This window comes from Gouania willdenowi, chromosome 4 (genome assembly GCF_900634775.1).
Source record: "Gouania willdenowi chromosome 4, fGouWil2.1, whole genome shotgun sequence".
In the NCBI taxonomy this organism is placed as follows: Eukaryota; Metazoa; Chordata; class Actinopteri; order Blenniiformes; family Gobiesocidae; genus Gouania; species Gouania willdenowi.
The window spans coordinates 11,701,438-12,183,829 of NC_041047.1; the positions used below are offsets into that span (position 1 = coordinate 11,701,438).

The following is a 482,392-nucleotide window of genomic DNA, read 5'->3' on the forward strand; positions in this document are numbered from 1 at the left end:
AGCCTACAGGAATGCAGGCAAACAAGAGAAATAATGGCTGAGTTTTTAATAATAAGTTATTTCTCTGTGTGAACTGTTTGTATTATCAGGACCTTAAACCAAACAGCAGGAGGCTAATTATCAAAGATCATGTTCAACACTTTATTATTATCCTTATACGCACGATGAGAAATTAATCACTAGCATGAAAACCATTAAAAATTTGAAAAAAACCCCAAAACAAAACACTGAATTAAACCCTCCTGTCCATTTGGGTGCTCTTCATGTTAACTTTATATATATATCGATTTTAAAAATAAATATTAATATAAATGATAAACGATAAAATTTAATAAAATAAGAACGCATTAATTTGTGACCTATGCTGTATTATCTCATACAAAAATAAACCAAAATGAAAAAAACAATAGCATTTTCCAAAATGTGAATAAGGTTTTGGAAACTGTCAGATTTTGAACAATGAGAATTCATGAAATCAAACAGTGTTAAAGTACATTTGGCTGCATATTTGTTACCATACTAGAAGGAGGTCATCCAGAAAAAAGTGAGTCTTTTGTGTGTGTGTGTGTGTGTGTGTGTGGAACGACTGATTTCAATTGACAACAAGTGAATATAAAAAAACACAGAGCAAGTGGAGCAAAGGATGGCAGTTAATTACACCTCTGTAGTGGCTGCATAAATGATCCTGTGCCACACTGCTAACAGTCATTTTGCTTTTGCTCCTCCAGCCTGGGTTGACATCACAGTGTATCTCATTAATAATGCAGCTACGCTGAGATTCATTCCACTGTTGTATCACAACACCAGCGTCATCCTCCGAGCGATGATACCCAGGCAGCCATGCACTGCAGCTGCGTGGCTGCTTGGCTCAATGGCACCTAGTGGGACACTGGGCCCCTCTCTGCTGTAGGGCACTGCTGTTAGGTTACCACCCATCTAGGGCTTCCTCTGGAGCTATCATTTCTGGGTCACCTCAAGTGACACCCACAGGGGGGATCTGAACCAGAAAAATATACCCCTCCCCATGGTAGAACAAAAAACAGCTGCATTTTTTTTTTTAAAGTTTAGTATGATATATAAGAAGTGAGAAAATGGTTCTTCTGAGTAGGCTGACAGTAGAGTACTGTTTAAAGCAGGGGCGTCACACTCTCTTCCAATCAGGGGCCATTTACAGCCCAGTTTGATCTTATTTGGGCCAAACCAGAAAAATGCAGATTTCTTTGAGAAAAAAAGTACAATCTGTTTATTATTGTGCCCCGAGTCGCTCTTCACTTTGAACAATGTATGTGATTGACTTCTTATAACATCCTTAAGCATAACGCAATAACATTCATGTGATTTGATTGTTGAATTTGCATCATTAAAAAAAAATAAATGTTGGGATTTTGAGGAAAAACCTATATACCATATACCAAACAATTTCAAATGAAATCCTTAAATAATGAGCATAGAAAGATTGCACGCGTCCATAGATAAAATAATTTAATTTTTGAATGAATGCAGAATAACAGAAATATTTGCAAATGAACAATTTTCTTTCCTTTTTGAACAAATTCCTCCTGCGGGCCTTGAGTTTGACACCCTTGGTTCTTAAAATTTGGTTAATTGTCGTTTTTTCGACGTTGTCGGAAAATTAGCGGTAACATTAGGGGCCTATATCACAATTCTTCTTGCCAAAAGTAATATTCTATAAACTTGGGGAATGGACTGGGAAGATTTTAAGTCCTTAAATAATACTTTGCCGTGTATATTGACGATGTTATGGACAATCTTGTGCAACATTATTCCCCAAAATGTTTTTGACCTTTTGTCAACTGATGGACAAAATAGATACAGAAGCGACCCACATTGTTTTGTTGAAGATGCGTCTCGTCATTGTCGACATTATTCTGAATTAAAGTGTTCTGCTTCGTGCTTATACGAAAATAAAAATTCCGAATTGTGGTTTACATGGAAAACAGGTTTATCCGGCTTTATTCAATTCCACTTTAAGTCTTAGGGTTGGGAAGGGTTCTGATTGGACGGGGGGTGAACGTGACGTATCACATTTATCGGAATAAAACACGCAACAAACCTTTTCTTTTCGGCTACAACGTAGGACAACCGGAATTAACTTGAAGTGGAATTGAGTGTTTACAAGATAGAGGAATTATTTAATTCAGAATTAAAATCGGAATAAACCAGCCACCTAATTCGAATTGATTGTTTAATTCGTAAGTACATTTGCATTTAGAATTAAGTGTTCACAAGGTCAGTTTAAAGAGGATTTACCTTTAATCCTGAATTAAAGCTCCTATGTAAACGTGGCCAATTATATGTTTTCACTTAATTGCAAAAATCTTCCACAGGGTATATCATTAAAATGTGCTAAAAAAACACCCCTGCCACCAATTCTGGAGACGACATGAATCATTCTCTGACTTCTTATATCATATTTTTCTTTTAAAAATACAGTTGTGTTTTGTTCTACCATGGGGAGTGGTATCTCTCCATATAAAATATGGCCGTTAACCTACTGGAAGCATGGCCACAAAGGAATGCAAGGAAAGTAAAGGTGGAGGCATGGCGGGGCGGTAGAGGAGGTGATGGTGGGAAGGCTCTCCCAGGATCTGCTGTGGTGGAGGAAACCACGAGCTACACACTGACAGGAGGAGGGAAAGCTGAGGGGGAGGAGGAGAAGGAAAGAAGGGAGGAGTGAAGCTCTGTGAAGCTGTATCCCAGTCACATGAGCCTATGGGTGGGTGTGCGAGAGGACGGAGACTCACGGTGGAAATATTTACAAACACAGCCACAGACGGGACTTCATCAGTTTTAATAGAAAGGACTTTATTAACAGGCACGAGCGTGGACATTTTACAGCTATGTCACACCAACTGAAATGTTTAACACAGATTGACACGAATAGGCCTGGAAATAGACTTTCAGACCAATGCTGAATCCCTGCTGTCATTTCAATCCAATTTTTTTCCCTCTCCATTTACTGTTTCCACATTTCCTACTCCAACTCCTTCACTTTCTGCCCCCCACCCCCCTTTTCCATCCTCCTTTTTCTCTTGCCTTCCCCACCAGCATCCCCTCCCTCCCTCCTCTCCTTCCATCTCCTCCCTGCTCTGCTCTGCTGGAGCTCAAATCACAACCCTGGTCCCTGGCAGATGGAGGATAGGAGAGAGAAGCTCTTAACTAGCCAGCCTGAGTCTCTGCGCCCTGCACACCAACTGCTGCCTGCCTCCCCTCCTGCCACTGACACAGCTCAAACAGCACACTGCCACCGTCCCACAAACCACCACCACCACCACCTCCTCCTCCTCTGGGGACCTGGTATCCTCCTGGGGAAGGGAGCGGGTATTAGTCCATATCTCGCCACACTAGAAAGGACATGGAAACATAATAGATCAATGTTCTTTATGGCTTTAAAAACCGATGGGGCAAAGCAGCTTTTCTTGCAGAAACGCTAAAGTTAAGGGGGGTGGTGAGGTGGGGGTAGGGGGCTTGTAAATGGTAACACTGTCAAATTGACTTTGCGTTTGGATGGAAAAGTCAGGAAACTACATGAAGTGCAGGACCAAAAAAAAAACACTTCACTGCTACAAGACCCTAATTAGGCTTTTTACTCCCACATCATGTAAATATGAAAAAAATACATTTAGAGTCAACAAGACAATTTTTAAACAAAATGGGTTTTTTTTTTCTCGAAAAATCTTTAAAAATGACTTAAGTCAAAACCTTATTTGTGCTACAACTGGTGTGTCTCCCTGTGTTCAGTTTAAGGTTTACATGGATTTTTTTTTTTTGACAGAAATTAAGAAGACATAGAACAACTAAGAAGGATCACAGGACACATTTACACAAAGAACTCAAGGTTCCCCAAGCAAGACACAGGGAACGAGAAATATATATAAACAATTAGCAGCTATAGAAAGAAAAAAAAGTCATACTAACTTGATTCACATATGGAACAGGGACGTCCAAACCCTATTCCGGAGATACAAATTCATCAAGTTCTAGATGTCTTCTGGCTCCATTAAAGATAAGAGTATTTCTACAGAGTTGCATGATGACACTTGATAAGATTAAGGAGTGTTGGAGCAGGGAGACATCTGAAACCCGCAGGATTTGTCACCCTTCAGGACCAGCTTTGGAGACCCCTGAGGTATATTAGAATCAAAGGGTCCCCAGCTTCTTTTTTCTGCTATTCCCAAGGGACCCTAATGTCCTTTGATTTGAGGCAGTTGGCTGTACCTGGTACTGTGCACCCTATGGGCTACCTGCAGGGGGCATCCAAATTAAATGACCAAAACCTGATATCCTTTCTCCTGGATGGCCAAACAAGGTTCAGCACATGCATAAGAAAATGAGCCTTCTTCCATTTGAATACTGGGGTCACACAAGTCTTGTCCATTGGTTGACACAGGGGAATGTTTCTGCCAATCAATTTGCAATATTTTGTCGATAGCACTTTATTTTAGTTTTTCTCATCATACAATTTACAACACAACAAAAGTGATACTGGCTTTTTCCAATCTGTCTCATGGCAAGGTTAAGGTTCACCCTGAGTGCACAATAATTTGGTCCAGGTTCAAGTTGTTTCTCGGAGCCCAGAAACAATGTTGATGTGGGTTCACCCATAAACCTCCATGGACAAGGATAGGCTCCACCAACCTTCTGACCTTCACATGGATTATGATAAGCCATGCTAGGTTGAAAAGAACCTTAAGAGCAATTAGAGATATTTAAAAATGTAAAAACCAACAAGGTTTGAAAAAGCAGACCAAAGTGCTGCTTGGCCATAGGTGCCTTTGACTGCCCTCCACTCCTTTTATCTGGGCATATCTGGCAATTATCAACTGGCCTGGCATGAGACTGGCCACCAGTTGCGATTCGAGGGAGAAACCGCTTCTCTGCGCTATTTGCAGCCCTGTCTGTCCAAAAGGATCTGGTGCACTGACTGTCACTCAGAGGCCATGTGTGTTTTTATCACTAATTCCACCACAGGGATATGGCTGTCCATATGACCACTGTGGAGGCTGCTGCCCCCAGGCTAGCTGACATCGTCTGTGTAGAACGACCAGACGTTGATGTTGGAGCTGCTCAAACACTGCTTGAGTATCAAGACACACGTGCACAAACACGCGCACACAAAACACGCACACACAAGCAGTGCTCGGCCAATTGCTGAGACTGATGTTCCTTTCAGCCATCATGTGGCTGACACTAAGGTTGTTTTCAATCCCCTGCCAACCCAAGTGTCAGTTCCTGGCTGTTCTGGCCAGCAGTGATGGAGATGCTGTAACTGGCTGCGGTGAGGGCCATTGGCCGCAGGGCTGCTGTGGCTGTTTGAGATGGTGCACAAGGAGGGGTGCTTGGCCTGTTAACGGGTTATGACGAGAGTCTGTCTAGTCTTTGATCCAAACTGGACAGCTCTGCTTTTCTCTACAGCTATAGCCAGCGCCCTGCCACGGTGCATAGCTGCCAATGGGCTCCAGCAGAGCATATGCTCCAGCTGAGGGTCAGAGACGCTCTGTCCAAAACGCCTGAAATAAACACCTCACATATCGAGCTGAGTGTTCTAATGGAGTACCACATGGGCCTAAATATGGTGAATGCCATCATTACCTGAAACAAATATAACATACATCACAAAGGTTGAATATGTAATTTCACTTTTTGGGGATCCAATGTTCAATCAATGAGGATCTGAAAAATGGTTAAATACAACTTATGGTATAGGTCACTAGACAGAGAAATGTCAATGCTGCTGGAGACATTTTATTTTATCAGATAAAGAGAGCATAGGCTTCATGAATCCATATATCAAAGATCATTTGCACAAAAAAAGAAAAAGGTTGTAATTGCCGTTTGAAAGATTGTTTTGATTCACCCAAAATTTCCAACCTGTGAAAACACCAGTGATGGGGAGTAATGTGATGGGCAGTCTCTTTGGCAGAGTTTTTGGGGGCAACACAAGAAATCACAGTAAGAAAGAAGTAAAAACACTTCTATGCGTCCTTCTACGGAACTTAATATCTCACAATGCAATGTGCAAACATTTTCCAACAATGTCAATTGTTGCAAATGTGTGTGTCGAGGTAATGAAACAGTCATTCATTTTTTTTTTCAAGGAATAATATTGTTCGTTAATTTCAGGGCAGGGTGAATATTTTATCCAAGTACAGTGGTGTTCTTCTGCTAGGTCCATTCTAAAGTAATTTTAGACCAAGTTATCATCTATTTCCACTGATTACCATACTGGTTCCTGTACTGGGTTTTGCTGTACTCCCAGCTGAGATTAGGGACCAGGGCAAACCCTGAACAGGATTATTGGGCAGGACAGTTTTAGAGCTCTTTGTACACACGGATTGAATTTAAAATGGACTAAAAGCACTACATAATTTGACATGACCTCTTACACTGTTTGCACTACTGGTTTAGAAGTAACCAAACAAACACTTTTTTTTTTACATAAATGCACCAAAGCTAGGTATTTCCTTTTTTCTTGTAACGATAGCCCTGGCCTAAAGTTACACATTCTTGTTTCTATCCAAAAGCTATTTTAAAAAACACCATTGTGAAGGTGGAGGAGTGAATTAGAGAAATGTCTCCCAAATTCTGCTGTTTGTGTCTCAGTCCCTATACTGCAAGGTTATAAAATGACAGAAGGAAAAAAAAATCTAACTGTGCCATCAGTGAATGGGGGAAGACGTGGAGGGATGAAGCAGACATGAAAGTTGGCCTATTTCATGGTCAGACTCCGGGAATGCTGAGGCCCTGAATGGCAATGCATCTACTTTAATGTGACAGACAAGTCCCTAGGCAAAACCAGCAGAGCCGCAGCAGGCGAGCCAGCCCAGGTACTTGATGAGTGTGACACCTTCACTGTCCCGCTGTAGAAATGTTGCTTCTGCACGCTCCGCTGACTCGGTTTAGAATAACACCAAATAAATTCGCCTCTCATCCCGCCTGATGACGCATCCCCAGAACCTGTCCTCCCCAGCACTGTTGGGATCATGAATCTCCTTGTAGCCGCTCACAGGGCTTTGCTCTGACCACTAAGCACTTGCCTTTGGGACCAACCTGCCGAGGAAAATTGTGGCTGTGCCAGTAGGCGGTGGCTGCGACAGGATCCCGCAGCAGACACATCCTCTCATCATGACGGTGTTTGCCCAATCAGGCGGAGATGGACCAGTGTGTGTGGCAGGTTCTGAGTGTGTGCCTGAAGGCATCTCGCTGCCTACACACATGCACCATCAAATCAAGCAGCACATCTCTCTCCAAGATCTCTTGCACACACAGGTAGTGCTGTTTGAGCTCTTGACCCCACCTAGCACAATTACTGTATAGCTGCACAGTGTTAAGTGCAACCTTTGTTCTATATTGGCCTATTAGGAGCCATTGGGTGTTCTGGTGAATTGAGTCTGCGTCAAAGCGCGCAGGCAAACATGAGTTGATCTGCAGCAGTCCTGGGATAAGAAGGCCCAGGAGTTCATTAGGCTGCAGCTCAGGAGAGCAGCCGCAGGGAGCTCGGTGGTAGCCAAGTGTTGCCAGGAGGCTGAGAAGCAGGTCCGATGGGGAGGGATGCTGTTGATGTCCATGGCATGTTTGCTAACAGCCTGATTCCATCAAGTGGTGTAAAAGCAGCTCAGCCAAGTGTGAGGGCTGACCCTTGGCCCCCTGCCTATCTTTAACAACTCAGCATCTCAGCCAAAGGTAGACGGTTCAGTCGAGCAAACGTGGAGTGTAAATGATGCTAATATTTATGCAATTGTACATTTGGGAGGAAAAAATAACAAGAGATGCAAAATAAAAGAGCACCAAGGCTCCATCTGATGATCTCCAGTTACTTTCAGTTATATGCCCTTTATCTTAAGGGCACAGATGTAAAATGCACTCTTAGTTTCATCTCCATACTCCCACAACCCTTGCAAATGCATCAGGGAAGCAGAATACAACTAAATTGTTACAAGTGGAGAGAAACACAAAATCAAGCTAAAGGCATTCATTGGGTATTGGAGACATAATTTACAACTAAATATGATAATGGCGGTAATTTCAACAAAATCTCCATCCTCCTCTCCTGATTCAAAAAAAAAAAAAAGAGAATAATCCTGAGAATAGTTGTGATTCATGAGCGGTCGATGTTGCACAGACACTACTCATATTTCATCATTTATTACACAGCCAGGAAACGACTCTCAAGTTGTCCAAACAATGACAGGCGAAAAGGAAGACAAGCAGATTCTTCCGAAACAGCCGTCTTTACCTTGCAGTGTGCAGGGTCTACGTGTAAAAAAAGGAGTTAAACTTTTTCTTCATGGTGGGGTCCTTCACGTTGACTTGGCCATAGGGACACTAGAGAAGGAAAAAAGACACATGATTGATTTTGGAGCTGAATAAGAGTTCAAGCTTGACTCATCTTCACTACACACATTGCTTTTTATTCATTTGTTTATTTGTTTGACAGGGACAATGCAGTGATGTGATGCATACAGAGATTATTACAGCTGTTGCTAATTCTAAACTCCAGTCCCTGGTTGGGTTCTTCCACAACAATGCAGTACAATATAAAATATCAATCAATTAAAAAGACAATACCATACAATTCAATGATTTATTATTGCGTTTAAATGATATGAAACATTCACTCACTCTCATTCTCCCACACAATATACACACTATTTACAGATGAGTAAATCCCAACGACTGAGTTGTTGATAAGAATATTTTTTATTCTGTATACATTGTGTAGATCAGTGGCTCTCAAGTAGCAAGTACCCTATTTCTTTTATTTCTGAATCTAAGTACCCCCTTTGTCCGACTACTACATTTTGCCCAAAATACTATCATGACAGGTATAGACTGGGATCGAAGGCCCAACCTCTCGATCAGAAGACGACCCCTCTAAGGTGTGGGACCTTGTATTTTCAGTTCATAATCTAATTAAAATAATTTCCATCATCATTATTATTATTAGCATTTTTAACTAAAAGTAAACATTATAAAAACCCATGTTTTTAATTCTTCCATTTGTTAATTTTCCCCTCTCTCTCTCTCTACCCCCTGCGGTGCCAACGCGTACCCCTAGGTGTACACGTACCCCCATTTGAGGAACACTGGTATATTCCTTTTCTAAGTTATTATTTTTAACAGCAGACTATGTTGTATTTTTACAACAATTAAAAAGTGGAATCTTAAAGTTGTATGTGAATCATGTTTTGTACAGTAGTGGGTTCAAAACATGGTGATCTCACATATGGAGTTTGCCTGTTCTTCCATGCATATGTTAAAAAAAACTCTGTAGTTTATGTATTTACTTTATATTATTTACTAAGTGTAGCTCATTCCATTTGAAACCATGACATGACTTGCAACAGATGAGTTTTTTTGTACATAAATTAGGTAAATAAAACACATTTACACTGATCCAAAAAAAAATCCATTCATATTCTAATTTAATTCAATCCACCCACCTTCAGTTATAAGACTTTAATCACTTGTTAAACTATAAGCCTAAAAGCTTAAATTATTGGTTTCCCAAAACATTTATTTATTTATTTGAGGTTCTATACCTATGTTTTCCAGCCTGCTGTTTTTCTTTTCTATTTGTTCTTCTAACTAGACAGCTGTTGTACAAAGCGTGCTGTTTTGGTCATCAAATGCAGATGAAAATACCATCATTAGCGCTGATTGTAAATAAAGGTAATTATCACAAAGATTAAAACTCAAATGGAAGCTGTGGGATCAGAGCACAACAGGTGAAGACGCTGCCGTGCACATACAGCTGAGAGATGGAACGCACTGATGGAGACACAGACTGATGAAAGGAAAAAAACATGGAGCTCACATGTCTGCACGCGCTGCCACAGCATTTCCCTCTCTGAAGGTGGGCAAACTCCGTGAACACCTTACACCCACTGGAAGGGTCGACGTACATCTGCTTCTTCGCCTGAACATAATGAGGGTTATTATTTAATTAGGGTGACATACAAACACGCATCCTGATCTGTGACCAATGGACATGTAACCACACAGCCATCCATACACATTTAATATATAAGCACCGCGATGCAAATAAAAACACACCCAGGGACAGATTGCTTTAGGTCGAAGAAAAAAGGGAACGAATGACCTTTATGTATATAAACAGATGTGCAAATTCTTGCAATTCTTCTAATTAATTCCTGCTGCTGTTCTGCCTGTGATTCAGGTAGCGACGACCTGCAATGACTAATCAATAGCAGCTAGTTTGTTTTTTGGCTCTGAAATCTTTCAAGAGAAATGCATTTACATTTTTTACACACAGTGGTAGTACTTTATTTGAACTTGCACAGTCACCCAAAACACCTTCTGTAAAACCAAAGAGCCTGAACTCCTCTGCCTTCCTGCAGGAAGTTAGAAAATGTCATCTCTCAGTCTGTTTCAAACTGAGAGCCCACTAGTTGGTGAGCTCTGACAGTTCACAAAGGGAAAAAAGGCCCCGGGCCTTTTCGTGACATGGCCTGTCATTTCGCATGGAATTGCATTGCCACATAGTGAAGCTGGCATTGCTGGGTGCCCCCTCTGTATTGTGCTTTTCCCACCCGGGTCTTACCAGTCTCCTCAGGTCAAGGCCAACCTGCCTCAACATCACTCACAAACATAATATTTACAGCAGATCAGTTATGAGGCGAGCAGCTAAACCTGCACTGCACATCGTACTCACCAGAACAAGCATGGAGGTGCAGCTAAGGTAGCTAAATGTGATGCTGCTTATATATTGAGCCATTACCATCAAGTAGGAAATGAAGTGTCTGTTCACTGAGGTCATAAATATCACATTGAAATTGTTCAAAACTATATCAATAGGGCTAGTTTCTTGTGAAAAACATCCCTAAAAAATACCAGTTAAGTGGTCAGATAGGAGAAACCATAGCGAGTAAATCCAAGATTTTTGACCTGATCATGACATTGCAACTTGTATTTGCAAATCTATATTTTATTTGCAATTCTGTATTTATACAATATTTTTTCAGAACATGTGCAATATGAGTGCATATGTATTTTGAGGTAATAATTGTGCGATTGTGTAAATGGGGAAAGTATGCGGGTGTGTGCGCGTGTAGGGGTGTGCGTTGCCATGAATCTGACGATACGATTCATGATTTGCATGCTTCGATACGATATATCCCGATGCTAAATGATAATTATGATACACATTACAATATATTGCAATATCAATAATTACAAATTTCACCTTTACAAGTAAAGTGCGATGAAATACAATTTATGTCATTTTTTTATACTTGAGAGATCAAGTAAATGGGAACTAATTGTAATTCAAGTACCAACATCAAAAACTAGAGGTATATATAACTTTTTCTTCTACAACAGATTGTGATTTTGTTTTGTTCTTAAATTCTTTAAAAAAAATATATAAATCACATACATTGATAAAAGTTCCCAGTATGTTTTATGAAAATAAAGATCAATCGACTTCCAAACTAAAATGCATTGAGGAGTGATGTAGTTTAATAAGGTCTGATGTGGTTCACTGACACCTAGTGATTGGAGTTTTCGTGCTATGCATATGTTTTGTCGCTTTGGACATTTTTTGGATGGATACAATAATCGTTCAGTGAAATATAGCAATTTATCGCCAAATCGATGTTTTCTTCCACCCTTATGTACCTGTCTTTTTTTGGTGTTGCACACGCACATTTCGTTAAACTTGACACAATAACAATAAAGCTTTCTGATTCTGAAGAGGAATCTAAATGTACAGATGTCAGTGAAAGGTACAGTAAACCTGTGATTTGTCACAGGTTGCTGGCCAACAGACTGAGGAAACCAGAGGAGTACAGTTTACTCAGAGTGGTTATGACTGAAATAATAGAAAAAAAACTACGACCTTTGTTGAATAGTATTACCCAACACGAGGGATCGACCGATGTGGATTTTTTTTAGGGCCGATACCGATTTCTTTTCCATCAGCCTTAGCCGATGAGTGATACGTACTGCTGATTTTCTTGAGCCGATATTTGGAGCCGACACTACCTTTGCTCCCTCGATTTGCATCATAACAATTACACAATGATGATAAATGGTACGAGTCTCAATTTTTAAAAAAAGAACATTTATTGAAATTAACAAAGGCGAGGTAGAACAACACCAAGTAAAAAATGATTGAACAAATATTAAAAACAGGTGATGTAGAACAAGAACAAGTAAAAAATATTTCTGCTCTCTGTAAATAATGCGGATCAGCGAACGCAGCAGCCCACATCGGCCGATGCCGATACACGTAAAAAATGCAAAAATCGGCCGATAATATTGGCCGGCGTATCGGTCGATCACTACCCAACACCATTTAATCACACAGTTGGTAACGCAGTTAAAATTGAAATTAATTCAAACTTTCACATTTGAATTAAACATAAGGCTGGATTGTGCCTGTGCACATGGGACATGAGGTTGGTCAGGTCAACAACAATGTAATGTAATTTTAAACACTCATCAACACTCCAACATCAAAGTACAGCTTCAACAATTTACAGAAGAGATTAAAGTTTATATGGGAGAACAGCTAAAAGGTATTTATCAGATGTAAGAAGAATAACCTGTTAAATAAAAATGTATGATTTCAAAAATATGAATAATTGTTTAAAGTCATTAATCAGCAATAACAGACTAAATGGTTCGTTAATTCCATCTGCCTGAACCTTTTAACATTTTCACCATCGTGTTTAGTTAAAAGGCAAATTGACAATCATAATAAAGGACTGTTATTCAGTCAAACACTAACAGGATAAATCCTGAGGTGATCATTTTGATTGATTATGTTGATCGTGATTAATCACAGCAGCTCGTTTTTAGCTGACTGTTAACATGACACATTGGAGTGGATTGAAGTGCAGCAGGTGGAGCATCTTACCTCACAGGCCTGTCTATGGATTGTGTGGATGCTGATGTCTTCCTCTGTGAGCTCAGCACTTTGCAGGTCTTCGCCGTTAGCATTAAACATTTTATTATTATTCAGTGGCTTCCTGTCCTCACAGAGTCTCTGTGCACACAGACACAAGTGTTTTTTACTGAGCTGGACACGGAGGATCAGCAGTCTGCACACCATCCACGTCCTGGGCTGGTGTTGGTAGAACATTGTGTTTCAAACTTCTGTTAAAATGATTAAAAACTCCTTCACATCCATTTCGTTTTGTTTTAGTCGCTCTAACAATCCAACCTCTTTCTGTTTTCAGTGATCACTGTATTCCTGTTGTTATGAGTTCGCCGTGAGCACGCGACCTGCAGAGAACGTTCTACTTCCTCATGGAGCGACACGTGACCATTGGAGTAACGAGCGCCCCTGCTGGCTGTGGGCTGCTACTGACGGAACAAGAGCCAACAACAATACAATCAATAATATGAAACATTTCAGATCAAATGTACTGGAGAAAAAATATCACCATATTGTAAAGGCTCTTCCACTGTCACTTAAGAATATTATTAAACAAAGATATAGTAACGTTCTAAAGTTATCCCTAATTTAAGACAGCTTTATCAATGATATAGAATTTTGTAACCTTAAGTGTCACAACAAAATTATAAGAAATCAAATAATGCCGTTAAAAGCAGATATTTGCTAATAGACCTAAACACGTACAGTATATGCTTCAACAATGGTTTACAATTCCAACAAACAGCATGCTTTAAAATAATAGCACAGAGATTGGTAACTTTTATTAAAGCAAGGGCCACAAAATGTGACTGAACAATTATCAACATAATAACTTCAATGTCAGCATGTAGAACAAGGATCGATACAAGCATGGTCTTACATGTAAGAACAAAGGGTCTATTTCTGTTATTTTCTGTGTTTTTGGAGTCATTTTGTATATATTTTTTGCACATTTGTGTATTTTTATTTCTTTTGGAAGTGGGTTTGTATCTTTTAATTTGTTTTGGGGGTCATTTTGTGTATTTTTATTTGTTTTGGGGGTCGTTTTGTATATTTTAATTTGTTTTGGGGGTCATTCTGTCTGTTTTCATTTTTATGGGGGTCATTTTGTGTATTTTTGTTGCTGTTATATTTCAAGTATATTTGTACGGTGGCCGACAGGGGCAAATGCGCAGCAAACAGTCGGCCACTGTAATTTTGTATATTTTATACTTTTTTGAATTCTTGTTCCACTAACTCTTCAAAAACATATTACACACTCAAAGAATTTAAAATTGACGAAAGGAAGAAGATCACATGCAAAATACTTAGTTTATGATTATTAATTATATTAACCCTACAAAGGTATGATTGAGACAGAGATTTGATTTGGATGTTGGTTTCTGTGTGTTTTGTGAAGTCTGGACTGAACTTTTGGATCACCTTTTGTTTTGGTGTGACAGTAGAATTTTTGGAGTGATGTCCCGAATTGGTTTCAATCTGAAGGGATTCAACTAAATATGCTTGTATCAGATGTGAAATTTGGCTTGTTTGTCAATGATATATTATTATTATAGGTTTTCACTCATTATAAAAAATGTCTTGTTCCACAGAAAAAAAACACATAATTTCATCTTCATTATTAAAGTACAATGAAAAAGTAAAACCTTTTCATTGGAATGAAAACATCATCAACAGACGTAAAAGTTCTTATAGCCAATGACATGGTCGTTGTGTTTGATTAAAGGAATTTGAAATGGTTTTGCTGGTTTAATGGTTGATTACATGGAGCAATGCAGTCAAGCTTCAGCATCTTTTTTATGCTTGGACTGCAGTTGTTGAGTAGAGTTGCTTTAAGTGGCCGATACACACATTAAACACACTTTCAATATTTGTAGGAGAAAAGCAAACTCTCATGCCAACTCTAAGCACACACTGTGCACCACTGTTGAGATTTGTTGGCTACAGAGTGGTTAATCTGCTGGGGGTCAAAGGGCCTCATTAAAGAACACTTCAGCTGCTAATGAGAGGAATACACTCTGCTCTTTGACTCACACTGGCTCAGATCGAGCTATTAACAATCGACTTTGCTTAATACAGCAACAAAATGTGCAGACTGAACAACTCAGAACTTCATTTTGTAAATGTGATTGTATTGACATCACATTACATCCATGTTTTATACCTGCTTAAACCTGGAGTGCATTTCAGTGTATATTAGGGGTGGGAACCTCTGGGTACCTCGCGATGCGATACGATACGCGATACAAAGCTCACGATAACGATTGTCTCACGATATGACGATACAGCGATTATTGATATATTGGTCAGAAATCAATCTACGATAATCTATGACATAACAAGAAAAAAAAAGATTAAGTGAAAAAATACAATTTTTATTTTATATCTCTGAAAGACAATAAATTGAAAAAGTGTCTTATATGAACAGTGACACTATTTTAGTGCAACATTTCTGTAAATAAGTGTCAACATACCAATGCAAATTCATAAGTATCTCCAATAGTGCTTTCTGTGAACAAAAAATAGGGTTTTTCTTACCAGTGACACCATTTTAGTGCAATATTCCAGTAAACAATGTATTGGATCCTTAAACAAACAGTGACAAAACTCTGTGAACACCTACCTGCACATTTTAGTGAAAAAGCAGAAAAAGTTTTGAAAAAAAATTAATATTAATAAGTAAAAAAAAATTGATACTTAGCGCAAGCATATCGATAATCGATCGTGCAAAAAATATCGTGATATATCGCCGTATCGAGATACCGTCACACTCCTAGTGTATATACACTTGGCTGAAGCATATGTATGCCATAAACATCCATCCATAGGATCATATAGATTAACATTGTGATGTTTCTAATGTAAAATTCCTACCTTCTCATTTGCTAAGCTTGATCTCCAGTTCTGCAACTCGTCTAATTTCATTACATTTTAACGGCACCGCCATTGTGTGTTTTTGCCACGTACCAGCTGTCCTGTGGTTTTCTGATTTTATCACATATTTAGATACAACATGTGGCTGTGGATTAACCTATTATTGTGCACTAAGTTCATATGACTTGATAACGAATGTAAATGTACGTACAATTGTCTTGTTATCCCTGCTGTTACAAGCTCTAGTGCCTTAGAAGAAATATAGAAAATAGATAGTCTCAGGCATTTCACTCCATTCATTAGTATCATGACGTTTAAGACCATAAAAGTGTAAATCTGTAGCACTTTGCCCACTTGAAATGAATTATGAGATCAAAGCAGACCATGTAAAATGCTTGAACACAGGACTCATCTTTACCTCTTGGTACAGAGACAAACAACCATTCATACAAACGTAGAAGAAAAATAATGGAAATCAAAATGTACAATAAACAGAATATTGTAATATATTCTGGTTTTCCAAAAAAAAAAAAAACATGAAAAAATTTAACTACACATCAAGGTCAAGTTCAAGGTAACTTTATTCAAACCTGTAGGTATTGGGTCAAGGTCAATGATCTTATAGAGGTAAGAAGAATTGATGTCCATCTCCTGTAGAAATAGTTCGAAATAGTAGTAAAAGCGCACATTTTTGTTCACTCGTTGCCCACTTAGAATAGAATACCTTTATTATTCATCAGAGGGGAAATTCACATTTGCAGCAACACGATAAGAGCAGAGTAAAAAAAAATAAAATACTAACATAGGATAATAGTGCAAAATGTAGGACATATACATAAATTAGAAAAACAACGTGACAATGTGACCTATAAGAATCAGTACGAAAAAAAAATCTTGATTTAATTTTTTTTGATAGAAAATTGTATAGAATAATAAAGACACAAATGTCCTATACCCATAATATGGCCCAAATACAAAAAAAATTATTTAACAAAAAATATCACTTCAATCAAAAAGTCTTTAAATGCTAATATGTGGGTGTCAGACTTATTTGCATTTAAACACTTTATTAAATTAGATTTCCACGTTTTATTTTTTTTTTAATTAAAATTAACTTTTTTTTGATTTGAAGCAGCCTTTTTTTTTTTTTTTTTTTTAAATTGGATAATAAAGAGACAAATCTACCTCCATACATGACCAGCTTGTGATGAAGATCCGCTGTCCTCATCCTCATCCTCAGCGCAGCAGCAGCAGCAAGGTGCGCATGGGACGTGCTGACGTCATCAGCTATCTGACAGCACTTCCTGGAGCGCTGTTTGTTGTGGGAAGCAGACGCGGTGGTGCTGGTCGGAGGAGCTTCTTCAGGCCACGCAAACAAGCGCCGAGGCCGGTTCACAGTACGACACCACCCCGGCTTTCGGCATGCTGTCACCGCAGTCTTCCGGAGGCTTTAGATAGAGACAGGGGAGACGGAGAAAGAGAGAGAGAGAGAGGCGAGCTGCAGACCGACTCCGAGCGGCCGACAGCACCAAGCTGTCGCGATGGTGTGACCAAACCATGGACTGCAGGATAAAGTGAGTACAGTAGTCCCTCCGTCTGCTTCTCTGTGTGCTTTATCACGTACACATGGAGCCGCATGCGTAGGAATGTTGGCGTAATTTGCGATTCTCCAGCCGCGGATTTAAGAGGTAGGCCAGCTGGCAGCATGTAGGTCAGTCTGTTACTGTGTTTTACTGACTGACTGACTGACTGACCACCGATTAGCTGCTCTGCTAACCGAGCAGGGGCTTACACTGCTGCTACCACACACTGATACCATGTACAGTCTGTCATTATAGGTTTATTTACTTAAACTTGTCCTGTTGGGAGGAAAACATGCTGAAATGGACCATGTGACAAGTCAACGTCTCACTTCAACTATCATGTTGTTAACCCAGAAATACAATCTTAGAATGAAAATAGGCTTTTAATACAAAATATATATGTACTTATTTATTATTTATTTATTTTGAGCAATTTAATTCAAACAGGGAAGCTTTTGTAGTATGTGTACATACATGTTCCCATTCGTAGCCTAAATGGCGTAATGTACATGATATGTATTTACTAAAATACTGTAGGTCAGGGGGTGTTAAACTAATTTTGGTTCAGGGTCCAAATATGGAGCACTTTGATCTCAAGTGGGCCACAGATTTTATGCTGGAAAATGAGTAATTTCAACATTATTTCGCCCTAGTTTTCACTTCTATGTATACATAAAATACGTAAGAAGACACTATCTAAGCAATAAGTGACAGATATGAGTTCCAGCAGGATCAACATAGATTGTTTGTACATTGATTACATCTAAATCATTCCTCACAAAATGTGTTTAAAATTGCTCTGAATGTGTTGAATGGACTACAGTGCTTCAAGTCGGCATTACTATTAGATATGGCAGCTAGGGGTGTCCCGATTCAATATTGATATCGGCCAGAAAACGAGTATCGGATTTTATCAGACTGCATTTAAAATCTCACATATAATATATTATATTATATTTATTCAATTGTAGAATACTCTAGATATTATGTTGAAGGTTAAAATGTATGTAAATAAATGGGTCTGTTTTTCTTATACCTACTGTTGCTGACTATTGTTCTCCGTTTGAGTAACATCACTGGATCAAACTTTTTCATACATTTCACACGACAAAATAAGTAATAAAAGTATGTATGATTTGTGCTGATATCGCATCAGATCGATATCGGCCAATACGCAAGGCTGCAATATTGGTATCGTATCGGAAGTGAAAAAGTTGTATCGCGAGTCGGGACATCCCTAATGGCAGAAAACTTGGTGATGATTTTATTAGTTTAAAGTTTACTTCTTTATGTCGGATTGGGTATAGGGGTGTGTAAAAAAAAAATCAATTTTAACGATATATCGCGATTTTTTGGGTGCCGATTTTAAATCATTTTTATTATTTAAAAAATCATTTTTTCTTTTTTTCTTTTTTAATATTTGGCAGTGTGTAATGCCTGCAATATTTATGTATGCACAGACATTTTATTTTCATATAGTGTTCAGATCACTGCTTAAACTGACACAAGGATAAATTATTTTCTCTTATTTTTGTGCATTGTCAGTAACTCAGGGTGATTTATCCTTAATGTTCTCACTTACAGTTGTTGCAAAGCTGTCATTATGTTGTCATGGTTACTTTGAGACTTCTACACAGTAGTTTCAGTGAAAAGAAACTTGTTGTACTTTATTTTATGATGGCAGTGTGTAACACTGCATTTTCTTTTTTTCAGTGAAAATGTGCAAAAACACTAATAATAAATAATAAATGTTTTGAAGCAAATAGTTTTGACTCACTTTGTCCTCTGAGTGATCAATATCTTGTGATGAACATATACAGCAACTTGATTTTTCATCTCTACGTTTAATTTTGATATTAACTGGGTAGAATATCGCCATATCGTATCGTGACCGACGTATCGCGATTTGTATCGTATTGCAACAGCCTTGCCAATACTCACCCCTAATTGGGTATGTGGAGTAAGCAGATGTATAAGAGCTCCCTTAAAGGTTAGGTAGACCATTACATCTGGATGTGTGGCACAAAGTGATGATTAACGGCTCTGTGATTGTGAGAACATGTAAACTATGAACCTATGATCTTCTATCTTCTGCACAGCTTTGCCCATAATTATCAATAACACCATTAAGATTGTATTAATGCACATAATTCAACTGACATTCAGTTATGTTGAGGTGCTTTCTTTGTTTTTGCTGAAAGATATTTTTGGATCATCACGTAATAATCGCCAGGTGTGTATTCAGATAGCAGTTTTGTCTCAGAGCTAGAAGGTTGTGGGTTTGTGTGGGTTTCATGTTCTCCCTGTGTGTTAGTGGGCTTTCTCTCCCTACTTTGGCTTCCATTTAACATTCGAAAATATTTATTGGCAAACTTGTGAAAGGGATATAATATACTGTATATTATCAAATATAAAATATATTTTAGAAACCAATATATTGAGTGAATTACTTCAGACATAGCACAGCATTTCGGCTCTTAATGAATAATTATTTACAATGTAGTGTTTCTAATTTAACTGAATCAAAGTTATTGTGCTTGCAAGTAAATTAATGAACGTTGCTGGTTTCAAATTTCCACCAAATAATCTTTTTTTTTAAATTCATTTCAGGGAAAATCCAGAGAGGACTTTCGATGTCATTGTACAAGTTGCATGCCCGAATTCCGAAAATGAAGGTAGGTGCTTTAATTGTTGTCATCCATCTGTTTAGAAGTTGTGAACAAGTTCTCAACTATTCCATGGCATTTATTAAAACTGGTGCATATTTGATTTTGTTGACGTGAATCATCTGTTTTTATTAAAGTGACATTAAAGTATTGCCTCTGGTTAGTATCAAACTTATACCGTCAGCAAAGGTTACAACTTCAGTGTTTTCTGGTTAAATGAATCTGATTAGATTAAATCACAATAATGAAGAGCTAGGATTTTTCCAGAAAGGGAAAAATAATGAATAAACATTCTTGGACCGGCTTTAAATTATCATTAAAAATGAGAATGTATTTTTCTACAAACATCCGCTGCATTGAAGATGTCTGCTTTCCTGTTCTTTTTCAAACTGACAATAATGGTTTACTGTCAGGAGATTATGTAATGGCTGTAGTAACTGATCATTACTGCTGCACAAAATTACAAGTTCCACACCCGGCGTCAGAGAGGTGTGATGTATGGCTGAGTTCAGTCACGTACAACACAAACACACAGGATGAGCTTGGTTTCATTCCACTTGCATGTCATTTAGAGTTTACTCTGTCAAGATCCACATAGTGTCAGAGATGGTGGCTGTCATTAGTTTTAAAAGTATCTGCTGCCCAGTCTGCATTCATTTGACCAGTGGACTGGACCTTTCACCACTAAAGGCATTTTTCTCCCACGCGTGACCCAGCAAAGACTGTTTTTGGAAAGATCATGCTTGGGTCAGCAAGCTGCATCAACTGCACTGCTGTTTTGCAGTGGTCCCACATTCCAGCAGCGGTGACCTCTGCTAGCCTGGGAAATGACTGTGGGCACCAAGGAACAGCACAGCACTCTACCTTTACATCAGCAGTGAAAATAAAACAACCAATATTTCACGTGAATGTCCAGTATCACTCAAAAGTCAAATATCATGTAAAAACATTCCCCCTATATTACACCAGCTGTCCTGTTCTGCCTGCTTCGTGTTGACTCGTAAAGAGGTGTTATTGGATGGTTTGCTATAGTAGACTTAGAGTTGTCCTTGCATGTAGAGCTCATATCTGATTTGAAACCAAGCTCGTAAAGCATCGGCCTTTACTATAATAACCCACTTCCTCCATTTCTGATCTGGGGTCAGACTCATATCCGGACTCCCGTTTCGCCAGGGGAGAAGCTGCAGAGCAGTTTTTGCACACCTCAGGTCAAATGTAAAGCATGCCATTACTTCACTCATTTCAACAAAGTGTTTTCTCCACGCTGAGTTCTAATCCAATGGGAATGGATGTAGCCAAAGTGTTTTTAATGAGGTGAAAAGCAGCATTTTGGTTGCTCTCAATGGGACAGGTTTCACCCTATCAATATAATTATTATTTTACATTTACAGTGTTTGACTGCTTTTACAAAAGCAAATCTAATCAATGGAAAGTGTTTACATCTACAATAAGTGGAAGACCTTTTTCTACTATATAAACTATAGGTGTCCCGATCGGATATTGGTGCTTTTTCAGCAAAAAACAAGTATCGGCTAAAATCTGAGATGCAAGCACTCTAATACATATATATTTATTGGATTTACTGAGGCTGTTTTTCAGGTTCTTCTAATTTATGATTGATTTTATTCTATTCAGTTGTAGAATATGCTTATGTGTAAGTTAAACTACTGGTTATTTTGCACTTCAACGTAATCTATTGGTTAATAATAAATAGGTCTGTTTTTCTCATACCTACTAATGCTGACTATTGTTCTCTGTTTGAGAAACATCACTCGATCAAGCCTTTTTTAACGTTCCACTCTACAAAAGAAGGAATGAAAGTGTGTATGATTCATGCTGATATCTTATTGGTCCGATATCGGCCAATAAGTGCTATTCTCCACTGTCTTACTTTTTTAGTGCCAACAGGTTATAACTTTCCCAACATTTGTTCCTTTGATTGAATATCTGAATTGCATGTCTGTTTTCTTTTGTAATTTTACATTTAAAAAAAAAAACGTGTATTTTTAACAGTGAGATGTCTCAACATTGCAGATTTCCAATGTCTGTGTATTGTGTGAAGTGAAGGCGATCGTCTATGTACTCTTCAAAGTAAAACTCACGCATTCCAGATACTAACACACCAGTTCATCTGTGTCACAGAAAATGTGGCTTTACCATCTGATAAATGTCTGGGGTTGATGTGAGATGAAGCTTTGCTGCTGAGGAAGTTAAAATGTTGAGTAGGCGGAGCCTCCGTGTGTGGTGGGCTGATTTCCAGCGAAGCAGTTTCAGATCACCGTTTGACGAAGGACCTACTTCCCTCTGAACTGGATCACTTTGGCTTTCTTTTTTTGACTCTTAAAGTGAAATGTCCTATTAATGGAAGTGGACGAGTGTGGGGCCACTGATAGACATTAACATGGCTGAATGGATATTGTGTAAAAGATCCATTATTACTCAATACAATTTTTTGACAACCCTATGCTTCTATAACTCTTCACTTTTGGGCAGAGCTGAATGAGTTAACGCTCTGAGTCATAGCAGACAAGCTGTGGCCATGATGTGAAACCTCCACTGATACTCACCACAAACAAAAGGTCTTTCTCCTGCAGCTGAACTTAAAGTTATTAGTCAGAAGCAACTTAATTCCATTTCATTTAAAAAAAAATTCTACCCATTGCTTTTAAGGTGCAAAGCCACAGAAGTGCAACGATGGGTGATGATTAAATCTTCACAACATTTGGAGAAGTGATGACATTTTCATGCTGGGCTGTGCTTTTTACCTCTCCCCTGTTCAGTAGGGAGTAGACGTTTCATTCACTGTTGATTATTTGTTGACTTGGATGATGGTATTTGTGTCTTAAAGGCTGACAGGAAGAATGTGACAAACGTTCTTCTCCTGTAGCATATCATCTGCTGTGTTTACTTTTTGCTGATGCTGCATCCTGGTGTGGCCGCTCTCATCACATGCTGGTCCGGCAAGTCTCAAAGCAGATCTGTTGACAGAAGCATAATTTGATGCATGATAGAACTGCGGATAGTTTCCACAGTTAACATCGGATTTGATCTCGATGTCTTTTTTAAAAAAAGGCGTCAAGATAAAGTAGCTAAGTCTTTCATAGGTGAGCGATCTGTGAACTTCCTGTAGGCTACTTAGTCATTTTCACACCTTCTGTAGTCAGTGGTACAAAACAAAAAACATCTAGGGTGACTATAGTTTCATTTCCTAAAGAAAAGGACGCTTGAGTTGACCTCGGCATACTCAAAGTACTCGACGTTTTCATAAATCTACATTGTAACGGCAAAATGGTAATACAATATATTAAATAAATAAGTTGTTGTTCATAAGGTTTCAATGTATTGCATGTTGTGTATTTATTTCTTTATAACAAACACTTAAAAACAATCTCAAATCAGTGGTGACTCACCTTTATTATGCATTATAATAAATAAACTGTACTTCAAAAATCTCATATAGACATTCTTAAAAACTCTCAATCAATGAAACTTTGAGAAACATCACCTCCTAGAAATTAAAACTATGATAAAAACTCAAACTTACATTATCTTCCTATAGGTTAAATTCCTAGGCTATAGCCTTCAGGCCTTCTCTTTCTCTCTCTGACTTTGCTCATGTTACTTTTTTCCTCGAGTGTGACGATTTCGTCAAAACAAAGTGGTATCTTTAATGATTCTGTCACGTGTGCATAAAATTATTTTGGCTGTAAAGAGTAATGCCTTAGCTTTCAGAAACTGATGGAATTTCTCAGATGGAGCAAATATTAGTTGGGTTACTATTTTTTAAATTAACATGTTCCCTGAGATGTGTTCATGGTCTCTGGGAAACCTGGACAAATTCATTAATCTGTAAAATATCTCCAGATACCTTGCTCAAGACGTGAACAGAGGCCATGTCTTGGTAAATCCGGACACTGAAACACCTGGCTTCCATGCAAGTGCCAATGGCCTCAAAGAAAGAGAAGTAAAGGATTAAAAAAGCTGGGGTACTAGTTTTTTTTTAATTTAATTAAAAAAAAAAAAAAAAAAAAAAGAATTTCTAAAAATTGTACATCTGCATGCTCTCTGTGCCTTATAATACATTATTTTAGTTAATAAAACCACGGAAGACAAAATGTTGGGGGTCACCCCCTCCAGCTCCAATCACAGGATTTAGAGAAAGGAGGGGTGAGCAGAGCATTAGTCTTGGACTAATTTTGGACACGCAAGTGGCTGTTTTCCATCTAGACAGGTAATCTAATGTCCCATTTTCCTATATTTTGTGTGCATCCTTTTACCGGTAGTGCACGTTCAGCTCTCGTGCGCGATGACGTGCACTTTCATGAGAGGAGGAGACTGGGAGAGATTATCAGAGTGGGGGACGGGATAATCAGGTAGTGCAACTTTAATAAACTTATTTCAAACAATGAAATAGTGAGATCAAAATATGACCTGTACATTGAGGGAGGGATCACTACAGCTCCTTCAGTCATATATACAAGGAATATAATTATGTGATATCTGTCTTTTTCATTTGATTATGGAAATTTTGAGGTCCTACATGTGCTATTTTTTGGTAATGTGTTTAAATTACTTGTACTTGTTGAAAACAAACCAACCCAACAATTTAAAACATTGTGATTTTGCTTGTAATTGAGTTTTGGATTTTGATTTTTTTAGTATAATTAAGCTTTAGTGGAATTATTCAACTAAAAGCAGTACGTGTCGCTATAGATTTGGATAGAGTTTTTCCATTTGCAATTTTACTTTCTCATTTCACTCCAGAAAAAAATGACTTAGTTTTATTTGGAAGTCAATGTGTGTGCAGATGGACGGAGAGTTCCAGTCCCAAAGTGTGGCTGGAATTTAGGAAGAATTTATTTTAGTTTTTTTATCCCATGTTGAAGCAAGTAGATTCAAATATTCATTTATTACACTCCCTGGATCATTAGTAGCTAAAGTATCGTGAGGAAAATGGGTATTGCAAGATGGTTGTTTTTGTTTGTTTTTTTAATATTTACACAGTACCTTGGACAAATAGAGTATGTCAGTTCATTCAATTTACGGCTATCAATGTTCAATTTATTAAAGTATTAGTTATATAGTTGTGTGCTTTGCATACTCCAAAAGATATAATGATGGAGTAAATAATTAATTACTGTTAATATAGTCCCAGAGTTCACTGTATGCCCTGTACAGAAACCACCGTCTCAAGGTATTTGTTGCCAACAGACAGTTGTAGATGTGGATAGGAATCCGTGCCTTGAATATTCACGGCTGTTTTCACATCATAAAATGGAGCTCAGCAATATTATTTGGTGTTATTAAAAAGCGGAAACCAAATGCAAATGCAGTGTATTGACATGTAAATGAGAGTTTAATGGGCCTAATAATAAATATTCCACTGATGATCTGTGGAGTTCAGCCAACATTGTCATTCATCTACTCTGTCTGACGTGTGCTCTATTGCGTTTTGTTAGCATGACCTTTCCTGATGATATAAAATCAGATTTAACCCACTAACATGCAGATCAAGTTGCTATCTTTCTGAGGTGAAGGAAAATAATGAGGATTTGTAAGTGTGGAGGTAAATGCAGGATAATTAACACTGTCAGGGCTCTGAGGGGTTTCCTGTTGGAAAAGCTCCCAAATGTTTCTCCCACCAGGAGGTTTGATTTGTCTTTCTTGGCAAACATCAGAGATGAAGTTACCTACATGAGGATTTTGATTTTATTATTTTATTAGTTGTGTGTAAGGAGGAAAAGAATGAACATTACATTTTCACACAATAAAAATTGAGGAAGCCTGAAAAGCATCAGTATTCCACTCTAAAAATGTAGCTTGAGGGGGGAAAACAAAAGCTAAAAAATAAAGCTTGCAGCTACAAAATGGCACATTTCATATCTGGACTTGGCCCTAAACTTCTAATCATGGATGTGTGGCTAGATGACAGACACTAGCCCTTTATTCCCCATGCTGGTCCACAGAGACCTGGCCTCCCTGTTCAGTCGGAGCTCAGCTTCGCTTAGCTCCTTTGGCTCAGTGCTCCGCGAATGCTCAGGCTGCGAACGTGTGTTGCCTGAGAGCGTGACTGGCATGCTAGCTACCAATGGCCCTGGCTATATAAAGCCATATTGATGTGCCTCCAAGATGCTGCCAAAGCAAGCAGATGAAGCTAATGCTGCCAAGGCAGTAGGTGGGGACAGATGCTACCTGTCCTCGCCCGCTTCCCCCAGCCAGACTGTTCCCAATAACAAAGCAATAAATGTAACGAATCAGCATATCAGTTTCACAACAACATTCATGCTGCAATCAGGGGAATGGTTTCTTATTGAAAAAAACAACAACCAACAAACAAACAGTCAGACAATGCTGTTGGTTTTTAAACATTTATGTTGACTGCAATGAATAAACATGTAAACACATACAGTATATGTGCACGTACTCACTTTTCAAGTGTCTGACAATTTAGCCTAAAAAGGATTGAATGGCAAACCGAATCAGAAACAGAAGAAGTACTTTATTTATACCAGTGGGAAATTACTTATATAAGCTTGACATGAAAAATTATAATATAATATTTTTTTTTGGATCTAAGCCATTTTTTTGTGAGACAGTCTTACCATGAGACTAATGGTCCCAAATGAATCATTCCTACATGGACAAACAGCGGTCTCATGGGTCAGCATGGTGCACTATGCAACTCAGACAGAAACTGATGGCGGAACTATTTGAAGACTGCATGAAGAAATGTAGATGAACCATATCCCTTTCTATTGTTGCTTATAAGAAATAACTTTCCTCCCTCTTTAAAGGTCCAGTATTATGCTATTTTTCACCCATCTCCATTTGTTCTAAGAACCCCAACAACACAGTATTTGAGGTTTATTTTCCCAAACTTGACTGTTTTGTGGAGTTTTAGCCCTCTGAAAAGTCATTTTAATGATGCTTCTAAAAACAGCCTGTTTTTGAGCCTTCGTGCATATGCATGGGTGGGCGTGTCTGTCGACGCTGACTTCATGTCTCGCTCTCTCAAGGGTGATCAGTGATCACCAAAGCGATTGTCTTTTGCTATCCACACACTCTTGTTACTGTTTTCAGCCAAAAAACTGCCCATTACAGTAAACACATGGCTGTTTAAGCGGCTATTGTGATTGTGAGTCTGTCTCGGCGCTGCTTCATGGTGTGTGTTTATCACATCAGCAGCAGTGGAGTCATCAGCTGCTTCAAACACTCACCAGAGTGTTAAGCTCTCACTTTCTTCTCCTCCTCATTTCTATTAACTCCAGTAATAGTGCATTTAAGGTGATAATCATTTGTTTTGTCCAATCTCTTCGTCACATTGGGTCACAAACACGTCAAATCATGTCAAAGGAGATACGAGGTGATATAACAGATACTAAAAATGGAACTGCTCCGGGTGCTACACCTTTGCTGGCCACTGCTCCTCAGTGAGGGGTTAAATGCAGAAAACACATGTATGTAGCTTTGCATATACAATATGACAATAAAGTATAATCTATATTAAACTGCGGTGTTTCTTTTACCTGTGAGGTAGTTTGAGAGGGAGGAGCTCATATTCTTATAGGGTAGGAGGAGCCAGGATTGTCAGGAGGAGGAGTTTCTGCGCTGTGATGTCACAGCGCAAGAAAAATCCAACTCGCCCATTTGAAGCTGACTTTTTACAAAATGTGGAATAACATGGGAGGGAGGAAACAGAACTTTTTCAACTTTGACCCTCTGAATGAGGCTAAAAGCATGTATATCACTGTAGCAAAACCATTATAAAGTGATTTTTTTTTTCATAATACTGCCCGTTTAATGGAAGCACATTGTGTTGTCTTGTGTATGAAATATACTATAGAAATAAAATGGCCTTGCCTTAACATCCCACCAATGTAAGGAATGAAGAATGTGAGCAATAACAAAAGTCTTTTATGATTTCCTAGTCATAGTTATATTTCCCTCTCCTTCCCCCCTGTAGCCTCCCTGAACAAGCAACACTGTGCTATAAGATTTTTACACTTCTGGCTTTACCTTTTTTTTTCTTCCTCCACCTTTTTCATTCATTGAGCAAAACTCCAGTTTAGTAGAACTTTTAGAAAAGGTTGCACGTTGACATTCAGCAAAATGTCAGAATTGCTCCTTGACCTGAGCATTGCAGACGCTGCAGCTTGATTGGGTACCGCCTGTGTGCTGATCTCACGTTGGGCTCACTCTCCGACTGGAGGCCATTGAAGCACTAGTGGATGCTGTGGCAACACGAAGGGTGTTGATTGGGTATTAGAGAGGCCACACTCTTCCACTCAGTCTGGAGTGCACCCCGGGATCTTGCACTTTGTTTATATTCAACCTCTCTGACTTTCTGTTCCATCTCAGCTGTGTAGCTTTGTTAAATTGGTATTTTTTTAACTGCACACTATTAGGGATTGTCCCAGTCTTTGTCATATTTAATTTGTTACAGTTGAGGAAGTCTGTCTTCCTGGCTACTGAATGGTAATGATCACCGTGTAAGTGAACTTCTTTTTACTCAACGTGTTCACACAGTGTCCATACTCTAATAGACCAGTTTTCTCATCTTCATTTATTAATTTTTTTCTCTATTCTTCATGCAGCTATACAGTTTTGAGGTCATAAGCTGTGATGAGCAGTGGTTGGGAGTGGCACATAATTTTTTGTAGGTTGATATCACAAGAGATAGCAGTTGTATAGAAAATATTCTTTCTGTATATGACCTCAACCCCAGGAAGTGACCCTAATATGACAAATAGTGCTCATGAGGGGCGCTTAACATACGACTAATTTGGATATAAATTTGTGGGTATGTGAGAGATGAAGCCAGCCCATTAGTATTACCTTGCTGTGTTTTTCATTCTCCTTCAGTGTTTGTCAGGACTCATTTGTAGCCGCACACTCTCAGTCACTCATGCATTCAGTTGCTGTGTGGTGCCCTGCTGCTTTCTGGGTCTCCCTCCAGCTCCCTTTTGAAAACGGCACTACATGCGTCTTACCCTCACTGCTTATGTTTGCAGTAAGATTAAACGGTAAAAATTGGGAATTTGTCAAATTCAACGTATCATAGCATCATTGTTATAATTGAAAATAGGGAAAAAGTCTCCCCCACCCCCATCAACCAAAATCTCAACATTTATACCATAAGCCTTGCACATTGCATATGAAAACTCTTCAACAACAAAGAGTCTTTTAAAAAATAAGAACTGTTCATGCTGTTTTAAGCTACAGAGCTCCACCAGATTTCAATAGTCTAACAGCTTCAGGAAAAAAGCTGTTCCTCATCCTGGTGTGATGCGCTCTGTATAGACATCTATCAGTCAGAACTAGCATTTTGCCATTGCTAAACTCGTTCAACCCTCATGCCTGTTCATTTCTTCTACTTTATGTGAGCATGATGTGCTGAACTGAAAACAAATTCCTTCAACTCTGTTGTGTTGCCATTAATACAGTAAATGATTCTGATTCTATCACGTTAACAAACGTTGACCACACATTATAATTTATTATCATATCCAAGCCAGCATCTGCTTCAAGAAGCTAAAGGGGTTATATATAGAATTTCGATCTGATTTGCGTCACCTAGAGGTGCAATTTCCACTTAACAGGAAGTCCACATATGGCCTATAACGTTATGGCTAATGCTGCGTTCAACACAACTCTGAAACCTCCATTTCCAAGTTCAAAATTCCTATCTCAGTCTTCAAAGCATTCCAGACACAGCACTTTGAAATATATCCGAAACATGGCTGACCGAGATGGTATTTACAACACTGTTATGTGATTTGTGGCCCAATGCACTTTTTCAGAGTTCCTAGTAGCCTTGAACGTACCATTAACTCAAGGTGGTGCGCCGTTTCCACACATTTGCATGCCCCACCCACTCCACGCCCCCACAGCCTTATGGCATTCTATACAGTGCCCATTGAATGGACTATAGATACTTTACCTGTTTCTTGCAATTTTAAATGTTACTGACAATCTGCTATTTTAGAATAGTGGACATCTTTCCTTAGAAACCTTCAATGTTGTTGAACTGGGAGAGTGCTACTGCTGGACCTTCTTACTCTAGGTTGATTTATTGAGAACTAATCTATGTGGTGATGTAATTTCCTTGGTGTACTTTGCTTTTTCCTGCTTTAAAGCCATATGTTTTGGGTTTTTAGAGAAAAACCCCAACATTAAATTGCTACTATGTATTTTTTTTGTTGCCTTTTTTTGTTTTAAAATAGGCTCTAAACTTCTGTTTTTTATAAATGTAATCCTATTAAAGTAGCCTTTTAAAGTGTTTCTCAATAGTTTCTCAGTGTGAGCCTTGCCTGATTTTGCTGTTGTTGTTTTTTCTTCTTTTAGAAGAATCTATCCACCCTTTTAAATAATGCATGTGTTTTTAAGACTTGTTTTTGGAATCATAATGGCAGGGATCGACAGGCCGTACAAGATGATGCACAGGAAGAAAACAACTGCGACTTTCCGGGTGGTGCAATGTGACCTGGCCATGCTTCGACACATGCACGATATGCATACAACATTAATTTGAACTACCTGTAATATTTGCCAAAGCATGTAAAACTGAGGTAAAAGGAGATGGTTTGAGGTTGGTAAAAATAAACCGGAGGAATTTGCTGATGGCAGTAATCTATAAACTGATGGGTGAGATACTGTGAGGGCTGTCGGCTGAGCTCTCCTGCTTACTGACGCAGCAATGAAACTCTGGGGGCAAACTGTCTTTGTGTGTGATGGCAGATCCCTGCATAAGTGTGCAGTGCGCGACGTGTGCGTATATAGGTGCACGGCGGCATGTATGTGTGGGGGTAGAGACGCAAGCTTTGAGAGCTACGGGAAGCTCATCTGAATTCACTAATGCTGCCAGAGCGAGAGAACATGGAAGGACTTCTCGGCACAGACTCTCACAGGCTATTTTTAGGCTTCCATCTTCCACAGCGAAAAAGTGGGCGAAAAGTAGGGACCCGATCAATAATTTAAAGTGAGATGATTTGTGATGAATGCAGAAGAGTTTCATCATGTTATCCTCACTTGAAGCCTCAAAGCAGTGTTTGTGACTTGTTTTGTCTCAATGTGATTGCTGTGCATCTTTATTTGATAGCACATGCATTTATTACCATATGACCATAGTTTAGGCTTTGCTTCCAACAAGAGGATACATTTACAGTATATGTTAAGAAACAAAAGCCGATCAAGCAAAGTTTAGAACATTGTCTAGCTAATCTTAGCTTTGCAAATCAACAATTGTTATTTTAATGCTAATCTCTTTTCCACATGAATCACCTCAGACAGTTGATAGCAAAGGGTGTATGGTTATCACAACAGATGGCACAAGCATGTCCAACCAAACATACCCACAAACACAGAAAACCAATTATTCAGAGTCAAAGAACAATGATTGGCTGGTTCCTATGCATGTAATATAAGTGTGGCCTAGTTTAGCCCACAAATGAACAGGATTAGTACAGCCTGGGCATTAATATTGCTTTGGTGATGCTAATCTTTGCAAGTCTGGCAGATTGGATTTGATGAAAATCGGAGCCGTGTCAGGAAATATGTTGACTTTAGTGTTCATCATGTTGAGCAGAGTTTATATGGGGTTTTTTAATTGACTTTGCATCTGTGGTAATAACAAACTTTATACTTGTGTTTCCTTTTGAGGTTTTGTTTAGGGTACCAATTGTTAAATAGTAACAAAACCCCTAGAACACTTTTTTCCTGCTGAAAACCAATGTGCTTGGGTATCAAGTAGTGTTGATTGTTTCTTGTACCACTCTTGACATTTTAGATGGAGTATTTCAATTTTGCATATTTTATTGTAAAAAATTAACAATGACTGCCCTCTGTGGCTGGAAACCCTGCGATTAAAATGGAATGTTGCTATTGGCTGAGAATGGTGTTTTGTGATGTTTTGGTGGCATCCAATGTCACGAACCACCACTGTTGGCCTTGCCCCTCCTTTAAAAACTACCACCTGTGGTGAGTAGGTTGGATAGAGAGCTATAGTGAGTATTGGGTATGTAGTTAGCTTAGAATAGATTGTTCTTTAGACATTTTATAGTATAGACGAGGGGTGTTGAAAAAAATTGATTCCGCGATATATCATGATATTACGTCGCGCAGTTCGTGGATCGATTCACAATACTTCCATATCATTTTTTTTTTTTTTATAACCTTTATTTAACCAGGAAAGTCTTTTCCACTGCAGGAGACATTGTAACTACACAAAGAAGTGCGCTGAAACCTGATTGTATGTTATTTTTTTATTTTAAGATGTTGGCACATGGGATGTTAAAGCCAATGTTTTGAGTGTAAAATATACCAATAAAATATATTACATACATAATGTTCTCATGAAGGTGTACACATTTCCAGATTAGTTGTTTCTTAAGTCATATATTAAAAAATTAAAAATCACAATAATCACCTCATACATACCCCAAGTATAGACAATTATTAAGCTAAAACCTCAGGGTTTAATTACTCTTTAAGTCTAGTGGTTTCTGACTGCATCCTTTAGCTGTTGAGTAGGGCTGCAACTATCGATTATTTTAGTGTTTAGTATTTTTTTTATTAAGTTTTCAGCTCCACTCAGGTATTTTTTATTAATTTATTTTAAATGACTGCTCAATATTGATGGATGTGCAATTCAAAATAAATGTTCTTGCAAGCATAAAATTGTGTTAATTTTTTTTTTATATCCATTTAAAATATTTAAAATCTGCTCTCAAGTCGTGATATTTAGTTTTTTAATATAAGCAAAATACTTATCCGATTAATCGATGTAAATGATCAATACATTTATTTGATTTTAATGCGCCACATTAATTAAATGATTCATCGAGGCAACAAAATGGTAATCAAAGCTTTTTTCTAATCGAATGAATCGATTTGATTTATGAATTATTGCAGCCTTACTGTTGAGTAATTGTAAAAACATGCATTAATCCTCAAAGAATCCTACTGGCCCTTAAAATGCAGTCAGAAGTGTTAAACTACTTAAGAGTTGTTGGTTTTCCCTAAATGAACCTTTGTGTAGATGGTATATGATGATACTGGAGCAGAAGACAGTAGACACACTTTCAGTTTGCATATCGGTCTAACTAGCTAGCTGCCAGACAGCCTGATGAAAAGTGATATAAAAGACGAATGATGTAAAAGACAGAAATGTGTTTTCCTCGGCAATTAGGGAAATCAACCTACTTATTGACATGATATACTGGTATCATGACATCCAGACTGCTGTCTTTTGTATTCTTGTGTTGTGTCCATGGCTGAATCCATATCAAGCCATGCTTCCAGTTCTAGCCTGCTGTCTGTGCTGTCATTTCGGCTTCTGTCCTCTCAATTTACATGTCAGCACTAATGCCCCCAGGCTGCATCTCTCCACCCAAAGCGGCTCCCGTGTTGCCTAACACCCCACAATTATTGTGAAGATGTTTGTAGTAGCCTTACTGTCCCTTAATTTGGTTTCTGGCCTATTTTTTTCAGGAAGGAAAATATAGGTCAATCTTGATGCCTTTTTGTTTGCCTGGGATCATTTATCATTGCAAATCATGCAATTTACCCACAAGGCCTTTGTTTTCTGACACAAACCTTTATGCAAGTTTTGCAAGTACATTAATTGTTTTAAGTGCACATTCAAAGATGTAAAGAACTGGTACTATAAACTAAAAAGTAAAGGTCAACACTTTATTATAGGGAGGACATAAAAAGAGAGGGCAGTGTTACACCTAAGTGAGGGGGAAGGGAACAGGGAGGAGAGACTCAAGGAAGGAAATGGAAAGGAAAGTGAGATGTGATGTTGTAGTTGTGCATATGGTGACAAGTGTGAAGCTTAGGTATAATGGTGGTGGCTGTGAACAGAGGATAGGAGTGAGTGGTTATACCTAAAACGGGCATTTAGTTTAATATATATATATACATTTATATCATATGAGTGTTTCAGTTGTCTTTCATAATCAATGTGCTTCAAAAAAAAAATGTATGTCTGCTTTAGAGATCGGTCATCAGCTGAAATTTTAAAAAAAATTTTTTTATCGCCATCAGCCTTTGAAAATCTCATATCGGTCGACCTCTTCTAAAAAGGAAGGATGTATGAAAAAATTGAATCGGCATTATATCATAGTAATTCACTGCGCGATTATTGTATCGATCCATATGTACAAATGTCTAAATACATTTTTTAGTAATGTTTTTTAACATTATTTGCGCTAACATGCATAGCATGTAAATGCCCGTTCACCAGGTGTCAGTGAACCACATCAGACCATAGACTGTAAAAAGAATGGACGGGACAAGCTGTGGTGGAGTGAAGCTTTTTTATTTTTTTTTAGAGCTCTCCCTGCTGACTGGCTACGGTATAGGTCATAAACCCCCGCCTCCTCAATGATAACAGATGGGATGTTGGTCAAACTGTAAAGTAAAAATACTCGTCACATAATTCTTTTCCAAAGCTAAACTCTGCTGTGATCATTAGTTATTATTAAGTGCTAATTTTTCTGTGAATTTTGTTTTAAACAAGTTATTTGAGGTTGAAAAACCGGATTTTACGTCATATATTACGATGATTGACAGCCGCGGGTCTTGCGTTGCTCTCTTTGTGAATAGCAGTTACATTATGAAGGAAAGCCGAGACGCCATTTAACTTGATCTTTGAGTTGAAAAAAATTGTGGTTTTGTACTAATCTCTACGATCTGAACAAGTCGTTGGTAGAATTTCCAGTGGGAAAGATACTTATGTTCTTGGAGTAGCTGGGCTACGTAACTCATCATGGCAGTACGATAAATGGGCGGGGCGTGTTACTAGGGCTATTCCCCCTGGACCCTACTGCACAGACTCTGGCTCCAAATGACGTCAAATTAGCAAGATGGAAGCGCCCCTAAGCGCCATATATTGGCTTCAAGAATGTTAAGTGGGAACCACTACAGTGCACGCCCACTGCATCAGACCATGTTAAACTACCTCACTCTTCAATGCATTTTAGCTTGGATGTTGATTGCATTTTATTTTCATAAAACATACTGGATACTTTTATAGATGTATGTGTTTACTTAAAAAGAAAAAAAAAAATGAATTTAAGAACTTAACAGAATCAGAATCTGTTGTAGAAGCAAGAGTTAGACTTTTTTAAAAAATGTGATTTGACGGTTTGATAAACATACCACTTATTTTTGTTATTGGTACTTGAATTACAGTTAGTTACCATTTATGGTACATATTCTTGCAAGTAAAAAAAGGAATAAATAAATAGTATTGTATGCAGTTTGGTACTTGTAAACGTGAAATTTGTAATCATTGATATTGCGATGTATATCGTATTGTTTAGTATTGGGATATATCGTATTGTGATGTGAATCGTATCGTATCATCTGATTCATGGCAATACACTTTTGCCAATAAGTAAAAGTGGTATCAAATGTGTGTGTAATCCCTTACAAAAACAATAACAACAATACTTGAAACTTTTTGGTGTCAAAGATAAGTTTTCATTTCATTGCTGACTTTGTTTTCACAGAAGATAGTAGTGGAGTGTGGATATGTAACATATTGGTGAAGTTTGTCTTTTTGTACTTGAGTAGCCGAGTTCCTGTCAGTACTTTGTCCATCAGTCCAGCAACGCCTAAAGACCCCTGTGACTGTGTTTGAGTTTAGGCACTGTTGTATGTTTTGTTTTTAAAAAAGAATGTCATCCCCGTGGAAAAATAGGCTGGCTGACTGACTCACCGTGTGTCTGACTGCCTGACTGAGAGCTGTCTGTCTGTCAGCCTTTACATATGAACTTCAAATCGCAGCTCGGCAACACCGAGCATGTAGCCGCCAAAGGCAAGGCTTTACACTGTCATCGGCACCACGCAGCTGCCTCTGGGTGCTGCGCCATGTGACATTAAGTGAGATCGATCCCCTCCACACCTCAAGGAGCTGCCTTGCTGCACACAGTGTTCTTTGTGATGCTATAACCACTGTCTCAGAAAGTAGAAAGGAACCTTTATCGCACCTGTAAGTCACTGACAATGGGCTGATCACCAGTTTTTCCTAAACTTTAATAACTGTCTACCCACAGTCACTGAAGTATCAAACTTTAACACCGTATCAGGCGAGGGATTCTTCCAAAGAGATGCACGTACATGGTACTTTGAAGCCTTATCTCCTCGCTTTTAACTCTTATATTACTGCTGGAATGTCACAATAAAGAAGGCATGCTGCACACCTAATTATTTTAGTAGTTTTCTTTTTAAATATACTGCCACAGTGTGTTAAATGTCTGTGAAATGTAATTATTTGTTTAAGTGGGATGAATTTTGATTGTTCTAAAGGTTCATTAATAAATAACAAAATTGCATAGACGCTCTTGTACATACAGTTTGCTTATTTTGAGAGTTATACATTCAAGGTGGAATTACATTACAATGATAATGTCAAAGTAAAATAGATAAAATACAAGCTAGACAAAACTTCATCAGAAAAGCCTCACATTATTTGTTTCAAAATTTTCCAAATTATGTATCAGGGTATACACATTTCTGCATCACGTTACACTTTTCCGTTTCATAATTTTTCCCTATTTAGATGATTACATCCTGAAATCATATACAACATGCTAAATAGGGTAATAGAGTCAACTATAGTGCTGTTAATTTAACATTTTGTATGCTTCAGATGATTTACAAAATCTTACTTTGCAAGAGGAATGTTAGCCACATAGCTAAACCCTCAGCCACCTGTTTAATGGGCAAAACACCATGAAAATATGGGATTTGGTCCCAAAACATTGTTTGTGAAACGTTTAATTCCTGCCAACTGGCTAATCATCCTTACGTTTTGGACAAAATCCCGCAGAGCCCTGTGATTGGAGCTACGTTTCTGTCATGATGTGTCACAAGGTAAACCTATCACCTGATGTGCTGATACAACATCCGCTCAATCATCGGTCTTTGTACCAGTGGGTTTTTTCTTAGATTTGAACCCAGTCATGATAATCTGAACCACTTCCTTATCACAACACATAACACACTTCAGATGAAACTCTGCATTAATTTAATACATTTTAATTCAAAGATAATTTGATCACTGCTTACAGAGGATATACAAAGTCTACACACCCCTGTTTAAATGCCAGGTTTTTGTAATATAAAGAATATATATAAAAAATGACACCAAATTAAATAATTGAGCAACGTTTTTCACCTTTAATGTGTCACATTTGTGATACAAATTTGACACATTTGTCCATTTATCACACATTCTAGACATTCAATCACCATTAGGTGTAATTGAGTGATATAATCCGAAAAGAAGCATGTGAGGCATTTTTGTGTCATGTTGGGGCCCATTTTTCAGTTTTTTCTGTCCGTTTCTCATGTTTAAGGAAAATCAACGCCCTAAATATTCAATGCGGGTCTATCCAAATATAGCTCAGGGTTGGAGCTTAGTCAGGGAGGAATGCTGGGTACACCTTAGCCTGTCTATCATTAGACTCAAAACTCCTCCAATCCCTTTAGAAAATAATCCAGAAAGATTTCAGGATGTGGGATGGACAAGCTACTGTATGTATTTGTATGTTTGTACTTGCTGAGCATTAGGCCTGAATGCATTGTGGAAAGCTCTTTGTCTGTTGTGAATGTCAGAGCTTTTTAAGTTGCACTTATCTTAACCATTTGTTAATCATCCTCCCCTTAAAGAAGAGCAAGGTAGCAGTATTATAACTAGTGCTGTCAAAAGATTAAAAAGATTAATTGATTATGCTTTTTGATTAATCTAGTTAATCACCTAAAAATTGCTGAGAAATGCCCTCAACTTGAAGTATTTTCATTAGAGGTCGACTGATATATGGACTTTTTTCAATATCGTTGAGATGTTAAGAGTTCTATTGGTGTATTTGATTTAATTCTAATATATACATTTATATCATGAGTGTTTCAATTGTCTTTCATAATCAATGTGTTTTAAAAAAAAAAGTATATTGGCTTTTTCTTTAATCGGTATCTGCATCGGCCTATGACAATCCCGTATTGGTCGACATCTAATTTTCATTTAAATTACATTATTGTGGTAGATGGAAAGATTGATGTATAACAAAGTGGCTTTATAAAGTCATTGATTGTTTTTAACAGACTTGTAGACATTTACATTCCTCAGTATGTGAATTTTTTCTTCTTTGTTCATTTGGATTTAAAATTCAGGTTTTTTTTCTTTATAATGGAGAATACAAAGCTCTCATTCATCTCAAGTTTTACTTTGTGTTCCTACACATCTATTTATGTTGAATAATGTATTGGAAATACTTTCCACCAAGTTTTTTAGTTCAAGGACAATAATGTTAAACAGAGATAAAAAGTAGTTTGTTTCTCTGTCTCTGATAAAGCCTTCTCTTAGACTACATCTCTGTTTCCTAATGCACATGAGAGTAATAATGACCATCATAATTAGCCTGCTTTTAAAGATGTTGGTTGTGACTTGGGCAGACGGTCGGACCATATGGAGAGAACTGTGTGAAGATATGTCAGTTGTTTTTCAACCAACTACAGAGAAATACTCTTTACTGCTAACCTGCTGGAATCAAATCTGTGTAAATCATTCTCAAATGCTTTTGTAAATAAAAAAAAATCTGGGTCACATTGTGGATTTCAACTTATCCTTAAGTTTTTACAGCCTATTTCTGTCTCAGCATATGCTCTTGTGTTATTGTGTTGCCACAGCTGAGCGGAACACAGTGAGGAGAAAGTTAGAGCCAAGCCTGTCTTGGGAGATGCTGGTTTGTTTTTTTTCCCATTGCTTTGGAGGCTAACACATCCCTACAAACATCCGGCGTGTGTGTTATGTTGAAGATGCAGTCATGCGAAGCTGGTGTTTGACATAATGTTGGACCAGTATGGAGTCTGACTGGGAATATCAACGCTGATATGTGGTGATACACAGAGGCTGTCACAAAGGTTGCATCCATATGCTGTGCCACTCATTCGTGAAGCTGTGAAATTGGGTTGCATCCCAACTAGCCTGGAGACGGCATCACTTTCACTTCTCTTTCTGTCTCTCTCGTCTCCCCCTCTCCTTCTTCCTCTCTCTCTCTCCCTCAGCCTCTCTCTTTTTCAGCTCATCCCACCAATGCGTTTTTCTCACATAGCTGGAAAGACAAAACAACTAATGTGGCAATAATAGGGTCACATCATCTCCTTGCTGCGCGCTCTTTCTTCTCATTCCAGCTGAGACTGTTGTTTATCTTCTTCAGATGTATCTGTAGGAATGGCTCCGAAATCCCCCAGGCCAACATCTCTCACATGTGAAGCCTGCCAGTTGGGTTTTTTGGCTCATATAGTAGATTCTACTTTTGTAGAGGTTGTTTTTCTTTTTGTTTATTCATGTTTCAATGCATTGGAATTTAATTTGATCACTTCTTCACCAATATCGACCTATTTATAACCTCAATCTACATGTGTCAAACTCAAGGCCCTTTAGGGCATCCAATTCAGCCCACAGCTATTGTTATTGTTTAAATTACCAAATAATTCACTTGTAGAAATCTCCAGTTCACAAAATCATTAAAACTCCACAATATTTTTTTAAGGTCTCGAAGTTTTCCCAGGCTTATATTACATGAATGCAGTCATTTTTGTTCACAAATTATAGAAAGAAATCTAAATTTTTCAAAAAGTCTTGCTATTTCTCACAAATCCACAAAATTCCACAAAAATTGATTACAAAATCAATAATTTTTTAAGTGAAGATCCTGCAGGGATTGACATTCAAGATCACACAATGGCAAAATTGCTCTTTTTTCCTCCACCTATTACCTGGGGCCCACTTAAGAACAAACCGGTCCGTATTTGGCCCCTAAACTAAAATGAGTTTGACACCACTGCCCTAAACAGTTTTTACAGGTTTGACAAGCTTCTATATGTACTTATTAGAAGATTTATGCTGAATGAAAAGTCTTATGTGGATTAATAATCCTTATATTGATTTTTAAAGATGAGGCTTATTTACATTTAAAGAACCAGGGGTCCCCATCTTGTAATAAGTATGATAAGTTGACGATGATGGTTTAGTTTTAACTGTGTTGACTTTTTACACGACTCAGCCAATGAACTCAGTTTGTTTAACACTGGGGGAAAAAACATTTGTCAATGTCCGCTTAACATTTCTTCCTTAAAAACTTTATTTGATGTAACCTTGGTGTGTATGCTCATAATCTGCATAATTTCAAAGCACTGGACAATTTTCACCCATGTCCGCTGCTGTATATGCACACGTTATAGAAATGAGGCACACAAACTGATTTATTCTCCCTTTAATTCACTCTTAAACATTTTTTCTGACTGTTGTGAATGAATTAATGCACTGCTGTACCACCAACAAATCTACTGAAGGTGGTTAGTTGTAGAAACAGGACTTCAAGAAAATGTTTAAGATAACTAAACTAAACTAAAACTAAATTTGTCTGTGTGTATTTGCTATAATGTGTGCATGCATACAGCAGCTAACACAGAGAACAGTTTAAAGTCGTGCTTAAAAAAAAAAAAAAAAAGGCAGAATATAAGCGTACACGTTGCGGTTACATAAAATAAAGTCTTTGATGTTTGATGATGGGAATGTTGATAATTCAGTGTTACATTTGAAATGTTTAAAGAAGCCGAGGATGAATTTTAAAATTAGCTTTTATCAGAGGAGGAAAAGGACGATGATTACCGACATAACCAAACCCATTAAAGCAAAACTGAATTATATCCTTGGAGATGATAAAACATGAGATAAACAATCTGCACGTTTGTGTCTTATTTTGACTTTGTCAATGCAAACCAAGCCACAAACATATTGAGTCAATAGGCTACGCAGTGTAAAGTTAAGACAGTTCAGCCTCAACCCATCATGCTTTGCGTGCCATTTAAGATGGTTACTCCCTGGATCGTTGAATGACCAATTTTAGCACAGATCTTTTAAGTACATTTTGAAGCTAATAGGTCAAACTTGTAAAAACAGTGCAGGGTCAGGTTTCTTGAAAAGACATTATTTACGCCTCTAAGTTTTAGTGTTCAGCATCTGTTATGAACTTGTACAAAGTTTAATCAACCATTAGCATGATTTACCTTGTCTAATTTAATCTCTGTAGTTTGATGGGCTGGTTTTAATTTCCCTCTAATGTATAATCCCCATTTGGAACAACGCACTGTGACCAATCCATATTGGTGGTTTTAAGGACCATATCGTGGTTTAAGAAGTTCTCCATTCTTCAAATCTCTGCTTACTAAATCAGCATGAAATGTAATGCTATTTGCGGGCTGCAGACTTAGACTTGATAGCAAAAAATGTTTTAACTGTCTGAGTGTTTTTTTTCTGCTGGCCTTTGAAAGATGCCAGTGAATCTACTTACTGCTTTGATTATAAGTGAAGGCCTGGGCCTCCTCCCGGCCAGAATAAGACTACTGATCCAGAAGTAAAACGATGACCACTGCAGTTATTCCTCTTTTAGGTGATTCAACCCCCTCCGCTAGTTTTGTGCAGCCCCCCTCAACTCCTCCATCTTTACCGTACCCTCCCTCGGAGAATAAAAAAGACTTCTTGTTCTGACAATAGACATTTTTGCCATATGTTGGCTTGACATCTTCATCAGGTTCACAGCAGGTTACCTTAGTTAACTTTCACTCCACTGCCTGATGGGATTTTCTCCAATCAGCCGGGGCTCAAAGTCTAGACGGCCTGCGAGGCAGGGTACTGCCAGCCCCGTGCCCACAATGGCTTTATTGTGGAGGCTCAGGAGCTGTAGCTTCCTCTAGTTACAGCGAACTGGTGAGTGCTAAAACAATGCTTTTGTCTAAGGGCGTGCGAGCGGGTCTTAATCCACTACAACTGTGAAATAAACCTCTCTGAGATGAGAGCGAGCAAGAGAAATGGAGTGAATGAAATCTTTGCCAAGGAGGTTAGAGTGCAGCAGTTTAACCCCTGGCCATGTGAGAGGGAGGAGAGGAGGTAAAAGGAGTGAGAGAATGGAGGAACAAGGAGATGTAGACGCTACATCTCTTCATCTTTGGAGCACGGATGGAGGCGAGGGGCTGCCGGTGGCTTTCTCATGCCTCTCTTCTCACCGGAGAAGCTGCTGTTCACCATATGGGATTTAGCCTCTCTTAACAAACAGGCCTCCTATTCACCATCAGCACACATTCAGTCATTCGTGGGATGAGGTGAAAAAAGAGCATTTCTTATGCCTTTAAAACATTGGAGAGCCTGAAGTGTTTGATTCACATTGTATAGAGAATTATAAGCCAGAGTCTTTTATCTAAACGTGTATTCACTCTGGATTTAGGGTCAGTTTTTTTCCCATTTTCCTGAAGTCTTACTCACTTTTAAGGCAGACCTATGCATTCAGGCTACTTGCATTGAGCTTCTATAGAAGCACTGGCCTGTCCTCTAAGTGAACTTCATGTTTATCATATACTTTCCACAGTTCGAAAAAGCTATTTTTGTACAGCTCGCTGTCATTTAAAAAGTGTAGAATTTTCCTTTTTTTTTTTTTTTTTTTTTAAGCTTGGTGACAAAATGTGTTGAAGTTGAATAAGTTATTGTGCTGCACTGGGCAGTGAGAGGTTTTTGACACGTTAGTGCAACGTGCCAAATTCCTCTTCCAGCCAGCAGCATTAAGAATGACTTCCTCTGCCAACAGCTTCTTTTTAGCCTACTTGAAAATCGGAAGAAGTTTGAAAAAGCACAGATTTATGCCAAGATGAACATGCCAGCATTTTTCATTTTTAGCCTACTTGGATGTGCCAATAGTTACAGATATGTGGGGAGAACTGAAGAATTGAGAGGTCAGGTGGTAGGCACACTTCTCTCATTTCTTAGGACATTTATATTCAAAGTTGCTGGTTTATTCTCTTTAATCTTATTGTGTTTGATGAGCCACCTGAGCTTGTAGGAGAGAAACGATGTCAGTTGAGGCAGCGGTTTTCCTCCCACTCAACAAGAGCGTCCATCTTTTCCCTCACCTACTCTTTCCTCCTTCTGCTCTTTTTTTTTTAAACCCTGGCTCTCACTTCCAAGCTCCCACAACTTATTAATATTCCTTTATTTAACAACTCCCAAAAATTAGCCACAGTATACACTTTTTAAAGCAACGATGGCCTCCTTCTTACCAGCATCTGTGTCGCAGCTCAGAGGCTGTCTTGGATGTCCCCGGTGTGACTGTTGGAGGGTAGCCATGCTTGAAGCCCTCAGGGATCAAAGGACAAGCTTCTGGATTGTAAATATTCCCTCCCGAGCCTGCTTCCTGTCTGTAAACATGGTTGCACATAGTACACATTTGCAAACGGTTGCACACAGAGGGCAGTGGTCACTCCTCGACTCATGTCCATTTTCTCAGGTGTGAATGGAGGAATCTAACTCATAATAGGTGATTCAATTCAATTCTCACCCTATGAATATGTTTACACAGCACCAGGGTGAAATATGCTGTTGGTTCTTGTCACCCTGTCACTGCAGATGGTGTCTCATTAAATGGACCATAATCATATCACTGGAGCAGCTCTTTATAGATTTGGTCAACTAAATGTAAAAAATAAAATAAAATTTGACTATTTTGAATTTTATACAGTACTTTGAGAGCCATGAACTAGGCGTAGATGCCCAACCAATGGATGGATGCAGATAGCTGATTGGCCAGTTTAAACACTACTTTACGCATGTCCAGTTAATTGCCTTAATGTATCTATTATAAATGACATGAATTGGATGACTGAGAACCTTCACAGATTCAAGTCAGTTTTTGAGAAAAAGCATAAAGTAAAACAATAAAGTACCCTTTTATCAGGGGGTTCAAATATATGGCACATTGGCCAGAACTCTCCATTATAGGATTTATTTTGGTCTGTGGTATAAGTTTGTTTTAAAAGAAAAAAGTAGCCCCTTTAATAATCGGAAACAAAATGGTTTATGGTTCAACAGTGTGATTTGCAATGTACAAATATTACAATGAGGCATATTTTTGTTAGAAAAGCACATACTTATGATTGAAAAATGTGTTTTTCGTCATGCACAGCAAATATTAATTTGGTCTGTGTGTAACCTTTGGTGTAAAATTAAAATGTGTTTGACAGTCCAGCCTAATATCTGTATTGCATATTTCCACTTTAATGAGTAATATGCAACCTTCAGATATAATCCTTGAATTGATTGATTTTGATATTATTCTAGACCAAAGTTGCATTTAAATATTCCAATTTCTTGTACTCAAGCAAATTCAGATGCATTAACTAAGCTACTATCTTGTTCTCGACCTGGATAAGTAAGAACTTTCTCTACCCATTAAACTGTTCTTACTCATTATTGGAGTCAAAGGTTTTCATACATTTATACAATCCATTTATTTGTGTTCTGTTGAAGTAATAACGGGCCTACTTGCATAAATATCAGGCTGCAGAACATAGTTTTAGTTTTGGCTGCTTGGAGGTTTTCCTTAGTGTCATATCGCCTCGAGGTATTGATACTGGCACTCTCTTTGTAAAATCTCAAAAACTTCTGACCATCTGTGCATGAAGCCTAAAAGGTAAAAAGCGCTTGACCTCTGGAGCATGAATGAAACACACACCCTGTATTTTTTCTCAAAAACTTCAAAACCTATGCCATTTCAATGCTTGATATTATGTGTGTATATGCTTAGTAGATATTTTTAGGAAAGAAAGAAAATTGTAGCATTAGATTTTACATGGTCACACAGTGTGCCAGTGCGCGTGCATGTGTGTTTTTGGAGGAGGGGAGGCTGAATTAACCAGTGCTGGATCTGTCATGGTGACATTTGTGTCCCCTGGCGGAGCAGCAGGGGTGCTCTTCACCTCTGTAACCTTCAACTTTCAGCCCTAACCCCCCTCAGGCCCCCTCTTGCGTCCACCACACGCCCTGTGCACCCAAAGGGATTTGTGTAGGATACAAGAAAGTGAAAAAATAAAAAAATGAAAGAGAGAGAAATGGAGAAAGAAAGGGTGGGGGTTGCAGAAATACCAAACGCAGTGGAGAGGAGAGGAAAGCTTTTGAATAAAGAACTGAAATAAGCATTAAAAAGTAAGAGGAACGACGGGCACCAAAGGCAGCAGAAATGTGAAGACACAATGAAGATTGGTGGAAAATACAAAACAATGGAAATGAGATGGAAAGTGTGAGGCAATGGAATATGAAATAAGAGAAGAGTAATGGATTAAGTGAGTGTAAGGAAAGACAGGATGGTGCAGCACCAAGAGTTGGAGTAGTTGGTATATGAGCTCTGAAGTTCTCACATGTCCTCAGCTACAGAAGACAAATGTCTTTCTGTCATGATGGCTGGCCTCAGGTGTTCTTTATTCATACAGCTTTACATCACTGACACTGACTCTACAACACCTTCTAATATTTCTAGTCACCATCCAATCTGTGGTTGGTCTAACTAAGCAGTTCATTGGTCATATAAAATGACTTATGTGTGCTAATATAGAAGCTTTCTTAGAAATGTGCAATAGAAGTTTCTATACAAGGATTATATTTGTCTTCAGATCTGATCTTGCCTTAAACGTCGAGTTAAAATTAGCTTAGTTTTCTGGTTTAAATGTGGGGGGAAAAAGGACTGAAAAGGTACATAACGGTTAGTATTGTGCCGATACTGATACTAGTATCGGTAGGGGCCCTCGATACGGCAGTAAAAGGCTGGCACTGGTATCGGCAAGTACTAACTTAACATGCCAATGTCATTTACAGCATCAAACTCTTCTTCAAATGCAGCAACTTTTGTTTTTCTCTCTCCCAACTCTCACTGCTGCCCTGACTCCTGATCACAGAAACTTATATTGTTACGTGTTCAGTGCATGGCGAGGCAAGCTATCGCTATTGGCTTAAGCTATGGCTATTTAACCAATCACGTTTTCTTGTTGCTGAAAAACAAACAAACGTTGCTACACACGAGAGAAAATGTCCTCGATTTCATGGACCAGTGAAAAACATATCTCGTTTTGGCATCGGGTAAAAAAAAATGGGTATTGAAACCACACTGACGATTGCAAAGAAATGTGTTGCACATTTCATCAATGGTAGTCCACCATTATCACAAGAATCCTTTTTCTCGTAATTTCTCTCCTTATCTTCCAAACCTAGTGTTGCTCTCTTGTGGGACCCTTCCCATCCTCTCACCCAGCAAACAAGCATAAAATGGCTCCAACAGTGGCAGATCATAGGCTAGAGAAAGGGAGGGGTTCATGGTCGGAATTGGACTGCAGCACTTTGAGCTTGAGCTGTGCTGCTCTTTTCAGGAAAGGGCCCATGAAATTATCCAACAGGATTATTTAAGGCATCATGGATTTTGCTGCGTCCTGTCACCCATGTGTCCATTGTATTCCCTGTCTGTCCCTGACAGCCTGGTGTGCATGAGCCATGAAGCTACTCCTCACATTGTGTGGCACTGCCAACCATTCTTAGTGATGTGGCAGTTTCCTCATCGGATTTCATGAAGATCTGAAGTGTTTGTATGTCGCCAGCTGAAGCCATAGTTCACCATTCCGGTAGTTGACATCATTCAGTGTGGTTTTTGTAGGATTTGTACTTGCACGCGCTTTTGGGCCTTTTTGGCTTGCGAAAAGCTGGTCTCCTCAAACACTTGCTGCTTCTGCCACCTTCACATATTGACCTTGGAGCTGTGGTAGCCATGTTTACCAGAGACCCTGTGTTCAGCTGGGTGACTACCTCCTTTCAACCACGTGGCAAAAGCTTAAGAGGAATTTGGCTCTTGATGTTGACTGGATGCCACCTCTAAGAGATGTGAAGACTATGTTGAGTTTATCTTTAGAAGTCATTTACATGTTTATTCAATGGTTTTCATTGACCCCAGTACTGTCAAAGTGGGCATCTTTTATTTGAACAATGCAAACTCACGTACTCAGACATATTTGGTTTTCTCTGCTTTTGGGTTGTATGTCCAAGGAAAAGAAAAGTGCTTTTTCTTTTTTAATCTTGTCAAAAACTCTTTTAAATTGAGTGCATAGAATGTTCATTTAGGAGATCTGTAAAAAAATGTCCTGAATCAACTATGATTAAAATAAGCCTTATTTCCAATATAGAACATTCTTGAAATAGAAATTAGCAACAGTGCTTCTCAGCTAGAAACATGTGGTTTCAAACCCTTCTTCCTACAGTCAGAAAACATCTAAATTGAGTAAATGTTGTATTTACTTGGAGTGTAAAGGTAAACTTGCATGTTTGTGTGATTAAGTTTTCTCAGGTCTTTCCCAGTACTTTCGGCAAAGTATGAGATTTTAACATATATATATATATATATATACAGCATATATATATATATGAACTACAGCAATTACATTTAAAATAATAATTATTTGTTTAGCTTTAATTGTTAAAACTGTTAATCATGAAAAATGCTTTTAGTTAAAGATTTACGTTTTGTCACCTAAACATTGCGTCTTGTATCATTGTAGGAATATTGAGACACAAAAACTAAAGTGGGTGTTATCGAGACTTCCATAAACGAGTATGATTTGGTGGAATATAGATTTGCATATACAGCAGATACTGCCTAGACACCCTCTCTCTTGTCTTTCACTATGCGCTGCTGTGTGTGTGTGTGTGTGTGTGTCTGTGTGCGTGCGTGCAGAGATTCTCAGCAGCCACCCTTGCCCCCACCCTTCTCATTAATATGTATGTGTTCTGAGGCAGCTAGCGAAGACGGTGTGTTTCTCACCCGCTGATTAATGCTGTCTGTCAATTACCTCTAGATCCAGCCGTGCTGTGGAGCTTCCCCCAGGACCACACAGACCAGGTTGGAACACACTCTACTTTTTCTCTCCTCGCTCTCTCCATCCAAATCCCTCACTCGTTCACTGTTACAGACAACCTTTACCACCTCCTCTTCTCCTATCTCCCATCCTCTCCTAATGCCCTCACTCACCCTGCCCTCCTCTGGTAACTTCCCCCAACACCTATCACCACCACCACCACCAGCAACACTTCTCCCGTGCTTCCTCCTCCTCCTCCTCCTTGTCTCTGTCTCTCCCTGTCTCACTGTACGTCTGTTGTTGGTAATGAAAAGCAGTGAGCAGGTCTTCAATAACCAACGAATCAGTAATTATCATGCAACCGTGACAGGAATACACACCTCCGTTTTCCCCCCTTTTCTTTTTCTCACTCCATTTTTATCCCTCATTCTCTTGCTCTGCCTGCCTCCTTTTGTTCACATTATACCATTAGTGTATTTGTTTTCAATCTGAAAGCCCAAAGGCGGCCTTTTGATTCACTTTGTTAATTCACCGCGTGGTAAATAATGCAGCAGGCCTCGAAAGTTGTTTCCTTCGTATTTCTCATTAGCCGTTTTTCTTTAAGAAAAAATGGGGAATATTTATATTAGCTTTGCAATCAACGTCTCCAATAAAAGCTGTCATCTGCATCTTTTTATTCCAGCAGTTATATTTATTGTCAGTCAATCCTGTGCATAGTTGGTTACAGATAGTTTCCAATGTTTAGTTTCACCCAGGTGTGTCTGGAAGATTGGTTGATGTACTGCCTTCTTACCCAGTCAAACAGATTGGTATTGGCTGTAAAAGACGACCTTGTAAAGTTAATTGGTTTGGAAGCATAAAGTGACAAGTCCATATTGAACACAGCTTGGTTAAAGGCAGCTTTGTTATTGAAGTAGTATTTGGTGCTGGTGGGGATTCTCAAACCATTTAAAGGGGCCGCTAAAGATCAAAAGTGTTGTTTTTTTGGTGCTTCTTACATAATTGTTTGCCTAAGGTGCAATGATTTTTGAATATTTGTGGTAACAGTCTCATGTGACTTCTTTCCTCTTCTGTTTACAAATAATCACTGCTTGTAAAAAATGGTTCAAAACAACACTAGATTGTTCACAAATGTGAATTATCCCTCATGCCAATCACAGATTTTTATCAGGTGTCCCTGGGGCACAATACACGCACTTGACATAACAGGCTTTCATTTAAAAGGCCTCGTCTTTACCCCCTTAAAATACTCCACCCCAGCAGGGCGTCTTTGTTTCTCTCTCTGGCTTTGCCTTCAAAGTATAATAGTTTAGTTCTAACTTGATCAAAATGATCACACATGCTTTAATAGAGGATGTGACTTCGCTTCGCTAGATGAGGTTGAATCGCAGTTTTGTTACTCTAGTTTTTGATGAGTCTTGCTCCCTGACGGTTTGTGTTCTTGTGCATTTCTGTGCAAACGTCTGACAGTTTGCCTAAGATCAGTAGAAGACAGAGATTTGACGGAAGACAAAATGAAGCGTGCAGGGTATTATTTGAGCGCCAAAAGTAACTGCAGCACAGGACAGATCCAGGAAGGAACCACTGGACTGATGACTGCATCAGCACATCAACCAAGATAGCAGAAAATAAATGGACTAGAGAGTAGAATAACTTTATGTGGGCTGGTTTGTATTTCCACATTGCGATATATGTTGTAATTTTAAGTAGCACTTCTTTCCTCTCTGATCCATGTTGAGGAATAAATGGACTTGTAGAAAGATGCTTTAGGCGATGTCTGCTCGCCCGACAGAAACCACAGCCTGCTTTCAGAATAAGAGTTAAAAAGCAGTGTGAGCAGCAGATAATATTACCAGACTCACAAAGATAGGAACAGGAAATGGTAGCTATAAAAACTATTGTTTTGGATTTGACATTAGCTTCATCCTTTTCTCTCCATTAGCCCCCTACAACCTCACTTTCCTTTGATTCTGTTGTTGACCAGATCGTTTGTGTAGATAAGATGGCCCTTAAGATGGCTAGTTAGTGTGCTGTGTACAGAGCCATTGGCCCTTTCCCCCATAAACATAAAGGCTGTATTCACAGGCCTCATTACCAGGATTAAGGTTTTGTTCCTCCATTGTGATGGCGAGAGCTGGAGTCCTCTCTAACCAAAGTCTCCTTCCCTGTCTGTGGGCCGAGCTGGCCAGCATATGGCAGCAGCAGCAGCAGCAAACAGTCTCTGCTGAGGGGCTCAGGGCTCAGAGCAAGGCCTCCTTTTGTTTAGGCTGTTATTGTTGCTCTGCGTAGTGACATTTGTAGGCCGTAGGATTGGGGTAGAGGGGTTAGTCTACCCCTGGGGAGAAGGGGAGTGAGAGAGGAGACAAGAACGAGAGAGAAAAGGATGGAGGAAGGAAGATGAGGGGGGGTGAATACATGCAGACAGACAGAAGTGTGGATTATGGAAATATGGATTGATTTTTTTTTTCTGTTCGGTGGTAGAATAGAAAGCTCAAAGGAGAACAGACTGCAGGCTGGCTTGCATGCAGGGGTGGTGCTCAGGAAATATGAAGTGAGGGGCGCTTGCTCCTCTCCTTCCTCTTTACTTTCCTTTTTTCCCCCCCTCACACTCCTCCTCTTCCTCCCTCAGCGCATGAGATTCATGATACCCTGGTCATCCACAGATGCCCCTTAGATGTAGAGAAAGAAAAGTGGAAAAAGAGGAAGAAATTGATGGCAGAAAGCATATATTAGAATTGTCGGAAGAGATTATTTTTTTCACTTTTTCTTTTTTTTTTTTTTTAAATGAAGCAGACAGATGGAAATGTGTCCATTTACTCTCTGATCTCATCCCAAAACGCTGCAGATGGAAAAACGCACACACAAACAGATACACAGAAATGGTTCTGCCAGTTAACTGTGGCCCCCCACACTGTGCTGTATAGAAGGCCCACTTCTCTCTCTGTAAAGAACAGACGGTCTTCTGATCAATACTCTGCAAGTAGCACAAACACTGGATCATTTGAAAACTTGGAGAGACTGTCAGCTGCCCCACAGTAGTAAGACATGTTTTGTTACTCGCACAGTTACAGCAGTAATTCCATGCTAAGAGTTATTATTTATCAGTTGAGCTATCTCAAACTTGTCGTTTAAGCAGAAAAATATTTGACTCAGATATTTACGACTATTATTTATCCCTATTTATGATGTAAGAGTACAAACCCTAAGAGTCCGCTATAGTTGGTTTCTGAGTCTTGGCGAGGAAACTTAGCCTCCCTTGTCTTATATGATAGGGAATGAATGTTTGGATTCACCATAGGTGGAGATTGGCAGCCATGGTTTTATCAGACTGCCGTAGAGTAGCTGTGGCTGTAGATGTAGCTTAATTCCACCTGTATGACTGCAATATGAATGAATGAATATGAATCAACATCAATAAGAGAACTTTATAAAAGCTATTAGTCAAGCTCATTTTAATATGCTTTGACACATTGTTTTGGTCTTTGTGTCTTTCTTTGGAATAATAGAGGTAAATAGTTCACTTTTAATCATTCTAAACAGTTAACTATGGCATTTTATTTTACACTGTTACAGTATATAGACAAAATCTACTGTCAAGACAGTCAAAGTCATGAATTAAATTACCTTGTTGATTTAAGAAGTTGTATGAAGGGGGTAATTATGCATTTAACTACCAAACTAAAACTTTTTTTTTTAAATTTGAGATTTTTTTATTTTAAATTTGAGATTGTTATTGTTTATAAATTATGTGTTATGTGATACTATAATGAAATGCTCACAATGTTCTTGCAGGTTTAGTCACAATTACCAAAAATAGTTGGCTATCACAGAAACGGACCTTTAAAAATCTGGCATACATTTTGCAGCAATAGAGTCGACACAACAGGGTAAAGTTACTAAATCAATCAATCAAGATTTTTTTCTAAAGTGCTTTACAACAACCATAGTTGACCAAAGTGCTGTACATAATAATAATACAATTTTAAAAAGGCATAATATATTTATTCTGCTGTCTATGTCTAAGAAAAGAAAGGAAAGGTGTGTGGATCTGACACCTGCTCAGTCAGTGGAAATGAGAAAGAGTGCAGGATGATGAGGGGGGCCTTTTAAAAGGCAAGACCACACCCACAGGTGTGGCCAAGGATATCAATCAATCAATCAATCTTTTATTTGTATAGCGCCAAATCATAACCAATGGTATCTCAAGACACTTTACAGTAGAGCAGTCTTAAGGACGGACTCTTCATTTTATGGATACACACATATGTATATATACGTATATACACATACATATGTATCCCACACCCAAAATGAATTCATCATGGATATGTGATGGTTCTGTCTCTCACAGCACATCAAGGAGATGGCTGCACACTAACATTCAACTTGGTAAGATTAGCATTAAGAAGAAGACATTTTAAATGTGTTTCATATTTTATTATATCTATTTTTCAAATCATTCCATTAGGGCTAGGGCTGGGCAATATGGACAAAAACTCATACCTCGATATTGTGTCCTCAAAATTGGTGATATCCAATTTCAATCAGTATTACTATAGTTTCTTACTGAAAAGACAATTCTGGGTTAAATTTGCTGATTCACAATGCCACGCGGGCGCATTTATTAACAAACAGCTGCACAATATGTGACACTCTTGGCTTTTTCTCCTATAAGGGACAGCATGTGTGAGTGAGTTCTGTAGTGTGGCTTGTTTTGGGGTATGTCTGGGTTATTAGGATGCATCATTAATCCATTCTAATGTGCTTTTCATCATGCTGTTCTGAGAAGTAGCAAAATCAGCGACTCTGTGAGTATTTTACTACAAAATAAGCTATAAAGTAATATAATGTTATCGGCGATGTTATTATTTTCTACAAATAGAAATCTCAATATATTGCCCGGGCCTAATTAAAGCTAAAGGTAAACAGAAATCATTTGTAGCCAATACATACAATAATCAGTAGGAGTTGTCTGAGTTGAGTCTATTTAATGTTTCTTTCTATGGGTATTCTGTTTATAGTCAATCTGTGTTTCTTTAAACATTGTGTTTATGTTTTATCATTCTATCCTATTCTACAGTTTTCTTTCAGCTGGTTCAACAACCTGCTTGTTTCTATGATGTTTATCCTCCTCTTCCTTCTGAAGTTGCAGCTGTAGAGAACTGCAAAACCACACGCCAACTTCCTTTTTTCATCTCATGAGCTCATTTTAGCTCAATATTAGTAGAAAAATAAATGAGATATTAAACCACGAATATATTTTCCTGGTGTGAACTAAGGTTGATGTAAAGTTTCTGTGACTATTCCACACATCCAGTACTATAATAAGGAACCTTTGATCTTGCTTCTGCACGCAACTGGAAGATGACCTTACAACTTGGCGCTTCTCTTTCTTATCAACACTGAAGAAAATGTGATTGTGACTTAATTATTACTACAGACTAGAGTAAAGCTGTGAAACTATTTAAGCATTTTCATTTCTGTTAATTGTGAGTAGGGTTTGTGATCTAGTTTTTTCAATTTTTGTTGAGACTCTATTGGATAATTTCTACTATGGTACATGGTGTTGTCATCAATATGTAAATGTTGTTCCAAGTACTGTTTTAACAGGTTGGTAACCTCATTAACATCTGCTTTCAGGACACCTGCAACATAGTCATCTTGATGTAAAATCAACAAATTCTACAAACATTTCTGGCCCATCTTATCCCAACTTTTCCATAGAATGGTAACAGGAATTCTGATTTCCACCCAATATGAATACAGTATCAATTTTTCTCCTCCTCTAACCTAATCAAAACCAACATAGACACAAATAGAGAAAAGAACAAAAAGAAAAAACATGTTCTGGAGGAGACTGAATGTAGCGCAAAGGCACCTGGAAAGTCAAGGGAATCACAATCCTGAGCTCAGGCAGAGCCAGGACTTCGGCTGCTTCCTGTGTGCTACAGCATCCTACATCACAGTTTGGCTTTTTTTGTCCTTGGAGCAGGTAATGAAGAAACCATTGTTTCTGGTACCTGATACTGTAGCCAAGTGGAACTGCACATAAATCGAGTACAGTGGAATAGAGCCGTGCCAGTACAACAAAATGTTGATAGTTCATTCATCCTTCTGACATCCTATCTACCCTCCATCAGTTAATTTTTAAATCAATTTATACGCTTTGTCTCTTCATCCGTACCTGCTTATCCTGTATAGGGATGCTTGGGACCACCAGTGAGACTCGAACACACTATCTCTGCACTCTGCACAGCAATGCTCGCCTGTGCAACCACACACATCAAGTTCTAAATACTGTACATCTGTCTCCAAATATATCTCTCTATCAAAGTGTGACTCAGTTTATCACACAGAGGTTAAATAGCCATATTCTACACCAAAAACAAGGCAAATAGAAGTTAAAACGATGTCTACTTTACAGTTGAGTTTTAAGTTCCAGTGAAGGCTATTGACTTTTCCCTTCTCATTGTGACGCTCCTGTCTTTGTGGTTGTTTAGTTTTACCACTGTCAAACTTTTTTTGAGATGCCATGACTTTACACAGTTTTTATATCTGTCTTTGCTCAGCATGTCATCAGCCAGACAGAAAGAAAGAGGGGGACAGACAAAGACAGAGAAGAGGAGAGTAAGGCGGTCTCTTGAGGTTTCATCCTCGGCAGCTCTTGAGTGTTTCTCTGACACCGTGCTCCATCAGGACTGGTTGACTGACGTGCTATGATTGGTGGCCTCAGCTCTGAGGACGGGCCCTTAGAGGGTGGAGGGATGCAGGCAGGAGAGGTCGATCGGGATGGCGAGGTAGCAGTGGTCTGAGGGATGAGGGTAAAGCAGAGGAGCTGGTATGCATGATCTGTGGCTTTAATCCTGAGGGAGCTTCATCTTGAATTTGGGTGTAGAGACCTTTGGTCACCCTAACCTGACCTGGCTACTGAGAGATGGTGATATGTAGCCCATAGATGATTTGTTACCCAGCACCCAACAGTAGGAGTGCCATATAAAAGTATTTAACATATATTGGGAAGAATGATGTTTTAAATGTAAGCGGGACAATGAATTGTTAGGCATTGGATAAGAATGTAGAATGGATGAAAGGGGAAAGTAAGAGAAGATCAAGAAGAGATGAAAGAGGATGGTTTTAAGGAGACGGTGTGGATAAACGGTGTCATTGCCAACTGGTAATGATGCAAAAATAATAAATGTGTTTGAGGTGTTGATCAAAATATAAAAGCTCACACTTGTTCCAACCCCAGAGACTAAATAGATTTACCAGCTTTTGAACAAAGAAGTTTATCAGTAGTATCAGTATTAAATGTTGTCCATCTATAAAATGGTAAATGGACTTGATTTTATGTAGCGCTTTATCACCACACTGAAGCAGTCTCAAAGCGCTTTACATATCAGCTCATTCACCCAATCACTCTCACATTCACACACCAGTGGGACAGGACTGTCATGCAAGGCGCTAGTCGACCACTGGGAGCAACTTAGGGTTCAGTGTTTTGCCCAAGGACACTTCGACACATAGTCAGGTACTGGGATCGAACCCCCAACCTCTTGATCAGAAGACGACCCACTACCACCTGAGCCACAGTCGCCCTAAAATCTATACATATATGCACTAATTATATCATTTGTTCCTAAAAGCTGAACTCGAGGCCAATATTTTCAACTGAATGTTTTTCATATCCCTCTCAGCACTTCAAATATCAAGAGTTAGTCTTCTGCTGGGGAAAATAGGACACTAACACATCTGTTATAGATATATTGGAGCTTGATCCTTAACGTCTTTGTACATTAGCAGAATAATTCTGAATTATATTATAAATTTTACATTAAGCCAATGAAGGGAAGCCAATACAAGAGAAATTTGCTTCAGCATATTGAATCCACTGGAGACATTTAACTAAGTAAGTTACTAGGACATTATGACAATAAAGAGTTACTATATTCTTGATGTTGATCTATGTTTTACATAGATGGAAGATTTTTGTCGCTTATAAGACTTAAAGGATAAATGACACTAATTAATTTCACTGTGGTACTTGAGCTCATCCAAGCTATTCTGACCTCAACCCAGACTTGGACTTTTAGTCGCTCGACACTACTCGGAGTACATCTTTGATGGGATGCCAGTCCACACCATGACTAACAAACCAGTTTGCGGGAACTCAGCCATAAACTTTTAGCTTCTGAGATACCTTTGCATATACACTGCAGCGTGTGTGCGCACGTGTGTGTATGTTGCGTGTTGCCTCTGTGTGTCATTGTTTCATCTTTCCCCTTCACTGCACCTTGACAGTGGTGTCAAACAAGGCCTGATATGATCTGTGTATGTCTTTGAGAATATATGTGTGTATGTGCTCGGGTTGATTCTGTTTTTATTCTTCTTTGAAAACCTCTTCACCTCGTATCCCTGGGGTGTTCCAGGGTCTTGCCTAATGGACAGTCTTGCCCCACTAAGCTGGCCTTTGGCTCGGGCGCTGAGCTGGATGCCTAACTAGGGCCCTTTGTTGCTCATGGGTCCTGATTGCGCTGACCTCTGGGCTGGCTTCATGGGAGGCGAAGTGTGGTAGAGAGGAAAAAAGAGAGCAGGGAAGTGTTTTTACGGCCCGCTGCTCACATCTCGCCAACATCAGCCAGAGTAAGGCCAAGAAGAAACGTGACATTAGTGCAGTGGACGAAAGGATAATTAGACATTTTTCAGAACAGTACTGCATACAGCTTCATTGAAAAGGTGTGTTTGGTGACTCTTTATATGTGCTTAAACCAATAATATATTGGCTTTGTAGTTTAAAAAAATATGAAATTGTAGTCTTAATGAATTCATTCCTCCTCCACCTTCTTCTGCAGGGGATCATACATTACCATTACCATACCACAAACTATAGGTGTTTTAGACTTGGAGAAAACTTCAAGCTCCACTTTGTTGTTGTCATGTCAGTTTTAGTTGAATAAGGCTTTTTGCTTACCATTTCTGTGCTAAGCATATATCAGATAACAACCACACTTCAGCTGCATTAGTAAATAAGAGTTGCCTGTTGACAAAAAATCCCTTCATTTAAAGTGCTTCTTGTCATGGTGTAGTGTCGTATACATATAGTTAAATTGTACCGTTCTAGTGTCATTGTCACGCTGTTATAAGGAGGGAACAGAGATTTAAGAAATCAAGAATCGAGATGCCACAAAAGAAAATTAAGGTGTGTCTGATGATGTGCTTTCATAATCAAATCTTTATTTTTCCTTTTGTTTTTGCTCAGAGCAAATTTTTTTTTTTTTATAGTAACATATGTTGATATTGCTCACTGCAGTAATCTCCTGAAAACACTTTCCAAATATATGCATTTGATTTGCCAAACTCGCAATATTATTACGATGAAGAAAGAGTGCTTCACGCTTGAAAACAGGTTGTTCCTGTCAGCCAGCAAACTCATATTTATGGTGAAGAGATGCCAGACGTATCTTAACCACACACAACTGATGCCAACAGCTATTTAACATGCAACCACATGGTTTAATTGGCAAGCACCCCATACAACGCGCCACCAGCAGTCACTAGCCAATGATGGCAGGAATAGAGGATAGAGGATGATGGGGAGTCATGGGGTGAGGAAGAGGACGACGCAGTGATGACCTGACCCTCTCTGCCAGATCTCATGTACATCTGTCAGCGAGACTATTAAAGCCAAATGTTTAGGAGCCAGTGATGCCTCGTCCACCCCTGCTGAGATCCAGTGTATACATTCTGTATGCGTGTGTGCGTGCATGAGAGATAGACTGTGCAATGCCATGTGTTTGAGGCAGGCCCACATCAGGGTTCATACAGTCAAACTAAGCCCAGTGGGAGCTGAAAGCCTAAAGAAGGAAATCCCCTCCCCTCCTGCTCAACACTCACACACTCACACTTTCTATCCCATACTTTCTCTTCCTGGCACTTCATTAATTAAATCCACGCTTGTATGTTTGCTGCTCTTAAGTCCAACATATAAGTGAGTTTGTGTGTGAGAAAAGACTGTTATGTGCTCGGAAGTGAGACATCTCCCCATCACATGGTAATCTATTGAGTTAAAGATCTTCGCTGAGGCATAATACTGCTGTGTGAATCCATCTGTGATGTGTAGAAAGGATATCAGCAAGACAGGGTATTAGCACAGGAATTATGTGCACGATTTTAGTTGACTCCACACTTATCCTCTAAGCAGTATGCCCTCTCACCCAATAACTTAAATACAGTCTATGTTGAATCTGCCATGAATGAATGGGTAACATACAATAGTGTGTCGTGTGTATACTGATGGAGTACAGTCTTGTTCGATAAGATTTAACATTTGGTTGACAGGTAATTGTGGATTGACAGTCGGATTATTTATTAAGATATAACCAGATTGGTAACTCAGTCATTCTTGCTACACTCAAAATTGACAAAAACTAGAGCACTTGGAGAGTGCAAATCTTTGCAAAATGACAAATATCTTTAGGTTATTTACATAACCCCGGTTCTATAAGTGAGATGTTTCACTATGGGATGCACTCCCATCTGCAGCTCTCAGAAGCATTTTTCTGATTGGCTGGTGAACCATGTCCGTCCGCCAGGGCTGCTCCCACCTCCTATAAGAGGAGGAGGCGGACGGGCACACCTCTTTCAAAATAAGCACCTCTTCTCACTCGCCCAAGCAAGAAGGGTTGTCTGTCTGGTAAGACAACTCACTCATATTACTCATAGAACCGGGGTTATGTAAATAACCTAAAGTTCTATTTCATAATATTTTGTGAGATGTCTCACTATGGGATGTGGTAGCTCCCGTATTGCAGTCATGCTTATCGAGCGAAGACCAGCACGCAGGACAGAGATATGTAAACATTAGGACAGTAAAACCGCGTGTGCCACACACGGAGTAGAGACGTCCAGCATGTAAAAGCAGACAAACGTGAGAGGCGAGGTCCAACTCGTCACTGCACAAATGTCCTGAACAAACTTCAGGCCCGTCTCTCCCAGTGGTTCGAAAGGAGGACGTTTAAGTCCCTCCAGAACCACAGCCCGATCCCATGGTGGTACCAGTGGTCTGGACACGGGCTGAAGCCTGCACTCTCCCTTCATAAACCAGTGGGTGCTGGCTCGCCGGTTTTTCCCCAAAGCCTACATGACAGGCCGCAATCGCCGCCAAATACACTTTCACAGTGGAAAAGGCTTTGCGCTTGTCAATCAGCTCCTACAGGAATGACACAATCACTCCCACTGAGCACTGGAAGGGGACGTGTCTCCACCGAAGCCACCATCCCCCAAAACCCCTCCACTTGTAATCATAAAGAGACCTAGTGGAGGGGGCTCGAGCACTCTGTATAGTGGAAATGGCACTCTGTGAGAGTCCCACGGCTGACAGATTGAGCCACTGGGGGGCCAAGCCCACAGCACCAGGCACTCTGGGTGCGGGTGGAAACCAAGCCCCCTGCCTGCGATAGCAGGTCCCTGCGCAGCGGGAGCTGCCAGGGACGATCACACAGCAACTGGTAAATCTTTGCCAGTCAGTGCATGGCAGGCCAATGAGGAGCCACCAGGATCAGAGCATGGCCGTGCTCCCTCACCCCTCCCACCGGGGCCAACAATGGGAATGCGTAAAGCAGCATGCGCGGCCAACTGTGTGCAAGTGCGTCTACGCCAAAGGGGAGCATCTGTGCTGCGCAGTAAGAAAAACATTGCGCACTGCGTGTTTTCCCCCGCGGCAAACAGGTCTTCTTCAGCTCGTCCGTAACGGACCCACAACTGTTGCACCACCTCTGGGTGTAGCATTCCCCGTATACCGGCGTACCACTGGACTACAGGTCCATGCCTGTTTTCAGGACCCCTGGGATGTGCGTCGCCCTCAGTGAGAGGAGACAACCACAGCTCCACAAGATCAGTTTGCTTGCCAGCAGATTCAACCGACGGAAGCGCAACCCGCCCTGGCGGTTGACATACACCACGGTCGTGGTATTGTCCATCCTCACCAGGACATCATGTCCAATAAGAGATGGAAGGAAGCGCTTCAGCGAGAGAAACGCCGCTGCAAGCTCAAAATAATTTGTGAGAGTGCCGGAGGTCCGCATTCCAGCGGCCCTTTCTGGACGTAACAAAGCCCATGGGTACACCGTGTGTCAGGAAACCTGAGGACCACCGGTGACGCGGAGCTGCGCCACAATCTGGCATAACCAACACTCTCTGTGCGCCATGACGAACAGGACTCAGCCAATGTGAGGCCACCCACAGCTGGAATTCCCTCATGTGGAGGCGTCCGAGGCGGATCACAAGGACGGCCGATGCCATCAACCCAAGTAATCAAAGACATAATCTGAACTGAATAGATTTGCCCCGTTGAAACAGCGCGAGGCATGCCCTGAATGTCTTCACCCGCTCCGCCGAGAGGTGAAAGGCACCGAGTGCAGGGACAGTCCCAGGAAAACAATTTCCTGTGATGAGGACAACATGTTCTTTTCCGCGTTTATCAGGAAACCTAGATCGGATAGGTGACGTAACAGGATACGCATGTGCGCTCTGGCCTCCGTCTCTGATTGTGCCAAAAGCAGCCAATCGTCCAGATACGTGGCCAGGCGAATGCCCCGCCGTCTCAGTGGGGCTATTGCCCTGCATTGCACAAACACCCTCGGGCTCAGAGAGAGGCCGAAAGGGAGCACAAGATATTTGTAGCATATCCCCCGGAAAGCAAACCTCAGATACTTTCTGTGGAGAGGATATATCAGAATGTGGAAATACACATCCTTGAGGTCGACAGATGTGAACCAATCGCCCTATCAGACCAGACGCAGTAGGGAGGCATGCTTGAGCATCCTGAAATTGTATTTCCTGAGATATCTGTTTAGCGCACGTAAATCCAGGATAGGGCGAATACCGCCCCCTCCCCATTTGGGGACCCATCCACGGAGCGGTGAGGCCCTCTCACAGTGGCAGGGTGCCCACCAGCAGAGGATCCATCCGCAGTGCTGTAAAGCCCTCTGTCGATGGGGCAGTGCCATACCCTGAGCATGTTTTACTGCTCGCCCCAGAGGACAGTGTGATGACGGGAGCCCCGTCGCCCCCGGCCCGGAGGGGGCCGAGGAGTCCCGCCAAGTGGAAACAGCAGGCACTGTCACCATGCTGCTTATTGTGGCAGATTTTGCTTTCACATGTTGCGCCCCCGGCCTTTGGCCTGGGTGCATGAGCGAGGCACACAACATAACACCCGCAAGGTGGTCCAACGTGCGCCGGAACCATCAGGGACCTCGAGGGCAGAGCCGTCGGCTGGTGTATCAATGCCTGGAGGTTTGAGACCATAGAGTGGCGTCGAACGGGGGCAGCCCTGACCAAGGAGTTAACCACAGTCTTCTTCTTGACCTGGTATGGTCCACAAATCAAGTGCGTTCGTTCAATCAGTGCCTGTCGACGGAGGCTAGAAAAAATCCTTTTGTAGACAGTGAAGATGGTAGAAAATGGGAGTTATGCTCAAGAGTTAGAAGAGGTGTTTGAATGAGTTGTGCCCGTCCGCCTCCTCTTATATGTGGGAGTGTCCCTGGCGGACGGGCACGTTTCACCAGCCAATCGGAATTGGCAGATTGAGAAAAATGCATCTGGTGGCTGCAGATGGGAGTGCATCCCATAGTGAAACATCTCAATAAATATTATAAAATAGAACCTCTTTGCCAGGTATTGGTAGTTATCCGGATCAGTGATTTTGATCGTGGTACCACAATCATTCACACTTTAAAGGTTTGGAAGAAACTCCTATGCCCATTCATAACAATACAATAGGTCCAAATGTATGCATAGACCATACATTTGGACCTATTGTATTGAAGAACCAAGCCATCCACCCATCCATCATTTTTTGACCTGCTTGCTCTTTTTCCAGGGTTGCGGGGGTCTGTTGGTGCCTATCTCCAGCTCTCATTGGGTGCTAGGCTGGGTAGCACACTAGACAGGGTGCCAGTCCATTGTAAAAGAACCAAGCCGACATAACTGATTAAAATTTCATAAAGAACGGATGAAAAGATCAGATAATTTTTTGTTGTGGAAATTTCTCCAATGGTTAGAGATATTTTTTGCTTTGTAAACTGATCCAGAATCAGTATATTAATCTGGATCACCTCCAATGAAACCTGGCTAAAAGATAGTTAAGTCAATGGAACATGGTGTTGGGTTGTGCTACATATCTTCACATGTAACTGGCTGATTTGGTTGCTATTAGGCACTAGAGTTGAATCATTTTATTACTTCAAAACATGGATACTAGAACTAATACCTGATCAATAAAGGATTATTAACATCTCTTTTGGTCCCCATGTCTATATAAGGAAACAATCAACTCCTGCGATGGAGGTGAGACATGCATATATACAAATATGAGCACATATACAGTCTACCTGTCAGGTGTTGGTAAGTGTTTGAGAAGGCCACAAGATCAATCTGCCACCTTCAACACCTCCTGAAAATCGGTGCTGATACAGAGCAGTTGTTAATCAAAATATATGTCATTCCCACAGACGCCCTCCCCTGAAAAGGGTCACTGGAAACACAGACTGAGAGAGGGAATGTAAAAAAAAAAAAAATCCTTGAAGACAAAACTCTCTCCTTACTGCATCTCCCTTTCCAATCAGCCAGGGCAGCATGAGCAAGAATGTGAAAATGCAACGCCCCCATGTCAATTTGAAAGTGAACCTCATAGGCTCATGTGCCCCTCCACCTCTCCCACCATTCCACCTCCCCACACCTCCTTTTCAAGCAGCTCTGTTGCTTTGGTCCAGCTCCGAAGGCCGTTCTTATTACCGGCGCAGAGCGCAGGTCAGAATGGCAAGCCGGCAGCATACTATTAAAGCCTAATGAAAGGAATCTCTGCAGGGTCTGAGGTCTGCAGCGGCCAGAGGAGACTGCCTGTGCCCATTGTTCTTCTGCTCCTCTCCTAGCGGCTCTGTAGGTTTCTTTCCTTCTATCTCTAAATGTGGTTTCTCCTGAATCTCCCCAGTTCCCGCCTGTCACTGCCTTTATTTGACTTTTCCACACCCATTTTGGTATTTTTCCTTTTTCTCTTTTGGGTTGAAAATGTATTTTCTCCTATAAATGTGTTCAGCTGGTGGTGATTTATTTTTTATCACACAAAAATTACATTATATACAGATGTAGACGCACAAGAAGAAAAACACACTTGTTGATGGATGAAAATCAGATGTTAAATTGGATTCATCTATTATATTACAAGGATAGAAAAATAAAGTGCCCTGGACAAAAAGATGGGATTCTTCATGGTATTTGTTCGAAAAACCTGAATGTGGAATGAGCTTAATGTCTTTGGAAGTAATCCTCAGTTGTTTGGTTACCTTTCTTTAATCAATTTACCGGTAGTTAGTTAGTCAATCAATCAATAAACACATCTCTATAGAGGGAAGAGACACTCAAACCAAATTACAAAGACTGAGGCTCAGCTAAAATGCCAATACATATAATCTTTACTAGTAGGAATGAGAGGCAATTTAGAAGATTCATATGCAATAAAAAGCTCTTTAAATGCTTGCTTGTGGAGGTGGACATGTTTGACCAACGTGACGTAGTGATTACTCAAGGAAGTGCTCCATTCAAAGAACTCCAACTGGTTTTTTTTGTGTTAAATGGTTCAGATGGTATCGTAGACCTACCAGCTTTAAGGTGTCTTCCTTAAAGTCATTCTTGGATCTTTAGTAAGATGTCTAATGGTTGCAGCCAAATTCTCCACAAGAATTGGATGATGCGTGATTACAAACTAAAACATTCCCCACACGCTTTATGTCTGAACAGAAATACAAAGACAAACCCTGACATGACGCGTACATTGTTTTGCAAACGCTGATAGGCTAAAATCTCTAAAATGGCGTTGGCCACTTATGCAGGAATTTTTTATATGTTTGAAGAATAAAAGGTAACAAATCTTTATCATTCAGCTTTAGAAACGATCATCATGCATCGTGGGTTGCGTATTGCTTTAATGGCTTTGCTATTGACGCTTGTCATTGTAGACTTGGATAAAGCTGTTCAACCATGAAAAACATTTTATGGATCTTTCTTCACACTGTTCTAGAGTTAACCTGAATGCTAGACAATGTTGGAGGTCTACAGCTGCTGGCTGGCATATTGTATTTTAGAATAAATTCAAAAATCTATTTACATAAATTAGCTTTACAGTGTTGTTGAATTGAACATGTCTGAGATCACATTTCACAGTCACTACCATCCTTGCATTTATTCCTTAAGGGTTTAATGCACTTTCCTCAAATGGGAAGAACCATTTGCTTGGTCAACAGTATTGGAAGAACTTGCTCTTATGGATTGTTTGACGCTTGCGTAGCATTGAGTAATAAGGTGCAGTCCATACTGTGACAGTAGATTTATCTTCTGTATCCTTTATCATATTAATTGATTAAACTATTGATTCCACATGGTGTTTATATGCTAAAAAAAGGAAACTTGATTCAGCCTGTGTTGATCTCCCTAAAACAATCCCTCCCTAGACACCCATCTTGAATGTATTACATAAGTGCCATTTATTTTTTTATTTTTTGGAAAGTAGTTAATAAACACTGGTATAAATGTACTAATGTTTTGTTTTAGCCATTAAATATATCATATATTTCACCCCTGTGTTTGCCTCTTTGTTCTTCAGTAAGTATCTCTTGAAGAAACCTCTGTTGATCAGATGTGGTTTGGGGACCTTTGAAGCTACAGGAAATAGTTTAGAAAGTGTGTTGTTTACACTACACTGAATCTGACTTGTTTTGGGGTTAAATGTGCTGGCATTAGTTGTCAGTCAATGTGTGGCTGAAGTCAATTTTCTCTGACTTTGTTTTTGGTGCACCAGTCTTCCCAATTGTCGCTTTATAGCATCATAGATTTTACTCTGCATTATTTATGTTTTTCTTTCTCTCGCTAAAACCAAGGCTCAGCTGTCCTTGTGCCTTTACACATTGCAAATGAATGCATATCCATGCAAATTTAGAAAAAAAAAAGAAAGGCTGTGAATTTGAATATTTTGCTTAAAGCTTCACCCAGGTCGACCCTGCCATTCGGCATTTGAAAGCACTGTGTCTGTTTGAATACTGAGGATCTCTCTTTGTCATGTTCGCCAGAGGGGCTGGATGAGCGAACCAGCACCGGCAGGATGGGCAGAGATCGGCTGGGTAGCTGCACACAGACAAACTAATTGGGAAAAGGGGGGCGAGGAAAGGGACGAGGGGTGTTAGTGAGGGTGAGGGGAAAAGGTGGGGTATGCAGGAGGTAAGTTGGGGGGTGTCAGATAACAACAGGGGTTTTGGAACAGAGGTAAAAAAAAGATGGAGTCTAGGGGAGATGGAGGGAAAGAAGGAATGAGAATAGAAAAGAAGAGGTGACGAAGAGGGCACGATAGCATGCGGCAGGAAGAGGTGAAGGCAGGGTGAGTTTAGACTTCGTGGTTTGCAGCGCTGATGTGTTGGTAGCCCTGCTGACTGTCATTATGCTGTACAGGGCGAGTTGTATAACCCGAGTCTTGGCTGCTGATAGGTACAGTTACCCTAAAGTGTTAGTTGAACACATGAAATAGCTTCGCGCAAAGTGATTTGCTTATTGTCATTAATTTAACATTTAGACGAGAGCTGGTTCATACAACTCGTCTCTGTCTGCTTTATACCCAGATATTTATCGAGATTTAAGTCTTGCACATGCCTGAAAAACAGTCAATTCAGTGATGCATATTACATTACCTGTAGAATTACCTAATAATGTAATTATTTATAAAATCTCCCTCCAAAGATGTTAACTGTAAACTAGAAAATTTACGAGCACGAGTTAAGACTCGGCTTTTAGCAAAACTGTTCATATTAAATGGATATGTGTATGTGTTTATGTAATGGAACAAATTCACGCATTTTTAGAGCAGACTGTTTTTTTCATATTTAAATACTGAAATTAGTATCATCTCAAATTATGATTTGTTATCTTTATGAAAATAAATTAGTGTAATTTTAATTTGTAAATTTACAAAAACAATGGAATTATGACATATACACAAAACCAAAGTTAAGACATTATATTCATTTTAAAGAGTTTCAAACTGAACCATTAGGGATGTAAAGATTAATCGTAAGGCAGTTAAAAATCGATTCATAGGTATCACGATTCACATTGATACTGTGAAAATTGAATCGCAGTACCTTTTTTTAACCAGAAGTGATGGCGGCGGGCAGAATCTGCTAATACTTTCTTTCTGGTCGCCTTATACTTTTAAACATGTTCATAAATGATTCCTTACCCCTTTAGCACTGAAAAAATATCTGTAATATTACGTGAATATCTGTAAAAGTCACGTTTTTCTATTAGCTCTGTCTGCTAGAAAAGCATCTCTTCTTCACTGCAACAATAACTGCATGCCAACCGACCACTGGGTTACTAGCGCCCTCTGCTGGTCCAAACAAATATCTGACTTAAATACAATGCAATGACTGTTTTTTTTTTTTTTAAGTCCAATTGTTAAGGCACAAAATACATTTTCAGTTGCATTTTTGAAAAGAACTATTATGCAGTTTTGCATTGTTTACTATAGAACCAGAATTTAAATTAATAGGCTTCTTCTTCATTTGTATTATTCCTTTATTTATTTCATTCAAGATTTATTTTTAGTTAAATTGCATTGTTTTGAATAGTTTATCAAGGGATTCTTTTGACAATGAAAAATAAAAGGAAAACAGTATAGTTTTTTATATATTTTTTTCCCCAAAAAATAAAGGAATATTTTTCAGTCATCATTTTTCTACAGTCCCATTTTGTAAAATGAATTGTGAGAGAATCGTATTGTGAACCCAGTATCGTGAATCGAATCGTATCGGGAGTTGAGTGAATCGTTACATCCCTATGAACCGTATATACTTTTAAATTTATCTAGAAAGCAGCGCCCCCTCTGTGCCCAGCTGAGAACTGGCACACTAGCCCTGGCAGTAGAGGTGGGCCGGTTCAAAGGCCTCCCCGAGGAGGAGTGACTCTCTACTGTGTGTGATTTGGAGGTGGTGGAGGGAAAGTCTCATTTTGTCCTGTATTGTCCGCTTTATTTTGATTTACGAAATGTTTTATTTGAACGTGTACATTTGTTTAACCCAGATGTTTTTTGGATGCCTGAGGGAACTATTATGAGTTGGCTTTATAGAAAAGAGACTTTTGCTTTTGTTTGTTTTATTTGTAAAGCATGGGAAAGGAGACAAACAATTTTGTATACAGTTTGAGAAGTTTTGTGCAGGATGTTTGTGAAACTGGCCTGTAACCATCTGTTTTATTGCTTATGTTGAGTCAGTGCCTTGTAAGCCCATGTGGGCTGGACACGCTTGTGCATGACACTTAAATAAAATCAATCAATCATCATATGTCTTTGCTCAGGATTTATTTTGCCTCCTTATATGGCTCTTAAGAATCACAATCACAAGTTTTTATTGTCGTGTGTTTGCACGTACAGGGAATTTGCTTTGGAGTTTTCATGGCATAAATAAAAGAAATAATTGTATAGAGTAAATGGAAGACCGTGACATGGAGAAAGTAGTTCAGGATGGGACAGTGGGTGATAAGGGTGCAATGGTTAGTCGACATTGTCGCCAAAAATTGATAACAGAATTAGTCGTCGACAATTGTCGGTTACGTCATCGTTGTCTTTTTTAAGTTGTGGATGGAGCTGAACATTATTGTTCATGAGGAGTGGCTCTTCTCACCTTCTATATATTTTTGCTCTGAGCTGTATGCACCTTGTTCCACGGGACAAAATTGCCTCAAAGTCTTTTGTCAACAACTTAATCTCTGGAGCAGGGCGCTGTTACCGGGAGCTCCGCGGTGCCCCCACCACTGACACACACACACAGGTGCTGATCATCACAGCCTGAAGCGGCCGTGCAGCATCACATTGCTACCAGACACCAGACCAGACACCCAACAACGTGCACCAGTCCAAACAAAGTGAACCACCCAAAGTCCCCACAAACAGGTTGACAGAGATGAACCTGCAACATTGATTATTAACTGGAAGCTGGACTAAAGCTATCTAAGCTAAGCTACCCCACAAACACACAGACTGGGCTAAGAGCTAAAGCTAATGACTTCATTAAAAAGTTTATATTAAAGAGTAAAAACATGATTGGAGTTATTTTTGCTTTTCATGTGCTTTTTTTTTTTAGAAAAGCATTTCATGAGAAATTTATGAAATAATAATAAAATAATGAATTGCATTTAGTAACACTAATAGTGACCCACATGTACATATATATAAAATATTCCAAAAATATCAGCCCTTGACCTTTGAGTCAGCAGCAATTGTAGCTTTTTTGATGTACATTCTATAGTGTTGATGTATTCAATTTAATTTGTGTTTGTAATGAACCTGTTTGCACTTTAAGTTGGGAATAGTTTTATTCATTTATTTATTGTTTTTATTTATTGTAAGTTTTATTGTTACCGTGAAAATTACTAGAAAATATTGGGGTACATTTTTAGTTTATATCACCCATCCCTAATCTGGGAGCATATCACCCTTGACACAATAAAAAAGAGCTTACCTGTCCCAAGCCAAATTTAAAAGATTGTAGCAACATTGAGCAAACAATTCTTTTTTATAATAATTTTTTATCCGATTAATCGATTTATCTTTTCAATAATCAGTGACTAGTCGACTAGTAAAATATTCATTAGTTGCAGCCCTTGTGCCTACTGTAGAGGGAAAGAAGCTGTTTTTGTGGCATGAGGCATTTTTGTCCTGATGGGTTGCAGCCTTTTGCCAGAAGGAAGCGGCACCATCACTGCGTGTCCAGGGTGGGAGGGGACCAGCTGCGATCTGACCTGCACACCTTAGTGTCCTGGAGGTGTGGGAGCTAGAGAGAGGGCAGATTGCAGCTGATCACCTTCTCTGCAGATTGGATGACACGCTGCATCTGCCTTTGTCTCACGCAGTAGCTGTAGTGTACCAAACAGTGAAGGATGTGGTGTGGATGCTCTTAATGATGCTAGTATAGAATTTCATCATCATCATCTTTGGGAGCTTGAACTTCTTCAGCTGTCTCAAGAAGAACATCCTCTGTTGACCCTTTTTCATGAAGAAGCGACATGATGCAGCTCAGGAAGCGGAGGGACTCCACATTGTGCACTGGGAGGTCCAGGGCAGAGCTTTAATTGGGCCGAACAAAGAAGACAGAACACGACCCAAACCCGTCCTACCTAAACGAAGACGATTTCTCTTTAAGCTCAAACTCGTTTAAACCTGATATATCCGTGCGTGCGCATGTTGCTCTGATGCGAGTTGCTTTATTATCAGCTTTATTTACTAGTCCCTTGTTCTGAATGCAACTATAAACATGACAAGCAGCTTCATGTGCCGCTACAGACAGTACGTGCATTTTTCAAAACTCATCACCTGACCTGGCAGTTCTGTCCCATCGGTGAGTAAATGTGGGTGAATGAGCTAATATTGTGTATCGCTTTGAGACTGCTTCAGTGGGGATAAAGGGTATATAAATCAAGTCCATTTACCTGTAGTCAAGCTCGTCTCCATCAGAGAAGAGTCAAATAAGGGTCCTGTCATCTCCAAACTGGTGAGTGGACGTACAGCTGTTGTTGAACAGGGAGAATAGAAAAACACAGGTCACTGTTATTTAATCAGTTATTCAACATGGAGACTTATTTACCCTCTACTACTGGGAGTGTATAGATATTGGAAGAACATTCAAATTCCACACCTCCCCACAAGTCAAATCCAGGGTCTTCTTAAGGCAGAAAGGCTAATAACGCATCCTATGTATTTGTTTGCCTCGGATCCTTAAAGAGTTTCTGAGAGGTAGTCTTGATGTCCCGCCCTCAACAGCTCCAATTCCTCCCCCTGCCTCTGCAATCTACCAGAAGCCACGCCTCTACTTTTCTGCACGCGCATCGCGGAACATAACAAGGTCACATCGGGTCACATTGATTGCTGTTGTGACGCGCAGCCTTGTTTCCGTGCACAGTTCCGCATTCACTTTGATTGACAGTCTCAAAAACAGGAAATCGAAACCTATTGGTTGTGCGCACTCGGCGATCGTTTCCATTTGTATAGGGGTTTATAGGACGAAGGAGGGACTTATATACATTAATGTATATGAATGACCACCGGCAGTAGACCATAGTCAAAGACTAGTTATGTATTTTTATGCATTTCAAAAGAATGATACATAAATATAGATGTTTCACCTATGAACAAAAAAACAATACAGGGAACTGTTGAATTAGGTAGTCCCTCACTTTGCACACATTAACTATTTTTTTGTTGGTTTTCAAATGGGTCAGAAACAAAGTTGTACCTCGAGAATATAATACTAATATATAATAAACAAACGCATGCCTATGGTGGTGCTCTCTGCTTTGAAAACTGCTTACTGTAATGTAAAATTTGATTAAATTGTATTAATTAGCTTTACTACAGTACATGTGCTAAGTCTGCTGCCTGTGTGCACAGCTCCAGGGGCCAGGCTACATTGAACTAGGCTGAGTTACACCAGGTTGCTGGCAAGATTGATCTGGCTGCAGTAGCCAGGGGAATATAAAGCAGGGCCGAGGCTTAAAGTCCTAAGCCCCCCCTGGGAGGAATCCATGCTACAGAGGGAGCAGGGCATGAACCGAGCTGCTTCTCATTCTGTCCGTTCTTTCCTCGCTCTCATGCTCATGCTGCTGTGTCCATCCGTTTCTATCTTTTCCTTTCCTGTGACATGTTTGCGTATCCATCTCTGGCCCTGCCACCTGTTTTTTCCTCGTACTCCGCATTTTTTTTTTTGCTTCACCTTTTTTTATTCGCATTACTCGACACTTATATCCTACTTACCGTTTGCAAGCATATGGGAAAGTAAATATGGCTTGTGAAGTTGACACTCATAATGAAACACCATGACTGATGCAGAGTATCATTTAATCTGTTTGTAAAGGACACCATTCTGTGGTCAAGTAAATCCTGCCTCTTTGCTAAGGAGGAGGTACATGGTTCTATGTGTTACACCCAGAGATGACAGTAACAGATTACTCACGTTACTCTAACCGAGTTGCTTTTATGGGTATTTCTAAATCAGTCATTTTACTTGTACCTAAGTATGTTTTAAAAGAACCAAAGTATTTAATTCTAGTAAGTTCATTTTGTCTTTTTTTTTTTTTAAATATATGTTAAGGTTTCATTTATTCAGACAAAGTTTTTCAGGAAATTTTATCTCCTGACATTTTTCGACTGTCAACTGCCAGCCTTCCTCAGAGGTGATATGACTTGATGTGTTCCTACGTGTTCTCTCATAAAAAAAGCGTCAAAACATTTTCTGATGGCTTTCATGTGTCCCTATGAGTCCCTATGAGGACACAGTATTTAGTTACATTTCTACACCCAACTCGATCAACGGACATTGTGAAACTACAAATAATGAAAAGACCAGACAACAATCAAATGCGTCACATCATTGCTGACAAGTCAGATTAAATGTTTACATGGCGCCAAAACAGCAGTGAATGGAGGTTATTTTCTCAGTTTTAGAGTTCATAAACATATACTTACTATACTTAGAGCCTGAGAATTTGTTTAGTACATTTTGGCAAACCTTTTTATTTATACAGATGCTTTTATGGAAAATAAATTGTTATAATTGTGTAAGATTTGGTCTTTTCCTTTTTAAGTTCATACATGAGATGTTTACTGTATGCAAGTGGCAAGATTTATTACCAAAAATAAACGTGGGGGGTGAAAGTAACCAGTTACTTTTACTTTGAGTACTATTTAATTGAGATACTTTTTACTTGTACTTGTATGACTTACAGTACTTCTACTTGAGTAGGATATATCAGTACCCTTTACACCTCTTTGTGTTAGACCGGGCCCACACAGTATGATCTGTCACGTGTCCCAGTCCCCCACATATAGCTATGGGTATCCCACCACAATTACTTCTCAATGAATTAGGGTGGTACAGAAATAAAAGTAGAAAATTAGGTCTATTTTTCTTGAAGAAGAGCTCAGAAGTTTGTTCCTCTTCCCTGCTGCACTGCACGGTGCTGTTGTGCAGAGCAGAGCAGTGCTGTGCTGCTGTTGGGAGTGTTGTGCTGCAGTGATAGCAGGATTGTCCGCTGGGGGAACCCAGAGCATTCTGTCTCACTGAATGATACCTCTGTCTCCACTCATGATAAACAGCACATATGCACACACACACACACAAACACACACGCACATGCATGCGCGTGCACACACACTAGCTTCTGCTGAGCCCAGCCTAGCAGCAGCAGATACCCCCACCCCCTTTTTTTTTCTCCTCACAAAGCTGCAAATTTATTAGCTGCCTCTTTTTCTTTTGTCTTGGGAAAATAGCGAGCCGGGGGAGTGTGTGGGCCTGTGTGTTTGTGTGTGTGTGTGTGTATATATATTTGTATCAGTGCGTTTGTGTGTACAAGCTTAGTGCACTAAGAAAAGAGGGAAAGAACACTCCCTTTGTGGCATGTGTATTTAGACATCCCTGTGGTATAGAGCCCAGTCATGGGAGGAGAGCTGCACAAGCCTGTGAGCTGCCACTTAATGCAGGTATGATGTAGGAAGGAGGAAACAGACGGAAAGATGAGGAAATGAAAGATTGGGAGTGGAAATCACATTCAAGATTATCTATTTAGAGCTATTTTTTTTTTTTTGGTTAAAGCAGAATAGGATATTGGATCAGCGTCAGTGTTGTGCATTGTATAAACATTTGATGCACCTGAATTTAGACAAAAGAAAGCAGATTTAAAGGAGAAGTTCAATGTGACAATCAATTGTATCCAATACAAATGATTGCAAGAAAAACCTTTGAGACTTTAAAACTGTTGTATCTGTTTATGAACATTACTATTATATATTTATATGACATTTACATTAAACCACTTGAACTACACTGAAGAATCTTAAAAACTGACATTTGACTACATTTATGTGGGCTAGGATTGTTGGCTTTGTGGTTAGTATGTCTGTTTACGATCTAGATGTTTCTGCCTTTTAATCAAAACCATGTTGTTTTTGAGTGAAGTTTGCTTTTAAACCCTGAAATTTGCATTCCCCTCCCCCCAAAAAATAGATTACAATTACACTAGAGGTCGGCTGTAAGTGTATTTAGGCACTGGATGTTGCAAATTAGTTTTTTTTTTGGTCAACTTTGTATTATCCTTAAAAAATTGTTAAACAATATACATGCTTACTTTTGCTATAACATTACTTCTTCCTGGCTGTGTTTCTTTTAAATCTGAAAAAAATGGACTTGGGGGGATTGTTGAAAAACATTTTTAAGTGTAAAGTTACGTTTTTCATTAAAAGAGTTTTTTAGCCACATCCTTAAAATATCTTGGAGATGGAAATACCAGTTTTTTCAAGAAGAATGACTGATGATTATTACACTGATGGGAAAATGCTTTTATCGTCTTCTTTTTTTTTTTACTTATCAACTGAAGTTGGCATTTATCACCAAATCTTGACCAAACAAACTTTACCGGTAAAGTTCAGAGAGTTTTGATTTTAATACCAGTTTGCACATTTATCAGTGTAAACACAAATCATTGGCATTTTTCTGTAAAAGCTTCAGAGGCCCATGTGTTGGATTTTAATAGGCTAAGACTTCATCTTGAAATATGGTGTCAATAAAGCCACAAGACACAAACGTATAATGCACATATAAATATATATATAGCACACGCTCTTCCTGTGTCACGTTATACTCATGCACAACATTTCCTGCTGATCCTGTGTGAGATCAGAGCATCTGCAACTCCCCCCGACTGTCACTCAAACTATGATACCTGATGTGGGCGGGGCTGTGACAACTCAGAAATCTGGCAAGTCAAATGTTTTTATTTGGTGTGTGTGTGTGTGCATGGTTTTGTATACCATATGCAGTGTATTGGGGACGGTTCTCAAGAACATATCGATGTGTGTGTGTGTGCTTGGTGGTTAATAATAGTAGCAAACGCATAAAGCGATGGCAGCGTTAATGTTTGTGACAGTTTCACAGAAGCACACACACACTCCCACAACTGACACAGACCTCCTTTGCCACCGAGCACTTCGCCTTTGAGGTTCTCAATTCTGTAACACATCTTGATCAGTAGAAAACATCCCACCCACCCCTGCCTTTCCTGCAACCTCTCCTCCGAGCTCCATATAAGGGCTCATGCACACATAAGAACATATAGCCAAGTCAAAGTCAGCCACCTACACACAAACACACACCCCTACATACAAACGTGCAGGCTTAACCAACCCTCGGAGTGAATGAACAAAGTCCTTGAAGCAAGCAGGCACTCGCCAACATCACACACTCAAATGCACAGCTACATAACACACACAAACGCACGCGGCGTCGCGTGTACACACACCTTCTGTCGTGTCTCATTGTTACTGTTGCTCGGCTGTCTGTGACGATGTTTGTGTTGCACTAGGGTGGCAGATTTAAGATTTGATAAGGCGGGGTGGGGGTGGGTGGCTTTAAGAGGGATCAGTGACTGCTCCCCGCCGTGAGGGTCTTCAATAGTAGACAGCAGCAGAAAACGCCTCAACCTGTCGTCCGGATCTGTCTAAGTGGGAAGACGGGAGGGTGACATTTACCCAAAGATGGATAGCTAGCGGAGCAACACTGTCATTCGTAACTATGGGATGTGTCCAGTCAGAAAGAGAGCCTGAACCTGGCAGGTAAACCAAAGAGAAAAAAGAGACACGAAGAGAGGCCAGGCTCAGACCCCAGGACTGGGCTCTGAGATTTGGCAACAGTCTGGACTGAAAGAGTGGGACAGTAAAGGAGCTGGCACCTGATGTCTGCTCTGGGACAGGTCAGCAGCCAGAGTGAGCTGAGAGGACGTGGTGCTCGGTGGCTCTAGTAGTTCACCCATATGGTGCTCTGCTCCCCGTCTAAATCCATATGCCGGTGGTGGAAAGGTGCCCCCCCCCGCCCCCACACACACACACCCTCCCAACGCAGACCCTCGCCCTTCTTACACTCCCGTCAATCCACAAGGGAGGTTTTTGGAGGTAAAGCCCTCAAGGCTTGTCCCTCCTCCTACCTCTTAGTTCATTGTCACTACAATCTGCCACCACAGCCTTGGTGTTGCGTGCCACCCCCCTCTTGCCTCTCCCCGATCTAACCTCCTTCTCTCTATCCCTCTTCCTTCATCCTTTCATCTCTCTTTGGCACCTGATAATCGATGAACTTATTAACTGCTAATTATTCAAGCTGTCGATTCAGGATACCTCCCCGTCCTTGTAAAAAAAAAAAAAAAAAACTGAGCTTTTCCACTCTCCTCTGCCAAATGAAGTGGTTTTACATTGCCCATTCATTTGGATTAAGTGCATTTAGGCTGCACTCTTTGGGATGTGAACACTGTGTCAGATTGCTATCAGTACGTTTAGCTTTAATCCCCATTTTGTTCAGCCAGTTGATAGCCTCCACTTTGAAAAAGCCCTGGAGATTTTTTGTGTTGAAATAGCAGTTATTGTATATTTAATCTGTGATCTGTGCACGCACCTAAAAGATCCGTTTTTCTCTGTTCTGATTCCTCAGGAGGTCCTTCAAACCATACCAAAGTTCTGCTTTCCCTTTGATGTGAAAAGGTACAACTTCTCTACCTCAATGCTTCCTTGTTTTTTTAAAAACTTAAACACACACACACACACACACACACACACACACACACACACACACACACACACACACACACACACACACACGATGTTTGTACCAAATTCAAACAAACAAAAATGGACTTGATGCTTCACGTAGGTGCTACAGTAGATTGTTACATGCTAAAATTCTTACTGTCACATTTAATATGTACTTTGTACTTAAGTCCTTATAGCTTTTAGTATTATACTGTACATAGTACTGTTAAACTATACCATAGTTATACTGTACAATAGATAGTATATTATACAATTTAATAAATTGCTGGAAGGAAATAAGTAACACAAAACAAGAGCTAACCTTTGCCACGTGCCAAATCTCCTCTTTACCAGATATTGGCAGTTATCTGGATCAGTGATCCTGATCATGGTACATTGATCATTCACACTTAAAAGGCTTGGAAGAAATGTATATGCCCATTAATAACGATACTGTAGATACAAAATGTTTTAGCAGCACCCCATTTATTTAAAAATGGTCAATCCAGATCCAATCCAGATGAATCTTTGTGATATAATTGAAGAACCAACCTGTCATGTTAACATGTTTTATGTCCAAACTGAGCGAAATACAGATAGATTAAGTTAATTCATTGTTTTTGGTCAGTTATTGGCTACATTATTAGATGGATAGGTAAATGAAGACTTGACAAGCGTGACAACCTTATTTCTATTTCAACATTTGGCTAAAATCTTCAAGCTTTACCAAGGCAAGGTGTTGCAGTTTGGTCTAGAACACCTAGTGATGTGCATGGCACACCCTGGACAGGTCGCCAGTCTGTCAAATGGCAACATGATTAAACACCCATTATATGCAAGAGGAGGGAGAGAGGGAGCGAGAGAGAGATTTGAAACTGAGAGAGAGAGAAATACTCAGTAATCCTTAACTGAAGCTGAGCTGCTGCCATCTAGTGGTAGATGTGAGTACTGAGCAGTGTTGGATAATGCTTGTTCATAAAAGATTCTGACAAGAAATTTTAAAAGATCATTTATCAACAACTTATGCTCTTTCCTCATGTAATTCATGCTTTCATTTTGCCACTATCCCTAGCTTCCTGATCAGCTGCATTCTATTGTGTAATGAGGATATTTTGTGCATTTGTAAAGTGTGTGTTTCACATTTGGTCCCGCAGGGTTTCCCAGAATCAATTTGGGCAGAATTTTACCTTCGTGCTGACCGACATCGACAGCAAGCAGAGATTTGGCTTCTGTCGACTGACGCAGGGATGTCGGGTCTGCATATGTCTTCTCAGGTAGATCGCACACACATCCCATGTTATAATACTAACAATTAACTTTTTACACAGGGAAAACAAGTTTTGCTTTTTTGTGCATTTTTCTTTGACTGGGTGAAATAACAGCTGCTTTTAGAATAATCTGTTTTTCAAAATAAACCAACGGACAGCAGATGGATCTACATGTCAGTGATACATTTCAGAATCAGAATCAAGAATCAACTTTATTTGTCATTGGACACAACAAAATTTAATTTCAGTTTCATCCCGTCCAAGATAAACACGAAAAGACATCATGTATGTGACACTTGTAACTTGGGGAGACTGGCGCGGTAGAACTGTGGGTCGCCACAAGAGTGGTGCTTCGTATTTAGATGAAAAATGGGATAACAACAGAAGGATAGGTGAGGGGAAAAAGGCAGGTTTTAAACTGAATTCCCTAATGTGGAGATCAGTGTAAAACTGGGAAAAAAAACCTCCTTATCGAACATGCACAAAGCAAAAAACACAGTCTTCCACAAAGCACATTTTCTTCCACATTTCATCCTTAATTCAATACGAAAACATGATCGAAGTTGACAGATGATAATCATCTTCACAGAGGGCAAGTAATGTGATCTTTTCTGGCCTTCTGTGGAATAGTTTGTGTCTCAGTCTCAGTGCAGATTATAATTTATTCATAATATATTATACCTTGCATTTGTATAGAAACCTTTGCCTCATTGTAGAAGTAAAACAACACTTTAATTCATTCTCAGGCAACGCACTCAGCTGCACCCTGCCAGAATACTAGATTTATATTCTTATCTGCCCACACAAATATGTTTCTGATGTGCCCATAATTATCCAAAAGTTGAGCAGTTTTTGATAAATCATAGGTGGTTTTTTCCTATCACAGCGCACACAAATGAGGACACTGAACCTCGGAAAATTGCATTTTTTTCGCATAATTACTCTCTAACAAAGGCTATTATCATTTAATTTCCATGTAATTGTGTGTTGACACAATGTTTTTACAGATGTAATTACTTCTGCTGTAACAAAGAAGGAGCCCTTCAGCGCTGGTCTCAGTGGACGGGGCCCGAGCTCTTAAATATAACACGCAGGAAAAAAAAAAAAGTAGAAAATAATTTGTTTTTTATTGAATGCATTAAACAACAAACTCTGTGTGTGTGTGTGTGTGTGTGTGTGTGTGTGTGTGTGTGTGTGTGTGTGTGTGTGTGTGTGTGTGTGTGTGTGTGTGTGTGTGTGTGTGTGTGTGTGTGTGTGTGTGTGTGTGTGTGTGTGTGTGTGTGTGTGTGTGTGTGTGGACAGTCATGGGGTTTGTCGTGAGGAACCTCATACCCCCCGTTACCCACCCTTTCCTGGCCTTTGTTTTTTCCTCCCTCTCTCCCTCTCTCTCTCTCTCTCTCTCTCTTTTCCACCTCGTTATTCGGCTACTGCCACAGTGCGACAGCAAAGACGCTTGCGCCATAATTATGCATGAAGCTTCGCTGCCAATTAGCAGAGGCCCCCTTGTCCCTCTCGCTGAGTTAGACATGCTAATTCATTTGACATATGATGTATAAAATTCATTATGCATTCTGAGTAGTTTGCATGGATCGCTTCGTATATAATTAAAATAACGTATAGAAAGTTTTTTCTTTTCTTTTTTTTTTGTCTTCGCTGATCTAAATTGTTTGTGTGCATCCTCTTATTGTCTTTTTTTATTTTATTTTTTTAAAGTTTTAAAACCTCATTGTGCAAAGCTTAAGATCACTGAGAAATGCTTGAAGTCGATAGGCCCACAGTTTTTAGTTCTTTGTATTCTTTGTTTATAATTCCAATGCAACATATATTACTAATAAAGATCAAACTCTAATTATAAAAACTACACATGATCAATTCCTAATAAAGCCAAGGGTAATAATAATCCAGGCTAGACAGTCTAAGAATGCTAGTTCATGACTATTGAAGGTACAATTGGCCAGGAGTGTAAAATAAAGGTAATTAAAAGTGTTTGCGTCTGTGCTCGTTGAAATGCTGGGACCGTAAAATTGTCACCTCTGCTTACAGGAGGAAGTGCCTTAATGAGTAGGACAGTTTTATGTGGGCTGTTCTTTGTAGTCGCCTCACTTAAGATGTGACCAAACTCACCAGGCTGCCTTCAGGCAAAAATATCCAAAAGAAACACAAAAACGAACTTCAGGTATCACAGACATAGGTTCATATCCCCGTTATCCGTCATTACCTCGGCATCTGAATAATTTTTTGCTTTTGAGAATTAAACGTTAGTGCAGGATTTGTGTGAGAGATGATTTTGTGGGATTGTGCAGCAGCTCTATCTTTGTGGACACTTATATAGTGTGATGAAGGCACTTCTTTTTGCTGCATTTCCCCTTTGACCTATGGGAAAGTAATGCTGTAACACAATATGTGTCTGAAGTGCCTACGCGTCACAAGCTGACTTGTGATTGTGGGTTTGAGTGCATTAAAGGAGATTTAAGACTCATCTGAGGAACAGGAATAAGTGTCAGGCTTAGCACCCAACAGGTACTTTATGGAAGCTGAAAAGTGCCCCAGGTATACATGTCTTAGAACTCTTTAGAAACAGAAGATTGAGCATTCATAGTTACAAAGATCAGCTGTTCTGAAGCTGCTTTTTCTCTCTCTCTCTGTGTGTGTGTGTGTGTGTGTGTGTGTGTGTGTGTGTGTGTGTGTGTGTGTGTGTGTGTGTGTGTGTGTCGGTGTGTGTGTGTGTGTGTTTGTGTGTGTGTGTGTGTGTGGGTGTGTGTGTGTGTGTGTGTGTGTGTGTGTGTGTGTGTGTGTGTGTGTGTGAACGCTGTGCTTCTAATGAGAATAAAACCTTAATAATCCTTCCAAACACATACAGCATGTTCTGTGGGATTTGGTCTGACTTTGAGGTGGTCTGAGGCTGCGAATGGGGAGCAGGACGGGCTGTGAGAAGGTCGCAGATTAGTCTCTTCATTCTCTAAGTACATGGCACTTTGAGGAGACGTGTGTTTAAAGAAGCAGGATAGATTGTGAGCCCTCACGCACTGAGCTCTGCAGTGATGGATGCCCTCCCCTCTCTCTCTCGCCCTCTCTCTCTCTTTCTCTTTATCGCTATCTGAAGATTTGTGAACCACAAACAAATTTGAAAGATGAACTGTGACGAGTTGGACTATCTAGTTTTGTCCAAACTTCTGAAAGTGAGGGGAGAAGAACACACTTCAGTTTCTTTGTCCAAGTCATTAGATTGGCTTTGAATAAAGGGTGAAACCTACTTGTATGAATATTTTTGCCATCTTGGAAGTATTTTTGATGATTTGTCGATGGCTGCCTTCACCAGTGATTGTATGTTTTTCAGAGAAATTACTGCACCGCGGTGTGGGCGAAACGACTGTGTTCTCTGACGATTGACGGCTGCTCTGACAGCAAGAGACTTATTTACATCCCCGTCAGCTGTGAAAAATGAAGGATTAGTGTCCAGAAGCTGTGTTTTTTTAAACACAAGACAAGAAAGAGATAAATTAAAGGCATAATGTTTGTATATAACAAGACAAACTAAAAGTAAACCAACCGCAGAGCTGATATGTTGTTCTGAACTCTGTTCGACATGGCAGAAATAGGTCTTCAGGTTGATATCTTGGCAGCATGTGAATTAACACATGCATGTTTGATTTAGTTGCCACTGCAAGTGTGACCTGATTGTGGGAAATCTTCATGCAGATGTCAAAATATCGGCACGTTAAGAGACTGATTGTTTCAGACTAATGGTCACTCAGCCCCTCTGATTGGCGCGCTTGGCTGCACTTCTCCGGGAACCCAGCCAGTTATCGGCCCCCTCACGGATTTAGAGATATGAAAATTTGCATTGGGTTCACTTTATTGTTTTCTTGTTGTATGTTAATTCCAGTCTACAGAGCAGCCAGTGACCCATACCATGGAAACGGTTCTGTGTCTTCAGCCAGCTGCAAAAGAAATACTTCACTGGGTTATAAACTTTAAACTTTATTAATAATTCTGTTCATATAAATTAACAACTACACTAAAACTTAATTTTGGATTTATTTTCTATGCTATAAATAAACCATTCACACTTCTAATGCATCGTTCAGTGGCAATAAAAATCAGCTTTACATTTAAAGTAGTTGTAAATCCCCAACTTCTCATTAACAAGTCCTCTGTAGTTTGATCATGTAATAAAAATCCACTTTTACTGGCTCATTTGATCACTTTTCAACCTCTCTGTCCAGGCAAGTTAATGAAGCGTTAATAGGAGACGAAAAGTCCATAACTTGATAATTAAACATGCAGTGTTCAAGCTTGCCCATTTAAATCCAAAATTAGGTACAAATTCATTAACTTGATAAGAACACTGTGTTTTTCCTTTAGTTTGATTGCATAATATTAAATAAATTAAATAAATTGAGCTGTCGCCGCTTTTATGCCAAAAGAAAATGCTGGCCATCTTCCACTGAGCCAGAGCGTGTTGTCTTGGCCAAGAATATGTCAGCCAAGTAAAGAAAGCCATGCTGCAGATGCTTTTAGCTTATGGTGAATGTACTCAGTGATTAGTTTTAACACAAACACTGCTGCATGTATTATTTTTGAGCTGGTTGATTTATTTATTTTACATTAATTACCCAAGGCAAAGTTATTTATTTATTTATTTTAACAAATATGTGAAGGACATAAAAAGCAGCAGTGAGCAGGGCTGGAGAAGGAGGTGGGGTACAGCGCGGGGACGGGAAGCATCCTGGGCTGCATTTTTTTAAGCCTGTGCATCTGGGATCTGCATACTTGTAAACCACAGAGAGCATCACATGAAAGCTATGCTGCTCTTTTTTCGTGATTTAAAATCTCTCTTTTTTTTGTATTTCCATTAATATTTCTTGGAAAAGACATGATGGGAATTTTTAGCACGTTGAAGGTCCTGAATACGAAGTGTGTGTGTGTGTGTGTGTGTGTGTGTGTGTGTGTGTGTGTGTGTGTGTGTGTGTGTGTGTGTGTGTGTGTGTGTGTGTGTGTGTGTGTGTGTGTGTGTGTGTGTGTGTGTGTGTGTGTGTGTGTGTGTGTGTGTGTGTGTGTGTGTGTGTGCGCGCGTGTGTGTGTGTGTTTCCTTAATACAGCGATGACTCTGTTATTGGTCTTCTTAACAGAGAAACCTGACGCAGTTTCTGTTTATCCTTTGGTTTTTTTGGGTTTTTTTTGCCACTAGTCAAATTCATATTAACATAAATCGCAAAAATCATGTGGATACAAATATTTAATAATTGTAGAGAGAGCCCAGTGTTCACCAGAGTTATGGTAAGTATACAAACTGCAACTTTAAGTTGAAAATTATAGTTGCAGTTTGCATCATTGCAATTTGAAACTGAGTAAAGGAACAAACTATGATAAATTAATTAAAATTAAATAATAAATTATTTAATAATACAAACTAAATTATATTTGGTTATTTACAAAAAATCTGAGGTTTGTTTATTTTTTATAATAAATGTGTAGTTATGTGCCAAAATCCTTCTCCAAAACCCATCATGACTAGAAAATGTACGTTTTGAAAATTAAAAGTTACTTCAATGGAAAGGCAATAATCACAACTATAAATAGGATAAAAAAGTTATACTGTATGAAGAATAAAGAATATATTTACTTGTTCCTTTTGTTCATCCTTTCACAGATGTGTGTTTGCCTCATTGGTTTAAAGCACACAGATTCCTTTCTGCCTGTTTGTGAGGTTTTCATGTGTGGAGCGTAATTCTCGTTTCTTCTGACTCTTTCAGTTACCTACCTTGGTTTGAAATCTACTACAAGCTGCTCAACACTCTGGCCGACTACCTAGTGAAACAACAGGTAACTTGTTTTGGTTTTCTACATCATATGAGTGATGATCACCTGTTTTCTATTAATGCGTAAAGTACACAGTGCACAATAAGAGAAAACAAGGTGGTAAAAATCCCAACTGTGAACCTACAGTTTGTTTTATAAGCTTTTGCTGTGGTGAGATGTTTTTCCCTCCACTCTGTCGCTGCACCCATTGTAACGTTGTCTTTTCTTTTTTTTTAGTGTAAGTTTTGTTTGGCATTGTGGACTCGGCTTGGTTTGTTAGCAGCAAGAATGTTGACATTTCACAGACCAAAAGCTGATCTGACACTGAAAGTTATTCTTGATGATTTACTGGGGAAACAAATATTTAGGAAAACACACACACACACACACACACACACACACACACACACACACACACACACACACACACACAAAATCTTGTACTTCACAAAAAAAAGTCTTTTCCCTTGACTATTCCCTGTATTGTTCTAGCAAAGGGAGGGGATTTAAAATATGCAACAAACTTAGGGGATTTGCACCGTCTAGTGTAGAGGGTGTAGGTGATGTTCGACTGTTTAGACTGAAGAGAGACAACGAGGAGGAGGAAGAGGAGGAGGAGGAGGAGGAGGAGGAAGAAGACGACGAGGGTGGAAAAAGAGCGAACAAGTCGAGGAGGGATGCATAGCTCTGGGACCACTTTCAGTTGTCATGTAGTCGCTGCTTCTTCCAAGATCCGTAGAGAGCTGTGATCAGGACAAAGTGTCTTGCTAAAGTGCAGCTGCAAACATGCCACACACACCCATTGAGCACAGGAAACTCTAGATAATCTAATATGGAACGAGAAAAGCAAAAGCAGGAAAAGGACAGTGTGTGTTTGTATGTTGAAGAGAAAGAGAGGGAAGGAGAAAAAGAGAGAGAGAGAGAGAGAGAGAGAAGGAGGGAATCCTGGGTGACTGAATTGTTAGTGTGCATGATTTGGTTTCTATTTACCCCGCTGTCCGTTCCAGGCGAGAGGGAGATGTTGACAGACGAGGGAAGACAGAAGAGCAATGAGGGTTTAAGGCGAGGGGTAAATGAACTGTTTCCCCAGGCAGTGTTGCTGACCATGCGTGTGAGCATTGAGCCTCTCATGACAGGAGGCTGTTCGATTGCACCCCACCCCCCCCACCCCTTCCCACCCTCGCCCAGCCCTCCTTCTCTTTACTGTATGTTTGTGCCTTTTGCTTCTCTTTCCCACTAACAAATACACACATTTACAGACACACACACACACTTCCTTACAAACAAGCAGTAGCTTGTTGGCGAAAACCAAAGCAAAAGTTCTTAGAAAGTAGAAGATAAAGTAAAAAACTTCTCAACCTGTTTTAGCTTCATTTGAACCACGTTGGTCAGACATGGACAACTAACGGCCCAGGGGCCGCATGTGGTCCTCAGTCTGTTTTTGCAGCCCCCAAAAGAAAGTCCCCAAAACTGTAATTCAAGAAGAAGAACATAAAACCCATATACAACCCAACATAATACAAAAATAACTTCCAAAACACACAAATTGACAGAATAATGCACAAAGAATTCCCAAAACACCCAAAACGACTCATAAAACACAAAATGACAATAACCATAGACACAGCAACTTCTTAAACAAACAAAATTACTACAAAAAGCACATTACAGAATATCTCTTAGGACACACAAACTGTATACAAAATTCCACAAAATGACAGGAAAATACCGAAAAGTAATGCCAAAAACACACAAATCGACAATAAAAATGCAGAAAATGACAACCATTTTTTCCCCTTTCTAATGCTCAGATTGGTCATTATTATGCTGACACCCTCAGATCAGATACAATCACATTTTTGTGGCCCTTGCTGTGATAGTTTCCCATCCCTGGTGTAGATCTTGAACTTCCAGCGTTTTATCCCGTCAAAGACAAAAATTAAAAATATCTGGAAAAAAGTATTAACCAAATGCTAAATGTTGTAAGTTATGTTTAATTTCAGACCTAATAGTGCTCATTTTGGTTAGTTATGTGTTTTAGAGAGTTCCAGAAAATCACTGTGGGGTTAAGTTCAACTTGCTTCCTCGGCTCATTTTTCATCCCTCTCAGCTGCTCAGAGTGTAAAAAGCAGTCTTGTAGGAGAGCTCATAAATGCTAAAAGATAATCTCGGGGCCCCGTCCTGTGGTCAAACCAGCTCTCTGGCTTCCTACAGCCCCCTCGTCTTTCGATTAGGGACCCCTGCTTTAATTACTGGCAGCCTGCTTTCGGCCATAAATCAACACTGCAGAATAATAAGGGTCTGCGGCCCCGGCACTCAGCCGTCTTTTAACCTCACCATTTTCTCGTTAAACATATGTCAGTCGGATGTTGCCGAGCCCTTCAGGCCTCGCTGCAGGATTGCCCTCTGGTCTGCAGCGGCGCCTCTTCATGGCACTCTTGTTAAGATTGACACATAACTAGTGACATCCACACGACAAGTAAAAAAACAACAACAAAAAACCATGTGTTCCATGTTTTTTTTATCTTTTGTTGTTTGTTTTTTTCCCCCTCAGGAAAATGACTTGAATGACATGCTGAATTCACTCTATGATCTGCCTGTGCCAAAGCCCTTCACTCCAGTCAACCTGAGTGTGGTATGTACAAATCTCATATTCCTTCTCATCAGAGGTAAGGCTGAGACGGAGTGAGGGACAGGAAGCTAATGGCATTCAGATAGGAAGAGGAGAAAACAGATGGTGAAAGTTTGGTAACACTTAGGTACACTTTGAAACACTTCAGTATTAAGATAGACATTTGCAACGCAAATGAGATGTTGTTTGTTCTCGTATAAATCTACTATTAAGTAGAAGTAAAGGACACATTAAAGCGATCAGCAGATGCCTCTGACGAAAACTGGCAGTAGAGAGTCAAATTACAGTATGTCAGGAGATCAAAGTAAATTTCCTGGAGAATTTGTCTGAATAAATGAAACCTTAACATATTATTCAAAAATCTGCCTTAATGATTTGTTGTAAATGTTCAGCAATAAACTCCGGTGGTAGAGGGGTCATCTTCTGATCGAGAGGTTGGGGGTTCGATCCCATTCGATCCCATTTCAACTGCACATGAAAATGCACTACACCACATGTTTTTTTTTTAAGATAAAATATAGATTCTGGGGACAAATATCGATTTATCTATATCATGACATTTTTATTTATTTTTTCCACCCTTAGTAACCATTTACCAGTTATAGGGAAGTGTTGACATGGCAAGAAGCATTAAGGAAAAATGTACAACATCTAAAATCTGGGTGAAAAAAGAAGATAAAATGTAAAGCAGTAAAAGAAGTGAGTGATTGGCACAATATAAAGGATGATCTGGAGGAGATGAAGGAGAGAAGAGTGAAGTTTGGGAAGGTGCGGTGAGGCCGAGAGGGCGGCAGGACGGACACCGTGTTTGGAAACACCAAGTGGCACCAACAGCTTTTTGTGTGATACGCTCAAACTGGTCGTGTTTAAACCTTGACTTGCTCCTTCACAACTCCTCCAGTTTCCCGCTCATCAAAAGCTGAGCCGACTTAACAAGCCCCAGTCGCTCCAAGTCAGCCTGTGTTTGAGTTTAGCTCCGACACTCTCTGTCTGCTCTGTGTGTTTCCTGTTCGTACATAAAACACTCGCCCAGGATCGGCTCCAAAATCCCGGCCAGTTTAAACACACTTAAAAGAGTGTCTGGAATTGTGTTGCTTTTACAAATATATGGTTTTCATCACTAATATATATATTTTTTTCTTAGCTGCCCAAGTTTTAAACCATAATGTGATCAAAAGCAGTAGAGTATTAGCCTTTGTATTCAGCATAACTGCTCTATTTGTTTTGTTTTTTGCATTAATTAGATGAACAACTGTAGCTCTCTTCTGCTGAAAAGGTCTCAATGGTATACATGCAGTTAAATTTACAGCATAACTAGTCTAATGTAGGGTAATCAATATATCTTAAGCAAGGTTAATAAGGTAAATTCGAAATCGTTATTTATTTTTATTCTCCTTTGTGTCAGTTTTTCTTATTTTTTGCACCACAAGTTGTAAATGTAAACTCTCCTTTCTCATCTGAATCCCAGTGCTTCACTGCGAAACCCTGGAAGAGCAGAGGTGATAGCTTCATCTCTTTCTCAAGAAGCCACTAGTTTGATATTTAATTGATGAAGCAGAATTATTCCCTTAAAGAGTGTTTTTTTTTTTGTTTTATCATGGCAGCCAAAAAGAAATATCATTGTCCCCTTTCATGTGTGAACCCTGTTTTGCTCTCTCTCCCTCTCCCTTTTTATTGTGCAAGAATGAGCAGTTGTATATTGCCACTGGGCAAGTACTGAGAGATCGGAGAAGCAAGGAGCCGGTGAGTGAGCGGCAGAGGGAGGAGGAAAGGAGGCTGCTGTGAAATCAGAAAATGCTTCTCTACTAATCGCATGGGAGCTGCGGATTTTCCAATTTGGCCAAATAAGCCGCACTTTCTTTCTTTTTTTTTTTACATACAACAAGAAACAAACTATCCTGGGCCTTGGTGTGGGTTTCTTCTCTTCTGGAAAACAATCAAACTTTGTAAATGATTAATGCCCTTCCACACTGCAATATTCTCTCTCTGAATATCTAAAGTCCCCCCCCTTTCTCTTTATGTTTAAAGCAAAGACAATTGTGCTCAGAAAATCTCCTTGATGCCTTTCCAGTTAACCCACTTTTAAATTTTTTTTTTTATATAAACAAGTCTTGGAAGGAACAAGAAAAAAACCAAACTGTAATAAGTGTGTAGACAACCATTGAAAGCTGGGCTTGAGTCACGGCTTGTGATTGTCACAATGTTATAGATTTGAAAGACCAACAGGGAAAGATTATTCAGCTCATTTAGAGGAGAAACAACTTCAGACTTCATGGGTGGTTTATGAATTTAATAAGTCTCCAATCTTGTATAACACTTTAATTTTAATCTTCTTATTAAATGTTAATCAAATGCTGACGACCTTAGAGAATAAAATCGTTTTCTTAATGAGAATAAATGGGACTGTTTGAGATGAGGCTAAGGCAGAAGGTCTTTGTTTTGATTTCAAAACAATAGCTATTTAGGTCAAATTACTTTGTATTGGGGTTCAAAGTGTAGTTGAAAATGGAAGCAGAAACAGGTAATAATCCACAAATAAGGAACTTCACAGATTTTAACACAAATATTTGCATCTGTCGATGTGCTATTTTTGCAATCTAAGCACATATGTTGAGTTTCACAGGAGGCATTGGTTGTACCTGTGATCCAACAGGAAATGTAAGGAATGTGTTTTTCCTGTTAAGTGGAGTGAATGTCAAGACACATTCACTTGTGATTTTGTTGAGGCGTGCTAAAAGGTGGGAAAAGAGAGATATTTTAATTGTTTACGTATAATGGCATGATGCTGTTAAATTTCAGCCTTCAATATATTTTTCTTTTCTTTACTAGCAACTTTAAAACTACATTTCAGTTAGTTTTTGTCCATTTTCTTTGTCGTCCTGTCATTTAGATGAAATTAGTGAGAAAATGTGAACCTTATTCCTTGTGTTTAAAGAAATGTGCTGCACTTTTGTTAGCTTACCAATTAGAGACATATGGTTTTTCTATCAGTGGGTTTGGAGGGAAATGCACCGTGGAGCTATACACTAATCTTTAATATTAACTAGCCAACCTCTTTCCTCTTCCTCCTTTAGCGCGCAGAGACATATTATAGACATATTTGTATTAAGGTCAGAATCCGGTGCTTTCTCTCTGGTTTTTCTTACATTTGTAGAAAAATAGTTCTCAATATTGTAAAAATAAAATAAATATTTTTTTAGTAGATGCTCTAAAGCAGTGGTTTTCAAAGACATCTGCTTAAGGCCCCACCTACACTCCTTAAAACCAATCCTTGTTTAATGAAAACATGATGTAGCTTGAACCTGAGATAATGAATGTTTTACTTTCGGCTGCTTTTTGAATGAAGTAAAAACAGTGTATCCAAGGAACACAAAATATGCAGCTTCAAAAACAAGTTTTTGTAGTTTTTTGTTGTAGTTTTCTACCATTTTTTCAAACCTATTGTAAATGCTCATAACCCACTTTTAGGTCAATACTTCCTACATTTGCGCTACTTTTGAAGTTCATGGCCAAGCTTATCATTATAGATATGTGTAACTGGTGGTGGTGGATGCAGAAATATCTCTTCATCTTTAATTTTTGACCATTTAAAAAAAAAATAAAAAAATTCTACTCAAATTAAGGTTATTTAGTGGTAGCAGCAAAAAGGACAAAAAAAAAGGACAACACAGTTGGCCTCCCCGTCATTACTAGTTTTAAAAAAAATACCATTAAATGTTTTTTTGTATGTTTAATTTTGATGGATTTCTTACATCACATTGGTCTCAGAAATCCAAATAAATCAAGACATGTAAAGTGTGATAACTTGGTGATTTAGGACATCTGCAACAGCTGGTTGAATGAAAGCCGAGAGAAGTAAGTGTGTGTGTGTGTGTGTGTGTGTGTGTGTGTGTGTGTGTGTGTGTGTGCGTGTGCGTGTGCGTGTGCGTGTGCGTGTGCGTGTGCGTGTGCGTGTGCGTGTGCGTGTGCGTGTGCGTGTGCGTGTGCGTGTGCGTGTGCGTGCGTGCGTGCGTGCGTGCGTGCGTGCGAGCGAGCGAGCGACACAATGATGGGTTCACTTGGTGGTTTGCCTACCTCCAAACAGCACCTCTCTCAGGCCCCTTTGATCCAAACACTGAACCTGCCCTGCTTTCCCAAAGTGAGACAGGCAGGCCTGTGATCCCCTAAACAATCACTGTGTGTATGTGTGTAGATGTGCACGTGTGCTCCAGTGTGTGTTCTGATTCTCTGCAAGCCTTTTAATGCTTAAATAAAGACTCAGTTTTCCACCGGAGACATCACCCCGGTCCGTGTCTATGGGGAGCTGAGCTCCTCTTGAGCTCTCTGTGTTCTGCAGGCCTGATAAAAGCATTGCCACAGTTCAGACACCGACTCAGCAATTCATATAGACAGAGCTGAAGATGAGCCATAAATCATAGAACAAAGTGAACAGTCCTTTTCTCCCCTCTTCCCCTCATTCTCTGCTTGGTGAGTGCTATGCTTCACTTCTGACCTCCTCTCTTCTTTTCTCTCTCCCCTGCATGTTTGTTATCCCGCAGCACTCCTACTTCATTGCCCCGGATATCAATGGACTGCCAACGATCCCGGAGAGTGTGAGTATTCACGGAAAAGAGAAAAAGGAAAAGAAAGTGCAGCTGAACAGAGAAGGGGGGGAAAATCCCTCTTCCCCTGAAACATCTCTGCCTCTAATTGTTTTTAATTAGATAAATTTGTGACTGACCGAAGTTCTTGCATCATTCTCTTGTTTAAGTCTTACCACCTGTGGTGCTATTACTTTAAAAATGTAAGTTTGAGAATTAGCAAAAGTATCAGGACTTGGATCGCACATTGTTTTTGCATATTCTGTTTTTAATACTTGACTTAATCCTTTATTAAAAATGGGGCACCTATCCAAGTCCAACAGTTTTTTTTAAATAATAGAGGGCTTCAAATATGTTTAAAACAAGTATTTATTCCATTCATTATTTTAAACCTAAGCAATATGCTCAGTGATGGAAGTCCAAGTGCTTTTCATGCAGTTACTGTGACACACTGTAGGCAAGTCGTGCAAAGACAGTTTGTTACCTTCCTGAATCTCCTCCTTTTCCCCGTCTGTCTCCAGAGGAATCTGACAGAGTACTTTGTGGCTGTGGACATCAACAACATGCTCCAACTCTACGGCAGCATGCTTCACGAACGGCGCATCATTATTACCTCAAGCAAGCTCAGCACTGTGAGTTCATCCCCAGCCGACTCCATTCTCCCACATGCAGTCACTTTTTTTGTGTGCTTTTGATCTACCAGTAAACAGTTGACGAGACTAAATCAGTGCCATCTTGGAGCTCTATGAAATGTAAAATTGAGTTTTTTTAATATGTGCCCAGCCTCTAACAGGTTTACAAGACAGCACAATAAAAAAACAAGTTAAAAACAACAGACCAGAGGTTAGCTTAACCATTGCTGGTTAAACAGTCTTCGAAACACTGCAAACCAAATACTCTCAACATATTTTGATGAGAAGAAGATTGATGGATGCATGTCCAATGGATCTGTTTCTTTTTCACATCACTGAGACAGAAAGTCCTGCTGGGTTTTTTTCCTTACCTTCTCAACTTCTAATGCAAGTCTATTTGTTGACAATTTCTGTTAGAACAGATTTTAAAACCAATGACCAAAGTCGAGAACAACATTTACGAAGCCGAATTTGAAATCCACACAAATGTTAGTTCTAGTTGTGCTTTAGTTGTTGTTTGTTGGTGGTTCTTAATAGTGTTGTGTTCATACCACATCATCCAAGATCAAGGCTTGCCCAAGACCAGAATGCACCGAGACCAAGGCAAGACCAAGACTTTTTGGAGTCTAGACCGAGTCAAGACCAAGACAAGACCATAAAATGTATTTAAAAAAACATGACAAGGTTGAATGTTCTCTTAAGTTTTCATTTCTTTAAAATCTATTTGATAGGCATGAATTGAAGATATTTTTCATTTACCAAGTTCTTCTCCTCATTAACAAATAAATAAAGTTGAAGAATAGAACAAATCAGTCCTGGTCTTAACTAAAAAAAATCCAAAGTTTGGACAGTCTGAGACCAAGACAAGACTGAGTAAGGATGCTTTTTAAGTCCAAGACCGGTATCAAGTACTACAACACTAGTTCTTGAGCTAACAGTCATTATCTCCTTGGCTGCTGATGGTTGGGACTGACATAACTGTTGGATGAAACGTCAAGATCTTGTGGTTGTTAAAATTTTCAACTAAGGAAAATTACTAATACAACACCACTCTTTATTCACTGCAACCCTAGAAACCTTTGACAAGCTGTAAAGTTCTCTTCAAAAACTGCAATGCATCTGACCTTTGGCCCCATACCTGCAACATATCTCCCATAAAAGCCTTATATTATCTGATATTACATGTTTTGCTTTTCTCACATGATTTAAAGTCACTTCTGTCCATCTTTATGAGGGAGGAGAGCTCTCCGTGTCTCTCTCTGTTCCTCATTCCATCCTCCTCCTGTTATCACGAGGCACGGCCAAATGTTTATGACGGATGAGATGGGAGAGGGAAGTGATGTCATCTATCTGTAGTGGAACTGCTCCTGCTGCGTCTATCTTGGAGTGTGTTGAACCTTTAACAACCCAAGGGGCCGGCAGTGTGAGGTGTGCAGGGAGCGTTTTCCCAAGCCCTCCCGTAGGACCTGTAATTAGGAGAAGCTGTAACAGTGGCCCCGCCTTCACAGAGTTCTACCTGTCTGCTTTCAGAGCAGCAGCACCTCCGCTCCTGCTCCAGACGGCCCGCTGGGCTGTGACACAAGTGATGCACAATGTAAATAATCCAACTCAAGGGTGAGAGTGTTTTTCTTCTGAGCAGGAAGAAGGGGGGGGAAGAGATGTTTTTTTTGCCTGTGATTTACAGTTTTGGAAGACAATTCTCAGCGTTTTTTTCCAACAATAGTATGCCAGCAGGATATTTTAAGAGCTGCCAAGTTAGACCTTTACCTTCCATAAGCCTTTGATCTCCTGCGATTCTTCATCCACTTATCTATCCATCCGTCTTCTTCGGAGAGAGAGGTGTTTTGTGTTTTTGGTTTGGTTACGATATATATCAGGCACAGTAGTACAAAGGTATTTTCAATCTCCTCTGGGATTAAAGGCAGGCCTGGTGCTATTACTGCTACTGTGAAGTGATATTTCTGCTATTGCAAAGACTGACCTCTGAGTTCATAGCATGTTTCTTTTAGTCAGCCATTTAAGTATATATACATACTTCACTGCAAACAGTGAACAACTCATTATGTGCCCCACTGTCTAAAGATCAAATGTCTTGAAAGATAAGAGATGCTCAATTCAAGTCAGAGTTTGTTGTCAAATTGTTTGTTAAAGCGAGCGTCAGCAGCCACTGGATGGACAGCTAGTGTTCATATAGTTTTGCTATCCAGATGGAAAATGTACGAGAGCAGGTATTGTTAGTAACATCATTAGTACCCTCCAGCTGCTTATCACCACCTCCGCCTGTCCAGGGCCTCAGCTTAGCAAAGAGAAACAGGGAGTGGAGACACACACAAACACACACCCTGCATTATTCCGCCTGCTCTCGGTGCTGCCTGTGTTAAAGCCTGGGTGAACTCTCTTTATAGTCTGTTGGTACATGGCGGCTGCCGTGTCTCACAGGCGGTCCAAAAGTAAAGGAATAAATCATGATGGTACAACAATGCATCTGTTGACTTTGTGCTACTTTGTGACTGAAGGTGAGCGGCATAGCTTTTAAAGAGTGGTTGGCAAGTGGCAGCAGCCAGCCATACGTGTCATAGGCCCGTATAATAGGGCTGCATCAGGCCTTCCTCTAACTAGTCATCTGGGAAGACACCCTCACTACCCCCCATGTCTTTCATCTGCTTAGCGCCCCCCACAAGCTCTCCAGTCTAGCCTCTGCCCTGCCTATCGCCAGAATCGCACAGGCTGGCCTCAGCACTGGCTGACAGCAGCGCTCTCATCAGGCTGTCAGGCCTATGCTAACAAGGAGCTATCCATCCAATGTGCCCCAGAGTGCCAGCTGTCTCTCTGTTTCCAGCCTTTTCCTCTGTTTTTTCCTCTTTCCCCATGAATTCTTCCTCCCTCTTAGTTATTCTTTTTCTCCCTGACATATTACTCTCTGTCCATCTGTCTCTAAAGCTCTCTGCCTACATTGGTCCTTCTCTGTGCTTTTGCTTCGCTCTTCCTGGGAGTCCTAATCTCGCTCTCTGTTGTTGGGCGACTGCAGAACATGTGGACACCCCCCCCCCCCCCTCCCCAACCCGCAAATCCTTCCTCTCCTGCTGCCCCCAGGCTCCCCTCCTTCATAATCCTTCCCACCTTGTCTTCGATATACACATCTTTGCCCCGTGCTGTATGTCTTAGCTGTGTTGTAACCACAACTGTACATATGTGCAGGTTGTAGGTGTCTTCCCCCCACCCCCCAACCCCCATGCACCTGTGTCATCTGTACTAACAGGTGTTTGGACCGTATGCTTCACGTCTCTCTGTGAGCGATTCAGTGACTGTGTGTAGGTGGCCTGAAGTTTGTGGACTTTCTGTCATCCCACAGTGCCAGCTATATCTGTTTGTGGTGCCGGGGGCTGACACCAGCTTTGTGTCAGCAGAGAAAAGCAGAGTGTGGGTAATTGGTGGGCAACTCTTGGAGGGACACAACGCAACATGGCAATGAAATTATATATAAAGTGAAGGAGAGAGAGAGCAACGAGTGGAGTGTAGGGGCAGCTTGAGGAGGGATAATGAAGATTTAAATGAGGTGGTATGTGAAGAGAAATGATTTTAATGTGAGGTGTTGGAGGGGACGCTGGTGTGAGGGGGTCTCGAGTGAATCTCTTGGTTCCTCTTATCAAATTGAATTACACGGTCTGCTCCAGCAATGGCTTATTTGCACATTTGGCAGGTTTTTAAAATGTTTGATAAAAAAAAAAAAAAATGTTTTAAAGGTCAAAAGTGTATAGAGTACTGATAATTCCTATAAGTAGAAGTACTGTTACGTGATTGAAATTGTACTCAAGTACAAGTAAGTTATACATAAAATACTCAAATACAAGTAAAAAGTAGCTCAATTAAGTACTTAAAGTAAATGTTACTAGTTATTTTCCACCTCACATTTATTGTAAATCAGATTGATCACTGTTTAGTGCCCTATAACAGTGATTCTCAACTGGTGGGTCGGGACCCAAAAGTGGGTCGCAGACCTGTACTGGGTGGGTCGTGGACAGCTGGTCAAAAATTAACAAATACTTAATGTCTCTCATGTTGGACTTCTCTTTTATTTTAAAAGACCCTTTTCTTTTGACGAGCAAGCTGTAAAATGCATGTTGCAAGGAAAAATAAATGGATTTATGTTTTAAAAATATTATATATATATATGTGTGTATGTTTTCAACAGCTATTTTTGAAAAACTAAATTTAATTGGTTGAATTCCAAAATAAATAAATAAATGAGTCGTGATTTAATGACCGTGGAAAAATGTGTGTCCCAGGGTGAGACCAGATGAGAACCCCTGCCCTATAATATATACACTCATCTCAAAATGGCAATTTATGAAGATAACGTTTTACAGTTTGCATCAGAGCGTGTGAAGGTTACAGTTGCTTAATAGTTAACCAAAGTCAGTCATTTGGACATACATGCGCTCTTTTTTGTTTAAATGTTTGGGGACACTCGGCAAGACCAAAGACAAAACCAACCATCCTCCATCTACCAAGCAGCTCTACAATCTCGACAGAATGAAATTAAATCAGTGGATTAGATTTTGGAGGGGATCCGGATCAATATCCTGATTCTGAATCGGTTTAAAAAAAAATCATTGATTCCCTATGTTCAGCTCTTCTCTTCAGCAGCACCTCCTGCTGGCGCCTTTGCACCTTTAAAGTGTGAAAGAACATTGTACAATGATCAGAATCACTGATCCAGATAACGGTGAATATCTGGCAAAGATAAGATTTAGCGCAGGTGGATGTGAGCCTGCTCTGAGTGCTCTTGTTTTCAGTATATTTTCTGTACAAAGCTTTATTATAAGATAACAACACGTATAGAAAGCTTCAAGATTAAGTTGAAGAATTGTACTAACAAGGGAAATTAATTTAAAGTCTTTTCAATGTACCGGTAAAGGCTTTTTCCAGTCAGTTTTAAACCAGTGAGTGTGAAAGCTGATAATAACAAGCGTGCGTGAACAGTTATCCCTACTAACCTCTCTTCCTTCCGATCTAACTTTTACTTCTATTTTCCATCTCTTTGTGTCCTTCTACGTCTGTTTTCTGTCCATCCTTTTGTATGATTGAATGGATGTGAGGAAACTGGTTTCAGCGTGGACACACTCTGTCTCTGCTACAGCAGCACACTAAAAAGCTCTCAGGGCAGAACCAAAGACCTTGACTGCTTTTTGAAGCCGGCTGTTCCGGTATAATCGGTTGGCTTCTCTCAGAGGAAAGGGGCAAGAAACACACACACACACGCACACACTCGGTGTAAGATGCAGGCAGCCCCTCATTACTGGGCAGAGCCCTGGTCCCCGAGGACCGGACCCAGCACCTAATCCTGTATTTGTTCTTGGGGACTGTATCTGTGATTCTCCATTGAATGGAATATTAAGCACCTAGGTCTTTTGTGGAGCGTGTAAGCCATTTGGCTCTACTCATATATTATTTATCAGCCTGGCAAATATTTTATCAGCCTTAGCCTCTCATGACCCGCTCTCATGTGAAGTTCCCCCCCAAATGAAGAAAAAAAGGGGGGTATGAATTATTTTTTATTTATTTATTTATTTTTATTCTTTTTAAATGTATCTTATTTTTACTTTTTTGCTTCATTTGTTCCAAAACCAGGACAAGGACACAGGGATTTGTATTGAGCTGAAGTAAAGAAGCTTGTGTGTGAGCTGTCCTCTGGAGTTCCCACAAAGTTCCCTTATCTATGGCTCGCTACCACCTTCATCGCTTTGGAGACGGCAAATTAAAAGAAAAGTGAAATCTGGATTTATAAATCACTATCTTGGTTTCAGACTCCCTCCTCAGCCAGCTCCCCCGAAGCCAGCCACCCACTCTGAGAAGAAGAGAAGCAGAGCGAGGGAGGCTCGTGTTTTCACTTTCAACCTGAGAGTAAATCATGCCAGTTGGGGGGCTCACCTTGAGGCCCGGTGGAGATAATTGGAGTTGGTTAGCGAGGTGTTCTGTGCCATTACCTCCTGGTACCAGTGAATGGCCGGGGCTTGTCTTGATCTCCCAGGGGAGGAACGCACCAGCCTGTTGGCTCTCCACTGTGCACTGTGCGTGCGCACACACACACACACGGTTGTGTGTGTGAGTTATTATCAATGACAAACGTACCCTTGTGTGTAGGCATATACACATCTAGATTAGTGACCAACCTTCATCACATTCTTTGGCCTTTACAGTCATGAAAAGAAGAAGGCTTTGAGATTTTTTTCTAATTTTTAATTTGAACCGCTTCTTTTCTACCAGTGTTTGACTTTCCAGCATTAATATTTATAGCATTGATTTATTTCAGAATTAACAAAAAACAAACGGTTTGCCGGGGAATTAATCCTGACAGGAGCGTGGCATTGTTATGTTTTATTTGAAGACAGCAGGTGGCAGAAGCCTGCATATGCAGATTTACAGAGCAAGACACCAATTAAATGTTGATTAAGTCCTAACTATTGTGGGACTTGGTGTGTGAGAGTCTACGTGGAAGCGATGAAGGAAAAAAAAAAATCATTCTTCTTTTTTCCTGGTCGGTATGAAAAATGAATGCAGTTAAAACAAACATGCATGGAGGGCGTTACATGCAGGACACACACACACACACAGAGAGAGAGTGAGTGAGAGAGACACATGCACTTTGTGTTGTAAGCCTTTCAGATGTCAAGGCTTGATCTTTGGCTGCATTCAGTAGCAGCAGCAGTGGTTTTCAGCTGCCAAGCTTCCACGCTTTTGGCCGGTCAATTGTGACATTGTGTGTGTGTTTTTGAGCAGGGGGTCTCGTGGCGGTTGTGTGTGTGTATGTGTGATGGTGTGCGTCCGCTTCACACATTGACTGTGAAGCTGCAGCAGTATAACAGCGGCTGCTGCTCCGGGGTCCCGGCGGTATTGGCCTCGCCCGCAGTCTCTCTTGGCTAACTCATGTTTCATTCTTTGGCAATTTGCCCTAATGAAGTCCCGTAGGAGCCCCTCAGACCTCTGTTCTCTTTCCATATTTAATCATGTTATTTTAATCTTGGAGATGAGCTAACGCCTCGTTCTCCTGCTGTGTGCGCGCGTGTGTGTGTGCTGCAGGTCATTACTATAGCTCTGTTTTCATGTGATGAGATGTCAAGAGGGGGATGCTGGCTTTAAGACAATGGAAGACAAGGACTTAAATTCTGTGTGTAATGTGGGCTTGACAATGTAAAAAGACGCTTTGAAAAGCAATGTCATTCTCACGTTATTGCGTCTCATTATTTGTTAAAAACGGGGTTAATTATTCCATATTTTTCCCTTTATGTTTCACTCGTGGTGGTTGGGGGGGATTTTGATTTTTATGGTTACTGTCAGCCCTGTTTTGGCCTTTTTTATTGCGTGTTTTGCAGGTCACAGAACAATCTCTCCATTCTGACACTGATTTAGTAAGAATTTAATTATGAGCATCATACTTCACATTCAGAACTGACTGGAAATTGTAATTGGAATACAATTTGTGATAAAAATTTGATAATTTCATGCACTGTAGTCGCATTGTTCTTTACAGCGATGACCTACGGCAAACAAATCAATACAGAGGACACCCCAGGGTGCATGTTTTCTCTTTGTGTTGTTTTTTTCTTCCTTTTTTTTAGGTCAATCTTTTAACTTGTTTTTCTTTGCACATCAGTCTTTTCCCTCCTCTGTAGTGCCTCTGTCATGAGGTTGAAGAGAGGCTTCTGTCAGCAGGTTAATCCGCAGTTTTCAGTCTTTTTCTTTCATTCCTCCAACAATAGCTCACAGGTCATGGATTCATCACAAATGCACAAGACGAGCGGTTGTAAAATGTTCTCCCTGAAGGTTTCTGTTTGTGAATACACGCTTCAGCATACAGGACAGCTACTCTTTATTAGGCTCTCATTTAAATACTCAGAAAACACAGAATTTATGAACACCCTTTTTTTCTCCAGTTTATTCTAGTTTAAGACATGGTTTAGTCGAAAAAGAAGCATATGAAATCATTATTGAATATATTTACATTTATTTCTTTAAATAAACCGATTAACTGTCCCAGATTTAGGTTTAGGCTTTAACTTATTATTGTGCATACATTTACAGATGATCTACTCATAAACACATAAAACAAACAAACCAGTTAATTCATCATTCAATAACTCCAGTGTTTGTAGTTCAAAGGTCAAACTTTACAGTTTTTCTTTATATCTGAAGACACATATCAGTATAAATTAAAAATGCTGCTTTAGGATTTAAATTCTTAACTTTGAAATAATGTGCAGCTTACTTTTATTTTAGACCAGCCTGAGCACTTTAAAAATGTCTTGGTTTAGATTGATTTATGTCTTTTCAACACACCTTTAGTTCATACTTGATTCGTAGCTTTCCATATCGCATTTCATATCTAACGTCAAGCTAAATAAATGTATTTAGATTTTTACAACAAAGTTAGTAAATATCAGAGCCTGGTATAATACATGAAAATACTAGTTGGTTGGTTCACAGACACACCACTTTGCTCATAGTTTTGTGACAATTTAGTATGGCATTATATATAAAATAAACCAGGCGTTGTCAACTGGTCTCACATTGGGACCCACATTTTGTCGCGGTCATTAAGTCTCAACGTATCTTTTTTTTTTAGAATTCAACTAACCAAATTTAGTTTTTCAAAAATATCTGTCGAAAACACATGTTTATAATCTGTTTAAAACATAAACCTAGATATTTTCCAGTGCAACATGCATTTCACAGCATGCCTGTCAAAAGAAAAGTGTATTTCAAAATAAAAGACAAGTCTAACATGAGAGACATTAAGTATTTATTTATTTACTATATTTTTGACCAGCTGTTTATGACCCACCCAATTCTGGTCCACTAGTTGAGAATAGCTGAAATAGACTATTTTTTAATATTACATATACTGTAACTATGATAAAATACATTGTATACCCCAATTGAGATATAAAAGCAGTTTTCTCTATTTTCTTATTGAAAAATGTCTTATTCATAAATTATGTACACAGCATGACCATTAAATGTCTGTTAGCATTGACGTTGTTGATGTTTGTATACTTCATGGTTAATAAAGGGTTAATGCACAGTAGTTTGCTTCTGAAGTTCTTCTTCTTTGGTGAATTTTTTTTTTTTCCTTTCTTTTTCCAACTTGTATTTTTTTTTCTTTTTAAAGTCTGTGGTGTGGAAATAGTTTTGTGTTATTGTGGTAACTTATTCTTCCCTCGCTCTCTCTTTACTGCAGTTAACCGCGTGTGTCCACGGTGCAGCTGCTTTGCTCTTTCCCATGTACTGGCAGCACATCTTCATCCCTGTGCTGCCCCCGCATCTTCTGGACTACTGCTGGTACGGACGACCACCCTACAATACACACACACACACACACACACACACAACCGCACATGCACAGTTTCATTGTAATGACGGTGCGAGCCATACCTCTTTTGTGCCATTTTTTCCTGCTACTTTCAAACAGATGCTGACCTGTGAACACCCATCATGTTCTGTTGTTTTCATGTCACTAATAACCAAAGTGCAGCCACACACACACACACACACACACACACACACACCGATGGCACTACAGGGGGTACTTGAGAGAGAGAAATTGGAAAATTAACAAATGACAGCATTGAAGATACGGGGTTTTTAAAAACTATAGAAATGAATCTATTCAAGAAGCACTAAATACAGTTTCATTCTATTATTGACAATGTGAATCTTTTTAATGTGTGTTATTCATTCAGTCTATCATTATGTTTTATAGTGGTTTTTTAATGGTATTCTGAGCAAAATATTGTAGTCGGAAAAAGGGGGAGTACTTGGGCCAAAAAAAAAAGTTTGAAAACCACTGCCCCAACCCATTCCTCTTGCTTTTACAAGTTTTTTTTGGTGCGACATCTTTTTTACCTTGGCTCCACAACATAAAGAACATCTTTGCTCTAGATTTGAAACCGTCATCATTCTCTTATCAAAGTCCCTGCTCTTATCACTAGGGTAAGTCGAGGAGCAGGAAATGGGTTTTCTGCTAAAGATACAAATGTGCCCTTTAATTTTTTGAGCCACAAACCATGGGCTTAAAGAGGCCACTCATCACTGACAGAAAAATGTGATTTTCCACACGCAGCAAAGAATTTTAATGATCTTAATCAATCCCAGTCGTGTCCATCACTGACTATTAGCTAACTAAATGATATTACGTGCGCGAATGTGCATCATATCAGATTTTTTTTGTCATGTTGTGTGGATGAAGTGAGTGCAGGATCTGGTTAGGCAGAGAGCAGATAGAGTGCAGTGCTGCTGGCCTGCTCCTTGTTATTCTGCTGCTTTAAAGTGATTATAAACCTGTGGCCTCTGAATCACTCTGAGCACCATTCCACTGATCTCCACAAATCTGATTGTCATTGCATCTCTAAATATGAACCCCCCCCACCCCAAACCATTTTTTTTCTTCTCATATTTTTCTGCATGTGGGTGAATTTATTCATCTTTTTTTTTTGATGCAAAATATTCATGATTTAAGTTCTTCTCACTGCTAGCTTTCAGTGAAGTGAAGATAAATGACCAAAAGTTGGACCTGCATTGGTAATAAGCCTGCCAACATGTTTTGTTTTCACAGTAAAAGTGAAACTTTTAATGCTAGTGCACTTTAGCTTTCTAGGAAACCTTCCAACTCTTTCTAATTTGTTGACTCTACCATCACTCATACATAGCACGGTTAGTTGCAAACACAAATCCCTTAATTGCACCACAAAAACCTGTACGGAGTTTACGTTCTTTATTGTCGGTTTGCTGAGTTTATGTCATTAGCCCTCTTTAGTATTTTATCATACAGTTTCATTGCAGTTGCCAAAGTTACCAGGCGAAATATTGACTTGGAATCCGAACTCTTTGGGCCATCAAAACTGTTTTTTAGGAGTTTAAAAATAATTTTACCCAAACATCTATCTATAAGTCTTTAATGTACAGCTTTATAAACCTGTTTAACTTCATGAACAGGTTTATAGAGCATGTCTTCAGAATTGTAGGATCCTTGGAAAATTATCTTTAATTATTTTATGTGGTAACAGAGCTAAACAATAGAAAAATGTACTCCAGTTTTCATTGACATTTTTCCAATGCGGTGTTATTTATATTTATTTTAAATTAGTTTTTTGCTAATGGGTTTATAATGTTATGATTTATAGTGGAATAAACACAGACAAACTCATCTTTTAGACTATTTATACTTTTTGAAACACTTCAATTAAAAAAATAAAAAAATATTTGAAAGCAGTAACTTTTTTAATTAATGTAGCATCTATAGATTCTTCCCTGTATTTAACAGTGTGATATTTATATTGCTTATAGCTATGTTGTACTCTTTCCATCTGCAGTGCCCCCATGCCATACTTTGTGGGAGTTCATCTCAGCCTGCTTGAGGTATGTGTGCAAATCTCTTGGCACGTTTATGCATATGAATGTATATATGTGTGTATGATTATGTATCATATGCATAATTTATTACTCGCTACTTGGTGGATAGATGGGCAAAAAGTTACAAGTTGAAGTGATCCAATTTGCAAGCCAGATGCAATCGAGTCGTTTTTTCATGCGAGTGTGTTGTGCATCCTTAACCGGGCAGTATTTAGTACAAAGCGTCTGCAAACAAAGAACTTTTGCAGCTAATTGATGAACCATGTGATTGGTTGGGTCAGAGGCAAACCATCACCAGGGACGTTTCTAAGATACGTGTGTGTGTGTGTGTGTGTGTGTGTGTGTGTGTGTGTGTGTGTGTGTGTGTGTGTGTGTGTGTGTGTGTGTGTGTGTGTGTGTGTGTGTGTGTGTGTGTGTGTGTGTGTGTGTGTGTGTGTGTGTGTGTGTGTGTGTGTGTGTGTGTGTGTGTGTGTGTGTATAGCTGTGCACACACTAACATTATAATGTGTGTGTCTGTGATTTTTGTCTGACAGTTGCGGCAGTGGCAGTATTTATCACAGTCTGGATCTATGACAGAATATTCCTTCCGCCACTACATAATTAGTCCAGATCAGCATGTGAGGCTCGGCTGTGCAGGCTGTCACAAGAGTGACAAACTAGAAATTCACAGACATTGCTTGCTAACCCCCTCCTTCTTCTCCCATGCACGCTCACACACCTGCCTGCACTGTCGCTAAATGCTTGTTCATGTGGATTTTGTTGGGGTTTTTTTTTTTCCCTTTATCATTATGAATTTTATATTTTGCTAGCGCTATGAGATGACCTTTGTTGTAATTTGCGCTACATAAATAAAGATTGATTGATTGATCCTGCAACACTGGAAAAATGATAGTTGGATTTGTTGGAATCAGGATGCATGCAGAGCCATTTACTATCAGGTCTTTAATGCAGTGGGAAATGTTTCTGCCACCCAAATATTACGTTGCGTTACACCTTTTCCAATTAAACAGTTTTAACCCTCGGAGAATCTTGGTGACATTTTAGGTGTTTTTATTTGTTCAGCTCTCAAGATTCCAGTCTGTTTGCCGCTTTGGTTTTTTCATTTTTATTTGCTTCATTTCAAAGTCCTGTGTATTAGTAGTGTATAGAAAATTAGATATGCATCATACTGATACTTTGTAACCTCATAACCAAATTTACACCATTGACTCCCAGTGTAACCACATATTTTTCATACAATGTAATCATGACATGCCATAATGCCACGGGCAACATAACTCATAAGGATACATCAGAGCGATCAGCAGACACCGCTGAGGAAGACTGACAGTTGGCAGTCGAAACATGTCAGGAGATTAAAATGAATTTCCTGAATAAAGTTGCCTGAATAAATTAAACCATAACATACTAAACATAAAAACAGTTTGAAAATGATAATCAATTATATATCTATGGATAGGTCTGAAGTAGTAGAAAAGATCTGATGTGTTGGGAGTGAAAAAATAAATAATTAATATCTTTTTATTACACTTTTATGAGATGGACCATTTTTGTAGATTTAAAGATGTTTTAAGATATTAAGTGTAATAATAGTGTGTCTTTTTCTAAATAATCCAGCCAAATTCCCCCTCTTGGATCCTTTGGACACAAACAATAATCTGAATTTAGAAAATGATGCTGAACATAAACCAAGAAAACTGTGTATCATTAAATTTTATTAAAGTATCTCAATTCAAAGAAAGTCATTTTTCACTTGTTGCAAATACTGAAATATTTCCAATATGCTCTTTCACATTATATCAAAGATGGCGCAAATAATGTTTAAAAAAAAATTGTAATTAATGAATTGCAAGTGATCATTGTTTTTCATGAGCCTGTTTTGCTGCATTTCTTGCAGAGGGTGCGCAGTCGATCGCTGGAAGACGTGGTGATTCTAAACGCAGACACAAACACCCTGGAGAGTCCCTTTGATGACCTGCACAACCTTCCCAGTGACGTGGTGAGAGACGCGCACACACACCCAGCACCATTCCCTGCCTTTGTTTTCTATTTTCAATGCTTTCATGTTGAAATTTAGCTGTCGTTGGTCCTCTAACATAATTGCAAATTCTTACTTGTGCACATCTAGAAATCCACACATACACACGCACACACACGCATCTCCAGAAACTTGTCAAAGTGTTGTGCTGTCCCTTCTCCACATCATTAATGACTGCCGCACTGGCTCTCAGATTGTGGCTATCTAAAGTAAGCTCCCGTCGCGTCGCAACAACGCTTGAAGGCAAACAGCATTCCCCGACCATCAGAGGCTTGTGGGAAAATGTGAAACTCCCTTACCTTCATCTCCATCCATTCTAATCATTATTTCACAAAGCTGTGCATTTCTGCCTGCCCACTGGCATGTTTCTGAGAAGATAGGAGGAGGGAGTGAGGCAGAGGAAAGGAGAGGAAAAGGCAGAGATGGGTGATTTTTTTTTTTTTTTTTTTTGTTGGGGGGAGAGAGTGGGAAGAAAGGGGCCAATTATCAGTGTGGGCAGTGAAGCCACCTGCCAGCACGCCGTCTCTTTAATTAATGGAGCGCCGACGCCGGTCAGTGCTACAGGAATCATCACCATAGTGTCAGGGTCATACACGCGTTCACACACAGACACACAAATAAGTGGCAGTGTCTTTGTGGAGGCAGGGATAGGTTTGTGTGGCTCTTCTTCAGCAGTGTGAGAGTCACATCTCCACTGTGAGGCCCCACAGAGGCTGTGGATGCACAATCATCCATCCATCCATACATCTAATGCTGTGCGATATAACAATATATACCGTAGTGCGATATAAAAACGTCTCTTGTTTATATCGCTAATTTAATGAGTGTTCTTGGTCCCACTCTGTTGCTAAAATATCATGAAGCAGGTTAATCTACTCGGCACGATAAAGGTATGCGGAGGTGAAACGCTGCTTGTTTCGGCCAGATTGTGTCCCCCGGAGCGACTGGAATCATCAATTAGTCTGGTTACAAACTGTGTCACTACAGCCAATATGATTCTTCCTAGAGAAATAGCTACAAACGTGTCTCACAAATGGAAGTGTTCATTTATTTATTTATTTATTTATTTAATTTTTTTTTAAAGGATTTTTTGGGCTCTAGTGGCCTTTATATGACAGTTGCTTGACAGGAAAGGGATCAGAGAGAGCAGGGAATGACATGCAGCAAAGGGTCCCAGGCCGGGAATCGAACCTGGACCGGCTGCAGGTGAGGAACTACAGCCTCTGTTCATGGGGCGGGCGCTCAACCCACTGAGCTAAACACCACCCCGGAAGTGTTCATTTATATGTAAAACCTATGTAGAGCCATTAACCAAATTACAAAAGAGATAATAAACATAAAGTGGAATTCATTATATCACTGTTTAAACAAAAAGAAGGAATACATGATTTAGCACTTTCAGGTAACTCATTGAGTGCCATTCACGTCCATAGACGTAAATTGTGTTATTCGGCTGGGGTTGCTAGGAGACAGTGTGACGAAGCTCTCTGAATATCTAACTTGTACAATGATGTAGTAACCAACTGGTGACATGTAGGTGGCAGCAGCACACCTTTGGATGAGAGATCACCTTAATGGGCAGAGCTCAGAGGGAGAGGAAAGGAGTTTACGAGACAGAAAATGGAGGTACGAAAGTTGATGCTAACGTTCTCACCAGCTCGCAGCAGCGCACACTCGACCAGCGCATGTGTGGAACTAAGTAGACTGTTGAGAGTGTTGTGATGGTGAGATAAAACAATCAAAAAAACAGGGCAAGCGCTGACACTCGGCATGTACGGGATGAGGAAGCAGTTGCGTGTGTGGAGATTGATGGGGGAGAGACTTGGAGGAACGGCAAAATACAGTAAGAAATCCATTCAACTCTGACCTAGATAGCATAATAATAATAATAATAATGTTGCCATCAAAAGCCCAGTCTCAGTGTTGTTTTTGTAGTATTATAGAAGGAAACCAATGTTGAGGTGTCCCTAAAGCTGACAGGTTTTTTCAGAAAAAGACATTTTTATCAGCTTTTTGTCACAAACTGACGATTTGTGTGAAACTACCTCTATTCAGCTGCAGATTACAGAAGAACGAAACAAGCTAGAAACAATTTTTTTTTTCTGATGAAATCAGAGACTTTAATCTTTCAGATTAATCTGGTGTCAGAATTCATTTCATGTAGATTTTAAGGAATAAATACTATATCGGGATATATATTGTTATCAGGATATGAATCTACTTATATTGTGATATAACATTTTCTTCATATTGCACAGCACGCCATCCATCCATCTATCTATCTCACTCTTCAGATTTAACTCTGCATGCGTGTAACATTGCCTTTTGTCATCTTTTCTGTACTCGTGACCATTTCCTGCTGACTGTTTACCTGTGCCTTGTTCCTGTATGTCCACCTGTATATCCACCTGTATGTACACCTGTATGTCCCCCTGTATGTACACCTGTATATCCACCTGTATGTCCACCTGTATGTCCAGCTGTATGTCCACCTGTATGTCCACCTGTATGTCCACCTGTATGTCCAGCTGTATGTCCAGCTGTATGTCCACCTGTATGTCCACCTGTATGTCCACCTGTATGTCCAGCTGTATGTCCACCTGTATGTGTCCACCTGTATGTCCACCTGTATCCCACTCAGCTCTTCCCACTGCCCTAGCTTCTTTCTTCTCGTACCTTATTGCGAGTTACCTTTTTCTCACTTTTTGCCTGCTGGCTTTTCCGCATTGAGGGACTAACGCCTAAATTAAATTGCAAACTGAGTTTGTCAGGGCTTTTTGAAATGTGACAGGAGCACAGAGAAAAGAGAGGAGTCTTTGTCTTTGCTGTGTGATAAATTAAGTGGCAGACTCAGAGCCTTTTTTTGCTTTGATCCTCCTCTCACAGGTTTTTCCTGACTAATGACAGAACATAGCCTGCATATCATGTTAAATTATGCCACCTGAAGCTAGAAGCTGCACTGGCATTAATATATGTATTGTAACAAATTGTTGTTGTTGTTTGCGATCCATTTCATTTTTTCCGTCCTGTCTCCTCTCATCGTCTCACGGAGCCAAGTAGATTAATAACAAAGCAAGCAGGTACTAATTGAGCGCAATTCCAGGTCTCCTGTTAGCTTGCTTGTTAGTGACGAGGACGCGCCACATGGCATTTGATGTTTGTGTTTACACACAAGGAGATGTTTGAGGCATTGTGCAGTTTGTCGTGAAATCTTGATTAATGTTGAGCTCTGCCCGAGCTGAGCTGCCACACTTTGTTCCCGAGCTATTAAAACCCACTCATCCTCTCTCTCTAATTCTCACCGTAACACCGGCTACTTAACACTCCGAACGAGCTTTATTCAGTGTGAAGTCAAAGCCCTGAGACCTATAAAGTCATGATTATTCTCACTTTAAAAGCCCAGCATCACTTTGTGTGCAGATATAAAGCATGACGTGGATTAAAGGTAAAGGCCAAGGGCAATTTTTTTAGTGCACTTTTCAAGTCTTAAACTGCAAGGGAAAACAAAGTGCTCTGATGTTGATTTAAGCAAACCTTTTGAGATCCATCTAATTACACCGATGCACACTGCGAGCACATGTGGACTTTATTACGAAGCCCGGCTGACCAGTGGCCGTTCTTTCAGCAGGTTCAGAGTTCACAGTTGTCACGAATTAGCTGCCTTCTTTCAGACAGTGTTTGTAGCCCCGGCTCCACCACAGGCCGTCCCTCAACCATCTTTCCTGAACATTTAACACGTCATTTTTAAGATTTAATGGCTATTGCAAATACTACTATGCTGGTAATGTTTCCGTTTGACAAAAGAAGTCAAGCCCCGAATAACAAAGTAATGATTTATGGATCAAATAAGGATGCTTTCGTGACTTCTGGGTTTTTTTTACAGTGATTTGATTGAAAATTTAACTTTGTTGAATTATTATTGATTTGTTATATTAAAAAAAAATATTTAAATGATTGCTTTGCTTTTGTTTGTCTTGTAACTTTTGTATTTGACCGTTAAAAAAAAGTTCATAGTAATTGATTTTGTTACTTTTTGTAGTAAAGTGAATTGGAAAATGTATTTTTTTTTTCTGTTTTCTCACTTTGTTTTGACGTTATTTTGAATAAATGATGAGATTTTATTGAAGATACAGATCACTGTGGATGTTTGTGAGATTTTGCATATTTTAAAGGTGCTCAAGTTTAAGTTTCAATAATTTCATGCCGGTGTTTTAATCTCAGAGAGGCAATGCTCGTATCAGTAAAATCACTGTGTTGACAAGCATACTGAGAAGAAATACTCAATAAAAAAACTTGTCGTTTCCCCGTGGAACATCAAGGTGTTTGTGTTTCTTTTTCCGAGCTGCACAGCTTCTCTTCCACGCAGCGATTGTGTTGATAAAGTTATAATTGGCTTTTGGCTGGTAGAGCTGTTTACCTCACTAGTTATTAAAAGTATCCAAGAATAGCAAATTAGAAGACGGTTAATTCTGAAAACAAACATGGTGCGAATGAATCGCGTTATTTGATCTCGGGCATTGATCTCCAACCAATGACGGAAGACTTTTTTTCATGTATTATTCTTTCTGTGGGTTATATTCAAGGTGAGGTGCTATGTTTGCAGCTTACATCTTTATTTTCAGATGCTCTCTCTAACATCACAGCCTAATTCCTTCTATTCTCCTCCTCTCTGCCTCGCGCTACTTTGCTGACACTGTGTACACGTACACATTCGGCTCTCATGCATTTGATCATTTGTATTCCCAATCAAGGGGGGAATTTACAGCATACACTCCTACTTTCTGTATTTCATGCCTGCATTTGGAGGTTTACAAATGAACGAGGGGGTTGAGGTTGTGTCTCGAACCTCTCCTGAGATCACCTGGCACACTTAATCAAACATTGCGGCTTTAATTTGGGGTTGCGCCTCCAGAAAACAACATCATCATCATCAGGCCACACACACACGCACGCACGCACGCACGCACGCACGCACGCACGCACGCACGCACGCACGCACGCACACACACACACACACACACACACACACACACACACAGATCCAGTTAAGGAGAACTCCTGTTTACTACATATAAATGACATTGATCCAGTAATACTCAACAATAGGTTGGCTTAGAGCACACAACATAAAACAAGAGCACTCAAGCGCAAAGCTCCAACAAGAACTAAGTTTCTTCCTTGCAAGATATTCACAGTTATCTGGATCAGTGATCTTGATCATGGTACCATGATTATTCACACTTTAAAGGCTTGGAATCAATTCCTATACACATTAATAACGATACAGTAAATCCAAATGTACGGGCACCCACATTTTTATTTTTTTTAAATCACGATTAAGTGTGCAATCCGGATTTGATCCGGATTAAACTTGTTGGGGTAATTGAGGAACCAACCTGAGGTAAGTGAGTCAAATTTCAAAAAGATCGGTCGATTATAAACAGAGATAAGAATTTTTTTACATTTGCCAAAGATTAGTTTACGTGTCAAACTCATGGGCTGGGGACCAAATCTGGCCCTTTGGAGCATCCAATTCGGCCTGCAGGAGGAAGAGAAAACATGAATCATTGTGTAAATGAAAATCAACACTCCTGGTGCTTATATTGCATGATTGAAAAAAACTCAAAAGTTCTTACAAAATCTTCACTACATAATATTTCCCTTATTAAATTGAAATTGGTCACAAAATCTAGGAAATTTAAAGTGAAGATCCTATTGGGACTGATAACTGTCACTTATTACTAGAATATTGTTGGTTTCTTACATATTTTGTATTGACTAGAAGTGCAAACTATGGTACAAAAATGTTGAAATGACTAGTTTTCCTGCATATAATCTGTGGCCCTCTTGAGATCAAACTGCTCCGTATTTGGCCTCTGAACTAAAACTAGTTTGACGCTGCTGGATTAGAGAGATATTTAGATTTTTTAAAACTCATCCATAATCAGAATATTCATCAGATTCCATGGCGTAAGACGTATATTTGGTTAAAATTTTGTCAAAATCCTTTTAGTGCTTTTTCACGTAATCCTGCTAACAGACAAACAAACAAATCAAAAATATCACCTCCTTCGTGGAGATAACATTCATGTAGGCTATGCTTATTTGAATCACTTGTTTAATCCTACAGTAGTTTCACTAAAGGCTGAGTTGAGCTTCAACTCAGTTCTTCATTCCACGCTCACGTAGAGTTTGAAAACTTCCTGTTTTTCCGCAGTCTCTCTGAGAGTGCTTGGTTTTGAATTGAGAGTCAAAAAGGGAGCGGTACCCACTGCGTCAGGTTTTGAAGTGAGGGATGACATTTAGCTGTAGTTAATTATGTATGCAAAACTCAGCCGCTCAGCTGCTGTAAGAGGTCAGCTTGACAAAGTAACCCCACACTGGGGAGTATCTCATGGCAACAAGATAGCCCTATTAAACACACGCACACATACTTTCACTCCCCTTTGCATCCTCACTTTTTTCACCTTTCCCCACTTATCTGATGTATTGCTTTGCATTGCATTTAATGGATGCACATTGTGCGTAGCTGAGGGATATCCACTCTGTGCCTTAAAAGCACATCTATTGTACATTTTACATATTTACATATATCTCTTTTCTGACTAATTTAATTTCTAATAAAGCTATTTTTACTGTCTTACCTTACGTTAGTAGTAAGTGATCCTATTTGGTTAGTTATATAAGATGTAATTGCCTCCGCCCTGTTAACTGAAGCAATAATCCTCATTACTGTGCTGTTTCTCTGTTAGAAATAGAGGTTAATTTTCCTTTTTTGAACACTAAGATATCCGATATTTATTTTTAATTGAACAACTGAATGCAGCTCAAACAATCCACCTCGCGAGCTCTTTGTGTGTATTCGAGTGAGAGTATACATCGGTCCTCAGTGCATCTTTGTTCAGCTGTGTGTTTGTGTGTGTGAGCGCGCGTATACAGCTCACACTGCAGCACATCAAACGAAAGAGGGAGATTTTCATAACAATTTTTTTTTTTCTTTGTAGTTCTTTAATTGCGTCCCCATGGCTTTCTTTCCCTGGACAGAATCTTAAACAAAACAGTCTCTTTTTGTGAGAAGAAAAACCCCAACTTTTATTCAGTTTTTTAACAACAGACAAGTGTCAGGGTTTTTATTTGGTAGAGGTTTCTGTTTTTAATGCACTTGTGAAAATTTTGAGTACAACTCTAATTTTACATTCAGGGTCTTTCGTAACTTTTCTTTCCTTTTTTGTTTTTGTTTTTTAACTACTAATTAAAAGTAAATAAAGGAAAAAGTACAATAAAAATGACAAGTTTGTTTATGAATGTGTTATTTTCTACTTTATTGAGTTTTGATAAACATACCAATAGAGCTGCTTTGAGGGTGAAAAAATTTACTTTTCTATTATTTCTTTTATTATTATTATTATTATTATTATTATTATTATTATTATTATTATTATTATTATATTGTTTCTGGTTTGTTTCCTCTCATTGTTTTAAACTCTACTTGGGCAAAAAAACTCTGATTCTGAGGAAATTTCAGTCCAAGCAATGGTTGTAAATATTAAACAAAACATACAGAAGTTAGGGGGTGAAAAGGGACGTCTTTTTATCTGTTATCCATTCGTCTCTGTCTTAAATAATTTTCTTTCATCTTTAGTTTGAATGCAAGTTCTTCCATTGCATACATTTGCTTCGGAATGGCAGTCGTACAACGTACATTTAGAATTTTGGTACTAAACATGCATTCACACTTTCAGATGTCCCACGTCTGGAACAACAATAAAAGTCCATTTGGAAAGAATGGACATTTTTGTATAACACAGTTTAAATAAAGTTGAGGTTTTTTTTGGCATGGATGTTTTTGAATCATTGGTTTCTTTGATTACTGTGAGCTCGTGTGCTCATGCACTGAGGCTCCGTGTGTGCGTAGACACGCGCGTGCGTCCACACAGATGCCTGGTGTCACCTACATGGGTGTCATCCCGTACAGTCAGGCAGGGATCATCATTGCACCTGCTAATTACCATCCCCAGCTGGAGAGTTAAATGGAGATCTGTTCTGCGTCTGACCTTTGACCCCATGCTCTTTATGTGACGCACTTCAAAAACCTGTTTGGGGCTGGCTGGGCCCAGCCTTAATGAGGCCCCATGTCTGCCCTCCGTGGGCTGAGCGCTTCGGATGCCCCGCTTTTTATCCCCGACCATCTTCCCTTGATGTAAATGGAAAAGATCACAGCTATGGGGAGAAGACCTGTACTGGAAAAGGCCTTTCTGCATAGATTATGAATATCGTAACTCAACAGTTTCATTTTTTCCACCTCCTGTATCTCTCGCCCCCCCCCCCCCAACCACCCACTCCCTTTTCTCTTCCTGCCACCCCTTCCCTGTACAATGCTATAGTTTTAATTGGACCCAATGGGGGACTCTGCCTTTGATCTCATCACCGCCACTGTGACTTTACACTAAAAAATGTCACTGCCAAATAGGGTTATCACCTGTAGAGCCTGGCCTTCCTCTGATGTCAGTACGCATCTCGTTAGCTTCACTCAAACTGTAGAAGTTAATTAGTTTGACAGAGCAATTACTGTGGAAGCATACCTGATGACTGTGGAGTATAGGCACCATATTCAAAACCCAGTTGCAAAACACACACTTACGATATGTATTTTTTTTGCTTTCCAGGTCTGTGAAGCTGTGTGCTTTGATTTCTATTAGCAAAAAAACACACACACACAAAAAAAAAAAAACACTTTTTCATTCTCTTGCCCTGGAAAATACATTTGATTTTTTATATGAGACAATTTGATTAATCAACTCTTTGTGACCGTGTAAAGAATTCTCATGAATAAACCTGAAACTTTGAGCTGTCGTTTTATCGCCCATTTATTGTTGCCTAGTGAAGCAAAGCTGAAGTGATTGGGATTGTGTCCCCACCTCATTAAAAAGTGTTTGCCGCTGGAGCACTATGCCTCCCGTTCAAAAGATGTGCGCGCAAGTATGTTTTGAGTGTGCGAGTAAACTCTATCGCTATCCCGTCTCCTCTGACAGTCTTTGGGGGTATGCCTCCCTCCCCCCCTTGTAGACTGACAGTGTTCGCTTTGATTCTCCCACCCCAAAAAAGACAGTTTAATCATTTGTGAGAATGAAGAAAAAATAATCAGTGAAATGCACATAAACATGAAATATTAATTACAGAAAGGGCTTTACATAAACATTAAAGTATTTAGCACAATGAGATGACACTTGTTAATTTAACAGTGGTAAACTTTCTGTTTGATGCCTGGGAGCCGTCGCAATGGCAGCACGGGGACGACGTGGTGAGAGAGAATGCCCACGGGAGAGGAATCGGCACTCTGCGTTTTGTCTTTTGTCCCAGTTTAAGACTGCCACTCTCTTCGTCTCGCTTTCCTTTTTTCTCTCTGTGTTTCTCTCCGGCTGTCCTCAGTGTGAGCTCCGCAAACTCTTTGCTTCTCCGCCCTGAAGTTTTCCAGGAAGGCTAATTGCAAATGCCAGATCGTGATATTGCTCTGGCACTGCGGCTGCACTGCATGTGGTCTCTGGCCACCTCTGATTAATATAGACCATGATCAAAATTTCATCACATTGCAGTAGATCTGAGGTCATTTTAATGGACACAACCTCTGTTATTTTCTCATACCTTCATCTCTTGATTTTTATCTTCCTGCCCACCTTTAAAGCAGTTGAAACTACTCGAGGCTGAACAAGGCAGATAATTAACGCGCAGGTCTGAGGCTGTAGACTCTGCCAAAGCAGCCGAGCACACGTCACATGTTACACTGAATTAAGAGTGATTAAACAAACCTGTGGAATATGCAGTACAATGTTTGGCTGAATAGTGAGCCTGTTAACCAAAAATTTTCATCTTCTCTGTGTGAGTGGGCAGTCGATTAACTTTAAATCAGATTATAGTCATATGGTGAATCGTTTTACTGTATAGAAATAGAATAAACAAAGATGTTTTATGTGTAATTAATAGAAATAGCATGGAATCCTTTGCTAGATGATCATGGTCCACCTGCTCTATACAAGTCACTGTCAAGGTGTCCTTGGGCAAGGCACTTGACCACATTGCCATTATGAATGGCTATGAATTGTGCATAAATGTTGGTGGTTGTCAGAGGGGCCGTAGGCACGAAATGGCAGCCACGCTTCTGTCAGTATGCCCCAGGGCAACTGTGGCTACATTGTCGCTTACCACCACTGGTATGACTGATGTGAGTGACTGGTGTGAATGAATAATGGTTTCTGTAACGTGCTTTGAGTCTCCTTGAGAAAAACGCTATATAAATCCAAGCCATTATTATTATTATTAAATCAGTGTGTGGGTGAGTTCTAGGTAAAGCAAAGGCAGTTTAGTAAATAGTTAATTAAGACTAAAAGAAAAAGAAACTTTTCATCTTTAATGATCTTTGTTACCTCTGCAAAGGAGGTCATATTTTCACCTGCTTTTTTATTTGTCTGTTAAATAAAATGTACTTTAATAAATACTTAAATTGTAGCCAAAGATACGCCTCATATCATGGAAGATTTCATTAAATTTTGAAAGGGATCCAGATGGATATATTGATTCTGAATCAGTTTCTAAAATTAAAAATTCTTATTTCTCATAATTGACACATTTTCCAAAAATTCATATTTTGGTTTGTGATTGACTGATGTTTATGAAATGTAACTCAGTTAAGTCAGGTTGGATCCTAAATTACCCCACCTAGTTTCAACCAGATTGGATCAGGATTGGCATTTGATTGATTTTTTTTTTTTGAGGGGGGGAAAGTGTGCCCATACATTTGGGCCTACTGTATCGTTATGGGGGTAGAAATTTCTTCCAAGCCTTTAAAATGTGAACGATTATGATACCATGATACGGATCACTGATCCATATAACTGTGAATATCTTGCAAAGAGGATATTTGGTTCTTGGCGGAGGTTTGCTCTCCTGTATAAAAATAGTTCTGTGAGGGTAAAACAAGATCCTGTGAGATTGGTGACATCTTTATTTGGAGAAAGTAAAATAACACCCAGATTTGGGACTAAAGGCTAAATCTATGGTCTGTTAAAGAGTTGGCTTTGTGTGTAGTGGAGCATTTACGAGAATTATTGTTTTTGTTGGATTTCTTCTTAATTGTCTTTTTTTTAATCGAATTATAGGCATGTGACACCTTCCTTCTGCATGCATAGCACCCTGATTGGGTTACAGTATATTGCATTAGTTTGTCTGATAAACGTTGAAAATATCAAAAAAGGAATCACAGTGACTCAGTAAATATTTGTTTTTTGAGGCACAAGGCCATTACCCAGACCTCCTGTGAGATCCACAAACTTACTTTAGTGCTAATCCAGTCCTGCCCACATGTAGCGCGAGAGTCCCTCAGTATCTCCTCCTCCTCCTCCTCTTCCTCACACTGTTACAGCACAGTCAGACGACTGCTGAGCAGGTGTGGAGAGCCTCTTGACAACTTCCTTCCCAGACTCCCCAGGGCCTGGTGGCCCGGGTGAAGCTTTTGTCATCCTAAAACAAGCTCGGGCCTGCTGCTCCTCCACTCTCGCCTGGAGTCCTAGAGACGGAGCCAGGAGAGGGAAAAATAATTAAAGACGTTTTATGTCAAGAACCTCTTTTTAGAGCGAGTAGGGTAGAGCCAAAAATGGGAGGGGGGGGTAGAGAACACGGCAAGTAGAAGGAACAAGCAAAAGTAAAGCAAGGAGAGAGAAAGGAAAAAGCATGAAGTTGATGAGGGGGGGGAGGAAAGGCGAGGATGCGAGTTTCCATTTCCTCTCTGCAGCCTCCTGCTATCCCAGAGCTCTGCTCAATTAGCAAAGCAGCAGGTGCTCCAAGCAGCACAAGAGATACGCTCAGAGGAAAGGCCCTCTCTCTCTTCTTCCCCTTTTTGAGATGACCTGCAAATGTGATACTTCACACCCAGAATGAGCTCGCTGTTTCCTCCACCAATTTCATAGGTGATAATTTAACTTTTACCCCTCAATCTCTCTCTTTTCACCCTGCCCCCCATCCTCGCACCCACCCTACACTTCTGTCCCATATATTCTCATTTTTATATCTATCCCGCTTTATGTTTTCCACTAGGTGTCCTCTCTGAAGAGCAAGCTGAAGAAGCAGTCGACCGCCACAGGGAGTGGCGTGGCGAGGGCCTTCCTCAGAGCGCAGGCGGCTCTGTTCGGCTCCTACCGAGACGCCCTCCGATATAAACCTGTAAGGAACTACAGACTCTTTTATTTTTAGCACTGAATACGCTTTGCTAGACTCCGGTGGGATCATAATTATAGAGTATTAGTTAATATTATCAATAAATCCAATATGATCTCAAAGACATACATTGACTGTACCCCTTCAGAGCGTTTCTCTACTTTATTTTTATTTTTAATTAAAAGATTTAGGGCTATTGTGTGAAAGATAATTCCTGCGTCTCATTATGAACATTTTTTATTGGCATAAATATGACAACACGATATGATTTATTACAATACGATATACATTGCGATATATTGTGATCAATCATTTACAAATTTCACCTTTACAAGTACAAAATGGTATGAAATACAATTTATTTATTTATTTATTTTTTAAACTTGCAAGAATAAGTACTGTAAATGGTAACTAAGTGTAATACAAGTACCGATGTAAAAAACAATTGGTATGTTTATCAAACTGTCAAATTACATTTTTCAAAAAGTTAAACTTTTGATTCTACAACAGATTCTGAAAGTTCTTAAATTTTTAAAAAAAAAATTCTGTCAACGTGCCCAGTATGTTTTCTGAAAAGAAAGTGCAATCAACAAGTTAAATGCATTTGAGGAGTGAGGTAGTTTAACAAGGTCTGATGTAGTTCACTGACACCTAGTGACCAGGCGTTTACGTGCTATGCATATGTTAGCACAACTAAATGGTTTCTTTGGTTAAAAAAACATGATTAAAAATAATGATTTGGACATTTTTTGGATCGATACGATAACGTGCGGTGAAATATCACGATATATCGCTGAATCAAATTTTTCTTACAGCCTTACCGAACGGCCTGTAAATATGAAGGAAGCTCATTTCCACATCCACAGATATCAATGCACGTCTCTACCATCAGGCACTTGTTGCTGAACTTAAAGGCTGTTTTTTTTTTTTCAGTCTGCATGTGGAGCGAAGTTGGTTTGTCGGAAGCAGTGAAATGTCAGAGGTGCTAAAAGGAGTTGGGACGTTCTCTTTGAAGATCCCTTTTAGCCACCTTTGGTTCTCGACTCGTTTTTGCTAAACTCTCTGAACATTTCTTCTGCAGATCTCTTCAACTTATCAGGCCTGAGTCAGAGCAGAGCAAACTACACCATGTCCTGTTTGTCAAATAGCGAAGCCTTTGTTCCCCCGGCTTTGAGATTAATTGGACTTTGTGGACTCCGAGAGTCGAGATGCTACATTATTGATGCTGTCTTTTATTTTCCTCTCTGTATACAGACAGTATACGAACAGACTACCTCCCCTCTGACACGAGCACTGAGACTCAGTGTGTTTATGAGCACAACACGCAAGCTTTTCTTCTCTTTATTCATTTTCTCGCTGTGATTTTGACACTATGAAATCTTTTCAGACTAAAACTTTGGAAGTAAGGTGAAAGCATTGCACTCACAACCCGAACTCTTGATTGATTGGTGTGGTCTTTATATCGGTGGAACGTCACTGTGCTCATCATTGCTCTAAACTGAGGCAATGAAGAGAAGACAGAGCCGAGCTCACTCTCACAGATCCATGTGTCTGTGACAGAAGGAGGGGTGTGGATTTTAGGTGGGAGTCTTGCTGAGTTGTAAATGAAACAAAAACTGGAGAATGGTAATGAGCTGAAGGGCAATCAGCTGATTTCACCGCTGTGCGTTTCTGAGGTCAAAAGCTTCTGCTTCTTGTCCCCCTCGGTGCTTCTCACCTGCTCTGAGGATCACATGAGCCTGAAATAGCGTAAATCTGTTTTACTCCTACTGATGAAGCCAAGTTGAGTAGTTTTCTGTGTGTATGTCAAAGTATTGTGCCTGTACTGTTGAGTGGCAGAAACAGCAGAGTTTAAACAGTTTAGATACACGTGTTCTAACAGGAGCACTTATCAGCAGTGAGCTCCATCTAAAATCTGATTTACTTGCCATCCCTTTACTCCATCCCTCCATTTTCAGATCCGCTTGCTCTTGTTCAGGGTAGCGGGGTGTTTTCCTCCAGCTTTCATTAGGTGCTAGCTGGGGGCACACCCTTGACAGGGCGGCAGTCCATCGCACGCTTCAAACACACAAAGATAAATACAGACGACATGTAGACTGGGCCTTAGGAGTTCAGTACTGCTGCACTTGACAATTCCCCCCCCCAAGAAAAAAAAACATCACACACAATATACCACCTACACACATAGACACTCTCAAAAAAAATGAAAAAACAAAATAAAAATATACACAAATAACAATAAATAAAGTAACAATATATATATTTTTAACTGTATACATATATATAAACACACACATATACGCAAAAAAAAATTATAATAGTAAAACAACAAAATTATATCGGACAAACCGGTACACTTGACAAATTTTTGAATGAAATGAAATCCTTTAAATGTGTATATTTACGGAAATATTGTGACCAATGTGTTTAAGCGTCGCAGGGAGAATTCGGCCCGGCCTCCTCCCACCCACTCCGTAGCAGAGCTCATGCTGCTTTATAAACACGAGACAGAGCGTGGGGGCGGGGCGTTCGCCAGTACATACATAGACTGTAGAAAATACATACATAGCACTGCGCAAAGGACACTGAAATGCTCACCTTCTTGGGTGTGTCTGTTTACATGTCAATCACGGAAGAGAGCTTCCTGGAGGCGCGGCTTATCCAGCTCAGTGCTGCGTCAAATTCGTCATCAAAGTGTGAACGTGTCATCAAATTGGAGCGAGGTGTTTGGGCTCACCCTGCAGTAAGAAAGGAGCAAATCACCCTCTAACTAATGATTGATGGAATCAATGAAAAAAACACTTTGGGCATGTGTATGAAGCCCAAATAGCACTTTATGATGTTTAAAGCACAGAAAAGTTGATTTAGCGCAACATGGGCCTTTTAATAATATCTGGACAAAGGGAAGAAGACGAAGTACAGATGATACACACACGTGCTGCTCCATGTCAGTAGCTGAGATCCACTGCAATCAAGTAAAAAACAAGGAAATCTACTTTCAACCCAACTTTTCTGGATTGAATAGTCCCTAAGAACTTTAAGCGTTGATGTACTGGCCTGCTGGTCCCATCCACCCTTCCCTAAAAATGCAGTTATTCTCCTGCGTGATGAGCCTGTTTTTATGTGCCACACTGTGCTCATGGCCCAGAACAGGCAACGCACATTGTTTTAGTTCAGAGGAATTTGGAGCATCACTGAAATCTGTGAGAATTATGTTAATTAGAAGCAAACACGAATTGGAAATGACTGTGGGGCAGTGTGCGATTGGCCCGCAGTGGTTCTGTTGTCATCTCTGTGACTGTAGCTCACAGGCCAACAGACGTGATGTAAGACACAGTAATAACCTTATCATCTGCTAGTGTGCAATACTGGCTAGTTTACTGGGACACAGTCTTCCAGTGCCCAGGAGATGGTATGTATACTGCCAGGGGAGCGCTTTGAACGGAGAATGGTGTTTTATTACAACTTGCACGTTTTTCCCCTTTTTTCTCTTCCTGCCTTTTCCTTTTCTTCATTTCTTCCTTGCCACACATTGAAACTACATTTTTCTTTTGTGTTTCTTAAATGTAATGAATAAATCAGATGAAATTTTTCTTTGATACAGTTGACAATTGCCTAATATATAGTTATAAAATAATACTTTGTTTTGTGTAAGTTTTTTAACCACCGCACACGTTATAATTTAAAAAGTCAAAGCAGATCACCTGCACACAATTTACTCCCCATGTTACCATTATTAGGCTACTTACTGCTACCTAGTAGCATGTAGGAATTAATTACTCTCTATCTACGAATGGTTTAAATTCTTCAAAGTATCCCAAAGTACACACACACACACACACAATCATTCCCACTGTAATTTTAGTGACTCAAAACAACCTTTTTTAAATATTGTTGTACAGGGTACTTAGTACATGTTAACTCTGAGAGGAGGTTGGAGTCCATAGAGAAAACAAAACCTCAGCCTGAGGGAACCTGCAATCTCTGCAAAGACGGACCGGATTGTAACCATTGGATATTAAATTTAACACATTCCTAACTAGAATTCCTGACATTGCTACACACTAATGCCATAGGCGGAGTTTGAGATTCTTGTTTATTTAATAGAATTAAATATATAGACCATCTCGAGACAATATTTTGGATCAACATGTAATTTTACGTTGTAAATTCACGATAAAATCAGGCCGGCGACCGCTTTCTGCTTTTTTTTTTTTTTTTGCTGCAGTACCATACATGAACTGCTGGGTGCAGTGTTACTTCACCATTTACATTGTGAAAAAGAATTGTGCAACAGAAGAACCAACCTAAAATCTAAAAAATTTGGACCATTTCAGTGAAAACTTATACTACTCACCTGAGGTAGATTATATTTTGTACAGTCACTGTGTTTTATGGCACTTAAAATATTTGTATATTATGTACATTATAATAAGAATTTTCAAGGGGTAAGGGGTAATTGATGAAAAACCTAAATAAATTAGGGCAAAAAGATGACAAAGAGAATGAAGCTTTATTGGTTAATGTACAACATGCTAATTTAGCATAATAACTATAGATAAGTAATGGTGAATAATGTTGTGTCTCTGCAGGGGGAGCCGATCAGTTTCTCTGAGGAGAGCTTTGTGAACCATCGCTCCAGCACCATGAAGAATTTCTTGTCCCTGGCTGTAAACCTGCAGCTCTTCAAACAGGTACACACACACACACACACACACACACACACACACACACACACACACACACACACACACACACACACACACACACGCACACATACACGGGTCTTTGATGCTTTCTGAACACAAGTGTTGCCCTCCTGATTCACACTTTTATTCTAAAAGGCAGCAAATTTACATAAAAAATCTATTTAAACGATTGTTTTAAACTTCCATCAGCTCCATTTCATTTTGGAACTACCGTTATTTTCCAAATGAATTTATATCCTGGAGGATTTGATATCTCAACTTCTCCATTCCACATTCACACAGCAGACTGTCGGCTGAGTGATCTCAACATTTAGCATCTGTTTGGACAGTTTAGCTGCTCAGTGTGAGCAGGAATGTGAACGAGAGAGGCCTTAGATTAGAAACGGTTACTGACCCCAACAAACAGTTTACTGCAGTTATCTCTGAGCGGTCATCCTAATGCTTCTCAGTTTCTTTTCTTTTTTTTTCAGGCTTAAGAATAAATCCAGGAGCAGTCTGGCCTGTTGAGTCATTACAACAGTAAAATGAAAAAAATATACAAACTTTGATAAATAAAGTGCAATTTGAATTCCAATGTAGTAATATGGGTTGTGGGGGTAGTTTTCCTATCAACAAAAAATGTCCTCATACAGTATGTTTATTGATTTCTCCCAATTCCTTTCAGTGAGAGCAAAGTGTAAAGTCATCTCAGGCTCTGTAAAAAAATTACCTTGCGCTCTATGACCCTCAGATAGCAGTGTGAGTTACCCTCATGAGTACAACACACCGGCCCTCAATCAGCCCTTTGTTTCCCCTGGACGGGGCCTTTCTAATTTTCCCAGGCAGAGCAGATAGTGAGCAGCAGTTCAAAGCCTCCTCCTCCTGCCTCAGCAGTAGCTTTGGGAAACAGTCTTATCTGCTGCTCTTCTTCCAACGCGGGGGACGGTTCCTGCTTATCTGCTCCACTCCCTATTGCTAAAGTGAGAGGGGCCAGTGGTTCGTCCGGGCGCTGCTCTAGCCATGACCTGCAGCCTCCACCACATGCAAACAACGTTGAACTATCACCGCCACACACAGAAAACACATGCACTTATTTAGCTTGATGTGTTCTTAATAATTTCACTATTTGTACCTACAATTGTTTTATTTGATGACTCATTAATAGAATTCGGACTTTTTGGCATCTGTGTAACATTGAGTTTCAAAAACTAGGGGCTAATGTTGCATTTGTGAAATTTAATGTTTATATATAAAAAAAAAATGTTAGGGTTTATTTTATTCAGACAACTGTTCCTCAGGAAGTCTTGTAGTTGAAAGTTGCTTCAGAAAAATATTGTTTCTGTTGTTAAAAATTCTTTATTCCGTTAGGGCTATATAATAATAAAAAAAAACAAGGTCCAAAGTTTTAGAACATCACACTTTTTCCAGTTTTTTCCTGAAAATTATTGAGTTTATTGTGTCATTGCACTCTGACATGAAAGCATAGAACAAATAAACAATTTGAGTTGAAAAAGAAATGATGGAATCCATGAACAATACTGTTCACCTGATGCTCATGAGGGTCTGGTACCACAGTGTGTTCCGACACTGCTTTTATACAGACAGAGCGGGTTGGAAATAACCAAGAACAGTTGGAACACCTGTAGGAATCAGTAGCACCAGCTTTCAAGGCTGATTCAACCTTCATTGCTGCAGAACAGCTTTACATTTTTAACCCACTTTGGGTTCCCTGAAAAAAGCCTATTTGTATAATTCTGAAATGTACATTATTTTTCAGTTTGTGGGTAACCAAACCTTTTTTTTTTTACCTCTGACTGTTCAGTACTTACCTTTGTTTTAGTTCAAGCTATTCATTGGACTTGCACGACTTGAATCCCAATAGTAGTAGTGTTTATATGTAATATGATATTCAAAAAGAAGACTTCTTTCTTCAATTATTACAAAAATAATAAATAAAGCACTTGTGACGATAAATGACTTTAGCTTTTACGTCTCTCTGTTATAAACGTTGTTTTCAATAACTTGCCAGACAATAAAAATTACACGCTTTTCAATAGGGTCATCATCACATTAACGAAGAGCCATTAATTTATTTATAATATCAAATGTAAAGTTTGTCCACACATTTGTCCATTTTCCTGTTCCATGGTTTGACATTTTTACCGTACAGTTTCAGACAAATATCAGTTCAATTCAGTCTTTTAAAGTGATCAGTGCTCTAAACCTAATGAGCCGTCTTTAACTTCCTCAAAAAAACAGAATCTGCTTACTTGCTATTGAATCACTTACTGGCTTCCACACAGTGAAAGTCATTTTCATTGAATACTTCCCAACTCGTCTCTAGATTCCCCAAAAAAATCCACATTATAGTTTCATTTTTATTCCTTAATGCAAGCATCAGTTTTTTCGTTCACGTTTTTATTAATTAATTCAGTCATGGTCTCGTTTTCACCAAGTGAAAAAATATAATCTACGATAACTATGATGACAATTTTTGCAAAAACTACACTGCTGCTATATGGAAAGCCGATTAAAAGCTTTAATTGCAGCAAGACATGAACCAAAAACACTGACTTAGTAGTAGCAGGACCTCTTAAACAATCTAAACCACATGATTGCTCTCAGTACTTCACAACACACACACATACACACACACACTGAAACACATGCGCATGATGCTGAGGTGTTTCCAGGAAATTGCCTTCTTGTAGGTGCTTTATTTGTACGTTTAGGTGTTTCACTCACTGCAAAGCACGTCTTTTGTTCCATAATGAGGTTCATAATTTGAGCAACATACAGACCATCAATGCAGCGCCCTGATATTCCTGACAGATCCAAACCATTGACACATTACATTGGAGGCTAAAAAAGAGCTTTAGATATAACATTTTACAAACTTAGTTTGATATTTAAATGGGAAAAAAGCAACTTTTTTAAAATATTTGTGAGATGGATTCACCATTTATGGTTATTTTTTTTGATTAATACCAAAACTAAAGTTATTAAAAATGCATTGTCCATGCACGTCTTAAATGTTGGCGGTTTCACCTCCGGACGTACTCACTGTTCTCAAACGTTTTCCTCCTCCCTTCTCTGCCCGCTCCACCAGCTCATCTCTGCTCAGGGCAAGTGGGAGAAATCTCTTCAAAATATGCGGGGGAACATCTGTCAACATTAACCTGCTTCCTATCAACCGTCCTCAGCTCACACACACACACACACACACACACACACACACACACACACACACACACACACACACACACACACACACACACACACACACACAGAGACGATGTCCTGTGTGTATATTATAGCAACAGAGAGTGAGTCAATGAACTCTTTTATTGACAAAATGAAGCCACACACTGTCTCATTCAGCCTGCATAGCATCTTGTGCGGCAATGATTTACTGCCACATCCTCATACGATTTACACCAGATGGATCAATATTCATTTTTCATTTTTATGGCCTTTGCAGAGGTAATCTTTGCAAACAAAGCCGAGCGAACATGTTTAATATCTTTCAGTTCTGGCTGCTGCATATTTGCTTTTGGAGATTCAAAAACAAAAGTAATACTTTCTTTTCAGTAATGAAGCACAAGTCTGATTCTCTTATATTTTGGTTATTAACCTTTTTACAAAATCTGTGTCAAGGATTTATGCTTCAGGCAAACAAATATGGTACCCCAAACCAAATATTTCTCGGAAAAAAACTAAAGTATATGTGCAGATCTAGCAAAAGAGAAAAAAATGTCAATTGATTCCCATTTGCTGTGCATGGGTAAAAGAAATTGGGATTAGGGCTATGCATTGATCAGTTTATAAGTCTCTAAATCTAGTACCTAGAGATATTTATCCTGCAGTGGTTAATAGCTGAAAGTGTCAGTGTGTTAGTTCCCAGATGGAAAAGCTCTACCACTCCACGCTGTCATCAGCACGCAACAGGAAATAAGATTACATGCAGACATAAGGACACCGTGCTGGATTTTTCTCAAATCTGTTTTTTTGACACTTGCACATCTGGTTTGGCTTGAGTTTAAGTAATCAACACGTTGAAGCAAGATGCTCACGATGTTAATCACTGGTCCTGTCTTGATTTTGTCCAAACGTCAGTGTTTTTTTTTTTTTTCTGAAGTAGCATTTTCTTATTTATTTATTTTAAGGCATAAATGTTCAATGTTAAATATTCACAGGTGGCCATATGGCGATGCCAGTCATGTGAAATAGGCATCACATTTAGAACCCCTGTGGTTCAAAACCTAAGTGTTTTTAATTATAAGACATTTGGTTGGTTAGTGTCAGTGCCCAATCCTTTCGCAGACGTTGAAACCCATTTAAAAAGAATTAAAAATGTATGTTTTGAGTGAATTCAAATTTGTTTTGTTTTTTTAATTTAATTTTGTGTTTGGCTTTGATTGTCAATGTTGTGATTTGTGTTTTGATATGTTTTTGTACATATTGTCTTGCAGTGGATTTTTCTTTTTGTCTTTTTTTTTCTTATTAATTAACAATTAAAAACACATATTTACATGTGAAGTATTAAAATATTTAACAAATTATGTATGGTCGGTTTACAGTCAAATATCCCTTCAAAGGAGCTCTGTCGTAAATATTGCGAGTGATGGAAGTTACGTAGTCTGTGTACCAAGGATCCCAAATGATCAGGCCTATGACAGGATCGGGCACTGACAGTAGCCGCCATTTTGAACTGTCTAATATGCCGTCCCCGTTTAGAATTGGCTCCCAGCAGGTGAAAAACTATGACTGTGCCAAATGTCATGCTTGTAGACAATTTTAAAATCCCCCTAAAAAACCAAACTATCAGAAAAAGAGGAAAATGTGTAGCTTTACCCCTTGGCCTTGGCCAGGTGACATAAAATACTTTAGAATAAGCAATACAATTTACAGAAAACAAAGAATATAAACATCACAAAAAGTAAGAGAAAAAAGAGAAAACAAAAGGAGATAAAAACTGACATTCCCTTAGTGCTCACAACTTTCTTACTGCCGTCTTCCTTGTATATTGAACTGCTTTAAAACGGTCTGGGATTCAATTTGTGGTGGGAGAAAGTTCCAGAAAGGTGTTCCTTTAACTGATATGGTATATGCATGATTGACCAAATACAGTTTGACACATTGGAACTCTCCCCTAGTGGTTCAACTGTTTTCTCTTTAGTTTTTTTTAATTCTAGTGACAGTGTCTGGGGTCAGGCTATTCCAACATTTAAAAACTTTTAGAAATGACAGCGTTATGAAGTTAAAAAAAATCATTAAATTATTTCTATTAAAAGAAAGACATGAACTGACTGATGAGTCGAAAACAGTTTACGTTCATCTTTAGAGTTTTAGACAATTTCTTAATATGAACATCACATTTTAATTGAGGGTCTAGGATAATAAGGTATTTAATGTGATCGAGCACCTCATTTTCTTTTTTGTCAATTTTGATGTGAAAATTTCACTCATTCTTTTGTTTTTGTTTGAAATTCAATAGGTTAGGCATTTTGTGCAATTGACAAATTAAATAACTATATATGTTTTTGTTGTATGTAGCTACAGAGGGGCAGAAAATATCTAAAATTGCAATATCAGATTGGTCAATAATAGTGATTTATTTAGTGTTCACCCATGTATGTTTTGTCTCTTTGGTTAAATGGATTGTCTTTCTGTTGTGGTTGTTTCACGTGTGCTCATGTTTCTAATTGAGTGTGTTATTAAAGTGTTGGTTTACATGTGTGTGAGTGTGTGATGATCACAGCCCACTATTGTTGAGTGCTGTCTAATTAAGGCCCACAGTGAGGCAGGTAATTTGGCCCGAGTTGTGGTTGGGTGGGGAGTATAAGTGGCGTTTTTGGCTGTGAGATGATTTGGGTTGATTATCTGCACTAATTGGGCCAGCCGTGTTGCGGAGTGGCGGTTGGGGCCCACAGTCTCACCTCTCATTAAAATGATCTAATGATGAGTTTCCAGCTCTTCTGACCAGAGGAGCGGATGGCCGCGTCGGTCGCTAGTTAGCAAGCTCGTCCCCTGAGGATGCACACCTAAGGATGACCTGTGCTGTTGTTGGGGTTTGTGGCGCGTCTGCGGCAGCGTGAGCGGGATTGTCTGAGTAGAAATAAATGAGGCTTTTCTGGTTTGTGGCATTTAACACATTATTTTGTTTGTTTTTAGATTTCAAAGAGTGCTCAGAGTTTGTTTGTTAAATCTGAATAATGGAAAGGCCGTTGATGACTAATTGCTCTTTAGTTGGGGATTAAGTATAGTTCACATGCAGAAGGTAAATTATGTATGCTTTGAATACAATGTATTGAAGTAAGGCTACGATTTTAGCTCAAAACAAAATCCCGATTTTTTACTTTGAAAACTAGATTTTTATTTCCAATTTAGATTTTTTTTTAGGGTGTACCAACACTTTAAACTTACACAAAACCATTGTGGACAACTGTTTCTTGTGAGTCAACGGTTAAATAAGTTTTACTAGAAATGAAAAGTTTCTTGTTTAAAAGCTTTATTTTGTGCTTTTTTAAAATTTTGTTTAGTTTTCAGTTTGACTTTCAGTTTGATGTCTGTTGATTAGAGAAATCAGCTGAAACTTCACTGTTATTTATGGATATGAGGATTGACAGGCAAATAGAGCACTAAAGGGGTTACTTCCGTGCATCAAAGATGATTTAATTACCAAAACTTTTACTGCTGGATATTTTCAAAACATCTACGTGAACATGTGATTGCCAAACTGCTTTTTCTTCCTTTTTTTAAAAGGGTTTAACTGTCAATATCCAACTTTTTGATGTCAAACTTTGCTAATTGCAGCGTTAAGACACTTAACCAATTCTAGCCACCTCTGATCCCTGTGATGGGATAAAATTACTTAAAAGTTGTATGAATCATTTGCTTCTTTATTCGTTTTGCTGCTAATACCAAATGCTGAGTTATGTTTGCGTTTGCTTACGGCTGCGTAGCTAATTTATGTACATTTGTGACTGAGCCCATGAACTGTGTAGCTGTCTTGCCTGCTAAATCCATATTTATGAGAGGGAGTTTTTATGCGCTGCATGTTACAAACAGAGGAAATGAAACTTCCTCATGTCTCAGACAGTGTGCGGCGTGTAGTCTGCTGCTCTAATCCCTCACCTGCTCCACATTACCAAATCCCTATTACCTGCTGCCCACCTAATCTTAGGGATGTAGTTTCCGTCAGGTAGGATTAATAACCCCTCTGCCTTTGGAGTGTTTAAATCAATGTGTGTGTCTGTGTTTAAATGTGTATCCACGCACACACATCCTTTTCTTTAATAACCACTTTGTAATTTATTGTTGCAGTTCATCGACGGACGCCTGGCCAAATTGAACGCAGGCCGCGGCTTCACCGACGTGTTTGAAGAAGAGATCACAGAGGGGGGCTTCTGTGGAAGTGAGTAGTGCTTGACTTGTCCATTAATCAGATGCATTTTATTGGCCCTCCATATTTAATGCGAAACACACAAAAGCTGTTGTGGCGTAACCAAAGATAAAAAGTGAACACAAACCAAGGAGATATTCACTGTACCTGTAAATCTGTCATGTGAGGAGTTCCTCAAGGTTTTTTGTATCCAACCACTTGTTGTTTAGTGTTTTAAAGTGCAATTACACCTTTTGCAAAGGTTCTTCAAGGGAAAGTTAGTTTCCTTCTTCAATCTCAGACAAAAAACACAGATGTGAAGGTGAAAATACAAATCGTATTAAATGCAACCAAAAAACTGTTCAGCAATAAGTATTAAATACAGTTTATCACGAATGAGAAAAATGGATCAGGGTAATCTCTGGAGAGCGGTAAAGGTTGTTTTTTTTTAATGACATCTTTAGCTGGTTTTTATTTTTAGTAGTTTTGGTTTTATTACAGTCAGATTAAGCCACCACTAGGTTGGACGGTTCTTTATTGCAGTGTTTTAAATTTGGGTTTAGTAAGTCTTAGATAATCAATATCTGTGCCAAGTTCAGATATCAATGGAGCATGTGATGAAAAAAAACTATAGGTTTATTAAGGGTTTAAGGAAGCCTGCTACTGCTGATGTCTCCTGGTTTTTTAATATAAACCATATTAACATCTTTATGTACTCGGACACAGTCGCACCCAATAACTTGGCTGAACAACCACTATTATTATAGTTTTCATCTATACCAGGGGTGTCAGACTCATTGTAGTTCAATGGCCAAATACGCAGCGGTTTTATCTCAAGTGGGCCACAGATTTTATGTGGGAAATTTTGTAATTTCAACATTATTGTGCTCGAGTTTACACTTCTACCTATACATAAAATACAAAATATGTAATAAACCGACAATATCCAAGCAATAAGTGACAGATATCAGATCTTCACTTTAAATTTCCTAGATTTTGTGACCAATTCTTATTTCATTTAGGGAAATATTTTTGTCATAATTTAAGGAAAATTAAAGGATTTTGTAAGAATTGTTTTTGTTTTTTTCAACTGTTCAACATTGAAAATGACTGCAATCGTGCAATATAAGCACAGAGAAAACTGGGAGCCCCTGCAAATATTGTTGAGTTTCATTTACACAATGAGTCATGTTTTCTCTGTCATTTTAACTTTCTTCTGCAGGCCAAATTGGATGCCCTAAGGGCCGGATTTGGCCCCCGGGCCATGAATTTTACTCGTGGTCTATACCCATCTGTACCCTCTTTAGAAAAACATTAAACCACTGTTCCAGTGGGTGGAAAATGAGTCTGAAATAGACTGAAGTCTATTCAGTGAAGGGTTTTATACTTTTGGGTGTGTCTGAATATGAAACTGTGTTCCAGTGAAATGTTGTATTTCTCTACATCACAGTTTAGGCACTGGGCTATTGAGTGCAAAATGATTAATTCATATTTCCTTTCTTTTATTCCTCCTTTCAGGTAACTCAAAGTCCTACCAGCAGTGGATGCACACAGTAAAGGTACTCACTGGCTGTCCTGGCCAGGCTTTTATCAGTGGCGTTTGCTTATATGTATCGCTGGTTTTCCTCCTGAGTTGAGTTTAATTGAAAGTGTGATTGACACGGCTCAGCGTTTGAAGTCCTGGTGTTGCCTTTGGAATGAAGGAGGCCCCCCCAAGATATACAACCAAGCTTGAGTAGTGCGAAGCAGCGCGTGCAGCAGGACAGGGGAGACAGAAGTGATTTGACGTGACAAGACGTTCTCCGACATGACATGTTGATCTGGCAGCAAACACAGGCGTTACTCTGCCAAACCAGCCCAAAGAACATAGATCTCTCTCTTTCTCTCTCTCTTGCCTCCTCTTCTCTTCTCTATCTGTCTTTATCTCTCTCCTTTTATGTCTTTCACCACACCCCCTCTAATTCTCTCTCTTTCTCTCTCTGTCTCACCCCCACCCCCTCCGTCACGCCATCAGCTGAGGCTGAATTACAGTAGTTCTCTAGAGTGCTCTTCAAAGGTTTGTTAAAGTTCACATTTCCTGATTGACAGGGATCTATACGAGGGGCCTTCACCTCGGCCCCTCTCCTCCCTCTCTCTCTCTCACTCCTTCTGCCAACTTCTGAAACGCCGTCTGCCATTTAGTCTTTTCAGCCGTTTAGCCAACACTTTGTGCAAACACTAAAGACCAAAACGGGAGGAAGGAGAGTGAAAACGCCAAAGGAGGCAAAGCAACAACTCTGAGAGATGGAGGAAGAAGAAAGGCACCGAGAGATTTTGACTACCATAATGTCAGTCTGCGGCGCTCAAAGTGTAAATCAATCACGCACCGTCCTCTCCATCGCTGTTTCAGGCTGCTTCTAAATAAAGACCTCCATGTTGCTATGAATGATTCTGCTTCTCAGGGCTCAGCGATATGACACGTCTGGCGACACCACTTTCTCTGTTGAGCTTTGGGTGTGTTTTTTAGGCTATTGTTCTCCCATCTGTGGTTGGTGGGAGTCGGATGTTTCAATAGATGCTCTGTCTGAAATGTTACAGAAGGTACTTGATGTTCTACAGAAACATCTCAAAAGTTGCTGGACCTTTAGGGTGATAGCTTAATAGATCCAAATTGGGATTTTGACTTTTTTCTTAAGAGGGATTGGGATTTTTTTCGATGTTTGGGACTCACACGGCACATACTAAGCAAATATATTTATATATTATTTGGTTGCTTCTTTCTTGATGATCATGATATAAAAGGTTTGCGTTTTGAACAATCAGAACATTCAATATAAACCCAGAGTCAGGGTTGTCATGGCCTACCAATTCCACTGGATTAAATCAGATCTGCCTCTGTGGGATGTATGTGCTGGAGACAGAATTCAGATTTATGAAGTCCTTTGCTAGAAATATGTAGTTTCAAAAAAAAAAAAAAAACACTAACTATTGTGCTGCCTTTAATTTTACACTTACTCAATTTTCTGCCTTGTTTAGATGGTTCTTAATGCAAGGGGAAAACCCCCACAGCCCCATAGAATCCTAAAAGTAGGAAAAAGGAGACGATATGTTAATAGAATCTGAAATTGTGATGAAAAATACAGTCGCTCTCATTTTGATACTGGTTTGGAAGCTTCCACTGAACGGTCCCCCATGGGTGTCGGCTCTGTTTTGAGGGACATGTGAGGGCATGTGATCATATTGCCATGGCTGAAGGTGTGTGTAATACAGTTAAATATTGTTATTGCTGGCAGGAAGGTTTGCTAGAAAGGCTCCCGACTGCATCGTCACAGGAAATGGTCCTGAGTTTAGTTCAAGGGTAAAATGTGGAGTTTTATTAACATCTTAAACAGAGAGATTTTTAGGGCAGGGCTTGTAAAGCTTGCTATAGGAGAATATTTCTGTTTGGGGAAGGAAAAAAAAAATGAGATTTTCCCAAAATTTGCAAAGAAACAATATTTTAAACGATTCTTATGTGATTATGCTGATATGTGTGCATGTGCAGAATCACTGTCTGTAATAAACTGACACTTGTCCATGTGTGTTTGTTACAGAGAGGAGGAGCCTTCTTCAACACTGCTGTGGTAAAGGTACGTCCCTCTCCAGAACTGCCTCATGGGTAACCCCAGCAAAGCTTAAATACCCAGTGTTTTAATGAGCTAAAAAAAAAAAGATGTAGCTCCACTGATGTTTTTTTTTAACTTCTTGAAAAGAATAAATAAACCAGCTCGCTTGAATAAGGTAAATGTCAAAATAAATCATCTCCTCAAACCTCGTAATTGGCTGTTTAGCCACTGGGTGCATTGTCTAGTTTTTTTTGACGGGTGTTTGAGTCGTTATGTGGTGTACAATAGGTGGTCAGGGTGCCCTTTCATGTTAACGCCTCCTGTTGGCGTGCGAGACACTTTCATCCAGCCTTTTGTCTCTGTGTTTTTGCCACTGGGATCAAAGCGCGTCTTGATGTTACATGAAACCAGAGCAGAATGTTAATGCAACATGTTTGGATTTGTAATTTCTCTGCATGAGTCTGTGTTTTTCTTACCTCCTATAGGCCAAGGTTCACGCTAAGAGGGGTATCCGGGACATAAAGGGCAGACTAAAATCAAGGGTGAGTTGGAGGGATGTTCACACCTTGTAACACACACATGCACAAACACTCTGAAGCAAACACACACGCGCACAGATATCTCTGTACGAAGGCTCAAAGACAGACGCACGCCTCCCTCATGGAAACAGACAGAAAAGCTGCTTTACATGGAGAGTGTGGTTCTAACGGAGCGGCCTATTAATGACTGTTGAAGCCTGCTTAGAGCTTTGTTCAGGGCTGTACATTTTTAACCAGCGCCCCTCTGGCTATGGCCTGTCATGTCATGCGAGCCGCGGCCTCTCTTTCTCTTTTATTGTCTGCATATTTCATCAGTGAGCCTGTGATTTCCTCAAAGCTAATGTAACGAGCTGTATGTTTCCATAAGCCTGATGGATTTGATAAGGCAATAGCAGTTTGATCTGTCAGTGGGAAGCTGAGGGGAAGAGAGCGCTGATGAGGAACAAGAGGCGTTCATGCTCCTCTGCACAGCGTTGGCACATGTAAACATACACACGATAGATAGAGGAAAACACAGGTGCTAAGGCTTTTTTTTGTCTTTAAATTTGACTTTTTTTTGTCTTTTCTTTTTTCTTTTCCAAATCGCATATTTACCACTTTAAAGAAAGAATGATGGTCTTATACGACCACTTATGTGAAATCAGTTACTCAATTTAAAATGATTTGTGATGTCATACTTGGTTAAAAATCAGTGGGCTACTGTACAGGGTTGGTTTATCTGCAGGTTTTGTGGGCTGTCCTGGGACCGCAGTAGGAAATATCAAAGCAGAGGAACAGTGATGTGGGTAATAATGGTCACAACTCTCTAGCAGCCTGTATTTGTGGACTGATGCTTTTCTACATGATCGGCGTTCAAGACCCTTTCAAAAGTAGCACAAATGGAAAGATCTGGAAGAGTTTGTAACAAGTGTGGCTTGTTTAGTCATGAAATTGCTCTATTGCATTTGCTGTCATATGAAAAATGTTGATTAATATAACATGATTTAATTCAGTAAAAGAGGCAGATGGTTGTAATCCTATGGTACACATGTTATGGTTTTAAATGTTAAGGTATCACAGAATTATTTTCTTTTTGTCAGGAAAGTAAATCATTTTTGCTGCTAATTGATAATATTTCCAAAAATAGGCTTAAACTATGAACATTGTCTGTCAAATTACACAATACTAGAAATATTGCCAATTCCCGAAGAGGTCGTATTTTCACCAGCATTTATTTGTTTATTTGTTTTTATGTTAACAGGATGGATTTTAACAAAATTTCAAACAAAGACAGACCTTATGCGATGGCAGATTCCATTAAATTTTTTGGGGGAACCGGATCAATATACTGAATCTGGATCAGTTTTAAAAATTAATAAAATCCCTGACTCTCATCATTGGCAGAAATTCAAAAATTCATATCTCGGTTTGTAATTGAACGATCGTTATGAAAGTTAACTCGTTTATGTCAAATTGGTTCCGCAATTATCTCACAGAATTTCATCCAGATCGGATTCGAAATGCGCATTTCATTGCGATTTTAACAAAAAACGTGGGTGCTCATATACATTTGGAGGTACTGTATGGTTATTAGGGGATAGAAATGTTTTAGAGCCTTTAAAGTGTGAATGATCATTGTACCATGGTCCGGATCATTGATTTAGGTAACTTCCAATATCTGTCAAAGAGGATATTTGGCTCTTGGCGGTGGTTTGGTTGAGATGGTGGAAGGTTCGTCTTCTGACTGAGAGGTTTGGGGTTTGATTCCAAAGATATACCTGTCGACCTTGCATAGCTTGCATACTCTGTCACCATTGGTGTGTTAATGGTTGATTGTGGCTGACATTGTAAAGCGCTTTGGGACTACTTCAGTGGTAATTCACCATAATTCAGTTACCAGTATTCTTTTTTTGTGTGAAGCTTAATTCATTTTATTATAAGAAAAACAAGATTTTTTTTATGATGCTAATGAATCTTTGCTCTCAGGAAGAGGAGGAAGAGGGGATAACGGTCCGTGCGGGGTCTCCAACCAGCACCATGAGCCTGTCTCCAAGGAGACTGCAGAAGATGAGACGGGTAACGTGCACACTGCGCACACACACACAAACACACACAGCAGTGCATAATGAGAATATCACATTTAACAACATTTACACAAGGAGATCATACCACAGCTAGACTGACATAATTCAGCTTTTCACTTCTATTTTCTGTCTGATTTCCTTTTCTCACCCTTTATACCTCCACTTATTCTGTCTTTCTCCACAGCTTTCTCTCTAGTTTTTATCTCCACTTGTCGTTTTCTCTTTTTTTTTCATGAAACAGCTCTTGGAAGTAGTTTTTCAAGGTGCCAAATGTAATGATAAGCATTTATTTTTTCTTTTCAACATGCTCTTGTTGTACGCTCAGTACTTTTCTTCTGAACACCGCGGACAGTCGGCACGGCTCATATGCTGGTCAGCATTTCCTTGAAGAATTTGCTTGTGTGCCATAAATGCGTTTCTGTCTTTGTGGTGTGCAATGCTGGCCCTTGATGTGCACACAACACACTCATAAAGTACACGTTCATCAGTAAATATATGAAGGAAAGTTAAAATGCTCCCAAGTCACAAGAGAACAGCGTGGATCATAATGTAATGTACTGTATATTAAAGTGTGTGGGAGCCTTAGTTTTATTGCTATTGCTTCACTTCCTGATTAAATGCATACACACAGCTTCATGGTTATATCTTCCACCTCATATCGTCCCAGCTGGAGCATTTCTACCTCTTCTTACTAAGTGAAAACATGTCCAATAGACTCACAATGCTTCTTTAAAACAACAGTTGTGGAAAAAAAAAAAAAAACCACGGTTGCGAGCTTGCGCTGACATTTTAGTTACAGTCCTGTAAGAGTGTGATTAGCGGAGGTTGTGCTGCCTCTAATTAGTGTTGTGTTTCCTGTGTGTGTGATGAGGCTGGAAAGCCTTAGCGCAGGGGAAGGTGTGACGGCCGGAGAGGGGAGAAGAACGGCAATTAGGGCTTTTCTAAAGGCCCCTTCGGACTCCTCCCCCCCACCCCCCAGCCATCACACACACACACACTTAATTCATGATATACTCACACACATCCGTGTTCAAGCTATTGAATCCAGCTTATTGCTACGGTAACGGGTCCCTGGAGAGCGCTGTCGGAGGGACACGCAGCCTGGGACACGGGACAGCTTGTCCCACTGCACTGCTTTAGTGTGCCTTTATATTTAAGGTCAATCAACTTCTCCTTAGCAAAGCATGATGATCCTTCTCCCGGCACCCAGCTGTCCAACAAAGACACAAACCAGCGCATAGCAGCATTCTCTCCCACCCCATCGAATATTTCACACATAAAATGACCTGTAACCTAAAGTCTAGATGCCTGCGAATTTCAACCTTGAGTGCATAAGGTGATTTGAAATAGCTGCAATCTTTTGTTGTCGTGTCAGGAAGTCTTGACCCCATTTTGATATCACAAATAATTTTTTTTCTACAAAAATTTATACAATGTACTCAGATATTTTTAATACTTTATTTTTTTAATTATTTATTTATTGATATTTTATTTTTTTATTCCTTTTTTTTGTACTGCATTTTATTTGAATGAGATTTATATTTTACAAAGTGAAAGTATAGAATACAGTTGTTGTGATTTTGTGTTATAATTTGAAAAAGAATAACAATTAAAAAAAAGTAAAAATTCATTTTTAATCAGCAATGACTTCTGTCAATTACTAGACATTTCAGGCAAACCCATTTAAATTTCAGGCAATCCCACATGGGGTCACGACCCCAACGTTGAAAAACACTACTTTAAGTAAAGGAGTGCCACTGCATCACTCGTGTATGATTGAAACATCTGCATTATGTCCCAACCCTGCATTCTTATTATTGCACAGTATGTTTGTATTTCACCAGCAGAAAAGTGCAGAGTTTGTTTAACTCTGTTTCTTATTGAATTGAGTTTCCTATGAAAAGTGTGGCCTGTTGTTCTTACGTGGTGACCAGGTGGTTCATGCAGGAGAAATTGATCTCAATGGGACTAACCTGGTTAAACACAGGTTAAGTAAAATGACCCACTCTCACCTCCCCCACTTCTTGGTGGCCACGCGTAGATTAATATGGGAGGAAGTTAGAGTGGCTCAGCTAAAATATAAAGATGTTACATTTGGTGCTCATAAATCTCATTGCTCTTAATATTTTATTTACAGTCTGTCGTATCGATTTAACTATAAAATCTGTTTTCAAATGATGCAAATATAAATGAATGCCCTCAGAACATTAAAAGCCAATAATGTGCTGGTCAGATTTTGTATTCAACCTCATCTGTTTATTTGTTGTGCTAGTAAAAGATAAGTTTATCTGAAATTACAAACTACCTCTTTGTTTTTAATCGGAAAAAGCTGCTTGTAACAGATATTTTTGATCATGTTCTCAGATTTATATTCATACCTTCATTTAAGTGACCTGCAAAGCCTCGTTTCCTCTATAATAATAACTCTCATTAGACACTGAGAATTTAATTAAAGGCAAACCTCACAACCACTGAAAAAAAAAATATTTATATATATATATATATATATATATATATTCATTCCAATAGTATTTATTCTGCTACAAACGTCTCTGTTTGTCCTTGAAATGAAGTGTATGATATGATCCCAAGCCTGTCATAAATCACAGCCAAATAATCAGCGTTGTCCAATTTCATCAACCATCTGATTATTAATGTTACAAAAACACAAGACTGAATTGGACCCATCAAACAACCATCGTGGCTAATAATTTTTTGCTGTGATACAGAATAAAATTTCACGTCCTGTTTCTCAAATGGGGGTACGCGATGGCACTGAAAGGGTACTTGAGAGAAGGTGAAAAATTACCAAACAAAAGCATTAAAAATATTAATATTTTAGTTAAAAAATTATAATCATTATATTGATGATAATACAAGGGTCAGTCTTGGTCTCACACCAGGCAGGAGATGACCTAAAATAATAAAAAGTGTAGCAATAAATCCATTCTGGAGGCACTAAATACTGTTTCATTTCACTTATTTGCGATGGGATTCTTTAGAATGTGTGTTATCAATCATTCATCTGAGCAAAATGTTGTAGTTGGACAAAGAGGGTACCGTATTTTTCTGACTATAAGGCGCACTATCAATGAATGGGTCTGACTGGGTCTATTTTCATACATAAGGCGCACCGGACTATAAAGCGCACTGGTTTGTTGTTATTATTATTATTATTATTATTATTATTATTATTATTATTATTATTAAGATGCATTAAGTGAGATAAAATAGTCATATAAGTCAAACTTTATTCAACTCATTAACAATAACTCTCAACATTGTTCAGGTTTAACACATAAATACAGAACAATACACTCACTTTTTCAGTTCAATATGTTGAAGCACAGTAGTTAATTTCATACACAAGGTGCACCTGATTATAAGGCGCACTGTCGATTTTTGAGAAAATTAAAGGATTTTAAGTGCGCCTTATAGTCTGAAAAATACGGTACTTGGATTCAGAAATAAGAGATTGAGAACCACTGCTTTAGCGTGTTGCCTAGCATCTGTAAATAAAATGTTAAGTGCGGCCTTTTGCATTTGCTTTTTTTTTTAACTAACACCAACATGCACAGAGGCATCAACCTATCTCAGGTTGGTTGGAGGCAGCAGACTGACAGATGTTAGCAGCACAGAGGAGAGAGCAGAGGTTGGGACCGTTTTATGGCCGCTGGCAGCCAGCAGGCGTGTGGCTGCAGCTCAGGCTGAGGCTCTGGAGGTCTCCACTGGTGATGCACGAGCAACGCCAGCTCGGAAATCAGCCCAGGGTTGAGGAGAAACAGTGGAATAAAGTCATAAAATCCTCTTTGTGAGTGTGTATGTGTGTGTTTTGGTCCAACAATGGGAGGCAGCTCATCTGCTACATCGTACACATTGTATGTAGTGCTAAGCGATATGGACCAAAACTCTTGATATTTGTTCTCAAAATGGTGATATACAATATAAATCTTGATATTTTTAATTCAAATAAAGTCATAGCAGAAAAACAATTCTGGCTTAAATTTGCTGTTGCAAAATGCAACACTGGCTCCTTTATTAACAAACAGCTGAACAATACGTGCCACTTTTGGCTTTTTTTTCTTATAAGTGACAGCATGTGTGAGTGAGTTCTGTAGTCTGTTAGATGGACCCACTCAGCAATCCATGTAACTGCTTTTCATGCTGTTCTGAGAAGTAGTGAAAGCAGCAACTCCTAAAACGAGTATTTTATTACAAAATGAGCAATAAAAAATAAATAACGATATAGATGATATTATAATTTTTTGTATTGCCAAAATAGAAAACTTGATATATTTTTAATCTTGATATATTGCCCAGCTCTAATTGTATGTGTATATTTCATTTGTTTTTGTGGTATCTGCAATTTTAGAAGGCGATGATTTGTAGTTCAGTTTGTAAATAAGACACCATCTTTTCTGTAATGTTCAAATCAATACTTAATATTCGGAATAAATAAATAAATTAAGGAACATTAAATGATAGAAGTAGAAATGAGCTGCTTTCATATAATTTGTCACAAACCTATTATATATTCTTCACAGATGTTGTATTTGTTGTGTAGGATAACAGTTTGGAGGTTAAGTTTGTTTAAATACGATGGTTCTATCTATATCTGGGTGTGCGTTTGTGTTGGTAGTGTGTGTGTGTAAGTATTGGTACTTGTAGTCTCTTCTTGGTTGAGTTTCTTCTATCCTCAGAGACCAAACTAAGTCCTCTCTGAAACCAAAGTGCCCTCTCCTGGTAGTTTGCAGGCATTGCGCTCACCTGGTTGGTGGTTTTACAGGATGAGTGTTCTGGGGAACCGAGAGGATTTTACTCGGCTCCTGTTTTAAGAACAAAAAGTTGGAGGCTTTCAGTAACAGCCAGTTGGACAGAGGAGAAGCAGATCATTTCTCCTCCCCACCTCGTGTGTGAGCGAGCAGCTCCTAAACGGGCACAGGAAACACTTGGCCGTACTTCTGCATATATATATATATATATATATATATATATATATATACATACACACTCTGCCTCTCTCCAAGGTTTGTTTGCATTTTACTGGCATCTCTTTACATATCCTGCCAAACTGTGAGATCAGTGCCCGCTCAGGAATACCATACATATTGTATAATGCACGAGCAGCTATTAAAGTCCACCAGCGTCACAGAGCGCCAGAGCTGTTCTGCATTAGCGGCCATACGAGCCAGCACAGGAAAACATTCTTTTCTCTAAATGCAGCTACTAGGAGAACTGATGACTGTTTCTCCTCCATAACCACATGCATGAAATGTAATTAGGATTTCTAAAACCTCATACCTTCATAGGCATGCAGAGGTGTTGGTGTTAAATGTTTGGTTATCCAAATATTACCAGAGTTTATTACTGTAAAGCCTGAGTATGTGTTTGAAGCTCCTTCTTAGGCTGCTATTAAACACTTAAGAACTGGATATTCAATAATGGAAGTCCTCCTTTCATTTTTTTTTTACCTCAGTAGCATGATTTAAGTTACCTGAATTAAATGATGTAACTATCAAAGTTTTCCACAAATCCAATCCAACCCACAGCATGATTTAACAGATCATACAGTGGGAAACACTTTATATATGTTAGAAAGTCTCTTACATGTAATAGATAATCGTGACACAATATGGCTATACTTTTGTTATTAAAAAAAAAAATGTACATGTTCTGTATTTCCAAAACTAAAATGAGTTTAAAGCCTCATATTGGAGGATCTACATCTATGAAGTAATGACCCAAACATCACACAGAGAATGACAGTCCATTACTCTAAACCAGGGGTTCTCAACTGCTCTCACATTTTTTGGAATTCCACCAACCACATTTAGTTTAAAAAAAAAAAATAAGCTGTTGAAAACACACATTTAATATTTTTTAAATCATAAATATATGTGTTTTCCTGTGCTACATGCATTTCACAGCATGCCTTTTAAAAGGCAAGTTTTCTTTCAAAATAAAAGTCAAGTTTATTTACATGATCTTTAAATGGGAACACTGGTACTGTGATAACCGCTGACTGTCAGAGGGGACCCTTATTGGCTTTTCTAATTATTTGCAGAAGTATATTTGACTATTGTTTACATTGTATGATTGTATTACTCGGCTGTTTTTTTTTTTTTTTTTTTTTACTTTGGCACATTTCAAACTCGTCGACATGTTCAACATGTTTCACCTTCATTATACTTAATCTGGGTGCTGTGTCACCCACTTCAATATCTCCACACTTGTCACCAGACTGGCTTAACTGATTACACAACACAGTGTCCACAACTCTAACATCATATTGCACTCTCAACTTAAAGTAGTCAACTCTTCCATTGTCCTACCCTGACTCCCTCTCCCCTGTTCCCTCCCCCCACCAAGGTGCAACACTGCCCTCTATTTTTTATATTCACCCTTAGATAAAGTTGTTCTTACTTTTCCTTGGGAGGGCTGGTGCTAGTCACAATTATACAATAAAATACATTAATGTATTTAATTGAAATAATAATAACAAAACATGCATTGCTGTCGAGAAAAGATGTTGACCTTTGACAGCATGTGCAGACAAGGTTAAACATACACATTTCAGCTTTTCATCTTAATTAACCAGATGGAAAAAGTTTAATTTGAAAAAAATCCATTCATTTTTAATCTGAATTTTTTGAATTTTGAATTGAGTGCGTGCTTATTGTTCCTTCCCAACTTTACCCTTTGCACGCTTGCTTGTTTTGCACAGACAGACAGACAGACAGACAGACAGAAACAATGACATCTGTCAGTGACGGAGGACAAAAAAAGAGTGACAGTGAGTTGTGGAGCCAGAATCACTCTTTCCTTCTCACCTTTCAGCTTCCCATTAGCAGGCAGTGAGAGGCCAATGAAGGAGCAGTATATGATAATCTGTTGTTCTCCTGCTTCCTGCTTCCCACTGTCCTGTCAGGCCTGAGGAGATGTAGGACAGTGACGGAGCTGTCACCGCTCTAACGGGCGACCTGTTTTGCACTGGCTGAAAAACATCTCATTGTCATTGTTTTTTTGTTGTTTACATTGTCATATTGTGCATGTTGTGTGAGCCTCTGGTTTAAGTGTTGCTGGTATTTTTGACGTTTTGTGCAGAGCAGTAATGTGATGAAGCCACTGACAGACAGACGTGTGTTGTGCACGTGTTTGTGAACCAGCAGGAGCGTGAATGCAACCGCTGAGATAAAGCATCAGATTTTGGTGTCTTTGTGTTGTAAAAAGACCTGGTTGTTGTAAATAGTTTAATCTTAAGTGTTGCACTTAAAGGTCACGGCGAACGGCGGGAATGACAAATTGATAAATCTGTGAAGTGAAGCGCCATCCATTCACTACTCCCAGAGGAACTTCCTCTGGCGTAGACGGCACCACCGCTGTAACCAGGATCAGAGGGCGCGGCTCCCTGACCTGCGGCTGCTTGTGTTGGGGTTCACCTTGCTTTAATAAACACCTAGACTCACAGAGGCCCTGCATTACTGCACCTATGTGTGATGTTTGTGTCCAATGGTCCCCAACCCCACACCTCCCCCCCATCCGTGTCTCACAGGTGCATCTCCACTCTACTGGCTGGCATTTTTTGGCCCGGCCCCAGATTTACTGCCCTGACACAGGAATCCATTAAAGGCTGTTTAGGGATCCCAGGCCTGAGCCCCTCAGAAATGTCTTTCATTATAGCTGCGAGGTACCATGGAGGGGAAGCGGCTCGGCCAATCAACAGCACCGCCACATGTGTTCGTGTTTAGCCCGATGGCTGAGACTTAAGTGGCTACTGCATACATCTCCTACGCTGGCTTTTATGGACAAAATAGCGCTTTGACTCTTTGTGTTTTTTGGTAATAGGCTGGATGTGTGTGTGTGCGTGTGTGCGTGTGTGTGTGTGTACACGTGTGTGTGTGTGTGTGTGAGATTGTCTGTCTCGTCATTGGTTGGACACAAGGTCCTAAATGAGCCTGGTTACATTCCGCCTGTCTGGCTGGCATTTTGTCGGCTAATCAAGACCGGCTTGCTTGAAGGGTCCAGTGGCTGACCCTATGACACACACACACACACACACACACACACACACACACACACACACACACACACACACACACACGTCATTCTTTGTGACTTAGTGCCATCTCTCTGCACCTTAGTACATTTCTTTCCTTCCTTCCTTTTTTCCATCCCTTAACGTCATCTTTTAAATCTTTGAGTGGTTCAGTCTCTGGTTTTCTCGCTTCTTTTCCAACTGTTTAGTCAGCAATTTTCTACCTTACTAAAGTTTTTCACAGTTTCTAATGAAGTTAGAATGAAAAATATTTGGACAATGTGATTTTTTATTTACTAGGGGATGTTTGATATTAGCTTTTTGCCGATATTTGATATTGTCCAAAACAAAATTTTCAATTTCTGATATTTAAAGATACCGATTTATACACGGATCCCCACACATGTTGTAATATACTGTGAGGAAATTCTGAGAATTTTAGTTCAGGGTTGGTGCTTTGTTTTATTTATTAGTCATTGTTATTATTTGTCATTCCTTTTGTCATGTTGTGTTCTCTTACATTCATTGAAAACTAGCCTCTTTTTGCTAACTCTGACTCATTTACAGCATGTCTATTTATTAATGTGCATTGTCCCTTTTGAATAATCAATAAATTCTATTCAATTCCATTTAAATTTAGCTCACTTAATATATCTCTCCATGGAAATAGCAGGTTAAAGTGATGCCCCTCTGGACTTATTCCTCAAATACACATCTGTGCAAAATAAAAATGGTTGTTCAATTCTAGTTATGGGAAAAAAGTGCCATATTCCTGTTTATTATAAAAATAACATCACTTTTTCAATATTGGTGGAAAAACTGATACCGATGTCAACCGATATCACATTTTATGGCAAATATTATTGGCCGATAATATCAGCCATTTGTTTATTACCTGTAATCTACAGTAATCTCTGGTAAACCTCAGAGTGAGTGGAGTCAAAGAGCATTTGTGTTAGAAAGCAGAACTATTATCACTTCATGAAAATATGCAACGATTGATTATGTAATTGTTGGTTGTTTTTGTATTTGTATTGTCAGTGTCTAATTCATTAACCCAGACTTTAAAAAGTGACACACTTTAGATAAACTCAACTAATAAAAACAGAATCCTATTCACTCAGTTTGGATAGACTAATGACAAAGATACAGCAGCATGGTTGGTTAGCATTGCTTTGTTGACTGAGGCTGGTGTCAAATTACAAGTCATCTATTTATCATCATGCAAAACGTAGAGGTTTATATTTCAGTGTTCAGTACCAGCTATCACAACAAAATAGAACAAGCAGGTATATATTATATGGATTTATTTATTTATTTGTGATTAATGTGTTAATTTTTGTGAAACCAATGTCTCCTTTTAGAACAGGGGTGTCACACATTTTAGTTCAGGACCAGTTTGATCTCAAGTGGGCTGCAGATTTTAAGTGGGAGAAAAAAGAACAAAATGTTATATATTGTGCCATAGTTTTCATTATCGGTTCAATTCACTTAAAAAATTCTTGATTTTGTTCCCAGTTTTTTTGCGTAATTTAAAGGAATTTTGTGGAATTATGTGATTTAACCAAAGGACAAATGCAAGCCCCTAAAAGTATTGTTTCATTAAATTGGTGAATTTTAGATATCTACAACTGGTAATTTACAAAATAATTCATGTCATTTTTACTTTATCCTGCGGGACAAATTGTATGTTCTAAAGGGCCAGATTTGGCCCCTGGGCCTTGAGTTTGACACGTGTTTTAGAATCAAACATTGATGCAGAATGATCACGCCCTCCTGCTTTTTGCTTGCATTTAAGATCGAAAAGGAAAGTCTTGCAAAGAAACTGAAAAAGTTTTGCTTGCGAGGCTATAAAAATATCCCTAAACTCTAACACATCCTGACTGTGGGCTGCTGCTGCTGCTGCTGCTCTTCTATAAACTCCACTAACACAGTTAAAGGGAAGTATTCCCAAAGACGAGCCCAGGAGGTTCGTCGCAAAAAAAAAAACCTAAAATAAAATGCAAAGAGTGTAAATTAGAAATTGAGAGATAGTGTGAACATGAGCGAACATGAGCACACAGTGAGAGAAACATGTGCGTGGTGGTGGAAGGCATGTTAATAAGTGGCCTGGGGCAGATTGGGGCTCCCATGGGGAACGTGCTGCCCTTAACCTGCCCATTAAACACGGTACACAGGTGGCTTATTAAACCCACTGTGTCAGACGAGCACGACACTGCTGTGACAAATACAATCACATGCACCAGTGCCATGGCGATTAACACAAGAATCATTTCTTTACTCTTCAGCGCGTCATAGTTCACCTGTAATGGAGCGTTTGATCATTTTTTTTAAGATTTATCTCTGTATGAATTTGACAAATTTAGTCACAACCTTTCCTTTCCAGTCCCATTAAAATAAGCTTTTCTTCCTTCTGCTAACTTCTTTTACCTTTTTTTGTGTTTTAGTTGTAGTCTAATTAAAAATCCATACCTCAGCAGAGATCCATTTCCTGTCCTGACTTTAGGTTTTTCAGGAAACTCCCACTTTTAATGAGATAAGCTCAGACTTTCACGGTTATGTTATTCTCTGTTTTTAACAACATCCACTTACTTTACTTTGTTTTTTCCTCATTAACAGCAAAACTTTGGAAAGTCTCCCAAGAGCACGGACCCTCGAGCCCGCGGCTCCTTGCACGACGAAGACGAGCCGGACAACGCGAGCAAGTAAGTCCATGAGATCATTATTATTCACCTGATTCAACCAATCACTTTGCAAGAACTGTTCCACTGGATAATTGGAAAGAAAGATAGATGTAAAGATGGACGTACAAATATATGAATAAAGATTATTACCCCCGATGCCCAACTGTATGCACAGAGCTATGAAAACAAAAGAGAATCACTTACATTAAGTGGTTTTCTTTAAATAGATCTGTGTTCACAAGGGAAAGGATATTTGTGGACATGTTACAGTGAAATAAAAAAGGGGTTTCTACTACTTAGAAATCCACTGCTTTTTACCTATGATAATACTGCCCCCAAGTGGATTGGTGTCCTAACAGCATCCAGCAGCTATGAGACCATTCGAAGCAGGGGTGTCAAACTCATTTTGTCTCTGGGAGTAGATTAATCTCACGTGGGACGCAGATTTAAAGCGGGGAAACAAGCAGATTCATCACTAATGTGTCCTAGTTTGCATTTTCACTTATAAATGATATGTACAGTCTGTAAGGAGCAGACGATCTCTGTGCGATAAGTGACAGACTTCAGTTCCTGTAGGATCTTCACTTAAACTTTCCTGATTTTTGTGACAGTGTTCATTTAGTTTGGGGAAATTCTGTGAAATAATTCAAGGAAAATTGCGGCATGTCGCCAAAATGAATAGTTCTTTCAACAATTTGGGATTAAGAATAATTACAATTGTGTTATATGAGCATGGGGAGGCACTGTGAGCCCTGCACGTATTGTATAGTTTGATTGAATTTGTGTATTTGGAGGGAGTTAGCTATCTACAACTGAATTAGATGTTAGTTTACATAATGAGTCATTGTTTCTCATTTTTACTTCCTCCCATGGGCCACGTTGGATGCTCCAAAAGGCCGGATTTGGCCCTCATGCCTTGAGTTTGACACATGATTTAGTACACACAACATACAGTCTAAGTTAAACACACAAATACAAGAAGGATGAACCTATCTTTGTACAGGATCTCGTCAGAGGACAGTGGGGACGTTCCTTCCTACACCGAGGACAGCGATGACTCCTACTCTCTGGACTTGGACATTGACTCCTCCCGCTCTGGCAAGATGACTCTGCTAGATGAGATCCTGGACTCTCTAAACACCACCACAATAGAACAAGGAAAGCTCAGCGGTGCCAAGAGCCTGGACTTCTTCAGGTCCATGGACGAGTTGGACTACACGACACCGGCAACAAGAACGGTATCATAAGTCAAGTTTCTACAAAACTACAAAAAGGAATCGTAACTAATGTGACCTAAAACCTTTGAAATGTACTTAATATAAGATTTATTCCTAACAAAATACATTATTCGGCACCATATTCACTTAATTAACTTATAAAAAAGGAGACTACTTTACACTTTAGAGCCTGTGTTCCACCATCTTGAAATCACGTGATTGATGACGTCACACGGCCCCATTTGCCTGTAAAACATCCCATTGTTTTCTATCAGAGTGAAGCATTCAGCCTGCTTTTTAGATCATTTAGCAGCTTTTTTGGTCAAAATACCTATTTATGCTGCTTTTAGTTGCTCTAAATAATCAGGAAAAGTTCAAGATGTCGATGTAACCCTCTTTGTTTACCAAAAGATTGTAAAAACAGGTGTGACCTGAAAGAAATCTGTGATCGCAGGGGGTGTCCAACTCTGCAGTTTGGTAGTAGACAATGAAGCAGAGAAGATGAGCTCTCCTTAGGGGCCTTAACTCCACCTAAACAGTGTGCGACTGAAGTTAAGCGAGTAATCACAGACTGATGAAGGACTCTAACCCAATAAAACAAATATGTAAAATAATGTGTTTTGCTAGGCATAGATCATCTAATAAACATATTATTAAGGTTTTAGGCCACATTTGTAAAAACAGTGGAGGATTTTTTTAAGAAACGCATTAGGTGGACCTGTGCGTACAGACAGCAGCCAATGTCATCCCATCATACTGGTATCACTGGAATGTTTCAAGTTTCCATCAACACAAGGGGATGTGGGTGTTGAAAAATGTAATCAACCAGTTTAGGAATAACATTGAGACTGTCACAGATGTCTAAGAGGATGTCACATTTAAAACTCTTTCAATGTTGATTTTTTTTCCCCCATGATGCATCACTTTTGGGGTCACGACCTTTGTCAGGTTGGGAACCACTGGATTAGGCTGACTGGGAATGTTGTGCTCATTATTGTTTTTATTGACGTCTTCTGTGCTCTACCAGTTCCAGACTAAGTCGTCACTCAGCGGTGAGTCTAAACCTGAGGAGGAGAACAGTAGCAGCAGCAGCAGCTGTGGAGGAGGAGGACGAGAGGATCGAGGTGGACGGAACATGGTTCAGGACGACAGTGCTCTTCATGGAAAGCACCTTCCCCCGTCGCCACGGCGACAGCCAGGCAAGAGTAGCCTGAAGGGGTCCAAGAAACCCACCATCGCAGCTGCACCACCTGCCCAGGACGCTGACGTCCCCACGCCATCACTCCTGGGGGGACGTCAACCATGCGGCCGCTTCTCCTACTCACCATCACAGCTGAGCAGAGTCACACCCTCTTCCCCCACTTTATCTCACAGCAACCCAAAGTATTCTCCTGTGCCATCCAGCCGCTTCAGGACCATCTCAGAACCTCAGCGTGTGTGCGATCACCCGTCCTCCACCAGCATCCTGAGGAGGGGGCTGCTGCCCAAGGAGACAGTGAAGCAGTACCAGGAGAAGGTTCTGCAGATGCAGGGCGGCGGGGGTCAGCGTGACCCCCACAGCAGCCCCCCGAGGACCAACCAATCAGCTATGCACGTCCCGTGGGAGAAGGAGGTGTCCAAGGAGGGGCTGCTGGGGCTGGGCCTGTGTTTGGGAACGGGGAACAGCTCTGGGGGAGGAGCCGTACAGGACCAGGGCCTCCTGGAGGAGATCGAGTCCATGTGTTGCATCAGCTCGGTTCTCCACAGCAGCATGAACCTCCCCCAGGTCCACCATCAGGTCCCCAGCGAAGCGACAGACAAACACTGAGGAAACACTGCTGCACTTCCTCTGCGTTAGTGGAGACCATCAGGTATAAGTTCATCACTCTGCCATGAAGAAATGTTACACACTGACCTTTACATGAACAAACAAAGAGCAGAGAACACACAGAAAGGCACTGCACAATCACACACACACACACATAGTATGGATTGGTAGTTCATACTCAATGTGGAAAATATAATATTCATAACTTCCTCTGCAAATAACCTGAGCTGATTGCAGTGTCTTTCCCCACAGCTCAGCATTTATGTCCACACACATATTTGAATATGATGTATATTTCATCTAATGTGCATTATGAAGCAAACCCCCCACCCCCCCCCCCCCCCCCCCCCCCCCCCGGATCATAAAGGAACTTTAGCTGAAAGGAAATGAAAGCAGGCTTTCGTACACGTCACATTCACCCTTAACAAATAATATGACATTATTACATCCTGGTACTAAACGTTTCTGAGCAAAGTGTCGGTTCTGCGTCATCACTATGCCTTTCAGACACGGGATGTTCATTCCACTGGCGTCTTTGATGATTTCCGGAACATTTCTGTGTTTTGTTGGAATAACGGGTGATATGTAATAATACATGTGTCTCTTCTGTAGGATGTCCTAAAAACGCTCATGTTTAAAACTTTTGTTTCTTTTTCTTCCTTCTTGTTCATTCAAAATCCACCATTTTTTGCATTTGACGAGCGCAGACGTGTCCAAACGTGGCTTGTAAGCTTGCGTGAAAGACTGAGCTCCCTGTGGATCAGCGCTTGTTCATAATCCACAGCCTCTTTTACCCTAAAGAACCATTTATGGGTAGCTTGTAGCTTCTTTCTTTCTTCTTCTTTTTTTAAAATTTTTTTTTTACAGGCTTCAAAACCAATTTACAACAAATTCATTAACTCAGACTTTGAAAAGTTACACACTTTAAATAAACCTAGCAAACGAAAACAGAATCCTGTTCACTCAGTTTGGATAGGCTAATGACAAAGATTACCTTGTTGACTGAGGCTGGTGTCAAATTACAAGTCATCTGTTTATCATTATGCAAACGTAGACATTTATATTTAACTATCACAGTAAAATAGAGCTTGTAAGTATAGATTATATGCATTTATATTCGTTTTGAACAAGAATTTGTCATTTGTGGTTCATGTGTTTGTTTTAACTCGGGTTAATAAATTATATTAAACATTAAATTATTGACAGAATGTGAAAGAGCGATAGAATAACATGCAGTTTGAAAGCGTCCATAAAGCCTTTCATGGATGATAAGCTTTTATTCTGGGGACAAAAGATCAAAGACAAAGAAGCAGCACTTTGATCCTAATCTAATCCCAAAGGGATGTTTTTGTGTGTGTGAAAGTGAAGCCATTAACTTTTATTATTGGATTTAGATCAAATAATTATGTTAAAGTGAATTTATTCTTCCTAAACCTTAGTGTCGTTCTCTTTCATAGTATTTGCTGATCCTATATTTTCCTCCTTATGTTTCCGTTCCTTCTCACATGAGTAAATATTAATCCCAGTCTGTGCACTGGTTAGAGTGGGACGCTGTGATGCAATGCAGTGGTTGATGATTGTACTGTAATGAAAGCAATAGACGGATGTAAATGTGCACTGCAGACTCTCCCGGGGAGAGAAATGCCACGTCCCATTATTCCCAGCGTTCCCACTAACCTGGAGTTAAAAAGCCCAGCAGCGACTTCTCCTTTTCATGCGTGAGTGCACAATATTACATTTATTATAGTTGCTTGTTCTAATGATTTATCCCAGACGCCAGTCGGTGAGGCAGTTTAATAATACCAGTGATTTCTCCATTTTTCCCAGTGCTGCTCTGCATTAACAATTTGCTCATAAAGGATTTTGGCAGGTTTTTAAAACCCAACAACAGTCACTGAGCTGTGGCCTTATCCATTAGAAACACTTTAGATAATGTCTGACTATGCAAATGTCTCTAAAACGGCAAAAGGTCCTTTTTATTAATGGAAGAAAATTATTTTTGATCTTTCCTCAGTGAAAAGTCACAATCAGGTCACTTTAAACTTTAAGGTCAACATAAGCTTCACCAGTCCAAAAATAATAACGATGATCAAAGCCTATTTAAAGTGTGTGTGTGCGTGTGTGTGTTCAGTTGTGGTAAATGTAAGGCGTGCCTTAATCTAGAAAGAGTACCGCCCACTTTAAGGTACAGTGATTTATTATAGAGAACAAATATTATGCAATGGTTGGGGCTCACAGGGAGGAACACCTGTGAGGAAATCCCCCCAACCCCCCTCTTGGGTCTGAGGACCTCCACTCATTTATTTTCCCACTGAAGTTGCTCTATGCGTTTGTTTTTTGGGTTTTTTTTCTTTGTTTTTGTTTGTTTTTGAAACTCTTTTGGTATTAAAAGCAAAGCCTGCTGTAGTTCTGGGGGTTGGAGAAAAAAATTGTGTCTTTTTTAATGCAATCAAACAAAAATGGATTTGCAATAAGATGTTTTTTTTTTTAATTTGCAAACACAAATAATGGATTTGTAATTTAAAAAAAAAAGATTTGTAAACAAAAGTATCATGTTTGGTTTGTTTGTTTACATTTCCTGAATTTTGGGTTGTGTTTTCTACATTTTTGTTTGCATCTCCTGGAGTTTTGATTGCGTTTCAACTTCAAGCTTGTGGAAACTGACCAATAAAAAGACTTCTGACATCGTCCGGAGGAGGCCCCGCCCACAAGCTTGATGCTGAAACGCAATGAAAAACTTCAGGAAACGCAAACAAAATGTATAGTTTCATGAAAACTGAAATTGGATTCATAAACAAAACCAGCATTTAAACACAATAAAATGAGTCATGACAGTTTAGTTTGCAGTTATTATTTTTTTAAATACAAATGTATTATTTTTCATTTAAAATCCATTATTTTTGTTTGCAAATCTTTTCCAATTTCAAATACATTTTTTGTTTAGTTGCATTAAAATGACAAAATTTTCTCTCCGTATTTGCTTTGATTGTAATGTACTGTTAACCAATGAATTTTTCCTTTTATTTTAAAATTAAAGAAAAAAAAACCAAAACATTCTTTAAACACTCGCTGTGAGATCTCCCCCTATGGTTCAAACCCACTCAGAGGAGCTTCTTTTGTTAATTTCTTAAAGAGAAAATAATATTTTCAACTGAACAGACGTGTATTTTTGCTGGCTGGAGTATATTTTACATGAATTATAAAAGACTGCTGCTGTCTGTTGTCAAACTTAACATTTGAATCTTTTAAAAATGTGTTATTTTTTTTTTTTTCGGGAGGTTTAAAAAAAGATGAATAAGGAAATGAGACGGAGGCTGGATGTCGTGTTTGCGCTTGCTTTTTGTTTTGCGGATGCGTTTGGTTAATATCTCTTATTATTTCTGTGTTCAGCACCTTTTATTGTGAAGGAGCTTGTTTCATTGACATCAGAGTTGTCCATTGAAAGGATTATAAGGGCATTCTTTATTTTTCAAACTCTGCATTAGAATTATTGGTACGTAACGCACTGTACGTCCTCTGATCTGATCTAAACTAGATCTATTGAAGTGATAAACAAGTGTTAGAAGAAGTCACTATTAATGATCCAAGGAAGAAAAAGCTGGGATCAGTGATGCACATCAACGACAACAAAGGCTGATCCTTGTAATCTGACTGAATGAAAAGAGCTGCTGTAGCTCTAATTCTGCACCACACAGACGGTTGTGTACCATTTCATGGCTGAATGAGTGTGATTGTCCTGAAAATGAAAAATGAATGAGTGAATGTTGGCAGTTTATGTAGCAGCTGATCATGAATTATAAACCTATGACAGGGATTGAAATGTAAAGAAAAACATGAAAATAATACCAGTGAATTGAGTTGAAATGTAGAGACAAACACACTGAATGTTTTCACTTGTTCTGTGACTCAGACATGGTTCACTCTTCATGTGTCTCTGGTACTGTGCACATACATGCATGTGGAAATGTGCTGTTCATTAGTGACTTGGTACAAATGCACACATTGTATGCACTGTGAACTGAAAGTAAAAATCAACAGTTTCATTCTCACGAGGCTCGTGTTTCAGTTTTTCCTCCAGTTTCCTCTGCATTAGCACGTGTTACGGCTTCATATTAACGTCTGAATAGAATATTAACATAAGTAGGAAGAATTCTTTAGTTTTCATCAAGGGAAAATCATGACATTAGGTTTTACACGACTTTTGATCTCATTTTACAAGTTATACCTGATCATTTATTTAGTAGTAATAGTAGTTTATTCTGTCATTTTATTTCATTAAACAAAATATTTCCATTATTTCATGTACAGCACAGTTGAGTTAATACTTTATTTATTTATTCAGTTTATTTTTGACATGGTTGCATTCACAGAAGTTTTGTTTTTATTTTTTTTTTTTGTACATGCCGAAAAAGGAGACGAGAGAAGCATTTGCTTATCCAAGTCCCGTCCCCTGTTTTGAACACAGAAAATTTACATCAGAGCTTGTCAAACATTCTTTGGTTCTGAACACAATTTCATTTTTTTTTTTTTTTTTTTTTGTCCTTTTTTGTGTAGGATTTATTCTCATCTGTAGACAGTGCTGTCTTTTTTTTTTAGTCCTCCTCTCCATCGTTGTTCGTGTCGTCCTACTTATTATGCCTAACCCTATTTACAGACTTCTACAAGACAAAAACACAAAGATTTATAATAAACATTTTCAATTGTCCGACAATAAAAATACACATGTATTTAGAATAGTAATTTTAACATACATTTCATTTTGTTTTGTGTTATTTTATTTTTCGAACTAAATCACGTCATCAATTAATTCATTTCATCCGTCTTTTCATTAGTTGCTTCCTTTATTCATCCTGAGTTTATATGTTTTTTAATTATAGTAGATTTATACATTTTTTGAAAGCTTTGACTGTTCCGGACTATTATCGTAATACTTGTAGTGATGTGACTTCGCATTACTTGAAAATAGTCAGAAAGTCACAACTTGTTTTTTTATTGAGTTTTAAAACATAGATGCTTGTTAGATTGGATCTTCAATAATAATATTCAGTAAAAAAATAACTTGAGAAAATCAATGTTAATTTTAAAAGCAAAATTTGTATTTAGTTTTAGCGTTTTGACTGAAACGCAACTTGGTTTTTGTCATTTTTAGTAATTCGTACTATTAAACTGACAGTTTAGTTTTAGTTAACCAAATTACATTCACTTATTATTCGACTAAATCTGTTTTAGACAGATACATACAGACCCTTTCCAAAAATTTGCATATTATGGAAAAGTTGTTTAATTTCCATAATTCCATTCAAACAGTTAAACTTTCATAGATTATAGATTCAGGGCCCACAATTTAAATGATTTCAAGTATTAATTTGTATATTTTTACATAATTTTGGCTTCTAGCTCATAAAATGTATAGTGTGCCTTTCATTCAGGAATCAAAGTCCAGGGTTTGGAGGAAGACGGGTGAGGAACAGAACCAGTGTGAAATATCCAACGTCAGTCATGATTTGTGGTGAAATGTTCTGTTCTTTTCCTCACCCGTCGTCCTCCAAACCCTTGGACCTTGATTCCCACACTTTACTTTCATCAGAAAAGAGGACCATGGACCCCTGACCAACAGTCCAGTCCTTCTTCTCTTTTTTTTTCTGCAAAAACTGAAAAGTAAAACCCAAATTATGTAAAAATAAATACTTGAAATTGTATAAATTGTGGCCCTGAATCTATGAAAATTTAACTTTTTGAATGGAATTATGGAAATTAAACAACTTTTCCATGATATTTTATTTTTTGGAAAGTGATTAAAATATAAACAATGAGTTTATGCATTAATTTATTATTATTATTTTAAAGGTTCTATTACCATTGATCAACCTGATATGGGATGGTATTGTGTGTGAACACACAGACAGATTAAATGTGATCAATGAGTAACGACCACATGATCACGAGTCAAGTGAAATTTTCATTTAGTTTTTATTTGTCCACAAAAATATCAATGGACTTGATTTTATATGGCGCTTTATCACCACACTGAAGCAGTCTCAAAACACTTTACATATCAGCTCATTCACCCAGTCACTCTCACATTCACACACCAGTGGGACAGGACTGCCATGCAAGGCACTAGTCGACCACTGGGAGCAACTTAGGGTTCAGTGTTTTGCCCAAGGACACTTCGACACATAGTCAGGTACTGGGATCGAACCCCCAACCTCTCGATCAGAAGACGACCCACTACCACCTGAGCCACAGTCACCCTATATATTTTTGATGTAGTTGTTTATATGTATTTTTTTTAGTTAGTCATAGTCTATTTATTGTCACTTAAAAAGGTTAGTTGACAAAATCTGATGGAAATGTTCAGTCAACAAATTGAACACTGTTTAAAATACATCTGGAATATTGTTAAGTCGTCTGTCTCCGTGTACAGATTTATTATACTGTAAATGTGCAAATATTAAAAACGCTCACACAGTTTTAAATAATAGGACACTTTATTCCCAGTTTGATTACAAAACTCAAAGTCAGAAACAGAAAAAAAAAAAACATCACTTTTAAAAAGATTAAAAAAAAAAATCCCATAATTTACATAATACATACGTTTACATACAAAACATTAAGACAACACAGTTTTTTTGTCATATTGTTGCACAAATCTGAAGCAAACTATGCCCACATTAACTAAACACAATGACAATGCTTTAATCTGACCTATGAATAAACTATTAGTTACTATCAGGCTTTTAGTGCCACACGTTCATCTGAAATCATGTAATAAAAACAGTTGTTTTTTTTTGTAATTGTTAAAGAATCAAATGTGTTATGTAGTAGTATGTAGTTAAAAAAAAATTTTTTTAAAGCACATTGATTATGAAAAACAATTGAAACACTCATATGATATAAATGTATATATCAGAAATTAAATTAAAAACACCAATAGAACTCTTAACATTTACTGAACTTTAAATATATCTGTACACAAACACGTAAAACTAAAAGTACAGAACGGGTAAGTAGCAGTAAATAAATCACAACATTATACAATGTGCAAGTAGTCAATTTCAACTAGTTCAAGCTTCTAAAAGTATCTAGTGGTTAAGTTCACAAGGATGTAACAGGATAAGGATATTTGATCAGGCATTATTATATTATATCATTATCATATATCGACTTTTTATGTTGTAGCCTATTGGCTTCTACCTCTCCCATGCACATGCTATTATTATTATTACTTATTACTTATTTTGTTGTTGTATATTTATACATCTGAATTTTTCCTCTAAAGTGCTAAATAAAAAACATTAATTTTTAAAAAATTGTCCGATGGCCAATCTCGAAAAAAATCGATATATCGGTTGACCTCTAATCGGAATATTGGATATCAACAATTAGCTACTATCAAACATTCCTATTTGAAATGGACACAGTATATATATTAAATATATATTGATCCTTTATTGTTAACCTCATCATTAAGCTGCACAGTCTTGTGCCTGAGTGGAAACAAAGTCATTTGTCCTGGAAGTAACTTTGCGTTTTCCTCCGACAGCTTCCTGTGCTGTTACAGTAATTAGGATTAGAATCTCAGATTATAGAAATGATGTGTTCAGCTATCCACGTGTGCACAATGTGGCTGTATGATTCATAAATCTATAGATACACACAAACACAATCACAAACATCACAATTTAATGAGCAGTAGAAAATATACAGCATCTACTCACTGTTTCTACACAGTTTAGCGTTCTCAGTCTGCCTGCAGACGTAAACACCACAGTACACATTGTACTCAATGACGCTGGTCTCACTGGAAAGCTGAGGATCTCTAGAAAACTAAATCAACTGGTAACAGTAAAAATCTTGGGGTGCACCATATGAAACGGACCTTTTTGTTGACCTACACTAAAAAAAAGGAGAACTTCTAAATGCAATAGTTGTCCTCAGAGTTGGAATAAAAACACCAAACTGGCTTGAATTCTATTCTTTCCACCAGATGTTTGTTGTGAATCTTTAGGGAAACTCAGGAACCACCAAGAAAAAATTTGACAAAATAACTCAGCACATATTACGTATTAAGAAATGTAAATGTTGTGATTTGAGATTGAATCACATTTCTTATGGTGTATCTATCATATGTCAAATTATGTCAATTATTTATATTCAATGACTTGAGATCTTCTACTTGAATTTTCAGGATTCTCAATTGAAAATTTCATTTTTATTTTTTTTTTTAGGTCTGTTTCATATTGTGCAGGGGTGTCAAACTCATTTTAGTTCCAGGGTCAATTACGATGCAGTTTGATCTCAAGTGGGCCACAGATTATACTGTAGGTGGGGGTTTGCAAATATCAGTCCCTGCATGGTGTTCACTTCAGAATGTCTTGATTTTGGTGCCAATTTTAGTGAAAAAGATTTTCACAATTTTCAATTCAAAATGACTGCATTCATGATGTAATCTGAGGGAAAACTGTGAGGACCTAAAAATATTGTGGAGTTTCACTAAAACTGTGGATTTGAGATATCTACAAATGAATTATTTGGTCATTTACACAATAATTCACGTTTTCTGCGCAGAATTGAATGTTTTAAAGCAGTGATTCTCAACTGGTGGGTTGGGAAACAAAAGTGGGTCACGGACCTGTAATGGGTGGGTCGCAGACAGCTGATAAAAATAAATACTTAGCGTGTGTCTCATGTTGGATTGGCTTTTCTTTTGAAAGAAACTTGTTTTGACAGGCATGCTGGGAAATGTATGTTGCACAGGAAAATATATACATTTATTTAAAAAAAAAAAAAAAAAAAAAAAGGTTATACATGTGTTTTCAAAAGCTATTTTAAAAAAATGTATTTGGTTAGTTTCTAAAAAAGTGGGTCACAATGTAATGATCTTGGAAAAATGTGGGAGCCAGGGTGAGACCAGTTGAGAACCCCTGCTCTGAAGGGCCAGATCTGGCCCCCAAACCTCAAGTTTGACATAAGTCAAGTGATATAGTGCATCCCAAGATTTTTACAGTTACCAGTTGAGTTCATATTCTAGAAGTCTTAGGCTTTCCAGGGATGCCAATTTTATAGAGTTATGGGGGGAAGGGCGGGGGAGTGGATCTGGTCTGTGGTCTACCACCTTCATCTCAGATCAGCCTCTCCATGGGCGGGGGCTGCGTGATGTTCCACATCTCCACCCGGGATCCTTCCTTCTCCTGCCGGCTGGGGCTGTAGGCGCCGTGCGTGGCCCTGCGGTTCAGAGCCACCACCAGGCCCACGGAGATCAGCACCAGAACCACCAGCAGCAGGACGGAGGCCAGACTGACGGCCAGCAAGAGTTCAGAGGTCAGACCTCCAGAGGTCAGCTGAAGGTACGGGACAGAAACAAAGAGAGATGAGATGTTTGTTTCTGACACACATGCAACTTTCCACAGGTGAAAGTAACGGATTACAAGTATCACGTTAGTTAATGGGTACTTGTACTTTTATATATTTCTAAATCAGTCATTTTATTTGTACTTAGGTGTGTTTTAAAAGAAGTAAAGTCATTCCATACATTGAGATTATTATTATTTTGTTTTAAAATGATCAACGGACGTTGTGAAACTACAGAAAATGAAACAACAATCAAATACATCACATTACAGCCGACCTATCAGATTAAACGTCATGCATGGCGCCAAAACAGCACTGAATTCTGGTTATTATCTCAGTTTTAGAGTTCATAGATTTTGCTCTAATTTTGAATTTAATTCATTGGTGTTATTTTATTTTAAAAAGAATTGTACATTTTGACAAACCTTTTATTTTAGAAAATGTCTATTGGTACGGTTACTGAAGTACAAGTACGTAGCGTCTTAGGGTTAGTCTTAGTCTTAGTCATGTGACCTAAACTGGCCAATGACTGACCTATCATGTGACCTAAACTGGCGCCGCATACACTGATAGAATGTCTGAATATTGATATGGTAACTGTAGCTACTGCCTTTATTTTATACAGATGCCTTTGTGGAAAATAAGTACCAATTGTGCAAGATTTCATCTCTTTTTTTTAAGTTTATACATGAGATGTTTACTGTACGCAAGAGAACTCTGGCAATATTTATTACCAAAAACAAATGTGGGGGGTGAAAGTACAGTAACTAGTAACTTTTATTATGAGATACTATTTAATTGATCTTCTACTTGAGTATAGAATATATCAATACTCTTTACTCCTCTTTGCTCTACACGAGGCCCCTCCACATGTGCTGCCACTGCTCACAGTCAGTTCCCTGCTCTACGTTGGTTCTACTGACCACAGGGAACCATGGAGCTGCCTCCCACCAAACATCCCACCATCTGCCGTCTCTATCCCAGTTTAACTGGAGCCAGAACCAGTCCCAGCATTTCCACTATCGCCAAGTCTATCCCACAGCGCCAGCATGGCTGCCACTAACACACACACACACACACACACACACACAGTCTACTATAGACTATTAGTATGGTTAGGATGGACCGTTCCCTCTAAAGTATATTTTCAAGTTTCCATAGATGCATTTTGAACCTATAACGACCAAAAGCTGACGCACACTGAGGCTGAATATTTGAAGCGAGAAAGTGACCAAGTCGAATATAAACACGTGGTCATTTGATCCATAAAACTCACAAAAACACATTTCATGCCAACATTTCAGAGATTTGTTGAGACCCTCCATTGTGCTACTGACTAAACTTCGCTTAACTTTAAAACATGGGCTCTATTTACAAAAGTGTTTAAAAACTGATGGAAGACAAGTAAAAAGGCTTTTATTTTGAAAAGGGGATGTTTGATTTATAGCATGAAGCCCGTCCAAGTATGATTTTATGTTCTGCTCACAATGCATCATGGGGCGGTTGAGTATGACAATATAGTATACATCCATCCAGGCAGGGTTGGGGTCAATTACATTTTTCAATTACAATTACATTTTCAATTATCCATGTTCAATTACAACTCATTTACGATTACAGTGACCAGTATTTTTTCCAATTAAATTACAATTATTTTTTTATCCTCATAAAAATCGGTTACAATTACTACATTTCAATTACAATTAACCCCAATTACTGAGCCTGAACTTAATAACCAAATAAAAGTTAACTTTCTGTTAGCATCTCTTATGATAACGGGTCCTAAATCAACTATAAAATACACTAAAACCATCAATATCTATCATCTCATTTCTTTATATCTATTGGTTAAGTTGTTAGTCTTCCTAATCAATGAAAATATAGGTTTTAATATTTTTTTGGTATGAGCATCTGAAGCTTTTGTGACAGTAAACCACTCAATGACAAATTGTAAATGGTAAAATGTGGGAAAAGCTTGATATGAAACATATTTCAATAATTAAGTACATATGTGTAGAACTATGTACAATTCATGTACAATCCTTTTTTTTTTGCAATATACATAATGTCTGTAGGGTGGTTTTCTAGGTGTTCCCCCACACCTCAACACAATATAGCAGGTATGGCAGTACATGTGAGCAACATAAAATAAATGAGTTTTTATTCAGGAGGTATTGGCTTGACCCAACACGCCAACAGTTGTTGCTATTTTAGAGCCAATATGTCCAACTTGGGCTTTCCAGCAAAGTTTGTGGTCCAATATAACGCCAATAAATGTGTATTAATATACCCTCTCAATATCTACATTATTAAATATCATTTTCACATCTATGCTTGTATTACCGTTGCCGAACAAAATGAATTTTGTTTTGTCCAAATTCAGAGAGAGTTTGTTTTCATCAAACCATGATTTTAATTTACTTCATTCTTCCATGACCACATCCAACAGTTGCTACAAATCCTCACCGGTAGATATTATATTTGTGTCATCTGCAAAAATCACACGTTTTAAGTTCTCCGATACTCTGCATACGTCATTTACATATAGGATAAACAGTTTTGGACCCAACACTGAACCCTGTGGAACTCCATAGGTGTTGTTTAAGTAACTTGATTTGATATCACCTAATTGTACAAACTGTTGTCTGTTCGTGATGTTCGTGAATTTATTTTAAAACAACGATTACGACAGCAACAGATTTTTTTAATTACAATTACAGTAATAATTCCACCATAATTGCAATTAATTGTCAATTACACGATTACAGTTATTATTGAACCTAACCCTGCATTGGGTATTTCTCACATACTCTTTCCATACTATCTCATGTGAACGCACTACATACTCATTTTGACGTCAGACTTTTATATACGTTAGTATGACATTTCAAATACAGCCTCAGCTTTTTTTTCCCACAGATTAAGATGAAGGGAATCTTTGAGGTGCAGCAGGTGAATCACTGGTGAGCGTTGATCATTATCAGAGCAGCAGGTGCACATTTATAGATCTGTACTTTTTTGGTGGGTGACGTGATGCTTGTGACTCTCTGAGCGGCTGCTATGAAGGCAGCAAAACAGAAACACCAGCTGTGAGTCTCACTGCACAGCTGTTCAACATCTTCATCACCAAAAAAAAAAAACCTCCAACTCCACTTGTCAGAAAAAAAATCTCAGAAGTCAGCAAAACTTTTACACTGAGCAATCAACATGGCAACAAAATTGGAATGAAAAACACAACTAGCCACATCCTGGGGGGATGGGGGGGACGAAAAAAACAAAAAAACTTGTGCAGCTACACCTGACGCTGCAGACTTGGTGACTTATTCTCTCCCTTTGTGGATTCCTGGAAAGTGCTTACCTGTCAGTGCAGCAGCACAGTGGGCTGTCAGAGCTGCTGTGACACAGGGCGAGCTGCATCAGGACCCAGCATCAGTCAGAAAGTGACACACACACACACACACACACACACACACACACACACACACAGAGCTCAGAGATGTCTAACCAGTCTCTACGGTACACAGCAAGGCCACCCTGAAGCCTCAGCAGACACAGCAATGTTTCCCTGCTGTCAGCCCCATCAACCTGCTCGTACTCTGTGTGTGTGTGTGTGTGTGTGTGTGCGTGTGTGTGTGCGTGCAATAGGTTGCCAGATAAGCTGCCCTCATATGTTCCTGTGAAGCACAATGAGCTTCATTGAATGCCACCAGCTCTGAGCTGACACGATACTCCAGCACCAGATGCTGCTTTTTACTTTTTATTTATTATTTTATTTTTATTCTCTTTTCGCTGGCAAAGCACATTTCTTCCTCCTCTCTTCAGTCCTGCTCAAACAAAGGCCACATCAGTGCCGAGTCGGACACAGAAGCCATTTACATCCCTCACCATTAGGACTATATACTGGTAATGGAAAACGACAAGCTTGGACACACAAGCTTACACACACACACACGCACACACGCAACACACAAGATAACACATGGAGAGAGAAAATAATGTGTCAGAGAGTCAATGTCTAAGGAACTTAATCTGTAAAGTAATATTTGTAAATGTGAATAATACAATACCTAATACAAAACTATCTACACACGTCTGTATGTTTTAGAGCTTTTCACTTGCCGAGGGACCTGAAAGACATGCCGACTTTACAAATATTTAAAAATGCTTTAAAATCACATTTTTACCAATGTTAATGTATATATCATGTTTTTTTTATTATTCATTTGTTGGTGTAATGAAAATGTATGTTGATAGACCTTTTTATGTAATGTTTTTGTTACTGTATATTTTGTTTTTGTTCTTAAATGTACAAGAATCTTGATTATTTTTTATTTTTTTAATGAACCAGGAAGATTAGCAACCACCACGATGGAAGCTAATTGGGATCAAATGAACAAAATGAACAAATATCATGTCTGTTTTTGCACGTTTACCTGTGCAGGTAATCCCTACCATGAGATGTAATCCAGCCTCCCACAATCTTGATGTAATCAAACAGGTAAAAATGACGGATGGATGGATAGATGGGAGAAAGTGGATTAATGAATAAGGTTCAGATTAATATCCAACACTGTAATCTTTACCATTTCCTACAATGTGTGTGTGTGTTTGATTACGCTCTGAAATGACATGCACAGCATATAAAGGGAGAGGTCGTATAGGTCTACTGTCTGGGTGCAGAAAAGGAAATAATGTAAGTAATCCGGATAATCCAATAATGTAAAGAACAAGGCAGAAATAGCTGAGGATGTTCACAGGTCACTGCCTGTATTCTCCTATCCACCTGACAAACACAGACTCTGATTCTTACAGAAGAGAATCAGGGCCACGTGAGAAAAACAACAAAAACAGATCTAGTAGTGGAAGAAATAAAAACATCACAATTTTTAAACCATATGGTTATCTTTTTTTGTCTTTTTTTTTTTGTCTCAATCTTTTTTAGTCTTGATTTTTCTTTTTTAGTCTTATCTTTTATTTATTTATTATTATTATTATTATTATTTTTTTTTTCATTTTCTGTTACTATTTCACCTGTGTGTGTGTGGGGGAGGAGCTTGCAGGCATCCTGAAATAGTAACAAAAAGAAAACAGGACTGGAAAAAAAAAATCTAGACAAAAAAATATTAAGACTAAGAAAGAAATAAAATAAACCAGGCAAAAAAGATAACCATAATTTTAAAATATTTTTTAAATGTTCTGCAACTGTGATTTTTTTCTTGCACTACTGGATCTGTTTTTATTTATTTATTTATTATTATTTTTTTCTTCTTCTCCCCAGTGGCATTAATCCTCTCCCGTAGATTCTCAATGCACCCTCTAGTGTCATGAAACAATATTACACAATCCAGGAAGTTTGTTAGTTTGCTTGCAAAGCTAGTTCCAGCAGTTAATTCTACATGAGTTGGTATTGCTTATGAGGGTTTTTATTTACAGTATTAATATATGATATTAGGGTTTGAAGTGGTTGTTTTCAACTAAACATTTAAGAGACTAACTTTGATTTTTAACAAAATCTGAAGCAGATTTCAGAGCAGATTTGGCAAACATGAAACCAAAAAAAGTCCTTATGTATGAAATATATTTTATTGGTATATTTTACACTCAAAACATTGGCTTTAACATGCCATGTGCCAACAACTGCAAATTAAAAATAACATACTTTTAAACCAACTTTGACTTCTGTTGCACTTTTTGATCATGAGTTGCCTTGTGTATGAATTGCGCGATACAAAAAAGCTGTCTTGCCTTGCCTTGTCTTTCTTTGTGCAGTTACAATGTCTCCAGCAGTGGAAAATACTTTCTTGGTTAAATAAAGGTAAAAAAAAAATTGATCCGAGAATCGCGGAACGTAATATTGCGATATATCGCCAAATTTATTTTTTCCAGCACCCCCCAGTGTGTAATGGATTTTTTCAGACGCACTCTGTAGGATGTGAACCTGCATATTAGATTTGCTCTTAGTACAAAAAATATATATAAAAATACAAAAACACTGAACAACGTGGGGAAAATCATCCTCCAATAGTGTGAGGTATGCATACAGATAATATTACACTGAATCTTTGTGTCTCTATGTGACTCATGTGTATTTGTCAACTTGAGCTATTATAGAGTACATGCACCTCCATCCTGTTAGTGGCATTAAGTGTCTATGTTTAGTCTCCCCGTGGCCAGGTGACACACACACACACACACACACACAAATCAGCAACAAGATTTTAATCATCCACATGAGTTGTCATCGAGGAAGACAAAATAAGTGATTCTGAAAAAGAAAGTGAGCAGGAATAAAAGAAAAGTAGACAGAAAATAAGAAAGATGTATTTTATTTGACGACAGCAGAGACAGATGGATTCAAAACAGAAGAGAAACAAAGATTGTAAATGGAGTATCAACATGACGTCAGCACAGCGAGACAAACAGACACATACGAGTCTCTAGCCTGAAAAAACAAACACGTGCAATGATGATTTGGACTTTGAATCAAACACTGACCACAGAAGCTTGGAGGATGTGGATAGAAACATTCAAGCTGAGCCAAAGAGAGAAATGCAATATCTTTGGCTCAGACAGAAACAACACACTGCAGTCAGTCAGTCAGTCAGTCAGTGAACACACGTCGACAACAAAGCCAGAGATCTGGTAGTCTTCCAGCCCCTCTTGGTGCCTTTGTAACTACATCGCTGATGTTTTTTTATAGCTCAAATGTTTCCGTGCACAGCTTCCTAAATCCAGTTCAGACGAGACTGACAGGGTATCTTCAATGGGAGGCTTCATCATGTGTCTTAATATTTTTCCACCTCACTGTTTATTGATTTTTTTTATCTTCCTAAAAAACCCCCATAACTATTTTTATCATGTAATATTTATAAGATAAAGGTGGTTCACTCAAACAGTCCAACGTGAGTGTTGAAACATTGAAGGTTATACATTACTGGATGGATAAGTGTGACAGTCAGGATGGATGGAGGGAAGAATGGATACATTTAAGGAGGGAGGAATAGGTGGAGGGATGGATGGTTGGATGGATGGTTGAATGGTTAGATGGACGGTTGGATTGAGGGATGGATGGATGGAGGGATGGAGGGTTGGATTGAGGGATGGATGGATGGATAGATGGATGGAGGGATGGAGGGTTGGATTGAGGGATGATGGTTGGATGGAGGGATGGAGGGTTGGATTGAGGGATGGATGGTTGGATGGATGGATGGATGGAGGGATGGTGGGTTGGATTGATGGATTGAAAGTTGGATGGTTAGATGGATGGATGGAGGGTTGGATTGAGGGATGGAGGGTTGGATGGCTGGTTGGATGGATGGATGGCTGGATGGATGGAGGGTTGGATGGATGGTTGGATGGAGGGTTGGATGGATGGATACCTCCTCATTACTGAAAGTTGTAGCTAGGGTTGGGGTCAATTTTAATTGTAATTGATAATGAATTACAATCATGGCACATTTAGAATTGGAATTGGAAAAAACTGCTTCTGTTGTAATTGAATTGTAATTGATTTGACTTTGTAATTGTAATTGGCATGAAAATCCTATAAAAATTGTCAATTATATTGAGAACGTAATCGTAATTGATTTCAGGGGGAAAATAATCATTGTAATTTTAATTGTAATTGAAAATGTAAAAATGTAATTGACCCCAACAATGCCCCCAAATGTTTATTTCTTAATGGTCAAATGATCCTTAAGAGAACTAACAGGTAGAAAAGCTGATATGAAACATATTCAAAAAAATGTAAACCACGTATGTGTAAGTAAGCTATAGACAGTTTTTTTAATAGAATTCCCATACCAATTACAATTACAAAGTCAATTATCTGAACTCAATTACAATTAAATTATGATTACAACAGCAACAGATTTTTAAATTACATTTTATAATCACGTCATAATTGTAATTAATTATCAATGATGCAATTACATTTATAATTGACCCCAACCCTGGTTGAGATAGAAACAGGCTGTTTTGCCTGTTTATTCTGCTATATGTATGTCTACAATATGTTTCATTCCCTTTTTCTATGTTTTACATCACTGACCCTGCCTCGGATAATTGTCTATGTTTTAAAAAAAATTCTCAATAAAAATTAAAAGTAAATAAATAATAATAATAGTGTTGTATTAAGTGCTACTAATCATCAAAGGCACAAAGCAGTTTTCCTGTGACAGTGACCCGTGCCGTCCACTGGACTATGTGCTTTACAAGGAAAAAATCTACTGTCCCAACTTTACTCTGCAACATTGCTCCATCCATCACTCAGCTACTATTCCTCAAACAGTCCCAAATACAGTCACTAACACATTAACACACACGCACACACACACTCAGTCATTTGCTCCCCAGTCCACCTCGGGCTCATCGTCCAGCCTCAGGATGAGGTATGAGAGCAGCTGGAAGAGGTTCTGCCACAGCAGAATAGCCACGTAAAAGTAAATGTCGCTTACGTCCGTCTGGCACACCTCTCCGGCGTAGCTCATGTCGCACACGCAGAAGAACTTGTTGATGAGGTTGCGACAGTAGCCTCCGTTCAGGCAGGGGTTGGACTTACACTCGTCCACTTCCTGCTCACACCTACACACACGGAACCAGAGGACAGAATGGGACTCAGAGACCACAAACACTCCTCTTTCAAATAAACATGAAGAAGAGGACTTCAGGAGCCTATGCTACGAAGCTAGATAATTCTATCCTGGATTCATCTCACCTAACCTAACATTCCCTGTCAGAAAGAAGCTGTCCTACGAAGCACGATCACAACACGCTGAGTTAAGCTGTTGATTTCAGTCTTAACTGGCGCGCTCTAGTGGCGGAGGCGGATAATACAGCGTCAGACCTATCACACACAAAGGAACTGTAGAACGTCACAACTGAGGAATAATTTGTTAAAAATATGAAGATATAAAATCCATAATTTAGACCAACACTGTTGTTAATACAGGAATTGATGAAATAATAAACAGACACTCTGATAGTTTCACTTTCTTTTAACTTGTTTGTGTCTCTGATGCTGCGTTCATACAGATCAGATCATAAAGTGGAATATATTTATATGTTAAATTATCTTACAGGACTGAGGCTCTTTGCTTCACCACATGAATTAATGATGGAATTAATGAATTCATTTATTGGTGTGAAAGCGCCCGATGCACGCAGGCTTTTTCAGCTGATTTATTTTACTTTCCATCAGATAAAAATCTCTATATTTCCTATACGATGTCATCGGTAAGTGAAAAGATTGCATTGATGTCTAAATATTCTCTCTCTGCTCAGCTGTCAGATCAGATCCACACAGTGACGTGTTCACACATCACCTTACTGCTAAGATCCTAGCCGGAACAAAACCTGGTCCCGACCAGGCTAGGTGTACACCCTAAGTTACCATGGAGATTTAGCTCCGTAAGACGTTAGCGAGCGTCGTAGGACAGCACACACCGATTAAATCCTGGAAGTTGGCACAATAAGAGGTAATGTCGCTTCGTAGCATACCCCCCAGTATGTATTTAAAATTGGTTAAAACACAATATTCACCTACAAACCCACGGCAACACAAACACAAAGCAGAGAAACCCCTTCAGACGTAGCGCAGGCTTCGTAGATCAAAACCAGCAAAGATCATTTGCTAAAAAAAAAAAAAGATTGAAAAAGTTGAAATTGCCGCTCAAAAGTTTGTTTTCATCTCCACTGTAAACACTTCTTTTATTGACATTTTCAGAAAAGTCTCACACAATGCATTGTGGGATGTGGAGTTCCATAAACGGATGCATTTTTCTTCATTCTTATCGTGATTTCTTGTGTTTCTTCATCAGACAAAGAGGACAGCGGTTCTCTAGACTCCATTTTTGTTCGAGTTATTCCCCGTGATATAATCTCACTCTGCCAGACATTCAATTTAGTCTGGATTCAAATCTTTTCATGTAAACCCAAATAATGAATATCTGCCTTTTTCCCCCTAAAACTTTCAGTAAAAGAAAAAAAAAAAAAATGTTTTGGGAAGTCACTTTTGCAGAATTTTTTGGGTAAACACAATAAATCACACACGTCAGTACATCTGTCTACAGGACTCCACATCCCACAATGCAATGCACAAAACTTGTGGAGATAAAAACAAAACTTTTACATGGCAATTTTAACCTTTTACATCTTTTTTCAGCAAAAAAAAAAAAATTGTTTGATATATTGGACTATGAGGCCTACACTGGATTTATCTCCTGCAGCTTTAAAGCAGTTCAAATTGGAAGAATTGGTTAGCAAGTTAAAGCAGCTGGATAGATAACAATTGGGTTTTATATAAATAGCATTATAGATACTGTATATAATTGTAGGATATAGATCAGCTATTATATAAACAGCTGTTTACAGAATTATTCAAAAGATTTCTGAGGCTCTGGTCTGATCTCCTGTTCAGGTTTGATGATGTCGACTGAATAAATCTTGTGTCTTAGTGGACTTACCGATGTCCAGTGAAGCCTGGCGGACATTCACAGGACAACTCTCTGTCAGTGCAGTTTCCTCCATTAAAGCAGGTGTAATTTCTGAAGTCATCGCCACACACAGACACTGGCAGCTTTGGTCGACTGGCAAACACAATCACAAACGTCAGCTTTTAAAAACGTGCACTTAATGTGTTCAATCAATGTTGTGTGGAGGTGGTTATAGCAGGATGAGTACAGCATGTTTTTTTTTAGTTTTTAAGATTGAATGTTATTTTTTTTCAGCTCAAGTACCCCCTTTATCTTGTTTCTGTTCTTTCTCTTTGTCCAACTTCAACATTTTGCTTAGAATACTATGAAAAAACAAATTATAGAGTATAATGATGGAATGAATGAGTGATGCCACATATTTTAAAGAATTATATTTTGTAAATAAGTGGAATGAAACAGTTTTTAGTCCCTTCTAAATAGAATTATTTCCAGGGATGCACCAAAATGAGAATTCTTGGCCAAAACCAATTACCGAAAATGAGAAAACAGACAATCAAATAAATTATTAGTACTATTGCATTTACGGCTGAGTGTGTACTAACCTCACGAAAGCATTACAATTGTAGCAATTCATATTAATGCTTCAAAGAACATAACAATCATCCAGAATCACACACGCTGACTGCGGTGTTTGAAATATCCTCTTTTGGTGAATTAAAATTTTTTGACCAAGAACCTAAAATGCACTTTTGGGCCATTTTTGGCTGAAAATTTTCGGTGCATCACTAATTATTATTTCTATAGTTTTTATAATTTGCTGTCATCTCCTGCCATATTCCTTGTATTTTCAGTTAATGTTCTAATTAAGATAATTTCCATCATCATTATCATAATAATCATTTTTAACTAAAAAAAAAATTATAAAAGCCCATGTTTTTAATGCTTTAATTTGTCATTTTTCCACTCTCTATCTCAAGTACCTCCTGTAGTGCCATTGCGTATCCCTAGGTGTACACGTATCACCATTTGAGAAACACTGTGTTAGAGAATCAGCCAAGCAGGAGATGTTACGTCTCTACGTCCTCCTGTTTCCCATCAGGGGAAACAAAGGCGCTTAGGAGGAGACCGTTATAATCACATTAAAGACCTCTGGCAACAACTCACCAGCAGGATGTTGAAGAAGAAGAAGGGAAAAAAAAGGAAAAATAAGGAGGTCTGCCATCTTTCAATGACCTCAACAACTCATACTTTGCCTGAAGCAATGCAACGCTCCTCCAAAAATCGTATGCATCTCTTGGCAACGTGAGATCCTCTTTTCAATGGATCCAAAGCGCACACTTGTTTTGGAAAGTGTAGTTTTGGCAGGTGAAGCTTTCATATGGATAGCGGGAATCGGTATTGAACTTACGGCTGTCACTCATTCTCTTCTTTTTAAGACAAACCGTGTCAGAGGGAGTGCTAATATTTGCTTTGCTTGGCATTTTGTTGCACAGAGTGGAACACAAACAACAGGCTGCACCGTACACGACATTTGAGAGACAAAATATCTAACAGGAAAGCAGACACCTGGGAACACATGAGAAATAAAAAAGAACTCACACATTTTTGACAACAATGTACCATGGAATTTCTTCAATGCGCTCGCTGTGGAGGAACAGAGAGAAAAGACGGTGAAAGGAAATAGAAAGACGCACAAACAAGAGCGACAAACAAAAGAATGACATTTTTGATGAAAACTTTACAGCCTAGATGTTCCCAGCAAAGGGAGAAGGCTTGACTGCATGGTGGCTTGCTCAGTGAGTCTCTTGCAAAGAGACTTTTTTTTAATGTGCAAAAGAGGCAAAATGCATGAGGCTGTGTGTTTACAGGATAAATGCTTGGAGGCATTCCCCTGCTGCTTCTCTGAGGCAACGTTAGATGACGAGGAGAGAGAAACTGGCGCTGAACCAGACGGCCCTGTGTAGTGAGACGCCGCACAAGACTGAGGCCTTTTTCTGGCTGACGCTAGAATAGAAATGCAGCAGCTTCTGAGGCGCTCGCTGCAGGCGTGGTGAAATACTGAACACAGGGAGAAATGTGGAGACGTTTACAGTGCAGGGCTTTGTTTGTGTTGTGTGTCGGTTTCTTGGTTTGTGCAATTTTGGAGCATTTATTTGTGTGTTTCATGTTTACTAATCCTTCTGTTTTTAGCTTTGAAAAGTAAAGTAACATTTGATGTTCCTTTCAATGGGCACAATAACATCATACTGATGGGAGAGCATGAAAGATCTTTGCTATAATTAGTTCAGTGTGGAAGTGAAAATAAAAAGCCTTCTAAAGCCTACATCTGTGTATATCCACAAAAACCTTTTCAGCAATAAAAAGAAGACCTAAAACTATTTTTCTTTTGTTTACTTTTGCCCTGAGATCATTTAAGATATAAATATATTTATTCATATAAATACATAAATAAGAGTCTAAACTTCAGAAGGATGTTCAAAAGTTTACATATTACTTGCCTATATTATATTATGAATTTATGATTTGCCATGCACATATTTTCTGTTTAAACTAATTTTCCCACCATTTTTAAATTTTAATTCTATTACCCACAATTTGCAACTTTTAACCAATTTCTGTGGTTATTAAAATCCAATTTCACCACCTTGCCACAATTTTTCATTTATTTATTTATTTTATTGCATAATTGTGACCATCTCCAGCCCTCCCTAAGAAAAACTGCTACTAAATATGATGTTTGCAGTATTTTTCTGTTTGTTTTTCTCAGTATCTGGTTGTGAGATGTCCACTTACTTGCAGAGGGGTCCAGTGTAGTTCTCAGGGCAGAGGCAGGCGTAGCGGTCTGGCCCATGCAGACATGTTCCTCCGTGAGCACACAGGTGGTTTTCACATACGTCGATCTGCTCCTCACAGTCCACACCGACGTAGCCGAACTCACACGTGCACTCGTACGTCACTCCGTGGACGCTGCAGTTGCCGTGAACGCACGGATCAGAGGCGCAGGTGTTTGTGTAGAAGTCGCAGTGTGTGCCGCCCCACCCGCTGGCACAGCTGCAGTTGTAGTTGTTGAAATGGTCCTGGCACTCCCCTCCATTCTGACAGGGGTTGGGCTCACACACAGACGCACCGCCACAGCCAATTAGAGGACGATTCTCCGAAGTCTGGATGAACTTTTCCTCCTGCAGACGAGGTAGGTTCACATCTGAGGAGCTGAAGTAAGAAAGAGCGACTCCACCCAGCTCCACGGTGCCCAGACATCCAGCCAGGGACCAGCCGACATCAGGAGCAAGGCCTCCAAGGAAGATGTCAACTCCCTGTTTGAGGAAGTCCAGGTTTCCACCCTCACCCTTGGAAGTGCTGGCTTCTTCCACTTCCTCGTCCAGCACCAGAGTCCAGCGTGAGGTTAGAGCCCACGGCGTGGCCATGAACAAGTGCACACTGTGCCATTCCCCATCACTGACTCTTGTCCTGCTGCTAAGGCTGACAGGGGGAACCATCCCCACCTGTCCATCCTCTTCCTCCATCAGTCCATCACCTTCAGAGGAGCTCTGAAGCTCAGTGTAGAGGATTCCATCCTGGACAGAGACGGTGATAAATGCTGAGCCCTTCTCTGCGTGCAGAATGGCTGCGTTACGCTTCCGTGTGCGTAGATTCAGGGACAGGTTGGTTATGTTTCGCCATATGTGTCCATTCCCCCGATAGGACAACACTGTGCTCTCGTTCAGGAAGGTCGCGTTGGCATAACCTGAGAAAACAAATGGAAACACTTCAGTTTTCCTCTTCATTTATGATATGAACCCTCTTAATCAGCATTATAATAATATATTAATTAAAAAGTCCCACAGCCCAGGACCAACACATCGTTGATTAATCGTAGAACTGTAGATCCTATAAAATAGAGGGAGTTTTTTCTTCCCACTGTCGCTAAATGCTTGTTCATGTGGATCTTGTTTTGTTCTTTTTCTTACTATGGATTTTATATTTTATTAATCGCACTGAGATGACTTTGTTGTAATTTGCGCAATATAAATAAAGTTGAGTTGAGCTTGGTCTGGTTTTCCATTCACACACATACTGGTACATACTTCCAAAAGTCTGAAGAGAAACCCTGGCCCTAAAAGTTTTTCATGTGGCCTTGTTGTTTGGGAATCACACATATAATTTGTTATATATGGTTATAACATGTTTTGGTAACATTTTACGTGAAGTTTTATACATAAGGCTGACATTACGCTGTCATTATCTGTCATTAGCATGAATAAGGTGTCATGAAGGATGTCATTAAGTAGCGTTTGCTAAATTATGACACCTTTGGAGCTATTGTATGTTGGCATTTTTTGGTTTAGGTGGAGGGATCTAGTGGGGTTAGGGTAACACACAACACTTAATGACAGCCTTCATAACACCCTATTCATGCTAATTGCAGGTGTCATGTCATAATAATGACAGCGTAATGTCAGCCTTATGTATAAAACTTCAAGTAAAGTGTTATCCGTGTTTTTTCACGTGCTTCTTGAACACATTATAATTAAATACTTAGTGAAGTCACACATCGTAATGAAGGCGACTAATTATTAAATCCTTTAGTTATGAGTATGTATATATATATGTTGTGTACAATTATTTATGTATCTATTGTAATGAAGTTGATGTATATGGTGTGATTAAAAACTGTTGATTGATTTTATATCAACGGATATTGTATCGTAAATGCATTCACTCTGTATAGGAATCAACAGTAATATTATAATAGATTATAGGGTGATAGGGGGTGGGACTTAACAAGTTTATACTACATGTCAAACTGATCTTTGTATATTTTCTTTACTGGTTTTTATGTATTTTTTCTTTTTAATTTTTGTTTGAAAAAAAAAAAAAAATCTTAATCAAATACAAAGAAGGAGGAATAGGTGAGAATATTCCTTTGATTTCCATAATGACAACACAATTTCTATCCAAGGATTGATACCTGATATAATTAAACTGTTTTTCAAATGATGACATCCAAATGCATTATATTTAAACTAAATTGTTGTTAAAGATGTATATTGATAAACACTTTTATAAAAGGTGATATTACAAATATTCAGCTGTCATATATTTACTGAGGGACAATAGGATGGATTCTGAGGCAGATGGTCAATCAGGGCTAATCCCCATAACAAAAAAAGCATAAGGGGGCTTGAGGAAATCCTGTGTTCAAAAGCACTTACAGAACGTATTGTGCAGAAAGATTTGGGTTGGTAAATATTTAAGAGTGTTGTATCACTACATCTTAACCAATTAGGACTCTATCGGCTAATTCTACAAATAAGATCAAAGATTAGGTAACTTCCATTTACTCAGAGTAGGACACAAGCAACTCCACGTTTGGGATTAATTGTTTTTATGTAACAAAAATATGCTAATCCTGCCTCCAAGGACCTAAGCTGAGAGGTTTGTAGAGCCTTTTGTCTTAGTACAAGGGCATCAATCTCATTTTAGTTCAGGGGCCAAACATGGAGTAGTTTGATCTCAAGTGGGCCACAGATTTTATGCAGGAAAACAAGTAATTTCAATATTATTGTGCCCTAGTTTACACTTCTACGTATACATAAAATACAAAATATGTAATAAACTGACAATATTCTAGCAATAAGTGACAGATATCAGTTCCAACAGGATCTTCACTTTAAATTTCATTGATTTTGTGACCAATTTCTATTATTAATAATAATAATAATAATAATAATAATAATAATAATATTATGTAAAAATGTTAATGATTTTGTAAGAATTTTTAGTTTTTTCAACAGTTTAACGTTAAAATGACTGCAATCATGTAATATAAGCACCAGGAGTGTTGAGTTTCATTTACATGATTAATGTTTTCTCCTGCGGGCCGAATTGGATGCTCCAAAGGGCTTTGAGGATTTAAGCTTTAATAATAATGCATTAGATTTTATATAGCGCTTTATCATAGACATTGAAAGAGCTTTACAGAATCAAGGCATTATTCTTTCTTTCCACACTTAGTGGTGGTAAGCTATTATTGTAGCCACAGCTGCCCTAGGGCAGATTGACAGAAGTGAGGCTGCCATAGTGCTCAATCGGCCCCTCCGACCACCACCAACACTCAATCACACACTACAATCATACAAGGCAATGTGGGTCAAGTGTCTTGCCCAAGGACACAATGACATATACCACTGGAGCGACTGTCCCCCACTGTGGCCCCTGGAATTCTCAGTGGTCCCCCATCCAACTACTAACCAGGCCCAGACCTGCTTAGACAGGCTGGTATGGCCACAGCTTTGAGCCATGAGTTTGACATGTGGCTTAGGATGACTTTGACTTTGAATGTATTGTGACCTATGGAGATGATGTGACTTACATTCAAAGCCCTGACGGAGCATCCTGCACTCTGTGTCCATGGGGCAAGGCGACAGCTCGCACCATTTCACCTTCTCACAGCGCTGCCCTGATGTGCTGGGGGGGCACGCGCAGGTGAAGTCATCCCATTTTGAGTAGCACATCCCCCCATTCAGACACGGGTTCCTCTGAGGATCACAAACACAACATGGACCATTGATTTTCCACACGTTACTAACATTGTAGAGTGTCTGCTTCTGAGGTGTCCACTCACACTGCAGGTGTTGTCCCCGGAGCATCCGGCCGTCACATTTTCCATGAGCTCCAAAGGAAATGATGTCAGCGATGTGTCCAAACCAAAGAACTGCAGCCTCCTGTCGCTGATCCTCAGGTCCTGAATGCAACCTTTGAAATATCCATCCAACACTGACGTTTCCCCCCACTCTAGCAAACCTCCCACATAGACAGAGTCACCTGCTTGGACGCTGACATCTCCAACTTCCACTTCACCTTGTTGCTGATTGGCTACATCCAGTGTCATGTGACCATCTTTGACCTGTACACTGATAAAGTGCACCTCTCCGTCATGGACGGCACCTTCTGCCTTTAGGCTCTGATTGTTATTGAGCTGAAGCGCAACCTTGCCCTCCTCCAGCCACATAATCAGGTACTGGTTACTGTTGTTAGCGAGCGCTACCAGGAGTCCACTGGGCCTTCGTGTGCGCACAAAGAGGGAAATGGAGAGGTTTTGCCCCAGGTTCTCAGTGATGGTGAACACTGCATAGCTGTGAGAGTCCTCATTACCAAAGCGAGCGGTCACATGTTCTGGAAAGATGGAAAACCACGGACAACGTGAGCAAAACCATCAACCAAAAAAAAAAGTTCTTTAGAACGTATTGATTACTGTCTTCAAGGTAAAAACCAGTAAACATACATGCTGTGTTGGAAATCGCACACTAACGTACGACACAATACACACTCAATGAGTAAAAACTGTCTACTATTTACTATTAGTATGATGAGGAGGTTTAGGCTTGTGACAGTTCCCATTGAAGTAAGCTTCCAAGTTTCCCAAGATGCATTTCAAACCTACAACGATAAAAACCTGAAGCACACTGAGGCTAAATTCTTCACCTTTGAAAGTTCTGAAAACATTTTAAGCGAGAAAGTCACCAAGTAGAATATTAACATGTGGTCATTTGATCCATAAAACTCAGAAACAAATTTCATGCTGACATTTTGGAGATTTTCAGAGACCATTCAGTTGCCATTGTGCAACTGACTAAACTTCCGGTTAACTTCAAAACATGAGCTCTATTTACAGAAGTGTTAAAAACTAATGGAAGACAAGAAGAGATGCTTTTATTTTGAAAAGGGGATGTTTGATTTTTAGCTTGAAGCCGGTCAATTTTACGTTCCGCTTGCAATGCATCATGGGGTGGTTGAGTATGACTAGTGTGCCGCTATAGTATACATCTGGGTATTTCTCTTGTACTCAATCTCTCCATACTATCTAATGTTAACGTACTACATCCTCCATTTGACATCAGACTTAGCATTAGTAGTACGTTAGTATGCCATTTTGCACACAGCCCGGGACTTAATCTCCCATTCTTCTAATTGAGAGACTGCCATTCCAACTAATGAGTTCCTTCAGTCAGCCATTAAAGATGAAGATAATCCAGATGAGATAACAGTAGCTTCATGGTCTTCACCTGTGATTGGAGCTTTGCTTTGTCATAGAAATAATCAGCAGAGGTGAAATTAATTACTCACGTTACTATATTTGAGTTGCTCTTATAGGTACTTGTACATTTCTAAATCAGTAGTTTTACTTTTACTTAAGTACGTTTTGAAAGAAGTAAAGTAATTTGTTACTTTTCTACAACCAACCGTTACTGAGTAAATTATTATTGTTTGTTTTAAAATGATCAACGGACATTGTGAAACTACAAAAAATGAAATGACCAGTCAACAATCAAATGCATCACGTCATACGTCATGAGTATTTTAGATATGACGTACTTGTACTTGTACGTGAGTACAATTTCAGTCAAGTAACAGTACTTCTACTTGAGTAGGATATGTCAGTACTCTTTACACTTCTGATAATCAGTTGTTTTGAATGTGGCAGTGTAAACCTACCCTCCTCACAGTCGGGTCCTTCATAAGGCCTTGCACAGTGGCACTGGTAGCTCTGCCACAGGTTCACACACCGTCCTCTGTTTTGACAAGGCACATCCAGGCAGCGGTCCCTGTGGCTACAGCCTGGGGACACATTGACAGCAGAGTTGCTCAGCCATTCCTCTGGGACAACAAGCTGCCAGTCGACAAAAACATCCCGCATGCAGCCTATGAATGCAGGGAGAGCCGACTGGCCATAAGGACCACTCAACTCTGAAAGAATTCCTCCAATGAAAGTGTTCTGAGGAGGAGCCACGGGCCCCGCTACGTTGCTTTGAATGGGGGCCACCTTGTGACAGGTCTGGCTTTCACAGCTTTCAGCATAAGTCAAAAGTTTCAAGCTGAGCAGCCAGTTTCCAAGTGCAGCCTCCACAGTGTGCCACTGTCCATCAGCGACTTCGTGCAGAAGCTCCAGGACTTGGATTGGATTTTCTAACTCAGTCCCAACTAAGGCCTTTTTCGTCAGTGTGAGACGAAGCTTTCCTCCCTCCAGCTCCAACGTGAGCAGCAACTCTCTGGTGTTTCTTTGAAACAACAAGGCTTGGGGCAGCACTGTCTTAAAGCTGAGGGTGACGTTACAGGTCACCTCCACATCAACCAGAGGATTGTGCAGCAGTAGATAGCCTCTGCGTTCAAAGGAAAAGGTGGTGGGAGTCTGACAGAGGGGTCCCGTGAACCCTGGTGAGCAGGAGCAGGAGTATCCATGGGTCCCATCCAACAGGAACGGAGAGCAGGAGCCGTGGTTCTGGCATTCGTGGCCCTCACAGCCCACCAACCTCACACTGCAGTTCACGCCCCCATAAGTGAAGCCATCCAGACTGCGTCTGAGGCAGTGGCAAAAGTAGCCTCCAATTCGTCTGTCACATCTGCCTCCATTCTGACACGGACTGGGTTCACAAAGGTTTATCAACTCTTTGCAGAGGGAACCTGTAACAGAGGGGGAAGGTTATATAACATCTTGCTTGCTTTAAAAAGTAATAATTTGTTTCAAAACACTGAAAAATGCATGGGAAACCTGTAGTCTGAGTAGAATATTGTTGTTTAAAGCTAATTTAACAGGCTTATTATAGCTTTCATATTGTACTTGTATAAAATACCACAGCCTGGTATTTAATAGCTGTCTATTACCAGCACTAAATCATTTTACCTGTTCCAAGCAACAAAATCCCCCAAATCCATGGTGCAGGTGTCCACATCATGCCAATACGTTTTCCCATGAAACAGACCTAAACTTGCGTGAATGCACCATATTATCGTGTGTGTGTAGAGACCATTCCGACAGAGGTCTCCTTGTTGTCGTCTTCTGTACAACACGAAGGGCTGAGTGGCTCCAGTCAGGAGACCAGTAAAGCCAGATCCTGAGGATTAAGCTAATGCTCTTTGGCCACCTCAGTGAGTCTGTGCCACTGCCAGTGGCCAGAGTGGATTTCTACAACACGTTTCCCTGCAGGCAGCAGTCGTTTATGCTTAACCTGCAGATCAACTCTTGTGTAAGCTGGATTGTAAGCCTTTACGACGTAAAATGACCATTTACAGTGACAATGTCATAACATAGACGTGAAACAGAAAAAAATGTTGTGGATAAAAATGATATATGTAAACTTTCATGCCATTTTCACTCCCTCTCTGTAGTATTTGGACAACAACATATACATGACGGTGGGGTCATAGATGCTACCGGTCTCACTTTTGTCTTGCTATAATAGAGCGCTAACGGCTAACAGGTATCTTAGGTTCACCAGACGGGTGACTAAATAACCTGTGTATAACCTGAACAATGCCTAATGCTGTCACAGCTCCTCCTCTGCTAATCAGCCTTACGCACCTCACCTGTGTATCACAGCTGCAACTAACGATGTCGTCTCCCTCTGCTGTAATCAGGCTCTGCTCATCCAGTTTATCAGTTTACTTATATTTAAAACACACAGAAAAATGCTCGTTCTTTATTTATTGTACCTGCCTTTTTTTATGCTAGCGTACTAAGTGAATGCTCAGGGTACAGCATGTGACAGTTTGCCTTCTCTTGGTTATTTTGGACAGTGTTCCTCAAACCTTTTTGGGCTTAAATTACCGCCTTTGTCCGACAACAACATTTTGCTTAGAAAACTATTTGAAAACATCTATAGAGCATAATGATGGAATGAATGAGCGCTAACACATATTGTGGAAAGAAACAGTATTTAGTGCAGTGGTTCTTAACGTTTTTTTGATCATATCAAAAATTTCTGGCGACCCTAAAGACAATTAGTTTTTAATCATGTTTGAGCTCAGATTTTTCTTAGATTTATATTTCACAAAGTGAAAGTATAGAATACAGTTGTTTAAGATAATGTGTTGTTTAAATAATAAAATAATAATAATAATTTAATCTATTTTTGAAATTTCAGGCGACCCCAAGGTTGAAAATCACTGATTTAGTGGCTCCTGAATATATTTACTTCTATAGTTTTTATTATTTACAGACGTCTCACACCTCGGGTGGGACCAAGACTGACTCTATTTGTTCATTTTCCACTCTCTCTCTCTCAAGTACCCCTGTAGTACTCTAGGGGTACACGTACCCCCATTTGAGAAACACTGATTTTGGAGATTCTAAACAAACAATTTAAATTATTTTAGACTGAAATCAATGCAAAAACTCATGTATGCTTGGAAGGACATACTGGATTAACACAAACATTAAGGCACGACTATTAGACATCTACAACAGTAAAATATATTTATATTTATATTCTACTGCATGATTCATGTATTTTTAGTGTTTTTAAAATAAACTTATCTCTCACACTGGGTTGGACCTACTGGGTGGAGGTTTTTGGCCTTCAGGTGAAATGTTTAAACCCCACTACAGAAACACAACATCAACAACAAAGCAGTCTTTTTTTTGTTCTGGCATGCAGCTGTGCAGACAAAGGCTTTGAATTTAGTTTTATAGGAAAAACACTGCGGTCATAAAAAAAAAAAAATATGATTTTCTTGAATTTGGTTTCCAAACTTTACAGCATTGAACTTGAAACTTTGTCTTGAGAAGATTGTGTGTCCATTCACACAGTGAAAAGGGTTGTAGAGAAAACAAGTGTATTTATTTTATTTATTAATTTATTGGGATTTCATGGTTTTTAAGTTGCTTAGTTTGTCACAATGTGAACGTTTGCATAAAAGAAAAGAAAAACTGTAAATACATCATTGAGATACTAAATACTTAAATTTGTAATTTGCGATTTTGCTTTACCTTTTGATGGCAAAAACAAGCATTTACAAACCCTGCAGGTGTAACGTACCTGTGGTCCCTTCAGGGCAGCTGCAGATGTAGCCCTCAGCATGTTGGTGGTCGTATTTTTCAGGCAGTAGAGCTTCACTGCCGTACAGCTCCTGCCATGACCTCTCAATGCAGTGACCACCATGCATGCACGGACTGCTGTGACACTCATTGATGTCTATCTCACAATGTCGACCAGTAAAACCTGTAGATATAAGAATCAGAAAAAGGCTGTATTTTATATCAGTGGTTCTCAGCTGACCTGGCTTTGGGACTCACCATCAACATTTACAAAGAAGCATCAACACAAACTAATGATTTATTTTTTTTCATTATTAAGAAACACACAAAAATATGGTGCAATATGTATCATGATATCACTGTGCATTAGGCTCTATTTTTTTTTCACTTTAAAATAATGTTTCTTAATATTTTTTAATGTGTACACAGAAAACTCCCACACTTATTAATTCATGGAAGATGTGTTTTTTCTAAGCAGTATTGAGAAATTGAAAAGCGTGTTATTATTATCGCCCCCTACCATTGGAGGTAAGAATAAATGGGACTGAAATCCCACTTTTGGGTCCCGACCCACCAGTTGAGAACCTCTGTTCTATACACACAGATATTTTTCATCTCCAGTGTCCAGTTTACATCTTATTTTGACTGGATACCAAAGTTAAAATAACGGATACACTTGTTGTTACTGTAATTGAGTTGCTTTTACAGGGACTTTTTTGAGTATATTTCTAAATCAGTCATTTTACTTGTACTTAAGTATGTTTTTTTAAAAAAAAAGTAAAATAATGTGTTGAATTTCTACACCCAACCGTTGCTTAGTAAATTGTTATTTTTTGTGATTTTTTTAAATTTTTTATTTCCGTTTCATGGTCTCTTCATAAACATGAACTTCAGTTTATAAAGGCACCTTGAACATAATCTTAATGTTCTTAGTCGTGTCATTTCTGATCAAAGTCCAGCCACTTTCTTGGGTTTAGGTTGTGGTTTCTACCTATTATGTTATTACCCACGTGGTACATTTGACATGGCACAGTTTTAGAGTTCATAAATGTACTTGGAGCCTGATTAAAAAAAAAAAAAAAAAAATCACTTTGAATTGAATTCATAGGTGTTATTTTATTTTCCAAATAATTGTAAATTTGTATACAGATGCATTTGTTGAAAATAAATTGTGCAAGATTTGGTCTCTTCCTTTTTAAGTTTATACATGAGATGTTTACTGTACGCACCCGTGGCAAGATTTATTACCAAAAATAAACTTTTACTTTAAGTACTATTTAATCGAGCTACTTTATACTTACTTGAGTATTCTATGTATGGCTTACTTGTACTTATACTTGTGTATAATGCATTTCGATCAACTAACAGTACTTGTACTTGAGTATAATTCATATGAATCAACTAACAGTATTGTACTTGTGTATAGGATATATCAGTACTCTTACACAGTGAATAGCTGGACTCACCAGGCCAGCATTCACACGTGTAGTTCCCCTGGTTCTCCTTGCAGATGGCACTGTTGAAGCAGGGCTCAGAGGAACACAGGACTAAAGGTTCCTCACAGTTTAGTCCAGTGAAGGCTGTGTGAGAACAATCACAGCTGTATCTGGGACAACCACACAACGAGATGGATACAAAGCTGGATTAAAAAAAGACTTGGGTTTAGGTTGGGTTCAAAGTTCGGGGGGGATTATTATAATAGTTGAATATAGAAATATTCATGTGTACAATATGTGAATATTAAAAAAAAAAAGTGCACGAAAAATGCCAGTTGTTTCTCTATTAACTGGGATTATTTCTTTAACTCTTGAATGCTTTTGTGCACTTTGATGACAACACAACATTTAAAACATTTATTGTGATTGCTTCTACAATAATGTATATTTGCCAATGTATCATTAGGCCTGACACATCATTAAACTTTAGTTTTTCTATCTTACTACTTGTGTTGTAATGGAGTCCTATTCAGTGTTATAGTCAGTGTTGGGTAAGTTACTCTAAACTTGTAATATATTTATATTACTAGTTATTGGCATAAAAATGTAATATATTTGTATTAAAATATTACTGTTTTTTTAGTTACACTACTTTGAGTTACTTTTGGTCCAGAACACTAATTATAATCACACTGATAGTGTTCAAATAACAAGTTTTATAATAATAAGTTTTGTTTCAGGAGCAGAAAGTTCTTTTTTGTTCCCCATAAGTTATATTTTACTATAATGATCATCTTTTTTTTCCTCAAATAATTGCAAACAGTGAGAAAACAAAGCAAATGTGCACTTAGATTAAATAAGCATGTAACTTGAGTTACTTTAATTGAAACTACCGTAGTAATATATTACCACTTTTCACTTTTTTTACACTACTGAGTTACTTCAAAAATAAATATATTACTGTAATATATGTATTACAAAAATAATTAGTTACTCCTAATACTGGTTATAGTATTGGTAAAAGTTGTTGTGTGTGTTCAAATGTATTGTGTATTTATTTATTGGCTAATGACAAATTTAGTCAGAAGCAGTGGAAAATGATCCCAAGCTGTATAAAAATCCCACCTCTTCCCAAAGAAGTTCATCCGGTTATGGGGGAATACGTTTGACCATTATCTACATTTTCTAGGTTTTAGATTTTAGTCTATTCTCTTTGTAACTATACTTGCCATGTATTGAGGTTTGAATACAAATGAATAAAAAAAACCTTTAATCAAAAACTAATTTCTTTATTTTGTCATCTGAACAACACGCCCCTTCGTGTGTATGGTACAATTCAAATCCTGTAGTTCATGGGTGTCCAAAAATGCATTTTAGTTCAGGGCCAAATACGGACCAGTTTGACCTTTAGTGGGCCACAGATTTTAGGTGGACTTCTACCACGTATAAATGATACATAAATAATAAAGTATGTGAGTTTATCACTCCCTGCAGGATCTTGACTTAAATTTACCGGATTTGAGTAAAATTTGCCAGATTTTGGTTAAAATTGAAATTCTTTCAACAATTTGAGATAAAAAATGACCTGATCTGATATTAGAACTGGAAAACTGAGCTCTGCAAATATAGTGGATTTTAATTTTTTTTTTTTTTTTTTGTTATTTTTGTATTTGGGGGGGCTGAGATATTTACAACTGAATTAGTTGGTGAATTACAAAATGTTTCACAATATAATCACAATATATTAGTATTAATAATACATTATTAATAAACAAACGTTTACTATAAAATTATTTCTTATATTTATCATTTTTAATGCCTTGAAGGCAACATAATTTTATGTTAAATTTGAGTTAAATAAGAAGATAATGCCTGAATATTAATTGTTCAATTTATTAAGATCAAATAAAATTAGCCGTGGGCCTTGAGTTTGACACATGTGCTGTGGTTCATTATACGATAGCAGCAACTCTACTCATTTGCTGCCATGTATCTGAGCACACTAGGAGTTGATGTGTTTTCAAATGGATCAACAGAAGGTGGAAGATCAGCAACAGGAAGTTAAAAAGTCACACAAAGAACTAAGGCATCACAAGCTTTAATGCTCAGTCCATCAAAATCCCTTTTTCTTCTGTATTTTCTCCACCTTAAACTGGACTGAACTGAGCTACTCACCCATTCACACCATCTATACAGAAAGCCCTGTTTTTGCATGGCTGCTCCTGGCACTCATTGATGTTGATTTCACATCGGTGTCCTTGGTAACCAGCCTGGCAGGTGCAATTGAAGCCCCCAAAGTTGTCCTCGCAACTGCCTCCATTGAGACATGGCTGTGATTGACACTCATCAATCTGGACCTCACATGTGACCCCTAGAAGAAATCAAAGCCAGGCAGGGGTCAAGGGTCAGGTGAGAGAGTGAGGAGGATGGAGAGAAGCTTTTATCCTGAGGGACTGTGATCATGAGTCCATGCTTTTTTATCTAACCACAAGGTTTTTGTCTGTAGTGGTTTGTCACATTAAAACTGATGAAAAAGAACCAAAAAAATTAAAAAAATAGAAATCCTGGAAGTTTTGAGGAAAAAGTGCTTTGCTGTTGAATTAATTTTGAGTGCAAAAAAACTGTATGAGTATTACCTATTATATAGTAGTGAGATCAATAATTCTTACTTGGTTTGACATCACCCCATCACTTCATTTCAAACCACCCCGAAAAAACTTTTTGGTCCCAAATACAAGTTGAAAACTCCTATCGTCAACAATACTGGATAACTAACTATGTTTCTCCCTGGATCATCTCTGTCTTTGTACAGGTACTATTATCTGGATCCAATTGGTGCTAAACTGTTGTGTCTGCTCTGGTATCATTTTGTTTTGTTTTTGTGTCCTTTTTGTAATCTGGTCAAACCAAATAACTCACACCCTCACTTCTTTTCACACCAAAATGATCAAATCCTTTAAGGTCATTCTTGCTTAGTTCATTGCAAACCTTTTCTCTTTAACCCTGATATATTATTGGTCAAGTAAGTGAAAAATGTTGCAAAACTGAATCCCACCATTTCACTTGTTTGAATTACATTTTTATGTCTGTTTTTCTAGTTATTGTAACTTAAGATGTACAGTAATACTCATTTTAAAACCAAAATGCTGTTTTTGGTACAAGCACGTGACCTTTCAGCCACTGGTTGTATCTTTTGGGTCTGTGCATTGGGAATCACTGAACTAAACATCAACATCAACAGCTGCTTTGAAGCATATCCAATTCGTCAGTTAGCTTTTTGTATAATTGATGCTCCTGATCTGCACTCAATAGTTCAATGGTAAACTCCGTCACTTTTTCATAGCTGACATATTTTAAACATTTAGCTCACTTTCCTCACATTTACATTGTTACATTGTTCTTTTATTAGTGACAGAAACTCATGTGAAATGGCATGTTCTATATCAAAATGTCTGCTCAGTAAAAATAAATCTAAATGTAAACGTTAAATGTATATCTAAATTTTGAATTGGTCGCCAAGTGTAAAGTCAGAACCTGTTATTCATGCGGCCCTTAAACATTTAGCTTAAATTTAGATTTACATTTAACATTTGGATTTACATTTAACATTTAGATTCACATTTAACATTTAGATTTACGTTTAACATTTAGATTTAACTTTTACATTTAGATTTAACATTTACATTTAGATTTATTTTTAATTTACACATTTTTAACAATAATATAAAAGATGCCGTTTTACATGAATTTGTCTCAAATGAAAGAAAAGTAACTAAATGTTCAAAATATGTCGGCTATGAAATAGTGACTGAATTTTTACATTCGGCACCCCATAGAAATGTAGCATATATGATTTCAAAAAGCTTGGATGGGAAAAACTACGTTGGTAAAGACCCGAACACTGTCATCACAAAGTTATTTATTATTAAAGTATAACTTAACAATGAGATGGGTATTGAATGTGACTCACCTGTAAACCCTGGGCCACACACACAGAAGAATGTTCCCACTCTGTCCACACAGGTGCCTCCGTTCCTGCAGGGCTCGGACACGCACTCATTCACATCAATCTGACAGTGAGCGCCCTGGAAACCTGGTACACAGAAGCAGGAGTAGCCGTCCCCCCGACTCCGACATAATGCACGGTTTTGGCATGGGTTTGGGAAGCACTTGTCCACAAATGGAGACGGCTTATCAAGGGATGTACCTAGTGTGATGGGATTTGTAAGATAAACATCAAAGAAAATGTAAAACAAAGGCTCTTTAGATATACAAAATACAAAACATTATTCCTCACTGCAAAAACTGTTTCCAATATGCTTCCCATATTATCTATTATTAACTGATATTAGCTAATAATCCTATAGCATTCAGTCAGGAGTAAAATGTTCTAGTAAACTGTGTAGCTACAAGTGTTTTAATCAAAGGACCCTCTCGACTGGTAATGGTTGGCTGCCATGGCAACATGTTATACTGTTTAGTGTTTAGTGTCACCATCATCATTTACCATGGCAACAGTTTCTTAGTGATGATTTTAAATGCAATTGAATATAATGTGTTTTCATCTGTGTCTGTTAACATTTGGCTGCAAAGCACCTGACTTTCAATTAAATATAAATTATATAACTAATAATTGTGATTTTGCTCTTGATCACCTTCAGTAATAAATGTAAAAACAAAACAAATACAAAACTAACTCATCATCTTCACAAATTAATGGCTAATTTAATAACGATAGTGTTTTTTTTTCTTATTTTTTCCCAAACTTCTAATGATTCCAGCCACCTCTGGTAAAAGTGCCGAAGTAATCATTCTCTTTCGGAGTCAAATCACCATTAATGATCATATATTCAATATTTGATTCAGTTTTTGTATGCCTTAGGCCACTTTTTTACGAGGATGCCAATTTTGTATTTTTGTTAGCCCAAATTACAAGTCCATATAATACATTTTTACCATCATTGGTATTAAAAAAAGATAAAAACATAATTCTGAAAGAGGATATATTTTCACAAACAGTTTATTACATGATTTATAAATCATTTATGATAATGACAATGTTCATTAGTCTTAGGTTTAAGGCAAACTAACTGTACTTGCTGCAATAATTCTTTATACCTCGGTTCAAAAATGTGGATTTTCTCTGCCTTGAAGCCACATTTAGTTTAAAAAAGTGGTTGAAAAATTAATACAATAATATTTTTTATTATTATTTGGATACGATGGCTGCATTTGTTGTCTTAGGTTGACACCACACGAGGTGAAATCTCTTCATACTTATGTTATAAGTAAATTGATTTTTTTTCATTAAAAAAGAAACAAATGAATTATTGTTACGTGATCAGTCTTATTTTCTATTGCATATTTAAAATTAAGCTTTAACTAAACAAAAGTACATTTCATTCGATTGATTACCAAAATTATTCAATAGTTGCTTCCTGAAACTACTCCATCTCTTCCAACCTTCCTCATGTTATTGACATGATGTTTTCTGCTAAACTGACTGACAGGTGAACAAGTATCTGAAATAAATAGCTGCTGACATTCTCAAAGCAAAACAAAATGTGACCAGCTCGAATCCAATGATCCTTATAATCCATGAAATGAGCTAAGAATGTGCAGAGGCATAAAAGCACTGATAGAACGATGCTTCAACAAAGATGAACAAGTGTCTCTTCTACGTGATGACAATCGGGCTGCACTGCACTCACCATGCTTTAAGATTACTGTGTGGGTTTTGAGTGGGCACGGCAGGGATTTGCAGAGTAGCTACTTTGCATGATTGGTTCATGACAAGAAGTCTAAAGTCATTACTACTGTGGGTCAGCTTTGTTGACAATGGTCCAATAATCATACTTAGCAATCATCCTCCAATGGTGCAATCAGACCATAGCCTCAAGGAATCATCATCAGTCCATTTTACAGACTGGTTAGTCAAGATAGTGCTGTATAAGCTATAAGCCAGACATGGGTAACTGGCGGCCCGGGGGCCTCATGTGGCCCTCAGTCTAATTTTTGTGGCCCCCCGAAAGCAAATCCCCAAAAATAGTAATTCAAGAAGTTGGTAGGAATATGAAGCCCAACATAATAGAAAATAAATATACACAAAACGACAACAAAAGACACACACAGCAACCACTTAGACAAACAAAATGATGACAAAAACCCAAAAAACAATAACAACAATACAAAAAGTGACCCCAAAAACGCACAAATCAACAACAAAAATGCAGAAGATGACAGAAAATTACACAAAATTACACTAAGAACACACACACACGAAAAAAACACACAAAACGACTAAAAAAATAGACAAAATGAGTAAAAACTGACAAAACAACAAAGACAAAAAAGACAAAACCTTTTTTTCCTCTGTATTAATACTCTGATTTGTCATTAATCTAAATGCTGACATGAATATTGATTATGTGGCCCTCGAATCAGATACAATGATGTTTGTGGCCCCTGCTGTGATACAGTTGCCTATCAGCAAAACCTGATTGATGAATATATTATTGTATGTATTAGTAATGATTAGTAATGACTTTTGTAGAGGTACAGTCAGTGTGATCTATCTATCTGACAGGCAAGACATTTCTGTGAAAAATGCAACAAGTTGTGCTTTTTACTGGGTCCACTGGTCATTCCGTATTCCACTGAGTCGGAGGATTCTGAGCCAAGCTCCAGTGATCCACACTTCCCCTCCCACAGCATGTAAGGGCTTTTTCAAATGCAAATGATGTCCAATGGTCTTTGTCTGGCCCTATCTGAAGGCCCTCAAATGACACACGTGTAGCACCTGACTGCTCCTCACACTGATGCATGCTGCAGCTGCTTTATGTGATAAGAAGACAGAATATTATTGAATGTTTAGTAGAGCCCTGGAGACATGATACAACAAACCCCTCTTTTGTCCTATAAATAGTAGACAAACCCCCTTCCCTCCTTCTCCCTACCTCCCTCCTGTGTGGGACCCCCCTCTGTTGAATCTGTTTAAATTAATCATCTCTTCAGCCCATGTGCAGCAAACATCATAGTGGGTGATGACGTCACCCTCACATTTGATTGAAATTCAAGGCTTGCACTGAGAAGAAACACAAACTGAAAAGATAATGTTGTTACAATTAAATTAAATGTCAGTATTTGCGTGTAAAACTTAATTTTACCACAGTGGAAATCTATTTGTTTGCAACTGCATGCAATATATAGTCTACCAACGTAGGCCTATAAAGTTCTAATTTAGGACAGACGTACCTCAAACTAAGAATCACTTGATACATAACATGATGCTGTACTTATATTATGAAATTATGAACTAAAACACCACAGGGAAAATCAAAATAACAACTATTAAACAAAACAACCAAAACGCCTTCAGTCACTTACCTTCTATAAGCACAAGTAGGGATGAAAGGAGAATCGTGCAGCACAGTAATTTAAATGTAAAAAGAGAGAATAAATCCATAATCGTCCTCGGGTACCATCGTGTTAGTTGTGTTCACAGACACATAGGATCCTTTTCCTTTCCTGCTCCGACTGCAGCAGCTCAGCTGTTGTCAAGCCCAGATCTCATCATCAGTGAAGCACCATCAAGAGCCTCCATCACAGATGTATTTAACACGCACACGCACACTCACACTCACACACGCACGCACGCGCACACACACGCACACTCACACTCACACACGCACGCACACACACACGCACACACTCACACACGCACGCACACAACCTCAAATTACATTTGAATATCATGTCGTTTTAAAAGAAAATGTATTTTTTACTATACAAAATCTTTCTATTTTAAACAATAAAATAAAATAAAATAAAATAAAATAAAAAAAAAAAAATAATAAAATAAAATAAAAATGTATTTTACCGAAATGACAAAAATTAGGTCCGTTATTGATACTTTTTTTCAGTGTAGGCTTTTTTCCCCTCGAAAGGCTTTATTTAGAATAAATTAATAGTGAGGGAAAAACTTTTTATTTGTAATGGTTTGATTTATACATTACACTTATAAAAGGACACTGTTGTTTTCATCAGAGAATTGATCAATATTTTTGTATTTTTTTTATATAAAATAAAAAAAAAGACCTCGTAGACTCTTAAATGTTTTGTTTTGATTTGATTTATTTTTGAACATGTATACAAAAACAATACATAAAAAATAAAGGAATGTCACAAAATAAGTTAATTTCGCCCATTTCAGATTAATATTTTTAGTAAAAAAAACAAAAATTTAATATGAATATAAAAACGTACCTAAAAATGAATGAATGAATGAATGAATAGGTATGAAGACATAAACAAATAAATTGATTGCTTATCCATTTATTTGTTTATGTATTTATATATAAATAAATAAAAATACATCTTATCAAAAACTAATTCTAGTAAAAAAAAAAAATGTCTTTAGGGTCGCCAGAAATTCTTGATATCAAAATGGGGTCATGATCCAAAACAAGGTTGGAAACCACTGAAGTATAAGATATTTTGGAAAGGGAAAAAATAGACTCCAATAAATGCACAATAACCATGATTGTATCTTTAAAACTCAGCATATTGCATACTTACTCTGGGCATAACTTTTTCAACTCAATATATACAGTATATCAAAAATAAATTAAACAAACACATAAATAAGACAATCTTTTCCTATATACAGTGCAAAAAGTGCGCGCTACTCTACAAAACAGACAGAAAATTCATGCTAGTCATGTGATCATCATAAAATTTTTCAAAAAATATCTCTTTTTGTGCATGAACTTTGCGTAACATGTTTTAGTCTAAACAGCCCAGATTTATAATACAGACATGTTTTCAACAATATTAGCATGTCTACGTATTTTGGCTGCAATTGAGACTTTTGGGCAATAACCACGTCTCGTAGAGTTGAAAAACGACTCTCTTGGAAGAAATGTAGCATGAATAGAAATATTGCAATACCACGTGTACCATAGAGCATTTGATGTCTTCATTAGTGTTATCAATAGAATAAAAATATTCAGAGATTAATTAATTATGCTCTGTGATTAATTAATCTAATTCATCTCTTTTTTGAGTTGAAAATGTAGTGTGTGAGTGAGTGTTAGTGGTGGTCGGAGGGGCCTATGGCGTACTATGGCAGCCTTGCTTCCGTCAATCTGCTCTAGGGCAGCTGTGGCTACAATAGTAGCTTACCACCATCAAGTGCGAAGTGAAAAAATAATCCCATAATCCTGTAAAATGCTTTGAGTCTCTATTTATTTTTTTATTTTATTTATTCAGTTTATTTCCGACATGGTTACATTCACTTTTTTTTTTTACATTTTTTTTTTTTTTTGTACATGCCGAAAAAGGAGACGAGAGAAGCCGTTTGCTTATCTGGGTCCCGTCCCCTGTTTTACCATCGCAAATTTACATGGTTTTACATGTCTCTCTGGTCAAACATTCTTGAGTTGTTCTGAACAGTCCTTTTTTGTGTATTCTCATCTGTAGTCAGTGTTGTCTTGTTTTTATTCCTCCTCCTCTCTATCGTTGTTTGTGTTGGCCTTGTTCCCTGCCAGACGTTGTTAGCATTCCTCCAGTTCAAGAATAGTTCCTCTTTCGAAGGTGTTTGGAAGGTTTTTCCCTTTTCATCCATAATGTCACCACTCGGGAATGTCTCTTTTGGACACACAAGTTTGCAGCTTGTTTTGTCTCTACATCAAGGTTAATCCAGCTGTTGTTAGTTCTATTGGCAGTGTTGTATTTTCCACTGTTAGATTTAACTTGTATAAACACATTATTATATCTTAGTTCATAAGCAAGGTAGTAATTTCATTGTATTATATCTTAGTTCATAAACAAGGTAGTAATTTCATTGTACAGGAAAACGTTTTTCTAACTGCACATATGACAATAAACACTTTGAATTTAAATTTAATGTAATCCTTAATCACCCCACCACCTAGCAATTGAAATGAATAAATGACAGACCTTTTTTACTCTTGGTTTCCACATTTAATTCAGTCTCCGTAAAATAATCACAGTCTGAGTTTTGTTTCCAGTGTTTATATAGATCTAGGTCCATATCCATGATTACCATCAGTAATGTTGTTGTTTAGGTGGATCCTTCGTATTTTCCCAAGTCTCCCATTGTTTTGATGAGGATTGGTTTTCCGTTCTCTTCTCCCAGTGGTGTGATATAAATCCTGCAGTTTCTTGTCCACGTCCTAACAATTTTTCCTCCTTTTTTATTTGGCGTGCCTTCCATGCAATGCTTGCATTTTGTTTCGTCAGGTTTTCATTGATGTACACCTTTGTTCCCTTCAGTTTATTTCCTTGCTTCAGTAGTTCTCCTTTGAATTTCATATTCGTGAAGGTTATTTTTACAGCTCTGTTATCATTTTTCTTTGGCAGGAGTTCATGTTGTCAGGGTTCAGGACAATGTCCTTCGACTCCAGGTAGTCAATGACCTGTTGTTCAATTGATTTTGTTTTCTATATATGGTCAAGTATTTGTGCAAAGAAAGTATATTGTTGTTTTACTGTTTTTCAGAATAAGAGCATCTTAGAGAGACTCGTCCCAGAGGAATATTGCATAGTGAAAAACAATCAGATACAGTCCTTGAATTTTATGAAAAGCAAGTCTTCCTCAATAATTGCTGATGAAGCTTTTCTTCTGCAGCTTAATGTTACGTATGTAAAATAATCTGAGTTTTTCTTTCATTTCTACTACTTCTTCTTACAGCTGAAGGATAATGAGCAGAAGCTGCAAGTCCATCCATCACTGTGAGTACTAAGATATTATTTAATCTAGTTATTTTTTAGTTTGGTACTAGTTGCAGTACCGCTAGTCCACATTTAAAAGGAAAAGGAATGTTGGTAAGGGAAGGAATGAAAATTGACATGGATTTTCCGTGTCCAGGAGGCCGAGTGGTCAGCTGGAGGCGATCCAGCTGTCGAGGATGATGGATGACATGCTGGAGAAGACAGGAGTGAATCAGCAGAATGAGAAGTAAACTAAGCTCTCCCAGGTAGGCTGCCAGATAGAGAGTAAAACATAGGCTACTCCAGTGTGTGTGCCTTTAGCCAGTTTATCAACCAAGAAGTGTGTAAAACATGTGCAACTGTTACGTATAGGAACAACATCAGACCCCACATTTACCCTGAATGTATGAATCAATGATCAGACATGTTCTATATGACCTTAAGCCTAGTTGCATCAATGATATCGAGTGTTAGGATATTTTATTTGCAAAAGGAGAAAAGGCAGTTAATGTGTTTTATGCCAGCTTTGGTTGTTGGTGTTAAACATCCTGACCTTCATTCAACATTGATTTCTATTATTAGGTGACTTACAATTTGAGTTCATGAACTTTGTACGTGGATTAAATATGTAATGTAGAAAAAAAATGACACTAGCTCTCAACCAGGTACTTCTTAGAGGAAGCAGAGATGGAAAACTTTTTCCCCTATGGGGGCCACAAAGTCCAAATTGAGGGTCACAGTTTGTATATTTGTCTTTTTGTTTGATGTTTTTTTATTATAATTTTGTAATTTTGTTAGTTTTTATTTTGTCATTCTGAGCATTTTTGTTCTCTTTTTTGTCTTTGTATGTATTTCTGCTGTTGTTTTGTATATTTTTCTTCTCATTTGTGTATTTCTAGTGTTTTCTTCTATATTTTTCTGTCATTCTTTGTATTTGCGTTGTTATTTTGTGTTTTGGTCCCTGGGCCTCAGTTGCCCATGTCTAGCATAAGGTTTAGCATTAACACGTTGGTGTATTTCAGTATAAGAGCTTTGTGAAAATGTAAATCAGGCCTCTTTCTTGTCCCGTAGCTTGAGGGTTTACTTGAGCTGGTGAAGGTTGAGCAAAACATCTACAACATTGTTTTCCATGAACTGTCTCGACAAGTCAGCGTTGGCTGCATTGAGAGAGGACAACTCCTCGCTAAGCTCAGATAACTCAATAGGTGATTCAATAACATGAAAGTCGTGATATTAATGTAATTGTGACTGGACCATGACAAAGAGCTTGGGAGAATTCTAATATTTGCAAAGACTTTTCCTCATTTTAAGGCGTGGCTTTGTGGATGCTAGCGTTTAGTTTCTACTTTTTGTCCAGGAAGAACTACCAGTCCCTGCTCAATCAAATCCCACACTGTCTATAGGCTTTGCACACAGAGGTGGTGGCGCAGCGAACTCTGGATCGCCATCTCACATTAAAAATCCAGCAGATCAAGACGTCTATTCAGCAGCTTAGCATGTACGTAACTTTGAGTGAGTCTGATCAATGGCAGCTCAGCCAGGTGAGGATAGATCAATCTTAGAAGGAAAAAAGAAAGACACTTGAGGGGATGGTTGCATATGAATGAATTCGGTTCGTGCATGTTTTCATTCCATGGTACATTTATTTGTCTTCACAGGGAATTGTCAAAAATCAAAGACCATGATGCCTTTGTTTCCCAGCATGCCGAGCACGCTCATCGACAGCTGGCTGACTCTCTAAAGCAGACTCCCTCCAGTTCAGTGTCAGTCTAACCATACAGATCAAACAAGCAACAATCCAACATGAGACTACCATAATACAATTAATTCAAGAGACTATATAACATTTTGTGTATCAATGTTGTGCAAAAAGTGGGTTAATGAAGTCTTGGGTTTCTACATGTGATGCAGTGACTGAACAGACAGAAGAAATGTCCCTATCTGTTTTTGAAAAGCTGGAAAAAGCTTTGCAAGATTGGAAGGATTTGTCTGAAGAGGCTTTAAAGCACCTCTCCATCAGAGAAGAACAGAGCAGAGGATGAATAGATAAAAGCAAGCAGGACGTGTTGTAAGTTCTCATTTATGCTTTCTTTTTTAATAATATGGCAGTACTTCTAAAGATTGATATGATGTGCTCTGTTATCCTACAGTTTTGAGGCTGAATAAGCTTTAGGTAAAGTCAGGGAATTCAAAACCTGCCTTTTTAGCTTTACTGAGGAAGAAAGCGAAAGAGACTCTGTGAGGAGGTGAGCACGAGCCTGCTCAACTGGTCAGTTGCAAAATGTAGAAATTGGTGCTCGGTCATTAATTATATAGAAATTGTATTTCAATTCAGTGTTTGTGTGGCAGTTTTCACATTCAGCACAGAGCAGTGTTGAATTTGGTTGTTTCTTTTCTTGTCAGGTCAGTGCCGTCCACCTGGCTTTGACTGGATCTTGGATCTGTTGTTACTTATGGTCCTTGACCTCAAAGATCATCACAAACTGCAGCACCACTACATCAACCAGGTCCCACTGCAGAGTCTGAGGGACAGGGCTAAAGTGCTGGGCAAAAAACAAGACAATTGTTCCCAGTGCATCTCCAGGTAGCACAAGAATTAGTTTTTAGAACAATCATATTTTCCTTCACGATACAGTCTGAAATATATATTTACAGTACATTTCATGTTGCCCTAATACGTCGTCGTAGTGCACGCTATTGTTAGATTTTTATCTATATGCTAATATTTCTGATGTTATATTGTAGTCTTTGGTGATAATGAGTACCAATTTTGCTATTTTGCAGTTGTTTTTTTCCAGAGAACATGGCATGAAACAGGCGGTTTGTAAAACTTCAAAATTTTCAGGAATTACAAAACTGTAGTCTGTAGGGGAATTAAATTGAATAAAAATGTGTTTTTCTTAAAACTCTCTCCAAAAAAGTACATTATCCACCCCTGTATTTATAAACTGCAACATGCACATGTGATGTATACAACCTTTCAGTTGTATACTCGAGTTGCAATCATACATGAGATTTGATTCAGAATTGAATAACATACATTTTTTTTACATGTTTACTGCCTCATATAATACATTTACCAATATGGATACAGGCTTGTGATATTAACACATTTATTGGAGTTATATGAGGGCCACAAAGTAATTAGAACTGCATGCTTTTTCTATGAGGAAAAAAAAAAAGAACACATAGTTATATTGTCTTTGTCCTGTAGGTGGCGCTGATGGTTCATCAGAGCATCACTGTGAAGCAGATTAGCTCAGCTGGAAGCATCACAGAAAGAAAGATGGATGGCAGCAAAGTCTCACTGAAAGAGGTACGACAGTTAAATCCGACCATATATAATAATAATAATAATAATAATAATAATAATAATAATAATAATAATAAATTCAATTTAAAAGTGCCTTTCAGGTCACCCAAGGACACAGAACAAGATAACAAGATTTTTTTAAACCATTTTTCTGCCACTACACCAAACACCATATTTGACCTATTTTTTATCACTTTTTCTTGCCATATTTTTCCTCCTTTTAATGCGTTTTTGCTACATTGCTCCTATTTCTGCCACTTCTCCATCAAATTTCACTGCCTTTTCTGCACATTTTTCAACTTTCAAAACATGTTCACAGCACTTATGAACCCTTTCCACCACTTTTCCCACCTAATGTCACATATGTTGACTCTTTTCACCATATTTCATGCTTATCTTTGCCAATTTAACCACATTCACCATTTGTCACATTTGCAGGTTTAAACTAATTCCATCCATCCATCCATTTTCAGACCTGCTTTTTTCTGAGTTTAAACTATTTGTTCCTACTAATTGTTCCAATATTGACATTTCCCATTTCACCACCTTTTCCATCATTTTTTGACACTTTTAACCGATTTTGTTTCCAATTACTACAAGGATTTACATCTTTAAGATGATATACTAGGGCAAAAATGTAATAAACTTCCTGGATAACAGTGGATATTATTCAGCTAAATGAATAAATGTGGTTATCACAGATTCATAGAACAATGGACCATCATTTTCCTGATTTTATGGTAAGTGCCAAACAGCTCTCCCCTTTATTCCAGATTATTGATGGCCCTGTCTCTACATGACTGAGAACCACTGAGTTATACTATAGCCACATTTTTATTTTTTTAAGTTTTTTTTATTCCAACCAACAATCCATCTTCTTTACTTCTCCACTTTGATCTGACACCTTGTAAACTGTAACCAATTTTAAAACCCAAGCAAAACATTCTTCTATTGACTTTCAAATGGTGAAAACAGCAATGGTGAAATATGCTGCTTTTCAAAAGAAAAGCTCAGCAGAAAGCAAACCTACGAGCAGCACCAAAAAGAAACGCTGATCTGATCCTTAAACATCAAACTCCTGTACAGTATGTATCAGCATACATTCATTTTGATACATGCTCACAATATAAGGAACGATGTACCAACTGTAGCACTTCAATAATGAACATTTACAACATGTTTTTAATTTATTTCCACTGGCATTTATTTAATTGATTGTTTGCCTGTTATTGATATCCTGGATCTGGATTAATATACAGATTCTGGGTCATTTTCAAAATAAGATAAAAAAAAATCTCTCATCATTGGCAAAATTTCCAAAATTCCTATCTTGGTTCATCATTGATCGATCTTTATGAAATTCCACTCAATAATGCCGGGATGGTTCCTCACTTACTCCACTGTCTTTCATCCAGATTGGAACCAAAATGCTCATTTCATCATCATTTTTCACAAGAAATGGAGGTGCCATACATTTGGTCCTACTGTATTGTTATTAATGGGATAGACATGTATTAGAGCCTTTAACGTGTAAATGATCATTGGATCATATTCAGGGTCACTGATCCAGATTACTTCCAATATCTGACAAAATGAGGTTTGTGCTCTCTCAGAGCTCTTAACTTGACTTTTATTCTGAGTTAAATCGCTGTAGTTTTCTTTTCTTTGTCCAAATGTGGTTATAACTGCTACCAAATGCTACCAAACTAGACTTTCTTCAATGCACAAATAAACTAGTGTGAAATTGCATGGGGTAGCTCTTTTTTTCCCTGTAGTGATGGTCCAAAAATGTATTAGAATTACTATATGTAGGTTTAATTGTTTATACATTATTGACTGAATGCATTAAATAAAACATTTCTAATAACTGGAAATATTAAAATATGTTTTCCAACTGTGTATTTAAAGACTACACCACATTGGCTAAAGTTCTGAATAATCTTTATTAATGTTTTTCACATCATTGGAGAGTCCCTCTCAGACTCCCCCATGGTCATATCTTCCCTTTCTTCTAGAAGAGGAACAGGTGGAGGAGGTGGTGGGGGTGTTGGGAGGTCAGAGTTCAAGTTGAGGAGATCTGGAGGGAGAGGAAGGACCAGGGCGGGTTGGAGACGACGGATGGATGCTCTGAGGCCGTCCCAGGCAACCATCTCACTTTCTGCTGCTTTCACCTTAGAAAGAGAGCAACTTCTGAAACAAGTTTGAAAATCTGAAACAGTAGATTTACAGCCAAGGTTCATGACTTCAAATTCACAGTATTTGCATAAAAAAAACACCTCCTTTGCTCCTCTCAATTTTATTAGTTAGAGCACTGGTTCTCAACCTTTTCAGCCCCCAAGTTAAGGTGCCAGAGACTGGGGACCCCCACTGTACCTGAAGGTGGTTGAACACGGACATGAACAGTGAAGAACAGTCATATAGAGACAGGGCCATCTACAAAGGGGGAATAAAGGGGAGAGATTTTTGGGACCCGTCCATAAAATCAGCAAACTGATGGTCCATTGTTCTATGAATCTGTGATAACCACATTTATTCATTTATCTGAATAATATCCACTGTTATCCAGGAAGTTTATTATCAATATTTGTGCCATAGTATAAATTCATCTTAAAGAAGTAATTCATTGGTTTAATCAGAAATAAAATGGGTTAAAAGTGACCAAAAATGGTGCAAATGGTGATGAAATGGGATCTTTTAAAAAACACAGAAATTGGTTAAAAGTTGCAAATGTGTCCAAAAATGAACATAAAAAGTGATAAAAAGAGTACATATTGGCTTACAAGTGGAAACGGTACGTTGGGGTAATGTAATTTAAAAAATATGAACAATTAGTTTAAACTGGCAAATAATGGGCATGACAAATGGTGAATGTGGTTAAATTGGCAAAAATAATCCTGAAAATGGTGAAAAGTGGTTGAAAGGTCAACATTTCGGTAGGAAAAGTGGTGGAAAGAATTTTTTAAGTGCGGAAAATGTCTTGAAAGTGGAAAAAATTGCAGAAAAGGCATTGAAATTTGATGGAGACGTGGCAGAAATGGGAGTAATGTCGCAAAAATGCATTTAAAGGGGTAAAAATATGGCAGGAAAAGGGGATGAAAATAGGGTAAAATATGGTAAGTTTGATGTAAATGCAGGAAAGGGTAAACATGAGCAAAAATTCCTCAAATTGTCCAAAAAATATTCTTTGTTACTAGAAGGCATCTGGCGACCCCCTCCCAGTGTCTCGTGGCCCCAAATAGGGCCTTGACCCCAAGGTTGAGAACCCTGAGTTAGAGGATAATGATAGATATGCTGCAGTTTTTTGCTGGTCTGACCCACCTCAGACTGAGTTGTGCAGCATGACGTCCCTGTAATATATGGGTGGGGGGATGTGTGGGTACGTACTCTGGCCTCCTGCCGTATCCTTGTCTCTGCCTCGGCTGCAGCCACACTTTGCTGTAACTCCACAGGAAAACTCAGCTCATCTCTGACAGAAAATCAAACACAAGCCAAAGTCAGCCTTGTCAGCAGATTCTAGTCTACAAACTCCAGTGTCTGCAGGAGTCCATGCGTTTTCATCTGGTTCTCTTCATCGTGGATTCGTTTCGTATCATTTGTAGCTCCCTGGTTTCTTTAAAAGTAGTCATCATTTTTATTTTTTAATTATTGTAATTTTGCATGCAGATTAGTAAAACAGAAAATGTAATGTAATCAGAGTTGGGCTCAATTACATTTTTCAGTTACAATTACGTCCCAATTACAATTCAATTATGAATATTCTTTATCCCCTGAAAGTCAAATACAATTTCGTTCTCAATTACTAAAGTTCAATTCCAATTAATCACAATTACTGAGTCTGAAACAAATTACCCCTTAAAACTTAACTTTCTTCTTGTGTTAGCTTTCTGTTAGCATCTCTTGTGACAATAGGTCGGTTTTCACCCATGTCTTAAAGCAAAATAAAATATCATCTACTATCCAATTTGTTTTCCTCCAACTCTGGGTCTGAAAATGGACAGATGGATGAATCTAATTTGTTTTTCATCCCAAGTTTTGCATTAAATTAAATTAAATTATAAATGACAGATTTTATAGAATTTTCATGTCAATTACAAGTATTCGTGTTGCCTCTGCCATAAAACTAATGACTGTATTTCCTTTGAATATTGCTTTTCTTCTTGTACTGTTTTGTGCAGTGCATATTTACTCCTTACTTTCATATTTTTTCTGTTACTTTTAACCTTTTTAAAAGCCTGCTGTGGACACACTCAAAACGATACATGTGGGTACCTAATGTAACTGTGATGTCCATATCAAATAAAGGGAATAATAACAAAGTTTATTATCTAAATTCAATTACATTCAGATTTTTGAAACTTACAATTACACCATTATTGTAATTAGTTATCAGTTACTCAATTACAATTATAATTGACCCCAACCATGAGTGTAATGTAAGAAAAATGTGAAAAGCACAACAAAAGCATTGTTATTGATTGGACACTAATCATCTTACATGTCGACCCTCTTCACCCTAATGCCCCAACGACAAGCAACTGCATCAACAGCCACTTGAACCTGCTCCCCAGTCCTCCTCCTCTGCAGCAGCATGTGGCTGCATGTGTGTTGTGCAGAAACCTCTCTGACCGCCGCCTGCACCAAACTCTGCAGCACCGAGCTGATGCTAAACAGGGATGTGATGCAAAGAGCAACATTCTCTATCTGGTAATAACACACAGCACTCAGCTCTGGTCTCAACATGTCCTTAGTCACCACCTGCAACATGACAACACAACAGTGTTTTACAAAAAAATGTATATATCAGTGTTATGTAGAGAGGAAGGGTTTTTATACCACATGAGTGGGAACCTTCAACATCTTCAGCCGGATGTCAACTTTGTGACTCACGTCAAGAAATGGGAGGTAGAACAGGAGGCCTGCAAAGGGAGGAGCGTCTTAACGTCAACATTTTGAAAATCCACAACAAATCAACACTAGGAGCTACAGAATTGCAACTTTCACCAAAAATGTAACCCCAATACTCAAAAACTGCAAAAGTTATACAACTAATCTCGACCCACCAAACTTACTACAATTGCTACACAAACATTTCACACAGATTTTTGATTGATCAAAAATTGAGCCTGCAGTGCATCATAATCTTTGAAAACAGTATTGTAAATGTACTGTACTTGCTAAATACATTTACAAAGTGAACTTAAAAAATAATAATCATAATCATAATTTTATTTCAAAAACTGATTTTTTTTTTTACAGCATTTTGAATTTTGCTGTCATGCAAACAATTGGAGTCAATGCATTAAAATCAGTCTTTCCACTTATTGTGCCAATAACTCAAATTAACAACATCTCCATTCTGTTTAGGTGCATTACGTGCTTTTTTTAATACATTTTTTTTGTTATATTCTTTGTCTGAATTAGTTTGAAATCTGCCTAAACATGATAACAGCTGCTTTCTTGTTTTTCCTAAAATGGCCTGGCCCCGACCATTGCTGTGCAGCAGCTATAATCTAACTTTGGTTTGAAGGAAATGTTTGCTCCTGACTCCCTGATTGTGCATAATCTGGACTTTCAAAAAATGGGTTTCAGCCCAAATGTGTGTTGGCATTTCTTGGAATTAGAAATCCACTTTTTTCTATTATTTTTCAATAACCTGTTCATTTTAGGTGACAGCCTGATGATATACCATGATTGTTTTCACATATATTCTCAATACTAACACTGATATTTGTCTGTAATCACTTTTTGAAATGGATGAAAGTGAAAGAAAGAGGGGGACTAACCTGGTCCTCGAGGTTTGCCACGCAGTAAGTGACCCAGTCTGAAAACAACGGCTCTCTCATGTTCCCTCACAACCTGTGTGCCAGTAAAACGTCATCCAGATGTTACATAAGAGTGTGAAATAAATGCATCATGGACATGATTTCCTACGGTACACAAACACTCTGACTTGAATGAATAATTCAAATTTTAATAAATTACAGTGAACATAAAAAAATCCATCTCTATGTTATCATGTCAGAAGTTACTATTACATTTGTGTGTGTATGGATAAGTCTTTGTATAATAGGTGATAGACCAAAGATCATTCATCCTAAATATTCTACATATTAAATGGGTTGTTTAAGCTCAGTGAAAACATATTTGAAAAGTGATGATGTTTGTACTTTGATGCAGAACCAAATGGAAAAGGGAAGGAAGGAGAGAACCAGAACCAAGACAAAGACCATCAGCAACCATTCAAAGACGCCAAGGCTCTTGTGCTTCAGACCTATGGAAACAAACCAGTGAGCACAGTCGCTGCAAATCTGGAACAGTAACCAGGTGGACTGATGAATGGATCCGCTCACCATCCTCTGGGTCAGCTGCTTCCAGAAGCCCCACAGTCTCATCTTTGACGTGGTCATCTCTCACACTGTCGATGTCCACCACAGTGACTTTCAGCTTCACAGCCTCCTGCCCTGCTTTGACCTCGTTCATCGTTGGCTTCTCCTTGTCTCGCCTCGGTTTCCTCGATGATCTTTCTTGGAGACGATCAGACCTGTGACCCCTTTGGCGTTGATGTCTTTCTCTTTGATGAACCGTGGCTTCCTTCCCATTCTCCCTCTGGAGTGGTGAGTGTTTTGGTTGAACATCAGAAGAGTTCTCCATCCTGGGATGGAACTTTCTACTGACGCAGGCTGGAGTCAGTAATGCTGCTGTGCACTGTAGAGAAAATCTTCAGGATAGAATGTGGGAGTAGAGCTATAGTGGGAGGGCCAGAAGACTGATCTCAAGATTTCAGAAACAAAACAGCAAGATCCAGTGTTATTTAGCCTACATTAAAAACTAGAATAAACCTGATGGAGTCCTTCAAGGGCCTCTAACACAGGGGTGTCAAACTCATTTTAGTTGAGGGGCCAAATACAGACCAGTTTGATCTGTAGGCCACACATTTTAGGCAGGAAAAAGAGCAATTTTTACATTATTGTGTCTTACTTTGCACTTCCAGCAATACATTATATTTAAAGTATATGCAATATCCTTAAACTTAAATTCACTTACATTTCCTTGATATTATGAACATTTTTTTAATCTAATTTAGTCGAATAATTTCAGGAAATTTGAAGGATTTGGAAAAAACAATCGTTTATTTTTTATCAGTTTGAGATTAAAAAGTGACTGACATCATGTGATATAAGCATGGTAAATTTGTAAATTTGTATCCATGTGTATTTGGAGGGACTGAGATATCTACAACTGAGTTATTTTGTCATTTACACACTGATGCATGTTTTTTTTACATCGTTTTTACGTTCTCCTGCGGGCCGAATTAAGGGCTGGATTTGGCCCCTGGACCTTGAGTTTAACACGCGTTCTAACAGATCATCCTGAAGATTTGTGTTTAAGAAAATGGATGCATGGTTGAATATTTTCATTTCAACAACACTCTGTTCATTATAAGTTCACTATCATGGTTCATTCATAAATATTTATTATAAAGTATATTAATACAGTATATACTTTTTTTTATGCAGCAAAGAATGTTTTCTTTCAAGCCTGATTGTGTCATTGTCATTTAGGGAGTTGTAGTCTTTGCTTAGAATGTGCAGTGTCAGCTTTGGAAGAGCTACATTATTAGCTTTACAGCCCCCTCCCCCTCCCCATAATGTTTAATTAGACCCAGATTTATCAAGTTACCTGAGGTCCAATCAAAACAGCTACCAGCTTAAGATGAATACACAATAATCATTTTTCCCTGTATATATATGCATATATGAGATAACTGCCCCATTTATTTCTTTAATAAGTTTAAGAAGTGAAATAATAGGTTATTATTCTTGTAAATAACAATAATAATCTAATGTAGTAGTAGGGATAGTAGTGGTGGTGATGGCAAAACTTTGAACCTCTTCTAACATTTAATATTATATTTGGTAATATAATTGTGATGTTATTCTTTGCTCCCTATTGCTTTTATCTGGACCCGTATAAAATGCAAAAGTGGGACGATATCATATCTTCAAATTGTTATACTCAGAGTATGTAAGCAATTTAAGTATGTCTAGAATAAAGTAAGTCAAATAAACCTTTTTTTTTTTTCCAGAAATATTATATCATATTGTTATCACAAGCCCATTATTGACTCTATTGTATTGTATCGCAAACTAAATAATATGACTATGGCTCTTACCTGACCCATAAACATATATCAATGTGACCCGATGCAACCTTGTTATGTTCCGCGATGCGCGTGCAGAAAAGTAGAGGCGTGGCTTCTGGTAGATTGCAGAGGCAGGGGGAGGAAGTGGAAGTTGAGGGCGAGACAAAATAGCAAAGTGTTTTCAGAGTAGCTACTTTCTTAAAATTTACGTCACTGGTGTCAAGCTCTTTGTTGTAGTTTTATCTGCATTAAAGCTAGGGTAGGCAATTTCCTCCAGATACACTTTTCACGTTTTTGGTTGAAATTGTCTTTATGTCCTGACAGATATTAAGATCTTATGTGCTCTGAAAAAGGAACGAAGAAAATCTGTCAACTGTAACGGCTGTAAATCTGTAAAAACTTCGACCAATGGAAAAAAACAAACTGTTGTTTTTTTTTTTTAACCAATCATGTCTCCCTGTCTCCCTGCTCGTTCTCGACCCCTCACATGCACGAGCTCACGCTGAAAGCGCGTCACCGCTGACGGAGGTAAAACATAGTTTTTAGTCACGTTTTTTAACATATATAATGGTAAATTTTGGTGTTTACTTACTGCTGAATGAGACATGAGACAACAAAGTTTGTACACAATACAAGCAATGAGCTGAGCTCCTCTTCTGCAGCAGCTGTGGGCATGCGTGTGAGTGAGACGGAGCACAGAGGGGAGGGGCGAGGGGGATAAAGGCGGAGCCATCAGGGAGGCTACATTCAAAATCATGCTAGCTTTTGAAAATCGCCTACCCTACCTTTCAGAAGTTCTATAACTGCCAAGGTTTGTCTCTGAGCACACAAATGAAGGAGCTTTGATGTTTTTTAGTTGGCTTCTGCAGTGACCTTCATTAAACCTCACATGCACCTGCTATCACTAGCTTAGCCATACACACAAACAAAGGGCCTTTAATGAAATTAGAGTGTGTCCATGGATGCAAAGAGAACATATTGATTCCCCTCCTCCCCGCTGCCTGCAGTGGTGGATGTCTCTTCAGTGAGAACCTGACACAGATTGAATTAAACCTGTTACCAGAGCTATTTGACCCAACGAGCTGCTTTCATTGCAGCCGCACTGATATCATTACACTCTCCCGCTGCCACGTCAGCCCTTTGCTGCATGCTATAAACTGTGGAATTAGCAAAGCGCTCTCCTCCACTGCACAAAGATTAAAACACTGATAGGAAACACAATCCGTGTGAATCAGATTAAAGGAAATGTTGCTGTATAGATGAAGTCCTAAAATAAGTAGTGGAGTAAAAATGGCATGAATTTTAAGGATCATAACAGTATCTCTTCAGGGTGAATCAAACTATATGTGATTTTAGTTTCATAGTTCGTACTTAGTTTTCAAGTACTAATATGACGCACAATAATGTCAAATAGTATGCACTTCTTTTTGCGTCTCCCATCAGGTGTTGCACCTCTGCAGACTTGTACGTAAATACCTGGTTCTCTCTCACACACTGTGCAATGACTCACTTATTTGTCTGTTAGCAGGATTATGTCCCAAAAAAATAAACTACACAGAATTTTAAAAAATTTTACCAAAGGATGGACATTAGGCTATGGAAGATTCCTTAACATTGTAGAGAGGATTTGGATCAATGTACTGATTCTGGATTAGTTTAAAAAATCAAAAAGTCCCTCTCTCATCATTGGCGAAATTTCAAAAATTGATCTCTGTTTTTAATTGACCAATCTTAATGAAATTCGACTCCCTCATGCCGGTTTTCATATTTCCAAAAATATGAGAGTGCTCATACATTAAGACCTAGTGTATCGTTAATGCAAGGCAAGGCAAATGTATTTGTATAGAACATTTCATACACAAGGCAACTCAATGTGCTTTACATGATCAAAAAGTGCAACAGAAAACATTCAACAGCTTAAAATCTATAAGAACATTAAAACTGGCAGCAAAATACATTTAAAATCATCAATAAAAACATTTAAAATCATCAATAAAAACATTAAAAATCATCAACAAACACATTACATCAACAACAACATGACCAAAAATGTTTAACTTTGATTTAAAAATGTTCACATTGGATGCTGACTTTAGCTCTGCAGACAGTTTGTTCCACTTCTTTGCAGCATAACAACTAAACGTTAATATTGATGAAGAATTTTCTTCCAAGCCTTTAAAGTGTGAATGATCGTGGAACCATAACCATACCATAACTGCCAATATCTGGCAAAGACAAGATTTTGTTCCTGACAGAGAGTTGCGCTCTCTGTTGCAACAGTTTTTCTTTTATATAAAGGTGGTTTCTATTAAATATTCGTCATCACAGAGAAACATTTTTATCTTTTTTTTTTGTTTCAAGGTGGGCCCTTCTCTCCCCTCTCCTGTGTTTGGAGGCATTTTTTTTTTTTACTGATGGTTGTGAAGTTCTCAGAAAAAGTTAGCAAAGTTCACTTTAGATAATACATTTTTAATATTGATTTGGTTTATTGTATTTTTGGGTCATTTTAACTTGAAATAATTGAGCTGCAGTTCTTTATAGAGCTCACCTGTATTGTTGTTCTGGTTTATGTTCTTACCATTGTTCTATGTAAAATAAAGTAAAATAAATACCTTGTTGTGACCATAAAGGAACAAAGCAATATAGGTTGTATGTAACTTTGTTTTAGTAAATAGATTTTATTTGATTAAAAAAAAAAAAAAAAAAAAAAAAAAAAATTGTATGTATTCTGAATGGTTTCCCAATCTGAATCTGTTGAAAAATGTGATAGTGTGTGAACACAATAAAGATAAATCTAACAAAAAAAAACAAGTTTGGTGCAGCTTACAATAATGATGTTTACGACAACAGAGGAATTGAGTTGATGGAGCTCAGTGAATGAAATGTGCTCATAATACGGTACTAATGAGGCTGAAGCAGAGTGTGGAGTCCTGGATCACTGTCTGTATCCTGCTGGGCTTCCTGACCTTTACTGACTCAGCCAATTAGCTTTTTAGGAAGCTGCTAATGAGTGCACGTCCTCATCTCACTCACACACAGCACAAAGCATTAACCTACATAACGTACACACTCCTGCTTTAAAAAGACGTAAATATTATTTTGAATCTACAATAGACATTTCACATATTCTTGTGTGTCTAATTTTCTTTCTCACAGATCTGTTTTGCAATAGTAGTGGACAAATATTCTCCATTAGGTTAAAAAGTTAAACATTTATGCAGTTTTTGATGGTTTTTAGTGGTTTGAACCATTTACTTAATAGAAGACTTTTTGGAGATTATTGTCATTTTACAAATTGCTAAAGAACACACTTAAACACAAAGGCATATGTGTTGTATACCATTTTGGTGTTTGTGTGTAGAAGAGGCTGAAGCTCTGTGAGACAGATGCTCTGTAAACCATATTAAGTAGGGAAGTAATGTGGTTGCAGATGAATTAGCTGCCTACAATAGGCCAGCATGTGGCTGCTAAATGAAGCACTGGGATCCGATGGCTCCCATTTACTGTGGAGTCCTGAAACCAGATAGTCAGCTCTGTGTCACTGGCTTCCCATGTCACATGATGACTAAATACATACACATTCATATATATACTGAACAAAAATATAAATGCAACATTTTTGTTTTTGCTCCCATTTCTCATGAGCTGAACTCAAAGATCTAAAATATTTTCTATAAACACAAAATACCTATTTCTTACAAATATTGTTCACAAATGTGTCTAAATCTGTGTTAGTGAGCACTTCTTCTTTGCAGAGATAATCCATCCCACCTCACAGGTGTGGCATATCAAGATGCTGATTAGACAGCATGATTATTGCACAGGTGTGCCTCAGGGTGGCCACAATAAAAGGCCACTCTAAAAATGTTCAGTTTAATCACACAGCACAATGCCACAGATGTTGCAAGTTCTAAGGGTGCATTTGACATGCTGACTGCAGGAATGTCCACCAGAGCTGTTGGCTGTGAATTGAATGTTCATTTCTCTATCATAAGCCGTCTCCAAAGGCGTTTCAGAGAATTTGGCAGTTCATCCAACCGACCTCACAACTGCAGACCACGTGTAACCACACCAGTCCGGGACCTCCACATCCAGCATGTTCACCTCCATGATCTTCTGAGACCAGACACATAGAAGCTGCTGCAACAATCGGTTTGCATAACCAAAGAATTTATACATAAACTGTCAGAAACCGTCTCAGGGAAGTTCATCTGCATGCTCGTCGTCCTCATTGGGGTCTGCACCTGACTGCAGTTTGTCGTAGTAACTGACTTGAGTAGACAAACTCTCACATTCGATGGCGTCTGGCACGTTGGAGAGGTGTTGTCTTCACGTATGAATCCTGATTTTTACTGTTCAGGGCAGATGGTAGACAGCGCGTGTGGCGTCATGTGAGTGAGCGTTTTGCTGATGTCAACGTTGTCGATGGAGTGGCCCATGGTGGCAGTGGGGTTATGGTATGGGCAGGCGTATGTTATAGATAAGGAACACAGGTGCATTTTATTGATGCCATTTTGAATGCACAGAAATATCGTGACGAGATCTTGAGGTCCATTGTTGTGCCATTCATCCGGGACCATCACCTCATGTTGCAGCATGATGATGCACGGCTCCATGTTGCATGGATCTGTACACATTTCCTGGAAGCTGAAACATCCCAGTTCTTTAGTGGCCAGCATACTCACCGGACATGTCACCCATTGAACATGTTTGGGATGCTCTGGATCTGCATATACGACAGAGTGTTCCAGTTCCTGCCAATATCCAGCAACTTGGCACAGCCATTGAAGAGGAGTGGACCAACAGGCCACAATAGAGACATAGATTCTTTATTCATCCCACATTAGGGAAATTCACCGACATGACGGCTCAATAAAAAGTTCAATAAAAAAAGACAACAGAATGCAACACACAGAAAAACCCGAAAGACACCCGTAAAATAGTGTAATGAAGATAAAATTAAAGGAACAATACAATAATAGACTCTCCACAGTCTGACGCAGAGTGTGAGAGGTGTCTTCCATGATGGATGTCAGCTTTGCTAGCATCCTCCTCTCACCCACCTCCTCCAGTGGGAGTTCAGCTCATGAAAAATGGGAGCAAAAACATAAGTGTTGCGTTTATATTTTTGTTCAGTGTAGTTTGGTGATCTTTTCTCACAGTTTTTGAAATGAATGATGGAGATTACTCCTTTTCTCTGTCTGTGATTACTCTGAAAACCCTAGGGGGAGTTTGCAGGTGCTCGATCAAGGCTTCCAGTTAATTAGAAACCACATTAAACGTGATTTAAAAAAAAAAAAAAGAAATGAATTTAAATCACAACGTATCAAATACCTTTTTTTAATAAAACCTGCACCGACTCCATAGCATCAGATTTCCATGGCCTTTGGTAGCACTGTGACCTTTACTTTGTAGCAGTAATAAAGTTTTTGGAGAAGGTCAGCAGTTGTTGAGCTAATCGAAAGCATTAGACATTAATGTGTGTTTCTGAAAAGCCAAAAGTCTCATAAAGGTTCAAACCAAAAACCCAGCGGATGGATTGTGCAAAACACATTTTCCCAATTAATATTTAGACTGCAGCTTTTATAAAGGCCACAAAAGGTTATCATTATGATTAAAATCGATCCCAAATAAGATGATTAGTGCATTTCTGCAAAAGCACTTTGTACTGCATGATTGAAAGACTGTAAAAACATAAACGAGTGTCAAAACTTTTGGGGAAAAACAAACATTTGAGATGCTGGAGTTTATCCCGATTGAACCACAGTGTATCCACACGGTCTCTATAAATTACTTGTGTCAAACTCGAAGCCCGGGGGCCAAATCCGGCCCATTTGGGCATGTAATTCGACAATTGATCATAATATCAAGGAACTGTAAGTGACTTTAAGTTTAAGGTCACTTAATGCTTGGATATTGTTGGCATTATATACTTTATATGTAATTTATACCTAGAAGTGCAAACTAGGCCACATTAATATTGAAATTGATCTTTTTCCAGCTAAAATCTTTGGCCCACTTGAGATCAAACTGATCTGAATTTGGCCCCTGAACTAAAATGAGTTTGACAGCCCTGCTCTAAATGATATAAAGCCCGCAGGAGATTGGCAATAACATGCAAATACAAAAACAGTGTCAAACTGTGCTTCCCTGCATACATAATCTCTACTTGTGGGACTTTGTGCCTTGCCCTCCATCCTAACCTAGGTGCAGATGTAGCCAGAGTAGTCTGCCAGCGGCAACAAAACCTCAGCTCAGTTATTAAGCGATGGCACAAGCTGGCAGTTCCATTAAACCATATTTATAGCCGCTATATAAAATAAATATGAAGATATGTCAGGACTGTTTGCATTTGCAGGATTGTCTTTGGTCCATCAGTGCAATGCATCAAGTCATTCTGTTCAGTGGAACAAAAACAACCGAGTTTTATCTCGTCCTCTTTGTTCTTTCATCCCTGGACTTTTATTTGTATTCATTACAATGCACACATTAAAAAAGAAAGACTTTAACAAGATGAAAAGGTCAAGTGAATTAGTGCCACTGCTTCTCATTGGCTTTTAGAGATCACTGTGAATCTGAGGTTCCAATATTTCTCCATTGCTCAGACGCTTTTTCTTATTCGTTGCCGTCCTTTCTTTTCAACTGTGGACACAAAAGTTCCTTTTTTAAAGCTGTTTTCATCAAACCTCAGATGGAAATTGTGGCTAAAAACTGTTGAAAAATCATAACTAACAGTTACACACGACATAGAAGAAAATACACAATGATTTGGCCATACAACTGAAGAAATATAACATAATAATGCAATATATTGATCACAAAATGCAAACTAAACAAAATTCTTAATTTAATCCTACTATTATTATTATTATATTTAATCATTAATGTCAGAAGTGTTTTCTCCTTTTTGGACAAAAGAGTTTCCTATGTTTTGTAAACTTGCAAATCCTCAAAAAATAATGTAAAAATTACACAACTTGTAACTATTTACAGTCATCAAACGTATAGAAAGAAAATAATTTGATCTCATGATAAAGTATGATGATTAACCTTTGGAAAGTCTTTGACTTGTGTTTTTTGTTATTACTGTAGTTATTCTTACATTTTTACTCACACACTAAATATTTAAAACTGAGTTAAAGCCACTGAATTTGGTTCATACAGAGAAAACCATAAATCACTCTACATTAAGTCCTTCTGGCGCACTGGGCAGGATATTTACAACAAAAGACAGTCGGCTGTATTAACACTATCAGTGGTGAACAGACTCAAATCCCTTCATATAGGCGACACACTGTACCAGCAGTGAGAGCTTCAGCTGCAACAGCAGAAAAATCAGGCTCTATACTTTAGGCATCTTACAAAGAGCTTTCTTTCTAGAATCAATCTTGTTTGTTACTCTTTATTAAGATTAGCCAGGATTGGTGCACAAAGTGACTAGATGCACCAACTCATATATTTTTGTACAGAATTTGTTTTTAACTGGATTTATATTTGAGAAAGTGATAAAGTATAAAATACAGTTTGATATGATGTGATGTTTTATTTTGAAGAATAGTAATGATTTAAAAAAAAATTAAATAAAAGTTAATCAGTTTTATATATATATATATATATATACATATATATATATATATATATATATATATATATATATATATATATCATCGTCAATGTGTTTTTAATCTGAATTTTTTTCCAATAAAATTCTAAACATTTCAGGCAACCCCATTTGAATTCCAGGCTACCCCACATGGGGTCACGACCCCAAGGTTGAAAAACACTGCCTTACACTATGGAAGATTCCATTACATTTTGGTGGGGATCCGGAACAACTACACTGATTCTAGATCAGATTGAAAACAATACAATATACAGCAACACCTTGAATTAAGAAAATTCAAATGAGATTACAATTCCATGATAGTGGTGCCTCATTGTTCCAGTATCAGAAGGGCTTTTGGTGAAAATTAGAAGCCACACTTGTGTCAGTAGTTCAATTATTGCTCACAGCTTACATTCAACTCGCCTGTCCCGTGTCCCTGAAACACATTAAATTGCACCTTAAGAATACACTGTAATCTAAATAATTAATGTGACAATGTTTACTTCGTGGATTCACATAGAAATTATAACAAGGTGAAAGAAACACTAACAAAAGATCTATGATTAAAAAGTAAAGCAATAAATTAAAGTAAACATAGAGACCAAAGACAATGACTAAATTAACACAATATATAGTAATATGGCTCATTTGGTTTTGTTCAAGGAAACTAGCTACATTTCTTACTTCATTAAAAAATCTGTTTTGCAACAGTTTTATTTCAATCACCATCTTTAGTTTAATACATTAGAGACTTTCTGTGAGTAGAAACCAAGGGAGAACTGTAAGGCTCTGATATTAAGCACTGTCCAGCAAGGGAAGGTCACTGCTGACTGATTCAGCATCCAGATATAGTATCTGCCCCTCCCCCATGGGATCATAACATCCAGGTAAATTAAACCCACTAATACAATACAGACAAAACCTCCTCTACAGCCACATTCATTCATTAGTCCCTCGAGGGAATTTAGGTTGAGAGTTACTTTAGTTTATTAACTCATAACTCCTGTACAAGATTTGACAAAAATATATATATAATGAAAACATGTTGCAGTCACTTTGGTTTCAATAAAGAATGTGGTCATTGACTCCAGTGGTAACTGAATCTACTGTACGTGATGAGTCTGCTGTTTCCATCAGATATAAAAAATAGACGAGCTCTTAAGTTAAAAAACCCAACTGCACACACATACACTTGATTTTATTTGACTGACTCTGGGAATACTTGGATATACTCTGGGTATGACCTTTTAAACTTAAAGGGGACATATCATGCTAAATCCACTTTTTTAGCCCTTAAATGCATTTTGTTGTATATTTAGAGTACATAGAAGTACAGAAAAAATCTAATTAGTCTCTTCAGGTGCTCCGTTGATATCTTTATATTCTGTTTTGCTCATATTTTTCAATCTGTTTCGATTTTTCTATTCTCTATTACGTTTTTTGAACTATTACATCACAGTATTTGCAGCGGAACTGCCAAATTAGGACATCAACTCCAGGCCCAACACTTCAAGCAATCCGCCATTTTTATTTCTCGCTTTTATTTTGTAGTCCAAGCTCAAGGATGCCGAAGTTACGAGAGGATAAGTCAAAATGTTCAGTTGTTGGATGTCGTAACCCACACGCTTCATTACACCGTCTCCCAGCATCAGAACCTTTTCGAAGTGCCTGGTTGAGTTTTATTTTTCACGGAAATGTACCCACATCTGTGGGTAAGGTCATTTTTGTGTGCGCGCAGCACTTCAAGGATGACTGCTTCAGCAACCTCCACCAGTATAAAGAAGGATTTGCCCAAAGACTTTGTCTGATTGAGGGTTCAATTCCTTCTATCTTTGGAGATGACGAACAGAGCACTTCGGTAAGCAGTAAATAACGCTAAAAAGTGTGATAAGACATCCCTGTCATTGTTTTGTTAGCATTAGCAGTTGCACCGTCTTCAGACTTCATATGTTAGCGCTGTGTGCTCGTTTTAGATCCTTGATGATATGGCCTACGTGATTTAATTTAAGTCTAAAGTTTTCATTAGTCATTTCATTTTTTCATTTTTGTCTTTGAAAAGACTGTATTAAAATGCATTTAGTGACGTTAGCTTGGCGCTAGCGTTAGCTCGGTGCTTGTGTTAGCTCACTTGTTAGGGTTCTGCAGGTTCATCATCTTCATTTTTTTTTTTTTTTTTTTTTTTACCTTGTCTGCACATGCTTTCGAAGGTTAACACTACAAGAAGTGCAATCTTTTGACAGCAATGCATATTTTATTATTGCAATTAAATAAATTTATTTATTTCATTGCATAATTGTGACCGTCACCAGCCCTCCCTAGGGAAGGGTAAGAAATACTTTATTAAAGGGAGGATGTAAAAAAGAGAGGGCAGTGTTACACCAAGGTGAGGGGTTGGAGGGGGGTGGGGAAGTTAGCAGGGAAGAGGGATACAAGATAGGATATGGAATGGGTGAGGAATAGTTTTAAGTGATGCGATGTGAAATTGTGGTTGTGTATATTGTGTTTATTGTTGTGTTGTCAAGCCAGTTTGGTGACCAGTGTGTGGTTTAGGAATAATGGTGGTGGCTGTGAACAGAGGAAGAGGTGAGTGGAAATTCCATAAAACAGGTATTTGGGAACAACGTGTCTAAGGTTGAGCCCAGTATGAGTGTTATCCCACAGCCCAAGGCCAGTGCATCCATGACAAATGTATTTCCAAGTACCGCCACTGCAAAACCCAAGAGCCGCCCCCGGGCCCGAAGAAGCAGTCAGGCCAGCAGCAAGAGCAGGCAGCCTAAGGGCCCCCGGCGACCATCATCTTCATTTTCATCTCGCTCCGCTGGGTCCGACTCTGGCTCAAACATGTAAGGCTGGATGGACAAGTCTTCTGTTGTTGACATTTTGTAAATAACATCTGAATAAAAAGTTTATGCTCTGCTACATAGCCGTATCTCTTCTATCAAACTACAAAAATGGCCGAGCAGGGTGGAGTTGAACCGAGTGTCACCTGAAAAGGGGGCGGGGTATGGAGTGTCTCATTTGCATTTAAAGAGACCGCACCAAAACGAGTTGCTCTCAGAAGCACATCAGAAAAGGGGTAGAAAAGGGGTGGAGCTATAATAATGAGGAATTCAGACCCAAGCATTGCAGTTCCGCTTTATATAGACCACAACTGTATGATTTATATGTAAAAAGGAAGGATTTAAAACCATGATATGTCCCCTTTAAGTTGATACAAAATAAACATAATAAATAAGAGCAATTTTTACGAATTAAAGTGCAAAAAGTTGTTTCTAAAATTAAACCAAATCATGTCACCTTTATGACATTATTTCTATCAGTGCATGAATGAACTTTACATAAAAAGCTTGCGCCCCCACCCCCCTCAAAATATCGCAATACTGCTTGTTCCATTGACGATGTACCTTGTGACGTTTTAATATTGTGATATCTTGTCCCACCATGTATTGTCACTTCCTTTCTTATTATGCTTGCACAGCACTTTAGTCAAAATGGGTCATCTGGTGCAAAATGTAAAACCAGTCAACTTAGAGGGAAGGCAAAGTTCACTACTAGGCCTGACTGGCTGTTACTTTGTGGTTGTGGAGGTTCATGTTCTGTTTTTGCTTGTGGGTATCCAGTTTCCTCCCACAGTTCAAAAAAAGATGGTTTGCTTGGTTCATCATTTGTGTACGGAAGCGGATTAGGGCCAATTTTTGATGGAGAAAATAATTTTGGGCAAATCAAGAATAAAGTCAAGATGTCGAGATTAAAGTTGAAATTTTGAGAATAAAGTTGAAATCCAACATGGTGATGAAAGTCAAAGGTTTGCTAATGAAGTCAAATCTACAAAATGCTGGGCATCGATGAATGCGTTTAACTTGGAAGTTTGGTTTAGGACTCTGAAGACTGTCGTTCATCAGTCTTCACTACAAACAGCTACTAGTGTTAGTCCTGTTTGCAGCGCTGTACAGAAACAGATTAGGGCCAGTTTTGATGTCAGCTTCCGTAGATTTGACTTCATTCACAAACCTTCGACTTTTATCGCAACATTGTATTTTAGTTTATTTTTGAAATTTTGACTTTAATCTTGATTTTCCCAAAATATTTTTTTTCATTAAACGTGGCCCTAATCTGCTTCCATATTTGTGCTTGTCTGTCTTTATGTTTGCACCTAAGATTTCATAAACGTTGTAGGGATAAAGCTAAACCTTTAGTTAAGAAAGTTTATGATTTGAATTTTTGAATCGTAATTTCTGTTTGCCTTCTCTTTGGTTCAAACTTAGGTTTAAAAATGATGAATTCTAGGGATGTAACGATTAATCGTAAGGCAGTTAAATATCGATTCATAGGTATCACGGTTGATATCGATTGTCTGAATATTGAATCGCAGTACTCTTTTTAACCAGCAAAGGGCACTATCCACAAGTGTAGGCGGCGGGCGTAGTCTGCTAATACTTTCTTTCTGGCTGCCTTCTACTCTTAAATATGTTAATAAATGATTCATTACCCCTTAAGCACCGAAAGAATATATGTAATATTACTTGAATATCTGTAAAAGTCACGTTTTTCTATTAGCTCTGTCTGCTAGCATAGCTTCTCTTCTTCACTGCAAGATATCTGCATGCCAACCGACCACTGTGTTACTAGCGCCCTCTGCTGGTCCAAACAAATATGACGTAAATCAGTGTAATCACGGTTTTTTTTTTTTTTAAAGTCCAATTGTTAAGGCACAAAATACATTTTCAGTTGCACTTTTTTAAAAAAAAAAAGAACTATTATGCAGTTTTGCATTGTTTATTATAGAATCAGAATTTAAATTAATGGGCTTCATTTTCATTTCTATTATTCCTTTATTTATTTCATTCAAGATTTATTTTTAGTTAAATTGCATTGTTTTGAATAGTTTATCAAGGAATTCTTTTGACAATGAAAAATAAAAGGAAAATATTACAGTATTTTCTAGTTTTTTCCCAAAAAAAAAATTTGTCTACAGTCCCATTTTGTAAAATAAATCGTGAGAGAATCGTATCGTGAACCCAGTATCGTGAATCGAATCGTATCGGGAGTTGAGTGAATGTTACATATCTAATGGATTCTGAAGCATAAGGTTATGTTGTTGAAACGAAAAATACAAAATTAAATGCTAGTGCCAGAGAACACGCACACGCACACGCACTGTCCTTCGCAGAGCGTCATCATCAAGTGTTTTAATCGTAAATCACCGTCGCGCACGTCACATGGTACCACATCCTCCGGTTTCATCTCCTCCCCCTGCCCCACGAGGGAAGGGTCCGTGTTTTCTCCTTCGTGTTTCCCTCTCATCTGGTCATTACGTCTTAATCCCTCCCTTCCGTGCGTTCCTTTGCCTTTTTGTGTCACATGAATCCCGCTGCTGTGGGAGGAGGTGGAGGCTTTTTGACGCGGTTCGTGTGCGTAAAAGTGGCGTTCTTTCCTCGGAGCTCCGTCCTCGGTCGTTGTGCCTGATTGTGGTTGTGGTTGTGCGCCGTGGCACTGACCAAGTGACGATGCTCCTGTGCTCCTTGTCTCTGTGGATGTGGAAGTGTCCGGTGTTGACTGTGTGACCTCTGGTCTGCTGGAAGGTGTGTGCGCTCATCCTTGGAGAGGTTCGTCTGCAGTAGCTGCGCTGTGTGCACAGTGGGAACATGCTGGAGGCTGGAGACGCTCTCAAAGAGACCAGGACCATGTAACTGGACCAGGTACGTGGAATGATGAGCATTAGAGGTGAAAGACAATGCTGCAAACATTCTGTTGACCTGGTTTAAATGAAAGCTAGAGCTTTCGTTTTTGTTTAAGACTAAACTGGATTTTGGAAGATTGACTTTTTTTTTTATTTTTTTTTTTACATTTTTATTAATAATACCCCTTACAATAATTTAAATCAAAATTAATACAAAAACTTTTATTTCCAATGATTTTGTTTTAACCAACCTTTAATAATACATTTCTACAATCACATTTTAAAGTTTAAAAGCGTTTAGACTATAGTGTTTTTTAACCTTGGGGTCAGAACCCCATGGTGGTCGCCTGGAATTAAAATGGGGTCACCTGAAATGTCTAGTAATTGATTAAAAAAACAATAGTTTTTCTATTTGTTTTTAAAATTATTATTATGTTTCCAAATACACATCACACACAATAAATATCAAGTGACTGTATCCTATACTTGAACTTTCTCAAATATAAATCTAGTTCCAATAAAATGCTGTATAAAAATATCTGAGGTGGCACACTTGTCACTTTGTCACTAATCCTGGCTACTCTGTATTTGTAACACACTTAAATAAACATGTCGCTGGACATTTGTGATATCAAAATGGGGTCACGATCCCAAAAAATTTGGGAACCTCTGGTTAAGATCATAGACTGTAAAAAGAATGGACGGGACAAACTCCCTGGTGGAGTGAAGCTTTTATTTTTAGAGCTCCCCCTGCTGACTGGCTGCAGTACAGATCATAAACCCCACCTCCTCAATGACAACAGATGGGATGTGGGTCAAACTGTAAAGTTAAAATACTTGTCTCATAATTTTTTTCTAAATGTAAACTCTGCTGTGATCATTAGTTATCACCCTACATTGTGCTCAAGTGTTGGTACGTAGCGTCTTTGGTTTAGGGTTAGCTTTAGGGTTAGGGTTAGGTTATAACCCAATATCGCAACAATTTTTTGGGTTAGGGTTAGGATAAGGTCTAGTCTTAGTCACGTGACCTAAACTGGCCAAATAGGGGCGCTGCGTTAGGAAAGATAATTGGTGTATTAATACGGCAACCGTACGGATAGCCACCGCCTTATTTAAACAGATGAGTTGAAGGTTACATTTAGTTTGATTTCCTATAGAAGTATGTTATCGACTTTACTGTTTGGTGGTTTCTTAAAGTATAGCATTAAAATAAATGTTTCTAACGCAAGAAATCTACCATCAGCTCAGAGGTAAATAGAATATAGGAAGTGCATTGATCTATTACAGCCACACTCAGCAGCAGGATCACCATTCTGTGACCCATTTCTCACCAGAGGACGGCTGTGAGATACAGCCTGATTAAATGACTGTAACACACACACACCTCCAGTGACTGGGACACAACAGGAAGTGCTGTGATTTCCCTGAGGACTCAGAGCTGTTACAGTAAACACAGCAGTAACATTTAACACACTGACTGGAGCCTGTAGAACAGTGGGCTTGTGTTGCTGTGCTAACAGTTAAAAGCACTGTCTGAGAGCAACACGCCATCCGTGACTGGTTCACAAATATTTGATTGACTATCATTATTTGGGAATTTTGAGTGAAATCCCCATGGCTTTTTAATGTTGGGATATCGCGACGTCTGCCTAATCTGTGGTGTTAACAGCGTGTAATGTTAACAGTCTGTGATGCACAATGTATCCTGACTATGGGTTGAAAAATGGTAAAAAAAATTCTAGTAAAATTCCTCTGGAATTTTGGGAATATTCAAAAAATATAAACTATGGAAGTGATTTATTGGAATCAACTGGAAATAGTAATTTTAAATAACCGTATCATATCCAAACATAAATATTAGGATACAATCAAAGTACTAAATTCAAGGACTTTCCAAATAAAGTTGCAAATTTCAAAGTTGGAGACCTTCAATGGGAATAACGGGACATTTTCAAACTTGAAGGTTGGCCTTTAACAGGGTTGTAAAATATATTTGGGAAAATATATGCTATATTATATGGGTGTAAGAAAAAATTGATACGGCAATATATTGTGATATTTCACAACACGATTATTGTATTGATCAGAAAAATGTCCAAAATGATATTTTTAATCATGTTTTTTAATGGGAAAAAAAAAAAAAACCTTTTAATTGCACTAACATATGCATAGCACGTAAACACCCCGTCACTGGGTATTAGTGAACCACATCATCAGACCTTGTTCAAATACCTCACTCTTTATTGCATTTTAGCTTGGAAGTTGATTGCACTTTATTTTCATAAAAAGTTCAACTTTTTTTAAAAAAAAGGAATTTGACTGTTTAATAAACATACCACTTCTTTTTGATATTAGTACAGTAAGTTACCATTTACCTGTTCTCGCAAGTTTAAAAAAAAAAAATGAAATAACTTGCATTTCATAGCATTTTGTACATCGTAAAGGTAAAATTTTTAATTATTGATGTCACGATACATTGTTTAGGATATTATATTGTTTAGTATTGGGATATATCGTATTGTAACATGCAAATCATGAATCATATTGTATCGTCAGATTCATGGCAATATACACACCCCTACTGTATTAGCATCATCTGAAATATCAGCACCAGTTATTTAAAGTTTCTCCCAATTTCTGGTTGATTTCAATAAAGAGTTTATATTTTTCAATATTTTCAGTATTCTTGAGCTTAAGTTCTTGTGGAAATTTACCGTAAATGTTCCGCTCCTTTGCGAGCCTAATCCTCACACTATTTCTTTTGCGGAAAAGCATTAACCTCCTTTGCTCCACATGCACCAATGAGCCGTGAAGGCTACGTTTTCCTTCATTCCTTTGAAAGGTTTGATAGATACTGACTACTGCACACTTTAATCTCCCCACGATAGCTGCAGTTAAAGACACTCTGAGCCACAACTCTGCATTAATCTGCTTTAATCTGTACTCCTTTACTTTTGTCTTCTTGTTTTAATGCATCACCTTTCAGGACAGAGGGGCTTCACTAGCTGCCTGATTCTGGTCATAATTGTATGTTTTATTTGTAAAAACGTGTCACCAATATTTGCAATCTACGACGGCATATTAGGGCCACATTAAAATTAAATACAGAATCTGGGCACTACGAGATTAAAGTTGTAATTTGTTGCCATACCAGTCTGTCATTGCCCGATCCCGTTAGATCTCAGAAGCTAAGCAAGTCTGAGCCTGATTAGTAGTCGGACAGGTGCCACAGTGGGGTACAGTCACCCCATCTAGTATGAATGTAGTGTGTGAGTGAGTGTTGGTGGTGGTCGGAGGGGCCGATGGAGCACTATGGCAGCCTCGCCTCTGTCAGTCTGCCCCAGGGCAGCTGTGGCTACAACAGTAGTTTACCAGCAGTAAGTGTGAAATGAAAGAATAATGCCTTAATTCTGTAAAGCGACTTTCAGTGACTATGATAAAGCGCTATATAAAATTGATGCATTATTATTAATATTTCAAGAATGAAGTTGTCATTTTATGAGAATAAAGTCGTATCTTGATAAAATCGTATTTTTTGGGATTAAAGTACAATATAATATTTCTAGATTAAAGTCGTAATATTTCATCCCTAACGTTTTGAACCTTTTTAAAAAGCACTGAAGACATTATTACAAGCAGTCATGCCTAAGTGGCCGAATGGTTCTGTTTCACAGGGTTTGCATCATGTTCACACACTTGATGAACATCTGAAGGTTACACTACCGCTTTGTTTGAGCATAACGGATATTGTAATTAAAATACGCTGCTGGTGCCAAAAGGAGGTCACGACATGGTGACAGCCTCAAACTGCTGTGTGGCGTTCAGAATGTAAATGAGCTTTTTTAATCAAGGTGCAGCTCAAAGAACAGCCAGCTTTCCCCTGCAGGCACGTTGTTGCACTCAGCTGGGCCGTGATCTGTGATGGTAAAGCCTCGTCTCGCCTCTTCCTGGTGATGCTTCGCTTGGTGTTTTTCTGGAACAACATGCACAAAGGGAAGGTTTTTAAGACGTCTGAGTGGTGTATACATGAAGGTGTGTGTGGGGGGGTTGCACTGGGAAAGTCTAAAATTACCCGAGAGTAGGACGAGTGTTTTAGTCTCAAGAGTAGGTTTGTAAATTATTTAGGAATCCCTGAGAACGTTTTTGATTCTGCTGGATCGGTATGTTTTGCTGTACATTTCTGAGCTGGGAGTGCTTGAGTTGTTACACCTTCAAAGATGAGACAATATGTCCAAAATCTCTGCAGCGAGAGTGGGACACAATACCAGTATGGGCACACGCTTAATCAGAATCAGAATCAGAATCAGAATCATCTTTATTCGCCAAGTGTATGTTGTACACACGAGGAATTTGACTTTTCACATTGACTTATTCTAAGCTCCATCATGTCACTCAAACAAAAATATTACATTTAACTATTAAAGGGATCCTCTACCACTTTTACAAATGTGGCCTAAAATCTTTGCAATGTCCTTAATAGGAGATTTATACCTACTTTACCATTTTAAAACCTGTGTTCCGCCATCTTGAAATCACGTGATTGATGATGTCACACGGCCCCATTTGCCTGTAAACATCCCATTGTTTTCTATTGGAGTGAAGCATTCAGTCTGCTTTTTAGATCATTTAGCACCTGCTTTCTTGGTCAAAATGACATGATGTGCTGCTTTTGGTTGCTCTAAATCACATGTTTCAAATTCATAGACCGGTGGCATGAGTTTAACCGTAGTCCATGAGTATCTAAATGGCCGAATTGGTTTGGCCAGCAAGACAAAGTAAAGAAATGACAGAAAACATGAATCATTGTGTAAATGAACCTCAACAATATTTGCAGAAGCTCGCCGTTTTCCTGGCACTTACATCGCATGATTGCAGTCACTTTTAATGTTAAACTGTTGAAAAAACTTACAAAGTTCTTCCATTTTCCTCGAATTATGACATAATATTCCCCTAAATAAATAGAAATTGGTCACAAAATCTAGTAAATTTCAAGTGAAGATCTTGTTGGGACTGATATAATACACTTATTACTTGCTTATTTTTTCTTACATATTTTGTATTTTATATGTTTGTAGAAGCGTAAACCAGTGTTTTCCCGCGTAAAATCTGTGGCCTACTTGAAATTAAATTGCTCCGTATTTGACCCCTGAACTAAAATGAGTTTGAGACCCATGCTCTAAATAATCAGGAAAAGCACAAATTGTCACTTTGACCGTAAAAGCTGCTAAATGATCTAAAAAGCAGGCTGAATGCTTCACTCCAATAGAAAACAATGGGATGTTAACAGGTTACATTTTCAATCACGTGATTTCAAAATTGTGGAATACACGTTTTAAAACGGTGAAGCAGTCCCATTTTTAAAAAGTTCATTAAACGAATTTGGTGCAAAATAATGCCTTTTGTTAGATTTTAGGCCACGTTTGCAAAAACATCCCTCTAAGACAAAACATTGAGGATGATGACAATTAGGGATGTAACGATTCACTCAACTCCCGATACAATTCGATTCACGATACTGGGTTCACGATCCGATTCTCTCACGATTTATTCTACAAAATGGGACTGTAGTCAAATGATGACTGAAAAATATTCCTTTATTTTTTTGGGGAAAAATACTGTATTATTTTCCTTTTATTTTTCATTGTCAAAAGAATCCCTTGATAAACTATTCAAAACAATGCAATTTAACTAAAAATAAATCTTGAATGAAATAAATAAAGGAATAATACAAATAAAGAAGAAACCTATTAATTTAAATTCTGGTTCTATAGTAAACAATGCAAAACTGCATAATAGTTATTTTTTCTTTTTAAAAGTGCAACTGAAAATGTATTTTTTGCCTTAACAATTGGACTGAAAAAAAAAACAGTCATTGCACTGATTTACGTCAGATATTTGTTTGGACCAGCAGAGGGCGCTGGTAACCCAGTGGTCGGTTGGCATGCAGAAATTCTTGCAGTGAAGAAGAGATGCTATGCTAGCAGACAGAGCTAATAGAAAAATGTGACTTTTACAGATATTCACATAATATTACAGATATTATTCGGTGCTAAAGGGGTAATGAATCATTTATGAACATGTTTAAGAGTAGATGGCGGCCAGAAACAAAGTAGTAGCAGATTCCGCCAGGAGAAGGGATAAATAAATCTGCTGTTTAAAAAAAGTACTGCGATTCAATTTTCTAAGTATCGATGTCAATCGTGATACCTATGAATCGATTTTTAACTGCCTTACGATTAATCGTTACATCTCTAAAGAATTGTATATCTGATTACTTCAATCTGAAGCTTAACTTGATTTTCATTCACATTCTCTATTACTCTTGTTTTTGGCCTCCTTGACATCATTTGGGAGAACAAGTAAACTCCACTCAGAAAGGTCTAATCTAGTTTGTAATAGATAGTTTAGTAAACACCTAAACAGCCTAATAGCTCACTTAATAACTGAATTCAAAGAGGAAGCCTTTTTTGTTCCATGTTAACACTGATTACAATCACCGTGTGCTGCTCATTTGCCACATTTCTTTTCTGAATGCCTCAGAAAATACATGCTTTTAGTTCATAATAAGTGCTTGATTGCAATTCTATGCTCTTATTGTATTATTATGACCCAGGGTTTGAAACATAGGTTAAGTTTATTCTTATGTTGGGATGCAGTTTTGGAACTCCCCTTTAAACAACCTTATGACAGGGGATTTAAACTGATTTGTGTTGATGGTGGCATGTTTCATCTGATTTCTATAATACCCAGAACAGTAATTTAGTTGTTTGCTCAACCATCTACATCCCCACTTCTTTTAACTCAACATCTTAGACTTCCCACCTTTTACAGCAGAGGAAAATACTATTGTTTAAAGGAATAATGTTAACTTTAGTTTGAACATAGGCTACATTTAGACATCAAGATTTAATGCACAGCTCAGACTTTTTTGGAGGATTTTTTTTTGGTGTGCACTCATATTACACATTTCTATGAGTTTAGAATATGAACTGAATGAGACCCTGAAGTAACCCACGGACACAAAAGAGGTAATACGTGACCACGCAGACATGCACTGTGTTTACTACAGTAAATATGGAGGCGTCTCGTCTTGGCGGATGTGGCATTGATAATATGTATAATATATAAAAAAAGTATTAAGTCTAACACCTCACTCTTATTCCAGTATTTTTTAATTTTTCCATACCACTTCTCCGGGTCGCAGAATTGTGACGTTTATCGCATTTCAGTGACGTAAAGGTCAGTACGTAATGGATTTAGGAGCACATGTAAAAAAAAGTTTTTTTTTTTTTGAAGAGCAAATATGTAGGTAGTCTGGGTTGGACTTCGAAAATTGGATATGTGCTGTTCAAACTGTCTTTAACAAATCGGATACCGGTCGCATATGGGCAAAACAAATGGACTTGGGCCTGCAGTCCTAAAGTATAAGTGTCCATTCACATTACAGTCACTCTCAAAGGATTGCTTTATTTTTTTACAAACCAATGTCATGTAAAACATCGTCGTGTAAGTTGTTTTTTTTTTTACCCAGTTCTTTTGTGTCATTTATTTTAAGTTGTATTCACTAGTAAAGTTTTAGCAGGTCCATGTTTCTGTAGCTTAGGTAAAAATGTGTCTATTGTGTGAGTGTTGAACCAGGCATGTTTCTGAAGCAATAGAAACCTTAGTAAAGACAGAGCATTACTAAAATCTAACAAAGGAACAATAAAGTGGGGCTAAAAAGTATTTGGCAGCCACCGATTGTGCAAGTTGTCCCACGTAAAAAGATAAGAGGTCTATAATTTTTATCATAATTACACTTCAACTGTCAGAGACAGAATGTGTTTTTTTAATGATTTTTTAAAGAATTTATTTTTAAATTATTTGGCAAAATAAGTATTTGGCACCTACAAACATGCAAGATTTCTGGCTCTCACAGAACTGTTTCTACGTCTTTATGAAGCTCTTCTATCCTCCACTCTTTACCTGTATTAATGGCACCTGTTTGAACTGGTTACCTGTATAAAAAAACACCTGTCCACACATTCAAACTGTCAGGCTCCAACTTCTCATGTGATTGTAGGCCTAAAATACCTAAACATGTGAGACAATCATGCTATACTTAATGCCTAAAGATCTAAACATCATAGTTCACACACAATTTTACTCCCACAGCTTAAAGCTCCCACTGCCTCTGCAATCTATCAGAAGCCACGCCTCTACTTTTGTGCACGCGCATCGCGGAACATAACAAGGTCGCATCAGGTTGCATTGATATTGGTCTATAAGTCATTGTTATTCTTTTGGCGAAGGACATTTCTAAGGTAAGAGCCAAAATCATATCTAGTAATACCTGTTTGCTGTTGTGATGCGCGGCCTTGTTTTCGTGCATAATTTAAGCACTCATTCACTTTGATTGACAGTCGCCACTACAGGAAGTTGTGGCCTATTGGCTGGGCGATCGCGGCGCGATTTTCTATTTGAATAGGGGTCTATTGGACGAAGGCGGGACTTATATACATTGACGTATATGAATGACCACCGGCAGTAGACCATAGTGAAAAACTAATTAGGTATTTTTTCGCATTTCAAAAGAATGATGTATAAATATAGATTTCTCAGAAACTCACATGGTTCATTATAAAAGGACTTTCTGAATTTATTTTGTCAGTATGGGTATCCTATACTATTATCAGTACAGCAGATGGATATCACCATTTTAATATTTAAGAAGTTAGGATGACCATACGTCCGGATTTAACCAGACATGTCCTCTCTTCACATCTTGTCCGGACCGTCTGGCCCGATTTTATAAATAGATCTAAATAACCGGGTTTTCCTGGGACCCAGAATGCATCTCTGGGAACATGTTAATTTAAAAAAGACCGTAACTCTGCTAATATTTGCTCTATTGGAGAAATTCCCTTCCACAAGTGATGGAATCATTAAATTTGCTGCTTTGTTTTGACGAAATAATCTCACACGCAGCAGAGACGACAAGGACTGGAAGAGACCACATACCAGTGGATTTAATTAAAAAATGTCAACAGGAAGACCCTCCTGATGATAAAAACTCCATGGAGGTTCAGAGAACTTCATCCTATAGGAAGTTAAGGTCACAGTTATTTATTGAAGTGTATATAAATGATTATTTAATGTTCTGCAAGCCTTGAAGGATTTTTGTTATAGTTTTAATTTCTAGGAGATGTTTCTTAATATTTCAATGATTGAGATATTTTAAGAAGGTGAATGTGAGAATTTTCAACGACATATTTAAATTACATAATAAAGGTGATTGACTTGAGTCACAACTAATTTCAGATTGTCTTTGTTATTAAAATGATGTTATTTTCAATCCTTATGGACAATAACAATTTATTTATCTACTATATTGTATTTTGCCGTTACAAGGTGGATTTAAGAAAACACTGAGTACTGCCGGGTTCGGTCCAAGTGTCCTCTTTTTTGGAAATCAAAAAATGGTCTGGTCACCCTAAAGAAATAATATTAGGATTTAGTATTCACAGGTTATTATTTTTACCTTTCACCACAAAAGGAGATTGAAAAAGACAATTTGTGTAATATGTTGACATGAGCAGTGGTCCCAAATGCAGCAGAGGAAGCTGGTTTGGAGGGAGGGATGGTGGCAGAGCCGGAGGTTCAGGAAGAGTAATGCTGTTACTGCTTTAATGGTGCTGACTCATTTTAAACACACGCACGCACAATAATGTGTATTAATTGCTACTTTGAATAATCAAATCACTCTCTTAGAAGTATTACGAAACACTTCATCATTGATTTATTACGATTATCACCTTTTTGTCAGTTTGTAGAATAAAGTCAGTTTAATCCTTTGGTTAGTCGACTCATTCTCTTATAATGCTAAGTACAGTTTTTTCTACATGCTTCTTTTCTATTCATTTTAAATTAATCCAGGGTGTCACAGTCGACTCCTCTCCAGAACTTTCTAAACTCTCACAATCGAATGATTCAATGACTCGCCCCAATTCTGCTGCCACTTCCTTTTTTTTTTTTTTTTTTTAACTCAAACTCCAGCTTCTTACACTATATCTATAATCCTCGTCGTCACATTCTCCCCTGATATTTTATTCATCGCGACGTAAAGTATTTAAAGCTATCTGGGATCAGGTCTATCATCCGTAGTCAGTAAGCACTTTTACGATTTAGATGAATCTCATAGTCCATCCACACGCAAGCTTTAAATCTTAAAGAGAAACTCACCCGGACTCTGAATGATGTTCCTGTAAGCCGAGGTGACCATGGAGAAAAAAGGATTAACAATGTAGATTGGGACAGTAGTGATAAACTAAAGTTGTCCCAGGTCAGTGTAACTCTACAGCAGATGTTGTCAACTAGCTGTAATTTTGTGCGACCTTAATAAACATACAAAATGGCAAAAAAAACAACAAAAAACCCACAAAATGACAGAAAACACAGAATAACTCCCCAAAAAACTAAAGGACTCTCAAAAGACAGAAAAATAACAGAAAATTATACAAAACGATGACCGAAATACACAACAATTACTCCAAAAACATACATAATTATAAAAGAACACATGATAGAAAAACAAAAATACACAAAACAACTAAACATATTGTAGAAATATACAAAACGACAACAAAAATACACAAAATGACTCCAAAAAACATACAAAATCACTCAAAATTACAATAAACGACCACCAAAATAACAGAAAAATATAAAAAAAATAAATAAAATGAGACTAAAATATACAAAAGGACTTCAAAATCTAACTAAACAACAAACTCAGACAAAACCCTATGTTCTTTTCTGTATTAATACTTATTATTATTATTCTAAATGCTGAGATACATTTTAATAATGTGGCCCATGGATCAGATAATAACATTTTTGTTGGACCCCGCTGTGATAAAAGTGGTTTGAAGGCCAAAGACAGAAATTGTAGTTGAAAAAACACCCATGGGTAGGGTTCCTTCCTCTGAAAGGTACCTGATAAATTATCCTGAGATGACATTTGAAAGAGCTTTTCTGTGTACATCAATTATTTAAAAAAGGAAGAAGAAGAAAAAACATCTTAGTGCAATAATCATGATGATATTCTGCTCGGAATGCATTTTGGGGTAAAGAAAGAAGGACTACAGTAGACAGACGAGACCTAAGAAGAACTTTGAAGTCCCATGTTTAGATAATCAAAGGTGAGGCTGAAAAACATGCCTGTCCTCAGACCATATATGAAGCATCTTTTTCAAGCTCAGGTCTTTCAAATGTGAAAATGTTGCCACTGTGAATTTCTTTGAACCATGTAAACCTTTTAATTCTCTCGTAGCAGATGTTTCATGCAGCAGAAGATTTGTGGTTAGAATGAAAAATCTAAGACGACATCGTGCTTTCAAACCCCAGGTTCAAACAAACTGTTTGGAGTCATTCAGATGAGATCCCAAGTGACTCTTTACATTGGAAAACAATGATCTGAGTGCAGAAAGTCGTCTAATGCCGATCGATGAAAGGAGGTGGAGGTGTTTCCTCCTCCGTGTGTCTGTCAGAAGGACGAGACAGAGGAGGATTCAGTTACCATTCACCAAAGTGAAGGTCATCATTTTAGATCGGTTCAATGTGTTGCCTTCAAATTGGTTAAAGTGATCATTGATACACTGGAACTCTTTGATTGGAGGTGATTGGCAGAAAGCATCGGAAAATACGGCTTGGTTGCACAAACAATTCACAGTTTTGTTGGATTGTTTTTAGAAAAGTTTAATATGTATATCCAAGCTAAAATGAGAGCTAGTTCATTGTAAATACCCTTAAAAAAAAAACAAAGTGACAACATGACCTACAATGTGCATTAAATCAAATTTACGACTGCGAGTGACACACTAAACATTATGTACATGCAGTTTGGAAATTGCATTGTTGGCATAAGTCAAGCTATAAAAGGATATACCAACCTAGACGTACATGTGAACCTTTCTTAAAAAAGGTTTTCCTTTAACCCTTGTTAAATAACTTCCGCTCTCACATCAGTGTTAATCTGAAATAGTTTTCAGAAGACTAAACCAAACTAACTATTAATCATTGATTTTTTTTTTTTGTTGTTGGTTTTGCCTAATTTTAACAAACACTTGAGTGAATTAAACCAACTAAAATGACCAGCATTGTCCTTCTGCCACCAGTGCAGATACAGTACCTTCTGATTGGCTCATTTAACAACATTGTATGGCCATGGAAACTAACTGGCCCCAAACTCATAATTATTAACTGATTGGTTAACATTTTAGAGCATTTTAATCTAGTGGTAGTCCAGTTTTTTACTTCTACTTTTTTTTTGCATTCATTTTTGGCTTTTTTTTTAAATTGGGAAATTAGCTGGTTTGCTACAAAACTCACCCCGGTAGAGACAAATGCTTTAGTGTTGTTTGTATAGCTATAATGCAGTAGGTTTGTTGTCCAGGCCTCCAGCAGTCATGATTGTTTCTCAGACAATGGGACAATATCAGCAATAGCTGCTGTATCATTCATTAATTCGTGCATTATGCCAGAAGTGTCAAACTCATTAGTTCAAGGGCCACATACTGTACGACCCAGTTTGATCTAAAGTGAACAAAAAAAATTTGAAAAAAAATAAATAAATAAAGTGAACCGGAACACTAAAATTCCCGTTTTTGTGAAGGGAAGAAAAAAAGCACAAATTCTAAACTGTGGGGCCCCAGTTTGCACTTTAACGTATAAGAAAAATAAATATCCTTAATGTGAAGCAATTGGTCAAAATCCTTTGAATCTATAATTAATTTTTTCCAAATTTGCAATATAATTTGCTGCAATTCTATGGGATGCTTTGCAAGAAAAAAAGGAAATTACGATGAAATATTACTGCAAATATTGTAGTATTTTAAGCCCATCGTGTTTTGGTGAATTTGGAGGGAGTGAGATGCAACTCAGAAATACTTTATTTATTCCAGGGGGAAATTACTTGTGTTAGAGGCTTGAGAAATATTACAAATAAAAACAACAAACACTATAGAAAGAAAGAAAGAAAGAAAGAAAGAAAGAAAGAAAGAAAGAAAGAAAGAATCTACAGATATATACAAGAATCAAAGCTGTCAGGTGACAGTGATTATATGGTGATTTTTATAAAAAATCTTTCACAAAGTCTTCCTGTGGGTAGGACTAGATGCTCTGACGGGTCACATTTGGCCCACAGACCTTGGGTTTGACACGCGTGCATCAGGCTATGTTTAATATGTTTTTTTTTTTTGTTTTTGTTTTTTATTAATGCCCATTCTTATATTTTGCCATTTTACTCAGACTCTTGCTGATCCTTCATCCTGCTCCCATGTCATCGGTGGCTCCATACTCACTTTTATTGACCGTCATAAAGAAAACATTTTCAAATGAAACATTTGGGATGAATCACCCGCTTAAAAAATGTAGGTTGGATCATTTCATTTCCTTTTCATGCTTTTATGAGACGTCCGTGCTGACTGGCAGAATGAAAGTACAGTAAGTACAGACTCCGATGGGTTTTCAGCAGCAATGCGATGCCCTGCTGCCAAATGTGAAGAAAAGCTGGCAGATCACAGCACAGCAGGGAGGAGCTGAGCAGCTATAATGAAATCCCTGTAAAGCTCGTAAAGAAGGGGGGACGGGAGGCAGCCTGTGTGTTTAATGTCCGGTCTTTTTCCTGCTTCCCGTTCTTTGCTGTGAATCTGTCTGAAGTGGACATAAATTATAGAAAATCAATTTGAGGCTTCCTGTTTGAAGTGCGAGTGAGTCAGTAGCTCTGTGCGGAACTGAGTTGCCAAGCTTCACTGCAGGATTCGTCATTGCAGATTGATAAAAAAGAAAACCTGAAGAATATTTAATGTTCTATTGTTTGTTCTTCAGGGAACTGTTTTAAGTTATTGTTATTACTTTGAAAAACAGCCATTGTCCCACTTCCAGAATGATTGTTACAATAATGCTCTTCAGATACATGTCAATGTATTTTTTGAAATTATGAACTAAATAACATTAATCTATAATATATGCATATATTATTTTTTATTATTAGCTAAATAGCATTAATCAGAACCTCTAAAAATCAAAATGATTGTGTCAATAATGCTCTTTAGAAACATGTAAATATATATATATTATTTTCAATAATGCTCTTTAGATACATGTATTTTGAACCTACAACGACAAAAACCTGAGGCTAAATGTCCTGTTGATTCTCCACCTTTGAAAGTTCTGAAAACATTTTAAGTGAGAAAGTGACCAGATAGAATATCAATATGTGCTCATTTGATCCATAAAACTTGCAGAAACACATTTCATGCCGACATTTTGGAGATCTTCCGGAGACCGTTCATTGTGCTGCTGATTAAACTTCTGGTTAACTTCAAAACAAGAGCCCTATTTACAAAAGAGTTAAAAAGTAATGGAAGACAAGAAGAGATGCTTTTGTTTTGAAAAGGGGATGTTTGACTTTTAGCTTGAAGCCGGTCTCAGGACAATTTTACATTCCGTTCGCAATGCATTGTGGGGCGGTTGAGTATGATTAGTATGCCCACCGTGCATACTATTAAAAATGTCCTGATATAGTATACAAAGAGTATTTCTCGTGTACTCAATCTATCCATTAGGGCTGGGCGGTATACCAATTCATACCGATTACTGGTACATATTTTCATTATGATATGAATTTTTAATATACACTGTATTTGATTACACAACTTTCGGAACATTACGCTGCGCCGCGTTTCAGATCGGACCCTTTTTATTGTTGCACTTCTAAATAAGAAGGTAAATAGTAGCATTCTGGTGTTAGTTACAGTGTAAATCATACGTGTAAATGGATAAGAAACACACAATTGAAAGCTCTGAAGCTGCATGTGAGCATGTGCCTGCGTGCGCATGCCTCTGCTACAGGAGAACAACACTCAAAGACACGGAGGCACGGTTAGCCTAGCATGTCGGCAGTTTGGCAGTAATACACAAACGCTACCTTATTCACCATAAGAAACCACCACAGCACTGAGTATGCAGCATAAAGCTAGAAATCAAGCTAATGCTAAAGCTAAGCTAGCGTGGCAAAGAGCCATTGGGCTGCTGTTGCAAACTTGTATTACTACTAGTGCGGAGTTATTCTACAATATTCACTCATTATGACAGTAAAATACACAATCCTAAGTCAATCTACTGCAGTAAATCATCTCTCAACCAGTAGAAAATGCTGTGAACACTTGATTGTGCATGAAAAAAAATAACGTAATATACCGTGAAACCGTTAGAATTTTGAAAATTACCATGATATACATTTTTGGTCTTACCGCCCAGCCCTAGTTTCCATACTATCTAATGTGAACGCATTACATATTAATTTTGACGTCAGACTTAGTATGAGTAGTGCGTTAGTATGCTATTTCTTCTTCTTTCTCAGCACCAGCTTGTGATAGTGAATGGGAATCCAAGTTTGTAGGAATCCCTGTTTAATGTTCAGTGAAATGTGTTTACGACAGTAATCCCTGTTGGTTTCCCTCTCTTGGTAATCTTATGAGAGAGCTAAATGTGTGTCCGACGTGTTTCTCTTAAATTTGTTGGACAGGTTTTAGTTTAAAGGATTTTTGTAGCTATATATTAAAAACTCCATGTGTTTGCTGCCTTGTTATAGTGTAGCAGTTTGAGTTACAATGTAAATCATTTCACCAAGTTTTATGTAAAATCACTGAGCTGCTGTGGAAATCTGCACGAGCCTCAGTGTGATTCATGCTGTCATCACTACTATGTTTAATGTCTAAATGTGTTTGAGGCGTTCTGACTTGGAGCTCAGTGTTTCATTCACTCCACCTTCAGGCTCTTTATTTGTGCTGAATCAAATCCTGGGACTGGCTGCTGTAAACAACCTGCAGGCAGCTGCAGCTTCAGATGAAGCAGCAAGATGCTTTGCCAAGGGGCACTTCAACAGATGTCGACATAAAAACATAATATTTGCTTGTTAGTCGAATTCATGTAAGTTTGTAGTTTCTAATTCAATGATTAAATGTTTTAGAATCTTTTCAAGTTAAGTTTTTTTGCTAATGTATTTTTTTTTAACGTGTTTTTATATTGGCAATATAATATTTATATTTAACATGACATTTGATGTGTGTTTAAGAGCAAATTAAGTATATGCAGTAATATTATGCCATAATAACTCTTTGAGAAAAAAAATCACTTGATTGGAAACAGCTACAGTAAGTGAATAGATCTGGATGAACCATGCGTCATTTTTATTCTGTGTTTTAGAAAACTATGATCTACTGCAAAACAGTCCAAATAACATGAAATGTCCCGTGAGCAGCAATTCTTTTAGCCAAAATCTGTCCTATTTAATTAGAGAGATCAGAAGAGTGTTTGATTTTTTCTTTAAAGGTAGTACCACAAACAGGACAGAGTGTGACTGTTTAAGACCACCTTAGACTCTTAAGATGCACGAGGAAAGCTTACAGACTGACAGAACAGCTGAATGATGAACCAGCATGTTACAAGGTAAAGGAAGCCTAATAAATAGGTTGAAAGATGAAGGATGATGCTGAAGGACAGGTGTGTGTGTTACCCAGGCAACCCAGGGAGGAGAGGATGGTGACGAAAGTGAGAAATCAGTATACAAACGCCATAAATAGGGAGGAAAACAGGTGAACTCCAGACAGGACCACACAATGCATTGATCCTTGAAGCAGAAGAACTACAGTGGCAATAAAAAAAAAACACAGAGCATGCCACGCCTTTCAGTCTACGGTTCAAACAGACTCACGTAAAAATCAAACATCAATATGAAAGATTATAAAAATAAAAACGATGCCTCACAGATTCTGCTGCACTCTTCCAATGTTAGTGTTTGGGGGGAAAAACATATTGGCATGGATTCGTGTGAGATTGGAAGGGTTTTCTTTTATCACGGTTTGGCCCCCTCAGTTCAACTGGGCGTCGGGCTCCAGGTTGAAACAATTATTTCTCCCCCTTTCTTATATTTTTGTTTTTCACCTTTGTTTTTTTTCCCCTCCCTCTTCTCTCAATTTTCTTATAATATATAATTTGTATATATATATATATATATATATATATATATATCGTTCCTTTCCCCCACGTATTTGTCTATTATGTACTTGTTATTGTCTCCTCCCCTCCCCCTCTAATAGCACAATACCATTATTAGAATTATTATAATATCACACATACACACACACACACACACTCACTGTATCATAATGTATAAGATCTGTAAATACTGTCTATGGTAACCTGTCACCATTTTTTCCCCCCTCTTCTTTTCTGTAATTGTCGCTGTTTGTTTTGTATGAGGCAAAAAATAAATGAAAAACATATGATATAAAGGTGAATTTGTTGTTTGTTGTTTGAATGCAACAATGGAGGTGATATGAAATGAGTTTCTGAACCTGTCGGCTGTAAAAACAATAGAGTTGTATGAATACTTTTCTAATTAAAGACTTAATAAAGTGTTGGGACACTAGTTGTAAACTACTAACCCTGGCTGTAATGCGGTCAATGCATAGCTCTGTAGTGGAGAGTGATGTGAGCTGTAAGTGTGCATGTCATCGATCCATGTGGCCATGCTGTGTTCTTTGTTTTCTGTAGAAATAAGTGAAGAAAGTAGAAATGAGCTGACTTTTATTTCATGGATGATCTTAAAGATTCTCTTGAGTCACAGAGTGCAGAAAAGCTTCATCAGTATTGCTGGCTGGCTGTGGTACAGTAGCCTGGAAAGCTGTGTAACAGCATAATATACATCAGTTATAAATCTGTCAGTGGGAGTATACGGCATCACAATGTGGTCAGAGAAATCCACTCGGACTGTTGTGCAGCTCGTTGGTGCTGCACCGTCTCCGTCGTCATGATGCAGTATTGATCAGGTGCCTTTTTAGGGCCAGAAGGATCATCGTGGTGAGTGGTTCTTCACATTCATTGCCCTCTTGGCCCCAAATGACCTCAAAGAAACTCAAGCAATTGAACTAAAATGTTTAGTCTCATCAATCTTTCTCTGCAGGGTTACACTATAGCAGCAGCTTGGAGAGGATTTGGTGGGAGAAAGGATGGATTAGCTCCTTATTAGCACTTATTTAAGGTGTTCAAGGTCACAGGAAGGGATGCTCGGTCCATGGTGTAAAGCATTTGTGTCCAACTCAAGGCACGAGGGCCAAATCCAGTCCTTTAGACCAGTGGTTCCCAACCCCTTGAGCCTTTTTGTCATACCATGAGTACCCCCTCACTCATACGTGTTCATGATTCCCCAAAAGTAGAACATAACACAACTGAATATTCAACGCAAGTCATTTTATTTCATCTTCTTAAATTGAACAATTAATATTCAGGCATTATCTTCTTTTTTAACTCAAATTAAACATAAAATTATGTTGCCTTCAAGGCAATAAAAATGATAAATATAAGAAACAGTATTATAGTAAATGTTTGTATTATTAATACTGTATTATTAATATTAATATATTGTTATTAAAGAAAAATGATAATTGAAATTAGAAAAAAACTAAGAAGAAATAAAAATAATAAGTAATATAAATACAAAACAAATAATTAACCTGCCTGTGTTATATATAACTTTTATGACATTTACCACAAAAGGAGGCTCTTTGAATATGTTCTCTTTAAACAGGCATTTGAATTTTAAAAACAAGTCATAGCGCACACGTACCATTTTATTGACGGACTTATGTAATGACTGAGAATATTTTTCTATTACCTTGGAAATAAATTCCTAATTTTTCCACGTACCCCCTGCAATGTGCTCACGTACCCCTGGTTGGGAAACACTGCTTTAGACCATCCAGTTTGGCCTGCAGAAGAAAGTTAAAAGGACAAAAAATATAAATTATTGTCTAAATGAACAAATAATTCACTTGTAATAATGTAACAAATTCAATGAAACTCCACAGTATTTGCAGAATCGCAATTTCCTCATGCTTTTATCACATGACTACAGTCAATTCAAATCTTAAATTGTTAAAAAAAAAAAAGAATTTTCCTGAAATTATTTTACATAACTTCCAAAAATTAAATAAAAATTGGTCTCAAAATGAAATTGAAGAGAGAAAATCCTGCGCCTTACATACTTTAGGTATCGTACATTGTGTAAAGTGGGGACATTATTCAGGAAAATGAGACATTTCAACATTTAAGTCTTAATATCAAACTACCTCGTATTTGGCCTAAACTAAAATGAGTTTGACACCCCTGGTTTATAGTTTACTTTGTCATTACAATAGTTGAAATTGTTATTTGAACATTTTCTTCACGGCGCAGTCATCTTCTCCATCGTGTTTACACATTTTTATCAGACTTTGTTTTTGCTTTCTCTGCAATCTGAGCTCTAATAGCTTTTCAGTTGGATTGAGCTGCATGGATTTTTGCTTTTCTAACGCATCAACGGTAGCTTATGCTCAATGGTTAACTGTGTGTCCCTTCAACACAGACCACAACAAATCACCCCAAATAACTATGATATTATTTATTTTTTAGCATTGAAGAGTAAATGACCATCTGAAAGCTGACGTTCATTCTACTTTTTACATTCTTTGTAACATCCTGGCTGCTTTTATTCATTATGTTGCTTCATAGGGTTCTGCATCAGGAGGAGTAGATGTTGGAACATTGATGGATCGTGCTGAGGTGGAAGCAACAGGAGACACACTTAATGGGACTGAAGTAAAGATAACAGTAGAGAGCTTGAGGTAGGGCTGTTAAAGAATAATTCGATTTTTTATAATTTTTTTCAATGCACTTAAATGACTGCAGACATCAGATATATTGTCAAATGTGCAACTTTTTTTGTTGTGATTGGCCTCAAGAGTTAAAATGCATAGAACAATCCTAAAATAAAAAGTAAATGAGGCTCTGTCATTCAACAATTTCAAGCTTTAACACAGGTTTAAGCAAAAGTGCAACAGCAACTTCACAATAGCTTCAATTTTCTGATTAAGAAATCAGATAACTACATATATTATAACATTACAATTAAAAAAATAATAAACTCTTCCCTTAGCATCTCAGCATAGAGTGAATAAAAAATTAAACATGCCTGTGGCGCACATATAGAATACTCAAACAAATGTAAACAAAGAGGGGCTGGCTCACATCACGCTACGGTAACCCACAAGGACGGAACACGAAAAAATTCCAAAAAGACTGGTGGGGGGAAAAAAAATAAAAATTTATTGAATAATATACATATATATTTCAATAAAAATTGTTTTTATCTACAAATTCGATAAATTGATTAAATCGATTTTTTTTGCCCAGCCCTACTTTGAGATTTGAGTACAGATATATTCACAACTGTGGGGAAAAAAGGAAAAGAAGGGTTTGTATCACCATCATCTAAAATAGATAAAGTATTGTTGTTTATCAGGCTTACCTTTGCAACATGATTAATGTGGGTTTATTATTCATGTTATTGCCAAAACATAAACAAGTTTTTCTTTATTACTTGCCTCCCCCTGGATGGATGGATGGATGGATGGATGGATAACGCTGTTAGCCAAGGATCAGACGAGCAAACATTGGTGTATATCAAATGAAATAAAAGTTGAAAAGTAGAATGAAAGGTACACAGCCAGTAGGAGTCTCAATGGACAAATGTGGATCTTATTTGTTGATAATTATATTACAATTGTGTAATATTTAATCTAAATGCATATTGTAAATTGTCATTTATAGGTGTATTGGTTCGTGTCCCTTTCAGTGTGTGCAGGTGATAAAGTAACAAAAGAATCAAAGTTTTTCCACGTTTTTTTTTTTCCAGAAGTACATTAATATATGCACAACAGGTAATCAAGGTTATTTAGCTGATTATAAATGTTTGCATTGTTCAGTCATTAATGTAAATTCCTGCAAAATTACCTTTTTTAATTGTTAGAAAATTCAAGATAAAATAAATTCCAAGTCCCATCGATCCGTCCTATCAGCAGTGTTTTAATATATTCAATTCATTACAAGTGTAATCACATGTTTATGTTTCTATTTTATTTTCCTGTGTTATGGTACATAATTTATGATGATTCAAATTAGGAATCGACCAATATGGATTTTTTTTAGGGCCGATGCCGATACCGATTTTTTTTTTCCCACTAGCCTTTTTGGAGCCGACACTACCATGGCTCCCTCAATGTACATCATAAAAATTACACAATGATGATAACAAATTGTACGAGTCTCAATTTTTAAAGAAGGAACATTTATTGAAATTAACAAAGGTGAGGTAGAACAACACCAAGTAAAAATATTTAACAAATAATAAAAACAGCTGTTGTAGAACAAGAACAAGTTAAAAAAAAACATGTAACATATAATAAAACTAGGTGATGTAGAACAAGAACAAGTAAAAAATATTTAACAAATATTAAATAATGCCAATCAGCGAACGCAGCAGCCCACATCGGCCAAAACCGCAAAAATCGGCCGATAATATATCGGCTGGCCGATGTATCGGTCTATCATTAATTCACATATACCTGTGCAAGCATGCAAGCTCAGCTGCAGGTTAAATGTGAGCCCTGGACTAAAACACCAAGCATCTCCTAAATCAAACCTTTTCAATAATCTAAAACTGATGTTTTCCACCCTAACTGGATTTAGTCGTATTTGTTTTCACAGATTAAGAAAGGTTTCACACTAAAGTGGCAAATCTTTGGACAAAAGATTCCCCCAAACACACTGCTACGCTGGGCTCCAACATCACATCAGTGACACAGCGAAGAAGCAGACAGAGAGAAGCTTTGGGAGCACCAGATAACAAGATAAGACAAATTACATTTGAGCAGTGACTGAGAATTCTGTTTTTATATATAGAGAGGGCTGTTTTTTCTTTGTTTGCTGCTCTGAGAGCAGTAGAATTTGGCTACAAAAAGTAATGTCTCTTTAAGGTGAAAGGCTGGTCCCCAAAATCACGTTAATAGTTATACGGACCCTCAGACTGATGGATGAGGATCCAGAAAAATCACTTATCGGGAAGTCTTTAGTCCATTTTTGCTCATTTTTACCCTTTTTCTGCAACTACACCAAACTTGCCATATTTTAACACATTTTCATCACTGTTTGATGTCATATTTGTTGCTCCTTTTAATTCCTCCCATTTCTGCCACTTCTCAATCAAATTTCAATACCTTGTCTGCATTTTTTTCCCACTTTTAAGACAATTTCAGCTCTCAGCATTTTATAAATGCTTATTTTTTTTCATTCATGATTTGTTATGCTCATTATTTGCCAGTTTAAACTATTTCCTACTTTCTTCTGACACTTTTAAGCCAATATTGACAATTTGAACCCTTTTTACCACTTGTTTTGTCTGTTTTGGGCCTTTTAAATTTTTAAGCAATTTTTGTGGTTTTTAAAAATCCCATTTCACCACCTTTTCCACCATTTTTAACCCAGTTTATTTCTGATTAAAACAATAATCTTCATCAGAGTTTCATCGAACAATGGACCATCATTTTGCTGACTTTATGGATGGGTCCCAAAAATCTCTCCCCTTTATTCCCCCTTATAGATGACCCTGACTACATGTCTGTTCTACAATGTTCATGTCTGTGTTCAACCACCTTCAGGTACAGTGGGGGTCCCTCTCTGGCATCTTTATTTTGGTGGTCGCGGGCTGAAAAGGTTGAGAACCACTGCCTTAATGGACTGAAGAATTAAATACTTTTTATCCAAGGGTATATAAAAGAGAAGTGGGCTGCTGGTTTAAATCTGTTACTAAATAAGAGTGTAGCATTTACTGTTGGCCTGCAATATTACCAATGAATGTAGTGTAAAGTAACACATGGATAGTACATAATGCATGCAGGCCTAGTTAATGTAGATTTGTAATATTTTTTATTTAATCTAACTTAACTGCTATTAAGTGCTATGAAAACCCATTGACATTTTTATTCAAACTTTACTGGAAAATTAATTTATTATCACCTTGCCACATTTTATGATACTAAGACATATTTAAAATGAAAATCTGATTTTTTTTATGTTATTATTGCAGAAGCATTACATGCATTGCATTCAAACCAAAGCAATCTTTTCTAACTGATGGTGCCTATTCCTCTTTTGAGCAGCCATGGTTCACAATGGAGTGTGAGGGACTCTTATCAGTGCAGAGCTCCTCAGGCGGTGTGGGCTTTTGGGGGTCTCACTAATCCTGACCCAGTGGTAGCTGATCCAACACTTTCTGTGCCTGCGTCTGTTCTCAGCGTGCATGTCTCTCTGTGTGTGTGTGTGTGTGTTTGCACTGAGCCAATGCTGATGCAGATAAAGCAAACTCAAATTAATCTAACTCACAAGTCCGCCTCAAAATGCTTGCAGAGCAACATGTAAACACAAGATAAAACACGTGCGTGTGTGTGTGTGTGTGTGGGTGAAGGATGAGGCCGTGACAGTGGTGACTTAATTTCCTCATTTTCAGCACAAGTCATCCGGCTGGCATTAATTATGAATACGTGTTTTGTGTACAGTACAGATTGCATTGCATGAAGATGGGTCGCTGAGATGCCATTGTGCCTTGTTTGAACAAATAATTGAAGCACACTGCTGTTTGTGACAGAAGGCATGGTTTATGAGCTCAGGGTGTGTGTATATTACAGCTCAGCAAGGCTTTGTTACTCTTTTTAATCAAGATGTTAGAAAAAATGAATTCAGTCATTTTGGGAGGCAGTTATTAAAACTTTAAAATGAATCATCCCAAAAGGCTTCACTCGGGAACCTGATTTTTTTATTTTGGGAATTTATCCCAAATACATTAAATGTGACACGGGTATACCACATGCCATCCATCTGATTGCACTGAACTGGAAAAGCTGTAGGGCTCCAAGTATTGGACATTGGGCTAAACAGGTGTTGAACGGATTACTTATCTCCTAAAAGGAAAATAATACTTGTTTGAATCTATATGGAGGCCATTCATCACATATGTGGAACGTCTGGACCTATCCGAGGACTCTTGAGACTCACTGAACTTGGGTACCTTGCTTGAGTTTTTTTTAATTTATTTATTTTTTACATTTTTGTCTCTTTTTTCTTGGAAATATGGAAGTCTCTGTACACTTTTGTAAGTTGTCATTCTTTGTGAAGAAACAGAAGCACGGATATGTTTCTGAGAGCTTGTACCGTTGTTGTGTGTTGTAAAAGCTAAAAAATAATCAATATATTGTTGGGTGAAAAAAAAAAAAATAGCACATCTCTTTTGGCTCTACCACCAAAGTCAGTGGTAGTAAAGTTGGTACTTCCTGATTATTGTTACAACTTTCTGTGTGGTAACAAGCTGAAATACACAAAAATGTTCAATTACCTTTATTGCTGCACATCAGTGTTTCTGGAATTTAAATGGGGGGCATGAAATGTCTAGTAATTGATAAACAGTAATAATGATTACTAAAAAACTGTATATTCTTTTTCAAATGAAAACACAACACACAATCTTAAACAACAATTTTATACTTTTACTTTTTAAAAATATAAATATAGTAAAATGAATGAATAAATATATGGATAAAATGCAGTAAAATGAATATCTGCATTTGTGACTTTGTACATTAATTGTGGCCACTCTGCATTTGAAACACAGTATCACAAATGTGATTAAAAACTATTTCTAAAAGAAGCAAAAAAATTGTTCGGGGTCACCAGAAATTTGTAATATCACAATGGGGTCACGATCCAAAAAAGGTTAAGAACCATTGCTGTACACACATGAGAACTTCTGCTTGTAGACTTTCAAAACAAGAGCACTGGAGGTAATCAATATTTGATTTTAATTTTTTGTTAGAAGATTTATTTTCTTATTTAGATACAAACACTCTTTTGTTACAACAAGTAATAAATATTAAAGGAAACACGAGATATAGCAGAGAATAAGTGAAGTAAAAAAAATCATATCATAACTATATTTTCTCTCCATGCTGAAGTCTTCTGCTTTGAAATAAGCTAAAATATTGGTTACTTGTTGTACAGTCACTATCCTGTGTATACACATTTTTTATGTTATTTATTTTAATGCCAACATTTCTGATGCCTTTATGGCTCTTGGTTTTCCATCCAGATAAATTGCTGCATAGTAATTTTTTTTTAATGTGTACGGAGCCCCAGACATGGCATGGTAAGAATGTTTTATATGTGGCTCGAAATACCAATTCGTGCCCACGAATTTGTATTTTGTGCCCACAAATTTGTATTTTGTGCCCACAAATGTATTTATTTTTTACCTGAAGGTCTACATTTCATTTATTTACTATAGTTTCATATTTTTATATAATGAAAGCTTTATCCTCCTGCAGTTGTTGCTCTCATTCTGAGTCAGGCTTTAAGGCTAGAGAGAGAAATAGAACAGGTCTCATGGTGCCCCCTAGTGGATGCACTGTTATTACAGCTAAACTTAAATGTTTTTCTCTCTTCTTTCTGTTAAACTTTAGGGATGTTTTCCAGCGTGGACGTGTAAAACATCTCACGTTTAAACCCAGATCTGCATTTGATTCAGCAGAACTACCTTTAGACACTCTTCTGATGTAAGTCAGCATTGCTATAACAACATACAGTACTATTCTCTTTATCAATTCACATGGTCTGATTATGTTTCTGCTTTCAGGTGTTAAGCAACTTTGCCAAACGTGAGTATATTAAGATCTATAATTACAATGAAATCAGCTAACAAAAACAAACAAACTCCCATCATCTAACTTCAGGATTTCTCTTTTATGAGCTAAGCCAATAAGTTATTCAAATGAGTACAAAATTATAACATTTATCAATTCATTTGATTAAATGGAGCAAATTATTTATTCATATCAAGTTTCACTTTTTATCAAAATGTGAAGCAATGTTGTTCTTCTCCCCTGGACATGCTAAAGAAAATTTTTTACCCACACATTGCATCAATTTAGTCAATCAGATTAGACCAAATCTTGATTAAAATACTCTTAAAACCTCACATTAACTAATATTCCCTAATCGGTTTTTAAGTAAGGATCAGTGTGAAGGGGCGGGACATGATGTTAATTGAGCCATTTAGTTATATGTTGTGTGGGAAATCAAAGCCTATCAATATACAGTAGTTTTAACAAAAATTAAAATCATTTTAGTTTGTTAAATCTCTCACAGATTTAGAATCAGAATCAGAAATGTTTTAATAGCTATGTACAGTTTTAGGGACAGTACAAGAAATTTGTCTTGGTAGTTGGTGCACAAAAAAAAAAAAAAAAAAAAAAAAAAAAAACAACCCAGCCAGAATAATAATAATAATGATAAATATAAAGGATGAGGGATAAATAAAGGATAGATAGAGAATAAAGGATAAATATATGTATAATTTGTATATACAGTGCAGCAGATAATGTCATCATGGAGGTGGTGATCGGGTGGGGGGGGGGGGGGGGGGGGGGGAGGGGTTCAGTGGGTGACTTGGGGTGTGTTCATGTGGATGGTGGCAGAGGGAAAGAAGCTGTTTCTGTGTCTGGAGGTTCTGGTCCTGATGGACCGAAACCTCCTTCCAGAAGGGAGAGATTGAAACAGTTTATGACCGGGGTGGGAGGGGTCGGCCACAATCTTTCCTGCACGCCTCAAAATCCTGGAGGCGTACAGGTCCTGGAGGGAGGGCAGATTGCAGCCGATGACCTTCTCTGGATTTAGTGGACCAAAGTAAAATTATTTGCTTGAATTTAGTTCAAATTAGTGGAATTTTAGGTGAAATATTCAATAGAAACTAAGATTGCGGTGATAAGAATAAGAATGAAACTAAATGAACTATTGTTATCTACAATCTACAAGTCAAAGGTTGACGATGTGGTCTGTCTTTGTGTCCGTTACAGAGTTTTTGATGGAGAGCTGGTCGGATGACAGCTGGAACTGTTGTCATAACCGGAGGAATACTGGCCACAGTGATACTTCTGTGTATCATAGCTGTGCTCTGTTACTGTAGACTCCAGGTAAGGCTACCCTCTCTATTATCACTAAATCAAATAAAGACATCGTTTAGGCCACGTACGTAGACCAATAAATCAAAGATGATATACTGACAAAGAAATTTATAAAGTTGAAATTGCAGCTCGGAAGTTTGTTTCGATCTCACTGGAAACATGTCGGAAAAGTTTTGTGCATTGCATTGTGGGGTGTACAGTTCCTTAGACAGATGCATATACATTTTTCCTTGATTCTTACTGGGATTTCTTGTGTTTCTTTGCCAGACAAGGAGGACAGTGATTTACTATTTTTGTTCTAGTTTTTTCCTGGTATTCCCCATGAGGTCACGTCACTCCTAAAGACATTACATTTTGGCTGAATTTAGGTCTTTCTGTATAAATCCCGAAATAAACCTACACCATTGTTTTGCTACAACTTTTGTTTGTGAAAACACCAGAAATGTGTTGGGAATTCACTTTGGGGTTAAAACACAAGAAAACACTAATTTGCAAACGTTTACGGCATTCTACATCCCACATTGCAAACAGACTTAAATTTATGAAGAGCTTTTTTTGAGGAGACTCAAAGCACGTTTAAGAAACCATTATTCATTCACAAAATCATAAAGGTGGTGGTAAGCTACATTGTAGCCCCAGCTGCCTTGGGGCATAATGACAGAAGCGTGGCTGCCACTTCGCACCTAAGGTCCCTCTGACAACCACCAACAGTCATGCACAATTCATATCCATTCATACAAGGCAATATGGGTAAAGTGCCTTGCCCAAGGACACAATGACAATGACTTGGATAGAGCAGGATTATGTATTCAACAAAAACGTGGTCAACAATTTTCTGAAAATAATTTTTTGGAGGCAAATATCCCTGGGGTCAGATTGACCCCAAGGGTAAAATATGTTGGTGATAATGGGAGGGTAATAGAGATAAAGGCATTAATTAAACCATGCAAAGAACAGGACACAGGAACCAAAACTAATGGGAGGTGAGTTTATTGACAGGTGTTATTGGGTTTGGCCCTGATTTGTCTCCTTTACTCACACTGAACTTCTCTCTTTGAAGTACTACTGCTGTAAGAAGAATGGATCTGACAGCGGCTCCATCTCTCAGCAACACTTTGCCTGCAACGCCCGCAGCGTCCCTGGCCTGGATGGATCCATCATCAACCCCCTCTCCCTGTCCCCACCCGAGCCTCCAGCTCCATCCAACCCTAGTAAGATCCCAGGGGGGCGGCACGGCTATTGTCCCAGCTGCTCACCCTACAACTCACCCTTCTACATCCGCACCACCGATGAGATGCGTAACGGTGGCGAGCGCATCACTTTCATGCCCACACACTATGACAACCAGGCTCTGGCCATGCCGCTGCCCGCCGTCCGAGGAACCCTGCTGAGGGACGCACGGCGTGAACGACCATCGGAGATCTACACCAACACACAAGCCATCAGCACCGAGGTGTAACAACCCCCCCCCCCCAAACAGACACTATCGTCTTTTCATTTACACACACCAGCACCATGACAAACATGACCACAACATAATTCCAGCAAGTTCATTTTGTCTTCTCTTTTGAAATATATATTAAGGTTTTCATTATTTAGACAAGTTTTTTTCAGGAAATTGTATCTCCTGACATGTCCCAGTTAGGGGTGGACTGGGACATCAATTCAGCTCTGGCATTTTGTACCCACTACATTATCATCAGTCAGTGATGTTCAATATGTGGCTATTATTACTATTATTCCCCCAGAAAACCTTAAAAGGGGGAAACTTTTTTAACCCCTTTTTTACCCTATTTCCTTTGGCCATTTTGCCCATTTTTAAAAAAACTTTTGCTTCTTTTTGCCAATAAATTTCCCCTTTTTCCTTATTTTTGTCCATTTTTGCAAGTTCTTTGTGACCCTTTTATCAAATTTTGTCCTATCTTTAAGTTTTTTGGCCCTTTTCAACCAAATAAGTTAAATATTTCCTAATAAATACCACTTAGTTGTTTCCTTTTTTCCCTACAATTGGCCTCTTTTTGTTCCACATTTTGCACCTTTTCCACTATTGTTTGCCACATTTTGCCCATTAAAACTACCCTTTGCCATTACATACCACATGGTTCCTCTTTATTTGCCCATATTTTGCCCTCTCTCAACTGCTATTGGCCCATTTTATTCGCTTTTCACTCTTTTCTTACCACATTTTTGCCACTTTTGGACCATTTTTGGCCACCTGTTACCATATCTGCCTCCACTCACTCGTCAAAAAAAAGTGTAGCGAACCGGACCGGCCCACCGGGACGATGCCCGGTATGCCAGATGAACAGTCCACCCCTGACTGCCAGTCTTCCTCAGAGGGGATTTCTTTGATGTATGAGAGAACTCGTAGGGATGCATCAAAGCAATCACCTCTGAGGAAGACTGGCTGTTGACAGTCGAAACACATCAGGAGATCAAATTGCCTGAAAAAAAAAACAACTTTATTTGAACCTTAACATATGACCACAGCATTATGTTAACACCTACTGCTGCTGGAGGATCTGCTGAATAAAAGTTGGCTGTTGGTACTATATCACATTAAATCAAAGCATACAGTTAGAGTAGATTTAGGCATATCTGAAGAGTAAAAAAAAAACAATTTTTTGTCATTTTATACTTTTCACTTGCTTACCTCTGTATGTTCACCAACGTAAAGAAATATTTTTATGACAACAGATGAGCGGTGTCTGTAAAACAAACCCTTATACTTAATCATGAAGGGATTTAATCATGAAGACTGTTAATGACTTTACTGAGGGCTATCTATGTACTTCCCAGTGACTGCCAAAATGTCCAGTGATGAAACATGTTGCAAGGTTGACAAAATACGTGAGGCGATATAAAGAACAAAGACTCGGAATGTATTTGGAAAACGCGACAAAGTCCTCTGTATCATGTGATTATAGATAGATATACTTTATTCATTCCCCCAGGGGGGATTTTTTTGGATCCTGCAGGATAAAAATGAAGAAATTTCTCTATGCAAGCTGTGGAGAAAACCACTGCAGTTCTTCTTCATCTTCTACCTTCTTCAACAGGTACACAGGAGGAATATGGTGAGCGCTAGAGTATAATAACGCTGCACATGTAGATGAGGCACACAGGTAAATGGAATAGAAAGCCTCTTATTGTAGCCGACCCTATGATGTGTAAACTAGTGAATAACTGTTGGACGCTTGAAATGAACTCAGCGGCTTTCTCTAAACTGACAGAAATGCAAAAAGTTTGAAATGTAAATATTCACCAGGAAGCAATGAACTTAACTTTGTGACCAATGAAAGAACATTGGATTACTCATTTGTGTGAATTTGTTGACTCTCGTCCTCTACACCCCTGTAATAATTCATCATAAGATACTCAAATAACATTTGCTTTTGATTTCCTATTTTTATTTTTTTTTTGGAGGGGGAGTTTTGTGAGGCGTCTTTCTTTGTGTGGTTGGTGTTTATCAAACTTATTCAAAACACGTGCATTGCTTGCCATGACACACCATAGGTTTTTGGTATTTTTTGTATGTACCCAGGAAACCTTCAGGTCCTGAATAGTGCAACACAGGCTTTGTGTCAACACTTCAGAAAAGCAAAAATCTGATTTACGTCTGTTACATTTTTATCCATGAAAACATGTGCATCTACATCTTAGAATTTTACCTCTGAATTCACAGACAAAAAAACAACAAATACACACATATATATATATAACTGAAAAACTGTTAATGTCCAATGTTCATTGAAATGAAAAGGTTTTGTAAAAAAAAAAAAACATATTACCACAGATTTAGTGTTGTTTCATCAGATACTGCATTAACTACATGTTTTACTACTTTAACCAGTAATACTCATAATGCATAAAAAGATTTCTAGAAATGTGAATAAAATACACAAGGAATACTGAAACAACGATGTTTGACGGTGTTACCTTTTGACTATTAAAGATTTGTAACTGCTTGAATAAACTTTTATGGCGTCATGATTGACAGCTACACACACACACTACATTTTTTGTATATTTAAAATTTGTATGATTTGGTTGTGATTGAGTAGCATTGAATAATACAAATAATTGAGAGTACATCTTGGACAGAGTGCAAGGACAAGATCATGGTAAGACTTTTATTTTGAAAGCAAAATAAAATTAAAAAAATAGCCTTTCTTAATTTTTAAAAAATTTAAATATTTTATTTAAAAGCGCTTTTATAGAAACTTAAATCAAAGAGAACATTCAGAAGGAATTGTCAGAATAATATCTCATTAAGATTGTGTAATTAATTATTTGTAGGATTAAGATTGAGATAAGATTTTTATTTATTTACTTATTTTCTTTCAACAGCTTCTATTTTGAAACATTGGGCTCTGACACCAACTTCCTGGATAATTTAACTTCATATAACCTTCAAATCTGAATTTAAATCTAATGTTGAACCATAATGGCAGTAATAACAAGAAGGTTTGGAACTGCATAAGACTACAACTTAATTATGTGTGTGAATACACATCCTATTTTAGGTCAGAGAAATAGCGTCTGATAATGAGTTATAATAAATGTCTTGTTACAGAATTGAATTGAATTTGAATTTCACTTTGGCAGTCTTCAGAAAAACAAAAAACAGAACAAACAACTAATCAGCCCTAAGGGTGTAGGTTGAAGCAAAAACATATAAACACCAACCCCATCACAAAAAACCAAAACAAAAAACTAGGTTTTCTAGATAATATCACAAACAAAATTTTAAAAAAATATTAGGAAACTGATATTGCTATTTTTTTTTTTAAAACATTCAATACATATTCTATATATACAGTTGATACATACACATCAAACATATACATATATATATATATACATGCATGTACATGACATGTATATAATAATATTTTACGATTTAATATTTACTACACAAATTTCATCAATTACATTTTAAATACAAAATATAGTGTGGCAATATTTAAATTCATAATATAATACTCTATCACAATACATGCCGTTTATTATGTTTATTGATTAAGTATTATATTAATAATATAGTTTATCCCATTATTTACAAATTAAATATTATTGCTGTCCCAGGTGAAATTGTTGCTTTTCTTTCTTATTCCTACTAAATATATATGATTTAAAAATGTTTTTAAACTGGTTTATGTTGCTGCTGCTGCTGCTTTGTTTTATTTCATCCTTCCATTCCAGCGAAAATGACAAAACTATGTACTGCGCATGCGTGATCCTCTGCTCCGGTTCCCAACCGGAAAACCAACCGCGGAACTCCGGAGTGATTCATCCTGTCGGACACATACGATCTTCGCTAAAACTCATGTTAAAACAGCAGATTTAAAAACACCACAACGCTGCAAACAAGTAAGTTGACAGCTCTGGAAAAACACACAGACACCCACGACATTGTTAGAGCGAGCACTGACACTTAGTTTTCCCTCTTCTTTACCGCGGCTTCTCCCTCTGGAGCCGGGTGGGTGTCGCTGTGTATGGCTCAGAGTGATCCTTCAACTGTTTTGGACTTCGAGCTGATTAGGTTAGCATTAGCCTAAGTCATGTTTGGTCAGCAGGGACAGCCTCTCACACACCTGCACGGACAGCTTATTAACCTGTTTGTCCAGGTGTTGGGCACGAATCTGTGTAGCTGTCATTACAAGCAGGTGAAAACTGTTCAGACTGGACGGATGAGTTAGCCACATGCTAGCTTTTGTGTTGTTGCATTATTCTACCTTGTTCTGTGTGGCTGTGATGGGCGTTTTATTAGCTGGCATGTTTATTGTGGGTAACAAAAGGGTTTGAAGAAGCTGATATCTTTTAGATCGTCATATAGTTTGATTATTTAGCAGATTTGTAGACACTCCATTCAGGCCTGTGGACATTAGACACAAGCAATCACAGTTTACTACACTTATTAATGTTATCACTCAGTCAACAACCTGCACTAAAGTACCTTTAAACAATGAAAACTATAGTTATAGCACCCGTGATACATAGCATAGTAGTTGTGATAATGTTAATATTTGAAGTTATATATTTTTTTATTTTATATTGTTTTAATGTATTTTATTATTATTTATTTATTTTATTTTTAGTTGAAGTGCTAAATGTAATTTTAATGTGAAAAAACAATAGTAATAGTTAAAACATTGGAATTAGCAAAAATTATTCTTTAATTCAATGATATTCAATCAGAGGTACACAAATCAAAGTAATCCAGGATACACGATACTCTAAATGGGGATGTTTGTTATTAGCTTTTTGTCAATATTGTCCAATACTACATTTCTGGTTTCCAATATTAATCATCACCATTACCATTTTATACAAAGAACCCCTCCCCACCAACCTAATTTTAGGTCACTAATAAATATATTATAATAAGCATCTCAATGTAAAAAACAAGTTAATCCTACTTTTAGGGGGTATACTATGAATCTAGATTACCTCTTATAGCACTAAATTCCAGGATTTAATCAGTGTGTGCTGGACTACAAAGCTCGCTGAAGCTTAATCACGATGGCAATTGATGCTAACGGCTAACCTTTTCTCTGGCTTGGATGTTAGCGAGTTCTGAAGCTCCGCCTCCTGACCAATCAGATCTCTTAGAAAATGACCTGCCCATTGTTAGATGATCCTGGTTGGTGCAGATCTGACAGCTGAATTTATAAATAAGATTATTAATTATAAATGCAATCCTTTCATTTACCGATGGCATCCTTTAGGAAAGATATAGATTTATATCTAATGGACTGATTTACAGTCAGCTGATGAAGCCTGTGTGCACGGATGGCTGAAGTAATTAATTCATTAATTAATTCATACGCTGGGGCTGACATTATCAGCAGGAACATGCACGATGTGCTCTCATCCCAGTGTGTGTGATAGAGTTCTACTTGAATAGAAACACGTGTGTGCTGTAATAAAGTTTAACTGCAGAGCGCTGTCCGTTTATCATCCAATGGATTAATATAATAAATAATGTTGCGCATTAATAGTCTCAGCAGCTTCCTGCCTGAGTTCTCTTCTCATTCTTGCCTTTTCTGTAACAACAGTGTTGTCTTTGGTCTGAATTATGGATTTTAATTATTCATTTTTTTGAACTTCAGCAACCTGATCGTTACCAAGTTATGAAGTGGATCAGATCTGAGCGAGAATAAAAGCTCCGCCTCCTGCTGTGCGCTGCACTAACAGTGTGGCTCTTCACTGTCATTATGGATTTATATTCATTATATTTGTATATTTGTTTATATTAATTGAAAAAGTATCCTATTAACAGTGACACTATTTTAGTGCAACATTTCTGTAAATAAGTGTCAACATACCAATGTAAACGAATAAGTATCTCCAATAGTGCTTTCTGTAAACAAAAAATAGGGTCTTTCTTACCAGTGACACCAGTATAGTGCAATATTCCAGTAAACAATATATTGGTTCTTTCAACAAACAGTGACAAATTTTTTTTGAAGACCTTCCTGCACATTTTAGTAAAAAAGCAGAAAAGGTTTTAAAAGAAGTAATAAATAAATAAAAAAATCAATACTTAGCGCAAGCATATCGATAATCGATTGTGCGGAAAAATATCGTGATATATCGCCGCATCGAGATATCGTCACACTCCTAATGGGTACTGTAGGGTAAAGATAATCTTTCTCACGTCCATATAAAATCAGCTAACATTTTCTGTTAGTGGGTAAATGATGCAAAGTTTAATAAATTCAGTTTCACAGTGATGGGACGAGTCAGTATCAAACCTGGTTACTTTTTTATTATTCCTTGAAATTCCAAATCAAGTTGGTTTGACCAAACCTGTCAAATAAAGTAAGGGGAAAAAAAATCTGTATTATAAAACTTTAAACTAGTATTTATGTTTCAAAATGATTTACAACCAATAATCTGTGACCCTTCAAGGAAATTATAGGTTTTTTAGTGAGAATAAAATGGCCAAGACAAGCATGAACCAATCACATTCAGTTAACTTAATACTATATAATTTTCATCACATGAAAGATCAACACTGGGATTTACACTGTTTATCATTTAAGCAAAATGTCTTTTGCTGATGAGGGGGAAACGTTGTTGAATAATCTTTCACAAACAAAGAGTTCTTAACTGGGAAGAAGTCAGATTTAACTAAGGGTGTTTTTAAGGCTTGAGTTTAAAATGTTGAGTTTTCTCAGCTAGAACTGCATTATTACCACAGAGATAACAGTAGTAATTGCAGTAACATTAATTATTTCAATCAACAGCAACAGCGTCAACAGTTACATAGTAATAATTGTAGAAATACATGACAAAAAACACACATTATTAATAGTAATTATATTTAGCATTATAACTAATATTCTGATCCACATATCCTAAAAGCATAGACTTTATTAGATTTAGGTAGATTTGCTGTTTGTTTTTGACTCTACTGTTGATTTAGAAACTCGAGTGAATCTAAACATATTTGTCTTAGTGCTGTAAAGGACTAATAAGTGCACCTGAAGAAAACTCACTCATTTGACATGCATTTATGCAGAGATGCTAAACAAAATCTGATCATTTTGTCCTCCAGCCCATTCCACAGATGCTCGACTGGATTGAAATGTGGGGAATTTGGAGGAAATGTCAACCTTAATCCCATGGTTGCTTCCCTTAAAGTCAACTTTGCTTTGTTTTAGGATGTGTTGTCGTGCTGTAATAGGCTACTGCACTAAAACCAGGAAATGAAATGCTGTCTATGAGCTCAGGTTTGCATGTCTGCCCAAGTGTTTGCATGAGTATGAATGTGATTAACTCTGTGTTAACCCTGTGATGGACAGTAAACCTACCAGGGAGACAGCATGTATCAGTATTTTGTCCTGCATATTTTAAATAGGTAGCTATGCTTGACCCCTGACTATCTAAGAAGAATAAGAAGACTGAGGATCTGAATCTTGTATCATATGTGTGTGGGTTCTAAATCGGGTTCTCAACCATGGGGTCGTGAGACACTGTGAAGCTGCCGCTTCATCAAATATCAATGCATTTTTTGCACATTTTTTCCACTTTCAAGACATTTTCCACCACTTTTCCCACCTGATGTTGCATATGTTGACCTACTTATAGGCACTTTAAACTCTTTTCACCATATTTCATGCTTATTTTTTGCCAATTTAACCACATTCATGATTTGTCATGCCCAACATTTGCCAGTTTAAACAAGGTGTTCATACTTTTTTCTGCCACATTTAAGCCAATATTGACACTTTGAACCCATTTTTACCACTTTTTCTGTTTGTTTTTAGCCACTCTATTTTACAACTCAACCAATTTTTATGTTTTTTAAAATCCCATTTCACCACCTTTTCCACCATTTTTGGTTTCTTTCATCCATTTTTTTCTGATTAAAACTAGGATTTACATCTTTAAGATCACTATGTACGATGGCACAATTAATAAGCTTCCTGGATAACAGTGGATATCATTCAGATAAATAGATAAATGTGGTTATCACAGATTCATAGAACAATGGACCATTATTTTGCTGAATTTATGGATGGGCCCTGACTGTTCTTGAATGTTCATGTCTGTGTACAGTTGGGGTCCCCAGTCTCTGACACCTTTATTTTGGGGTTCACGGGCTGAAAATGTTGAGAACCACTGGTTTAAATGACAATTCTCTTGAGCTAATGAGTGTATTTGTTATCCTTTTAGCACAACTGCAAATCACAAAGTTTCAGGCTCTATTTGATTAGCTTTGGATTATTTTCAATGATTTGTGTCAGAATGACACTGGAACCAGACTGTGTCTCTGATTTTAAACTGAAGAAGACATTTAAAGGATCAACGCTCATACCTGAAGAGCCTCTAAATTGTGTTTGCGTGTTTTAACAACTATATACAGTAATTCTTTCATTTAAGAAGCTGGAATCAGTATTTCCTTAAAAAAAAAAAATCACAGAATAAGTAATTAATTGGTAAATTACTTGGGTATATGTTTTAATTTATTAATTAATTAATTTTAACCTCTAATAATTTAATATTATCTCTGCTGTTGCCCTTGTTTTATTTATTTTTTAAATACATTTTTAAATGTATGTTTTCTTGTAATCAAAAAATGCCATTTCTTTGCACAGTATACATTACAGATATCTATTGATCATACTAAGACTGTTAAGACATTTTTATTCTTTGTTTTCTGGGAGTAGTGCATGCTGACACAACACTGGACATCAGGTCTAACCTCAATACTTCCTCCAGTGCTGTATATAAACTCATTTGAATGGGACACAAACAAGCTTTGACATAGTGCTTTGTGCGTGACCAGTGAATAAGTTGTGTGCTTGCACAGCTTCAGACACTAAATGTAGTTTATTATCTGTAACATGGAATGTGTTGACTTTGGTGCAGACTGAACGGTTTTTGTCTCTGGTAGTAGCGTCAAGTTAGCGGAAGTTTCTACGGATGTATCCAGTGACCCAGACACAAAACAACAGACAAAGTGGCTACTTGGAAGCATTTCTATAATTACTTTAACGCTATTGTATACAGTAATATTATATGTAGTGGTGATGTGGACTTGCAAATTGTCTAAGAGAATTTTGTGGCTTACAGCAAAGTTTTTTCTGGTCACTGTGTCTGTACTACTATGTGGGTCATTCCAGATCATTTCACAAATGGCTCACGCACTTTGGTCTCAAATAATTCCGAAATTTTTTACCAATTGTTCCTTGATTATTCAATAGGCACACCGTACATTTTTAGTTTGATCGGATGAATACTTTTTGAGATATGGCCAATTTACTGAGGTGTGGATATGACAATTTTCAAGAAAAACAACAAGGGTTTTCAATATCCACAAGCAGGGATGTACATCTTTGGGTGTCTCACGATTTGATTCAATTCTGATTCTTAGGGTCACGATTCGATTCAAAATTGATTCTCATTTTAACCGATTCTCTATTCAAAAATTGATACAATGCATATTGTGTTAAGGAAAATTATGGCATCAAAACAATACAGTTTGTATAAGATAATTTTAAATAAACTGATTCCAATGATGTAATCACACAAAGGCAAACTTAAGACACAAGGTAACATTTATTCATGCTAAACAAATAAAAACATACTTACTGTACAATGAATAAATAAAATAGCCTAAATAAAAGCTTAGGCCAGCTGCTCCTTTCGTCCAGAAGTAAGTCTCAACTCTCAGTGCATACAAGAATAGAATAAGTTCAAGGCTGAGTCAATGTAGATTTTTTTTTTTTAATTCTTATTATTCTTCTTTTTATTATTATATCTTATTTCGTTATAATCTACATTTTCTCCACTATACATCCCATTGTTCTCTGGGTGTATGCTGTCGGGTTATCACAGTGTTGCTTGTCCCTGTCTTATGTCTTGTATGCCTGAAAACCAATAAAACAACAACAAAAAAAGGGTTAGGGCTAGTTAAGTAAGTTAATTATTTTTTTTTTTTTTAAATCGATATTTGTAGTTTACGAATCAACTCAGAATTGTGGATGATCAGAATCGCTATTCTTATGTGAATCGATTTTTTTCCCACATCCCTATCCACAAGTGGTGAAATAACCCAAAGTTGGGGTCCAAAAAAAAAAAAAAGAAGTCGCATTAAGAAATAGTTTTAAATCCCATGAAAGAGTAACCTTTATACTATAAATTAAAACAGAGATCAGTTTTTTTTTTCTTCTTACATTCCCACAAGCAGTGAGATGAAATTAAAATAGTCAAAAAAGGATTTTTTTCAGATTTCAAGACGCTGTCACCAAAGAACCAATGCATACGTGACTAATCATTAGGGATGTGAGCAGTCTATATACATATCTCAAAGCTGATCAAATTACAGGGACATGAGCATTATGCAAAGTTGTTTACTGAAGGCCCAAACCCCAAAAAACTGTATTACAATTTTTAGGGACTGACATGTTTACCAGATAGGATATATGGCAGATCTTTGTTTATATTCAACCAGCACTATTGTTGGAAAAACAAAAAGCTTTTTATCAGTAGTTTAGGCGTCACTTCAGATTGCACATCAATAATTTATATGGGTTTATTGCAGTGACATATCTAAAAACCCAAGGCCTTCTAATTTTAACAGCTGTGTCTTTTGCAGAGGATTTTTTTATTTTTTGGATTGTACTCAAACATGACCTTTATCACTGATGGGGAATGTGATATTAAACACCAAAGGATGAAGCATTACCTTAACAGATACTAGTGTTTTTAATAAAATTAAGCCTTTCCCCTCATGATGGAACTGAGTTTTTAATGAAGCGATCAAATCTTTGTTGTGCTGTGAAGACAAAAAAAAACTGATCTGTCTGCTAATGGCACGAAAGAGTTTCTGCAAAGCGCTGCAGGAACTGAGAAAATGTCAAACTAAATGTGGACAAATCTAGTCTTTAAACAAGCTAGAGCCAAATAAAGGCCAAATGTTAGTGCACCAGTAGGTAAAAAACACACTTTAGACATAATAGGGTGACGAAGCAGCAGACTGTAAAAAAAAAAAAAACGCAGCACAGCTATGCAGTCACTATGAAGGCAGTGGATAAGCCACGTCTGCCACATAAAACACAAGTTCAACCCAAAAGTGACCTATTAAGGAAATGCCAGACTTTGTGTATCATCTTTAGCTATTTTAAAATCACTCAGCTCTTTAGAAGGTTTATTGCTGTGACAGTGAGTTATCCAACATCCATTCACTGTGATAAGGTTGGACGTTATGACCCTGCAGTGAGTGGATGGTGGATGGTAAAGGTATGTCACCTTATAGAAACACCAGCATCCTTTAAGACCTACCATAGACTGCTCGGTGTGGGTGTGGGCTGTCTGACACACACTGACCGCTCACATTTTCTGCACAGCCAGAGGTTTGTCACAGAGTTCTTTGGAAGCCCACATTGACTGATGCAACAGGCTGGTGACGTGCAGGGCAGTGGTAATAGTGCCGCTGCTGCTGCTGCTGCGGTTACTGCTAATGGAAAAAACTGAGCTGCCCAAGAGTTGGAACAAGTAATAACATGGCTTGGTTCTAAAGTGACCAATCTGTTATTGATTGATATATGTTCAATCACTTATGACCGTAGGGCTGAGCGAGATATGGATTAAGAGTCATGTTTTTATGTTTTTTTCTCAAAATGGCGATATATGATAACCTGGCAAGAGCCAGATTGATGTGTGGCCCTCCCTCTAACTCAAGTTCTCCACATCGATCTGGATCTGTGTCTGGCAAATCCTTTCGGAACCAGGGAGGGACATGAACAGAATGCTTGAAGCTGATTGGGCGAAGCGCCTGTCCGCTATGATTTATTTTAGCCAATCACAAATGATATCGTCATCAGCATGTGCCGCCAAAATAGAATTCTTAATATATTTCCCAGGCCTACCGTAAGAGTGGTCAGCGGACCACTCTTTTTGGCAAATGTATTTTTAAAACAAATACAGATTTTTAAATAAAAACGTTTCTCAAATTGACTCCAAAACTATGTAATTTCAAAATGTTGACTTTTTTTCCACACCACCTATTCTCAGTTGTGCTTTATGATGCTATGGCAAATTGATTTGTATGGTCAACTTAAGATGGACCGGTGGTTCAAGACATGGTTGATTAAAATAGAATTAAACTTACTCTGACTAAACAGGAAAGGTGCATCATCGTCCTCATACATGTGATTCAGACGCATTAAATAGATCAGCTTCAGCGAGAAATGATTACGAACCTAAACTGAAATGGCTTTTTGACACAATGCCGTTTGATTTTATAATATATATGAATTATATAAACAATTAAAGATATGTATGATATTAATTTGCAATATACTGTTGGCGTAGTAAACAGATGTATTGGTTTTGGATGTTTGTAGAGTTAGGTGGTCAGGGATTTTGTGGTGTGTCAGAGTTTCAGAAAATAATATTTATTTAAATACATATAAATGTCCAATTGTGTTTGTGGAATGTTTATCAGATTAGGAAATGTTCTGTATTTTTGAACATTTATTTTACACAGTAATATATTGTCAGATTGGTTTAGCCTCTAATTGACATATTCATCCATGTTCCTTCATACTACTGTGTGTCTTTTGTGCTTTTCTGTTTTGCGCTATCTAATTGAAAAAGTGTGACTGGGGCACATGACTCTGCAGCAATATTATGTGTGTTTGTGTTCCTCTTTGTGTGTAATTGTCTTAGTTCAGGAATACTTGGAATACCACGAAGTGAATCTCCCATCCAGGGCTTACTTTTAGCTATTGAGTTTTGAGAGCTTCAAAAACTCTAATGAAGACAGTCAAATTATTGTGTATTAGAGTTTCTGTCTTAATGTTCTCACCATCGTGTGCACAGGGCTGCTTTAGGGTTTGACCGATTTATTTGAAAATACTAAACCACAAAAAATAACACTAGAAAGAAGTAAAACATACTGTCGGATAAGGCTGAATGATTTATTGCATTTGCGATATTACGCAATATCATATAAAAAAAAAATTCTTGTACTGTCGTGTACTGTCCTGTTAAGTTCAGAGTGTTTAAGAAGTGCAGTCCACATGTTTACATGTTTCATGAAACGTGAAGTTAGTTAGATATGTTGAAGAGGTAAAGCCACAGATTTGTTTGCTTTATTGTTATCTGTGCTTTAAAATTTATATTTTATATTTATCTATAGTTAGAATAAATCTGAAATTGTTTATTATGAGACAAAGTGATTTATTGCTTGTGTTCATTGAAAAATACATGACAAGAGGCCCTTGAGAAACTAATCACATATTAAATTGCAATCGCACTATTGAGGAATAACATCACAATTAGATTATTTTCCTAAATCGTTCAGCCCTACTGTCAGAGCTGTCCAATGTATATGTTGCGAAAGGGTTTAAATGGACCTAATTGTCAACTAATTGATTGTGTATATCTTTTAAAAACATGCACACAAGCTTTTTCAAAAGTAAAATAGAACACATCACAGTTTTTTTTTGTGTTAATATTACCCAAACTTTAACATCACCAGTTCTTAATAGATGCTTATCCGATTCTGGAACCGATTCGAAATTATACATATGAACAAATACAAACCTTGGTTTGTGAATACAGCCCAGAACAGTTCTACGTGACATCTACAGTAATCTTTTGAAGTTGGTAAAATGTATAATTTAAAGAGGTCAACTGGGATCATAACTGGAACAGAAGCCCCATTTGGACGCTACTTAATCACACCACCGTTCACACCCTTCACAGACAAACAATGATGACGTATATAGGGCTTTTAGCACACAGTAGGAATGTGGCTATTATAAGGTATTGTGCCATAGCAGATTTGAGGTTGGATGAACTAACCCTCTTCACTTATTGGCAGGTATCATGTGCTAAGAATAGCTTGGGCTGTGCTTGGAGACTCAAAATGCATGCTGTAAAACCAGAATGTCCTGTGGCCTGTTTTTGTTATGTCTTTGTATGGCAAAGATCCTTAAAGATTGGTTTCATGTTTGTGTTTTTTGTAACTGGGCATGACTTCAAGGAACACAGGCTTAAGTTAATGGATTATTCTTTGAACAGCAAGAATTACATGAGTGATCAGATCCATCCAGAAGCTCTTAACATTAAATAAGAGGTACAGTATATCTAATAATATATATCTAATAGTAAAAAAAAAAAAAAAATCATTTTGACCCCAATGTGTTTTAGCTGTGTGCAACTTGTCTGTCAGTTCTTTCACAGTGAAAGTGTGTCTGAGACAGAGGACTTTATAATAGGGATGTAACGATTCACTCAACTCCCGATACGATTCGATTCACGATACTGGGTTCACGATACGATTTTCTCACGATTTATTTTACAAAATGGGAATGTTGACAAATGACTGAAAAATATTCCTTTATTTTTTTGGGGAAAATACTGTACTATTTTCCTTTTATTTTTCATTGTCAAAAGAATACCTTGATAAACTATTCAAAATGATGCAATTTAACTAAAAATAAATCTTGAATGAAATAAATAAAGGAATAATACAAATGAAGAAGCCTATTAATTTGAATTCTGGTTCTATAATAAACAATTCAAAACTGCGTAATAGCTCTTTTTCTTTTTAAAAGTGCAACTGAAAATGTATTTTGTGCCTTAACAATTGGACTTTAAAAAAAAAAAAAAAAATTTTTTTTTACTGTATTTACGTCAGATATTTGTTTAGACCAGCAGAGGGCGCTGGTAACCCAGTGGTCGGTTGGCATGCAGTTATTCCACCAGTGAAGAAGAGATGCTATGCTAGCAGACAGAGTTAATAGAAAAACCTGACTTTTACAGATATTCACGTAATATTACAGATATTCTTTCAGTGCTAAAGGAGTAAAGAATCATTTATGAGCATGTTTAACAGTAAATGGCGGCCAGAAAGAAAATAGTAGCAGATTCCGCCCGTCACGTCCACTTCTGGAAGGATTAATATTTAGCGCCCTCTGCTGGTTTAAAAAAGGACTGCGATTCAATTTTCAGAGTATCGATGTGAACCGTGGTACCTATGAATCGATTTTTAACTGCCTTACGATTAATTGTTACATCCCTACTTTATAATGAATAACCCCAAATATATTACAAAAATGAGATACAATAGTATATATACAAAGAGTGGGGGTCACAACATCAATCATTATGGTTCATTCTGTGAGAGTTGTGAATGTGCACCCCAAATAGGGCTGCTCGATTATAGAAAAAATAACAATCACGATTATTTTAGTCATAATTGAAATCACGAATATTCAAAGATTATTTGTCAACCAAAAAGTTATTTATTTTTTGTACAAAAAAAACATAAAATATATTCTTTAAACGTAAATAAAATCCTTCAAACACTAAAATCAAGTATGTTCACTTTTGCACAAAACAAAAGACTTCTTGCACGTGATGCGTCTTTACGCTAGGTCTTCATCATCAAACCCAAAATGTTCCCATATCAGAGAATTTGACTTGCCACATGTTTACCAAGTGTTTTTGCTGTGTTTCTCCTGCCATGTTTCAAGACCACTAGCATCAACCTTCCTCGTGTTGGCCTGCAGGGTAGCTTTGGCTTTTAGAGGGGCGGGGCAATGGGGAGCTTGCATGTGCGTTGATTGAACAACTCAAAGTTAGTATAAAAAAAATGTGTGCCAAACTTTATTATTTGTAGATGTTTGAAATAGTGGGTTTGTTTTATTTAGCAAATAAAACATATGTTAAAAAAAATAAATAAATATATATTTATTTATTTATTTTTTTTTATAATAATGTTTTTTTCTCGATTGTTATTTTTGTACTTGTTGCGTGTAATAATCGAAATTGTAATAAAATTTCAATTAATTGAGCAGCCCTAACTCCAAATTAGAAAAAAATTGTATGAAAGATTTTCAAGATACACTAATACTAAAACCGATAATTTGGCCTGATGGTGGCAATAGAGAACAGGTCAAGGTTTCACTATGATTGGGTTATTCATGTTTTAACAACTAAACAAACTGCCTGACACGAAAACTTGGTCAACAATTTTCATTTTCTAAAAATCATTTTTTTCTTGAAGCAAAAATCCCTGGGGTCAGATTGACCCTTAGGGTAAAATGTGTCAGTGATAATTCAGGATAATAGGAGGGTTAAATACATAAATGCACAAATACAAATAAAGGTTTATGTTGTGTTGTCTGCACAGACTGCCTTCCTGGAGAGTGGGGGGCATCGGAGCGGTGGGAGAGGTCTAGCCCTGATCTCCCTCAGTTGAAGGCATCCAGCCATGGATGACGGCTCCTCACTGGGCAAAGTCAGCAGCTCCACTGAGTCCGTGGCCACAGTGACCAGTGAGGAGTTTGTCCTTGTGCAAACCAGCTCTGCTGGGTCACCACACAGCTCCGAGGGCAAACCCAGACTCAAGGTCAGAGTCATGCACACATTTAGTCTCACACACGGTTAGAAATATCGGTCATCACTCTTATCCCTGATACAGTTTTTAAGTTTCATAATTTATCTCAGTGGTTTTGAACATTCTTGAAGTGCATTCACTGAACCCTTTGTAATTGGAAAAATGATACATGATTTCTTCAAATTATATGTATATATTTTATTTGGACACGCACACATAAGCCTGAGCTTTTTGTATAATTAAAATTTCTAGGAATAATATTTAAAATTTTATATGATCATATTTTATCTTTTAATAAAATAGTTTATCATTGAAATGTATTTTGTGTAATTTTTACTGTGTGTAGTGACTCAGCAAACCCATGGGATTTGATCAAACCCAGATTAAAAATAATAGTAATATATGTATTGATAAATTGCTTTCAAAGTGCTGTACATCAATCACAGTTCTGTGCATCAAATAGAATATCCATTAAACATATGCAAATAATTGTAACAATAATGTGAAAGACTAACTTATAAACATGAGTTTTGAGACTCATACGTAGACAACAGATTTAACAAGTATGGTGGGCTTTACAGTTTTATATGTTAACATCAGTACCTTAATGTCTGCTCTGACCTGAACTGGTAGCCAGTGAAGAGAGGCCAGCACAGCTAGATCAAGTTAAGATCAAGTTAAGAACTACTAATCTAGATCAGTATATAAATGACCACATTCTATATTCAGGTTCTAATTTTTCCTATCTCTTCCTCAGATGTCTTTGAATGGCAGCGAACAGCTTGAGAAAGCCATGGAGGAGATGCTGGAGGACGATGACGATGTGAAAATAGAGAAGAGCAGTGTGGAGAAGATGGAGAAAAACGAGGAACCAGAAAACCCAGTTCAAATCAATCAACCTGCAGGTACTGACTAGGTTTAACTAGGTATGTTTAAGTTCCACTTGGAGCCTTCTATTGAGTTTGATAGGTATTCTGTTTATTACATTCATAGATATTATTCAGTCAGTGTTAGATTTACCGGTAGTCACTCAAGCTTATGTTGCCACTGTGAGTTTTGATTGAATAGTAAATAGTTTCTTCTCCATCTTCTTCCAGTTCATGCTCGTTTCCTGATGCCTTCCTTCACCGTTTAGGGCGTGTCTAGTCAATGTGTGTTTGTTGGTCCTATTGCCTTCATACCTGTTTTGTTCAGCTGTGTTTATATATTGAAATTGTATTGTTTCTTTGTGTCTCAGCTTGTGTTGGTTTCAATATTGTTTTTTTTTGTTTTTTTTCCATTTGTGTTTATAGATCTAACTGTTTTTTTTTCAGACTTCTTTGAGGATTAAGGATTACTGCATGTGATTCTAGTTCTGTGCGATTTCGATAACGTATTGATTCCATTCAGATTGTATTGTTTTACCGAGGCTTTGCGTATCAGAGAGGAATTGTTTGTTCAGATGGTTCACAAGCATCAGCACAAAAGCAGCAATTAACCAGAGGTGACTTTACATCTGTACGGCTTAAAAACAAGGGCATAGTATTTGTGCTGTGAGGTTCACAAGCAGCAGGTTTTAATTTGTTCACTTTGTGAAGAATCGTGTCTTATTTTTGTCAATTTAAATCCATACCTAAAAGAAAAGCAGCCATAGATTTTTCAAATCCTCCCTGCACTATGGTGTTTATTTTACTAAAGTCACTCACAGCTGCTGAGTGAAGAGGAAATAGTGGGGTAAAATATTAGCCTGTCAGCAGTGGAAGTCCTGCTCTCTCATTGTTGTGCTTCCTCTCATTGTTCTTCTAGTGAGGTTCTCCACTTCATTCTGTCTTGGTTTTTGCTTCTCTGCCTTTGAAGTTCCTCCCCTCCTTATAATATTATAAGTGAAATTGTCATTACATTTCTGTTTGCGCAGACTAGAATATGTAATATATATTTATTTAAACAGTGAATTTAGGACGGAGAAAGACTACAAATAACGCAGTAGCATCATATCATTTCTGTGTGTTTATAGATGCATGTCCAGTGCCAAACTGTCCCCCAGTCATGGAGGAGGACAGCGTTCAGTTCAACAAAATCTCCTACCTGGGCTGCACGTGGGTCAAAGCTCCTCGCAGCGAGGCCGAGGCACAGAGAGCAATGGCCACGCTGCGAGCAGAGAGTGCCATACCCATCCCCATCACCCTGCACGTCCCCTGTGGTCCGGACGGTTCTGTCAGGTCAGTCAGACACAAAAAGCTGTCAATGAGTTAGTGAATGAAAGGCAAGGCAAATTTATTTGTATAGCGCATTTCATACACAAGGCAACTCAATGTGCTTTACGTGATTCAACTGTTTAAATCACCAGTGAAATCAATTCAAATCATCAACAAACACATTAGATCAACAATATGACCAAAAATCTCCCTCTCAATCATATGCAGTAGAGAAAAAAAATGCCTTTAACTTTGATTTAAAAATGTTCACGTGATGCTGACTTCAGCTCTGCTGGCAGTTTGTTCTACTTCTGTAAAGCAGATAAATACACACATATTGTAGTTTACAGAAGAGGAAATGAGATATGTTAAGGTTTACTATTCAGACTACTTTTTTTCAGGAAGTTTAGTTTGATCTCCTGACACGTTTCACCTGTCAACTGCCAGTCTTCCTCAGAGGCGTCTACTGATCGCTTTGATGTTTCCAACGACTTCCGCGTAACACCGCAACAAATTATTTAAAAATAAGACTAAATAAATTTGCGGGAACTATTACACAGAAGTTATTGGACACATCAAAGCGATCAGGAGACTCCTCTGAGGAAGACTGGCAGTTGACAGGTGAAACATGTCAGGAGATCAAAGTAAACTTCCTGAAAAATAGTTGTCTGAAAAGTAAACATTAACATTCAAAAAGAAGACAAAATGTACTTGTTGGAATTATTACGAGGAAAAAAAGTGTTGTCGCAAATCTGCAAAAACTATTGTTTACAACCAGGCTTTATTATTGGTATTTCTACCTATTTTCTACCTATCTATCAAATCTATCAAATCTCAGAGTAGTGGACCAGGCCTCAGGAACAGAAATTGCCTCCCTCCCCATCTACAAGGTGTTGTTCTGTGCTCGTGGTCAAGAGGGCTCAATGGAAAGTGACTGTTTCTCCTTCACCGAGAGCTACCGGAGTTCTGAGGACTTCCAGATTCACGTTTTCTCCTGCCACATCAAAGAGGCTGTGAGTAACAAACATTCCACCACAGGTTCTACTTTATTGTAAGACACCAGGGCCAAGCATTGCCCAAGAGTGGGCACGTTAGTGGCTTTTATCTATTTTTCTCCAACAGCCCAAAAACAAAACAGTGATGCTCCAGTTTTCCTGAAATGAGTGTTTGTTCTGGGAAAAAATGGTTTGACTTTGAAAAATAATAAAATAGCTATTAGAATAGATATTTGAAAGCTGTTGAAAGTTGTTTAAGGCGTGACAAAAAATATTAAAATTGTTTTTATGGTTAATCACAAGGTATTGAAAGGTATCAACAGTTAATGAATCAAATAATTTGCACAAAAGTGTCCTTGAAATAGTAAAGATAAAGATAACAATTATTAGTCCCACAAAGGGGAAATTTGCTGTGTTTCAGCAGCAAAGGATCACAGCACAATAGAAATAACGTGAAAAATATATACAACACGTGCCTGTACACAGTACAGAGTGAAAAGAAGGAAGACATTGGTGCAAGAAAGGACATTGCACAATAAAAACAGAATATATACATCTGCACACTGAAATTGCTGACTGCTGTTTATGAGTAGGCTACCAATGTACTGATTAAAAACTCTGACAGCTGTCATGTTTCCTCATTTGTTTCTAATGACAAAAACCCAGTTTTTTAATACTCATTCAGACTCTTAACTAATACTGTGTTTGCTTTGGATTCTACTTGATATAACGCATGTAATGTCGTGTTGGCACAATGACACACTGATACTAGTCAACCAGGAGATGGCACTGTTGTTTAAATTGTGTACTAAAATGCTGTCCCTATACCTTCAAAATATCTTCATTAATCTTTTGATGTTTCTCCATCCTAATGTTTACTACACAGATTTAAACAAAGTTTATTATTGGTTTTTATTATTTTTAATTATTGAGCCTTAAATGTAATGTAATTACAATTGAAACATATTATTCTACAGAAAAATTTCATCAATTTTCAATTGTTGCCTGTGTCTGTTTTGCCCCCCATTTTTTAGGTGTTAGTTGAGGACCATTAGTGTTTAAGATAGAAGATGCTGACCTTGTTACATGTATGTTTGAAAAACGAATGATTAATTTAGGGCAAATTCTTGATATTTTGTAGAAAAACAGCTGGTCTTCTCTCAGATTAGATTAGATTCATGGAAATAAAATATTGGGGCCTGTTTGTTTTTTTTGTGAGATGTAGTGTTACAATTGCTCTAGCAATGTTTTGTCTTTTTTCTTGTGGTCCTACAAATAGATCCACATCAATTCCTTCTACTTCCTGCTGCATTATTTTTCCATTGATTATTTTATCTCGCAATTTCACATCCAGGTGAGCCGCATCCTGTACAGTTTCTCCACAGCCTTTCGGCGATCTTCACGACCATCTGACTCCAGAGACGCAACTCAGTTTAACCCCCCTGACAGTGATCTTTACACCTTCACCGTCTCACTGGAGATCAGAGAAGAGGACGGTAAAGGGAACTACAGGTACTTGGTCTATGCATGACTACTACAATAGAGCATTTCTTGTTACCTTCAGGTTCAGGGATAAGTAACTATTAAATTTCTGTGACATTAAGTTTTTTTTATATCCATATTTGGCTCATCAGGCCTGTCATACTGTGATCTGTATGAATGCTAAATGCTATGCTATGATTTCAAATTACCAAAGTGTTTGTTGGGTATTATTGAACCTTTTCCCTTTTCTTTATTTCAGTCCAGTGCCAAAGGACAGGGATAAGTTCTATTTTAAACTGCGACAGAGTGTCCAGAAGAAAGTCGTGGTTTCAGTCCAACAAATCTGTAACAAGGAGCTGGGCATCGAGCGGTGAGGATCGCAAACACATAACACACTGAGAGTCCTGGTAATCTTGTATTAACTGCTTTATACACGTGTTGTACTGCAGCTTTAACTATCATGGTGTTATGTGAGTTCTTCTCTCTAATGTGAAACTTTTTATCCAGACACAAGTGTTGGTAATAACGGCGTAAGAAGAAGTCGATTCGGCGATATATCAAGTAATTTATTGTATCGTTCCAAAAAAAATGTCCGAACCGATTTTTCACGTTTTTTAAGTTGCGCTAATTGTGCTAACATGCATAGCACATAAATGCCCGGTCACCAGGTGTCAGTGAACCACATCAGACCTTGTCAAACTATCTCACTCCTCAATGCATTTTGGCTTGGAAGTTGATTTATTTTCATAAAACATACTGGGCACTTTTATAGATGTGTGCTTACTGTGGGTTTTTTCTAAAGAATTTAAGAACGTAACAGAATCAGAATCTGTTGTAGAAGCAAAAGTTAAACTTTTTTGAAAAATGTATTATGACAGCTTGATAAACATACCACTTGTTTTTGATATTGTTACTTGAATTACAGTTAGTTACCATTTACTTGTTCTCCTTAATTAAAAAATAATTAAATAAATTGTATTTCTTACCATTTTGTACTTGTAAAGGTGAAATTTATAATTGATATTGTGCCATATCGCCATGTATATCGTATTTAGTATCGGCATATAATCGTACCATGACGTGCAAAGCGTGAATCGTATCGTATCATCAGATTCATAGCAATGCAAACCTCTAATTGGTATACACCAGAACTCTTTTATGTGAAGATACAGACATTTTTACAGAACACTGTGTAATTTTTTTACATGTATTTTTTTTGAGCAGCAACAATTTTTATTGTAATTTAATTACTATAAAAAATGATGCAGTACTGTTTCTGGATACAATTCATCTGGCTTCTGAGGTCTATGTGCTTTACTGTTACAACCAGAATTAGCCTATACATCAAAATGAGCTATAGTTGTTAGTCTTTGCTAATGATCACATGATTGAACTTTGGATAACCCTTGACCCTGATGGGGTCCTTTCTTTGGTCATTTTTTGTTTGACCACTGTAGAATAATAAAACCTCTCAAAATCGCCAATTTTGATGATTTTTAGACCTGATCATTCAGCTATTATGATTTAACTTTTGTTTAAAGCACCCTGACTCCACTGGCTATCTGCTAAATCTTTCTATTTATTATCGATGCCATGACAAACAGATAATCTCTTGTCTGAATACAAAGTTGACACACTTGTATTTGAAAAGTGTGTGAGGAAACATGCAGAAATCCCTTTGTAGCTTATTACAATCTCAATCCTCACTTTGTTTTGTAGTGTGTGCTTAAGCAACAATGGAAAGTCCCATCTTGTTGCTAGCTAAAGTAATCAAACACACGCCCTACCTTTTGTTGTAGCGTTAGCGTCCAAATTGGGTCCTTGTTGTAAGATGTCAAATGTAATGTTGAAGAGCTTTTTTTATTAATATTCATATAATCAAAAGTCTTAATTTGAATGATGAATTCCCCTGAAGAGCTGTTGTACTGGTGCAGTTTGATAATTAGTCTCAAGTGTAAAAGGGATTGACTTTTATGGCTTCTATTTGTCACTTTACAAAGTCACTTCATTCCGTCCACGTCCTGAAACATGGCCTTGTGAGGCACTGCCTAGTAAATGAGTACTGACGTGCTCTGGAATTGATGGACCTCCTGTAAATGTGCTTACATGTAACGCATATCAAAAACAGATGGCATCTCCAACGTGAGCCTAAGATGACATTACCATAATAAAGGATGCTGCTGCTGCTGCTGAGCATTTATTCACTGTAGGACCAAATTAACTGCCTGTGTACAATGAGAAACTGCATCAGTGGCTTTATTTCTGTAAGAATGCATCCTTAATGCTCATGGCTTATGTTGTCTGGGTCGTCCACAAGCTGCTGAATTGCAGCTTATTGCAGTGGGTTCATTAGGCGTGGTTGCCCAGAAAGTTTGAATATTACTCCTATATTTGTTTGGACATATTTTCACTGTGGATTCTTAGAAGAGATTAGTACTTGGAGTGTGGACAAACTTTACTAATTTCTAAACCTCAACAATCATCTTCATAAACAAATGTTTATAGTATCTTTTGAAATGCACATTACATATATAACATGACATCATGTTAATGCTAAATTTCTCCCTCCTGCATCACTGCATCAGAGCGTCATATATATTTTGTATACTCTGTGTCATTACTCAAGGTGTTTCGGGATGCTCCTGAGTCCTGGGCAGAAGGTCTGCAACAGTGATATGCATCTACTAGAAATGGTGAGCAGAACCTGGTTTGTTGATTTTACTTTTGGTCCTAATATTTTGCTTAATCATAGCTGAGGGTGCTTTGTGTGCCTCACAATGCAAACCACCACTGAGAATATTTGTCTAGTAATAAAGGGAAACAATGCAATGTAACATTTTTCTGGTCAGTTAATGGAATCCCTTAATTCACAGGGTGAACTCGGGTCCTTAAAAAGTCTTAAACATTTTTTTTTTTTTTTTACAAATAAAAGGCATTGAAAAGTATTAAATTGTCTTAAATTCAGATCAGATGGTTCTTAAATGTGCTTTAGTCATGTCACCACTGATATAAGCACTTTGGCGTTTGGTTTGTTCACAGGTTCCAGTAAATTTAAATTTCTGTGTTATTGTCCACTGATATTAAATGTTTGTGAGAATTGTGTTACAATAATTAGCAGGCAATTTTGATATTTTATTTACATTAATAAACACATTTGAAGAATGTTCTTGAACAACTGATTATTTTCATTTTTCCTTATTGTACATTATTAACTGACATCGATGCCTTTAATTGTAAAATTGTATATTATCCCTTTGGTCTGTATTTCCATTGTAAGTTTGGTCTTACATTTTCTTTAAGGTGTTATTAAAAAAGTCTTAAAAAGTCTTAAATATAACTTCTTCCTACCTGTAGTCACCCTGAACTCAGTGGTTCCCAACCTTTTTCTTCACAGATTTTCTGGCGACCGTAGAGACTTTTTTTTCTCTAAAACAAGTTTTTTGATCATGTTTGTTATAATATTTTTAGTTACTCAAAAATGAATAAATAAACACAATTTTAAAAATGAAGATTTAATTAAAAAAATAAGTTTTGTTATTTAGAAATCCTGTTTATTTTTTTATTTTAGATATTTTTTTTTAATTTTAAATTTATTTATTTTTTTTATTTTACATTCATTTATTTTTTAATTTTAAAAACTGTCATTTAAAAATGTAATCAGTTTTTTAAAAATTTTTTAATTTCATTTTATTATTACAGTACGACACATTTCAGGCGACCACATTTTATTTCTAGGTGATCCCACATGGGGTCACGACCCCAAGGTTGAAAGACGGTGCCTTTGCTTGAAACGACTATTATTTACATTGTGGAGTAATCATAGTCAACCAGTGCATACATTCTTAGATTTTTTCCAAGATTAATCCTGTATTAATTATAATAATAGTGCAATTTGATTTCTATAAACACAGGAATCGATGGGGAGGAGCTCGGACGGGAAAGCTTACGTCATCACAGGAACGTGGAACCCCAACGTGGCGGCTTTTCAGCCACTGAATGAAGACACGCCCAAAGGTCAGGAAAAATTCAGCTTCAACAATGAGGTCATGTTTCATTTAACCACGTGTTAAATCCTTTCTTCATCCTTTAATGCACTATGAATAGGTTTATACAGGTTGCCAGACTCTCAGAAGGCCAACAGAGTGACACAGAAGAACATTACATTCACACACATTTTTTCCATGTCAGTTAGTCTCTAGTTACCCAAAGTACATTCTTTTAAACTGGGTGCAGAGGAAAGCATAGTACCTGTAGATAAAACGAGAGAGCACAAACCCTGTGACCTAAATCCATTCCGTCTCAGTTTAATTCAACCCACTGGAACCTTAAAGACGTTTGACTGCTCTGAAAAAGGTCTGCCTACACTGTTTTATGATGTACAATAAAAAAAAAATCCCATAAACCACATCTCTAACAATGCATTTCAAAGTAATAACCCCCCCTGGATTTGATGTAGGTGTCGGTGTCGGCTTTATGCTGCAGCCTCAAGTCGTGATGACACTACCCGAGACACTACTGCAGATAGGAATATAACTTAAATAATTATTATAGGTAGCTTTTAATAGTTAGCAAACATTGACTTCATGACAGAAGTCTTATCTTAAATAATGTAGTTGTTATTCAAATATTTCAAACAATGTCATATATTTTGTGTTCTTGTAATAGTTAACAGGAGGTCCCATTTTCAGATGGTTGATCTTATGTCCAGGGGCCTCATTTATAAAACATTGCATAGAATTCATATTAAATTGTGCTGAAAATCTGAAAACGTACTGCCCCCAAATTTTTCTAATTTCTTAAACTCTAGTGGGCTCACTTGCTCACCTGGAATTTGTAATAATAATAATAATAATAATAATACATTTTATTTGAAAAGCAGTGCCTTTGCAGTGCATAATAAAACCACAAGAATGTATAGTCTAAAAACACAGTTGAGTTAAAACAGTATAAAAGGACAGTAAAAGTTAAGCTAAAACACAGAGACAGGGCAGAGGTCAGGTGGGAAATGCTGTTTTATAAGCTGTCCTTTGTATTTGTTTGGAAAGATTGACACCTGGGAAACACTTTATAATAACTACCTGTTATAAGTAGTTAATAGATCATTAATAAACTGTTAGTTAATGCTTTATGAATTACTTGTTAAGTATTTGTGAACATTTGGTTAAGGATTTATAACGGTTGCTTATAGATAACTTATAAGCCTTTTGTTAACAATTTATGAATTATTTGTGAACTGTATGTTAATGATTTATAGTTATGAATAACAAAAGGTTTTAATGGTTTTGCATAAAATATTGCTGTAAATTGACAGCATCAAACCTAATCATCAAACCTAATTGCATGCTTAAAATCCACACAGCTACAACAAATACTGCACATTTATCCACACAGAGGGAATTCATTTGCTAGAAAATCAGTAGACTTTCCGCTGATTGTTCTTGTCCTCCTACACTTTGCACAAACAGCAGCCGTTTGTGGCATACATTGTATTTTGTGCATTCGTTATGCACGTGAAGCTAGCTCTGCACACACAAGCTTATTTACATACATTACTGTTGGTGTGATGTGAGCCTGCCAGAATCTCAAGGTCACATCTGGATGGTAAGCAGAGCTTGCAGTGGAGCTCAAACCTGATAATTGCCCTCATCCATTCTCAGACATAATTTATGATCCTGTACCTGACCCTGTGACCAGTGGCTAATCAAAGTTGTCAGGTTTTACACGAGGAAATTGTGAAATTGTACCATGCAAGGGGTGTTTCAGAGCTGCATGTAGTCATAGGATATAGTATGAAAGCAGCAGTTAAAGAAAGGCTTTTTGTAATGGGGTGGAAATAAAATTGAAGCTCACAGTAACCATGGTTAATATTACCAAGTTTCTCAATTTAGAGTTTCTAAATCGTTTTTAATGACAAAAACTCACTATATGCACTGGTTGGCAAAAAACTACCAATAGACTTATAGCTATAGTATTGCCAAAATCTGTAAAGCAAAAAAAAAAAAACATCTGGAGTAAAAAAAACAGCAGGTTTCAGACACCTGTTGAGCTGCTTCTTTTAACACCCATGCTGTGTTTGAAATCGCATACTAACGTACTACTCACACTAAGTCTGATGTCAAAATGAGTATGTAGTGCGTTCACATTAAATAGTATGGAAAGATTGAGTTTGCGAGAAATACCCGAATGTATACGAATCAGTAACATTTTTTAAGTCATACTGAACCTTCCCATGATGCATTGCTATCGGAACATAAAGTCGTCCTGGGACCGACTTCAAGCTAAAAGTCAAACATCCCTTTTTCAAAACAAAAGCATCTCTTCTTGTCTTCCATTAGTTTTTAACACTTATGTAAATAGGGCTCTTATTTTGAAGTTAACCAGGAGTTAAATCAGTAGGACAATGGCACGTTTCCCAAAATTTCCTAAGTGTCGGCATGAAATGTGTTTCCGCAAGTTTTATGGATCAAATGACCACATGTTAATATTCTACTTGGTCACTTTCTTGCGTAAAATGTTTTCAGAACTTTCAAAGGTGACGAATCAACAAAGATATTTAGCCTCAGTGTGCTTCAGGTGTTTGTCATTGTAGGTTCCAGTGGGAACGCTCACCATACTAAACCTCCTAATTATACTAATAGTATATAGTAGACAGTAGAGGTGTTGAAAAAATTGATTCGCTTTTATATCGCGATATTACGTCGTACGATTCTCGGATTGATTCAAAATGCATCCATATCGATTTTTATTTATTTGTTTTATTTATTGTAACCTTTATTCAACCAACAAAGTCTTTTCCACAGCAGGAAACATTGTAACTGCATAAAGAAGTGCGCTGAAACCTGGGCATGTTGACCAGCTTGTGTTTTTTCAATAAAATCTAAAAAGTACTAACTTTCTGTATTTATTTGTTGTTCTAGACATATACCTCAGTTAAGTTGCATTACGGTCATGTTGCACTAAAGTCAAAGTTGGTTTCAAAGCCACAGGCAGATTGTATGCTATTATTTTCTTTTAAGTTGTTGGAACATGGCATGTTAAAGCCAATGTTTTGAGTGTAAAATATGCCAATAAAATATATTTCATACATAATGTTCTCATGAAGGTGTACAAAATTACAGATTGTTGTTTCTTAAGTCATATATATATATATATATATATATATATATATATATATATATAAAAAATTGCAGTAATCGCCTTATGCTTTAATATCAGGATATATCTTATCGTATCGGGATACGAATCGTATCACCAGATGCCAGGCAATACACACCCCTAGTAGACAGTATATACTCATTGAGTGTACACTTGAGGCAGCAGCTTCTGAGGGTTGGACTCATCATCCCATCAGAGGAGCAGTTGTAGGCTGAGCAGTCGTCATCAATCACACCCTACGTCATGGACCAATCAGGACTGGATTTCTCACGCAAAAGCTTAAATTCTCTAAATATATTGCAGTCTTTTACAATGCTTGTGTAATGGGTTTATTTTTCCCTGTCTGTTGTTTCCAGATAAGCAGGTCTACATGACAGTGGCTGTAGACCTTGTGGTGACAGAAGTATTGGAACCAGTCCGCTTCCTGTTGGAAACTCTGGTCAGGGTTTACCCATCTAATGAGCGTTTTTGGTACTTCAGTCGCAAGACCTTCACCGAGACCTTCTACCTCAAGCTCAGACAGGTATGTCCACAGAAGCTCCCTCAAACCAGTACATGAAGTTATATGGTCTCTCCCTTTTTCAATAAACTTTAGGGACCTAATATTTTTCCTGTCAGGAATTATGTAAAATAGTTTAGAAATGTAACTCCCAAAGTGAATTGACTGTACTTTATACAAACAAAAACACAAAAAACGATTTCTTTTTACTTGATGACACAAGTGTAAGTTTAAGAGAAAATGCGGAAGAAACGTTGTTTTTTTTGTGTTGATAAAATGATAAATGCAATCAATGTGTCCCTGCGGTGGCTTTTTAATCAACGAATCAAACAATCAAATGCTTAAAGGTAAAAAATAACAAGTACCAGTATTTTTCTAAATACCCAAACACTACACCACATGCGTTTTTACAAAGAGAAGAATTAGTGCATATTATTTTTCCAGCTGTAGCAGATTAAAAAAAAACCCAAAAATGCCATATTTTGGTGCTGTTTTCCAATAAGAACTAATCAGTGCTCAAAGCAACACTGCACTCGTGTTTTGGTTGATGATTGTTCTCAGTATTCCAAGGATCTTTGTCACATATTAAATCTTGTAATGTTTCTCACTCAAAAAACTCTAAATTGAAATCTAATTATCAGAGTGGATGTTAAGCCATTTGTTGTAATGGTTCAGCTAAAGCACAATATTTATGTGCCCAGGTTTATCAAATAAAGTACAGATATCAACAAACGAGTGAAACCCAGTTTACAATACATTGAATGAAAGTAAGAAAAATCCCTACTTAAACAGAATTTTCTGCATATATATAAAAATGGTAATTTCCATCTAACATGGAGTCGTAGTGCCCTTAAAGCAAATTAAAGAAGAATTTCTTAAAAACATGAGAAAACAACTTTTCTATAGATGAGAAAATGTATGTAGGTGGAGGTCAGTGTTAACATAGGTTACACAAGCTGTGCTCAGCATGCTCACATAACCCACTATCACATATGTCCTGAAGGGCTTTCCAGCCTGAATGGAATCGGTGATGAACTCAGTCCAGGCTCTCAGACAAGTAGTTTGAGTGGATGAGCAGCTGGGAGGAAGAGTGGAATGGAGGAGGAGGTCAGAGTGGGCAGCTTGGCCACTGTGTGATCATCTGAATGCTGTTCCCAAAAGGAATGAGACACGTGGAGATTACATACTAAGGATCTGCACCGAGAGAAACAAATGCCTCATCCATTCTCATCCATCTGTGAATCTCCCACTTCTGTTTTGCATTTTCCTGATTATCAGTCTGGGGTCTGTTGTTTCAGCTTTGGCTACATCACAGGCTGTGTTCAAAATCGTATACTAACGTACTTTGTACTACACACTCAATCAGTATATGCTGTCTACTATATTCTATTAGTATGGTTAGGATGATGACCGTTCCCACTGAAGTATACTTCCAAGTTTCCCAAGATGCATTTCAAACCTACAATGACCACGTTTATATGGGATCTTTAATTCCTCTTTAAAGCAGATTAAAAGTTAAATCCTCTTTAAACTGACCTTGTAAACACTTAATTCCTAATGCAAATTTATTTCCGAGTTACACTTAACTCGCATGCGCAACTTGTCGCGATGAGGCGCTGGTAACGACATAGTCGAAGAAAACCTAAAGCTGAGACTATTTATGAACACATCACGTTCGCCCCCTATCCAATCAGAACCCTTTCCAACCCCCAGACCAAAAGCGTAATTGAAAAAAGACGAATAAACCGTTTTTCTATGTAAACATCTATTCAGAATTACTATTTACATGTAAACACGAAGAATGACAAAAACCTGAAGCACACTGAGGCTAAATATCTACGTTGATTCGCCACCTTTGAAAGTTCTGAAAGCATTTTATGCGAGAAAGTGACCAAGTAGAATATTTACATGTGGTCATTTGATCCATTAAAGTCACGGAAAACACATTTCATGCCGACAGATTTTTGCCTATGTGCTACTGACAAAACTCCTGGTTAACTTCAAGACAAGAGCCCTATTTACAAAAGTGTTGAATAAAAACTAATGGAAGACTGGAAGATATGCTTTTATTTTGAAAAGGGTAATGTTTGACTTTTACCTTGAAGCTGGTCCCAGGACGATTTGCATTTTCCTGATTATCAGTCTGGGGTTTGTTATTTCAGCTTTGGCTACATCACAGGCTGTGTTCGAAATCATATACTAACATACTATGCACTACACACTCAATGAGTTATATGCTGTCTACTATATACTACTAGTATGGTATGGTCACAGTGCATTATGGGGGAGTTGAGTATGACTAGTGTGCCCACCATGCATACTACAAAAATGTCCCGATATGGCATATGGTATTTCTCGCATCCTCAATCTTTCCCTACGCACTACATACTCATTTTGACGTCAGACTTAGTATGAGTAGTACATTAGAATGCAATTACAAACACAGCAATAGTCTCAGACCAGATCACTTTGTCATGTTTAATAAAAAATCTTATATCAAGGAGGAAAAAAAAGTCAGGTGGCTGCTGTTTAGTTGAACGTTGATCAAATAAAACACTAAAATTTACATAATTTCTCTTTAGTAACCTCAAAACGTGTTAGATCGTAAGGCACAGGAAGCGTATATAGGTTGGTGCTTTGCACCATCACAGGTGCGCCCCATCATCCTTTTTGCTCCTTTGAAGAATACAGTTACTACTTTTCTCCCCTGATGAACAGACAATTTTCTACGGCGAGCCGTGGGGTGTGTGCCAGAAGCTGTGGAGTGTGAGGAAGCTTTGAATTGAGGAAGCTAATAAGAGGCTCTGGCTCATTATGTGCATGTGGCTAATTAACTGCAGCGGTCTGACTCGTCAGCCTGATTGCCTCTCTAGTTATCTCCTCAGTAAATGAATGAGTGTCGGACCGGTGCTGTGGTAAAAGCTAATTAAAAGATAATACTGTGTGAAGGATTTTTGTGCAGAAGATATTAATCATAGGTGACATATCCATAGACATGCATACATATAATTTAGAGGTCTATTGTTTTATTGTGCCAAAAGGTGATTTACGCTGTTTAAATAAATCCCTGATGTGAAGTTTATTTTACTATTGAATGTGATCAAGATTTAATAAAATTGTTTTCCCCTTAAATTTATTTCAATCAAAGCAATTATTATTATTTACAATTATTCATACATTTTGTTATTTTCCATAAAGAAGGCGAGAACGTAAATGTAATTTGGATATTTATTTGACATTTTGTCCTTAAAAAAGAAATAAAGAAATTTTGTAAGATTAAAGTTATGAGTGTAACCTTCATGCCAGGCCAAAGCCAAAAAAAGTCCATCACATCAATCCTCTGGAACAGTTTTGTTTTTCCTGTCAAAGTTGTGTTGGGATTTTAAAAGTAATTCTTCCCATAGGGTTAACTATTCCCTGTTGGAGGCCGTAGCAAAGCAAATTACCTAAGCCCCCTCGGGTTTGGACTAAAAATAGGCCAGGGCTTGATATCCTTTGGCAATTTGTGCTTTCATCACTGACCTGAGTTAGTCATTGGATGCAATGGAAGTGGGCAGATCAATGCAGCTCATTGATCCAGAGGGGCTGCAGTGGAGTCGAGGAATAGACCAGAAATAAACATTATTTGATTAAGACACTGAAGGTCAGGTCTGATGATGTATTAGGTCTGCGATGAAGCTTTGAAGGTGAGGGCTTAACTTCAACATCTGTGCTTCTCAAAGTGTGGGGTGCAAACTATTGCAGTGGTATTGGTCTGTTTAAATACCAATATAAAATCAATGTAATTAATAACATTTTTCAGTTTAACACAGTTGTGTTTTTATTTGTCTGTAAAATCTTCCGCTTGAGCAGCTTATATTGATTACAATGTGTAAAAAAACAAATCTGATTGAGACAAAGTTGATTGGTTAATTGATTTTTTATTTATTTCAAACATGGAAACAGAATATCATAAGAAACAAAGAAAACAAAAAGATTCTCAACACAATTTCGCAATTCAGTTTACATTTTCAAAAAGGAGTGGGAAGAAGTACATACTGTACTTTGATAATTGAATCCCACCCCATCCATAAATCTCTTTTTTTGTTAATTAACTAGCTTCTCATTATAATAATTAACAACATAAACTCTTAATTTCAACTTACAAATGATTAAAAAAAAAACAAAAAACAAATTCACAGTCAACATATACCAAATATAATTTTACAAATATAGCAAAGAAATAAACACATGTAAATTTATTGCTAAAGATTGTCCTCACCATATATTTTGAAAATCATTTCTTTCTATCTTTTTTTAATTGCTTCATGCATGGACAATTGTTGACTTCCCCATCTAGACTATTCCATATCCTAACCCCCCCAAACAGAAATACAAAAACTTTTCCCGGTTGTACGAAAACTTTGTGTTTCAAAATTAAATTAAAAAGTTTAAGTAATTACTGCATGTAAATTCTATGTAATTGTATTTATTCGATGTAAAACAATATAATTTATTGTTTGTAACACGAGCCTTCTATTGATTCAATATATACTTGTAATGAAAGTTCTTGAAACGATTTTATAGATCTTTACACTATATAATTAGTTATAAATGTAATGGATTAAATTCATAGATCTTACATTTTTGCCTTTAGTTAGATTTTTTCTCTACATAAAGGTTACTCTGCACTGCACGTAAATGTTGCTCATTATCCTTATCCATAAACCAGTGAAATAAAGTCCCTAAAGCAGCTGAAAGTGTCTGAAGTTGTGTTTGGTGCTGGGGTTCACGTTTTCCATAACAGCCAAACCTTCATAAGCCTTTTTTTCTCAGTCATTACAAGTCAAATGGACCTGAAACATTTTCCAAAGCTGTAATTTCTTATTCATGTCGTGCATTTTTCTTGTGTACGGTTTGTTGACTTGTTCCCCAGCTTTTTTCACAAACTTGATATCAGCTGTGAGCGAAACACTGTTTGTGTCCACAGCAGACACCTGAAAGAGTGGGTCAGAGCGAGGCTGTTTATGAGGTGGCAAGTCTTCAGAGGGAGGCAGAGAGAAAAACTGAGGAAAGTGGACGACTGTCCTCGCCCACAGAGGAAGAGGAGGCTGATGAAGGTGAGCTGTCTGTCTCCCCCTCTGCGTTTCACTCCCTCTCTCTGTTTCACACTCTATCTCTGGCACATGTGTGCTTCAGCTCGTATCGGTACATGTACGGTAGTAACACATCAGTGACTGTTTGTTCTCCAAAGAAGAACGGTTGATGGTTCCATCATGTTCTTTTCTCACCTGATTATGTGGTTTTGTGGCTTTTTCAGCAATGCCTGGTCTGGTATAAATATGAATGTATAATTGAGTTGGCTCATGATCTGAATCATCCTCCTGACTGCTTCAAGGCAGATGTGATGTACTGTGGTGGGACTGTTATAAAACTAAAGGTTTTTGTGCTTTGTGATTTAGTAAGGATATAACGGAAGCAGATTAGGGCCAATTTTGATGGAGTAAATAATTTTGGGCAAATCAAGAATAAAGTCCAAATGTTGAAAAATTAAAGTATGAATTTGAAAAGACCAGATTTTATTTACTTTTTTATTAATGAATTCCTTTCATGAAAATGCAAACCATCAGGTACATCAAATAATATCATAGTCCAATTGAAACATTTTCATGATTGGAAAGGAGCTAGTAAGAACAATACAATTCTTATATTTCTGCTTCTAAATTTAATCAATACATAATTGATGACCTCACCAACTTTCCCTGATCAATCAACACAATTTTCACTATTCTCTTATAACCCAAAAATGACAAATCAAAATGTACAAATTACTCAACAAGTTGAAGCAGAACTAAGTAACTTGGGCTTAGCGCTCCTCCTAAAGGTCCCTTTTGGTTATGTCACAGGGCAGGCGGCGGGGGGATGCCACACCCCCCGCCGCCTGCCCCACCCCACAGCTACATGTGCACCTTTGCTCTCCCAAGACGGTAGCAACCGATCACTGAAAAATCCTAATACAACAGTGACACTAAGGGTGCTTTCACACATATAGTCCCATGTGAACAGTATGAGGAAGAGAGACAAGTTAAATAAATGAATGATGTGGGAATAATATGGAAGGGAGTGTGGAAATGTGTGTGATGTTTGTGTGCTGACAAAGTGGCTCTTAAAATGGATGGATAGATAGATAGATAGATAGATAGATAGATAGATAGATGGATATTTGTGTGTGTGCTGCCTGATGGAGCGCTGAGTTGAGTGTGTGTGTGGTTGCTGTGTGTTGCTGCTGAGCTGTCCCTACATGGAGTTGCTCCGTGCCTCAGACAAAGGTCGTTCTGCCTTTTTTTGCTGGCTCCGCCGCGATATAAGTTTGAGAATAGTGAATTAGTAGACAACCGTGTGCAGCCACGCGACTGATCATAATCTAGCATTAGTTTGTATTGGACTCCGGGTCGGAGGCAGGGAAAGTTGCAAGTACGGTTTCCTGGCCAGAGACAGAAACCCATAAACACTTGTATTACCCTCACAGGGACTATGAGAAGGATTTATTAAGGTGAAAAAGTTACTTAGTTCTGCTTTAACTTTCTAAAGCATATTGGCAGATTTCTTTTGACCTATACATTTTTTTTTAAAATTGACAAATATGTGTACAAACCCTCAAATCATTTTCTTGAGCATTTCACAACTTTACACCGACAACCGACAAGCACATTAGTAGTATGAGCTACTTTGTGCTAAAATCAAATTTCCTCCTGTGATCAGATTAAAGTCGAAATTTTAGTAAATAAACTCAAAATACGTTATCGTTATAAAAGTTGAAGGTTTGCCATAAAGTCAAATCTACAGGAGGTAGGAGACTAGGGCCACTTCACCATATATGGCAACAGTCTCCATAAAAACTGGCCCTAATCAGTCCACAGATGGACACATTACGTTTTTGACAATATCTCTTCAAAGTCTTTAATGAGAGTACAATGCTGTTTTCATGAGATAAAAAAGAAAGAATCTCTTTGTTTTTTAACCCAACTTTGGAGTATATTTGAACGCATTCATTGATACACTGTATTTTGCAGATAGCCACGATCTGCTGTTTTCCTATGGTGAATTGGTCCTCGTCAGTTTCCGTAGATTTGACTTTGTTAGCAGACCTTCGAGTTTTATTACGATTGTATTGTATTTTAAGGTAATTTTCAAAATTTCTTTTTTAATGTCATCATTATATTTCAACTTTATCCTCAAAATTTCAACTTTAATGTTAACATTTTGTTTTTATTCAACTATTTAGTTTTATTGGAAGCGAGCGACTTAGCGGAGATCACACCATAGTTCCTCATGTGCTCTAAAACATTCAGGTTGATTCAGTGCTCACTGTGTGCACTTAGACAAATGAGCTTCTTTAGAACGTATTCAACAGACACGTCCTGTCTTTTGATGGCAGTATTTCTTCTTGCGTTTTATTTATTTTTTTGTCATTCACAAACATTTTGGATAAGATGCAGAATGTTCCATTACACACACAGAGTTATGGTCAAATGGACACACACACACACACGACTTCACTCAGACATGTGCTCTCCAAAGCTTGATTGAAAAATGTGACCCCACATGGATTGATGCGCTGCAGCTTTCAGCTTCAAGGAAAAAACTCACCATCACTAAGAAGCCTCAGAGGCTAACCACAAATAAGGCTGTCGGTAGGTGTAATATATATTCAACAGTATTGGTTTTTGGATCTAAATGAGATTATATGTCTAGATATTCAGTGTGAAATAGGGGTGTACCAACACATAGATATTCCCTCGTTCTTTTGGAATCCCTTGTCACAAGCTATAACATTCAGTGGTAAACATGCATCAACAATGACATGTAATTCTGTTTAGGAACATAAACATTGGCTTTGTAGGCACACATATTATATGTGCTGTGGATGGTTTAATGAGCCTCTTGTGGCCCAGTGTGTGCTATAGGATGGATGAAATAGGCTTTATTTTGTGTTTTTTTACCAGATGTTTTTTGTGTCACTGTGCACTGCCTTGAGCTGCAGGCACATTTTCAGTAGGAAAGCACACATGCAGAGCTTCAATGAAACTCCATAAGCCAACAAACCAGTTAAGGCCTGTTGGCATACGAGATTAAGTAAACATCAATGTTTTTTTTATAATTATTTGATTCATAACTGTCAAGTTTATCCTAATTTTGTACTGTTCTTGACTCAAAGTATTGTTTATAGACAGGTACCTCAAAAGGAAAATACACAATACAAGGACAATCAGACCATATTCAACCTTATCAACCTTTCAATCTTTTCCAAGAATTACATTTACTTTTTACAGTTTCAAATCAGTGCCATTTTTTTTTCCAAACAAGGCTTTCTACTTTCATTCTGGCCAGGACTCCCTTGAAAAAGAGGTTTTTAATCTCAATGGGATTTTTTTTTCCTGGTTAAATAAAGGTTAAATAAAAAAAAAAAAAAATTCTTAATCAATTATATTACGGTACATTTTTGGTATTTTACTTCCATTTTAACAACCACATTTTAACAGTATTTAACATGTGTGTATAGTATTTAATTTTTAAGTTTTAACAAGAAAACAAATCAAACAGTTATAATCATTCTTTTTAACCACACATTTTTCACTATTATGAATCAAATTGTAAACGTAAGATCATTTAATATACTTTAACCCAGGTACTTTTAAACAGTTTTAAACAGCTTATTTAAACAATTACAACTAATTTTAATAGTAAGGGGTTGTTTTTATGAAATTGTTCTATGTATTACTTGCTTGCAACATTTTAAACCTAAGTAGATTTTGAGTAAAGTATTTTATATATTTTAATGATTTACTTAACTCAATTAGCTCTACATTTACATTTATTTAGATAATTTGTATCGTATTCATTTCAACATTTACATTTTTTGACTGAAAACAAAGATTTAGTAAAAAATGACAGTTCTACCTATAATGAATATCAAACATAAAATGCTTCATATATACCCCATTATTTTATTTTCTCTTCCGTAAATAAAATAGATCTTTTTTGTTTTGATCTTTTTTTTTATTTAAAAGCCGCCAATATTATTGCTTTATACCCAGCACTGAGTCATTCTCTGTGAATCTATTTTCTCAGGAATCACGAGTCGGCTGCAAAGGCTTTTGTTGCCTACTTTCTTCTTTGCAATATGTGAGCCTTTTAAAGGACTTTTTTTTCTATAACACCTCCTCCCTCGCAGCTGAAAATTGAAGACGCTCAGGGCCGACGAGCTGGAGGTCACTATCATTGTTGGAGAAATGAATGCGCTAGAAGTGTAAAAGCCACCGCTGGGCATGGACACAGACAATACATGTGAATATCTTTCTACCCACATATGGCTGCAGATTGGAAATATGTCTGCAGTAGAATTTTTTCCTTTTTTGGTATTTATTTATTACTTATTTTTTAAATGCACACAGCTTTGTAAACTGATATACATATTTTGTAGCTATTTTTTGTTTTACCGTAAAGTAGATAAACCACTAAACAATCCTGCTTTAGAGCAGACATCCAATAAAATGCATATAAATATTAGCAGCTTTTTTCTTGAGTTTTTCTGTATTGTTTAAAAAGGTTTTTAGTTTGAGCTTTCGTATGTGCTGCAGATACTAAAGGTTAGCAGTGAGAGGAAATTTACACAAACCACAAAATATGTTAAGATTTCATTTATTCAGAAAACTGTTCCATAAGAAATCCACTTTGATATCCTGACACGTTTCGACTGACAACTGCCAGTCTTCGTCAGAGGCGTCTGCTGATGGCTTTGATGTTTCCTTTGAAGTTTCCTTGACTTCCACGTAGGAATTCCAGCAAGATTCTTTTTGTATTCTTTTTTAATAATATGTTAAGGTTTCATTTATTCAGACATATAATAATATGCAATATGTCTAAAATCACTCATCAAAAATCACCTTTTTAAACTAGTTTTTTTACTTCCACTAGCTTTTATTTTCCGTATTTACCTTTGTTGTTGTTGTTAGTTTATTTTTGTACTTGTGTATAATTGTTTTAACTGTATAGTGTCTGAGATTTTTTTAAAGCGCTTATAAATAAAATAAATTATTATTATTAACATATTATTCAAAAAGAAGACAAAAATAATCTGGCTGGAATGACCATGAAAAGATTATACTGTATATATGTATTTTTCATTTTGCCAGATTAGATACATAGATTTATAAAACAGGTTACTAGTTTTGTGTTTCTTTTTTATTGTAAAGTCTTCTACTCCCTCTTATGTAATTAAATAGTATACATAAACAATAAGTTCTACACAAAGTTAATGAAATACATGTTGAAATGCTTTTGTATTTTCCCTTTTTTCCAAGTTAAAGGTAAATGCTATCAAACTGCTGGTCTATGAAAAAAAAATAAATATATATATATATATATATATATATATATATATATATATATATTTAAATCAGCATTGAACAGGGTCCGGTGTGCACACAATGCATGGTTTGCTTTAACAAATGTCACACAACAGTTTATGATTCTGTTAAGTTTTTAACTTCCCCCCCAAAAAAGAAAAAGCAACCACATACATTTATAAAAGTGCCCTGTATATTTTATAAAAATAAAGTACAATCAACTTCCAAACCAAAATGCATTGAGGAATGAAGTAGTTTAATAGGTTCTGATGTGGTTCACTGGCACCTAGTGACTGGAAGTTTACGTGATATGCATATGTTAGCACATTTAAATGGTTTTTTCATTAAAATATTGATTTGAACATTTTTTTGGATTGATACAATTATCGCGAGGTGAAATATTGCGATATGTCTCCGAATCGTTTTTTTCTTACACCCTTAGTTAATACTATCATGGCTTGCGTTTTAGGTTGGGTCCGTGTGGGTGTCTGTGCACGTTGTCTCTCTCAGTTGGACAGGTACCAGACATGACCCTTGTCTCCACAGATGCTTTCTATCTGGTAAACTCACAGTGGTGGGACACTCAGGCGTCCCTTTGCTAATCTAAAGACAGAAGGCAGCAGCATTGTAGTGGGTCTACCCCATCTGAAAGGACTCATCAAGCATTTATAAAGATCTGAAAAGCTCACATTCAGGCTGTGAGGATGTATAAGAGCAGCAGAGCGTAGTGGTGGCTCCATATTTTGGTGAAATGTGTTTTAACTCTTTAATAAATGTCAAGGAAGCAGAAAAGATAAATGATTCCTTAAAGCATTTATGAGTGCTGCTGCTGCTGCTGCTACTGAGCTTTGTGGCTCATTGTCTCTCTATGAAAGGTTCCTTGACATTGTTGAGTCACTTTACTTTTTACAGGGCTTTAAGAAAGTATTCTTCATATCCATTCATGTCTCTAAAGCAGTGTTTTTCAACCTTTTTTTTTAGGGCCAAGGTTAATCTTTTCTCTGAAAAAAATCCCAAGGCACACCAATAGAAAAGTTAAAAAATGAAACTTTGTAGCCTATATTAACAATACGCAGTCATTCTTATCAAAGTGTCTTGAATACAAATCAAACAAAAAACCCAAAAAGTTATTTTATCATCTTTCATATTTTGCATACTTTATATATGTCGTTGGAGGGATAAAAGTAAGTTTAAAAAAAACCCAAAATATGTTAAATATAAAATAAATATTGTTTTTTATTTGTTACTTAATTTTATAAAATACTATTTATTTTTTGTAAAAGGTTTCCAGGCATCCAGATCATGGTAAATTTAGTAAACAGTGACTGGATTGTCTTGGAGCTTTCCATGAAAATGCTTCACATGAGGTTTGCGTGTTCCTGTGGGTGCTTCATTTTGAAACATCTATTCATAAAGCAGAGAGAGAGAGAGAGAGAGAGAGAGAGAGAGGCAGAGAGAGAGAGAGAGAGAGAGAGGAGAGAGAGAGAGAGAGAGAGAGAGAGAGAGAGAGAGAAGAGAGAGAGAGAGAGAGAGAGAGAGAGAGAGAGAGAGAGAGAGAGAGAGAGAGAGAGAGAGAGAGAGAGAGAGAGAGAGAGAGAGAGAGAGAGTTCCTCAAATATCTCTGCGGTTCAGGATCAGACTGACCTGAGAGTTTCAACATGGCTGCTGCTTGGTTCAAGGGTAGGCAACGTCAAATTTGTTTAGACTGCAATGATGCTGTTAATAATTTATTTCATAAATTCTTTACAAACTCCGTGTACATCTAAACTGACTGTTGTGGATTAATGACACAAAACGAGTTCAGCTCCCAACAGCGTCCTTGCTAAAAGCCAAAATATATGAAAACACTATAGTTTCACTCTACACATTTCACAACAAACCTAAATGTCCCTGACGTCCCACTTTCAAACACAACCTCATTTGGCCATCCATGAAAAAGCTACTTACCCTCCCACTTTTCTATAGCGATACATACTTCCTACGGGCACTGAACTAGTGTATCAGAAGGACTCAGTCTCTGAACATACACACCATATAAAAATTTTACTCTGGTGTTCAATGTTCTGTTACATATCTTTTGTGTCATTTGTAGACAAATCGTGCTGCTATGCTATGCTACGATGCGGTCACTGTCTGTTAATATGTTTCTCCATGTGTCTATTTTCTGCAGATAGTGACAGTGAAATCTCCAGTGGGACAGGAGATGTCTCCAAAGATTGTCCAGAGAAAATACTGGAGTCTTGGGGGGGAATCCTGAACAGATGGTAAGCCTTCGCAACAGACATAATGAGTGGGGAAAAAAGCACGATTTGGAAGACTTAACTAATGAAGTGCAGGATAAGTCTGTTACTGTTCACTAAAGAAAATATGTCCAGATTGATAAATCATATGTATTACAGTAGGATAGTTGTGTAGCATTTCACTTTTTTGCAGCATAATTTCTTCCCTCTAAGGCATACACAGTAAATATAGTTGTGAATAGGATCCGCTTGCTTTATTTGGTGTTGTTTTTATCCTGCTCACTTATTTTGAATACATCTTTAATTTGAAAGTGAAATTTTACTGACTGTATCTCAACCAGTTTCAATTTATCTTCCAATGAACACTATACATTTTATTACTTGTAAGAAAACACAAACATCTCTAGTCTCACATCCTTTTACTGAGTAGAACTTCTGTGCTTTTCATTTGCATCCACAGCCCTTTTTCCTGCTGTTGCATCAGCACAATAAATTGAGGTTTGCTGGGAAAAATTGCTTTCATATGGCCTCAATAAATGCATTATGATGAGATTTCAAGGATCATTAGAAAGAGCTGACTCTGTTTTCCAATGCAGGGCATTTTTCACTGAGCTGATGCTATTCTTCTAGACTGCAGTAATGTGCCTGTTAACCCTGTTGGCAAAGGGTTCATTAAGATGATTCCTATTGTGATGTTTTAATTAGTTTACTACTATTATGATTAATGTCGGTAATAAAGCAGTAAATGTGTAATCATAAGTGACTGTTAGCTGTTAATCTTTTTCACTGTAGTTGAGTAAGAAGCTGCAGAACAAATGCAACAAAAACTTATTGAACAGGGATGTCGAACTCATTTTAGTTCAGGGGTCAGATACGAAACAGTTTGATCTCAAGTGAGCCACAGATTGTAGGTGGTAAATTGAGTAATTTAAAAATGATTGTGCCGTATTCTCTTCCTCGTATAAATATTTTTATATTATACAGTATGTAAGGCAACGACAATATCAAAGGAATAAGTGACGGGTATCACATTTCACTTTCAATTTTCTTGATTTTGTGACCAATTTGTATTTAGTGAAATACACTTTGAGGAAAATGACACAATTTTGAAAAAATGTTAAGTTATTTTAACAATTGGCGATTAAAAATAGAGTGTACCATGGGATACATATACGAATAGGAAAACTGTGATTCCTGGCAAATATTGAGCTTTATTAGAATTGTGTAATTAGATGGGCTGAATTAATTGCTAATTTACACAATGAATCATGTCATCTGTGTCATTTTTACTTTCTCCTGTAGGCCCATATAGTTGCCAGATTTGGCCCCTAGGCAAAATCCTATTAAATATTAAACACACCGTCTTTTTTGAGAAAAAACTGTTTTTTTTGTTTTTGCAGCAATTGCCTTATTATTTTTCCAAATTTATTCCAAAATATAAGGCACAATGGTTACTAAAATGTTCCTTTTTCTGGTTATCATAGATGTAATCATTTAGTATATTATCATTAAAAAACTAACTTTCATTGATACAGAAGTTTATATGTGCAATTAAATAATTATTTCCAATGTCTGCAGTCACTGGATATTGAATTAGGTAAAAAAAAAAATTGTTTTTTTTTTAACTTTTTGCAAACAACATTTTACTTACTTTCTGTGTTTGCAGCAATGTCCTTGTAGAATATAAAGGTGTGTGCTTTCTTTGTGACGACCAAAGCGTCTAAAATAGGAGTCAGGCTGACATATTTCTATCTGCGTATTTAAAAAATCTGGTAAAATGGCTAAATTGAATCAAGTGGATATAGAATAAACGTGTTTTCTACGTTTGCTTCAGGCATGGGAACCTGTCCACTCGTCCAAAGGGTTTGCCCTCGTTGGTTCACAGTGGCATTCCTGAGCCACTCAGAGCTGAAGTCTGGCAGCTGCTGGCCGGTTGCCACGACAACCATGACCTGCTGGAGCACTATCGTCTTCTCATCACCAAGGTAAACTAAACTCACGAAGAACAGGAGTTTATCTGTCACAACTTCAATCCGCGGGTTGTGCTGCTGGTGGTTGATCACAGGCTCATGTGTTAACACCACATTATCTTAGGAGAAGTTTTGCTTTTTTATTTTAATATTTTTCCTCTCGAGTTGGCATGGTAACAAGTCTTTGTGTTTATACGCTCTGTGTTTACTTGTCTCACATGTCACCAACTGCTTTTGTTTAGCTATGAATTTGCTGCGCGTTACTCATCTCATGTTTCATGAACGCACCGTTGAAACAAACCCTCATTTTTAGTCATTTCAGCGGCTTGGGTGGTAATTACAGGTGTGGTGTAAAGAAACCACGAGTTCAGGTCTTAAATATCAATATAAATTGGTTACTGTTTTTGTTATTGTGTACGCAGGAATTTTTTGCCACATCACTCATGTCGCCTCTCATTAAAAATGAGATCACACTCTAATTTAGCAGTGACATTTAAATTCATGCCCCGCAGTCTCGGCACGATTACAGCTCGTTCTAGCCTTTCGGCCACCCACTGAGCGATCAGGGATTAAAAGTGATTTACTTTTTCTTTTTTTTTTTTTTTTTTTAAAACCTTCTGTATTTAACTGTTGAATGTTTATTAGGTTCTTGTTACACACCGACACATGAAATTAGCAATTTTAGAAGCATAATTGTTAGTCTTTTCATTTGGATTTGCAAACAAATGCCACAGAATCACATTTTGTGTCATAGGCTCAGATAGTAGTGAAACAAAACAAAACAAAAAGTTTGGATATGAAAATATTGAGACTGAAACATATGTTTAAACCTATGATTTAATGATGCAAGTGAAAGTGCATCACTGGCATGATAAATTGGGCCACAAATATTTAGTACAGTATGAATATTTTAAATGCAGTGAGAGTTCATGATATGATACGATGCATGCTATTGGTTTCATGGGATCGATATGTTTGAAAACGAAAAAAGACAAAAAATTAATCAATCCCCCTACGCTGTGGAAAGATTCCTGTTGAGAACCGTGCATATTTTATCTAAAGACCTACACGCACATGTTACAGTTCACTGAATATTTCAGTCAAGGTGCTTTAAGAGGGAACAAAAAGCATCAAGTAACGCCACATGAAATCGCCATAACTACTTTGATAATTACTTAAAAATAAATAAAAAAAATTGTTTACAACAAGGTCCCACAAACTGTTCTACACCCAGTACAGAACATTGAGTCCATTAAAGCTGTAACAGAAAGAACTACAAGGACACAAATCCACACCCCATGATATATTTAGTGACTCTAGTTGGAGACAATCTTAGAAAGAGAGCATAGGCAGAAATAATGCATGTACTGCGGGTACAGACCCCCTACTTTTAAAACACGATTGTCTCCAAACATGTCAATTGCAGCACCCAAACCATTTTAAACTAAATAATGAATTCTATCGGGTTTCATGCCAATTATAAAATCTACACAACACTCGGTATGACAAAGATTGTATCGTACTGATAAAGTCTCTTGGAAATACTGTATGTCTTTGTACTGTTCACCCCAACAAGTACCGGTAAATGGGATTTCTTTCCCTTGGGAGCAAGCAAAACCGAGCATCCAGTGACAAATCTCCACATGCTCAGGGACCATCGCTACTCTCAGATTATCCAGTAAAACTAAAATCTTCACAGGTGACAAATTTCTGGAGCCCATTTCAAACAATTCATTATATAGAGTGAGAATCCCCACAGGAGCAGACGACAGTAACAGCCAATGTAGGAGGTGAATTGATACAGAGTATCTGTTTTTTGTTGGTAATAGGGTTGTCTTTATCTCTCTTTCTTTTTGCAACACGGACACACACTACCTGTCTTAATCAATAGAAAGAGAACAGTTACCATAGATGGAGTGTAAAAAAAAGAAGATAGCCACAAGATTTCATGTAAATTCTATTGTTTTTAACCACATTTCTCGCTTTATTTTATGAGGGCATCTCTTCTTTAGTTGTTGTTTTCCTTCTTCAAGTCATTTCCTCCTTTTGGGTAATTTTAGTTTGGTACAATCACTCATGTTTTCTGCTGTTTTTTTTTACTCTCTTCATTTACTTTATGGCTCTTATTACATAACAAGCTTCTTCAATTTACCCAGTTCATTCCCCCTTTTCTCTAGCAGAGCCACACCTACTTATTCTGTCTTGCCAGGCTGGTGATGGTATTGATAGGCAGTTAGGCCAGCTATTAATAGCTGTGCCAAATGAATAGCGCTGAGGGAAGATGGAGCAGGGAGACAAAGAAGGAAGAGAGGCAAGTAGCTAGAACAGTGAGGGTGATGTGGAGCCTATTAATGTTTGCTGTCTGGGCTTAGTGACAACACTAATGCTGATTGAATTCTAAGTAATTGGACTGTCGTTCTTGGAGATAAATCACTGTTTTGTCTTTCTGTGATGTGTAACAACACAGGTTTTTTTTCTTCTAGAGAGGTTTGACCTCTGGTGTCTTGGAGAATTGTTTCATTCTGAAAGCAGCTGGGTTATACTAACCGACAAAACATGTGGTCAATGACAGGCCAGCTTTGCTAGCTTGAAACACAAGCCTCATGTGCAGAACTGCTGTGCAGCTTCCATTTACAGTCAACACACAACTTGTCACACACACCACCATGGCCTCAGGGCAACAGAAACATTCACAAATAACTTCTTTCTCGGCTGACACAGCAATGTGTTCACAGTCAGGGTTGGGGCGGGGGGTTTACTGGTGACATTTGAACAACCTTTTCTCGTCCCTAGAGCCGAACATACCCAAGGTACGCTGCCACGCTCCAATCCACTTCCTAAAAAGAGGGCTGAACCTCAGCTATTTAGAGGCTTAATTAAAACAAATAAAGTCAAAGGACAGTTTTTGTGTTTGATAACCTGATCTAAAGACTGACGCATGCTTGTCATTTATATATAAAAAGTACCTGCCATTCACCTGCAATTTGGCAAAAAAAAAAAGAAGTTATTGGTAGAAAAAAAACATAAACAAAAATAACTGAGAGCAAATGCAGAAAAACAATTCAACTACTGAGCGTGGAAATAGACCTTCATAATAGGCCTTTTTGAGGCGAAGGTTAAGGCTGAGTGATATACAGTATCCATATTCAAGATCTATCAAGTTTTCTATATTGGCGATATTGAAATTTACAATATTACCTATATCGATATACATATTTTTATATCTTATTTTGGAACAAAATACTGATTTTCGGAGTTGCTGCTTTCACTACTTCTCAGAACAGCATGAAAAGCATAGTTAGATGAGTTGCTGAGTGTGTCCTAACCCAGGCCTTCTGCTAAACAAGCCACACTACAGAACTCACTCACACCTGCTGTCCCTTACAGGTGAAAAAGCCTAAAGTGCCACATATTGTGCAGTTGTTTGTTAATTAAAAAAATGTGTCTGTGTGGTATTTTTGGAAATGTAACCCTGAATTGTCTTTCTGGTCAGACTTAGTGAGATTTCTATCGTATATCACCATTTTCAGAAATAATATTGAGATATGATATTCAAGGTGCCAGATGTGGGCACTGTCAATAGGGAGTTTAAGCAAGGGCAGATTTCAGGATGGCCACGGTACCCAGAATTAGTTCCGCGTTCTGCTGATCAAGACTTCAGCCATAGTTCTGGTGGTGCCCGCTGTAGCAGGACCATCTACAACGTGGACACGCTTATCCTCTCATAGTCACAATTCAGGGAGTAAATAAAATGGTTTTTGTGTTTTTTATAAAACGAAATTTGTTACGATTATTGGTGACAGACCATACATCAGGGTGGTGTGAGGGAAATATCCAACATATTTCCTAATATGATTAATGCATCAAAATGTATGCAATAAATGAGAAAAGTGATGAGGTACCAGTAAATACAAACTAAAATTCCATTTTACCACATCATGGAGAAGTACAAGTACATGGGCGACTGTGGCTCAGGTGGTAGAGCGGTTGTATTCAGACGTCGGGGGTTCGATCCCAGTCTATACCTGTCTATGTGTCAAAGTGTCCTTGGGCAAGACAAGTTTCTCCCAGTGGGTGACCAGCGCCTTGCATGGCAGATCAGGCCTATCGATGTATGAATGGGTGAAGCTGATATTGTAAAAAATGTTCTGAGACTACTTCATTGTGGGGATAAAGTACTATATAAATCCAGTCCATTTACCATTTACAAACTAGTTTGATATTAAGTTGCTATTATACTCCTTTCTGGTCCTTTTAAATGACATTTTGACAAGATTGAGACACTCACACAGTACTCACATTGCTGTAGCTGTCAAATGGTGAGTACTCAGCTGTAGCAACTTACTTAAAGATACCTGTGGCTTTGACAGCTACGTCCCCGACTTCAAGAGAGATTAGCCGTAGCAGTCGCAAGATTCACCCTAGCTTAAACACCCTAAAATTTTGAGATGAAAGTTTTTTTTAAAGAATGTTCAGGGGTTTTTTTTGTTTTTTTTTGGTATTACATAAAACACAAGTGATGCTGTAAACATTACTCCATAGTCATTTAAATTCTTAATGTTTTTACTAGGGAACCTTTTAACAAATAAAACTTTTTTAATTCTTTTTTTTTTTTTTCATTCATGGTATAATAATCATTGTCATTGCAAACAGTCTGTGTCAAGCTCTGGCCTAGGTGCCAGCTTAGTGCTGACATTTACTGTGCTTATACAATCAAAGGTAGCATCAGCCATGGAGCCAGCTTGGAATAATACAACACCCACAGCAGTTAACCTACATCCAGACAGCCTGTCTCATGGCAATGTACATGAGATAGGCTGCCATGGTAACTGTAAGGGTCTGTGGACTTCTCTTTGCTTCAAGTTGTCTCCATGATGACTGTGTGGCCTCTTCACCTTCGCCTCAGCATTCTGCTTTAGTTAATTAAGCGCTTGAGATTTGGATAATTGGAGTCTAGGTAGGTGGCCAGCCACTCTTGAATTTCTTCTTGTACGTTTTCAGCCTTCTGGCAATGAGTGCAGCCACTTTGGTAAAATAAATGTTTGTGGGAGTTAATATTTCATTAATAGCTGCATATATATACAAGCTGGAGGATTGTGCATTTGATGACAACAAGACCAATTAAGTGGTGTCATTCTTTACTTATGGGTAGCCTATCAGTAGTCCAAAAACATGGAGGTGTAGAAACTGGAGCCCATGAATTGTACTTTTTTTTTTTGCTTGTGTGTTTACCCTTTAATTGTCTGGTGATCTGTGAAAGGTGTCCTCTGTCTTGTGCCCTAGGTAAGACTGGATTCAGTTATTTTGAGCAGATAGAAGACACATGGATGGGACCTCATGTACACCTATTAGAAACATTAAAACCATAGGTGGAGTTTGAGATTTGAACTCTTGCCAGGAAGGGGAGTCAAAAGAAAAAAATAGAATTAAATATATAGACGTCTCGAGAGTCACACCAACCACAATGTGTAACTTATACAATAATGTAACATAATTGATAATGTTGACTACAAAAATTTGCATCGACGCATTGTTTAATGCTGTAAATTAATGATAAAATCAGGCCGGCGGCTGCTTTTGGCTTCATTTTTGCTGCAATACCATACATGAACTGCTGGGCGCAGTGTCACTTCCACCTTTTACATTGTGAAGAACAATTGCTCAACAGAAGAAGAGCCAACCTAAAGTCTCAAAGGTTTGGGATCATTTTATCATATTTTGTATAGTCACTGTGTTTTATGGCACTTAAAATATTTGTATATTATGTACATTATATTAAGAATTGTATTTTTTAGAATGAATTTGGAAAAACTGTAATGGAAACTTTTGACCACTGGGGGTGGAATAGCCAATTTGCCTCCAAGTGGCCTTTTAAAGGGATTTTTATAAATAGAGGATGAAGGAAGTGTTAATCCTCTAATGTACTTCATTAGCAGATCAACAGAAACTCGCACACTGAAGATTTAATCTACGGTAATAGTCATAATTGCGTTTTATTAGACCTATCGCTAATCATGTCATTTACTATAGAGGCCTTAAATGCATTATCTTAAAGCTGTTTTTATGTCATCCCCAGCTCCACTGCATTTACACAATATGGCTGGGCATTACCAGTTCTAGTCTCCTCTTTTAACAATATAGGTCTATTCACAGCACCCTTTCCTTCTCCTGTCGCTGTGTGTCTCCATAATGCGGCCCTACAGCTCCTATTCACGTATTTCCCCAGTAGGAAACCAACAGGGCAGCATTAAAAGACATGCAGCTTTTTAATCCCCTGCTTCAGGAAACTTTACATCATTGATAAAAAAAACTGACAAAAGCTTAAAATGTTCTAAAAGCAGAATGTCGAGATTTTCAAGATTTTTAAATTATTTATCATCCACCAGCATTCAAATACGATTAAGTACAAACCAATAATCAATCGGGATTATTGATACGCGGTCTTAGCAGAAGCTTTATTTTCAAATCCTGTCATAAAGTTGTGCTCTTGTACACCTTGTACAGTATATTAACATAGCCTCTTAGCCTTATAATACAGCTTCTTTCTATACATTCTTGAATCGTACAGGGTCCTAAATAAATAAATGTAAACTAAAAACATTTTTACCATATTCACAAAGGTGTAGTTTGATATTTAATTTATCTGCTATTACTATAATTTTGTTTAAAGACATTCTAAATTTCAATTAAGACATACATACCCTAAACACACCCCATTTCCATTATATGGTTATAAGATGGGTCAATGACAGATAAGGATTTTCACTGCATTAAATTTCATAAAATTGGCATCATCGGGCAAAGTTTGCCTGAATATTATGAATAAATTTAAAATATAAATACTTTGAAATTGTATGCAGGGCTATAATAAATAACAGGGCAAAACATAAATTTTAATATATTTAGAGTAAGAGATTTAGAGTTTTAAGTGTATATACGAAGGTACTTGATATAGAATATCTTTAAATGCATTTAAATCTTTTTTACCTCAAACAAATGCATTTGATCAGAATATTTAAGCGTCATGTTATTGATATGAACCAGATACAAATTTGATGAAGGTTGCTATTGTTTGCAATGAAATCAACGCACACATGAGCTGCTGCAATCTAAAATGTAGTCATGACCTATGTAGATTATTTTATTCTTTTACATGAGCAAAAATAGTTGTAAGTACAATGTGAGATTAAGTGACGATGACGACCTTTAGCTCCTCTTTACAATTAAACCGGGTAACGTGTATGTGTAGTGACAATGTGTTACAGAAAGGTCATTTTAACACACTTATTATAATTTATAGCAATGTCGTTTTTACTTTACTATCACATTATTAAATAATGTAAATGAGAACCAACAAAGCCTCAGATAGTGTGTTAATAATAGTAGGTAAAACAGATTTGTCTTAATTAAGGACATTTCTGTTGGGTATTTTGAAGGTAAACCTAAAAAAAAGCTCTTTATGATGAACAACATTCATTGTCATATGGCTTGGATTAATTAGGATGTCATAAGATGTATGACAGGAATGCTATGTGCAGGAAAACATTGTTGGTCTTTGGTCTTATCCAGGGACTGGAATGGCAGACAGGGATTGGAGTCCTTGGACTTAACATTGTCTCTTCCTTTACCCAACATGTCTTATTCTTCTTGGTGCACATCTGCACCATAAAATGGCCAAGTTAAAGGATCCCATTATAGCTACGCCCTCACACAATGAAACACACCACATACACACCAACAGTATGAAATCACTAAAAAGAAATATGCATAAATGTTAAAGTTGCAGTATGTAAGTTTTTTTTTTTTTTTTTTTTTTTTTTTTTTTTTTGGCTTCATTTGGTCAGAAATCTATAATCGTTTTTGAGCATATTGTAATCCAAAGTGTTTCAGTGAATCTCTTCTCCTTCTCTTGGCCCTGTATAAGACATTCATAAATCCAGGAGCATGGCGCTGGATTTCAGCCAATCAGAGATTTTTCTACGGTAACACTTTAGTTTAGGGAACACTTATTAACCATTAATTAGTTGCTTATTAGCATGCAAATTAGTAACATATTGACTCTTAATTAGTCATTATTAAGTACTTATTAATGCCTTATTCTGCATGGCCTTATTATACAACCAGTAAATCATTAACTAAGAGTTTTCCCTCAATAACCTCAGAATTATTACTTAGTAGTAGTAAGTAAGGAAGTTAAATGAATTAAGATCTCAACATGCTAGGGTTAACTTTAACCCTAACCCTGTTTGGACTGTGAGACTGCCATTAAGTGTATAATAAGGCATTAATAAGAATAAGGCATTTATAAGTACTTAATAAGGCATTAATACATGCTTAATGTTGACTAATTAAGAGCCAATATGTTACTAATGCATTCCTTAAACTAAAATTTTACCCTTTCAACAAACAGAGTGCTCCATGAGCTGTTTCGGGCGTTACTATTGGCTACTTGACTGAAGTCAAGCGCATTCACGTACAATAGTAATTATTGTTATCAATGTGATTATTAAATTAGGATATTTTGTCATTTATGTATTCTTCTTTTTATTTTTTGATCAGCTCTGGGGCTACAAACATCTATTCAAAACATTGTGTTATATCTTGCAATTTTAGCCAAAATAACCCAATTCCAGTATGATGAAAAATTGTGTTCACTGAGTTAGTCTCACGTTTCTTTAGACACTGACATGAGCCGGCCACTTTTAGCGTAAAAACCCCGCTTCATATTAATGTCTTGCTGGTGAGACTGCACTCAGCAGGAGCTACGGGGTGCAGGAGGGTGGGATGCTGGGAAGCAGCTAAAGGTGAATCAGCCTCCACCTTTGTTTCCAAGTGGCCCCGCTGGCTTTGTTTTGGAGCAGAATGAATTATTAACTGTGGCCTTCTGGTCATGTTTTTCATCTGTGTCCACCTCTAAAGGCAAAGAGCAGTGTGATAGGAGAACTTCATTGACTGGCTGCCTTCATGCGACATAACTGTCCCACTTGATGTTTTTTTAACCCTTTCTGTTCTAAAATTACAAAAACAAAAATCCTTTTTACGGTTTGGTTAACTCATCTTTGTTAACAATTAATGAAATATAAATACATGTAGCAACTAACTGTATATTTTGTAGTGTTGTAACATATTGGTGATGTTCATTTTAACAAGAATTTAAATACGTTGTCAAGTATTTACCAAGTAGAGAATATTTTTTAAAGAGTAATAAAACAAAAGGAACCAAAATCTAAATTTGAGAATTCAATGTCCTTAAACACACAATATATAGCTAGCAGCATGGCAAAGCAGAAAAGACTTGGAACCTTTTTGTGAGGAGTTTGCATGTTCTCTTTGTGCCTGTTTCCCAGCTTCTTCCCACCATCCGAAACCATGTCGGTTAGGTTGATTGTAGTCCCTAAAGTGCTTCTCCAGGGAACAGCTGTGAATGTGTTTGTCTGTCTCTGTGTGAATGACCAGCAGACACCTGTGACCCTGCACAGTAAAATGAAGGCATTTCATGCTGTTTCATGATGGGATATTTCTCCTGCAACTGAGAATTTTGGTGCTCATTTTCCATCCATGCAACCTGGGGGAAAATGTTGTAAATTGCCTTCAACCTCTGCCAAAGACAAATGTGCACAGGCTACTGCAACAAGGTTTTATTTCACAGATTTTGGAACGATAAACTGCATTGTAATTCTCTAATTTTATGACCATGACTCTGGTTTTATACCAGGTGTGCCTTCTAATCAACGGGGTAGAAACTGGTCCCCCTGGTTCAACAAATCTGTATCATTGTCCTTGGGCAGAATATTGAACACAGTTACTCCCAAGGAAAGATTAGAGCTTTGTTGATGGTAGTGGTGAGTTTGTGTGTGAACAAATTATTGAGTGAAAAAGAATGATAAAGGCTTTATTTATGTTAAAGGTCCAGTATTATGCTATTCTTCACCTATCTGAATTTGTTCTAAGAACCCCAACAACATAATATTTGAGGTTTATTTTCCCAAACTCGGCTGTTTTGCGGAGTTTTAGCCTTCTGAAAAGTCACTTTCAGACCACTTTTCAAAACAGGCTGTTTTGAGGCCTTCATGTATATGCATGAGTAGACATGCGTGCGTGTGGAGCGAATATCTCCCCGACGCGGCATCTGTCTGATCCGAAACTTTGTCAACGGCTTCCAAATACCGTAAGTGTGTTTATTTTGGAGTATGTTGGTGTTGCAAAACGTTCATTTTAATTTTAATATTATGGCTCCCTCTCAGTATTGAGCGCGTTATTGAACGTGCTACTTCCGGTTCTGGGTCACCGGGTCATGACGTCACTGTGTCGCAGTTTGTTTGGGTTTAAAAAAGAAAGTCAATATTACTGTACTGCTAGAAGTTATTTAAGTTAATATTTCATGGTTATTTAAAATTATTCCCGTGATCCAAACTTCCTTTAAATTGGGGGTCACCGAGTCCATTTCCTCCTCCGTTTCCATCACTGTGCCATGCTATCGTCAGCGTCTCAAAAACGGGGGCTCTCTGAATAGACAATCATTTGAAACAGTCAACCACTGGTGAGTCTTTGGCCGACAAGTTTACCATTGTATAAACCGTCCGTTTTAACTGTCCGTGTAATTGCTCACTAACCCGCTGTTTCACTAGAGTCGGTATTGAACTCAATGTAGATCATACTTTAATTTAATTTACTAACTCACTCATGTAGTTTGGCTACGAAGTTTGGTCATTAGTAGGGATGTAACGATTAATCGCAAGGCAGTTAAAAATCGATTCATAGGTATCACGGTTGATATCAATTTTCTGAAAATTGAATCGCAGTACTTTTTTTAACCGCTATCCACAAGTGTAGGCGGCTGGCGGAGTCTGCTAATACTTTCTTCCTGGCCGCCTTCTACTCTTAAATATGTTAATAAATGATTCATTACCCCTTTAGCACCGAAAGAATATATGTAATATTACTTGAATATCTGTAAAAGTCACGTTTTTCTATTAGCTCTGTCTGCTAGCATAGCTTCTCTTCTTCACTGCAAGATATCTGCATGCCAACCGACCACTGTGTTACCAGCGCCCTCTGCTGGTCCAAATAAATACGACGTAAATCAGTGCAATCACGGTTTTTTTTTTTTTTTAAAGTCCAATTGTTAAGGCACAAAATACATTTTCAGTTGCACTTTTAAAAAGAAAAAGAACTGTTATGCAGTTTTGCATTGTTTATTATAGAACCAGAATTTAAATTAATAGGCTTCATTTTCATTTGTATTATTCCTCTATTTATTTCATTCAAGATTTATTTTTAGTTAAATTGCATTGTTTTGAATAGTTTATCAAGGAATTCTTTTGACAATGAAAAATAAAAGGAAAACAGTACAGTATTTTCTAGTGTTTTTCCCCAAAAAATAATTTGTCTACAGTCTCATTTTGTAAAATAAATCGTGAGAATCGTATCGTGAACCCAGTATCGTGAATCAAATCGTATCGGGAGTTGAGTGAATCGTTTTTTTAGGACATTTTGGCAACATTTGCATATCCTAACATTTTTCTATCAAGCTTCCCTCTTTGCATAGCCAAATTAACTTCAATTATTTGTTTTGACGTATTCATCATCTTTTGAATTTAAATGCATTTTCTCTACCTATAGATAAATATTTATGTATACTTGTAAACATTTCTGATTGAAAAAAGCTGAAGTGGAATTGTGGAAAAGAAGATGAAATGGCAAACAAGTAGAGAGAAGGAAAGAACTTAATTTAAGATTGTATATTGTATATGCTAAAAGTTCAAAGGTATGTCAAATTGTATCAAAAATGGCCTCTGGGGAACGATAGTCTGAAATGGCACAATGTGGCATAGAACCTCAGGTGCAGCTGTGGGAGAGGATGAGTCAAAGCTGAGAGAGAGAGAGAGAGAGAGAGAGAGAGAGAGAGAGAGAGAGAGAGAGAGAGAGAGAGAGAGAGAGAGAGAGAGAGAGAGAGAGAGAGAGAGAGAGAGAGAGAGAGAGAGAGAGAGAGAGAGAGAGAGAGAGAGAGAGAGAGAGAGAGAGAGAGAGAGAGAGAGAGAGAGAGAGAGAGAGAGTGAGTCTCCAGTGTTTAACAGAGGGAGATTGTGAGAGAAGGGAGGGAAGTGTAAACCAGTCACAGCATCTCTCCTCACTGCACCAGGGCTGAGGGACTCCTCATCCTCTCGCTTTCTTTCTTTGCTGCTGATTTAACTAATTTTCATCAACGCCATTATCTTTTTTTTTTTTTTTTTTCCCTCACCTACCTGCTTTTTACTTGCTGCCTGGATATATGTATTACAATCCTTCTGCTAGGATCTAAGGATTTCTGTGTGAATCAGTGGATTGATCTGTCCTTTGAAAGTGAAAGGAATCATCTGTAGACGAAAGACTCCAACTGGGACTTGATCTTTTCTCTATTTTTCTAGAGCAGCATCCACTTTTGTTTCCCTGCCAGCGTTTTTGTCCAGGGTGACAGAAGGAGTCAGAGAGGAATTGTGTGGTAGGCTGTAGAGGAGCCCATACGACTACAACCGATTCAAGTACATACCTACAGTAAAGTACCAAGGCAAGTTAGACAATCAATGGATGCATGAAGGAGGGGAAGTATTAAACCCTTCCAGTCACAGCTGGTGCTCCACAGTGGTTAAGGAAAAGGCATGTCACAGGTTTAGTGGATAAGTTAGAAGCTGATTGAGCCCCTTTTTTTTTTGCAAGTGTCTGCCACAGGATTGCCAAGGAGTCGACGTGGGAGGAGCTAAATTATTCAGCCCTCCTTTCATGCTCCTGGAGAGTCCTTTCACGCGTCTGCATTAGAATCTCAATACCGGACTCTTTTATCACCTGCTGGACTTTAAAATTGTCTCTTTTGGCTGCCTTCAACTTGCAGTCCAGGGCACTGAGAGGCAAGTTTGCACGTGTGGATATAAACTTTTTTTGGCTGAGCTCATTCTGACAGATTTTTTTTAAAAGCATCATTCTGTCCAGGGATGCCTTGTAAAAACACATTTTCCCTGATCGCCATGTGTGCTGTGAGAGCTGTGACATTATCTTTTGCGGAGATCCCCATGTTGTTCTAGTATGTGTCTGTGTTTTGATTTGGACAATAGCTTGGCATACATGGGCTCCAGACACTGACGAGAGGAGCACATACATAAGGGGAGCCTACTGTTACACAATAAACACACTTCTGTCCCTTATAAAGATGAGCTTTGGATTGTTCTGAGGGGTTGATTTATTTTCAAAATGGATGGAATTATTCACTAAGTGTACCCTTCATGCAAAGCTGCTTTTACTCTCTGCAGATCATTTTTTCCTAGTGTGAAATTTGAGCAAGATGCTTGTTTCTGTAAAGAGAGGGTAAGGCACCTTGCAAGGTTTCATCCTTCTTATCTTCGTGCCCTCTGCCCTTCTGAATTCTGCTCATACTCCCTGGTACACTGCTCCCCCCTCCTCTGTAATCCTGATAGTTCCAGACACACTATTTCTACAAACCATGTTTCACAGGAAAGGAGATCTGAACGGGATGTCCTACCCTGCCAGAGGCGCTATTGATTTTCTTTCAGTCAGTGCTCATTTGATTGAGACACAGCTATGTGAGAGTAAGGTGAACAGGATCTCGAGTGTACTACACAAGCTATTGAGTTTTGGGAACTGAGGGAGGCTGCAGTCGCCGGCTGAAGAGCAGGAGGGAGACGGGCAGTTCTCCAGTTTCAGGCCAGCTGCCTAATGGGTGCCACGACGTAAACCTGACCCACCTGGATAGCACCCAGAACAATGAACAGGTCTGGACTGACGACGGAATCGGTGCTCACAGCCAACAGCAGCCATGGAGATTTCTTTCCAAGTCAAACCTCTAACCACTCCTGTCCTCTGGGCTGGGGACTAAACAAAGGAGTCGAGGCCTGTATTCTGGAGACTGCCGTCATTGTTCTTCTGACTGTACTCATCATCGCAGGAAACCTTACGGTGATCTTTGTGTTTCATTGCGCTCCTCTCCTGCACCACTACACTACCAGTTACTTCATCCAAACCATGGCCTATGCTGACCTGCTGGTGGGACTAAGTTGCCTAGTGCCCACCCTGTCTTTGCTTCACTACCCAGCAGGAGTCCAGGAGCCAGTCACATGCCAGGTTTTCAGCTATGTCATCTCCGTTCTGAAGAGTGTTTCAATGGCCTGCTTGGCCTGTATCAGTGTGGACCGCTACCTGGCCATAACTCAGCCACTGTCGTATAATCAGCTGGTGACCCCATGCCGACTACGAGGCTGCATCACCCTCATCTGGGTCTACTCTAGCCTTGTTTTTCTACCTTCCTTTTTTGGTTGGGGTAAGCCAGGCTACCATGGGGATATTTTTGAGTGGTGTGCTCACTCTTGGCCTACCTCTGCCCTATTTACAGGCTTTGTGGTGTGCTTGCTTTATGCACCTGCTGCTCTTGTGGTCTGTTTTACCTATTACCACATCTTTCGCATTTGCCAGCAACACAACAGGGAGATAAGTGAACGACGAGCACGTTTCCCGAGTCAGGAGATGGAGGCTGGTGAGGGTAGCGGCGGTCATCACAGCGGTCACGGACCTGACCGACGCTATGCTATGGTGCTCTTTCGCATTACCAGTGTATTTTACATGCTGTGGCTGCCCTACATCATTTATTTTTTACTAGAAAGCTCTCATGTGCTGGACAGTCCTGCCCTCTCCTTCATCACCACCTGGCTGGCCATCAGCAACAGCTTTTGTAACTGTGTCATCTACAGCTTGTCTAATAGCGTGTTCCGCCTCGGCATGCGTAGGCTGTCACAGACTATTTGCTCCTTCAGCCACTGTGCTGCAGATGACCGTGACTTTCGGGAGCCAAAACCACGGAAGAGAGCAAACTCGTGCTCTATCTGAAAGGATGACTTTACATGAGTAGAATACACATGGGAAACATGAATGGGGAAATTTGAAATCTTCACCAGTTGAGCAGCTTGTTGTCTAAGCCAAATGGAAAATAGATCTCATTGCAACAGCTTTTTCTACCAACATCATTGACATTGTATTGATGACAAAAATCCAATCAACAGTTTATCATATTGCAGGATTTTCAAGGAGATAAGTGCGGTGTGTAAACAGGTGTTTAAAATAGGGCACTCGGTGATTGGTTTTATCTGATGAAACTAAAGAAGCTTTTCCATCCTTTACCCTTCACCATCATGCATCAGGACAGATGTCAACAGAACGCAAATCTGTATTTGATATAAGAATCTTATCTATTTTCTCTCATAACTAAATTGATCATGTTATTGGAGTCTTGTTATATATGTAGGACATCAATTACTGTTAATTTGTTTGGTAATGCTTAGTATGACTGTTACATTATGTTACATTATATTATAGCATACAAACAGACATCTGTCATTTTATTAATAACAACGCACATGAAATATCTGCCTTAATTATTTTCTACATCAACTAATTAGAAAAAAAAAGCAAATTACATTTACTCCTCTGTGTCAGAGGATAGAAGAAAAGTTGGTTGTGGGGTTTTTTTTGTTTTTTTTTTTTTTAATTTACACCAAAATCACAAAGTAAACAACATATCGCTTTGAGGACCACTGGAAAAGCTTTCATACTGACAACCATTTAAATGATAGCCATTTTTGAGTAAACTCTCACAGTTTAGATTTTGATTAAGGAATTTGGCTGAGCATTAAACAACCTTCTGTTATAATTAGAACAAAATTTCACACTTTCAGCAGAGCCACAGTGTTATGTTTTTAAACAAAATCCATCTATACGCATGGAAAACTGCCCATCAGCTCTGTATAGGATGTCCTTGATTTTACTGTGCTGCAACATTTCTGCTAACATTTTCATGCACTAGTGCTCCTGACTGCCGTTTCTACCAAGAAAATTAATGTTGCAACCTCCTTTCAGTGTTAATGGAGGGCCTTGCTTACTGGATTGTGAATATTCAACATAACCTGCTAATTAAAATGTCCCTTTTAGTTATATAATTATTCAAATGATTTTAATATCCCAAATTAATAATTAGATAATTTTGCAGTACATTGCTGCTTAAGCAAGCCCTTTAAAGATGGCTTTAAAAATATTGACTGGTCGTTGCTTTTACACTACTTACAAACTAAAAGGGAGGAGGATTATTTAGAAAATGTGTGTTTAACCATGTGTAGTGTAATTTGATTAATTTAATTAGATCAGATTTGGGTGGAGGTTGATAAATTACATCTACAGCTATGCATACATCGAATGCTATCAGTAACTTATCTCCTCTCAATATAGGGGCCCAAGATCCTTTTTTTAATATGGAGGAGCAGAGTATTTACAACAATTTAATGTGTAATTGTGGTACAGTTAAGTATTTAATTGTCCCATAAACTCTTTGGGACACCGAATTTAGTTTTTGATTCTTACATTGTAATTGTGCACAATTGTTGAAGTCATTCCAGTCGATTTACCTTTAATGATGTACATGCCTTTGTTGATACGATCAGTGTCATTAGGTAATAAATGAAGACAGCCACGTTCTGCCTATTCCTTCTTACTCATCTTTTCACAGAGAAGTGTTTTTTTTCTGGTGTAAGCCTTATTGTACTGCGTATTAGTCTGTGCAAGAAACCCACTTACTCTTTGATATTGTACTGTTGATCATTTTTAGGCTACCTAATGGTGTAGTAGGTAACCCTTTCTTATTTTTAAAGCTGCAGCAAGTAATTTCTGACCTCTGGGGTTGAAAGACTCTAAATGTGTGCTTTTTTTATGTTCATGTAACATGTTCAAAAGATGAGGTTTTTTTTTTGTTTTGTTTTTTTGCTCGTGATGAATGTAAGGACCGTTTTCTTTTCCAGCCACGGTTTGATAGACATGCACTGGAGACAGACCATCTGTCAGGTTTACTACATACTATTAGCTATCTGCACTTTTGCATGAGGCATATAGCTTTATAATCAGTTTCAATTCAGGTTCTTGGAACGTTTTTCTATTGTTAATTTAATATTGGTGTTTGCTTACATTTTTTATTTTTTATGTCAATGCAATTGAGAACACATTTGTTGACATAAAATCTAAGCAGCTTTGTAGGAAACATTGCTTTATGCAGCTTGGACTGCATTACAGATTGTTCTGTACACGTGCCTAATGATAATGTATATTCCAGAGAAAAAAAAATGCTGAGATTTATTTACTACATGAATGCCCTATGTTTTCTACTTTTTACGCATTCCTTGTGACATTTTGCTCTTTGTAATACGTTTTGAAAGTTGCTCACTTTTTAATTGAGAATGGGTCCTTAGTTAAACACTGTCAATGGCTGACTTCTGCCTTCATCTTTTACTATTTCACATTTCCATGTATGATTTCATAGAACACTCATTTCTAATACTCTTGTGAATAACACTAGGGAGCCACAATCTCAAAATACTGAATTCAAAACCTTTCATTCCTTCTTGTGTTTGATAGCTTCTGTGTTTGCTACTCCTTTTGAGTTTAGTGCAGTCGAGTTATGAGATGTATAGGTTTTTAAATTACTGCTGTACATTCTGAATACTGTGGTGACATAAGATATATAAGAAAATAAAACAGATTTCTATACGAATATTAAATTAAGTAGCGCAGTTATTTAATGTAAATGTTGGATTTTTTTCCATTAAAGTAGAATTTACAGCATTGATGTAGGTTTGTGTAGCAGGTAAAGTTAATTCTGTAACTTGGCGCAGGGTTTAAAGAAACAACAGCCACTGAATGAATATAGAGAATATATTGTCTTAATGTGTTTGTTTTACACTGACCAAGATCAAAGCTGTTGTTCTGACAAGTCATCTTGCATTGATGAAACTTTTAGATAAAAGAATTTGCCTATTAGATATGATGTATTTATTTATTTAGTCGTTTACACCGTTATACAATTGACTGTATTTGGGTACACCATATGTATGTTGTGTGTATTTGTTCTTAGCCTGTTTAACAGCCAAAAAAAGAGACACACCCCGACAAATATTGTGCAAATGTTTGTTGCAAATCAAAATGGCTGCTGATGTTTTGGCTAAGAGAAGAGTGTTAAAAGTACACAGTATCTATTTTTTTTATTTTCAATTTTTATTTAAAGCTATGGTTTTGCTGTTGCTGCCAACCTAATAAAGGTGAAAATAGACATTTACATTTGTGATTTTGCTTGTTTAAGATACAACAATCAACAATTATTTCATTAGGACCTGTTTAATGTGCCAATTTAAATGTTTCTGTTTTTCTCTGATTCTAAAGTTAAAAGTTACGTGAAGCAGGAGGACGATTGTTTTTGTTCCAAAATAAAAGTCTGTAGAGAAGCCTGGTCAAGCCTCGTCGTATGCTCTCGATTAATAGTAGATTTTGTTTCAAATCAAGTTGGGTTTTTAAAGAGACAAGACATGTCTTTTGTTATAAAACCATTTTCTGAATTTTCTCTACATATTAAACTGATAAGGCACTTTTCCATATACTAGTAACTCTAGGCAGGGACATATTTTTTCTTCTTCTCCTTTTTAAAAATATTAAATAAAATAAATTACTTGTTTCCCCAATATCAGCAATAGTTTTAGTATTCTACGCGAGGCTGCTCGTGTTAGTTTAGATGTTGCTCCCAGCATGTATCAATACTTTTGTAGCCTTGGCTGGTTTGCTTTTCCTCACCTCATCTTTTGATTGATACAGACTACTGAGGCCAAGAAAATCTTAACAGAGATGTGCTGATTCCTGCACCCAGCCTTGAACCCATCCTACATTGTTACACCAAACTCATTGAAATCCTACTACATCAATCACCTCAGCCATTGGAACACAATGTTCACTTGCTGTCTGATGTATTTAGTGTACGCGTTTCAAAATGAAAATGTATTTTTGTTTGACTTCATAGATTTTTTACGTTTGATGGGATTGACTTAGACCTTGGATAAATGTCATTATGAGTCCATGTAAGGATTATATAAATCTACCAAGTAAAGAGCTATCTTGACGTTTCTTTCCAAGCCTCTAATGAGCGTCAAATGTTAGCGCTGCGTCGATGTTCATTGGAGAGAAAGAATAAAGAATGGCCATGATGATGAAGCCAAGTTATTCTCATCATTTCCACAATAATTAAGCTGTATATCAGTCTAACGTGCCATCTCCAGGGTCTTAGAATCCCAGTTATGATGCATATCTGATGAATGTCTGAATTCACAAGTATAAACAGAGCCACATAGCGAAGATTCGTTGCTTTGGAGCCCTCGGTGTTGCTATGGGATGCACTGATTAGCAGTGTTGCCTCTCAGAGTGCAGATATCATGGGTTCTGGTGTTATATTGAGCCCAGTGTCAGCATGGATGAGATGAAAAAAATATAAAAACAGACTTAATTTTCTTTTTTTTAAATGAAGCACAGATTAAATTACTGCTCAAGTTCACGCACTAGTTTGCAGGAACCCTTGGAGGTTTGCAAGCTGTTTGTTGGTGATTTCATCATTATTATTATTGCACAAAAATTACTCTGTCACCATAAAAAAGCAATGCTAAATACATTAGCCTGACAATGTGTATATTCCTTACTTGTTTTGCCCATTTTGTTCAGGATTTTCTTGCGTCATAAAACCAGCTCAACACCGGTTCAGCTCAGTGGACAAATATTTAAATCTACCCACATTATATAGAATTTAATCTACTAAGTGTTGTCGTAATTCTATTAAAAAATATCTAGATTTAAAAAAAAAAAAAAACACAATTTAAAAAGATTTTTTATGGTTTTAAAGTTACCAGTGACTAAAAGATAAAAATGCATAATCCCAAAGATTTATAGGAGTACAGATGGCAGTAATCATGTAATTATTTATGAGCGGATACTCTGTAAATGTCCTCACCAGTCATCAGTCATCGTTGAGTCCCAAAAAAAGGTTTCAAAACTCCTCCGGCTCCTCTACACTATTCACAATTTTAGATTTAAATTTAGATTGCGGCGCTCACAGTAGTTTTACATTGTGACTTGTTTTTGAAGTGTAATGTGAAGATTAGAAAAAAATACCATTATTTTGTGTCAAAATTTACCGGAGAGTGCTTTAAGTGCAGTATGGTTTAAACTGATTTTTCAAGTCAGATATGTAGCTTTTGAACAGAATCAGTCAAGCAAGCCAAGAGCACCTCATTCGTGGCCTGTTCAATATTAATAGCCCACACTATATCAGGAATTCCCTTTTATTATCACAAATGGCAGCACTCTCTTCACTTCCTCTCTTCATTGCCATCCTGCTACTCTCTCCCCTTCCTCTTTCCTTTCTGACTGAGAAAGAACCAGCTGACCTCTTTTTGAGAAGGAGAAGTCATAAGTGGGGGGGTGAAACAGTTTTCTATGGCATTTCATTTAACCTTTATTTAACCAGGAAAATCCTATTGAGATTAAGTTTTTTTCAGAGAGTTCTGACTAAGATAGGCAGCAGCAAAAGTGCAAGTACACATACACTTATATAAAAGTTGAAATGCATAAGTTAAACAGAAACAACACAATTTAGGCAAATCAAGAAAAGCAAGTGCAAGTCATGGAATCACACCCAGGTCCTCTTAATCTGGATTTAAAAGAAAATTAGTTCAAAGAAAAGTACCTCAGTCAGTTTATAGTCTATTTGAAGCACACAAATCCTAGTTATACATCAACATTTAAAAATTTGTTTTGAACAAAAAGGAGCGGCAAGTAGTCCCAACCACTTTCAAACAATGAGCAGTAGAAATGATATCTGAACGATCCCCATAATTCAACACAGGCAGGTTTATTTGCAGCAACAAGTTGCTTTTTTGCATGAAAAGAAAAACTAAAAAATACCAAACTTTAGTCTTTACAAGATTCTCAATATATGGTTTAAAAGTGAGGGAGTCATTATTAATATTTCAAAGTATTTATAGATGTGAACCATCTCTTTTGCCTCACCCTTAAGAGTGGACTCTGAGGGATCATCTGTGGCCTCTTTCTGGAGTTCCAAACACATTTTCTGGCATTTGGACAAAACTTGCTTAAAGCCTCTCCGTCTTACATTTTGTAGTTCTTTGACTACTCTTTGAAAATATGGGCGACAGATAGTGGTTTAAAGGGTGACAAATGTCCGACTGATATTTGCTGTGATTTGTTGTAAATGTATAAATTAGAATCAATTTTATAAATGTCCAATAGTTGTCCAAACATTTTAGTCAATAAGGCCTAATATTCTGCTAGCTACATGTTTAACGTGATTCCACCTTCAACTAAACAACTTAAATGCAGCAGAACTATTAATCCTTTTGTTGCTTTATTTTTTTCTGATAAAAACGTATGAAAACTCATTAAGTAAAAGCAGAAGGATTTCTATCTAATTTTCAGAGGAGAGTGGGCCCCACTCTCATTTTAATCCCAAACTTTAAAAAAAAGTAAATATTTTGAATGTAATTAACTTTATTTACATGTGTTCAATAATACCTTGTATTAGCATTTAAGACATAAAAATTGACACCCACTGACCAGGGTTGGGGTCAATTATAATCATAATTGCCTAACTGGTAATTAATTACAGTGATGGCGCAATTATAATTGTAATTGTCAAAAGTCTGTTGCTGTCATAATTGTAATTAAATTGTAATTGAGTTCAGATAATTTACTTTGTAATTGTTATTGCCATGAAAATTCTGTGAAAATGTCAATTATGATTTAACGCAAAACTTTGCATCCATGTTACAGTTCTAGTATGCACAGTTCTACACATATGTAGTTAACAATTATTAAAATATGTTTCATATCAAGCTTTCCCACATTTTACCATTTAAAAAAAAATTAAATTGAGGGGTATACTGACACTAAAAAAGGCCCGCACTAAAAATATTAAAGCCTATATTATCATTGATTACGAAGCCTAACAAAGTAACCAATAGATAGGAAAGAAATTAGATGTTAGATATTTGTTATTAGTGTATTTTACAGCTGATTTAAGACCAGTTATCATAAGAGATGCTAACAGAAAGCTAACACAAGATGAACGTTAACTATTATTAGGTTATTTATTTCAGGCTCAGTAATGGTGATAAATTGTAATTGAGAATGTAACTGTAATTGACTTTCTCAGGATAATAAAATTATACTAATTTAATTGTAATTGGAAAAAATACTGGTCTCTCTAATCGTAATCAAATTGTAATTGAACATGGGTAACTGAAAACGTAATTGTAACTGAAAAATGTAATTGACCCCAACCCTGCCACTGACACACATGAGATATCCATGAAACAAAATTACTAAATGCTAAATGCCATTAGAACAACCTGTCTGAGCACAAATGTAATGGATATATAACTCCTGAAGCATGCACTCATGGGGATATTTTTGTCGCAAACTATTTAAATGAACAGCCGTGTGAAGCTGCAAACATTAGACCACTAAAGTAGATGCATAGTCCTCTTCCTTAGGTCCCAACAGAGCCACCTAATATCAGTAATATGTCAGCCTGACCTGCTGTGCAGACTGTTAACCTGATGATGTCATCAGTCATCCAGGTCCCAATACTCACCGCATGTGAACACTTCCTCTTCTGTGCTCTAATGTTAAGCTACAGGTGGTCAATCATGCTCTTGTCTAACCTGCAGTTGGCTGGAGTGGATACAGATACATTCACTTCAATTCAATTCAACTTTATTTATATAGCGCAGAATTCAACAAAGTAATCTCAAAGCGTTTAACAATATAAGATTCATAGTAAGAAAGAAAGAACCCAAGAAGATCCACATGAACTAGTATGTAGCGACAGTGGGAAGAAAAAACTTCCTTATTTTGTTTTATAACATCATTGGCAGAACCAGGTTCAAATGTGGCAGTCATCTGACTCGACTGGTTGGGGTTTAGTGAACACTGCGATCAGAACAGGATGGAGGGATAGACCATCAGAGTGTCCCAGACTAGTTAAGCCATGAACCCTCTACCAGGAATTGCCAGCTCCAGCATCAAGACACCTGAAACAGAAAAGAGAGCGGAGGGCGAGGAGAAGGCACAGACTGCAGGAAAAAACATGATACACTATGATACACTCGTTCCTAGTGGTTAGGTTAATATTAATATTAAACATCATGCGGCCATCCTCCATGCTCAAATGCTACCACTACAAACAAGGTTTTGTCTTGTACTGGGCGCACGTAGTGTTCTTGCGGCCACTACTGAGGGGATGCTTGTCCGCTTTAATTATCGCAATTATATGGTGTACGCTTTAGTAAATAAGTAGGTTTTGAATGTAATGGTCTCTTGCAATGGTCTGAGGTGTTGACCATTCACGTGTAATGGTCTGTGATTGTGACCAAAACTACAAGACCATGTCCGTTTTAGGTTATTGCTATTATACGATATACGCTTTAGCAAATAAGTAGGTTTTAAGTTTATTTTTAAATTTGGAGAGAGTAGCAGCCTCCCGTACTTAGATTTGGAGCTGGTTTGTTGAAGGCTTTCTTTAGCCTAGTTTGAGTTCAGAATTAGCTTTCTTTTCTTACTTTAATGCATCTTATCACAAATGGTGAAAGACTCATCCTTGGTATCCAGGGTTACATGCCTGAAAGGTTTGAGGAAAGTGGCAGTTATGACGATCCATTGCTGGCACTCCTACAGTAAGTCTGTATGAGTTCCAAATATTACTTTTTCTAAATACTGAATGCCCTGTAGAAAAGTAGGGATGGTAACCTCGCTTATGCTGTGACAGTATGAAATATTATGAAGCTGTAAATTGTGAGCCAGATGTAAAATTGCTTATTTGTATTTATCCAGTGATCCTATTGTCTTTAACACGTAATCATAGAGTGAGTCGATGCTGCAGAATGAAAGTCTGCTTTTTATTAGATACATTTTTATCTAAATGTAACTGCTGAGTTAACTTATTATATTCCATATCATAAATAACACCCGTGTAGCTGTACAATAGCACACTAACCCGCCCACTCACTGCAGAGTGTAAAGTATAGAAAACAACTGAAATAATAAAAGCTGGGCTTGTTTTTCATTTCATATTTAAACCTTGTTATTATCAGCCACTTATCAGGCTAACAGCTTTAAAATCCATCCCTACCCAATAAGGCCCTTTTGTCACATGTTGTGTTTGCTTGGTGCATTTATTTGTCGAGAAATTGGTTATTATCTTTTACACATAGCATCTTCTACTTTGTCATCAAGTGTGACTTGCAATATACAGTAGGCTTTTTCCTGTAAATCAGAAATGTTTTAAACGATTGTTATGTATTTAAATTGTGGCTTTTAATTCATAGTAATAGTAAGCCTGAAGGAAAGGAGTAAGCGTGATACCAGGATGCATTGACGTGGACCAGGAAATGCAGTATATTATAAATAATACACAGAGTCATAAATATAATAATACAAAGCTGTGTTAGCGTTCCTGCATTACATGCCTGCCCTTTGAGCTGAAGAGATGCATCCACCTGAAGACATTTTTTAGCATATCAGTACTTTATTGATTTTCAAAATATTGACAATATCTGACACTAAATGAGTGGTGTGTTATTGATCATTTTGACTTCCCTGTAACGGCCTATTATTCAGAAATTGATAAAGTACTGAGAACTAATGTTCTGTCTTCTTCACCACCTGAGCAGGCTCTCTGTGCCTCGCAGTCAGAATCATTCAATATTTTATCAGCTGTAAATCTCATTCAAGTAGGTCACAAGCAAAGGTGGAAAGTAACAAATTACATTTACTCGTGTTATTTTAATTGAGTACATTATTTGTGTACTTTTAATTCTGAAAGTTTTTTTAAAAATCGGTATTTTTACTTGAGTAAGTTTTTTGGAAAGTATTTAACGTCGCTTAATTTAATCTGTTACTGTTATTACAATACAACTAAGAATGTGCGCAATATTGTCGTTCATGATATATCATCAAAAACATTCTCACAAGAATATGTCATCCCACGATAAAACGATAAATGCTCATGTCGGAAATTAGCAAGGGCCGCGGGCCATTTGTCCCTTAATTTAGCCAAGAATGCCCATAAAAACCTTGTTCCATGGGTCAAAATTGCCCACAAGTTTGTTGTCAACTTATTATTCTCTGGACCAGAGCGCTGTTCACGGCAGCTCTGCAGCGGAGCCTCCATATAGCCCATCCCTACAACTGACCAACTATGTAAACATTAAAGTTGTCTCAAAGTGGTACTACAGTTTCTCTGAACTCTCCATTTAATAGGAATGTGATATTGACTGCAGTAGAGAAAATTCCATCTTCAGGTGTCTCTGTTAAATGCCGTTCATTTGATGTTTCAAGTTGATTAAAGGTTTGCCTTTAAATAAAACCACTTTAATATTTGTGTCCCGTTGCCCTTTAGATGACAAAAGAAAGAACGCCAAATTCTTTCAAAAAGTAACTTTTACTCTTAGTACATTTCAAACAAGCTGCTTTTTACTTTAGTACATTTTTAGACCAGTTTCTTGTACTTGAGCAAATGTTCCACCAGTTAGTGGTGCTTTTATGTGGGTAGAATATTTCACTACTCTTTTCACCTCTGGACATTTTAGTCCTCATAGGTTAATGCTTTTTTTTTTTAACTTTTATTTTCTGTAGAAACACAAAAGCTTAATATATTTACTTTTTCTTACATTGGAGGGATTATGTTCATTCACACATTCCCTTCAAAGTTTGTGGACATCACTGGTGTTTCTGTCACACTTCAATTATTTTTGAGGAATTTTTTTGTTATGAAGCTGCTGTTGCAGCTTTTTAATCTAACCCCGACAGAGCTTCTTCTTTTTATCATCAGACAATCATTCGTCCTCAGTTTCAAAGCATTGTATTATCTCTAGCCTCAGCCTTTCTGTAATAGTTCCACAAATGCTCCCACCCACCCTCTTTGAGTGCAATACCAAATGACATATTTGGCTTCTTTTTAATAATCTTGATTCTGTCTTTTTTCTAATGCGAGTTATTTATTGGAATAACCAACATCTAGTTAGGTAGACAATAGAGGAAAATTGTGCGTATTACAGTGTGCTAATACCAACCTTTGCAACTTTCACTCAGGGCGTTCTATACAGTACGACTCAAATGAGCCACTTGCCTACTTCCCATATCTCCCTCCTCTTCGGACCTTTCTTTTTTCACTGCCTTGCTATCCTGAGGCATTGGTTCCTATAGATGTACAGCAGAGCAGGCTCTGTTAGGCAGTCATGCAGTGGTGCAGTGATGGGCCAACAATTCTTACTTTAGGCCAGGGTTGATGTAACACGATTAGTTTCTTTTGTCACTATTGAAGAAGAAGAAGAAGAAGAAGAAGAAGAAGAAGAAGAAGAAGAAGAAGAAGAAGAAGAAGAAGAAGAAGAAGAAGAAGAAGAAGAAGAAGAAGAAGAAGAAGAAGAAGAAGAAGAAGAAGAAGAAGAAGAAGAAGAAGAAGAAGGCGGCGGCGGCGGCTCTTTAGGACAGTCAATGAGGCTGTGCTTTATCCCCTGTGACTTTGTAGGCTAGAATTGGCTCCAACATTCAATGACCTTATTCTGGATTAAGCAGGTGTTGATGAATTTCTAAAATATCTCAAACACGCCTTACTATCACCACCCTCGGTGAACCAATGTTTTAAAATGTTCATTTTCTTCTCCTGATTTGGAAGCTTCTACAACTGTAGTGTAGTCTCAGGTCATCCTATTAAAAAAACTGAATGGAACCAGCTGAACAGTTAAAATGCCATGGCAGTGAGGCAGTGACGGATGAATTACATTTCTGCCCATCAAGCCAGCTGTGGTCCTCCTAACCTTTCCACCCCAAAACCCACGCACACAGATACACACACCACCCTTCTCCACCCACTCAGGAATCCTCCAGAAACTTCCTCACTTGCAACCATAGACAGAAGCCTCAGGAGGAGGAGCTGGTTGTTAATTACCAAACCACGTACTACAGACATCACACCAATAGATTGATTCACCACATGTTTGACAGGATAAGGTGCGTTCAGAGGGAGACATCATCATTACTGCACTCTGGTATCCAGATAGACATTCATTTATTGACATATTTTCTGTTCTTTTGTTTTGAGTATGGATTCATTGTTTAAACTGAAATGTGTACTTTAAGTTCATTATTTTGTAAAATTTCACCATTATTATAATTATTATTATTATTATTATTATTATTATTACAGTTTTGTAAACATCTGATTGAGTTGATCAGCTATCAGGTAAAGCAAAGCTTTTATGAATTGTAAAACTATCATTTTCATTCTCAGAGGAATCATACAACAATGGCATTGCAGCACAATCTGCTCACTCAGAAAATCATACCAAATAGTAGTTGCCGTATTTATCAGTTGAGTTTCAGCACGGGGGTTTAATGCCTTTGTTTGGGTTTAAGCTCTTCCTAGTATCTTGTTAGCATTGTGTGCAAAGACGAATGACCATCAGCAATCAAGACAACAATTTAGGTAAAAAACTGGATTGTTTTCCAAAACTGTGTTCAACCGCCCCTTTATTTAGTGAAGGAGCACAATTAGGAGATGAGGCACACCTGAGTGAAAACAGGAGGGAGCCTAATCACTTTCACAGCACATACGTACTGAAAAGACAAGGGCTGTGTTTGAAATCACATACTAACGTTCTACTCATACTAAGTATGACATCAAAATTATTATATAGTTCCAATTAGATGGTATGGATTGAGTTAGTACGCGAGAAATACCCGGATGTGTACTACATCGGGGCAAAATCGTCCTGGGACTGGCTTCAAGTTATAAATCAAACATCTCCTTTTCAAAACAAAAGCACCTCTTCCTGTCTTCCATTAGATTTTAAGGCTTTTGTAAATAGGGCTCTTGTTTTGAGGTTAACCAGAAGTTTTGTCAGTAGGAGTATACTTCAGTGGGAACGATCATCATCCTAATCCTTCGAACCATACTTGTAGTATATAGTAGACTGTATATACTCCTTGACTTTGTGGTGCATAGTACAGAATATGCCATTTCGAACACAGCCAGGGAATGAAGACACAGACAGTAACCCATTACCAACAAACAAAGACAATACCAGTTGCTAGAAACTAACGAGATGTTTTTAGCAACTAAAAGACTAACAAAACTGCAACCAACTAAATAAAGAGACCCAACAAGACTTGAACCCAAAACCTACTATATGACCATGCATGTCAATTTAATTCTAGAGGTATTGTATCTGTTACTAAATCCATCAGCTTTCCCTTACCCTGGATGACTGAGAACCTTAAACCACAGGCATAAAACTTTTATGTTTATTCTAGCAGTTGACTCCCTTTATATTGTCTGTTGTTACAACCCCTTTGCTTCCCCGTGTCATTGTCAGTGCTGGGCTTTCTTGGAAACGGCTCTCCAGCTTTCTGAAAGATAAAAGCCCACTAATATTGGGGCTGTCACTCAGATGTCACTCTACCCGCAATTGTAATAATTTCTCCTGCCTTGCTGGAGACTTTACATTTATACATTATTCATTATCAGTTGGACAGTTTTTATAATACAAATGTTTTGTCCCACAGACCCTTGCTCTTTAACACACTTGCTCTTCTATCACATTGCTGTTATTAAGCTAAAGCCAGGCACAGATGAGTAAGTGATTTCTTTGGATTCCTCAGTCCTATCCAAGGGGATGCTGTCAAAGTGCACTGGATTTATTCTATTGATTCTGCAACACTGTTGGGTTGAGAATAAGAGGATGAGGCCTCTAACCAGGAGAAGGATCAATAACTGGGTTTGACAGTATATGGAGATGGGTAGCTCATAAACAGTATGGTAATGATTTCTGCCATCAGCCTCAAAGAAGAGTTTGCTGGAAGAACTACCATCAAACCTACTCCAAGGTTTGCTTCTGTAGATAAGGCATTGCAGAGCACTTGATCTGTTCTCTTTTGGACAGACACTTTAAAAAGCGAAAAGCAATCTTAATGAAAAAAAGTTTTTCAAAGGTGTTATGGTAAATATTTATCAAGTTAATGTAGTCTGAAAACTGCTTCACCACTGCTGTGAGGGCGTCATTTGTCCTTTTTTGTTGCTTCCATATTTTATACTGCAGAGTGCTGCAGCCTCCCACTGTTGCATTGTTGTCAATGAAGTCATTCAGCAGGCATTTTACTGAATGGCTTCTGCTTATTCCTGCCTTCGGAAGTGCTGAGAAAAATGCAGATTCTTCAAAACTTGTATGTGGAATTAATTAAAAAAAATTTGCGGGCTACAAGTGTTCCAGAGTTTTTCCCCTCCTTCCCTTTTTCTCCTCTCCAGTTCAGCAAAGCGTGGCTGCCTCTCTGTTGACAGACCAGCCAGCGGCACCCGTGGGGGCCCCGTCCCCACCCGGGAGTTACATAACGCTGTCAGAGGAGGAGGGTAACTTGTGAGCCCACAGCTCTTTTTTACAATAGAAAATTAAGGATTTGGCATTTGCATTGGCATTTTTTTTAGATTGTACAACTACCGCTCTTATCTAGGGAGCTGAAAATGTAAGCGGAGGTAGGTGGTTCATTGTCTTGCTCAAGGACATTTTGACAGGATTTTAGTGCTGATGATGGACACGCTGACTCATGTTTTTTAAAGCTGGTTGTTGATTTTCCTCACCTTGTGTTTTAAAGCGCACTCTAGAGTACTTTTTGTTAGTATTTTACAGTGTTTTTTTTTTTTTTTTTTTTTACTTTTTTAAACTCTCAGTAATATTTTATATGTTGATGGAACATCATTATCGTATTTATCCAGTAAAATGTCACAGTATGCGTTGACACATTTCTATTTAATTAAGTGAAATATTGTGTAATCATTTGAGGAAAATTACAGGATTTTGTAAGAATTTTGTTTGTTTTTTTTTCAATTGTTTAATGTTGAAAATGACTGCATTCATGCAATAAAAGCACAGGGAAAACTGTAAGCCTCTGCATATATTTCTCTGTTATTTTTACTTTCTCCTGCGGACCGAGTTGGAGGGTCCAAAGCCGGGCCATGAGTTTGACGTGTGTTTTAAAGTATTGGTATTTCCACTGGTATCCATTTGTATTAGGTCAAATTATTTAATTTGTTTAGGCTGTCCCAACCTGATATTGATATCGGATATAGGTTCGATATTGTATTTATTGAGGTTATTTTTCAGGGTCCCATGTTTAACTCATTCAGTGCCAGCCATTTTCAGAATTTCTACCCCCCACAGTGCCAGCCGTTTTTGAGCTTTTTCACTGATTTTAAAGACCCACAGAATATTTTGTACTATGACTATCTGAAATCTGACACCAGATTCTGAAAGAATGAAGCCTCTACTTTCATCAGAACAAAAAAATGTTTCTGGCTCATTTTGGTCTTTTGTAATCAGCCGTTGAATAGAGCAAGTTTGACACAAATCTTCAGTTTCAGAGCAAAAAGCTCTTTTTTTCTAAAAAAAAAAAAAAAAAACCCTGTCAGTGGTTTTAAAGCTATTTTTTGCTTTATTGACAACTTTAATGTCTGAAAATTGTTTACTTATATGAAAAAAAACAAAAAAAACCCACTGAGACAGGACTTTTGATGAGAAAATTATTATTTTGATATCTAGGTCAGAGTTGAATGGATTTTTTACTGTATTTTGGTGTTCCTCCAAGTTTCTCCCCCGTCAGTCTGCACACACGCAACTTCCTCCTCCTTGCGGACATGCCGAGTGTCACTGCTTGCCCTGTTTTTTTTTTATCGTTTTATCTCACCATCGCCACACTCCAATAATCTGCTAAAGTTCAACACATGCTCTTGTTGACTGTGAGCAGCTGTGAGCTGGTAGGAACATCGAGATCATCTCTCGTAGCACCATTTTTTGTCTCATAAACTTCTTTCCTCTCCATCTGAGCTCTGCATCCAAAGATGCGCTGCTATCACCTATTTTTTTGCTATCTGGCTCACAGTTGAGGCCCACCCACCCCCCGATCACACAGACGTTACTTCCTCTTCCTCTCGACACGCAACGGTGACCGTTTTGGCTCGGTTAGTTGATGGTTTTATCTCACGATCGCAACATTATGAATAATCCACTCAGGTCCACACATGTTCTGTGTTAGTATGTGGTGCTGTGAGCTGCTGGATACTTTAAATATCACTTCATAGTGCCATAATTTCACTCATCCCTGCTTCTTCCTCTTTAGCTAATGTAGCGTCAGTGGCTTTTCTCACATCTAAAGGTGCGCTTCTGCCACCTTCAGGGCACCAGTTGATTACTACATCACATCACAGCTTATATATTGATGAGGGACCTCTGCCAGGGTGTTTTCTAGTAATCTCCGTGAAAAAACGCAAATGACAAGTTTTCTCGTCAATGGCACTGAGTGAGTTGAGGTTAGAAATGTCTCTAACCCATTGGTTAACAATAAATAGGTCTGTTTTTCACATTCCAACTGTTGCTGACTATTGTTCTGTGAGTAATATCACTTGATCAAGCCTTTTTACTAACATTCCACTCTACGAAATAAGTAACAAAAATGAAATGTGTGTAATCGTTATTGATATATCATATCAATTTTAGTATTGAACAATACTCAAGGATGCAATATCTGTATCCAATCAGAAGTGAAAAGGTTCTATTGAGACAACCCTAATAATTGTTGTAATTTGCTAAACAGAAACAATGTATTTTTATTTACATGATTATCCCATGTGAGATTGTTGGTGAACAAAGCTATTGTTTAAATGGAAATAACATTAGCCCTGGCTCTACTTGATACTGTGAGCAGCAAGGCAGCATGACAAGACCTGATCAAGGTCACTGCTCACATACAGTACATCTTGTGGCTCGAGGTGAGTGTCCATTTGCTCTAGTCTGGACTTGGGTTTCATTTTTTTGTCTTACAGACAGGCAGTTTCCCTTTCATTTTTTGCCTTAAAGGAGCAGTAGATGCTATATACAGTAGTGCTGGCTATAAGCTGTGATTGATCCAAAACGGGATCCCATATAGAATAGTTGGGGTTTCACACCAAATTTTGTACCTTTTAGATGCTTCATTTGCTTTTATTTAATCTTTATTGTATTGCGTTTTAGTTTTGTCCTATTTGATTCTTCCCTTTCCTTTTTTGCCCCCAGCATATCCCTAAAATATTTGCAAGCAGTGTTTTGTAAACACAGCAGAGATTTAGTCAAAATTGTTTATCATGCTGAAATATGACACAAGCTGATCATCATAAACGAAACAAAAAAAAATAAGAGAAACATTAAAATGCTCTTAAATAACTAACGGGTTTTCCTCAAAATGTTGATTTATTTGGCAAAAATATGGTGCTACTACAAGCAGTGCATAAATAATTTGTAGATTTTTTTTTTTTTTTTAATAAAAATGTATTTGTATTAATAATTATTTAGCAATGCATTTGAAATTCTTCTTTTATTCGCAGGAATTGAGGTGTATTTATCGACATAGTTTGCTGTAGGTTAATAGTAACACAATGATGAGATCCTCTTTGTGGGAAATTCTTCTTTAGTAATGAAATGTGGATACATTAGCACGCAGTTATTATGTCTAGCTGTGTGTTTAGTAGATGACTTGTTGCTGTAGTCTGAATAATTAAGGGTTTGTCTAACAGCCTCCAGGCTACAATTAGTAAAAGCCTTCCATATCCCCTATGTGTGTTTGTACCGGACTTTTATTTCTTAATCCTCTCCCCTGACTTGTATCTAAATGTTTTGTTTTTTCATCATTTAATAATCCAGCATGGTCTGATTCTGACAGGGACACTAAACACTTATAGTGTTGATCAGTGATGTGCCATCAGGGTAGGCAAGGTAGGCAGTGCCTACCCAAGGGTGAATTGATATTTTGATTATTTAATTATAATTTTTTTTTTTTTTTTGTTAATTATTATAAATTATTTATTTTTCCATTTCCAATAGCCTACAGTACCTATAAGTTTGAAAGTGTCCGCGTTTTGTGCGTTTCATAGCCCAAATTACTAAACAACGCTGTTTCCTGGAACAGCTGCACAGTCTTTTTTTCGCTCCGCTGTAAGGCAGAGGGAGGCCACGCCCCCTCCCAAAGGCATGTTGCTCTTCTGCCTCCGTTGTCATTGTGTGATTTTACGTGTTTGCGCATGCGCAGTCAGGTCCCCAATGTGACATCAATTTACGCGTAAAGGCAGCATAGAGATCTGCCTTTGCACGTAACTGCGCTATGCTAAATGCTATACGTAAGTTCACAGCACATTAGTGAATAGATGACACGTTACTGCTGCTGCTACGTTCTTTAACTAGTGGGCGGGTGACAGCGCTAGAGATGATAGAGAAACTTTGTTTTGAGGAAAAACGACAGCTTTTGAAAGATGGAGACCAACACCTGAGCTACCAGAGCTTCAGCAAAGGTAAGGTCAGAACATGTTTCATACTTTTCACAGTGAATGGAACAAAAGGAAGGATTGACTTTGTGCATGCTCCTCACTGAGGATGTTCAAAGTTGTCATTTTCTCTGTGTTTCTGTGTTTCCAACACAAACAACAGATGTGCTGCCGTGTCATGAGATATATGTTGTTGGAGAGTATGGAGGCTATATTAAATAATTGTTTATGTTTTTTTAATGGTGTTTATGATGTTTATTTTTCTTAGATGGCTAAACACTTGTTCATGTGGATCTTGTTGGGTTTTTTCTTTCTTATTATGAATTTTATATTTTGATAAGTGCATTGAGATGACTTTGTTGGAAATTGCTTTATACAAATAAAATTGATTTGAATTGAATTAACACTTGACAGCAGAAACATATGAAATTGTCATTGGTGGTCTCCGTTTGCAACGTGCCTACCCAGCCCTAGTGGTCACGGCACGTCACTGGTGTTGATGCAATTCCTTTACTTGTACACACGTGTTTAATATTTCCATATTTATGATATAATTTGGGCATCGTTTAGTGTTTCAATTCTTGCATAAATCTGCAGGACAGAAATAACAGCTTGTTAGGGTTTTGCCTTCCCTTAAGCACCAAAGGTTCCTATCTCATACATGTTGTCAGAATCAGCATTTAAGGTTGCCCGCTGAGTTATTTTTGGAGAATCTGAGGATTACCCGCAGCCAGGGATAGCTTTGCTTTTTCTTCAGACAGTGTCTCTACCTGCCTGGTCTTATCACAGCCACAGATCGCCTGTCCTTCTCTTACCCCTGTCTGGAACCTAACAGCCCTCTGGATCCCATTGAATCACCTGTGACAGTTTCTGAAAGATTTTCAGACTAAAGGTTGCTTGGATCACAGTGATAGTGGTAATTCTACTTGGTGTAGGATGTGTCATGTGCTCTAGTGAAGAAAAATAAATCTTTTGCCTCTCACATTTTAAAATGATGGGGAGGTAGGTGTATGTAACACAACAATAGAAGAATGTGGATTATATATTAATTTCTCTCCCACATAAATATATCACATTCAATCAGAATCACTTTATGTGCTCATAAATGCAGCAATAGTAAAAAAAAGTTGTAGGTTAAAACTAGCTAAATTAAATAGTACCCAAAGTAAAAGTTACTAGTTACTTCCACCCGCTAATGTTTTTTTTGTTTATGCAGAGACCATGAAACAGAAAAACAAAAAATAATAATTTACTCAGTAACAGTAGGGTGTAGAAATGTAACAAATGTATTATAACATACTTACTGTAAGTACAAGTAAAACTAGAATATTTGCATTTCCTGAAGAAAATGCAAGTGAGGATGCAGGTGCTGGCCTGCATGACAGTTCATTAACTTAGCATTAGCTAGCATAAGCATTAACCTGGCATTAGCATAGCATTAGCTAGCTTTAGCATTAACCTAGCAATAACATTAACTTAGCATTAGCATTATCGTAGCATTAGCATTCACTTAGCATTAACCTAGCAGGATGCCTCCTGCATCCTCACTTAGGGATTTATTCTCCCGTCTGGACTTAAGGGCTTTTATGCGCGTCTGCAGTTTCTCGTTTCTCTCCTGCACGTATTCTCCAGTCCAGGCTCCTGACACGCCCACCACGCGTAAGGAGAGCCAAACCGCGATGTCATTTTTTTGGGCTTTCTAGAAATCACGGAACATGGAGTTTTCCCAATGCTTGTAAATGTCATTGAAATCTGTGAATAAAGTTAACTTTTAATTTGAAACGCCTTCATTGATAAACAATGTAACAGGTTGATTTGATCAGATTATTGCAGTGTGACTGAGGATCGGCCGCATTCTTCTGTCCGAGTCACGGTTAAACACTCTCCATCATCATCATCATCGTCATCAATCATCATCATCAATCATCGCTGTAAAGCATGACTGAGTTAGATGCGCTGGAGATATGAGGATATAACCCGGCCACAGAGCGTCCTCCTTTAATACAGAGGGATGTTTGCAGTGAAACAGAACTGTTGGCTTCCATAATACGCAGTTTTATATATAAAATGTTTAAAGCTGAGCCTCATTAAAATATGTGTGGAAACAGTTTCTGGCCCATCCTCATCTGCGTATGACAACTTGTTTCACTTTGTAGTGGATCAAACTGTGACTTTATGTTGGACATAGTATGAAAATAGTTGAATCACTGTGACCAACATGGACAGAAGTCTGCGTCTCTCAGAGTTTTAATTAACGAGTCCGTGTGGCTTCAGATGTAACTAAGTCCATATTTCTAGTGCAATATAATGTTTCACCTTATCCGGGCGCTGCACTTATTCCAGGGTTAGAAGCATGTAAGAGGAAAAGGACTTGGGCACACCGGAGAATGCGCGTAAGGCCAGATTTGAATGGGAACACCCACATTGCATAACTGGGATGAAGGCATGCAGCGACTGACTTAAGTACAGGGGGAGAATAGCATACAGCCAAAAACAGCACCGCTGCGCTGCTTTTTGGACTTACACGCATGGGGGAATAGAGCCCTTAGTGATTTAGAACTATACTAAAAAAAAAAAAGTACCAATAACAGTAACTCAATTACAGTAACATGACTACTTGTAATTAGTTACTTTCCTCTCTGCCCACATGTAATACACTTCATTGAAATGAATTTAACTTTTGTCAATCCAAATTTTGTCAACGCAACGTTTTCACAACAAACACTCATATTCTGTAATATTGTTTCAAGATTCAATAGTTTCAAGTAGGGGTGTGTATTGCCTGGCATCTGGCGATACGATTCGTATCCCGATACATAGGGTACAATACGATACGATATATCCCGATATTAAAGTATAAGGCGATTATTGCAATTTTTTTTAATATATGACTTAAGAAACAACAAATATGTAAATTTGTACACCGTCATGAGAACATTATGTATGAAATATCTTTTATTGGCATATTTTACACTCAAAACATTGGCTTTAACATGCCATGTGCCAACAACTTAAAATAAAAAAAATAACATACAATCTGCCTGTGGCTTTTAAAACAACTTTGACTTTAATGCAACATGACTTTAGTGCAACTTAACTGAGGTATATGCCTAGAACAACAAATACATGCACAAAGTTTGTACCGTACTTTCTTTTTAGATTTTATTGAAAAAACATAAGCTGGTCAACATGCCCAGGTTTCAGCGCACTTCTTTGTGCAGTTACAATGTCTCGTGCAGTGGAAAAGACTTTCCTGGTTAAATAAAGGTTAAAAAAAAAATCGATATGGATGCATTTTGAATCGACCCAAGATATGTGCGACGTAATATTGCGATATATTGCCAAATTTATGTTTTTCAACACCCCTAGTTTCAAGTGTCGACTGCATCTCTACTTCTGCTGGTAAAACTCATGCAATTGGGTGTGGGCCAAAGGTTAATATTGTTTGTGCAATGGTTTGCAGCATTGTAGCTGAACTAGGCCACTCGATGCAAGAGCTGATGTTTTTGATGAGGCTGCAGGTTCTTTAGAACAACGTGCCTCCCCACTGAGAACGAAGAGCAGCAAACTTCAGCACTCAGTGTTTGCACATGTCTGCACACTTCCCAAATAAGCAACCAATAAATCTTATTTCAGCACAACCAATAAAAAAAGCGTGTACAGTTACCTGCAATAAGGGGGCGTTGACTGGAACACAAGAGAAACAACACAATGTGGCTTAAAGTGAAGAATGTATTAAACAGTGTTTCACACCATTATTTAAAAAAAGATCCAATAAAATAAACTTTACTACTTCTCGACCGGAAAAAGGTGGAGTGCCTTCTCCGGGTTGGAGATGAGGTTCTGCCCCAGATGGAGGAGTTCAAGTACCTCGGGGTCTTGTTCACGAGTGAGGGAAGGATGGAGCGAGAGATCGACAGGTGGATTGGTGCGGCGTTTGCAGTGATGCGGAGTCTGCACCGGTCCGTTATTGTAAAAAGGGAGCTGAGCCAAAAAGCGAAGCTCTCGATTTACAGGTCGGTCTACGTTCCAACCCTCACCTATGGTCATGAGCTTTGGGTCATGACCGAAAGAACAAGATCGCGGGTACAAGCGGCCGAAATGAGTTTCCTCCGTAGGGTGGCTGGGCTCTCCCTTAGGATGCCCCCTGAGGGCAGGGCACGTCCCTCCGGAAGGAGGCCCCGGGGAAGACCCAGGACACGCTGGAGAGACTACAGTATGTCTCTCGGCTGGCCTGGGAACGTCTCGGGGTCCCCCCGGAAGAGCTGGAAGAAGTGGCCGGGGAGAGGGAAGTCTGGGCCTCCCTACTGAGGATGCTGCCCCCGCGACCCGGAAACGGCTAAGCGGAAGAAGATGGATGGATGGATGGAAAATAAACTTTGTTGACTTTAAAACAGAGAGCGTGAAAGAGGAGATATGATAGAAAATAAAGGTCAGTACAGCTGTAAAGTAAATTCAAATATTAGGAAGAAGAAAGAAAACGACTGGGAGGGGAAAATTCAAAAAGAAAGATAAACAGGGAACAGGAAATTGAAGATGAGGATGGATAGAACATAAGAATGAAGAAGATTAAGCTGCATATACGACGTGCTCTCCACTCCTCCTCCTTTTTTGCATTGCTTTTTGAGTAATGAGGCTGATAATTAACACAGGCATGCATGGTTTATTAAATCAAAGTGTTTACAACTTCAACTGCTTATTTTTGCTTCAGTAATCTCAAAGTCATAAAGGTGTTTGTTACCAATAATGGGATTAGCTAAAAAAAAAAATAAAGTTAAACATGAATTAGTAAGTGGTCATTATCATTTTAAGTTGTTTTTTCCCTCACTTAGTAATTGATTTTAAAGCGGTTTGTGAAGTTGTCCTTCAAAAACATTTAAGGATCAGTTTTACGAAAGGTACACAAGGCAGACGGAAACTATAAAGATTACTAACATACATTTAGAATAATACAGTAAAGACAATAGCTAACACAAACCTTGTCTGATATTCCTAAATAAATCTAATCATGACTTTTTCATTCATTTAGTGGTTAAATCTCACATTAAATTTATGTATTTGTTTTGAAATCTTGTTGCTTAATATGTATGGTATAATAATTTTTTTAGTTAGCTCAGTTTTGGATTCAAAGGCCTATTTTTAAGGTATTTTTTTAATTATGTAAAAGAGATTGTTACTGCCAGCAAATAAAGACATTTGTGTTCTATTAAGTATAAAATTCCTCCATCATTTATTTTATTTTAAATCATGTAACCATCCGATTTTAATTGTAATTTTTAACAACACACAATGTGCAATAAGTCTGTTTTAATGTGTAAATCCTAAAATATTGATAAAAGTTACAAAACATTTCATGTTTAGAGGAAGGTGGATATTTGTACTTATATTTTCCTTCATTTTACTCGTAATATAATAGTTGATAAATGTTCATCAGTGAAATATATGAATAGAAAATTATAACAAGCGTGTTTAAAACATGAGACATTGGCAGAGAATCGTTGGCAAATGTTTAAGGGGTGCAACCCACCCTGCTGCTGATGCATGTTCTTACAAAACATGGCATCATTTAAAAGCTGAATAATCAGGCTTTCCAATGACACAAGATGTATTGCTAGAAGAATTGTTATAACAAAGAAATAATCTATCAAACACACATTTCCTTACTTTTTTGTGTGTTATTTTTGCACTGGAAAACATAGAAGACGATCGGTCAGTGGTTCACAAACTGTGGTACATGCATCTCTAGTGGTACAGGAGCACATTGCAGAGGGTAGTCAGAAAGATTTAATAATTAATTTAAAAATGATCTGGAAATGTTGTTAAATCCTTTTTAGGCTGTTTAATGGACAGATTCACCACAAACCAACAATACTATTGCTCAATGAAATACTATATTTTCTTGTACTTTATTGAAACAGGATTAGTTTATGCTGTAAATGCCATTTTATCACACTTTTTTTTGACAAAATGAGACAAAAATTAGCTACATTTTACGAATGACACTGTATTTACTTACTGTTAAAGTAATCACATAAAAGTTGTTTAATTAAATTCCACTCATTCTTTTGAATTTATAGATTAAGCCTTAGCGAACCAATGTTTGAGACATTTAGGGGTTTAGGAGAGCCCGCTGTTCCACAAATGAAAAAGTATATGAAATTATGGAGAGGGTACTTATGATATGAAGAGGAGGTACAATTGATTTGACAAAAAGGGGTACACGAGACAAAAAAGATTGGGAACCACTGCGATAGGTATTAGAGTATCTAGATTGCTGCATCCAAACCAACAGAATGCACCTGACATTAAAATACCACCTTTGTACTCAGCACCCCCACCCCCATTAATGCTAAGAAGAATATTTCCCAGTGTGCACTGTTTTTTCACAGCTCTACACTTCTCATTGTATTCCATTGTAGGCATTACATGACTTAAAGGCGAAAGTAAAATAAAGAGGCTTTTATGGTCAATATATATTAATGTATTCTAAAATCACAGCTCAGAATGGAGAAGGGGATTATAATGTAGTGTCACCTTGTCATGCTTTAGTAGAGAAATAGCTTCCGACAGCCCTCTATTAGTCACTGAGGTTCGCTTTCAAAGTTCTCCTGTGAGCCTGAAAGCAACTGTGTTTGTTTTTATACCTTTTACACTTAATAATGTCCAGCAAGGTACGGAAGTGCATTAGAATATCATGGTCGGTGCTGGTAAAGTAATTAAGACAAATGGATCTTTCTGTTCTTTCAAGTTGTGGTTTAAAAAAAAAAAAAAAAATGGAGGAAATATGGTTTTCTCCATGTCTTTCACACTCTCATGCCTCCTAATTATGTTGATTGCACACACACACACATGCACACGCACACGCCCACACAGAGAGAGAGAGAGAGAGAAATGAAGTGCCTGTGTTTCTAAGGTACTTTGTAAGATGGACAGCAAAGTGATGTGGCTGTGGGTGAGCCTTGAGCGTGTTTCTGCAGTGGCTGTGGATTGAGCTGAAGTCTAGAGAAAGCTGCTGCGATGAAGACACAAACCTGTATAATATATAGTGAAATGGTGACTTTGCATTCTGTTTTGGAATGTCAAAGCATACAAGAAAAATGTAGACAGGAGTGTTATTTAAGATGATGCGCCAGAAGAACAGATAACAATTGTGTCACCTTACTAAATAACTACAGTACATGGTGTATTTTCAACATTATAAAAATCCTCCTTCTTTAATGTTTCCTTTGCAGGACTCTGCTCAGGAAGGCGTAATCACACGTGACATTCACCGCACCTTTCCCGCACACGACTACTTCAAGGAATCTGATGGAGATGGACAGGACTCGTTGTACAAGATCTGCAAAGTAAGATCCACATTGTTGTGATGAAGGATGAGGCGTTTGAAAAGTTTTCAGATTTAAAATGATATAAACTTAACACCTGAAATGTGCTGATGATGATACTAACCCGAACGAAAGGCAGAGGTTTCAAGAGACATATCTTACTCAAGTAGAAGTACTGTTGCTTGATTGAAATTATACTCACGTACAAGTACAAACAGCTCAATTGAATAGTACTCAGATAAAAGTTACTAGTTACTTTTTGATAATACACCTTGCCACTGTTCCCTTGCATACAGTAAACATTTCATGTATAAACTTAAAAAGGAAGAGATGAAATCTTGCACAATTGGAACTTCATTTATTTTCAACAAAGGTATCTGTATAAAATATAAGGTTTGTCAAGATGTACAATTATTTTTTTAAATAAAATAACACCAATTAATTCGATTCAAAAAAAAAAATTATCAGCCTCTAGTTACTGTACATTTTTTAACTACAAAACGGAGAAAATAACCAGCATTCAATGCTGTTTTGGCGCCGTACATTACGGTTAATCTGGTTGGTCGGCTATGACGTGATGCATTTGATTGTTGTCTGGTCATTTCATTTTTTGTAGTTTCACAATGTCCGTTGATCATTTTATAACAAAATAATAATAATTTACTCAGTAACGGTTGAGTCTAGAAAGCTAATGAATGACTTAAAATTTTCTTAAGTACAAGTAAAATGACTGATTTAGAAATGTACTCAAAAAAGTACAAGTACCCATAAAAGCAACTCAGTTACAGTAAGGTGAGTACTTGTAATCTGTTACATTCACCTCTGCTGAAAGGTGACGTGAATGAGACGAATCATTTCAATCACAAATGTTTTAAGCCAAAAAAGAAATGATGCAGCTGTTCCTACATCTGTTAAAAACAAAAACAATATTCTTGATTTACTATAGTGACGACTGCCTAAATGGAGTTGATTTAATTGCAAAAGCAGTCCATGTCTCATTCTATCAAATAAGGCTAAAACGTATAGCGATAATGTTAACTTTTTGCTCTGCATGTTACCTCGTGCTTTAACAAAAGAGTGAGGCTGGTCAGGACTGTAAGAGAAACCTGTCAAGAGTGGTTTAACATCCAGTCTGGACCCAACTAGGTCAGTGATGCGCCAGCCTCGATTTGTATGCAAATCCATGTAGATTTGCTACTGATAAGGTTACTGAATGTTGAAGGAGGGGACTACAGGAAGCAGGACATCATTTTAATACCTTATTCAGTTGGAAAGCCCACGAGTGTTCTCGTTTCAAACCTTTATTATGTGCTTATGAATATTACACCTTGTATATTATACCTGGCAGTCACGATACAACTAATATGTGGAATGTTCACCCACTGTGCCCAGTCTATTAACCAAAATTGTCCTGCTAAGCTGCTCACTATAGAAACATGAAATAGAGAAAATTAAATAAAAAAAATAATGTGATAAGTCATGTCTGCATTAGATATCAGCACGCTATTGTTATTCAAGATTAATTTTAGTTTTCTAATTAATGAAATGCTTGATTTCTACTCCATCCGAAAACATCTCAGACTATTTCACCCTGAGTAGATTATTGAGAAAGGTTACATTTTTGCAAAATACAAACTAATCTTTTTTATACAATTTTTTTCACATTTTTATTTCAAAACTAATTATCAGGGTAAATAATAACTTTAGATTGCATTACTCTGGCGTTGTCTTTTTTATGATTTTATTTTCCTCAATCTTTATTGAAACTGAAAACTGACAGGAATGTATGTAATAAAACTATGTAATTCATGATAAAATCAGACAACTGCGTGTAATTCATCAGGCTCTAGTTTAGTATTTAAACTCGTACTTAAGTTGCAGACCCTCGTTCTCTGACTCGCCTCCTCTGGAAGATTTGAATATTTTTTGTGAAAAACCTTCTTGACATGTAAGGTTAAAACCTGCATTGTTTCAAAGTTACAGGTGCTCACTGATCTGCACATGATCAACAGAGAACTAAAGTCATAATGTCCTATTCAGGCTTGTCTCACAGCTTCTGTTGTGCTTTCTTCTCATGTATCTTTGGAAACAATTCATTCTGCCTCTGTATAGTCCTACTGAATATTTGAAAGACCTGTACTGTACATGTAAGAAAAGAGTGTTCTGCTGCTCCGTGGTTGGACTAACTGCAGATTGTAAAAAGCCTCCCCTCGGAGCCCATTATCTACACGGGCAAACAAATTTAGATTTCACCCACCAGGACCTTCCCTATCCATCTGTCAGTGTGCGCTTCCTTCAGCTCAGTTGGGGGAACGTGAATGCCACACTCCATCAAGCGTGTCACTTTGTAGATTACACTCCAGAAAGCTCCACAAGATTCCTTCATGAGCCCCACATTCCACACCAAATTAGCCCAACGGATAAAAGCTGTTGCTCTGGATGACTACGCTAATTCTTCTAGAAGAGGAATGGGAATCTCTTATAAACTGACATATTGATCTATAACTGTCTGTCACATGGTAGACACCCCCCAAAAAATAATTGAGGATGATAATAAAACTTTACAGGCTTAATGAATAGTTTTAAATGAACATCAACTTATCTGTTTATGTTCTTCTGCTGCATTATCTAGTGATAGAAGACTCAGGGTGCAAAAGTTTATCCCAACCTGCAGGGGGTGCATGGCAGGGTTCACTTTGGAACATGTAGCCAATCCATCCCATGGCTTACACTCAGTTCCTTATGTCAGTGGTTCTCAACCTTTTCAGCCCTCGACCACCAAAATAAAGGTGCCAGAGACCGGGGACCCCCACTGTACCTGAAGGTGGTCGAACACAGACATGAACATTGAACAACAGTAATGTGGAGACATTATATTTGTGCCATAGTATATAGTCATCTTAAAGATTTGAATCCTTGTTTTTATCAGAAATAAAATGGGTTAAAAGTAATTTAAAAAAAAAAATAGCTGGAAATGAAACCACAGAAATTAGTTAAAAGTTGCAAATTAGAGTGGCCAAAATCGGACCGGAAAAGTGATAAAAAGGGTTCAAAGTGTGAATATTGGAACAATTAGTCGGAACAATATAGTTTAACCGGGAAATTAATTGGCATGACCAATCGTGAATGTGGTTAAATTGTCAAAAAATAGGCATGACATATGGTGAAAAGTGACAATAATGGGTCAACATATGTGACATTAGGTGGGAAAAGTGGTGGAAAGGGTTTATAAGTGCTGAAAATGTCTTGAAAGTGGAAAAATGTGCAGGAAAGACATTGAAATTTGATGGAGAAAGAGGGTTTTTACTTATATTCATAATCTCAAAGAACTAAGTCTTTTGGTGCTGTTTCTTTTTCTCTTGCAGGCATACTCTGTGTACGATGAAGAGATTGGTTACTGTCAGGGTCAGTCCTTCCTCGCTGCAGTTCTCCTCCTTCATGTAAGACAAAGTTTCATTCATTCATGTATAGAGCCTGTCATCTAGGCTGAGACACAAGGCCACCTACTTTATAATGCATGCTTTGAAAAAAAACAAGAGACTTACTGATTATTTGGCAGAAAATTGCTGTTAGATTTTGCAGCTTTTTTATTTTTATCACCTATTTCATTCCTAGATATTCAACCCATCCCTTTATTTCTATCTACCTGCAGCAGTCACAACAATGTTACTAACAGCCACTAACAGTACCTGTAAAAGGATATTATCCTTGGTCCAGCATTAAATATTTCTCTTGGCGCATGTTTTAGACCCAGTTGAGACAGGCGGCAATAAGAAAAGATTTTGCAGTACCAATAAAATAGTTGGAACATACATGGAATTGAAATGACCTTCACTGCATCAAGTCGGTGAGTTCGAACCGGCTTTTGATGAAGCAAAAATAAATGAACCCTGTCCTTTGAAGAACAAAAGATGAAGAATAGAAAAGGCTTAATGCTCTAAAAAAATAGAAAGTTAATAAGAACTGGAGTGAAAGCAGTTTATTTTAAAACTGAATAGACTGGCACATTTCAAGGTCATTTTCTCTCTGCAATTACCTCTTCCCTTTTATTTCAACACCTTGGAAAAAAAATCTTTATTAGTTTAACAAAACACAGATGGAGGAAGAGTGAGTTGACACTTGGAGGCAGGATACTCGAGTAGAAGAGATCGAGTGGCTGAAGTTTGGGTGAAATCCAAAAACAAGGGCAGTGGAGGTTAAAAAAGAAGTGAGATGAGTGGAAAGAGAGGAGGAGGTGGAGGGGTCAGCAGGAGGGAGGGGGAGGCGGAGGTGGACGGGTCATAGAGAAGAAATATGACTGTTCTGGAGAGACTTAAAGAAGTCATGATGAGGAGGCAGGAGGAAGAGGGGAAGAGGAGATAAAGGGGAAGCGCGGCAGTGAAAGAAAGAGAGGCTGTACAGGACGAGTTATAGAGGAGGGAGAGGAAGGAGGGAGAGGAGATGTCAGGAATATTAATGGCTGTTCACGCTCACCTGCAGGAGCCTATTCAGACCCAAACACACACTGTCACTCTGATTAAATATCACCTCACTGTCTGTAAGTGGGTGTTTGTGTGTGAGTGGAGAAATGAAGTTGTGTACCCACCTAGAGTATTAAACATCCTTTAATTCCTCTTGTCCTTATTCAAACATAAGCCATGTAACATAGAATATCTCTCAACACGTGCCTGTTTTTATGCTACTCAACATTTTATCCACACTTTTTTAATCAAATGTCTTCACTGCTGTTTATTGTGTTGTTTGTTAAATGTTATTGATTTGTTACACTCCTAATTTATCTATAAATTGCAGTTGTAAGCTCTTTGCTGTAAATGATAGAGTTTTTAGTGAAATCTTTTGATAAATGTTAATTCTTGGATTTAGACTGTCATTATTTTTTATCACTTAAGTGCATTAATAAAGCATTTTCCACTCCTGAGGGCGACCGTGGCTCAGGTGGTAGTGGGTCGTCTTCTGATCGAGAGGTTGGGAGTTCGATCCCAGTACCTGACTATGTGTCGAAGTGTCCTTGGGCAAGACACTGAACCCTAAGTTGCTCCCAGTGGTCGACTAGCGCCTTGCATGGCAGTCCTGTCCCACTGGTGTGTGAATGTGAGAGTGATTGGGTGAATGAGCTGATATGTAAAGCGCTTTGAGACTGCTTCAGTGTGGGGATAAAGCGCTATATAAAATCAAGTCCATTTACCATTTTACCATTCCTGTCTACGACGTGACAGTATCCGAATAATTAGGGGTGACACGATACACTGAGTTCACGTGATTGATATCATATATTGGGGTTACAGGATAGATGTGATATAGTAAAAAGGAAAAAAGATAATTTATTACTATCATATTTATGAAATGTAAGTTTATTAGACTTTTTAGACTCCTCCAATACCTCTTATCCTTATGCTTCAAACGTAGGTGATGTAAAGTATTCACAACGGGTGAAAAACATTTGAATATTTTTCAACACGTGCCAAAACAAAGTCCCTGTTTTTTTTTGTTACTCAACTATTTGTCCATACTTTTTAATCAAATGTTTTCACTGCTGTTTATAGCATTGTTGTGTTGTGTTGTGTTGTGTTGTGTTGTGTTGTGTTGTGTTGTGTTGTGTTGTGTTGTGTATTGTTTTGGTCCACATTAAGAGAACAGATAGAACAGAGCCTACTCTCAAAAAACAAAATGATAAAAAGGAGCCATTTGATGTAATTTATTCTGAAAGAGCTTAGTCACACATGATCCACTTCTGTTTCCAAAATTCTCCATCAATTTTCCAGGCACTATTTTCTCATGTTTTTGTTTGAAAGATTCGGCAGCTGCCATCCTGTTCTATATTGAATAAGTAGAGAAGTGGAGTAGCGATCCCTTGTTACCTTGCATAACAAACAAATCACTGTCTTACTGACAGTTTATAGCGATGATCTGACACTCTTGCTCAACAAATAAACCCTCAACTGTGTTTTCATGAATGCTCTTTGACTTTTTTAACAAGTGTAGTGTTTGACGTAAAAAGATATTTGAATTTGCATGATTAAAGCTGCTACCCATAATTGTTTTATATTCAGAATCATATATACTTCAATGATCCCAGGTGGAAATGACTTGCTTGCAGAGGCAAGAAATATTGCAGATGAAAAGAAGAAACATTGAACAAAGAAAAGAAAAGAAAAAATACATAATTAACTAAAAGTCTGTTAATTGAATAAGGATTAAATACAAGTTCACGCATTCCAGTAACGAAATAAGACAAATATATAAATATAAGAGATATATACAAGTATAGTGAGCCATCTATCAATTAGACTTTATTAGATAGTCATAGTGTTCCTCATAGGTCAATTAATCATAATATTTACTCCAAAAAGAAAGGAAAAAAAGGTTTTAATCTCCACTATAAACACTCCTTTTGTTGACGTTTCCGCTCATTGCATTGTGGGATGTGGAGTCCCGTAAACAGTCAGTCATTTGCTGGAAACCATTCTTGTTGTATTGTGTTCCCGGTGTTCCCCGATATATCAGAATGAGGTAAAAACACTTCTATACACCCATGTCCACGACTCCACATCCCACAAAGCAATGCGCGAAAAATGTCAACAAACGGCGGAGATAAAAACAGACTTTCAAGCAGTGATTTCAACCTTTTACATCTTTTTTCAAGCAAATGATCTTTGATTTATTGATTAGTGAGGCCTATATTGTGGATTTATCTGATAGAAAATATCATGGGTATCAGCTTTGAAATTATGAATGTTTGTTATTTTGATCAATCATACAGATGTTTGGTTTATAATATGTGTTGCATCACTATAGATTCAGTGTTAGAGAATGTTAAATTATTAAATGTCTGAAAAGTGTTCTATCGTCACATGAACACAGTTTATTTGTAGTTCCTTGTGTGGTTTCAGATGCCAGAGGAGCAGGCTTTTTGTGTTTTGGCAAAAATCATGTTTGAATATGGCCTCAGAAATCTCTACAAAAATAACTTTGAAGACCTTCACTGCAAGTTCTACACGTTGGAAAAGCTGTTGCAGGTCAGTTGTGATGTGTAATGTAAAAGCAACTTACAGTATATCGCCCTGACACATCAACACTCACACAGTAGTACTTGGAATCAGTGACCAAAGGGTTGTCAGTTCAACCTACAGCTGTGGCTACAGATGTAGCCTACTTTACTTCCACCAGAATAAATACGGCAGAATAACAGAGTAATACATAAGAATGTGCTTTGAGTTTCCCAATAAAAAGATCAAATGTATTATATTGTTATTAATATTATAAGATGTAGTATTAGCAATTAATGCATTAAAATAGGTTTGTATTAATATAAGAGAGCAGTAGTTGAAGTATGTGGAGTTGTGTTGATGTGTTTTTGCCTCTTTCCTTCATTACTTCCTTCATCACTTCTTTCATTCCTTCTTTCCATCTGTCCTTTTTGCCTTTATTTCTTATCTTTCTTCCTTTCATTATTCCTTTCTTTCTTCTGTCCTTTCTTCATTCCTTCCATCCTTCATTCTTTCCTCCCTCCCTCCTTTCCTTACTTCCATTCATTCTTCCTTCTTTCCTTTTTTGATTGCTTCCTACCTTCTTTCCTTCCTTTCTTTTGTCCTTTGATGCTTCCTTAATTTTCCTTTCTTCCCTCTTTCCTTTCATCCTTTCATTTTTCCTTCTGTCCTTCCTTCCTTTTTTTCCTTTCATTCTTCCTTCTTTCCTTCCTTCATTGCTTCCTTCCTTTGTTCTGTACTTTCATCCTTCCTTCCTTCTTTCTTTCCATCCTTTCATTCTTCCTTCTGCCCTTCCTTTCATTCTTGCTTCTTTCCTTCCCTCTTTCCTTCCTTCCTTTCATTCTTCCTTCCCCCCTACAGTTCATTGAACATTTTCCCTCAGACAGAATTGTAGCTGAAGGAGAAAAAAAGAAAAAAAAACATTCTCACTCAGTCACAGAAATGTAAATGATTGGGCCTTGGGGTGAACTACAATTACTGCGTAGGAATCAAATCATTACCCGGTCGTGTTTCCATACTTCATCAAGTAAATGCCATAAAAATCACTTTCTCTTCTGCTCGTTTTGAACGGACCAACTAAAAGGGCATATATTTGAACCACTCTTTTACTTTTCCCATCAATTTGACTTGTATGATAGTGAACAGCCCTGCTGCTGCTAAAACAAAAACATCTGATAGATGACATTTACATAAAAAACGTTGCTTTGACCTCCTGTACCTTCTGGTCAAGTATAAGATTTGTAAACCATGATGGTGTCTATAAACTTTCTCTATGCTCAGGCTGTTTATGCTGTTTCAGTCTACCATATTAATTTATAAATATGTGCACATTTTGTTCTCAAATCTTTCTCTCATTTATTTTGTAAATAGTTTTTTAGCTACTGTTGCATTTTGTTGGTCACTCTTCATTAAATGCAGAGCTGTTCACAACGAGTTGCTGAAAGTTGCTCTGCCTTCTTTCTGATGCTCTGTTTGCTCATCTTTGGACACTATGTACAGAGCAAAGAGGTCCCACATTAAAAAAAACAGGTTACATTTAATATTGTGTGTTTTAAATTGACTGTGACTGTGTGTATTATCCAAACACTGTAATCTAATGGATTTATTGTATTATAAATTGTATTAAAAGTCATAGTAGTTGAGCTACCTTTGGCAGTATAAGGATTAATTAATCCAGATAAATGAATGTATAAATGATGGGACTCTCTTTGTCTCTGATTTCTTAGGAAAAACTTCCAGACCTGTGGTCTCACTTCCAGGAGCTGAACCTAGAGGCACACATGTACGCCTCCCAGTGGTTCCTCACCCTCTTCACTGCCAAGTTTCCCCTCTGCATGGTTTTCCACATCACTGACCTGCTGCTCTGTGAGGTAAAGTGGCTGCTTTTAACAAAGTGCTTTGATGAGAAGATAAAACCATCTACATGGAAACAAAATCATTCTTTGATGCGATCGTCAATAGTATAACAATATTTAGGATTTTTTTTAAAAATTTTATTTGATTCTCACTCTGACTTTTCAACATTTTTACACCGACTTCCTTTGACCCACTATATTATCTATCCATAAAAGCAAGGAATGTCTGTCTGTCTGTGTGTGTGTGTGTCTGTGTGTGTGTTCCTCAAATATTTCTGCGGCTCAGGATCAAACTGACCTGAGAGTTTCAACATGACTGCTGCTTGGTTCACGGGTGTGCAACGTTGGATTTGATTGGACACCCCACCCCCACTCCCCACCTCCCGAGTCGACGGACTCAGTGATGTTGTCATCAGTCCTAGCCCTACAGTGATGATGTCATCAGTCATAACATTAGGACATCGGTTCTACCTAGCCAATCACTGCACACCCAGAGCCGTTTAGAGAGAGAGTTGTGACAACGGAAGTCCGAAATGCTTGACCGTCACGTGGTTCATGTCGACTCAAATAGTTCCTGGAAGTTATTGGCGGTCAATTCCAATGCATTGATTCCGAGTGACATAACTGGGATTTTCGGTAATTTGCTGTCAATAACTGCATTGATTTACAATATTTATACAGTACACATATGTATGTGTATATACAATATATGTTAATAATAATAATAATAATAATAATAATCCACTAACATGCTTTAACGCACACGGTAATGGGTTTAGATATGCTGATAATAATAATAATAATATTCAATATGATTATTTACCATTCAAAAGTGCATCACAAGCTGTCTACTCCACTCTAGCTTCATTGCGCTGCAATAGTCAACTGCTCACTTTTGGGAACTATTATGAGGCTCTCATTGCTGTAAAAAAAAAAAATCGGTCCCATTGGCGTGAACGGAGATGTCGCAACTCTCTCTCTAAATAGCTCTGTGCACAGCGTAGCCACTTGCGCACCAGAGCCAATCACTGGAGAGCCCACCTCCACTCCCCACCCATTTTGGAACATTGGAACATTGTAATATTAGAACATTAGACATGAAGGCTTTCATTAAGTGTCGTTCACTAAATTATGACCCCTTTGCAGCTATGTTGGCATTTTTTGGATTAGGATTAGGATTACGGTAACTAACTACACTTAATGACAGCCTTCATGACGCCTTATTAATGCAAATGACAGTTGTCATGTCATAATATTGTCAGTGTAATGCCAGCTTTATGTATATCCCTTCAAATAAAGTGTTACTAAATATTTCTTGTGGTTGTTTTTGTTCATTCTACTGCCACTATTTATTCTAGTCTTTCATTCTCAATAAGATAAGATGATTTTCTTATTTTTTGTGCTATTATTTTCTGTTTTGTAGTTGACGGGACAATATTCTTACAAACATATTTGTCAGGCTTTCACCACCTCCTACTGTTATCCTTGATTTTTGTGCACCTTTTCCTCTTGTGTTTTATCTTCTTTTTTTCCCACCCCTAATGTTGTCATAAGGCAAAATAGGTTTTCCGCTTTTCTGATATTGTTTTGCAGCCTTTGTTTGACTCTTAGCTCATTCGTCTGTCCCTTTCTGGCCCCTGCAAAGTACGCAATCATTGAGAAGAGCTGACATTTTTGATTCCTCGACCACCTTCAAATTTGTCTTGAGACTGTAGCGCCATCTTGAGGCCTGCATGTGTTGGTGGATGAAATAAATTCTCCTGGTAGGCTTGTTATTTTTGGGGATATCCAGATATTTATAGCACTGTGTTGCCATGTGAACTGGTTGTCACGGAGACCTGGGAGATGGGTGTTTCCATGAGTAGCTGGGATGCTTTTCTTTCTTTTTGTGCCAAAACTACAAGTGGTGTAGCAACGACGGAGAAGAAAATCACTGAGCAATGAATAAATACAGCATTGCTGCACCATGTAATGCTTTGGGCATTTATGTACTGATGGATAGTAAATTAAAGTACAAACCCAGTCAGTATTACCATCCATACAATTATTAGAAGAAAAAAAAAAGGTGTTTGAACATGAAGAATTCTCCAGCAGAATCTTCTAAATATATTATTTTAATTATTTAGTATGACTATTGGTTTAAAATAGCATGTACTGTAGATGAATAAACAAGAATCAGAGAAAGTTATAGTTCAAATACAGCTCTAGGACAGTCTGCGTGCTGGTTTTGTATATGAATCCAGGGCATTCTCACTATCATGTATTGCACTTCTGTAATGTATAGAAAATAATTACAGTATTTACTGCCATTTTATATATTATAATGAAGAAAACTATTAAACCAGTGAGTGTTGTCTCAGGAATGGTTCAGGGTTAATTTGTCTGTTTTGCTTGGTGTTCATTAGACTTTATTAGGATTATTATTGTACTGGTAAGTATCAAACCAGTCAGTTTAATGAAAGCTTTAACCTGTACATATTTATGTGTCCATGCCTCCACAGCTCAGGGCTGTTTTAGCCCTAAAATAACTTAGCTTCTGAATATCAGGCTGATTTGTAAAAGATCATTGGTATATCTAATTGTCAACATTTCTACTTAATCCAAGAGCATAATCCAAACATTTACAGATTTACAGAGAAGTTAATTTATGTTGCTGATATTTTCAGCCTCACAAACATGTCCTTGTCCCATTGGTATGTAAATGTGAACCTTCTGGTTCTCTGTCTCTTTCAGGGCCTGAACATCATCTTCAATGTAGCCCTGGCTTTGCTCAAGGTTGGTGTTCCTATTTCTCATTATAAGAAAATACACATCTTTTTTTAATCTAACAAAGGGGTACCTTGATTTTGTTTTATTTGCGTGTGGGATTTAACAGTAATGAAGTGACATTTTTGTGGTTATTCTTGGAGAGAAAAGTGGATTGTGATTGTGCAGAATATGCACTGGGGATTAGTGAGGAAGTGTGTTACCTTTTATTGTTACTTTAAGGCTTGTAAGCCTGTAAATGGACTGTGCATTTTGTCCCCACCTTGTGCTTCAATCCTAAACTGACTGGGAAAAGTTTTCTTTCAGTGTCTTATATTTCAGAAAAGCAAAGCAGCTTGTTTGAAATGAAGTCAGATAAAATGAAATAAAAACTGACAGGTTGTTATTTTATTTTTCTTGATTTCTTCAGATTAAAGGTTTGAGTTTTACGCATAGCTTCATTCTATTTCTATTAGTTTAGGCATATCTGTTTAATTGCTATTAATAAATAAAATAGCTTATCAGCCAATCACAAAGCACTAACTCAATATACTGTATAATGGCATTTAAACATGGTCAGTATGTCCTGTGGTTAGACTTTTAAATGGTTTGTTGTAGTTTAGTTAATTTAAATCCCTTTAAACATGCTGTTGCTGGTTGTGTCAGAAATACTGCTACTGGATTTTTTTATATTATATATATATTATATATTATTTTTTGCGCAGAATGGTCCTGAAAAAATGAAATATTTAGTGTCTGTCACTTCTCTGAGCAATGGTGCCCCATATTGGCCAAAAGTCAGATGTCATTTTAGTTTGTTAAATTACATATTTATTTATCATTGTATTATATGTATGCTTATTTAAAGTAACAGCCTTAGCATGCTCAATATTAACCATATCTTTGATTTCACCCACATCTCTAAACTAAAACAAACAGGAAATATTTTGAACAGCTAAGACATAATGAAAATGTTCAAATACTCTGTATGGAGAACGATTTGCTCTTACATGATATTTTTGTACTCCGCTCTGATTGGCTGTCTCCAAATTTCACATGTGCACATGACTTATAGGATTATAATTAGTACAGTAATTAAACAGCTAATAAAGCCTTTTATTATTCCAAAATTGTGTTTAAGAAATTGTCAGACACACTGAAGAAGAATTATTATATTTATGTATTATTATTATTATTATTATTATGACTCTTTATATTATCACTATAATGTTATTTGTAGCTTATACGTAGCTGTTTTTACTGGCCTGCTCTATATTATTGCGATGATGTGCTAGTTGTGTCAGACGTGTTGTGGGTCTGGTGGTCAGAAATGAGACCAAATGAGGATGTGAGGAAGGAGGAGAATGGAAGGGGCTTCCACCGCCTGCCTCTCATTGGCCAAGCATGACGGCATTCTCCCCTGAGGCGCCCTTCCTCCCTCCTCCGCTCATCCCACACTCCTCACTGCTCTCCATCTGCGCCCACCCCTCCCTCTCCAGTTTAGCTATCGGCATCTTCATCAGGAACAGGAGCAGATGCTATACCTTTAGCAGTTGGGAGCAGAAAGCCGAAAAGCTGGATTTATATTCATTCAGTTGTTTATCTTCTTCTCTTCTCCTCTCTTGGATACCTGTTTGGACCTATTTCTCTCCTTTGCTTTCTCAATATTTATCCCTCCTCTTCTCCTGCTCCCTTACCTCTGGCTTCTCCTTTAAGCTGGCTGGATATTTATGCATTTTTTTCAATCCGCTGTATCTGTCCACCACACCAGACCTCTGCAACGGAGCCGCCCATGCACGCTGGTAGCTTAAAGCTGTTAGCATCTTAAAAAGAGAGCGCAGCTGAGATAAGTGTTTAACGGGAACTGCTGTGATTTATTTTCTGTGCCTCGCCCTGAGCTGCTCATCAGGACCAACACTCTTCACACTTATGCAATCACTTATCCATTGAGGCGACTTTCTGAGGAAGTTGTCTTCTGTTTTGAGTGATCTCCTGGAGGAGCAATTTTCCAAGTTCTGCTGAAGCTACTGAATGAACCGTTGACTATAATATTAACTGAACAGAAATCTAGAAAGGAATAATAAAGACACCCTCATATCTTGATCCTATTGCTGCCATGTAGCCTGTGACTCACATTCTACCACCCACTCAACTGTAAACTAGCACAAACACGCAGCCTCTCATAAAGACAGTGCAGTGACCGACTCTGACAGTGAACAGATCCAGCTTGTTTGCCTCTGTCACTCAGCCTGCAGACGTTCAGAGCAAATGAGAGAGCCCAGTTTGGTCTGATGCTGTTTTGCACTTCAAAAGAAAGCCTAAATCCTCTCGGCTTATTTCACATGCTTTGTTGTGCATCCATCCAGCATTAGGTCCACTCTGCTGCAGGAACCCAGAGGCGATTCCTCAGCATCTTTAAGTCAAGCAAAAAGGAAGATTTTTTTTTTTAGAAAGGGTGGGGTACTCATCCACCGCCACTCTTTCATTACGGCTGTCGCACACATGTTGAACATCTTTGTTGCTAGGCAACGTGCACTTTGGAGCACTCTCAGTTGAGGTGGGGTTGCCATCAGGATGAGAGTGGCTTGTGACTCCAGCAGGTAGCTGAAAGACTCGGCATTATGCCTCAAACACCATCAGCTTGTCGACTCCTGGCTGTGATGCTGTCGCACTCGGGGATCGCCGCTCAACTCTGACAGTGGCACGAGCTGAGTGGCCTCCACTAATGACTGGTCCACCTGTCGAGACCTCAAATGTGCACACGTGAACTTGATCTGATCTTGTACCACCAGCTTTGAACACCAATCGACAAACCTTGACTTCGTTGCAGTCTTGAGGTCTAATTTGACTTCGTTCTTTTGCCTTTCGCTGTAACTACCGAGCAACGCTGGAGTCACCCGCCACCCTGGCCCCGGAATGGGACCACCCCTGTTCCCCGCCCTGTACCACCCCACCACCATCTCCTCCACCTTCCCCTCTGCCCTCTCCTCCTGCCATACCAAACCTAAACCCTCAACTGCCCCTTCCAGCAGTGCGACGAGGGCAGGAGAATGGAGAGGGCACGACAGAAGACGGCGCTAACAACAGTCAAGCTTCACCAGACTCATTCTGCCGAGTAATGGGACTGCTTGGAATGGGACACCGGCTTTTTGTCCCCAAACTGCTGGCGGTGAGAAATGGGAGCACATTTCCTAACCCTAGTTGGAAATTGGATATATATACATATATATGTATATATATGTTTTAATGCTGACTCTTTAAATCCCAATTTCCTACTAATTTAATACTGATTACATTGTTCATTTTATCTCTAAAACTCTTCAAGCAAAACAACAGCGTTATTAAGGCTGTTTCCTTTCAATGTGTTGTTTGCACCACAAGATGGAGGTACTGAGGTGTTTCTGAGCTTTATCAAACTTCTGCCTCATAAGTGATAAGGATGAATTGTGTCAATACTTTATACTGGCATACAGCCTCTCTGCTCAGGTCTTCTAATCACATTCACTGCCTTTGAACAGTAAAGGTTTGACTTTAACATTTTTATGCATCAATTAGGAATGCATCTTTGTGTTTTTTTTTAACCACATGAGTTTAAAAGACTTGCATTGTTGCAAAGAAGGTATTAGCATCAGTGTGTACTTTTCAAAGCAAATGATGATAATGATAACATTCAATATTTTTAAGTCATCTGCATGAATTGTTGACAGTTCTTTTTTTTGAAAGTCTTTTGTGGAAAGAAGTGAAGACAAAGAACAGATTGAATCATCTGACTCATACTGACCGTTCATTGTTCATCTCTAAACCCCCCCCCCCCGCCTATCTGCCCCCTCTGTGTTTTCCTCCAGACATCGAAAGAAGACCTTTTGCAAGCTGACTTTGAGGGAGCTCTGAAGTTCTTCCGAGTTCAGCTCCCTAAGCGATACAGAGCTGCAGAGAATGCCCGGAGGCTCATGGAGCAGGCCTGCAACATCAAGGTAAGAATAACCTGCATACAAGGCATTAAACGTCATCCACTCAATGATTAAAGCATACAGCAAGTACAGTAATACGAGTCCAATCTTACTTTGTTAACCTGTGTTGTTTGTGTAAACATTTATCAGCTCCAGACCCCTGGCTATGAGGGGAACCACATGGTGCTTGATATTCCTCTTTGTTGTAATTTTTTGCCGCCTCCTGTCTCTTTTTCTTTGGGGTGAAAAATAACTGATAAATATTTCCATGGAAGCTTATCGTATCATGTTTCCCAAACTATGCCAGGCTGTGTATTTTTTAAGTCTCACAGGCAGGCATACTCCTACTGACTTTCAGGTATTTAGAAAATGTGCTAAGGTCACCAGAGACCAAAAGTGTGTGTGTGTGCGCGTCTGCGTCATGCTTGGTTATTGCGGAAATTATAAAACAGAGAAGTGATAATCATCATCTCCACTTCTCTTATGTTTTCTTTTATGTGCTTTACTCAGGGCATCTGTGCTGCAAATACTATTTTGGAGTACTTTTTTATAGTATATAACTGCGTGCATGTTATGTCTTAGGTTTGATGAGTTTGAGTTTTTTTCTGCATTTAGATCTCTGATGTGTTTATCTCTAGAAGCCCTCTAGTTATATTATAAGACAAGTACTGCAATTTTAAATGATAAGCACTAACATGTTATTTTGTCACATCTAAAACAAGTTCCTTTTTACTTTTTTGTTTTTCTTTTAAGCTTGTTTAAATTTCCTCATATTATGGGGCGCTCTGTCTAGCATGTTATTGTGATTGACTGCACCACACATTCTATAGCGGCTCACTTTCTCTGTCATCACTTATCCTCCAACCATCACTGGTTCACCATCCAAACACAAGCTGGTTTGCACTGAGGCTCTTATGCTTCTTAAGTGTTGGTGAGATGTTGTTGTTATGTCATGGTGGGCCTGGTGGTCAGTCTTGGTTTGGTCCTCTGTAGCATTAAGTCTTTGACTCAGGGCACTTTGGATAACTGCAGGCATTAGTGATGTGGACTTACTTTTATAATTGTTTTAATAAAACCCTCATGTCAAGACTCATTATCTATCAACCTATCCCAGGGGTCTGCAACCTGTGGCTCTGGAGCCTCATGTGGCTCTTTGAGTCCTTTGCCATGGCTCTATATAGCTTTAAAAAAATACTGAAATAAAGAGTTATTTTCTTACAGAGGCTATTAATGATTAATGACAAATAAAATCATGATATAACAATTTGTTAACTTAAAAATAAATCACGTTGTGCACCTTCCTACTTCATCTCCTGCAACATCTACAGACCATCAACTTTCCTGCACCTGTGGTTAACCTTAAGTTTTAAATCCCTGGTAAGAAACTAAACCAACAAAAACACTATTCTGGAAGAAAACAGAGATTTTAATTGTGTGAGAACAGATTCTTTTAACTACCAATGTGCCGGTTAAATATGCATGTTTTATGTGTGGCAAGAAATTAGCAATTAGCATGTGATGATCACATGATCATGCATTAATACATTAAATACATTAACATAAAAAATATTATTTATATAAATTGTGTTCATGTAAACTGAAATGCGTAAGAATTTGAAAATGCAAGACACGGTTTTGTTGTTATTTTTTTTATGTCAATTCATTTTATTTTATTTTAAACTGTTTTTAAGTTACCATTTACTTGATCAAATCAAATTAAATCAAACATTATTCTATATAATTTTAACTGTATAGAATTCAATACACTGTATTGTATACATTGAGGCGGTATTTTTCCGGCTCCAGGAGGACTTTATTCGGGGTGAGATGAGGTTAAATGGCTCCTTTGAGAGTAAAGGTTGCAGACCCCTGACCTATCCTAATGGGTATTACTGCCTGATTATCTGTTCCTGTGTGTGAACTTGCTGATGATCAAGCAAACTCTTTAAAGTGGAAATCAACAAATTATACCTCAGTGGCATTTAGAATAATTATCAATCTAAGCATTAACATGGGAAAGAGTATTACAGTGTATACATACATACATACATACATACATTTCACATCTGTATTTGTTGCTGTACATCTTGGTCGTTAAACAGTCAAGACAAGGTTGATCAATTTTTTGTCTCTTTCCTTTGTCTTTTTTTTTTCAAAATAGGGATATATAAAACCCAAAATAAGAAGTGAAAATAGAATTAAATTAAAAAAATTTACAAAGTTCAACACTTCTATGGAGGCATTCCCGATAGTTTTAAGGTGTTGCCGACATAACAGGCAGGCTAGAACAAAGTATTTTTTATTGTGTTTTTGAAATAATTGTCTATTTTTGTTCTTGTTTTGTATATTTATTTTATTTTTTAATATATATAACACTTTTGTTGTTGTTTTTTTTCATTTTGTACTTTTAACACTTTGTCATTTTGTGTTTTTGTAGTAATTTTGTGTATTTTTCTGTCAGTTTGTGTGTTTTTGTAGTCATTTCTACATTTCCTTTGGCAGGGCCTCAGAAAATTAGGCCGAGAGCTGCATGTGGCCCCGGGTAACCATGTCTGTTTTAGAGAGTGTCATTGAAACAGCGCAGGTGCTCCAATATGGAGTTTAGAATACAAGATTTTGATGTGTAAAACACAGGTTAAATAAAATAAACTATTAGGATATTTGGTAATAAACAGTTTACAACAAGAATGTAAATTCCAACATAAAACAAGAAATAAAAAATCAAAAGTACCAATGCAAAGTCTATAGATCACATATAATCTGCTGAAATGATGTTGAAGAGACATATTCGTCTTCCAGTTTGGAAATGACATCATAATAATCAGATGTAATAATCGAGCAATAGATCTAGAAAATGCTACTTAGATATACATGTTGCCACACAGTTTAAATTTAACTTTATTTTGTATCTTAAAAATGACTAAAAGCATCTTTTATGCTTTCGAGTTAAGGCAAACTGCTCCTGAGACCACGGCTGTTCACATTAAGTTATTAAAAAAGCTTTTTTTGGGGGAGGACATTAAATAAGGACTCTAAGCTCAACCACCAGCAGAGACAAAAGTCGGTTCATACTTTTCTAATAATCCCTTTTCCTTCCTGTGATATATTTTTCCTCAGTCAGTGTTTAAAGCGGATCCACTGAACTACATGTGCAGCTTAAAACTGAACAAGACTCCAGTGGCACATTGGTTTGATGAGCACAACAGGCAGTCGGGTAGCTTAGGTTTTCGGGGATTATGGCAGGAATTTGAACCTCTCAGGCTTTTCAAACATCCTTAGCACAGCTGCTAAAGTGATGACTTTCAGGACTTAAGGAAAAAGTGACAGAAATTATACATATTTATTTTCTGCTCTGGAATTCAGTGGTTTAATCCAAATGATTCAGTAAATCTATAATGATGCGAAGCTTCAACACACTGAAGCCCAGCTTTGTGGAACAACTCTTTAGAAGAGCATTGATGAGAGCAGGACTTCCATCAGAAAAGTGCAGAGAGAGAAGATTATTACCTCTGCCATGGAACGTAAAGCATGCATTTGACAAAATACTGTAGTATCCAGAGTTAGATCTTACACAATGGAAGATTCCATTTAATTTTGGGGAGAGTCCGTATCAATTTAATGATTCTAAATCAGTTTGAAAAAAAGAACAATCCCTAGCTCTCATCATTTGCGAAATTCCTAAAATGTGTATATTGATTTGTAATTGAAAGATGTTTATGAAATTTGATTCAGTTATGTCTGGTTGGTTCTCTTGACATCCGCTAATAGAATATCCATGTCAAATTACTGCCCGATTCAATGAGCATTAACGGAGGAGTAGTCATTTGAAGAATGGGGCCCCCGGGGACCCCCTGGTGCCCTCGTGGCACATACAGAGTAATGGTTCCCATTCAGATATTGGTATGTGTCAATGATTCGGTACCACCAAATGTCGGAATATTTGACTCACATATAAATTAGAAAACGACTTTAATGGAAATTGCTGAAAAAGGGGAGTGGAGCCCCTAATCAAATTGTGCGAGGAATAATCGTAATCTCCGTTGAATTACCTTTGAAATGATATATCACACGACTCTGTTCCCATAAATATGGAAGTTACCGGAAATAGGGTAATTTAAAAAAAAAAAGGGCTAGAGTATTCATACCAAACTGCATTCCGATCTAACAAGAACTAATGGAGGAGTAGTTATTTGAAAAATGGGGTTCCCTGGCGCCCCCGTGCCACCACCCGTCATAATATTTTAATGGATTTTTTTTTTTTTTTTCTTTCTTTTGGGCTTTCTGAGTGCACTTGTTTAGAAACTGTTGTGTAATGCACGACTATAGAAAGAGGCTAGAGTCTAAAAACACAAATGCATTGACTTTAATAATAAATAAAGACAGCTGCATTCTATTCTTATTTCAAAGCAAATACATGATGTCATGTATGTCCTATTTTAATTGCCACCCTCTCATTGCTATTTTCCCATCCATCCATCCATCCATTCATTCATCCATCCATCCATCCATCCATCCATCCATCCATCCATCCATCCATCCATCCATCCACCCATCCATCCATCCACCCATAGTAAACTTAACTTTATTAGATCCATAAAGGGCTGGAGCTGGCTATTCAGGTGAAACTTGCAACAAAGCAGTGGACAGATATCCTGAATACAGTTTTAACTAAAGGTTAACACACCAAAATCAATCTGATAATTCTAAATCTCTTGTAATTCATGTATCCAACCACAAAATGCTTACAGCCTTTTAAAAGTAATTGTGATTTACTTATGTTTTCATTTATTCCGACAATTCAGGAAATTTGATCACCTGACATGTTTTTAAAGAACTCGTAGGATACATCAAAGCAATCACTAGATGCTTCTGAGGAAGACTGACATTTGGCAGTTGAAACATGTCAGAAGATCAAATTTCCCGAAAAAAATGAAACCTTAACTTATTATTTCAAAAAGGAAGAGAAAATGAACTTGCTGGAATTTTCTCTGTTATCTGTATGTGTGAATTGTCTCCAGTTGCTCTGATCTCCTCCCACAGTGAAAAAAAACCTTTTTACGGTGGTTCTTGTTTTTAAAGCTGTTTAATTAAACGATGCAAACGTTAGCGTAAGTCTCTGTGTTTTTCTCGTTGAAAAGATGAGCTGACACGTTTGACAAGACTCTGTGGTTGAGCTGACGACTTCCTTCCTTTCTCTCCCAGCCTCAAACACACAAGACTTTATCTTCACTTTGCCAGCAGCAGGAAGCCAATCTAAAATCTGACTTAAAAAAGAGAGATAATGAGATGAGAGAAGAAGGGAGGAACAATTGAAACAATTGTCAGAAAGGATTTTAAATGGAACTAATCAGCCATCCTACAAAAGGAAAACGCTCTCTCACTCTTCTAATGTCACACACTTCTAGCGTTACACAGAGAGAGGCAGAAACAAACAGGTGTGTTGTTGTACTGCCCTCTCACTCCCCACATCACTCCTCCTCTCAATGGGCGGGGCTAAGTTCCTGAGGGACTCTTGAAAGCAGCCAGTCACCTCCTCCACTCACACAGAGGAGGAACTGAACCCGTCAGCTGCTGCACCTTCCCGTCCTTGTCCTCCTTCCCTGCTGCTGGCTGTGAGGAGCGAGCAGGAGTCACCACCATGATGCAGGAGGTGTCCATCATGGTGGCGTACGACGCTCACGTAGTGGATCGGCCGGGTGAGGAGGACACCTTGGCACGCATGATTGCCCATTCTAGACCTCTGAGAGCTGCTAGATCTGTGGTAGGGCCGTGTTCTTCTCATTTAGCTTTTTCATTGTGGTTTTATCACATTTGGTACCTTTTTTATTTTTGTGGTTCATGGTTATTTAATTACTATTTCTATTGACAATCTTCATTGTTTGTCGATAGATAAAATAATTAAAAAGAATGCATCTGCTTTTGTCATCTGGTCTTGCTGCCTGTCAGTGGTTACTTGTAACTTTGTACATAACAAAAGTTTGTCATAATCGAGAAGGCGTGGTTTTTAGAGAAAATAAACTAGATTGTTAACTATGGTTTTTGCCTCAGTGGGTGTGATGCTTTATCTAATCCTTTAGGTCTTAGATCAGTGTTCGTCTGATCATGTGGTTGTCACTTGGTTTCAATTACTAAAACTTGCAACCAATTGTGTGTGCGTGCGTGCATGTGTGTGTGTAAATTTAATCTACAACTTCTGTGTTTGCTTCTGATTTCAATATTCAAACGGTGAGTGCTTCTCCATGTAAGAGCAGCTCATCGCTCTGTATAAACAAACACAGCAGCTCTACACTCTATTTGTCTGTGTATCATCGTAGATATTAACAGTGAGAGTGATCTCAAGCTTTGAGTTCTGGGACCAGTTCCACTTCTTGCTGCAGAGATTTAGGTCATGAATATAAAAGTGGACCTGGATTCATTTTTGGCAGCAGCGGGAATCTAGAGATGCCTTTGTAAATTAAAACGCTCCTTCTGTCCTTAAACTGTCCTTTTTTGCACAGAAACTGAAGGAAATAAGCAGAGCATTTAGTAATGAGCACACTAAGAAGAAGTGTGTGACTCAGCTTTCTGCGGTGTGATGGCTGGAGTTTTAGAAAGTGCTTCTCTTTAGTTCTGTCTTTGCATTTTATTTTAAAGTATTCATAAAATACCAGCTGAAGATCTGTTCATCATTGCACCTGTTATGCTGCAAATATATGATACTATATAATCAGCAGAAAGTGAACATTATTCCTTCAAAGTTGATGTTTTTTACTAATAACAAAGGGAGTTTTTAGCTATAATCTACAATCCGGTCAATGCCAGAATCGACAGCTCTCTTGGGATGTTCCTTGTCTGCAGCGCTCTGTATTTATCAGGGTCATGTTTTCACATACCACACAGCTACTGGAGCTCATGTTACTGAAGAGGTGGTTGATGCTCATCCTGGGAGTCAGAATACACTCTTCATCATAGTTTCAAGTGACTCCAAAAACAACAAAAAATGCACTAAATGACAATGCAAAGCAAAAAATACACAAAATGACTACAAAATACACAAAATGATTACAGAATGATACAAAAATACACAAAATGACAACTAAAATATTTAAAATGACTTCCACAATATACAAAATGACAATAAAACTACACAAAATGACGACAAAATTATACAAAAATGTACATTTCGACCACAAAAATAATAATAATAATAATTCATCATCTTACATAGCGCTTTATTATAGACACTCAAAGTCGCTTTACAGAATTGAGGATTATTCTATCACTCCACACTTAGTGGTGGTAAGCTACTATTGTAGCCACAGCTGCCCTGGGGCAGACTGACAGGAGCGAGGTTGCAATAGTGCGCCATCGGCCCCTCCGACCACCACCAACACTCACTCACACACTACATTCATAAAAATATACAAAATGACAACAAAATTACTACAAAACACACGCAATGACTAAAGAACTATACAAAAATACTCAAAAATCATGGTTTAAAAACTAAATTAAATAAAGCACAATGTCTAATATCACATTGACATGAATTTGCAGAAAGTGAGAAAATATTTGTACACCTTATTGTTGCACAGAACAACATGAACATATCTAGTTTCAAAATGCTGTGATGGATTTTTGCTGTATGTTTGAACAAAAGCCTCGCCTTGTACAGGTGAGCCACTGCATTCATTGCACAGCTCTGCTGTAATGCTTGTGTGTTTTAGAGGAGTTGGTGAACAGCAGATTACATGATCACCAGGGCCAAACACATCTACGTCAGGACTCGTAGTGAAGAATATTGTGTTAATAATGACTTAAAGCCTTGACTAGGGTTGGGTTGCTCAGTGTAGCCTGAAAGTGCGGAAGTCTAATAGTAAACAATGTTTTCCTCTTTTGTGTTTTCTGGTTTTTCAGTCACTTCACATGGGTGTAAATGCAGCACGTGTCAAAGCATTGCTTCCCATTGAAGCGGCTCCTAAAATATGACAGAGTTTAAATGCACAAGATTGTGTGGGGAATATGGAACTCTTTTGCATGTTGGTTACATTAAGATTGGAAATTTGGGACAGTTTTATTTCAAATTTGAGGGAAGTCACTTAGTCAGCAAACTGCCTGCCAACCTTAAATAGAAATAAAAGTTAATGTATTCATTAGGGCTGGGCAATATATCGAGATTCAAGATATGTTATGTTTTCTGTTTTTGTGATATAGACAAATACAATTTTGCCTATGACGATATATTTTTATTTTATAGCTTATTTTGTTTTAAAATACTCATTTTAAGAGTCTCTACTTTCGCTACTTCTCAGAACAGCATGAAAAACACAGTCGGATGGATTTCTGAGGGTATCCTAACCCACACCTTCCAATAAACAAGTCTACAGAACTCACTCACACATGCTGTCCCTTACAGGGGAAAAAGCCAAAAGTGGCTAATATTGTGTAGCTGTTTGTTAATAAATGAGCCGGTGTTGCATTTTGCATCAGCAGATTTAACCTGGAATTGTTTTTCTTGTTAGACTTTATTTCATTTAAAAATATTAAGATTTATATTGTATATCGGCATTTTCAGAAAGAAAAAAAATTGAGATATGAGTTTTGGTCCATATTGCCCAGCCCTAGTATTCATACATGTTGGCATTTGACATGGTGTCTCTATAAACCATGATACTGATTAAAAAAAAAAGTATATCAGTGGTGGCCTAAACATACCACAGCACTATGACTGTGTCACCAATATGTGACTGGCAACCTTGCACAGGAACACAATGCTCAGTTTGTCTTCATTGTTTGTTACAGTAAAGCGATTACTGACCAGACCAAGCAGCTCCTTTCTCACACAGATAAACCACACATAAGGCCTGAGTAGTGAAGTCTGACCTAACTTTCAACAAATGGCAATAGATTAGTGACTGCTGTCAGTGTAGAGAACAAACAAAGTAGTTTATTAATCTGTTAGATGTTTTAACGGGACATTATATCAACTCTATCTCTAATAATCTTTGTGTTGAACATTATATAATATAACCAAAGATTACTAACGATCATGTGTCGTGACTGTGTTCTAATCTGTGAGGTCCTTTATTTTCTTGCCTGAGTGTCACTAACAGAAGAAATCAAGCTGGATCAACACAGAAAGATAAAGAAATGTCGTCCTTACTCTGTGTCACTCGTACTGTATGTTCTATCCTGGCTGAGCACCGTACGAATACTTGACTGGGCTCAAAACAACCACTTAAGTCTCACAGGACAAATCATGTGACTGAGACCAGCATTGGCAAAGGATGCTATGGCAACATTGTTCCCATAAGGAACACACACACACACACACACACACACACACACACACACACACACACACACACACATTAATTAGAGCTTATTATTACTTGACATTATGGGATCTATAACTGGGAAACATAATTTTCTATGAACTGCATTGTGTTTCCCTTACAATAAATATCCAGATTCCACTACATTCGATCATTTAAGCTTTATAACACAGTTTTGTTTTTGTTTTTTTGTTTTTTTTTTAAGAAGAGCTTCGGTTTTGGTTTAGCCATTAGCCATTAAAGGATTTCCTTATATTAATGATCATTAATGGTGTAAAAGACAGCATGCATTTATAAGATTTGATAAATCCCTTTCATCATGCAATCGGGTTTATGGCTTTCATCAGTAAAAGGCCACGTCAGTCTGCAGACTGTTGGGTTTCATCCAACTATATAAATTAGCTTCTTAACAGTGACGGTAGAGATATGTCAGTCTCTAAACCTCTGTGATGCATGAATCTAATCAGTTTGTGACATGTTGTTGTGTTCATACTGTGTAATAGAAGCACATGCTGCTGACCTTTAATAGTGACAAAACCGTACGTCACAACCTCGATACTGAGTTCAGTTGGTTTAATATTGGTGTTAAAATGTTCTAGTGTTAGTTTGACTTCAGGGTAAATGATTAGTTTATAAGATTGGACAATGGTACTTCTAAAGCATGTTTTGGAACATTACACACAAGTGAAAAAATATGACTGCAAGGTTTCATTTGATGTTATTTTTAGACTTATTTTAGTCTTCTGAATCCTTTTCCAGTGGCTAAATTTAATCAGAATCAGAAATACTTTAATAATCCCAGGGGGGAAATATAGCTCCAGGTACAAATTGTAACAAAGGTGATAAAACATTAACAACGGATACATAAAAGTAAACATAGAGATCAAGACAATAATTATTTTAACACAAGAAAAATCCAGATTAAAGACAAGTGCAAATATGCATGAAAATAAAAAACAAATATAAGAATATACAAGTATGATCAGCCGTCTACAAACTTAATTTTACAATTTAAGAAAGTCAACAAAAAGGACTTCTAGTTAACTGCTGGTATCGTCCTCATGCCATTATTATTATTAGTCGTTATTATTAGATTTGTTGGATTTTATGGAATTCAGAAGAATTTTCTATTTTGATAAGCGCTTTGAGATGACTGTTGTTGTAATTTGCGCTAAATAAATAAAGTTGAATTATTACTTAACATTGTGTCCTTTTACACTAACGTGCTATTACCTCAAATTGGCTTTGGATGAAGTCTATCTTGATTGTGTTTAGTTTAGTTTAGTTTAGTTTTGAACAGCGATTTCATTTTGTTTCCATTCATCCACAAAAATGTAAATCATTTCTGTCATAGTTTTGTTTTCCTGCCTTTGTTTGCATTTGTTCTGAGTCTAATTTCCAATGAAAAAGCATCAGTTGAACTTCACGCTGCTCATAACCTAACTTTAGTCACGCAGGGTATGAAAAAGACTTTAGTATTCAAGTGATAATCCACAGCTCAGATACAGTATGTGCCTCTCCAGATGAAACTACATTATTTGACACTTGTTTTGCAGGTTCCGACCAAAAAGCTGAAGAAGTTTGAAAAGGAGTATCAGATGCTGAGAGAGAGCCAGCTGCAACAGGAAGACCCCATCGACAGATACCAAGTAAGTCATGGTGCTACGAATGAGGCGTTGAGAGGTTCAGTGTACCATGTGGGTGCCATTTTAAAATCCTGACCACAGATATCTTTGCTGTGTGAGTTAAGAAATGAGTAAGAAACGATTGAGCTTTTCTAGCTTGTATTGAGAGAACAGTTACGTTGTTTGACCAAAGGAGAAGAAAAGCTCTGAGCTTTGATGGTAAAAATAGCTCAGCTTGTCAAACTTGAAACTGCTCAGCGTTTGCCACCTGGTTTTTCACACGAATGTTTCATCATATCAGATAAAAATATCTGTGCCTTGTCTGTTTGTGAGCTGTAAACAGGAACAGTGAAGCAGATGTTTAAAAGAAATGAGTAAGAATGTAATGATTCTCAGGCACTTCAGTTATGTCATCATTATTGAATCACAAACACTTACTGTTTTCTACCTTGTCTCTTGCTTTTTTTTTTTTTAAAAAAAAAAAAAAAAAGCAAACATTTAGATTTAATTTCAGCACTCCAGATCTCACGAAACATTTTCTGCAAATGAAAGTGAGCAGTTATTTCATGCTTTTAAAAAGTCTGCCTCCCTGTGGTCAACCACAGGAATCCTTTCCTAAAACTATCAAACATATAACTCAGAGGTTCCCAACCTTTTTCACCCCATGGTCATTTTTTTTCTCCTAGAATTAGTTTTTCATCAAGTTTCTTAAAGTGTGTTACAGAGATACAGATTATACAGCATTGTATTTTAACTAGATTTATATTTGATAAAGTTTAGGATAGATTATTTGATATTTATTGTGTGTGATGTGTATTTGAGAAATAATTATTCAAAAAATATAAATATATCATTTTCATCATTTTTTTTTTTTTACTAATTACTAGACATTTCAGGCGACCCCTCATAGGGTCCCGACCCGAAGGTTGATAATTACTCAATCGTATTAATAGCAATCCAGACATGCTTGTTTGCTCTGATCCATAAAACGATCTGAAGAAGTTTATGTTGTGTGTGAGAATATACACTTGTTGCATTTTGGGGTTATACAGTTGGTGCATAGATGCTACTGTAAGTAATTCTGCAGTTTTATTCATTTTGTTACCTCTGCTCTCAACCTTTCACAGGCTGTTAGAGACGATTCTCTGTTGTGTATTTTCATAGACTTTCGTTTTGTTTTTGAAACTGACTTCCCAATAGTGAAATGCTCTTAATGACTGGACTGGTCCTACGTGTTAGTTTGTTGAGTAAATGCTCAACTTTTCTGATGCCATTGTGTCACTTGTGTCAAACTTAAGGCCCGGGGACCAAATCCGGCTCTTTAAAACATCCAAAACAGCCCACAGGGGAAAGTGAAAATGGCTGAGAAAACAGTGTAAATGACCAAAAAATGTAGTTGTGGATATCTCAGTAGGGTTGCAAAGCTGGAATTTTGGCAATATTCTAAAAATAGGAACTTTTCATGGGAATCACTTATTCAAATTAAGCAGAAATAAAAGTAAAATCACTGCATCATATCCAAACAAATAATAGCATCTATGCAAAATAATACTTAAAAAAACATAACATTTCAACAGATTTATTTGGAAATAGAACTTTACAATTATTCAAGTGGAGTTTCATTCATTTGTCACAAATTCAATCAAACTCTACAATATTTACAACTTGGTTTTCCCATGCTTATATAACATGATGAAAGTTATTTTTACTCTCAAATTGTGAGAGAAACCTAATTTTTCCAAAATTTTGCTCAATCCTCTAATTATCTGACAAAATGTCCCCAAACTAAATAAATATTGTCACTACCTTTCATCTATTGCTTGGATATTGCTGTGCCTTATATACTCTACATACTTTTATTTCCTTTATACAAGGTAATGCAAAGTAACACTAATGTTGAAATTATTCAATTCCCCACCTCTTTGGTCTACTTCACATCAAACTTATTCTTATTTGGCCCCTGAAATAAAATGAGTTTGACAACCCTGCATTATTTGAATACATTAAAAATATCCTTTACAGCTTCATTATACTATTTATATAACAATAATATTTTACAAGCTACATCTTTATAAAATGCTGTTCAAACAATATAAAGTTGTTTTTCCACGAAGGATGAAAGTGGTCATTTGATATATAAGCAGAATTAGAGCTGCTGCTGGTTCATAGCAAAGGAAGGAAGACTAGTATAGTAGATAAGATGCTGGACATGAACCAACTCCTGTGTAAACAGTGGAAAGAACAGTGTTAGAAAGCAGGAGGACTTGAAAAGAGAAACGCTGCGACTCTAACCAACGCCAGCATTTGATGATTCTATACTCCAGCTTCAGGTCTGTGCTCGTATTGTGTGTCTTAAACGTACACGTGGCCTGTTCTAAGTGTAGTTTAAATGCTTGTCTGTTGTTGGTTAATGTAAAAGCCTCGTGGAAGGAGAGATGTGAGTTAAGTGGGAGAGGGAGTGAGCATGTGAAGAGGAAAGCACGTGTCAGGATCACATGTTGGTGTCTAGTCCGTGCTGCTGTTTTGACATTAGACGCACACATTGTGACTGATGACAAGAAGTTGGTGAGTTTTCTCTGCTCCAGAAGTATTCTTTGGACAAAAGGAGCTGTTTGCTCAGCGTTGATGTGAGTTCTCTTTGTTCTGCCTGCTATGGTTGTGTTCAAACACAGCATGTTAAACGTCTTTACGCTAGCAGAGATGTCTGATTTGAAGCTGTCACTTCATTTGTCGAGGGAATGGTTTTAATTTAAAAAGAGTATCTTGTAAACCCAAAAAGAAGCTTCCACAGCATTTTGCCATGATACTGATTTTAATGTGCTGCAGCATCTCAGATATGTTTACTGCGCACTAATAATGCAAAGCGTGAGATCATGAAAATCAAAGGTAGACAGGGATTCCCTGGCAAAAGGTCACAGGATGTAGAGGTCACATGACGTGCAAAACCTTGACAATGGCCTGCTTGCTCTGAGCTCGTCATGTGACACCGTTTACAGGCTCGCCCACAGTCATGAGGCTCAGTTAATGGTGGAGTCATGTGTGTGTGTTCAATCCATCATCCACCCATCAACGCATCCATCCACCTGGACCAACCTGGACTAGGTTCTATGGTTCTATTTTCCTATGGCCTGTAGCCGTCATCGTCCATGGTGAAGAAGTTATTGACTCCTACAAGTATCTGGAGACTGTGCTTGACTCCAACCTAAAGTTTGTCAAGAGTCAATAGTCGTGGTTAACAAAGGATTGGTTGAACTCTTTTAGTGTTTCTGAGGACATGCTCTTTTGTTTCTACCATTCCTTTTTTAAAAGCCTCTTAACATTTCCCTTTATCTGCTGGTTTAATGGATTGTCTGTTTGGGACAGAAACAATTTGAACCAGATTGTTAAAGTTTGCTCCAAGATTATTGGAGCTGAGTTCTCTTTAGAAAGAAACGGGTGGTCCAGGAAGCCAGAGGGTTTATCAATCAGCCTGACCACATTCTTTCTTGTCATTTTAGTGGAAGAGGCAGGGGCTCAAAATATGTATCTGAGTATTCACCAAGTAATCGCTGACCCATTTATTTCCTGCTGTAATCAATGACTCTTCATATCAACACATCTACATGCGCATTACTGATCACAGACTTTAACGGTTTGTGTGATCCATTGTGTTTACAGAGGGAGAATCGTCGTCTCCAGGAAGCCAGTATGCGATTGGAACAGGAAAACGATGACCTGGCACATGAACTGGTCACTAGTAAGATCGCCCTGCGGAACGACCTGGACCAGGTAAACGCTCCTAAGATCCTACCTAAAAATACATATGCACTTGTTGGTCAATGGTTTAAAGTAGTAACTCATGATTTAAAAGAACTCTGAGTCTGTGGGTAGCAGAAGAGAAATGCACAACAGCAGCGGTGTAAGTAAAGTATTACAAGTACTCAAGTTACAGTTGCTTTTATTGGTACTTGTACTTTTTTTAGTATATTTCTAAATCAGTATTTTTACTTGTGCTTAAATACGTTTTAAAACCAGAGAGTAGTTAATTTAATTTCTACACTGAACCGTTTCTGAGTAAGTTATTGTACTGATTTCAGATTAGCAGTTTATGAAACACATTGAACATAATCCATTTGTTCTTAGTCTATCTATTATGTTGTTACCCACATGTCACATTTGCAATGGCACTGTTTTAGAGTTCATAATTGAGTTATACTTTATTTTATTAAAAAAAAAAAAAAAATACAAATAAAATAATTGTACATTTTGACAAACCTTTTATTTTATACAGATGCCTTTGTGGAAAATAAATTAAGCTATAATGTGCAAGATTTCATCTCTTCCTTTTTAAGTTTATACATACATTATTACCAAAAATAAATGGGGGTTTAAAGTAACTAGTAACTTTTACTTTAAGTCCTGTTTAATTGAGCTACATTTTACTTGTACTTGAGTATTTTATGTATGACTTACTTGTACTTAATTTCTATCAAGTAACAGTACTTCTACTTAAGTAAGATATATCAGTACGCTACACCTCTGCACAACAGCTATTGAGTCCCACAGTTGATTGTGTAAAACAAATCTCTGTCCTACTGGGTGGTCTGAGCATTAATATGTTGTAATGTGGTAAAGCAAAGGGTGACTCAGATTCTTCGTGTTGTAATGACTCAGCTTGCATTTACCTGCGTACACGTCCAAGGTGTTAGCCAGGTTACTCATCGTGGGCTGTGTTCTGCTCTCAGGCAGAAGACAAGGCTGATGTGTTGAACAAAGAGCTGCTGAGCACCAAGCAGCGCCTGGTGGAGACCGAGGAGGAAAAACGACGGCAGGAGGAAGAGACGGCTCAGGTGAAGAGTGATTGTCTCTGCTCCTGTACTAATGCAGGGCTGTTCAGGGGCCAAAGATGGACCAGTTTGATCTCAAGTGGGCCACAGATTTTAGATGGAGAAAAGAACAATTTTAACATCAATTGTGAAATAGTTTTTAATATCAGTCCAAGCTGGATCTTCACTTCAAAACTTCTTGATCTGTGTAGTTTAGAGGAATGTTTATGGAATTGTTTGTGAGATATTGCAACATTTGTGGAAAAATTAAGAGTTCTTTCCACAATTTGCAATTAAAAATAACTGCTGTCGTGTGATAGAAAGAAAGGAGAACAGCAAGCCCTTAAATTATTGTAGCGTTTAATTCAATTGGTCATTTTCACTGTCTCCTGCGGGCCAGAATGGATGCAAGGGCCGGATTTGGCCCCCAGGCCTTGAGTTTGACACATGTGATCTAATGAGTGGGAATTTAAAGCTCCACTTACAGGATTAGTATTTCTCCTAAACTGTTTGGTGCGAAAATATTTCTGGATTAACACAGACAGACAAATCTAAACCAAAAACAGTGAACATTGTGCAGGAGACTGGGCAGTAGCCTTATCACACCAACATAAGTTACTGTAACTTAACACTGAGTTGGGCTTGTGTAGGCAACTTTCTTTTTTTTTTTTTACATTTAAATAAAGAAAAAAATGTTTAAAATACACCTGTTGCATTTACACCACAGTGTTAGAATCAGATTTATTGTTTCAGTTTGTTTCACATCTTGTTTCTTTCCCAGCTGAAGGAAGTGTTCAGGAGGGAGCTAGAGAAAGCAGAGCAGGAGATTAAGAAAACCACAGCCATCATAGCTGAGTACAAACAGGTGAGAAACCCTTAGACTTTATTATGTGGAGATTAGGGGTGTGACGAGATCTCGTGGCACGAGATTAAACTAGACAAGATTACTTGTTGCGTTCAAAATCTGTCTCGCAAGATTTTTTTGTTTTTGTTTTTGAGCTATCCAAACTTCTATTTGTGACCTGTGGGGGCAGTAATGCGTCTTTGCTACGTCAAGCCTGCCAGAACCTAAAACAGGAGAAGGAAAAGAAGAAGAGGAGGAGGAGGACATTTTAGTTCTAGTTTTAATTTGTGGAAGAAGAAGTTTATTAACAGTTAATAGAACATGGCTGTGTAGTTGCAGCATGTTGTTAATGACATACTTGGTCAGGCTCTGTTTGCACTATTTACACTCTGTATTGACAGAGTAGAACTTTGATTTGGTTTTGCACATAATATTGTTTGCAATTGAAGAAAAGAAAGAAATATATAATTTTATTTTAACTTTTATGAATTTCAGTTTTTGTTTCAATTTGTGGAAGAATAAGTTTATTAAAAGCTCATGCTTACATCATGCAGGTAAAGAGTCATAATAAAAGTCTGTTGGTCCAGTTATATATTTTGTCATTGAAGTTTTCTTAAAATCTTGTCTTGTTCTCGTGAGCTGAGCACATGGTCACACACCTAGTGAAGATGTTTGAAATGGTAACCAACTTGCCCTGTGCACCTCAGATCTGCTCCCAGCTGAGCACCAGACTGGAAGTACAACAAGCAGCGACTAAAGAGGAGCTGGACATCGTCCGGGTCAGTTCACACACTTTGTTCAGTATGTGTTTCAGCAAACATCAATGGGTCGTGTGAAGACGGACTTGCATGGTTGGGGTCAATTACAATTGTAATCGCGTAATTGAAAAAATATGTCGCTGTTGTTGTAATTGAGTTAAGATAATTGACTTTTTAATTGTAATTGACATGAAATTTCTATAAAAACTGTCATCTACAATTTAATTACGGTGAACACAAGACTTGAGAACCATGTTATAGTTCTATGACTTACACATGGGCATACGTAGTTAACAATTAATGAAATATGTTTCATATTAAGTTTACTTGTTAGTCCTCTTGAGGATCATTTTACCATTTAAAAAAAGAAAAAAAAAAAAAAGTAAATCGTTGCCCACACCAAAAATATTATTACTAATATTTTAATGGATAAGGAAGCATAACAAGGTAACCAAGAGATGAAAAAGAAAGTGGATGATAGATAATTGTTTGTGTATTTTACAGCTGATTTAAGACATGGGTCAAAACTAACCCGTTATCATAAGAGATGCTAACAAAAAGCTAGCACAAGAGGAATTATTTATTAAAGGCTCAGCAGTTATGATTAATTGTAATTCAACTTTAGTAATTGAGAACATAATTGTAAATGACTTCCAGGGGGGAAATATTAATTGTAATTGGAAACAATGTTGGTTAAAGTAATTGTTATTGAGTTGTAATTGAACATGGATAATTAAAGATGTAATTGTAATTAAAAAATGTAATTGAACCCAACCCTGGTCTGTTGTGACCAATAACATGAAACACTGTGACCGTATGATTGTATTTTCTTCTGAACATGTTCTGCCGTGTGTCTGTGTTTGTCATGTTTGTGTATAGAATAAGGTGATGGGATGCGACCACTGTAAGGACCTGTTCAGCTCTCAGGACTCCCTGCAGGTTTCGTCCCCGGGCTGTAACAGGACGTCCTCTGAGCCTCTGGACGAGGAGAAGGACGAGCTGAAGGAGCAGCTGAGACAGCTGGAGCTGGAGCTTGCTCAGACCAAACTGCAGCTGGTTGAGGCCAAGTGTCGCATTCAGGTCTGCATGTAGAGACGCTGGAGTAACAGTGTTCACCACAGAGATTCTAGGACTACCCTGTAATGAATCACAACTGTTTTTACAAATGTGGCCTAAAACATTTAAAATGTCCTTTTTATTAATTGATCTATGCCTAACAAACGCCTTATTTTGCACCATATTCGTCTATCCTCAAGGTTTGTGCTTCTTCAACAGTCTGTATACTCGCTAACTTCAGCTACCATAGCGTGTCAGTGCACTGTTTAAGGGAGAGTAAAGGTTCCTTAGAAGAGTTTTTCTTCTCTACTTCATTGTCTGCTACCAAACCACAGACTTGGAACTGTCGCCCCCTGCGGTCATAGATGATTTTTCGGGTCACAACTGTTTTTGTCTTTCAGTAAACAAGACGTTTGCATCGACATCTTTAACTTTTCCTGATTATTTAGAACAACCAAAAGCAGCACAAATAGGCATTTTGTGCAATACGAAAAAGCTGCTAAATAGTCTAAAAAACAGGCTGAATGCTTCACTCCAATAGAAAACAATGGGATGTTTACAGGCATATGGGGCCTTGTGACATCATCAATCATGTGATTCCAAAATGTCATAACACAGGTTCTAAAATTGTAAAGCAGTCCCATTTTGAAAAATAAATAAAACAAATATGGTGCAAAGTAATGCATTTTGTTAAGGATACATCATCTATTAAGGACATTTCAAAGGTTTTAGGTCATATTTGTAAAAACAGTGGAAGATCCCTTTTAAGGGTTTGATTTTAAAACTCTTGTTAAAGCTCCAATAATGTTACATTAACGCAATAATGCAAAACAGAGTTTTGGGAATAATTGTTTGTCCTGAAGTTGTGCTGTAGGTTGTTATGAAGCTCAACAATCTCTCAGAAGTAAAGGTTTTACCCCTTACTGTAAATACTTTAAGCTGCTGCTGCTGCTGCTCGTCTCTGGTGATTCACCATAAATCACGCCATGTTTACACCTAATAAAGTGGACGGTCAGTGATCTGTATTGAATCAGCCACTGGATGTTTACACAGAGTATAGACGCAGTGTAGAGTACTTGATCTTCTAATAGTCCCATTTCTCCTCCTCTTCTTCTTCTCTAGGAGCTGGAGCATCAACGAGGAGTCCTCATGAGTGAAATCCAAGCCGCTAAGAACTCCTGGCTCAGTAAGACTCTGGGTTCCCTGAAGAGCTCCACGTCCTCGTCCTCCAGCTCTACATCCCAGACGCCGTCGTCTCCAAAGGACGGACCCGCCTAGACCCCACTTTGTTTATCGCCGTAGAATCGACACCAGACCATCACAAGCTACAGAGGCAAGAAGAATAGGTGGTTACTGTGTCAGCAGGGGGCGCTGTGACGCCCTCAGACTGTACACAGCTGAACCATGCCAGAGGCGTGGCTTTCTCCTGCTGACTCAGTCTTTTATTTCTATTAGTCAGCTCCACCTTGTGGCCAAACGGTATTAACACAGCAATACTGTCCTTTGATTATTTGTGGGAAATATTGTCCCCACACATCTGAAGTGATCGATATTAACGAGGGTACAGTGACAACATGTTGCTGTTTACTTTTAATTTCAAAACACAAAAACTACTTTAAAAAAACCCTCAGCGCAGCCACGCCCCTAAACAAGGAGCACTGCAGTGTCAAAGGATGTCTTTTATGATATTATAACATAAACTACGTTGTCATATAAACATTATGTGTAACTAATTGTTTTGTTGCACAGATCTTGGAGAGAAGAGAACGCATACGGATATGCGCTCAGTTTGTTTTTCTACTGTTTGGATGTCGAACCTCGTCTGTGGAGGTGGTGATAAAAGCCCAGCAAGAGGTCGAGTCCAAAAGCTGCAGCGTGCACAGATCTTTAACCACACAGTCCACACAATAGTAATAATAACAATAATCACTAAGCCGTTAAAATACACAAATAACTCGTCTTTGTCACTCCTTTTCTCGTACCCCCTCCGTCCATCTGAATTACCGAGGATGTTTATCCAGATTCACTTTTACCAATGTTACCAAGAAAGATGTTTGTAAAGTGTTAATTTTCTTCTTTTTTTAAGTGTTTTTGCCATTTTAGTAGGAAAAAAATTGTAAAAAGTGTCTATGGACAACACTGATTAGCGCCGCATCAGCACTTTCAAAGCTTATTCCTTAGGTTGCAACTTTCTGCGTGATAAAAAGCTATAAAAGCAAACAAATGTAGGCGTCGGGTCCGTTTCTTTCTATACACTCGCAACAGTAGCTTCCAGCTTTTCATAATAAGGGCCTTGGATATAAACTATAGCCATAACTTCAGCTCCTGTTTATTGTTATGTTAACATTTTTGAATAGCTTACATTGTGCATCACGAAATAAGCTTTTTGTTTTCAAAATAACTGCTTTTACTATTTATTTTCCACTCTTTATTTGTTATCACGTCAACATACACAGGAAGTTATGCCCATATTTGTATCTACTGTAGCACCTCAATTATAGGGTTTATTTGTTGTGATAAATTCAATGTTTCTCAGCCTTTGCCAAATGATTTTAAAGTCACCTGCTGGTTTTGTTGTTTAAAAAAAAAAAACCCATATATATATATATATATATATATATATATCTTGTGCTGTAACTAAAACTTTTCGCCACCAAAAAAATCACCACGGCAAGTCATATTTATGAGAAAGAAAGTCATACTTAAGACTTTCATATTTATGAGGGTAAAAAGTTATAATTATGAGAAAGAAAGTCATGATTATAATAAAGTTCTTTCTCATAAATTTGACTTTTTCATCTCATAATTATTACTATTTAATCTCAGAATTATGAAATTCGTAATTATAACGTTTTAATCTTACAATTGTAACTTTTTATCTCAGAATTATGACGTTCAATCTCATAATTATTCATTTTTAATCGCATAATTATGACTTTTTAATCTCATAATTGTGACTTTTTAATTTCATAATTGTGAATTTCGGTCTCATAATTATGAAATTCATAATTATGACTTTATCTTACAATTATGACGTTATTAACTCATAATTTCGACTTGCCGTAGTGATTTTTTAATTTATTTTAGTGATGGAAACAGGCTTCCATAAAAACTCCTCCTACTCTGTGAATTTCTGGCTCTGTGGCGCGTAATAAATCTTTTTGCTGTAATGTCAGGCTTCATATAACTGTATCCACACTTTTCCTCTGATGCAGGAGCAGAAAATGAACATTTAATGGTGCCAAAGACATCACAGGAAACGGATTGTTTCAAGTTTACGGAGAATTGTGAGGTTTGTGTGAGCGTGAGGATGAGGTGCTGCTTCTCCTGCTGACTAATCCATTCTGGTTAATGATAGTCAGCCTTAGGACTCGGACTCCAGACCACACTACCAGTCTTTCCATATTATTTACAATTTTCCTCACAGCAAGAATAATTGTTTTATTCTTATCTTTTAATTCTTCCAGTTGTGTTTTGTGCTTCCAAGCCAATCCCTGTGTCATTTTTGTGTTCCTGTGCGACTGTTTTAACACTAACTGAAGTGCAGTTGGAGAGAGTTTATCTGCAACTAAATAGCGTTAATATTTAAAACACTGTTTAAAAAATAAATAATGTCTGTTTAAAGACTGTTTTATATATATATAAAAAAAAAAAAACGGGTTGATCCTCGTTGCTGGGAGGAAGCTGCAGAACGATATCCTGCCATGTTTCATGTCTGTTTCCATGTTGGGGAAACAAAGGGTTAAATTGAAGTATGTGTTGTGTAGTTTTCAGTTTGCTGTGGCAGAGAAGAGCTCGCTCTATGCTGCTCTCACACCAACACTGATTCCTGTACAGTAACTGTTAACTGCATTAATAAATTTCACCTATTCCATTCATTTGTGCAACTTCATTTTTTTTTTTTTTTCTTTGGGGAATACTTTGTTGCATTATTTAAAAAACACAATGTAATTTTCACAGACAGCTGTCATCAAAAGTACACTGCATTTATATATATATATATCAGGCACGTGCAGTCAGGGTAGGCAAGGTAGGCAGTGCCTACCCAGGGTGAATTTAAATGAATGACATATTCATTTAAAAAATAATAATAAAAAAAAGTAATTTTTTTTTTTTTTATATATAAATTTCCGATAGCCCACAGTACCGATAAGTTTGAAAGTGTCAGCATTTTTGTGCTTTTCATAGCCCAAATGAGTGACTAAACATCGCTATGCGCCTATTTCCTGGAATGGCAGAGACGCTCACACTCCTGTATTACGAGGAGGAGGACACACCTCTCCTGAAGGCACACTGCTGCTCTGCCTTTAGCGGCTAAAGTTTAGCCCATATCACGTAACCGGATGTTTGCGCATGCGCAGTCAGTTCCCCACGGACCCACTATGAAAAACCATTTACGCAAAAAAGGGAAATCGCTACCCTGCCTTTGGACGTAACCGTGCTATGTTCATCCAATACGTACGCACAGTGCATAGTGAATACAAAACAAATATCACGTGGCCGCATCTAGTGGGCGGGATTACACTACAGGTTGGATGACAGCGATGGAGAGGATAAATACATTTTCACAACTTTCTTTTGAAGAAAAGCGACAGCTTTTAAAAGATGGGAGACCAACACCTGAGCAACCAGACCTTCAGCAAAAGAAAGGTCAGAAAAGTGTGCGGACTTTCCAAAGTGAATGGTACAGACGGAAGGAATGGATGCGCCTCACGGAACCGGCAGTTCTGCTTCCCGTGTTTGCTGTTTGGCGGCCGTGGCATCACCGACAAGGTCTAGTCTGTTGAAGTTGGTGTTGACCATTCCAGCCAACTCCAGAAAACAATCACCAGTAATAAATATTATCTCCCTGGTAAAGACAGTAGCTCTAACAACTGGTAAAATGATAAACTGATGATATTACAGCCTGTGAAGGCTGGATAGGGGACGCACTTACTCTGCTTCTGGGTCCTAGTGCCAGCCGAGCGGTGAAGCCAGTTCCGTTTACCGTGTTTACTGAGGTCCGTGTGTGTTTAATAAGTCCGTGTGTGTCCGTTTGAAAGTCTGCATGTTTATGCATCTGTCCATCCACTCTTTTCATTATATCCATGTCTTTTAAGGCTTTATTACATAATGTCGGCTGTAGTCCGGGCCGCCGCCATCTTGGTTTATGTCGTCACCAGCGCGTCATCGCCGCAGAGTTGCACTCGCCCAGAATGACTTAAATAACTGTAAAGAGGTCTTATATTAGTCTATTTTCTTTTTAAAGTGGTGTTTTTTTTGTGTCTTTAGACTCCAATTACATGTATGTATATAATATGTTCCCCACAATATAAACAGGTTCACAATATAATTATTTTTTATAGTTTCTGTTTCCACTGTATCCAGAATAATAATAATTCTCAACAAGAACTATTGATTAATTTGTTACATGACTTTTCCAGGGTTTGAGTTTGTTTTAGTTTCACATCTACCTGTAGCTCTATGTTTTTTACACTGATGACAACTTGTTTGTAGTTTTATTTCAGAAAGTTTCACTTTTACAGTTACAGCTGGAAACCTTTGTTAATTGAATATCCTTTGGTTGTGACAGCAACCAAATTAAACTATATCAACTAAGTGAATTAATAAAAATGGCCTGTGTAAAGGCTTTTTCAAACAAAAAAATTATCTTGTGAACTCTGTGACCTGTTGACCTGCACAACTCAAAGAATCAGAATCAAGAATCATTATTTATTGGCAGAAATGCTTTTAAACACTTGCTGTACATTCAGCTGACATAAAAATCTTGTTTTCAAATATGTAGAATAATTGTGAATTTATCAGTCTTGGTCTTGGTCTCGGTGCATTCTGGTCTCGGGCAAGTCTTGGTCTTGGATAGTGTGGTCTTGAACACAACACTAGTTTGAGGGAGTTTGTTGTGTCTCTGCAACATCTCCTGATTGGCTGTAGGGTTTCTTATGTTTCTAATGGCATCTATGTTTCACTGACGTCGTTGAGGGAAGTCAGGCTGCCTTTCATGGTGCCGTCTGTCTTTACGTCAGATGTGACCTGGAACATCAGAACAAGAACATGACACACATATAAAGGAACCCTCAACCCAAATGACAAAGACAACTCAACTGGAAGACTATGATATATAACCTTTACTGCTGCATGGAAAGTTTGGCCTATGGATTGGACCAGTAGTTCCCAAACTTTTCCCAGTCCCGTACCCCATCAGATATTTAACCTGAAGCCCTGTGCCCCCTACTCCTGCACACTTAAACATAATAATGTAATCTCAGATAAAATGTGTAATTTGCTCCATTTATATTCGTTTCAAATTCTGGATTTTAATTCACATACCCCCTATGACACTTGTATCAAACTCAAGGAAGGACCAAGGGCCATATCTGGCCCTTTATAGCATCTAATTCAGCCCGCAGGAGAAAGTAAAAATGACAGAGGAAACATGAATCATTGTGAAAATGAAACTCAACAATATTTGCAGGGCTCACAGTTTTCTCGCTGCCTATATCACATGATTGCAGTCATCTTTAAAGTGAAACTCAAAATTTGTACAAAATCCTTACATTTTCCTCAAATTATGACATAATTTCTCTAAATTAATTAGAAATTGGTCACAAAATCAAGCAAAATTAAAGTGAAGATCCTGTTGGGACTGATATCACATCACTTATTGCTTGGATAATATAGTTTTTTTTAAAACATATTTTGTATTTAATGTATACGTAGAGGAGGAAACTAGGGCACAATAATGTTGAAATTAACGTTTGCAGTCTTACATTTATATTTATTATGTAGCCTAAAAACTAAATGTACTGTTACAGAACATATGTCCAGGTTTAAAATCTCAGAGAAAAGAATCATAAAGGCATAAAGCTCTGTGAGTTACTTCACTGCTTTATGTCCACATACAGGACAGTTAAAAAACATAATCCAATAAAAAATAAAACGGTCATTTTTATGCTTTTTTTTCAAAAGTTCTGGGACACTTTGAGCCAATTCGATTCAGCTGTGGATTTAAGCGACAAAATGCACTCCACTTTGTAAGGCCCATTAAAGCATGTTTTTAAGAAAATATTTGTTAAGAATTAAAAGGAAAAACTGAAGGATGTGACTGCTGACCTGACTGGAGGACATTTCTGTAGAACGTTCCTCACTCTCTGATGATGATTCACATTCTTCTGCAGTGCTCCTCTTCCGACGACGAAAAACATTCAATACTCTCCTGCAACTCTGTGAACTGAACCCACACAACAAACAGGCTTTCACTCGTCTACCATCTACACCAGGGCTGTCAGACTCATTTCAGTTCAAAGGCCACATTTGGACCAGTTTGATCTGATGTGGGCCGAACCACACAACTCCAAGCATTTGTTAAGAAACATTTTTGAAAATTTTTCTTACATCTTTTGTCCCAAGATCTTCATTTTTCTCACCAATTTGTTCTTTTTCTTTACTGCAACCGAACAGAGGAGATTAATAATGTGATCATAACAACAATAAGGATGAAAGAGGACTGTTTAGGTAAACAAGCGGCCAACCTTTTCCTTGCTCTTCTACCTCTTCCATCTCAGGATCCGATTCCTCAATGAAGCTCAACGGAGGCTTCCTGATCAGGGACAGAATTCAAAGAGATTTTTAGGAAGAATTAAATCTCAATCACCAAATATTCCATTTGATTTATTTGTGTAGATTATCGACTTTCAACCACAATTTTCTCAGGTGAACAACTAAATATAGAAATATTAAACACAGGCTGCTTTGTAAACAAAGGTAAACTTGAATCTGGAATTTTGTGTTGAAAGAATAAAAAGTGGTGATGTCATTTCCTTAAGTCGTAGGTTATTACTTGGCGCATTCACGATCGGGCATCCTGATAGCCTGAATATTTGTTCTAATTCCTTCATTCTTCATTCTAAAAGTAGCAACGTAGATTACAGAGTGTAGATTGTACTTAAGTGTGAGTAAAATTACACTTACACTTGGGAAAAAATACTCAATGTACAATTACCCAAAAAATCTAATTAAAACAGTGACTTTCAGTATTTGTATTTTATTTGATTATAAATAAAGTTATTATTTTCAAAATAATGAAACTGATAGATTATATTGCGCTCTAATAGCATTTTTTTTTTTTTTTTTGGTAAAATGATCAGATTTGGGTAAATTCTACCTTCTCCACACAATTATTTCAATTACACTGAGAAACATAGTGTTGACTAAAATTGTATAAATCTTAAAGAATCAACCACATCAGACTAACATCTAACCTGAAGTGTGTACATAACTTTACGAGGTTTCAATCATTAATTTATTTTAGTGTGATATGTATTGCTTTAACTGAGGTAAAAAAAAAAAAAAAAAATCATCATATCCATATGTGTCTACAGGGTCTCTGTTGTGAAGTTGTTTTCAGCACACACAGGGGGGCAGACGTCACCTGCTCAGTAGCTGATTCTCTTCCACAGAGACTTTAAATGCTTTCAGTCCAGTTTTCACACTGTCAAAAAGCACATCTTTGTTTTGCTCCACCTCTGATGTGAGGATGCCGATTTTCACCTTGGAAATGCTTCTTTTCTTGCTTGACCTCAGTGGGCGGGGCCTCCGCTAATATTAAAATTTACCATTTAGATTTACCATTTAGCATCTGGATTTAATATTTAACATCTAGATAAAGATTTAACATTTAGATTTAGGTTTAACATTTAGATTTATAATTTTACAGGCGGAACAGGAGGGCATAACACGTAAATATTGATCGAATTCAGCCGCCGCATTTACCAACACCCGATCATTTGTACGCTGGGATTGGTCAGATAGGAATGTTTCATGAATCACGCACTGGTCCTGTCGTACGACCACATTTGCACTCAGATTTGCACCATTTTTACGCAAGGTTGATAAATGAGGGCCACTGAGTGCAAATTTAATTCAGCTGAGCCAATTCTACACATGCCTTTCTTTTTTTAAACGGTGCAACAACATTTTTGCACAGAACAAAATTGGCGATAAATAATCATATGTATTTTTAGTTGTAATAAATCATAATCCGAGTTTATGGTATCATGATCTGCTTGGAATTTACATTTGTGATTCACGTGTGTTTTCTGATGTGTATGTACAGCTTTCTTTTCTTCATTTTTTTCTGATCTTACTTTTCTGTAAGGCTCCCAGAAGTTTCCGTTCTCTGACTCTCCACCGGCCTGACGAGCGTCAGTGTCACCTCCTCCCTGAGCTCAGGCTTGGGTGTTGTCTGCGCTGGACTCTTTTCAGATATGGTGTTTGAATCCTCTGGCAGCTCCTGTATAGGATCCAAGATTGGAACTGACACTGGCCTCATCGTGGAAACTCTCTTCAGTTTGGGCTCTGGTGCAGGTAAACTCTTGGTGACTGGTATTTCTTCTTCTTCTGCTTCTGATTCTTCTTTTTGTTCTTCTTCTTCTTTGATGGGTGGGTTTAAATAAATGCTCTTTATCTGTTCCCTCTGAGCTTGGATGATGAGCTTCTTCTTCCGCAGAATCCGGGACATCTTGTGGTTCTCAGACTGGTACGTCTGCATTTTGCTCAGCTCATCCATCAGCCTGTCAGTCTCAGATTTGTGCTGAGCTTTGACTCCCTGCAACCTGGATTTCCATTTTTGACTATGTTTCTTCTTTTGCTGCTCCAACATCTGGATTGTCTGGCTCTGGATCTCCTTGTAGATGTCTCTCTGCTGCTGCGAGTCCACAGGCTTGACAAGTATCTCCTGCCTGACAAGTTGATTCTGACTGACTTTGTCCAGAGCATGGAGGTTTTGGTTGTTGAGGGACTCCATCTCCCTGAGCAAGCTATTTTTGGTGTCGTCGAGCTTGCGATCGAACTGGGCCATCGCCTCGTCGTTGACACGAGTCGCTCTCAGCAGGTCTTTCTGTGACTGCTGCTTCATTTTCAGAAATGTTTTGGCTTCAATGGTCTGCCGCTGCTCATTGATCTGCTCCTTTAGTCTATTGAGCTCTGATTTGAGGCTGATGTTCTCTGATTTGAGGCAGATGTTCTCTGATTTGAGGCTGATGTTCTCTGTTTTGAGGCTGTTGACCAGAGATGTATTGTTTGTCATGGGCTTCAGCGCGATGTCATGCTCCTCCTGGTTTTTCAGCTGCCCGAGCAGCTGCTTGTGCTCCCTATCGGCCGCAGTCAGCCACTCCTCGACAGCGACCAGGTTGTGGGTGAGGACCTCCTGGGAGTACAAGAGCCACTCCAGGGAGAGCTGAGCCAGCCTCAGCAGCTTCACTAAGGAGGGATCAATGGGGTTTCTGCAGCGGACGCAGCACTCGCCCTCCAGGCTGCAGAAGGTCACCATGCTGATGTGCTCCTGCAGCATGTCCACGTCCACCTGGCTCACCACCAGGTCCACGTCCACCGCGATGATCCGCCTCCAGTCCACGCTCTCCCGGCGCAGGTGGAATTTGAATGGAGTCATGACTGGTGCTGGTGCAGGGCTCCTACGGGTGTCACCACCATAGGGATATTGAACTCCTTCTAGGAAAAGCTGAAAGGGAAACAGCAGATATGAATCCCCATGTTATGGGACAGCGACTGTAAAGTTGTGCAAGTTAAATTAAACAGCAACTTTTCGTAACACTGAGCAGCAAAACATTTTTTCTTTTTTGTTACTTTTGACCAGATTTACAGCAACATTTGGAAAATTTGTGATAATTTTCTTCTCGTAAAAATATAATGTCAATGGTAAATCGAAATCTAGATGCTTAATGTTAAATTTAAATCTAAATGTTAAATCTGAATGTAAAATTTAAATGTTATGGGTCAAACTCAATATTTAACTAATAAGTTTAAATTAAGCGTTCAATATTTAGATTTAACATTTCGAATTAACATTTAGATTCAACATTTAGATGTAAGATTTAGATGTAACATTTATATTTACCATTCAGCATCTCGATTTAACATTTAGCATCTGGATTAAAATTTAACCTTTAGATTTAAATGTAACATTTAGATTTAATATTTCACATGTAGTTTTAGATTTTTACAAGAAAAAATATCAAATTTCACAAGTATTGCTCTAAATCTGGTCAAATAAATACATTCACAAAAGTTTTCTTTCAATGTTGTTTGTTGCTAAATGTTGCCAAAAGCTGCTCTTTGCCATCAGCGCCCCATAACATGTGAGAACAAAAACAGACAAAGATCACATGGACACACTGCACTGCTCATCGCTTTATTTCATGTTTGAAAGGCTTCATTTTTTCCCGTGTATAGATTTGAGATTTATATAATTATATTTTCATATTAAATAATTGTAATTATTAAAAAACTTTGTCATTTAGTGTTTGAATAGTTTATCATTTTAACTTCCACTCTGATGTAACTTAAGAGTTTTGTTTTGGGTTTCCGTCTTATTTTGTACAATTTTAAAGACCTTTTTTATTTTTATTTTTTCATTGTTTGCCTAGTTTGTGGGTGTTTACTAAATTTGCACTTGTTAACTTGTAAATAAAACATGACAACCAATGAAAACTCAAGATTTTGTTCATATCCTGCATGTTAAAGTGCATCTTTGTGTGTAAACATTAACAAGTATCAAGAACAGTCCTTACTAGTTAGCTATTTTGGGTCTATTGTGAATTTACAAGTCAATTGGTGATGCTTTATAATTGTATCAGATGCTAAAGGGGCTGAAAAGGGCACACATTCATGTTTGGATCTATTTGTGACTGCAATTTATTTATATATTTGTTATTTTATAATACCAGTGCAGTGCCATAGGAAGTATGTCTATAGAAAGGTGGGAGGTTAAGTAGCTTTTTCATGGATGGTTTAAAAGCTTTAATTTCTCTTTAATTTAGAATAAAAGTAAAATCCTCTTTCAACAGACCTTGTAAACACTCAATTCCTAATGCAATTTTAATTCTGAAACACACACACGATTCATTATAACTTACCTTAGGTACAAACATTGCTCACTGAGGACTCCTGCTCAATATTTAAGGTGTGTGTTAAAAATTATAGACCTACTTCAGTCGTTTCTAAAAGCTCTTTGTGCTGTCTCTAGATTCTACATGGCTTTCAAGTTCTGGAAGCCATTACCTTAACGACCCGTCAACAATGAGCTGTTCTAACTAATCCTGAGTTACCATGACTACCTGTCAACAATGAGCTGTTCTAACTTATCCTGAGTTACCATGACTACCTGTCAACAATGAGCTGTTCTAACTATAGTTGCAAGATACCCACAGTGCCAAATTGTAACAACCTACTACCTACAATACTAGAAATTCTACACAACGTTACTACCGTGGATTACGATACTACCGGTACCAGTTTACTACATAGCAGCTGCCTCGACTCTTTTCCGAGGTTCTCACCGTACAGTCTAAGCTCACTGCACACTATTTACTTGAAAACATACCAACATGGCAACCGGACTCCACAGCTGCTGAATGTTTGGCTGTTTGCCTGTTACTGGTGACGTCAGGAGATATGATTGGCAGTTTCCGCATTCTGGGTCCGCCCGTCTGTTAGCTGATTGGCTGTTCGTGTGTTTCTGCCGGCAAGAAGGAACTGAAGACAGCTCCGCTTCGACAGAAACTTGTTTGTATTTCATCCTCAATGGTTTATTATATTGGAGAAGTATTATTGTCAAATAGTAAAAAAAAAAAAAAAAAACAGGACAGTGAATTTGTTATCCTAAGTTGATTATTTATATTAGTTGAACAAATTAACGTGCAAAGGAAACAATGGTTATCTTTTTGAATTTCAACCTTATAAATTCTAACTTCATTTATTAGTTTTTTATTGCTTATATGCTTTTGTTCATGTACTCTTATCATGCACCAAACAACACTATACATAATTAATAAGTATTTCTAACTTGTACAAATACATTGCAGTTCATAAAAATAATACTAATAAAAAAAGGCTTCAGTATTGAATATTACCCGGAACCGTGATACTTTGTTTGGTATCGTGGTTACTCATTTTGGTATCGTGACAACTCTAGTTCTAACTTATCCTGAGTTACCATGACTACCTGTCAAAATTCAGCTGTTCAGCAAAGCTGCATTTAAGGCAATTTTATGAAATAATTCAAGAACAGTATCATTGCAGTCCAAACAAATCTGACGTTGCACACCCTTGAATCAAGCAGCAGCCATGTTGAAAGTCTCAGGTCAGACCGTCTGCTTATTCAGCTTTAAACTCTGAATATCTCATTCAGTTTAATGCTTAATTGTATGAACTTTGGACAAGAATTTTATTTTATTGTCCTGTTCATAATTCCACAATCACTTGTATTGTAAGATGTATAGAACAGTAGATATAAAATGTAGCAACACTCTTTGAGTTACACTACTTTAAGTTCCCAGTGTAGTTTTTTCTTCCTTTCATTTTTTATTTAAATTGTTTGTTTTGTCCATGAATATTTTTATTTTATTAAACAACGGATGTGTGTATTGCTAAAATAAGTGTGATAGGTGTAACTTTATTTTGATTAGACTATTTTAAGTTCTCTTTGGGGATGTTTTTTCATTCGTTATTTATATTCTCAATGTGTTATTCATTAATATTTTTATTATGTGAAAGAACGAGTATTGCTAAAAATGCATGTGATAGGTGTAAGTTTATTTTGATCACACTATTTTAAGTTCTCTGAGAGCATATTTCTACAGTATTAGCTTCCCTTCATTGGCTTCCTGTAAAATCTAGAATAGAGTATAAAATCCTCCTGTTAACATACAAAGCTCTACATGATCAACCTCCTGTATGTCTTAAAGACCTGTTAGTGCCCTATCATCTGGGCAGATCACTCAGTTTGCTGGTCTACTGGAAGTTCCTAAAGTGTCCAGAAGTAGAATTGGAGGAAAAGCGTTCAGCTACCAGGCTCCTCACCTTTAGAACCAGCTCCCATTCTTAGTACGAGAAGCTGCTACTCTCTCCACCTTTAAAGCTAAACTCAAAACCTACTTATTTGCGTATAGTGTATGATAGCAAATACCTAAAGTGGACATGGTCTGACCATTAACTGACCATTACACGTAACGGTCAGTTATTGTGACCATTACAGACGAGGTACACACCTCAGACCATTACGTGCAAGTAACACTGAGCCTTCAAGGAATTTACAAATATACAAAACACTGCAATGTAAAGGTCTTAAAGGTGCAGTCCGCAACTCTCAGATCCCTCTCTCCCCCTCCCTCTCAGCTGCTCTCTTGCCTTGCTGCGCGCACATGAACACATGCACCACAGAGTTCTAGTGTAACAATTACAAATCAAACATAATATAAATCAAGCAGCAGTAACTACCTTTCAAGCAGAAAAGTTGCTAATTTCATCTTCTACTCCTCCAGACCGTACACTGTAAAAAAAAAACTGACGCTACAGCTCAGCTCTGGGAAAGGGGCGGGGCCTGTGAGAAACAGCTGTCAGACAAACCATCAAACACAATCCTGGCTCTGATTGGTTCTTTTTGCTCGGTTGCGTTGCATTCTGGCAATCTGCCAAAGGCTGCAGGAGCAGCAGGAGGGCTCAATGCGTCTGTTTTTTCACACAAACTACTAGTTTTATATAAAGCTATCCTTACATAGTGACAGCTTTAGCATATATGCCAAAAAGTCACTTTTATAAGAGTTGCAGACTGCACCTTTAAACAAAAGCTTTCAAATCTTTTATGTTTGAGAAATGAGAATCAATAAGAAGACTGGTAAATTCATTCTTTATTTGTGAAGCAAAGTCTCCAACTTTGACAGTCAAATTGTTTTTCATCAACAAAGATTTGTTACACATTTGTTATTCTTCATTGGAATTTAATTTTTTATATTGTATTGTGAGGCCTATATTGTATTTCCTATCGTATCGTGAGTTGACTATTTTGTTACACCCCTACTATCTAAACTTGTCTGAAAATGTGTACATTGGGATACAACATTTTGTCCAGTTTAATATTCTTAAGCTCTTCTTATGAGATCTAAGGGACATTAGTGGTAACACTGGACTTACTGGTGCAGATGGAAATGAGCCTACTGACCATGACTAATACACTACACCAGTGGTTCTCAAGTTTTTTTTTTCTTCTCCCTGTGATTTATTCATTTGTCCATTTTAAATTATGGCAGACTTAGTCCTATATACAGGGCCACATAATGACATAACCCATGTGTCAAATACCAACAAAATATTTACATTTTTGTATTGCAAAGCAGGGTTGAGGTCAATTATAATTGTAATTGCGTATGTTACGTTTTTCTCTATCGCCGGTCTCCCTTCTTCCCCTTTCTGAGTGGCTGCAGCAGTGAGGGAGATTATTTAGGATGGCAGGAGAGAGGAGCACTGACTGACTGACTGACTGACGCACGCACGCACGCACGCACACACTCTCTTTGTGCTTTTATTTTGTAACCAGATCTCAACTTCCTGTTGCTTTATATCTGAGATTACAAATCTTTGTCTTTTTTTTTTTTTTTTACAAATTCAGTTATAAATGTCAGTTTTCCACACTATGTGTTTGCCTACATACAATATGAATTATATAAACTACAATTTCCACTTACTGACATTGTCATTTACTAGTGAATTTCCGCACAGGAATGAATCATTCATGTCATGGGGCACTACTGTGCAGAACAATGGCCAATTGTGTACAGTAGACATAGATCATTCCCAATCATTGAAACTACCACAATCTGTGTTAAATCGATTTCACTCAATATGAGGTTTTTTAGTAACTTGTGCCCTTATCGTTGCACTAGCGCCATCTTCTGGAATTTATCTCCACAAGCAAAAACAGAAGGCTATGTACTACTGGAAGGACAACTCAGCATGACACAACATAAACGTTGTTCTTTATAATATTTAACCAAACACGTTTACAATGTAACCAAATGCATTTTAAAACAGGTGTTACATGCCGTAAAATGACCAATTTATACTTTTATTCTGTAACATCTGACCCTTAAACCAAAAGATTGCTGCTTCAAACGAGAACAAGCCTATCCTCAATATATGTAGATCAGATGAACGTAAATCTCGCTCTTACTTGACATCTCGCTGTTTCCAGAATATTTGTTGGTTAAAGTTGTGGTTATAAAAAAGTTTGTGGGTCGGTAACAAAATGACCTTATATCATTGTTATATTTTACCCAATATAAATTACTCCATGAAAATCTAATCACCAACTCTGTTGTTTTGCATGGATACATGTCACAGCTACACGTGCTTCATTTGTTTTATTTTAGGAAGAAACCTAATGAAACCAACAACCCTTGTCTGGGTTTTCATCCTCAGGTTCAATGAAATCCAACCCAGATGAGTCAGGAAGGAGTTGATAAGGTCTACAACATGACATGATGGTGACTTTCACTGAAGTTCTGCAAATAACATCTGCGTTCTTACAAACACATCAGCTCTGTGTGGAGGACAACATCAACATGAACAAATCACCTCCACAAGGAAGTACGATTAATCCTAAAAATTATTAGGATTCCCCCCGTCCGCCATGCTGTTCCCCGGCGAAGTGGGCCAACAATAATGCCAGGGAATGGGGGGGGGGCTCCACCGACGCGGCGAGGAGGACAGAGCGCCGGGCAGCGGCTGCTGCTCCTTCAGCAGCGACACGAGCCCAGCCTCGCAACAGGGTTGGGGTCAATTACATTTGTAATTGACATTTGTAATTGGCTGCAGCACACCTGATTGCCAACAGCAATCAGGTGTGCTGCAGCCACTCAGAAAGGGGAAGAAGGGAGACCGGCGATAGAGAAAAACGTAACATACGCAATTACAATTATAATTGACCTCAACCCTGCTTTGCAATACAAAAATGTAAATATTTTGTTGGTATTTGACACATGGGTTATGTCATTATGTGGCCCTGTATATAGGACTAAGTCTGCCATAATTTAAAATGAACAAATGAATAAATCACAGGGAGAAGAAAAAAAAAACTTGAGAACCACTGGTGTAGTGTATTAGTCATGGTCAGTAGGCTCATTTCCATCTGCACCAGTAAGTCCAGAGTTACCACTAATGTCCCTTAGATCTCATAAGAAGAGCTTAAGAATATTAAACTGGACAAAATGTTGTATCCCAATGTACACATTTTCAGACAAGTTTAGATAGTAGGGGTGTAACAAAATAGTCAACTCACGATACGATAGGAAATACAATATAGGCCTCACAATACAATATAAAAAATTAAATTCCAATGAAGAATAACAAATGTGTAACAAATCTTTGTTGATGAAAAACAATTTGACTGTCAAAGTTGGAGACTTTGCTTCACAAATAAAGAATGAATTTACCAGTCTTCTTATTGATTCTCATTTCTCAAACATAAAAGATTTGAAAGCTTTTGTTTAAAGGTGCAGTCTGCAACTCTTATAAAAGTGACTTTTTGGCATATATGCTAAAGCTGTCACTATGTAAGGACAGCTTTATATAAAACTAGTAGTTTGTGTGAAAAAACAGACGCATTGAGCCCTCCTGCTGCTCCTGCAGCCTTTGGCAGATTGCCAGAATGCAACGCAACCGAGCAAAAAGAACCAATCAGAGCCAGGATTGTGTTTGATGGTTTGTCTGACAGCTGTTTCTCACAGGCCCCGCCCCTTTCCCAGAGCTGAGCTGTAGCGTCAGTTTTTTTTACAGTGTACGGTCTGGAGGAGTAGAAGATGAAATTAGCAACTTTTCTGCTTGAAAGGTAGTTACTGCTGCTTGATTTACATTATGTTTGATTTGTAATTGTTACACTAGAACGCTGTGGTGCATGTGTTCATGTGCGCGCAGCAAGGCAAGAGAGCAGCTGAGAGGGAGGGGGAGAGAGGGATCTGAGAGTTGCGGACTGCACCTTTAAGACCTTTACATTGCAGTGTTTTGTATATTTGTAAATTCCTTGAAGGCTCAGTGTTACTTGCACGTAATGGTCTGAGGTGTTTACCTCGTCTGTAATGGTCACAATAACTGACCGTTACGTGTAATGGTCAGTTAATGGTCAGACCATGTCCACTTTAGGTATTTGCTATCATACACTATACGCAAATAAGTAGGTTTTGAGTTTAGCTTTAAAGGTGGAGAGAGTAGCAGCTTCTCGTACTAAGAATGGGAGCTGGTTCTAAAGGTGAGGAGCCTGGTAGCTGAACGCTTTTCCTCCAATTCTACTTCTGGACACTTTAGGAACTTCCAGTAGACCAGCAAACTGAGTGATCTGCCCAGATGATAGGGCACTAACAGGTCTTTAAGACATACAGGAGGTTGATCATGTAGAGCTTTGTATGTTAACAGGAGGATTTTATACTCTATTCTAGATTTTACAGGAAGCCAATGAAGGGAAGCTAATACTGTAGAAATATGCTCTCAGAGAACTTAAAATACTGTGATCAAAATAAACTTACACCTATCACATGCATTTTTAGCAATACTCGTTCTTTCACATAATAAAAATATTAATGAATAACACATTGAGAATATAAATAACGAATGAAAAAACATCCCCAAAGAGAACTTAAAATAGTCTAATCAAAATAAAGTTACACCTATCACACTTATTTTAGCAATACACACATCCGTTGTTTAATAAAATAAAAATATTCATGGACAAAACAAACAATTTAAATAGAAAATGAAAGGAAGAAAAAACTATACTGAGAACTTAAAGTAGTGTAACTCAAAGAGTGTTGCTACATTTTATATCTACTGTTCTATACATCTTACAATACAAGTGATTGTGGAATTATGAACAGGACAATAAAATAAAATTCTTGTCCAAAGTTCATACAATTAAGCATTAAACTGAATGAGATATTCAGAGTTTAAAGCTGAATAAGCAGACGGTCTGACCTGAGACTTTCAACATGGCTGCTGCTTGATTCAAGGGTGTGCAACGTCAGATTTGTTTCGACTGCAATGATACTGTTCTTGAATTATTTCATAAAATTGCCTTAAATGCAGCTTTGCTGAACAGCTGAATTTTGACAGGTAGTCATGGTAACTCAGGATAAGTTAGAACTAGAGTTGTCACGATACCAAAATGAGTAACCACGATACCAAACAAAGTATCACGGTTCCGGGTAATATTCAATACTGAAGCCTTTTTTTATTAGTATTATTTTTATGAACTGCAATGTATTTGTACAAGTTAGAAATACTTATTAATTATGTATAGTGTTGTTTGGTGCATGACAAGAGTACATGAACAAAAGCATATAAGCAATAAAAAACTAATAAATGAAGTTAGAATTTATAAGGTTGAAATTCAAAAAAATAATCATTGTTTCCTTTGCACGTTAATTTGTTTAACTAATATAAATAATCAACTTAGGATAACAAATTCACTGTCCTGTTTTTTTTTTTTTTACTATTTGACAATAATACTTCTCCAATATAATAAACCATTGAGGATGAAATACAAACAAGTTTCTGTCGAAGCGGAGCTGTCTTCAGTTCCTTCTTGCGGGCAGAAACACACGAACAGCCAATCAGCTAACAGACGGGCGGACCCAGAATGCGGAAACTGCCAATCATATCTCCTGACGTCACCAGTAACAGGCAAACAGCCAAACATTCAGCAGCTGTGGAGTCCGGTTGCCATGTTGGTATGTTTTCAAGTAAATAGTGTGCAGTGAGCTTAGACTGTACGGTGAGAACCTCGGAAAAGAGTAGAGGCAGCTGCTATGTAGTAAACTGGTACCGGTAGTATCGTAATCCACGGTAGTAACGTTGTGTAGAATTTCTAGTATTGTAGGTAGTAGGTTGTTACAATTTGGCACCGCGGGGTACTGTGGGTATCTTGCAACTATAGTTAGAACAGCTCATTGTTGACAGGTAGTCATGGTAACTCAGGATAAGTTAGAACAGCTCATTGTTGACAGGTAGTCATGGTAACTCAGGATAAGTTAGAACAGCTCATTGTTGACGGGTCGTTAAGGTAATGGATTCCAGAACTTGAAAGCCATGTAGAATCTAGAGACAGCACAAAGAGCTTTTAGAAACGACTGAAGTAGGTCTATAATTTTTAACACACACCTTAAATATTGAGCAGGAGTCCTCAGTGAGCAATGTTTGTACCTAAGGTAAGTTATAATGAATCGTGTGTGTGTTTCAGAATTAAAATTGCATTAGGAATTGAGTGTTTACAAGGTCTGTTGAAAGAGGATTTTACTTTTATTCTAAATTAAAGAGAAATTAAAGCTTTTAAACCATCCATGAAAAAGCTACTTAACCTCCCACCTTTCTATAGACATACTTCCTATGGCACTGCACTGGTATTATAAAATAACAAATATATAAATAAATTGCAGTCACAAATAGATCCAAACATGAATGTGTGCCCTTTTCAGCCCCTTTAGCATCTGATACAATTATAAAGCATCACCAATTGACTTGTAAATTCACAATAGACCCAAAATAGCTAACTAGTAAGGACTGTTCTTGATACTTGTTAATGTTTACACACAAAGATGCACTTTAACATGCAGGATATGAACAAAATCTTGAGTTTTCATTGGTTGTCATGTTTTATTTACAGGTTAACAAGTGCAAATTTAGTAAACACCCACAAACTAGGCAAACAATGAAAAAATAAAAATAAAAAAGGTCTTTAAAATTGTACAAAATAAGATGGAAACCAAAAACAAAACTCTTAAGTTACATCAGAGTGGAAGTTAAAATGATAAACTATTCAAACACTAAATGACAATGTTTTTTAATAATTACATTTATTTAATATGAAAATATAATTATATAAATCTCAAATCTATACACGGGAAAAAATGAAGCCTTTCAAACATGAAATAAAGCGATGAGCAGTGCAGTGTGTCCATGTGATCTTTGTCTGTTTTTGTTCTCACATGTTATGGGGCGCTGATGGCAAAGAGCAGCTTTTGGCAACATTTAGCAACAAACAACATTGAAAGAAAACTTTTGTGAATGTATTTATTTGACCAGATTTAGAGCAATACTTGTGAAATTTGATATTTTTTCTTGTAAAAATCTAAAACTACATGTGAAATATTAAATCTAAATGTTACATTTAAATCTAAAGGTTAAATTTTAATCCAGATGCTAAATGTTAAATCGAGATGCTGAATGGTAAATATAAGTGTTACATCTAAATCTTACATCTAAATGTTGAATCTAAATGTTAATTCGAAATGTGAAATCTAAATATTGAACGCTTAATTTAAACTTATTAGTTAAATATTGAGTTTGACCCATAACATTTAAATTTTACATTCAGATTTAACATTTAGATTTAAATTTAACATTTAGCATCTAGATTTCGATTTACCATTGACATTATATTTTTACGAAAAGAAAATTATCACAAATTTTCCAAATGTTGCTGTAAATCTGGTCAAAAGTAACAAAAAAGAAAAAATGTTTTGCTGCTCAGTGTTACGAAAAGTTGCTGTTTAATTTAACTTGCACAACTTTACAGTCGCTGTCCCATAACATGGGAGTTCATATCTGCTGTTTCCCTTTCAGCTTTTCCTAGAAGGAGTTCAATATCCCTATGGTGGTGACACCCGTAGGAGCCCTGCACCAGCACCAGTCATGACTCCATTCAAATTCCACCTGCGCCGGGAGAGCGTGGACTGGAGGCGGATCATCGCGGTGGACGTGGACCTGGTGGTGAGCCAGGTGGACGTGGACATGCTGCAGGAGCACATCAGCATGGTGACCTTCTGCAGCCTGGAGGGCGAGTGCTGCGTCCGCTGCAGAAACCCCATTGATCCCTCCTTAATGAAGCTGCTGAGGCTGGCTCAGCTCTCCCTGGAGTGGCTCTTGTACTCCCAGGAGGTCCTCACCCACAACCTGGTCGCTGTCGAGGAGTGGCTGACTGCGGCCGATAGGGAGCACAAGCAGCTGCTCGGGCAGCTGAAAAACCAGGAGGAGCATGACATCGCGCTGAAGCCCATGACAAACAATACATCTCTGGTCAACAGCCTCAAAACAGAGAACATCAGCCTCAAATCAGAGAACATCTGCCTCAAATCAGAGAACATCAGCCTCAAATCAGAGCTCAATAGACTAAAGGAGCAGATCAATGAGCAGCGGCAGACCATTGAAGCCAAAACATTTCTGAAAATGAAGCAGCAGTCACAGAAAGACCTGCTGAGAGCGACTCGTGTCAACGACGAGGCGATGGCCCAGTTCGATCGCAAGCTCGACGACACCAAAAATAGCTTGCTCAGGGAGATGGAGTCCCTCAACAACCAAAACCTCCACGCTCTGGACAAAGTCAGTCAGAATCAACTTGTTAGGCAGGAGATACTTGTCAAGCCTGTGGACTCGCAGCAGCAGAGAGACATCAACAAGGAGATCCAGAGCCAGACAATCCAGATGTTGGAGCAGCAAAAGAAGAAACATAGTCAAAAATGGAAATCCAGGTTGCAGGGAGTCAAAGCTCAGCACAAATCTGAGATTGACAGGCTGATGGATGAGCTGAGCAAAATGCAGACGTACCAGTCTGAGAACCACAAGATGTCCCGGATTCTGCGGAAGAAGAAGCTCATCATCCAAGCTCAGAGGGAACAGATAAAGAGCATTTATTTAAACCCACCCATCAAAGAAGAAGAAGAACAAAAAGAAGAATCAGAAGCAGAAGAAGAAGAAGTACCAGTCACCAAGAGTTTACCTGCACCAGAGCCCAAACGGAAGAGAGTTTCCACGATGAGGCCAGTGTCAGTTCCAATCTTGGATCCTATACAGGAGCTGCCAGAGGATTCAAACACCATATCTGAAAAGAGTCCAGCGCAGACAACACCCAAGCCTGAGCTCAGGAAGGAGGTGACACTGACGCTCGTCAGGCCGGTGGAGAGTCAGAGAACGGAAACTTCTGGGAGCCTTACAGAAAAGTAAGATCAGAAAAAAATGAAGAAAAGAAAGCTGTACATACACATCAGAAAACACACGTGAATCACAAATGTAAATTCCAAGCAGATCATGACACCATAAACTCGGATTATGATTTATTACAACTAAAAATACATATAATTATTTATCGCCAATTTTGTTCTGTGCAAAAATGTTGTTGCACCGTTTAAAAAAAGAAAGGCATGTGTAGAATTGGCTCAGCTGAATTAAATTTGCACTCAGTGGCCCTCATTTATCAACCTTGCATAAAAATGGTGCAAATCTGAGTGCAAATGTGGTCGTACGACAGGACCAGTGCGTGATTCATGAAACATTCGTATCTGACCAATCCCAGCGTACAAATGATCGGGTGTTGATAAATGCGGCGGCTGAATTCGATCAATATTTACGTGTTATGCCCTCCTGTTCCGCCTGTAAAATTATAAATCTAAATGTTAAACCTAAATCTAAATGTTAAACCTAAATCTAAATGTTAAATCTTTATCTAGATGTTAAATATTAAATCCAGATGCTAAATGGTAAATCTAAATGGTAAATTTTAATATAAGCGGAGGCCCCGCCCACTGAGGTCAAGCAAGAAAAGAAGCATTTCCAAGGTGAAAATCGGCATCCTCACATCAGAGGTGGAGCAAAACAAAGATGTGCTTTTTGACAGTGTGAAAACTGGACTGAAAGCATTTAAAGTCTCTGTGGAAGAGAATCAGCTACTGAGCAGGTGACGTCTGCCCCCCTGTGTGTGCTGAAAACAACTTCACAACAGAGACCCTGGAGACACATATGGATATGACGATTTTTTTTTTTTTTTTTACCTCAGTTAAAGCAATACATATCACATTAAAATAAATTAATGATTGAAACCTAGTAAAGTTATGTACACACTTCAGGTTAGATGTTAGTCTGATGTGGTTGATTTTTTAAGATTTATACAATTTTAGTCAACACTATGTTTCTCAGTGTAATTGAAATAATTGTGTGGAGAAGGTAGAATTTACCCAAATCTGATCATTTTACCAAAAAAAAAAAAAAAAAAATGCTATTAGAGCGCAATATAATCTATCAGTTTCATTATTTTGAAAATAATAACTTTATTTATAATCAAATAAAATACAAATACTGAAAGTCACTGTTTTAATTAGATTTTTTGGGTAATTGTACATTGAGTATTTTTTCCCAAGTGTAAGTGTAATTTTACTCACACTTAAGTACAATCTACACTCTGTAATCTACGTTGCTACTTTTAGAATGAAGAATGAAGGAATTAGAACAAATATTCAGGCTATCAGGATGCCCGATTGTGAATGCGCCAAGTAATAACCTACGACTTAAGGAAATGACATCACCACTTTTTATTCTTTCAACACAAAATTACAGATTCAGGTTTACCTTTGTTTACAAAGCAGCCTGTGTTTAATATTTCTATATTTAGTTGTTCACCTGAGAAAATTGTGGTTGAAAGTCGATAATCTACACAAATAAATCAAATGGAATATTTGGTGATTGAGATTTAATTCTTCCTAAAAATCTCTTTGAATTCTGTCCCTGATCAGGAAGCCTCCGTTGAGCTTCATTGAGGAATCGGATCCTGAGATGGAAGAGGTAGAAGAGCAAGGAAAAGGTTGGCCGCTTGTTTACCTAAACAGTCCTATTTCATCCTTATTGTTGTTATGATCACATTATTAATCTCCTCTGTTCGGTTGCAGTAAAGAAAAAGAACAAATTGGTGAGAAAAATGAAGATCTTGGGACAAAAGATGTAAGAAAATTTTCAAAAATGTTTCTTAACAAATGCTTGGAGTTGTGTGGTTCGGCCCACATCAGATCAAACTGGTCCAAATGTGGCCTTTGAACTGAAATGAGTCTGACAGCCCTGGTGTAGATGGTAGACGAGTGAAAGCCTGTTTGTTGTGTGGGTTCAGTTCACAGAGTTGCAGGAGAGTATTGAATGTTTTTTGTCGTCGGAAGAGGAGCACTGCAGAAGAATGTGAATCATCATCAGAGAGTGAGGAACGTTCTACAGAAATGTCCTCCAGTCAGGTCAGCAGTCACATCCTTCAGTTTTTCCTTTTAATTCTTAACAAATATTTTCTTAAAAACATGCTTTAATGGGCCTTACAAAGTGGAGTGCATTTTGTCGCTTAAATCCACAGCTGAATCGAATTGGCTCAAAGTGTCCCAGAAGTTTTGAAAAAAAAGCATAAAAATGACCGTTTTATTTTTTATTGGATTATGTTTTTTAACTGTCCTGTATGTGGACATAAAGCAGTGAAGTAACTCACAGAGCTTTATGCCTTTATGATTCTTTTCTCTGAGATTTTAAACCTGGACATATGTTCTGTAACAGTACATTTAGTTTTTAGGCTACATAATAAATATAAATGTAAGACTGCAAACGTTAATTTCAACATTATTGTGCCCTAGTTTCCTCCTCTACGTATACATTAAATACAAAATGTTTTAAAAAAAACTATATTATCCAAGCAATAAGTGATGTGATATCAGTCCCAACAGGATCTTCACTTTAATTTTGCTTGATTTTGTGACCAATTTCTAATTAATTTAGAGAAACTATGTCATAATTTGAGGAAAATGTAAGGATTTTGTACAAATTTTGAGTTTCACTTTAAAGATGACTGCAATCATGTGATATAGGCAGCGAGAAAACTGTGAGCCCTGCAAATATTGTTGAGTTTCATTTTCACAATGATTCATGTTTCCTCTGTCATTTTTACTTTCTCCTGCGGGCTGAATTTGATGCTATAAAGGGCCAGATATGGCCCTTGGTCCTTCCTTGAGTTTGATACAAGTGTCATAGGGGGTATGTGAATTAAAATCCAGAATTTGAAACGAATATAAATGGAGCAAATTACACATTTTATCTGAGATTACATTATTATGTTTAAGTGTGCAGGAGTAGGGGGCACAGGGCTTCAGGTTAAATATCTGATGGGGTACGGGACTGGGAAAAGTTTGGGAACTACTGGTCCAATCCATAGGCCAAACTTTCCATGCAGCAGTAAAAATTATATATCATAGTCTTCCAGTTGAGTTGTCTTTGTCATTTGGGTTGAGGATTCCTTTATATGTGTGTCATGTTCTTGTTCTGATGTTCCAGGTCACATGTGACGTAGAGACAGACGGCACCATGAAAGGCAGCCTGACTTCCCTCAACGACGTCAGTGAAACATAAAGGCCATTAGAAACATAAGAAACCCTGCAGCCAATCAGGAGATGTTGCAGAGACACAACAAACTCCCTCAAACTAGTGTTGTGTTCAAGACCACACTATCCAAGACCAAGACTTGCCCGAGACCAGAATGCACCGAGACCAAGACAAGACCAAGACTTTCAGGAGCCGAGACCGAGTCAAGACCAAGACCATAAACATTTTTTTTTCAATTTAAAAAAAATATGTAAATACATAAAATTATGGAAAGGTTCAACAGTTAAATAACATCTCTCTTTAATTTTAGTTTATTTTAAATACATTTGACGGACAAAAAAAGTGCCTGCAAAAAATTAACTAAAATGGTAAAACTACTACTGATAAATTCACAATTATTCTACATATTTGAAAACAAGATTTTTATGTCAGCTGAATGTACAGCAAGTGTTTAAAAGCATTTCTGCCAATAAATAATGATTCTTGATTCTGATTCTTTGAGTTGTGCAGGTCAACAGGTCACAGATTTCACAAGATATTTTTTTAGTTTGAAAAAGCCTTTACACAGGCCATTTTTATTAATTCACTTAGTTGATATAGTTTAATTTGGTTGCTGTAATATAACTGGATATTCAATTAACAAAGGTTTCCAGCTGTAACTGTAAAAGTGAAACTTTCTGAAATAAAACTACAAACAAGTTGTCATCAGTCTAAAAAACATAGAGCTACAGGTAGATGTGAAACTAAATAAAACAAACTCAAACCCTGGAAAAGTCATGTAACAAATTAATCAATAGTTCTTGTTGAGAATTATTATTATTCTGGATACAGTGGAAACAGAAACTATAAAAAATAATTATATTGTGAACCTGTTTATATTGTGGGGAACATATTATATACATACATGTAATTGGAGTCTAAAGACACAAAAAAAACACCACTTTAAAAAGATAATAGACTAATATAAGACCTCTTTACAGTTATTTGAGTCATTCTGGGCTAGTGCAACTCTGCGGCGATGACGCGCTGGTGACGACATAAACCAAGATGGCGGCGGCCCGGACTCCAGCCGACATTATGTAATAAAGCCTTAAAATACATGGATATAATGAAAAGAGTGGATGGACAGATGCATAAACATGCAAACGGACACACACGGACTTATTAAACACACACAGACTTATTAAACACACATGGACCTCAGTACACACGGTAAACGGAACAGGCTTCACCACTCGGCTGGCACTAGGACCCAGAAGCAGAGTAAGTGCGTCCCCTATCCAGCCTTCACAGGCTGTAATATCATCAGTTTATCATTTTACCAGTTGTTAGAGCTACTGTCTTTACCAGGGAGATAATATTTATTACTGGTGATTGTTTTCAGGAGTTTTACTGGGATTTTTACCGGTGATAAGTTCATATCTCCCTATCTCTCCAAACTGACACCATAGCCACACACGTATGAGTGTGTCACACACGTCATTCTGTCACATTAAGGAAGGTTGTGGTCATTATACGGGGTGGATTAAATAATTAATAAAGGATTGTTTTATCCCGTTCTTCTCCGTGTTATTATCACATTATAAAAAAGTTTAAAAATAGCAGGAATTAGTGCTGGTCTCGAACGATCTTGACGGAAAATCCCGAGTCCGGGCAGCCCGAGTCCGAGACAAGACCGAGTCAAAATGCTTCAGAGTCCGAGACAAGACCAAGACCTTTAAAATTTGGTCTCGAGACAAAGACCGGTCTTGACCACCACAACACTAGTGTTAGTGCAGCAAAACATGCAGGACTGAAGCCCTCCAAGACTGGCTTTGAGCAGTCCTGTCCAGCAGATGGAGCTAGAGGTGACTTTATTATTTATTTATTTATTTGTTTATTTATTTATTTATTTATTTATTCAAAAGCCTTATTTAACACTTTGACAAATCGGGTTTACATTAATAAGTTGTTAATACACATCAAATACAATATAAGAAAGGGGAGACAGAATGCATGTATAACAGATATACAAATAAATACATCAAATCACACAAAACACACATTTAAAGTAAGCATGACAAAAAATAAAAAGGATCAGGACATTGAAAATGTTCTGTTACAGATTCTAAATACAATTCTTATTTTAACGTGATATGAATAGATTAGCACGTTTCTTTTTTCACTTCTACAGTTAATCCATACATGATATGATATATGATATGATATGATATGATATGATGTTATATATTAAGACAGTTGCAGGAAAACTGGGGATTTTACTTCTAACATTTTATTTTGGAGGAATGGGAAAAATCCTTTGTCGTTAATTAATATTTAGTTTTTTTTTTTAATATTATTATTATCCATTTTACTATATTTATGTAAAAATCCAATTTCATTCGAATTGTCTCGGAATACATTTCAAATAGCAATTTTTAAAGTAAATGTATTTCTAAAATATTTTTCTGTCTAAAATTATACTTTTAATTCATATGGTTTATGGTATCATTTGTTTCTTATATTTAATGCTAGTGTAGACAAAACAATCTGATCTGTTTACTTGGAAACAATAAAACTAAAAAAGGAATCAATGCAACAACACATGAGTATCATCATTATTATTATTATTATTATTATTATTATCATTATCATTTCTCTTTAATCTTTGTTCATGTGCACAGTGCATTGCTTCCTTGTTCTGCCCCTTTAAGATGAAACGTTTCGATCTAGGCGTGTTTCCTGCTGCCATTGACTAAACCACAGCTCTGGCATCCGGCGGGGAAAAACGCACACACGATGCTCTGCCTTTCCACGGCCGACCACCCTGAGACGTTTTTTTTTAATTATTATTCAGATCTCTTCATGGTTAATTGACTTTACATCTGTACGGTTCTAGTCCACCGTCTACGGTCAGAAAGGCTGCAGCTCGCCTGCAACAATCTCCTCAGATTTATTGTGATGATATGAATGTCAGGCGGTCAAGGTCCGATCCTGATGCAACAGCAGCAGCAGCAGCTGGATCATCGAACCTCTGTTGGGAAACATCTGCCTCAAGCCTCCGGGTGATCCTCTGAGGACCGTGAAGCATCACATCATAGCCAACAAACCAGATTAAAAGTAATGCACGGCACAAAAACAGCATTGAATGCCCGTTATTTTCTCAGTTTTAGAGTTCATAAATGTCTCTCCTTAGAGCCTGAGAATTTTTTTAAAATTTTGAATTGAATTCATTTGTGTTGTTTTATTTGAAAAATAATTTTAATTTATACAGATGCCTTTGTGGAAAATAAATGAAGTTCCAATTGTGCAAGATTTTGTCTCTTTCTTTTTAAGTTTATACATGAGATGTTTACTGTATGCAAGGGAACCGTGGCAAGATTTATTACCAAGAACAAACGTGGGGGGTGAAAGTAACTTGTAACTTTTACTTTGAATTCTATTTAATTGAGCTACTTTTTACTTGTACTTGAGTATTTTTACTATTTTATGTATAACTTACCTGTACTTGTACTTGAATAATCAAGTAACAGTACTTCTACTTGAGTATATCAGTATACTTTATACCTCTGCTCCTGGTTAATCTGCTTCAGAATTCACTGGAACTATTGAGTTATTAATAAACATCATGCTAGAATGTATTTTTTTTCTAAATGATTGATTATCCAGTGCAAACTCCTGATAGCATACCATGCTAGCCAATCGTATCCTGTTTAATGAGTCAATATTTTGTTACCCTGACAACAGTCTCCAAGGAGAGAAGACGAGTTAAAGGGAGATGGAGCTTTTCATAGTGAACTCAAACCAACTCTCTTTCAGGATGCCAATCTGACTGGGTTTCCTGAGAAATCTTTCCCCTCTGAGCAAATCACTGGAAAATGGAGAGAAGCACATTTATCTCCTGTGGACACGCGCAGCACCTGGAAGTGACCTCCTGGAAAAAGAATGATCTGCTCCTGTATTACGCCTGATGCTGGCAGTCGCATTAGAAGATGTAGACTTCATTTTTCCATCACAAACACACAATCAAGAGGTTACCCAGATAAATATTTTCCCTACTGTAATCTAGTCACTGGGAGAATTTCACTTCAAAACAACTTGAAACACCAAGATATTTTCATCTTTGTGTAATACAAACTGAATTTACAGAAAATGGGTTACAGTGTGGTTTAAAGTACCCTGATTCTGTGAATTCTGGGGAAATTTTGTGCAATAACTTGAGGAAAATTTGCCAGATTTTCAGAAAAATTGAGAGTTATGTCAACAATTTCAGATTGAAAATGACTGCTCTGATGTGTTATAAGAACTGGAAAACTGAGCTCTGCAAATATAGTGGATTTTAAATGATTTTTTGTGTTTGGAGGGGCTGAGATATCTACAAGTGAATTAGTTGGTAATTTTCAAAATGTTTCATGTTTTTTCTGTCATTTTTACTTTCTGCACAACTCGTTGCTAATCTTTGTTATACTCTGTATTTGTAACACAGATCACAAACATGATCAAAAAGTGATTCTAAGAAAAAATGTCTTCGGGCTTGCCACAAATTTTTGATATCGAAATGGGGTCACGATCAAATAAAAGGTTTAGAACCACTGGACTACCAGGAGATATAAAAAAACACTTTTATATTTTCAAAATAAGACTTATTAATGTATAGGCCTATCTGTACATGTTTCTTTCTCTTTACACCATTCAATAACAAATAACAAACATGTACCAACACATTCATACAAACCAGTAAATTTATGATACTCATATATTCATATATATGAATCAGCTACTACCCAACCAATGGTTCTCCCATTAGCTGTCTAAGGGTAGTTTTTTTCAAAATGGGGAGGCTGTTGTGTTGTCATTACAGCAGTTGTATTCACCGACAGTTGTCCTTTTTTTTTTTATATGGCTCAAATGGTTTCTGACCGCAACACCGCATCACCGCAACACCGCATCACCGCAACACCGCATCACCGCAACACCGCATCACCACAACACCACATCATTACAACACCGCAACACTATCGTATTGTTTCCAAAACATGTCCAAATCCATTTTTTAAACCATGTTTTTTAACCAAAAAAAAAAAAAAAAAAACATGTAATTGCGCTAACATATGCATAGCACATAAACGTCTGGTCACTAGGTGTCAGTGAACCACAACAGACCTTGTTAAACTACCTCACTCCTCAATGCATTTTAGTTTGGAAAAACCTTTCACATTTCTACAGATTATAGAAAAATATAACAAAAAAGTTAAATTATATATGTATATATATCAACCAAGGGGCAAAATAAATATACTTACAATCAAACAACAGATTGGACTATTGAAGTCTAGAAGCATTTCTGCCATGAAGAAGAGATAAAAAATTGGCAAAAAGTTTAAGGTCGTTCCTTCAGTGGGTAAAGTTAGGCTTTGATTTAAAGAAACAACATTTATGAATATAGTATTTTCCTAACAAAACAATATTATTTACACCAAAATATTTTAGCTTTGAAGTTGATTCCACTTTATTTTCATATTACATACTGGGCACTTTATGTATCCCCGTGGGGCAATTCAGTTCCAGTTATATCCCAACCAAGAAACATGAAAAAACAATCACATACCACATCACATGGGGGAGCAGGTACGGGGGGAACTGGGGAGCACCCAGCAGGGCAGCGCTCTGTTTTAGATGAGAAATATGGAAAAAATGGGTAAGAAGAAGAGGTTAAAAAAAAAAAAAAAGAAGAGGCAAAACCAAGAGTAGGGCATTTAAGAAGCATGTGTATAATTAGCTTTTTCCTCTCCAACATTTAGTGCCATGATTATATTATGTTATATATATTATATTACTGTATTAGTATTTCTCACATTGATAATAAAGTACCTCATGCTCACCTTCCAAGCAAATTAAATTATCTCCAGTATTTGGAGAAAGTTGTTTTTAAGTTTCCATGCAAGAGTTTTAGCCGTTCCTCCACCTTGATGCTAATGTTTTATTATTTTTCTCTTATACCATATTTTCAAATAAACAGCTTTTGTAATATTTCATAAATATTGGAGAGATTTCCTTTAGTTTTCCTTCTATTTTGGACCAAATACATTTTGTTGTTTTATTTACCTCTTCATGTTGCATAAAGGAACTTCTTAGCTGTAAAAAAAATGTTTTTTTAAAAAAATGTTTTTGGTCTAGTTTATCAGTTGCTGCTATTGTTTCAAATGAATCTATTGTATTGTTTGTAATTAATTGTATGTTTTTAGCCCTAACCCATTGTGTAACTTGTGACTTAACTACAGAAGTGTCTTAAAGAGCGCAGTTAGCAGAACGCGTGAATACCAACCAACATGTTGCTACTGTGGTTGGAGCTGCTTAAAGGTGCAGTCCGCAACTCTCAGATCCCTCTCTCCCCCTCCCTCCCCGCTGCTCTCTTGCCCTGCCTCCAAACTTTCCAAAGTCCCTCCCTCAACGTTAGTCTGACAGCAACATCACAGTAATAAAACATGCTCTGTTAAAAGCATACTACTGCGGCGCTTCTCTCTCTCTCAATGTGCCACACCTCAGCAGCAGCAACAACACTGTCACTTACAGCAGCCACACAAAGGCCGCCGCGCACACATGAACAACACATGCACTACAGAGTCCTAGTGTAACAATTACAAATCAAACATAATCCATCTTCTACTCCTCCAGACTATACACTGTAAAAAAAGGGGCGGTGCCTGTGAGCAACATTGCATTCTGGCAATCTGCCAAAGGCTGCAAGAGCAGCGGTGGCGACAGCTTTAGCAAATAAGACAAAAAGTTACTTAAGAGTTTATAAGAGTTTCAGACTGCACCTTTAAAAAAAACATGGAAACATTTTACTTAAGTTTTATAAATAAGGATTACTCATTATTATGACATGATAGTAGTCATGAGCATGGATAAGGTGTCATGAAGGCTGTCATTAAGTGTTGTTCGTTATCCTAACCACACTAGATCCCTCCACCTAACCCAAAAAATACCATCATAGCTCCAAATGTGTCATAATTTGGCAAATGACAATGACAGCCTTCATGACACCTTATTCATGCTAATGACAGTGTAATGTCAAACTTTGATATTGAATGAACGACAACTTGCTGATTAGAAAGATTTCATTCTTTATTAGAAAAACATCAGATTAGATGAAATGACATTCAGGTGTGTATGCATGAGTTCATTGACTGCTGCAACGATAGATAATCTACTAAATTCAACATGAGCTGATAACTGAGAATATTCAGACATCGTTTTAGCCAACATGGAAAAAGGGGCTCAATCACCTTTGTGCTCAAGTTTTTTTTAAATTTCTTAACATTTTAACACACAATAGGTCTTCAAATTTGAGTCTATTTATACATAGAAATGTGAACAAATATTCATATTGTATGACACAATCTCCTTCAGAGACAGACAGAGATTTCTACAACATTTACCCGTTTGGAACTAATTAAATTTATCTGTAGATAATTATTATGCAGCCACTGTAAATGTCTGCTAAATAGTAATGATAACCCATAACAATGATTTCCATATAAAACATAACATAACATGCTGGTAACAAACCCTGAAAGATGAAAGAGTGAATTACTTCACTAATCTAATCTATGTTTTTTGATCTAAAAGCCCAACATTTTTTGAAATAAACTGAAACATGAAAAGTAATAGTAACGCTGACTTAATATGCAGGTTTCAGGACATTTCTGCCTGGTTATAGTTTTTATATTAAATTTCATGTTCTGCACTAAAATGTAAGCAATGAGATCATGTTTTTTTTTGGTTATATCATCTTTGCACAGCTGTCTTCTGGTGCGCTGTCCTGGAAGTAAAGGTGTGCGTACTGCAGGATGTGGTCTGCAGCAGTGAGCAGCAGCACGTCGGTGCTCAGGTCCACTTCCAGCTCAGATGAGTAGTTCTTCACTGGGACGATGTAGGAGGTGGACATTCCCAGTAGAGCTCCAGCTTTTTCCATCTGTCAACACAAACCAGTCCTTCAGCTGCACCATAACAAAGGCTTTCATTGTGCAGCTCTCCCTTCATTACAAAGCAAACCTAAAGTTTTGTTGAATTTGAACTTAAACAATTCATTTATATTTCATTCGTGGCCGTTGCATTGGCACAAAAGTATAGAAGAAAAAAAAAAGTTTCACAGTTTAGATTGAATTTTTTCATTTATTTATTTATTTTCATTTAAATGTTCACCTGCACTACTCATCAATGCACTACTGCACTATTATCTTATTATTATTATTATTATTGTATTTTTATTTTATTTCATTATTAATATTATTATTATTATTATTACTATTATTATTATTATTACTATTATTATTATCTTGTTATTTTTATTTAGTTTGCACATATTAGTCTAACTACTCTTATATTTATGTTTATACTTCTTTTTTTATTTATTTTTATTTATTTTATTTATTTTTATTTATTCTAGTTGATTGTTTTTATTTAATGTTACACTACCTGAGAGAGCACAGGTCACCAAAAGAAATTCCTTGTGTGTATTCATACACCCTTGGCCAATAAAGTTGATTCTGATTCTGATTCTGATTATGTGTTTGAAGAAAAAATACATTTAATTTTAGTCTTAATTTAGTCACTGGAATGATGATGTAAAATTAGTTAGGAACAAACAAACAAACGTGGAGCTATTTATCAGGTGTTGAAAAACCTAAACTGTAATAACTAAAAGGCTGCTGCTGACACGGCAAAATGTAGATAAAAGAGGATCTGAAAAGAAGTTAGTGCTTGATTACTTTTATTTTTTCTCATTTCAAACATTGTTCCAGGGATCTGATTTTTATCTGAGTTAAGTTTGTTTATTAAGTTACAAGAATATACTTTATAAAATGTTTACTTCTCTGACACACCCAAAGTTCCATATTACACCTTTAAGGAATTGTTACAACATTGTTTGTAAATTAAATGTTTATATTTTTACTATTTTAATGGATTTCTGCAATCAACTAAATAAAAAAAATATTTAAAAAAAACATGAACGCCTAAATTTATTCTGTGGCGCTCATAACATAGTTTATTTACGCCGGAAAAAAATTGGCTGGTGGAAAATCTGGTTGGCTGTTAACTTTAAGAATCTACTAAAAAAGTTCATTTAAAGCCTTGATAATAAACATTGAATAGCAATGGGGATTTTTCCAAAATAGTGGAGAGTATCTGTGCCAAATTTCATGCTTTTATACAAAAGTGATGGAATTTTTTTTTTGCTAATCTGCTGCACTACTTCCTTAAATATGCATCAAAGACATTTCTCTCCATACTTTAAAAATCAATTCTCATTTAACAATTGAAAAGAGTTATAAATGAGTTATTAGACAAGAACACAAACACACACAGCACAGGATAAAGAAAATGAAGGTATATCAGTGTTGACCTACCATAGACCCAACAATTTTGCTCTTGTAAACATGGCTGACATCTTCATTAGTTTCTTGACAAATCCGGTCAACGTGGGTCAGCAAAGCCACCTGGTGAACACCTGATACACAGTGTCACAGAGACAAAGTCACAGCAGAACAGAGCAAATGTTTAGTTTTGGTAGTTTTAATATAACGTGCTGCCCTGAGGCTGTGCCGTTAAAAAAAAAAACAACATTTGCCAGTAAAATGCCTATGTGAAGCTTATTATTAGGCAGTTTTTTTTTGCAAAAAATTAAAGAAACAATGAAAAAAAACAGTGGATTATTTGATCATTTGTCTTTGGCTTCTAAAGAATAAACATCTAGTTCCAAAGTTGAGGATTTATGGAGTAGAAATGGCTCCAGGCAGGACAGGAGAAGCAGAAATGTTCTCACCTAAGTCACTGATGTACTTGCGGAGCTGATGGAAGGTTTGTCTGAGGCCTTGGGGATAAGAGAGGATTTTGGTGGCGTCCACCACAAAGGCCACGCAGTGTATTCTGTCTTTAAGGCTCGGTCTCTTCACATAGCCCACAGTCTGTGTGTCGAATGGTTGATGTGGGTGGAACTGAGGAAAAGAAAGAGAATGGAGCATCATCTCATTGAAGTACAGTACTGTATAGTAAGCTATAGATTTAGATTTATGTGTCCAGCACATCCCAAGAATGCTTGACTGGGATGAAATACACAGAATTAGGAGGAAAGTTCACCCCTGAACAGGTTTTGCTCTCCGTCAGTGTGAATTACACAAATATCACACCATCATAGAGACAATCACTCAAAGAAACGCTGAATGTCTCGGATAGTCCACTTCATTTTTAGTTTCAAGAACAAATAAACAACAAAATAGAGTATTAAACTATGGTTTGTAATGAATTACCAGGAGATTTTTTTTTAAATTATCATTTAAATGTAAGCAGAAGGTATTGCATGTGATAAATAAAAAAACAAAACGATAAAAAGCTATTACAATAAAACCTTGATATAGCGATAGATAAATGATAAATAGGTAGATAGATAGATAGATAGATAGATAGATAGATAGATAGGTAGATAGATAGATAAATAGATATATAGATAGATAGGCTTTATTTCAGACTCCTAGTCCATATTATAAACAGACAATATATACAAACCACAGGGAAAGAAAAAAAAAACACATTAAAAGAGTACATCACAAAGAAAGTCCCCTATATCAGTTCAGAGGAGTTACATACAGCACTGTATAAAATATTGGTTAAAATCAAAATGACTTATCCATCTCATTTAGTCAGCAGATAAAGTTATACATTATTATTGTTATTATTATTATTTAGCAAAATTATTATCTTATCAAATTAAAACATCTGTAAAACTAACAGTGAGCACCTACGGGCACCAATTTCCTATAAAACACTGCAATGCTCTATCTAACTCTAACACAAGAACCAGAACTTCTTTAGTAATCCAAGCTTTCAGTCGAAAAGGACAAATTTCAATCCAGCAAATCATGACCGATTGCTAATCACGTGCTTTTCCTTTCTAGAAGTTATTTATTTATTAAGATTTATTTATTTTGCAGATAAAATCACAAAGTGCTTTACAGAGCAGTGGAGAAATGAATACAATAGGTGCAACATAATGAATGAATAATAAAACATGGGTGCTGCACTTACATCATAGGAGCAACATCATAAAAGGATAATTCAAATTGAAATCCAGTTTAAACTAAAAGTTTCTGTTCACACAGTTGAGCTCCCTGAGAGACCGGTACAGGTTCCAGAGTCTGGGGGCCACAGCCTGGACCCCCAGGTCTCCTTGGGTTTTAAATGTAGTTTTTGGGATCTTTAGGAGACCCTGGTCTGAAGACCGAAGACTGCGCCCTGAAGTGTAGGGGCACAACAAGTCCGAGAAGGGGAGAATTGTTCTCAAAAGGCAGCTGAAAGTGGTTTTAAACTAAACTGTGACTAGTCATGGGACTCCACAATGTTTAGCTTTTTTTTTTTTTTTCTTTTTTTTTTTAAATAATCTTAAAAAAGGAAAATATCAACAACCCTTTGGTTCTAATCACCTTGTGTCCGTCAGGTACGTGTCCTTTAATCACAGACAGAATGTCATGAAGGCTCAGTCCGGTCATCTGTCCATCCCTCAGACCCATCAGATCACACAGCACCAGGCCTGTGGGCTCTCCTCTCTCACTGCCGATGTTAAAGGACTGTAGCTACCAAAAAATATAAATGGTAAATGATTTGAGCATCTACAATCTCATCTTATTCCAAAGGGTTAGATTGATTCTCAAATGGGTTTGTTAAAGGTGCAGTCTGCAACTCTTATAAAAGTGACTGGAAAAGCACAGCTTTGCATGAAACTAGTAGTTTGTATGAAAAAAAAAACAGACTCATTAAGTCGCCCCTGCTGCTCCTGCAGCCTTTGGCAGATTACCAGAATGCACCGCGACCGAGCAAAAAGAACCAATCAGAGCCAGGATTATGTTTGATAGACTGTCTGAAAGCTGTTGCTCACAGAGCACCGCCCCTTTTTTACAGTGAATGGTCTGGAGGAGTAGAAGATGGAATGAGCAACTTTTCTGCTTGAAAGGTAATTACTGCTGCTTGATTTATATTATGTTTGATTTGTAATTGTTACACTAGAACTCTGTAGTGCATGTGTTGTTCATGTACACGCAGCAGCCTCCGTGTGGCAGCTGTAAGTGACACTGTGTTGTTGCTGCTGCTACTGAGGTGTGGCACATTGAGAGAGAGAAGCGCTGCAGTAATATTCTTTTAACAGAGCATGTTATATTACTGTGATGTTGCTGTCAGACTGACGTTAGCTTGTTAGCTCATCTTTAAATGTTTATTTTCACTAAGACATTGGTACAAATTTGTTTATGTTTTGCAGATGGGATTTTGTTAAAGAAGCTACAGATTGTGAATTTTTGTAAAATATTGCAAAACTGTTAAAGTGTACAAATGCTACATGTTTCATTATTAGTTTAAAAAGTTGCTGGTTAGTGGCTCGTAAAATAGGAACATAAATATGTCCTATGAAATGTAATAAAAATGAAACAACTCCATGAATTAAGAAAATCTTTTAAACATTTCCTATTTTATAAAGTTACTGCTAGTTTTTCTGATTATCTTACCCTTTAATTCAAGTGAAACCATGAAAATGTAGTACAGTATTGATTCATATTATTCAGCAGCTCATAGTCTCAGAAAGGTTGGTGACCCCAGTTCTAATGGGTGGTTTTGGCCTGTGGACCTTTGTTATTACTGCCGCCAAAGATACATATTTTCACTGCAGTATATTTTTTTGTTGTATTTGTTTGTGTATTAACAGTATTACGTCATTGATTTTGACCACATTATAACCAAAAATAGACCTAAGGCTATGAAAGATTTCATTAATTATTGCAGGGGATCAGGATCAATAATATACTGGTTCTGGATCGGTTTAAAAAATGTGGGAAAAAAAATCCCTATTGTTTATCATTGGCAAAATTTCAGAAATGTATATGATTTTTCTTAATAAAAAGGATGCGCCCATACATTTGGATGTTATTAATGGGGATAGAAATTAGTTCCAAGCCTTTAAAGTGTGAATGATCAAGGTACGATGATCAGAATCACTGATCCAGATGTGATAAAAGTGCTCTGTGGGTGTTGTAGTTACTTCCTCGTTTTTTTAAGAAACAATATCACCTTTTTGGTGAACCCAGATGTGTAGGATCCAACCATGGCTCGGTTGGTGACTCGTCCGTTAAACACAGAATGAACTGAGCTGACGAAGCTGGACTTCCCAGAGCTTACAGGACCCAGGAGGAGAACCCGGGCCTGATTGACCCCCTCACGGTCTGGTGAGTAGGACTTGATGGACTTCATCAGATTGATCTTCCTCCTACGTTAGAAACTAGGATTATCACTTGGTCTGAGGCAAGAAAAAAGTTCAGTAACATTAATCAGACAACTTTACTCACTCTTCAGTCCACTCCATCTTTCTCCATTGAGATTTCTCCTTTAGATGAAGGTCTGAAGAGTATTCATGAAACAACCCGTTAACAGTGTTCTCGTCAGCGCTGTGGAACTTAGGGGGCCCCTATGCTATGACTTTGATCCCCTACGCCAGTGGTTCCCAACCAGGGGTACGTGTACCCCTAGGGGTACTTGAACGCGTTGCAGGGGGTACTTGGAAACATTGATGAATGTGTTTCCAACATGCTGAGTCATTTTGAAGCTTATTTCAGACACTGTACATGCCCTTTTCCACGCGTTGACAATAAACGGCATTAATGGAACAAACAATATTTTGGCCTTAATATCCTACTAAATTCTTACTAACATGTTATGCACATTACTAAAAATTGAGGTCAATATATTCTGATATACCAGTGGTTCTCAACTGGTCTCAGCCTGGGACCCGTATTTTGCCACAGTCATTAAATCGCGACCCACATTTTTTTCGACCAACCAAATTTAGTTTTTCAAAAATAGCTGTTGAAAGCACACGTGTGTAATCTTTTTTTAAAACATAAATCTATATTTTCCTGTGCAACATGCATTTCACAGCATGCCTGTCAAAAGAAAAGTTTCTTTCAAAATAAAAGACAAATTCTATTTATTTATCTTTGACTAGCTGTCCGCGACCCAGTTTTGGGTCCCGACCCACCAGTTGAGAATCACTGTGATACACAATATTGTAAAGCACAAAATTGCTATTTAGTGTGCGTTAAACATACAGGGTGACATTTTCAAGCTGTAGGCCAACATGTTAACATGTAAATAAAACAAGAAAGGTTACTAAATTGCAGTGACGGAGGGGTTCTGCTAATCTGAAGAGAGGCCTCAGGGGTACATGAGACAGAAGATATTAATATTTTTATTTTTCTCTGGTAAAAGTGGTGTTAAAGGCTAAACCGTGCAAGGGAGGATGGTTCAATTTAGAGCGTTGGTCCAGACCCCTGCACACAACTCGGACGCAAAAACTCACATATGTCCGCCAGCAGGTGGCGCTATACCCAAGGTCAATGTGTTTTGGGCTATAACTCCCACACCGTATGTTGCACATTCAAAAACATCATATCCACAGATTCCCTGAATAGCACTGTATCACCTGGGCGAGGCCACGTCCATTTGCGCCTGTAATTTTTTTGTGAAACCTGGAAAACTTACTTTTTTGAACTCCTCCTTGGGTTTTTGTCTGTTCAGCCTTAAACTTGGCACGTGGAGTTTTCAGTTTGACCCATTCTAAAGGTGTGAAAAAAATTTAGTTTGATCAAAATATGTGCAAATTATTAACGAGTAAAGTTTTCTAGCTAGCTATAAAAAAAACGCAAACTGTTGCATATCAAAATAAATGCTAACACCAAATCTGAGATCCTTGGTTGGCAATATGGGAAATGTATATCTCTTAAATGGCAAGACTTATTTTTACCAAATTTGGTGGGTATGACTCTGGGTCACTCCTGAGGCCGTATTTCAAAGTTAATCGCAATTGGTCAAAGTGGGCGTGGCTTATTACAACATGAACAACAAACATGCATTTCAGCTGAAGTATTATGTTGAGGGCTGTGAAATTTACAGGATATATATAGAAGAGCACACAGACCACCCATACCAAAAAGTGCGCTACTCGGTAGCGCTATAATAGGTGCAAACGCATTTTGGCCCGTAACTTTCACATTTTAAATCACATCTTCATAAACTTTATATCTACATGTTCCTTAAATACAGTCGCATCTTCTGACATAGGCCATGCCCACTCTTGTATAGCACTGAATCACCTGGGCTGGGCCACGCCCATTACTATTACAACACTGCAAATGACACGTTGGCCTGTGTCCTGACACTTGCCCCAAGCCCTTCATCCTTCATGACGTATTTCCATGGGCTCCGCAAAACCTGGGGGTCGAGTCGCGCGGAAAGGCTTTCATACAGTACCTGCTTACAGTTCTAGTTTATTTTTCTAATCTTTACCGTCATAATAACTGTTGGACACAAAAGGGACTTCCAGACATGCATGGGTTGTTTTAACTCTCTTCTTAATCTGCATAACCAAGAAAAACATGTCAGCCGCACAGGCTATTTATGACAGGCGAATTTCTCAGACGCTATAAATAAATATAATAATAGAAAAATGGAAATTTAATGAAACATTAGCTTTACTTCACAAAGTTTGGCCCTCAAAATCCAGGAAATAGTCTTTCAGAGGGTTAACCATAATAAATATTAAATTATTTACTTTGATAAAAGCGTTTCATGTTTAAAATGTAAAAGGATCAAATAATTAAAAGTTCAGAAATGGTAAAGGGTCAGAAGTCGGGTAAAGGGATAAAATAAGGGTAAAATAAATCCAAAACCAAGCATTAATTTACAAAGAATTACCTATAAATAAAACATAAAACCAACCAACTGACAAAGTTATAAAACTGAAAAACAGCAAAACAACAAACACACAACAACAACAAGAAAAACACGAGTGAAATAAACTGCTTCTGATAAGATTTCAGGGAGTAAAGAAAACCATGAAAGTTAGTTCAGAATAAAGAAATAATGTTTGATTCAAAGTGAAACTCAAAAGCAGTCACCATACAGTATATTTACCAGAAACCTGATAATAAATCCCTCTTTTTAATCACATGTCACTAAGATTGACAATAATCTCAGTCCTTGAACTGTTTGAAATTTACCTGGGAATAAAAAAGTGTTGGTCTCCTCTGCAGAGTTCTTTTCAGTTTCCAAAGTGTTAGAACTCGTACTAGCACAACTGGAGAAGGCTGCCTGGCCAAAACTGAAAGAGGTTCCAGTGATAGCAGTAGCAGTAGGTCTACTGGAAGTACTGGTTGTTGTTGTTGTAGTTGGATTATATACAAAATTAAAAGAAGGCTTTCTGGGGAGCAAAAGAATTACAGTTAGTGGAAAAGTTTAATGATGGTTTACATTTTTTATCCACAATGTTTCCCTTCAATAACCAATTTGAAGTTTTACAAAACAAAAAGACTCTTGCTCTGGTAAAGCCTATAACATGTGCCATGTTCTGGGGTTTTACTTCTAGCTCATTGGTTGGAGCTAAACTAGTGACCTCACAAGGTGTAGGTCTTTTCAAAGAGCTCAGAAATCATGATCTTAGTAATAAATAAAAGGAATAATTCTACTCACTGAGTCAATTTTCATAAAGATCGGCCAATTACGAACAGAGATGTGATTTTTTTTTTTTTTTTTTTGTCTGCCGCTGAGGAGAGGTTTTTCAAACTAATGCAGAATTAGTATATTGATCTGGATCCCATCCAAGATTTATTGGAAAAATTCTGTGATTGCAACCATGTCGGAAATGAACTGAATAAATAAATTAAAAAAATAAATAAAAAATCTTGTAGATGTAGGGTTTATATTTAAGTATACTATATAAGTATAGTACTTTTATCGTAATCCCACTAACAGACAAACACCAGTGAAAACATCACCTCCTCGGGGGATTTAATAAGTGTTTCTCCTCTAAAAGTGTAGCTTAACAATATTTAAAAGCCCGCACCACAAACTGGAAATTAAGAAAATAAGAGACAATCACAAAGGGGAAGTTCTGCCATAAAAAAGGCCCAAATAATTTGTCAAATTAAAATTAAAATAGTGCAAACCAGCTGATGTAAAAACACATTCCAAAGATGGATTTGAAAAAAATTGTAAAATACAGACAAACTGGGTAAGGAAGACATGATGGGAAAAGATTACTTTACTTTAGTGCTGTGTTGTCATTAGGTGGATTAGGCACACCTGGGAGGAGACAGTATTGACACACGCACACACTGGGAGTGTAGACACATACACAACATAATGTAGTGTTTTATTGTTGTTGTATTTTTTACTTTTTAAAAGAAAAACTGAGAGTGATTCCCAATCGTTTTAACATGCAGTACCATCTGAGACTTAATATAACAAGTTTGGAAATGTAGGAAAAAAATGTGTCAATGAATCCCCTCCACCTTCTAATGTAGACACAGACCAACGACAATAGTCATACAATGGACAACAAAAATGACAGGAAACTACACAAAATCACACACAAACCCTTTGTTCTTTCCTGTATCAATGCTTAGATTCCTCGTTATTCTAAATGCTGACATGAATGTTGATCATGTGACTCTCGGATCAGACAATCCCACTTTTGTTGGCCCCGCTGTGATTAAAGTTGCCCATCCATCAGTAGACACATGAGCCAGCTAAATAAATGAATCATAGATATATATTTTTTATTAGTTGGGTCAATGGCGTAACGCCTGCATTTTTTGTCCAACTGCATTTCTTTCAGTTAGAAACATTTTAAATGCATAAAAAGTTACCATATATGACATGTACCTTAGTTTAAATATGCACTCACTTTGAATTTTCAAAATAAAAAACAATAACGTTATGTGTAATTTAATCTACCATTTAAAGTGTCAAAATATCATGTGGTGCGAGTGGCTCATCTTTAAAATGACTGAATCTATTCAAATAGATTTATTTGATTTCCTATGTGTTTAGTAGTGCTGTATAAAATTTCAAAAGTATTTGTATTTTCATTTCCTACATAATATTCATGCAAACTTTGTCCGATCAGGCACACAAAGGAAATTGGAATTCATATATATATATATATGTATGAAAATGTTTATTTAGAAAAGTGAATGAACAGAATTCTTAAGTATTCAGGAAGATTTTTTTTTTTTTTTTAAAAAAAAAAAAAACAACAACAACTGATAATTCAAAAACATTTACAGTATATATAACAAAAAATGACTTGAGAAATTAAAACATGGCTTTAAAGAGTTATTGTACACAACACAGACACACACACACACACACACACACACACACACACACACACACACACACACACACACACACAGACACAGACACAGACACAGACACAGACACACACACACACACACAGACACACACACACAGACAGACACACACACGCGCCCGCACACACACACACACAGACAGACACAGACACACACAAACACACACGCACACACACACACACACACACACAGACACACACAGACACACACACACCTACAAACAGCTCGTATTAAAGGTGTGAAGTTTGCCGGATGTAAAAAGAAGAAGGATTATCTAAAAAGTGAGAGATTACCTGAGCTCAAATGGTTCGGACATCGTGGCTTCTCAGTGCAGCTGTGTTGGTGTCGATGGATAAAATGGACTTTACTAACCCTACCCCTTTTTCAGGAAATGAAAGTGAAAGTGAGTATGAACGCCATCTCTCCTCAAACTATATTTTTGAGTTTCTTGAAACGAAATGAAAGTTAAACGTGCACTTGAGTTTTTGTTGTAGTTTTTTGTTTAGTTTTTGTTCAACATTTGATCCACTACAATGGGTTAGCTAAAGGGGGCGTGTCCAGGTCTACTTGACAAAGGTGACAGAGTGAGGGTGTAGGAAAAAAATATATATATTTGACGATAAATTGCGATATTTCACCTCGTGATAATCGTATCGATCCAAATAGTGTCCAAATCGATTTTTTAAATCATGTTTTTTATTTTTTCTTCTTTTAAACAGAAACGTAAATGCCCTGTGTTGTAAACCACATCAGACATTGAGAAAGGGATACAGACTGTAATATTACCAAGTTTATCATTGTACCAGTTGTTAGAGCTACTATCTTTACCTCTGAGCAAATATATATATATATATACTGTATATATATAATAAAATGTTCATTTTTTCTGTTTCTGTATTTTTAACCGTAACCCTAACCTTAACCCTAAACCTAAATATAAACCAGGAAATACCCTAAAATGTAAATAGTTTTTGTACATGTATTTTTAAAGGTGGAATTTGCCATGTTAAATATGTTAAAATGAAAAAATATATATGTCAAAAGCGCGATCTGCTTATAATAATAATATTAATGCATCAATTTTATATAGCACTTTATCATAGACACTCAAAGTCGAACCAAGGCATTATTCTTTCACTCCACACTTAGTGGTGGTAAGCTACTGTTGTAGCCACAGCTGCCCTGGGGCAGACTGACGGAGGCGAGGCTGCCCTAGTGCTCCATCGGCCCCTCCGACCACCAACACTCACTCACGCACTACATTCATACTAGGCAATGTGGGTGAAGTGCCTTGCCCAAGGACACAATGACAGATACCACTGGGGTGACTGCTACCCCACTGTGGTACCTGGAATTCTCAGTGGTCCCCATCCAACTACTAACCAGGCCCCGACCTGCTTAGTTTCCGAGATCTAAGGATCGGGAAATGACAGGCTGGTATGGCCACGCCTCTGTATCAATAGTCCTTGTGTCTATTGATACATTACCGTATCAATAGACACTTTGAATATTTATTCGTGGTTATTATTTTTGTTGGGCTTTATTGGCCAGTGATTAGTTCCTACTGCTCGGAAACCCATCTAATCCAGTTGTGTTTTTATTATTTATGTGTTTTTTAAATTATTATTATTATTATTATTTAAAAGGTTACCTCATTCAGATGTAGTATACCTATATGTTCATAACAGGAGCTATGCACAATGATAATAATATAATCCTATCTATAAACTTGTAAATATGCAGTCAAATCATCAAAATATGCCATTATTAGCACTTGTTAACACACCTTTTTATCATTGCTGGCCAATTGTTCCAACTTTAACTGACTTTGGTGTTAAAACGTTCCTTCACCTACAGACAGGCCCAATGACAATGAGATGACTGGTTTGTTTCTGTAGATAGTCAATGACTCTTTGCTTCTTTTAAATATGAAATATTTTAAACACACTGAAAGACCTCATTCAGGCTCTCAATGGAAGTTTTAAAGTATTTTCTAATTGTCTGTGCTTTGTACTTGTCAGAAACAGTATTGATAATAACGTAAGTGAAAATCCCCTGTCAGTATTTATAATTCAGTACCTTTTTTTTTAATGATTTCACTCATTGTGGCTGAGCAACACTGACAGAGATAGTAGATGTTGTGTCTACTTATCAGAGGCTCTAGAGGGAGTTGTGACTTCATGTTTAAACCAGAGGACCTTCACCTGCAGAGGTCAACCTTGGACCAAACTGTCTTCTACCTCCATAAAAGTCCTGACACACAGTCACTAAGATCAGAAAGCTTTTTTCTTTTTTAAAGTGTGGCACATTTAAAGTTGAACATCAATCATCGCTATTTGCTTTTGGTGATTGTTGGGTTTTGGGTTCGACGTTTCAGTTCATTTAACAGAAGGTTTTACTGTTTTTTTGGGAGGTTTTTTTCCAGCATGATGGTAATTTTTTGTCATCAGTTTAATTTCTGGTAGCTTCAAGTTGGGTGTTTGTTTCCTGTTTTAGGTGTATGACCTCATGCTTTGTACAGCACATAGTTAAACATATACCTACTGTAAGTCATTGGCTGCACAGATGGTCAAAAATGGTTGCTGGGATCAGTGTTTTTTTTTTTTTGGATCAGTTATTACTCATTAATGAATAATGATTTCACTCTTCTTCGCAGTCAGTACTTCAGCTTCTTCTCTTATTTCAATTACATGTTTGCTTAAGCAGTAGCTCTAAATTCCCAGTGGATGTGAATGAGTGCGTGTGTGTGCACTGTGCGGCCGCTCTTTAAAATATGAATGAGTGCAGATGACTCTCTGGACAGAAGATTAATAAGTTGAAAGAGCTGAAGAAAAAACTGCTGAGGATGATAGATTTTTTTTTAATATAAAGGTAGGCCTCACAGATCAATGAATCAAATATAGTTTTTCTAGAGCTGGGCGATTTTGCCCAAAAAAAAAAAAAAAAAAAAAGAAATTTGAGATTTGATTTGATTTTTTTCTTCTTTTTTTTTTCTCCAATGCACTTAGAAATGACTGCAGACATGAAATATATCGTCAAACGTGCCATGTTATTGCTGTGATTGTCCTCAAGAGTTAAAATGCATAGAACAATCCCACAATGAAAAGTAAATGAGGCTCTGTCATTCAACAATTTCAAGCTTTAACCCAGGTTTAAGCAAAAGTGCAACAGCAACTTCACAGTAGATTAAATTTTATGATTAAGAAATCAGATAACTACATATTTTATAACATTTAACATTACAATTAAAACAATAATAAACTCTTCCCTCAGCATCTCAGCATAGTGTGAATAAAAAATTAAACATGCCTGTGGCGCACATATAGAATACTCAAAGGGTAAACACATGTAAACAAAGAGGGGGTTGCTACGGTAACCCCCAATGACGGAACGCGAAAAAGATTTAAAAAAAAATTGTGGTGGAAAAAAAAAATTATTATTATTTTTTTTTTTAAGCTCAAATTTGCAAAATAAAAGTTGTTTTTCTCTATCGATTAAATCGATTTTTTACCCAGAGCTAATTTTTTTCAGAAGAATGAGTAATTTCGCTCATGTAACTTGAACTTCAGTAAAGTGTTGTGCATTGCATTGTGGGATTGGGAATCCCAGAGAAAGTTCGAAGTTGCATATCTGATATTTAATAAGTATTTTTACTTCATGCTTACCATTATTGCTTGAGTTTCTTTGCCAGCTAAGTAGCTAAGTTTTGTTTTTTGAATTTCTTTTAAAGTTGTTTTTATTTGATTATTATTATATATTTTTTGTTCATGGTGTTCACTGTGATATGATGTCACTCCTCGAGACAATACATTTTTTTCCGTATTACCGTCTTTTTGTGGAAGTCACAACATCAACATCCACGGTTTGACTTTTGCTCCATGAAAACGGCAGAAATGTCACTCTGGCAGTGTTTTTGGGGTCACACAGACAGACGTTTTCTACGTATTTGTTTATCCATTCCTCCATTTTTGCTTCAATTATAAAATATAGTAACAACTCTGGCAGTCAGTGATCCAGATGCATCCGTTCCTCTTGTAAGAAATTCTCTAGCACAGCTTTAACCAATATGTTCATTTTGTTTGACATTTATTTGTTTTAAGCCAAGTTCCAGCAAATGGCTATTAATAATTAAATTGGAGTGTTTTCAGCAGCAGCAAAAAATGTTTTCTTAGTGTCATACAGTACATAATCAGATTCTCATCATATTTTACAGCCGTTACTTTAAACAGCTTCACTTCCGCATTTGGTTTTAAAAAAAAAACAACCTGTTCAGCTGCTCGTCTCTTTATTATTTACTGAAATTTTGATTGAAATATCTGTATTGATGACAAATGTAAATTTATTCATATATATATATATATATATATATATATATATATATATATATGTATATATATTTACAAGACATGCATTAGTAAACAATCATACATATATGTGTGAAATTTGTGAACTACACCCTTGTATAATCCCTTGAGATGGGTCACCGGTTTCTTCAGGTCAGATGTATGACATGAATGCTGACCTCATCTGTCCACCGCAAACCACGGATAACACCATTACACATTATCCACAATGCATTGCACCGTTTGCACAGACCTTGTGCCCACAGTGAACCGTGCTGTGCCACACAGATATTTAGCCAATGGTTTTAAATTTAGAAGCTGTTTGGATGGTGAGACCTCAGATTAGGACAAACACGACAACAAGCTCAGCAAATTCTGACACATGGATTACGTCAGAGTCGAAGATACTTTAACCATCCAAGGGCAACGCCCGAATAAAGAAGCAGAGGGGGGGAACTACAGCTATTTAAAAAAACAAATCAGCGCCTTTTGTAATGCTTTACAGGGTTTTTATTCATGTTTGTATATTCCAAATATAACATGTCAGACCAACCCCAAGGATTCACTACAGAAATAATGATCTGGTCAAAGGTCTCGTAGCGTTTTATAGAAGTTGGTTTTGGAGATAATGTCATGACTCATGACCTGAAGGTTATTTATGCTACTTGTGTATAACATATTAATCATAATTGATTAAAAAAAAATACTGATTAAAATGATATATTATTCATACATTTTAAATTATTAGTTTAATATTATTTAATTAGTATTCTTTACCAAGCAAAATCTCAAACAAAAGTATTCCATACCTTCACTTTCTCAAATGTAATTCTGGTGCAAATAAAATGCAGTAAAAGAATATCTGAGCTGGCGCATCTTGCCACTTTGCTCACTAATCCTGTATTTTAAAAAAAACATGATCAAAAACTAATTCTGGAAGAAAAATGTCAATTAATTAATTAATCACAATTACTGAGCCTGAAATAAATAACCTAATAAAAGTTCACCTGCCTCTTGTGTTAGCTTTCTGTTAGCATCTCTAAAGATAACGGGTCCTAAATGAACTGTGAAATACACACAAAACCTATCAATTGGTTACATTGTTAGGCTTCCTAATCAATGAATATATAGGTTTTAATATTTATGCTGTGGACATCTGAGCCTTTTTGTTACAGTACATCACTAAATGTCAATGTTTTTTAAATGTGGGAAAGCTTGATATGAAACATATTTTAGTAATCGTTAACAACATAGAACTGTACATAACACTGTAACATGGTTCCCCAGTTTTGAGGTAAATTATAATTGACATTTTTTTTATAGAATTTCCATGACAATTACCAAGTCAATTATCTGAACTCAGTTGCAGTTTAATTACAACAGCAACAGATTTTTAAAATTATTATTACGCCATAATTGATTATCAGTTACGTGATTACAATTACAATTGACCCCAACCCTGGTTGACGTATAGTCACAACAGCACTGCAGGCTGAATGCAACTAAAAAGAGACTTTTATATCTCCAAATTATTGTGAGCACATGTTGATCAAATGCTAGTTTGCAGTTTTTATTCATCATCAGCAAATGAGTCCAGACGCTTTGGACGGCCTCTTCTCTGACTCATGATATCTGCTGTGTGGACTGAGCCACAGGTGGAGGAGGGTGAGGAGGAAGAGGAGGGTGAGCCTTCTAAACATGGAGCTATGTTGACTATGTAGCCTTGTGACACAGCAGTCTGTTTTAGAGGCAGCTCATGCCTGCAGTACACTGAACTGTCTACGCTGGTGTTTTTAACTCCTCTATGAGCCTCGATAACATGGAGTACAAACAAGGACTTTGCTATGATTTGCTTAGAATGGCCAAGAACGAATTAACGAATTAATTAATTAATTTTCCTGCAGGAGTGTGTTGCACCAATATTTTATTTTGAAAAAATATATTTCATTAGTCTGTGTGTTTTTCAGTGCACCGATATCGGCCAATCAATATTCTGTTAAATTAAGTGTCAAACTCAAGGCCCGGGGGCCAAATCTGGGCCCTTTAGAGCAGGGGTCACCAAGCTTTTTTAAACTGTGAGCTCCTTCAAAGCTAGTGAATAGTCCAACTAGTCTACCAGTTTAAAAAGCACTTATTAAATACTACATTTTCATGTTTTCACTTTAAGTTTCGAAATGCAACACGTATTTCCCCTAATTTATGCAATTGTTTCATTTTCATTGCATTTCACAGGAAAACACTTGTGTTCCTCTTTCTCTAGCCACTAACAATTTTAGATAATCATAAACATGTTGTGTGTTTATCCCCCATATGTAATATTTTTCGAAGATCCACTTTGCATTTGTATTTACACACATCTCACAACCCATATACCAAATCTGTGACACCTGAACACATTTGCCACAATGTTTTTTGTGAAAATAAACATTTAAATATATTAATTTATGTGCAAAAACGAATAAAGTGTAGCAGTATGTAACTTTACTAAGGCACGGACTACATCTGTCATCTGTATTTATATTTATCTGTGTGGGTTTGAAGCCTGGCAAGTAGTAAATCAGATTTTAAGAGGAGCTCATTGGTGACGAGAGCTGTAGAACAGACCTGAGTGGCCCTGACATGGTCCATGCGGGCTACCTGGTGCCTGCGTGCACCATGTTGGTGACCACAGCTTTAGAGCATACAACGTGGGTTGCAGGAGAAAGTAATAAGGACAGAAAAAACATGAATTGCTGTGTAAATTACCAAACAATTCAGTCATACACAACTTCAATGAAACTCCACAATATCTGCAGGGCTCACAAATTCAATAAAAATGGGTCACAAAATAAAGAACATTTAAGTGAGGATCCTGCAGGGACTGATATCTGTCGCTTTTTGCTTGGATTAGTACCTCTGTTTATCAGTTTTACAAGGAAGTGCAAAATGTTGAAATTGCTTTTTTGTCTCCACCTAAAATCTGTGTTTGGCTCCTGAACTAAAAGGAGTTTGACACGCCTGTGTTTCAATGAATTGTCAGGCTCTGTCACTCACATGGATCCATATGTGTGGAAGTAACTGAAACCTCCTCGGTCCTTGTACACGTCCTCATAGTCAAAGTGCCCTTGAGCAAATGCGTTTCAATGACCTCTCCTCTTTAAATGAGGCTAAATTATTTAGTTTGAAAACAAGGCGCATAGATGTTCTTTGTCTCTCTCAGCTTGGGTAAACATGTTCTGTTTGTCTGAAGCAGGGGTGTCAAATTCATTATGGTTCAGGGGCCAAATATGGAGCAGCTTGATCTTAAGTGGGCCACAGATTTTATGCAGAAAAACAAGTAATTTCAACATTATTGTGCCATAGTTTGCACCCCTGCTTATAAATAAAAAACAAAAATATGTAAGAAACTGACAATATCCAAGCAATAAGGGACAGATATCAGTCCCAACAGGATCTTCACTTTAAATTTCCTAGATTTTGAGGCCAATTTCTATTTAATCAAGGGAATTTTATGTCATCATTTGAGGGAAATTGAAGGATTTTGTAATAATTTTGAGTTTTTTCCAACTGTTAAAGATTTAAAAACGACTGCAATAATGGGATTTTATTACCAGCCATTTACACAATAATTCATGTTTTCTCTGTCATTTTTATTTTCTCCTGCGGGCCGAATTGGATGCTCCGAAGGGCCGGATTTGGCCCCCGGGCCATGAGTTTGACACTTGTGCCCTAAAGTCTCCACACTCTTTCACCTCCAGTAATCTGGAGTTATTTACAGCACAATTCATTGTCTTTTTATTTCCCTTTAATCAATAGCACGTAGATTACTGTAAGGCTGAGACATTCCCGTCTATCAGTTGTGTCTGATAAATGCTTAATCGCTTCAGGGTCAGAGGTTGTTCTCTTTGCTGAGTCAGCACACGAGGCCCGAGGCATCCATGAGTTCATCTGTTATAACATAGGTGACATAAATCAGCACAAATGACAGTTTGGCCTAATTGTGATGAATAATGATCATTATTATTTGGGTCAGACATGCTTTCCTTCAATGCTACAGAATCAAATGTATTTCCTTGTTGCCTTAGTGCAGAGATAGGCAACTTATATCACAGTGGGGGCCAAAAAAATGTGATTGTCTGATCCAAGGGCCACATTATCAACATTCATGTCAACATTTAGAATAATGACACAACTTAACATGAATACAGGAAGTAACAAAGGCATTGGCGTGTATTCTTGGAGTCATTTTGTGTATTTTTGTTGCTGTTTTGCCTAATCTATTGTCATTTTGTTTCTTTCTGTTTGCATTTTTTGTACTTTTGATGTTGTTTTTTCTATTTTTTTTGTGCATCTTTCTAGTCAACTTGTGGTTTTGTTTTGAATAACTCTGATTATTTTAGTTGCATTTTGTGTATTTATAAGTAATTGGGTATGCTTTGGAGTCATTTTGTGCATTTCCTTTAGGGGCCGCACTATTTTAGTCCAAGAGCTGCATGTGGCCCCCGGACCACCATAGTTTCCTTTGTCTGCCTTAGTGTGACCAGAAAATTACATGTGAATGCACTATGTTGGATATGAAGGTGTCTTACTGTGAGGATTGGGTTTCATGCGATGAAATGTGTATTAGACTTGTTCTTTTTTTTATATTGCACTGACTCTAAATAGGCTGTAATTAGTAGGTCAGACTATCAGATGTGTCCCCCGTCACCAGAGCTGTTTGTTTTGTCCGTCGCCTTTGGCATGAAATCTTGTAAATATAATAAACAGCTCATTGGATGAATGTTTCAAGATTTATTTCTGGCTGTAGTCAGCGACACCAGAGGTTCTCAATGCATGGGTCGGGACCCAAAAGTGGGTTGCAGGCCTTTGCTTGAAAATTAAATTAATAGAGGATCTCTAAGTGGCAATGATTTGGTGCATAACTTCATAAAGGTGTAATAAGAATTCTATTAAATCTTTGTTTGTTGTCAGAATTGTCTTTCTGTTGAAACTTCATCTTGTATTAAATACACATCAGGTAATACTTCTGCTACACATCATGTGCTTTATTGTGGAATTGAATAACCTTGAATTGAATTGTTGTTTTATTCATTTATTAATTTGTTTGTCCGAAATAGGTACATAGATGAATAAATAATTGTGTTGCATGCCACTATTGCCACCATTGGCTCAAATGTTTTCCTTCATTTGGCTATGGTTTGTTATTGGTAACTAACAGTGTAGTGGGTTCTAAGAACCACTGATCGACACCAGCATGTTTCCAGTCGATTGTTTATTCTCTACTCTTCTTTTTCCTTTGCTTTCTTGTGTATCTCCCTGAGTCACACTTTGATTTAAACAAAAAAAAAATCTAACTATCTTATCTTATCACTGAAAAAAGCTAAGTGTACACAAATACTTTTAGTTATTTTGCTTCTTTTTTTCTTCTAACCCAGCACACACTGTCCCCCAACTTTCTCCTGCTTGAATACTTTATATCTAAGTTATAAGAATGAAGAAAGCAGTGAAGTTTTGGAGTGGGGGGTGTAGTTTAATGGTGTATTTGTTGCCGAGAAAAAAAAGAGAAAAGAAGAAGTGAATGAACTGTCAAAAAGTCAGACAAGAAATGTAAAAACAAGAAGAAATCAAAAATGTGACCAGAAAAAATACCATGTGAAACAATGTGATGAAGTCAGTAATGTGGAGGCGAGGAGGAGGAGGAGGAGGAGGAGGAGGAGGAGGAGGAGGAGGAGGAGGAAGGGGGCAGGAACTGGTCTGAACCAGCATAGGCTGACTCTGAGTTATATACTCTCACTCCCTCCTCCCATTCCTCCTCCTCCTCCTCCTCATCTTTCCTCTTCATCAGACTGGCTGAACTTTTCCTTTTAGCTCTTGTTGTCGCCAGTGAGGAGGGTAGGGTGGTCAGGTCAGGGTGATGGTGGTAGGTGTGAGCCTCCCTTCACCTTTTACATACTGTACATACAAATACTGGATAAGACCAGAAAGAATAAAAATGGGAGACATTACCTCAGAAATGTGAGCCTCCACATACGCCTGTGCTCGGTTTGACTCTGTTATACAAGCCACACGTGCACAGAGGAGAAAGTAACAGATTACAAGTACTTGTGTTACTCGTGAGTGGCTTTTATGGACACTTGTATATTTCTGACTCAGTTACATTTCTATACCCAACCATTTCCTGAGTAAATTATATATTTTTTGTTTTAAAATGATCAATGGATGGTATGAATCTACAAAAAAATGAAATGCATCACATCATAGCATTGAACGGTGGTTATTTTCTCAATTTTAGAGTTCATACATGTAGCCCATACTTAGAGCCTGAGAATTTATTTTGATTTTGAATTTAATTCATTGCTGTTATTTTATTTTAAAAAGAATTGTACATTTTGACAAACCTTTAATTGTATACAGATGTCTTTGTGGAAAATTGTGCAAGATTTGGTCTCTTCTTTTTTTAAGTTTCTACATGAAATGTTTACTGTATGCAAGGGAACCGTGGCAAGATTTATTACCAACATTAAACTAGTAACTTTTACTTTGAGTATTATTTAATTGAGCTATTTTTTCCTTGTACTTGAGTATTTTATGTATGAATTACTTGTACTTGTGTACAATTTCAATCAAGTAACAATACTTCTACTTGAGTAGGATATATCAGTGCTTCACCACCTCTGCACGTGCACACAACCATTTTTCTAATAAACGTTAAACTATGAACTCAGATTAATGACATACTTCAAAACATTACATGTGATCAATTAGTCGGTGAGACCAGAAGTATTCTCTCTCAAAGGTGAATACGGTGATTAAAACACATTTATGTTCATAACACTTTAATGATAACCTTTGTCCCAGTGCTATAAAGTGCAGCTAAAGCCTTCACACATTTACCAAATTATTGCCTTGCAAGATTACAGATGTTAAGTAAAGTTAAAATGACAACAACGAAAACTGTATCATACAATTTGCTTGAAATTTGTGAGTTATCATCTAAACTCATCCGAACATAAGAATACTCAAAAGAGAGGATGTTTTCTGACGGTGAAAACAGAGTCAGACATGTAGTGACCTGTGTAAATGATGTATGAGATGTGCAAGGTTATTTCTGGTCCATTAATGGCGTTAGGAAAACCTGATAAGTCACATTGTTAGGTCAGGGCCAGCAGCGTGTTAGGTGTCTGAAAAAACACATAGATAATATTTGCTGTCTCTCCTCTGTTCCCTTAAATAGTCTCATTCAGACAAACAAACCATCATTCAAGTATTTGCCCACGTGGTAAAGGGGAAAAGGCTCGCCAAGGTATTTTGATCAGTTGGCGACTAGAAGAACACTGCTAGACTCACAGGTTAAGGAGAATGAATGAATGAATGAATGAATGAATGGAAAATAGGAATCTTAACACTGTGACTGAGACGGATTGGATCACAGGTTTCATGATTTTTGGTGGTTGCGCTCATGGGAACTTTGGCTATTAATGTATTTGTTTTGCTGCCAAGTCCTGAATGTATTTTCCTGGACCGGCATGCGCTGGCGTCTGTGATCACACTCGCACACACGGGCTAATAATACACTTCAGTTCGTTCCGTCTTGACTCGTCGAAAAGAACATGGAACCAGTGCACGACCGGGTTTGTGGCGGTCTCTGCCTCAGATTTAGTTTCAGTGCCCTGTTACTCATCTTGTTGAAAACATCTTATATAAGAGCAATGTACAGCACAGCGTCTTCCAGCAGGATCCATTTATCATTGTGTATGTACTGTATTTAAGAGGCACAATGTCCTGCTGTCAAATGCAGTGGTCATAAAATTCACTGGCAGTGTGCTGTTTGCACTTAGATTTCATACTAAATGTTTGTTGTTCATAGTGTTTAAAAGGTTTTTGATGATTTTTTAAATTACTATTTAAATTTGTTAAGTCTCCCATCACTCTGTGGAGACCCTTCACATACCACTATGTCACATGTGTCAAACTCAAGGCCCAGGGCCCAAATCTGGCCCTTTAGAACATCCAATTGGGCCAGCAGGAGAAAGTAAAAATGGCAGAGAAAACATGGATTATTGTGTAAATAATACCAAATAATCCAGTTGTAGATGAAACTATAGGAAATAACGCTCCAATTTTTCCACAAATCTTGCAATTTCTCACAAACAATGCCTCAAAAGTCATCTAAATTACACAAATTGGTGACATAATCAAGAATTTTTGAAATGAATTCAACTAATATTGAAAACTAGGGCACAATGATGTTAAAATTGTTCTTTTTTTCCCCACCCTACCTATAACCTGTGGCCCACTTGAGATCAAACTGGTCCGCATTTGGCCCCTGAACTAAAATCAGTTTGACACCCCTGCACTATGAGAAAACATTATGCATATTATAAAAACCACTAATTTACTTGTCTTACTAATTCATTTATTTATACGTAATCATTTGATTAATAAGAAGGGATGTCCTTATACATGCTTATTATTATTATAAGTGGCTTTTACAAATCAATAAATAGCTTAATGCAACTCATAGGCCTATTACATCTATGGCTAGTTTTGTCTTTATATGTGAATGTATGACCATTTTTGTTTTTTTGCATTGTATTTGTGCATATCTGATTATTACTGATTATTAGTCAGTCAGTTTTTTCGTATTATGTTTAGTATTTATTTGTGTATTTCTAGAAGTCCAAACAGATGGAAGCAATATGGTGAAAATTGTATAATTAAGAAAAAGGAGTGGATTAGATAAGTCTTCTTCCCACTCATTTTTCAGCAAACATATTATTGCCATTATAAGTGTACATGGATAATATTTATTATTTTGAATATCTTTGATTGTTTTCTCTGTTGGAGTTCCCTTGAACACAAAGAGTTTTTCTTTCTTGTCCCTGCTCGAAAAACAAACAAATAAATGGATGAAAATGAATAATAGTACATTTTTACATTTCTCCATTCCTAATAAATTAAGCATTTTTCTCCATATAAAATCTGTACGTAATTACTGACTCTAGATAACAAATATATCTTTACCATAGTATATACACTGAAAAGACTCCATATAACTCAGTGTACAGGTATGTTGTCTTGTAACCACGTTGACAAGAGGCTCTGACAGAAGCTGTTTTTGAGCCTCCACATCCTCAGACTGGACTCTGATTTGACCGCGGGAGGAGGTGCTGAGAGAGGTCAGACTGCTGACCTCTGACCTCACACCATAACTCTGGCAGGAGCCCGGCTGCCTGCAGCGCAGTCATCAGTCCATTGTGTGGTGAAATACTGGCTTCTCTGTGCTGACTCACAGTTTTTATAACGTGTGACTAAAGCCAGCTGTGGAGAGTTAGGCAAGCTCAGAGACAAAGTCAAAAGTGAAACCATCTGATTTCACATTGGTAGACGCCCAGATTTTAAGTTTATTATGTGGGAAAAGTCCATCACCTGCCCTGCAGTACTCATATCCTTTTGTATGAGTCATAATGTTCTAATGTCCTTTCCCGTAACTAAAATCCTTTTTTTTTTTGGCTTCTTTTGGCTAAATTAATTACTTGCCCATTTTTTTTAATTTTTTTTAACCTTATTTACAAAGTAGAACAAACTCCCAATACAAAGAAATTTGTAACACAATGGATTTGAGTTATGAGGTCTTTTGCAGCAAACTGGACCACCTAAGAGATTGTATAGCATCCTCTCAGCTTTTCTTCAACGTTGGTGGTGAAGCGCTGCAAAAGGCCCAACATGTTGAAGGAAAAGAACACAAAAAGACAGTGTTTGACAGAAAATACTGTACATGTATGCTAGCACAGATTTTTACAGATGTATTTTATTTTATTTGGGAAAATCATACAACACTTCAGAATAAGTTTAAACCAATTCTTCCTGAAATCATACGGAGAGTTTGCGGGGGATGGTGGTCAAAAGTTTTCATTACCGTTTTCTCGAATTAGTTTGAAAAAAAAAAATTTTTTATACAAAAGTTTACTGCTTCTTTAATTCTAACATATTACTGTTAGTTTTGTGTCACATTAGTTATACCTCACTTGTGTAGTATACGTTTTCAGTGAAATGTTCCCAAACCTTTGAGACTTTAGGTTGGTTCTTCTTCATGTCGTAAAGCTGTTTGGTACTGCAGCAAAAATGAAGCAGAAAGCGGCCACCGGCCTGATTTTTATCATGAATTTACAACATTAAACGACGCATCGGCGCAAATTTTTGTAGTCAACATTATCAATTATGTTAGTAATTTTTCATTTTTGTATATGTTACACACACACATTGTTGAAAACCCATCTTTTTGCTTTGGCTTTCAACACAAGTTGAGCAGATCCCATGTATTTTATTATTATTGTTTTATGCTGTATATTTTGTGACTGTTTTTACATTTATTTTATAATGTTTGCTGTACAGCACTTTGGGCAGTTGTAGCTGTTTTGAAATGTGCTATATAAATATATAAATAAACCTGACATTGACATTGACATTGACACACTCTTGAGAAGGTTTACATATTTAATTCTGTTTTTTCTTTTGCCCCGTCTGGCAAGAATATCAAACTCTGCCTATGCCTAAAAGGTTGGCTACATCTAAACTGAGAAGAACCATATTCTCAGTGTATCCAGTACACTGGGAACTTTTGGAGAAGACGATCCGTTTCGGTTTGTCTTTGTGTGAAAGGAACTGGATTTTGAGTTTTCTTTAAAGGCTTTCAACTGTTCAAAAAATCTCTTCACACTTCATCTTGGAGTCAGCAGAGTTTGGATCTTTTCTTTATGTTTGCTCCATTGGGCTCATTGAAAGCCCCACGTTGTTTATATGTGGTTGGCCTAATATGAGGGCAAACTGTGGAGTGTTGTCAGTGTCTGTAATCAGTGAGTCAGACGACAACAAGCTTAAGAAGCTTGTGTGAAAGTTTCTTTAGCAAAACCTCAAGCTGCGCATAAAGGACCTTTTTTCAGTTCAAACGCTCTAGCTGTATAAAAAGGTACAAATCTAAAAATCCCTAAAGTTTATTTTCCAGCATACTCATAGATTAATTCAACATTCATTAAAAACCTTTTAATCTCTTACACTGGAGGTGATGGAACAAATCTAAGCTAAACTTAATGTTTCCACTGTATGGCCTCCCCCAGAGGTGTAAACCATATTGATATATCCTGCTCAAGTAGAAGTACTGTTATTTGATTGAAATTGTACACAAGTACAAGTAAGTTATACATAGAATACTCAAGTACAAGTAAAAAGTAGCCCAATTAAATTGTACTCAAAGTAAAAGTTACTAGTTACTTTCACCCCCCACGTTTATTTTTCAATGCTGTTTTGGCACCGTGCATTATGTATGCTATGATGTGATGTATTTTATTGTTGTCTGGTCATGGTCCCAATGTCCGTTGATCATTTTAAAACAGAAAACTCTAGTGTTGTTGTAGTCGAGACTTGCCTTGAGACCAAATTTTAAAGGTCTCGGACTCGGAAGCATTTTGACTTGGTCTTGTCTCAGACTCGGGCTGCCCGGACTCGAGATTTTCCCTCAAGACCGTTCGAGACCAGCACTAATTCCTGCTATTTTTAAACTTTTTTATAACGTGATAATAACAAGGAGAAGAACGGGATAAAACAATCCTTAATTCAGTCTTTAATCCACCCCGTATAATGGCCGCAACCTTCCTTAATGTGACTGAGTGACGTGTGTGACACACACACACACACAAGCAAGAGGGAGAGGCGGGAACTAAACATGTCCGCTAACTTGTTAGTTGTGAAATTTGGTTTCACGAACCACAAAGAATGTATTTGTAAAAGCACAGCAAAGAGGAAACACTCTGCGGTGTGTAGGTGACCAATGTCATTTCGTGGCAGAAATACTTTTAAACACTTGCTGTACATTCAGCTGACGTAAAAATCTTGTTTTCAAATATGTATAATAATTGTGAATTTATAGTAGTTTCAATATTTTAGTTAATTTTTTGCAGGCACCTTTTTTGTCCATCAAATGTATTTAAAAGAAACTAAAACTACAGAGAGAATGTTGATTAACTGTTGAACCTTGTCATAATTGTATTTATTTATACATTTTTTTAAATTAAAAAAAAAATGTTTATGGTCTTGGTCTCGGTCTCGGCTTGTCTCGGTCTTGGTCTTGACTTGGTCTCGGCTCCCGGAAGTCTTGGTCTTGTCTTGGTCTCGGTGAATTCTGGTCTTGGGCAAGTCTTGGTCTTGAATAGTGTGGTCTTGAACACAACACTACTTTACTCACTAAAGCTTGGGTGTAGAAATGTAAGTAAATACTTTACTTCTTTTAAAATGTACTTAATTACAAGTAAAATTGCTGATTTAGAAATGTACACAAAAAAGTACAAGTACCCATAAAAGACATTCAAGTACAGTAACGTGAGCACTTCACCTCTGGCCTCCCCAGACGCTTTATAACTATCATTCAAAAGATGTCATTGGATTTATGATTGAATTCTTACACGTGACGCACCACAGCAGTAAAAGCTGTTGTCAGCGCACGTGTGATCATGTCAGAAAACCTGCGGCTTAAACATTTAATCATCCTCCATAGACGAAATAATAATTATCATTTACCTAACATGCATGTCTCCCTAATCTAATGCATGTTATGCCCCAGTGTTTGAAGGTAAATGTTCTGTAAAGCCAATCAGTTTGAGCATGTCATGCATTAGCTTGTATCGTTGTTGTGTCTCGGGTTGATATCCATTAAATGAATTCTCTGCATGCAAACAGAGAAGTGCGCCCCAGTGCTGCAAAAGGGCAACCGAGGTGCTAAATGACCCCTCACCCACCCCCACCCCAACCCCACCCCCCAAAACCCCCAACCCTTTAAACCCACCCACCTGCTCCCTCCCCCCAAAATCCTTCCTCTTCTCCGCTAACCTCGCTGTGGTTCTCGGCCAGTGAGAAGCAGCACAAACCGGCATGAGCCAGTAATGGGAGCTGCATCTGCCCCACCACCAGCCCACCATCCCACCCCCTCCCCCCGCCTTCCTTCGTCTGACTGCTTCCTCCCATATGTGCAGACACACACATTAGCTGTATTTGACTTACGAGGACTTGTCATTGTCTATCTCTCACCCTCAACTTCACAATAGTCTCTCACCTCAGATGGACCCTGAGTATCATCACACTAAGAAAACCAGTCCATGTACTCCCCTAGAATCAATGCTTTTGTTTGAGGGACTCCTTGTTTAACACCAAAAATTAAAATTAAAAATGGCCTTTAGAAAAGATCTCCAGGTTGTTTGACATCCCAAGCCCATCTGGATTCGGTTTTGGAAGAATTTGTTTCTTGTGTCGCAACACCTGTCAGAAATAACTTTAGTGGACTTTATTGTTTTTGCTCTCAAGGTTTTAAAGTTAGGAAAACAACCCCCTCTTCTCCTGATGCCAAAACACTTTAGCAATAAGCAATACGCTTTTAAACAAGGACATATCAGCGTCATCAATATTGGCATTTTCTATATCTCGATATATTGCCCAGGCCTACTTTGTGCTTTATCAACTGTTTAGTCTAGTTGATCAATCGTTTTATCAATAGCTCATGCAGACTCCATGGCTGGCTGCACTGTTGATGTGTTGTTCTTCATCACCAACACAAAAATACAGGCATTTCAATGGGTACAAACACTATATACATATAACATATAACCCTGAAGAGTTAGTAAAGAAGGCTTAAAAACTCCATGAATAATCAATTTGTTACAGCACCGACAAATACAGAAACATGTCTTTGATTTTTGTTTACATTGTTCCTTATCAAGATTGCTTGGTTATAGAAGCTGGCACCTGGCAGACGGTGACATGTTGGCATCCTGTTTCCTGGTCTGAGAACGTTAGGCTGTAGAAAGCAGAATACTGAAATACATTGCACTTGAGTTTTTAATAACAAGCTTCTTGTTATTCTAAAGTCTTTAAGATTCAACAAATATGGCGTTCTGGTGTGAGACTTCTGCACCATTCAGCAAGTTTTCCCATGACGTTTTAGAAGTGATTGATTCAGATTTGTTAACAGTTTAATCGATGACATTAATAGATTTGAACTTTCATTCTCGTGGTTTTGAAATGTTTCAGTTTAAAATGTGAATTTTGTGCTTTTCAATCTCTGTGCAAGTCAACAACCTCAAAGGCTACTATCTAAATGAAGCTTTTCTGAAGCTTTCTGTTATTAAAAAGTGTTCATTCACTTTTTTTTCAATTTGGAAAAATGTGTAATTCTCTCTGCTTCTGAACTGGTCTGGAGGTTGTGCATTTTATTTAAATTACTTTTTTTGAGCAAAGATGATGGGAAAAGTTACACAAGCACATGATTTAAAGCGATGCTCCTCAAATGTAAATATTCTTTATTTTTTTTTCTCTACATTTTATATCTAACGGCTTCAAAGACCTGTTACTTAGACCGCAAAATAATACAGTGTCTCATAGCAAAAGTTTTTAGTCCTAACACAGATTTTGACCCAACTCCAGTTAGTTTTAATAAACAAATGCAGCACCAAAGTCTGCCAAACTTTTTCCCAATTACTTTTCATGTAGAAACTACAAACGTTTTTTTTTTGGTCTGCAGAGTAAACTTCAGAAACCCTGAGTGTGTTTGAAAGGACTGAGATCACAAGTAGGTCAGCTGTCAGCAGGTAGCCTGAAACGTGCTTTGTTTTGTTTTTTAGGTGTGTTTAGTCATGTCAGGACATTTAAACTTGTTCTGCGGTCTCTGTTTAAAGGGCCAATGTGATGTCATGACAGATGCAGAAACTCTAGCTTCAATCTGATTGGTCGAGCCACAACTTGTTTTCCTACTTGAAGAGCTTGACAACAACTCAGCCAATGGGAAAGGAGCAGTGGGTGGGGCCCGATGTACCCAGCTGTCTGGGAACACATACACACGCACGCACGCACCCACGCAGACGCACACACTGATAAGTTTCAACTTCCCTTTGTTGTTTTGGCTGATGATGAATGCAAGTTTGTCAAGGGTTCAGTGAAATCTTGCAGCTTGGATTTCAGACCAAACTTTTCAGGCAGGTGAAAGATCGTAACGGGAATCCCAAAATGCATTGTGAGCATGACATTTATAGAGGAAACAGACAAATATTGTTCTGAAATATAGGGCAGAACAGTTATTGCAAAGGCAAGGCAAATTGATTTGAATAACACACTTTATACACAAGGCAATGCAATGCCAGGAAAACAATGTGTGCAAACACCATTACCTCCATCACGGCTTATTTATTTGTTTGACTGTTAGCAGGATTACATCTAAAGATACTAATACTAGATAATTACTCCTGCACAATAGATCTTGTGTAGAATGTAGAAGGTAAAATGCACATATTAGCACATGAACAGATAGGCGCTTGTTCGGTGTAACAGGTAAACAATGTTTTATATGTTGGCCAATCAAAAATATTGTTACGAAATAAAACTGGAATCTCTTCATCCAAAAAAAAAAAAAAGAAAAAAATGACATGGAACCTGTATAACTTGCAGACAAGTGTTGTTGAAAGAAAACAAAGGAGTTGTTTTTCTGAACCTGTAGAGTTCACAGTGCACATATAAACTGCACAAACTTCACTTTAAATTAGACTTAAACACTGTCCCCTAAGTCATTTCTAAATATAATAACTCATAAAATTCAGCTCCCATAGAATATTGGATAGAAGGGAGTTTTATATATATATGCAAAACACTTAGACACACGCAGTCACACCAAATGATTCAGGTACAAATCTGTAACTAGATGCAGTGAATGGCTGCCTACATGAAACCTACACTTGTGCTCACATGCACACACACTTCCTCCATATGTTTTTGCACTAAATGTCTTCTGCAACAACACAGCTGAGGCTGCACAGAGGAAGCTTGTGTGCGTGTGTGTCTATGTCAGTGTGTGTGTACTGTGTGCGTGCTGTATGCCTACGCGACATAAAGCAATTGTCGCTCCCCCTAATCTACGCCTGTTTACTGTGCACACTCATCGTGTGTTGTTTTGGTTTGAATCTACAAGTGAAAGTGTGCACCAGTTGAGTTTCAACAACACACGATAATGAGATATCACTCTCTTTTTTTAATGTATTTTTAAAGAGTATAGAATAAAAACACTAGAATGTGTACATTTGTTCAGTGAAAGTTTTATAAAAACAAAAACTGATGTAAATGTAGTAAATTTGAACCACAGAGGATGTTCCTCTTTTCTCTAAGGAACATCCACACATGGGGATTGTTTTGTGTCATTCTCTATTGTATATTTATCTAACTAAAACATTTTTTTATCAAAGTATCATGCTAAAATGTATTTGAGAAATGTAAAATTTGTATCTGGAGTAAATGTAAACTTTTTGAACTCCACAGGTTATTGGCAGAGCGAATAAGGATCCCTACTCAACAACTGTATGTGGCACTGTAATGTTGCTTCACCAAAATAGTCAACGATATGTTAAATATGAAGATGCATGTGGACTGTGGAAACTTTACACTCGACCTCAAGCAACGTGGATTCTGTGCCTCTCCTCTCTTCCTCCAGACTCTGGGACCTTGATTTCCAAAGAACATGCAAAATGTACTTTCATCAGAGAACATAACTTTGGACCACTCAGCAGCAGTCCAGTCCTTTTTGTCTTTAGCCCAGGCGAGACGCTTCTGACGCTGTCTCTTGTTCAAGAGTGGCTTGACACAAGGTATGCGACAGCTGAAACCCATGTCTTGCACACGTCTGTGCGTGGTGGTTCTTGAAGCACTGACTCCAGCTGCAGTCCACTCTTTGTGAATCTCCCCCACATTTTTTAATGGGTTTTGTTTCACAATCATCTCCAGGGTGCGGTTATCCCTATTGCTTGTACACTTCTTTCTACCACATCTTTTACTTCCCTTCGCCTCTCTAATAATGAGCTTGGACACAGAGCTCTGTGAACAGCCAGCCTCTTTAGCGATGACCTTTTGTGTCTTGCTTTCCTTGTGCAAGGTGTGAGTGGTCGTCTTTTGGACAACTGTCAGGTCAGCAGTTTTCCCCATGATCGTGTAGCCTACAGAACTAGACTGAGAAACCATTTAAAGGCCTTTGCATGTGCATCAGGTGTCTTCAATATTGAACCTTTCCACAATATTCTAATTTTCTGATTTGTGGTTTTCATTAGTTGTCAGTTATAATCATCAACATTAAAAAAATAAACACTTGAAATATGTCAGTCTATGTGAAGGTTTCACTTTTTGATTGGAATTACTGAAATAAATCAACTTTTTCATGATATTCAAATGTTATGACCTTCACCTGTATATACTCGTTGTGTGTGTAGTAGGGGGTGTGCAATTTCAAACACTGCCTGTGTCTCTTTCTATTGATGTTGGCTGGATGTTTTGCATCTTTGTGATGTGAATCTCAAAATGAGACGAGTTGTGTTGTCAACTTTGCACAAACTTTACAGCTGCATGCAGACATCTAGTCTAACAGTGGATTACTCAAAACATGGTGAATGTTACTTACTTTAGTATTCTATATACTGTATGGTTAGGATGATGACCGTTCCCACTGAAGAGAAAGTGACCAAGTAGAATATCAACATGTGGTCATTTGATCCATAAAACTGTCAGAAACAAATTTTGGCTTTTCGGAGACCCACCATTGTGCTACTGACCAAACTTCTGGTTAACTTCAAAACAAGAGCTCTAGTTACAAAAGCACTAAAAACTAATGGAAGATGGGAAGAGATGCTTTTGTTTTGAAACAGGGATGTTTGATTTTCAGCTTGAGGCCGGTCCCAGGACAATTTTACATTCTACTTGAAATGCATCATGGGGCGGTTGAGTATGACTAGCGTGCCCACCGTGCATACTTAAAAAATGTCCTAATACAGTATACATCTGGGTATTTCTCGCGACTCAGTCTTTTCATACTCTCTAACGTGAATGCACTACATACTTATTTTGACATCAGACTTAATATGAGTAGAACATTAGTATGCGATTTTGTACAAAGCCATAGGGTGCTACATTGGTCTAATCTCGTGCTTCAGCGTGTTTGCTCAAATTAGCTTTTTGTTCCCTGAGCTGTTGCAGATGTGTCCCTAAAAATAAGGCCTGGTTGCGGCACAGTCCAGTTAGAGCCCCCACAGGGCACCGGACACTGCAAGGGTTAGAAAACACTACAGATCACAGACACAATGCTAGTTCTCACCTGAATAAACAGGTTATTTAGCATCTGCGTCTTTCTCAGACAGAAACAGACTCATTTATTGTGTTCCTCCTCCTCCTCCTTCTATTCAGAGTCACTCAAGTTGTCCAGTTGAAATCACCAAGCTTAAGGTTCTGTTTGGAAACTTTTATTTTTCCAAATGTGGTATGAGTCCTGTGGTCTGCTCTGATGTGGCTGTATCTGTGCTGTGGTTGTGTGGGTGTGTGTGTGAAAGTTGCTGGCAGAAGTGGCAGAATTGACAACATTTCATTCATTAACTTTTTTTCCTTTTAGACTTTTTAAAGAATTGCTGCAAATTAACTGATTTAAGGGCTCCTGCTGATGGCTCCTTACATTTCTCCCGTCAGGCAGGTTAAACATTCCCCTAAATAATAAGCAAGTTCGATCCTGCTGAATGAAGTTTGTTGTTATCCTGAGTGCAAAGGTACCTGCCTCTCCTTCAGAAAGAACACACCTTCTGATTAATTAGAAATTAGCGTGTAGCTGTGTCATGCATGCTGCACTGCCATAAATAGCCCCCATTGTGTTAAACTGTGACTCACCTTAGTGTTACACAATGATTCAGATTTTAACACATAAAGTATATGCCGTGAGAGCATCTGTATGGGCATATACTGTATAATATAAAAGACTATTACTCCCTGTACTACTTTTATAGATCTTTTTTTGTGTTTGTCGCATTAGTCCAAACAGAATGTCAGTGAGATTTGTCTTGTTTCCAACAGCAGGTTTGTAATATTGTGAATCAGCACTTATTCAGACCTTTGTTTAATTCAGGAAGATAATAATGAAGTTACTTTTCCCTTTATGCTCGACCGTTTTTCAATAGGAAAGATTATCAAAGTCAAATTGCATTGTCAAAACAACTCCCTTTTTGCCTTATTTATGTCATTATCATATACCGGTAGTTAATACTCACACATGACTAGCAGTTTATGTTAAAATGATGATGATCTACACGCTGAGAACTTTCTTTGATCCTTGAAGAGTCGTTGCAGCTCTGCTTCGGTTGGCCTGTTTGGCTGAGCTCAGATCTGATAATATACATAAAAGAACTTCTGTGTTGCAGACATTCTTCAGCTTGGCCACATTCAGGTACAGAGAGTCTCCACTTCCACACACAGTATCCCATACATACTGTAGGTAGTACGTAAGCACTTTGAATCTAAGCTTTAAAATGAAATACAATACGTCTTTATTCTATTAATCGATTGTAACATCAAACCAAATTTTGCTACCATGTATTCTATACAGTGTTCCAAAATCACTTTTGACAGTACTAGTACTGTAACGCAATATTATTCTAAAGAAATAACGCCGTTACCGTTACAATATGGTGCGTTTGTCCGTTACTTTGCTAGCTGCAGTGTACTTCCTGTTTACAGTGGCGCTACATATTTTTGAGGGATGCCGTGCCAAACACCGTAAAACGGTAGAAGAAGAGACTGTTATCCAGGGACAGATCAGCCAAACTATTGCACGGTATGTTGTTGTAAATAAGAAGCCTGTCGCTGCTCCTGAGTAACTGCTAACAGCAGCTCATTAGCCTGATATGTTTAGCATTGTGTAGCTGAGAAAAATGCTGTGAAATAGTTTTTCCACATTTATTTTTATAAGCATTTTCAACAGCAGAATGTGCACCTGGAATATGCACAGCTTACTTTACATTACTGTGTTAAGGCTGAAAAATTACTGTTTTAATTTTGGAGAAGCTGTTTTGTGCTTTATATGCACATCATTTATGGTTGTTTTATAGCAGTTGATCAACAGTGGATTATTATATTATTACAGCACTGATATGAAGCTGTATGGACACAAATGACCCAAAATAAATAATACATTCTTTAATTCTAAGTCACTCAAAAGTTACTTTTTCCAGTAACGCATTACTTTTTGGTTTTAAGTAATCAAAATAGTAACTGAGTTACTTTGTGAATGAAGTAACTAGTAACGGTAACTAGTTACTTTTTTTCAGTAACTAGCACAACACTGATTCTACAAATGTCAATCCAAGTTATACAGTATTTACAGACTCCATATATTACCCTGTGTAATAAAATGTAGTGAATGAAAAGTCAGTTTTTCATCTTCTCTCCCTCCTCCAGTTCTTCTGGGGCCACCATCTTTTATCCACTTCATCCACATTTCCTCTGCTTGTCCTTCTTTCTTTTATTTTTTTTTACAGGAAGTAACTGCACAGTTTTGTGTCATAGCTTTGCGTGACAAGAAATGTATTATATAACTTTGAGGTTATTTTTGCTAAGGATTAGGGGTTGTTTTTCTTTTCTTCCTCTAATGAAGAAGAACAGGAATAGTTAGAGGTCTCCATGTAATGCAGGACAGAGGCATCGTTGATTATTATTATTATTATTATGGAACGCAGCATTCACCCTGCAGTATTGCCGTGGCTTCAGGAGGAGATGGTAGAATGAGACTCAGAAGATGGATTTCTATAAAGGACAAAGGCCCCTGGAACTGTTCCCATCTATAGAACTACACATGAAATTTCAGTCCGGCTTGATTTATCAGGGTCAAGGGTCTGTCCTGATCAGGAAATATTACTTTCTCAAAGGTTATTATTGATTTTGGGGGTGGTCAGGTTTCTATTATCATATTTTTTTTCATCTAAGCCAGTGGTTCCCTAACTTTTCAGTCCACTACCCCTTCATACATTTAACCTGATGCTGATGTACCCCCTACTCCTGCACACCTAATAATGTAATCTCATATGAAATGTATCTCTACAGTGAAATTTGTATCTATCCTGTTGAGGAATAACAACCATTAAAATATCTTATTCAGAATTATCACTCAATGTATTTCATTAATTAGCCTACTGGCATTTTCATTAAAAAACAATCGTATTTTTTGGTAAAAGTAAAGAAATGCAGTCTTACAGAGGCCAATGTGTCATTTGTGGCAGTGCATGGAGGCTCCTGACTGCTGTCCTATTTATATTCTAGTTTTTAATTTCTTTCCATGTACCGCCTATGAGAATTTGTATACCCCTGGGGTACCCGTACCCCACTTTGGGAACCTAGGATACATCCTTCTTCTTGCCTGCGTTCTTTAAAACAAATATTTTCTCGTCAGAAATTATACATTTTGAGTTAAATGCTTTAATGTGGTCATGTCAGCCTTAGTTGGCCATTTTTTTTACTTCTGTGTGTTTACGTGACCCGTGTAAGGGATTAAATCAGCTCAGTGGCCCTTTGACTTTGCAGCTGGGCCTTTTGGGGGGGGGTGGGGCGGGGGGACCAATGGTGTGTCCCGTGGGATTGTGGTGGATGGTGTCAGGGGGTAAATCAGAGGTTGCGTCTGTTTTCCTCTGTTCTGTTTCCCCATAATGTTCCCTGCTGATTTCCATTTTTGTTCCACACACTGTCGAGAACGCTGACTTGCTGTGACATGCCTTCACTTTCACAACAGCCCACTGAGCGCAGTGTACGCCATTCATTACAGTATTTAAACAGTGCCAACATGTGTCCAAGTGAAGGGAATGGGTGACTCCACGTTTTGGTCTGTCCAATTTCAAAAATAATGGCGCAATAAGAATAGTTTCTTCATTATTATTTGTTAAAATACATTTCAAAACCCACATTAGATATGTTTTAGGACATTTTTAATGGATGAATCTGGGATAACGTTTGTTTCTTCAATTAATGGGTGTTTCTGTTCATCCAGAGGTTCTCAACTTCTGGGCCGGGACCTAAACATGGCTCACAGGCTTTAGCAGTGGCACAAAAACATGTAGCTGAGCTTTTATATGATGTGCTGTCAACACACATTTAGCCGTTGAAAAGTAGTTGAAAAATCCAATATACAACATTTAGATAGATAGATAGATACGTTGATAGAGAGATAGATTTTATTGTCATTGTACAACATACATTATACATCAAAATTAAGGTGCTCTCCAAGAATGAGGATAATTTGAATATTGGAAAAAGAAATATAAATATATAATACTATAATACTCAGCACAATATACACCATATACATTAACATGATAACAGCAATATAAAAAAATGAAACTGTCTTGTTGGTGAGAAATTTTCACTAAAAACCTATTTCATATACTGTAATAAAAAGACATTTTCTTTACTTCTTTCACCTTGCTAATGGCCCTTCTTTAGTTCCATCTTTTAATGTGATTACTGCTGCCCACACTGTATTCCTGATACAAATGATAATGATTAATAATATTCATTTCCCACTTTCTGGTTCAAACAACTCCATTGTGTCAAAATACAACTTGAAAATGTTCCTTGTTTTGATGGCAGCTTGTTATTGAGTTGAGTTGTTCTTAGTGACTAACTTAGGAAAACACCTCAGTGGTGTGACACATGTGCAATTAAGTGTCTGACTGACAGCTGGCAGACTGTCCAACCTGTTTTAAAGATGAATACTGCAATCATAGAGCTTTGAGTAGAAAGAATCCAGACATGTCAGCCTTCCTGTGTTACTTTCCACTCCCACCTGTGAGTCCGACCATCTACATCATGTGTCAAACTCAAATCTGGCTCTTTGTACAATCCAATTCGACCCACAGAAAAAGGTTAAAAGACACAATATATATATATATATATATATATATATATATATATATATATATATATATATATATATATATATATATAAAATTTAATATGATCCAACAGTTGGAGTAATAGAGTGAATTGGAGTTGGAGTAATTGAGTGAATTTAATCGAAAGACATATACGTAGATCAAAGTCATGCTAAATTACCCAAAAATTCAGTTGTAGTGTAACAAATTCAATGAAACTCCAAAATATTTGGAGGATTGCAATTTTCCCATGCTTTTATCATGACTGCAGTCATTTTAAATCTCAAATTGTTCAACTAACTACATTTTTCTTCAATTATTTCACATAATTTTCCCAAATTAAATAACAATTGGTGTCAAAATCAATGGGAAAATCCTGCAGGGACTGATATCTGTCACTTATTACCTGGCTGGATATTGTCGACGCCTTACATATTTTATGTATGATTTATATGTTGTTTAAAGTACAAACTTGGGGACATTTATGTTGAAATTGCTCATTTTCCAGCCTAAAATCTGTAGATCAAACTACTTCGTATTTGGCCCCTGAACTAAAATGACTTTGAAACCGCTGATCTACCTTGTGTTTGTTCTGAAAGATGAGTCACTTCTCGCTGTCACCTGGGCTTTAAAAGAAGACACACCCCCAACAGGAGGAGCAGGAAAACAAGCCTGACAGGTTTAAATTTTCTCCTCAACGAAAAACACATAAGTTAGAGATGAAGTGGGAGGGAGGAGTGAGACAGAGAGAGTTGTTTGGTTTCGTCCCTACATGCTGAGCAGAGTGTGTTTTGCTGACCTTCCACACAGGAGCAGCAGGACTTCCTCTGAGGTAGCAGTGTGCTGTAAGCCTGTTGTTTGGGTGGGAGAGGAAAACAGTGGGTCCACATGCAGGGCTGAGCTGAGCCTAGCACGGAGTAGGGAGGATGTCCTCTGAGTGACCTGGTCCTCTGCAAGAAAGCACGTCACAGTTCCACAAAGTCACATCCACCTTCAAAAAGTGTGAGACTGTGGTGATCTAAGCAATTAACAGCTCAGCAGGAAAAAAAACTAGACTGAAAGACAAACATGTACTTCACGTGGACTCTCCAAGTGGTAAACAGTGAGAACGGTCATCAAATGTTTTACGGTAACAGGGGTGTCAAACTCATTTTAGTTCAGGGGCCAAATATGGACCAGTTTGATCAGAAGTGGGCCGCAGGTTTTAGGCGGGAAAACAAACAATTTCAACATTAACGTGCCCAAGTTTGCACTTCCAGTTATAAATTAGACATAACAAATTGACGGCATCAACAAAATCTACGCAATAAGTGACAAACATTTTAATGTCCTTTGATTTAATTTTTAATTTGGGGAGATTTTGTGGAATAATTTCAGAAAAAATGCAACAATTTCAACTGAATTATTCGGTCATTTAGATAATGATTCATAATTTCTCTGTCATTTTCACTTTCTCCAATAGGAATAGGATGCTCCCAGGCAGGGCCGACAAAATCATTTTAGTTCAAGGGCCACATGTGACCCAGTTGAAATCAAGTGGGCCGGACCAAATAGTAGGGGTGTCTCGGTTCAATATTGATGTCGGATATCGGTTCAATATCAGCCAGAAAATGGATTTTATGGGACAGCATCTAAAATCTCTGATATATATTAGAATATATTCATTCAATTGTAGAATACTGTAGATCTTTTGTTGAAGGTTAAAATGTATGTAATCAATTGGTTAATAATAAATGGGTCAGTTATTCTCACACCTACTGTGACTACTGTTCTCTGTTTGAGTAACATCACTTGATCAAGCCTTTTCTAACATTCCACACTACAAAATAAGTAATAAAAGTATGTATGATTGATATTGGTATCGGATCGACATGGGTATTGGACAATACGCAAGGTTGCAATATCGGTATCGTATCGGAAGTGAAAAAGTTGTATCGGGACATCCCTACCAAATATAATTTTTCATGTGTTTATGAAGCAAAAAGCACAGAATCAAACAAAATCCTGTGTTAAGAAATTTGTCAAAATCCCTTGACTTTACAACACATTTTCTGGACATTTGCAACGTAATTTACCAGATTTCTGTGGGATAATTTGCGAGAATTTTCCAGGTTTTTTGAAAATAATTGTTATTTAATATCACTGTAAATAATGTAGTTCAGCAACCTCCATCGTAATTGATCTACAACTTTTGATAATTTACAAAAGATCCTGTTTTTATTGTATTTTTCACTTCAAACTAAATCTTCCTGTGGGCCGGACTAGATGCTCTGGTGGGCTGAACTTGTCCCACGGGCCTAGAGTTTAACACGCGCTAAAAAGGGTTTTGTTTTTTTCATCTCATCCCTCACTAGATTCAACACAACAACGAAAGGCACTTGGCATGGAGTTTGTCCCATTTCACATGTTTTTGTCCCAGAAATGCAGCTGTTTTATTGGTAGGACAAACATAATAAAAACAGATGTGTGTGTGTGTGTGTGTGTGTGTGTGTGTGTGTGTGTGTGTGTGCGTGTGTGCGTGTGTGTGTGTGTGTGTGTGTGTGGAGGGGGGAACTACATTCTAAACATCCTCATGGAGCAGCACTTTGGTTGGAAGTTGCTGCTCTGGTTCTTGAAAAACAACCCTATCCTCCTCTGCTGTGCGAGCCCCCGACACTGTATCCTCTCCAGGGAGCCCTGTTGAACAAAACACCGCAACCCTCCAGCCGTGACATCACAGTCGACTGTTTCAATAGCTGAGGCTTGTTATAAATCCAGGGCAGAAATAAGATTAGTTTGCTAAACCTGCAAGAGAAAAACCACTCATTTGATTAAGAAATATAACAGGGCAACAATAAAATCAAAGTTTAATAATGAATCGCTTCACTCGCGTAAAGGCCACCTCTGCTTCCAATAGTAAACATTTTTAATTTGGTTCAGAATTGGCCCAGAAGAAGATTTAATGAAACTGTTTTTGAAATACATGGTTTAATTTTAATTTCAAAATCAAGGCACATTCAACCTCCTGAACAGATCATCAATTTTATTATTTTTGCATCAAGGAAAGACAGGAGGAGAATTTTTTGAATTACAGTCTCAACATAGTTAATCAAATTTGGGGCCCCCAAAAAGTATCTTGCATAGAACCACCACAAAGCTAGAACCAGCCATGATCCCTGAATATCAGATGATCCAAAAGAGGTAAACAATCACAATCCGGAAAAACTTCATGAATCCCTGAGGGGTAATTAGAAAGGCAAAGAGCGGCATATTAAAAAAAAAACATCAGTAATACACACACGCTGAAAACAAGAGGTGCAAATGGTGCAAGGTGCAAATAAGGTGCAACGATGGCCGTCTCAACAAAAGAAACTCTAATCAAAAATAGGTAATAAACAAAAACATATTTTCTCTGAGAAAAATATATACCTTCTTTGAATATGAACAATTGATTTCAAAGGAAAACATGTCTTTATTTAACTGGAAAACCAAAAAGTCTTATCTCGATACAATAAAAGCGGCTGATTAGAAGTGAATCCAAATTCCTTTTTTATTGCTAAAAGTAAAGTAATGAAGTTTGCTACTATTTTTACAAATCCAATAATTCTGCAAACAACTGCACTGATCCTTTTAGTGATCACCAGGTCTCAGCTTGTGTGTCGCTGTACATTCAAGCCTTAACATCAAGATCTTGATATGGAAATGTGTTATATAAAGCAACATATTGTATAATGTGATATATTGTATATGTGTAATCATACACAGACTATGTTTGGTCAGTGATGATCAGCTGCTTTCTCTTTTCTTATCTCTCTGCCACTCGTTCTTCCACAGGCTGTTTAAATTTCACACATCAGTCAATATTATAGCTTTAAACGGACTTTAACCTTTATGCTCCTCATATGGTAAACTGCACCTGAGATAGGGAACATAAAAACAATGGTCTGTAAAGGGCCTAATGGATTCCCTGTGCCTTTCTTTAAACACGGCCGCATCACATGCAACAGTTAATCCCATCAGCAAATAAAAGGATTATTTTTTACCAAACATGTGAAAGTGTAAAATAAAAAGCCAAGCACACATCTGTTGGAAGAAGTTAAAAAAGCTCTACAGATGTGAATAAAATTAATATTAGTTTAATAAAAACGTATTAGCAACATTAAATAAGTTAGCTAAAAAAAAAGCACAGCGTCACAAATTCAATATTTAATGTATAAAATCAATTACTGGTTCTAGATTTGACTTCCCATTCCCCACAAAACCTCGCACAAGCTTTTTTTTTCCATTTTGTGGCAGATTTCCAAACATTGCGCAAGAGTTGAAAAGTTTTTTGGGGTTTTTTTGGCGCTCAGTGTCCAACACGCACATATCTCATTGATTATAAAAAAAAAAAGAATAGCACGACTGTGCTGCACTGACACTGAATTCTTTGAATTTTGTACCAAGCAGCTCACAAGGAGTCACTTTATGTCTATGCTGTACTTGGAATGTACAGAAAACAGGCAATAAAACTTGATCTCTTTCTAACTTTCTCATCTAAAGATGTCCATTAATCTGCAAACTTGACCTGCACCTTTGCTCGTCTGTTCATCTAATTGTTGTTGACAGTAACAACATCATCTGTTTATGTGGAGGATCTTCCCTCGATTAATCTTTGTTTACTTGTCCACAATGTCTGACGTCAGACATGAGGGTGGCCCATCCTCCCGAGGGACGGACACGAGAAGACAAATTGCGAGAAGTAAACATCACTAAAAACCTCTGGGGAAACATCTGTCGTCATTCTGACAGAAGTGGATTATAACCACTGTAAAGGATTACAAGTAATAGTTTCAGCTACGCAAACAAAATGTTCGGAAAGTTAACTTTAAGATGATCAAATGTTTTGTTACATACAGTATTTTAAAGGCAGCACTAATACTAAAAATTAGTGTGTTTTTCCCACAGCATCTCTGTTGTATGGGGCACCGATTGTAAACAAACCACGTTTTAAAAATGTATAGACATTTTTTTATGTTACTTTTAACCAGATTTACAGCATTTGTGAAATTTGTAATATTCTTTCTTGTAAAAATATAATATCAATGTTAAATCTAAATGTTAAATATGAAATATAAATATAATTGTGAAATCTAAATGTCACATTTCAATATATATGTTAAATCTAAATGTTAATGTTAAATGTTAATGTTAAATTCTAAATCTAAATGATGACTAAATGTTAAATCTAAATGTTAAAATTAAATGTTAAATCTAAATGTAAATGTTAAATCCAAATGAAAATGGGAAAAATGTAGCTAATATGCAAATTCACCATATTACCATATTTTTACTAAAATAAACATTTAAAATAAAAATTCAACATTTACATTTTGCGTTTAGATTTAACATAGAGATTTAACATTGAGATTATATTTTTACGGGAAAAAATATATCACAAATTTCTCAAATATTACAACTTTAAAATCGGCATCCCATAGAATGTAGTTCTTGGGTTTGAATGTGTTACAATAATATCCTTATGGTTAATTTGATTACTTATTTGTGTGAATATCTATTTTGTTGTATTATTGTACGGTTAAGTTTCTCCAGATGTATCAGAAATCGTAAAATTGCATCAAAATAAAGTGTACACTGCATTCTTGACTCAGACAATAATTATTCTGGTTAAATTTGGATTTCTGACAAGAAGAGAAGTTTCTGATCCAGAGATTCACACAGAGTGAGTATAAATTTTTATAAGTAGAGTATAAAGCGAATGTGTCGTGAATTAAAGTTTCCTTTTTTAAACTGAATTCACTTGATGTGAATCACGTGGTTCACTAACAAGCATTAGTAGGAGTTTTTAATGTACTGATCACAGTAGCTTTACTTTAGCATCACAAATTTAATTACATTTATTTCTCTATCTTGTTCAGTGAATATTTGTGAGCATCTCTGATTTAACCACTTACGTCTCAACCAATCACAGAACGACCTCTTCTCCTTCAGGGAGCAAAGCAGATCAGATATCTCCAAACAAACTGCTTCTCATCGTGCTGCAGCAACAATAAGTGTGAGACAGTGAGCATCCCGTTACACTCACAATGATATTTACATTTCTGCTGACCTGTTAATCCAGAGTTTTGGCAGCGTGGCAGACTGCACGTAAATCAGAATGGGAGTCAAGGACAAGGAATAGGTTAATGAGGCACAAAGATGGATGGCATGTTGAGAGGATGATGTCATTATTTCATTCATTCATTATTATACATTTTATGTAGGATTAAAAGGAAAGAATAGTGAAATAAATAATACAAATAAATCACATAATCTTCTATCTACTTCTATCACTGGATTATTATATTACTTTTAAGTTGTATTTTATATTTTCCGTCCTTTATCTTTTGTGTGAATTTCTCTACAATGCAGCTCTATCCAATCTTTTCTTTCTATTTGCTGTCTATAGATGTGTTACTTAGATTAAATGTGTTGAATCAGTAAGTTCTTCATCATCCTAATCATAGAAACATTTGGGTTTTCACCCTTTGCTTACCTGCAAATATGATCCGCCCAAAGCTTTTTATGCTAAGAGACACATTTTCTATCAGTTAGTTTATCAAAAGTGGAGTCAAAAGCAAATAAGTACGAAAGATGAAAGTATAGCATTGACATCTTGAGTTGTTTTTGGTTCACGACTTTAGTTTCTGGAAGTTGTTTTGCAGCTATGGATAGATATTCATACAAACAAAGATTTTGCTTTATTTCCTGGTTGAGCTACTGATATGATAGTAAATCTTGAGAATAATGATAGTGAAAGAAAGATGATTTATTATTACACGGTGCTTCCCAGTTCATTGTGAAGGGGTCGTCGCTACAAAAGGCATGTTAGGGATGTATTCATACTAACCCAACCTTGCTTTTGATTGATGACATAGACAGCCTCCAAAATTCACATCAAACTCCACATCATCTGTTGCCCATGTTTCAATAGCAGATACCACAGTACACGTCGTGGTCCGGGCCTGGCCGGTCAGAACAGGATATTAAGCCCTAAAAGTGGACCTACACAGTGTTATTACAGAAACTAAAAAAGCTTTGGCTGCAACAGAAAGTTGATATTCTATCATTTTATCTAGCAGACGCTTTTGTCCAAAGTGACGTACAACACAAGCACAAGAACTTAGACTGGAGGAAAAACCTTAGACGTGAACCAAGAACAATCACTCAAGATGTCTACATTATGCGTTCATTGTCTTACTTGCTTTTGATTTCATTTTCACTCTGACGTTCATCTTTGAAAACAAGTTCCACTGAATTCCAAACATAGTAAGTGATGGAAAATGTGTCTGATCATGTTTGCAGGTAAGAAGAAGCAAAATGGTGAAAAAAACCCAAATTATTCTATGATTACAATAACACTGATTCAACACATTTCTAAGTAACAGATCTTGGTTCCCAAACAGGGGTATGTGTACCCCTAGGGGTACAGCATCACATTGCAGGGGGTACCCGGAAAGATTTAACAATTAGTTTAAAAATAATCCAGAAATGTTCCTAGTTCATTTTTAGGCTATTTTTTTTTTTACAGTACTATTGCTCACTAAAATACTATATTTTCCTGTAATTAATTGAAACAGGATTATTTTTTGCTGTAGAGGCCATTTTATCACACTTCTGACAATAGGAGACAATAATTAGCTACATTTTACTTTGGAGACTGCTTTTAAATCTGTGTACCCTTCGTTCTTTGGTCATTCTGCTTTAAAACCAAATCAAAATGACAAATAAAAACAGAAATACAGAAAAATCAAAAACCAGATAAAAACGGAATAACCATAGAACGAATGGTATACACCACGGAATTATTTACTTAGTATTGAACTAATTGCATTGGTGTTTTTTTGAAAAAATTCCACTTATTGTTTTGAATTTGTAGATTAGGCCTTTAGGAGAGCCCGCTGTTCCACAAATGAAAAAGCAACTTAAATTATGAAGAGGGTACACGTGATTTGACAAAATGCAAAGGGGGTACACGGGACAAACAAGATTAGGAACCACTGTACTAGAAGAAGTACTTTATGTGCTTTTTTGATAGCAAAGATAGAGTGTAAGGGTTGAATGGGTGTAAGTCTGGAAGTCTAGATTCCAGGAAAGCAGGAGCCACTCTTTGGTAATCCAGAAGAAGAGTTTTGAAGATATCTGGCACGTACGCCCCATTTCTGCTTTAAGACATCTTACAACTGACTTGTTTTTGCCTTCATGGGACATAATGTTCCTTCAGCCTTGGAAAAGCTAGATGGTTGGGCAATACGTTCAAGTCAAAACTTACATGTCTCATCAGCTTTACCCCCACCATTGTTTTCCTCCTGTGCAGCCTGAGCGCTACAGTACGTGCTAATCCTGTTCTCATTCCAAGTATAATACATTCCTACATGCTGCTTTTATGCACTCCCCACCAAACAGAACGACCACGTGCTCTACTGCACGGGACAGGAAGTATGAAGCTGGAATTTCTGACCAATGATTGCACAGTTCAGTGTAGACCAGCCATGTGCTCAGTGTAGTTCACTGAAGTGCTGCTAATTTTTGGATTTGTAATTTCACTCAGTTTTGCAACAAATTCTAATCCTGGCCTAAATGACCTGCAGTATTTTTTATTTTTCATTATTATTATGTATTCTTTTTTTTTTACTTAAGCCATTTACATGCAATAATTTCAGGGAAGATCACAGGACTTTGTATAATAAATTATACACCAATATTGCACCAAGATTAATCTCACGATATTTTCTCATTGACTTCATTCCAATTATTTTGAAAAAATTCTTCATTAAAGGTAATAGTAAAAGTTCAATGCTTTATCTGGCAAGTGACCGCATCTTTCCCAGTTAATCTGGCTCCGTTTTCAAATCATGTGAGTTCTGAAAGCCAATCAGCAGATATTTTTTTTTTTTTTTGGATTTTTTTTGGCTCTAGTGGCCTTTATATGACAGTTGCTTGACAGGAAAGGGGCCAGAGACAGCAGGGAATGACACGCAGGAAAGGGTCCCAGGCCGGGAATCGAACCTGGACCCGCTGCAGGTGAGGAACTATAGCCTCTGTACATGGGGCGGGCACTCTACCCACTGAGCTAAACACCGCCCCAATCAGCAGATATTTAACTGCCTGTGATATAAACTGTCCCAATATATCAAAATATTTCCAGTACCTGTTTGCCATGAGCTTGTCCTTGTAACATCATACTTAGGATGTGTTTTAAATCATCCATTTCATTTTCCCGTAAAGATGATTCACTATTTATAGGAACTGCCATCCAGGTCTAAACTTTCATTCAGTCTTATTACCTTTACAAATAGACGGAGATAGTATTTGGGGATGATGACTTGAAATATGTCCAGAGCATATTAACTTCCTGTTTTTACTTCAAACAAGAAGGTAATGATTTCCCCCGCCTGTTTTTGATTTGTTTGTCTGTTAGTAGGATTATATCAAAAGTAATTCATGGATTTTGAAAAAATTTTAACCAAAGGAACATTTAAAAATATTCTATAAAATTTTAGATGTGATCCAGATCAATATACTCATTCTGGATCAGTCAGTTTCTCCTATCATTGGCAAAATCTCTGATTGTAGCCGTTGAAAAAGAACAGTTTGCACTTCCACGTATAACTGATATGTATAGTATGTATAAGTCACCGCCAAGCAATAAGATACCTTAAGATTTAATTCACTTAATATTTTCTTGATTTTGTGACCAATTGTTATTTAATTTGAAAACATTTATTGGAATAATTTGAGGAAAATTGCAGGCTTTTGGAAAAATTGAGAGTTCTTTCAACATATTGCAATTAAAACCATAACTGAAGTCATGTGAAAAGAGTGTGGGGAAACTGTGAGTCATATCTCGGTTCATAATTAAGAAATCTTTATGAAATTTGACTTTGTTATGTCGAGTTTGCTCTTCAATTACCCCACTGAGTTTCACTCGGATCAGATCCAGATTGCGCATTTCATCGTGATTTATCATGGGGTGCTCATACATTTGGAAATGTCTTACCTGTACTTACAATTACAATGTTTTAATTGGTAGCTTTTGGTGCTTTGTGAAGGTTTTCGCTCTGTGTGCTCTTGTTTCTAAATAATATTGTGTCCTTAGTGTCTGCAGGATTAACTGCTTGTGTTTGTTATTGTCAGTCTCCATGTTACAGCTGTGACCATCATCTTAATCCTATCATTATCTCATCAAAACATTTGGTAAGAGTTTTGACAACTGCCATAATACCTTATAAAGTCCTTGGACCATCTAATAACTGAGTGTCTTTAATTGTTTGAACATCCATTGAACAGAGAAGGGTTCAGAATATATAGAAGTAGATTTTAATGCAAACTCTTGCTCGCGATCCGGAGGCAGGGCTAGTGCAAACAAAGCGTCTCTCTTGCACGCTCTTGTAAATGTGTTGTTTGCTTCAACGTGGTGTTTTTCTCCTTCTAAAATACTTTGGGGAGTAACCTGCCTTGCAGCCTTCTACCGTCTGTACTGTGACTCCTCTGAAGTTACACGGATTTCCATGAAATCCTGAACAGGGAGGGGAGGTGCAAACCAATCCGTCCCTCACTACAGCATCGAGGAGTTGGTCTGAACCAGTGCTGAGTGCTGACACTCTGGCATCAAGCACCATCCAACAGCCAAGCTAGTTAAAAGTTTCTCCTGTCATTAATGGCCTCATCCAATATCTAATAATAAGTAAAGCTAGCATTCAGATATAGCTGAGAGAGCATCAAGCAGCAGGAAGTTGGCCAGATTTTAAATTGCTGAGACTGCAGGGACGGGGACAAACACTGGAGTCAATTGTTGGCCCCTGAAGACAAAACAGGCTACATTTCACCATGAACAATTCTTCACACTTGACAAGCTTCTGCATTCCTCTGTTCACTTCACATATCAAACAAGTCTTTTAAATGTCCTCCACAACAACATGTTGATGTTTTGTCCCTGTCAAGATGTCAAAAGAAAAACAACCCTGGTTCATTCTGAGGTTTTCGCAGACTAATCTTTGCAGTCCTGAAGAATCCTTAAATTTAGATAGAAAACAACTAATTTACAATCAGTAGGCAATCTTAGACTGGTTGACTCAGACCACTCTCGATTGAAAGATTGCCTATTTAATCCAAAATGAAAGTGTGGAAAAACACTGATGAAACGACTGCCAAAGGATCAGTCAGAACACGAATGACGAGTTGCTCATCTCTATTAGTCATTTAGAATGGTTTTATAATTTCAGCCTGTGGCGTGATGTTTAGTGTCGCTGTTTTACTGTGTCGTCATCACAGGTTCAAGCCCCATTTTGTCACCTTTCGCACAGTTTGGAATTGGCATTTTCTCGCTGAGGTTGTGTGTTTTTTTATTTCCTTCAGGCCCTCCCCTTTTAGACCATAGTCAAAATAAAAATGGGAATATCTGGTTCATTTGAGACTTGCCTTGCTATTATTTATTCCTGATTAAATACAAATGTAGCCTTTCTATAATTAAGTTTAAACAGTTGAGTTTACTTATTGATGTAAGATGTAAGAGACTTAGCTCTATCTGATCATTTGTTTGTCTTTTTTGACCTAGAGACTGTAACATCTGTTCCCCCTACTTCTGTGTGTTTAAAGAAAAGGTACATAAATGACAACACAAGTGCACAGTTTATGGAAGCCATAGCAATGACACCAACATTGAGTGGTGAGACAGTTGATGATCTTTTGGATGAGTTTAATACAAAAGTCTGTAATGTCATAGATGTGGTGGCTCCAATCAAAACTAAGAGAAAACCAAACACACAGAAAACACCTTGGAGGAGGACTGAGATAATGCAGAATTTGAAATCTGACTGTAGAAGTGCTGAGCGTAAATGGAGATCAACAAAACTCCAAATTCATCAAGAACTATACAAAATAAGTCTGTGAGAATTCAATGATGGCTTGTTCAAAGCAAGACAGCAATAATTTTCTGAAATTATTGCCAAAAATGTCAACAACTCTCGCATGTTGTTTTCTGTAATTGAAAAGCTCACAACCCCCCCAGATCAGATAGCCCCTGAATTACTGTCAGCTGGAAAATGCAATGAATTTGCTGTATATTTCAATGAAAAAATACAATCAATAAGGTTAAACATCAGAACAAACCAGCAAAATAACAAAAAGCTTGAACAGCTTCAACCACTGAGGGATGAGTCAACTACAATGTTAGAGTTTATTACAGTGAAACCAAAAACAATAGAGGAAACTGTTCAGCAGCTGAATCCATCAACGTGTTGCCTTGACACAATACCCTCAAACTTGTTTAAAACTGTTGTAAAGTCAATTGTCACTAATTTGTGTCAGATAATTAACTGCTCATTCCAATCAGGCACCGTACCAAAATCCCTGAAAGTAGCTGCTGTGAAACCTCTGTTAAAAAAGAGAACACTGGATGCCTCTATACTGGCTAACTATAGACCAATCAGCAACCTTCCATTCATGGCCAAGATCATTGAGAAGGTGGTCTTCAACCAACTGAGTCTATTATTAACATTCAACAAAATATTTGATAAATTTCAGTCAGGTTTTCGTTCTCATCACAGCAAAGAAACTGCTCTTATCAAAGTGATCAATGACATAAGGTTGAACACTGATTCCGGAAAAGTATCTGTTCTCATTCTATTGGATCTAAGTACTGCATTTGACACTGTAGATCATACAATTTTGTTGCACAGATTGCAAACATGGGTTGGACTAAATGGAAAAGTAATGCAATGGTTTACTTGGAGGAGCGAAGTTATTTTGTAAGCATTGGAAACTTTGAATCTGACAGATTACCAATGTCCTGTGGGGTTCCTCAGGGCTCTGGACCTCTTCTGTTTAGCCTATATATGCTTCCTTTAGGACAAATTTTACAGAACTGTAAGGTTGATTATCAGAGCTACGCAGATGACACAACTATATCTATCACTGAACCCAGATGACTATGGTCCCATTGAGGTGTTGTGTGACTGCTTAGAAAAAGTAAACTGCAGGATGAGTGAAAACTTCCTTCAACTAAACCATGACAAGATGGAGGTGATTGTCTTTGGTAACAAGGAAAAGAGGACTGCTATCAGTGAGGACCTTTAGTCTCGATCTTTAAAAGCTAAAGACCAAGTCAAAAACCTTGGTGTTCTGATTGACTCAGATCTTACATTCAGCAGTCAGATCAAATCTATCACAAAAACAGCTTCTACCACCTAAAGAACATTTCCAGAGTGAAAGGTTTAATGACTCAGAAAGATCAGGAGAAACTGGTCCATGCTTTTATCTCCAGCAGACTGGACTATTGTAATGGTCTTCTGACAGGAATCCCCCAAAAGAGCATCAAACAGCTACAGCTGGTTCAGAACGCTGCAGCGCGGGTATTAACCAGAACAAAGAGATCAGAACACATTACTCAAGTTTTAAAGTCTTTACACTGGCTCCCAGTCAGCCTCAGAATAGACTTTAAAGTTCTACTGTTGGTGTATAAATCTGTGAATGGGTTTGGTCCAGAATCAGTGACATGTTAGTCAGGTATGAACCCAGCAGGTCTCTCAGATCTATGGACGCAGGTCAGGTAGAGAAGCCCGGAGCTCACAGTAAACATGGTGATGCTGCTTTTAGTTGTTATGCTGCAAAGAAGTGGAACAAACTGCAAGCAGAGCTGAAGTCAGCATCTAATGTGAACATTTTTAAATCAAAGTTAAAGGCACTTTTTTTCTCTACTGCGTATGATTGAGAGAGAGATTTTTGGTCATGTTGTTGATGTCATGATGATTTTACTGATGATTTTAAATGTTCTTATTGATTTTAAACAATTGAATGTTTTATCATGTAAAGCACATTGCGTTGCCTTGTGTATGAAATGCGCTACACAAATAAATTTGCCTTGCCTTGCCTTATTGATAGGAAATGTGAAGTTTACTTTACATCCAGGACTCTTGTTGCTCTGGATGTAAAGACTAGAACAGACATGGGCAACTGGCGGCCCAGGGGCCACATGAAGCCCACATTTTATGTAGCCCTCAAACCAAATGCGCAAAATGACTTTAATAAAAATAATTAAAAACACAAAATACAGCAAAAGTACACAGAAATAAAGAAAAATATACAATAAGACAGCAAAAATACACAGTGGCTCAAAAATATATACAAAATTATAGAAAAAAACACAAAAGGAAAAGAAAATTACACAAAATGAAAACAAAAGCACATAAAGACTTAAAATAATACAAAAAAATAACCAAAAGCCCCTCACAAAACAACAAAAAAACTTTGTTCTTTCCTATACTAACACTCAGATTGGTCATTATTCTCAATGTGGCCCTCAAATATGGCAATCACATTTTTGTGACCCCCGCTGTGTTGAAAGTTCTATATCTCTGGTTCATCTTTGAGCACCTGTAAAAGTGCTTTCTAAATAAAATGTATTATTATTCTTACGGGCGACCGTGGCTCAGGTGGTAGAGGGTCGTCTTCTGATCGAGAGGTTGGGGGTTCGATCCCAGTACCTGACTATGTGTCAAAGTGTCCTTGGGCAAGGCACTGAACCCTAAGTTGCTCCCAGTGGTCGACTAGCGCCTAGGCGCTTGCATGGCAGTCCTGTCCCACTGGTGTGTGAATGTGAGAGTGATTGGGTGAATGAGCTGTTATGTAAAGCGCTTTGAGACTGCTTCAGTGTGGGGATAAAGCGCTATATAAAATCAAGTCCATTTACCATTTATTATTATTATTATTGTCTATTTGTGAGTGCAACTGCAAGTAGCACCCACAATCAGGAAGTAGTGGTCACACAAATAAGATAAGAATTTTAAATGATTGAAACACATTATTTTTTTACTTTCTATGTATTATAGATGTAGTTCTATGTATTCTATTAATGTTAAATTAATCATTACATTGCATTATATTATAACTAATATATTCCATTCATTAAAACATATATAGAGAGTAAATATCAATTGTAAATTCCTTGTTTGATGGCAATTTAGCAACACAACAGTTGAAACAAACATTTACCATTATTACTTGATGTTTTGCTCCAAAAAAAACATATTCAATGTGTGTGTGTGTTTACAACAATGTCAGTGACACTCTGATGCTTAATCCTCACTTTTGACAGATCCAGAATGTAAACTTGGATTATCAGAATAAATTAAGGAGCTTGTGTTAACCTCACATAGGACCGAGCATGGGAACTTCAGAGGAAAACATGTCTGTTAACTGACAGTTTTCATGAAGTAAAACTAGATTTGAATGCTTTCATTTTTACTTCTGCTTTAAAACAGCTGATTCATCACAAATCATTTTCCATTAGTTTGTGCGTATTGATTTGTTTGTTTTTCCCCCATGTGATTTTCTGGTAATAAAAGAATGTTCACAATGTAACTCACATCTGTTAACTCCAATCCTGAATGAAGTTTTGCGATTTGTTAAGCATGTGTCCAAATCTGAACCATAAAATTCTGCAAGTCACAATGTGCACATCTGTTTGATTCATACGCTCTCATTCAAATGGATAGATAACATGTGTATATTAGTAATAATCTCGCATTTTTTGGTACTTTCTTTGGCTGCAGCTTCCTCACAGTTGAGCTCATTTCTCTACTCTGTGCTTATAAAGCTGTAGACATTTATCAGCTTGGCTTTGAGCCATATTTACAGCTTTTTTTGTAGCAGTTGACTTCATAGTAATGTGTTTACTTGTGTCAAGAATAACTGGTCGGTGTTGTATATTGACATTAGCAAAGTACAAACTGTTCAAAAAGACAGTTGATAAAATCTATCAGCTGAACTCATACACATGTTTTTTTACAAGTCCTTGGGTTGTTTTTAATGTTACAGACTGCAGACAGCAAAATATCTCAACTGAAGGGAATTTTTAGTCAGCAGTTTTGTTTATCATGTTTTTTCAGCTTTTCTGAGCTAATTTTTTTAAACCTATATTTTACCAGGTTGGTCATTGAGAACCAGTTCTCATTTACAGTGACAACCTTGTTTGTTATAGTTTTAAAACTTCTCAATCCAATGGTATGCAATAATACATAAAGTCATTAACAATATCTTCAGCTGAAGGTCAATTTAATACACTTGAGACAAGCTTTATTTTTATTTTTTTATTAGAAACTCAGATACAAAACTTTGGCAAGACTGTGAACAAATAACTGCATTTGTAGAAAAAAAACATTACATTCACTTTTTCTCATCAGTGCACGCTCCTGATGTTGCACATCAGCTTGCCCTGAAGACTTCTTCACTACTCCCAACAGTCTTTGGAAAATAATCCTCGAATTGTTTTTTTCCTTGGAATGTTATTTGTCCCTACATTTCAGTGGCATCTTCAGTTTTAAGGCGTGAGCCCACAGCACCAAGGCGTCGGCCCCACGTGAAAAGCTTGGTTCCCAGGTATCTGGGTCTTCGGTTTAGCAGCCAGGAAAGCTTCTCGGCCTCCTGCAGCTTCGTGAGCAAACTGCAAGACCCTGTTTCATCATTTTTGTTACCACAACAGTCTCCCTCTTCAGTGCTTTGAGTCTTGCAGTACATCAACACTGCTCTTCGAATATATCCACACACCATCCTACTGTTTTTGCTCCAGCTCGTGAAGTAAACAATTCCCTGGAAACCCTATGTAAGTAATCTCAACTGCAGATAATCAAGGCATACTCATTTTCCCTTTAGATATTGTTACCTGCATGCATAAGAGACCTCTCTTTGGACTTGGCCTCCTTTACTGTCACCATTCTAGATAAAGTATGTGCTTTGGTAACAGAACAAATCATCACAGGCACACTGCGGTTGAGTCACACACACTATAGTAAGGCATATTGTAAAAATCTACTCCGTTTTCAGGCAAACTAAGTGGATAACTGTGGATCTAAATTGCACATTTCTCCACACGCCACTCAAAGATGACATTGTTCTTCTAAAACATGTCAACTTATCAAGAGCACTTTTACATTTGAATACCAGGTACATCTCCAACTCTAGTCCTGATATATAAAACAAGTGATCCTAAACTCCCCGAAATCAGGTCCCAAACTCTTTGAAAGTGAAAAGAAATCTATTCAGGTGAGGGAATCGTCAGCTGGGAGGTTTGATTAGCTTGTTTTGGCCACAGCCAAAAGTCACTTGGGATGACAGGGACTCGTGGAAAAGTCGATTTTCTCGCATCAGAGCAGAAAGTCAGTAACTCTTCTGGACTGAATGCCAAGTGGCATCTTCTTGGCTGACATCGAGTTCCTGCGGGTCTCCAGACCTCTCTGTGGCGTTCCAGTCCATTGTCCCAACACCGGGGGGAACCGGGTTCCATTTATCAGAGAGAAATACTCGACAAGAAGATAAATCTCTTGATCCATTAAAATCATTGAGCTGCTTGATGCTCAGGTAGGACTCTGGGTTCAACACGTCATGCAGCGAGGCCTAATGTTACAGAGCTGAGGGTTGGGGTCAATCTGTAGCGAGAATAAGATACACAAGATAAAAGATTAATAACGAGAAAATTTGGTCTCTGAGTAAAACATGCAGATGTGGCAGATTTGCACTTGCTTCCTTTACAAGTTTTTTTCTAAAGCTGCTACATTTTTTAAAGTAGGAGCTGCAGGCAGCACGTGGACACTCACCTCGCAGTAGACCGGCGGAGGTCGGAAACGAAACTCTTGAACAAATGCCAAGAGGGGCCGCTCCATGATCCCACTCAAGTCATCGGCTGGCTGTTGGGCCGCCGTGTTGTTGCACTGCTCGGCCTCCTCCTCGGTCACCACGGAGCAGTAATCTGGAGGAGCTGCAGTAAAAGAGGCCGGATTACTCTATTAGCCAAACTAAACAGGAGAAGCCCAAGTCTAAACACTGAACAGCTGAGTCATCAGAACAGAAAAAAGCTCTTTGAAACTAATGTAGATCTCCTTTATCTTAGATTCATCACTTTTAAAGTAAGAAGAAATGGTCTCTTACGCTCAGGCTGCTCAGGGATGGCCAAACGCATCCACTCCAGGTTGACGCTGTACTGGCTGCTGACGCTGGAGGTCCGGCTGCCAAATGGATGGAGAGGAATGGTTCCTATGACCAGCGGCAGCTCCAGACACAGGTTAGAAGTCCCAGGAACATCAACACAAACCTGAAACAGAGAAAGCAGGCAGTTTATTGATTAGTATTAAACTTTGTGTTGTGAATAAGATCTGCATTGTTTAGGAATCTAAACTCACCTTGAGCATGTACTCCACTTTGATGATGCGGCACTGCAGGATAGACGGTCCCACTGGTGGGATTTTAATGGCGCGACCGTGCCACGTCTCACGACATTTGGCGCTCACGTTGTCGCCGCAAAGCGTGGCGACGATCGAATGCTTCTGCTTCATGGCGCCGCGGGCAATGAACGTCTGCGTCTGGGTGATAAATGCTTTGGGGGCGATTGATCGAGAGGTGGAATTGTCGAACTCTGCGAACACAGGTATCACCTCGCCTGTGGAGAGAAAGCATCGTAAGAAGAACTGCAGAGGAGCAAATATTGAACAAAATACAAATGCAGTGGGCGTGTGGCGGACTTACCTGGTGTGTAGCCTTTGCGATCAATCTTTGCCGTCACGGACACTTGGCCAAAATTGCGGTACCATGCGCGAGCCATCTTATCTTTTGTGCCAGCCTGAGTTGCCTACAGGTAAACAACAACATAAGTAACAACTTAGACTTCTTAGAAAGTAGGGAAGCATATGACATAATGAGAATGGAGTTTGAGCTGCTCACCAGCAGGGTAGGCGTGTTGATGTCGATGGGCTCGATGACTGTAAACTCTTTCTTTATTTTCCTCACTGTGGCCCACGGCCTGTGCAGCTTGACTTTGACCCAGTATCGGATGCTGCCATATTTTCCCTCAAAGGAGGTGACCAGCGTCTCTTCTGGCAACTGGAAACTGAAGGGGTATTCATGTCTGCCTGCAGGAACGACCGTCACTTCACCATTATCTGAAGAAGACAAACAAAAACAACCAAGATAGGATGAGCTTCATTTGATTTTTTATTTACGTTGGTGTCAGTTCAAGTTCCTCGCAATGACCAGGGCCATAAAACATAAGGAAACCAAAGCAAATAAATTCAACAAAAAAAAAAACAACCTTTATATATATATATATACACAAGTTTCAGCTTTTAAAGACAAAGCAGAAGTCCTGTATGAAAGAAGTATAAATCTCTTAGTGTTTCTGTGCAATCACAGTTTCAGTGCTTACTCCGAGGGGCGGTTCCTGCTCTATTGTGCTGACTGAGAACATGTTTTTCCTCCAGCTGTATTACATGGCCTGTATCAGCCACTCTGTTTTTCTCACTATGCTGCCAAATCTGTCGAGCAACACATGTTTTCGTTTAACAGCCATGGCTTTTATTCAGTCTCCCTTTGTCAGAAGAGCGTGCTCTTATTTAGTCTAAAATCACAGCACTGATAAAGTGTTAAACTCTCTAAATGAGATAACATGTTTAGTAACTTTCAAGAAATGAACCAATATGCACTATGAACAGTTTACACCAGTGACCAAAGTCAGAAGAAACATTGAGTAAATAACTGAAAAACCCAACGAGAAAGCCCTGATAGACAGTTTCCTGTCTCGATCAAAACAAGTGCAGTAGCCAATGAATGGTCAAAAACCTGAGGCTCCTCTGAGATGCAGAGAACAAAAACAACCCAGAATTGGATTCAAATGAGGGAAAAGTCTAGATATGTTCTTGTTATGCGAGCACATACTAGACAAAAAAAATATGTTGGAGAATGAGTTTATTTTCTTTGACAAAAAAAAAAAAAAAGTGTCAGTGTCCTAATATATTTCATTATCAAAGATGTATTAAAGTGAAAAAATAAAATACCCCAAATATGTATATCCATTTAATACGTGTATTAATTAATTGATGTTTAATGTTCAGGTGCAGGTTACTTTATTTATTTGCAGCAAGGCAAAGGTATAACACCTTTGGTTCCACAAATAGAGGATTGAAAGATTAAAAAGAGACAAAAGATTAAAAAAAAAATACACAAAAAAAAAATTGGTCAGAGCAAATAAATAACACAAGTTCAAAAACGTGCTATGTGTTCAATGCTGTGACTGCAGTAACAATGTTTGTATGTAACAGAAAAACTGTCAAAACAACCTAAGGCACCTTAATTGTGATAAATCTGGAATCCCAGTGTGCATAGACTGACACAGGACTGGGATCGTGTCACTGGGAGGATGGATGTGTTGTTGTGCATCCTGCAGCTTACACACACACACACTGACCTGCCTGCAGCAGCACCTCTCTGCGGTTCAGGTATTCCACTTCATCGCTATAGTTCTGGGTGTACGCGGTGCTGGAGCCGGCGGACCGGGACTCAGTCCAGTGAACTTTAGCAAAACCCTCTGCATGAAGCTTGAGAGAATCCACCCTAGCGTCCCCGGACAGCTCCAGAATCACCCGTCCGGACACCACGTCCCCGCTGCTGAACACAGGCGGACTGTCCACCTCCGGGGAGTCGAAGACGATGTCAAACTTTTTCAACTTGTCGAAAATCATCTTTGCCGCTTGTGAAAGTTCTACTATGCGCTAAAAGTGAGTGATTCTGCTGGAGTGGTTGAATGTTAAGAAGTAATGGGTTGGGTTTTTCTTTTAAGGGAGCACTGCTTGTTCACTCCTTCCTCTGGTTAATGTGAAACTATCGAGGAGTGAAGGGAGTGCGGCCCTATTTGGAGGCTAGGATGTGGGCGGAGCCCATGGGTTTATTATGTAAGGCCTCAGGAGAGGCCTGAAGGCTGGGCTCTGCTGCCTTCAGGGACTCCTCCCCCTGCACGGAGATTTCATGACTCAAGCGGTAAACAAGAGGAAACTGCACGCACCTCTTTGTTTCATCGAAGCAGCAACTAAACGACGCAATCAAGTATGAACAAATGAAACGACAGAGTGTTTATTAGTTACACAAAGAGTGTTTATTAGTTACACAAAGTGAAACAAATAAAATGGGCATGAGGATTTCTTTAAAAAAAAATTTAAAAAAGTTTCACCCTAAATGAGCAACACATTTCTTTTGTAATTAGGATGGGATGATATAAAAAGTTTAGGAGATGATACGATAAACGATACTGGGATCACAATAAATATATGAATAAATGGGGTGTTATTTTATGGAAAAAAAGACCAAAAAAATATAGTTGGAAAAATAACAATGCCTTTATTTGACTAACTCTGGACATACTTGTTCTGGATATAACCTTTTCATCTCAAGTGAACATAAAATATAAAATCAACAGTAAGTTCTAACATAATTAAAACAAATTCTTCATATTTAATTAAAGTGCAAAATGTGCCACTAAGAACACAAAAACAGAGACTAAACATGTCTACATCGAGCAGGGATGGAAAGAATAGGCTTGAGGAAGAAGAGATATCTTTCTTTAAGATTACTAGACTCCTGAATGAATAACTATAGTTATACAATTACATGACCTGTATAAAATGAGAACAACAGACATATTATCCGAGCAAATGTTTGACCTCTCATTAAATAGGCTCACTTAGTTCTAGGCCAAAGGTGAAGAACTTCATAAATGTAATACATGATTTACATTGACCTGAAAACTGAGGCCTTTATTACAGGCATGCGTTAACCAGGTCATATCAACTTCAAACACAATGACAAATGTAAAAAAATAAATAAAGTTCATTGTACTCAGTGTTGGAACACTTGTTTACTAAATCTACCGTCTGCCTATGAAATGACGTTGACTGATCCATGTGTTTTATTTAAATGTTGATGACACAAGCAGATGAACAAAAAACATGTCTGGACTAATTATTTTACCAAGCTCAAGCAATGATTCCTAGAATTTGCCAAAAGCTACAAGTACATTCCAAAAACAAGTAAAGCGTGACACCCACATCTGCCAGTCACGTTGTACCTTGCAAATCCAAAAAAAATTTTAGCTGCCTTTAGCTCCAGCTATCACTTTGTTTGTGTTTCTGATCAGTGGGCTCTGCAACAACGTCCATATTTTTTTGTGCAGAACATAAATGCAGCACCATAGACATGCTGCAGACGGGTGTGGAGAGGGGAGCAAAAGGGGAAACACAAGATGATTGATAGTTACAGGTTCTTAGAGAAAAACAGGCTTACTGAGCATGCCTCAAAGATCCTCCATGAACACAGCACAGCTCAGCTCAGGGGAAAATAGTTTCATTCTGGGCCAAAGCTGTTTACCTCAGTGTTTTCATGTCACTTGGAACATACTGTTCAGCTGTCACACAGATGACAAACTCAAACAATGTACAAAAGAAGAAAAAAGAAACATATTTATATTTTTTTTCCTCAAAAGTTAAATACACTGCCAATATTGTTCAGAAACGTTAAAACCTTCCTTGAGTAAAAGTTCTTTTTTTTTTATCATTACAGTAAACTGACCCATTACAATTTAGTTTTTAAAGCGGGGATTTCCTTTTTTCAGTCAAAGCTTGGAAGGAGAAATCATGCCTGTTCTCTGAAAAACAAACTTGTTTACTTCTTTGTTCCTTCAAGACGAGCTGAGCTTTGCTCTCTACCGCCACCTGTTGGCCACCTGGCGCAATGCAACACAAATTACAGCAGCGAGAGCTTGAAACCTTAGAGAAATAATAACACCCCAACACCAGAGTTAAAACTCCCAGATCTCATCCAACTCAAAACTGTCCAAATGATTATTTATAGAACAAGTAAAGATTCACTTCCAAAAGGGTTGCAGGAAAATTATTTCGAGAAAGAAGGGGAATATTTAAGAGGAAAACTACATTTCAAGATACAATATGCTAGAACAACACTGAAAAGGATGAGCATAACAATAGCAGGGGTTAAATCATGGAACTGCCTAAAGGAAGAAATAAAACAAAACACCAATATAAACCGATTAAAAAAAGCTTTTTAAATCATCGTTAGTAAGTATAAGAAAGAAGAGCAACGATTTTACCTAGGACAGCAATAATATATATGTATATATTGATGTAAAATATATTAATATGTAATAAACAATGTTTTATTCATTTGTATATTGCCACTCTAAATTGAATTGATGAAATTTGTGGTGTAAATATGAAATATAATATTGATATTATGTACATGTCATATGCATTCATGTGTATGTGTGTACGTATGTATACATGTTTGATTTGAATGTTTATACTGTATATATAAAACTAATATTGTAAAAATAGTATTATAAGTGAAAATATTTATTTGTGTGTGTGTGTGATATTATGTTGAGAGCCTTGTTGTGTTTTGTAGTGACGGGGTAGGTATGTATAAGCTTAGCTTCAACCTACACCCTTTCGGCTGAAGAATTACACAATTGAGTGTTGTTTGTTCTGTGTTGTTTTCGTGAAGACTGCCAAAATAAAATTCAAATCACCATGACACACTAGTCCACATCAGTATCATTTATTTACCTATAAAAATTGTCTCTTTATTTATTTATTTATTTCAAGCAATTTAATACAAACAGAACAAGCTTTAATAGTATGTGTACATACAATTTTGCCAACAAATACATGATGTGCATTAAGATATATATTGTAGATAACATTATGTCACCACTGTTTGTGAACCACTTTATTGTTTTTTTTTTTTGGTGTTTTCTAAAAGTTTCTAATATGATGCAACATAAATCCTAGCCTGCCACCTGCTGGTGACCCTGAGTAGCTTTAGGCCTCATCAGAGACTCACTGTGTTCATGTTGATAAAGTAGAGTTTACAGGAGCTCAAGGCTGATAATTCCTCTTTCTGTGCAGACGGACATTCACTGATTAAAGCCCAAAGTAAACACCTACCCTTGTTTGTCACCCTTTCTTCTGCTAAATATTCATTAAATATGGAACTGCCTAAAAGATGAAATAAAACAAAGCATCAATATAAACCAAAGCTTTTAAACTCATATATCGTGAGTAAGTTTATGAAAGACAGCAATAATATATAGCATGCATATAATGGTATAAAATATATTAATACCTACTCAATAAACATAATAAAAGGTATATATTGGGATAGAATATATTATGAATTGAATTATTGCCACACTATATTTTGTATTTTAAATTTAATTGATGGAATTTGTGTAGTAAATATTAAAAAGTAAAATATTAATATTATGTACATGTCATGTACATGCATGTGTATGTATGTATATGTATATTAGTGTGTTGTGCGTATATGTTTGATGTGCATGTGTAAACTGCATATATAAAACTTTGTGTAAAATATATATTGAATGTGTATTGTAAAAATGGTAACGTTAATTTCATAATTATAATTCTTTTGTGACATTATCTAGAGAGCCTTGTTTTGTTTTTTTGTGATGGGGTAGGTGTGTGTAAGATATTCCCTTTAGGCTGATTAGTTAGACAACTAACTGAGTGTTGTTTTTTAGGGTTTTTCTGAAGACTGCCGAATTAAAATTCAAATACAAATTCACATTTTTGCTGAGCAAGTACTGTAGGATGCTAAACTGGTACATACTCTACATTTCAAGTTGTATCTGCTGCTCTTTCTGAAATATACAAACTCCGCTTTAATTCTGTATTAACATGACCAGGAATTTTTCTTTATCTAATACATGCTGTAGAATTCATTTGCACAAAACCACCACAATAATATTACTCAATCTAAAACTGTTTTTAATTTGGATGCAAGTTAAGTTTTGCACCCTGGGGGTTCTGCATATCAGCCATGTGATACAAACTGAAATAAATCCACGAAAAAATGATTTACCGATTAATTGCGAGAGGGAGTCTGAAATAGTCACACACATCATTTCTGCTTTACATCATATTTAAAGAATGTATTAAAAACATACGCAGAGATTAAAATCAAAGACATTCTTTGTTTATCTAAACCATGAAGTGTTACCTTATACATGTTTTAGATGTGGCTCCAAAAAAAGGACAGGCTGGACTGCTGTAATATGCCAAAAGGTTGCTGCTAAGCAATAAAGAATAAATAATAAACTACCTAAAATAGAAATAATCAAACGTTTTTTAAAATTAAACCAGTGAGGGGGAAATATATATATATATATACACACACACACATAAAATAGCTTAGCTTGATTCAGCTCTGAATTATCTTTATTCCTTTAATTTAATCAAATAATGAAATACGTATTAAATGAGCAGCGCAAGCTTTCATGGTGTTGCATAGCACTGCAGGTATGTTTGTTTCCATATGTTGCTATAGGAACATAGATTGCTTTTTATTTTTAAGCACCCCCCCTTACCCCTCCCTTCCTTCCTTGCAGATTTTGTTCCATGTAAACATAACCACCAACAAGCCTGCTTTTATTATACAACTTTTACTTCTTTGTTATTTTTTAATGCACATTGACAAAGTCAAGAGGAAATAAATTCAAAGAACTCACTGGTCAGTGACCAAAGGTTAAATGGCGGTAAAATAGCATTTTAAAACATAGCATTAACGTGGCCATTTCCCGAGGAGTTTTAGAGATAACAGTGGTACTCAGACACAGAGAGTGAGTGTAAAAGACATTTTAAGGACAAGCCACTGCGTTACTGACGTCAGAATGGCCTCTAGTCAGGAAACGTAAATGTCTACAGCGAAGAAAATACTTCCCTGACATGGAGAGGAAAGTTGTTGGACCATAAAAGATCCCTTTTTTACAAAAAAAAAAAAAAAAATAATAATAATAATAATAATAAAATATGTATCGTTCTTAATACTATCCGCCTATCCAATTTCAGACCCACTTTGTCCGTTCCTTATACTATTAATCTAATACTATAAGATTTATATAGAAATTATTGCTTTACCAGAATAAGATAACTCCTTATAACAAGACTGCTTAGACATTTGATTAAAAACAACAACAAAACAATAGCACACGGGTAAAGAGAAAAACACTGCTTATCTCTGATCATGGCAGCTGTTAGGTGGGATTGTTTTTGGGCAACAAGTAAACATTTTGGTTTGATTTGTTAGATGAAAATGTTGTTTGTTTGTAATATTTGTAATCGCAGTGATGCCAGGGACAAATATAAATTATATAATGTTTTTATGACTGGTAAAACAAAAACAACCACATGCACTGTCAGCTATTATTTAGGTGAGAATAATGGATGTTTGGTAACTAATACCAATGTGAGAAAAGTATTTTGTCATTTTTGGTCTTGGTGATATCACAACATTTGCACTCGTGATGTGTTGTACATTTTAACACCTACTTTATGTCCCTTGAACAAGCATAAAACGCTTTTTTTTTTTTTATTGACCCGCTGTAAACTCAGCATTTTTTTTGTCCAAACAGAAAGTTTAATGAAGTTAATGAACTATGAACAGCTAATTGTTCATTTACTCAGCCATTGTGACCTAAATTTCTGCCTTTAGTTTTAATGTCCCACCCAAAAGAATTCCAACCTTTCAAGAATACATTTGTGTTGTGAAACACTTCACTTTTGTCGTCTGGCAGATGAATCAGCTCTTTTTCATTCCCCAATGGCTTCATTTTGTATCCTGCACTAATTACACCAGCAACAAACTGGCTGACAAATAAGAAGATATGCAGTTTTACATGAATTATACAGTAGAGATGGAGCAAATTTTCACTTACCAGTTGCACAGTGCATTAACCTAATGAAAGCTCAAAACTATGCATAACTTTTGCATAATCAATAAAATCAAAATAGATGATACATACCTTTTAGCTAGGTTGGCTAGATTAGTTACCTACAGAGGTATTTCATCTTTAGGTGAGAGCCATGTATAGGGCGCCAATTGTAAAGTTGTAAACAGCAACTTTTTGCAAAATTTAGCAACAAACAGTTAAAAAAGCATTTTCATGTTACTTTTGACCAGATTTACAGCAATGTTTGTGACATTTGTGATGTTTTTTTCTTGTAAAAATATAATGTCAATGTTAAATCTAAATATTAACTCTAAACGGGGGCGACCGTGACTCAGTGGTAGAGTGGGTCCAATAACCAATAATTGAAGGGTTGGGGGTTCGTATCACGTTCTAGCCAAGTCATTGTCGTTGTGTCCTTGGGCAAGGCACTTTATCCATATTGCCTAGTATGAATGTGGTGTGTGAGTGAGTGAGTGTTGGTGGTGGTCGGAGGGACCGATGGCTCATCATGGCAGCCTCGCCTCTGTCAGTCTGCCCCAAGGTAGCTGTGGCTACATTAGTAGCTTACCCCACTGTGTGTGGAGTGAAAAAATAATGCCACATTAATGTAAAGGGCTATGAGTGTTTATGATAAAGCGCTACATAAAATCCAATGCATTATTATTATATTATATGGTACAATTAAATTAAAATGTTAAATTTAAATGTTAAATGTGAGCTTTAATTTGGTACTTCTGGTGAATTAGCATATTCGCTAAATATTTAGTTTCACCCGCAACGTTTAGATTTAACATTTAACATTTAGATTGAATGTTTAGATTTAACATTTAGATTTAGATTTAAATTTAAGATTTACATTTAAGATTTAGATTTATCATTTGGATTTAACATTTAGATTTAGATTTATTATTTAACATTGACATTATATTTTTACGAGAAAAGAAATATCACACATTTCACAAATATTGATGAAAATCTGGTCAAACGTAACATTAAAAAATTCACAGAAATTTTTTAAACGTGGTTTGTTGCTAAATGTTGCAAAAAGTTGCTGTTTATTTTGGCATTTGCAACTTTACAATCGGCCCCCATAGCCATGAACATGCACTTTAAAACGTATTCTTTTAATGAAAAATGTGAATGTATGTGTAGCAATAGTTAACAAAAAAAACACAATGAAATAATTATTTTATTATTTTAAAATAACAACACAACTCGAATGGATTTTGTTTTTGCCACTGACCTCGGATAAGATGCTGTCTCCTCTTGAAGTAAGTTTTCTTGGAGGTGTAGTCGTTGTGAACTGAGTTCATGGTCCGGTTCTCCAGCCAGTGTGCCTCAGCCACTCCTCGTCCCTGCACCTTCATGGAGTAAACTCTGATGTCCCTCCGGAGCTCCAGAACCACCTGACCAGCCACCACCTCTCCTCTGGTGAACGCTGCATCATGAGCACCGTATAGCTCCAGGGTAAAAGATTTTACTGCCCCCAGCAGCATTTCTGCACTTGTAAATAATAAAAAAAATAAATGAAATATACAGAATTTAAAGTATAGGATTAAATAACACCTCTTCACATTATGCATAATCGATATGGCCACTGATTAAAGAGTATAAAACTAGTTATTGTGTTCTTGACCTGTGCCTGAACTGTGTTTATCATCAGAAATAGGAGTAACCATTGATTTATTTGATTCTAGTTTTTTAGAAAGGCAGAAAAACATAATATTGCTTTACATTTCTATTGTTCCCATCACTGTAAAGATATTCTGCAATGAAAGTGCAATATTAAATTGTCACAAGATGTGTTATTGAGGGTATGAGTGGTATCGCAAGGGGAAAAAAAATAACTCACCATCAACTACACACCACAATGTTATGGTTTGCTTTTATTTTGTTTTGTTTTTTTATTTTGAAAAGGTCATACCGAGAGTAACAATGTAAGTAGGCTATGTCTGGACAGGTTAATCAAATATTGTTCCCACCCCCTTTTTTTTTTTTTTTTGTCTTTTAAATGTTTTTACTTACTAAAAAAAAATCGTATCATGAGCTAATTATCGTTTATCGAATCACATTGTAAATTCAACATATGTCCCACCTCTAAAATTATATACTTTAGTAGTGAAAGATATTGAGGTCAAAGTAAAAGGTTTAATGTGATTCTTGTGCTCAAGGAAGAATGTAAACATAATTTAAACACATTTCACTATTACTTCCAGATCTCAGATTATACTAAAACAGCCCTATAAGCAAGGTTTAATCAAATGTAATGACTTTGTGTTTATTTTCTCACTTGCTGCTCCTGTATTTATACATCAAATCACTTTTTAAATTGTCCAATACGTAGTAACAACTGAATTCCTTGTTTCTGCTTGGATTCTTAATGTATTGTTATTGGCATAATAAAGTCGTATAATTCATGTATTTTTCTTTATTACAGTTAGCACATTTTTTAAATTTTTTTTATGAACATTCAAAAGCGTGATTAAGCGTGGATACAATTGAATCACAAAAAAACCCCAAAACATCATGTTTCATGTTAAAAGTTCTCCTACTTACCGACAGCATAGAAACAACAAAGTGTTCTCCACGAACAAGCTGAGACCGAGTGACCCAATGACCAATGGAGAAGCGCTGCTTATAAACAGTGCGTCGTTTAAACACCCAGAAAGGCAGTGACATCACTTTTTCCACCAATGAGAAACAGCACAAGCGAACAAGTCCCGCCCCCTTTACTCAGAGCGAAGGTTGGTGGTGAAGGTGAAGGAAAAAACAGCCTGGAGCGCTTCAACCTAATGATTTTTATGCTTGACTTGAATAGACTTTACTTTAATACATGATACGTATGTATTGTTGTTTTTATTTCATTTGCTGAGAATGCACGTGAAGAATACAGCAAATGTCCTGTTTCTAGTTTCTTTGTCTTAAGATTATTGTTTATTAATTTAATGGTGTAAGATTCGGAGGCTTGTGGTGAAGTTTATGACGTTTCGCATTTAGTTTATTTTATATTAGTTTGGTCCCTTTAAACATGTAGACTCACACACAAACACTAAGTTAATGCTCTTACTGCATTAACACCAAAACAATCAACAAATGGAAATAACAAAACAGGGCTTGCCTTAAGGTCTTCACTTATTTCACCTTCCCTTTTTTAATTAAACTTTTACAATAATAATAATTAAATGCAAATGAATCATAAAAAATGCTGATACTCACATTCTCTGACCTGAAACAACCTCTGGATAAGGTCCAGAGGTATTGCAGTGTTTTTCAACCATGGGGTTGTGACCTCATGTGGGGTCGTCGGGAATTTAAATGAGGTCAACTGAAATGTCTAGTAATTAATAAATATATATATATGTATAAAATGAAAAAAATATTGATTAAAAACATATTTAATTGTTGTTCTTTTTTCGAATTAAAACACAACACACAATCTTAAAGAATTGTATTCTATACTTTCACTTTCTCTCATTTTTCTTTTTTACATTATTAATTATATAAATCTAGTTCAAATAAAATGCAATATAAAAAATATTTGAGTTGGCACAACTTGTCACTAATCCACTCTGTGTTTGTAACACGTTGTGACAAACATGATCTAAAACTAATTCTAGAAAGAAAAAGAAAAGAACCACTGTTTTATTGTATGCTTTGCACATCAATGAGACTATTCTCAAATTTACAAATTCACTAAATTTGAGAGCCTTTGGATTTATGAATAATTTGTGAGTTGTTTGTCAATAGTCCGCTTTTTATGGTTTAGTTGCCTTGTTTCACATTAACATTTTCCTTTTAATCATTTTGCTTATTACTAACTCTATATGTGTTGTTTGTATGTAGATCTCCCTTAAAAATTAGATATTGCTTTCAATCACTAACAAGGTCAATAAAGGTATAATTCCTTCATGGACAGTCATCACTATTAAGTGTTATATAGAATAGAATTCAAGATTCTTCTCACTTATAAAGCCCTAAATGGACAGGCACCAGTCTATCTCAAGGAGCTTGTAGTGCCATACAATCCCCCCAGAACACTACGCTCTCAAAATGCTGGACTACTCGTTGTTCCATTTGTCTCTAGAAGTAGTATAGGAGGAAGAGCTTTCAGTTATAAGGGCCCCACTTCTCTGGAACCATCTACCAACCACGGTCCGGGGGGCAGACACCCTCTCTACCTTTAAGGTTAGGCTCAAAACATTCCTCTTTGGTAAAGCTCCAGCTCATAGCTCATAGTTAAGATGCAATAGGCATAGACTGCCGGTGGGGGGGTCTGGCATGCTCGGTTGGAGAGAGGTTGGAGAGGGTGTTAAGAGAGAGGTCATTTAGGTTAGAGAGGGACCGGAGAGGGTCCCATTCCTCTCTCAAACACTCCCTCTGTCTGCTTCTTCCCTTGTGTGTTTGCTCCTTTTGTCTTGCAGGCCCGTGGGATCCTTAGTGTGGAGTTACAGAGTCTCAACAACTCTGTCTCCACCCTTTCCTCTGCACACACCCAACACAGCATAACGTGGATGGCTGTTCATCATAGGAATGGGATCCACACAAGGTTCCTGCTGCTTAACAGAAGGTTTTCCTTGCCGCCATGATGAATTCATGTTGGGTGTGGGATACATATGTATGTGCATATACGTATATATGCATATGTGTGTATCCATAAAATGAAGAGTCCGTTCTTAAGACTGCTCTACTGTAAAGTGTCTTGAGATACCATTGGTTATGATTTGGCGCTATACAAATAAAAGATTGATTGATTGATTGATTGAAGTGTTATGGCTATTGCATTTCTCTCCTACTAAATTAACATATTGATGTTGTATTGAGTATGAACTGAGTGACTGCTCACATGCTGCTCAGCCATGGACTTCTGCCGTCTCACCCCCAGGTTGATGAACTCTAGATTTAGTTTATTTACATCTGCGTGCCTGCATGCCAGCACTTTTTTTTTTCATCACCTGAGCCTGCATCACTGGGTCAAGGCTGTGCTATTGCTACAATAACACAGTCTGTTTTTGTAGAGTTTTGTTTTCAGCCATGCTTGAAAAGCTAACTGATAATCATTCAGTGAAAGAGACAGTAAGCTACTTCAATGGCTTACAGTGTAAGCAAGACGGAGGCGTGACTGTCCTTTATGAGGCGCATAAAAATATGAAAACATTGACAGCTAATGCATTTTTGCATGATAAGTGCGAGACTTGCCTGTGAGGGATTCATTTACATTTTTCATGTGTTTTGTGGAATGAGGTGAAAGGAGGTGTACACATAAAAGCTTTATTGTGATCATTCATTTGAAACAGGAGTTCAAAGGTTCATTTTGTGTGTCTTTCCCTGGGTATAAGACATGGCCAATCTTAGTTACTAATTAAAATCATTTCAGTGTCAATGCAATGAGCATTCTGTTTGTTGAAAACATACTGTAATTTCTTTGTGGAAATGTTCTCATTTAGAGCCACTTGTCATATATTTGTCACAATGTGTCATTAATTATGAATATTTATTTTCATGTTCTACATGACAGTAAAGACGAATTTTACTAATTGTGACCAAAAAATAAGCATTATTGACTTCCTTTCTGGTGCCAAAATGGAAGAAAGAAGATTTCTGGAACAAAACGTGCTTCGGACCAGTTTATTTTTATAGACCATTATGAAGCAACCATCGCAGGGCAAAACACAGACAACCCCTTGTACTCACATTCACTCCTATGGGCAATTTAGAGACTCCAATCATCCTAACAGTCATGTTTTTGGATTGTGGGAGGAAGATGGAGTACAGGGGGAGAACATGCAAACTCCACACCTTAAGGACCCAAGTGTCTACTCTACACCTTAAACCCAGGACCTTCTTGCTGTGAGGCAGGAGTGCTAACCACTACACCACCGTACGCCCAAAAATTGTAGGCAAAACTATAGCAATTCTGACTAAATAGTAAATGTTAAAAATAATCAGATTTAAATAGTGCTTTTATGTCAAAGTAGTTCCAAAGTACTTTACAATATCAACTCATTCACACAGGATTATCACTGAATATGTAAATTAATTTACAATATTATAAAACAAGCAGTATTTACTAACTTTATTCAGAAAGATCACTGAATTATTGATTCAAGTTTACAATATTACAAGAAACTCACTTTGGTCACAAACATTGATCATTGAGGACACCTGCTGGTCACCATCTTTGTTTGTATTTTTTTTTTTGACAGAATTTTACTGCATAATGTTTCATGAAATCGGCATCCATCATCAGACAAAGTTTGCATGAATATTAAGAAGGAAATAAAAACAGATACCTTAAATATTTATACAGGCCTACAAAACACTGCAAATCATACAAAATAGGGCAAAAATAAGTTTGAATAGATTTATTCCTTTTAAAGTTGTTTTTGAAACAACAACCGTGTCTGGGCAGTTACACCACATGATATTTTTGACACTTTAAATATAAAAATAAATTACAAACGAGTAAATGTTTTTAATAAATATAGGAAATTTACTACATATTTTTGTGCAAATAAACTTCTTGAAAATAAAAGAACTGCAGTTGCACAGAAAAAGTAAGTGTCACGTCATTGACCCATATATATATATATATATATGAAATACATATATTTTATTTACCTTTCAGTCGTTTTTCTTATATTTATAGATATTTATAGAGTAGCCTAATGTTTATTGCATTGCAGTGTTTCAAAATATTCTATTGAACATGTATTCGTTACTGATGTTTGACAAAAAATATGTAATATGTGTTTATCAATACGTGGTTTAATTATTTGTAAAGTATTACTGTGAATAACGTTTTTGGAAATAAACAGTTAATTATGTCAAAAACTAGTGAGAGATATTATTATAAAATCCGTAGAACTTCTATGTTGAAAGGATACATTTGTCCATTTTCTTTTTTATTTATTTATTTATTTAAAGGAAGGATTTAAAAAAAAAATAATTAAATAATATGAAATACAATAAAAAACGGTAATCATGACGCTCGCACAGATACCGGAAGTAGCGTTTCCATCGGTTTCCGCTCTCTTTTCGTTGAGGCTCAGCTTGAGGCGGGTGGGTGCTCCATTTATCCAACATAAGTTAGGGGTTTTAGCCCTTTGTTCATCCGGCAAATGTAATTAACCGACGTGAACATCTTTATTTGTAGTTAATGTTTCCTTATCATGGGTTAGTGGTTTTAATTTGGGGTTCAAAAGCTCAATATTTGTCGTTGAAGTCATAGTTAAGGTTCGCATGTGGCGAGGCCCCGGACCACTAAGCTAATGCTAGTTAGCGAAAAGCTATTGGTTTCTCCGCTTAGTCTGTGTATGCCTGAAACTTATTTTCAACAACCAGGGATATATGATGATTAGTCACGATGCTATTTGCTTGAGGTTTTTACTGTTTTATGTTGGATACTTTAGTGTGGTCAGTCAGCGGACTAGCCTCGATGCTAACTAGACTTTTTTTTGTGTAGGCTGCAAAAATGCAGATCTTCGTGAAGACGTTGACGGGGAAAACCATCACCCTTGAGGTTGAGCCCAGCGATACTATTGAAAATGTCAAGGCAAAGATCCAAGACAAAGAAGGTGAGACTAACTTGAGATAAATTGTTTCATCGCATCATTACGTCTGTGTTGGCAGAGGTTCAAATGTCAATCTAAGTTTTGATATACTTGTCTTTATATCTGCCTTAAGGCAATATTATTCTTAATCCATCTTCACAGGTAATAAAAAGTTGGTATCCTGGAGTTATTCATTCACAAGTACAACTGGTTTTGCAAACCACACCCTACTCAAAACATCCCCAATAATTAAGTGGTGATTGCTGTCATTACATATTAAAAACCATTTAATATTAAAATAAAATAGTGAAAAATATGTTGGTAATACTTATTCGTGATATTTCAATAGATTTCTGCAAGATAAATTGAGCTTTAGAAGAAGATGCCATTCCTTTATTGGAAATAGATGTATAAACTCTCCATCGCTCACTTAATCTAAGGAGTTTTGTCAAGTCCCGTTTAGTCATGAGCATATGTGTACTTATAAAACAAAAACATTGCTAAGAAAAGGAAAATTAACAAATGAAAGAATTAAAAGTATGCAGTTTTATTATGTTTATTTTTAGTTAAAAAGGATAATCACATTAAATATTACCAGCAACTCACAAAACAACAAAAACACACAAAATAAGAGAAAGTTACTGAATGATAAACATAAGAAATACACAAAATGACAGAAAACACACACTAGGAGAGAAAGCTAGCAGCGACACAAAACGGCAACGAAGACACTAGATAAGAGAATGATGCACAAGATCACTACAAAATAGCAGAACCATACAAAATGACACAAAAAACACATGCACTGAGAGAGAATAATTTAAATAATACCAACAACACATAAAGGTAAGAGAAACATACTGAATAATAAAAAGATCAAAGAAAACACAAAATGATGATAAAAAATAATCTTGATTAGAACATGAATTGAAAATAAAAGAGTCAGTCTTGGTCCCACATTAGGAGACAGATGATTGGAAATGATAAAAACTATAGAAATAAATCTATTCAGGAAGCACTAAATACTGTTTCATTCCACTTGTTTACAAATTTAGATTTTTTTAAATGTGGGTTAATCACTGATTCACTCCATCATTATGCTCTATAGTTGTTTTTTCACAGAATTTTGAGAAAAATGTTCTAGTCAGACAAAGGGGGTACTTGGATTCAAAAGTTACTAGAGATACTTAAGCCAAAAACGTTAAACAACCACTTGTCAAACTATTGTTTTTAGGTTGCCAGTTTTGTTCGTGGTCCTTAAAATGCATTTGTATGTGTGCAGGAATTCCTCCTGATCAGCAGCGTTTGATCTTTGCTGGTAAACAGTTGGAGGATGGACGTACATTGTCCGACTACAACATCCAGAAAGGTAAATGACCCAGAATTTGTCATTTATTTAATAGGAAACAGTAGAAAATGATGTCCTACTTAAAGATGGTGCTTGTGTTGATGAACATGATTTTAAACTGACTTTTCCTGCCTGTCCACTAGAATCCACTCTTCATCTGGTCCTGCGCCTGCGTGGTGGCATTATCGAGCCTTCCCTGAGGCAGCTGGCCCAGAAATACAACTGCGACAAGATGATCTGCCGCAAGTAAGTAAACCCTGAGCAACAATCAGTGTAATAGCTCCTGTTTCCCCTTCTTCAGATTTTATTTACATTTCTAAAGACATATTCCCAAAAAAAAAATGAAGCTTTAATTTTGGCAATGTTAGTTAATTTATTACTCGACTTGACTGAACTTTAGGGTTTATAAAATTAATTATCCAGTTTGACAGGAAAAGGGAAATGTAGCAATAAAGGATTCATATCAAATGTAACAAACTAAAAATGTAAAAGTAATCAAGGTCTTTCCTGGCCAAACACTAATGTTGTCTCCCTAATGTTTGATCTTTCTTTGGCAGGTGCTACGCACGTCTGCACCCACGTGCAGTCAACTGCCGCAAGAAGAAGTGTGGACACACAAACAATCTCCGCCCCAAGAAGAAGCTGAAGTAAATGCTTTGGCTGGCACTTTGTGTGTCATGTGAGAAAATAAATGTTTAAAAATGCTGTTTCATTTGTGTCGTTAATTAATCAGAAACCATACAATTAACATATTAGCTCTAGTACGTGAAGGCTTATTGCAGTAATGTGCTGAATGTTCTGAAAATGTTAAGATGTTTGAGTTAATTTACAGACTGCCTTGTGTCTTAACCCGGATTATTAATATCAAATGACACGAGTTTTAATTTGTATCATATTTGATACATCTAATCTTAATGCTCAAATACTGTTTTTAGCATCCAAAAAACATAACCAACATGACAACAAATTGGTAATTCCATACATACTTTTTTTTGCGGCACGATGACATCTAAAACATTTCACTTATTTTTTTCTCATTTTATGATCTACAAACTTTTTATAATTCATGGTGGTAGACCAGAAAACAGGTCCCGTCCATGTTCAGCTAGAGTTGTACTCAGTATTTCTCACCGTATACGTGGGCAAAGTGGCCTGCACAGTCCTTGCATCCCTGTTTCCTATGATGGTTACCCAATTATACAATTTAAACATATTTAGTTTACTTGGAAAAATTGAATAGATGTGTAAAATGCAACAAAATTACACTTGACTACTGTACCAAAAACAGGTTTTCAAAAATAAATCTGCATCAACCCAGTAACACTTCCTATTCATGTTAGTCAAATGTTTTTCTTACTGTAATTTCAAAATAGGAAAACTAAAACCAGAGGTGCATCTTTACTCAATAGATCATCTTAAATTGCTGGAAAGGCCCTTACTGAACTAGTTACTGCCCAATGGTGGGTTATCCTTGTAATGCATTTATATAATTGTATGAATCTGGTTTTTCAAGAGAGAGAAATAAAAAACTCCAAAACTCATCAAATTTAATAACATTTGGTGTTATATGGTTCAAATAATTTTATTCCCTGCTATTTTGTTAATTGTAAAGTGTCGGTTTAACATTACCAGGCTGCACAAATCAGATACTATTTCTAACTGCAATAGCACACAATATTGGTTCTTTCAGACAGTAGTTATGTATATATATATACAGTATATAAACTATATTATTCAACCCATTGACAATAGCCTGCTCTGACACTAATGGGTTAAAACGTGATCATCTCAGGACTAGACTCTACCACTAAACATTTCCTCTGCCTAAGCATCTCTTATATGGCTACAATCCAGCGTGTTTACATGCATGCACTGTCCCAATCAAATAAATAAATATCAACTGTATCCAGACCTGGAAGTTGTAGCCCTGTTGGCTCACATGGAACACTTCACTCAGGCTGTAAAGTCACACGAGTGTGTGTTAACGGCTCTATACAAATTGAAGATACTAGTACAGTGCCTGTTGGAGGTATGTATTCATAGTGGGATCTTAAGTAGAGTTGTCAATTTTGACCAAATGAGTATGTGTTTGAAGGTTGGATGTACAAAGAAGCGTACATAAGTACTCTGTAGTGTTATAAAGGGGTATATTAGCGTGTGCAATTTCCCTGGTTTAATTCTATGGAAAATGCAAATGATAATTTTTTTTTTTTTTTTTTTGGTTTGGTGTATTTTTCTGGAATGTATGTTTTTTGGAGTCGTGTATTTTTTTGTATCTTTCTGTTGTGTTTTTGTGCATTTTTTGTATAATTATTGTTTTTTTGTTGCCATTGTAGTGTGATTCTGGAGTCATTTTGTGTATTTCTGTAACTTTTTTGGTGTAGTTTTGTGCATTTATGTTGTCATTTTGTGTATCTTTTGTATGAATATTTACAATTTTTGTTTAAACTTAATAAATATTTAGTTTTGTGTATTCTGAGTCATTTTCATATTTTTGTTGTCGTTTGGTGTGTGTGTGTGCGTGCGTGCTTCAGCCACGCACATCAGTGATAGGCCCAATAAGTGAGACTAGTATATGACTGTGAGCGTGGTTGCTCAGACGCCCCTCCCCCTTCTCCGGTCTTACCTGTGTTGATTTCAAAATAAAATTAAAATAAACGTTTTGAAACGTAATCGCCGAATAAGGAACAGTCAAAAAGTATGATAACCTTGTGGAAACCTTATCTCAGAATTTTTTTTTCCAAAAATTTTCAATTTTTTTACCTTACTATAGCCTTACTTTGGATTTTGAGTGTTTGTCACTTTTTTCTCATTTTTCATGCCTTACTGCATTTTCACCCCAGTATAAGTGTGTGCACCATATTTAGACTAGTTCTGCAGGTCTTGTGATAGCCTTATCTCAGAATTTTTTTTTCCAAAAAATATATTTTTTATACCTTACTAAAGCCTTACCTCTGATTTTGGGTGTTTGACACTTTTTTTCTCATTTTTCATGCCTTACTGCATTTTTGCTCCAGTTTAAATGTGTGCACCATATTTACACTAGTATTGCAGGTCTTGTGATAGCCTTATCTCAGAATTTTTTTTCAAAAAAAAAAAAAAAATTTTTATACCTTACTATAGCCTTACTTCTGATTTTGGGTGTTTGACACTTTTTTTCCTAATTTTTCATGTCTTACTGCATTTTTGCCCCCGTTTAAGTGTGTGCACCATATTTACACTAGTATTGCAGGTCTTGTGATAGCCTTATCTCAGTATTTTTTTTCAAAAAAAATAAATTTTTTATACCTTACTATAGCCTTACCTCTGATTTGGGGTGTTTGACACTTTTTTCTCATTTTTCATATCTTACTGGATTTTTGCCCCAGTTTAAGTGTGTGCACCATATTTACACTAGTACTGCAGGTCTTGTGATAGCCTTATCTCAGAATTTTTTTAAAAAAAAAAAAAAAATTTGATACCTTACTATAGCCTTACCTCTGATTTTGGGTGTTTGAAACTTTTTTCTCATTTTTCATGTCTTACTGCATTTTCACCCCAGTTTAAGTATGTGCACCATATTTACACTCGTATTGCAGGTCTTGTGATAAGCTTATCTCAGAATTTTTTTTCAAAAAAAAAAAATTTTTTATACCTTACTATAGCCTTACTTCTGATTTTGGGTGTTTGACACTTTTTTCTCATTTTTCATGCCTTACTGCATTTTCACCCCGGTTTAAGTGTGTGCACCATATTTACACCAGTATTGCAGGTCTTGTGAAAGCCTTATCTCAGAAATTTTTTTTTACAAAAAATAAAGTTTTTTACCTTACTATAGCCTTACTTCTGATTTTGGGTGTTTGACACTTTTTTTTCTAATTTTTCATGTTACTGCATTTTTGCCCCAGTTTAAGTGTGTGCACGATATTTACACTAGTATTGCAGGTCTTGTGATAAGCTTATCTCAGAATTTTTGTTCAAAAAAAAAATTTTTTTTTATACCTTACTATAGCCTTACCTCTGAATTTGGGTGTTTGACACTTTTTTCTATTTTTTCTTATCTTACTGCATTTTTGCCCCAGTTTAAGTGTGTGCACCATATTTACACTAGTTTTGCAGGTCTTGTGATAGCCTTATCTCAATTTTTTTTTTTCAAAAAATAAAATTTTTTCATACCTTACTATAGCCTTACCTCTGATTTTGGGTGTTTGACACTTTTTTTTTAAATTTTTCATGTCTTACTGCATTTTTGCCCCAGTTTAAGTGTGTGCACCATATTTACACTAGTACTGCAGGTCTTGTGATAGCCTTATCTCAGAATTTTTTTAAAAAAAAATAAATTTTTTATACCTTACTATAGCCTTACTTCTGATTTGGGGTGTTTGACACTTTTTTCTCATTTTTCATATCTTACTGCATTTTTGCCCCAGTTTAAGTGTGTGCACCATATTTACACTAGTATTGCAGGTCGGGTGATAGCCTTATCTCAAAATTTTTGTTTTCCAAAAAATAAAGTTTTTATACCTTATTATAGCCTTACCTCTGATTTTGGGTGTTTGACACTTTTCTTTCTAATTTTTCATGCCTTACTGCATTTTTGCCCCAGTTTAAGTGTTTGCACCATATTTACACTAGTATTGCAGGTCTTGTGATAGCCTTATCTCAGAATTTTTTTTCAAAAAAAATAAATTTTTTATATCTTACTATAGTCTTACCTCTGATTTTTGGTGTTTGACACTTTTTTCTCATTTTTCATGTCTTACTGCATTTTCACCCCAGTTTAAGTATGTGCACCATATTTACACCAGTATTGCAGGTCTTGTGATAGCCTTATCTCAATTTTTTTTTTTTCAAAAAATAAAGTTTTTTACCTTACTATAGCCTTACTTCTGATTTTGGGTGTTTGACACTTTTTTTTAAATTTTCATGTCTTACTGCATTTTTGCCCCAGTTTAAGTGTGTGCACCATATTTACACTCGTATTGCAGGTCTTGTGATAGCCTTATCTCAGAATTTTTTTTTAAAAAAAATAAATTTTTTATACCTTACTATAGTCTTACCTCTGCTTTTTGGTGTTTGACACTTTTTTCTCATTTTTCATATCTTACTGCATTTTTGCCCCAGTTTAAGTGTGTGCACCATATTTACACTAGTTTTGCAGGTCTTGTGATAGCCTTATCTCAATTTTTTTTTTTCAAAAAATAAAAATTTTTCATACCTTACTATAGCCTTACCTCTGATTTTGGGTGTTTGACACTTTTTTCTCATTTTTCATATCTTACTGGATTTTTGCCCCAGTTTAAGTGTGTGCACCATATTTACACTAGTACTGCAGGTCTTGTGATAGCCTTATCTCAGAATTTTTTTTTTACAAAAAATAAAATTTTTATACCTTACCTCTGATTTTGGGTGTTTGACACTTTTTTTTTTTTAATTTTTCATGTCTTACTGCATTTTTGCCCCAGTTTAAGTGTGTGCACTATATTTACACTAGTATTGCAGGTCTTGTGATAAGCTTATCTCAGATTTTTTTTTCAAAAAAAATAAATTTTTTATACCTTACTATAGTCTTACCTCTGATTTTTGGTGTTTGACACTTTTCTTTCTAATTTTTCATGTCTTACTGCATTTTTGCCCCAGTTTAAGTGTTTGCACCATATTTACACCAGTATTGCAGGTCTTGTGATAGCCTAATCTCAGAAATTTTTTTTTACAAAAAATAAAGTTTTTTATTTTACTTCTGATTACTTTTTACCTTACTTCTGATTTTGGGTGTTTGACACTTTTTTTTCTAATTTTTCATGTTACTGCATTTTTGCCCCAGTTTAAGTGTGTGCACCATATTTACACTAGTATTGCAGGTCTTGTGATAGCCTTATCTCAATTTTTTTTTTTTCAAAAAATAAAGTTTTTTACCTTACTATAGCCTTACTTCTGATTTTGGGTGTTTGACACTTTTTTTTTTTTTAATTTTTCATGTCTTACTGCATTTTTGCCCCAGTTTAAGTGTGTGCACCATATTTACACTCGTATTGCAGGTCTTGTGATAGCCTTATCTCAGAATTTTTTTCAAAAAAAATAAATATTTTATACCTTACTATAGCCTTACCTCTGCTTTTTGGTGTTTGACACTTTTTTCTCATTTTTCATATCTTACTGCATTTTTGCCCCAGTTTAAGTGTGTGCACCATATTTACACTCGTATTGCAGGTCTTGTGATAGCCTTATCTCAGAATTTTTTTTCAAAAAATAAAATTTTTATACCTTACTATAGCCTTACCTCTGATTTTGGGTGTTTGAAACTTTTTTCTCATTTTTCATGCCTTACTGCATTTTTGCCCCAGTTTAAGTGTGTGCACCATATTTACACTAGTATTGCAGGTCTTGTGATAGCCTTATCTCAGAATTTTTTTTCAAAAAAAATAAATTTTTTATACCTTACTATAGCCTTACCTCTGAATTTGGGTGTTTGACACTTTTTTCTATTTTTTCTTATCTTACTGCATTTTTGCCCCAGTTTAAGTGTGTGCACCATATTTACACTAGTTTTGCAGGTCTTGTGATAGCCTTATCTCAATTTTTTTTTTTCAAAAAATAAAAAATTTTCATACCTTACTATAGCCTTACCTCTGATTTTGGGTGTTTGACACTTTTTTTTTAAATTTTTCATGTCTTACTGCATTTTTGCCCCAGTTTAAGTGTGTGCACCATATTTACACTAGTACTGCAGGTCTTGTGATAGCCTTATCTCAGAATTTTTTTTTTACAAAAAATAAAATTTTTATACCTTACCTCTGATTTTGGGTGTTTGACACTTTTTTTTTTTTTAATTTTTCATGTCTTACTGCATTTTTGCCCCAGTTTAAGTGTGTGCACTATATTTACACTAGTATTGCAGGTCTTGTGATAAGCTTATCTCAGATTTTTTTTTCAAAAAAAATAAATTTTCTATACCTTACTATAGCCTTACCTCTGATTTTGGGTGTTTGACACTTTTTTCTCATTTTTCATATCTTGCTGCATTTTTGCCCCAGTTTAAGTGTGTGCACCATATTTACACTAGTATTGCAGGTCTTGTGATAGCCTTATCTCAAAATTTTTGTTTTCCAAAAAATAAAGTTTTTATACCTTATTATAGCCTTACCTCTGATTTTGGGTGTTTGACACTTTTCTTTCTAATTTTTCATGCCTTACTGCATTTTTGCCCCAGTTTAAGTGTTTGCACCATATTTACACTCGTATTGCAGGTCTTGTGATAGCCTTATCTCAGAATTTTTTTTCAAAAAAAATAAATTTTTTTTACCTTACTATAGTCTTACCTCTGATTTTTGGTGTTTGACACTTTTTTTTCATTTTTCATTTCTTACTGCATTTTTGCCCCAGTTTAAGTGTGTGCACCATATTTACACTCGTATTGCAGGTCTTGTGATAGCCTTATCTCAGAATTTTTTTTCAAAAAATAAAATTTTTATACCTTACTATAGCCTTACCTCTGATTTGGGGTGTTTGACACTTTTTTCTCATTTTTCATATCTTACTGGATTTTTGCCCCAGTTTAAGTGTGTGCACCATATTTACACTAGTACTGCAGGTCTTGTGATAGCCTTATCTCAGAATTTTTTTTCAAAAAAAAAAAAAATTTGATACCTTACTATAGCCTTACCTCTGATTTTGGGTGTTTGAAACTTTTTTCTCATTTTTCATGTCTTACTGCATTTTCACCCCAGTTTAAGTATGTGCACCATATTTACACCAGTATTGCAGGTCTTGTGATAGCCTTATCTCAGTATTTTTTTTCAAAAAAAATAAATTTTTTATACCTTACTATAGCCTTACCTCTGATTTGGGGTGTTTGACACTTTTTTCTCATTTTTCATATCGTACTGGATTTTTGCCCCAGTTTAAGTGTGTGCACCATATTTACACTAGTATTGCAGGTCTTGTGATAGCCTTATCTCAGAATTTTTTTTCAAAAAAAAAAAAAATTTTTATACCTTACTATAGTCTTACCTCTGATTTTTGGTGTTTGACACTTTTTTCTCATTTTTCATATCTTACTGCATTTTTGCCCCAGTTTAAGTGTGTGCACCATATTTACACTAGTACTGCAGGTCTTGTGATAGCCTAATCTCAAATTTTTTTTTTCAAAAAATTAAATTTTTATACCTTACTATAGCCTTAACTCTGATTTTGGGTGTTTGACACTTTTTTCTCATTTTTCATGCCTTACTGCATTTTCACCCCAGTTTAAGTGTGTGCACCATATTTACACCAGTATTGCAGGTCTTGTGAAAGCCTTATCTCAGAAATTTTTTTTTACAAAAAATAAAGTTTTTTACCTTACTATAGCCTTACTTCTGATTTTGGGTGTTTGACACTTTTTTTTCTCATTTTTCATGTTACTGCATTTTTGCCCCAGTTTAAGTGTGTGCACCATATTTACACTAGTATTGCAGGTCTTGTGATAACCTTATCTCAGATTTTTTTTTCAAAAAAAAATAAATTTTTTATACCTTACTATAGCCTTACCTCTGATTTGGGGTGTTTGACACTTTTTTCTCATTTTTCATATCTTACTGGATTTTTTCCCCAGTTTAAGTGTGTGCACCATATTTACACTAGTATTGCAGGTCTTGTGATAGCCTTATCTCAGAATTTTTTTCCAAAAAAAAAAAAAAATTTTATACCTTACTATAGTCTTACCTCTGATTTTTGGTGTTTGACACTTTTTTCTCATTTTTCATATCTTACTGCATTTTTGCCCCAGTTTAAGTGTGTGCACCATATTTACACTAGTATTGCAGGTCTTGTGATAGCCTTATCTCAGAAATTTTTTTTTACAAAAAATAAAATTTTTATACCTTACTATAGCCTTACCTCTGATTTTGGGTGTTTGACACTTTTTTCTCATTTTTCATATCTTACTGCATTTTTGCCCCAGTTTAAGTGTGTGCACGATATTTACACTAGTATTGCAGGTCTTGTGATAAGCTTATCTCAGAATTTTTTTTCAAAAAAAAAAAAAATTTTATACCTTACTATAGCCTTACTTCTGATTTTGGGTGTTTGACACTTTTCTTTCTAATTTTTCATGTCTTACTGCATTTTTGCCCCAGTTTAAGTGTGTGCACCATATTTACACCAGTATTGCAGGTCTTGTGATAGCCTAATCTCAGAAATTTTTTTTTACAAAAAATAAAGTTTTTTACCTTACTATAGCCTTACTTCTGATTTTGGGTGTTTGACACTTTTTTTTCTCATTTTTCATGTTACTGCATTTTTGCCCCAGTTTAAGTGTGTGCACCATATTTACACTAGTATTGCAGGTCTTGTGATAACCTTATCTCAGATTTTTTTTTCAAAAAAAATTAAATTTTTTATACCTTACTATAGCCTTACCTCTGATTTGGGGTGTTTGACACTTTTTTCTCATTTTTCATATCTTACTGGATTTTTTCCCCAGTTTAAGTGTGTGCACCATATTTACACTAGTATTGCAGGTCTTGTGATAGCCTTATCTCAGAATTTTTTTCCAAAAAAAAAAAAAAATTTTATACCTTACTATAGTCTTACCTCTGATTTTTGGTGTTTGACACTTTTTTCTCATTTTTCATATCTTACTGCATTTTTGCCCCAGTTTAAGTGTGTGCACCATATTTACACTAGTATTGCAGGTCTTGTGATAGCCTTATCTCAAAATTTTTTTTTCCAAAAAATAAAATTTTTATACCTTACTATAGCCTTACCTCTGATTTTGGGTGTTTGACACTTTTTTCTCATTTTTCATATCTTACTGCATTTTTGCCCCAGTTTAAGTGTGTGCACGATATTTACACTAGTATTGCAGGTCTTGTGATAAGCTTATCTCAGAATTTTTTTTCAAAAAAAATAAATTTTTTATATCTTACTATAGTCTTACCTCTGATTTTTGGTGTTTGACACTTTTTTCTCATTTTTCATTTCTTACTGCATTTTTGCCCCAGTTTAAGTGTGTGCACCATATTTACACTCGTATTGCAGGTCTTGTGATAGCCTTATCTCAGAATTTTTTTTCAAAAAAAAAAAAAAATTTGATACCTTACTATAGCCTTACCTCTGATTTTGGGTGTTTGAAACTTTTTTCTCATTTTTCATGTCTTACTGCATTTTCACCCCAGTTTAAGTGTGTGCACCATATTTACACCAGTATTGCAGGTCTTGTGATAGCCTAATCTCAGAAATTTTTTTTTACAAAAAATAAAGTTTTTTACCTTACTATAGCCTTACTTCTGATTTTGGGTGTTTGACACTTTTTTTTCTAATTTTTCATGCCTTACTGCATTTTTGCCCCAGTTTAAGTGTGTGCACCATATTTACACTAGTATTGCAGGTCTTGTGATAGCCTTATCTCAATTTTTTTTTTTCAAAAAATAAAAATTTTTCATACCTTACTATAGCCTTACCTCTGATTTTGGGTGTTTGACACTTTTTTCTCATTTTTCATATCTTACTGGATTTTTGCCCCAGTTTAAGTGTGTGCACCATATTTACACTAGTACTGCAGGTCTTGTGATAGCCTTATCTCAGAATTTTTTTTCAAAAAATAAAATTTTTATACCTTACTATAGCCTTACTTCTGATTTTGGGTGTTTGACACTTTTTTTTCTAATTTTTCATGTCTTACTGCATTTTTGCCCCAGTTTAAGTGTGTGCACCATATTTACACCAGTATTGCAGGTCTTGTGATAGCCTAATCTCAGAAATTTTTTTTTACAAAAAATAAAGTTTTTTACCTTACTATAGCCTTACTTCTGATTTTGGGTGTTTGACACTTTTTTTTCTAATTTTTCATGTTACTGCATTTTTGCCCCAGTTTAAGTGTGTGCACCATATTTACACTAGTATTGCAGGTCTTGTGATAGCCTTATCTCAATTTTTTTTTTTTCAAAAAATAAAGTTTTTTACCTTACTATAGCCTTACTTCTGATTTTGGGTGTTTGACACTTTTTTTTAAATTTTCATGTCTTACTGCATTTTTGCCCCAGTTTAAGTGTGTGCACCATATTTACACTCGTATTGCAGGTCTTGTGATAGCCTTATCTCAGAATTTTTTTTAAAAAAATATAAATTTTTTATACCTTACTATAGCCTTACCTCTGCTTTTTGGTGTTTGACACTTTTTTCTCATTTTTCATATCTTACTGCATTTTTGCCCCAGTTTAAGTGTGTGCACCATATTTACACTAGTATTGCAGGTCTTGTGATAGCCTTATCTCAGAATTTTTTTTCAAAAAATAAAATTTTTATACCTTACTATAGCCTTACCTCTGATTTTGGGTGTTTGAAACTTTTTTCTCATTTTTCATGCCTTACTGCATTTTTGCCCCAGTTTAAGTGTGTGCACCATATTTACACTAGTATTGCAGGTCTTGTGATAGCCTTATCTCAGAATTTTTGTTCAAAAAAAAAAATTTTTTTTATACCTTACTATAGCCTTACCTCTGAATTTGGGTGTTTGACACTTTTTTCTATTTTTTCTTATCTTACTGCATTTTTGCCCCAGTTTAAGTGTGTGCACCATATTTACACTAGTTTTGCAGGTCTTGTGATAGCCTTATCTCAATTTTTTTTTTTCAAAAAATAAAAAATTTTCATACCTTACTATAGCCTTACCTCTGATTTTGGGTGTTTGACACTTTTTTTTAAAATTTTTCATGTCTTACTGCATTTTTGCCCCAGTTTAAGTGTGTGCACCATATTTACACTAGTACTGCAGGTCTTGTGATAGCCTTATCTCAGAATTTTTTTTTTACAAAAAATAAAATTTTTATACCTTACCTCTGATTTTGGGTGTTTGACACTTTTTTTTTTTTAAATTTTTCATGTCTTACTGCATTTTTGCCCCAGTTTAAGTGTGTGCACTATATTTACACTAGTATTGCAGGTCTTGTGATAAGCTTATCTCAGATTTTTTTTTCAAAAAAAATAAATTTTCTATACCTTACTATAGCCTTACCTCTGATTTTGGGTGTTTGACACTTTTTTCTCATTTTTCATATCTTGCTGGATTTTTGCCCCAGTTTAAGTGTGTGCACCATATTTACACTAGTACTGCAGGTCTTGTGATAGCCTTATCTCAGAATTTTTTTTCAAAAAAAAAAAAAAATTTGATACCTTACTATAGCCTTACCTCTGATTTTGGGTGTTTGAAACTTTTTTCTCATTTTTCATGTCTTACTGCATTTTCACCCCAGTTTAAGTATGTGCACCATATTTACACCAGTATTGCAGGTCTTGTGATAGCCTTATCTCAGTATTTTTTTTCAAAAAAAATAAATTTTTTATACCTTACTATAGCCTTACCTCTGATTTGGGGTGTTTGACACTTTTTTCTCATTTTTCATATCGTACTGGATTTTTGCCCCAGTTTAAGTGTGTGCACCATATTTACACTAGTATTGCAGGTCTTGTGATAGCCTTATCTCAGAATTTTTTTTCAAAAAAAAAAAAAATTTTTATACCTTACTATAGTCTTACCTCTGATTTTTGGTGTTTGACACTTTTTTCTCATTTTTCATATCTTACTGCATTTTTGCCCCAGTTTAAGTGTGTGCACCATATTTACACTCGTATTGCAGGTCTTGTGATGAGCTTATCTCAGAATTTTTTTTCAAAAAAAAAAAAAATTTTTATACCTTACTATAGCCTTACTTCTGATTTTGGGTGTTTGACACTTTTTTCTCATTTTTCATGCCTTACTGCATTTTTGCCCCAGTTTAAGTGTGTGCACCATATTTACACTAGTATTGCAGGTCTTGTGATAGCCTAATCTCAAATTTTTTTTTTCAAAAAATTAAATTTTTATACCTTACTATAGCCTTAACTCTG

General features: G+C 37.4%; 12 protein-coding genes and 1 long non-coding RNA gene across 29 annotated transcripts; 6 read left to right on the forward strand and 7 right to left on the reverse strand.

Moving 5' to 3' along the window:
- Positions 1-3,266: 3,266 nt before the first annotated feature.
- On the reverse strand, positions 3,267-13,282 carry c4h1orf53 (chromosome 4 C1orf53 homolog). 2 transcript variants are annotated; one of them, XM_028445684.1, is made up of 4 exons: positions 12,905-13,282; positions 9,839-9,940; positions 8,258-8,346; positions 3,267-3,365 (listed from the first exon to the last, which is right to left on the reverse strand). In XM_028445684.1, exons 1-3 carry the CDS (start codon positions 13,127-13,129, stop codon positions 8,275-8,277), a joined length of 399 nt encoding a protein of 132 aa, XP_028301485.1. In that variant the 5' UTR covers positions 13,130-13,282; the 3' UTR covers positions 3,267-3,365; positions 8,258-8,274. The 2 variants fall into 2 exon arrangements, with proteins under 2 accessions (XP_028301485.1, XP_028301484.1); XM_028445683.1 differs by lacking the exon at positions 3,267-3,365 and having other exon boundaries at positions 8,151-8,346.
- A 3,823-nt stretch (positions 13,283-17,105) lies between these two features.
- On the forward strand, positions 17,106-152,053 carry dennd1b (DENN/MADD domain containing 1B). Of its 2 annotated transcripts, XM_028445597.1 has the most exons (23): positions 17,106-17,373; positions 19,993-20,057; positions 47,778-47,821; positions 75,338-75,387; positions 76,590-76,709; positions 82,460-82,529; positions 85,060-85,140; positions 86,821-86,880; positions 89,676-89,729; positions 90,239-90,349; positions 99,588-99,688; positions 101,719-101,764; positions 103,656-103,757; positions 115,884-116,009; positions 120,596-120,697; positions 128,018-128,108; positions 129,594-129,634; positions 131,648-131,683; positions 132,145-132,201; positions 134,164-134,253; positions 144,916-145,001; positions 145,984-146,218; positions 147,225-152,053. In XM_028445597.1, the coding sequence occupies exons 1-23, from the start codon at positions 17,357-17,359 to the stop codon at positions 148,002-148,004; spliced, it is 2,565 nt and encodes an 854-aa protein (XP_028301398.1). In that variant the 5' UTR covers positions 17,106-17,356; the 3' UTR covers positions 148,005-152,053. The 2 variants fall into 2 exon arrangements, with proteins under 2 accessions (XP_028301398.1, XP_028301399.1); XM_028445598.1 differs by lacking the exon at positions 86,821-86,880.
- A 3,230-nt stretch (positions 152,054-155,283) lies between these two features.
- On the reverse strand, positions 155,284-188,602 carry crb1 (crumbs cell polarity complex component 1). Of its 4 annotated transcripts, none has more exons than XM_028445570.1 (13): positions 188,429-188,602; positions 185,013-185,249; positions 183,218-183,413; positions 181,073-181,206; positions 179,608-179,790; positions 176,288-177,253; positions 174,417-174,967; positions 174,165-174,330; positions 170,585-171,536; positions 169,391-169,435; positions 167,822-167,944; positions 165,815-165,941; positions 155,284-157,348 (listed from the first exon to the last, which is right to left on the reverse strand). In XM_028445570.1, exons 1-13 carry the CDS (start codon positions 188,505-188,507, stop codon positions 157,130-157,132), a joined length of 3,978 nt encoding a protein of 1,325 aa, XP_028301371.1. In that variant the 5' UTR covers positions 188,508-188,602; the 3' UTR covers positions 155,284-157,129. The 4 variants fall into 4 exon arrangements, with proteins under 4 accessions (XP_028301371.1, XP_028301370.1, XP_028301372.1 ...); XM_028445569.1 differs by having other exon boundaries at positions 181,073-181,212; XM_028445571.1 differs by lacking the exons at positions 181,073-181,206; positions 185,013-185,249; positions 188,429-188,602 and having other exon boundaries at positions 183,218-183,345.
- An 8,441-nt stretch (positions 188,603-197,043) lies between these two features.
- nphs2 (NPHS2 stomatin family member, podocin) lies at positions 197,044-201,739 on the reverse strand. The gene is made up of 7 exons (XM_028445671.1): positions 201,439-201,739; positions 201,256-201,359; positions 200,872-200,944; positions 199,922-200,004; positions 199,584-199,843; positions 198,473-198,554; positions 197,044-197,259 (listed from the first exon to the last, which is right to left on the reverse strand). Exons 1-7 carry the CDS (start codon positions 201,737-201,739, stop codon positions 197,044-197,046), a joined length of 1,119 nt encoding a protein of 372 aa, XP_028301472.1.
- A 14,404-nt stretch (positions 201,740-216,143) lies between these two features.
- Positions 216,144-245,280, forward strand: LOC114462657 (protein FAM163A-like). Of its 2 annotated transcripts, XM_028445681.1 has the most exons (6): positions 216,144-216,536; positions 236,111-236,223; positions 241,945-242,037; positions 242,118-242,139; positions 243,337-243,453; positions 244,505-245,280. In XM_028445681.1, exons 5-6 carry the CDS (start codon positions 243,361-243,363, stop codon positions 244,901-244,903), a joined length of 492 nt encoding a protein of 163 aa, XP_028301482.1. In that variant the 5' UTR covers positions 216,144-216,536; positions 236,111-236,223; positions 241,945-242,037; positions 242,118-242,139; positions 243,337-243,360; the 3' UTR covers positions 244,904-245,280. The 2 variants fall into 2 exon arrangements, with proteins under 2 accessions (XP_028301482.1, XP_028301480.1); XM_028445679.1 differs by lacking the exon at positions 236,111-236,223.
- Positions 239,041-258,682, reverse strand: LOC114462663 (uncharacterized). Its single transcript, XR_003673993.1, has 4 exons — positions 258,671-258,682; positions 256,288-256,289; positions 243,442-243,447; positions 239,041-239,164 (listed from the first exon to the last, which is right to left on the reverse strand). It is a non-coding gene; the product is annotated as an uncharacterized LOC114462663 (long non-coding RNA).
- On the forward strand, positions 248,683-364,358 carry rabgap1l (RAB GTPase activating protein 1-like). Of its 4 annotated transcripts, none has more exons than XM_028445581.1 (26): positions 248,683-248,817; positions 261,107-261,325; positions 262,071-262,218; positions 263,307-263,511; positions 264,326-264,500; positions 265,837-265,994; positions 266,224-266,334; positions 268,591-268,657; positions 269,876-269,978; positions 273,476-273,642; positions 278,588-278,717; positions 286,177-286,270; positions 288,081-288,231; positions 328,702-328,815; positions 332,160-332,234; positions 335,685-335,810; positions 337,508-337,651; positions 340,370-340,411; positions 344,227-344,355; positions 355,202-355,294; positions 358,928-359,038; positions 359,995-360,099; positions 360,857-360,940; positions 361,627-361,698; positions 362,557-362,757; positions 363,856-364,358. In XM_028445581.1, exons 2-26 carry the CDS (start codon positions 261,188-261,190, stop codon positions 364,009-364,011), a joined length of 3,099 nt encoding a protein of 1,032 aa, XP_028301382.1. In that variant the 5' UTR covers positions 248,683-248,817; positions 261,107-261,187; the 3' UTR covers positions 364,012-364,358. The 4 variants fall into 4 exon arrangements, with proteins under 4 accessions (XP_028301382.1, XP_028301383.1, XP_028301384.1 ...); XM_028445582.1 differs by having other exon boundaries at positions 278,591-278,717; XM_028445583.1 differs by lacking the exons at positions 248,683-248,817; positions 261,107-261,325; positions 262,071-262,218; ... (13 more) ...; positions 337,508-337,651; positions 340,370-340,411 and adding an exon at positions 341,891-343,550.
- gpr52 (G protein-coupled receptor 52) lies at positions 300,463-306,352 on the forward strand. Its single transcript, XM_028445670.1, has one exon. The coding sequence runs from the start codon at positions 301,972-301,974 to the stop codon at positions 303,085-303,087; it is 1,116 nt and encodes a 371-aa protein (XP_028301471.1). The 5' UTR covers positions 300,463-301,971; the 3' UTR covers positions 303,088-306,352.
- A 4,185-nt stretch (positions 364,359-368,543) lies between the features above and the next one.
- LOC114462633 (zinc finger protein Dzip1-like) lies at positions 368,544-374,769 on the reverse strand. The gene is made up of 6 exons (XM_028445627.1): positions 374,664-374,769; positions 371,877-373,249; positions 370,263-370,330; positions 370,126-370,177; positions 369,844-369,961; positions 368,544-368,763 (listed from the first exon to the last, which is right to left on the reverse strand). The coding sequence occupies exons 1-6, from the start codon at positions 374,676-374,678 to the stop codon at positions 368,689-368,691; spliced, it is 1,701 nt and encodes a 566-aa protein (XP_028301428.1). The 5' UTR covers positions 374,679-374,769; the 3' UTR covers positions 368,544-368,688.
- Positions 374,770-382,672: 7,903 nt separating this feature from the next.
- LOC114462632 (zinc finger protein Dzip1-like) lies at positions 382,673-388,934 on the forward strand. The gene is made up of 6 exons (XM_028445626.1): positions 382,673-382,778; positions 384,193-385,565; positions 387,132-387,199; positions 387,285-387,336; positions 387,500-387,617; positions 388,696-388,934. Exons 1-6 carry the CDS (start codon positions 382,764-382,766, stop codon positions 388,768-388,770), a joined length of 1,701 nt encoding a protein of 566 aa, XP_028301427.1. The 5' UTR covers positions 382,673-382,763; the 3' UTR covers positions 388,771-388,934.
- A 6,895-nt stretch (positions 388,935-395,829) lies between these two features.
- LOC114462647 (interferon-induced protein 44-like) lies at positions 395,830-407,486 on the reverse strand. 6 transcript variants are annotated; one of them, XM_028445664.1, is made up of 9 exons: positions 407,270-407,483; positions 404,823-405,022; positions 403,306-403,380; positions 402,114-402,165; positions 401,839-402,034; positions 400,206-400,349; positions 398,552-398,723; positions 398,136-398,236; positions 395,830-396,700 (listed from the first exon to the last, which is right to left on the reverse strand). In XM_028445664.1, the coding sequence occupies exons 1-9, from the start codon at positions 407,290-407,292 to the stop codon at positions 396,509-396,511; spliced, it is 1,155 nt and encodes a 384-aa protein (XP_028301465.1). In that variant the 5' UTR covers positions 407,293-407,483; the 3' UTR covers positions 395,830-396,508. The 6 variants fall into 6 exon arrangements, with proteins under 6 accessions (XP_028301465.1, XP_028301464.1, XP_028301468.1 ...); XM_028445663.1 differs by having other exon boundaries at positions 400,206-400,355; positions 407,270-407,482; XM_028445667.1 differs by lacking the exon at positions 404,823-405,022 and having other exon boundaries at positions 400,206-400,355; positions 407,270-407,482.
- A 42,654-nt stretch (positions 407,487-450,140) lies between these two features.
- On the reverse strand, positions 450,141-463,273 carry arrdc2 (arrestin domain containing 2). Of its 3 annotated transcripts, none has more exons than XM_028445652.1 (8): positions 463,205-463,273; positions 461,892-462,146; positions 452,779-452,996; positions 452,584-452,686; positions 452,241-452,497; positions 451,990-452,152; positions 451,659-451,819; positions 450,141-451,490 (listed from the first exon to the last, which is right to left on the reverse strand). In XM_028445652.1, the coding sequence occupies exons 2-8, from the start codon at positions 462,142-462,144 to the stop codon at positions 451,437-451,439; spliced, it is 1,209 nt and encodes a 402-aa protein (XP_028301453.1). In that variant the 5' UTR covers positions 462,145-462,146; positions 463,205-463,273; the 3' UTR covers positions 450,141-451,436. The 3 variants fall into 3 exon arrangements, with proteins under 3 accessions (XP_028301453.1, XP_028301452.1, XP_028301451.1); XM_028445651.1 differs by having other exon boundaries at positions 461,892-462,151; positions 463,205-463,271; XM_028445650.1 differs by lacking the exons at positions 461,892-462,146; positions 463,205-463,273 and adding an exon at positions 454,298-454,729.
- A 4,378-nt stretch (positions 463,274-467,651) lies between these two features.
- LOC114462660 (ubiquitin-60S ribosomal protein L40) lies at positions 467,652-470,253 on the forward strand. The gene is made up of 5 exons (XM_028445685.1): positions 467,652-467,707; positions 468,111-468,222; positions 469,481-469,567; positions 469,690-469,792; positions 470,104-470,253. The coding sequence occupies exons 2-5, from the start codon at positions 468,120-468,122 to the stop codon at positions 470,195-470,197; spliced, it is 387 nt and encodes a 128-aa protein (XP_028301486.1). The 5' UTR covers positions 467,652-467,707; positions 468,111-468,119; the 3' UTR covers positions 470,198-470,253.
- The last annotated feature ends 12,139 nt before the right edge of the window (positions 470,254-482,392 follow it).

Excerpts from the sequence above, each read along its gene's own strand:
- c4h1orf53 (XM_028445684.1), bottom strand. The coding sequence starts at position 13,129 with ATGTTCTACCAACACCAGCCCAGGACGTGGATGGTGTGCAGACTGCTG. Across the intron at positions 9,941-12,904 it reads TCCATAGACAGGCCTGTGAG|GCGAAGAAGCAGATGTACGT; the intron begins GTAAGATGCTCC and ends CATTATGTTCAG. Across the intron at positions 8,347-9,838 it reads GTGGCAGCGCGTGCAGACAT|TGTCCCTATGGCCAAGTCAA; the intron begins GTGAGCTCCATG and ends TTCCTTCTCTAG.
- LOC114462660 (XM_028445685.1), top strand. The coding sequence starts at position 468,120 with ATGCAGATCTTCGTGAAGACGTTGACGGGGAAAACCATCACCCTTGAG. Across the intron at positions 468,223-469,480 it reads AAAGATCCAAGACAAAGAAG|GAATTCCTCCTGATCAGCAG; the intron begins GTGAGACTAACT and ends GTATGTGTGCAG. Across the intron at positions 469,793-470,103 it reads GACAAGATGATCTGCCGCAA|GTGCTACGCACGTCTGCACC; the intron begins GTAAGTAAACCC and ends TTTCTTTGGCAG.
- dennd1b (XM_028445597.1), top strand. Across the intron at positions 101,765-103,655 it reads TTCATCTCAGCCTGCTTGAG|AGGGTGCGCAGTCGATCGCT; the intron begins GTATGTGTGCAA and ends CATTTCTTGCAG. Across the intron at positions 134,254-144,915 it reads GACTGCAGAAGATGAGACGG|CAAAACTTTGGAAAGTCTCC; the intron begins GTAACGTGCACA and ends CCTCATTAACAG.
- LOC114462647 (XM_028445663.1), bottom strand. The coding sequence starts at position 407,292 with ATGTCCGAACCATTTGAGCTCAG. Across the intron at positions 405,023-407,269 it reads TCCGAACCATTTGAGCTCAG|AAAGCCTTCTTTTAATTTTG; the intron begins GTAATCTCTCAC and ends TTTGCTCCCCAG. Across the intron at positions 403,381-404,822 it reads CAACACTTTTTTATTCCCAG|AATGGGTCAAACTGAAAACT; the intron begins GTAAATTTCAAA and ends TCACACCTTTAG.
- crb1 (XM_028445569.1), bottom strand. The coding sequence starts at position 188,507 with ATGGATTTATTCTCTCTTTTTACATTTAAATTACTGTGCTGCACGATT. Across the intron at positions 169,436-170,584 it reads TACACTGGACCCCTCTGCAA|CGAGCGCATTGAAGAAATTC; the intron begins GTAAGTGGACAT and ends GTTCCTCCACAG. Across the intron at positions 157,349-165,814 it reads GAGAGGTGTGCCAGACGGAC|CTGACCTCTGGAGGTCTGAC; the intron begins GTAAGCGACATT and ends CCGTACCTTCAG.
- LOC114462633 (XM_028445627.1), bottom strand. Across the intron at positions 370,178-370,262 it reads GGTAGAAGAGCAAGGAAAAG|TAAAGAAAAAGAACAAATTG; the intron begins GTTGGCCGCTTG and ends GTTCGGTTGCAG. Across the intron at positions 369,962-370,125 it reads AAGATCTTGGGACAAAAGAT|TTCACAGAGTTGCAGGAGAG; the intron begins GTAAGAAAAATT and ends GTGTGGGTTCAG.
- LOC114462632 (XM_028445626.1), top strand. Across the intron at positions 387,337-387,499 it reads AAGATCTTGGGACAAAAGAT|TTCACAGAGTTGCAGGAGAG; the intron begins GTAAGAAAATTT and ends GTGTGGGTTCAG. Across the intron at positions 387,618-388,695 it reads CAGAAATGTCCTCCAGTCAG|GTCACATGTGACGTAGAGAC; the intron begins GTCAGCAGTCAC and ends CTGATGTTCCAG.
- nphs2 (XM_028445671.1), bottom strand. The coding sequence starts at position 201,739 with ATGGAGAACTCTTCTGATGTTCAACCAAAACACTCACCACTCCAGAGG. Across the intron at positions 200,945-201,255 it reads CCATTTGGTTCTGCATCAAA|GTTGTGAGGGAACATGAGAG; the intron begins GTACAAACATCA and ends ACTGGCACACAG. Across the intron at positions 200,005-200,871 it reads TGGCAAACCTCGAGGACCAG|GCCTCCTGTTCTACCTCCCA; the intron begins GTTAGTCCCCCT and ends CTCCCTTTGCAG.
- rabgap1l (XM_028445581.1), top strand. The coding sequence starts at position 261,188 with ATGGATGACGGCTCCTCACTGGGCAAAGTCAGCAGCTCCACTGAGTCC. Across the intron at positions 261,326-262,070 it reads AGGGCAAACCCAGACTCAAG|ATGTCTTTGAATGGCAGCGA; the intron begins GTCAGAGTCATG and ends TCTCTTCCTCAG. Across the intron at positions 264,501-265,836 it reads CCTGCCACATCAAAGAGGCT|GTGAGCCGCATCCTGTACAG; the intron begins GTGAGTAACAAA and ends TTTCACATCCAG.
- LOC114462657 (XM_028445681.1), top strand. The coding sequence starts at position 243,361 with ATGACAGCTGGAACTGTTGTCATAACCGGAGGAATACTGGCCACAGTG. Across the intron at positions 243,454-244,504 it reads TCTGTTACTGTAGACTCCAG|TACTACTGCTGTAAGAAGAA; the intron begins GTAAGGCTACCC and ends CTCTCTTTGAAG.
- gpr52 (XM_028445670.1), top strand. The coding sequence starts at position 301,972 with ATGAACAGGTCTGGACTGACGACGGAATCGGTGCTCACAGCCAACAGC.
- arrdc2 (XM_028445650.1), bottom strand. The coding sequence starts at position 454,571 with ATGATTTTCGACAAGTTGAAAAAGTTTGACATCGTCTTCGACTCCCCG. Across the intron at positions 452,997-454,297 it reads AGAGGTGCTGCTGCAGGCAG|ATAATGGTGAAGTGACGGTC; the intron begins GTCAGTGTGTGT and ends TGTCTTCTTCAG. Across the intron at positions 451,820-451,989 it reads CATCCCTGAGCAGCCTGAGC|CTCCTCCAGATTACTGCTCC; the intron begins GTAAGAGACCAT and ends CTTTTACTGCAG.